This window comes from Danio rerio, chromosome 15, assembly GCF_052040795.2.
Source record: "Danio rerio strain M-AB ecotype USA chromosome 15, GRCz13ab, whole genome shotgun sequence".
Lineage (NCBI taxonomy): Eukaryota > Metazoa > Chordata > Actinopteri > Cypriniformes > Danionidae > Danio > Danio rerio.
The window spans coordinates 36482781-36922500 of record NC_141035.1 but is presented as its reverse complement, the minus strand read 5'-3'; the positions used below and the strand labels follow the sequence as shown (position 1 = coordinate 36922500).

General features: G+C 35.2%; 16 protein-coding genes and 4 long non-coding RNA genes across 60 annotated transcripts in view; 10 read left to right on the top strand and 10 right to left on the bottom strand.

Moving 5' to 3' along the window:
- Window positions 1–458, top strand: part of LOC141377880 (uncharacterized) — a 23935-nt gene extending 23477 nt beyond the window's left edge. The window contains exon 3 of the long non-coding RNA XR_015509754.1: window positions 1–458. This exon is cut by the window's left edge and continues 1058 nt beyond it. This is a non-coding gene — a long non-coding RNA (uncharacterized LOC141377880).
- Window positions 459–4760: 4302 nt separating this feature from the next.
- arl4aa (ARF like GTPase 4Aa) lies at window positions 4761–9938 on the bottom strand. The gene is made up of 2 exons (NM_200860.1): window positions 9868–9938; window positions 4761–5725 (listed from the first exon to the last, which is right to left on the bottom strand). Exon 2 carries the CDS (start codon window positions 5641–5643, stop codon window positions 5041–5043), a length of 603 nt encoding a protein of 200 aa, NP_957154.1. The 5' UTR covers window positions 5644–5725; window positions 9868–9938; the 3' UTR covers window positions 4761–5040.
- On the bottom strand, window positions 5754–17235 carry si:dkey-30e9.6. 2 transcript variants are annotated; one of them, NM_001386223.1, is made up of 5 exons: window positions 17120–17235; window positions 15084–15546; window positions 14902–14980; window positions 12718–12860; window positions 12141–12633 (listed from the first exon to the last, which is right to left on the bottom strand). In NM_001386223.1, exons 2-5 carry the CDS (start codon window positions 15516–15518, stop codon window positions 12553–12555), a joined length of 738 nt encoding a protein of 245 aa, NP_001373152.1. In that variant the 5' UTR covers window positions 15519–15546; window positions 17120–17235; the 3' UTR covers window positions 12141–12552. The 2 variants fall into 2 exon arrangements, with proteins under 2 accessions (NP_001373153.1, NP_001373152.1); NM_001386224.1 differs by lacking the exons at window positions 12141–12633; window positions 12718–12860 and adding an exon at window positions 5754–6223.
- Window positions 17236–20193: 2958 nt separating this feature from the next.
- Window positions 20194–90525, top strand: vwde (von Willebrand factor D and EGF domains). Of its 5 annotated transcripts, none has more exons than XM_087284417.1 (34): window positions 20194–20517; window positions 25812–26002; window positions 26660–26891; window positions 28242–28307; window positions 31329–31561; window positions 31641–31730; window positions 31808–31937; window positions 34549–34763; window positions 37694–37767; window positions 37868–38144; window positions 40877–41073; window positions 42873–43327; window positions 45115–45462; window positions 46460–46596; window positions 46906–47043; window positions 48223–48327; window positions 50213–50327; window positions 68883–69133; window positions 70655–70874; window positions 70974–71111; window positions 74441–74533; window positions 74625–74768; window positions 77639–78004; window positions 79192–79287; window positions 79383–79478; window positions 80296–80391; window positions 80851–80946; window positions 82762–82857; window positions 82948–83043; window positions 83157–83252; window positions 85108–85203; window positions 85283–85380; window positions 86738–86840; window positions 90257–90524. In XM_087284417.1, the coding sequence occupies exons 2-33, from the start codon at window positions 25907–25909 to the stop codon at window positions 86807–86809; spliced, it is 5058 nt and encodes a 1685-aa protein (XP_087140543.1). In that variant the 5' UTR covers window positions 20194–20517; window positions 25812–25906; the 3' UTR covers window positions 86810–86840; window positions 90257–90524. The 5 variants fall into 5 exon arrangements, 4 of the variants coding, with proteins under 4 accessions (XP_087140543.1, XP_087140544.1, XP_087140541.1 ...); XM_087284415.1 differs by lacking the exon at window positions 20194–20517 and adding an exon at window positions 23020–23236 and having other exon boundaries at window positions 90257–90525; XM_087284418.1 differs by lacking the exons at window positions 86738–86840; window positions 90257–90524 and adding an exon at window positions 86455–86710.
- On the bottom strand, window positions 86874–92115 carry seraf (Schwann cell-specific EGF-like repeat autocrine factor). Its single transcript, NM_001076771.3, has 5 exons — window positions 91856–92115; window positions 90503–90598; window positions 90297–90401; window positions 88733–88828; window positions 86874–87191 (listed from the first exon to the last, which is right to left on the bottom strand). The coding sequence occupies exons 1-5, from the start codon at window positions 92082–92084 to the stop codon at window positions 87079–87081; spliced, it is 639 nt and encodes a 212-aa protein (NP_001070239.2). The 5' UTR covers window positions 92085–92115; the 3' UTR covers window positions 86874–87078.
- Window positions 92116–102579: 10464 nt separating this feature from the next.
- On the bottom strand, window positions 102580–114633 carry tmem106ba (transmembrane protein 106Ba). Of its 2 annotated transcripts, NM_200362.2 has the most exons (8): window positions 114548–114633; window positions 113478–113666; window positions 110712–110775; window positions 110454–110613; window positions 110218–110358; window positions 106746–106795; window positions 106579–106632; window positions 102580–103669 (listed from the first exon to the last, which is right to left on the bottom strand). In NM_200362.2, the coding sequence occupies exons 2-8, from the start codon at window positions 113656–113658 to the stop codon at window positions 103549–103551; spliced, it is 771 nt and encodes a 256-aa protein (NP_956656.2). In that variant the 5' UTR covers window positions 113659–113666; window positions 114548–114633; the 3' UTR covers window positions 102580–103548. The 2 variants fall into 2 exon arrangements, 1 of the variants encoding a protein (NP_956656.2); XR_015508413.1 differs by lacking the exons at window positions 102580–103669; window positions 106579–106632; window positions 106746–106795 and adding an exon at window positions 107327–109113 and having other exon boundaries at window positions 109938–110358.
- A 1827-nt stretch (window positions 114634–116460) lies between these two features.
- Window positions 116461–142306, top strand: lsr (lipolysis stimulated lipoprotein receptor). Of its 5 annotated transcripts, none has more exons than XM_087282959.1 (11): window positions 116461–116638; window positions 120462–120788; window positions 123043–123162; window positions 123865–123921; window positions 129426–129572; window positions 131192–131389; window positions 131490–131540; window positions 131769–131882; window positions 134483–134771; window positions 139142–139604; window positions 141595–142306. In XM_087282959.1, exons 1-11 carry the CDS (start codon window positions 116599–116601, stop codon window positions 141628–141630), a joined length of 1842 nt encoding a protein of 613 aa, XP_087139085.1. In that variant the 5' UTR covers window positions 116461–116598; the 3' UTR covers window positions 141631–142306.
- LOC141377876 (uncharacterized) lies at window positions 142243–144665 on the bottom strand. The gene is made up of 2 exons (XR_015509753.1): window positions 144087–144665; window positions 142243–143502 (listed from the first exon to the last, which is right to left on the bottom strand). It is a non-coding gene; the product is annotated as an uncharacterized LOC141377876 (long non-coding RNA).
- Window positions 144666–147638: 2973 nt separating this feature from the next.
- mag (myelin associated glycoprotein) lies at window positions 147639–192663 on the top strand. 14 transcript variants are annotated; one of them, XM_087282818.1, is made up of 13 exons: window positions 147639–147680; window positions 170786–170870; window positions 173545–173670; window positions 176598–176676; window positions 178860–179228; window positions 181422–181718; window positions 181812–182069; window positions 184518–184778; window positions 185050–185358; window positions 185435–185534; window positions 188007–188109; window positions 188929–188982; window positions 189272–192663. In XM_087282818.1, the coding sequence occupies exons 4-13, from the start codon at window positions 176628–176630 to the stop codon at window positions 189431–189433; spliced, it is 1962 nt and encodes a 653-aa protein (XP_087138944.1). In that variant the 5' UTR covers window positions 147639–147680; window positions 170786–170870; window positions 173545–173670; window positions 176598–176627; the 3' UTR covers window positions 189434–192663. The 14 variants fall into 14 exon arrangements, with proteins under 14 accessions (XP_087138944.1, XP_087138943.1, XP_087138946.1 ...); XM_087282817.1 differs by having other exon boundaries at window positions 170781–170870; XM_087282820.1 differs by lacking the exon at window positions 173545–173670.
- A 1082-nt stretch (window positions 192664–193745) lies between these two features.
- On the bottom strand, window positions 193746–199151 carry LOC100330563 (sialic acid-binding Ig-like lectin 14). Of its 5 annotated transcripts, none has more exons than XR_015509701.1 (7): window positions 198631–198913; window positions 197218–197381; window positions 196946–197111; window positions 195851–196134; window positions 195091–195372; window positions 194906–194993; window positions 193746–194419 (listed from the first exon to the last, which is right to left on the bottom strand). XR_015509701.1 is itself a non-coding variant. In XM_087284473.1 (7 exons), exons 3-7 carry the CDS (start codon window positions 197055–197057, stop codon window positions 194317–194319), a joined length of 876 nt encoding a protein of 291 aa, XP_087140599.1. In that variant the 5' UTR covers window positions 197058–197111; window positions 197218–197817; window positions 197878–199151; the 3' UTR covers window positions 193746–194316. The 5 variants fall into 5 exon arrangements, 3 of the variants coding, with proteins under 3 accessions (XP_087140599.1, XP_087140597.1, XP_087140598.1); XR_015509702.1 differs by having other exon boundaries at window positions 197218–197375; window positions 198631–198715; XM_087284473.1 differs by having other exon boundaries at window positions 195844–196134; window positions 197218–197817; window positions 197878–199151.
- LOC141377869 (uncharacterized) lies at window positions 194082–228442 on the top strand. 4 transcript variants are annotated; one of them, XR_015509716.1, is made up of 6 exons: window positions 194082–194206; window positions 195237–195389; window positions 200538–200665; window positions 200876–201025; window positions 204089–204205; window positions 225914–228442. It is a non-coding gene; the product is annotated as an uncharacterized LOC141377869 (long non-coding RNA). The 4 variants fall into 4 exon arrangements; XR_015509717.1 differs by lacking the exons at window positions 200876–201025; window positions 204089–204205; window positions 225914–228442 and adding an exon at window positions 212472–213065 and having other exon boundaries at window positions 194082–194184; XR_015509714.1 differs by lacking the exons at window positions 204089–204205; window positions 225914–228442 and having other exon boundaries at window positions 194082–194184; window positions 200876–201761.
- On the bottom strand, window positions 199248–202995 carry LOC103908853 (sialic acid-binding Ig-like lectin 8). 2 transcript variants are annotated; one of them, XR_015508286.1, is made up of 7 exons: window positions 202847–202995; window positions 202634–202712; window positions 202141–202476; window positions 200389–200672; window positions 200020–200295; window positions 199841–199931; window positions 199248–199748 (listed from the first exon to the last, which is right to left on the bottom strand). XR_015508286.1 is itself a non-coding variant. In NM_001442630.1 (7 exons), the coding sequence occupies exons 2-7, from the start codon at window positions 202704–202706 to the stop codon at window positions 199640–199642; spliced, it is 1176 nt and encodes a 391-aa protein (NP_001429559.1). In that variant the 5' UTR covers window positions 202707–202712; window positions 202847–202913; the 3' UTR covers window positions 199249–199639. The 2 variants fall into 2 exon arrangements, 1 of the variants encoding a protein (NP_001429559.1); NM_001442630.1 differs by having other exon boundaries at window positions 199249–199748; window positions 200382–200672; window positions 202847–202913.
- On the bottom strand, window positions 203146–216116 carry tekt1 (tektin 1). Its single transcript, NM_001007397.2, has 8 exons — window positions 216038–216116; window positions 212897–213092; window positions 212529–212694; window positions 211255–211383; window positions 208521–208661; window positions 208166–208391; window positions 205982–206178; window positions 203146–203446 (listed from the first exon to the last, which is right to left on the bottom strand). Exons 2-8 carry the CDS (start codon window positions 213084–213086, stop codon window positions 203287–203289), a joined length of 1209 nt encoding a protein of 402 aa, NP_001007398.2. The 5' UTR covers window positions 213087–213092; window positions 216038–216116; the 3' UTR covers window positions 203146–203286.
- On the bottom strand, window positions 216038–237850 carry inpp5ka (inositol polyphosphate-5-phosphatase Ka). Of its 4 annotated transcripts, XM_087282248.2 has the most exons (14): window positions 237715–237850; window positions 237254–237335; window positions 232371–232475; window positions 232181–232289; window positions 230568–230684; window positions 230279–230454; window positions 230034–230145; window positions 227670–227779; window positions 225881–225907; window positions 222747–222966; window positions 222528–222665; window positions 219494–219577; window positions 219312–219416; window positions 216038–217460 (listed from the first exon to the last, which is right to left on the bottom strand). In XM_087282248.2, exons 2-14 carry the CDS (start codon window positions 237325–237327, stop codon window positions 217380–217382), a joined length of 1458 nt encoding a protein of 485 aa, XP_087138374.1. In that variant the 5' UTR covers window positions 237328–237335; window positions 237715–237850; the 3' UTR covers window positions 216038–217379.
- mmp13b (matrix metallopeptidase 13b) lies at window positions 230318–255726 on the top strand. Of its 2 annotated transcripts, none has more exons than XM_087284468.1 (11): window positions 230318–230508; window positions 246802–246951; window positions 247023–247261; window positions 249681–249829; window positions 249922–250047; window positions 250547–250702; window positions 250789–250909; window positions 251388–251521; window positions 252428–252587; window positions 253665–253768; window positions 254827–255726. In XM_087284468.1, the coding sequence occupies exons 2-11, from the start codon at window positions 246856–246858 to the stop codon at window positions 254925–254927; spliced, it is 1386 nt and encodes a 461-aa protein (XP_087140594.1). In that variant the 5' UTR covers window positions 230318–230508; window positions 246802–246855; the 3' UTR covers window positions 254928–255726. The 2 variants fall into 2 exon arrangements, with proteins under 2 accessions (XP_087140594.1, XP_087140593.1); XM_087284467.1 differs by lacking the exon at window positions 230318–230508 and adding an exon at window positions 245334–245781 and having other exon boundaries at window positions 246294–246951.
- A 6944-nt stretch (window positions 255727–262670) lies between these two features.
- On the top strand, window positions 262671–271708 carry n4bp2l2 (NEDD4 binding protein 2-like 2). The gene is made up of 6 exons (XM_087284469.1): window positions 262671–262784; window positions 263096–264033; window positions 266193–266317; window positions 269202–269290; window positions 270602–270678; window positions 270996–271708. Exons 2-6 carry the CDS (start codon window positions 263096–263098, stop codon window positions 271117–271119), a joined length of 1353 nt encoding a protein of 450 aa, XP_087140595.1. The 5' UTR covers window positions 262671–262784; the 3' UTR covers window positions 271120–271708.
- A 2140-nt stretch (window positions 271709–273848) lies between these two features.
- On the top strand, window positions 273849–336980 carry pds5b (PDS5 cohesin associated factor B). The gene is made up of 34 exons (XM_087284427.1): window positions 273849–274140; window positions 278848–278974; window positions 280676–280879; window positions 283437–283523; window positions 283612–283709; window positions 286576–286702; window positions 289491–289571; window positions 290173–290313; window positions 293473–293588; window positions 293699–293793; window positions 296836–296981; window positions 299786–299937; window positions 308050–308163; window positions 309589–309670; window positions 309781–309829; window positions 309920–310059; window positions 310148–310263; window positions 310341–310446; window positions 311779–311939; window positions 312151–312274; window positions 315404–315562; window positions 316787–316855; window positions 317102–317238; window positions 319316–319439; window positions 320048–320252; window positions 322141–322255; window positions 322556–322688; window positions 324172–324291; window positions 325772–325834; window positions 325916–326058; window positions 332134–332598; window positions 334493–334591; window positions 334674–334785; window positions 336158–336980. Exons 2-34 carry the CDS (start codon window positions 278867–278869, stop codon window positions 336191–336193), a joined length of 4227 nt encoding a protein of 1408 aa, XP_087140553.1. The 5' UTR covers window positions 273849–274140; window positions 278848–278866; the 3' UTR covers window positions 336194–336980.
- Window positions 336981–347424: 10444 nt separating this feature from the next.
- On the top strand, window positions 347425–376459 carry trmt9b (tRNA methyltransferase 9B). Of its 4 annotated transcripts, none has more exons than XM_087282455.1 (5): window positions 347425–347579; window positions 362774–362964; window positions 367383–367556; window positions 374420–374961; window positions 375061–376459. In XM_087282455.1, exons 2-5 carry the CDS (start codon window positions 362811–362813, stop codon window positions 375328–375330), a joined length of 1140 nt encoding a protein of 379 aa, XP_087138581.1. In that variant the 5' UTR covers window positions 347425–347579; window positions 362774–362810; the 3' UTR covers window positions 375331–376459.
- Window positions 376460–377376: 917 nt separating this feature from the next.
- On the bottom strand, window positions 377377–389724 carry hdac12 (histone deacetylase 12). 3 transcript variants are annotated; one of them, XR_015509704.1, is made up of 9 exons: window positions 389450–389724; window positions 389133–389276; window positions 388929–389055; window positions 386475–386507; window positions 384409–384605; window positions 381744–381894; window positions 378100–378211; window positions 377876–378018; window positions 377377–377626 (listed from the first exon to the last, which is right to left on the bottom strand). XR_015509704.1 is itself a non-coding variant. In XM_087284480.1 (9 exons), exons 4-9 carry the CDS (start codon window positions 386481–386483, stop codon window positions 377603–377605), a joined length of 684 nt encoding a protein of 227 aa, XP_087140606.1. In that variant the 5' UTR covers window positions 386484–386498; window positions 388922–389055; window positions 389133–389276; window positions 389450–389724; the 3' UTR covers window positions 377377–377602. The 3 variants fall into 3 exon arrangements, 2 of the variants coding, with proteins under 2 accessions (XP_087140606.1, XP_087140605.1); XM_087284480.1 differs by having other exon boundaries at window positions 378100–378216; window positions 384409–384648; window positions 386475–386498; window positions 388922–389055; XM_087284479.1 differs by having other exon boundaries at window positions 378100–378216.
- A 7739-nt stretch (window positions 389725–397463) lies between these two features.
- LOC141377873 (uncharacterized) lies at window positions 397464–400093 on the top strand. The gene is made up of 3 exons (XR_015509746.1): window positions 397464–397906; window positions 399469–399524; window positions 399695–400093. It is a non-coding gene; the product is annotated as an uncharacterized LOC141377873 (long non-coding RNA).
- Window positions 400094–439720: the final 39627 nt, after the last annotated feature.

The window sequence follows — 439720 nt, the reverse complement described above, 5'->3', positions numbered from 1 at the left end:
TTCTGCGGTTACAGAACAGTTACTCACTTCTAAAAGACCACAACATTACCTATCTAGACTCTTAATCTCATGACGTTTGTCAGAATGAACACTTGACAGGGTTTTATAGAAGTGCAACACACACTTGAACCTACTGAGAATTTTATTTTTGCGGACAAAAGAACAGGCAGAAACAGCTACTTACTAGACCCCCACAAACCCCCAGCTCATCCTTCAAGCTGGAATGAGATGAGAGACGAGCTGAACAAAAGCAGTCTGCCAACACACTGTCATCTGATACAGAAGGGGGAGCTTGCATGGAGAGCCAGGTCACTCTTTTTTGGGATTTGATGATTTGGTGGAGAACCTTTCACATTCTTAGAAACTTTACATTGCATTCTAATAAGAAATGTACTGTTAAATTAATTCTGTAGTACTGTAAAAAGTTTTTTTCAATTGAATAAATGCATTCGACTGTTCATTGTTGGATCCTTGTAGAAAAATAGAGATTAATGTTTGTGGTTTTTAAGGATTTAACAAACTTAATAGACAGTTGAAGTCAAAATTAATAGCCCCCCTGTTTATTTTTCTGCACATTTCTAAACATAATAGTTTTAATAACTCATTTAAATAATAACTCATTCTTATCTTTGCCATGATGACAGTAAATAATATTTTACTTGATATTTTTCAGGACACTTCTATACAGCTTAAAGTGACATTTAAAGGCTTAACTAGGTTAATTAGGTTAACTAGGCAGGTCAGGGTAATTAGCCAAGTTATTGTATAGCGATGGTTTGTTCTGTAGACTATCGGAAAAAAAAATAGCCGATAAGACTTTCTCAAGAAGAAAAAATATTATAAGACATACTGTGAAAATTTCCTGAATCTGTTAAACATCATTTGGAAAATATTTAAAAAAGAAAAAAAAATTAGGGGGGGCTAATAATTCTGACTTAAACTGCAGGTAGAAAATAATAAAATTATTTTAGCATTACTTAAAAACACAAGTTTCCCTGAATAATAGTAATTTACTCTGTGGATTATTAGAGTAAATTTCAACTTTAAAAAAGAGGTTTGACAAACTTAAAACTACAAGTTGAAAACTGCTAAAATTGATTTGATGTTACTTGAAATTGTAAGTTGAGAACATGTGAAGTCTAATAAAACAAACTGAAATAATTAAGTTTGAAATACTCAAAAGGCGAATGCAAATCGTTGCCTCATTTTTAAGTAAAATATACACAGTATTTTTTTACAGTGTAGGGTAAGTTCCTTATATGATTGAAATGTTCTTTACACTACAAAAATGTTTTTTAAGAAGAGTTCACATAATATTCATTGGATTTGCTACATTTTAAGGTAACTGGTTGCAAACAATTTATTTGGGCTAAATTTAAACAAATTACATTTAGTAATCCTGAACCTCATTTGTATGTTAAAATTTTGTCCATAAATTGTTTGCAACCAGTTACCTTAAAAAATGTAGCAAATCCCAATGAATATTCCCTTCCAGCCGCAACCCAGTAATGTTAAACACCCATACACACACAACCACTACAGACAATTTGTTTTATTCAATTCACCTATACCACATCTTCAGATTGTGGGGGAAACCAGAGCACCAAGAGGAAACGCACAAACAAGGGGAGAACATGCAAACTCCACACAGAAATGCCAACTGGGACTCGAACCAGCGACCTTCTTGCTGTGAGGTGACATTGCTAACCACCATTGAGCCACCGTGCAGCCCTCAATCTTTTCAATGTTCTCGTTTAATTTTGATCACTATTTAATACAATGAAAACATATTTATCTGTTGTGTGGTTGAACCAGAGGTTAAAACCTTTCACAAGTATCAAAATTGACAAAAAGCTTTCCAGAAACGTTAAACGAGTCAACAAAAACGACTCTCTTTTCCTCCGTTACATGTTTTTGTTATGGTTTGTAAAAGGAATCCTACCCCCAACCACCAATACCAGTTTCTAAAGAGAAAACTGTTTTTATACTAAGCGTTTTGCAGATGTTGCTTTGGTGTATTATCCACTTCAGTAAAATCCATAGATTTTTAGTATGATTAAAGTGTTTGCAGTTTTTGTGGTCAGTCTACACAATCAACAGGATTCCAAAACATTCAGGTGTGAAAGGGACCTGCTGTTCAGTATCAGTCTAGTGAAAGTGTGGGAAAGGAAACGGCAGTGCAGATTTTTTCCAGTCTGTCACCGTCCCAGCTCAGCATTACTGACTTCAATGGAACCAGAGGGAAAGAGTCCCAGTCACTCTGGATTTATGAGGCAGGGCTGGAATTTAGGGGAGCGTGTGATACACAGCGGCCAAATCCCACAAATCCCCTTCAGTTGGGCTCTTACAGAGATTCTGATGGTTGCAAAAGTGGATCCATCACAGATATACAGGGTTGTTTTTCTAATCTGATAACAACTGATAAAAAGGTCTGAGGTCTTGTGATATATAACGCAGGGCCATTTGCTTTCTATTCGCACCTACTCAACTAAAGAAACATGTGGCGGTGCCAGGCTCCACGGGCTCATGCTTTTTAAAAGGGGTCAAAACAGATATATAAGAGATAAAAATCCAAAAAATATTATTTACTTTTCCATGTGGTTGCAGATAAGAAATGTAAATTAATATTGGGACCATACTAAATACAATGAAATGACTGAAGAATTCATTTTTGAGGAATTTTAAGATCCTCTGCGCTGATTTTAAACCTTTTCAATGACATCTGAAGGAAAACTAATACTTTTAAGAAAGCAAAGACCTATGGAAATACAGAGGAATGTACCATTATTAAAGTTCTGGGCATACCAATATCTTACACATTATAAGGATTTACAAAGAATCATGGAGTATTCAAGCAAATAATTCAGCTTAGAAATCAAAGGAATAAATATAATTTCAAAATATATTCATATAGTGAACAGTACTTTAAACTATTAAAGACAATTTTTTTTAATTGTGTATGTTGGATAATATAAATGCAGCTTTAGTAAGCAGAAGAGACTTCTTTTACAAATAATAATAATAATAATATAGTATTTTCCCCAAACTTTAGACCAATAGCTTGTTTTTATTCAATATATTTGTCTTGCCCAATAATGCTAAATGCTAAAATCTCAAAATTAAACTAAATTAATTAATTAAACCAATCTATTAATAAATCTAACAGAATTAAAGAGAAATTGACAATTAAATCTTAATAACAATACTGTTAAAATAAGAATTAAAATAATAGAGCATGCAGCCATTACATTAAATTAGGCATGGGACAATAACCGTTTTCAAGGTATACTGCAGTTTGGAAAAGTCAAGGTTTTAAAAGAGTCAAAATTTTCTGTTATACCGTTCCTATGTAAGACTTTTTATTTACTTATTTGTTGTTGTTTTTAGGACAACAGTATCTCCAGCAGAAAAGATATCCAAAGATGTTTTAAATTGTAAAGAAATCAATGTGTTTAAAACTAACGAAGACAGCAGAAGTCAATCATTTATTTGAATTATTTAGCCTGACACGTTTACTGCTCCAAAATGTTTCAAATGTAACTCAAAATAAAAAATATATTGGTTTAAAAGGGAAAAAGTTTTATTTTTTTACCCAGACATTTAAAAATAATATATTTTAGAGCAGTAATTCTTATCCAATAATTCAGATCCAGTAATTCTTATCCAAAATGTTTTAAATGTTACTTAAAATAAAAATATATTGGTTTAAAAGGGAAAAAGTTTTATTTTTTTACCCAGACATTTAAAATAATATATTTTAGAGCAGTAAACATGCCTTCAAACCGTGATATTTTTAATCGAAGGTTATCATATTGTCAGAATCTTACACCGGCCCATGCCTAAATCAAATCCTAGTATACTGCTGTGCTGACGGTTCTCTTGAGATTTTCCTATTGAATTTTAGAACTTTTTTTTAAAATTCACAATTAAAATCAAGTCAGTTGTAAATATAAATTTGACATTCTGCAGTATGAATTGAATTACACAAATCCGTCAAAATTCGCTTTCTAAACAACACGGTGTGGGTAACCCTTATGTGCTGTTGGGGAATGTTTTCACCCACTTCGAAACTTTCTCTGCGTTGTAGCAAATGAACTGATTTTTGGTGAAAAATCTTATTTTGACACATATTATGGAAGATGTTTTGAAAAGTTTCAAAAATCAACAAATTACACTCTGAGCAAATTTACTACCCTTTCATTATGTTTGTGGCTGTTTTTGTCCCATTGACATCCATTTTTGATTGCAAAGCCATAACACCACATAATCATGATCATAAAATTTAAATAATAAGCTCAGCGTTGATATAGCAAACATAGTGTGAATACATGCACACTATAGTTAGTATTTTTACTTTATAGAACTCTATATAAAAGCCAGAAATATTTTTTGCACAGACCTACATAAGGGTTAATGGTTCCAACTGAGGATCAATAGTAAAAATGACAAACTGTACCTCTTCCCAACAGAGAAAAACACCAACAATCAATGTACGATTATATGCTGTTATGGCTTTGCAATCAAAAAATGTTGTTATAACGGAAGTCAATGGGACAAAAAAAGCCACAAACATAACAAAAGGGTAGTCAATTTGAACAATACATAAGGGTTAACATACAACAAACGACCTAAGAATTTGTAAAGTAATAAAATCCCACAGGAAAAAAAGAAAAATGTAAAGGAACCAACAGATAATAGTTTTCACAAAGTTATGTGTTCTGGCTAGAGTACCCCTGAATCCAAAACAGACTCACATGCAATTCAGAATAAAGACAGAAAACCTTTTTATTGCAAATAAACAAACATTCTAAATAAAACACCAACAGAAGCCATCCATCAGTGATATATATAAAACAATTATATTAGGTTTATATAAATCTAGCTGATAGTAAACATCCAGAAGAGTAAACAATATGAAAGTAAACAGCTAAAGTGCTTGCTGGCTCTATAACCAACTCTAGGCACATAACAATGACAATTCACAACTATCCAACTGTTCTTCTTCCTCATTTATATAATACATCTATGGTCTATTTGGGTCTATTTTTTCTTTTTTTGCTGCTTGAGCATCTTTCTTCGTTTTACAATCATGTCATGGAGTCTTTCCAGTCCCTCTTTTAGGCCGTCGCCAATGATGGCGCAAGTGGGCTGCAAATGCCACGGTGTAGAGGGTCCCAGTTCGTTGAGTGCCAGCATGGTCTCTATTTGTGACAGTGGCAGAGCCTGTCTCATGTCCTGCTTGTTGGCGATAATCAGCACAGGCACTCCTTGATTTTCAGTGGAGCGGGCGATTTTATAAAGCTCAGTTTTAGCCTCTTCCATCCTCTCGGCGTCCAGAGAGTCCACAACAAATACAATCCCATCTGTACAGCGCGTGTAAGACTTCCAGAGTGGGCGCAGTTTCTCCTGGCCCCCAACATCCCAAAAATGAAACGTCACTGTTCGTGAGTCCCCAACTGGTATTCTGACTTTCTCAGCATTGAAGCCTCTGGTCGGGACGGTGTTGACGAATTCATTGAACTGCAGGCGGTACAACACCGTTGTCTTGCCTGCAGAGTCCAGACCCAATATAGCAATGTGAAGAGAATTACAGAACGGAAGACTGGATAGAAAGTTGGGTTGATCTGATATCCCGTTCCCCATTTCCTTCAGCAGTGTGAGAACATCAGAAGTTTAGGATGATGCTCCATAGGTCCAAAACCCCAACTGCGCATCCGAAGCTTGCCTAAAAGTTCATACATAGGCATATGGTGGGTTTTAAATGGAAATTAAATTATGTAATTATTGCATGTTTCTAAAAGCATAAATGATTGTGGAATATATGACAAATAAAATGAGACTTTCAGGTAAAGTTGGTTACTTATAAATACTTCTTTGATAAATTATCATAAGTAATCATTGTACTGTTAAAAGCCATTATAGCATAGCATATCCAGGGTTTCTGCAGGTTTCACCAAGTTAAATTTAAGACTTTTTAAGACATTGTAAGACCATTATGAATTAAATTTTAGACTTATACAGGGCTTAATGTTAAGGATTTTTTTCTGAATATCCCAGTAAGAAAAGATTGTGATTAGCCCTATAAAAATTATCAAAATTTAATACATTTAATAATACAACAATAATCATTTTGTTTGAGGATTTGTTAAGAAATTTTCCAATACATCCATTCACAAACCCTACAACCCTTAACAAGAACAGAACAAAACATAGCTGTCAATGACTTCAGTCTACAATAATAATAATTTAATAATAAAATTATAGGTCAGGTCAGTATCCTCAGCAGTAATCAAATGCTATTTTTAAATAAAAACTTTTATTGAGATGGATTGTTGGTGATTGTATGCGTGTTAATGGCCAGATTGGGTAGCTACAAATGAACAATGGAAAATTAAGGCCTGTTAAAAAAAGATTTAAGGCCGACAACACAATATTTCTGTAGATTTATTACTTTTTAGGGCCTAAAATGTAGCTTTTGAGATTTTAGACATTTAAAGACTTTTTAGGACCCGTGAATACTCTAATATCATACATTGGATATATACAACATTTTAAAACAGCTGTACGTGCTGGCCAGTAGTTGGCAATGTCTTATTGTGAAGAAACATCTGCAAACACACTCCTAGGCCCAATCCCAATTCTACCCCTTAGCCCTTCCCCTAGTTGGGTAAAGTGTGAAAGTTTCACAGAATGCATCATCTACAATGGCAACATGGCTGCACAATCGAGTCAGAAATGTTTTTTTATATATATTTTTTGGCACTATTAGGAATTTTTACAATAAATGAGCATATGTTTTTATACATCATGTTTTACAGTTATGCTTTATAAAAAAATAAATAAATAAATAAATAAAAAAACCTTAAATTTCACCACCTGTAACAGTGATTCTCAAACACCGGGCTGCAGACCAGTACAGGTCCTTGGATCATTTGGTACTGGGCCGCACAAGAAATTCTTAAATATTTCAGTTTTTTTTTTTATATCTGAGTCCCAACAATATTTAAAAAATCGTTTATTTTGAAAAATGACCGTACTCTCACTTACATCTTGGTCACTTGAGCGGTCAAATTTAACCCACAAGCAGCAAAACGAGTAAGAAACAGACATCTTTGGAAAGTTTCTTTGTTAAGGGAAAAAGGCCAAGTGAAGGACCTGTAAACTGTCAAGGAATGGATTCACAACCCATTTGTTAACAAATCAGGAGATCTCCTGAACTGCTGGAGATCGCAAATGAAGGCAGCCTTTTAACGGCTGTTCGCATATCGTGTAATTTCATGCAAGTTTGTTATTTCCAATGGAGGTGCGTGGCTTTTTTTTATTACAAGCATTGTTTTGTCAGCTTGTTATCCTCTGAGAAAACGGTTGATATCTTGTGTTTACATAGATAAATATGGCCACGATGTAAATGAGCTTATTGTCATAAGGTATTATTATGATAACATGATATTGTTGCCTCCGGTGATTTCCTGAAAATAAATACCAAACAATAATGCAACTGGAATACAGCAGTCGTCGCCGTCATCGATCTCATATGATTTAAGAGATCACGATGATACATGATGACGTGTGTGCGGGTGTTGTAGCGATGTCCCATTTCTCACGGTTACATTTGAATAACTTCTCCTTCACACTGTTTCATGGGGTAGGGGTAAAAAAAATATTTTATTGGGATTAAGATGTGAGTCCTAATCTGGGGGCTGGGTGATAAATCAAAATGAAATCAAAATGGAAATTTAGCAAAAGCTGCAAATGTCATGCACACTTAAAATTTCAGTATCGATCGGTACCGAAATCGATACTTTCGACAACCCTATTACAACACGGAGCTGTAGTTCACAGAGTAACTGCGCAAACAGTTGCCATTATTGCAGAATGACCCTCATTGATTTCACTATCAAAAGATTAAATCATCTGCCATTTTAAATGCTGTATTGTGTAACTTGTCAGTGAACATTGACTCTGTGTAGTAAATGCTGCTCCATTTGAAAACACCTCCTAGAAGTTTACTACGGTTTACAGTTCTAGCTTTACTTACCAAATGTGCATGAAAAAGCATCATCTTCAATTAAACCACCAGACATATCGGACATATTTGTCTTAGTTGTAAATTGCTTTCATATGCCTAAAAACTTAATACCTATAGCGTCAGAGTTTTCGCAAAATTATGAAAAGCACTGATGTCAAGCCAATGAACAGCCTGTATGGAATAGAAAGTTTTCCATTATGTTTTAAAGTTAAAAAGTTTAGTTGTTTTGTAAACGTATCCTAACTTGATAGAAGGGTTCCTGCAGATTATTTTACAAGACATTATGAGCTAATAATTGAATTAAATTAATTACTTAAAGGGAACACAAACCCTAATATGCTCTAAATGTATAGGAGGAACACAATGAACTGTATTAGCACACTTGAGAGTAAAAAAAATTAATTCTTACCCAATATCAAGTCAAGAAGATATTTTGAAAAATCCTGTAAATTGGTAGCCATTGATATCTATAATCTCTAAAATACTGAGGAAGTCAATGGATACCGGTTTACAAAACTCTCCAAAATACCAACAAAACAAAGACACTCAAAACAGGTTTGGAGCCAGAGGACGGTAAGTAAATAGTGGGAGAGTTTTCATTTTTGGGTTAAAAATCACTTTTAAAAAGATAAAGATAACTCTTGGACACAAGAATATATATATATATATATATATATATATATATATATATATATATATATATATATATATATATATATATATATATATAAAAAAAACTATTAAATGTATAGTCTGATTGTGACATTTCCTTTTTATAGCATTATTGTCTTGCTTCTTTTCCAGTGAAAATGTCTAATGATTCTTAAATAAAAATACATTTAATTAAGAATGAACGTGTTTTTTTCTCTTTGAAAGGGATGAACAATTGAGGTAGTTAATAGAATACAACCTAATAAAACAAAATTCACACACCACAGATATATTTGTTCATTTAACCGAAACATAATTTCTAAATTCTGCCAATCAATTTAAAAGTATCCTTGTCTAAAGGATGTTTACATGAAAAGTTCAGATCCAAAAACCTCTAAGTGCCATCTAAAATTTCCATAGAAAAATTAAGTTTTCTCAAACTCCTTTGTTTATGTTGACATATTTTACTTTAAAGAACAGGAAAAGGACTTATTCTTTGCCATAAAAAGTGATATTACAGAACATAAACAGCAGCCTGATAAAAATGCTAATTTTAGAGGAAAACTTCAGACGGTATTAAGAGATTTTGCATTTAAACTCTTCATATATTTGCATTAAAAGCAGAAATACTTTCAGATAGTCCACTGAACAACAATTCTCGAAAAGGAGAGCATATCAGAGACACAAATGCGAGATTGTTGACTGTGTAACGTTAGAGACACAAGAATAAAAGCTCTTAAAATTCAGCATATCTTAGTGGTGCAATATTTCCTGAGAAGAGATAAATGGGGTGGTCTAACAATAAAAGTGAACGTGATAAGAGTTGTGCTGACGCAGCTTCTATGGAAATCACTCGCGTCCACCTGTCGAATCGAAACTTTTCTAACTAAGCCCAAAGTTCAGCCAGATATTGCTTTTATCGAAAACAAAACAATTACAATAACCTTTAATCATCAAAATTAAAAACAAAAACTAATCGTTACGACAGTAGCTCCCGATGGAAAACGTCTGAATTGTGAGTTTTGCTCGCATGAACCACAGCCTCGGGATAGTATAACGAATTAATTATTCATGACGCGATGACAAAACTTGCTTTGGCCAAAAGTCAAAAGAAGTCAACATTCCCAATGCACAGTAAAAGGTTCAAAACCAAACTCTCGTTACAGTCAGTCGCCCATTCAACTTACCGTTCAGACGTCATGCTCGGTTAAAGCCTGGTTTATAATCGTCATTCATTGCTCTGCGTGCTGCTGCTGTGCTTGTGCTCACCGACCGAGAGCGCGCCTGCACGCACACGCACGTAGCAGCTCATTTGTTTACCTTTAAAATGATTGGTCAGGGGAGGTCATGCGCGCATAATGAATACAAAAGAGACGCGCTGCATATCTGTGTAGGCTAAATGATCGTCTGTACTATTATTGTTATTATTTATTTTTCCTTTGTATGTTATCTTCACACTTAAGATATATAATTGTCCTATTTCTCTGTTAGTGTACAAGGTTGAAACTAAAAGGCATGTAAATTCTTTATTTTGCCTTTGCTTGTTTAAAAACCAACGCATCTTGTTAGTTTTTAGGATTCAAAATCCTTTTTTCTTAGTTGAAATTTGTTGAAGTGTCTGCTTATATGTCTTAAGTTTATAAATCCTCACCTTTTCTAATCCTAGACCTCATACTTTCTTACATATAAAGTGTTATATTAATCTGTAATTGGATTTTTTATTGCAAATACTGTATATTCTCTAATAAACATAAAATAAAATATCTTATAACTTAAAAAGATCATCTGTGTTGCATACTACTTTGTTTTAAATATTTTAATAAGCAGAACAAACATGTGTAATTCAAATAAAAATAAAATAAATAAACAAATAAAGGACCAAATGAATGAAAAAATAAATAAATGAATGAATAAATGAATAACAAATGACTAAATGAATGAATGAATAAGTAAATGAATAAATAATGGATAAATTAATAAACAAATAAATACATAATTAAATCAATGAATGAATGAATAATGAATTACTGAATGAATAAATAAATCAAGAAATATATAAATAAATTATGAATAAATGAACAAACGAATAAATAAATGAATACATAATTAATTAAATGAGAGAATAAATAAATAAATGAACATAGATTAATGAATAAATAAATTAATTAATATATATAAATGAATGAATGAATCAATAAATAATAAATGAATGAACGAACGATTAAATAAATAAATAAATAAATAAATAAATAAATGAAAGAATAAAAAACGAATTAATTAATTAAAAAAATAATTAATAAATAAATAAATGAATGAATGAATAAATAAATAAATGAAAGAATAATTAAATAAATAAATAAACGAATGAATAAACAAACAATTGAATAAATGAATGAATGAATAAATAAATAAATAAATAAATAAAAGAATGAATAAAAAAATAAATGAATGAATAAATAAATAAATAAATAGAAGAATGAATAAATAATAAATGAATGAATGAATGAATAAGTTAATAAATTATAAATAAACGAATAAATAAATAAATAATTAAATGAATGAATAAATTAATAAATGAACACATGAATGAATAAATAAATAAATATATAAATAAATGAATGAATAAATAAATAATAAATTAATGAATGAACGATTAAATTAATTAATAAATGAATAATTAAATGAATGAATTAAAAAAATAATTAATTATTAAAAAATAAATTAATAAGTAAATAAATGAATAAATAAATGAATGAATAAATAAATAATGAATGAATGAATGGGTTGCGGCTTGAAGGGCATCCGCTGTGTAAAAACTTGCTGGATAAGTTGGCGGTTCATTCCGCTGTGGCGACCACAGATTAATAAAGGGGCTAAGTCGACAAGAAAATGAATGAATGAATGAATGAACGATTAAATAAATTAATTAATAAATAATTTAAATGATTAAAAAACTAATTATATAATTGATTAATTAATTAATAATAAATAAATTAGGTGAGGCAGTGGTGCAGTAGGTAGTGCTGTCGCCTCGCAGCAAGAAGGTCGCTAGGTTGCTGGTTCGAACCTCAGCTCAGTTGGTGTTTCTGTGTGGAGTTTGCATGTTCTCCCTGCCTTCGCGTAGGTTTCCTCCGGGTGCTCCGGTTTCCCCCACAGTCCAAAGACATGCAGTACAGGTAAATTGGGTAGGCTAAATTGTCCGTAGTGTATGAATGCGTGTGTGGATGTTTCCCAGAGATGGGTTGCGGCTGGAAGGGCATCAGCTGCGTAAAAACTTGCTGGATAAGTTGGTGGTTCATTCCGCTGTGGCGACCCCGGATTAATAAAGGGACTAAGCCAACAAGAAAATGAATGATGAATAAATAAATTAATAAGTTATTGATTGAATGAATGAATGAATGAATGAATAAATAAATGAATGAATGAATGAATGAATGAATGAATGAATGAATGAATGAATGTTGCTTTTGTCCACAGCCCAGCATTTTTAGAGTGCATCTGTTTGTCTGTTTATTTCTTATGCTATAAAATGTGTAATAATTTCCAACATTTTAATAACAAGACATACTAAATTGAACTAAATCTATAAAATTAACATACACTGACCTGCCATGCAGTAAATAAGATGTTTTTGTATTTCTGTTAGTGCTTACATTTTGTTTTGTCTATGTCGAACAAAAACATGCAATGCAATACTATAGTTGTTTATAGTTTGTTTGTTTGCTTGTGCAATGTATCAAAAGACAAGCTCAGAAACTAACAAGTAACAAATGTATTTACTTCTGCTTTTCCCCATACTAAATCTTCAATAGCTTAAACTTGCTTTGTCCACATGACACAGCACTACATTCTTTCTTTTGTCCTAAATGGATTCATTTCCTCCAAGAGTTTGTCAGCTTTTCTTCAACTCGGTCCATTAAAGCACTGTACACTCCTCTCCTGCGCCGATGTCTCTGTAATACAAGTCAAAAGTTTCCACAAAGGTAAATACCAGTTCAGTAGCAGAAGATCAATATGAACGTTCTGCATTTGCTCACTGTGTAAGATGCAGATTTTGGAGGCCATGGTGACTTTGGCAGTATGAGTCTTGGGTCCCATTTAAGCTCTGCAGGTTTGAAAGTGTCTATTTTGCTGATCGTGTCTCCACATGAATAGTTCAGGTCCGGATGGCTGTCAATGACTGTGGAGTTAATGTAATAAATAAGTGGGTGAGGTTTACGTTAGGCAGTGTTTGACCTTTGTTCAATATAATGGATTTAATGACTATCCATGTATTAAAGGGATAGTTCACCCAAAAATAAAGATTCTGTCATAATTTATTTAGCCTCCACATGTTCAAAACCTATTTTTTTTCTTTTGTTTAACACTAAGTATAAGATATATCGAAGAACGCTGGAAATAAGCAGCCACTGGGTGTACATGACCTAGTGTAAATGCATTTTATAGTATCACATGAGAAACAAGTCATGAAAGTGGAAGAAAGTCTGTAGAAAAATCCTTAAATGCAAAACAAAAAGAAGTTTTTTCAGCTTGTGGTGGTTTTGCACTTAGTATGAAGGAGCCATGCTTAGTCTAAATGCTTAGTCTAAATAAGATTACCATCAAACTGTTTTGTCGACTTGCTAAACTCACTGCGTGCTGACACCTTCGCATAAAAGACTGTTACGCCTGTTTCACAACACATGAACAGCGCGGCTATTTTTTTGCCATGCATGTTGACACATGCTCAGTTTGCTTTTTGATTAAACTACATTGCTTTCACCAGTGTTGATTCAGTTACACATAAATAACGTCTTGATTACCACTCTTAATAAATACACTTGCATTTAAAGTAATTCTTATCTCTAAGCATTTACTGGGGAACTAGCACGTGCCCCAGTACATGGGGTCTAGCGAAGATGCTTTTATCCAAAGAGACTTACAAATGTGGATAAAAGAGGCACTTTAAATCACCAGAGAGAAACAATATACAGATAATTAGCCATGACAAGTTTAAGTTAATAGTTTTGCAGCGCACGTGTACAGTATGTACAAAAATCATACATACACACATACATTCACACACACTACTCACTCACCCGTTTGAAGCACACTCAGAATCGCACAGTATTTACCCGGAAGCATGGAGTGTTCAAAAAGAGTGTCTGGTGCACATGGAGAGGAAAAGGGTGTGTTCTCTACATGATCAGATTGACTTCCGTAGTATTTTCTTTTCTACTACTTACTACTACAGTCAATGGCTGTTGGCTTCCAACATTCTTCAAAATATATTTGTTTGTGTTCAGCAGAAGAAAGAAATTCAAAAAAGTTTAGAGGAAATTTTCATTTTTTGGGTGAACTATCCCTTAAAGTCTGACTTCACAAGTCAGCTATCAGGTTTAAATAATCTTTCAGATGCCATAAGTAAACAAAAAATATATATATACTAAGTGAAGTTTATTCATTAACTAATTTCGAGAGGATCACGTGCTTATGATTGAACACAGCTGGTCCTGCATTAGCAAATTCATGACTCACCAATCAGACGACTCCTAAGTCACCATAAATAACCTAAGTTCCACCACAGCCATCTTCATTTTGAAGAATCCCCCCTTACCCCTACTCCTCCTTTGCTAGTTGGGTGGCATGGTGGCCCAGTGGTTAGCACTTTTGCTTCACACCAAGAACATAACTGGTTCTAGTCCTTACCAAGCCAGCTGATATTTTTGTTTATACAATCTCCCTGTGCTCCTGTGAATTCCAATTTTTTTTTATTAGCTACAACAGCAGGGGATTGTCGAGATCTACAGTACCTGAGCTCAAACTCCCCTCCCGCCCTGCAACTGGAGGGAGTCCTGGGATCTTATAAGCTCAGGACTCTCTCCTGGGACAGCATGCCAAACACACTTTATAACCAATCATCAGCTAGTGTGAACTCTGTAATCTACTGTAATACAGTCACAGTCTACAGTCTGCTATGTTTATATTCATGCTTAATAATCTCAGATGTTCAGACAGTAATTCACCTTTTAAAAATGGTTAATTGTCTTTTATGCTAAAAAAAGAGTAGTCGTGGACCCAGAAACAATACATAGGCTATTCCACATCACAATTTAACAAGCAAATTGTCAAAAAAAAAAAAATGTTTGATTACATGGATGATAATTTACACCACCATTTCTGACCCCATGTTCAATAATTCAACGACTTAAAACATGAAGTCTAAATGAAAATAATGTTACCTGTTTTTAAGCACTGTGACTTCATGCAGCCTGGATCCTTTTCTAAAGAAGTCACCATGTCTGGCATTCCCTCTTCACACTGCAATCACATGTAGAGCGTTTAATTTCTTATAAAGACTGTCATCTAGTGTTGATATAGTGCAATGCATATAATATAAATAATGATCATTTTATAAACGTACAGGTCTGAAGTTGTGAGGTTTTGGATTTTTGTAAGGTCCCACTGGATACGTCCCTCCTCTCACAAACAGCAGTTTAGTCTGTAGATAGTCTGGTGGTTTGTAGAATGTGATAAACGGTCGTTCTTTACGTCTACTTTTCTCAAGTCCAGGTAATATATCGTTCATCTTTTCCAGAATGAATGATTTTTCATCCACACTATCGTTTGCTTTAACCAGGTGGATGTTTTTGGTCTTGATTCGTGGCAAGCACAAGGATGTGTACAGTTTTGGGGTGAAGTCAGGGGCTTTGATGCACCATGGATCAAGGGGAACTGCTGGATGTGGTGGGATGGGTCCACAACTCCGGCTTGAGATTAGGTTTTGACTCACAGAAAAAAGCAGCTTTCTTCTAAGGTCAACAGACATGGTACTGTCCAAAGGCTCAGGAAGATTCATTGTGGATATATACTGTATGTACAGTATACTGTAAGAATAATACATAAAAAAATGTTTCATAATGCTTTCAGACCACCAACAGTTCATTATAATAAATAGATTATATAAATACAATTAAAATGATTACATAAAGTAAGTAAACCCATTCCCTTAAAAAAATGACACGTTGATTTTACTTTAAAAATCTTCAGTAAGTATTTTTGTTGTAATGTCTCTAAAATTCATTTTTATAATCATGCACATTTTATTTACTTAATAGTTTGAAGGCAATGAGTTTACTTGTTTATTTAACTATTCACTTTTTACAGTGTATGCAAAATGAAAAGGGCAATTTATTTAAATGTAATTACATAAAATATACTAAAATATATAATTAAAAAATATATATATAATAACATGACTATTAAGAACTGTTAGCTAACTAAATAAAAATATTGAAGAAAATGCAAATACATTTTTAAATGAAACAAGACTTTTTTCTAGTTGACATTTCAAAGAAAATGATTATTAAATTAAGGAAAACCTTCATTTTAATAGCAATAATGCAATAACAAATTCAGTTTTACTCACAAAAAAAGAACAATTTATAACATGAGCAAAATAATCACAGCAAGAACTGTATTTATATTTTTATATATATATATATATATATATATATATATATATATATATATATATATATATATATATATATATATATATATATATATATATATACATAAATAAATAAATATTAATAAAAAAAATTATAAATAAAATATAATATATAAATATAAAATATAATTTTGGAGTCATGTGGTATTTCACTATTTTAAACAGACATTGCAAAGAAATTAAGGTAAACTAGCTTTTTTTTAACCATAATAATGCAAAAAAAAAAATTATGAAAATACTAGAAATAATAATTATGATAATAATAAATGTTATTTATAACACGCTATTCTAAAACCCAAAGCACTTAAGAAAGAAATAAAGAAAGTATTTACTATATATATATATATATATATATATATATATATATATATATATATATATATAGTTGACGTCAGAATTATTAGCCCCCCTTTGATTTTTTTTTCCTTTTTAAATATATCCCAAATGAGGTTTAACAGAGGAAGGAAATTTTCACAGTATGTCTGATAATATTTTTTTTGTTTTGGAGAAAGTCTTATTTGTTTTATACTCCAACTAACTGAGTCGTGTAAAACCCAATAAGTTAAGGCAACTCAAACCGGTTGAGAAAAAAAAAACTAATCTATGAGTACTGTGAACTTCATCTATTTAAGCTAACGTGATGAGTTATTTAATCAACTCATTACCTTCAATACTGAGTTCAAAACTCTTTTCAAATGAGTAGAATTAACTTTTTGTAAATTTTGAGTTACCTACACTCATTTCTTTTGATAGAGCTGACTGTTGGTTTTACAGTGTAAGAACTTTTAAAATTAAAGAATCATTTAAACTTTACTGTAAAACTGCATAAGAAAGAAAGAAAGAAAGAAAGAAAGAAAGAAAGAAAGAAAGAAAGAAAGAAAGAAAGAAAGAAAGAAAGAGAAATCATTTGGAGCAAGAAAAATTAACCTGACATTTCAAAGCCTTACCTTTATTTTACTTCAGAGTGGCTGTGATTTAGCCATGATGACGAAGTAGATGGCGAAGAGTTCAAATTGCTGTGTTTGGTCAAAAAATTAAGCCAGCTCAGCATGCAGCATTTGATACAACAAAAAGAGGTTGCCAGGCAGCCAGAGTTTCAAGTTCTCATTCAGAGACTCTGCGTGTGGACGGAGCACAGTGGGGACATTGTTGAGGAAACAAAGAGACGCCTCAGCAACCATCTAACTATGAATTAAAGTCTATTTAAGCATGGAGAACGCTGAGAAACATTTTATTCCAAGGAACACCTATGAGTTATATTAGATTTTTTTTAAACAGATAAATCTGAAAATAATATTCTGCAGGTTTATTTGCTGTTTATTCTTTCTGAAGTTTCAGCAGTTGTTGCAGCAAATTGTAAAGCACAGCCTGTTGCATGTTTATTTATTTTTATTTTTTTTGCACTCATATTCAGCTTGATTTTGATAAATTCTGATATTCTGAGACATAATTTAGATATCCTGGCCAAAATTACTCATATTTAGTTGATGTTTTTCAAGTTTTGCAAAGAATTCAAACAAAAGTTCTAATTGTAATTGACAATCAACACCAGCAGAGGTCAGCAAATAACTAAGTTAAATGCTCTCTCAATTCAATTCAATTCAATTCAATTCAATTCAATTCAGTAATTGCTTTACTGGCATAATAAATGTAACAAATATATTGCCAAAGCATTTATAAAGTTTCCATTAAAAAAGCAACTTGATATATATTTAAAAAACACAGTAAACACTGTAATCATTTGTAGTAGTAAAAAAAGATATTTATATATAATAATTCATTCATTCATTCATTCATTCATTCATTTTATTTTCGGCTAAGTCCCTTAATAAACCAGAGATTGCCACAGCAAAATGAACCGCCAACTCATCTAGCATATGTTTTAACCCATCACTGGGAAACATCCATACACACTCACTCACACAATTTCAGCTTACCCAACTCACCCATAGCACATGTCTTTGGACTTGTGGGGGAAACCAGAGCACCTGTAGGAAATCCACAACAACACAAGGAGAACACGCAAACTCCACACAGAAATGACAATTGACCCAGGTGAGGCTCGAACCAGTGACCTTCTTGCTGTGAGACGACTGCGCTACCCACTGCGCCACCACACCACACCTATAATAATTAAATAAAAAAATATATCATATTATTCAATATATCATATTGAATGATAAACAATAATAACAATAATAAATTAGAATAAACTATACATTTAACTTCTCTTTCTCTCTTTCCTCATCACATTTATCAAAGATCAAATCTTTCAAACACATTTTATGAAACTGTAGTGTATTAGTGTAAACCAATCACAGCTCGAGATAAAGCACGGTAGCCTTTCGATTTTCTGTCATTTTATTGTAAGCTAGGCTTTACAGTATTTTCCCATTTCCATTACAGGGTTTGGGGATAGAAGGAGAAATATTTGAAGAAAACAGAGAATGGTGGATGTTGTAAATAGATTAACAGCATTTGACATTTCACTAATAAGTAAAACCTAAAAAATGACAGGGGCTATAAATAGGTTATAAGAATTTTTATTTTTATTGTTTACCTTTTATTGCCAGTTTTGTTAACAACTTTTAAGAAACTTTAAAACAAGACCTTCAGATTTTCTGTTGTCTGTGAACGCATGTAGACTGGTTTTTAGGTTGTAAACCTTTTCTGCAGTTCACTTAACAGCCACTATTCATTCATTAATTTTCCTTTCGTCTTAGTCCCTTTATTCATCAGGCGAATGAACCGAAAACTTATGTTTTATGCAGCTGCAACCCATCACTGGTAAACACCCATACACTCTCAGACACACACACACACGCACACACACACACACACACACACACACACATGCCAGACAATTTAGCTTACCCAATTTAGCTACACTGCATGTCTTTGGGCTTGTGGGAGAAACTGGAGCAGAGGAAACCCACGTGAACACAGGGAGAACATGCAAACTCTACAGAGAAATATCAACTGACCCAGCCAAGGCTCAAACCAACGACATTCTTGCTTTGAGGTGACAGCGCTATACCCACTGCACTGCCCTTACCAGCCATTATATTGCTAATAACTAGCATTTCATTCTACACTGTAAAAAATAGAGGGGTCCAGACAATTCTTGATGTTGTCAAAATGAAAACATACTCACAATTTACTCTTACCCTATGGTGGCTTCAAACCTTAATGAGTTTCTTTTCTTCTGTTGAAAACAAATAAAGATATTTTGTAGAATTTTAGAAACCTTTAATCATTGATTAATATTGTCTTTTGTGTTCAACTGATGGCAAAAACTCAGGTTTGTGATAGGCTAAGAACGTTGAGTAATGATGAGAGAATTTTAAATAGGAATTTTAAAAATTTTAAATTTAAGTAGGCCTGCTCATGTGTTTGATACTGCTCAGTAAACGAATGACTATTAGCTTGACATTGACCAGTAATATATATAAACTATAGCTTATAAAAACGAAAGATTATGCAAGCCAGAAGAGCTAAAAGAGGTCACACCTGGGTTTTATGAGGGTCAGTTTTGCTCTTAACACAAACTGCCCAAGTCACACGTCTTCGTGGTAAGATAACCAGGCTGGACATAATCTTTAGATGCACTTAAAAAAATTATTAAGACTTTATTTTGATGGTGGCTATTGTACATTTCGTTGACTACATAACTATGCCAATTATTTCTCATTTGAGTATTAGACTGTCTGCTTAATATCTGCTGTACTGCTCCTTCAACTGACATTTAACTGACAAGTACACGTCAACTTACACCCTAACCAACTTAAAGGAATCTTATAAAATGGAAAAAAACCTCACAATAGTCGGAAGTTTATCAGTATGGGAAACACTCGGCATATAGTATACGGTGGAAAATACAGTAGTCTATTCATAGTTAACCTGTAGGTATAGCGTACTTTCAAAAAAGTGATATTTATTTTTATACAACAGTTCTGTCTGGTTCTTCAATCTGATTGGCTGAAAGCCGTGCAGTAACAGCAACAGCACTCATACTGCCTAATTACCCTTGTGTATTACTCCGCATACAGCAACAATCAGAAAACACTCTACAGTTTGACAAATATTGCTGCTATTGGACGATATAATGTACTTTTGTGATTTTTAGTAGAGATTGTAGTTGTTTAGATTCAACTATGCAGTTTTTTTTAGAAGGAGAGTGCCTATTTTAAAATACTTCTAATTTCTAAGACTGAGAGACAGAGCATCGGCGGCAAGACGGTTGACGATGTTCATCCACAAGATGGCGGCAGAGACGTATAATATAAAACCTAAGAGGAAAACAGCGTAATTTCAAACTACAGCTGATCAAATGATGATTAAACAGGTAGATGACTTTCTCACAATAGATCTCTTTTGTATGCTGTAGTGATGTATTTATACCATAGTAATATTGTGATCTCCCGATTGCAACAAAGAAATACTGGAAGATATCTTAGTATACTGATAGCATTTCAGTATTTCATATTAGACATTATGCTAGAGAATCATTCAAGTACTAACGTTAGTTCTAAAGTGACCTTGGTGAAGTAGCAACGGTTTCTACTTTTCTGAGGTCAGCTGCAGATGTGAAGGAATGGCGGAAGAAAGTAGTTCCTATCACAAAAGGGTTTTTAGACTCTCAGTGTTTGATTTTTATATATATACACGAATTACGATTATGCTGTCGAACTGTTGTATAAACCAAATATCACACTCGTAGCAGTGCGATGTGGCTGTATATCGTCACTGGTGGGACGCACGCCTTCCACCAGTGCCGATATACAGCTACATCGCACTGCTACTCCAGTGATATTGCTCATATAATACATTTTCAATTAAGTGATCTGATCTACAAAATGATTAAGAACAATTTGTGTATTGTGTGTGTTTTTTTTTTTTTTACTTTTAAACAATGTTGTGCCATTACAGTGTTATAAAAATGCGTGTTCAAGGTCTGTTAAAACTTTATTTTGACAGTCCTAACAGTCTGCTACTCTCTTAAAACTTTCATGACAGTAAGTTGTGAATGTGTGTCAACAGAATATCTATTTGTAACCTTCAAAACAAAGAAACCAAACCAAAAAATTAACAGCATAAAATTTGAAAACAACATAGTGTCATAGTGTTTTCTTAAAGCATTTCATTTCCTGTTAACAACACTTTAGTTCTCTTTTATGCATTTGTGTTATTTTGATTGCTGATCACACCTTTAGAGCATGGAAAAGTTTTGCCACTGATGATTGTTCAACAATCTGCTTTTCTCATTAAGCGTCACAGTTGTTATGCTGCATTAACCCCGTTTAACCGAATCAGAGCAAAAAACACAAGGAATATATTGTGCTTTCGTTCTGTCTAATGAGCATCATTGACTACAAATATACAGTGCAGTGGAAGAACTTAATTATTTCATACAGAGTGTCAAAACCCTTCGTTGAGAAACAGATGGTGTTATACCAGAGCTCAATCTTCATCCCGTGAATGTTATTCACATCTTCTTTGAGAAGGAGTGGCACGCCCTTGATAAAAACAGTTTACCAGATGGCCTCTGGTTATGTGATTCCTTCTCAAAGTCTCGCAGGCATCACAGAGCAGATTGTGTTTAACTTTCTCAAAACAGAAATTTGCTGATTACCCTCATGTTGATATAAGCAGCTCAGCTATGGACAGTCAGTGAAGAACAATTATTTTTTTAATACACAGTAGTTTTTAATTTGCAGCTGTTGCGGAACATAAGCACCATATCTTGTGAATTTTGGAAGAATGCCACAATATTTAGAGTATGCTTAATTTCGTGGGCTGCAGCTGATTTGCTATCAAGATTACTGTAGGTGCATAATGGACCTCTTTTATTACACCATATATTAAAAATGAAAAACTGATAGTAAAAACAGATATATTTTCTGACTACAGACAATATTACCATCTGGTTCTCCGTTCAGACTGGAAGGATACATTTTGGATATCACAGGACAATAAAATTCATTATTATTGGAATTTTCTTCATCTGTGGTCAATTGTAGCTCAGGTTTCACTCTTCTAGCTCAGGTTTCACACTTAATAGTTTTTTCTGTAATATCGGATAAAATTTATACAATATTTAATAGTTAAATATACTTAAAATATATACTTAATATACTTTAAATATATTATATATATATTAATACTTAAAATATATTAATATTTAATACTATATACAATAATTAATACTTGATAAATCTCTGTCTAATGCACGTGCACGTTTAAATTTTTTGTTTTGCATAAAATTATAAAATTTATATATATATATATATATATATATATATATATATATATATATATATATATATATATAAATCACATAACTTGTTAGTGTCTACTGCACATACCATTGACCAAATTTGAGAGCCATCCACTTTTAATTCTTAACAATACATGTTTACCACCAACAGAAGACATAAACAAAAAAACAGTATAGAAACCTGGGATATTAGGTTTCCATTTAAACCCATTACAAATTCAGTGAGGTTTTCTAGTAGGCCTACACATTGTTTTTATTTTCGCAACACAAAAATTATCTACAGAATATTCACATACAAGCACACTTTAGGTTTGGCTAATCAAAGGTAACGTTAGGCTAATCAAACTCAGGCTAGCAAAACTATTGGCGCCAAGAAGTGATATAAATGACGCCAGAATTAGCTTACAAATGCGTCAAAAACACTTAGTTAATTGAACATTTTATTGGATTTTCTTTTTTTTATTTGGGTTAAAATGTGTGCGTGATATTAAGCAGCGGAGAACCGACCAGTCAGCCCGAGATGCTTCAGCGGGAGGAGGTGTGTGTGGTCTGGACAGCAGCCCATGAAACACTCGCTGTTTGCCTCAAGACCGCTAAAGACATATCAAATATTTCTTTGCCAGCTTTCAGTTCGCGATTTAACTTATTTTGTTCCGTATTATCGCTTCGGACACCCCATGAACGTTTTCCTTAAAGGATTTAAATAAGGAAATGCATCTAAACGTGAATGTGGAGTATTGCCTCGCTATTATATTTATTGTTGTAAAAACTGTCAGCTGTCAGAAAGGTAAGCCGATCGATTTTACTTTGGACAAAACGATGAGCCATTTTGGCTTTTTTTTTCCTGAGAGAGATATGCTATACTTTAATAATAAGTTATTTAAATAGCTACTGAAAAGTACTGAAGTTGTTATTAATAAATTAAACAATAAACATGTTATTATTTTGTGTGATTATGCCCTCATTATGTTTTTTCCACACGTGTTCCACACATACAGAAATTAATGGCAGTATTGTTTAATATAAATGAAAACACGTATACATTTAAGATGAATGTTTATTTCACATTGAGTGGTGTGCTCCTTAAAGATCTAAATATTACTTGTTGACATCACATGACCTGCAGCGTCATTCAGTGCATACTGTGTGTACAGTATGTTTCTGTAGTGTTTTTTGGCAAATGTCCACTTTCCAAAATCATAAGTTGATTGATCAATGGATTGATCTATTATTTTTTATTAACATTTGTGCTCAAACTTAAATCTTTATTCTCTGTATGTATTCTTGCTCACTCTATATATTGCATTGTGAATATAGCTAATATGAAAATAGTTATTTTATAAAGCACACTAAAGTCAGATCCAGCATGGATATTTGAGGAGCTTGTTGTGTTTGCCACTGAGTCTGGCTTGTGTCATCTGTGAACTCTCTGCCAGAACGTTTAATTTAAGTGTGTAAATTAAAAGTGTAAATAGGCCTACATTCTGTAGGGATAATTTACCGTTTGAACCCAAAAATGAGCAATCTGTCAGATGAAGAAGATCCGGAGTCAGAGATTCAATTAAAGTAAGTTTACTGAAGATAGTTTGGCAGATGCCAGCTTCAACACTCGCAATGAGTTCGTAGGCCGCTCTGCTTACAATCTCAAAACAACACCAAAAATACTCTTACATAACATCGTTAACTACGTCATACATATAGGTAACCTGATTGCGCCACTTCAGTGCTGACCTTAGACCTGTGAAATGATCTAAAACTGAATAGAACACACACACATATTATTCCAGTTTTACTCTGAAGCAGGATGACACTAAGGTCATCATGTAATTTTGGCTCTTAAACATTCAACTTTATTAATAATCATAAAGACATAAGAAAGTATATGTGTTTCTCCATCCTGGAGCAGTCATTCATCAGAAAATCCACGTCATTAATTTAGACAATCAGATTTTTTTCCCAGTAAGTTAGTTGTCCTCGTCATCTAAGTTCTGTGGTATTTTATCGAGTGGTGTGAAGTAGCAAATTACAAATACAAGGGGTTTGCGATCTAATTGCCAAATTTTTCTTTTGACAGATATTGCTATTTGATTTTTGATTTAATTCAAGCTGATTTTAATTTAAATCAAGCTTCAGCTTAATAATCTTTAAGCCGTGTCAACAATTCTCCAACAGCTCTTTAAAAAATGACCTGTTTTTGTTCAATGTCTGTGACTTTGAAACCAAAAAAATCCCAAATGACTAATGCTGTTTTTATATTAATTTGTCTATTAATGCTTCTGAAGCAGCAGACGGCATTATCCCACTTGTCAGCGCTTTCCTATTTGTTTTCTCTTTTTTTGTGGGCATAGTTCAGTTGTGCAATTCTGATTGGGAAAAAAGAAAGTGTGCTCACTCAGTTGGCTAGTTATAACGCCCCGGTCAGATCAAACGATTTCGGCATGATTTCCTTGAATTGACAAATGGACGTCGTGACACAAGATTCAATCCTTTCTTCTTGTGTAATGTGGCATAGTTCATGACCATGTCTGCTATGCCTAATGACACATCAGCAGAAAGTCTAGCATGTTTAATTTTCTGAAGTATATCGGACTGGTTCTGAAGATGTTATTTGTTATTTTTGTTTACATATATACATATATATATTTTACGTCACAGCCTCTTGCGATTAACTAATCGCAGTGTTTCAAATTGTGTTTTGATTTATAGCACATTCCTAACAAATACTCAAATTACTGTAATTGAGTATTTTTTCTCAGGTATTGTACTTTACTAAGTACTTTTACTTTTGCTTGAGTACATTTTTACCGCTGTATCAGTATTTTTAGATTAGTTTGATTTAAGCTATAGGCACTATTCTATTATTTGTCTCGTCTGTGGTGACTGCTTACAGTAGAAAAATCAGTTCTGTGATTCCCATCCAATCAAATGGCATTATACGAACAATCTCATGACACAAAATTGTTACACGCAATGACCTAGAGACTGTTTGGACTTCATGTCACTGATGATAAGATGATGGATGTTTACTGTATGAAAACTAAAATTACCAAATGGCCTTAAATAATCACTAAATGCACTACAGAATGTTACGTTTTCACACACACACATCCACAAATTGCATGTAATCGCTTCAACTTTTCACAGTGTAATACTCACAACTCACCACTCTTGAGTACCTTTAAAGTGGCTTCTTTTTACTCATACTTTGAGTAATATTTACAACATATAATTTCACTCTATGTGCACTACATTTTTAGGCAAGTAATGGTACTTCTGCTTGAGTATGATTTTTCAGTACTCTTTCTACCACTGATTTTATCAGTCTATTTTGTGTATTACTGAGTAAAATTGTGTTTTTATAGCGGACCCCCCTGAATGCAGTCAAGGTGGCCATACTGTTCTTCAGAGCCCATACAGGAGCACCAGCTTCAGCTCACAGCAGCTGCTCCAGTCTGCCATGCAGGAGCTCATTTGTGATCATTCACTCTCTCCCGGATGGTATCAGTTCCAGATCTTTGATAAGCCGGCCCGTATGCCCACCAAATGTGTGGAGGTACAGTACAGTCCTACCTGCTGAACAATGCCTCTTTTATGTTATGACTTAATAACCCGTGTTTCTGTACTCTCAGGATCTCAGTATAGGGTCCCTTTAGCAAAGGCTTACAGATTTATTACATGTATTTTTTCTTGTGTTATTGATTTGCTGAATCTTAATTGAAAAAAAGTTGTTGTTTGCAATATATTGATGCACTGCAAACAAATGCTTTTCTAACTTAGAGTTTTGTCTTGTTTCTAGTCGAAATATCTAAACTTATCCATCAAAAAGAAGCATCAAAAAGAAAACAATATTATCTTGTTTCAAAAATAATAAGTCAAAATTAATAGATTTTTTTCCCTAAAACAAGTAAAATAATCTGCCAACGCATGCATGGGATGAGCTAAATAATTCTGTTTTGCTTTGAAACTAAAACTTATCACATTATCAGATTATTTAGCTTGTTTTAAGGAAAAACTAATTTTCACATGTTATTTTTGAAAACAAGATATTTTATATTTTAGTTAAAATTTTTTAAAATATTTTAACTTGTCTAGAAAATGCTTCTTTATTTTAAGGTTTAAATGACGTTTACTTTAAGGAAAAAAATAGCCCCAAAAGGGACAATGAAATTTACAGTAGCATAATGTTTCTATACAACGGTAAATCCTACAGGTGAATCAATGTGGAACACAAGCCCCAGTGTGGCTTTCTCTGTCTGATGGAGAGTCTCTGCCAGGCTTTCTAGAGGTGAAGCAGATGACAGCCTGTGCTACCTGGCAGTTTCTGGGAAGCGGCAGTAAAGATTGTTGCCTTTTTCGCTTGCCTGTCATCGTACGCAACTGTGGGAACTTCTATGTGTATTTGCTCCAACCAACACAAGGATGCATGGGATATTGTGCTGAAGGCAAGTCAGTGTACACTTTTGAGTATTGAAAACTGTGATATTCACTTTTTAAGTATGATTATTGTGCATCATGTGTTCTAAAGGATGTAAAATATGAAATACATGATCTTCACTTGTTAAAATCACAAATAAAACCTGCAACGATCTTACGCAGTGCCTAGTTCTGAATTCATAAAAGTCTCCATAGTTGCAAGGTACACTCTTTGTGCAGCCAGGTGGTCTCATTGGTTATACTGACAAAAGTTATATGATTTTCATGCACTGCATAATATCATTGCGCCTGCTGCATCCATGGTACGGCAGCAACATTTTTCGATTATCATTACACCAGAATAATTCCGATGCATATTGACCGAGAACATACCAGCCTTTCTTTTTTCGTCATCCTTCGTACACAATGTAACTACAGAAAGGACAAGCTTTGCAGTAAATAGGAATACGCTATAATAAAAGTTTTGCTGCCCTATTGTTTTTAGTTGAATCAAAGGAACTTTTCTAGTCATCTCAAGTTATGCCCGATTCACACTGGGTTTCAGTGTCAACACTTGATAGAGGGCGTGTCTGAAGTTGTGGCTGACGCAATCGTCATAACAGTGTCATCCAATGAAATAAGTTCTCAATTGGCTACTGTCTGAGATTGGGTATTTGCATGAAGTGATCTGATTGGCTGACGCCTCCGTTGGCACTTGAAAAGTTGAGAAATTCCCAACTTATTCAAGGAGAAACGCAGATGAACATGCAAACAAACCCAAAATTCAGTTCGGCAATGCTTGACATCTGCCATTCAAAGTGAATGGGAAGCATTCATGCTGACGCCCCGTTTGATCAGTTAAACTGAATAAAAATATTAAGTTGAACTTTTTATAACTTAAAAATTTTAGTTGAAACCTGATTAACTTATTAAAATATGTTGAAGTAACTTAAAGATCCTGTGAAGTGGGTGGTAAATACTCCTCCTTTTTAAAAAAAAACAGCCAAAAGCGTTTTGTTTTACCACTACTCTGCCATTGAGAGTGTTTGAGCTCAAGCGCATCAAATAAAAAGTAAATGAGACATGTCTTGAAGGGGGCGGAGCATGTTAGATACTAGATAGCATTTGATTGGTCAAGATTTGAGGAGAAACTGAAGTATGAGGTGACGTATGAGGTTTCTAAAACGAATGATCCATTTAGGCAGAAGTGACAAACTGCAAGCTTTACGTGTTTTTATCAGTGTTATATCTTTTAAATGTGAATTTTGTCACTGTTTTGGAGCACACTAGACTTTAGATGTTTAAGTGTATGGTTATTTAAAAAAAGTAATGGAGAACTCCAAAATAGACTTATCTTAATCTTTTATTTCCTTTTGCAGAGATATCAGATGCCAGTCAAACTGACTGTGAAGGCAAACCAAGGAATAGTGATGGAACTTGCAGTGGTAAGTCCAATATTAGAAAACTGCATTTTGCATAATGTAAAGAAATTAAGTAATTGATACATATAATGCATTCATTTTGAACTCATTTTTCCAACAGAGGTTGCGATATTAATGTGATAGACCAATAGTCTTAAAATCAATTTCTGGAGGGCCGCAGCTCTGCACAGTTTAGCTCCAACCACCCTTAAGGCACACCCACTTAGTAGTATCTAGTAGTCTTGAACACCTTGATTAGTTGGATCAGCTGTGTTTGATTATGCCAGACTGCATGATTTTACCCCGGATTGTGACTCGCTGACAGGTTTTCAAATATCACAAATGCCTTAAATCACAGGCAAATCAGTTTTCATTCATGTGAGTAATAATCACACAGTGTGAACTATCAAAGAGGCGAGTGCCGAAGAAGAATCCCAGATGAGTCACAGACACCCGTATTTGACATGCTAAATATCTGGAGCTGTCTGCGATTCAAATCATGCCGTGTGAAATGTGTTGTGATTGAAAATAACATCAGTGATTACCCACAGCCAATGGGAGAGCAGCATCCACTAGTATGGGTATTTGCATACCTGCAGGAGGTTGGGGAGAAGGTAAAAGGGCTTCTTTTTGGTCTATTTGGACCGAAGAAATGGAGGAAAAACTAGTGGAAATTTGACAGTAGCAACCGTGTCTGTTTGACATGTCATGTGAGCAATACCACAACCAGGTCGAAAAAGAAAAACATTTGAGAGAAATTGTAAATTCCCGTCAAAGGCCAGGCGAGCAAAATAAGTACATTTTCTACACCACTAAGGGCTACTTTCTCTGCATGAAGTTATTAACAAAAGATAAACTACGACCTCGTGTTGTTTTCATGTCACTTCTTGCATGCGTTTGGTTGTGAGACGTAGTTTGTGGACCGAGACAAAGTTGTCGGCAATTCTCTTATTGTCAAGTCATCCAGTGTAAAAACACCCTGTCGCCAATCCATCTTGCAGTGTAAACACAGCAGTGATAAAACGCTACCCCAGATAGTCATGCAGTGTGAAAACATCTGTGACGCGACTACTTTAAAAATCCTGCAGTCTGAACTCAGCATTAGGGTTGAAGCAAAACTGTGCCGAGCTACGGCCCTCCAGGATTTGAGTTTGTAACCATTGGGTTAGAGTATGGTCACTAATACACTTCCAATCTATTATCGGAAATAGTAAACCATCCAGGAACCTTTGGCATACTCTTTTTAACATACTATGGTTTGTGACATACTAATTCTATTTTAGAATACTATTTTAATTTGTTTTTAAATTATGCTTAATCTGTGAACACAGTCTCAGATAAAAATCTTCCTTACTGTTCTATCAAAGGGCGACACGGTGGCTCAGTGGTTAGCACTGTCGCCTCACAGCAAGAGAGTCACTGGTTCAAGTTTCGGCTGGGTAGAGTTAGCATTTCTATGTGGAATTTACATGTTCTCCCTGTGTTGGCGTGGGTTTTCTCCGGGTGTTCCGGCTTTCCCCACAGTCCAAGACATGCGCTATAGGTGAATTGAATTAATTAAATTGTCCGTAGTGTATGAGTGTGCATGAGTGTGTGTATAGATGTTTCCCAGTACTGGGTTGCAGCTGGAAGGGCATCCGCTGTGCAAAATATATGCTGGATAAGTTGGCGGTTCATTCCACTGTAGTGATCCCTGATTAATAATGGACTAAGCCAAAGGAAAAGGAAGGTTCTATCAAAGTAAAAAGTCAAAAACATCTCGAATGGCAAGTAAACAGCACATTTTCACTTTTGGTTGAACAATCCCTTTTACTGAACTACTGCACAGTTGAAATCTGAATCTCCAGAGCGCTTCGTCTCACAGGCAACAAAACAATTTAGCAATCAACTGGAATGTTCCTGCCTCCATGTGTTCTGTTCTGCTAATGAATCTTGCAGAAGTTAAAGTGTTTATGTTGTTTTTGTGTTTCTGCTGTGATTGATCATTACCTTGGCAGCCGAACTCAAGCGGTTCTTTTTCTGGCCTTGTGCTCTTCAACAGAGACTTTCACCTGCTTTTCTTTTAAATGGCGCCCTCCCAAACACTCACTTTATCTGTATGGCCTTCAGCAGACATAAAGCATGTTTTGATTGATAGTGAAATAGAAATAAATAGATATGATTAAGTGAAATAGAAATTATTAAGAGTTTTGTTTGAAATTTAGATCTTGGGTCTTTTTTCCTTTTGGGTTTGTTGTTTTTAAGTTGACGCAGCACCAGACATTTCTATGATTCAGACAGAATGGCATTTTGCCTTTTTGTCTGATGCAGATTACATGGATACATACTGTACAAATCTAAAAGTTACAGTAACTATTATAAAAATATTTGTATCCCTCTCTATTTCTCTCAAAATAGCTTGTGCTATATATTCTCTAAATTAACTGTAATAATGTTTAATCTTCTGTGTTTTATATATGTGCATTATTCTGGTCTTCTATAATTTGCTACAGTTATACAGCAAACACAAACCTAAAAAGAATTTAGATTTGTTAAACTACTTTATTCATAAATCGAAAAAAAATTTGCTCTGAAGTGAAAAAAATACATGTCAGTCTCAAAATCAGTAGGCAGCAATGGATGTTTATACATATTTTAGACAACACTATACCAATGTTTTATCTAAGTATGAAATGATAAGAAATCAATTCTAATTTTCTGGACAAAAATGCTGTAAATGACAATGTTTTTATATGAGAAAGTATACATATTTTACTCAAATCCCATACTTAATAAATCCTCAAGAGGTGTTAATTTGTCAGAGCTGTATTCATTCATTTATTCATTTTCTTTTCGGCTTTATTAATCTGGGGTCACCACAGTGGAATGAACCACCAACTAAATTGTCCGTAGTGTATGTGTGTGATTGAGAGTGTATGGATGTTTCCCAGTGATGGGTTGCAGCTGGAAGGGAATTCGCTGCGTAAAACATTTGCTGGATAAGTTGGCGGTTCATTCCACCACGGTGACCCCGGATTAATAAATAAATTGTCATTTATCCCTCAGATCCACAGCCCCCATCTGCTGCAGTACCATTAATAGTATCTGAGCTTTTGGGCAGCAGTGTGTACCTGAGGTGTACGTTTGCTGACAGTAATGCAACCAGCTCTATGGGATATATTGTGACATGGTGGCGACTCTCTCCCGAGGGCAACAGAGAAGAGCTCAGGACAGACACTACAATAGAAACCTTCGCTTTCATTGAGCTGGATGGCATCAACCTGCGACTGGGAGACAGAGTACCCTTTTTATATTTATAATTCACATCGATTCAGTTTCACATCCTTGATTCTTAACCTGGGTTTCTATGTGTCTCAGGTCCATTGCAGTTGCATTAGCTTTTTTCTGGAGTCTCCTGATATACAAAGCCTTCCATTGGAGAGTGAAGAGTTTTATGTAGGAATTCAGGTACGTTTCAGTTCTTATACAGTTACATATTTCAATGAGAAGGTATGAGACTTAAAATTTGTGTGCATGTTTTCCAGATGAAGCCACAATCCGTCTTTATTTCGGAAGATGGGAAAGAGTATAAACTGACGGTGGAGAGCACTGTGCCTTTACCATGCTCCTTGGAGAGATGTGTTTTACCTTTGCATCTTACTACAAGTAGTCAAGGTAGAGTTTAAAATTAAATATGATAATGTTGAAATAAAGAAAATTAGACATTTTATAACATCAACACAAGAACTAGCAGAATTCTATAACAAAAAGAACGGCTATGGTGATAATATATGTAATAATATAATAAGTATATGGGTGTAAGAACTGCCACACAGGGTTGTGTGCCTTAATTTGTTTCCAGCAGATAAAATAGAAAACTTAAAGTATAAATTATAAATATAGTGTAAGCGTTGTTATTTTAAAAACTAAATGCCAATTTTGTTTTTTGTTAATATTGCTAATTGCAGATCTAAATTGAATGTAGATAAGTGAAATAAAAACAAGTTATAGGATATAAAATTAGTTTCATCATCAACATATTATAGTGCACAATAAAAACCTATATGAACATATAACCTACCGTCATGATCACTAGCAATCTAGCCTGTGCAGATCGCTGGAAAACATGCACTAATACCCAAACTACAATTCTGCCACTGAAATGAACTACAAATCCCAAGTCTTTGCATTCACACACCAGTTTCTGATTCTCCCTGACTCACACACAGAGCTGGAAGCTCATGATGGACTGATTACTATAAAGACACCACGTTCACACACACACTCTTTGGTGAGTTGTGTAAGCTGTAAGTGACCATAACAAAGTGGTATCTAGTGGTGGACAAAATGAAGCTTTATGAAACATTAAAACAGTCGAAGCAAATCTGTTAAAGCTTCGAAACGTTTCGAAACCTGTCTCTACAGTGACATCTAGTGGTATTTTTTTGTGTTGCTCTGGAACAGCTTCAGCAAAGAAACAGTTAACCAAATTGAGGTAATAAACCCCACGTTGTAGTGTTGAGGTTTCAAGTGATTTAGTGAAGCAGTGAGAGTTCCTGACTAGCATGCAGAGAAAATGGGTTTGAACCCAGGGTCATGCAGCTATAGATGTTAGGTTTGAAATTCTCTGTTCTTGTAATGTGTTTTATTTTAACATTAGTCTGGCATCCGAATAAACACTTTGTGAATAAATATGTCTTGTTTTGGTCATGAATAGGGTTGTTGCTAGATCAGACATGATTGCAGCCGGAAAGTAACGATAATTATTTATATTATTCATTACATTTCTCATTTATTGTATTTTATTAACGTCTACCCCAACCCAACAGTCACAGTACTGTAAAAACATCAATTATTGTTATGTGGTGTTACAAAAATGATGCTATATTGATGGCGTATCAGCAGCTGTATCCTATCTAAACTAGACCATAAAACAGTAACAGTAATCATTAAAATACATAAAATCATAATTTTGCCGTATTTGTACAAGTCGGGAGTCGAACCCTGAAGCCATTTGCAGCACAGTAACATTGTGCACACACACACACACAGTCCACTAAGCTATATGAGGGAAAGTTTAATCTGGCCCTGTCAATCAAATGGAGACTTGCCAGGTCTTGAAACGCTTCTGAAATGATCGATGCTTTGAATCGCTTTAGTCACGTGACCAGGTGTTTTCAAACACTTTAGTCAATCGACTTTTGTGATTTGAATCACCTTAGTCACGTAACTTTGGTGTTTCGGATCATGCTTCAGTGCAGTGTTTCGAAACACTTCTGCTTCAGGTGTCCAAACGTCAGTTTCATGTCAGTCATTCATCCCTAGCTCTTTTCTTATAATGTGTTTTAACATTGGTCTGTCATCCGATTGAACACTTTGTGAATAAATATGTCTTGTTTGGTCATAAAAAAGTAACAATATTAAAAAACATAGTCATAATTTCTGAGTATTTGTACAAGTCGGGATTCGAACTTTGTACATTTGCAGCATAGTTACTCGGTGTACATGTGTGGTTCACTAGGCTACATGAGATAGAGGCTGTTTCCGACTCTGTTAGTCAATCGCACATTCGCCAGGTCTCGAAACGCTTCTAAAATGATCGATGTTTCGAATCACTTTAGTCACGTGACCTGCGTGTTTCAAATCACCATAGTCACGTGACCTTGGTGTTTCGGATCATGCTTTGGTGCAGTGTTTCGCAACACTTGCGCTTCGGGATCTCGAAACTGTGTCGAAACGTCAGTTTCACATCAGCCATCCTTACTTGTATTGCCTAGCCGGGGTTCTGACCTTTGCTTTGTTTATTGTTTTGTGTGGTTTTTCCTGTCCTGAATCTGTTTTTGATCATGTGATCAAAATTAATTAATAAATTAGTCAATATTATTAGCCCTCTTAAGCAATATATTTTTTTCAATTGTCTACAGATGAAACCTTCTTTATACAATGATTTGCCTAATATATCTAATTAAGCTTTTAAATTGCACTTTGAGCTGAATATTAGTATTTCGAAAAATATGCAGTAAAAATGATGTACTGCCATCATGACAAAGACAAAAGAAATCAGTTATTAAAAATGACTTATTAAAACTGTTATGTTTTAATTTTAAATGTGTTGAACAAATCGTCTCTCCATTAAACTCAAATTGGGGAAAAATATACAGGAGGGCTAATAATTCAGACTTCAACTGTAAGTGCTTAAATATGCAGTTTATAATGCGTATGTTCAATTTAAAAAGTTACAGCTATTCAAGGTTATATTGTCCATCTGATTCATCTCCACTGGCAGGTGAGAAGGAGCTGGGTGTTGATTTAGTCCTGTCCTCCTGTGAAGTCGAGCTTTCTCAAATCCCATGTAATGAAGGTGTGTGTAGTCGAGCATCTGTCCTCTACAGCGCAGTGACGGATATATGGAGGGATGGAAACAGAAGCACTGAAATACACATTAAACCCATAATCAGCACCAACTTCCTGTGGAATGGATACACTCCTCAAAGTGTGCAGGTGGGCCAGCATAGATTGAAAAGACAACAGTTAAGCATATACAGTTATATATAGTTGAATATAGAATATAGATGTGGTTATACAGTATACATGCATGGTCATATGTTGTATGCAAGCAAGCATACACATGCTGCGTAACAATTCACATACTATCCATCCAAAATAGTATTCGAAATGTAATTAGTATGTCCAACACCATAGTATGTTAAAAAGAGTATGCCAAAGGTTCCCGGAGGGTTTACTATTTCCAGTAAAAATTCTAAGTGTAGAAGTGTTCATACTCTACGGGCTCTATTATGACGGTCCATGCGGAAAGCGCAGGGCGCAAAAGCATTCAGGACGTGTCAGAATCCACTTTTGCTATTTTAAGGACGGGAAAATCCGCTTTGCGCCATGGCACATGGTCTAAAAGGGTTGAGCTTATTTTCTTAATGAGTTATAGGTGTGTTTTGAGAATAAACCAAGCAGAGTCTCATCTCCCATTCCCTTTAAGAACCAGTTGCGTCGCGCCATACGCGCATTTGCTATTTACAGGACGTAAAGTAAGTGTAAGTGGAAAAACTGAGTATTTCACTAGCAAGAAAACAGTTAAACAGAGCATCTGCAGCGCGAGGATGAGAGATAAGGCATCTCATAATTCACTTTTGCTCTCGTGGACAGGGAAACCTTATACACACACAGACATCTATTAGCCTATAAATAATTAATTTCGTTTGTTAAGTGCAAAGATTTGTTTCAAAACTATTTCTAAATTCAGTTCTAATTTCCAGCAAACGAATAATTAAACAATAATAACGAAGTGTGTTCAAAATACTGAGTAATATCCTAAAACACATGCTGTGCCCCATATGGTCTAAAACCTGACAGGTGGGCAAATCTAAGCTTGTTTTTAATAAAACAAATATAAATATGGATATAATAAATAATACTGCTAATAATAATAACATTATACAAAAGCAAATTGAATGAACTGAAAAAGCCTCCCGAAATGAAGAAGGATTCAAGGCAGTGGTTTTTAAATTTATGTAGGCTAGAAAATAATATATTTTGTAATATTTTAATCCTTTATATTTATATCTTATATACATCCTTATTATATCCTATACATATCCTTAATATTATAATTCTTTTTCATATGTAAAATTATTTGCGTATTGCTCTACGTCTTGTGTGTATTAAACAGTGTGTAAGCAAGGCGCGCTCTGCGTCAGACTTTAGACCAGCATTGTTCTGGTCTAAGGAACAGACTATTAAAGTTTCTCAAAATAGCCAGCAACGCGCCAAAACACGCCTGCTTTTTTAGACCAGAACGCCTATGGGCGCACATATGAGCGCAAATGCATCTGCTATTTAAACAGCTTGGCGCAAAATGTCAAAACGACTCTTGCGCCGAACTGAAACTAGCAAATAATAATTGCGTTGCGCCACATTGCGCAAGGTGTATGATAGGGCCCTAACCCAATGGTCAATTTTTTGAGGGCTGGAGCTCTGCGTACTTTAGCTCCAACCAGTTCCATCTCACGCCTGCTTAATAGTCTCTAGTAGTCTTGAAATCCTTGATTAGTTGCATCAGCTGTGTTTGATTAGGGTTGGAGCAAAATTGTGCAGAGCTGCGGCCCTCCGGGAATTCAGTTTGAGACCTATGCTCTAACCGATAATATTGCCCACAATACACAGCACAGTGCAGATGAATTTGATTCGAACTACAAACTCGGAGCAAATTGTGTAAATAAACTACAAACATGGCGGACATGCGGGACTAACCGTCAAGTAAAGTGGCTTCAGTAAATTTGCTTGTATGGCTGTTCCAATATATTGGCAACTGGAACATATTTAAATTGTGTTTTCCGTGTTATATTTCATCTCCAACAACAATGTAAACTTATATCAACATATGCTTGAACATTAACTTTTGAATGCATAATTACCCAAAGAGCTAAACAGATTTCTCTGTATAAAAGATTCGCAAATGGCAGATTAACCTGCTGCTGCTTCTCCAATAATGTAGGTAATTGAATATGAAAGTAATGCGGATAATATGTCGAGATGATTGACAGGTGACATAACTAAGCAACATAACGATCTGTTAAAGAGGAAGTTGTGTGTCCCAAAGCTTGCATACTCTTCTGTTACACACTCAGAAGTATATAATTTTGTGGTATGAACTTGTGTTTTTTACTATATTCTTTATTGTTTTTTTGTGCTTTATTGCTTTTTACTGTTTTGTAAGCTCTTTGTTGTATTATTTATTATTAGTATTGTTAGTATTATTATTATTATTACTGCTTTTTTTTTACAAAAAAGTACATACTTTTAGGGTGTAGTATAAGTATGTGAATTGGGACGCAGCAATGATTTTGAAGGAAACAGTTTGAGACAAAACTATTATTATGTTTTTTTGTATTTTACAGCACTTTTTATTCAATAATTTATTAAAAAAAGTTTTATTTCTTTAAGTTTGCCTGGAATAAAAAATGTGAACCTGCTAAGGTCATTGTTTTTAGCCCCCATAAGAAGTTATTATATTTCTCCATGGGCTACAGAACAAACCACTGTTGTCCAATGTGTCTTGAAAAATAATTTATAAAATTGTATGTACTGTCATCATAGCAAAGACTAAAGAAGTTAGTGGTTAAAAATTAGTTACTAAAACTATTGTTGAAAAATGTGTTGCAAAAGAATTCAAATTTCACAGGAGGACTAATAGTTTTGTCTTCAACTGTATCTCTGTGAGATTGACCCCTTTTACCTTTTTTCATCTAAAAATAATTTGTATATTGAGAATAAAACTTTCTCTTTTCTGATTTGAGACATGCTTACTCACTTACTCAAACCTAAAATATGAATCCCTCTTTATGTAAAAAATACTTACTGCCAGTACACAATCTATCAATATAACTGTTTTTAAAAAATAAATTGCTTTTCCTCAGATTCTTGTGCAGGATGTCCCATCTGCTCACTGTTACACTTTTACGGATCCTCATATCATTACATTTGACGGCAGGTAGAAGCTCTGCCATTCTCAAAAATGTACATTTAACGTATTTAAATGCATACTTTTCAATGCAAATGTACATCAATTATGATTGTGTGTTTGTTGGCAGGAGGTATGATAACTATCAGATCGGTACATTTGTGTTGTACTGGAGCACCGGTCGGCCATTTGAGGTGCATGTTCGACAGTGGGAATGTGCCGGCAGGACTGCTCATCCCACCTCATGTGTCTGTGGCTTCGCTGTCAGAGACGGACCGCACGTCATCACATATGACATGTGTAATGGACTGGCAGGAGAAACGAAACCACGGCTCTCTGTGAAGAACGGAGACATGGAAAAAAGTGGCATCCGTGTCTTTGAGTCCTACCAGGGCCGCAAAGTCACTGTGAGTGCATGTTTGATCTGGCACGAATACATAAATCTTATCTTCCTTATACATTACACTGAAAAAAAGCCAAAAATTAGCAAATCTGCGCATTGAAAGCTGCATGAAAATGTGTTTTGGCCTGTTGTGTCTCACCCAAAGGGATAGTTTACCCAAAACTCAATCATTCATTCCCTTTTTGACTTAGTCCCTTTATTAATCCGGGGTCGCCACACCGGAATGAACTGCCAATTTATCCAGCACGTTTTTACGCAGCGGATGCCCTTCCAGCCGCAACCCATCTCTGGGAAACAGACACACACTTATACACTACTGACAATTTAGCCTACCCAATTCACCTATACAACATGTCTTTGGACTGTGGGGAAAACGGAGCAATTGGAGGAAACCCACGCAAAAAACGCCAACTGACCCAGCCGAGGCTCGAACCAGCGACCTTCTTGCTGTGAGGCAACAGCACTACCTACTGCGCCACTGCGTTGCCTCACCCAAAACTCCTTACAAAAAAACCCTGTTTGACTTTCTTTCATCTTTTGAACACAAGAGAAGATATTTTGGAAAAAAAAACCTGGAAACCTGGGAGTGGAGAACATGTGTCTGATTCCAGCGACGCTCCAGGGACAGACGAGTCTTCGCTGAGGCCATCTTCCAGCCTCCACCGCGGTGACTGAAGCTCTGCACAAGACTTTTGGCCAGCGGAGAAATTAAAATGGTCGTGCCCAACTGAGTCTGGTTCTCTCAAGGTTTTTTTTCTTCACTCCCATCAGGTGAAGTTTTTTTTCCCTCTCCGCTGTCGCCACTGCCTCGCATGGTTCAGGATTGGTTGAGCTACGCATCGATGAATTTGCTCTTCAGTGTTTGAACTCTCAGTAATGATTAAATCACACTGAACTGAGCTAAACTGAACTGAACTGAACTTAAACACTAAAAACTGAACAACACTGTTCCAGTTACTATGACCATTTATGTGAAGCTGCTTTGACACAATCTACATTGTAAAAGCGCTATACAAATAAAGCTGAATAGAATAGAATAGAAACTATTAACTTCCCTAATGTTCGTTTTTCATCTATGGAGGTCAGTGGTTATCAGCATTCTTCAAAATATCTTCTTTTGTGTTCAACAGATGGAAGAAACTCCTAAAGTTTGAAATCACTTGAGGGTGGGTAAATAGTAAATAAATTAACATTTTTGGGGTAAACTGCCCCTTTAAAGCCTGACACTACAGGCAAAAACAATGTGTTCATGCACGCATTTGAAACTTTTAATCTTTTTATTGTAATGTAAAGAAAACATCCAATGAATGCTTTTATTTGTTTCCTTTATTGCACCTTATCAATTTGTGCATGTAGATTTCAATGATTATACATGTTTTTAATCACAGTTTTCCCAAAATAGTTATTTTTCTGTCACTGAGCTGAAAATCTCTATTTCCGCAGCTTTACAAAGCTATAATTTTATTCATATCTATAATCTGAATCTGATTTGTTAATATGTAATTTGCCATATTATTAATTAATTATTTAATTAATGGCAGCATGGTGGCGCAGTGGGTAGCACATTCAACTCACAGCAAGAAGGTCGTTGGATTGAGCCCCGGCTGGGTCAGTTGGCATTTCTGTGTGGAGTATGTATGCTCTCCCCGTGTTTGTGTGAGTTTCCTCCGGGTGTTCCAAAACATCTGGTATAGGTGAATTGGGTAAGCTAAAATTGTTCGTAGTGAATGAGTGTATGGATGTTTCCCAGTGGTGGGTTGCTGCTAGAAGGACATTCGCTGTGTAAAACATATGCTGGATAAGTTGATGGTTCATTCCACTTTGGCGATCCCAGATTTATAAAGGGACTAAGCCAAAAAGAAAATGAATGGAATGAATGAATGTATTTAATTAATTAAATTTTATATATTTTATTATACAAATTTGTTTTTTTCTGGCTGTTCGCGTTACTTTTTGAGTTATGGAGCTATAAACAGATTCCCAAAATCCCAAAAACTTTTCACTTTTCACAAAACATCCAAAAACTTGAAACATAAATTTTGAATTTGATTTCATCAAATTTTCTGAATTTAATGCTCGAAAATGTATGCAAATTAGTGCATATTTAAATCAATAATACCTGTACTTGCATATTTAAACATAACAAAAACAAAACTTGTAATACAAAAGATGTTTGTCATTCGTTATGTAATCAGTCAACTGGAGAAGTATGGTGTAAACTACAGATTACCTCCTACTTTTTACTCTAGTGTCTTGGCTTTAATCTTAAAAGGACAGTTCACCCAAATCTGCTCAGCACAAAAGAAGACATTCTGAAGAATGATTGATAAAAGCAACCATTGAGATCCATAGTAGGAACAAAAAAATACTATGAAAGTCAATGGCTGTTTTTTCAGTCATATCTTCCTTTGTGTTTAGCAGAATTCGAGGATTTGTCATTTTTTGGTGAACTACCTCTTAAAGTTTGAGAAAGCATAATAACTACAGCGTACACAGTATCTACACTGCACCTACAGTGCCCTGTAAGAAATGTAATCACAAAAAGTCAAGTATTTTTATTTTAATAAGTTAATCAGGTTTCAAGTAAATTTTTTAAGTTATACAAAGTTTAACTTAATATTTTTTGTCAGTGTGATTGATTGATGTAAGTTGAGATGACTAGAAAATTTTTTTTTTGTTTCAACTAACATATTTAAGGCAGCGAGATTCTGTTTTCACAGTCCTTTATCTGTCCAGGTTACGTTCTTGTCTGGGGCTTTTGTGCGTGCTGATGTGGCTGACTGGGGAATTAGTGTGACTGTACGGGCTCCGGGCTCTGATAAAGGACACACCGAAGGCCTGTGCGGGACCTTTGATGGACAGTCGATGAATGACTACCATACAAAAGGTGGAGAGACTGTGGAGGACAGTAGATCTTTTATCAATGCATGGAGGTGAGACTCACCCTGTCAAATTAGGGTTATGTTCAGGGTTTAACATCAGGAATATTGATCATACCCAGCAGGCACCGGACGTCACACAGACCTAAAATTGACGTTGTAACTTTTAATTGTTTTTTGGCGTTGTTGTTTGCGATTAATCAGGTTGACGTCAGAACTCAATGTCACTTTGAGGTCAGACTTCAACGTCAAAATGAATTGTAGCTAGTTCATGACACAACATAAAATCACCTAAAGATCAACAGCTAATGTTAGCTTTTTACATTGTCGCATTATGACATTAAAGTGACATTGAATTTTAGTTATGTAATTACACAACATAAAATTGACCAAAGATAAACATCTGCTGACGTTAGACTTTGACGTTGTATGGATGTCATATCATGATGTTAAAATAATGTTGGATTTTAACCAAATATTACAGGCAGATGACGCTGGTATTAGATGTCCATTGACGTTCTGTGCCTGCTGGGTATTTAATACCTAGTACTAGAATTATGATAAATATTTGTAGAGATAGATGATTATAGGATGATTATAGGAATGCATCAATATACACATCAATAACACAAATGCTGGGTTCCACACAATTCCTTCATGTTATCCCAACACAAATCATTCATTCACTTTCTTTTCGGCTTAGTCCCTTTATTAATCTGGGGTCGCCACACTCATTTACACTCATACACTACAGACAATTTACCCAATTCACCTGTCCCGCATGTCTTTGGACTTTTGGGGGAAACCGAAGCCAATGAAAATGTAGGGAGAACATGCTAACTACATGAAGAAACACCAACTGACTTAGCCATGGCTCGAACCAACGACCTTCTTGCTGTGAGGCGACAGCACTATCTACTGCACCACTGCATCGCCCCCACCACAAATCGATTAAGTTAACTTAATTTTTTTTTTGTGGATTGAACATGAAAACAATTAAGTTGTCCCCAAAATACCTCAAGAATTTTGTTAATTCAACTCCTTTTAAATAAGTATTTTGAATGAACAGCAAAAATCTTTTTTTGAGAGTAAAAATAATGGTGTATAGAAATAATCGTGATGCTGTGGTTTTGATGGTTCATAATAATTTGTGTAACAAAAGATTTTATCAATAGTTTTCAATGCCTCATGAGAATTTATAGTTCACAATATAATTTTTATTCAAATATATTTTTGGCAAATTAAAATATTAAAAATGTAATTTTATTCTTTATATTCTGTACTCCTAAAGTTATCAGTTTGCATTTTAATTATTATTGTCATTTTTTATGTTTTTGATAAATCTTTTAAGCTCATCAATGATGCTTTTTCTGCTTAAAAATAAATCAAATCTCTTATATTCTCTATATATACTCTTTTTTTATAATTATATTTTAGAGGTTTTTCACCTTTAATTTGGTGGATAGTGGAGGTTACAGACAGGAAAGTATTGGGAGCAGAGAGAGGGGAAGGGTTGGCAAAGGACCTCACGCCGGGAATCGACTTCAGGTCACCGTGAGCACCATGGTGCTATATGTCAGCGCACTTAACCACTAGGCTGTTTGCGCCGACAAAATCTCTCATATACTGAAGCATTTTTACTATTTATTTACTATTTTAATCTTTTAAAAAAGTAACTTGTGGTTTGACAGCTAAGCTAAATTAATAGTGTCACATGATCTTTCACAAATAATCCCAATTTACTGATTAATAAACTTTATAATAAAATACACTTTGCATTCTTTTCAAGAATTATTATTTTTTTTATCCAAACTTTCCTTTTAATATTAATTATCATTCCTCCCTAAATGCAGGTTGGCCCCCAGAACAAGCTTGTTTGACAAAATCCCGATCAATGCAAGCAACTCCAGTCTGCATAATTACTGCCAATGTCAGCAAGAGAAACACCAATCATCCGACTCTTCCTCAAAGTGTTCATTATCCACCCTCAGCCGCTATTCCTCCATCATCCCTGCAATGGACGTCACATCCCAATACATCAGAACCACTCACAGCAGGCCTGTCCAACACCGTCCATCCCAGGGAAGCAGATACCAAATCCACAGACGCATCACAAATCCCCAAAGACCCCACAATCAAAGACGTGTCGTAAACCCAAACAGATCTCAAAAACGTCAGAAACGCCAGAGCCGCCAATTCCACTCTAGATCTTCTCCAAACCTCCAGGAGTCTGCATATAATTTCCCAGAAGACCATTCTTTGTGGGTTTCTCCTGATGCGCTGGTGTTTTCCTGGCCTACTGAATCAGGTGCAAACCTGCTCATGCTTCAAAAATTTTAGCATCACCTGGTTGGCTTCCAGTCGATTTTGGAATTACGTTCAAGATTTTACTCATAGTTTTTTTAAGAATTCACACTTAGATAATGTTTGATATTAATAGCAGGTTTGGCATGCTGTCAGAGGAGAGAACCCTGAGCTCTGAGATAATTAAGCCCAGGGCTCCCGCCTGGTCAATAAGCATGTGAGGGGGTACAAGATCAGGAAGTTTTCGAGAGCTCCCCCTGGTAAAGGAGGAGATGATGTGGATGGGGGGATTCTTCAAAAAATGAAGATGAGGGATTAATGCTAGTTGGGCTATTTATAGTAAGTTTGGAATGATCTGATTAGCTTATATGACCAGTCATTTCACATGCTCCACTCAAAATTAGTTTGTGAAGCTTCACAAAGATATAAATGAGCAAGCACCTTTCTTATCTTTCTGAACTTATTCATTTGGACATAAAGGGCTAATAATTGACCCAAAAATGAAAATGTATGCAATATTTACTCACCCTCAAGTGGTTTTAAACCTTTATGTTTCTTTATTCTGTTAAAAACAAAAGAAGGTATTTTAAAGAACTTCCATAGTAGGAAAAACAAATGCTATGGAAGTCAACAGTTACAGGTTTTTAGCTTTCTTCATACTAACTACGTCCATGTTTAACAGAGGAAAGAAACTCAAACATGTTTTTAACAAGTAAAGGGTGAGTAAATGATGGCATAATTGTTATTTTTGTGTGAACTATGCCTTTAAGACATTTTTTTAATTCTTAACCATAGAAAAGGCTTTTCTTATTTAGAGCTTTTGTCTGGGTTCTAGTCTAAATATCTAAAAATTATTAAACCAAGTAGCATTTTCTAGCCAAGTAAAAATATTCTCTTTTTTTCAGTGTTAATGTCAAAATTAAGTGAGATTTTCCCTAAAGGGAATCTACTGTGCCCTTTTTACAAGAATCAAAATACATCTCTGATGTCCCTAGAGTGTGTATGTGCTCAAAGTTTCATCTCAAAATACTCCAGAAATAATGTTTGAGAACTCTTTGAAACTGACCCTTTTATGCTTTGATTCTAATTGTGCCATTTTGGTTACTGTCACTTTAAATTCAAATAAGATTGTGCTCCCAGGCCTTTTTAAAAAAGAGGGCGAAGCTACAAATGCCTATATGTCAGCATAGTAGCATATAAAAAAAAGGTCCTGTGCAAATGAGGGAGAGATCATCACTAATGGGTGGGCCTTTCCCCCTCTAATGATATGTACATAGGGACAATGTCAATCAAAGTGTTTCTGAAGATTTTTTTATGAAGATGAATAATAATAAAAAAATCTAAATAAAACATTTTTACCATTAGAAGCTGGTTATATATTTACAGAATGTTGCCTCACTATGTGTTGGATTGAAAAGGGATTGTTGCATAATAGGTCCCCTTAATAAACAGCAAAATAATCTACCAATGGGGTAAGCAAAATAAATCTTATTTTAAAGCAGAAACAATATTATTTTGCTTACCCCATTGGCAGATTGTTTTGCTTTTTTAAGGAAAAACTTGATAATTTTGACTTATTTCTGAAAAAAGCTAATTTTTTTTACTTGTCTAGAAAATTATTTTAAGAATTATTTGATATTTGGTTTAGAGTCAAGACAAAAACTCTTAAGTAAGAAAAGCTATTCCTCTTTTGTTGTATTGTTGTTATTTTAGTTCTATGTTTAAAATGTGTTGTATTGGTTGAGTTAAATGTGCTTTATAAATAAACTTTACCTACTTATTACTTACAAGGTCTGACTGAACGTGAGGCTCGGAGGCTCTGCGAGAGCACTTTGAGGAACTCCACGGTTGGTTCTGGTTGCTGGAGTCTGCTAGGTAAGGTGATTGAGCCGGCGGTGGAGATGTGTGTGGTCGACCTGCAGCTTAAAGACGACCAGGCCTGGGTTGGAGCCACTGTAGCGTTGCTGGAGAATGAATGTGAGAGGAGGCTGCTAGAGGAGGTCAAGTGGAGGAAGGAGAACAGGGATGTTCTGGTTTCACTGAAGTGTCCCAGCCTGTGTAGTGGGAATGGACAGTGCACAGATTGGGGATGCTCGTGCTTCCCTGGGTTTGGATCCTTTGATTGCAGCCAAATATCCGGTGAGTGTATGTGTGTGTGTCTGTATATAAGTGTTTTTAACAGTATATTTTTAGTCACTTCATATGAGACAATTCTGTTTGACAATTTCATGCTTGAAAATGAAGACGAAGAAAAGAAATCAAAAAGACAAAATATTTCAGATTGTGGAAATGTACTGTGTCTTGTCAGCTCTTAATTAATGCATTTTTATATTTATTATTAATTAATTATTTATTGTTTTGTTTATATTTTTAAATCAGTTTATCTTTTATTTATTTTGATTATTAAATTTATTTAAATTATTTCATTTTAGTTGACAATAGATTTGTTTTGTGTGTTTTTATGTATCGTATTGTTATTTTAACACATTTCTTAACATAATAGGTTTAGTAACTAATTTCTAATAACTGATTTATTTTGTCTTTGCCATGATGTCAGTAAATAATATTGTACTAGATATCTTTCAAGACTATTTTTAAGCTTAAAGTGACATTACAAGGCTTAACTATGTTAATTAGGTTAACTAGGCAGGTTAGGGTAATTAGGCAAGTTACTATATAATGATGGTTTGTTCTGTAGACCATCGAAAAAATATGAATCTTGATTAATGAATAATATTATGAATAATATTAACCTTAAAATGGATTTAAAAAAATTTAAAATCTGCTTTTATTCTAGCCTAAATAAAACAAATAAGACTTTCTCCAAAAGAAAAAATAATTATCAGACATAGTGTAAAAATTTCCTTTATCTATTAAACATAATTTGGGACATATTTAAAAAAGAAGAAAAAGTTAATAATTCTAACTTTATACACACACACACACACTTCTCTTAATACATTTGTATAAGTTATGACATTTATGAAATTTTTTTTTGAAAAAATAATTTTGTACGTCGAATTCTATAGAGTAAAACTGATAGCAGTAAAAAATTATTTTTTGCATGATTAAAATGAGTAAATGGAAAATTCATTTTCATTACTATTTGTCAAGTTAATCTGTTTTTCCGATTTAGATGAGACTCCAGAGATTACCGAACTGGAGAATGGAGGACTTTGTGATGTCCAGTATGGAGTCTGTTCATCTGTTAAAGTTTTTGGTCAAGGATTTAAAAAGTCCTACAAGCTCAAGTGTGAAGTTGTGAAGGAAAAGGTGACAAACAGCACATTCCCACTTAGGCACTGAATCTGGGATGAAAATAAATGATTATAATGTTTTAATATACAACTGAGAACATCAGTTTTGTCAACATTTAAACTTTCCACTCTTCTTTATATATGTTTGTTTTTCATCTGTATCAAGACAAAAATGACACAATGTTGAACTAGCCAAGATGTGTTACAGCGTCTGCGTAGAGTGTTGTTGCTTAATTATCTTTATTTCATTTGTACAGTAGGTCACTTACTCATAGAAGCATCTGCTAAATGAGTAAATGTAAATGTATTTGTTCTGTATGCATAGATAGTAGATAGCGAATGGTCTTTGGATGATGCCCGACTGGTGCCAGCCTCTTTCCAGAGTTCATCAGCATTAGAGTGCCAGATCCCTGCAGATCCCTCCACCACCGCACACCAACCAGTCCTACGCTGGCAAATCAAGGTGATTTCTTTTGTTTACGACTGAGCTCTAAACTGTTATTTAAAACCAAGAAATCTAATATCTCTCTGACATATGTGACCTTAGACTTTAAAACCATGTTGAATAGGTAGATTTCATCATCACATGTACTACAATCAGTCAAAATGATTGATTTTTCTCTTACATGGTACCAAAATTCTTTTGAATATTAAGTAAAATATCATGTTCCATGTATACATTTTGTAAATTTTACCACCATAATTATATCAAAATGTAAAATTTGATTTAGGGTTGCACAATATATATATATTCAGCATCAATATTGCAATGTGATCATTCGCAATAGTTACATCACAGGATCTGCAATGTTGAGTCTGAATTATAATTTATCATTTGCTTGTGTTTTTTTACGGACACTAAGAGGTCCGTAAAAGCATTCAGGCATAAGAAATTTACCATTTGTATCTTTAATAGCAGTTTTATGGAATTATTTATTCAACGAAGACAATGCAGTCTTATATTCAATTTCAAAAACTGTCCCTTATGACTGGCTTTTAATCAAATCATTAACCACAATTCATTTTTCAAATCAAGTTTGTTTCAAAACATTCTACACCAGTGCACATGCAACTACTAAAACTATACTATACAAAATACTCAGTCCTAATACTGTAACAATTGGTCGGGTTAAGGGTCCAAACGCAGTTTATTTACAGCTTAGTCAGGCAGGCAAATGTTCAAACAGAAAACAAAACTGTATCATGAGGGTATTCCATAGAGTCGTTGTGGTCACAGGCAAGGAGATCAATGCAAGCGGCATACAGGATAAACAATAAACAAAACAAGGGTCAGGAAACACGGCAAGACTGGACTAGGAAACACTTTATAAAGTTACAGGTAAACAAGACTCAGCAATGTGTGTGTAATCACACACATGTAATCATGTCCATGTAATCAGTCTATGATGAGCTTCCAGTTGTGTGTGTGCAATCAGGGAGAGAACTGGAACTAGTGTGTGATGTGCATGATAGGATTTGTAGTTCATATCAGTGGCAGATTTGTAGTTCTGCAGTGATCTGCAACTGTTACATCACTGGTGATCGTGACAAATATACTTTATAAATGAACAAATAATTCAACTCATTGTCCCTTAAAACGGACTGAAAATAGCATTAATTTGTTTGTTTATCTGCCTTCTAGGTGTCTAATGATGGACACAGCTTCAGCAATGCAAAGATTTTGACTCTTTTTGATGGGACATGTCAGATTTGCACAGTCAGCTCCACGGTTATCTGCACACTAAAGGTCTGTGCTAATAATTATCAGTTTGTTTTGTTTTATACTAACCCTTTATACTTTTAACAGGCTACTATAGTAAAAGTATTTAATGGGTGTGACAGACAAAGGAGACAGCCAAAACATGCAGTGCTGGTGTTCCTCCAGGAACATGGTTAAGAAACACTGCAGTATATACAGTAGTAGTGTTGTCACAATATTGGAATTTGATATCAATCGTTACTGAAATTTTAAAAACATCCATTTCCAGCTAACATTTGAGCGCTGTTGAGCATGTTCTTAAACAGCACTGATTTGCCATTGTGTTCACTTGCTTAACAGAAATGACTGTGATTGGCCGTGAAGGTCATCAGTTCACTGAACTCACAGCTGTTTACTGAGTGTAACCACAGATATAGGGACACTGGAGCATTTTAAAGCCGGGATTCATTAGCAATTGCGCGTACGTCACCTTAAAGACAAACCAGCTGATCATCGCGACTAGTTCATATTGATATAATATAATGTTAATAATAGTTATATAATCAAGTACTTTATTGGGGAAGTACACTGTTATTGCAAAATAACAGTAAAGTGTAACTATATGTCCAGGAAGCAAAAGGTATGTTGATAAATATTCATTCATTAATTTTCTTTTCGGCTTAGTCCCTTTATTAATCTGGGGTCGCCACAGTGGAATGAACCACCAACTCATGCAGCATATGTTTCACCCAGCGGATGCCCTTCCAGCTGCAACCCATTTCTGGAAAACATCCATTCACACTTATGCACTACGGACAATTTAGCCTACCCAATTCACCTCTACCGCATGTCTTTGGACTGTTGGGGACACCCAGAGGAAACCCACGCGAACACAGAGAGAACATGCAAACTTCACACAGAAACGCCAACTGACCCAGCCGAGGCTCGAACCAGCAACCTTCTTGCTGTGAGGCGACAGCACTACTGCGCCACTGCGTAGCCTTGTTGATAAATATAAATCTACATTTAAATATATCTCCTGTACATACCATTCGGAAGTTTGGAGAAGATTTTTAAATGAAACAGACACATTAATACATTTAATTGATTGATCAAAATAACAGTAAAGACATTTATAACAATCAGGAAATATGTTATTTTGAACTGTCTATTCATCAAATAATCTAAATTATATATTATGTATAATTATGTATAACAAAATACTGATTTCCTCAAAAAAGAGAGCACATTTTTTCAGCATTAATAAAATTTATTACTAAGACTCAACTAGCAATAGACAGTATACTACTACAATACTAATAATAACAATATTGACAAAAATCACAAACAAATCATCATATTAGATTTCTGAAGATTAATGAGTAATTAATGGTGGTGAAAAAATTTAAGCTTGATGAAATATTAAATACTAAAATTAAAATATACTAAAGAAAAAATAACTATATTTAACAAATATTTGATCATATTTTAAAAATATCAAATAAATATTTTACAATATTAAATTTTTATTGTATTTTTGATCAAATAAATACATCCTTGGTGAGCATGAGGAAATAAAGCAGTTTACCATGATCTGTTTGTCATTTGTTTAAACTGTGTTTCTTTACACTTCATCAGCAGATAAACACACATTGAGACTCTTGAAATTCTTGCATGCGCTGTTCATCATTTATCATTATGTGTGCTTAGCCTTTTTTAAATACAGGAAACAATTTAGCATTCAGCCTTGTAATTATGTACAGCATAATAATTCCAGGTCAAAACCAGTCGATCAAAGCGTGCATTGTTTAGTCTCACACTGTACAGTTAAATCTAGCAGGAAATAGTTTTAAAGTGACCATTTAAGCTGCCACAAAATTGCTGATAATATTCTGTTACACATTATTTGACTTTTTTCCAAATCTCTCCTCAGAACAGAACGTGTAGTATTGACGGAGTGTGTTTTGGAGAGGGAGATCACAGCCCAAACAGCCCGTGTTTGACGTGCAGACCGGATCTTTCCAAATACAGCTGGTCCATCGCTGAGAGTATGTTCAGTTCTGTCTTATTTTTAAATCAGTTTAGTTTTTAGAGCTGTAATGTATTTTACAGGTTTGTTTTCCTTCCATTTTGGTTCTGACTTTTTATGTTTGGCAATATTTTTCCATTAAAGGGGATAGTTCATCCAAAATTTGCTGCTCAATTTTTCGGTGGACAAAAGAGCTTAACGCGTTGCAATTAAAGAAAACAAGCACATGCAATTATAAAAAAACACCAGCAAATTAAGAGAAAATCTACATGTTTGACAGCATATGTCACAATGCAAACACATTAATTTCTCACAAGACAAACAGATTAAGAAAACACGTTGCAAATTCCTACAACACATACAAATAACACAAAAAAACAATGAAAATGTTTTTAAGGGACCCAAAAACGGACAAACCCGGCTGGGATTTGCTTATTTTGCTGTGACTATTGCTCATTGAAGTTGTGAAAGGAGTTGAGGAGAGTTTTTTTCTTGTCTTTTGCATATTATTAATCTAAATAACAATGGCTGTGTCTGAAATCGCCTACTACTCAGTAGCTACTGGATTTAAATGTACTACCTGACCATTATATAGTAGGTTCTATACAGTATAAATGTGAGAAGTATGAATGGAACTCGGACTACTACATTCGCCATTTTGTCAATATCATGTGACCTACCCATGTCTGTTGCATCCAAGTGTGCCGCAAGCCTGCGTTTGAGTGAAGGTCTCGGCTGTTAGATCACCCCCTGGAGGCTGGCTGCAGTACAAGTCATATAGCCCGCCTCCTCCGTGTTAATGAAGGAGACTTGAGCCCAAATAAAAAAAATTATTACACTTGCAATAATGTCCTGAAAGATGGTTCTGGTCGATTAAGGCACTGGTTATTGTGCTGAAATAGGTGCAGATCTTCATTTTTGTAAACAGTTTGTTTTTAGCAGTAATTTAATGCTGGGCGTGTCATCGTGATTGACAGCTGTGATTGACAGTTTCTCAAAGCAGCGCGTCTGAGCTTCGGCAGGAGACTGAAGTGTTATTATTCAATTTCTGTGTTATTTTACCATGACAAAATGAGTTCAGCAGTAAACTACAGTTTCTGACATACATGATCCTGGTGGAACACTGTTTATTCGCTAAGGTCAGGGCTTTTTTCGGGCTTTATTAGTTTGCTGATACACGCCTAACCACCCAGATAGCAAAATACACTCGGGCCAGTTCCGGCTAGATTCTCCCCTGCCGGAGACTTACCCCTCAGAGCTCAGACTGACTACCTCTGCTGGACCTACTCCGAATGCCTGGACTCACTGCCCGATTCCAGCCCGAGTCAATCGAGCCAGATGCGGCGGCCGAGCGAGCCGGCGCTGCCGCATGCGAGCCGGAATCAGCCGGCGATGCCGCGAGTAGGTTATGCGCTGCGGCCCGGAGCTGGCTCGATTGAATATATAAAACCCTCATATTTGTAAACGTTATTACATCCATTTGTGTTGATATGTCAGCAAACGCATGCTGAGAAGTTCGGGGGGCGTGGTTGATTTTACATAAAGCGTTTGGTTGGAAGCTCGACTCCGCTCATTTTCGCGGCTCCTCCTCTGGCTCCATCAGACAGTCCTTCTGCGCATGTCAAGGCTCCAATTTCAGCAGTCTTTTGCGACAGTTTGTGCCCGTCAAGCAGGCGTTTTGCCCTCAAGGAGTTCAATGGGAAAAGGGGCTGTCGCGTCGTCCATATTTTTTACAGTCATTGGTTGCATCGCTTCATTTCATAAATTCTCTTGTGGTGGCATTTCAGAATCTCACCAGATGTAGTAGGTCATTCAGGTACTTCTTGCATACTGTTTTTTCAATTCTATGAATTTGGACATACTATTCGGCTCACATACTGTTTTTAGCATACTATACAGTATACAAGTATGTGATTTCGGACGCAGCCCATAACATAAATAGCCAGGTCCTTCATGTTTTTGGGTCCCCTTGAAACATTTTCATTGTGTTCCGAGAAACTGCAGCCCGTTTTCTTAATTTGTTTATGTGGAACTGATTTGCAACACGCTTGTTTTCAAACCGATGAAGATCTTTTCTGAATTTGCAGGTTTTTTTGTAATTGCACAGCGTTAAGCTCTCTCGACCACTGTATTTATGGGCCTCCAAACCATGCTCAATATTATGCGAGAGTATGTTGACAGACAAGATTGTCATGAATGTGCTCACAACAGTTTGAAGTGTAGCTAATTTAATAGTTAATCATGTATATAATGATCGGTTTCTTGCACAAAGTGATCATTTCATAAGACCTCAATGGATCCCAAAGTAGTGATTAGCAATCAGTAAAAGAGTTTTCATCCTAACGTCAAGCAAATCTTTCGAAGTTCAAATCGGTATTACTGTAGGTGGATTTCCATCAAGTCGTTAAGTGCTAGTATCTGATAATAGGCAATAGATTTTTTTGCTAACTACATTAACTAAATATCAATAATCATGCAAAGCATTTATTAATCTACAGTTCAACATTAACTAATGCATGATTCAAATCAAAAGTTGTGCTTGTTAACGTTAGTTAATGCACAGTGAGTTAACATGAACTAATATTTTAAAATTTAAATAACTAATGTAAACAAGGATTAATAGATACTGTAATGAATGTATTACTAATTGTTTGTTAATGTTAGTAAATATATAAACTAATGGATCATTATTTTAAAGTGTTAACCTTTTTTATAGGAATTTCTTGGCTTGTTACCAACATTCGGTGAACAAGTCAACAGCACCTTTAAAAATATGTTTTCTGAGAAAAATGGTGACATGTTCAATACTTATTTTCATCACTCTATAAAAAATACAGAGTAGCCTGTAGTTGTGACTACAGGACCAGGTTTGCAGCTTTCATGAATTTACAGCAGGCAAACTAAAGAAACCAAATGTAGAGCCAAAACAGTGATAAAAAAACAGACTTTGATTGATTCATTTGACTTTATTAATTCCAGAGGGAAATTCATTTGTCCAAGCAGAATACATCACATGAAATACAGCTTTAAATACACCATGAAATAACAAATTATTTTTCTTGTATATCATAACACATAATTTTATTCCATGCTATAAATAGGAAAATCTCAAATATTTTTAAGTAAACATATATTTCATACACAGTGCTCAGCATAATTGGGTACACCCCATTTTAAAATAGAATATTTTTATCCATTATCCAGTGAATATAGGCAATGTGTTTTGGTGCATTTAAACAAAACAGGTTTATTAAAAAGATATATTTATTAAAATAATATTTTAGTCACCAAACATATTTAGAAATTGAAATTTAGAAATTCTTTTTTGCAAGGGAAATCATCTCTCCTTTTCTTTTTTTCTTTCCTGTATTCCCACCACCACCCCTTGCTTTTTTTTTTTTGGAAGGACATCTTTTCTTTTTTTTCCTTCCTATATTCCCACCACCACCCCTTCCTATTTTTTTTTTTTTTTTTTTTGGAAGGACATCTTTTTTTTTGGAAGGACATCTTTTCTTTTTTCCTTCCTATATTCCCACCACCACCCCTTCCTCTTTTTTTTCTTTTTTTTTTTGGAAGGACATCTTTTTTTTTTTTTTTTGGAAGAACATCTTTTCTTTTTTCCTTCCTATATTCCCACCACCACCCCTTCCTATTTATTATTATTATTATTTTTTTTTTGGAAGAACATCTTTTTTTTTGGAAGGACATCTTTTCTTTTTTCCTTCCTATATTCCCACCACCACCCCTTCCTCTTTTTTTTTCTTTTTTTTTTTTTTTGGAAGGACATCTTTTCTTTTTTTTCCTATCTATGTTCCCACCATACCCATTCCTCTTGGAAAGACTTTTTCCCTTTTTTGCGAGGGAAATCATCTCTCCTTTTCTTTTTTTCCTTCCTATATTCCCACCACCACCCCTTCCTCTTTTTTTTCTTTTTTTTTTGGAAGGACATCTTTTTTTTTTTTTTTTGGAAGAACATCTTTTTTTTTTGGAAGGACATCTTTTCTTTTTTCCTTCCTATATTCCCACCACCACCCCTTCCTCTTTTTTTTTCTTTTTTTTTTTTTGGAAGGAAATCTTTTCTTTTTTTTCCTATCTATGTTCCCACCATACCCATTCCTCTTGGAAAGACTTTTTCCCTTTTTTGCGAGGGAAATCATCTCTCCTTTTCTTTTTTCCTTCCTATATTCCCACCACCACCCCTTCCTATTTATTATTATTTTATTTTTTTTTGGAAGGACATCTTTTTTTTTGGAAGGACATCTTTTCTTTTTTCCTTCCTATATTCGCACCACCACCCCTTCCTCTTTTTTTTCTTTTTTTTTTGGAAGGACATCTTTTTTTTTTTTTTTTTTTTTTTGGAAGAACATCTTTTCTTTTTTCCTTCCTATATTCCCACCACCACCCCTTCCTATTTATTATTATTATTTTTTTTTTGGAAGGACATCTTTTTTTTTGGAAGGACATCTTTTCTTTTTTTTTCCTATCTATGTTCCCACCACACCCATTCCTCTTGGAAAGACTTTTTCCCTTTTTTGCGAGGGAAATCATCTCTCCTTTTCTTTTTTTCCTTCCTATAGTCCCACCACCACCCCTTCCTCTTTTTTTTCTTTTTTTTTTGGAAGGACATCTTTTTTTTGGAAGAACATCTTTTCTTTTTTCTTTCCTATATTCCCACCACCACCCCTTCCTATTTTTTTTTTTTTTTTTGGAAGGACATCTTTTTTTTTTTTTTGGAAGGACATCTTTTTTTTGGAAGAACATCTTTTTTTCCTTCCAATATTCCCACTGCCACCCCTTCCTATTTTTTATTTTTTATTTTTTGGAAGGACATCTTTTCTTTTTCCTATTTATTTTCCCACCACACCCATTCCTCTTGGAAAGACTTTTTCCTTTTTTTGCGAGGGAAATCATCTTTCTTTTTCTTTTTTTCCTTCCTATATTGCCACCACCACCCCTTCCTCTTTTTTTTTTTTTTTTTTGGAAGGACATCTTTTCTTTTTTTTCCTATCTATGTTCCCACCACACCCATTGCTCTTGGAAAGACTTTTACCCTTTTTTGCGAGGGAAATCATCTCTCCTTTTCTTTTTTTCCTTCCTATATTCCCACCACCACCCCTTCCTCTTGTTTTTTTTTTTTTTGGAAGGACATCTTTTCTTTTTTTTTCCTTCCAATATTCCCACCACCACCCCTTCCTTTTTTTTCTTCTTTTTTTTTTGGAAGAACATCTTTTCTTTTTTCCTTCCTATACTCCCACCACCACCCCTTCCTTTTTTTTTTTTTTTTGGAAGGACATCTTTTTTTTTGGAAGGACATCTTTTCTTTTTTCCTTCCTATATTCCCACCACCACCCCTTCCTCTTTTTTTTCTTTTTTTTTTTTTGGAAGGAAATCTTTTCTTTTTTTTCCTATCTATGTTCCCACCATACCCATTCCTCTTGGAAAGACTTTTTCCCTTTTTTGCGAGGGAAATCATCTCTCCTTTTCTTTTTTCCTTCCTATATTCCCACCACCACCCCTTCCTATTTATTATTATTTTATTTTTTTTTGGAAGGACATCTTTTTTTTGGAAGGACATCTTTTCTTTTTTCCTTCCTATATTCGCACCACCACCCCTTCCTCTTTTTTTTCTTTTTTTTTTGGAAGGACATCTTTTTTTTTTTTTTTTTTTTTTGGAAGAGAATCTTTTCTTTTTTCCTTCCTATATTCCCACCACCACCCCTTCCTATTTATTATTATTATTTTTTTTTTGGAAGGACATCTTTTCTTTTTTTTTCCTATCTATGTTCCCACCACACCCATTCCTCTTGGAAAGACTTTTTCCCTTTTTTGCGAGGGAAATCATCTCTCCTTTTCTTTTTTTCCTTCCTATAGTCCCACCACCACCCCTTCCTCTTTTTTTTCTTTTTTTTTTGGAAGGACATCTTTTTTTTGGAAGAACATCTTTTCTTTTTTCTTTCCTATATTCCCACCACCACCCCTTCCTATTTTTTTTTTTTTTTTTGGAAGGACATCTTTTTTTTTTTTTTGGAAGGACATCTTTTTTTTGGAAGAACATCTTTTTTTCCTTCCAATATTCCCACTGCCACCCCTTCCTATTTTTTATTTTTTTTTTTTTGGAAGGACATCTTTTCTTTTTCCTATTTATTTTCCCACCACACCCATTCCTCTTGGAAAGACTTTTTCCTTTTTTTGCGAGGGAAATCATCTTTCTTTTTCTTTTTTTCCTTCCTATATTGCCACCACCACCCCTTCCTCTTTTTTTTTTTTTTTTTTGGAAGGACATCTTTTCTTTTTTTTCCTATCTATGTTCCCACCACACCCATTGCTCTTGGAAAGACTTTTACCCTTTTTTGCGAGGGAAATCATCTCTCCTTTTCTTTTTTTCCTTCCTATATTCCCACCACCACCCCTTCCTCTTGTTTTTTTTTTTTTTGGAAGGACATCTTTTCTTTTTTTTTCCTTCCAATATTCCCACCACCACCCCTTCCTTTTTTTTCTTCTTTTTTTTTTGGAAGAACATCTTTTCTTTTTTCCTTCCTATACTCCCACCACCACCCCTTCCTTTTTTTTTTTTTTTTTGGAAGGACATCTTTTCTTTTTTTTCCTATCTATGTTCCCACCATACCCATTCCTCTTGGAAAGACTTTTTCCCTTTTTTGCGAGGGAAATCATCTCTCCCTTTCTTTTTTTCCTTCTTATATTCCCACCACCACCCCTTCCTCTTTTTTTTTTTTTTTTTTTTTTGGAAGGATATCTTTTTTTTTTTTTTGGGAAGGACATCTTTTCTTTTTTTTCCTATCTATGTTCCCACCACACCCATTTCTCTTGGAAAGACTTTTTTCCCTTTTTTGCGAGGGAAATCATCTCTCCTTTTCTTTTTTTCCTTCCTATATTCCCACCACCACCCCTTCCTCTTTTTTTTTTTTTTTTTGGAAGGACATCTTTTCTTTTTTTTTCCTTTCAATATTCCCACCACCACCCCTTCCTTTTTTTTCTTCTTCTTTTTTTTGGAAGGACATCTTTTCTTTTTTTTTCCTTCCAATATTCCCACCACCACCCCTTCCTTTTTTTTCTTCTTCTTTTTTTTTGGAAGGACATCTTTTCTTTTCTTTTACCTTCCAATATTCCCACCACCACCCCTTCCTCTTTTTTTTTCTTTTTTTTTTTTTTTGGAAGGACATCTTTTCTTTTTTTTTCCTATCTATGTTCCCACCACACCCATTCCTCTTGGAAAGACTTTTTCCCTTTTTTGCGAGGGAAATCATCTCTCCTTTTCTTTTTTTCCTTCCTATATTCCCACCACCACTCCTTCCTCTTTTTTTCTTTTTTTTTTGGAAGGACATCTTTTCTTTTTTTTTCCTATCTATGTTCCCACCACACCCATTCCTCTTGGAAAGACTTTTTCCCTTTTTTGCGAGGGAAATCATCCCTCCTTTTCTTTTTTTTCCTTCCTTTATTCCCACCACCACCCCTTTCTCTTTTTTTTTTTTTTTGGAAGGACATCTTTTTTTTTTTTCCTATCTATGTTCCCACCACACCCATTCCTCTTGGAAAGACTTTTTCCCTTTTTTGCGAGGGAAATCATCTCTCCTTTACTTTTTTTCCTTCCTATATTCCCACCACCACCCCTTCCTCTTTTTTATTTCTTTTTTTTTTTTTTGGAAGAACATCTTTTCTTTTTTTTTCCTTCTAATATTTCCACCACCACCCCTTCCTTTTTTTTCTTCTTTTTTTTGGAAGGACATCTTTTTTTGGAAGAACATCTTTTCTTTTTTCCTTCCTATACTCCCACCACCAGCCCTTCCTTTTTTTTTTTTTTTGGAAGGACATCTTTTTTTTTTTTCCTATCTATGTTCCCACCACACCCATTCCTCTTGGAAAGACTTTTTCCCTTTTTTGTGAGGGAAATCATCTTTCCTTTTGTTTTTTTTTCTTTCTTATATTCCCACCACCTTCTCCTTCCTCTTTTTTTTTTTTTTAGGAAGGACATCTTTTTTTTTTTTTTTTTTTTTTTGGAAGGACATCTTTTCTTTTTTTTCCTTTCTATGTTCCCACCACACCCATTCCTCTTGGAAAGACTTTTTCCCTTTTTTGCGAGGGAAATCATCTCTCCTTTTCTTTTTTTCCTTCCTATTTTCCCACCACCACCCCTTCCTCTTTTTTTCTTTTTTTTTGCAAGGACATCTTTTTTTTTGGAAGAACATCTTTTCTTTTTTCCTTCCTATATTCCCACCACCACCCCTTCCTCTTTTTTTCTTTTTTTTTTTTTTTGGAAGGATATCTTTTTTTTTTGGAAGGACATCTTTTCTTTTTTTTCCTATCTATGTTCCCACCACACCCATTGCTCTTGGAAAGACTTTTTCCCTTTTTTGCGAGGGAAATCATCTCTCCTTTTCTTTTTTTCCTTCCTATATTCCCACCACCACCCCTTCCTCTTTTTTTTTTTTTTTGAAAGGACATCTTTTCTTTTTTTTTCCTTCCAATATTCCCACCACCACCCCTTCCTTTTTTTTCTTCTTTTTTTTTGGAAGAACATCTTTTCTTTTTTCCTTCCTATACTCCCACCACCACCCCTTCCTTTTTTTTTTTTTTTTGGAAGGACATCTTTTCTTTTTTTTCCTATCTATGTTCCCACCATACCCATTCCTCTTGGAAAGACTTTTTCCCTTTTTTGCGAGGGAAATCATCTCTCCCTTTCTTTTTTTCCTTCTTATATTCCCACCACCACCCCTTCCTCTTTTTTTTTTTTTTTTTTTTTTGGAAGGACATCTTTTTTCTTTTTTTGGGAAGGACATCTTTTCTTTTTTTTCCTATCTATGTTCCCACCACACCCATTCCTCTTGGAAAGACTTTTTCCCTTTTTTGCGAGGGAAATCATCTCTCCTTTTCTTTTTTTCCTTCCTATATTTCCACCACCACCCCTTCCTCTTTTTTTCTTTTTTTTTGGAAGGACATCTTTTCTTTTTTTCCTTCCAATATTCCCACCACCACCCCTTCCTCTTTTTTTTTCTTTTTTTTGGAAGGATATCTTTTCTTTTTTTCCTATCTATGTTGCCACCACACCTATTCCTCTTGGAAAGACTTTTTCCCTTTTTTGCGAGGGAAATCATCTCTCCTTTTCTTTTTTTCCTTCCTATATTCCCACCACCACCCCTTCCTCTTTTTTTTTTTTTTTTTGGAAGGACATCTTTTTTTTTTTTTTGGAAGGACATCTTTTTTTTTTTGGAAGGACATCTTTTCTTTTTTTTTGGAAGGACATCTTTTTTTTTGGAAGGACATCTTTTCTTTTTTTTCCTATCTATGTTCCTACCACACCCATTGCTCTTGAAAAGACTTTTTCCCTTTTTTGCGAGGGAAATCATCTCTCCTTTTCTTTTTTTCCTTCCTATATTCCCACCACCACCCCTTCCTCTTTTTCTTCTTTTTTTTTTTTTTTGGAAGGACATCTTTTTTTTTTTTTTCCTTCCAATATTCCCACCACCACCCCTTCCTTTTTTTTCTTCTTTTTTTTGGAAGGATATCTTTTTTTTTGGAAGGACATCTTTTCTTTTTTTTCCTATCTATGTTCCCACCACACCCATTCCTCTTGGAAAGACTTTTTCCCTTTTTTGCGAGGGAAATCATCTCTCCTTTTCTTTTTTTCCTTCCTATATTGCCACCACCACCCCTTCCTCTTTTTTTTTTTTTTGGAAGGACATCTTTTCTTTTTTTTTCCTTCTAATATTTCCACCACCACCCCTTCCTTTTTTTTCTTCTTTTTTTTGGAAGGACATCTTTTTTTGGAAGAACATCTTTTCTTTTTTCCTTCCTATACTCCCACCACCAGCCCTTCCTTTTTTTTTTTTTTTGGAAGGACATCTTTTCTTTTTTTCCTATCTATGTTCCCACCACACCCATTCCTCTTGGAAAGACTTTTTCCCTTTTTTGTGAGGGAAATCATCTTTCCTTTTGTTTTTTTTTCTTTCTTATATTCCCACCACCTTCTCCTTCCTCTTTTTTTTTTTTTTAGGAAGGACATCTTTTTTTTTTTTTTTTTTTTTTGGAAGGACATCTTTTCTTTTTTTTCCTTTCTATGTTCCCACCACACCCATTCCTCTTGGAAAGACTTTTTCCCTTTTTTGCGAGGGAAATCATCTCTCCTTTTCTTTTTTTCCTTCCTATTTTCCCACCACCACCCCTTCCTCTTTTTTTCTTTTTTTTTGCAAGGACATCTTTTTTTTTGGAAGAACATCTTTTCTTTTTTCCTTCCTATATTCCCACCACCACCCCTTCCTCTTTTTTTCTTTTTTTTTTTTTTTGGAAGGATATCTTTTTTTTTTGGAAGGACATCTTTTCTTTTTTTTCCTATCTATGTTCCCACCACACCCATTGCTCTTGGAAAGACTTTTTCCCTTTTTTGCGAGGGAAATCATCTCTCCTTTTCTTTTTTTCCTTCCTATATTCCCACCACCACCCCTTCCTCTTTTTTTTTTTTTTTTGAAAGGACATCTTTTCTTTTTTTTTCCTTCCTATACTCCCACCACCACCCCTTCCTTTTTTTTTTTTTTTTGGAAGGACATCTTTTCTTTTTTTTCCTATCTATGTTCCCACCATACCCATTCCTCTTGGAAAGACTTTTTCCCTTTTTTGCGAGGGAAATCATCTCTCCCTTTCTTTTTTTCCTTCTTATATTCCCACCACCACCCCTTCCTCTTTTTTTTTTTTTTTTTTTTTTGGAAGAACATCTTTTTTCTTTTTTTGGGAAGGACATCTTTTCTTTTTTTTCCTATCTATGTTCCCACCACACCCATTCCTCTTGGAAAGACTTTTTCCCTTTTTTGCGAGGGAAATCATCTCTCCTTTTCTTTTTTTCCTTCCTATATTTCCACCACCACCCCTTCCTCTTTTTTTCTTTTTTTTTGGAAGGACATCTTTTCTTTTTTTCCTTCCAATATTCCCACCACCACCCCTTCCTCTTTTTTTTTCTTTTTTTTGGAAGGATATCTTTTCTTTTTTTCCTATCTATGTTGCCACCACACCTATTCCTCTTGGAAAGACTTTTTCCCTTTTTTGCGAGGGAAATCATCTCTCCTTTTCTTTTTTTCCTTCCTATATTCCCACCACCACCCCTTCCTCTTTTTTTTTTTTTTTTTGGAAGGACATCTTTTTTTTTTTTTTGGAAGGACATCTTTTTTTTTTTGGAAGGACATCTTTTCTTTTTTTTTGGAAGGACATCTTTTTTTTTGGAAGGACATCTTTTCTTTTTTTTCCTATCTATGTTCCTACCACACCCATTGCTCTTGAAAAGACTTTTTCCCTTTTTTGCGAGGGAAATCATCTCTCCTTTTCTTTTTTTCCTTCCTATATTCCCACCACCACCCCTTCCTCTTTTTCTTCTTTTTTTTTTTTTTTGGAAGGACATCTTTTTTTTTTTTTCCTTCCAATATTCCCACCACCACCCCTTCCTTTTTTTTCTTCTTTTTTTTGGAAGGATATCTTTTTTTTTGGAAGGACATCTTTTCTTTTTTTTCCTATCTATGTTCCCACCACACCCATTCCTCTTGGAAAGACTTTTTCCCTTTTTTGCGAGGGAAATCATCTCTCCTTTTCTTTTTTTCCTTCCTATATTGCCACCACCACCCCTTCCTCTTTTTTTTTTTTTTTGGAAGGACATCTTTTTTTTTTTTTGGAAGGACATCTTTTTTTTTGGAAGGACATCTTTTCTTTTTTTTCCTTCTTATATTCCCACCACCACCCCTTCCTCTTTTTTTTTTTTTTTTTGGAAGGACATCTTTTCTTTTTTTTTCCTATCTATGTTCCCACCACACCCATTCTTCTTGGAAAGACTTTTTCCCTTTTTTGCGAGGGAAATCATCTCTCCTTTTCTTTTTTTCCTTCCAATATTCCCACCACCACTCCTTCCTCTTTTTTTCTTTTTTTTTTGTAAGGACATCTTTTTTTTGGGAGAACATCTTTTCTTTTTTCCTTCCTATATTCCCACCACCACCCCTTCCTCTTTTTTTCTTTTTTTTTGGAAGGACATCTTTTTTTTTGGAAGGACATCTTTTCTTTTTTTTTCCTATCTATGTTCCCACCACACCCATTCCTCTTGGAAAGACTTTTTCCCTTTTTTGCGAGGGATATCATCTCTCCTTTTCTTGTTTTCCTTCCTATATTCCCACCACCACCCCTTCCTCTTTTTTTCTTTTTTTTGGAAGGACATCTTTTTTTTTTTTTTTTTTGGAAGGACATATTTTTTTTTTGGAAGAACATCTTTTCTTTTTTCCTTCCTATATTCCCACCATCACCCCTTCCTCTTTTTTTTTTTTTTTTGGAAGGACATCTTTTTTTTTTTTTTTTTTTTTGGAAGGACATCTTTTCTTTTTTTTTTCCTATCTATGTTCCCACCACACCCATTCTTCTTGGAAAGACTTTTTCCCTTTTTTGCGAGGGAAATCATCTCTCCTTTTCTTTTTTTCCTTCCTATATTCCCACCACCACCCCTTCCTCTTTTTTTCTTTTTTTTTTTTTTGGAAGGATATCTTTTTTTTTGGAAGGACATCTTTTCTTTTTTTTCCTATCTATGTTCCCACCACACCCATTGCTCTTGGAAAGACTTTTTCCCTTTTTTGCGAGGGAAATCATCTCTCCTTTTCTTTTTTTCCTTCCTATATTCCCACCACCACCCCTTCCTCTTTTTTTTTTTTTTTTGAAAGGACATCTTTTCTTTTTTTTTCCTTCCAATATTCCCACCACCACCCCTTCCTCTTTTTTTCTTTTTTTTGGAAGGACATCTTTTTTTTTTTTTTTTTTTGGAAGGACATATTTTTTTTTTGGAAGAACATCTTTTCTTTTTTCCTTCCTATATTCCCACCATCACCCCTTCCTCTTTTTTTTTTTTTTTTGGAAGGACATCTTTTTTTTTTTTTTTTTTTTTGGAAGGACATCTTTTCTTTTTTTTTTCCTATCTATGTTCCCACCATACCCATTCCTCTTGGAAAGACTTTTTCCCTTTTTTGCGAGGGAAATCATCTCTCCCTTTCTTTTTTTCCTTCTTATATTCCCACCACCACCCCTTCCTCTTTTTTTTTTTTTTTTTTTTTTGGAAGGACATCTTTTTTCTTTTTTTGGGAAGGACATCTTTTCTTTTTTTTCCTATCTATGTTCCCACCACACCCATTCCTCTTGGAAAGACTTTTTCCCTTTTTTGCGAGGGAAATCATCTCTCCTTTTCTTTTTTTCCTTCCTATATTTCCACCACCACCCCTTCCTCTTTTTTTCTTTTTTTTTGGAAGGACATCTTTTCTTTTTTTCCTTCCAATATTCCCACCACCACCCCTTCCTCTTTTTTTTTCTTTTTTTTGGAAGGATATCTTTTCTTTTTTTCCTATCTATGTTGCCACCACACCTATTCCTCTTGGAAAGACTTTTTCCCTTTTTTGCGAGGGAAATCATCTCTCCTTTTCTTTTTTTCCTTCCTATATTCCCACCACCACCCCTTCCTCTTTTTTTTTTTTTTTTTTGGAAGGACATCTTTTTTTTTTTTTTGGAAGGACATCTTTTTTTTTTTGGAAGGACATCTTTTCTTTTTTTTTGGAAGGACATCTTTTTTTTTGGAAGGACATCTTTTCTTTTTTTTCCTATCTATGTTCCTACCACACCCATTGCTCTTGAAAAGACTTTTTCCCTTTTTTGCGAGGGAAATCATCTCTCCTTTTCTTTTTTTCCTTCCTATATTCCCACCACCACCCCTTCCTCTTTTTCTTCTTTTTTTTTTTTTTTGGAAGGACATCTTTTTTTTTTTTTTCCTTCCAATATTCCCACCACCACCCCTTCCTTTTTTTTCTTCTTTTTTTTGGAAGGATATCTTTTTTTTTGGAAGGACATCTTTTCTTTTTTTTCCTATCTATGTTCCCACCACACCCATTCCTCTTGGAAAGACTTTTTCCCTTTTTTGCGAGGGAAATCATCTCTCCTTTTCTTTTTTTCCTTCCTATATTGCCACCACCACCCCTTCCTCTTTTTTTTTTTTTTGGAAGGACATCTTTTTTTTTTTTTGGAAGGACATCTTTTTTTTTGGAAGGACATCTTTTCTTTTTTTTCCTTCTTATATTCCCACCACCACCCCTTCCTCTTTTTTTTTTTTTTTTTTGGAAGGACATCTTTTCTTTTTTTTTCCTATCTATGTTCCCACCACACCCATTCTTCTTGGAAAGACTTTTTCCCTTTTTTGCGAGGGAAATCATCTCTCCTTTTCTTTTTTTCCTTCCAATATTCCCACCACCACTCCTTCCTCTTTTTTTCTTTTTTTTTTGTAAGGACATCTTTTTTTTGGGAGAACATCTTTTCTTTTTTCCTTCCTATATTCCCACCACCACCCTTCCTCTTTTTTTCTTTTTTTTTGGAAGGACATCTTTTTTTTTGGAAGGACATCTTTTCTTTTTTTTTCCTATCTATGTTCCCACCACACCCATTCCTCTTGGAAAGACTTTTTCCCTTTTTTGCGAGGGATATCATCTCTCCTTTTCTTGTTTTCCTTCCTATATTCCCACCACCACCCCTTCCTCTTTTTTTCTTTTTTTTGGAAGGACATCTTTTTTTTTTTTTTTTTTTTGGAAGGACATATTTTTTTTTTGGAAGAACATCTTTTCTTTTTTCCTTCCTATATTCCCACCATCACCCCTTCCTCTTTTTTTTTTTTTTTTGGAAGGACATCTTTTTTTTTTTTTTTTTTTTTGGAAGGACATCTTTTCTTTTTTTTTTCCTATCTATGTTCCCACCACACCCATTCTTCTTGGAAAGACTTTTTCCCTTTTTTGCGAGGGAAATCATCTCTCCTTTTCTTTTTTTCCTTCCTATATTCCCACCACCACTCCTTCCTCTTTTTTTCTTTTTTTTTTGGAAGGACATCTTTTTTTTGGGAGAACATCTTTTCTTTTTTCCTTCCTATATTCCCACCACCACCCCTTCCTCTTTTTTTCTTTTTTTTTTTTTGGAAGGACATCTTTTTTTTTTTTTCCTTTCTATGTTCCCACCACACCCATTCCTCTTGGAAAGACTTTTTCTCTTTTTTGCGAAGGAAATCATCTTTCCTTTTGTTTTTTTTCCTTCTTATATTCCCACCACCACCCCTTCCTCTTTTTTTTTTTTTTTTTTTTTGGAAGGACATCTTTTCTTTTTTTTCCTATCTATGTTCCCACCACACCCATTCCTCTTGGAAAGACTTTTTCCCTTTTTTGCGAGGGAAATCATCTCTCCTTTTCTTTTTTTCCTTCCTATATTCCCACCACCACTCCTTCCTCTTTTTTTCTTTTTTTTTTGGAAGGACATCTTTTCTTTTTTTTTCCTATCTATGTTCCCACCACACCCATTCCTCTTGGAAAGACTTTTTCCCTTTTTTGCGAGGGATAAAATCTCTCCTTTTCTTGTTTTCCTTCCTATATTCCCACCACCACCCCTTCCTCTTTTTTTTTTTTGGAAGGACATATTTTTTTTTTGGAAGAACATCTTTTCTTTTTTCCTTCCTATATTCCCACCATCACCCCTTCCTCTTTTTTTTTTGGAAGGAAATCTTTTTTTTAGGAAGAACATCTTTTCTTTTTTCCTTCCTATATTCCCACCATCTCCCCTTCCTCTTTTTTTTTTGGAAGGATATCTTTTTTTTTTTTTTTTATCTATGTTCCCACCACACCCATTCCTCTTGGAAAGACTTTTTCCCTTTTTTGTGAGGGAAATCATCTCTCCTTTTCTTTTTTTTCCTTCCTATATTCCCACCACCATCCCTTCCTCTTTTTTTTTGGAAGGATATATTTTTTTTTTATTTTTTTTTTGGAAGGATATCTTTTTTTTTTTTTTTTTTTTTTTGGAAGGACATCACCTCTTTCTCTTGGATAGACATCCATTTTTTCTACCTACCTACATATCTGTTGTAAATGACAATGAGAACAAATCTGTACCTGATTGTTGATCTCTAGTGGGTCACTTGCTCTTCTCCGGTTCTTCATATTTCCAGTGATCCCCTTGCTTGGTCACATTACCTGCAACAGAAACACCTGACTCCCACTCAGGGGCGGATTTAGTGATTTTGGGGCCCTAAGCAAATCCTGAAATTCACCCTTTCTACTCTTATTACATTTTTTTTACATTGCTGTTTGTTATATCACTTAATCTTTTTTTCTACATTTTAAATGAAATTTTTAAATGACATTTAAACTACATTTTTTTAAATTGTAAAATGAAGTCACAAATAAAAATACATATATGTTTCATAAATTTGACTGCTCCATAAAGGATATTTTATTTTGTGATATTAATATTACATTATATTTGATTGTATTCTAAAAATATGTAATTACATTAAAATTGTACTTGTTTAACTTTCACCATACAAAATATGATAGAAAACGATGTTATATATAGTTATATATTGGTATCATTTATACTTTTAGATATTTATTGGGGGCCCCCAAATTTCCTGTAGCCCTAAGCGGCTACTTACCTTACTTACTAGTTAAATCCGCCCCTGCTCCCACTTACCTGTTGTTGTTTTCCGGTTCTCCAGATATTACCGATGTCTACAACCACTAGTTACAAAAAACAATCCTGTGATATAACTTACACAGCAAATGCTAGAAAGTTTAAACTACATTTGAGCAAAGAAATAACTAATTACTTAAATTACTTCGGGAATGGCAACGCCCTATTCTCTTCAATGTTAAGTGAAGTTGTAAAGTGAAGTGCAGTGGAGGGAGCGCCAGTGTTCTTGTCGGTTCTATTTGTGACGTGTATCGAACGTCTATTCTAATAGAACCCACCACGTCAACGCGTGTTTAGGTCGGCAAAGTTTGCAGTCAAACGCAGGAGCGCACAATGTAAAACAACGCAAATCACAACAGGGAAAAATAAAACGAGTTTCATAACAATCTTTTTGTACAACATCTCGCAAACACTCAGAATAAAATAGACTGTGGTGTGTCTATCGTTATAAATGCTCGTTGTGTGTCTTAGAAGCTGAAAACATATCTCCAGCAGTGAAATTTAGCTGAAGAAGCAGAGCACAGGTGCAGAGGATCAAACAAACAAACGAGTTTATGGGTAACTGACTTGGCATTAACGAGCTAGTACAAGAAAACTTTCCATATGTGATTTCTTTTCATTATTTGAACGCTGTATAGTTTTTTTTATGAGTGTAGCCTATATATATTACGATAAATTAATAGAGAGCAATAGATATCAGGCTCCATTGCATGTTTTCGACATATCCCCATTCTATAAGCTCATTAAAGATGGTATAGTACTATAAAAAATGACCATTTTCATGTTTATGCAGAGTAACTGTAATTAATTAATTTATATTATTTTACTTTATAATGTAATAGGTTTTATGATTTTATTTTATACTCGTTTTTGTAAGAATCCATAAACAGTGTCCGCTAGATGGCAGTAGTATTAAGCTATAGTGGTTCTCAAACTTTTCGCTGTGTGCACTCTAATATTTTGACACCCCTTTCTCCGTTTAAACTCCACATTTTTACCTACAATAACTAAATACACATATTTTCTGTATATTATATATCAAAATTTTAGTTATAAATAATAAAAAAAACTTGCTTCCTACCTTTTTGGTGAGATGGATGGGCCTGCATTTTTGCACACAGATCATCAAAATTTGGTCCAATGAATGAAAGTTTTACTCTTGTCATTCTCAAAATCTGATCTTTGTCGATATTTCGACTGATTTTTTTTAAATAATATATGCTGTCGTGTCTGCATGAATAAAACCCAACCATTTAATAAAACAGTACATTTATTAATCCTAAAAAAACTTTTAACAAGAATCTGATATTTGTTCTTTCAAGTGAATCTTAACATATGCTGACATAGTAGATTTAAAAACCTGTAAAAATCATTATCAGATATAACAGTACATAGTTTAATCTATAAAAAACAAATCCTACACAAATGTAAAAACATACTTTATTTACAAATAATCTTTCGCTGGTTATTGTCTTTGAGGTGACTTCAGAAGTAATCCCTGCAAAAATTATGATGAAAGTGTTTTACTATATTTTATACTTACATTGTCTCACATTGTATTTCAGGAAATGAGGCTTCAACAAAAGTATATTGACTGTGCACTCGTACCACAGTGGATTGTGTACAAATAGCGAAGGAATAGGAAATGTAGGACACTGCTGCAGAATGGTTGACACCTAGTGTGTAGTGCACTATATAGTGTATAGTGAGTGATTTCAGACGTAGGAAGAGAGCTGCAAGTTGTACAGTTTGACCACTGCAGTTTATTTTGTTTTATATCTTTGGTCATTATAATTGTGTTGTTGTAGAAAAGCAGATATTAACAGAACATTGATGATATTCTCAGAGGAGGTACAGCAGTCTTAAGAAATGGCAAAATCAACAAAATTTCCATTTTTAGATGAACTATCCCTTTAAGAACAGACTTTAAAACCAAACAGGTCTTTGAATCACCAAATTTGGTGTGTGTCTACTGTATGTATTACAGTGGTGATTAGTACATGTTTTCTTTATTTAAATTGGTTGCAATCTCTTACTAATGTTTGATGTGTGATTGTAGAAAACGAGCCGCCTGTGTTTCACCCGGGTCAATCCACTCTGAAGGCTTTCTCCGGAGAGGATTTCGTCTATCAGTTTTCAGCATCTGATCCGGAGGGCTCTGCGGTTTTCTTCACGCTCCGCTCAGGGCCCAGGGATGCGCTTCTCTCTCCAGCTGGTCTGCTCATCTGGAAAGCTCTGTCCAGCACACCGGTGACCTTAGACCTGGCTGTAACTGATGACTGTAATGCTGTGACACAAGCAGCAGTGAAGGTGAGATGATCTGAAGGCCATCTGCTAAATGTAGATTACAGAAATATTTTGCCCCCGAACACTTAGGAGGTTGTGTATGATCAGTGGTGGTAAGAGTACTGAAAAATCATACTCAAGTAAATGTACCATTACTTGTCTAAACATGTAGTGCACGTAGAATAAAACTATCTGTTGTAAATATTACTCAAAGTATGAGTAAAAAGTAGCCCTTTCAGAAGTACTCAAGAGTAGTGAGCATTACACTGTAAAAAGCTGATGCATTTACGTATAATTTGTGGATGTGTGTAAACGTAACATTCTGTAGTGCATTTAGTTATTTCCCAGCAGGCACACAACATCATAAAGACGTTAATATAAGGTTAGATTTAGGTTGTGACGTCAGGTGACCAAAATTCAATGTCTAGCCAGTGTCTAAGGACTACGTCAAATGACACTGATTTTAGATAAATTTTAGGTTGTGTTAGAAAGTGACTAACATCCAGGGTCGAGCCAACATCTTAAGCTATATTGAGGTCAAATACTGACATTTATTTGTCAAAATCCAACGTCTGATAGACAACATAGTGGTAAGGTCCAAACACGTCAAACTGTACCATCATTAGGTGTTGATTTTAGGTTGGCCGTTAGACATTGACGTCGGCCTGACGTTGGGTTCTGAAGTCAAACCGATTTTCAGTTCCAAACTAAATGCAACGTCCCTAAGATGTTGGGAAACAACGTCAATCTGGCGTCATGCTGACGTCTTATGCCTGCTGGGTGTTTAAGGCCTTTTCAGTCATCTTATATTAAACATTGGTCATCTTCTCATCAGTGACATGCATCTAAACACTCTCTTGGTAAATGCGTGTAAAGATTTTGGACATGTTCTTGGACACTTTTAACACTTCCAAACAGTTTGCCACAATTATAAATCTACTTATGATGCTACTTACCTTCAATGTGCTATTTTTTGCACTCGCAGGACTAATTTTTCTAATCCCCATATGCAGGAAATAATAAAATAGTGACTGCAGGTTGAAGTAAAGTAGTGGAGTAAAATTACAGATACAGCACTAAAAATGTACTTAAGGGAAAGTAAAAGTACACTTTTTTAAAACTACTTAGTAAATGACAATTCCTGACAAAAACTACTCAATTACAGTAATTTGAGTATTTGTAATATGTTACTTTACACCACTGTTGTCTGTTGGAAGACAATATATGTCTCCATTTCTGTCCACAAGGGGGTGCCAAATGGCTTCCAAAAACATTTGCAAACTTTTAATATTATTTAAATACAATATTATATTATTTATAATATTCTTATTGTAAACTCTCAATTATTATTATTATTATTATTATTATTATTGTTGTTGTTTACTGCTACAGAAGATGTTTTTACTGCTGAGGAAATGTTTTTATTAATTTTTGAACAACACAATACTAATATTGACCTGACAACATGGCATCTTCATAAAATTCTCTTTTAATCACTCTCTAAATGTATATAAACATATTAATTGTTTCATCTTATATTTCCAGGTGTCAGTTGACCCATGTGACTGTCAGAATGGAGCGTCCTGTGTGACCAACATGAACTTCCCCCCGGGGTCTGGTGAATACCTGTGTGTTTGTCCTGTTGGTCTGGAGGGGCTCAAGTGTGAAACCGATGTGGATGACTGCAGGTCAAACCCGTGTCTCTCAGGAACTTGTGTGGATGCATTAAACTCCTTTACCTGCCAGTGTTCAGAGGGCTTTACAGGTCAATTCCTTTAAGTCACCTATCCTAAAAGAATCTGGAAAAAATGGGTTTAAACACTGGTGTAGCTGTTACTCTTCTCCTGTTGCTTGTGTCCTACAGGTGTGATCTGCGATGAGGATATTGATGAATGTTTATCATCTCTATGTTACTCTGGGGTTTCCTGCAGAAACACGGTGGGCTCGTTTGTGTGTGGACCCTGTCCTGACCAACTCATTGGAGATGGGATGACCTGCAAACGTAAGCCCATATCTTTATTTCAGAATATTGGGTCAATGCAAGGAAGTAAAATGTGTACATTTAGAATTTTACTCTAATTTTTTAACCGAGGTAAATTATGATAACCAGCAATTGCACAAAAGTGTTTACTATAGATTAGTAGTAATTAATCAGTAATTAACGATTAACACAATATGATAACATTACAGATACATCACATTATAGATGTCTCTAACCAACATCATAATTATGAGATAAATACCAAACAGAAAGACTGCATCACTGCATTAAAAAGTCAATGCTTATAATAAGTATAAAGTGTAAATATAAGCCTCTTTCACACAGTGATACCAGTAAATATCTGGAAAATTTCCAGAACAACTTTACCGGTATATTCAAAAAAGCGCTGTTCACACAGGCGAGGACGTTACGAAATTTTTCCAGAAAAGACCGTTCACACATCCATTCCAAAATACCGATACATTCTGACATCATTAACCAGAAATTAGCTTTAAACGGTTGGGCTTGTATTTGTAAACTTTTAACTACATTACAAACTCTGTGGATGGATCAGTATTGTGAACAACTTCGATGTAAACATATAGAGAAACGCTTTCGCATGTCGAGATGTTTATAATATGTGTGTGTGCTGGCGCTCACGGGCTGTTTCACAGGCACACGCAAAGCTTGAAGGTAAACAAACAACGGCTTATCATAAGCATCTTATCAATGATTATTTACACAGTTGGCATTAAGAAGAAAATATAAACGTGATCTGACTAACTTCTAGCTGCTAAATGTGTCTGGAAAAATATTCAAAGGCTTTTATTCTCATAAACCACGCAGACATAAATGTGTCTGACTGTTCGGATTGGCTAAAGCAGACGTCTAACGTCAGCACGTTCTAGACGTGCACGCGCTCTTTCCGGCAATCTTCCTTCTGCATTCACACAGCGCAGCATTCCGGCAAATTACCGGTAATGTTACAACTTCTCTTTCCGGAAAATAGCCAGAACGAATTTACCGGTATTTTCAAAAAGGACCTGTTCACACATACAGACCTTTCCGGAAAATTGCCTGTAATTTTCCAGAAAGGTCTGTATGTGTGAAAGGGGCTAATGAAGTAAAAATGGATCATGACATAAAGTCTGCATTATGAGATAAAAGTCTGCATTATGACTATGAGATAAAGAAATCTCATGACAAAAAAGTCTACATTATGAGATAAAAAAAAATTATGAAAATGTATCCCATAAATTAATCTCATACATTTTTTCTTTCATTATAAAGTCTGCATCATATGTCAAAATGATGAGAGAACAATTAGGATTTAAGAAATCTATATTATGAAAAAAAAAGTCATAATTATAATAATTATAAAGTTTAAAAAAATAAAACTGTATCACGATATAAAGTCTAAATAATGAGATAAAAAGGTCTCCAATATGGCCAAAGTGAATTTTATGACATAGGAAATATTATGACATAAAAACTCAAATTAAAATACAACCTCATAAATTTATCTCAAACAAAAGGCAAATTTACGAGATAACATTTAGGATTTAAAGGGCTGCTAGGTTACCCCTTTTTCCAGATTTAAGATAAGTCTTTTGTGTCCCCAGAATGTGTCTGTAAAGTTTCAGCTCAAAACACCCATCAGATTATTTATTATAGCTGTCTGAAGTTTCTGTTTTTAAGCTGGTAAAACCTTGTTGCTGTTTTTTGTACTGCGCCTTTAAGGCTAGTCTTCCCTGCCCACCGTTCCCACGTGCCTGTCAGCAGCATGCCTCAATCGACGCCCTCGGCTGCCTCAGGAACCAGATCTCACGTAACGTTTGTGAGAAATAAGAAATTACTTTACTCATTACTTTACTCTTTGGTAAAGTAAGAACTTTACCAATAAGTATTTGATGCATTTTTTGTATGGAGTTGCAACCATGAGTCACACACAATGTCGTTACAAAGTTTATGCACACACACAGCGAGGACACACACACACAGTGCAGACACACACACACAGACATAGTGCAGACACACACACACACAGACATAGACAGCGCGCGTTTAGCTTTGCACTCTTTTTGCATGCATATGTGACAAGATACAGTTTAATATCCACTGCTTTATGGATATCCGTTATGTTAATGTATAAAATAAACCAGATTTAACGTCCACAAAGCGAGATTGAAGCGACTTCTTTAATAATTGTTCTGATATAGTGAATCGCTGTAATTCGTTACACACATGCACTGTTTTAAAACATTTTAAACCTGTAAAACTCACTCTTGATCACATTTGATGATGATTAATAATCCTAACGAACTGGACGCTCTGTCTTGATGATATGATTATATGCGTTACTGTGGAGTAATGTTAATGCGCGCATGTCAATCAATACTGGTGGGATTGGGGGACCGCACTCCTACGTCAAGTTGCCATCGGCCTGAAAACCGCTCCAATTGGTCCACTGTTTTTATGTTGTTAAATTTTTCAAAAATGACTGGGTGTGTTTTAATCACCCCAATACGACGGTCTATACACTATACTTATATATGTCTGTCTAAACAGTTTTAAAAGTAGATTTTCACCATAGGTGCCCTTTAAAAAGTCCATATTATGACATAAAAAGACATATTTATAACAAGTATGAAGTGTAAATAATGAAATAAAAAATGGATCATGACATAAGGTTTACATTATAAGATAATGTCTGCATTATGACCGAAGTGGAAGATAAATAAATATTATTTATAAATATGAGCTAAATAAATATTATGACATAAAAAATCTACATTATGAGATAACAGTTAGGACTAAAAAACTCTATATTAGACTAAAAAAATCTACATTAAATCTAAATTATGAGGTAAAAAGTGCATTACGACCAAAGTCAAAGTTGGCCATAAAAGATAAGAAGTTTAATTTTTTTGAGGTAAAGTCTACATTAAGAGACAAATAGTCATAATTATGTCCAATGTCAAAATAAATGGAATAATTACGATGACACAAAAGGTTTATATTATGAGATAAAAATGATATTTAAAAAATGATATAAAAAACATTATTATGACATGAAAAGTTTAGAATTTAAATCAGAAGTCATAATTACAAGCAACGTTAAAGTTATGAGCTAAAAAGTACATTATGGTTGGCATAATAGCCTAGCGGTTATGTGCGCCAACATTTAGCACCATAGTGCTCATGACGACCCGAGTTCGATTCCCAGCTTGCCAACCCTTCCCAATACCTTGCTGTCTGTAACCTCCACTGTCCTATCCCATTTAAAAGGTGAAAAAACCCCCAAAAAGTACATTATGAAATAAATATACAATTTGTTTGTTTTTTTACAGAAAAGACAGTGGACAAAATTAATGAAGGCACACATGAAATCACCTTAGAAAGTGTGGTTAAACTCAACTCCTTCAAACCCAAGCTTATACCAGGTAAGAATAATAAATAACTAAACCTCAGCAATGCATTCACTGTTCATTGGCCTGATTGTAATAACTGTAAACATCTACACACTTTCTGAAGGCAAGAGCCCATGTACCAGTCGGCCCTGTTACCCTGGAGTCCAGTGTTTCGAGAGCACATACACCTCTGCTGGATACATTTGTGGTCCATGTCCACCTGGACTCAACGGCAATGGACAAACATGCATGTCAAGGACAGCAAACAGTCAGTTGCTTTTGTTATTGATACAAAACATTGTGGTTATTAGGGCTAGGTATTCATTTATATGTCCTGATTTAGTTATATTCTCAAATCAATTAAGTGAATATAGATTTTATACTTCTAGAAAAGAGATGTGAACTGTAGTCTTCAGATACTTGGGTACATTAAAACAGAGCCAACCTCTCTGTTACTATTTCAGAAGTATGGAAAAAGTAGTAATAATATAGAAAAAATAGCAGTGGGTTTTAAAAGTAAAAGATAGTGAAGTCTACCATAACATATATACATAACCACACACACACACACACACACACTTACAGTATAGATATACACAGATATTCAATAGATCATATAAATTCTATATTCATATTAATAAATTTGAAGGATAATTAGTTAAGAGAACTGAACGCTTTGCCTTTTGATGTTATTTTAATTTATATTAACAGCATAAACAGAGTATTATTAGGATGCTGTCACTTTAAGTCATGAATAATGTATAGAAATTGCTTTCACTTTAGATTTGACTTGCTGTTTACATCAGGGGTGTCCAAACTCTTTTCTGTAGGGCCGGTGTCCTGCAGATTTTAGGTCCAACTTGCCTTAACACACCTGTAAGGTTGTTTCTAGAAAGCCTAATAAGAGCTTGCCTTGATTAGCTAGCCCAGGTGTGTCTGATTGGGGATGGAACTAAACTTTGCAGGACACCGGCTCTCCAGAACCGAGTTTGTGTTCATTAATACTAGGCAATTCTAACACCATATGCTTCAATATCAATGCATGTATCAAACATGTGCCACTCTTTTTTCAGTTCACCAGGTTTCCTTGGTGCTCTAATGTGTATAAACGGTACTGCACTGCACGGATATGTTTACAGATACACTACTGTACATAGAAAAATCTCTTGTCAATTGACAATACATATTACCATAACATCCCTGATGTGCTACTCATGGGTCATTGGCAATAAAGGAACACACCTTTTTTGGAAATAAGCTCATTTCACAACTCCTTTAGAGTTAAATAGTTTAGTGTTACCATTTTTGACTCCAATCAGCCAATCTTTGAGTTTAATGGGAGCGCTGTTAGCTTACCTTAGCATAAATAATTGAACTGGATTAGACCATTAGTATCTTGCTTTAAAAAGAAAGAGTTTTGATCATTTTCCTTTAACGTTTGTCATTTACTTCAAATCTAGTCACTTCAAAAGTTGCCGAACTGAATTGTGGTTCCATCAAGTCTTTTTAGGTCCATTGCTTGCAGCAAAAGTTGAAAAAACATTAAACTTTTCGAACAACAATGCAGGGGTCAGCCAATCAGATCACTTATCTCGCAAATATAATAGAGCAGATGTTAGCCAATCACATTTGTGCAACACAGAAGAACATCGGTTTGTCAAAATAGAGGAGAAGCTTATTAATCACCCAGTGCTTCATGATTAATCTTTATATATACTGTATACATGCTGGGACTCCTACCAGAGGGATCAAGTCTGGAAGGAGGTGGAAAAGGCATTTAAAGGGCCATAAAACCCCCTTCTTTTGGTTCAAGTCTACCTCAGAATTTAAAAAAAATAATGCTCCGACATGGGCGGGGAGCTTTGTGGGCAGAGGGAGGTGTGGGCGTGGCCAGCAGAGCAGGGGAAAACGAGGTGAGCGAACAGCTGGTGTCAGTTGGCTCACAAAATGAGACTCAAACTGTTAGGAGACCCATGTTTTTATAGTTTACAAAGTTAAAATGCAAAAAAACAAAAACAAATTGTTAACAGTTTATTTAACAGTTACAGTTAAATAAACAGTTAATTGAATGCCCATATGCTACATATGTTAATCGTAATTTCATATACAAATAACCATAAGTTGTTATATCATTATAACGATAATTGTGTTTATATAAACACTATAAATAAGGAGGATTTCTCTCCCCGATCCCCAGGTCTGATTGCAGACACAATGGATAGCAGTGCAGCAGGTCTCTTGCCCTGTCTATTCTAACTATTAGCCCTGCTGGTAATCTGTAGTTTTAAACATTCACAAACACAGCAGCACGGATATAGGCGATGTGTCTGAATAGTAATGAACTCACCTGATAATGGACAAAGTCGGCCATTCTCCAATTCTCTGACTGCTCTCTCGACAAAAATGCTTGCTGCAAACCAACAGCTTTGCTGTATCAGCCCTGACAGCATTGCAGGGAAAACCATGCAACAAACCCTGTGAATCATGGAAACAAACACATACACTCATGCAAGCAACTCTCAAACACATGCAAATACAGAAGCATACGGCAAATAATGCAGACCACAACAAAAAATGTGTTGAAAGACCCCAAAAGCCACCTGCTTCCTCCTTAGAGTCAGCCACTCATTTAATATTATTGAGCAAAAAATGTTTTCATTTATCCATTCATTTTACTTCGGCTTAGTCCCGTTATTCATAGAGGGGTCGACACAGTGGAATGAACCGCCAACTTATCCGGCATTTGTTTTACACAGCGAATGCCCTTCCAGCTGCAACCCAGTACTGGGAAACATCCATACACACTCAAACACATACACTTCAGCCAATTTAGTTTAGGCAATTCAACTATAGCGCATGTCTTTAGACTGTTGGGGCAACCAGAGCACCTGGAGGAAACCCACGCCAACACAGGAAGAACATGCAAACTCGTCACAGAAATGCCAACTGGCCCTGCCAGGACTTAAACCAGCAACCTTCTTGCTGTGAGGTGACAGTACTAACCACTGGGCCACCGTGTCCTTGTGTATTTGTTGTTGTTGTGCAGACCAGTCCTATTTATTATGAGACTAAATCGAAACAGTACACTCCTTTAGTTTTCTTTTCATCCCAGGCCTTCTAACCTTTAGTATCTTGCAGGGCAGACTCCATTAAAGGAGGACGGCAAGCTCTCTGATGTCACTTCCTCTTTGGTCACGCCTTATTCCACCAGAAAGTCAGCTGAATTTCATGCTGAAGCGGACAGATCTTCTGCCAGCAGCAGGTGGAGCTCACCTGTTGATAGAAGGACCATCACAAACTTAGACCGGAGCACCACAAAAACTAAAGACAACCAAAGTTCAACCAGTAAGCAGTCACATGAAGAGGAGTTAAACCCTAAAGACAACCGAACGTGTGTGGATTCACCCTGTTTCTCTGGTGTGGTGTGTGACGACACTTCCTCTGGCTCCTTCAGATGTAGAGACTGTCCAAATGGATATGAAGGAAACGGAATAACTTGCAAGCGTAAGTCATTTATACTGATAGATGAAAAATTAGGTTGCATAGAAAATTTTATGTTGATCATTATATTAGTTGACACTCTTGAAAAATTATATAAATATATTTGGGTTATATATTCACTCAAAAAAACAAAAAAAAACAATTAAACAACTTAAAATTTGCTTTGTATGCTTCATAATGTGCTTAATTTAAAACTAAGCCTACATTGGTTGTATTTGTTCTATGCAATATAAATATATATAGCTTGATATTTTAAGTGAGACATTTTTTATATATTATGTTATTTAAATATTATAGTGATGCTTTTTTCTGTATACACTTTTCCACATAAATGTAAAAAACAATTATTATTTTAAAAAGTTTTAATTTTGAGATTTTAGCTTTTTTTAATTGAAGGAAAAGAAAATCTACATTTAATAAAAGTGTTGGTTGTCACAATACGGGAATTCGAAATCAGTCGATACTGAAATTTTAAAAACGTCCATTTCCCACTAACATTTTAGCTCTGTTGATCACATTTCTAAACAGCGCTGATTTGTTGTTGTATTCACATGCTCAACAGAAATGACTGTTATTGACCATGAGGGTCATCAGTTCACCGAACTCACTGCTGTTTACTGAGTGTAAACACAGAGACAGGGACACTGGAGCATTTCAAAGTCATGTCAATTAGTATAAGCTGACACACGAGCAATCCGCTGGTGAATCTCGGCTTTAAAATGCTCCCAACCCCCAACCTGGAGGACCAGGACATACATACATACACTACAGACAATTTTAGCTTACCCAATTCACGCATGTCTTTGGAATGTGGCGGACACCGGAGCGCCCAGAGAAAACCCACGCCAACGTGGGGAGAACATGCAAACTCCACACAGAAATGCCAACTGACCCAGCTGTGACTCGAACCAGCGAGTTGCTTGCTGTGAGGCGACAGTGCTAACCACTGCACTATCTTGCCGCCCAAAATTATGTCTACATCATGAAATAAAAGGACAATTATTTATCACTTAAAACGTTTCTTTCAGAATACACTTTTTTTTCAGATTGCAGTAATTACAGATTTGTTTGAATGATTGCAGAATTTAGCTTAATTTAGCAAAATGTCTTATTTTCTAAATTTTATGTATTGAAAGATTATTAAATAGATTTTTAAAAACATCTGAAAAAAATCCTCTCTGTGTGTCTAGCAACATGCCGTTATCCTTGCGGTCAGAATATGGAGTGCTCACAGCCAAACACGTGTACCTGTAAAGAGGGTTACACTGGATACAACTGCCATATCGGTCAGTAATAAAAGATTTGATTACACGTTTTTCAGTATGATACATTAGTATAACTGATTTTCAACTCACTCCAGTACTATATCTTCCTCCATCAGCCGTGTGTCGACCAGACTGCAAAAACAAAGGAAAGTGTGTAAAGCCCAGCGTGTGTGAATGTCCTTTAGGATACAGCGGACAAACCTGTGAGGAAGGTAAAATCTATTTTTAGCATATCATCTTTATCATATAACATTTACCAAATCATAAACATTTACAGCACACAAAATAGAGTTCTGGAAGTAAATACTCATTCATTTTCTCCACAGAAAATTGTAAAGTAACTGATAAACCTTTAAAACAGACCTGTTGTGAGCTTTGAGGTTTCCAATGAGTATGTTTTTGTTGAACTCATCTGTTTGCATTAAAGTAAATTTTTTTATGAATTCAATTCAATAATAGGATTTCTTCAGGGACAACTACATTACCCATTCTTTTCCTCATTACAGCCATTTTCTTGACAGACTTGTACTTTTTCATCTGATTCTTTGCCTAATCAACATTTGTAGTGTGATTAGCCTCGTAGCTGTTTGGTTTGGTTAATGAAGACTTTTAAATCCTCATGAGAATTCAATTCGATAGTAGGATTTCTAAAGAAAAACTACATTGCCTATGATGCATTACAAAAATTCCACCAATCAGAGTGCACCAAAAGACATCTTTAGCACCGCCCATTCCATTGTTTCTAAAGATATGAGCAAACAGCCTACCTAATAATCAATCAACTTCACAAATTGATTGTCTTTATATTTTGCAGTAGTTTTAAATTTGCAATGCATCATGGGATTGTAGTTCTTTTCTTCATTAAAGCCTTTGTACTTGTACCTTTTCATCTGATTCTTTGCTTAATCAATGTTTGTAATGTGATTAGCCTCATAGCTGTTGGGTTTGGTTCATGAAGACTTAATATGCATTTGGACAGTGTTTCACATTATGCAAATTGTAACACTTTTTTTTTATCTTTCTTCTCAGCCATCTGTGATCCGCCTTGTCAACATGGTGGCCGATGTTTGTCCAGAAATCACTGCACTTGTCCATATGGCTATGTGGGACCGAGATGTGAAACTAGTGAGCACACTCTTCAATATTAATTTCAAAGTATGAAGAAATATGTTCATAGTGATGGCGACGCAGTGGCGCAGTAGGTTGTGCTGTCACCTCACAGCAAGAAGGTCGCTGGTTCGAGCCTCGGCTGGGTCAGTTGCCGTTTCTGTTTAGAGTTTGCATGTTCTTCCTGCGTTCGCGTGGGTTTCCTCCTGGTTCTCCGGTTACCCCACAGTCCAAAGACATGGGGTACAGGTGAATTAGGTAGGCTAAATTGTCCATAGTGTATGTGTGTGAATGAGTGTGTGTGGTTGTTTCCCAGAGATGGGTTGCGGCTGGAAGGGAATCCGCTGCGTAAAAATCATGCTGGATAAGTTGGCGGTTCATTCCGCTGTGGCGACCCCGGATTAATAAAGTGACTAAGCCGAAAAGAAAATTAATAAATGAACGTTAATAGTGATTGTGTGCCGTTGCTGTTTTCAGTGGTGTGCAACAGACATTGTGAAAATGGTGGAGAGTGTGTGTCTCCTGATGTCTGCAAGTGTAAACCTGGCTGGTATGGACCGACATGCAACTCAGGTATGCGGCTTCATTCTTAAATTTTGACTGAAAAATTGATTTGAAGAGATATTCCTCTCATATAAATAATAAATTGTGTGAAAATTATACACCATCATGTTGCTCCAAAGCTTCCAAAGAGATTTGGTTTCCATTGACATTAATAAAAATCCATTGACATTGATAAAAATAAGAAGAAGAAGAAGGAGAATCATTTATGTATTGATTGATTTAATAAATATGTAGCACAATTAATATTGAATGATCTACTGACTTTAATCTTTAAACAAGCAGGTTCGTCAATTTTTGGGGTCTCTCAACATGTTTCCGTTGTGGTCTGCATTATTTGCAGTGTACTTCTGCAGTTGCATCTGTCGTAAGAATTCGCTTGCGTGTGTGTTGTCTTCCATTGAATTGTTTGTTGTTCATACAATAAAAGTCATTGAAAGTCAAGGCGGCACGGTGGCTCAGTGGTTAACACTGTCACCTAAGAGCAAGAAGGTTGCATGTATTCTATAGGTAATCAATCTTCTAATTAAATAAAATAAATTGGCCATATAGTGTGTGCCCTTGTTCAGTGTGTGTGTGTGTGTGTGTGTGTGTGTGTGTGTGTGTGTGTGTGTGTGTGTGTGTGTGTGTGTGTGTGTGTGTGTGTGTGTGTGTGTGTGTGTGTGTGTGTGTCTGTGTGTGCGTGTGTGCGCGTGTGTGTGTGTGTGTGTGTGAATGCAAGTGTGTTTGGCTGTTTCCCAGTGCTGGGTTGTGGCCTTAAAGGGCATCCACTGCGTAATTTTTTTTTTTGCTGAAATAGATGGCGGTTTATTCCACTTTGGCGACCTCTGAAATAGAGACTAAGCAAATGAATGAATGAATGAATAAATGAAAGTCAATTGGAACCAAAACAAATATCTTCTTTTATGTTAAGCTAAATATAAACAATGTTATACAAACAATCATAATTAAATTTTTGAAATCAAAGTAATTTTTATGCCATTTTAGAATATTGTCAAACAATATTTTATGCATGTTTACACACTCCCTGGTCATATATTGTGTGCTTCGCAGGCAGGTGAGTGGGCTTGCCTCTTTCCTTTCTATGCACTAGGCACTTCATTAGAAACACTTCTATGTTTTCTACGTTTGTTTGTATTGCTAGGATATTTTTATCATTTGTTCTATTTTCTATAGCTAAGGTTTTAAATATTTAATATTTTCTATAGCTATAGCTAGGCCCACGCGGAATCTGCGCGCACAGAAATCTGCAGATTTTTAGCCCATCATCGAGTCTATTGATTTGTGTAAATGTATGTAAATTTCTATTTATTCAGTTTTTTAAAATTATTTCAATACTATAATTGACTAATATTTAAATGTTCATATGATTTATTTACAGTACAGTTTTAAGTAGATATATTATATGAGAGACGTGCGTTGTTTCCCAATTAAGTGGATCTAATTGGATTTGTATAGAAGGCAATAAATAAAATTTAAAAGGTATTATTTGTATTTTATACATTTTTTAGTTACAAAACTCCCAAAATCATTCTGCATAAATTGACAGATTATTTTTACAAAATTCAGTTTTATTAAACCTTATATTTTTTATCTAAAATTGTGTCTAAAATTCTTACTTCTTATTATACTCCATTATAAAAAGTAGAAATGATGATTAATTATTAGGGAAAAATTTTCAATACTATGATGAATTGATTAAAATTCTGACAATATGATGTTAGAATCAGATTAACATCAAGGCGAGTAAACAAGGATAGATTTTTTGTACACTATCCTTAATAAACATAATATAATCTAAAATAACGTTTTTTATTTCATTCACAGCCGACTGTAAGCCAGTGTGTTTAAACGGAGGGACATGTCTGAAACCAAATGTATGTGTTTGCCCCAGTGGCTTCTATGGTTCACAATGCCAGATAGGTACAACTACTTTATAGCAAATATTAAATTCATATACTATAAATAATGCTGCAGATAAGCTAAATGGCATTAATTATGTGATTGTTGTAGCTCTTTGCAATCCGCCATGTAAAAACAGAGGCCAGTGTATGAGAAACAACGTTTGCTCCTGTCCTGAAGGATACACTGGGAAGAGATGCCAGAAAAGTAAGGGATTAGTTCTGTTCTGTTTTTTTTTTTCTGTTGTTGTGATTTTATTTTTACATCCAGCGCGAGTACTAGCATATTATGTGGTTTGCATGTGTGCAATGTTTTTTTAGGTGTGTGTGACCCCATGTGCTTGAACAACGGGAAGTGTGTCGGCCCAAACACCTGTTCCTGTCCATCTGGATGGAGAGGAGGGATTTGCAACATCCGTAAGAAAAAAAACTTTTGGGGGATTGATATTAATGTTTTAATGTTTGGAAAATAGAGTCTTTTGCTCACCAATTGTCAATTCATTATATTAAAAATACAGACAAAAAACGAAGATAAATGTTTTCTGTTTAATATACAGTATATTGCATAGATTAAATGTATATATTGTGTTGGATTTTTGTCCTAACAAAGCTGAATTCTCATTTCCATCATTACTTTAGACTTTAAATAATAACACTGTAAGGCCCCGTTTACACTTATGCATTATGCAAGTTTTGCTACGGTTACGCCATCCGTCCACATTACGCTGGAGTTTTCGAGTGCTGAAAACGGAGCGTTTTGGAATGAAATGTTTTCATTCTAAAGCGCTGCTGCTCTGTCTCAGTGTGGATGAGGGAAAACTGAGACATCTGAAAACGAAGGCAGGGCTGCAGACTACGCCTCTCTGATTGGGGCTTTTGCTCAATATTAAGTAGCCTACACACAGTTCAGTTCTGCATCCTCTCTTTGTAAGTTCTGGCTTTGCAAGTTTGATATGAAAAACAGTCTCCTGAGGACATGTCGCTAAATCTTCAAAGGGAACAGCGTACTTTAAAAACATTGTTTCACTTCCTTTACAATAAAATGAAAACATGATATAAGGAACTGCTTTTTTCATTTTGATATTAGCAACTTAACAGACAGCAGAAATGGGCCGTCGTGCTGCATATTTGAGCGTCATCTTCACTGTAAGCTAATTTATAACCAAACGGAGCCTATAACATCACTGCCTCCTTTCATTTTCAGTAGAAATATAAAAACATAGCCTCTCTTTAGCTGAATTTCAGTTTTAATAATCAATAATGGCCTTTATAAAAGTATAACGTACAATAAGTTTACACATCATAGGAAATAAAAGCAAACAATCAGCATGTGGAGTGCGTGAACGAGACAGAATGCAACAACACCAGGACAAGACAGAATGCAAGACACATTGCAAGTACACAATAAATAAAACACTTACCGTGAACTCACATGCGGCATGCATGTTTCCGATCCCAGCGCTAACCGAAACCACAGCTATGAGATCGAAAACACCATACTGCGGACAAAACACACACCAGGATGAGAGTGCACATCCCTAGCACGCCCGGAACTCACACGTCTGCATTAATAGGGATCGCGCACGGCCCCAACGCATGCAAGACATCGCTCATACAAAAGAAGGAGACAGACCAGAACAGGATAAGAGCCAAAAACTCGAGCCAAGCACAACATACAAGACAAGACAGGACTAGTGTCTGGACTCTGCCACCAAAACAAGAATTGACTAAAGGGGCAGAAATGATTCCATTAGCTGAGTTGGCTAGTTTAGAAACTTGTCTTATCATTTGTGTTATTAATGTTATTTACAGAATACTAAATAAAATAAAGCAATTTAACATTAAAATGATTATAAAAAGAAGTGTTGACTTTCCAAAACTTAAAGTTTAAATTTGGCTGATTTAGATTTTTTTCTCTCAGAATTGTGACTCTATATCTTGCAATTTTTTGTTAACTTTACAATATATCTCATAGTTCTGTGGAAAAAAATAATTGCGAGATATAAACTTGGATCTATGACATATGAATTCAGAATTATAGGCTAAAGTATATAATTATATTTTTAATCCTTGATGGAAATGGTTTTCTGTTAAAGAAATAAAAGTTCTGCTAATTAATATTTTTGTGGACGATACCTTTTTTGAGCGACAAAAATCTTTAACAGCAGTATATATACTCAACAAATGTTCCAATTTTAACATTAACTAAAGCTTTGTCTTGAAATCTCAAACACATACGTCATAACACAGAGTGTTGTCTGTGTGTGTGCAGCTGTGTGTTTACAGAAATGCAGGAATGGTGGAGAGTGTGTTGGGCCGAACACCTGCCACTGTCCAGCTGGATGGGAGGGTTGGCAGTGCCAAACTCGTAAGTCTTGACGAATCCGAATTGCTTATTGTATTGAATATAGTATAGATATTTTACACTTAAATTTCTTTCCTAACAGCGATCTGTAAGCAAACATGCCTGAATGGAGGCAGATGTGTGTTCCCTAATTTCTGCCATTGCCGTCAAGGTTACACTGGACCTTCTTGTGGCACTAAAGTGAGTATTTCACAAACACACAGCCTAAGATTTCAACTCCTAAATGATTTGTTGTTGCAGATAGGTCAAAGATAAGGAGTTTTATATACAATATTGGGGAAATACAGCTTTAAATTTAGTTTTGTATGCTGTTAAATTAATTTATTTTTCTGCAAAACATGTAATGACCATCCTTTGATTATTGTTTATAAAATACAAGTCATTAATTGTCATTTTAAATCATTATACAGTAGAAGTCAGAATTATTAGCCCCCCTCTGAGTTTTATTTTTCTTCTTTTTTAAATATTTCCCAAATGGTGTTTAACAGAGCAAGGCAATTTACACAGTATGTCTGATAATATTTTTTCTTCTGGAGAAAGTTTTATTTGTTTTATTTCGGCTAGAATAAAAGCAGTTCTTAATTTTTTAAACACTATTTAAGGTCAAAATTATTAGCCCCTTTAAACTACATATTTTTTCAATAGTCTACAGAACAAACCATCATTATACAATAACTTGCCTAATTACCCTAACCTGTCTAGTTAACCTAATTACTCTAGTTAAGCCTTTAAATGTCACTTTAAGCTGTATAGAAGTGTCCTGAAAAAATATATAGTCAAATATTACTTATTGTCATCATGGCAAAGATAAAATAAATCAGTTATTAAAAATGAGTTAAAACTATTATGTTTAGAAATGTGTTGAAGAAATCTTCTTTCCGATAAACAGAAATTGGGGAAAAAAATAAACAAGGGGGCTAAAAATTCTGACTTCAACTGTACTTTGCCAATATCCTTTAAACTTCTAGGTTTTACACTTTCGTCAACAAGATCAAATTGAATAAAAATCAAATGTTGAATGATCAATTATTTTTATATTTTTAAATAAGTACAGGTCAGAATGAGAATTTATTGCTTAATCTTTGCATTTAATATGCTTTTAGAGTATGCAAAAAATATATATATATAAAAAAATAACCATAATTTGGTGTAAATATCAACATAAGACCTTTTGTCTAAGATCTATATATAATGTTTTGAGTTTATTTTAGGCAACAAAGATGAACTGATTGTATTTTTTTATTTTACTTACAGACCAGGTGATGAAGACGTGACATTGAAGAGATATATATAAGAAATTGAAATGCTGTTTATGAGTAAATGCTGTTGTATTTGTGCCCTAAAAGTAAAGTAAAGCTTATTTTTAGGGTTTTTTTACCTTAGATTACTACAGTGTTTCATGAGTAATGTGTGTTGGTTTTTAAATGTCGCATAGCTCTGAAAATGAATGCTTTTTGTTTAATTGTTGGTTTAGTGTGCCTTTTCTCAATAAAAAGAAAAGTGTTTGACCACAAAAACTAAAATGAATCTTTTCTAGAACAAGTTGCTGCAACATAAAACATATACCAGAGTAATCGGCGGTTCATCCTGCTGTGGTGACTCCCGATAAATAAGGGACTAAGCTGAAGGAGAGTGAATGAGTGAGTGAAATGAAGTTGCACACACACACAAAATTATAGATTTAACTTTATTTAATCATTCTCACTGTTTCGTGGGAATTCCAACAGTTATTGTAAACAGTACTCAATACACAAGTCGTTCATGTACAGTGATAATGTAGAAAAAGCATCACACACACACATGCTAGGGTTCAGACAAACAAACAAGTAACTTTAGCACCGATGTTATGGGACGGGGTGAGATCAGACTATTCTGACATCAGTAAAGCTTCTTCCTCTCTTCACACTGCGGTCCGGTGAACAGACCCCGACAGCGACAGGTGTTTGGAGACACACATTTCCCTCCGTTCACACATGGCTTTTTACAAACAGCTGCAGACAGATGGAAAGCATTACTGGTTTAAAAGGGTTTACAAAGGCAACTACAACTGTTTTTTTTTTTCAGAAAAGGCAAATATCTCACTTTAAATATATACCTTTTATGGCAGTGTTTCTCAACCATGTTCCTGGAGGACCACCTGCACTGCATGTTTTGGATGTCTCCTTTGTGTTTCACAGGCATTACAGGTCTTTCAGTCTCTGCTAATGAGCTGATGATCTGAATCAGGTGTGTTTGGGTAAAGAGACATGGAAAATGTGCAGAGCTGGTGGTCCTCCTGGAACATGGTTGTGAAACACTGCTCTATGGGATGATATAAAATGTAAAAAACCAAATAGTTACTTTACTTTAAAGAAGTGAGTAAGACTATTGCCTTAAAAGCAACAAGTTGCCTTTACTTAAAGTGAGTAAACTTGTTGACTCAACCTTTATGAATATGCACATAGTTTGTTTACTTCTACTTCTACTTGTTTACTTGGTCACACTGGACTTTTCGCCCCATAGACTTCCATTCATACTCATGCGAATGTGTTGCAGCAGCTCAAGAGACAAATTTTGCAGTTTGAGAAATCACATCTTGTGACTGTGTGAGACTAATCAAAGATCAAAACATGATCTCTCTGGACAGAAATGTGAAATATGAACCAATCGCTTGCTTATTTAAATGTATAATTACGTTGTTTAATCCTGCCCCTTTTTACAGTGCTGTATGACAGAATTTCACAAGCTCAAACTCTAGTTTGACCGCAGCATAACTCTCCTTTTGAAGTAAAGTCAACTAATTGCTTTTTTTTTACAGCACACAGAGAGATATTTAGTTAGTCATTACCAAAGTAAAAAAAAAATCAATACTAATCACATATTTATCATCACCATGCAAAAATAACACCCCAATATACCCAAAATACATACAAAATACACCCCACTGAATATGTTAGAGAATCTATAAAATAAACATTATTAAATTTAATAGCGTTTAGGGTTTTTTGTAGGTAATATTTTTATTTACACACACAGTATATATAATTATTTATATATTTATTTTTTTACACATTTTGAATATGAATTCATTATTTTTATTATCCTAAGGATGGTAAGTGACTACACTTTTATTTTAATAAATATTATAAATTTAAGAACAAATGTGGCGTATATAAATTGTACATATTTAAGAAGAACAACTAAGAAGAAATGGATATTAATTTTAGTTTATGCTGCATAGGCACTGTATGAATCTGCACAATAACAACCTAACTGTAGGCATTTAAAGGCACAGTTCACCCTAAAATAAAAATAACCTTACGATTTACTCACACTCAAGTGCTTCTAAACTTTTATGAACTTATTTCTTCTGTTGAACATAAAACAAGATATTGTGAAGAATGTTGGAAAAAAAATACTACAGAAGTCAATGGCTATTTTGCAACATTCTTTAACAGAAGAAACTCAAAACCGGTTTGGAGCAAGTATATGAATTTTATGTGAGCTATTCCTTTAAGAATGATTGTGTATGGATGTTTGCATGGGCATCCACCTGTGTGGCAGGCTCCACCTATCCACCCATCTGGACAGCTGCAGATCCCAGGAGCCACACAGATGCCTCCGTTCTTACATCCCTGAGGACAGATCGCTGCCAAAACACAGACAAACGATCCATATGTGAACACTGCATTAACATCTAGACACAACAGTCCAAAAGCATGTACATGTATGAGCTTGATTATAACATGAACACTTGTACTAAGTGGACACATTCGTCTGGGCTCATGAGAATATTTTGCGTCTCACTGACTACAAAAACTTGATAAAATTTCTTCAAATATTATAATCAAACTACTGTCATTTAGAGCGTTTTACCAAGAAAAGACATTTTCCTTAGAACAATGTGTTATCATTTGTTGAAAATTAATATACACTCACTGGCCACTTTATTAGGTACACATGTCCAACTACTCGTTAACACAATTTTCTAATCAGCCAATCACATGGCAGCAACTCAATGCATTAAGGCATGTAGACATGGTCAAAATGATCTGCTGCAGTTCAACCTGATCATCAGGATGGGGAAGAAAAGTGATTTAAGTGACTTTGAACGTGGCATGGTTGTTGGCGCCAGACGAGCTGGTTTGAGTATTTCAGAAACTGCTGATCTACTGGCATTTTCATGCACAACCATCTCTGGGGTTTACATAGAATGGTCTGAAAAAGAGAAAATATTCAGTAAGCGGCAGTTCTGTGGACACAAATGCCTTGCTGATGCCAGAGGTCAGAGGAGAATGGCCGGATAATGATAAGATAAAAACAACACATTTCAAAAATTAGTCTCTCCAATCTATTGCAGGGAGTTTTTTAATGATTGCAATCTAAAAATTGCAACTTTTTAAAAACTTTATGGCATTATTTGCTTTTTAACTGGAAGGATGGAAAATTGCTCAAAACGCCAAAATTTTTATTTGGAATTTGGAAGAAATGTCAGTAGTTCACTGAATAAAATTAAAATTACATTTTATTTATGCATACAACTATAACTCATAACACATATATATTGAGTGCCTTAGTGCCCCCACCAGGGCCGATATACAGCCATATCGCACAGCTACTCGTGTGATATTGCGTTTATACAACAGTTTGATGACATAATTGTGTATATAAAAACAAAATCAAACATGGAGAGTCTTAAAAACCCTTTTGTATGAGGAACTACTTTCTTCCGCATTGCATTCAAATCATAAGCTGACAGTAAAAGCATCTTTTAAACTTTAGATCTGTAGTGTCTGCTTTTTGCTGGCTGTATGTGTGCGGAGTAATACACAAAGGGTAAAGAGGCTGTAGGAGTTCTGATATTGCAGAATATCGCACGGCTTTCAGCCAATCAGATTTAAGAACCAGACAGAACTGTTGTATAAATACACACACACACACACACACACACACACACACACATATATATATATATATTGTTATAAGTTATAAAATGCAGTCACATAATTTTCATCTGTCAAATTTATAATGTGTTCCACGTTTATGACTCTTCCCCTGTCTGTTTGTCGCAATACAGCTGACATTATTTGTGAAATATAAACATGGGATCAACAAACCGTCTTGGCATCTGGAGCCGGTCCAGCTGGATGGACAGATGCATTTGGCTTCTCCATTCACAGCAGTACACTCACCACCGTTCCAACAGCCAGCGTCACACACCACTGACAAAAACACACACACACAGGTTTAGAAATGATTTTTTTTATCTTAGTTTTGAATTTTGTAATTGTTAAAAACATGATGTATGTGATTAAAAAGTTACCTCTGTGACAGAATTTTCCTCCAAATCCTGAAGGGCATCTGCATTTTCCCGGTCGAAGGCACTCTCCACCATTTTTGCACTTTGGATAACAGTTTGCTGAAATGAACACATGAATCTTTTGAGTTTTGCCACAGAACATATTCTCAGTTTCACTAGATGCAAATTACATATATGACATACAAGTTCACATTTAGATTTCATACATAGAAAAAACACATAAAATATGCAACAAATATTGCAAAATATTGCAAATGAATTGATGTTTACATATATATTATTTCAAACATTGAAATTACAAATATGTGCATATATGTTCACATATATATACAGTCAAGCCTAAAAATATTCATATATGTGGGGTATGAATAATTTCGGGCTTAACTATTTGCCATAGATATGTCATTTGACACATATACAAATATATACAATTATAATGTATTTGAACATGTCTAACACATACACACACACACATCCATAATGTTCGTTGGAATTGCATATGCATGTGTGTATGTATATATATATATATATATATATATATATATATATATATATATATATATATATATATATATATATATATATATATATATATGTGTGTGTGTGTGTGTATATAAATAAATGTGTGTATATATATATTTATATATATATATATATATATGTGTGTGTGTGTGTGTGAGTATATAAATAAATATATACACACACACACACACACACATATATATATATATATATATATATATATACACACACACACACACACACACACACACACACACATGCAATTCCAACGGACATTATAGCAATATTTTGAAATTACTGGTGATATTTCTTTCAAATTTTAAAATGAAATGTTCTTAGAGTTTGACAACACAAAATCAATTTCAGAAGAGCATTTGATGAAAAATAATCCTGCATTTTCAGACACAATTGAAAATATTAAGTTATTCTGATAGTCATTCTTTACAAAATAAAACTAAATGACAATAATATTATTTAAAAAAAACTAAGTAAATGTTCACTAAAACATCAATATTTTACTCAAGCATACACCTAATACATACAGTAAATGCAGAAAAACTGAGTGCTGTCAGACAGTTTCTTATTTTGTTTTTTTCTATACACACTGTAAAAATGACAAAAAAGTCATGATAACAAAGAAAAAAACAAACAGTTAATCAGGTTTCAACTTAGTTTTTAAGTTGTACAAATTAACTTAATATTTTTAGTCAGTCTGATTGATGTACAGTAAGTTAAGATGAATAGAAACATTCAGTTGATTCAACTGAGAAACTTTGAGTAGCAAGAACTTTTTAAAAGTGCAGCACAAGTTTGATGCAATGCAGAACAACTCACCAAATTGGCAGGTTTCTCCCTCGTATCCTCTGGAGCAGAAGCAGGTGTTGTTTCGGATGCAGATCCCAGCATGTTTGCAAGGCGGGTCGCACGTCGCTTTGGGGTCAAAAACAAAAGGAAGAGCCACCCCACGGGGCCCGTCAGACCCTCCCAGACTGATGCCAACCAGAGCGGCCAGTGCCAACAGCAAGAGCTGCATAGACATACAGCAAAGCCCTGCCATTTTCATATCCGCACACTTTCAAGAATCCAGGAGGACTGGGAGTGTTGGAGAAAGTGTGTTTGGGTCACAGCGATCCCCTACTGGACTCGCACAGCATCACAGGCACACACAGCTGGAAAACTACTAACTTTTACAGAGGAATGTGAGACAGACAAGGTCAGAGTGTGTGCTCAGAGGTTTTCTGTGTTTTACACTCTGCTCCGAGAGCATGAAATAACTTTTTAAACAATATCTGCATGTAAATCTGCACAACAGATGAAGTATTGAGTTGGTTTTCACATATTGATAAGTCAGAATCATATTAGGTGTTTGAGTGTTTGCTTGAAATATGTAAAGAAATCCTATATTTTAGTTTTTTAGGTTTGGATATGAAACTCCTTCAACAAACGGCCCCAAAATTATTCTAATCACCTTGTGACTTTTTTCAGTTTTTAAAGAGGAAAAGATAAATAATTTTTAAGGTAAAACATTCAATTATTTTCTTTTTAGCTTTGTCTCTTTATTAATGAACCGCCAACTTATCCAGCATATGTTTTATGCAGCAGAAGCAATCTGTCACTGGGAAACATCCACACACACTCATTCACACTCATGCACTCCAGACAATTTAGCTTACCCAATTTGCCTGTACCACATGTCTTTGGACTATTGAGAAAACGGAGCACCCGTAGGAAATCCACATGAACTCAGGGAGAACATGCAAACTCCATGCAGAAATGCCAACTGACCCAGCCGAGGCTCAAACCAGTGACCTTCTTGCTGTGAGGCGAGAGCACTACCCACTGCGTTGCCTTAAGGTAAAACAGTTTAAAAATAAATAAATAAAATGTTAATGACAAGAGTACAGCTTTCAGAAAAGTCTAGTATTACAGTACACATGCTATAGATCAAGTGAAACGATCAATATAGATCTTGATATGCTGCACAATGGTACATTAGTTGAAATAAATCACATGTATATTCATAAAAAAATTTAAATCCTATTTTAATGCATTTTAAATTAAGAAACTGAATAATCCGCATCCATTATAAAACAAAAGTTATTTAAAACAAAATCTTTTGTAGTAAATTACTGTCACGTTTGAATGTAATGGATTTTTAATTATTTATTAATTAATTTCAATAAAGATTTGAATTTGAATTGCAGTCTATATTGGTCAAGACCTCCAATTCTGGAGTCTGCATTAAATGAAATTTACAGAAATTATGATTTTATGTATGTTTAAAGTACATTATGTGTTTCCACTTAACATTTTTCAACTTTATTTTTCTACTTCCAACATATGAGTGAACAAATGATAAGCAGCATAATGCAAGTGTGCTCAAAAATAATCTGGGGCCACTATAAAACTCAGAAAGCCTGTTATGTGTAAATGAACACTAATCTGTAGCAAAATAGCAACTAGTAAGACCATGTCTTATTTCTATGTTTTGAATGATCGTCCCCTCATTCACTATGCAGATCCCAGGAAATGTGAGGAAATGGCTTCTGCAGATGTCTTGAGAATTTCCCTCCTCCTCAATGAAAGCTGCCAGCTAATATATTTCCCTCTGCATGTATTATCTAAAAACAGGGAAGATTTTGGATTGTTGGGATGGATTTATTAAACGTTTTGTTGGCACATTGACTACAGCATGACAGATGTTAAACTTTCAGATTGTTTTGTAGGGGAATGGGCATATTATTGTAACACTATCTGCCTAAATTGGTGGTTCATTCATGGTAAATCACTGCATGAAGAACATCAGACCGTTTTTTTCTTTCAGGGGCCCATTAAAGTGGAACCAGAGGAGCTGCTGTGCTGTTCAGAGTCAAGAGAGGAAGTGAGGAGGAACTTTAATGGCATCAACATATGTGCAGAAAACACATCTTTCTTCACAGGAAAATGTAAACATACGCACGGAGACCATTTGTGCCTCAACATTTCGGCTTATGACAAGGTAAACCATTTTCATGAATACTAGCCTAGCCTACTTACCCACATTATATGAGGCGTAAAAGTAAAGTCCATCATAAAACTGTAATTGAACAATTGAATCACCTCAGGTTGTAGTGGTTACAACACTACATGTGTGCGTGTGCGTTATACATGTGTGTATAACGTGTCGTATTTGAGCGTTTTTTAAACTCCTAAAAGTATTTTACCTCACTTGAACACGTTGAAGTAGGCCATGATTGTAACTTGCGTGCGCCATCTAGTGGAATATCGCTACAGTCACAACAGGATTCTCTGGAAACAGATGTTGATACGATTCAGCTTGACGTTTATTAATAAATATTGACTGTTAATATCAATAAAATAGTAAGATAATGTGTTATATTTACGCCAATACACTGTGTAATCATATTTAAAATAGGCCGATCTTCTCATTTCAAATTGTGCTAATTGTATTAGCATCCTCAGTAGTCATTGGTCCTAACTAACTCATACTCGTGTAATGTTAAGAAAAAAATTATTAACGTTAGCAGGCCTATATAAAAATAGATATGTGCCACAAAAGCAGGGGAAAAGCTTTTTTTTTTGTTATACTATATGTAACAGGTGTTATATTATTTTTATTAATTTCACTCAAAATTCTCCTTGTTATTCATCAATTATTTTTATTTAATTGTGTATTTTCAAAGTTGTTCTTTATATATCTTATATTTCAGAGTTAATGAAATCATAGTTGTGTTTGTTTTCAATGTGTTGGTGTATTTTGGAAAATTGCGCGTGGCCCCTTTAAGTGTCGTTTTCCGGTTCCGCCTGCTCTCACTCAGTTCGCGGCAAACGCGATTGAGGAGAGGTTGGTGAGCTCCTAAGGAAGGCACATATACTCAGCTTTGCCATTTGTTTGCTTTATTCATACAGAATAAAAGCCTGTTAATTCCCATATGACTGGTTCCTTTCGCCTAATCACAACACAACGCAGAGTAAAGCGAGGACCGGTCACATTGGTGCCGTGACTTTCAACTGATGTGTCATCATGGATTCTGCTTGATCAACGCCAGTTTGGTCGCCGGGGTGTACTGCATCGTTGGACATCTGATTTCTGCTGGTATCTGTGTCAAAAGGGAAGAGGTTGGACATTAACCCGTGCATACAGAAAAAAAAGAAGCTGAAAGTTTGAAATTAATCTTACCAAAGATAAGATTAAAAATAACAAGAAAGAAAAGAAGAATAATATAAGAAGAAAAATATAAAGGACAAAAAAAAAAAAAAAAAAAACAATTACTTGTGAATTAATTTTACATTAATGATCTGACTATTTTTTTGTTTTATCAACTGTTCATTTTTGGTGATCATTATTAATTAAGATGTCACAAGAGGGTGAGAAGACAGATCTTTCAGCTAGTAATGGGTTTGAATTGGGTTTTGCTAGGGGGCGTATCTTTGGTGAACTTGAACATACCCCACTAAGAAGAGCTGTTAATTTTGGTAGTCCCAATTTTTGCTCTACCCGTACTTCTGATAGGGTGCACAATACTGAACAGTGTGTAAATGCTGAGTCACATGATAATAAGTGCAGTAACACTGACCTGAGTAATTTGATCACACAGCTGGCTCAACAAATAGGTCAGTCAATATCTGATCAGCTGAAAAAAGGTAGCGAAAAGAATGAAACTATTGATAATCAACCACAGAGCATAAGAACAAGCCAGGTTCTCACTGAGTCACCGTCTCTCAATTTAACTGGTATGAAGCTGGTTATGAAGCCTGATGTTAAGGCACCCCCCTGCTTCAGAGGGGATGGATCTGACAAATTGACAGTACATGAGTGGGAAGAACTCATGAACGTTTATCTAAGAAAGAAAGGCATCCCTCTACCTGAACAAGCTGATGAAATTATGTCGAACTTAACAGGCAGAGCCAAAGATATAATAAAGATTACTCTTCGTAGCAACCCATTATTGCAGCCACAAAAAGACCCAAGAGTTGTCACAGACATACTAAAGCAACATTTCAGTGACTTGACATATTCTTCGATGCCGCTAGCTGATTTTTATGGTACCTTACCTGTTCCAGGAGAAACTGCTATGGAGTATTGGATTCGGCTTAATAAAGCTGTTGATATAGCAGATGAGTGTTTGAGGAGACAGGGACGAAGTATTGAAGATCCCAACCGTGAAGTGACGATGATGTTTGTTAAATACTGCCCTGATCATTCTCTTTCTGCCATCTTAAAATTTAAGACTGCTGATAAATGGACTGCAGCTGAAATACAAGAACGCCTTGATGAATTTCAAGCTGAGAAAAGAGCGCAGATGAAGGCACAGTCTAATCGTTCTGCCTTTATGAAGCCTGTTGCCACTTATGCTCAAGCACCGACTTTGGATGTTGAATTGTCTGGGAATGAACCAGATGTATCAGCAGGTCAAAATGTGTCACCATTACCACCATCAGTTCAGTCAAGCGACAGTTGCACACAGTCTCTTATCAATCTGCTTGATCGTGTGCTGAAACAAAATGCACAGACTCCATCTGTACCTGAAGATTATAGACATGCGAATGCGAGACGGATGTTTTGCAAAGTGTGCAGAGCTACTAATCATTCTACAGTAGCGCATTGCAGAAGAGAAGGTTTGTGCCTGTCTTGCTTTGAATATGGACACAGAAAGAGAGAGTGCCCGAACTGGAGTAGTCGACACAGTCCAGACGTAAACTACTCCTCACAAGGAACTGGTCCGTTAAACCATTAGACCCACATTCGGTGAGGGGATGTGTGGGTGATGATGAAACCCTCATAATGGATCTGGAACGACAGTATGAGAATGCATGTAATGCAGTTTCTGATGGTACTCATGTTATATACACACAAAATATACAGAAAATAAGGCCTTTTGACGATTTATTCTATACCTCTGTGATTGTGAATGATCACTTCCACTTGAACGGAATGCTTGACACCGGCTCTATGTCCTGTACACTAAGTGAAGCAGCCGAACAAAAGTTGCTGTCTGAAAACGCTGTATTGGATAAGAGAGCACTCCCGGAGAATATTGTTCTTGTGGGTGTTGGAGGTAGGACGGCGCAACCAAAATGTTTGTACGAAGTTAACATGACAGTTTATGGCATTTGCTGTCGAGTTCCAATTCTTGTGGTCCCAGGTCAGCACGATGATTTGATTCTTGGTACTAACTTGATAAAACACATCGTGAGCAAAATGAAGAACACTGATGAGTACTGGGATTTCATATCACAGAGTCCCACACAGCTATCACAGGAAGGGGAACACTTTTTGGATGTGATGTCAAATATCACACGCTGGCGACATGATGAATTCCCTCACAAGATTGGAACAGTAAAACTCCAGCGTGCTGTTACTCTTGCTGCTAGACAAGAACATTTAGTGTGGGGTCGACTGCCTAGTAAGACTCCATTGTCCCTAGGGAGCACTATTTTGGTTGAACCAACAACTTCCAAGACTATGCCAAGAAACATCATGGTTGCACGGGTGATAACATCTATGTGGGGTGATAGGTGGGTTCCTATGAAAATAACCAACTTATCTGACCTACCTGTCACACTGAGAAAAAATCGTAGACTGGCAGATGTTTCACCTTGTCTGGCTGTCGAGGATTTCCCCATCTTGCAGGGCACTGGAAAGATACAGATGGTTAATTCAGAGACACAAGCGAATACAAGTTGTACTTCAAATTCAAAACTAAATGATGTTGGATTGGATGAAATTGACATCGATCTCTGCAAAGTCACGGATGCATCTAAGGAGAAACTTGTTCAGTTATTGATCAAGTACAATGATGTCTTTTCTAAACATTCGTTAGATTGTGGCGAAGCCAAGGAATTTGAACACTGTATACGACTTACAGATGAGAGGCCTTTCCGATTACCATATCGTCGGATTCCTCCTGCCCATTACCAAAAACTGCGGCAAGCGCTAACTGAAATGGAGGAGCAAGGGATTATTAGAAAATCTGTCAGCGAATATGCATCACCGTTAGTGCTTGTATGGAAAAAAGATGGAAGTCTTCGCATTTGTACAGACTTTCGGTGGCTTAATGCAAGAACGCTCAAAGATGCTCACCCACTCCCCCATCAGTCGGACTGCTTGGCTGCTTTAGGAGGTAATAATTACTTCAGTACGATGGACCTAACCTCAGGATTTTATAATTTGCCTATGAGGGAACAGGACAAGAAGTACACCGCTTTCGTTACTCCTATGGGGCTACATGAGTACAACCGCATGCCCCAGGGTTTGTGCAACAGCCCAGCTTCATTCATGCGGATGATGCTTAGCATTTTTGGAGACATGAACTTTAGCAGCTTACTCTGCTACTTGGATGATTTACTTGTATTTGGATCTACTGAGGAAGAAGCTTTGAACAGGCTGGAAATAGTTTTCCACCGGCTTAGGATGCATCGCCTAAAGTTGAGTCCCAAGAAGTGCCAGTTCTTGCGTGATTCAGTAAAATTTTTAGGCCATATTATTTCTGGAAGCGGCATTTCTGTGGATTCTGCTAAGGTAGATGTTATATCTAAAATGTCCAAGTCACAGCTCATGGAGGAGGATGGTTGCACTCCATCACCAAAAAGAATTAAGTCGTTTTTAGGAATGATTTTTTACTATCAACATTTCATTCCTAATTGTTCTGCGATTGCTAAGCCCCTCTTTGCTCTAACTGCAGGTCAAAAGAGACGAGGTAAAGGGAGATCTGGGAAGCATGTTGGCACATTTCGGAAGCTGAATCCCAGTGACTGGGTAGATGAGTGCGATGTTGCTTTCAGCATGCTTAAGGAGAAGTTGTTGAAATGTGCTGTTCTAGCACATCCTGATTTCTCAAAACCACTCATTCTCTCTATCGATGCATCTTTGGATGGGCTTGGCGCCGTGCTTTCCCAAGTTCCAGCAGGGGAAGAAATAGCCAGACCTATTGCTTTCGCCAGCAAGACCTTGAGTGTGTCACAGAAAAAGTATCCTGCTCACAGGCTTGAGTTTTTGGCTTTGAAGTGGAGCGTGTGCGAAAAGTTCAGCCATTGGCTCAAAGGGCACACCTTTACAGTTTGGACTGACAACAATCCACTTACTTACATAATGTCAAAGCCAAAACTTGATGCCTGTGAACAAAGGTGGGTCTCAAAACTAGCCCCTTACTCTTTTGACATTAAACATATCGCAGGAACAAAGAATGTGGTGGCTGACACTTTAAGTAGAGACCCGTTTGCGAGAACAGTTAGTCACAGACTCATGAATGAGAGTTACAACCATCTCCTGACTGAAGCTGATGCCGTTAAGGAAGATGGTATACAAGATGCGTTTCGATTAAAGGTTGAGTGCCACAAGTGTAATGATCTTGTGGAATGTCTATCCAGATATGAGCAACCATGTGACTCAGTAGTCATCAAGTTACTTTGCCAAGTCCATGATGAGTGGGAAACTGCTACATTTACTCGTGCAGTCCAGTTGGCACAATCTGTCTGTCAGGTTGCAGCTGCTAACCAAATCTCTTTACTTGGATTTTCTCATGATGAGTTGCAAAGGAGTCAAGAGCTTGACGGTACTATTTCGAAAGTTCTCCCTTTAGTAATTCGGAAAAGACGCCCTTCTCGACGAGAAAGAGACCAGTTGGATATCAGAGCTCTAACACTCATAAAGCAGTGGGATCGTCTGAAAATCCAGGACGGGATCTTGTATAGAGTGACAAAGGACCCAGTAAGCAGACAGAAACGCCACCAGTATGTTCTCCCTCAATGTATGAAGGAAAAAGCTTTGAGTGGTCTCCATGATCTTGCTGGTCACCAAGGACAGGCTAGAACAATTCATTTAGCAAGACAGCGATTTTTCTGGCCCAAGATGGACCATGAGATTAAGGAGTATGTCAAGTGTTGCAGGAGGTGTATTCTGGCTAAAACACCTGAGCCAGCTGCTAGAGCCCCACTGGAAAGCATAAAAACTTCTGCGCCAATGGAGTTGGTTTGTCTTGACTTTTGGAGTGCAGAGGATAATAAGCAACGTTCAGTGGATGTGTTGGTCTTGACAGATCATTTCACTAAGCTCGCACATGCTTTTCCTTGCATTAACCAAACAGCTAAGCAAGTCGCTCGGAAGTTATGGGATCATGTGTTCTGTGTCTATGGTTTCCCTGAGCGAATCCATACAGATCAAGGCACAAATTTCGAGAGCGAGCTTATCGCTGAACTTCTGGCGCTTTCTGGTGTCTCCAAATCTCGCACGACTGCCTATCATCCTATGGGCAATGGCATCACAGAACGGTTTAACCGAACATTGGGGACCATGATACGTTCATTGCCCTTGAGATCTAAGGACAAGTGGCCACAACAGATACAGACTCTGACGTTCGCCTATAATTCAACAGTACATGAAACAACTGGTTATGCCCCTTTTCAGCTTATGTTTGGGCGCATACCACGGTTGCCTGTGGATGTAATGTTTAAACAAGTTTTGAATGATCCTGTAACTGTTGATTATAGCAACTATGCTGCTGCATTGATGTCTCACCTTTCAGAAGCAGCTGAAATTGCCCAAAAACATGCCACACAAGAACAAAACAAACAGGCTGAGATGTATAACCGCAGGATAAAAGGGGTACATCTACACTGTGGAGACAGAGTGCTGATTGCCAACAAAAGCGAAAGAGGCAAACGGAAGTTAGCAGATAAATGGGAACCTACCGTATATACCATCGTGGATAGTGACCCTAAAACACACATATACAAGGTGGAGGATGATAAAGGACTGACCAAAGTGGTTCATCGGAACATGCTCTTGGATATTAGTTTCTTACCTGTAACACTTCCAGAGGAGACATCAGACGAATCAGCAACTGAGGAGTGCTCAGATGACTCAGAGTGTGAGAGCCTATTATCCAATTCCACTGATTGTCTGGAGGATGAGACTTCTAGAAACAGAACATATTCAGGGGCATTAAACAAAGAACATTCACCAAATTCACTGTCTGTTGACGAACCAATACAACAAGATGTTGATAGTAGTGACACTTACCATGGTGATTCCAATTCAGGGAGTCAAATCCAAATCCTTTCTGATGAGGCTTCGGGTCCATGTGATTCTAACAGTGACAGTCCATCTGCGAATTCTGTTATGTCCAATCCAGACGTTGGTGATTCAGTGATTGTAGATGTGTTGTCGTCAGATCACGAACAAGGCAAAATTACAACACGAGCTGGTAGAGTCGTAAAGAGAGTCAACCGTCTTATAGAGACCATGGCCCAAAAGCCATTCAAAATGCCAAACTTGTCGAACAGTTTTCTAAAAAAGTCTCAGTCAGTTTTAAGTTTGTTTTGATGACACTATATGTTGACAAGTCTACTTTTTTTTGGTCATTTTGGCAGATAATCGATGCTGTTAAATTGCATATAAGACACTTTATGTGAGTGAGGATTTCACACAATTGAATGATTACATGTGGTATGGTGTATTTGGCAACATACTTTACTAAGAGGTTTTGAGGCCTGATCAACCTCAAATTCCTCTGTATCTGTCAGGACAGATAGCTTTCAGTGCTGTAATTATGATGTTCATGTAATGGGATTTCTTGAAAACTCCTCTTCATAGATGTGCAGAAATTTTGATGAAATTAGGGGAGGTGAATGTAACAGGTGTTATATTATTTTTATTAATTTCACTCAAAATTCTCCTTGTTATTCATCAATTATTTTTATTTAATTGTGTATTTTCAAAGTTGTTCTTTATATATCTTATATTTCAGAGTTAATGAAATCATAGTTGTTTGTTTTCAATGTGTTGGTGTATTTTGGAAAATTGCGCGTGGCCCCTTTAAGTGTCGTTTTCCGGTTCCGCCTGCTCTCACTCAGTTCGCGGCAAACGCGATTGAGGAGAGGTTGGTGAGCTCCTAAGGAAGGCACATATACTCAGCTTTGCCATTTGTTTGCTTTATTCATACAGAATAAAAGCCTGTTAATTCCCATATGACTGGTTCCTTTCGCCTAATCACAACACAACGCAGAGTAAAGCGAGGACCGGTCACATATAGTAACGTATATTTACCAAATATTATTCTGTTAGAAAATCTGGAATCTGGTCGTTCAATTCACCTTTAATGATGTCCAAATTAAGTTCTTAGAAATGCATATTACAACTAATACATTTTGATTAAAATCTACCAAATTCCTTCATGAAAGATGTTTTTTTTTACTTATTAAAGATATCAATAATTTTGATACATCAATGTATTGCAACATGTTTGCTATTCCTACAAATTTAGCCATGCAACATAAGATCCAGGGTCATTTATAAGAATACTTTGAAAATTCTATAAGAATTTTCCTTGGCAACAAGATTGGTAAATGTATTGAGGTGCACCGTAAATATGCTAGAATAGTAAAAATATCCAAGTTAAACTTTTTTTCTTAAGCTTGTTAAGAGTGCATATTTTATTAAATATGTAATTTAAAATATTATTTTGAGGAGTTAATTGGTTGAACAGTAAACAAATACTAGTATGAACTAGCTACAAAATTGTAATTAATTGTCAATGCTTGAAATAATTTCACACAAATGTCATCAAATAAATTTTATTTTTGATAAATTCGTCATTTCAATTAAATAGCATCCAGAAACAAACTGATTTAAAGGTGCCATTCCAAGAAAAAGCTAAAACATTAAAGTGAACAGAAAGATCAAAGTAATCATAGATCTACACCACCACCAATTAAAATAATAAGTTTTCAATATTCAATAAAAAAATAAAAACACTAATATGAATGAACAGAAGGTCATTTCTTTATTTATATACTTCTTTATTCCCCTGTTCTTACTACTGCTGCGGAAATTGATTTTATTGTGACACCTAATGTTCTCATCTCCAATTAGATTTTTTAATTAAAACTTTTCTGAAATATGAAGGGAGTTTAGAATTCATTCTAAGCATTTCATCACAACGGAAACAGTGAAATAAATGACATAATCTTTGCAGTCCAAGAGATTTAAAAATCCACAGTATTGATTTACAAAATTCACATTAACTGATATTTTCTAAAAGATGCGTCAGACAGATAAAAACAGAGGCATTAGTGTTGATATGTTACTAACACACTCCAGAAAGCCTACCAGCTCTACAAAGAGCTAAACAACAGAAGGATTTGAATTTAAGTTGCAGCACAACACTTAAAATCACAAACGCTGAAAGATTAACAGTAAAATAAAGGAGTGAAGTGAAAGTGTTTTGAGTGTTTGCAGCTCAGCGTTGAGTTTTCTGCAGCTGTCATCATCCCTTCTCCCAAAATATACTAAAGTGCTTCTGTCTATGCAAGCAAAACCTCCAGCACACTTCGGGAAAAACAACAACAATAATGATGTGGTAGAAAAAGCCTCAACTCTCTGACTGAATCTCGCTGATCGTTCCTGACGCTGCCAGCCTACAGCACTGGTTTCATCTTCTGACTTTTTAAAAATACTCAGGAGAGGTGGTTTTTAAACAGCACAGGATGAACATTAGGGTTTGTGGGTCATGTGGAGGGCAGGGGCATCACTGTATGACACTTGTGTGTTGATGTGTAGAGGTGGTGTTTGCGCCGCAGTCCACATACAGGTACTTTTCCTGAGACACCTGCTCAGCGTGGCCGAAATACACAGCAGTGACAGTCATCCTGCAGAAACACAGACTCTTTATTAGGATATAGTCTCAAACTGATATATATATATATATATATATATATATATATATATATATATATATATATATATATATATATATGATATGTTATATATTGTTGTGTATCTAGAATGAGTAAACAAACCCCTAAATTCTGCTAAATGATTTGCAGGGCATTAAACATTTTTGTTTATATGTGTGGCCCTATAATACTTAATTTGTCACAGATTTTCAAAACTCATGGCATGATGTGCTTCAATTCTTGTTTTTTCAAAAAAATGTTTTTTCTTTGGTCTTAAGAAGCATTAGGCTTGAGAAATCCTGGAGTGACTGATTTGTGGTTGATTATTATATTGTAAAACAAGCAAAGCAAACAAAAAGAGAGAAAGGAAAAGGAAAAAAATACTAACAAACCTGCAACTTTTTAAAAAACAAAAATTCTATTTTAAAACAAAGCAAATATAAAATGTTTGCACACTGATACACTGCTGAAAAGATGTTTTACTAATAGAAAAAAACATACAAGGTCACATCAATACCAAAACCTTAAATAAATAAAATAAAAAAGAACTTAATAAATGCCAATCAGTACCAAAACCTTAAAAAGTAAAAACATACAGATAAAAATAATAAACTTCTCTACAATTTTTAAGAAATACAAAATCAATTCTTGACCTTCCAAAAACAAACAAACAAAAACAATAACTACAACTTAAATAAACTGCAGATAAATACAATAATAATACTAAAATACAATACCATAATACATGAAAATAAAAAATATATATATTTGATTTTAAAGAACTAAATCAAAACCTAATAAATCTAATAAAAAAATGATAAGAATTTAAATAACTGCAAATCAATATAAAATAACCAAAAGATGATTAATAATTTAATTAATGCAGAGTAGTTGACAGCACAGGTTTCTTCTGTCTTTTATTGTTTTTGCTGCCTCCACGAATGACATGGAGCAATCAGAGGAAATATTTATAAATTTTCAACACAAATCAGATACAGCATGTTATTAGTATAAGAACTTGTTGTTGTTGTTTTTTTCTGCATTGTGTTTGTGGATGTACACAACATTTTGTATTATTAAATCCTGACAACATTAAATTGAAATGAACTATCCTTTATTACACGAACATTAAAATAAACACAATCAGCATCAGGGGCCTGTTTCAGAAAGCAGGTTAAGTGAAAACTCAGAGTAGTTTAACCCTGAAATGAGACAAACTCTGGGTTTTCCGTTTCAAAATGGCAGGTTTGTTAAACTCGAGAAAGCAGGGTAAGTCAAGCCTGTTTCTAAAAGAGAGTTAACTTTAACTCAGAGTCAGTTACCGTGGTAACTTACTCTGTGAATCTAACCTGGTCCGGAGCAGGTTTTATTCTCTAAACTCTGAGTTTCTGTCGGTCTCCTCCCCTTTTTTAAAGATGAAGCGGCATTTCTCGCATTAGTCTTACATTTCCACACACTTATTTTAGAGCTCATTTTGGAGATGTGCATAAAAACGATTGATGGAAACGTCATGATTCACATAACTTTTGAAAATACGCATAATATAACAAGTGCATAACTGAGTGGGTTAAACTTTTATTTGATAGATGCACATAAACTACGAAGTGCACTTAAATTACAGTATGTACATTAAAAAATGGTTTGTTAGAGATGATGATAAAAATGTGTGTGAAAAAACAAACCAGCAGACTGAGCACACTGTAGAACATCTTAAATGGTGTTTTAGTCAATCTAAAATGCATTTACTGTTTCAGTATTAGTGTATATTATTAATTACCTCCGAGCTTCTGGAGTGTGTCAAGATCTCCGCGTCTGGCTTCAAACGCCCCCACGTGTTCATTGTGTGTCAATTGTCTTCTGAGGCTCAGGTACATTAATTAAATAAAAAATCATGGATGCAGCTTCTTCTACCGCAGTGATTCTGTTTTTACTGTTGATATTTGGCGCAAGTTAATCAGGAAGTGACGATTGTGTTCTCTTCGACTGTTTGGATAAAAACGCTGCTTTATTTTTAGGCGTTATTCCAGTTTTGCACAAATTATTGTAATAGCCTATATTTTGATGAAAACACAGCTATTGCCTACATTTTTGTCACACACAGAACAAAGTCACGTACGAGGCTTGTCCTTTTTTTTTTATCATAAATAATTAGCTTAACCTTCGACATGCACTGTTACTAGATTAATGGGATTATTATTCTGTCTAAAAATTATTTTATTACTGCTTACCTTCTTAATGTTATATCAACCTCTATCACTTGATCAATAAAAAGGCAGACACAGAACAAGTGCGCCGTTAAATCTAGTAAAACTGATAAAAGTGTATAAAAGTTTAGAAAAAAGTATAAACGTCACACATTACATTACTTATTTTATTATACTTAAAATGTTTAAATACTTAAAATTAAAAATTAGGCATTAACTTGAGCAGCTGTTTTCCCACGCTGTTTCTGTTTCACTGATGGTTGCTTCATTTTAAATATATACGCTCATATTTGCTATAACTTTGCATGAGCACATCAAGTTCAGCCGGAGAAAGAAATGCTTATCTCTTTTTTTAAGATGTTGCCATGGTCACTCGTAATATCTGCGCTCTATTGATAATGCCTTTTTATAGTCACGGTGCGCGCGCTTAACTCTGAGTTGGTCTACTCAAAGTTGATTGACCCAACTCAGATCAGCTATTCTGAAACCGAAAACTCAGAGTTTTTAATCTCTCGGTAAATCAACTCAGAGTTCAAGTTTAAACTCCGAGTTGTTTGAACCTCCTTACTGAAACAGGCCCCTGGTCTATTGGAATGTTTTGTTTTTTCCATTCTGTTTATTTGCATAAACTGTTTATTTCACTAAACAAAATCTGATTTTCCCATAAAAAATACTTACCGCATCAAAACAACTACGTTATGCACTTTAATTGCCTGCATGGTACAGTATTCACTGTAAAAAAAACAAAAAAATAAAAAAAAACAATCACACATATTAGTGCACTGTATAATCAACTTTCTTTATAAAAGTTTTACTAATGTAATGCTACATTGGCAAATACTTACTATATGTAGTTAATCTCATTGGCTATGGTGGTGGGAACGGTGTAATCAATCTAAAAATGAAACAGTGACATGCTTGTTATCTAATATTTACATGGAGAGGAAGTCAGATACAGAGTCATGTGACTAACAATAACTTACTGGGAGGAAGCTAAACACTTTATGTGTGTCATAGTTTTCTCATTATGAAAGTTTATAAAAATAACAGACTGGAATATTTGTATTATTCACTTTGTAATACTACACAGTTTAAAAATAAATAAAGCTTTTCAGAGCATAAGATAATTCTTTTTAAAACAATAAAAAAAATCTAAATAATTGAACACAAAAAGTAATTGAATAAAAATGCTCATACACATACAAAAGCTCTTTTGAATTCTTATTATCACAATATAATGTTAAATATATTATACTATAATATATACATAATTGTTTTTAATTTTATTTCTAATTATGCACTATATATATATATATATATATATATATATATATATATATATATATATATATATATATATATATATATATATATATATATATATATATATATATATATATATAGACACACACATTTTTTATTTTTTATATACAACAGTTCTGTCTGGTTCTTGAATCTGATTGGCTGATAGCTGTGCGAAATATGCTAGTAACAGCACTAGTCCCACCTCTTCACCCTTCACCCCTGTGTATTACTCCGCTCACATACAGCAACAAGCAGAGTACACTCTACAGTTTGACAAATATTTCTGCTGTTGGACATCATACTGTACTTTTAAGGCTTTTTATTTGAGAATGTAGTTGTTTATATTGTAACTATGCAGTTTATTTATAAAGATAGTGCCTATTTTAAAATATTTATAATTTCTGAGAGACAGCACTTCAGCGGCCATTAGTCTGTCATACTGAGCTGACCAAAGATGGTTGACGTTGTCTTTCCACAAGATGACCCTTAGAAGATTAAAACTAAAATTTCTGACTACAGCTGATGAAATCATTATTAAACTAGTAAGTGATATTCTAAGTCGATCTCTCTCTTTTGTATGTTGCAGTGCTGTATTGTAGTGTATTGAGTGTGAGATGAGACTCGCATTTCAGAAATCTGTGCTGTGTTGGCAGAAAAATGCCTGCATGCGTTTATCATCTTCCTTATTGCGAACACAACAGCAGTCTGGTCGTGATTGTGCTGCTTTTTTCAGGGTTAATTATTATGATATCCTGACTGCAACAGAGAAATACTGTAGATCAGTGGTCACCAAACTTGTTCTAGGAGGGCCGGTGTCCTGGAGATTTTAGCTCCAACCCTAATCAAACACACCTGAACAAGCTAATCAAGGTTTTACTTGGTATACTTGAAAAATCCAGGCAGGTGTGTTGAGGCAAGAATCCTGCAGGGACACTGGGCCTTCAGGACCGGGATTGGTGACCCCTGCTGTAGACTGTAATACTGTAAGGAGATATCTCTGTAGACTGATAGGATTTCATGTCACATTCAGCCTTATAATCTTAAAATGTGAGCAAAATCACCTGTTTTGTCATCACTTTAGACATTATTCTAGAGAATCATTCAAACACTAACTCTAAAGTGACGCTGGTGAATTAGTAATGGCTGCTGCTGTTCTGACGTCAGCTGCAGATGTGAATGAATGGCGGTAGGAAGTAGTTTTTAATACAAAAGGGATTTTAGACTCTCCGTGTTTGATTTTCTTTTTTATATACATGATTGTACCGTCAAGCTTTTGTATAAATGCAATATCACACTTAAAGCAGTACGATTATGGCTGTAAATCAGCACGGGTAAAACACTAAACCTCTTGCCAATGCACGCCTCCCACCAGTGCTCATAAACAGCCATATCGCACTGCTACTCATGTGATGTATATAAATTAGTTTCTTCTGGATTTTTTTATCAAATAAATACAGCAATGGTAAATGCAAGAGATATTTTTCAAAAGCAATAAAAATATATTTTTTAATTTCATATATATGAATCAAAATAAGGCCATCAAAACAGCAGAATTCTGATCTAACTTACATTTTTATCCTATATATCATAATGTGCCCTGTTTAATTATATTGTTTTCACGTAATTAATAATAATTTATTACCCTGACTTACCCCATTTATCCCAGTAAACCATAACAAAAATACAACAAAAACCTGTCTGGGACATTTAAAACAAGAATCATTTGATGAAATATTCAAATAAGTGAAGCATGACAGTGCAGCCTCAAAATACTAATTCAATGTTATTTTACTTCATACTTTGCCAATATCCTTAAATCACCTAGGGTTTTACCCATGTCTGCGAAAACTTTTAAAAAATTATAATTTAAAACATAACATACAGTTGAAGTCAGAATTATTAGCCCCCCTGCCCCTGTTTATTTTTTCCCCAATTTCTATTTAATGGAGGGAAGATTGTTTCAGCACATTTCTAAGCATAATAGTTTTAGAAATTTCTAATAACTGATTTATTTAATCTTTTTCATGATGACAGTAAATAATATTTTACTTGATATTTTTCAAGACACTTCTGTATGGCTTAAAGTGACATTTAAAGGCTTAACTAGGTTAATTAGGTTAACTAGGTAGGCTAGGGTAATTAGGCAAGTTATTGTATAACGATGGTTTGTTCTGTAGACCAGTGGTTCTCAAACCTTTTTCATCAAGTACCACCTCAGAAACAATTTGTCTCTCCAAGTACCACCAAAATGAAAAAAAAGCAGCTACAACTCTGCATGGTTAAAAAAAACGTGGTAGATTTCCTTAGAAATATAGGCTATATGTCACATATGGAATATTATTTACATAATTTCGGTAAATTTTGAAATGTGTGTAGCATGTACATGACATATTTCATTCCTCCATGTACCACTAGAAGGAAGCCTACGTACCACTAGTGGTACACGTACCACAGTTTGAGAACCACTGCTTTAGACTATCGAAAAAAAATAGCTTAAAGGGGCTAATAATTTTGTCCCAAATTTTTTTTTCAAAATTAAAAACTGCTTTTATTCTAGCCGAAATAAAACAAATAAGACTTTCTCCAGAAGAAAAAATATTATCAGACATACTGTGAAGATTTCCTTGCTCTGTTAAACATCATTTGGGAAATATTAAAAAAAGAAAAAAAATCAAAAGTGGGCTAATAATTCTGACTTCAACCGTATATTATGATAACATATTATTTTCTACATCTTTAAGCACAGAGCAAAGTAAATATGTTGTTTCATTTTTACATACATATACCTGTTACGCTAAATATACATTATTCTAATCACATTTAAACATTTTATTCTCACTAAAGTATTTTTTAACAACAAAGCAGACACTTATTATACTTTTTACAATTAAAAAATATTTAATGTCACTTTTGTAAATGTAACTGTATGTAGGCACCAAAATGGGATTCAAATGATAAGAAATATAATGAAGTCACTGTAGTGAATCTAAAAGAATGCAGTTGAACACATACCTGTCGCATATCCAGAGGGATGATGGTGGTGACATTATTAGCGACAGAGTTTCCAATCACAGTGTTGTATAACTGCACCTGTGCTGTGATGTTGGCCAGCTGTATTGGATAGAAATTATTGTTGGTGATATTGAGGGTACTCTGAGAAGGAGAAAAAATACAGATGTTTAACAATAAGGCATAAAGGGTCAGACTTTACAATAAGGTTTCATTAGTTAATGTATGTACTAACATACCGTGATGTTTAGATATACTTTATGTAGGTTGTGATCATATGTGACGTAGGATGACTTCACTCCAGCATAAGAGACGTTGATAGTCCGAGGGAACAGGAAAAACACAGCCAGACCAGAAAGTAGCAGACACAGAAAGACTGATATGGACACATACAATGTCCTAGGATGGTACAAAAAAAAGAAGAAGAAAAAACAGCCATACAATATTTATATTATATATTCCATGGTGATGTGTAATAGATATTTAAATGAACTTACGTTCGTCTTGGCTTGAGCCTCTGGTCGCTGTATGGTATTAAAGCAACTAGTTGGTTTTCTTGATCTGAGAACAATAAATTCAGGATATTAATTATTCATATTACTTCAGATTAGTCCCTTATTTATCAGGGTTCGCCACAGCGGAATGAACCGCCAACTACTCCAGCATATGTTTTACACAGCAGATGCCCTTCCAGTCGCAACCCAGAACTGGGAAACACCCATACATTCTCGCATTCACACACACACACTCATAAACAACTGCCAATTAGTCAATCTAATTCATCTATGGCACATGACTTTGGACAGGAGCATGCGGAGGAAACCCTCGAGTAACATGCAAACTCCACATAGAAAAGCCAACTGAACCAGAAAGAACCAACTGAAACCTGTAAAATGTGAACGCTTTCACTTCAGACACTAGTTGAGGGGGATCACGGGACTGATCATGACGCGAAGATGACCATCACTGACAGATGGAGATACGGCTGCGGGGAATAAACGGTTCATTTTCACAATAATACCACACAACCCTGTGCTGTGTTTGTGCCAGTCATTTTTTTCTGATGGCTGATGCAATAACCTACGCTGCAACGCAGGATTCGTTGGCAGTTTGCTATTGAAGGAGCAGTAGAGACTATAGGACTTTGTCAGACTTTGACAGGACTTTTTTCAGTAACTTTTACAGTTCAAATTGACCCGTTTCTTCTTCCTCCGGATCATAACATGTAAGTGTCATTAAAATTGTTTTCTCGTTTTGTGAAGTTTGCAAAATATGTGTTTAATTGTGTTTTATAAGTTGTTTAATTGTGTTTATAAGTTGTTTAGTTTATAAGTTTAAAACTTATAGCTTGTGATCACTTTGATTATAGAGCAGTGCTTATCTCTCAGGTTAAATCTGTTCACATATCAATCAAAAACTATGTTAAAAACGTGACGCGTGTTTCTTCCTTTACCAAATTAAATGCGTTTCTGAACTTGCGATCCTCTGCCATTTGCCTTTGCGATGGCCTCCATCAGCTGTTCATCCACGCGCATCGCGGTCAATTTACAAAATAGTTCAACTTTTGTGAAGATTAATACTGAATGTGTGCCGTTATTACTCAAGGTTAGGATTAAGAGGAGAGTAATATGCTGATGTTAACCTGCATTGCTTTATTGCACGCATGCATTGGGTTCTCACATATTTTCTGCTACTTCATACTGTAGCCGTGGTGAACATTGTCAAAGTAAACTAAATCGTCACTTCCTGATTAACTGGTGCCAAATATCAACAGTAAAAACAGAATTTGCTGCAGTATGAAAGGCTGCGTCAATCTTTTCTACATCTAATAAATGACTTGCGCCTCAGAAGGCAAACTTGACACACAGTGAATGCACAGTGTCGTTTGAAGGTGTCAGACGCGAAGCACAGAGGCTCTTGATCCTGGAGGTCATTAATAATATAATAAGACTAATTTTTAAGCGGTAAGGCATTTTAGAATGACCAAAACAACATTTCAGATGTTCTACAATGTGCTCAGCCTGCTGGTTTGTCCATTTACACACATTTTCATCATCACATGATCTCTTATAACAAAATCACATGACCTTTTTTACCGTGCATACTGAAATTTGTGTGGTAAAAGTGTTTCCATCATAGTATATGTGCATCTTTTCTTATCAAATAAAAAGTTTATCCTACTCAGTTATGCGCATAATGCGCATTATGAAGTTTCCATTAACCGCTTTTTTATGCGCATGTGCAAAATGTGCATAAAAATAGGTGAATGGAAACATGACTAATGAAAGTGTTTTTTGACCTTGAACGCATATCAGTCCTTTATAATGCAAAATAGGGGTTCTTTTAATACTTATTATAACACAATTATTAACAATTGTTTTTCATTTTATTATTGTCAGTAATGAAAATTGCCTCTTAATTTTTAGGGGTTTCCCCCACAAGTCCTTAATTTTCTACTCTTTTTCATTTATTTTGAACAAAGCATGAATCAATTTCTGAATTCTCCTGTAACGATAAAAATGTATTTACTGTCACTTTAATGATGAATTTATTGTGTCCAGTCCAGATATAAAAATCATACTTTTTTCCAAACTTTAAAATATTAGTGCATCATTGTTTGCAAAAATATATCAAGGAACACTAATAATGATTTTTAAAATGCATCTTAAGTGCCAACTTAGGAAATTAGACCGATTTCTGTCATAATTCATAAGACATTGAAGGCATTCAGCATTGACATCACAAAAACGAAATGCAATTTTTAAACTCGTATAACATACAGTTAACATTATACTTATATCACTTAAAACAGGGGTGTCCAACGTCGGTCCTGGAGGGCCGGTGTCCAGCAAAGTTTAGTTCCAACCCCAATCAAACACACCTGGGCTAGCTAATTAAGCTCCTACTAGGCTTTCTAGAAACCAACTTGCCTCAACACACCTGCAAGTATGAGCTAAAATCACGTTTGGACGTGCCTGACTTAAAACTTATATCACTTAAAAAATACAATCTCAATGACCAGTTAAAATCTCGAAAGATATGTAGTAAAATGTTATGTGCTGTCATAATGGCAAAAATAAAATAAATCAGTTATTACAAATTAGTTATTAAAACTATTATGTTTAGAAATGTGTTGATACATTAGAAACTTTCACAAAAATGCACAAATCTTAATTGTTTTACACTTAAGACCACAACTATATATTGTATATTACAATTAGTGGTATGAAGTAACGGATGGAGGTAGACAATTCTGGTCTTACTTCTTGGTATTCTTCCTGTCCCTTGACAAGTTGGACAGGTGATGCTGTCTCTTCCTGTGAATTCGACGTATGGAAACTGTGAAACATCTTCTTTATCGCCCTCGGTTTCAGACTTTGAGTCTTCGGTCAGTTTTTTCTCGTCCTCTTTTTGCCTTGGCATGGAAAACAGAGACTTTCCCATGTTTGGGCCTACATTGAAAAATGGAATCATCCATAAAATTGCATTGCAGTGCAAGTCATAAAAGATCATCTATGTGTTCTTTAGATAATTGAGGTAAAGATGGGACGTTTAAATGTTCTCCTTAATGAGTTAATTTCAGAAAAGTATTCTTTGCATATTCTAATTAGGGAAATCAAGTTAGCTGCCAATGACTGTCAATGTAGAACATAGTTCACAGTCAATTAAATAGTGCTAATGTTAATTTCAAGTCCTACTTACATGAGATTTTAGACCGAATATTCAAAGTACTAAATAGGAAGCATGTCACAAATTGTTACTCAAGGAATGTGCGAATATAAAACCAACTTTACCTCAATCTGTAGATGTAGCTACATGTTTTCATGAACATGAACATAATATACATGTGACTTGAGCTATGATCTGCTATTTTATAATGTATTTTAGCCTAAATAAAGTATACAGTACATTTTATTAATTATTGTCGTTTAATACATTAAATTTGTTAGTCTTTTCTCAACTTAACAGTATTATTTCACAACTCGTGGATATAATAAACCTGTTAATGTTTAATGGTAAACAGAGAAGCAAGATATCTACACAACCTCCGGCCGACATTCTAGCACGTTTGATCGGATACAATACAACACTGATGGTATATATATATAAACACATTACCCTGAATTTACATTAATTTAGCTGCATCGATGCATTTATATTTAGCTAAAGTTACATAAAGAGTATTACTAACACGCACGCGATGTACATGGAGATTGTGATGTAACAGGCCTAAAAACTGGTCAAGTACAATACGACATTGCTGTTATAAGGTTGTAAGTTCAGGGTTAATGTGAAAAATAAGGTGACTGGAATATAAGTAAATGTGTTTTACCTTGTTTTGAAAATTCCTCCCGTGTGTTCGTATAATACAGTCGCTACAGTGTCGTTACTCCCAATCGTGGCGTGTTGTATTTTTCCAACAAGCCCCGCCTTCTGACTTAATATGCGACACTGTAGTCGTCGTGTGATTGGGCGATAGCTATGTACGTCAACGTTTAAAGCCAATCATATTGCAAAAGGCGGGATTTGTCAGACGGCTATATCTAAGCCACGCCCCTCGTTTGATAGTGCAGTCTCAAAGGCGTGTACATGTGTTTTGCTTTGGCTTTTATTTTATTTATTTGGTACACATTTATGAAACGACTATTAAAGGTAAGTATTCGATGTTACACAAATGAAAGTAAAAAAGTATAAGGAATAAAACAGCAAATCAACAACTACAACTAAAACTACTTTCCCATGTGAGCAGGTGTGTCTAATAGAATTACATACAGACGTATTACATTTGTATCTGGTGATTTATTTATTACACAAGCATAACGACTAATACGGGTTTTATTAAATATGCTGAGATAGCTTCTTAGATTTATATTGTATTTGTTAGAATTTACATATTTTTTAATATTACAGTGTCTGTTAATGTACTTCAATAATAAACATTTCAATTCAAATCAATAAAGAAATAGTAATAATTCAAAGAAATAATAAAAATTGGCTTTAGTTAGTTTCCCATATAGATCGTGTAACATGATATGTGGTAATATCACACATTATGCTGGGACAGGAAATAAAGAATTAGAGTTGAACATGTTTAAAGTAACAGAACCGTTACAGACTTTCATAGCAAGAAAACAGTTAAAACTTATAAAACATGTGCTTTATTTAATATCCTGCATTAATTCATATAGTTTTCTTATTTATTTATTTATTTATTTTTTGTTTGTTTTTCTATCTCATAGTCTTTCTTTTGATTTGCCTGTATTTCTTTAAAAATTGTCACTTTTCTCGTTGAAAAAAAAAACACTTGTATTATTTGTACTATTCTTCTATCTGTTTATCTGTTGCAATTGCCTGTTGGTATTGCAGTAAATAAATGTATAAAGAAATATTGCATATATCTATTGTTTACACAAATTAAAAGCATAAATTAATTATTTGTGAATAACTTGTGGTACATACAAAAGTGTCTTGCCTTCAAATAGGCTTGAGGTTAACACATCACAAAATTATTTCCGCTGTTTCAAGATCTGCAAAGAGAGTCAACCTTAATTAAAAGTAACAACATATCATTTGCTTGAGGATATCATATAGCATGCTAAGATTTTTTTTTGTTGTTTTTGAAACATGACAATAAAACAATTTTAGAATAATTAATTTTAACATATATTAGAGAAAAATATCTCATATATATTTGAAAAAATACTAGTATGCTAATTTTTTGTAAATACTATAATATATTTAAACATATAGTAAAGTTAGAAAATACCCACACACACACACACACACACACACACACACAAATAAGTAACACACACACACACACACACACACAAATAAGGAATAATATTTTGTTTAAGTTTTAGCAACTAATAATGTTGGCCTTTGAGAATTTAACATGCCTGCTTTGAGTAGATATGAGCTGTTCTAGGTTAAAACCAAAACCTCGAATCGTGTCAATCATAAACTCGGCCTTCTTAGATTGGCAGTGGACTAAACCATTTGTACTACAAAAGGTGGATTACAGGGCGTTGTATTACTAAAGGTTTTTCGTTGTTCTCCTCAAACTGGATGCGCAGTCGCGGAAAACTGTTCTTTAGCATAAAGTGTGATTATTCAGGAAGCAAAACAGATTTGTAACACTCCACATTTTTAAATTTGCAAACTATAGTTCTCATTCGGACCCCTGTAATTTTACGCGTATTGTGTTTGCAGCGGCCTGTTGAGCTCACCTGAGTTTCGGGTTTCACTGCGGTAGGAAATGGAGGACGCACCTGCCTGAGAAAACACAGCTGCTTTATCGACAATTACACGGACTTTCTCTACATACTTTTGACGGATCGTACGCTTTTAAAGCTCTTATGTTTTAATAGATATCAAGAAAATATGTCGCTGGGTGTAATATTTACCCTCCTTTTGTTCACAGGTATGGGCATTTCTTCTTTTTTCTAACCTAAGCTAATTTGCGATTAGCATGGTTTACTGTTTTGACTTCTTTGTCAGTTACATTTGCATACCAAAGTATCACGCTAATCATATTTTAGTTTATTTATACATGTAGGCCTATACAAACTTTATGTATGGTGTGTTTAATAATTTACAACAAAAATGTCCAATAGCTCTAATTGAGCATTGTCGAATGGTCGTTCACAACTTTTAATCCCACCACTACTTGTGGAAATCACCATGAATGGCAGATATGAGAGCTTCCATTTTGAAATATACCACAGGTATTTACACATTGTGCAATGGTTTCAGTTTGTCTTATTTGGATTTGCTTGTTGTTCAGTGGAGGGTAAATGTGGATTGTGTGGGAGGTGGTCATGTCCCATTCACCGCAAAATGGTATCGGTCGGACAGATGAGTCACATCCTCTATCATGAACCACCATAAATGACACTGTCCTACAGACTGATGCCATAATGTTCTTTATTGAGATATAGTTGGTGTTATATTCACTCATTTAAGGTTAGACATCTTCTTAATAATATAGTTTCAAAAAATATTCTTAACAAAATCTAAATAGGGAAATCCTAGTAACAGCCAATGACTATCAAAGTACATTGTTCACAGTCACTTAAATAGTGCTAATGTTGTTTGAAGTCTTTCTTTTGATTTCACACCGAATATTAAAAGTATGGTAAACAATATAGGGACCATGTCACAAGTTGTAACTGATCGAATGTCTGAATATAAAACCAACTTTACCTCAATATTTTCTGTCACCTGTTTGAAAAGTTTGCGAACCCTATTTTAATAATCCCAGTCAGTGCTCAAGTGGCCTGTTAGGGTCTTTCTAAGGTGAAAGGTGTTTGTTTTCAAGGTGTTATTAAACTGTTTTGCATGAAAATACTGTTTTATTATAGCTTTTGTGAAAGGCATTGTTCATTGAACAGTTTAAGTGGTTTTCCTAACAAAGGGAATAATACATATTATTTAGGCATGATATGTGACATTGTATGTTTGCTTCCTATGTTGTGTATGCAAATATACAGTTTGTTTCCTACATCACTGTAAAAATAATTGAGGTAAAGTTAGTTTTAAATTCATACATTCAGACTTTCTTCTTAATAATATAATTTCAAAAGCATATTCTTTGTAAATACTAAATTCTTAATGGTGAAATCATATTAGCAGCCATTGACTCTCAAGAGTACAACATTGTTTACAATCAATAAAACAGTGTTATGTTGTTTTAAGTCATTCTTACATGTGATTTCAGACCCAATATTCAAAGTACCATGGTAAGCCATATAGGGAACATATCACAAGTTATCACTGAATGAATGTGCAAATATAAAACCAACTTTACCTCAATTAAAAAAAAGATGGGAACATGAAGAAATTAGGTTAATTTATTAGTTTTTACACATTTAAGTGATTTGAGCATAAAACAATTAATTTGTCTCTTAAAAAGCTCAAGAATTACGTTGTTTCATCTAATTTTAAATAAGTAGTAAGTAACAAGCAGCAAATGTATTTTTTTGAGGTATCTTAACTACTAAAACCCTCATCAAGCATAATTTTACCAAAATGTGGGTAAAGTATATAAAAAATGTAAAAAGTTTAAATTAGAGGTTGGGCTGTGCGATTTAATCGAAATCGAATCGTGATTTGAAATGCTACGATTATCTAATCGTGAGAGGGCTGCGATATGAAATGTAGTTGTATTATTTAATTTCTCCTACCCAGAGGAAATGCATAATTGAGTGATGAGTGTCTTGCTAAAAAGTCATTTGAAAGTATTGCCAGTGACACGAAATCTTGCAGCAAGCAACAGTAAAGTACGATTTTAGAGTATTTTCAGCCATGTTAGTTTGAGTGTTCTGTATTTTTATTATTATAAATTTCTTGTTTGTATAATAAGCTGTGCTATCTCTCTAATTTGAGTTTAGCTTGTTTACAGAAAGTTTAGGTTATTTTATTTGTGTTTACTGTTTGCTCTAGAGAAAAATTAGTGTTTCATTTCTGAATATTAAATAACAAACTTGAATAAGTGTTTAAATAAGTTAATAACTTTTCAGTTCCTTTTTTTCACTCAGTGCATTTTAGCAGTAAGAAGCTACGATACAGATTGTTAGGCTGAAGCTTGACTACAAAATGAAATCGCTAATCAAATGGAAATTTCAATATCTGTCAAAAAAAATTGCAATTGGATATTTTCCCCAAATCGCACAGCCCAAATCAGAGGTGCCCAAACTTTTTTTTATGAAGGGCCAAAAACCAAACTTGATTGAGGTTGGTGGGCCAAAGCTAAATATACCAAATAGTATTAAATAAAGTTGCCGTGGTAACTTCCTATTTTAATAATATGTAAAAATATAAAGAAAAAATACTTTAATCGTATTAATGATTGTTTTTTTTTTTTTTTTACGTTTTGTACTTCTTACAATGAAAACTTAAACAATCTCGTTTAAAACAAAATCAGTTCAATGTTTTTCTTTTCTCTTTAGTGAAATACATGTGTCTTAATAGTGTTTTTAGCAATGTGTTTTAGCAAAAAAATGTTTTAGGGTTTCATGACCCTTTAAAAAATCGTATTATTTAACAACATTTAATTGAAACATTTAGTTTCAGTTTTGCTTTTTTTGTAGCTCAGCAATTAAACAAACAAACAAACAAAAGGTTATGTTACATTAGAAATAACAATCTCTGTTTGAGGGATTCGCCTTTCCCATCATATGTCCCCATCTGATTGGTTGGCGGGCCAAATCAAAGGTTACCATGGGCCAACTTTGGCCCATGGGCCCTAGTTTGGGTATCTCTGGTTTAAATGAGTATATACCACAAAACATATACATACATGCGTGCATACATAAATGCATAATGTTATCGCTTCTCTGGATTTGTATACAAAGGGCATGTAATTTGAGTTAAATGCAAATTTGCAAATCTGTTTTAACTGATAATGTGTCTTCAGAATTAAAATTTTATTTGGACCTGTTATCTTTTTCTACAAATAAATGCTTATATTATCAGTTGTATGTCGTGTATGATGTGTAAGTTTTGTGTATGACCTTACTGTGGACGGCAAAGTAAGAATCTCATTGTACAGGGAAACGTGTTTCCTTACTGTGCACATGACAATAAACAATTGAATTGAATTAAATACTTTTAATGATGCGTTATGAGTATTTTATAAAATAACATTTTACTCTTATCCAGAGAAACAATATTAACCAAAGTTGACTTTTTTAAGATGTCAGGCTATGTTTATATACTGTAGTTTTATCCCATGTATTTAGTTAAAAAAATACTGAAACATTAGTTAAACCAACCTATCTCCATGAAAATAATGATCAAACAGCTAATGTCATGATTTACAGGTAAAACATTTATTACAAGTTATGACATTGAATGGTCATTTTCACGAAGACCACTGTTCTTGCTTCCTGTGCATGTTAAATGGACCTACTGTAAGCCTAGAGAAGCCACTTATTATTTGAAGAGACCAGACCAAAATGACCTGTTTTCATACGGTTCAATTGGCTCACATGATCTTTTCCACATGTGGTTTTTCTTAAGAAATATTTCTTTACAGAAAGTCTCAGTGAAGACTTTTCATACTGTAGGAAATACCCTCTAATGCATTGTGCTTGTTTGTGGCTTGAATTGAGTCTTTGCTATTTCCTGAAAGCTATTTTAGATGCGATTGGATCTTCATTTTATGTCTTGAAGCGAATGTACTAAATCTCCCTGTTTCATTCATATCTTGATGTTGATATATTTATGTGTTTTTTCTCCCGCAGGTGTCACCACAGGCATCAATGTGATCTGTACTTATCCACGCTATGTGGTCATAATGTTCCAGCCAGTGACGCTGCGTTGTGATTTCACCACCACATCTACAACCCCTCCACTGATCACCTGGAAATACAAGTCCTACTGCAGAGACCCGATTCAGGCTGCGTTAAACCCCAGCAGTGCTGACAATGCCATTGCTCAGTCCAACCCAAACTACAATCCCAACATAGAGTGTGCAGACAGTGCCAGGACCGTTCGCATAGTCGCTTCCAAACAAACGGCCGTCACGCTTGGAAAAGAGTATCAGGGCCGTCAGATCAGCATCACAAATAGTAAGTAAAAAAAGATGCATCTCACTTTTAAAGCAGTTCTCTGTATTAAGGATGCATGATACCATATTTAAACCAATCCGATTAGGGCTGCACAATGTATAGTTTCTGCATCAATATTGCAATGTGCGAATCTGCAATAGTCACATCACAGGAAGTCAAGTGAATTTAAACCATTTGAAAACAAAAAATGATAAAGTTACCACTTTTATGAAGATTAATTATGTTTATTTATCCAGTGAAGACTGTAGAAAGTGCTATTTTACACTTGATTATTGAATTTCTCACATCAATACTGTTAGACTCCACCAAAACACTGTTTTTTTTTTGTTGTTGTTTTATCTAGGGCTGCACTATATTCGACAAATTGGCATTGCGATATTTAGCTTGTCTGCAGTATATATCGCAATATAAATATAATTTCACAAGATAACTTATAACTCTATTTTGAATGAATTCATAATTTTACATTGATTGTTAGTATTTTGTAGACCAGTATCTGCATAAAATACTATATAATTTAATTTGATTGTTTTCTGTGGAATCAGAAACAGTATTGAGGTACAGAAATTCAATAGTATTATACAATTAAAATAGCACTTTATAGTGTATAGTTTTCATTGTATAAATAATGAAATGCAATAAATTTTGGTTTACATTCCTTTATAACCCACTCTATTGGAGGGTTAAACTTCTGTGATGACCCCACAAATCACGTTCTGTGATTCAATTCAACTGTGATGCTGATCAACTATAATCCCAACTTGACATTGCTGATTCACACTATGATATCGATGCTAAAACAATATTTTGTACAGACCTAGTTTTATTTTTGTTCTCTTGTTTTCATCTGTGATTTAATTTAATTTATTTTGTAAATATTATTAATTATCATCAATGCAATATACATTTTTATTCGAATGTTGTACATTTTATGCTGATGCTCACTCCTCATAAAAAAATCCTCCTGATTAATGTTAAATTAAAAATTCTGTTCAAATAGTCATCTTGTAAATTTTTTTTTCATATCGCAAAAAACTAAAAAATTTCATCAGATTTTTCCAATATCGTGCAACTCTAAATTGGATACTAAATGCTAGTGCAGTTTTTTTTTTTTTTTTTTTTTTTTTTAACAAAATGACAATAATTTTGATAATTTGAAGTAGAAACCCAAAAAATAATACTTGTATACAGTACAGCCCTCATAATACAGGCTATTACATTATAAAGAAAAACAACTACTATGAGAAATATGCCCTTATGTGTCAAAATACCATTAAAGATGAAGTTACTGGATGTTTAGCAGTAAAAGCTATGAGTGTTCAATAAAAGTGATTCTAAACGTATTTAGTGGTGAACAACTAAGTGATTAAGTGTATTGTCAGATGTTAGACATCTTCTTTTGTATTGTTATTATTAAATATACATTTGTGAAAAAAATAATATTGTATAGAAGTATAAACCAGTGTGTAACTGAAGCACTTGAAGCATCATTTGAGTCATGGTGCTGCTTTAAAAACTTCAGAAAACAGGATTTCAATATGTTGTGGGTCTGTCAAACAGATCATTAAGAGTTTTCTTTAATTTCATTTACTTTCTGCATGACAAGCAGTTCAAAGACAAAAAATGCTATATTGAAGCTAATATACTATCTGAGTATTGGATCGGCATATGTAATATATATGTAATATGAATTTTATGCATATATAATCTACGAGATTCATCCAGGCAAAATTAGAAGAATTCTATCTGAATAATGGCCATGCAAACATTAGTAAACCCAATCATTTTTTTAAGAGAAAAAAAGGTTATAATTAACAGGAAATATTAAGGAGGCCATACAAACTATTAGATTTAATGAAATTATTACAAGTTGTGTATTTTTTTTGTTATTATTTAGCTTATTTTCATTATTTGTTTTTTTAATACTGTAAATGGGCAGAGTGTTGATAAAAATCTATCTGCATTATTAATCTAAGATATTTTTTGTGATATTTATGAATGTAATATTTAAAAAAAAAATGATTCCAATTTTAGAACACAGAGCATACAAGGGCATTAACAACATTATTTTAACATCAAAATAAGCACAATATAAAAATAAAAATAAATAATATAATTAGTAAAAAAATCTAATTTAAGGCTTTAAAATAAACTAAATTTAAGGCTTTAAAAGAAAGTAATATTATTATTATTATGTATCTAGGCATCTACAAAACCCTCATTGTTTAAATGTTTTTTTTTTTGTCATATAAAGATGCAGACCTTAGCATTGTTCAGACTGCATGGGGTGACAGTGGGGTGTACGTCTGCTCTGCTGCCTCAGCTCAGGACCTTTCGGGAAATGGAGAGTGTTACACAGAGCTCATTGTGCTTGGTAAGTGTTTATCTTATTATAAACAAACTCGATAGACACTTAAACATGTCAGATGCAATCACACACCTCGGTCAGATTGAGTTGTGATGAAAGATGTGTGGAGTAATGGCCTTGTAGTTAGTAGTTTAGTCATTAATAATTAGTATTTGTTGTATTAGTATTACTATTAAATCTTTATCTGTTTGTGTGTCCGTGTGTGTTCATATTTATTTATTTTTCACCAGTAAAAACTTCTGTTTGCTTGTGAAGGATTCAAGACTTATGAATTAAAGGGATAGTTCACCCAAAAATGAAAATTACCTCATTATTTATTCAATATAGTTTCTTCTGTTAAACACAAAAGAAGATATTTTGAAAAATGCTGCTTGCTGGCACCTATCCACTTCTATAGTAAGAAAAAAAAACTATTATAGTCAATGGGTGCCAGCTACCAGCGTTTTTCAAAATATGTTCAGCAGATGAAAGAACCTCAAATAGGATTTAAGTAAAGTGTGAGTAAATGAAAGCAGATTTTTTTTTGCAGAGGTGAACTATCCCTCATCATATACATGCTATAGAAAACAATAATGTATTGGCAAATCCTAATATTATTTAATGGCATCATTGTTAATTAGTAGCAATAGTATTAAGTTATTTTTTTTCTTAAAAGGTCAATGCCATAAGGCCTTTTTCAGTAATTATGGCTTTGTCTTTCTTTCACAGAGAGAAAGTCAAATACTACAGACCTGCTGCCTGGCATTGATTTACTGATCATGGAAGGTAGAATAAATGCTTTTCTCTAGAGCTCTGAGCTGTACTTGAATCCTTCACCAGCCTCAGTCAGGTCTTATTCACTTGCGCACTAGGCTAGAAAAACAAACACACTTTTGAGGGACTGTGTGTTCAATATGCCAGTGCTGTATGTTGTGTCATCGTTGTGTCCTTGAATGTTGAGCGTCCCAACAGATAAAGCACTGAAAGAGAGAACAGCATATTGAATGAACTCTTTCAGTGTCTTGCAGACTTGTTTTTATTTGTGTGAAATTAAGCATGTTGGCCAGATGCTTATTAATATCCATCAATTTCAGCCTCGTAATAAACCAGCAATCATCCGCTCAAAATTATTTAAAGATCCATTATTTGGTAAGCAGCCTTGGGTAGTTAAAGAGATAATTCACTCAAAAAAAATTTATTTTGTGTCTTTTCTTCTTCTCTTGATAAGATAAGTTAAGATATTTTGAAGAATGTTGGAAACCAGCTGACATAAGCCCCTTTCACACATACAGACCTGACATCTTTCTGGAAAGGGGTCATGTGTGAACAGGCCCTTTTTGAGAATACCGATATATTCGTTTCAGCAATTTTTTCTGGATCGTTGTAACATTACCGGTAATTTGCTGGAATGCTGCTCTGTGTGAACGCAGAAGGAAGATTGCCAGAAAGAGTGCATTTATGTATCCGCTTGTTAAGTCGTGACGTATGGAATACTGTTTCCGGGTCCAAGCGCTACTTATTTGAATTGAGATAATTTTTGTTTATGACCACTTTTTTGTCTTATGACACGTTAAAGTGAAGTTTATAGAAAATCATAGTCAACAGTCTCTGGACTTGCTGAATCGCAAATACCAAAATGTTAACAATTTATTTAAAAAAAATGAATCACTTACTTGCCATCAGATATTAGGCATGAATATGTATATTGCGATTGTGATTTCTGAAATTATTACAGCGCTTTGTAAATGTTTATTATTACCACTTGTTGAGTCTCCCCATACAGTTTGATAAAGTGCTTGGACCCAGAAGCCGCTTTGTGTGACGTCACACTTAAAAAGCGCATAAAAAAACTTTATCGTGAGACGTCTCCTCTGAGCAATCAGATCTAGGGATGCTCAAAATAATCAATTAACCATTAACCGAAAGGGTGCGTTTGTGACCGATTAATGCTATCAGTTAAACGATTAAAATCATTATTTTATATATTTTTAGTTTGGCTGCATAAGGGGCCGATTGAATGCGCCTTTGCGTTAAGAGGGGCATCTTTTGCACGCGGCTTATCCCAGAGCAGCAGTTTGTGTTGTCAAGACAACTACAGAGAGCTTTTAAGGAGCATGGTTTCCGCTACATTCATTCTTCCATGGCGGGGAACAAAATGCATACCGCCATGGCTACATTACCCTTTCAAAACATTCAGTTATTGTTGTTGTTGTTTTTAATAGCGGATTATAATCGCATCAAAACATATTAAAAGGTAAGTGGATTATAACAGCGCAAACTTTTCGGTAATCGTATAGTGCTGTGGGCTATTGTTTAATCCTTTGGGGTTACGTGCTGACTGACAGACAGGTGCGCGATGCTATTCGTGAGGTCAGCAAACACGCAGAAGCTTTCAGTTAAGATGAACACAGTTTCTATAGTTATACTTTATTTATAGATAAAGTATGACTCTGCATATAATCACTCTGTCTTGCTGGAGTTTATAGCCGTTTCGCTTTACTTCAGGACGCATTAATGTCGCTCTGAAGGTCTAATCACTGTTTTAAGTTATCCAGAGCTGTATGAATGTACAAATCTTGAATATCATAATATTATTAAATATTACAATTTAATCAACATATACTGCAACACTTTTGCACAATCGATACCCAGCTGATTCAGTCGTTTCATAAGAGGACCGCGCTGAGCAAGACATACTTAACTTGCAGGACGATAACGTATAACCCGTGCCTACAGACACATTTGCCAAAGAAGCAAAATGGAAGAAGAATATTGCTTGAAACAGACGTGTTGATGCCAAAAAAAGCGCTGATGTTGACCTGGATCTGCATCATAAACGCAACAAATAGGCTTTACCTTTTATTTTACAGCTTATAAAGCATGTATGCACATTAATGCAATATCATATTTAAACAACAAAACTGTTTACAAAATTTCAACATATGCGCGCATGTTGTTGTCTTTTCATCACGCAGCGCGCACTTGAGCCGCGATGGAGACAAAGGAAACCATAGCAAGACATAATCTTTAAAATAATGATTTCTATTAAAAATGTAAAAAGGTTTTGTGATTATAATAATAACAGCGGGGCATTAAATAAATGCATATTTTCCGTGGAGAGAGCGATTTGAAGAAGTCTGCTATTTTATTTGACGGAAGACAAAAATATGATTGGAAAAAAAACAGCCTATGTCGGTTATTAAAAATAATCAGTCAGTGTTTTCAATTTGTAATATAAATTAATCATTTAAGTGGAAAATAATTTAGGGCAGTCCTATTTATTTTATTAATTTTATTTAGTTTATTCTGTTCTTCTGTGCTAAGCACTGCAGGTGCGTGAAAATGCTCTGTTGTATTGTTCTATTATTAATATGCTAGCATATAAAAATAAATCAGTATTTTATGCAATATTTAATGTGTCAGACACAAAATAGACACGTCAATTTGTTTAATATAAAATTAATAATAATCTGACCAGTTAACCGTTAATAACCGATTAATGAGCGGCGGTTGTCGGTTAGCAAAATTAACCGAAATGAGCATTCCTAATCAGAACATTCAGACTCATTTCGTGTCCCTAGCTGCTTGCACTCTCAGCAGTCGCACTTTTATTTTTTCAGCCTCATATTCATTTTCATTCAGCTTCAATCTTTTTATTCATTATTTTGCCGCAGCTCGGCTCTTTTTATTTATTTTCTCGCAGCCCCGTGAGCAAAATGCAGCCTGCAGGTTAATGATGATGTAACTGTCATTCAACCCCAAACAGCGGCACCTTAGTGAAAATAAGAATTCGGGTAATTAATATTAATGAATATTACACCTGCTCAATGAAGATCAGATGATTCAAGTAATACTGTGGTTAAAACAGTCTTGCAGGCAGCATAACAGCGCCATTGTGGTTTAGTGGTCAGCACGTTGCGTTATGATGCCGCCAACCCGAGTTCGAACCTCACCAGAGTAAATTGTGCGTGCGTGCGTGCGTGCGTGCCTGCGTGCGTGCGTGCGTGTGTGTGAGTGTGTGTGAGTGTGTGAGAGTGTGTGAGTGTTTACACCATTGTGTGCAATATTTGTATGCTTATAACCACCTCTGATCATAGTAGGGGTCGCAAGTCACTGGAATTGTTATTTTAGGGGTCGCGGGCTGAAAAGTTTAAGAACCCCTGCCTTAGCTGACATGTAAATGACTGCGCAATTTTTTTGAGACGCTATGGATATTCTTACTGGACAAATGTGAACAAAATTGGATATTATTACTGGACAAATTCTTACTTAAGACAATGATTGCATTTGCTGGCTGATAGTGGAGCAGTGTCTCATATCTGCATGCGCACATGACTCATGATTTGTGTCTGTGCATGTAGGATGTTGTTATGCTGCATGCTGGAATTGAGCCTTGGCAGACTATTGTGAGGCCAAACCTGTCCGGCTGCTTTCTCTTTATGTGTGTCAATTTTTTTTTTAGGTTGTTTAGGTTTAGGCTTTTTTTTAGGGATTTTTTTCTTGCCAGCAGCAACAACAACTGACAGACGTGTGCACACATGAAGATGAGTGCATTCATAGCATGAATGTATACTAAGTATCAAAGAAGAGGAATATACTATGCTTATGTACTGTATGTGTTTAACCAAAGACAGAATGTGTCATTTTGGTGTCTGCATCTAATTATTTAAGTATATTACAAAAGTTATTTTATATATATATATATATATATATATATATATATATATATATATATATATATATATATATATATATATATATATAAAGAGAAAATTAACTAAAAGTGTTTACTTTTAGTTTTTTGTTTCATTTGAAAAGTATTAAAGGAGACCTAAAAATCAAAAATCACTTTTAAAAGGGGTTTAAACAAAGGTGTGTGGTAAAAATGTGTAAATATAGCCAGCATCTAATGGTCAACATAAATTAATTCTTTTTTATAAAACCACAACATAAAAACAGTCTGCAGAAACACTTTAATTGACATTCTTCTTTTGTACATGTCAGCAGATCTCTCCCTCAATAGCATAGACAGCCCTGAGTGAGAAGCAGAAAATAATGTCTGCAACTAAGAGGCATTATAAACAGTCTCTTAGACTGCCTTTTTTTGAGCCGCCACTTAGTAAAAAACAATAGTCTGAATCTGCCACTATGCTGACACACAGCCATTTGTAGCTTCACCGTCCTCTGAAAAGAGCACTATCTCATTTGAATTTAAAGCGAGTTACCAAAATGGCACAATTATGATGAAAACCTAAAAGGGACAGTTTCAGAGAGTTATAAAAAATATTTGTGTGATATTTTGAGCTAAAACTTTACATACACACACAAGAGACATCAGAGACTGAGGCCCAATCCCAATTCTATTTTGTTTATCCCTAGCCCTTGGCCCTTGAAACTAAGTGTAAAGGGGAAGAGCTTCAAAATTTACCCTTAGGAAACGGGACAGCACTACAACACCAGCACACATCATGTCATCGCGATCTCTTCAGACGATATCATGTTATTATCGATATATTGTGGCAATAATATCATAACTGTACTGTGCATTTACACCTTTAACAAAACAACATTAAAGCTTTGCTTTACCAGACCCTATAAAAAGGTTCCCAGACACTAGATTTTTCTGACAGGGTATTCGAGTGTCATCGTGACACATGTGGAAGTATGTTGTGGGACTATTGTACAGGAGCTAGTATTATGGATTATAGAGAACAAGATTTAGCGTCTTTTTTAAATGTATTAAATTGTTTTTCTGAAAAGCATGACTGTAAAACACGAACGCCGTTATGAGTGTAGTAAAACATTTTCTTTTGTGTTGTGAAAATTCTTAATAATGGCAAAAAATACTAATTTGTGCAGCCGTGTTGCTGTTGTAGCTCATATATTTGGGGAAATGTTTGTACCCTTGATTTCGAGTGTGGTCCTGGAAAATCTCCAATTCAAGGGCTATCTATCCCCTCCCCTTAGCCCTTCACCTTCAAGCTAAAGAGAATTGGGACACCACTACCCTTTTATGTCAATGCATAAAACAAGGCGTAAGGGGAGGGGTAGAATTGGGATTAGGCCTTATTTTATATCTTTTAAAAAGGGCATAACAGGTCCTCTAAGTCAAAATCTAATTATGCAAAGACATTTGTGCAGTTACACTATGAAATCAGCATTGCATTTGCACAAGATTCTGTTTTTCTTCCAGGTTTTTCTGTTTATTGCCCTGAGTCTTCTGTTTATTATCTGATGCAAGCGGTTTGTCTGTTTCCCTCATTGTTTCAGTGTTGTTTGTTCTTCTACAGACTGGTTGTTAGTGGTGTTGGTGGTCCTGGGTTTCCTCTTGCTGTTGCTCCTGATTGGTATCTGCTGGTGCCAGTGTTGCCCTCACACCTGCTGCTGTTACGTCAGATGCCCCTGCTGCCCGGAGCGCTGCTGCTGTCCCCGCGCATGTCAGTCCACACCAGCACCACTTAAACAGACACAAATACTCATCTTTTCAGTTCTCATTTTAGGATTTTCATTTTTAATCATGTTGTTTTGTGCGTTTGTCTTTTTTTTAAAAAGTACTACTATTTAGGATTAATTCATTCTTATTTAATCTAATTTTTATTCTAGCTAATGTTTTATTTAATTTCAGCTTTAACATTTTCTACAATCAACATAGCAAAAACAAGATTATTTACTAACAGGTTTCATTATTATTTGCGTTATTTAATAAATTGGTTAGACTTTTATAAGGTTTCTACTTTTAATATCTAGATATGATTTGATTTAATATCTATTTCGTTTATGTATTTTTTTAGATACTTTTTTAGTAATTCCACTTAATAATTCAACTACTAGTTTATATTTGTATTTTTTTTTTTTATTTGTACAATTTTTAACAAAAAAAAGAATTTTAGGCCTTGTTTACACCAATACGTTTTAGTTTTAAAATGCTCAACTTTTGCTACAGTTACGCCTTCCAGCCACACTACCCCAAAGTTTTAGAGTCCCGAAAATGGAGCGTTTTGGAAATGCTGAGTTTAGTTTTATAACACTGCTTCTCCATGTCAATGTGCATGGGAGAAAACCGAGACATCTGAAAACGGAGGCGTGACTTCAGACATTAGCCTATCTGATTGGGCTTTTTTTCAATATTAAGTAGACCATCACAAAGTTCAGTCTTGCATCCTTTCCTTTTAAGTTCAGACTTGGCAAGTTTGATATGGAAAACAAACTCCCGTGGACATGGGAGTCCTCTTCTAAGGGAACACTGTAGTTTATAACGTCATTCACATCACCCTTGCTGCAGTTTTAATAATCAATAATGGCAACCAATAAAACAATAAGTTTATTTAATAAAGAAAATTAAGGAAAGCAATCAGTCGAATATGCAGAATCAGATTATGTGGTTACATAAATTAATATATTTACTTTGCACTTAGCCAAAACACGTTATCTGAGAACAAGTTATAGATTCAAAAGACAGAAGAGTCAATAGATATAGACAAGATGATTTAAATATCACACTTAACAACTATAGTGAGATGAAATCCAGCAGTAGATTCTTAATGAACTGTCCGACGTGTGCTGCTCACACCTGGGGAGGTGTGTTCAAAGTCCCCGGTTGACTGGCTTGAGCTCAGAAGTGCACTTAAGCAGCAGCGCACTTCTGCGGTCACATGATGCTCGTTTTTAGTTGTGTAGTGTGGACGGAGAGCTTTTCAGAAACGCTAGATGAAACGGCAGTGTTTATGTGGCTTGTTTTTATTCTAAAAATACTATTTTAAAACTTAAAACGTGTTGGTGTAAAAGGGGCCTTAGTAGGTTTGGTTTAGTCAATAATGAACGTTGATGTGGTAAACTGTTCCGTGCATTAGAAACATACTGCAACATATTTGCAATGTTAGTAAAGCAGAAAGTGCTTTGTGCTTAAAATGTCATTAGTTTTTGTTCCAGCTGTTACTTAAAATAATGGGTAAATGAAATAAGTTAAATAAGAAATGTATGCATGGATATTTGATAACAATATTATTGCACTTTTGACTAAAAATAAAATTGACACCATAAATGATTTTTCTCACAGTATATGAGGCTGGTAAAATGGTGAAGTCTGGCATTCCCAGTCAGTACGCAGCCACTGCCTACGCACAAAGCATGTACGGCCAGCCTGCTTACGGAGTTGGTGCAGCCATGCCGGGCATTCCTATGATGCCTATGCAAATGGGAGTTGGTGGTCCTCCATCAAATGGCTATGGCAGAGACTACGATGGAGCCAGCTCAAGTACACTCAACATCTCATTGCTTTACATGTTGCAGTTTATGTAACATAATGATTACACTAATTTATGGTATTTGTTGTTCATTTGCTCCTCCCACTACAGTTGGCCAAGGATCTCAAGTGCCGTTGTTGCAAGAACATGATGCTGGAGGAAGTGTGTTTCATTCATATGTTTATTATTATATTATATTATATTATATTATATTATATTATATTATATTATATTATATTATATTATATTATTAAAATTGTATTTTAATTGAATCTAACACTTTTAACTAGTTGTTTTTCTTGTATTTTTGATCAGTTTATAGCATTTTTAATTGAACTTAAATTATTCAGGTGTTCTGTTAGATGTGTAATATTGGTATTTTGTCTTCAGACCGTAGTGGATACCGTGTCCAGGCAGACCAAGATGGAAACCCAACACGTGTGCTTTATTACATGGAGCGAGAGGTTGCCAATCTCGACCCCAGTCGCCCAGGGATCGCTCCAGGCAAATACAGTCGTCGTGAGTTCTGGAAACGGGCACTATCTTTCACTCTGAGGGTTGGGTTTTGAATACAGTGGTGCTTAACTGGACTTGAGTAAATCCTACACTAATGTTCAAATCAACGACAGTGGCTACGTTTACATGGACATCAGTAATCAAATTATTTGCCTTAATTTAAATAAGACAATAATATAATGAAGGTGTTTACATGAGTTGCTTTTCGAATGTTCCTTTTATGTTCCCATTTTACATGTTATAGTATATACTGTAGTTCGATTAGTGTCGTTACATCAACATTTGATGCTAGTTTCCTTTAGCATTTTACGCAACAGCATTTCGTGTTCACCGTATGTGATTTTGGGCGTTTCGTTTGTCATTTTGCGTCATGTTCATCTGCAGTTAATATCTCTCACTGTGCAGGCAAACAGAATACTAATTCTCAAGCAACAGATCACCTCTGCCATTCATTCACTAATTTTTCATTCATGACAAACTTGGAAGTACTGGATGAGAGCATAGTCATTGTTTCCCACCCGCACCAAAAATGTGCTCTATTGCTTGAAGCCATTCTCATTTGTTTGTCATCAAAAACATCTGACAACTGCTGTTAGTGTGTGCGTGCTATTGGACGTTTAAAGTACTGCAGTGTTACTTTCGTTTTTTCTCAGCGTGTGGTCAAGAGTAACGCACTAGTAGATTATTTCTGTGGCTGATTTAAATGTTCAAATAAATGTGCATAACTGCTCTAGATTTACTAAATCTCTATTTAGTAAATATTCACGGTTCATTTGATTATTATCAGTTTTAAAGCACCTGTATTTTGCTGAAAGAAGACTTTTTCACGGCTTACACATTATGCTGGTGGTATGATAATATTGCTAATATTCTGTTCAAATGATCTTATTTAATAGATATTCCTTATGCATATTGAGATTTCTATGAAAAATATGTACATTTTACTTCTGGTTGAACTGAACAAGTTAAAGTAAATGTGAATATATACTTACTTTTAAATTTTGGTGGGCTAGAATAATTATATTTATTATTATCAATATTATGACTATTTAAATGTAAAAATGCAAATCAGCCACAGATATATTTCAGCAGTTGTGTGAAGCAATAAACATGCTGATTCGCATTATCACTGGTGGCAGGTAATGCTTGAAATGTAAACATCTGGGGCCTCATGTACGAAGACTTGCGTTGAAATCATACTAAAATATTGCTTGCGCACAAAGCTGTAAATGTGCATACGCAGTAAAAAAATCAGATGTATAAAACACTGCGTACGCCGAATCTACCCCATGCTAATGACTCTACTTTGGCAAAACCCAACGGAAAAGCAATGGCAAAAGCAAGCAAAAAGAGAAACTTTGAACAGAATGTGAATTGAAGGTGCTGCTTTCCCAGGTAGACTGGAGGAAAACTGTTTTATTTGCATGTTTGTCCTCCGGAATTAATAACAAGAGAAAAAATAGAGTGGGAGTGTTTAGCTGATGTGGTTAACACAGTTGGGTCTGAACATCACACTGAGTGGATTAAAAAAGAAAAACTGCGATGTAAAGGTGTAAACTTTTGTAGTGTCTTTAACAACATGAGTGGCGTAGCTCGTAAAACACATGGCAACATGTTTTGACACGTTCAAGCATGAACTCAGTTCGAATCCAGCGTCTGATGAAGACGTTCTTCTGTTTTTCCCCGCTACATATTAGATTTTGGCTACTCTTCATCACGAGGAAGTCAAGTAGGAGTCATTAATAAGTGTGTGCATCATATATTATTTGCACATTTATTGAATGGAAATGTTTCTGATTCACGGATACAAATTCGTCTTCAGGTGGCACCTTTATAGCAATGTGTGTGCAGTCGATCGCTCCTATTACATTGGGAAAACCGGCGACTACTGCAAATTGCGCTTTAATGTTTGGCTGGTCAACCATGGTATGGAAACCTTGGATACCTGCTAGACATGCGGATGAACCATGTCTTATACAGCTGTCAATACACAGCTCAAAGATGTAGTGTGCAATTTAACACAACTGCCTCTAGGAGACGCCATTGGAATTAAAACAAACAAACAAACACACACAAGAAATGAACGGATGCCAGGCATGAAGTTGGTGTGGACCAACGCACATTTTTATGTTCATTTCATCGTTAGTAAGTCTAAACGCGAGCGTGAACAGTTTTTGTGCGTATGCAACATTGATACATGAGGCCCCAGGTTTGTTGTCCTAAGATATATCAATTATGTTTTTTCTTGTGCTTAAATGTTAAAATGGCCCTTTTATAAATTGTCAGTCGTAGAGTAGAGTTTGAGACCCCTGCTTTACATGGTAGACTCTTAATCAGAGTATTGTCTCAATCATATTAAAATCAGAGTATGGGTGTCCATGTAAACATAGTGAGTGACAAGGTTAGAGATTCACAATCGTGTCCTCCTTGGGTGTTTGAAAATCCACAGGCAATCTAAAGGGAACAAGCTTAGTCTCAACAGTGTTTCCTGTAGATTCTCTGGTGATTCTTGGTTTTTAAGGTTGGATGACGATTTAGATTTATTTTACTATTTAGTCTTACGCTGTGTATCTTTATATATCTTCCAGTGGATGGTATGAGTGAGGTGAGCTCACTTCATGATGGTCCAGACTCTCGAAATCGTGGTCGAGCCAGACCTCCTCAGCTTACAACAGTGTACGATGATGTGGATGAAAACATGAGCACCATCAGCAGTGTCTCTCAGCACATGCGAAGGGATGAGCCCAGACGGGGAGCTGACAGTCGGGGACGCGCTCGTTCCATGGAGAACTTGGACGATATCAGCCGCGGTTACAGAGATCGAGATGACTATCCGCCTGCGCGCCGAGACGGTGGACCCAGGGGTGGTAGACGAGGGTAAGTGAAGGATTCATGCTAAATATATGCACTAATACGACAGTGGGCACTTAATAATATAGCATTAAAAGTTTACTTCAATAGGTTTGCAAGAATCCAACTAATAATATACACTGCAGCATCAGCTCTTTCAGTGTCGATGTCTTAAAATGTCTTAAATTAAAAACCACACTTTGGGCCTAAAAAAAGTTTTAAATGAATAACACTAAAATAATAGGTGCATTGGACATGAAGCAAGGCTGCAGCTGGCGATCAACTAGATTAGCGCAGGCAGGGGCAGAGTTGAAAACGGAACCATCAAGGCGGACAGCCGGACACTTCGAGGTTTAAAGTTGCCACAGTCATGATGAACGATCACATGGCGTGTTAATTTATTTATTTGTTTATTGCAATGAAAACAAATGATGTACAGTATAAATGAAGCAGAATACAGTATCTACAATTCATTTTAACAATAATAAGAGAATTATGAATCAAATTTAAGTATATGACAAACGCATAAAAAATAATGGAGAACGAGAGGGCTCATGAAAAGGAATTCACTATCCACGAATAGGCCTATTAAACACAAAACAGTCAGCACAAATTCTAGGAGTTTAAACATCAGTCTTCAGGCTACTAGATGTTCAATGGTATGTCAATACTGTTCCAGTTCTTGTTGAATATGCAAAAATGGTTTACATTTATTTACATTTTTATATATATAAAACTAAAACAATGTGTTTTGATTAAGTCTTTAACAATGATTAAGATTATTTTTGATAATGAAAGCATTGAAAAAAGCACTTTAATCCAAAAAGATTGAACAAAATAAGCAAAATAAATGAGCTACACTTAGAAGTTTCCAAGAAAGAGCAATAGGTACATCAATATCACTTTTAAAATCTTTGTTTAATTGGCTTGACAGGAAAAAATTATTTAACAATCATATATTTTTATTTTTACTAAAATATTTCTTTTAACTTAATTTGTAAAGAAATCTTTAAAGGGGGTCAGGGTCAATGATGATAATTATTTTATCACAAGTCTGTAAGACTTTTTTTGGGCAAATAATTAGGTTATTTACAAAAATATGTCATTTAAATTGTTTATGGAGTTGAATACAGTAGTCTGTATAAAAAGGCAGATTAAACCTTTAGAATGCACTATACAAACAATCATCATGAACAAATTATTTAAAAAAAGGTGATACTGCAGTAAAATATTTGTAGTCTTTTAATAAGCATGATGTGTGCAAGATAGAGAAGGTATAAAAAGTGAATTGTTTGTTTTGAAATTTGTGAGATGAAAGTTGTCCAATAATAAACCGGAAACACACGTGGTTGTTGTCATGCGGTGAACTCGGCCAATCTTGTAATATTGGTGTCGTCATCGCAGCTCCAGCCGTCGCTCTTCATATGCTGCACCCGCTGAATCAATCGTCTGATCTCAATCGTCCCACTTTAGGACCGATTTCAATCAGTCTGCGCAGCGTTGCATGAAGTCGAATACACCTATTGTGTTGTAGGTCTTGCATTATTTTAAACAGGTCTTAATATTTTTAAGTCCATGTAAAGCTACCCAATCTGACTGACACTCAATCACCAATAATCCATCTCAGAACTTTATTTTAATGCGATACAACTCACAACAGCTGTTAGACATTTTCACAGCAAATTCTCCAAATTAAATTCCCTAATCAGTGGGAAAAAAACTAAAGCAACACATCCCTTTACATGATCTTGCATTAATACAAAAACTATTAACTGAAGTAACCAGACCACTAGAAAAATAAAATAAAATTTACTTAAAATATACTTCATATTGGTCTTTAAATGTCTTAAATTTGACTTGAAGAAACCTGCAGAAACCCTGTTTTTACTCAGCAGTGTCTGAAATTGTTCATTTGATTATCCGCTTTCTCTGAACTCCTTATAAGAACCATCTCTGCTATGTCAGTTGTGATTGGTCAACCATATGCATGCAAATCTGAATTTCAGTTTCAACAGCTTTCTCATTAATTAAAAAGATAGAGACATACACAAAGTGCATTTGCTTTTGGATTTTAGAAAACCATGTCTTCCTGACATGTCGGGTTCTATAGATGTTGGCACCAGCATCTGGATTCATAGCACAGCAGATGTTTTGTTACAAGTTTTGGTTTTTAGAAATTTGTTAGAGTAGCAGGAGCTTGAATTAAGATCCAGATGTAAATTTATTTTCATTAAGAAAAACAATACCATCTGTAAAAACTCCCCTATCTTGGGTCACAATAACAGCAAGTACTACAACCATCCTATAGTAAAAAGTAGCCTAGCCTGGTTGGCAAATTGGTAGTGGCACTAGTACAACTTCTTAGACTTGTTTTTAGCCTTTTTCTCAAGGAATAATTCACCCAAAAATGAAAGATCTGTCATTGTTTACTTATTCTTTGCTTGTTTCAAACCTGTTTGACTTTCTTTCTCCTGTTGAACACAAAAGAAGATATACTGAAGAAATTTGAAAACCTGTAACCATTGACTGCCATAATATTTGATTTTCTTGCTATGGATGTCAATGTTTACATGTATTTAGTTTTCTTTTAAATAACTTTTTTAATGTTCAACAGAACAAAGAAACTCATAAAGGTGTATAACCACTTGAGGGTGAGTACATTTTATTTTAATGTGATCGATCCCTTTAATGCAAACATTTATTCACAGTATGGAGCCTTCAATTACAGAAAAACCATACAAGATCTACATATATGGAATTTCATGATAAAAACCACTTGTGAAACAAAAACGTTTGTAATATTTTTATGTTGGGGGGAAAAAGTCATTTGTTTCAGTTATTCCACTCATGAGTGTGGTCGAGTATGGTTACACATACTTCAAATTGGTCCTCTGCATTTCACCCATCCAAATGTAGCTCCGTACTCCCAGTCAGCAGCTTGATGTATATAAAGAGTCACATTTGAACAGCTGTGACACAATAGTTTCTGGGTGCTTTCACACCTGTGAATCGATTCATTTGTTCCGAAACAGTGATTACAATTGTTACTATGTTGCTCTTTGTTCTTGGTGTGGTTCGCTTTCACACGGCAAAGTTTCTAAAAGGACCAAAAGAGCTAAAACAAACCGCATGCAAGTAAATTCTTCTCACATTGATCAGAGTTTCAGGGCTTATTTTGCAGAGTCCTGCTCCGCTGTCATTCGTCCTTATTTTATTTTATGATAATGAGCAATAAAGACATAAGCGAAAAGCTGCGCTTTTCTTTTGAATGGTGACACTAACAGACATCGACAACAAGTATAAATCAGAGGTAAGACTTTCTCATACATAGCAGTTGGCTTATGCATTATAGGCTTTACATTCTAGAGAGAAATAACAGTTAAACTAAGACTGCAGTTCGGTCAATTTTCCTATACATGATACCCTGTGAGATAGCTGGGCTCGGATCGTATCGCTTTCTCACTACAATAGATTCGCTCCCGAGTTTGTTTCAATCAAGCCGAGACCTCCTCATTCAGATGATGTTGGACCAATTAATTTGGTGCGGATCCGAGCATGGTTGCTGGATTTACACATGCCAAACAAACTACGCTACCTGGGCAAACGAGATTGGTTCCGAAACAAAAGTCTAAGTGTGAAAGCACCCTTAATCTTTTTTTTTACTGGCTTTTAACGTATTTGAACTAATACTGCTGTCAATCAGCGCCACCTCCTGGACTGATTATTTTAAAAATGTGTCCTAATGGGAATGAAAAACAACTGCTGCGAGTCATTTTACCCTCATCGTAAAACAGCATCTTGTGCTATTTAAATGGAGCATTGGCATCACTAAAGTGAACATTTTCACTTTTTTCAAATATATAACCAACCCAAACGTAATTCACCAAAATGTTTGACACACACACACACACACACACACTGTCCCACTAACACATTGATTGAAAGAGTGGCATTTTTAAAATGACAGAAAAAGACATACCATGATAAATACTACACAATACAAACTAAATAAATGAAACAAACTGTTCTCGATTAGAATCAACATGCAAATCAGCAGCATATTATCAGTCATGTACTTTTATTGTTAATTTTTGGAAAAATTTTGCCGCTCTTGCTGATCACAATTCTAAATGGAAGTTCTAAGCATCCTACCGGACCTGCTGGTCATTATGGCGCTCTCCATGCAGCAATGAAGACAATGGTCTATAAGTGAGCCCTAAACCTAAGCACACACTGAGGAATTAGTGAGTTCAGTTTGGTATTGATGGTGGGAGAGAGCACTGTTCATTCACTCCCTCCACTTTCTATTTCTGCTAGTACATGGGAATCAAACCGGCATCCTTTTGATTATTGAGGCATAATAGAGGCACTTTATAACATGACTTTTCTTTCTTCAGTTCTGATGATGAGTGGAGCAGTAGCGGACGAGGATACGACCCAGTTGATGACCGTCGCCGCCGTGATTATTCCCCTGACAATCGTCCCCGACATGGAGACTCCTTCCGAGGGGCTGGTTTCCAGGGCCGCCGTACCCGTAGCCGTGATGACCTGATGGATCTGGTGCGTGATCCTGGCCGTGGAGGCAGGGACGAATATGACGACAGCTTCCTCAGGGAGGCCATGGAAAAGAAGAAGCTGGGCGAGCAGCAAAGAGGCCGCAGCCGTGAACGCCTTGATAGCGAGAGTGATCGATCCGACCGCTACAGAGGGCATCACAGTGGACCGCCACCTTTACCACTCGTACCAGCCTCCGGAAACCCTGATCGCCGTGGAAACCACAGCAACTTCCCACCTCCTCCCCCTCCCTATACTGAGGACACTGACAGCTTGCCATCATCCAAAAAGAGCAACTTAAAAAAGGTGAGCCAGGATTAAAAAAAGCTAGATTAAGGGTGCATGCAACTTGTATGCAGATGCGTGGCCAATACAGCACAAAAGAATAGCTTTTACATAGTCAAGGTGTCCGCTGGGTCTTAATGTATTAAAACGCTGAAATATTGACTTGTAGGTCTTAAATCGTTTTCAAAAGAGTGAAGGGTTAGCATGGAAAGGGGAGTTTCAGTACATGCACGGGCTAATTTAAAACACAGACGCAGGGAAGAATAACAGTAACTACGTTTAAATGGACATCAGTAATCGTATTATTTGCCTTAATCTGAATAAGACAATAAAATGATGAAGGTTTTTACATGATGTGCTTCTTGAATATTCCTTTCATGATCCCCTTTTACATGTTATAGCACATAATTCGATTAACATTATTGCATAATTGCAGTGCTATTCACATTTCCTCCAGAGTTTCATATAATTTAGGGTGTTTCATTCTTAATTTGTAGACTTTAACTGCAGTTTCACTTTCATTCAGGAACGTTTAATGCATGCCCCACGTGAAAAAAGATATTGGATGCAAGGAACTGCTGGAAGAGTGTTGTTTTAGTTTAACTTTCAATACTGCATGCTGTATGGGAGAAAAAAAACCATGCGCATTTCTCGGTAGATGCAGAGAATAGCGTTAAACAACTGTGTGTATAGACTATACCGTCATAAATGTGGTGAAAATCATACGCAGCAAAAATCGTAGTTTGATTGCGGTTTATATTCGGGGGGCAGCATTTACAGCGGATCTTTCAAAACCTTTGTTGTCGCACATTCATAAACGCAACATTGACAACCCATGTCTTCGAACGATTCTTTTTCTTCCACTTTTTTTATTGCGGTTGGCAACACTCTGCTCTGTCTCTCTGCCGTCTAACACTATATCGGGTAAAAAGCTATATCATGCATATTAACAAAGTTGCGCCTCATTTACAATAGAGCACGCTGATTGATTTGAACCAAGTGTTTCTCATGAATTAATGATGAGAACTCAAAGACGTCACGTTGTAGTTGCTGGTACAGACATCCAGTCTCCACACTGGAATTTACAACCGGATCTAATCGCCGTCACGCGTCTTCAAAATTTATTTTCAAACAGGAAGAACGTATTTGCTCAAAATAACGCAAAAACAATGAATTTTCACTTTTTTTATGAAATACATGTGTTCTAATAGAGTTTTAATAAGTGGCTCATGCAACTTTTTCATGAAAAATATTTTAGGTGCCGCTTTCACTAGTGTGCTTTTATTTTAAAATGTGTAGGTTTTTAATGTTACGCCTGGCATCCATACTACACTTGCATACTCGACCTTTAAACATGGAATATTTCGAAAAGCTAAAGACCCCATTTTACTTTGGAAATATAATTTGCATTTGTTTTTATTTTTTCCGAATGTGTAAATGAAAAGATTCACTTCACTTTAGGATGGAATCTCCGCTTTTGTTACACGAGGCGAGGATACATGTATATAGTTTTAAGACTTAATCGAATATTGCTGTAATATTTCAATTCATCTTTGTTTGTATAGCACTTTTACAATGTAGATTGTGTCAAAGCAGCTTCACATAGAAGATTACAGTAAATTGAAACCGTGTCAGTTCCTAGAGAAGGGTTGTGGCTGGAAGGGCATCCGCTGCATAAGAACGTGCTGGAAGAGTGGACGATCATTCCGCTGTGGCGACCCCAGAATATTAAAGGGAATAAGCCAACAAGAAAATAAATGAAACCGTGTCAGTTCAGTTTTCAGAGTTTAAGTTCAGTTAAGATTAGCTCAGATCAGTTCAGTGTGTTTTAATATTCACTGCTGGGAGTCCAAACACTGATGAGTAATCCATCAATGCACAGCTCAACTCGGGAAAAACCTGGCTCAGTTAGCACAACTATTTCTCATATGGCAAAATGTCTTGTAATATTCAATACTGTAATATTTCTCGCACAAACAGTGATCAGTTCTTTTGTGTTTTCTTTCTTCAGAATGGAGCTGTGAGCAGAGAGAGTCTGGTGGTGTGACGCTGCAGTGAAACCTCTGCAGGAAGTGTTTCATCTGCATATTCACCTCACTTATGAGTGGTTATGTGTTCAGGTTAAATGCAGACAAACATTGTGTATAGTGAAACGTGAATTTGTAATGTTCTTTTACGACATTTTTAATGATATTTTTGTAGCTACCGATATTTTTGATTATTTTACTGATATGCAGGCTCATTTATGATCTTGAAACTGATGTGCTTTTCTTACGGTATGTTTCCTGCCAGGAACATTTTTAGCAGTAAGTACTTACCCATGACTTCTTACACACAGCAGTCTGAATAATAATGTAACTTTTAATTGGTAATCATTTGTTTCATAGAGAAAATGATGAGCAATACAGGATTCCAGGTGTTCATTTAAAATAATGTAATATAAATAAACGATTAGACTCAAGTGTGGACTGAATGTTAATTGTAGTCTTAAGATGTCATGCAGTTTCCGCAAGAGAGTGATTTTTATAAGGTAATTTTACTTTTATTATAAATATTTTTTAGATGCAAAAAAAAAAAAGTCAGTGTGCTTATTTTGCTTGTTTTTATACATATTGCATACGTTTAGTATCGGTCTTAAATTTGGTCACACAGTTGTTTGTTTGTTTTTATTTTTGTACAGTCATGTAAGTACATTATAAATAAAGCATTTTCTATTGTGTTTAGATGTGATGTTCTGTCCCGGATCAGATGTGACATTTGCACAGCCTTTTTTACTTAATATATTGATGTTTTTTTAATTATGACCACTAGATGTCAGTTTACTATTCTTGTAAGTACACTTTTAGTTGCAGGGAAATGTGCTGAGTTCTTATACATTTGACATTGATGTGTACAGTTGAAGTCAGAATTATTAGCCCCCCTTTGAATTTTTTTTTCTTTATTAAATATTTTCCTAATGATGTTTAACAGAGCAAAAAAAAATGTTCAAAGTATGTCTGATAATATTATTTCTTCTAGAGAAAGTCTTATTTTTTTATTTCGGCTAGAATAAAAGCAGTTTTAAATTTTTTATGAACCATTTTAACGTCAAAATTATTAGCCCCTTAAAGCTATTTTTTCCGATAGTCTACAGAACAAATCATCCTTATACAATGACTTGCCTAGTTAACCTCATTATGTCATTTAAGGCTGTATAGAAGTGTCTTGAAAAATTTCCAGTAAAATATTATTTACTGTCATCATGGCAAAGATAAAAGAAATCAGTTATTAGAAATGAGTTAATAAAGCTATTATTTCTGGAAATGTGTTCAATAAATCTTCTCTCTGTTAAACAGAAATTGGGGCAAAATAAATAGGGAGGCTAATAACTCTTACCTTAACCGTATGTGTAAATTATTATCATTATGTTATCATTGAACCACTGTATATCATTTGTATGTCTACTAAATGAATACCAATTTACAGTTCTTACTGTTTGGTGAATTTGAGCTTTATTGTATGGATCCTGTACAGATCTATAAACCAGCCTATTCTCCTAAAATGTATATAAAAGAGTGCTCACTTGTAGGCGTTCTTACATCTTGGCTGTTATCTTGTGGGCTTAACGGAAAAAAAAGCATCTTTTCTAACCCAGATGGAGATGAAGGACCAACAACTGCCTATGTCTCAGAGTGAGTCGTAGTTTGTGGATCCACCATTGGTGGCCTGCCAAGATCACAGCAGAAAGGTGGCCATCAACACTCTCATCCATCTGCTGTCGTAAAAGCTGCCATTCCTTAAGATAGACAGGAGGATAGGTGAGATCTACTTAAAGGGATGCATTACAAAGTGTCAATTCTGTCTTTACTTGCCCTTCACTTATTTGAGTTCTTCTGTTGAACACAGTATATATATTTTGTAGAAAGCCAGAAACCAGGGGCTGTTGAATTTTATTTTTTTATCTCTAAATGTCAATAGCTACTAGCTTTTGTGTTTAACAGAAAATAATTGCAGCTGGTGTTTTTCAGCCAATGCTAAACTTCCGGTGGAAGGTTATGTGACTATTTTCAAATTCATAAGTTTCCTTTTACAGCATTGATGTTGTTAAAGGAACCTTATGAATTTGAAAATAGTCCATAAATGGAATTCAATGCAGTGGTTCATCTCTGGTTTGAGACCCACTTCATATCGTATATATATCAGGCAGGGAAGATCACTGATATTTAAAGAAATTGGACCTTAAACGTGGCAATTTTTTAATGGAAAGACGGTTTGTCGGAAGCGCTGAGGCTGGCTGGCTGTGCATATAACCCATTGCTAATTTCTGTAAGATGTCCCATTTAAGACACTCGATCACGGACATATCATGTATGTACATCGTCATACATTTATAGGCCTATTAATTGATTTTGGCTTTATTAAAAAACAGAGGAGTATAAACTGTTATCTCTAACAGTAAATTACATATTTGAGTATAATTGATGGTGAATATGTATGGAGCAAAATGGCTTCTTTTTGCAAAACCTGCTAAATATCGAAGTTTATTGAAATAGGCATTGAGTATGGTGGCAGTGTCTGCTCATGCACGATATGATATCTATTTAAAAGCGCGTCCGCAGCTTTGTAGTTTGCTGCTGTTCGCGTGCTGTTCATAATAGTGGATTCTGATTGGCTGTCAATGTTTTCATCCGTTAATTGAGTTCGATTGAATATCTTTTTCTTCTATTAAACTGTACAAACCCGTACTGATAAACATTTGAAGCGCAAACAGTTTTGCCTTACATACACCACTGTACTTCTATTTTCCTATGGCTGGTGATGAAGATGAAGTCTTTCACATTCACAGGAACAACTTCAGGTGCGTTTTTAAATAATTTCCCCTAGAGCTAATATTCAGTCTTTGGCTAATATCAGCATCTGACTCTTCCTTAAAACTGGCTAGCAGTGTGTTTTTACATCTTTTAAAATCGTCTCATCTTTTGGCCTAGAAGATGGTTATCGCAACAATATAAGAAATCACATAGATATTTTCACAGATTTTTTTTTAAATAAAAAAATATTGACTATAATACAAAATTATTTTATAATGCAAAAATTGTTTCTCATGAAAAACATCCTGGTTATTGCACAAGACTCTATTTTTGGAATTAGCGCTTTATTTATTTTATGATAATTTTATAATAACTTTTTATGTAAATATACTACAAGTCAATTACACTCTGACATCTGTGATAAAAGATTCAAATCAACTCTAAAATTTCATAAATATTATTCGCTATAATGCACAAGCTTTGTTTTTACAGATATGCTTTTGTTTATTTTAAATTAGGAATCCATATTTTAATTAGGTCGAATACACTAAACACATGTGGTTGAATATGACATCTGGGTATAGGCCCACTGGTGCATCCAAAATTGCACACTGTGTTATACATTTCAACCTGAACCCATATTGAAAACCAATTAAAAAGTATGTTCTGTCTACCTTTTTCCTATGACCCAAAGCTGTGCACCAATTATGGGAGTAACTTTTACTAAACTGTAAATAAACTTTGAAGCAAAAAAACTGTATGCAATGAGATGGCATTATTCTACGGTGGCCAGGAAAGCTCAAATGTGCTGCAAGTCAGGAAAACAAATGCAAATAGAAAAACACTAACAAACTGCGAAAACATCTTCATCAATTTGACAACACATCTGAGAGGTGAGTGTTTTTGTTTCTGTATTTGCACGAGTTATCTGTTGGGCCTACACCACCCACTCGCTCCGAACTGGGATCAAACTGGCAATTTTATTGGATTTTTTTAACTAGGAGGGCAAAGACCATGGACTTAAGGGTTACACATGTTGTGAAAAAATTAACCTTGTGTCATTACAAACCTCTGAGACCCTTGTTTGTATTTGAAACACAAATTGAGATATTTTAGGTGAGATCTCGCATCACATCAAGAAGGTCGCTGGTTTGAGCCTCGACTGGGTCAGTTGGCATTTCTGTGTGGAGTTTACACGTTCTCCCTGTGTTCGAGTGGGTTTCCTCCGGGTGCTCTGGTTTCCTCCATAAGTCCCCCATCAAAGTTCCTGAATACAAAGAAAGTCATGGCGCTCCAGGATTGGCCAGCCCAGTCACCAGACATGAATATTATTGAGCAACTCTGGGGAAAGATCAAGGAGGAGGCATTGAAGATGAATCCAGAGAATCTCGATAAACTCTGGGAGTCCTGCAAGAATGCGTTCTTTGCCATTTCAGATGACTTTATTAATAAACTATTAGACTCATTACAGAGATGTATTGATGCAGTCCTCCAAGCTCATGGGAGTCAAACACAATATCAACTCTTTTTCCACGGCACCATGACTTTATATTCTATACTGTACATTATTTCTATCAAGTTAAAAGAGTTTTGTCGAAGCAAAGTCAGACCTTACTGTCCTAATTAAATAATCAACAATCAAGTCATGACCATATTTTGTGGTAAAATAAGCGTAATCTTGAGGCCTTTGCCTGTCAGATAAGCCACTTCTGATACCAACTGATGAACTAAAAGTCAAGTTATTATTTGTTGTTCTTAAAACTAAGATAGGTGGCAAGACTTTTATCAGATAGTGTAGTAGCTTAACAATATTTATATAGATCAACTGAAGTCTTGCTTTCTGTTTTGAGGATCTGTTCTGGTACCTTTCTGGAAGCTTGCTGTCTATAGAGGATGAGGAAGCTGTCAGATTTCATCCAAAACTTCTTAGTAATTCAAAGACGAACAAAGGTCTCTGAGGTTTGGAATGTCATGAGGGTGAGTAATTAATACCAAAATTGTTATTTTTACGTGAACTAACCCTTTAACTTGCTGCTTGTTTTGAGCTCTTTAAGCCACCGTATTATTCTCCTCAAATCTCAACCATTAAATATTAAAACGAAAGTTATTACAATTCATTTTTAGCTCTTCACGAGTAACCCCAAAAACTTGAGATGAATATTTCCTCAACAATATCACAGACATGTTAAATATGCACGTTATACAAATAGAAAATAATCTGGACAAACCTGGTAGTAGCAGGACTCGCGTACTGCTTTTGAAAACGTTGATTTCAGACAGGATTATCCTTCATGGCATAAATAAGCATGATGTGTAATGTTTTATACAGCTGAAGTCAGATTTATTAGCCCCTCTGTTCATTTTTTCCCCCAAAATTTCTATTTAACGGAGAGAAGATTTTTCAACACATTTCTAAACATAATATTTTTAATATCCCATTTCTAATAACTGATTTATTTTATCTTTGCCATGATGACAGAAAATAATATTTTACTAGATATTGTTTTACGGTAATTAGTCAAGTTATTGTATAATGATGGTTTGTTCTGTAGACTATCGAACAATATGTGGCTTAAAGGGGCTAGTAATATTGACCTTAAAATAGTATTTAAAAAATTAAAAAGTGTTTTTTCTAGCTGAAATAAAACAAATAAGACTTTCTCCAGAAGAAAAAAATATTATCAGACATTCTGTGAAAATTTCCTTGCTCTGCTAAACATCATTTGGGAAATATTTAAAAAAGAAAAAAAATCAAAAGGGGGTTAATAATTCTGATTTCAACTGTATATGCCAATGACATGTAATGCCAATGTACCATCACATTTAAACATGCGAATAGTCCCAAATATTCCAGTTTCATGTGTCAGACTGCAAATTTGCTTAATCAAATTTCGTTAAAGGGCTTTTGGCGCAGATCATGCTCCATTATCATTGTATTTGTGATGATTGCTCCACTATTCTTCTGAATTTCATGTTTTTGTTTTTGTGGAACCAATTCTGTATTGTTTTCATCCTTGGCGTGAACAGGCCTTTATCACAATTGCGGTGATTCAGTTTGCAGCAGTGATGTTTTTCCCTTTTGTAGAAGCAAAGCATTACTAATCAGGGTGCTAATGTAAAACCACAAAAACAATCATGTGTCAGTGGCACATGCCACCAGATAGTGAGGGGCGGCAGAGAGAGAGAGAGAGAGAGAGAGATGGAGATGCAGGGTGGGAGGGATTGAGATGCAATAGGAAAAGAGACTGGCATCGCTCTTGAGTTCAGCCTTCTGTCTGCCTGTTTACGGTGAAGACCGTCTAATAAGGTAAGTCTGATATTTTTTAAGCCAGCCACAAAACTTGATACGACAACCCACACAGTACTTTAAAACAGGAGATGTCATAATGATTATTTGGCCTGTCACAATTTAATTTAAGAGAAAAGGTCTGGATTTACTATTTATTTTTCAATATAAATAACTATATTTACATAATACAGGGCTTTGTGGAAGTAGTTTATTATTCTATTAATTTTATTACATTTTCTTGTGGTTAAATTGTTATTTATTCATGCAAGAGCTGCTCAAGTTGGTCATTGTTGCATTACAGTATATCAGAGCATCAAATGAACAAACAGTGCAAAGAGTAAATGACAATTTATTAACCAAAAGACAAGTGACATGCTTAATCTTGTATCCCATCTAGTGAAATACTAATGTCTAATGTTTTTTTGCTCATGCAAGTCGAGTCAAAATGGTTTTATCTCTTGAGTAGGATCATAATGTTGGCCAATTTTTCTCTCGGCTTTATGCCAGTGAATCAAACCCCACTGTGGATGAATGTCCAATAGTTTTTGCAAATGTGCTGTCATCTGGCATTTGCACAAGTGCACAGTATTAACTGTATGACCTCTTATTCTCAGTGCCAGCTGCTTCTTGCACTTTCCAGTTATTGTGCATGTTTGTGAACTTTGGTTTAAATTATGAAACTGTATCTCATGCGTGATTATTTAGAAATCTGTGGCTCAAAATATTTGTCCAACATAATCACCCACCTAAAATGTTATTGTAGTATACTTTTAAATGCATTTGTTCCCTCCTCAAATATAACAATGTGTCCTGTGTAACTAAAATGTCATGCAGTGTAACATTAGTTTATATACCAAAAATCTTGTAAGGCATATTTATAATAATAAGAATTTAAAAATGTTTTAAAATTTAGTTTTCACCAAAATATTGAAATATTTAAACATTCAGACATTAGGATGTAATGTGTTCTCTATAAAGTTGGTTTTATAAAGTTAAATTTATGCAGACACCACAATGTGATAAAAACAATCAGGAAAAAGACGTCTGTTAGGGTTTCAAATGATAAAATTGAAGGCCATTCTATTTAAGATGAAGTGTTGTGACACTACTTGGTCACTAACATCAAAACGAACTTCATACTTGCACTAAAAATCAGACCCTTTGGCTAAAATTGACTCTTTCAATGGCAGATTTTAGTTTTTATCCCAAGCAGTTATTTGAATTAGCAAATTTTCATTGACCAAATATGCCTTGGATTCACTTTATGTTTATCTATAATGCACTTCATAAAAAAATTAAATGGAATAATGTTATAAAATCCATCTATTCCCATTCATTTTACCCCACTCTTGGATGTTAGCGTGCTCTGTTTATCTTTATAAAGTCTCTCAAACAAGCTTGGATAAGGTTCGGATTACGACTTGGCAGTCAATATTTCCTTCTGTGGATTTTCTCAGTTGATTTCTGTGAATATATTCAATCACCGAGAGTATGCATCGTCATCTTCCACCCGTGTGGCTTGTTTTAGGCCTTTCTTTCAGACAGGAGTCATTAATTGGCGTCAGAGTCACCCTGTTCCATGACTCCTCGTGTCCCATTCACTTCTACCTTTGCGTTGTGCCACAAACCATCTATACTGTCTGTCTTTGCAAAGACAATGGGAGGACAATGGTTCCCTTTTCTTTTGGTCCAGTGCTGAGCGCCCTCACCCCATATCTACAGGACGGCAACTCTGACCTCATGGCCTGAAGCAGTGTGTATGTGTTGCTGGTATAGTGTGATCATAGATGCAGCAGGAATGGGGAAAAGCCTGACTCATGTGGGTGTAACTGAGGCAAGGTCAGTGCGATCAGTGGATAATTGTTCTGCTGTACGCGGATTGGTCAATACAGCTTTCTAGTTGTGTTTGGTATTGAGTTTTATGGTTGACTAATATTGCTGTGTATTCTATTTAAATTATATTGTATATGTTTATAAGTTTAGCTAATTATTGCAGTTAATTAAACGAATTATCGTGCGTTTAAATAAATAAATGTAAACATATTGAATGTTAATAAAATGCATAAATAACTTTAGTTTTGATTTATACACTAAAGGCTAAGAGCAGTTACTACACATTTGGTCAGCCTTGAGTTGGGCCTAAATTGGGCTTTGTGACATCTGTTCTGTTTTGTGAAAAAGTCGTCTTGCTCAACTTTGTTCTGTTTCAGAGAAAGAAAAAACACTAATCTACACACAACATGTCAGACTGATGATTCATTTTCGATCCAGTTTAAATGTTGACTAAAATGGTGAGATTTATTTATTGTTTATTTATTTACAAATAAATACACGACTCGTCAATCAATTTGAATCATTGTTTTTCACAGATTTTCAGGTTAACAAACTAGAATATAACAACTTTGTGATTTTTTATTAAGAAAGTATATTTTTTTTCATTCATTTATTCATTCATTCATTCATTTTCCTTCAGCTTAGTCTCAGATATATTAAAGGTCTGCCACAGCGGAATGAACCACCTACTATTCCAGCTAGGGATGCTCAGATTAAGATTTTTGCAGCCGAGACCGAGTACCAATTCTGAGGCTTTCAGCTTTATAATGCATAAAGCACATTTTTCAAGTAAGACACTTAAGTGGAGATATCTCCTTTCCTAAGAGAATAAATGAAGGATGTGGCACATAACTCATTAAACATGTCTCGTATAACCATTTAGTGTGAACATGCCATGGTCAGAAGCAGCTTTACAGAAAGTAATAGATAAAACAAATCCAAAAAATGGTAAAAAAAAATCACTAACAAAGCAATTTGGAAACATTGCAAATGATGGAAGAAGAATTCAACATGTCTCAATGAAGCTTGTAGCGCATATTTGATGCATAAAAAGTTAGAATCGAAATCTATAAATCCATTACTTCTTTACTAACAGGAAATAGGTCCATAAACTGCTAATTATTGCAATAAGTATATTACAATAATTCATATTATTAAATATTCAAGTTAAAATGTATTTATTTTTGTTTGTTTTTCCCCCCTAATATTTCCAGCTAGGTTTTAATGAAATTTCTGTACTTGTATGTCCTCTGCCTGTAATATTGTAAACAAACACTTGTTGTCGGTTCATGAGATCGGACAGATTATTAAGTATCGATCGAGTCATGAAATGTGATTATCGGCCGATACCGATCTCTGGCCAATCGACTGGAGCATCCCTAATTCCAGCATATGTTTTACACAGTAGATGCCTTTCCAGCCTTAACCCAGCACTGGGAAACACCCATACACATTCACACTGATACACTACGGCAAATTTAGTTAACCCAATCACTTTTATAGCCCTTGGACTCTGGGGGAAACCAGAGCACCCGGAGGAAACCCACACGAACACGGGGAGAACATGCAAACTCCACACTTTTTGCTGTGAGGCAACACTGCTAACTACCAAGCCACCGTGCCGCCCCAAGTATATATTTTGGTTTAAATATATTTGATTTAAATTAATACTTGTGATGCAGCACATTCTTTTGTGATGACTTTTATCATCATCAGCCCACTCTTCATTGTGTCACACGATCCTTCAGTAATTATTTTAAATTGTAGATTTGCTGCTCTCTTATGATCAGCTATTATTGGTGCTTATGATTGATGTCCTTATTATCAATGTTTATGTATCATATTTTATGGAAACCGTTATACGTCTACTTTTCTGGATTCGTTGATAAACAAACACAAAATCAGTTGTCATTCATTCATTTTCTTTTGGCTTAGTCCCTTTATTCATTAGGGGTTGCCACAGCACAATGAACCACCAACTTATCCAGGATGTTTTACACAGTGGATGCTCTTTCAGCTGCAACCCAGTCCTGAGAAACCCCCATACAGACTTATTCACACACATGTACTACGGCCAATTTAGCTTATTCAATTCACCTATAGTGCATGTCTTTGGACTGTGGGGAAAACAGAGCACCCGTAGGAAAGCCATACAGAGAGAACATGCAAACTCCACACAGAAATGCCAACTGACCCAGCCGGGACTCAAACCAGCAACCTTCTTGCTGTTGTTTGAAATGTAAAGAAATATTTCACAATGTTACTGATTCTAATATTTTTTTTGATCAGGTTATTTGGTTCATTTAATTAAAATATGAAATAGTATAATTTTTATTTAAATTAGTTGAAAACTGGACCTCTGGGTAACACTTTAAAAAAATGCTTCATTAATTAATTCAATTAATGATCTGTTAACGTTATTTAAGTTATGTGTGCATTAACTAATGTGAACAAGTACAACTTTGGATTTTAAAAATGCATTAGTAAATGTTGAACTATGATTAATAAATGCTTCACAAGATTATTCATAATTAAAGTTAGTAAACACATGAACTAACATTAACTAATGGACCATTGTTGTAAAGTGCCACTGACCTATGTATTAGATAAAGGATTATGCTTGCTTCATTTAGTAATATTTAACTTTTTAGTTTAAAAAGTACTATGTTTTGACCATCTGTGTGCACTGTTTGTGTGTAATGTGACAACACAGCCTCCCGTACACTAGTGCTTAATTATGACTGTAACATCCATGAGAGAAAGCAGTGAAACGGCAAGAGTGAATGGGTGATTGTTGTGATTTTTAAGACAATTAGCTGTGCGCATCGACTTCCCTGTGTAGTGCGGTGTCAGGCTCCAGCCTGGTCGTCCTGTTCTCTTCCCGGGACGGCCCAAACAATAGCCACTATGTACAGAAGCACAAGGGACAGGAGTGTGTGTAGTGTAGTGTAGTGTTTGTTGAACATTTACGTCTATGCTGATTGACTTATTTCTCTGCTGTAGAGTGTTGTAACTGGAATTACTGGAACAGTATGTTTTCTTCAAGACGATGTTTACTTCACTTTAAGTTTGGAAATGACAACTCAGACGAGCTTAAATGTCTTTCAGTTTGTCTCACTCAAAAAATTACATTTGCTGCTTGTTCAAACTACTTATTTAATGTGGATCAAACCAACATAACTCTCAAATATAATTGTTCTATATTTAATTCACTTAAAATTATAAAAACTATTTAAAACTGATTAAGCTTTCGATTTTTGTTTCAACAACTTAAAGGAATTGTGTGAATCCCTGCATATTTTACAGTGCAGTATATAGTGTCACCATAGAAGACACAGAGTGTTTAGATCATGGGTGCCCAAACTAGATCCTGGAGAGCCAGTGTCATGCAGACTTTAGCACCAACTTGCCTCAACACACCTGCAAGAATGTTTCTCTAAAGCCTTGATTAGCTAGTCTGATTGGGTTAGACCTAAACTTTGCAGGCCACCGGCCCTCCAAGTTTGGAGTTTGGGTACTCCTGGTTTAGATGTTACTTCATGGCATTGTTTTCAACATTTTGTTAATATGCAGTGGCATATTGATACATGCATTCCTAAATGGTTTCAAATGGGTGTTTTCACACAAAAAGCATAATAGAAGCATTTTGAGTTCCTTAAAAACCCTTGCAGTAAACTGTTGATAAAGGAACTGTGTAAGTATAAAGTGTAAGTAAAAAGTTGAATATTATAAAGAACCTTTTATCTCTTTTTTCACTATACAGAACTTTTGGTCAATAGAAAACTTATATGTATGTGGAAGCTTCTTAATGGAATCAGAAGAAACTTTATATTTAAGAGTGTAGAATTCTCATAAACTTTGTGACTACACATTTTCAAATAATCAAGATTTCTGTTCCATGCTTCAATGAAGAATTAACTTTTGTTGTTGTTTTTAAAGCATAGTAGCTTCAAATGCAGTCAAACCAAAAACCAACAGTTCATATTAAACTCACTCTACAGGAATATATTTGATTATTATTGAGTAAAAACAGGTAATAATTTAGTAATATTTTAGTTAAAATAAATGATGGACAGTTAATGAAGCTCATTTTATTACGGTACTGCAAATTTTCTCCAAGTTAGGACTTCACAAGTCATTTAAAACCCCTAGAAGCCAGTGTGTTTATTAGAAAACTAAAATGAGATTTCAGATTCAATGAGCTATCTTTAAAGATCTTATCAAGAACCAAAATGTTCTTTAAATCATTTTTAAAAAATTGACATTAATAAATAAATGGATATTTTAAGAGCCGCCCATTTATAGATTCTTTTGAAATGCTTTTTTCTAAAGTGTAATTTTGAAAACTGTTTTGGGACTTTTTTAAAAAGTGCATTTTATTTTCTTATTTGCGTTTTTCTATAATTTAAAGTGGTCAAAAATGGTCTATTCCTAGTGACATACTGTTAAAAAATAAAGGGTTGAGATTGATGGTTCCATGAAGAGCCTTAAATATTCATTGAACCTTTTTTATATTAAACATTCTTAACAACGTAAAGATTCATTTAGATCATTAAAATGTTGTTCACATTAAGAAAAAAAAAGTTTATTTTAAGAAATGTGCACTCAAAGTTTCAATGAGGAACCAAAAGTTTATTATATATATGTAGCATCACTAATAAACAAAAAAGTGGTTTCTATAAAATGTTGCATTGAATAGGTCTTAAAATAATCTTTTTGTTAGTGTGCGTAGCATTGTAAATAATCGAAAGATTCTTTTTTTTCGTTGCAACCCAGAGAACAAAATTCTGAAAACGAAGCTCTATATACATTTCTGGAGAGTGCCAAATACATCGCAGGAGCTACGTTTTTGAGGCCGCTGTGTACGCTTTTTGAGATCTCAAATTTCTCGCACAAGTGCCATTCGCGCCTGCTCTTCTCACGTAAATCCACTAGAGGCCGCTGTCGACTGACCGATCAATCGATCGACTGAAACTCCTTCCTAAAACCCAACAATAGTTTTAGTAAAGCAATCCAGAAAAAGAAAAGCCCTCGCCTGATTTTTACCACGTTTTCCGATTTGAACACATTTTCACCCTGTTATTTACTTATCTATCGGCTTCTGTTTTTGCCTTACCTGCTTTCTGGAACTATTCTTCGCTGGACTCAAACCTCGTCATCGTGGTCAACTTCTCTCCGCGTCTCAAGTCCGCCAACAAACACATCAAGCTACCGGACAAACTGGTAACAGCAGGAAAGCCGTTCATACAGAGGTAAGCGGTCAGCTTTTAAGCGTGAAAAGGAATGGCGTCATAACACCCCATAGCGTTCGTTTTACAGACGAAATGCAGCCGTACGTACTTCTGGCTACATAATTTGCGATCTCCAGAAATGTATATAGGGGTACATTTTCAGAATGAGCCTGTGCTGTTTTCTTTTGACTAAAAAAACCTTTTGTTGAAACGAAAAGGTGCCATGAATGTCAACAAATACTCTTGGAACGATTAATGCCAATAGAGTACCATTTACCTAAGCTAATAAAAGCCAATGCCCTCTCATGGAAATTTGATTTAATGACTAGTATGTATTAATTAGCACAATTTAACTTGCACATTTTAGTACAATTTGCTCGTCTCCCAATCAGGTTTAGAGGTGGGGTTTGGGGGCACACCTCATTTTAAAAATCACATCTATTCATATGAACAAAATTGCTTGACGTTATATGAATTAGCCACTTTTCCGACATAAAAAAGCAGAAATATTCTTGATAAAAATTAGTGGGTCCTCTAACATAATGAGCGTCAAAGAACTACTGAGAGATCTTTATTATTTTTACTGTCCCGCAACACTGCCGTCTGTGTGGCTGTCTAATGAAAATGCTTGCATTCCTCTTGTGTCATCCAGTGTAAATGATGCATACTAGTGTGCGGAGGACTCTTGATTCTTGCACTGACCTAGGCTCTGAGCGCTGCCACATCCCTGTGCTCTGGGCCAGGAGAAACAGTGCTGTGCATTGTGGGTCGAGCAGAGAGGGTGTCAGTTTATGAATGGGCCGAGTGGATGGAACAATGCTCCCCGCTCTGAGCCCCTGACATTTTCATATAGAACGGTGGAGTTGAAAGGAGCCCACCTCCTCCTCCTCCTCGTCCTCCTCCTCCCCCGTCCGGCCCACCCCGCCTGGTACAGAAGGTGGCAAGAGAGGCCTCCATCCCATCAGCATGCGTGCATGTCATTGTGAATGTTTGTCATGCTATGGTTTTCCTCTGCTGATTAATGCTTGATTTGAGCTGTGGACGTTTGGAAGCGTTTGACTGGTGAGTCTTAATGCGTTTTTTAATTTTTAATGCCACGTTCATGGTTATGCATTATGTTAAGGGGTTATTTTTATATAACTTGTCTTGCTGCTCTGATAAGTTGACAGAGATGCATGAAACTTGACACACGAATCAAGGCTTGATTGTTGGCTGTTGTAAGTCATTGTTTTAATCATCCTGTTATGGCCAGGAAGTGTAATTGTATTAAAAAAGAATGCAAATATATTGTCGGAAGGATAAAGGATTTTGATGTAAAGAGATACTGAACAGAGGGAAACTGTTAGTTCAGTCATCCATGGTTTTGTGTCAAGCAGTGCCAGCATACTCCTGCCAAACACCTCAGTCACTCATTTGAATACCATAGTATGGCTTTATCACATCCCACTTTAGGTTAGTTATGGTAGTTTGCTCTCTCTTGTATTTCTAATCTAATCTAGATTTCTAATCTAATCTATCTAATTTAATAGTTCTGAGTCATATAGACTCTTTTAAACCATCCAGTGTTTATTTTGAGTCATTTAAGCTTCCATCTAAACCAAATAAACACTTGCATTAAATCAATATTTACTGTGTTTATTTTGCTAGTGCACATTGTTAGTCTTAAAGTGAACAATGGCTTAGTTGATTCACTGAAAAATACTTTATTTTGGTAATCTTTAATCAAATCTATCCATTCGCTTCCGCTCTGGAATGGCAATCTTCTTGCTTAGCCACGCCCCAACAAACATTGGTTTGCTGTGAGTGAATGATGAGAGGAGTGCACAAATCAACCCCGCCCCCACTCAATATTCTGTCTGTCTGTCTGTCTGTCTGTATGTATGTATGTATGTATGTATGTATGTATGTATGTATGTATGTCTGTCTGTCTGTCTGTCTGTCTGTCTGTCAGACAACCTAACAATTTGAATACATCGGGTATACAATCCGCTTGTTAAGTGTGACGTCACGCTTTTTTGAAATTGTAATAATAAACGTTTACAAAGCGATTTAGGGCTTTCGAAAATCCCGATTGCAGTATATATGTCCATGCCAAATATCCGATGGCCAGAAAGTAATTATTTTTTATAAATTGTTACATTTTTGGTATTTGTTATGCAGCAAGCCCAGAGATTGTTGTGTACACTATGATTCTATATAAAATTAACTTTAATGTGTGATAGGAATAAAACGTGATCATAAACGAATGATTTCTCCCCTCAAACGAGTGGCGGCTTGGACCCGGAAACAGTATTACATACGTCACAAACACGTCACCACTTAACAATGAGAACTAGCAACTTCATTATCACTCTAGCAGCTACCTAGAACTATAGAAACCAATAGAAGCTTCAAAAAAGTACCCTCGCAACTGTATAGAAGACACCCAAAAAAACATCCTCATCGAAAACCCTAGCAACTGTTACACAACCCCGTTTAAACACCCTACTGCACAAACTAGGTTACATTTTTAAAGTTACACTTATAAGCCATCTTTAACCCAACATTTGGACTTGTCTATGGGCTTGTCTATATTGTCTATGTATATTATCCAAATTTAAATTGAAGTAACCCAGCTGTATTTTTTTACAGGGTAGCAATCACCTGTATACCCTAGCAACCACCCAGTTGAACTATCTGTTTCAAACTTCACACTAGGATTTTTAAAATTAACATCAAATTAAGTTTTTTCTTAACTCTTTCAATTAGTTGAAAGATTGACATAAAACAGTGGTGTAATAAAATGAATTCAAATTACACAAAATAACTATTTTTACTTTTTTTTTAGTTGAGGGTAAAAATGTATTCATACAATACAAAAATAAACATTACAGTTTTCTTCTTTCTATTCCCACCCCAAGAACTGAACATCCAAAGCTTAACACAATAGTTAGAATCAAATATGGTAATTAGTGTCATGCATGTCGTGACATAACAGTGCTGATAGAAGAAAGACATTTTTTTATTACAAATAACAGGGGAAGAAAACTAAATAAAAGTACAAAAATTACATTAAAGACAAGAAACACCATGATACCAAGAGATATACAAATTATTTAACCACAGATGCTTTCAGATTTTTAAAATATGATAAAATAGGTTCCCAGTACATATAGAACTTGTCTATCAAACCCCTTGATGTGTATTTAATCTTTTCTAGTTTTAGAAAAGACATCACATCTTCAAACCAGGCTGTCACAGATGGGGGTTAAATAACTATTGAGGATATTTTACATGTCTAACGTAAATGTGTACGGTTACTTGAGTATATTTTTAGTGCTATGCTTTTACTTTACTATTTTCCATGTGATAAGTAGACTAATCAATCTTGTGATTCCCATCCAATCAATTGCATCACGCTGACCAGCCTCAAGACACAGCCACTGTATAAATGCACCAAACATGTACAGAGCAGAAGCATTAAAAGTGTCCGAGAAGATGCTAAAGGATTACATGCAATGAGGAAGAGACTGTTTCTCCAGCATGATGAATGATGCCTACATGATTACTGAAATCACCAAATGGCCTTAAACAGTACAGATTGTTGTTTTCACACACATTCACCAACTGCTTGTTTTCTATCAGGGCTGCACGAGCTTGGTTTGTAACTCCAAATGCTAGTCATTCATTAGTCAGGGTTCTGAAGTCTAAACATATTGTCACAGCTAGATTTTTGCCTCATTTTTTCACAGCGTAATGCTCACTACTCTTGGGTAGTGTACTTTTTGAGTAGTATTTACAAGAGATTCTTTTTGGAAAGTAATGTTGCTTTTACTGGAGTATATTTTTTCAGTACTCTTTCCACTTCTGCATAAGAATAAAATAAAGTAATGAGAATTAGCAAAGAGCAGTTCAGTCATGCATGGTTTTGTGTCGGGCAGTGCCAGCGCACTCCTGCCAAACACCTCAGTCACTCACTTGAACGACATTGTAGGGCTTTATCACATCCCACTTTAGGTTAGCAGCATCCTGGTGCCACTTTGGATCTGTTCCGGATTACTCATAAATGCTCTATGCTATAGAACAACAGCTTTTGTTGGTGCTGATAATTTTAGCAGAGTTGGGTAATGTTGCCTGCAATCTGTTACCAAGGTTGTCGTCCATTGCAAGTTGTTTAGGAAAAAAGCTAATCAGTAAGCTATAAAGCAGACGTTTTAAAGCGTTTTAATGGCAGTGACTCTAAATTTTAGTTTGTTGTACTTCATGTCTCAGAACCAAGAAGATTGTACACTGTAAAAACCACCCCAGACTCATTCTGAAAACTTACAGATATTCACATTTCAGGAGAGCGCCAATTATATCACAGGAGCTACTTTTTTTTTTTTTTTTGCAGTTTTTGTTTTTGAGAATCCACCAAAGGCCACTGGGTATGCTTTTTCAGATCTCAAATTTCTTTCGTGAGTGCCATTCGCACCTGCTGTTCTCTGTTAAATCCACCAGAGGCTGCTGTCGACTGACTGAAAGTCTGACTGACTGAGCCATCGACTGACCCACCGCCCTCCTTCCATAAACCCAACTAATAGAGTTTTAAATAGCACCAATTGACCAACAGTTGGGCAATCCAGAAAAAAAAAGCTCTCGTCAGATTTTTACCACATTTTCAGATTTTACCACATTCTCACCCTGTTATTTATTTGTTTACTTTATTTTTTGGCTCCTGTTTTTATCTTACCTGCTTTCTGGAACTGTTCTTCACCAGACTTGAATCCCGTCATCGTAGACAACTCCTCTCTGCATGTCAAATCCACCGACGTACATGGCGAGCTAACAAACTGGTTAACAGCTGGAAAGCTATTCATATAGAGGTAATCAGTCAGCTGGTAAGCGCGAAATGGTATGATGTCATACTGCCCCAGAACATTCATTTTAAAATGCAGCCGTACATACTTCTCACTACTTAATTTGCGATCTCCAGAAACGTATATAGGGCAACGTTTTCAGATTGAGCCTATGTTGTATAAAGCAGACGTTTTAAAGCGTTTTGATGGCAGTGACTCTGAATTTTAGTTTGTTGTAGTTTCATGCCTCATATAATCAGTGTTGTGTTCTAGTTACTGAAAATTAGTAACAAATTAAATTTACTAGTTACTTTATTCAAAAAGTAACTCAATCACTTTGTTGATTACTTCAGGGTGAATGAAAAATAAACTGTTGATCAGCTTCACAGTTTTAATTAACAAACAGTAATTTTAAATCAACAATTTATTTAAGTCAGACCAGCAGTACAAAAATGAAAACAAGAAAGATTTTTTTTTGCCATGAACAGACCCTCAAATGTTGTCTTTAGCTCTCCATGTTTGAATTTTCCTCATCCAAGTAGTTTTTTCCATTAGCCTGGACATGGTATCATACTAACAAGCTGCCTGAAAGCTGGTGACCCCACAGTAAAGACATGCTGCATGTTTTAAAAACATACCATGCAATGGCTTTGTCAATCTGGGGTCTATTCTACTATTTTCTCGAGTATATATAACCAATAGGTTACCATTGTAAATAATTATCAGGATTCAGTACATACTTTCAGTATCTCCTTTGCTTGAAATGAGCCAATCTAATCCTGAAATAAGCTACTCCAGACCAGGTTTGAACTAATGGCCCGTTTCCACTCAGTGGTACAGTACGGTACGGTACAATATGGGTCGGTACGGGTCAGCTCTATCAGGCTTGCGTTTCCACTGCTAAAGGGACATCAATGATACTGTTTTGGTGGGCATGGTGTTCGACAGAAAGTTTCAGTCGACGTCATTCTCACTCTAGGAAATGTCAAATTAAAGCTGTACCGGTTGTTCACATATCATATGAGAAACACTTCTCAAAAAACAGAGGCTTTATACACAAATACTTCTGTGTAAATGTTCATTACTAACCTTGGCTGTATTTAAAACATGGTGGTTCCTTTGTTTTCATTCTGGCTTGTTACACAAGCGAGTGACGGATCTCTGTAAACCAATAGCGTTCAGTTGCGTGTCTAGCTCCGCCTTTTGGTACCCTTTTGCTGTGCTAGGTATGAAAAGGGTACCCCAAAAGTGGTACAGAGAAAATGGCCATAAAAGCGTACAGAACCGTACCGTACCGTACCACTCAATGGAAACAGGCCAAAACAGGTCTGATGCTATGAAAACAACTTCAGTGTTTCCTGTAGGTTTTTTTCCAGCTGTGGTGGCAGACCTTTTACACAAATCTACTAACTACCTATGGCGTTATTTCAATGACAAATGGAGAAATGTTGTGAGCGCAGTATTACAAGTCGAGATCGCATTTACGTGCAATACGAATGTGCTTGCGTGCCGATTTCCTCTGTTCATGCACAAAACGTCTTGCATGCATTCAAATATACACTGCTCAAGCACAGATCTTCTTGTGCGCTCTCAAATAGACGCTGCTGAAATGCGATTTTGCGCGTTTTATGTAGTGAGTATGTCTCCAACATTTATCAGATTTTCTAGGAATATTTATGAATTTCTCCAATAGACCAACAGAGCGGCATTAATGCGTCCTGAAGTAAAGTGAAACGGCTATGAACTCCAGCAAGATAAAGTCATTATAAGCAGAGCCCTAGACCTTTATCTATAAATAAAGTATAATCATGTGTTCATCTTAACTGAAAGCTTTTGCTGGCCTCATGCATCATGCACCTGTCAGTCAGTCAGTCAGCACGTAACCTTAAAGCATTTAACAAATAACACATAGCACAATACGGTTACAGAAAAGTTTGCGCTGTTATTATTCACTTTCCTTTTGGTGCAATTAGAATCTGCTATTAAAAACATTAACAACAATGACTGAATGTTTTGAATGGGAAGCCGTAATGTAGCCGTGAAGGGATGCATTTTGGTGTGGCGCCCCACCATGGAAGAACCATGAACTATCAGATGAGTTATAAAGAATGAAACTATCCTGGACTGTGTTGCTTGCTTTTGATCGGCGTACATACTTGATTAAAAGGAGACACACCTACGGCACTTTGTCTTCTTAACGGTGGTTGGTTGGCATCTTTAAATCCCTCAATGCTTGTAATTGCTGTAAAGAAGAACATATAGGCTATAGACTGCATCCACAATTAAAAAATTTACCAAGTAATGGACAAACGCACCATATTGTAACAATAACAGAGTCTTAATATATATTTAAAAGGTAATGCATTACAGTATTAGCTGTCAAAAGTAACGGCGTTACAGTAACACATTACTAGTAACATGTTATTGCCCAACACTGCTCATAACCAAAGAAGACTAAACTGTACAAAATGTTGAGTTCCACACAATCGATTTGTGTTAGAACAACATCAAGGAATTAAATTTACTTATGTAGCTTTTACAAATTTAAGTAGATGGAAAGTAAAACAATCAAGTTGTCCTCCCTCCCCCCACGAAAAATAACCCACAATATTGTGTTGTTTCCACTCATTTTAAATAAGTAGTGTGAACAAACAGCAAACTTCATTTGTTGAGTGTAGTAATCTATTTCATGTAGTCTTAAATACTCTCTGTCCTGAACAGATTTCTGAGTAGCGGTTTTCTTTGGGACTGAAGTGTTACAATACAGAGTAAAATGCATTGGAAATTTGGCACTGAGATTCACAAAAATGAGCAGCGGATTAGCATGGATTCTCCTCTTGGAGTGTGGGACGGGCCTTGCCTTTGTAAATTGGACACGGGCCTCTGTTTTCACAGTCTGAAACGTGGACAGGAAGCTGCTATGTAGTGAAGGTAGACTACTGAGACTGCCATCTGCCCCTGTGGACTGTATAGCAAGCTGAGGAATAATTCAGCCTGCAAAACACAATTGTTTGGTTCAATATATGATAGGAGTATATTTTATATGTTATTAGAACACTTTAGTTTAGGTCACAATTCACGGTATTAACAAATCATTAACTAACAGTTCTAGCTTAATTTTAGTTTAGCTTAAGTTTAGGTTTTGAGTAGGATTAGGGATAAGACCATATGCCATAACTGCTAATGAACAGTTAATGTCTTAATCAGGGGTACCTAAACTTTTTCGTATGAAGGGCCAAAAACCAAATATCATCGAGAGCTGTGGGCCAAAGATAAATATACCAAACTATTTTACAATAAAGTTGCCATGGGTATTTTCCTAATTTATTTCATAATATTTAAAAACTCATAGAAAACATTAATTTAAATCATATTAATAATGCAGTAAGACTTTTTAAATGATAACTTATTGCAATTAAAACATAAACCATCACATTTATAACACACTGGAGTGAAATGCTGGATACACTAGTCAAGCGGAATCTTTGCCTTGATTCCCTCACCCAAGTCTCTGCATTGTCCTTTATCCGTCATGTGTCAATATGTACATTTTAAACTAAATTCCAGCATTTATATTGAAACATTTGATTTCAGTTAGCCTTTTTTTGTAGCTTAAAGGTGTGGTCAAGAGTATATTTTTAAGGCTTGATTGTGTTTATAAGATGCAACGCTATGTGTGCTCATGCTTTACTTGTAGAAAATCATGTTATTATTTCATATATCTTTCTTTGATTATATACAGCTACTCTGCTAACATGAAAACAACTGTCATATTTCCTAGTTTCTCCAAAAGCCCACCCCTCAAAAGGCTCTGATTGGTCAGCTAACATATTGTGCTGTGATTCAAAGATCGACTCCGCGTCATCAGGAAGTGTCTCTGCTATAACAATACAGTGCACCCTTTGCTGTGCAGGGTGTATGTTCGTAACCTTAAGGGTTTATGACATAATTGAGGTCTGTGCACACCGAGACATTTTTTGCTTGCGTTTCCATCGACATTTAAAGCCTCGTTACTAAATATAGGGCGTCAATGTGATTGTGCACACCAACGGGCAAAACTCCAGGCGCAAAAGCGTCATTAAAAAAAAACGCCTCATGCTCGTTTTTTTTTCTTGTTGTGACGCGCCACGTTAAAACTTTCTCCACCAATCAGATTGGCACTTTTGTTCACGTGTATGGAGCTGCTGAAGTAACTGTAAACAGCACCTGGAGGGGCTCAAGTGCAAAACTGTCAATGCGAGCGGACATTGAAGAAGATGCCCAGAGGCGATATAAACGTGGAGCTGCTTATTGCTCTCTGAGAAAAAATCATTTCTTCATCGCTAGAGCTGAAGCTGCTACTACTTGAACCATCCATGCTTGTTCGAGTCACCAGTAACTTTAACAAAAAGCGTGTGAACTTCCTCTCTTCCTCTTCTTCTGTGTTATAAGCGAGGTGTCAGAAACTTAAAGTTGTGTAGCACCATCTAACGTCAAGGAGTGATTTTGCATATTCTTCTGCTTGACACCAGTAAAAATTTATTGGGTTTGAATCTGGAAAAACATCTCGTAAAACGCTGATGATAAACGTAAACGAAAAGCATCCAGGTGTGTACGAGCCTTTAACCCGGATATATTCTTTTGTAGTCTCCAAACTTCATTCGCAGTAGGCTTTGCTAAGCTAACTCTGTAAAAGCCAATGCCTCCCTTTGCATTGAACTTTGAGCGTATTACATTAAGAGATGTTGTTTCTGTTCACACAGCTACATTACACATCAACTAAAGTTTAAAATAGTATATTGTAGTGAACCACATCTTTAACAATAAAGCAAACAAATAAAGGGTTACATTAAATTTGAAATTACAATCTCTAAACCATCCCCATCATTCTCCCTCTCTTCTCAGATGGGATGATTGGCCAAATCAAAGGTTACAATAGGCCAACTTTGGCCCACAGACCCAAGTTTGGGCATCTCTGTTCTTAATAATAGGCAGGTAATAAGCCAGTAGTTAATTGCATGAATTGTGAACCAAACTAAAGTGTTACCAAAAAAAAAAACAAAAAATCCTAATTTTAATTTCAATAAAAATTTAAGGTTAACTGAAAGTTCTTTTAACAAGCATGAATTTGGATTTTAATATTGCATTTGTATAAACGTTGAATTATTAATAAATGCTGTCCAATGCAATACATTACCTAACATGAATTAATGAAACCTTGTTGTAAAGTGTGTTCATACGCTGTAAAAAATGATACGACCAAAAGTCATGACAACAAATCTTTTTATGTTACTTTAGCTTATTGCAATAAGTCAGTCAGGTTTCAGCTCGATTTTTAAAATTATGCGGTTTAATGTATACCACGTCAGTTTGACGTAAGTTGAAATGGCTAGAAAAGTACATTTAAATTAAACAAACAAAAATAAATAAGGGGGCAATATTTTTTACAGTGTATATATTTTTTTAATTTTGTAATTAATTAGTAGTTCTGACTAGGTACTGTAAGTACAGGTAAGAATACAGGACCTTATTTTTAAGTGTCCAAAACACTTTGATGCCAAGCAATATTTTATAATGTGACTCATGCATTACTGCTCATATTAGTCATATTTACCCAATATAACCTTTTAATTTCCATGCTGCCAGAGCTCTGCACTGAGATCTGGGCTTTATTAATTACCTCAAAGTCGTGCTCCACATTAAAATGATGTCCTGGTGATGATAGCAATCGTGTTATCATAGTATGCTTTGTGTTTTATTAACTGACAGGCATTTGTAATCCCTCCCACTGAATGATGAGCTATTGTGAATATGCCCTGTAAAGTGTGTACATTCATAAACACACTTATACAGCAAAGCGTGTGGGAGGGCCAGCAGTCCTGCTTTTACCACCATCTGCTGCTCTGGTAAATTTAGAGGTGGCCAGGCTTATGGACGCAGGCCTCGTCACAGGCTCACTGTAAAGCCTGCTGGGAACAGACCTGCTCTTTGCAATATCTATAGCACAAGCTGCACGTACGTATGCAGATCCGGGAATGCACAATGTTGACTTGCTTGAGCTGTTTAAAGGTGCAGTCGCTAATTTCCACCTCATTTAATTATTCACATTATTGTGCTCAATTGATTTTTGGTTTAATTTCATACTTTTTAAATTGAACTCAGGCTCATTGTGTATATGTACTCAGGTCTACATTTCTGGGTACAGCAAAATACATACCCAGAGCTAAGTCTGCTTGCAGTTTTTGTTTTCGCAAATCGCAATGTGCATTCAGCGACAAGTTTGCTGTCGACTGTCCCACCCACTTCTTTCCCTAAACCCAACCAATTATGTTTTCAGAAGCAATCGAGAAAATAAAAGCAGTCATTTTCTACCACATTTTTAGCCTGTTATTATTATCATGTTTTTTTTTTTTTTTTTTTTTACCTTGTTTTTGGAACTGTTCTTTGCCAGACTTGAACCCTGTCATCACAGTCCACTCTGCTCTGCATCCAAAGTCTATGGGTGTACATGGTGAGCTACTGGACAAACTGGTAACCCCAGAAAAACCATTCATACAGAGGTAATTGGTCAGCAGTAGCACAAAAACCAACAGAAGTTGTTGGCGGAATCATACCGCCCCATATCGTTCGTTTCACAGCCAGACATAGCCCCAGGTACATATTTGTGGTTTCCCAGAGATGTAGACCTGGGTATGTATCCACAATGAGCCTGTGTTGTTTTTTTCAACATAGGCTCATTCTGAAAACGTAGCCCTATATACATTTCTAGAAGTCACGAATTATGTTGCCAGAAGTACGTATGGCTGCATTTAATTTTTAAAATAAACGGTACATGGTGGTATGACGTCATTTCTTTTCGTGCTTACCAGCTGACCGCTTAGCTCCATATTGACGGCTTTTCCGCTGTTACCAGACTGTCCAGTTAGCTCAGTAAGTACTTTGGTGAACTTGAAGACGCAGAGAGAAGATGACCACAACGATGAGGTTCGAGTCTGGTGAAGAGCAGTTCCAGAAAGCAGGTAAGACAAAAATAGAATACAAAAAAATTCAATAAAGAGTAAATAACAGGGTAAGAATGTGGTGAAAATCAGGTGAGGGCTTTTCTTTTTCTAGATTGCTTTATTAATTTGTCAGTTGGGATTAGGGAAGTGGGTGGGTGGGTGGGTCAATCAGTCCTTTTGAAAAGCCTATTTGTTGGATTTAGGAAAGGAGGAGGGTGTGTCAGTTGATTGGTCAGTCAGTCAGTCAGTCAGTCAGTTAGTCAGACAGTCAGTCGACAGCAGCCTATGGTGGATTTACGCGAGAACAGTAAGCGCGAATGGCACTCACGAGAGAAATTTGAGATCTGAAAAAGTGTACACAGCGGCCTCTGGTAAATTTGCGGGAACAAAACTGAAAAAAAAAAACATAGCTCCTGGTACGTATTTGGCTGTCTCCAGAAGAGTATATAGAGGTACATACGTTTCAGAATGAGCCTGAGCTGTTGTTTTATTTTAACTTTCTATCATTTAAATGGTTTAATTATTATTATTATTAAATATTTTTGTATTTTATTGTGAAATGGTAATATGTACAGGCAGCATGGTGACTAAGTGGTTAGCATGGTCACCTCACAGCAAGAAGGAGTCCCGGTGGAACCAGGAGGTCTTTTTGTGTGGAGTTTGTATGTTTTCTTATTTACAGTCCAAAGTTAAGCGCTAGGCGAATTGGCCGTAATATGTGAATGGGAGAGTGTGTGGGTGTTTCCCAGCACTGAGGGTTTACTCTCAGGGCTGGGTTGTTGCAGGAAGGGCATCTGCTGTGTAAAACAGTTCCCAGAGAAATTGGTGGTTCATTCCGCTGTGGTAACACCTGATAAAGCCTGCAATAAGCCAAAGGAAAGTGAGTGAGTGAGAATAATATGTTACATAGTAATGCATTTAGTTCATTTATATTATTTGATAGAAATATTATTAATAGTAGTAGTAGCAGGAGAAGAATTATTTTAAAATTTATATATTTCTTTAGTGATTTGTTCATTTTGTATAATTTAGGGGAAAAATTTGAAACCGTGGCTAAATGAGCACACTAAACATAGATGGAAGAAAACAAAACTAGAGGTTTTTCATTTAGCCTGGAAAGATAGTATACTTAACTTTAGAAAAGTCTACAAGAACTGCTTATTTTTCAACTCCAATAGTTATATTGGAAAAGTATTAGTATTTTATTAATGGTCTAATAGTCTATGTTAAGCTGCTATGACGCAATCTACATTGTAATATAACTTTGTAATATTGACATAATCTACATTGTGCTATCTAAATAAAGATGATTCCAATTTACTTGAATAATTCAAATGGTGGTAAGATAATATTATTTTTAATGGTTATTGTAAAAAAAAATCTATTAAACAATTATTAAATATGAAATCATTTTTCTTGTCATTATTATATAATTTTACATAAAAGTTTTTATATGTAGAATATTTTAAAATAATAAGAATTGTTGTTGTTTTTGTTTTATAGTCATACTGAGTAAAAATATAAGGTTTCTTTCTTTTCTTTCTTCCTTTTTTGTGAGCTGCATTGTCTGATATTTGTTTCCGACACCCACTATATTTCAGGCAATTCATTGGAAGTATGAGACAGAACACCATGGCTCCAGTACCACATGCTTTGGGATGAACAAAACTGCTCTCTAATATCAGACAGATCTGTCACTCCCTCACACACACAGACACACACAAACTTTCCTTTGAGTGAAGGATGCAGTAGCATAGAAAGGTCATTTAGCAGCTTTACTGATGTAATACACACATTGTAATGTGAGTGTGTGTTGGCATGAGGTACACTATTCATATATGTGTGTGTGTGTGTGTGCTGTTGTAGCATGTGTGTGTGGGGTGTTGTGGCATGTCTTGCGCTTGATTTCACACAGGCTCCTTGTTGTGCATTCGTTCTACAGCCCCCTCAATCAACTATGGGAGTCCCAGTGACAACATATATTCCATATATATATATATATTTATGGAAACAACTCTAAAGAGACCCTGTACACTGTAAAAATGATATGATTAATTATGAAAGCATACCTTTTTAGTTCATTGTAACTTATTAAACTAAGTTATTCATCTTCTATCTTAATTTTCTAAGCTACGGAAGCTGTTTTAAGTGAGTTTAACATAACATACATTCAATGCACCCGTTCATTCATTCATTTTGTTTTCGGCTTAGTCACTTTATTAATCAGGGGTCGCCACAGTGGAATGAACCGCCCATTCAATGGAGTCATGAGGTTAATTTGATTCAGCCTAAAAAATGATGCAGCCAGGATTTTTTTTTACAGTGTTTGTACTGAATAAAAGTATGTTTTAAGCCACTACGAAAACCCAAGTATGAGTTTTAGACCTCTCATATTTGTGTATCAGATATATTGTAAATTATTACAAATTATTGATATTTTAATTCTTTTTTTAATTCTTAAATATTTCTCAAATGCTGTTTGAGTTTTTTTGACATATTTTATAAACATAATACTTTAATAACTAATTTTAGTTACCAATTTCTTTTGTAATTTAGCTTCAATTACGATTTAAAGACAAGTCTATTAGTTTAACTAGGCAGGTTAAATTAATTAAGCTTATTGGTTATTGGTTAAGTTATTGGACAACAGTGGTTTGATTTGTTGCCAATGGCTAATAGTGTTAACCTTAAAAAAATTACTATTTTTAAACATTTTATTAATTGTTTTTATTCCAGCCAAACTAAAATAAATACGTTTCTTCAGAAGAAAAATATTTTAGGAAATACTGTGAAAATTTCATTGTTTTATTAAACATGACTTGGGTAATATTTGAAAAATAAATAAATAAAAGTTTTCCAGGAGAGCTAATAATTTTGTCTTTAACTGTATAAAGTGTCCAGATTTTTCTGAAAATCACCCATCTGACTTTTCAAATTGATACTTTCTATATGATCCTATACAATAAACTCATGCAAACTTGGTTTATTTACACAGGATTAGTCAGTGAAAAAAACAAAATATAAAAATAGTTAAATAAATATTGAATTGTGTGGAGTTACTGTATATCATTCTAGTGTTTTTTTGTCGGTACGTCTCATATGCTCACCAAGGTTGCATTTATTTGATTTAAAATAGAGTAAAATAAAAAATAATGTGAAGCGTTATTATATTAAAAAACACATAAAAAAATGTATATTCTATTTTAATGATTTCCTACCGTAAGTTCTAGGAGGAGAATGATCAGTCAGGTGTGTCAGTCAATCATCACATGTGTATATAAGAAGCAGTCTTTGCACTGTTTCAGTCGACTTTTGTTCCGGCATCCCTCCGTTTTCCCATCTCCTCCACTGTTTTTTCATAATGTCTAAAGAAAAGGATGGGGGGTGGGGCCTGAGCCATGTTTGACCCAACTGATGGAGCAGGTGAACTCGTGAAATGTTTTTAAAAATCATTAATTCCTGTGATGACAACGCTGAATGTTCAGCATCATAACTCCAGTCTTCAGTGTTACACAATACTTAGCGCTCAAGAAAATGTTCTTATTATCATCAATGTGCTGATTCATATTTTTTCATTAACCTTTTTTAAATCCAGAAACGTTTGAATGCATTTTCTGGATCTATTTTAACAATTTAAATCACCATAAAATTGCTAATAATTCCTTTAAAACATATACATGCAAATGTTTAAATTTGCTAAACTATACATTAACATATTCATTGGCCTACAGTAAATTGAAAAGAAAACAACTTATTACGGTTTGATGAAGATTACAAATGCTTACATGTTTTTACTGATGTAGAATAACACCCACCGATAAATCATTCACAATAAAACAAGATATGTGCATTAACAAATTAAACCCGGCTCCATTGCCACTTCGTGTCGAGTTAAAACAAACCGGCGATGGAGGAAAAATTCACAGATTTAGCTCATAAAGTGAGTCATGCATCAAAGATGAATATCCTGAAACCAGTGCCAGCTCATACACTGTATCATCTGACCCCTATAACAGAAATATACTTCCAAAAAACTATAAGCAACAATGACAGCCAGGCTGGAAAGGGAGAGGAATGCGCAATGTGGGCTAAAGAAGAGGAATGCATGGAGGAAAATGTCTGCATATTCAAGGCTGCCCACGGCACACATTTGCCCGGCTTTTAGCTAAAACTCTCTATCATCTCCTCTCCCTTTCTGTCTGTCTCCGTCACCCTCCCTTTTTGTCTTTTCTTCTCCTTATGTTTGCACCTCTGAAGAGCAGGAGGACTTTGAAGAACCAGGAGCTGAGAGACGAGTTGGTCCCCTTTAGAAGAGTACCCAAGACTGGACTGTGGATCTGGTATGAGGCAAGTGTCCTGGATGGTGCGAGGCTTGTTTGTGGAGCATGAATGGGTTTGTTTGTTCGGCTTGGGAATTGCTTCATCCTTTCTAACGCGTGCTGCCAGGGGTTTCAGCTCCAAGCAACAGCAGTTTGCTGCCTCTTAGATCTCGTGTGATGGGCATATAAATGAGTTGTGTTTTTCTGGAACAGCTGGTGTCATTATAATTATTCGGTTATGATTAACAAGAATTTAAAAAAGAGAGAGAGAGAGAGGCTGGAAGTGGATGTTTGTTTAATGAGGTGTTTATGTATGCTTTCAGTTGTTACTGTGTGAAATGTTGGAAGCTTTGACTAGACTCAACAATGATTTTGTAGAATTTGTCTGTGAAAAAAGTTGTGTTTTACTTAGACAAATTGAATTGTTTATTGTGAATGTGTTCCAACAACAACAAAATTATATATATTTCGCACTGGATGCCTGGATAATAATGCAAGGAGTTATTATTTTTTAATATTGTCCACTTGACCTGCTATGATTGTTTACTTTTAATAAACTCTTAAACATGTTAAACAGGCAGCATGGTGGCTCAGTGGTTAGCACTGTCGCCTCACAGCAAGAAGGTTGCTGGCTGGAGTCCCGGCTGGGCTAGTTGGTGTTTAAGTGTGGAGTTTGCATGTTCTCTCTGTGTTCACGTGGGTTTTCTTGGGTTGCTCTGGTTTCCCTCACAGTCCAAAGACATGCGCTATATGTGAATTGGGTAACTAAATTGGCCGTAGTGTATGAGCGTTTCTGGAATAGTTAGCGGTTCATTACACTGTGGCAACATCTGAAATAAAGACTAAGCCGAAAGAAAATTAATGAATATGTTAAACATTTTTTTTCTCTTGAAGAGATAGGTCCAATAAATTAAACAATTTTATCATCATTTACTTATCGTCATTCCCTTCCATCTATGACTGACATTCTTCCTTTGAAAACAAAAGAAGACATTTTGAAAAATGTTCAGAGGTGCAGTGGTTCCAAAAATAATATTGTGAGTAGTTTTTATTCGTTAACTTGTTATGGTCAACTTGGCCTGTTATTCATTGTTTAATCAGTGAGTTTAATCAATCAGTTTTTTTTTTTTTTTTGGCTCTTAAAGAGATAAAGTAAATTAAAACAATATTATCATCATTTACATTACATTAATCGTCATGTCCTTCCACCTATGACTGTTCAGTGGTTCCAAAAACAAACTTTAAAAATATATATATATATATATCTGTTTCACAGAATAAACTAATTTTTTTAACATTTATTTGGCATGTACAATCTATTCATTCATTTTCCTTCAGCTTAGTCCTTTTGTTCATCAGGGGTCACCACAGCGGAATGAACCGCCAACTATTCCAGCATGTGTTTTACACAGCAGATGCTCTTTCAGCTACAACCCTGAACTGGAAAACATCCATACACATTTATTCACACTCATACACTACGGACAATTTAGTTTATACCTGAAGGAAACCCACACGAACACGGGAAGAACATGCAAACTCTACACAGAAATGCCAACTGGTCCATCCAGGACTCGAACCCTGCTGTGAGACGACAGTGCTAACGACCGAGCCACCGTGTCGCCCCCGCATGTACAATATATATTTTAATATCTAATTTCAATTCAATAATTTTTTTAAAAATCAGAGGTTATTCTCATGTTACTATATGGATTTTTAATATATAAAAATAATATTCATTGTCATTCTTTATTGAAATAATGTATATAATAATGAATTTAAATAAGTTAATTTCAGTAATTTACTTATGAAATCACTATCATGACATTTGCACTGGTATGAATCACTTTCTTCTACATAAAAAAAAAATAAAGACATTTTTTAAGAATAAGTCATGCTTTTTTTAGTCCATGAAATGAAAATTAGAAATGCAATTAACTTTAGAAATTTCCCCCCTCCAAAACCCGTTTCACTTAAAAGCTGTGTTGGAAACTCATTGAAAACAATGATAAAATAAGAGTTTAGAAGGTGCAATATCTCTGAATCTGATCATGCATTTCACTATGAGACAAAATTAAGTTTTAATGTTTTATAAATAACAGAGATCTTCAATTTACAATACGGTCATTATTTAAATGTAAATTAGCGACCATACTATCGAATGCTAGTGTCATGACTGTTATTTTGAATCACCTGGGAGTTAACCTAAAGTTCAATTAAGACTCATCTTGCTGCAGTTTCTCTTAAGTTTACTCCTTCAATAACTGCGTCAAACCTGGTGAACTATCAAGGGAATATATTACTTATAATATAATAATCTTTAAAATTCCATAAACAATCCATCTATCTGCCGCCATCTGCACTCTCCGTCTGCTCCAAATCTTCTGGAGGAGCGTCGGGCGCGCGCACGTGTAATGAGTGCGCGCAGCATTGACACGCGCGTGAATAAAGTAAACAGAGGCAGCTGGTGACGCGTGTGAGCGTGGATAAATGTGCCGTAGATGTGGAATATGTGTCATATCTTGAACAGTGCTGTCTGTATGCCCTGCCAAACACGCAAAGGGTTGACGTCGTACACTCATAATGAGCAATTCTCCTCTCTCCCACACACTGCGGCCCGGTACAGCAGCGCGCTTGTGTGGGTTAAGAGCTAATGTTGCTTCTTGATACTGATGTCATTTTCTTTTCGTTGTTGTTTTAAGACAAATGAGAAGGGAAGCTGAGTTGATGTGCTGTGAGAGAACGCCCCCTTGTAAGTGAGGGAAGAACAGCAGCGGCTACTGAATTCAAGTTGGTTGCGGTTCAGCACTCTCTGCCAGCAGTTCAAGGTACTGCCTGACTACAAACAAAGTGGATAAAACTGTATAACATAACGTGTATAGAGTCTATCATGAGATGTAGCATAACAACAAGAGGTGTATGAGATGGTATGTTGACTTTATTTCGAGTAAAGGATGTCATCCCATATAGAAATCTGATTTTGACAATTATGACATACAAATTCATATTAGGATTTCATTTATTCATTCATTCATTTTTCTTTGCCTTAGTTCCTTATTTTTCACTGGTCTCAACTCATCTTCCAGCTGCAACCCAGTACTTGGAAATACCCATACACACTTGCATTCTCACACACACTCTATGGGCAGTTTTGTTCATCCAATTCACTGCATGTCTTTTGGACTGTGGGGGAAACCAGAGCACCCCGAGGAAACCCACACAAACACAGCGAGAACATGCAAACTCGAACCAGCGACCTTCTTGCTGTGAGGCAACAGTGCTAACCACGGAGTCACGATGCCACCCTTTTTGGATTTCTTATAGGCCTAAATAAAATGTCACATATGCAACATATATTCCAAAATATTGCAAAATGACCACCATGAATCTAAAATTGGAATTACATATATCTACATATTTTATTATGTTAAATCTTGTGTGTTAATATATGAAGAGTCCCATCAGAAGTCCCATCTGAAATTGTCTTTTAAAATAACTATTTTTCTTAGCCTTCTTTGTTATTTCATATTAAAGGCAATACATTTAACCTAAACCATATCATAAAAATAAAATTACTGAACCTGCACAAAGGAATGTGAGGAAAATGTTAATTTTAGAAGAAAATTTCAGATGGCACTTGGAGGTTTTTACATCCAAACTCTTTATTCATTCATTCATTCATTCATTTTCTTCTCAGCTTAGTCCCTTTAATAATGTAAGGGTCGCCACCGCGGAATGAACCGCCAACATATCCAGTATATGTTTTGCTCAGCGGCTTCCAGCTGCAACCCAATACTGGGAAAAGCGGTACACACTCATTCACACATATACACTACAGACAATTTAGCTTAGCCAATTCACCTTCTGTATAGCGCATGTCTTTGGACTGTGGGGGAAACCAGAGCACCCCGAGGAAACCCACACAAACACAGCGAGAACATGCAAACTCGAACCAGCGACCTTCTTGCTGTGGGGCAACAGTGCTAACCACTAAGTCACGATGCCAAGCTTTTTGGATTTCTTATAGGCCTATATAAAATGTCATATATGCAACATATATTCCAAAATATTGCAAAATGACCACCATGAATCTAAAATTGGAATTACATATATCTACATATTTTATTATGTTAAATCTTGTGTGTTAATATATGAAGAGTCCCATCAGAAGTCCCATCTGAAATTGTCTTTTAAAATAACTATTTTTCTTAGCCTCCTTTGTTATTTCATATTAAAGGCAATACATTTAACCTAAACCATATCATAAAAATAAAATTACTGAACCTGCACAAAGGAACCTGAGGAAAATGTTAATTTCAGAAGAAAATTTCAGATGGCACTTGGAGGTTTTTACATCCAAACTCTTTATTCATTCATTCATTCATTCATTTTCTTCTCAGCTTAGTCCCTTTAATAATGTAAGGGTCGCCACCGCGGAATGAACCGCCAACATATCCAGCATATGTTTTGCTCAGCGGCTTCCAGCTGCAACCCAATACTGGAAAAACACCCGTACACACTCATTCACACATATACACTACAGACAATTTAGCTTAGCCAATTCACCTTCTGTATAGCGCATGTCTTTGCACTGTAGGGGAAACCAGAGCCCCCGGAGGAAACCCATGCCAACACGAGAAAAATATGCAAACTCCACACAAAAATGCCAGCTCACCCATCCGAGCCTCGAACCAGTTATCTTTTTGCTGTGAGGCGACAGCATTACTCATTGCGCCACCGTGCAGCCAACCCATCGGAATGAACCGCCAACTTTGAACTATTCATATGGGCATATATAAACAAACATACACACACACACACATGCACACACACTCACACAGATATTTATAGTATGTACATTTTTGTAATTCCAATTTTTTTAAAAAAAATCGATATATTTAAGCTGCCATTTTTGTATAGATTTTTAACGTATGTTGCATATATGACATATTTTATATGTAAAATCCAAATATGAACTTGTATGTCATATATAAATTTAATTTGGATTTAATTCCATCAGATTTCTATATTGAATGAACTAAGATAGCTAGATGAATGAAATCTCTTTTGTCAGTCACAAAATAGTTCATACTGCATTTGACTTCTGTGAAATTTCTTTTGTCATTGTTTCCACAACAATTCCTCTATTGTGTAGTATTTGCATCATAGAGATTAGGATGAATCCCACATTGTTTCTCATTACTGTAATACAAAAATGATATCTTACAAAATAAATGTATAAATTAATAAAAAGAAAAAAATATATATATACATATATATATATATATATATATATATATATATATATATATATATATATATATATATATATATATATATATATATATATATATATATATATATATATATATATATATAATTATTTAAAGCAATAAATTTCCCCTTGACTTTTTTGTGCCCCTGTATATACTTTGTTTTTATTCCATATTTTGGATTTTAATTTTCATTATATAGAAAATATGAAAATATGACATATTACAGTCAAAATAAGATCAGAGTAATATCAGGTTCACATGCAAGGGATCTAATCAAAGGTCACGTCACATTTCAAACCCATTACAATTTGTCCCTCAACATTTCTGCCTTTAAAATGATAAATTTGATTATATTATACAATATTATACATTTCAAGTTATAAAGTAATAAATACACCCAGACGGCACTAGAATAAAAGCTCTGCTGTGTGAGTTGTCTTACTGTGTTGCTAATGCATGTGCTGTTTATTTCGTAACAGAGGTCTATGGTCCAGATTTAAACTGAGACCATGAAGGGCTTAGAGCTGCTGCTTTTGCCTCTGCTGCTTTTACTGAAAGGTAAGAAATTCTGAAATGAACAATCTCTGTAGTTCCTTTCTTCAAAGATAAGATACTATAGTGCAAGTAACGCCATTCTTCTCTTTTGTTTGACATCCATAATTTAAGTGGTCTATGCAATACATAGTAGCATACTGTGAATAAATAAAACAATGTAAAATGTTATGAAATTATTTCGTACAACAAATACACTACCTGACAAAAGTCTTGTCTTCGATCCCAGTCTTAAGAGCAACAAATAAAAACTTGACTTCTAGTTGATCATTTGGAAAAGTGGCAGAAGGTAGATTTTTCTGGTGAATCATCTGTTGAACTGCATCCCAATCATGACAAATACTGCAGAAGACCTATTGGAACCCACATGGACTTAATAGTCTTACAGAAATCAGTCAAGTTTGATGAAGAAAAAGTCATGGTTTGGGGTTACATTCAGTATGGGGGTGTGCGAGAGATCTGCAGAGCGGATGGCAACATCAACAGCCTGAGGTATCAAGATGTTTGTGCTGTCCATTACATTACAAACCACAGGAGAGGGAAAATTCTTCAGCAGGATAGCGCTCCTCATACTTCAGCCTTTACATCAAAGTTCCTAAAAGCAAAATAGGTCAAGGTGCTCCAGGACTGGCCAGTCCAGTCACCATACATGAACATTATTGAGCATCTCTGGGGTAAGATGAAGGAGGCGACATTGAAGATGAATTCAGAGAATCTTGATGAACTCTGGAAGTCCTGCAAGAATGTTTTCTTTGCCATTTCAGATGACTTTATTAATAAGTTATTTGAGTCATTGCAGAGATGTATTGATGCCGTCCTCCAAGCTCATGGGAGTCATACACAATATTAACTCTTTTTCCACTGCACCATGACTTTATATTCAATACTGTATATTATTTCTGTTAAGCGACAAGACTTTTCTCTAAGCAAAGTCAGACCTTACTATCCTAATTAAATAATTAAAAATCAAGGCATGGTCATATTTTATTTTGCTAAAATAAGCGTAATCTAGAGGCCTTTGCCTTTCATAAAAGCCACTTCTGATACCAATTGATCAACTAGAATTCAAGTTTTTATTAGTTTTTCCTAAAACTTGGATTGGCGACAAAACTTGTCAGGTAGTGTACACCACATATTACCATTGCCATAAAACTTTAAATACTTGACATCTAATATGTACCAATAGCTACTTTTTACAAATACCCTAAAATGCCAATGTTATCATTCTTTAACCTAGTCACATATTCCAGAAACAATGACTGTATACATTTAAACAGAAATTAGCATTTTAAAGGTCATATGAGGTGCTTTTAAATGTGCATTTTGTGTTTGAAGTTTGACGGAATCTCAACTGAACAAGAAGACAGGGTGGGACATTATGTAGTCACTCCCCTTTTTTAAAAAGCAGCCAATAGCATGCTGTTCTGAGCTGTCAATTAGATCTGCAACCCAATTTCTTCGTCTTTCCAATTTGTCTTCTTTTGAGACCACTGCATCATCTACACATTCTACTGTGAAAAATAGCAATTATATAAAATGGCCCCAAACCTTTACTCTGTGTGGGTAGTTGTAGGAGTTCATTGTTCTATGAGAGAGTGTATCAGTAACAGATTTTGTTCAGGTCATTGGCTTGATTTAGCTGAACAATGCTGTATATACTTTGTAAATATTGTATAGTTTATTTTTCTTTATTGTTATTTTGTCACTTTCACCTTTTTGCTGGATTTTTGTCTTCACTGTGTCACTCTTCACTTTCACCAGCGGCTTCTGTGACACTTTTTGCCTCCATTCACCCGGTCAGTTGTAACAAGTTTTATGACACCTCTGCAAGTGAGAGTGGTTGTGCTCAAGTGCATCGAATAAAAAGCAAGTGAGAAGCATCTTAAAGTGGGCGGGGCATATCAGATACTAGAGAGCATTTGATTGGTCTGAAGATTTGATGAGAAACTGAAGTATGAGGTGACGTCAAAAAAAAAAAAATATTGATCCATTAGGCGGAAGTGACAAATTGCAATCTTTGGATGTTTATATCTTCCTACTGCAAATTTTGTCACTGTTTTGTAGCACACTAGATATTCTTAAGACTAACATCCTGATACTAACATCTAAAAAACATTATTTTTAATTTCATGAGACCTTTAAAAGTACTTCTTAATGGGACCCCCCTTACAATCTCTTTCTCTAAACAGATGCAAGCGCTCAGTGGAATGTGTGGATGCCCAGAGACATTTCAGCCATGACAAACTCCTGCGTGGTTATACCATGTTCATTCACATACCCCTCTGGCATCAGGCCTTACAGGGGGGTTCATGGGATCTGGTATTTCGGCCACCCCTACCCTCAGCTTTTTCCTCCAGTGGTGCTTAAATCGCGCACAGATATTGTTCACGAAAGTTACAAGGGACGGACCAAGCTTCTGGGCGACCTGACGCAAAAAAACTGCACACTGCTGATAAGTAACATTGGCGTGGAACATTCTGGAAAGTATTACTTCAGGGCAGATCTTGGTGGAGCGAATATCTACACTTTTCCTGACTTCACAAAACTACAGGTGTTGGGTAAGAGTGCAGGATATTTTATTATTATATCTATTTTTGAATGTGTTTATCTGTAATCAAATCTAAATATTTTACAATAACTTTCAAATATTATCCAGCAATGAAAATTCTGTCGTACTTCATCGCATTTCGTTGCAAAACGGAAAAGAGAAAACAAAAGAAAACAAAAATGAAAAGTACTATTGTAATGGAAGTCAGTGGGGTCAGATGTTGTTTTGGGATGAATCTAAAATTAATGTAAATGTATGGGCAAACATTCTTCAAAATATTTTATTTTGTGTTCCACTGAAGAAAGAGTGTATTTGTTTTCTTGCTGTTGCACTTTTTCTTGCATATTTTAACTTTTATTCCCATTATTGGTATGATCCTCAATTATGCCTGCATATTTAACATTTTTCTTTAGGATGATTCTCATTACTATATTAAAGAAAAATAATTAACCTATTTAAAAAAACATTCCACTTTTATTACATGTACTGTATTATCTTTATAATTATGACCATATAAAAATGTTATTTTATATAAACATATTACATATACAGTACACTCACCGGCTGCTTTATTAGGTACACCTTATTAGTACTGAGTTGGACCCAGTTTTGCCTTCCGAACTGCCTTAATCCTTCATGGTATAGATTCAACAAAATACTGGAAATATTCCTCAAAGATTTTGGTCCATATTGACATGATAGCATCACACAGTTGCTGCAGATTTGTTGACCGCACATCCATGATGTGAATCTTCCATCCCACCACATCCCAATGGTGGGTTGGATTGAGTTCTGGTGACTATGGAGGCCATTTGAGTACAGTGAACTCATTTTCATGTTCAAGAAACCAGTCTGAGATGATTCACACTTTGTGTCATGGCACGTTATCCTGCTGAAAGTAGCCATCAGAAGATGGGTACACTGTGGTCATAAAGGGATGGACATGGTCAGCAATACTCAGGTAGGCTGTGGTGTTGACACAATGCTCAATTGGTACTAATGGATCCAAAGTGTGCCAAGAAAATATCCCCAAACCATTACAGCACCACCACCAGCCTGAACCATTAATACAAGGCAGGATGAATCCATGCTTTCATGTTGTTGACGCCAAATTCTGACCCTACCATCTGAATGTCACAGCAGAAAGACTCATTAGACCTGGCAAAGTTTTTTCAATCTTCTATTGTTAAATTTTGGTGAGCCTATGCAAATTGTAGCCTCAGTTTCCTGTGTTTAGCTGACAGGAGTGGGACCCAGTGTCGTCTTCTGCTGCCGTAGCCCATCCGCCTCAATGTTTAACGTGTTGTGCATTCAGAGAAGCTCTTCTGTAGACCTCGGTTGTAACGAGTGAATATTTGAATTACTGTTGCCTTTCTATCAAGTCGAACTCTGGCATCAAGATGGCATTTGTGCCCACAGAACTGCCGCTCACTGGATATTTTCTCTTTTTCAGACCATTGTCTGTAAACCCTAGAGATGGTTGTGTGTGAAAATCCCAGTAGATAAGCAGTTTCTGAAATACTCAGACCAGCCAGTCTGACACCAACAACAATACCAAGTTCAAAGTCAATTAAATCACCTTTCTTCCTCTTTCTGATGCTCGGTTTGAACTGCAGCAGATCATCTTGATCATGTCTACATGCCTAAATGCATTAAGTTGCAGCCATGTGATTGGCTGATTAGAAATTAATGTTAACAAGCAGTTGGACAAATGTACCTAATAAAGTGGCCAGCTAATGCATTCATTCTGTCTTTGTTTTACTGCACTTTTTACCACATTTCCACTGTTTTTAATTTTTGCATGTGTAAATTGACTGAAAGGATTTTTAGATGTTTAGCTGTTTTGAAAAAATAGACTTAAATACTTTGTGTAGGTATTGAAACAAAGACAGTGGGGCATTTGACGTCAACATTCTCAACGTAAATCAACCTTACTTTGGTTAGCATAGAAGCATAGCATAGAAGCATATGCTTTTGGAGCATAGATTAGATGTCAAAACAGCATATTTACTGTAGAGCAGGATATTGGATTGTGAAAAGTGGGTGTTCAATAAAAAATGCAAGGCTTTAGTGCATATGTTCGATAAAACAATGCATAAATAGTTAGCATAGATTGTGGATAGATGCATAAATGTGGATTGGTTAATAGTACTTTAACTGTTTTGACTTGATATTGACTTTTACATATCCTTTTCTGCTCCAGATCAGCCCAACATTGATGTTCCTGAAGAGATTGTAAGTGATCAAAGCCTGGATTTGACCTGTTATGTCCCAGACAATTGTCCAGACATGAGCCCAGAAATCCACTGGATGTACACGGATTACCTGCCCGACCCAGTTTTCACCCCTGACCAAGTTGAGGAAGGCAACACTGCGGTACTGTCCAGCACCCTCACTTTCACACCCAAACCCATGCACAATGGCCAATTACTGGGTTGCCGGGTCAACTTCCCAAACACCACCTACGTCTACGAACGCCTCATTACCCTGGACATCAGATGTAAGTGCCCCTGCATCATTTTAATTAAAACTAATGCCTAATTTTCCGAGAGTTAAGATAATATGTGCTGACTCCTGAAACTCTAACTTGCAGACGCCCCTCGAACTGTGTGGGTAAACGTATCTCAAGAGGTGATGGAGGGAAGCTCGGTGGTGCTGCATTGTGATGTAGACAGTAATCCTGCCCCTATGATAACATGGTATTTTGGAGACAAAGAGCTGATGTCGGAAACCGCCTCAAATTCTTCACTGTCACTGGAAAATCTAACACCAGAGCAGGAAGGTGTCTATACCTGCGTTGGTGACAATGGATACGGCAACATGAACACGTCCATGTATCTGGCAGTAAATTGTAAGTAAGGCCATAAAATTACCATTCAATTTTTAGTTTAAGCACCAAGTGCATCGACACATAGCTCTAATCTTCCCCTCTATGCACTACCCACACATTCCTGTCTGTAATTTCCACTGTTTTGTCTCAATAAAGGTGAAAACCCTTAAAAATAATTGCAGTAAAAAATAGATTCATTTTTAGTCATCCGATTACAATTGGTCAGCCAAAAGGCATAACTGTTTTCAATTAGTATTATGAGTTCAAGTGCCCTTGTTTCCTTTATTTCACTATGTGAAGTTAATTTATAAACTAATTTCGAGAGGAGCTTGTGATTATGATGGATCACGGCTGGTCCCACATTAACTAACACATGATTCACCAATAAGATGATTCCTAACTAAATAACCAGAGTTTCTTACTACGGTTATATTCGCCTTGAAGAATCCCCCCTTCCACCCCTATTCCACCCCTATTCCCTCTATAGGGTGGCATGGTGGCCCAGTGGTTAGCACTGTTGCCCTACAGCAAGAACATCACTGGTTCAAATTCTTAACAGACCAGCTGTCGTTTCTGTGCAAAGTTTATACGTTCTCCTCATGCTCGTGTAGGTTTCCGCCGGGTTCTTTGTTTTTTTTCCCACAGTCCAAAAAACATGTGTCAAAAGTGAATTGATCAATCTACATTAGCACTATAGTCAAGCTCATAACCAACTTATAATCTGTCATCAGCTCTAAACAAAGAGGTTGAGTTCTCGAGACCTAACTGAGCTCAAACTCCCCTCTCGCCCTGTAAATAGTAGGGACCCCCGGGCTTGAGGATCTTATGAGCTCAGAGCTCTCTCCTGAGACAGCATGCCAGACTCGCTTTATATATAAGTGTGAACTTTTGAAGCTAAATTGATTAAACAAACCTGTGTTGTGTGGCTTATGAGTGAGTAGGATATAGAAATATTGGGGAAAATGTAATGAAAAGGATGCAGATGACAACTACGATTGTGATTGCAGTCCATGTATTTTAGCTATCAGCTGATCCATCAGCAGATCACTCATATATATCTGCACATAAACCAATTTTTGGATAGACATGGCTTTCAAACACTCCAGTGTCTTTGTATGTCTGTTCACGCTTGCCGAAAAGCAGTGGTGAAGCGATGATCTTTGGACCCAATCACAGACATAATGGCCAATCAGCAGTGTTTAGGAACCTCACTCCCTCACTTTCCTTCAACTTAGTCGCTGATTTACTGCCACAGCCAATTACTCTGGCATATGTTTTGTATATGCCAGATGCAACCCAGAACTGGGAGTACAGTCATGACCTCATTCACACACATTCAATTTTAGCCACAGGCAATTTTAGTTCATCCTGTTCACCTATACCGCATGTCTTTGGACTGTGGGGGAAACCCACCGAACACAGGCCCAGACTGGACTTGAACCATCATTCTGGTAATCATTAAGCCACTGTGCCACCCTTCTTAAAAACCTGTTCAACAGAACTCCAATTTTAATGGGAATCCAGGCCCGGATTGGCTAATCGGAAGGACCGGGAGAATTCCCGGTGGGCCGGTCCGTTTTTTGGCCGCGAGGGCCGGTATCCCTAGCTCCAGAATCTGTTGCTCTCAGCAGTCACACTTTTTAAATTTATTTATTTATTTACTTGACCACAGCCTTTTCATTCATTATTTTACCGCAGCCCCTCCTTTTTATCTATTTTCTCACTGAGTCACTTCTGAATGAACAGCTGTTGTGGTCCAGCGGTTAGCATGTTAGTTTACGATGCTGTGGACCTGGGTTCGATCCTTGTCTGAGTATTTTTTTTTTTTTCATTTTTATTGCTAAGACATATAATACTGTTACGCCCCATTCACACGGGGCTTCAGCGTCAACGCTTGACGGAAGGCGTATATGAAGTTGGGGCTGAAGCGATCGTCATAAAGCGTCAGCCAATGAAATTCAGTCAGCAATAGGCCACTGTCTGTGCTGGTGTATTTGCATACAGCGATCTGATTGGCTGACGCTTCTGTTGGCGCTTAAAAGGTTGAGCTAGTCCCAACTTCTGCAGCGAGCAACGCTTCTGAAGTGGTGCCGATGGATCCACAATGCAGTTCGGCAACGCCTGACGTCACCCATTCAAAGTGAATGGGAAGCGTTGATGCTGACGCCCCGTGTGAATGGGGCGTTAGGGTTGTTGAACATTTGAAGTTCTAAAGCAGCTGTTTTCTCAAAAAATACGTGATAGTGTCATTAGAAACTGATTTGGAAATGACCTTATTTTAATATAGTCAGTCGTGAACTTAGGTGGGCCGGTCTGAGGCTTGAAACTCCAGGGTTGAAATGTGGGAATCTAATGGGTTTTGGTACCAAAGTCTGTCCTATAGACAACTGTAATATAAACCAGATTAATCAGCTGTAAAGGAATAGGAAGTGTTCAGGAAATAATTTGTTCTCTTCATTAAACTGGAAGATCCTCCACGGGAGCCATGGATCAATGAGTCTCTGACGGTGTTGGAGGGATCCTCAGTTTCCCTACAGTGCACCAGCAAAGGTAACCCAATGCCCACATTGACTTGGCTGAAGGATGGGGAGCTGGTGGGAACCATCACAGCAGAGGAGGGATCTGTGCTGGAGTTACATGAGATCATGCCACAGGCTGATGGAGTCTACCGGTGCCTAGCTGAAAATGAGCATGGACGGGCCAGCAGTTCACTTAACATCACAGTAGAATGTAAGTCAATGGGAAAAAATGGTTTGAGTTAACATAATGAACCTGTAATTCAGGACAATTTTGATTTGTGTTCAGCTTAAAAGACCATGATGATCATAGATGAACTAAATAAAAGTAGTAAATATAGAGTAGTGCTGTAATAATTGATTCTGGATGAGACTCAAGTCCTTGAGTTCAAGATCTTAATATCCTAAATGCTACTAAAAGTGTGGTTTTGCTCTCATACTTGCATTAAAATCTGGTTTTGATAACCCCCGTTTAATTTTCCCAGTTGCTCCAGTCCTCCTTGATGACTCTAAGTGTACTATAGTCCGTGAGGGTGTTCAGTGTGTGTGCATTGCCTCTGGAAACCCAGAACCTGCGATTGAATTCTACCTTCCTGACCTCAACGTCACCATCAACAACTCCAACAACCGTTTCAACTACTACACGCACTCAGATGGGTACACATCCACAGGGGTCATCAAGCTACAAGACAAGGGTGAAAGGGGGAACAATGGCGATACCGCTGTCCATGTGCACTGCAGTATCACCAACATATACGGCTCTGAAACCATCCGATTGGAACTGCAGCAGGAGAGTAAGTAGACCTTCCACATGTGCCACTGTTAATGTCATTTTGAGGTAACATCAATGAACCATATGCACTTTTACAGAGAAGTACATGATGGCCGTCATTGTGGGGACTATCGGAGGTGTAGCGGTCATCGCTTTCATCATTGCAGCTGTGAGATACGTCGGTCAGAATAATAAAAAGTGAGTATCCTTTATAAGAAGGACTGGGAGGAGAACATTTTGGTGGGGTTTGTAGGTTTCAAGCCTAGTCATCCATGTTCAGTTTTGTTTGAGTTTTTTTGGCATTTGGTTTTTAAGCCATAACCCACTTACAGATGATCCAATTTGATTGCTTGGTAAGATGGTAAACATGCCACAATGTGCATGAAACTGCAGACTAACAAATCTGTTGCAGGTTCAATTGCCCCATGTCATTGCTTTTTCAGCCTCAAAACCGCTAAGCTCTGCAGCAAACACCCTGCTCCTATCTTATTTTGCACAAAAAAATGAAACGTCTTATTGGAAATTTAAATGAAACACTCCCAAACTTGACACTGTGGCAAAATGCCATTTTTATTTAGGGGTTTCAATGATCCCCTTGCATTAAAATGGATGCCCAGGCTTAAAGGAATAGTTGACCTAAAATATATTTTGTGTTTTTCCCCAGCATATGGTTTTGTTTTTTCAGAGGAATACTTGCAAACATATTTAGTCGAATGTCTAAGCAGTCGTTTCCATGCAATGAAAAATAATGGGAGCTGCCAGCCTGATTTTGTGCATAACAATTCTGAAGTGTGCTCGGCATGTGATTGCATAAGTTATTCACTGAGAATCTTTGTCATTGGTTCTTGCATATCATTTTATAAGCCCAGTCTCCATTCATTTTAATTGTACGGAAAAGAGCAGCTTAATCAACATTCTGCAAAATGTCTTGTGCTGCATCCCAATTCACATACTTGTCCATTTTTAATTATTTTCAAAAAAATATAATTTAAATTAGTATTTCAAAGTTATTTCAGTAAGACAGCCCCAGGGCTTCCAGTTAAATGCCATTCAATACAAAATACACATCTGATTTTTTTTTAAAACAATGATCTTCTTTGCCTGGCTGAGATACAATATAAAGTGGGTATCAGACTAATCAAGAGGCACTGCATTCAATTATATTTTTCCGCGCCATGTCTTTAAATAATGGAAATCATAATACGTTTAAATTTCGATTAATACATTTGAATTTCCTTTAATACGTTTATATTTCGAATTTACTCTGATGGTCTTATTTTAGTGTACTTTTTGCACACTCTAAAGGCTAATATCGGTCACAACACATCGCGCATTGCTTTCAAAGTGCTATATGAACACAGACTTTAATTTCAGTCAGCCAGCTCCAGGGCTTCCAGTTATTTGTTATGCCCAACCAAAATCACCACGTTTAAGATCTTTATAAAATAGCAATGTTTACTTTATGGCTAAGATACAATATAAAGTGGGTATCAGACCAAACAAGATGCACTGCTTTAAATGATATTTTTCTGTACCATGTCTTTAAAATATGGAAATCATAAAACCTTTAAATTAGTATTTCGAAGTTACTCAGATGGTCTTTTAGTTTCGTTTTGTGCACACTTTAATGGCTAATATTGGTCACAACACATCGCGCATTGCGTTCAATGGGGTATATGCACACAGACTAATGTCAGTCAGCCAGCCCCAGGGCTTCCGGTTAATTGCTATCCTATACAAAATTAAGATCTGATTTCTTTAAAAAACAGCGATCTTCTCTGCCTGGCTGAGATAAAATATAAAGTGGGTATCAGACTAAACAAGATGCACTGCATTTAATTATATTTTACTGCGTCATGTCTTTACCCCAGTATTTTCAGTGGAATTTCTGTGCTTGCCTGCTGCTAATGACAACGTCTGCGTTTAAACAGTCTTTCGTCTTTTTTTACGCTTTAACAACCAAATGGATGCTTAGGTCTTTTTAACTAATTATATTTGAATTACATTACAACATTGATGCTGTAAAGGGAACCTTATGAAATTGAAAATAGTCGCATAAAGCTTTCACCGGAAGTTCATTATTGGCTGAAAAACACTATGCTGTGCATATAGTCCATTAGAACTACAAATATGGGTAAACAACTACAAACATGGCGGATGTGCAAGACTAAGAAGACGAGAGTCTTAAGTAAAGTGGTTGGAATGATAGAAACGTTTGGTCATTAACTTTTGAATTATGCAAATACAAGAGGAGATGATCTGGATGATTAACCTGCAAATGGAAGTTACCATGCTACCTCGTTTATATTATTTATAAAATAAAAAATGGCAAGGATGTGACAAGATGACTGACAGGGCACACAGTTAAGAACTAAATCATGGTCCAATAATGACTAACATTGTATTTCCCAAAGCTGTTCTGTTACACATTAAAAAGTGCATACTTTTTGGACATGGTATAAATAGGTGAATTGGGATGCAGCATTGGTTTTGTGTTCCACCAAAGAAACAAAGTCATTTCAGTTTGCAATGTAATGAGGGTGAGTAAACAATGATAAAAGTTTGATTTTTTGGGTCAACTATCCCTTTAAAGTGTTGCCACAAGCCAGTTAGTTTACACAGTATGGTTGAGTGTGAGACAGAGTCTGATTCTCTGACTCCACCCCTCAGAGAGAATGGTAATCCTGGGCAGGACGTGGGATCTAAAGTGGAGAATCCCTCAATGTTCTACAGCGCAGTCAAGAAGGACAAACAGAGTCTCAGGAAAAAAGTGGTGAGATATTACAGTGATGTATAAATCACCCACACAATATGTACTTGCACACACCGTAATAATACAAAATAAAAGTGACCACAGCGTACAGTCAAATGGTCCAAGCATACATGTGGCAAATGATATTACATTCTGGCTCTTGTTGTTATTAGCTTTCCACATTTAGAACAAAACATTTCTATATACATACATGAAGGTTGCTTATTGGTATCAGTGGTTCCATGATGAATCTTTGACATCCATGAAACCTTTTCAAGTTTCTTTAGATTATTAAAATGTACTTCGCACTACAAAAAAAAGGTGTTTGAAGAACTTTTCACAAAAAAACAAAAACAAAAAAGTAGAACTTTAAAAAAAACTTAATGAATGCTGCACAGTATACAAGCACTGGCCATTTTATTAGGTATACCTTGCTTTTACCATCATACTTTTACCTTCCTTAATTATTTGTGGCATAGATTCAATAAAGTACATTAATTATTCCATTATTACTACATTTTGGCATGGTAGCATCATTAAATCAAACATTGTATTGTCAAATATAGTGTTTTTTTTGTTTTGTTGCATACTACATATTTTTGTCAAATGTAATCAGCTGTGTAGTTTGTGCATACAGAAAATGTGTATATTGCATACACATGACTGTATAATTATGCTAGTATGCTATGCCGTACATAGCTAGTGTTAGGATCCAAATGTGGATGGCGCATCACAACAGAGTCCCAGTGTGGCCTATGCTTATAGCATTTCCTGACATCTTTTCTCTCCTCTTTCATTGCTTCTCTGCATTCTCTGTCTCTTTTTCTTCCCCTAACGTAGCTTAAGACTGAGCTCCTGGGCTCAAAGTTTAACTCCATCCTAGAGGAAGGCACGGTAAGGCTGACAATTTCAGATGAGCATGCAAACAAATAGGTGGAAGTGAAATGAACTTGAAAAAAACTGATGAGAATAAAAAAAATCTGATTCCTACTTTAGATTCATTTCTGTTTTAACACCTGCTGCCTTGAAGCTAATAGTCCATACGCTGGCTACCTCATTATGTTTAGCTGCTAATTGCTAATAACAATGCTTTTGAAGACTTTTGTTTTGAATTACTCATTTTTTTTCCAAATTCTCTGTTTCCAAATGTTGTGCCTAAATATCTTTAATGTAATTTTCACAGGGAGACGACAGCGATTACCAATCTGTGGGCCCAATGGCAGGCATGGAGAGGCAAGAGCTGAATTACGCTGCCCTAGAGTTTCTCCATGGACGACACCGAGAGGGAGTTTTCAGGAGGGCTGATGGTGACGGCAGTGACTATACTGAAATTAAAGCTAAATGAACCGCGATTCTTCCCTAATGCCTCGGCCAAACGGGACGCAGTGGCCACTAGTGTCCAATCATTCCCTCTGCCCCACAATTTACTATTAAAAATGATTAAATTTGGCCTTTTTTGCGGAGAATCATCCTAAAACAGCTAGAGGATGATTTTAGAGTTCGAGGTTGCGCTCCCTTGCATCTTCAAGCTTCCAGGAATGATATTTTAGCCTAAAATATATATTTTTCCGATATATTTGTGTCTTTGATTACTTTCCCCCATTATAAACCATATCAGATAGTTCTCCTAATCAGAAATGAGTTCTGGTTGAGAGAGTGTTCTGGTTTAAATGACAAGAGCTTAAGGCTTGAAGCAAGGGATGGGGTATATGCACACAGACTTTTCATTTTCAGTCAGCCAGCCCAAGCGCTTTCGGTGAACTGTCATCCCATACAAAATCGCAGCATTTAAGATGTGGTTGCTTTAAAAATAAGTGATCTTCGCTGCCTGATTAATAGACCACCAGCACAGCACAGCATGTTTTGGATGTCTCCTTTGTCTGTCACAACCATTACAGGTCTCTCAGTCTCTGCTAATGAGCTGGTGATCTGAATCAGGTGTGTTTGGTGATGGAGACATGGAAAATGTGCAGAGCTGGTGGTCCTCCAGGAACGTGGTTGAGAAACACTGATATACGATATAAATTGGGTATCAGACCAGACAAGAAGCACTGAATTAAATTCAAACACCCCAGTATTTTCAATGAAGTTTCTGCTGCTCCTGACGGCGCTAATGTTTACACGGTCTTTCATCTTGTTTTACTCTTGAACAACTTAATGAATGCTTAAGTCTCTTTAACTGATTGTATTTAAATGACATTACAACATCGATGCTGTAAAAGGAACCTTATGAAATTGAAAATAGTCACATAAACCTTTCACCAGAGGTTAAAAAACACAAGTTGTGCATATACCCCATTGGTATGGTTTGAGTCTCAGTCACTAGTGGTCCTTTTCACTGTGTCCGCTGTAAGTCGAAGCATCAGGGAACGAGGTGCTATGGGCGCCTCGACATACAGTTTAAGCACTATCCCCAACTCTGGGTTTGTCCGGGAGGATTAACACTCTCAAATACAGGTCTTTTCTGAGTCTACATGTACACTGTTACATTATCACACACCCAGAAGTGATTGTTAAAGGGTTAGTTTGCCCAAAACAATGAAAATTCTGTGGTTATTCACTCAGTTTGTTCCAAGTGCGTTTTGGAAGAATTTAATTCCTCCCATACACGAGAGGACATGTTGAACAAGTGTTTAAAAGGAACAAAATGAAACACATTGTGCACTATATACAGGGTTCATACACATTTTTACAACTAAAATTCCGTGACTTTTTCATAAATTTTCATGACCGTTTTATGCAATGTCTAGGCCCACACGGAATCTGCGCGCGCAGAATTCTGCAGATTTTCAGCAGATTTCTGCAGGTTTTTAGCCCATTATTAATTCTGTTAATTTACTTGTGTAAATGTGTAAATCTGAATTTATTCAGTTTTTATTCAGTATTTTATTGCTTTTTATTTCATATATTAAGGTTTTAGTTATGATACTCCGCTGGATACTCCCAAAATAATTCAGCAGAAATCTGCAGATTTTTACCAAAATTCACCGCAGAAATAGCAAAAAACGTCCACAGATTCCGTCTGGCCCTGGCAATGTCTACATATACATGGTAAAAGAATAATTGAAGAACAATGGATGTTTTAAATTTATTACAATATGTTTAATTTCAATTTATATCTATGTAAAATTGATTTAGATAATGCCTACACTGCACTAATAATGTGAGACTATGTGATTGGCCAAAAGAAGTAAATAACCTCTAAATAACCTATATAACCTATATTCAAGTATACAGATATCTGTTTTCCATGACTTTTCCAAAACTTTGTTAAGTTTTTCCAAAACTTTTCCAGGCCTGGAAAATGCCATGTCAAAATTCCATGACTTTTCCAGGTTTTCCATGACTGTATGAACCCTGTATATATTTCAAGTTTTTGTAAACCATCGTTGACATCCGTTATGCCATGTATGAATTCTAGGCTTAAAATTCAGGACTTGGAGTTGATCATGATCACCGAATTGCTGTATGAAATAGCCAGATGTATAAAAAGTCATACATTTGGGTTTGGAACAAAATGTTGGTGAGTAAATAACAACGTTTTCAGTAGTTTTTGGGTGAGGAGTTCTATAAATCCTTAAATTAATACTGTTTTTCTTTCCAGTTTACTTTGCATCTTCATTTATTTGTATTTGTAAATGAAAACAGGCCTGAATTCAAAACTGGTTTATTGAACGGTTGCTGGATTTTGTTTGCCCCAACGTCTTTGCGCCCCTTTTCTTCAGACACATATTTATATTTGAGTTCTCAGATATGATCCAAATACACAGAGGAGCAAAATCACCCTCTTTACAATATGCCCCTGCAATCCAATATGGCTAAGCTGACATTTGATATGATACTGAATAATGGATGATTGTTGCTCATCCTCTGAAAATAAATAACAAATAACCGCCGTTTGGAACACATAGAAAGGGATCACTTCACCCAAGGTGCTTGAAATAAATGTAATGTTTTATGTAATCATGTAATACTCTGGTAAGGTTGTGTCCAATAGATGTTTGTTAAATGGTCCGTATATGCGATTAGCCCTTGAAATGCAATTTGACTAACAGATTAATGAGTCATTATTATATTAAATTAATGGCATCTTACATTTATAAAACATTCAAGGCACCTTGGTTGGATACCAACGTATGTAAATACTCTGCATGATATATGGTTCTGCGTTGTGAACATCTGACCACACAGCGAGAACTTACATTGTGCGACAATGGTGTATATTTTGCAGAAATCACACACAAAATGACATTATATGTGCATATACAATTAGTAACACAGACAGTCCATGTTTGAAGATATATACACAGATATTTATTTGTTAGCGGACAGATTTGGGGGGGCGCATTTGTAAGGTCAAGCCTAATTTTCCACTTTGAGTGTTGTAAAGAATATTTGTATGTATCTGACTGTGTGATGGCAATAATAATGAACAAAGTAATGTCGTTTCCTCATTGACATGCATAATAATGCAGAACAGAAAACCTCCAATCGTTATTTAAATAATACTTTACATGATGTTATTTGCTTGCTTTCTTTTTATTTTTTTGTTTAATAAAAGTCTCCAGCCTCAAAGGGTGTCATTCTTCTTTACAATGAAAAAAATACAAAATGAAAACATTTATTTGCTTTATTTGTAAATGTTCATGAAGCTGTTTTTTTATTCAACATGAAAGAAAAAATCTTTTCAGCAATATAACTGATCAGTGCCATCAAAGTTGGCACCTATAAAAACATGTGAAACAGCAGTATAGTGTAGCGTATTCAATATTTGATGAATATTGTGGCTTGAAGTAAAACAATTGGTGCTTATGAGAAAAATACTAAAAAAGTCTACAAATATTTGTAATATAGTGCATACACTCAACAAAACTATTTCATAATTTTATTTTACAATGCAAAAGATCCTGTATTTCAGCTTCATGTGGCTTCTATTAAAATGTCATAATACTTTTCCTAAATATTCATAATTAGCTAGTAGCCTACATTCTTCTATTATGCTAAAATTGATATATTATATGCATAAAGCTATGCCATAGCCTTAATTTTAACCCTTTACCCAAGATATTTTCTGTGTCATTCATTCATTTTCTTTTCGGCTTAGTTCCTTTTTAATCTGGGGTCGCCACAGCGGAATGAACCGTCAACTTATCCAGCATTTGTTTTACGCAGCGGCTGCACTTCCAGCTGCAACCCATCACTGGGAAACATTCATACACACTCAATCACACTCATACACTACGGACAAGCCTACCCAATTCACCTGTACCACGTCTTTGAACTGGGGGGGAAACCAGAGCACCCATGGAGAAAACCCACGCAAACGTGGGGAGAACATGCAAACTTCACACAGAAATGCCAACTGACCTAGCCGAGGCTCGAACCAGCAATCTTCTTGCTGTGAGGCGACATCACTACCTACTGCGCCACCGCATCATCTATTTTCTGTATAGGTTTATTTTGGGGATTCATCATATGGTGTAATGACAACATGTGGTCTGGACAGGAAGATGTCTGTAACATCAAGCTTATTTTAAAGCAGGCTACTTATACATCATTTTGAGGCATGTAAACAAAAACAATAGTCCCAACGTATTTCCTGTTTTACATTTTGAATTTCTACAGCTTCTGAGAATCCAAAGAGAGCCCCATACAAATAATGTTATAAGATCTGTTTTATTAAGGTATGATTAAATTGCCTCATGTTACAGTTGTGAAATAGTTGGATAACAAGCATGAAATGTACATGGGCCAATGACATGACCACATTTAAATGGTCTATACATATTTTGTTAGGTTATGAAAACCTCAGCTCATCCTATATATCACTCACAGTTAAAATCAATTGCCAAATACCACAAAGGTATTTCTATAAAAATATTATGGAGCTAGATAAAAAAAATCACATAGAATAAATTCTTTAAAAAAGGATAGGGTAGGCTAGCGTGGGATAATGACTTGTATATGTACAAAGTCCTTATGGTCAACTTGTTTCAATATGGCGGCGGCATCTTCATGATCGCTGGCCAGTCATATTCAGCGCGAGTATTACAACGCACTTCACGGCTTAAAAGCAGTTTGTGTCGTCTGAAGAAGGTAAGAAAGTGGCTTATAGATGGTGAGTAAATGAAATATTATCCCTTTTTTCATAAGAGAAGTTAAAATAGAGACCAGAATGATGGAGCTGCAGTGTTTTATCAGCTGTATACATACGCAATCCAGCCACATTCACACTTTAATCGTCTCATATACTGATTCTTCTCTCTTCAGTGATGTCATGTAAACATGGTCTACATCTTTTGGTTTCTCACGATTTTTTCTTCTGTTAAAGCTGTAAGGGTATAATGAGTTATTAATTATTCGAATACAAACATTTTTCTCAATAACATTTTGCTCTTCCTTACGAAAATTAATCATAGTTTTACCTACAAACTAGTTAAACAATGGTAAACACAAATAAGGCCTAACCTTGCTACTTAAACAACATAGATATATACATAAACAATATTTAATCACGCTATTTGAAGTAATTGTGTACAAATCAAAATGGATTCAGTATATTAACTTACATGTAATATATTTGGAGAGCTTGTGCAGTCATAAATTCAGAAGCCCAAACAATTTTATTTATTTTTTCTAAAATAATTGTATATTGTATATACTCTACATATTAGAGGCATATTGACCAAATCAATGGAGTGTCAATACAATACAATAAATCTACAAAATAAAGCAATGCATACAAACATTCTACAATAAAACAATGATTAGTTTTCATAAGTAAGCCATCTTCTCTCAAATGTTCAAAAGATCATACCATAGGACGACAGTACAAGAGCCAAAGATGATGTTTAAAACAACAGAAAGCGTGCAGAAAATCCAGGACATGGACAGACCCAAATTTGCTGCCAGATGAGAGAGAGATTGAGAGAACAATGAGATTTTTAAAGAACAATAATATTTCAGATGATTTGTTTAATACACACGATAATTGTGTCCCACCTTTGGGTGTTTCAGTCTGATTGTGCACTTGGATTTGCATGCTTGTTGTAGCAATGACGTTCTCAGCAATACATTCAATGGTATCCTTGACGTTCCTGATACCAGAAATAGAGATGTTGCAAATGATGATGGTGTTCTTTCTGTAGGTACTGCAATAGTTAGTGGGATCATCCAGTGTTGGCCACTGTATGAGGGGTAACGGCACACCACTGCTGATGCACATGCAGGACAGTTCATCACCCCACATCACACAGCGGGAGCTATTCAGGATTTCAGGAGCATCTGATAAAACACCACAGGTTTGTCTCCTATTTAAAGTTTGGTGTTATGACGTTTTAAGGCCCATATATACTCAAAGCAAGGTATATTTGTCTTTACATTTAGATGGAAAATAATTTTGTTCACAATGCAGAGAGTGGTATTACAGATTGAAATACTCCAGTTTCTACTATAAATTCGCTGTTGAGTTTTTGGTTTTACTCTCAGATGTCTGACCTTGAGAGCCTAAAGAGGGGAAATTAATATATATGTGGCCCCAGAGCCACACTAAAATATTAAATCATCACCATGGAGCTATAATCATTCAAACATATCCAAATAAACTTTTGAAATCTTTTATCTGAACCAGTTCAAACCAGCTTTCACAAAAGTCGCTCCTGATACAAGTTTACTTTGGCCGTGTTTAGTTTAAATTAATGTTACACCGGCTGCTAAAAATATATATGGGCCTTTTGTAAGTGAAATGAAACATACATCTTACTTCCAGGGTCACAGCAGCTTCAGTCTGGATTCTGTCCTGAACAATTATTTTGCAAGTGAGCTTAGTATTATGATCTTTAGGCTTAGGGTGAAAACGGAATATTGAAGTAAACTCATTCCAGCCAGGCACTCCACGAGGTCCAAGTGTACTCTCTTTGCCTTCAATTCCTGTCCACGCAAACCTTAGTTTTGGAACAAGGCACTTAATTGTAAATATGCAGGATATCTCAGCCTTCTGTCCTATTGTGAGCCGTGGGACGTTTATTTTTGGTTTCTGAGTGAGCTCTAAATGCACAAAACTTTATTAGAACCAAAAATGATATAGATTTATATGAATTTTGAATGTTTCTCTGTAAAAGAGGGGTCAACCAAAAATGAAATTTCAGTCGATAACTACCCTCATGTCATTCCAAATCCCTTGAACATATTTCCATAGACAGCAAATGTACTAACTTGTTCATTCGTTCATTCATTCATTCGTTCATTCATTTTCTTTTCGGCTTAGTCCCTTTATTAATCAGGTGTCGCCACAGCAGAAAGAACCATCAACCTATTCAGCCTATGTTTTACGTAGCAGATGCCCTTCCAGCTGCAACCTATCACTAGGAAAGACCCATACACACATTCACACACCCACTCTATGGTCAGTTTAGCTAATTCTATTCACCTATAGCACATGTCTTTGGACTGTAGGGGAAACCGGAGCACTCGGAGGAAACCACACAAGCATGGGGAGAACATGCAAACTCCACACAGAAATGCCAACTGACCCAGCTGAGGCTTGAACCAGCTATCTTCTTGCTGTGAGTTGACAGTGCTAACCACTGCACCTCTGCGCCTCCTCTGACGTGCTCAAAATCCATAAATTCCAGGCACATGGTCTATTTTGTTGATGCTTTTCTTAACTTTGAACAAGATATCTTTAATGTCAATGGAGGATGAGGGAGCTCTCAGATTTCATCCACCATTTTTCAACTTGTACAGAAAAGATAAACAGAGGTTACAGGGGTTTGGAATGGCATGAGTGTGATTAAATAATAAAATAATTGTAATTTTGGTCGAACTAACCCTTTAAGATATATAAACAAACACTCACCTTTCACTGTAATTTTAACTGTCTGAGGAAATATGTGCACGTTTCCTTGACCCCATTCCAGTTTCAGTCTATATTCACCATCAGATTCACCCAGAACCAAAGGATTTAGCATAAAGCTGCACTCCTTCCAAATGGGACTTTCTGCTTTACTATGATAAAATTGTACCTAGGAATACAATTAAAATATAAACAAACAGTACTTTTTAAATTGTTTTAAAAATTTTGCATTCCTCATGTGGTTTAATTCTGATTTTATTGAGAAAAGCAGGAACCTTAGCAGTTGCATTTTCTGAATCTTCTTTGAACCAGGATTTCTTAATGGGTTCTGAGAGATTTTGAGGGACCCTGAAAGCACATTGTTCCCTAATGCACAAACCCTCCTCTCCAGTGACATTTTCCTTTACAGAGATGAAGAAATCATTCAGTCCACCTGGTTCTTGAACCAAAATCAAAGCAGATTAGTTAGATTCCCTTTGAGTTTATTTGTATTTTAAACTGTCTAAATGTCAACTTTAAAGTGACCTGATTTTCATACTGTGTGTTTCAATAGCTGGGTTTCCATTACTCAATTCAATTCTAAAAAGTTTTGACTTGTAAAGCGATTTCACAATATTTATCCTTCTGAAGCACCTTCACAAAAGATGCATATCACTACATTACAGTCAAAATCTGAAAAGTTAAGAAGCTGTGTTTAGGGCAGACAGTATATACAATGAAAAAAAAAAGATTAACTGAATTTACTACATTTTTACTGTAGATAAGTGGTTGCAAACAATTGATATAGGCTGGATTTAAAATGAACAAATTCAATTTAGTAATGTTCAACTTAGTTTGTTTAAATTTAGCCCGTATGAATAGTTTGCAACCACTTACTGTAACTTTAATCTATTTTTTCATTGCACATAGCTAACCTACAGTTCTGTTGACTTTACTATTTTTTTAGCTGCTTATGAGAGTATCTTTACAATCACTGGCCACTTTATTAGGTACGCCTTGCATGGACCATATTTTAAATAACAGATTTTTGGATTTTTACAGAGTTGATTCACATTTGTTGACTGTATGAGACGTACATGATTAAAATCTCCCATTAGACCATTAGATTTTTAAAGATACAGTACAGGATTTAGATTTGATGACTTTGAAGCCCACCTTGACATGTTCAAGAAACCACTTCGAGACGATTTTGAGCTATACGATATGGTGCATTTTCCTGCTGGAAGTAACCATCAATAGACTGGAAAAGTGTGGTCATAAAGAGATGAACATGGTCAAAGTGACCCTAGAAAATAGTTTATTTACTAATTAGTTTGCTGAAAGTGAAAAGAGGAAGATCATTAAATTAAAACCCCGCTTTAAATTAAAACTGAAATACGTCATTATATAAATACAAACTTCCGGTTCACTCTAAATCCCTTTTTTGAACTTGAGCAGATTGTCTTGACCTCATCTACACCATTGCCTAAATGCTGCTTGCATGTAATTTGGCTGACATGTGTGTTAACAAGCAAATGTGCACATATAATAAAGTGGCCAACAAGAGTATGAAATCTACTGTGCAATGTTGTTTTTAAAACTATTTTTCATACGTTTTTTCACAGCCATTAGTGCAAAATCTAACAAAAAGTTACAACAAAACTGTAGTCCAATTTTTTGCGTAAAATAATAAAACAGAGATCACTCACGTGAATCCTCACAGTTTGTCATTTTATTGACAGCCAAGATGAACAGCAGCGTTTGCAGCATCTCTAACGTGATGAAACCGAAGTTCAGTCACTGGAAACCAAACGTGTAATGTAGATTCAAACGATGGAAATGAATATTTAGATATCGTTATCTCCTAACTTTAAAAAGTTTTACATCAAAGAAAAAAGAAAACGGTTGTGACAGCAGTTTTTCTTTGGATGAGATTAGTGCTGTTTCTCGATCTAACAGATTGTGTTCATTTTTTGCAACTCATCATTATCCGCAGCACTGAGATGTTGCTCAATACTTGTGTTACAGCACCCAAGCCGAAACAGTAACCGCAGTAAAAAAAAAACAAAGGAACATTTCTAGCTTAAATAATTTTTACTGGGAGGTTCATTCTGCTGTGGTGACCTCTGATTAATCAGAGACTAAGCTGAAGGAAAATGAATGAATGAATAATTTTCACTGATTTACTATTTATATTTTAACAGATTTATAAAATTTCCAAGCCCCACACACCCACCTCATCCATAATTGACCATGCAAATGGATATTCCTGCCCCAAACACACATAAAAGCAGGCAGAAATTTGGAGGGAAATTCCCAGAGAATCTAAGAGAATCACATAATCTTTTATTATAGCATAAGTCATAAAATCACAACTTTATTCAGATTTAAATCATAATATAATGATCTGAATTAGCTTTATATGCCAAATGTGCAAAAACACACAAGGATTATTTGTGGTTTACAGGAGCTCAGAGTACATGCATATATACTTATCAACACAAAGGGACAGAAAGACATTTAAGTAAGTGCAAAATGATGTAAACAATAAAACAAATCTAAATGGTTTATGTGGAATAGGTGGACTGTTTTAAATGTTTTTTAAAATACATACTGAACTGAGAAACTCACATTTGGATGGCATAAAATTATAGTTTTAAAACATTAGCAAAAGAAAAAGCTTAATTCAGTAAAAATGTCAAATGTTTTACTAAATCACTAAGAGCTCTCTGAAGACATTTGAATCGTCTCGTACACTGATTCATCACTCTTCATTGGCGATATGTAAACACGGTTGTCATCTTGTGGTTTAGGTTTTCCTTTCCTTCTGTTATAATATCAAGAGTAATGGTGATGTGTTATATTACTGACGAAAACATACCAGTCAAAGACTATTTAATAGGTTTATGAACTTCTTACCTCAGAGTGACAATCAAGCAAGAAGCCAAGCTGATATTCAAAACAAGTGAAATGCTAAAGAAAATCCAACTGGTGGGCAACTTCCAACTTGCTAAGAAACACAAAAATAAGAGATTTTTAAAATAAAGAGAGATTTTTCCTCAGTACTTGTAAAACTGATTGTGTAGTGTACTGTTTACCTTTCAACTTTTCGTCCACTTGGATTTCCATTGTTTCCAAACCAATAGGATTCATACTGATGCAAACTATGGTCATGTTGAGGTTTCTGAAACTAGCAGTGGAGATGCTGATGATGCTGAAGGTGTTTTCATTTGAAAAAGCAATGTAATATTCGGTAACGTCATCCAGAGGTGACCAGTATATGTCGGGTAATGGAAAACCCCCACTGACACACACGCAGATCAATTCATCTCCCCACACCACACAGCGAGAGCTATTCGAGATTTTAGGAGCATCTGAAATCATAATTATCATTAAATCATAATGCTATTAGAGCCATTTTGTTTCTCTCATAGTGAATTGTAAAGGAAATGATACATACGTCTTACTTCAAGAGTCACAGTAGCTTCAGTCTGCATGTTTTCTTGAAAAATAACTCTGCAGGTCAGGTTAATATTGTGATGTTCGGGCTTAGGATGGAATATCAATAGTAAAAAGTCATCTTCTCTGCCAATCACACCAAAAGCTTTTCTTTCAGTTCTTTCAGGCTCAATCCCCTCCCAGAACATGCCCATTTTGGGGTTCAGGCAAGTCCCTGGAGCTCTGCAAGATATCTCTGCCTTTTCTCCAGCTGTGAGCAGTGGGACTTCAATTGTTGGCTTCTCGGTGAGTTCTTAAAACACATAGATTGATGGGAATAAGACAGAATTATTCATTCTAACACTCTTAATTCCTAAATAGTTTGATGTACACTGGCAGTAAATAAACCCACTTATGGTCACGTTGAAGGGTTTGTTCTCCTAAATGTAATGCTGCCATCATCACCCAAATTAATAAATATTACTAAAGATATTTTTAATATGTGATTTCTGATAGTTGGTGGTCTTGTGGCTGTTCAAACCCATTTCACCACGAGTATCTACACTACACAAGAAATCAGATCCAGTCCTATAGACTTCCTGAATTTCCTGAAGAAATGCCAACTGACCCAGCCGAGGATCGAACCAGCGACCTTCTTGCTATGAGGTGATTGTGCTACCCTCTGCGCCACCATGAGGCCCAATTATTTTTTCAGACCCACAAAAAGAATTACTCCTAGATAACGATCACCTGTATTTTCTCCGTCATGGTGTGTATCAGCAATAATAAAGCCAGAAAATTTTACTGAATAAACGGTGATCCATCAGATCCTTTATGTCAGAAAGTATAGTTGACTGCTGAACAACTCATTATATCATGGTAAAATAACACAGAAATCGTATAATAACACTTCAATCTCCTCCTGAAGCTCCGACGGTCTGCTTTGAGAAGCTCTCAATCACAACTGTCAATCACGATGACACGCCTCATTTTTATAGCATTAAATTACTGGCTAAAAACTCTTTGGAAAAATGAAGATCTGCACCTATATCACCGTGATAACCAGTGCACTAAGTGACCACAATCATATTTCGGGACATTTTATTACAAGTGTGATTCATTTTTTTTGCTTGTGCTCAAGTCTAGATCATTAACATGGAGGATGCAGAGTTTATGACTTGTACTGCAGCCAGCCCCCAGGGGGCGATCTAACGGTCGGGAGCGACACTCAAAAGGAGGCTTGAGGCACACTTGTGTCAGACACAGCGATATTCAAAGACGGCGGCGCCCTAGCTCTTAAAGCTACAGTAAAACATAGCCTTTTCTTCAAAATTGTTACATTGATTGAGTTTGCTTAATATATTTTCATTAAAGTGGAAACCAATTTACAAAATAATGTAAACTTGACTGACTGCTTCACTTCCACTTTAAATGTTTCAGGTCATATTTACTTTATTTCGTGTTGACCACTTGTGATTGGTTTGACAAAAAGGCATCTATTGCCAAGTGTAATGTTTACCACTTTAAATTCGCCTTAAATTTTAGTTAATTCATTAGTTGAATAGTTGATTAGTTTAAGTCATTAGTTTAAGGGTAGTTAGTTAGATCTAAAAACAAATTGTCAGTAAAATAGAGCAGTAAGAAAACATTGATTTATATAAATTGGAGTGGAATTTATATGCATGGATTCCAGCACAGAATAAAATATTCAAACAGATCATGATATACTTTTTTTTTCCCAACCTACAACGAAAAATGTGTACAACAAACATAAAACCAACCTTTTACGATAATCCTTACAGTCTTATTAAAGATGTGCACATTTCCATGTCCCCATTCTAGTTTTAGTCTGTAGTCTCCATCATTTTGTCCTTGAACTAAGTTTTTCAGCAGAAAGTTACACTCTGCCTTGCCATATGAAACTCCAAAGTCAACAGAAGGTACTTCAACAGTTGGGTTTTGTGGATCTCCTTTTATCCAGGTTCTCCTAATGGGTTCTTCTGAGTCTAACACCCTTTGTGGTACAGTAAATGAACAAAACACTCTGATGCACAAACTGGCCTCTCCAGTGTAGTTATCATTTACTGAGATGGAGAAGTCAAGTGGTTGATCAGGGCCTGAGGTTAAAACCAAAAATCACAAATCAGCATGCAATACTGTTGTTTTATTACATTTTATTCACTCTTTTGTCTTTGAATGTTGATATGGGTTGTCATAAGATATTCACAAACACAAACATAAGATATTCACAAAGTACAAACATTTTTCACTTACGGAAGAGATATGGACCTATGAAACAGTCTGTAATTTGAATGACAGTTGAGATGAACAGCAATGTTTGCAGCATCTCAGACTGATGTAATGAGAGATAAAAACAAAAATCATGTCTGTTCTCAATGACAATAATACAAAAATACCTGTAGTTGTATTAGTTAAGAACTAACACAACTACGCATTTATTTCTAAATTCTTAAACGGATTGCTCACCTTATATTTGAAGAGCTCAAAGACTTGATGTGGCTGCAGATTGTTTCCTGTCTTTGATGCATTTGGTGCTTTTATTTCATCACATTTGACTTTTGAGAAATGACGCTGTTATCATAGAGATGTGTGCAGTTGAAACGCCTCCCATGATTAACAGCGCAACTTAACAATTAAAGAAGCCAGCACTGACATTATTTCATATCAAATTAAAATGATGTTTCTGTATAATATAATATTATGATTATTTTTTATTATTATAATAATCTATCCATTCATGTTTTTCATAATATAACCAAGAAACATTTTTATTTTTTATTTATTTATTTATTTATTTATTTTTGCAGGCATTTTATGTCTGTGTTTAACAAACAAACATTCCATTAGAGATTTTTAAACACATTAAATGTTTTAAAAACATCACTAGGTTTTTCCATTGTACATGTTCAGAAGCTCTGTATAGTGATATGCTGGCGCAGCTGATGGCAGATCACCTCGTCTATGTACAGGGAGTTTGTCTTCACCTGGATCTCCTCTTCCAGTCTCAGTTGGTTGTATGCTAGAGCTTTTAGTTCAGACTCTGAGAGTTCCAGAGCCTCGCTCAGTCTGAGGGGGGAAACATACAGGGGAAATGCTTTTAAAATTAATTAGATACTAGTTTTTATTCATAGACATTGGCACTTGTTGAATAAATTATGTTGTTCTGTTCTCACAATGTTTTTATTATTTTCCTATTCACTTCTATTGGGATCTGTTATTTAGATATCTCTATTTCAAGACAGGCTCATTCCGATTACGTAACCCTATATACATTTGTAAAGAAAGCAAAATACATTCCAGGAGCTACGTTTGTTTGCAGTTTTCACCAATCCACCAGAGGCCGCTGTGTATACTTTTTGAGAATTCCAATTCCTCTTGCGAGTGCCATTCGCACCTGCTGTTTTCATGTAAACCCACCAGAAGACACTGTCGACCGACTGACTTATTAACTTACCAACCGATTACCCCCACCCCCTCCTTCTCTAAACCCAATCAATAACATTTTTAAAAAACACTGATTGACCCACCCACCCCCTTCCCTAAACCTGACCCCAGTGTTTTAACAAGTAATCCAGAAAAAGAAAAGCCCCCTGATTTTTACCACGTTTTCAGATTTTACCATGTTCTCACCCTGCTATTTACTTGTTTATTTTATTGTTTTAGCTTTTGTTTTTGTCTTACCCGCTTTCTAAAACCGTTTTTCGCCAGACTCGAACCCTGTTGTCGCGGTCAACTCCGCTCTGCATCTCAAGTCCGCCAACGTACATGGCGAGCTAACTGGGCATACTGGTAACAGCGGGAAAGCAGTCCACACGGAGGTAAGTGGTAAGCTGCTAACTCTGAAAAAGCTCTGGCTACATATTTTGCTATCTCCAGAAACGTGTATATAGGGCTACGTTTTCACAATGAGCCTGTGTTGCACTACTCAGGTTTGACTAGTATGCATTCCTAATCAGACCCCCTAGTTTTTCGCAATTCTGCAATCGCTGAATCCAACACAAAATCAAAAAAAAGTCGAAAATTTTTGCAATGGTGCAAAATTCTTAATTTAATGCAAAAAAAATTAAAAATCACAAAAAATTTAAATAATCTCATAAAACATCAAATTCTAAACCATTTAATTTAAATTAGATTTATTTCAGTTTGAATTTAATTGTTTTACATGTATTTAAAAAAATAATAAATTTGTATATGGCGAGGCAGTGGCGCAGTAGGTAGTGCTGTCGCCTCACAGCAAGAAGGTCGGGTTGCTGGTTCGAACCTCTGCGTTTCTGTGTGGGATTTGCAAGTTCTCCCTGCCTTCGCGTGGGTTTCCTCCGGGTGCTCCGGTTTCCCCCACAGTCCAAAGACATGCAGTACAAGTGAATTGGGTAGGCTAAATTGTCCGTAGTGTATGAGTGTGTGTGTGGATGTTTCCCAGAGATGGGTTGCGGCTGGAAGGGCATCTGCAGCGTGGAAACTTGCTGGATAGGTTGGCGGTTCATTCCGCTGTGGCGACCCCGGATTGATAAAGGGACTAAGCCGACAGGAAAATGAATGAATGAATTTGTATATTTTTTTCGCAAAATTTTCCACAAATTTCTGGGAATAACCGCCACAAAGTCATTTTTATTGCAAAATATCACAAAAGAAATTGTGAAAAACTAGGGTGTCTGCCTAATGACGCTAGTGCATATTTGTATATATTATTTATTCATTGGATACCAGTAAATATTGTTAGATGATATTACTTAATCAATACTAGTACTCATTTATTAGACAAATATAAACATGAACTAGATACTAGATTTTGCTGCATATTGATTGGCTACTAGTACCTATTCCAATACTAGTACCGATTCCAATACTTTTTAAAGACATTACTAGTAAGATTTTTTTCACTAGTAATTTCTTTTTAATTGAACTCTATTCGGATCTTTCAGACTAGTCATAGCTTAAGAAGATTAACATAAGCAGTTCTTACTAGTAAGATGAGGAATGTTATGCATGTTAAATGAGAAATTATTTTATGTCTAATAAATGAGTACCAGTTGCTAATAATCAACTAGGTACTCTTGTATTTGGACGTAGTTTCTAATTAATAAGTACTAGTAGCATACAATAAGAACTAGTGTCTAATGAATAAATACTAGTATGTAAAAAATAAAAACTTTTATGTGTTTTATATAGAGTATTTAATAAGTGCTAGTATCTAATGATTGATTAACAGAATAGTATTTTAAATATGTACTAGTCAGAACTATAGTAAAACATACTAGCAGGGGCCATATGAAAAATATTTAAAGTTAGGCCCCCTGTTAGTACTGTTAAAACTAATAAAGCAGATTACTTGGGGCCCACAAAGTTTGTAAGCACTTAGACTCTTCATAACTTACTTAACAAACCTCTGCATATTAGTCATAGTCTTAAAGATGAATCCTCATCAAAGTCAAAGGGGAAAAATGTAAGATATTATAAGTAACAACGGAGAAGTTGTTGCTATTAATTATGAAGTAATAAGTATTCACTCCCCTGGCATCTACAGGCACACTAGTGAGTGACTAATGCTATTGACAACTGTTGCTATAAGGGACATTTGTTCCTAACAATGTAAATCTTTACCTCTGAACATGGTTAGTGAGCTCTTTGATCTGTGCCAGCAGTTGGATTTGAGGCGGATCGTGGCAGAGCTCAACGTTGGGTCTTTGACTGCGTGTGGACAGTCGAGTTTGAGCCACTTTCAGAGGAGCTTCTTTTTCTGCGACAGCCAATCGTAGAGCATCCTGATTCTTCTCTTGATTTGCGATCTCAGCCAGCAGCTATGAATGAGAATGTAATAAGATAGATAAAAAATAAAATAAAAATCAGGAATTATATAGCCAAGATTAAATTGAAAACAAGTCTGTCTGCCTGCCTACACATATAATTTGTATTAGAGCTTCACTAAATTATATTTTATAAAAGTTTTACAATTGTAAATGTGAATTTTCCAGGCCTGGAATGTTAAATATCTTGAAGTTGTTTGGGCAATTTTTGTTGTCTTAAGGCCCAATAAGAAGTTTGGTTGAGAGACCCTATTTCTAAAATGAAATTGTGCATTAAGATTTTTACATTATTATTACTCTACATTTTTATTTATTACTTTATTAACATTAATTGGTATATTAAATCAATTGGTCGTTGTTAACTCAGGTCCATTTAATAATATTAATGTGCAGATAGCAAAATAAACTAAGATTAACAAAGTTTTTTTTTTGTTTGTTTATCTAGAAGGTTTTTTAGATGATAGTATCAGTAATGTGTTTTATTTGGGATATTTATGAGCTAGTGCACACCAAAACAGTGACAAAATTGCTTTTAGGAGATATAAAGCCAATTAGGGCTGTGCAATTTGGGAAAAATATCTAATTACGTTTATTTATTTTTTTTTTTTTTGACATATTGCGATTTTGATTTACGATTTAATTTTATAGTCAAGCATCAGCTCAATAATCTGTAAGCCATGGCAACAAATCTGTGACAGCTCTTAATAATGAACTTTTTTTGTTTGGTGTCTGTGACTGAAACCAAAATATTCCCATATTACCGACATGCCTTTTTTTTTTAAATTAATTTGTCTTTCTTCTGAAACAGCAGACCCCATCATCCCACATGTCAGCACTTTCCTGTTTGTTTGTTTTTTTTAGTGTGCGACAGTGTGCTCACTCAATTGGCTAGTAAGGCTGTCACTGATCTGTCGATTTGTCCTACCTTCTATTCAAAAAGTTGGTAGCACATTTTGATGACGCAATATGCTACCCATCAGATTTTACTACTACTGTAAATTTTAATGTAGGTTAGTGTGATATGAAGCTGGAATATCAACCTAGCCTACATAAACCCTATCCCTAACCTCAGAACCGTTCAAATACAGCTCTTAAATAATTAATTAAATAATACACACACAAACACATATATATATATATATATATATATATATATATATATATATATATATATATATATATTTGCAGCCTCTTGTGTTTAACTAATCGCAACATTTCAAATTGTGTTTGCGATTCGATTTAGACGAATCACACAGCCCTAAAGCCGATATGAACATGTAAAGCATATAGTTTGTCACTTTCGCCCAAATGGATCAAGTTGGCGTCACCTCATACTTCAGTTTCTCATCAAATCTTGACCAATCAGATGTGATAAAAACAAAACGCTATTGGCTGTTTTTTAAAAAGGGGAGGGGCTACACAATGTCCCACTCCCTCTTCATCTTTCGGTTGAGCTTACGTCAAACATTTAATAAAAATGCACATTTCAAAGCACTTCATGGGACCTTTAACTAAATCTCAGAAAATAACCATTGTTAAGTGTTATGTTATTTAATTTGTTATTTGTTTGTAATTTGTTGTATCATCATCTAACACTAACACTTTACAATGTTTATTTAGCTAGCGCACATTGTTATTCTTTAGGTGAACAATTAATCGTTGCAAGTTAATCCATTCAAATAAAATGTTTGTTTTGGTAATGCTTCTTCATTTGGAGTTGACGTCTCATTTGAAGTTCCACATTTCTGTTGACGTCAATTTGACAGCGTCAGGCACACTATTCCTAACTACACCCCTCTCACCATTAGTTTGATGTGCAAACAGAAAGCCCCGCCCCCTGTTCAATATTCTATTTCATTTGGAAGGACATCAACATACTGAAATAAAAGTACTTCCAGTTCACATTTAAATATAACATTTAGCCTATATCTCAACATAAAAATGTGTATACTATATATAGTGTTGTGATGATGGAATTCACCTCATTGAGCTGGTTCTCAAGCTGTTCTTTAGCAGTTTTGGTCTCCTCTATACGCAGATCAAATGCTCTTCCAGTGGTCTCGTACTGTCTGCGCATGTCTCTGGCTGTCTGCTCCAGCAGGCTGTCCACAAGAGCTCTCAGAGAAAGAGAGTTGTTCTTCTCCTTCTCGGCTTTGCTAATGTTTAAGTTGCACAGGCTCTCCCACTCCTCAGGAGTCACTGCAGCTCTGGAAATAGTGAAACGAAATAGGTTTGTGAAATGAATATCAAATAGGGGATTTGATATTCAAATGCATTCCTAAAGTAAAATTAGATCTGAAGTACATTTTCCACAGAAACATGTTTTCTTATCTTACCCGGAATATTTAAAGCTTGAATTTCCTTCATTTAAATCAGGTGATGTGTTGGTGAGAAGAGAGCAGAAATCATCAATATGCTCAGCCTGAAATTTGTCCTGCAGGTCTTTTTCCAGATAGTATTTCACAGAACGGATGAGTCTGTAAAGCACAGGAAAAAAGGAATACATATATATTGTTATTTAAGTTGGAGCAAATTGATTTTAATATAGTTATTGAGCAATATAATAATATAAAAATGCATTTGTTTTTACACTTTTCAATTATTCCTGAATTGCTATTTAACATTTACAAAAAGAAAATTAAATAACTTGTTATAAATTATGAATGAATTCTCAATAAATTGTTTATGTATTCATTATTATTATTTTGTAACATCTGAAAAAATGTTGATTATTTATTATTTGATTCATTCATTTAAATTGTTTTATAAGTTTTTTAAATACTGATAATTGATTGTAATTTGACAATTTGATAACAATTTATAATTTTATTATTTACAGTTTACGAGAAGAAGTCTATACATTTTTTGGCAGGAAAATCAAAAGTAATGTGACATTTACATATACTCCTGACAGCCTCTCTTTCTATCGATGGGAAATGAAACTCATAGGGCCCTATCATACACCCGGCGCAATAAGGCGCAAGACATGTTTCCCCGACGTGTTGCTATTTTTATAATCAATTTGCGCCACTTTGTGGACTCATGGGTATTCTGTTCTAGAGTTGTGCTAAGGCACATTGTTGGCGCATTGCTATTTTGAGGAACTAAAATAGACTTTGCAATAGACTAGCTGAGAGCAGGTCTAAAGTCCAGCGAAGAGCATTGTTTAAAGCACACAGGATGTACAGCAATACGCAAATATCTTTAAATATGAAAAATAAATAAAGGAATAAAGTATTACAAAAATTATTATTTTCTTTATCAATTTAAAAACCACTGCCTCCATGTCTTCTTCCCCCCAGGGCTTTTTTCAGTTAATTCCCGACAACTTGCTATTGTATAATGCTCGATGTCTTCAGTGGAGTGTACAACATCGTTGCCATATCCACGAAAGAAAGTAACGGCCGATTGGAGGAGGCTTATTCTTTATTCTCATGCAGCAGATGCTCTGTTTAACTGTTTTCTCGCTAATAAAGCGTTCAGTTTTTCCACTAACAAAGTCCGCCATGTAAAAAGCAAATGCACCATGGTTTGATGTAACTGACTCTCAAAGGGAATGGGAAATGAGATTGGTTTATTCACAAAACTCACCCATAACTCATTAAGAGAATAAGCTCAACCCTGTTAAAACCTGCGCCGCAGCACAGAGCAAATTTTTCTATCCTTAAAAAAGCAAAAGTAGACTATTCAGACATGCCCTTAATGCTTTTGCGCCACGTGCTTTGGACTTTGCGCCTAAATTATCAAAATAGAGCCCATAATGTTAAAGACAATAGCCCCTTTCACACATACAGACCTTTCCGGAAAATTGCCGGCAATTTTCCGGAAAGGTTGTATGTGTGAACAGGTCATTTTTGAAAATACCGGTAAATTCATTCTGGCTATTTTCCGGAAAGAGAAGTTGTAACATTACCGGCAATTTGCCGGAATGCTGCGCTGTGTGAACGCAGAAGGAAGATTCCCGTAATAAGCGCGTGCACGTCTAGAACGTGCTGACGTGAGACGTCTGCTTTAGCCAATCACAACAGTCAGACGCATTTACGTCCGCGCGGTTTGTGAGTAGAAAAGCCTTTGAATATTTTTCCAGACACATTTAGCTGCTAGAAGTTAGTCAGATCACGTTTATATGTTCTTCTTAATGCCAACTGTGTAAATAATCATCGATGAGATGCTTATGATAAGCCGTTGTTTGTTTACGTTCGTGTGCCTGTGAAACAGCCTGTGAGCGCCAGCACACGTACATATTATGAACATCTCGACATGCGAAAGTGATCCTGAGAAAGTTGTTCACAATATTGATCATCCACAGAGTTTGTAATTTAGCCAAATGTTTACAAATACAAGCCCAGCCGTTTAAAGCTCATTTGTGGTGAATGATGTCAGAATTTACCGGTATTTTGGAATGGATGTGTGAATGCTCTTTTCCGGAAAATTTCCGTAACGTCCTCGCCTGTGTGAACAGCGCTTTTTTCAATATACCGGTAAAGTCTTTCCGGAAATTTTCCGGATATTTACCGGTATCACTGTGTGAAAGGGGCTAATGTCAATGCAGTAAATTCAATGTGTTGTGCAAACGTAAGGGATTTATTCATTATATAGTTTCAAATCAAAATATCAAACAGTTTAAACGTTGCTGTCACTACACTTTTTTCTGTGGGTCAAACCAGTGTTTTCCAACCCTGTTCCTGGAGGCACACCAACAGTACATATTTTACATATCTCCCTTATCTGACCTATTAACTTCAGGTTTTGGAGGCTCTTCTTTTTCTTCTTCTTTCTGGAGTCTCTACTGTTGATGTGCCTTCAGGAACAGGGTTGGGAAACAGCATGAAAAGACAGAACTACGTATTCAGTAGTACATAAACCAAGTGATCCATGCTGTTGTTTACATCCAAGTATTGCATACGATTAACTGACTAAATCTTGATGTACTTTAAGTGCAAACTCTCTATATCGGGGCATTGAATCACATGCAATCTCTTGTACTTAACATGTGGACAATTATAATAATTTTCTGGCTGCAGTTGATGTAACAAAGGGTTTCTTCCTGTTTGGCGTCACAGTTCCAACCTGATTTGCTCATTAATCTGCTCGAGTGTTCGCTGGAGCAGGACCATCACTCCTTCAACCACCTCCTTCTCCTTCAGCAGCTCCTCTTCCACCTCATCATGCACCAGATCAATGGCCACACGCTTCTGTCTGAAGATATCCCATAAAAATCACATAATTAGGCCAAAATGCACTTCTTGCAGCCAATTAGCAGTAAGGGGTGTGTCTTGCAATGATAGTGGATAAGCAAAAAGGGCGTGGTCATGTGTGGTTATGGGCATGTTTGTTAAATATCAACATTGTTTGGTTGTTCAATGCTGTTCTGTGAATGCCGCTGATCATTTCATGTAAATGTGATTGCCATACCTGCATTTTTCAGGAGTTAATTCAGTTGTTCAGTGTTTGTTACTACTGTATATCTGAATTGACAATATACATGGAATGGATTAATTGAACAACATTGATATTGTAATTGTTCATTAATTATTATTATAATTAGAATATAGTCTGTTAAATAAACCTGAGTATAAATTTAGTTAGGAGCAAAATTGGTGGCTCAGTGGTTAGGACTCTTGCCTCACAGCAAGAAGGTCGCTGGTTTGGGAAGTTGGCATTTCTGTGTGGAGTTTGCATGCTCTCCCCGTGTTGGGGTGGGTTTCCTCCAGGTGCTCTGGTTTCCCCCACTGTCCAAAGACATGTGCTATAGGGGAATTGAATTAACTAAATTGGCCAGAGTGTGTATGCTGGATAAGTCGGCGGTTCATTTCGCTGTGGCGATCCCTGATGAATAAAGGGACTAAGCCGAGGGAAAATGAATTATTAAATTTAGTTGTTCGAAGTGAGAAGACATTTAAAGTTAAGCACCATACATCCATAGAAAATACTGTGTTCATATTTTAAAAATGTGGCCAGGCTTAATACAATTGATGCTGTGTTTCTTGTGACCCATTTTAAAATGTTATCTCAATCAGGTAGTGTTTATCATTTATTTTGAACAAAGAAGATCTTAAATGCAATAAGTATAGAAAGACATGACAGTTAATTTACACATATGAATAAGGCCTGAACCTTTTTTGAGAAAATGGAATCCATGTGATTGTTTCCAGCTTGCACATACATGGGACATTGTCCAAACTGTGCCACATAGGAGAAATTGTAATTGGGTCACTTGAACTATGCAGTGTAAATGCAGCCAAAGTCCACAGTAATTGTGCATATTGTCTATTATGTGTGTACAGAACAGGATTACGCAACTGAACTCAGCTGCAGTGTGTATTGCGGCCAGTGAGAAGTACCTCTCAGCCAGGCATTGCAAAGTCACTTGAAAAGGCTCAGAGCAGCTCTCCAAAGCCTTTTCCACGCGGCTCTTGTAGATTATGAGGGTCTCAATCTCCTGCACCATCTGCTCAAACTTCTGCACCAGTTCCTGCCTCCAAAATTTGATGTCCTGGATCCTCCGTTCTGAAATAGAGATGCAAACTCTTATCATAGTTAAGAATGGAAGTCGATAACTCTGCTAGATCATTTGAAATATATTCTCTCCTTATCATTTTAACTGTATGACTAATTTTTATAAATAATATCATCATGACACTTCCTGCACTTCTGCTGCATGGCCATTTGTATCCTGTCACATGTTTTGTGGTTGGTTTGTTTTACATACCCAGTCTCTTCTGAGTGTCGTGCTGCATGCGTTTATTCGATTTGTTGCACTCCTCTATGAGCCTTTCACACTCTGCTGTCAGTTTCTCCGAGTGTTTTCGTCCAGCTTCTGAGCTTCTGTAATGTTCCTGGTTTGCATGTTTCCACTCGGATGGCAGAAACCTATCTGGGGGTCCCATCAACCGAGACATTTTTTTCTATAATGAGAAAGGAATATTTTAGTTTAAATAGATCTTTTTAAATATTTGTTTTTCATTGATAGTTCACATGATAGTTTACCCAAAACTGAAAAGTATCTCTTCATTTACTCACCCTTCCCTTGAAAAGAAAAGAAGATATTTTCAAGCAAGCTGAAAATCTGGAACCATTGATTTCCATAGTATTTATTTTTCTACTATGTACAGTTAAAGTCAGAGAGATTATTTCAACACATTTCTAAACATAATAGTTTTAATAATTCATTTCTAATAACTGATTTCTTTTATCTTTGCCATGATGACAGTAAATAATATTTGACTAGATATTTTTCAAGACACGTCAATACAGCTTAAAGTGACATTTAAAAGCTTAACTAGGTTAATTAGGTTCACTAGGCAGGTTAGGGTTATTAGGCAAGTTATTGTATAACAATAGTTTGTTCTGTAGAAAATCGAAAAAATATATAGCTTAAAGTGGCTAATAATTTTGACCTTAAAATGACTGTAAAAAAATGTCAAACTTATTTTATTCTAGCTGAAATAAAACAAATAAGACCTTCAAAAACATTTTTTTTTCCTTGCTCTGAAATTTCCTTGCTCTGTTACATCATTTGGGAAATATTTAATAAAGAAAAAAATAATTCAATAATGGGCGAATAATTCTGACTTCAACTGTATGTCAATGGCTGCAGGTTTGTACAATACATCTTATTTTGTGTTCAACAGAAGAAAGAAACTCACTTGAGGGCATGTAAATAGTGAGTATATTTTTATTTTTAAGTGAATTATTCCTTTAACACATTTTTGTTCAAATACCAGCATAAATGAATACACCCCTTTTGAAAATTAATATTTACTTCCAGTTCTTAGTGAATATAGCTTACATTTTTTGATGCATTTAAACAAAACAGTTGTGTTGAACAGTTAAATAAGAGTTTGATCACCTAACATCTTTAGGAATAGAAAGATAAGAAAGTAAAAACAAAACTAAATTTGATATTTTTAAGTTTCTCTTGATTTTTTTTTTATTGTTTAATCAAATTTATTCATTATAAAAAAATCACCAACATATTAATTTGGGTGTACTAATTTTTGGACATTGATCTTAAGTTAGTTTGTTTAGATTATTTCCCGTTTTGGTTTTGTCACTGACTAATCTAATGTATATGCACAAATATATTATTATTTTCTTGTTGTTGTTTTTTTTCATATTTATTTTTATTAAACATTTTTTATTATGAACAAAGCCCAAGATCTACCCAACAAAAAAGTCAAATAAAATCAAAACAGTAATACTGTAATAATAGTTACAAAATCAAGATTAAAACATATCAGTGTCTCATATTTAACCAAAATTGTACAGTTTTCTTACTGGCATCATTTATTTTGGTTGTGGTGTATTCCAAACTAATAATGGACAGTAGATAGAGCCTCCAGGATAGGTCAGCCGGAGGATCCAGCCATATTTTCAGGATTACAAATATCTTATTGTAAAACTTCATTTATTCATTCATTCATTTTCCTTCGGCTTAGTCCTTTTTTTATCAGGGGTCGCCACCACAGTAAGATGAACTGCCTATTGTAAAGCATCATATATTTATTTATTTATAATTTTTAAACAGGAAAAGATTAAAAGATAATCGGGCCTGACTCAGCATGAATGCTGTTTTTCAGCAGGTTCCTGCTCTGCAGAACATAAAAACAGACAGGCATCTCATCCATCAACACAGTACAAACAATCACCAAACACATAATATAAAGAAAAGCAGGCTACTATCTCAGTGGCTACAGCGATAGTTGACCATCAGATGACGAGCATGGGATTTTTAAAAAAAGTCTCAGTGTTGGTATTGTTTTGAGATGTTGTGGGATCTCATTCCAGGCTTTTGTAAAAACGTAAAAGAAAGATCTCTGTCCATAACAGTTTTTAAAAGCCGGTACTGGCAAACATCCATTTGTTACAGATCTGGTGGAACGATCAGCCCTTGTGTTGAGTTTTGGTACCAAAGCACAAAGGGCTGCTGAGGTAGAGCTATTTAAAATTTAATAGTACAGTTTGATACCTGTGTTCATAATGTAGTTTTGAAATGTTAAAGCTTTAGAAAGTGATAGAGCAAAACAGTCATGTGTCCATCCAGAAAATCTGCGGATCTTATAGGCCCTATTGTACAGTCTAGCAATTGGCTCCAGTTGCTAGAATTATAGAAGTTTTAGATATGTGTTAACATTAGGGTGTACTCATTTATGTTGAGCACATATAGTTTTAGCATTTTAAATAAAACAATAATAAAACTATACAGTTGAAGTAAGAATTATTCGCCCCCCTTTAAATGTTTTTTACTTTTTTAAATATTTCCCAAATGATGTTTAACAGAGCAAGGACATTTTCACAGTATGTCTGATAATATTTTTTTCTTTTGGAGAAAGTCTTATTTGTTTTATTTCAGCTAGAATAAAAGCAGTTTTTATTTTTTTTAAAAACATTTTAAGGTCAATATTATTAGCCCCTTTTAGCTATATTTTTGTTCAAAAGTCTAACGTTACAGAACAAACCATCGCAATGCAATAACTTGCCTAATTACCCTAAACTGCCTAGTTAACCTAATTAACCTAGTTAAACATTTAAATGTCACTTTAAGCTGTATAGAAGTATAATATAAAAGATAAAAGAAATCTTAAAAAGAAATTTTAGAAATGAGTTATTAAAACTATTATGTTTGAAAATGTGTTGGAAAAATCTCTCAGTTAACGTTAAACAGAAATTAATTTTAAATAATTCAGACGTCAACCGATATATGTTTTAGTATTTTACAGTTAAAAGATACACTTGCCAAAACAACAACTGACATGAAGAATACAGGCTAACTACATCAGGATAAAACAGTTTTAACCATCGTTCCTTTACTTAAACGAAACAATAAACAGGGTTAAATAAAGTATGTTACCTGTTGGATCTAAACGCCTCTGTACTGCAACTCAGTAAAACACGACTGTTGCTGACACTGTACCGGCAGGTAAACACACGGTAACTATGGCGACATAACCGTTTTAACGCTAGGTGGCGGTAAATTATATGAATTAACTTTAAATGAAAACTATAATGTGGCTTAAATGGCGCTTGTTAACTTTTCACAATCATTTAAAACTGCATATTCCCAAAAATGACCATCTGACAAAACACATAACATCAAAATAAATATAAAATATGACCAAACAGACGTAATACAGGCACTCACCACCTCATTTTCATTATTATTAGCCATATTTGAAGTGTGCTGTGAAGACTAACTCATTTAAAACAACAAGATTACTGGATTTTCTTTATTTAAATAACATTCATTTTCACATCACCAGTATGCTGTTTACAAAATAATAAAAGGATCTTCCTTGCAGAGAAATTTAGATTTGTTACAGTCTTTTACCTTTTTTACAGTATAATTTTATACAAATATATTCCATTTATACATTTTCATCAGTCTAACTTTAAAACAAAAACACATTCAGCCAAAATATGACTTATTTGGTTCAACAAAAACAGCCTCATAGGCCTAGCCTGTTTATGCATAAACATGAAAGTAAAATTGAATGTTACTGACTAAAAAATACACTTGGTCAAACTATATATGATTTTAGGGCATCCTTCAGTTAATTTCAAACAATTTCAATGGGTTGCGCATAATATAATAACACCACTTTAGTATGATTTAGACATAAATAGCTCCACATAAAGTAAAGATGTGCCAAAAGTACTCAATGAAATTGTGCAAATGAAGCCTTAATTGACAGTGTAACAGTCCATGTTAAGGTTTAACGGAATGAAAAAAACGAGGACAACATCAGAAGTAACAATGTATAGCACAGTAATAAAACAATTGTTTAAAAAATAAATGCTTAAGAGATTGCGGTAATCGTAAGGCTGTGGTGTAAATTAGATAACAAAATAATAATATATCATAATTAAATACATTACTGGTGTGCGTTTCTTAAATCATACCAACTGTTCTTGCATCCTTTTTAATAATTACAGTAATGTAAATGCACTTGCTTTAAATACCACAATCTAATTGGGACTGGACCCACAAACTGCCTGCGATTTAAAATATACTGGCTATGATTATTAACATTTGTGTTACAAAAAAAAGGGGAAAAGTACATTTTACACCCTGCATCACAAATCAGTCTATTCTGGATTAAAACCACGCTTCCTTGATTCCGTAGGTATGTTTGATCTGACATAAGAGCCTGATCACTCCACAGTGTATGAAACAATGTGCACTGAACTTGGTCTTAACTGGCTAGAGCTTGATTGAGTCCATTGATATTTTCAGGCACTAAACCCTCTTCAATCGCCGCTCTGGATTCCTGCACCTAAAGTGAACATTTATTTGATTTAGATGTTACTAGAGAATCAACCAAATCATAGAATAGTTAAGATAGTTATGAGTGATATAGATATTTTCTTTACATTTTACAATAAAGTAGACAAAATATCAATCAAAACATACCAAAAAAAAACAAAACAAAAAAAAAACTGGGGTAGTAAGATTTTTATGCTAACCAGTCTTGTATGCTCACCAAGGCTGCATTTATTTGAATCAAAGATACAGAAAATGTTTTAATATTGTGCAATGTTGTCATTTTAAATAGTTTTATAGTAACAAATCATTAAATGTCTTCTTTAAGCCCCGGTCAGATCAAACCATTTTGTCATGATTTCCTTGACTCAGGGTGTCGTGGGGAGTCATAAAGTCGTTTTCGTCTGTGACGCCCCACGACACCATCGCAGAAATTCTAGCAAGTTTAGTTTTTTTCTCCGTTTTTCATGATGAATTCCGTCACGTGGGTGACACTGGGCAATTAAGCACATCAATTCACTGTCATATTGGTGGGTGCTGCCGTTAATCCACGGGTCATTGGTTCTGCAAACCTTAATTACTTTCTCTAAAATATTAAGGTGTTTTAAGCAATTTTATTTGACAGACTGGCGTAAATATGCAGACATTCTCACAGCAAGTTTCTAAGTTCTCTCAGCCTTCCAACTGAGTTTGTTCCTCCAAGGTAATCTGGGAAAAGGTTCAGTGCCTAATATGTTGTAAAAGCCTGCTCATTCAAATGTCCTGCTTATTCAAATTACCTAATTGAACTAATTAAATTGGAACTCAGGCAATGTATGATTTTGTCATTTAATATAGGCTTCTCTGAAACTGAATATTTCACTTTAATTTTATTTAGGCTAGGTTCTATTTTATTTTTATTTCAATCCAGTGTTTTGGTGCTGAAGCATATAGCGGACTGGTTTTGAAGCACTTAACCTCAGATGTTATTCATTATTCTTGTTTATCTAGTAGATAACTGACCAACAAAAAAAATACATTCAATTTAACATACAAATTATACCAAACGAAATTTGTTTCAATTCATTTTTTTTCCCAAGAAAAATATACAAATTATAACTTTTGTTTGTGCCTGTTCACTATGCTACTCAACTGTGCAGTGATGATGTGTTCTGCCCCGTGGAAAATAAGGATTTAATTAATGCTCCACTGTAATTGTTGTATCACAAAGCTCTGTCATATAATTGCAAATTTTATATTATGTCATTATTTTAAGCATCTGATTTTTCCTCTGTGCTGATGTGCTTTCATTTTCTCCATGTTTGTTTTATAAGCAACCCATGGCTGGAAAATATACATTTCGATTTAAATGAAAATATTTTAATATTAAAAAGGAAATATACGTTTGATCGTATCAATGTCATAACAAATTACCTTAAATAATGTAGCCTAATTGTCAGCAAGCATCAGTGTTTACTGAGGTTGAAATAAGATTAAAAAAAAATCAAAATTGAGATAGGAAATATTGTTATAGCAACACTTTGATAGCTTATGAAGCTCGTAGACGTCACGGGATGACTGATCGTGAAGGAACCTACGACAAGTCAAGATTTTATCTAGACAAAAATGCATAATCTGACATAGTGACTTTCGTAACCGACAATAAAAATCGTGTGATCTGACTGGGGCTTTACTCTCACTTTGTGGCAAAAAAATCTTAAATCGAACTCCAATTTTTAAATTCACAGTTAAGTACGAGAATGATGATTGTTTACTTCCAAGAAATTACAATAATAAATAATTCAATTTCTATATGCACAAATGCTGTATTACACTTTTATTATTTTGATGTTTGATAAATACGCAAAACTGACGTGTTGCTTACCTTGAAAGGTTGACTAATACCCACAATACACTGCAGGTTGCTGCTGTAATAACACAGCACACACTCGCCCCCAAGAACTGGAATTTCATCTTTGTTCATATAAACCTGTAAAAATGACAATGCAATATATGAATCGACTCTGTTGATTATATTAAAAAACACAGACAGTAAATTTTGCAAACCTGAAAGAGCTCCTCATTGAAAGACACCTGGTCATCTTTTACCCATGCATACGTGATGTAGTCGGAAACACTCTTAAACCCAACCTGTGAGGTGACAAACGGGTCTGTATTACAAAAATCCTGGATAAAGCTCATTTCACAAGAGCAGCAGTCAGGTTCAGATTTGCGTTTTCACAATATATATATATATTTTTTTTACAGAAAATGATGAAACTTTAAAAGCAGACTTGTTGTGAGTTCTGCCAGTGGTTGTTAATCAATTGAATACACTTTTGTTGAACTTGTGAAGGCACAATATGTAATTAAGACCACAACTCCCATGATTCCACACTCACAGCAACATCAAACTACATTTTTGTTTGTTGTGAATGAGCTCTCTAGCAGCTAAAATGACATACTGTGCCTTTAATTATACTTTTTATAACAATGTGTTTTAATAGCAATTTATGCAGAAAAACTCAATTACAGTACAGTAATTACTGTAACTCAATTATGCTGTACAGATGCTCTACCGATCAAAGAATAATAGCAAACAAAGCCTGCCAAAAGACATCTTTAGCTCAGCCCACTGCATTAAGTGAATGCTGCATATGCATATTACATAAGAATATTTTTACAATAAACTTGAAATACGTTTTATACTTATACAATAATCCACATTCAATGATTAGTTTTATGTTTCTCAGTCATTTTTAATTCAAATGTATCATCTGCAATGCTTTGTAGGATTGTATTTTTTCCCCCATTTTAAGAGTTCACACTTAGCTGATGATCCATCAAAGCTTGTTTGGCATGCTTTCCCGGGAGAGAGCCCCGAACTCAAGGGATCCTCGAGCCCGGGGCTTCCCCCCATTCGCAGAGCTAGAGGGGAGCCTGAGCTCGGTGGATCTCAGAACTCCCCGGCTGCGATAGCTAAGGGAATACTTGAGAAGGGGGGCTAAAAGAGTGCTTGATTCTTCAGCATGATGTATATCTTTAGACGGTGGGAGGAAACCGGAGAACCCGGGAAAAACCCACGGGAACACGGGGAGAACATACAAACTCCTCATAGAAGCGCCCACCGGCTAGGCGAAATTAGGCCGGTAGTGTTCTTGCTGTGGGGCTTTCAGTGCTAACCACTGGGCCGCCGTGCCACCCGATCAATGGTAAAGGAGGAGATTTGGGGAGGAAGGGGGGTTTCTTCCAAACGAAGATAAAGTGGACTGAAAACTGTGGTTCTTATAGTAGCTTAGGGCTCATATGATTGGAAGATAATGATTAGCTAATACGAGACCGGCCGTGATAAATCATAAGCACGTGATCCTCTCGAAATAAGTTTATAAACAAACTTCCCTTAAACCATTATGTACACATTATTGTACCTTCATATTTTTGTTTGTTTTCTATATACTTTTTTGCTTGAATTACAACACCCAATGTTTCGATTTGATCTCGGCTGGTTGGTTTGGATTATGGTTTACTGGCCTTATTCTTTATAGATGAGCGGGGGCAGCCATTGGAATCTTTTTGGCTCGACACTTGCAGTCTCATTCACTAGCATTGGTTTTTACATGTTAAAAAGAGCTTGTTATGCTGCTTAATGTTGCAAACTAAGATTTTCTTATTATGTTCTTCTTCTTTTTATGTATAGTCATAAAAACACTTGTTTGTAAAACAAGCCGTTTATTATGCCTAGTCATTTCCACTAAATGTTACTGAATCAGAGTTCTGAAACAATTGCAAAAACGGGCGCACTGCATTGCAGAACAAGGTCAATAACACTTTAATAAAAAACCTTTTAAAATCTCTAAAGGAAAAACGAATAGGAAAAACGAATTGTTTTTGCAGTTGCTGAGACTTATTTCAGTGGCTGTGTCTGAAATTGCATACTTTGCTACTAAATAGTACGCTAAAAACACTATGCGAGCCGAGTTGTATATTAAAATTCATAATATTCAAAAAACAGTAGGCGAGAAGTGCGTGGATGATCTACTACTATGGGCACGATTCTGAAGTGTGCATCCAATGGACAGTATGCTATCCCATGATAAAATGTGAGAGAATTCATGAATAAGAGTAAAGCCGCGCAACTGGGTAGGTCACATGATAAAGACAAATGGAAGTATGTCAGAATTCAATTCATCCTCACATTCATACTATATAGAAAGTACTTTTCTAGCAGTCGTGTAGTAAATTCAAATGTAGTACCTACCCGAGTAGTAGGTGATTTCGGATGCAAGCTGATACAAATGTACTTTTAACTGAAACTGATTATTGAGTAGGGGCGGAGCTCAGGTTAAATGGGGTGTGGTTTTAAATATGACCCATTTCACAAGATTGTTAAGATGTGCATAATAGTCATCAGCATCTTAAACCCTAGAAAGTTTTTAATATTTAGATTTTTTTTAAACGCATGTATGTTTATATGTCATTATGTATGTATTATAGTACCTTTGCATTAAATTACCGCTTATGCGAAGCATTACTAATGCAGTGTCTTGACAGGACAGTAAATTTAATGTTGCAATTATCAGTCTCACACATTTTTTTCCTTATTCTGAAAGTCTTGATAAGACTATCGTTATTTTTTTTTTCATTTTTTCATTTTCAAGAAAAAATTTACTAGTTGTACTCTCCAATTTACTGAGCTCAGTAAAGTTTACCCAACTATGGCGTCATCCACTACTGAGAAACCCAGAAATGTGAAAAGGGTCCATTGTGACTAAAGCTGTCAAACTGATGTCAACAGAGAAGCAAGTGGTCAGATTTTGATTGAAGATAACCAAAAAACTAATTCAGTGAATTGATTCACATGGATTAACTGTTCACGTAAAATGTAACAGTGTGTGCTAGCAAAGTAAACATGGTGAATTTTGATTTCACACAGTCTTTAAAAGCCAGCGCTGCTGAAAAAGTAATCAGTAGTATCCACTAAAAGTATCCACAAATACAGTATTTTAGCTCGACCATAGACTATTATACAGATAGATTTCTTGGTTTATTACTTGAACTTTTAATTACTAAACCACAACAAACCACATTTTAGCTCTCTCACCTTATATAACCCAATCCAGTCCCAGGCGCTGGAGGCGAAGGCCTGAAGAAGCCTGTAAGTTATAACTGCGTCAAAGTCTGCGCTCCACTCTCCTTCAGCAAACACCTGAACCAGTGGTGTCTCGTACATCTTTCTCAACTGAACACAGAGAAATGAACAGTCAGTCTTGTAGTACTTCATTTAAAAGTGTGTTTTTTGGTAATTATAATGAGGTTTCACCTCCAAGCGGAAGATGCCGATGACAGGCTTATGGTCACTAATGCCATACTCCATTTTACTTGTGTAATACTCTTGGGTCATTTTCAAGGGAAACTCGTCCTCACGTTCCTCCTCCTGTTGTTTTTCTGGCTCTTCTTCATTGGTATTTTCTGTCAATGAGGCTTTAGGCTTTACTCTCCAGAGAATCCTGTCACACCACGCAGGTTTGCGTTTCTTACCACTAGTCAAGTACAAAGAGGGCAAAAGAAGATTGAAAATATTAAATAACAGAGCAAAGGTTGTTCATTTGAATCACTTTATTTTTTTCTACTTAGTTTAAAGATCTGTGGCAACTCCTTTACAGCCATTATTCCAACACAGGCTCATTCTGCATATGTACCCCTGTATACATTTCTGGAGAGTACAAAATATATCCCAGGATGTTTTTTTTAGCAGTTTTTGTTTTCGCAAACCCACCACAGGCCACTGTGTAGGCTTTTTCAGATCTCAAATTTCCCTTGTGAGTGGCATTCATACCTGCTCTTCTCACGTAAATCTACCAAAAGAATGCCTGACCGACCCGACTCTTAAATCCACCAAAGACGGTCGACTGACTGACAGACTGATCCCACTACCCACCTTCTTCCCTAAGGGAGTTGCTGTTTTCAAAAACATCGATTAACCCACACATCGCCTTCCCTAAACCCAATCAACAGTGTTTTTAAAAGCAATCCAGAAAAAGAAAAGCCCTTGCGGTCAACTGATTTTTACCACATTTTCAGATCTTACCACATTCTCACCCTGTTATTTACTTGTTTATTTAATTTTTTGCCTTTTGTTTTTGTTTTACCTGCTTTCTGGAACTGTTCTTCGCCAGACTCGAAGTCGCAGTCAACTCTACTCTGCGTCTTAAGTCTGCCTACGTACGTAGGCAGCTACTTGGTAGCTGGTAACAGCAGAAAAGCTGTCCACACGGTGGGTAAGCCGACAGCTGGTAGCTCGAAAAGAAACAAAAGCCGTCTGCGGTGCCATACCGCTCCGTAGCGTTCATGTTAAAGACGAAAAACAGCCATATGTACCTCTGTCTACATAATTTGTGCTCTCCAAAAATGTATACAGTGCTACGTATTCACAATGAGCCTGTGTTGCATTATTCTGCTTATGAAAATGAATTTTTGTGGCATGCTTTTTGGAAGTGGAAAAGTCAAGTTCATGTCCAAATCACACATAAAATCACTGGACCAAATACACTAAAGAGGTCAAAATGTGAGAAAATAGAAATACTTTTTAGTTTTTATTTTTACACTAATTAAATTAACTAAATTTAACAAAGGGAACTTTATTGTAAAGATGTAAGAGTTAATAATAATTAGTCTATTCAATTAGTAATATAGCTTGTAACAATTGTATTAACAATTGAATTTGTAAACGGTGTAATGACATTTAAAAGCAAACATATTTTATAAAAACAACAAAATGTATTTATTAATTTCCATTTATAAAAAAAACTTGCAATGTCACTGGTTTCATGCAAATAAACTGAAAAAAAAAGAGAAAACAAATACATTTATATAATGTGAGACTGTATTATATTATTTATATTTTGAATGAGGAATAATAAACATTTATATTTAATATAAAAATAGTTATAAATAAATATTTAAACTATGAAAATTCACTATATTGTGAATATCTATCTATGTATCTATCTATGTATCTATCTATCTATCTATCTATCTATCTATCTATCTATCTATCTATCTATCTATCTATCTATCTATCTATCTATCTATCTATCTATCTATCTATCTATTTAATCAGCAAAACATAAACTGCTAATAACAGATAGAGGGTGCTTATAAGAGGACGTGATTCCTTAAATGTAAATGGTGTGATTCATACAGGTAGCATCTCCGTTTGGGCACTATAAATACATCCAGCAGGTCAAAAGCATTTTCAGTAAGCGAGCATCAGGTCGTTCACATGCTTTATGACCCTGTGTGTTGCAAAGAATAAAATAGCTACTAAACGACAACATAGACAGATACAGTAGATGACAAGATTAACTCTTTGCAACACACACCACCAACTACACAGACTGCATCTATATGGAAGTTATTAATGCTTCACATCAGCAGCAGATGAATGGGCGTTAGACGGGTGATGTTTGGCACACAATGCACTGCTCTGTATTATATAGTGGAGCGATTCTCAATCCCAGTTCTCGCAGCCAAGCACTCTGCACATTTTGTATGCTTCTCTTATTATATCAGAGTTAAGCTAAATTTGGCTGCAAGTGCCCTGCAAAGTGGACATCATATAATATTTAGGCATGATTCCAGTTTGAAAGATGCAAAGAAAATTCTGTCATCAATTTTTCACTTCTTCACTTTTCCAAACCTTTTTTGACATTTTTTCTGACGGTTTGCCCAAAAATTAAACTCACTTTCAAGTGGTTTAATTTGTTTGTTGAACACAAAAGAAGATATTTTGAAAAATGTTGGAAACTGGCAACCATTTAATTCCATAGTATTTGTTTTTCCAACAATGGAAGTCAATTGTTGCCGGTTTCTAACATTTTTTTAAAATATCTTCTTTTGTGTTGAACAGAAATAGAAACTGGTTAAGATTTGGAACCACATGAGAGTGAGTAAATTTCATTTTTAGGTGAATTATCCCTTTGAAGTGTGTGAGAATTGACTTGTTTGCTAATTATGCAAATATCACGATTAATGAATATCCCTTTACACTTCTGTAGTAAGGTTTGTCTGATGTACAAGATTTAGTATATTTTAAAATGCAGTAAACTTCAAGTTCAGCCAATTTCCCATGTGCAGGGGCTAGGGGGTAGAGAGCAGTGGACACTATGTAGGGAGCATGTAAATTGGAACACAGTTGCTTCATAGAGTTGCTTCTCTCTTCTAACGAGCTGGTTATCTAAATCAGGTGTGTGAAATGGGAGACATGCAAAATGTGCAGAGCGGGGACCGAGATTGAGAACTGCTGAAATAGTGGATGAGCTCCACAGCAGAGAAAAACGTTTTTCTAAAGGAAATGCTACCATTAGGGATAATTGTAAGGAATTCTGGCAGAATGCTAGAGAAGCAGGGTAGAGAGGTTCAAGTTAAGAGGCACATGGGAAATGTAAAGCTTACTTAAAACCAAACCATGTCGTCTGAACCCTGCAGAGAAAGAGAGCATGTGTGAACATCTGACACAAAAAAACAACCCTGGAAGAGGTGCTGGGAGATATTTAGGGTAAGGGTAATTGTTTTGTAGCAAATAAGTCATGTTTTTTTAATATCTGAATTGTACTTCGACTTATATTAAGCAAGAAAAATGCCTTTCCACCTATTCCAGTTTCTTCAAGCTCAAGTATCAGGTTTACAGTAACACTCAGTGCAAGTGCAACCATGTAATGTAATCTGTGTTTTGGTGCAATGCAAAAGTATGAACAACTTGTTTTGGTTCGCTTTTTTACTACATGTCTCATATCAATCGTGTTTGGTCAAATGGCAGATGGAATGTGATTGTGGATGTGTAAATGCATCTAAACACATTCGCTTTTCACTATAATAGCAAGCCTGTGTTTTCTCTGAAAATGGTCAAAAGTGGACAAGCTCAAAGTCTTTTACACCTCATTTACAAAAGTATTTATCCTCATCTATATGTGATCAGATCATTAACAACACATCTTTATTTCACATGTAAACACGACCTTGAACTGTGTAAGCAAGAAGTTGCTGAGACTTTTATTTCAGTTTGTTGATGTACTTCAAACTAAAATTGAATATTAAGTAGGGGGCGGGGCTTTCTTTTTGTGCATCATTCCGTCGTAGCAAACTAATGATAAGAGGGGCGTGGTTAAGAATATTGTGGCTGAAGCAGTCAAACAAACGTCAACAGAGAAGGACCGCCACTCCAAATGCAGAAGCAAATGGTCAAACTTTGATTGAAGATTTTTTTCAGTGGATTAATTTGCATGGATTACAAATAATTGATTACAAAAGAATAACAATATGCACTGGCCTGGCTCACTGTGTGATTTTAGCCACAATTTTGTTGTATGAGACAAATGTTGGAAATCCTAAAAGATTCCTATAATTATAGGATAACATTTGTAGTAGTTATTGATCATGCTTACACACAATCATTGACATTTTCCATCCAATGAAATTGTATAATTTAAAAACTTAAATGAATAAATTTAAAAACGTAACTTTCATATAAAATGTTCCATGTACACATCATTTTCAATTTTTTCTGTCACCCATATTATATGCTTTCGTTCATGTACTGCGCACAGACTGTTTTATCTGCATCATATCCACCTGACATTTATTTACTTTCCCTCTCTTTGAAACTTGGCAAAATGTCACGACTGCTTCCACCTCTGAACTACAGCTCCTAGTAAAAATTCCGTGTCTTTTGAAGAGAGGCAATATGGAGCATGTACAAACTTGCATTAATCTTTAATAAAGCTGTAAAAACAGACAGCATATAAAACATCTGCTTCACAACGCCATCTACAATGTTAGCTAAATTGGTCACATGACTGCGTCACATGACTAAAATACATCATTGTTTTCTAAAGCCTCCGTTTTCACAGTCCATACTGCAACATGAAAACTGCATTTTCAAATCACTCCACTTTCAACCGTGTTTTTAAAAAGATACATTTTTGTTTTCTAAAAACAATAGACAATAAAAAAAATTGTGTTTTTAAACAAAAGCATATTAGTGTGGAAATGAATGAACAATTGATGACACCAGACTCCAGATCGTGCTTGTGTCCGTGTTTGGCACTTGATTTTTGTTCAGTCTGACATTATGAAGAAGTGAGATCTAACAGTCTGATAAGCTACATTTGTGTTAGGTAAATAAATGATTGTATGAAAGTAAGATACACTGCAGGATATATTGTGAACACATTGTGTTATGTACCTTGTGTCATAGTTGTCTGAGTTCAAGTCAAATTTGTAGGTGGGCTGAAAGTCCAGCGGTCCCTCTTCAAACTTCTGCAAAATAACTTCCTTCTGTTTCATCATGGTGAGCTGGTGAGACAGAAACATCAACAGATGGGTCAACAATCTTTAAGTACATCAGTGAACAAACACAAGGGACTTTCAAAGTCTTTGCTAAGGCGTTATAAGCCATGAACCAAAACTAACAAGTTGTGAGGAGAATCATAACATCACAAATACTTAAGAAATGAAGTATACAGTATAAAGATCAGGCAAAAATACAAAGGTTAAAGAATATGAACTAAATTACTTTAGTGAAGGAAAGATTACAATCCTACAAAGAATGAAAACGACACAATCAAATTAAAAACAGCAAAGTCTTTATTGTTAAGTATTATTATTGTTGTCATTTATTACTGTTGTCCTTTCTTTCTTTTTTTTACTCTCATTTTTACTATCATACATTAATAAGCATTGTTGTAACTCCCTACCCCTGACTGGTTTCTTTCTATATGTTTTATCTATATCTGTGACACTTGCTTCATTTATTGACTGTTATTGTCCCTTATGTATGTACTCTGACCTGTCCACCAAGTTACCTTTACATGCATACACACACTCACACGCACACACTCAAGCACATACCAGTACATGACTATATTGTTGTTGTTTTTGTTTTGTTTTTGTTTCGTTGCTTTGTATTTGTTATTTGTTGATTTTTTTTCTTGTATTTGTATGATTTTTGCATATTCTAATAAAAAAAATAAAATAAAAAAAATAAAATAAAGAGCTACAGTTTAAAAAAAAAAAAAAAAACAGCAAAGTCACTTAAGTTTGTCGTTCATGTCTATAGTAATTTTGTATTTGTAGATGTTTTAAGTTTATTGCAAAACATGCAAATATATACAAATATTTTGAAAAATGTTGTTATTGTTAAAAAACTATTTCCCAATAGTGAATATAGGTGAAGTTTGCTTTCACTTTTTAGTTTACTTTTGTTCTATTATGCAAATTCCAGATGATAATAAAGCGTGTTTGGCATGCTGTTCCAGGAGTGAGCCCTGCACTCAGAATATCCTCGAACCCGAGGCTCCCTCCTGTTTGAAGAGCGAGAGGGGGGTTTGAGCTCAGGTAGGTCTTGAGAAGTCCCACGCTTGTTGATGAGTTAGGAATTGTGAGTTTGTCTATGATGCCACTTTTGGACTTGTCAATTAACTTATATTGTATGTCTTTGGTTGGTGGGTCCAGGGAACCCAGGGGAAACCCACACAAGCATAGGGAGAACATGCAGACTCCAACCAGAAAGGCAGACTGGCCATGTAATAACTGGAACCAGTGCCATTCTTGCTGCGAGGCAACAGTGCTTACCGCTGTGCCACCGTGCCACCCTATCTGGAAAAGGGGGAGTAGTAGGGGTGGAAGGGTGGATTCTTCAAGATGAAGATAAGTAAAGTGAAAAACTCTGGTCATTTATAGTGAGTTAGGATTTGTCTGATTGGTGTGATATATGAAGCTGATGCAGGACCAGCCGTGATCAATCATAAGCATGTGATCCTCTCGAAATTAGTTTAGAAATAAACTGCACTTAAAGGGATAGTTCACCCCAAAATTTAAATGAAGCCATTGTTTATTTTTACAGACGCATAAAAAATATAAAACATGATATCCTGAGAAATGACAGAAACCCTTAAATCCAGTGTCCAAAATCCTTCAAAATATCCTTCTGTGTGTGTGCGTGTGTGTGTGTGTGTGTGTGTGTGTGTGTGTGTGTGTGTGTGTGTGTGTGTGTGTGTGTTAAACAGCAAGAAAGAAACTCAAAAGTTTGGAAACACTTGAGAGAGAAAATTTCCATTTTGCATCTATGCCTATCTACTAGGAACTACCCCTTAAAATGAGTTAATTCTGTACCTGCAAATAATTACATTTATTTAATTTCATTCTATTACATTTATAGGCATTGCTACTCCCTCTAAAGAGCTGTTTTCCAACCCTGTTCCTGGAGGCATGCCAACAGTGCATATTTTGGATGTCTCCCTTATCCGAACTAATCTTTTCCGGTTTTCGTGTCTCTTCGGTTGTTCTGCTGATTTGAATCAGGTGTGTTTGAATAGGAAGAGGTTGAAAACGGTGTGCCTTCAGGAACAGAATTGGGAAACATCGCTCTAAAGCAGTGTGTTATGCCCTTAATCAAAGCCAGCTTTGTGGTCATTTCTGCCACATGTACAGACAAACAGAATAGAAATAACGCTACTCTCAGACCTTTAAAAAAATAAAAAACACTACAAGAGGAATGTAAATGTACAATGAATATAGATAATTGATGTCACTAATAAAGATTCAATACCTGATCTTTAGGCCAAAGCAGATTAAAACGCTGGCTGGTGATGCAGTTCCTTACGAAGAGCATACCATGGTCCTCAATACGAAAATTCAAGTCCCCGAACCAGAACACCACCCTTGAGAATGAGGTGAGAGAATTCATATGTAGAAGAGATATAATGTGGATGTAATGACCAAAGAACGTAATCAATACACAGTTCAATACATTTTTATGTGGTAATTATTTACAACATATAATAATGAACTGACTTGTGGTCTAAAACGTGCGGCGTATTTTTGGTGTTGAAGTTCTGAGCGTCCAGAATATGCTCAAACTCATCGACTCTCTGAGAGGCGTAGTTCATGTGGGCCGTCAGGTGGCAGTTCAGGAAACACAGCATGTGCCCGTAGAAGGACAGACGGATGGTCACTCCTCCTTTATTACCCTTTAATAACAAGAAAATGAGCAGATTTGTGGCAAATATTTGAGTTTTCAGCAGGTAAGTCAATAGTGGCTCTCATAAATACTGTATAATAATATAATATAATATAATGTTACCCAGTAGCCGTAGAGTCCTGTACGGGTGTAAGTGACCTGAATGTCTCTGATGAAGGGGACGTGCTCCAGCTTGGAAAAGAAAAGCAAAAGTAGACCCTGCATCCGGATGGAGGACACCTAAATGGGCCACAATAAAACAATGAGAAAAAATTCATAATAGTTAAATTTGATTCTAACTAAATGGAAAATATACCCATATATTCAATGAAATATTTGTAGTAGAAGTTGATAATTTAAATACGTACATTAACAATATAATTTACACGTGTATATATACATATTCATCGAATCCCAATTTAATAGAAAGTTGCAATAAAAAATGTGTTATAATTTAAATAAATAAAATGAATGTTAAATTATAAACATATTTTATTTTACAAATTTTTTATAATGAACTAATAAAACCAATATTCCATTCCATACATAAATGTAAATATAATCGTAAATCATAACATTTTATATTAAATATTAAGCATATTTATTAAACTGGCGAACATTTAATATAATATATAGATTCTATGTAATTATAAAATGTGCATACTATAATTTTTCATGTAAGGGTCAAGATTCAAATTATATGAATGATGGATATTATCTTATTTCTCAGTATAAATGTCTGGTATGTTTTTCGACTAAAACCACTTTATTTTGATATAAAATATATTTGAAAAAAAAAATGTGCATATTAATATAAATTAAATATTTATCAAAGGCGGCAACACCCAAGCTCCAAAAATACAAATTTATTTAAATTAAAAAAGCTGACACGAAGCTTTTTTAATTGAATAAATATGTATTTTTGGAGCTTTGGTGTTGCCGCATTTGATTATTTAATTTGCCCCTTTTGCGTTTTTTGGCTGAGCACCCAGTTAAGAGGGATGTGCGTGCTTTTGTACAGTTTTTCATACTAATATCATTACCATTTTTATTAATAATTCACATACAGTTGAAGTCAGAATTGTTAGCCCACTTTTAATTTTTTTTTCTTTTTTAAATATTTTCCAAATGATGTTTAACAGAGCAAGGATTTTTTTTACAGTATTTATGATAATGTTTTTTCTTCTGGAGAAAGTCTTATTTGTTTTATTTTGGCTAGAATAAAAGCAGATTTAAATTTTTTTAAAGAACATTTTATGGAAAAAAAATTATTAGCCCCTTTAAGCTATATATTTTCCTGATAGTCTACAGAACAAACAATTGTTTTTAAAATAACTTGCCTATTTACCCTAACCTGCTTAGTAAACCTAATTAACCTAGTTAGGCCTTTAATGACACTTTAAGATGTATAGAAGTGTCTTGAAAAAATATCTAAAAAAAAATATTATTTACTGTCATCATGGCAAAGATAAAATGAATCAGTTATTAGAAATGAGTTATTGAAACTATTATGTTTAGAAATGTGTTGAAAAAATCTGCTATCCGTTAAACAGAAATTGGTGAAAAAATAAACAGGGGCGCTAATAATTCTGACTTCAACTGTACATGTCTACCCATCAGTACTGCTTTATAAATAATTTACAGATTAGAAAAGAAAAGTGAGTCAGTCCATCAGGTCAATAGTATCATCCTCTGGTTTATAGTGAATACCATGATTATTTTATGACCAAAAGCACCTTTATATAATGCAACGGGGAGAGAGTGTCCATGAAGAGGTGACTCCAGGAGTCCTCAAAGGCCAAATCTGACACAAACTTCAGAGGCGCAGCCCTGACCTCCTGCAGACTGAAGAGGAGCAGCATTCAAACACAGCCATCATTATTTACTTAACAACATATCCAAGAGATCTTAAAATATAAAACTCACCCAATCACATAGAGGTCAGGTTTCTTTGGGGAGTTGAGCTGAAGCAGAGCGTTCACATCATCCGGAGGCTCAGCTGTGGCAACATTCCATGTGACCACATACAGCCTGTGGGTGAAAGAAAGAAAGACGCATTCAATTCCACAAGAGCTATTTATGAAGAAAATCCCCAAGTAAACCATGCTAACCTCACATAACGGCTCAGGTTAAGTCCCCCGGAAAACATAAGTAAAGTTTTTTGGGCATGTTAGTCTTAAGTTGATCTATTTACACACTTTTCTAAATTCACATTTACAAGTTATAAGCCTTCACTTGCCGTTTCCCGCTTCCACTAATAAGTTTTTTTTTTTTGTACGTCAGATTTTCTGACCGATCAAATGACTTCTAGTGTCAATAGCAGGGGTGCCCAAACCTTTTCTTATGAAGGGCCAAAAACCAAACTTCATTGAGAATGGTGGCCCAAAGTTAAATAAACCAAGCTGTTATAAGTATTTTTTTTATTTATATTTAAAAATAAATTTACTTAAATACTTAAAACTTATAATTAATTATATATATTTTTTTACATTTTAAAACGCACTTCATACAATAAAAACAAACAATCCCATTTATAATGCTGAACACATTGAATACACTTGATTTGCTCATTAAGCATCCTTACCGTTTTTTTAAGATCCAATTCATGCACAACATTTATTTGGAAAATGTATGTTCATTTGCTTTTTCATATCACAACAATAAAAAATAAAAAAAAGGTTACTTTAAAATTTAAAATATAATGAGCTCTGTTGAAGACATTGGCCTTATGCTTCCCATCATTTTCCCTCTCTTCTCAGATGGAATGGCAGGCCAAATCAAAGGTTACCATGGGCCAACTTTGGCCTGCCGACCCTAGATTGGGAATCTTTGGTCTATAGCTAAACAATATATAGTTTCAGCATTGACACTGCAATGGGCACATCAGAAATAGTCAGATCGCAGGATGTGCAATATCAAGTAGGGATTATAGGTAACCAAGCACCACAATTTGAACTGCATGTAACTTTAAAATAGTTTAGCCATTGTGGAGTTAAAGTTAATAATTTGGATTTTTTTATGTTACAGTTTTAATATAAGTGAGTTTAAGGCATGCTGGTGCATAAACTATAGACTTTTAGCTTTAACAGAGATTAATAGCAATTAATTTATATATTGAAGACTTTGACTATTGAAGTCTTACCAAAAAATATTAAGCACAATTAGTTTTTCTCTCTTGCATGCTTTTTTTGTATGTATCTAGTTTATTCTATTTCATGCAGAAGCACTATAATCAGGATTTCTATAGCTATTATCAAGTCGAATTTAAGACTTTTTTTTTAGACCATAATAACTTAAATTTCACACCAACACAAAGCTAAACGCTAAAGATTTTTTTCAATGGCCAAGTTAAAAAAAAAAGTAATGTTGTTTTAAGGAAGACGATTGAGCCATATTAATAAGTAAATAAATTTAGTAAATAAGTTCCTAAAACTTTTAGTGAAATATATTGCTAGTGATTGTATGGGTGTTGGCCCAATTGGGTATAGCTGTACATGGACATAGGAAAATTAAGACCTGCTTGAAATGATTATAGACCTCCAACACAATATGTCAGTGGATCTAAGGCATTTAAGGACTTTTTAAGGCCTACATTTTTTTTTTTAAATTTTAGACATTTTAAGACCCACCAGATACCCTGTATGATACAAAATCACAGCAGTCTGGTGAAATGGATTTCATAATGCAATACATTATGTCGCAGAAAAGCAAAATATCACAATTTTTTTCATTATCATGTAGCCCTAATGTCTGAATAGTCCCACCCCAACACAAATATCTTTTCCACTGGAAAGAAAGTGTTAAAGTCTTTTTATTTGAGTGTGTTGATGTATTTCCAAGTAAAACAGAGTATTGAGTAGGGGGCGGGGCGGGGCTTTCTTTTTGCTTATTACCTCTTAGCAAACGAATAAGATAAGAGGGGTGTGGTTAAGAATATTTTGCTGTCAAACTGACAATAACACAGAAGCGCCACCACTCCAAATGTAGAAGCAAATGCTCAGACTTTGATTGAGGATTACCAAAATAAACATCTACTTGACTGGATTAAATTAGCTTTAATTAAAAGAACAGATCATGTTCACATAGACCACAAAATGTATTTTTACCTTATTGATTTATACACTAAATGTTGTATTTTAAAGTAGAAAATACTGTTAGTCAGATTCAACATTGCTATCCTAAACTGTGGCAAAATGAACAAAATGCTATTGGCTATTTTCAAAAAGAGGAGGAGCCTCCTTTTAATATATGTCCTGCCTTTTATTGTTGAGTTAAACTTATATAACACATCATCAAATAAAGCTTTGAGTTTCACGTCACCTCAGGAGACCTTTAACAATAACACCATTTAAACTAAACTAATCTGTTCACGAAATTCCAAGCATATCACACAGCAGCTTAACATCTTACACAGCGCAATCCGTTCAACCATTTATAAGACCTTCAAGCTAACATTTAAAGTGCAAAACCTCTCATCCCCCAGAGATCATTGATATGTTTCTGAAACAATAGAGTCACCACAAAACCTGCAGTTTAGATCTTGCAGATGCAACAAGAGAAGTGAAAGTTAAAAAACCTGAAGGGGTTTTTCTTAGGTCGGCCCGCAATCTGCCTGCAGACAAGAAAAGCCTCATCTAAGGTTTTTGCCACCTGCGTTTGAAGCTTATGATCAGTGTCCAGATCATCCACACAGGTCAAGAGCATCGCCAGACGCTGTCGCACATGTTGTCGGCTGCTGGTGGACTGTGTGCTGCTGCTCGCTGCACTGTCTGAACGCTGTCGCTGAAGCTTTTCACTGAAATATTCAGAGATTTCCTCCATGCTGCTTGACATTACTGAGTGCCTTGTCAGATTTGTTTGTTCCGAGTTTCAGGGAGGCAAAGGCAGTAATTCTAATAATTAATAATTAGTCAAGAATGTGATATTGGATGGAGGAGTGGTAGAAGGAGGGTGAGGCAAAGGCGGACTTTTAGATTTAAAGATTAAAATGCTAATCTGGTTCAACTAGGGCTTCATGGCCCACCCAACACATTTAATCTAAACTCCACAAGACAGACCCTCAAACAATAGTGCAGCATTATTGAAAGTCTGAGAGAACAAGAAAAAATATATAAAAATATGGATTTTCTATTTTTGTTTGTACAGCAATATCAATTCTATTCTATATAAAAAATATTAATATTTGTCGATAGTTTTCCATATACATATAGCATACAAAAACACAAGCTAAATAATATATATATATATATATATATATATATATATATATATATATATATATATATATATATATATATATATAAATATATATATAAATATAGTCAAGCCCAAATGTATTCTATTGAAATTATATAATAATTCTTCCACTGTTCACTGACTTCCACTGAATGTATATATATATACATTCATACATACACACATACACATATATTCACTGGCCACTTTATTAGGTACCCCTGTCTAACTGCTCGTTAACGCAAATTTCTAATCAGCCAATCACATGGCAGCAACTCAATGCATTTAGGCATGTAGACATGGTCAAGATGATCTGCTGCAGTTCAAACTGAGCATCAGAATAGTGAAGAAAGATGATTTAAGTGACTTTGAATGTGGCATGGTTGTTGGTGCTAGACGGGCTGGTCTGAGAATTTCAGAAACTGCTGATCTATTGGGATTTTCACGCGCAACCATCTCTAGGCTTTACAGAGAATGCCTGAGAAAGAGAAAATATCCAGTGAGCGGCAGTTCTGTGGATGCAAATGCCTTGTTGATTCTTGGCAAACTTTGGGCCTATTGGTACCAATTGAGCATTGTGTCAATGCCACAGCCTACCTGAGTTTTGTTGCTGACCATGTCCATCCCTTTATGACCACAGTGTACCCATCTTTTAATGGCTACTTTCAGCAGGATAACGCACCATGTCATAAAGCAAAAATCATCTTAGACTGGTTTCTTGAACATGACAATGAGTTCACTGTACTCAAATGGCCTCCACAGTCACCAGATCTCAATCCAATAGAGCACCTTTGGGACGTGGCGGAAAGGGAGATTTGCATCATGAATGTGCAGCAAACAAATCTGCGGCAGCTGCGTAATGCTATCATGTCAATATGGAGCAAAATCTCTGAGGAATAATTCCAGTACCTTGTTAAATCTATGCAACGAAGGATTAAGGCAGTTCTGAAGGTTAAAGGGGGTCCAACCCGGTACTAGTAAGGTGTAAAAGTGGCTGGTGTGTGTGTGTGTGTATATAATTTTTTGTCACAGATTCACAGTTTTTGTGATATTTATAAAAAAAAAGGATGTAGTCAGTTACAAATAAAACTGTGATGTTTTTATTCCTGAAGATCTTGAATAGAAATTATTCAGTTTACATCACATATATTGTTATGAAACTGTTGGCCAAAATCTGGAACTGTAAAACTGTTTGGTTTCCCACAAACCTCCACATGACTAGAAACCTGTTGTACCAAAGTGTTTTGAGAAAGCTAATCCCAAAGTGCTTATCCCTACTTTATTCTTTCACCATTTCAGCAAACAACAGACTGAACTGTTCTCCTCGTGTGAGAATTCTGGATGTTGAAATGGGGGAAAAAAGCTCTTTAACAAACAACCTTGTGACAAAAAATACACCATCTACACACTTGTTTGTGCTGAAGAAAAATCTGAATGGATCTTTGTATATCAACATCAGATCATTACATAATGAGAATACTTCCTTTTGTGCCCCTTAACATTATTAAAATGCAATATCCATAACTTAATATGAGAAGGCATATGCTAAATGAAAGCTAGACGTGAAAACATACCCGAAATTCTCCATCTTGCCATCTTTCGTCTCCAAACGGACAGTATTCAAAGCACGAGACAAATCTTCCTCCATCCTCTCGCCTGTCAATCATAACATCGTGTGCATCACATTAAATCCGTCATCGTGTTTTTATACAGCAAAAACTATATTCTCTTTAACAAAATAAGGGCCGCTAAATGCAAAGTGTAGTTAATGTAAATTATATGACTTCGACCATAAGATTAATTCGTCTCTCAAATATTGCTGTTTTTTAATATAACATGTTGAATATAAAATTTTACGCCATGATAATATTCAATGAAAAATACTATCAAACTCATAACACAGAGTTGCAAAGACTGATTAAAGTGCAGATTAAAGCAAAACTTCTTCTATTACTGTAACTTACATACTGAGATGTCAAAATAATAATACTATGTTATGATCCAGGATGAATATGTTTAACAGTATTCAAACTACCTGATAAAGCCTTGTCGTTTGCCTTCTCTCCGCAGTCTCAAAGTCTGTGTGGTGTTAAAGAATTAGTGGAGATAAATATACTCCGTAACATCACGAGCTGTGCACTGTATTTACATCAGAGAGAGGCTGTGAAACTGCACGCAAACGAACGTCAAACGTCAATGGCTGCGGGGAAGTTAAAATAAAAGTCCTCCAGAAGCGCAACTTTTTTTTAAAATTCTTATTAACAATGCTTGAACAGTAACAGAAAGGCATTAATAATTTTAAGAATTACATAAAAAACTGAGATAACAATCAGATTGCATACTTTCACAATCTTTTTACCTTGTTAATAATACAACATAAATAAATTAATAAATAAATGACAAAAATCAACAACAACAAAAAAATGCTAAAGAAACTTAAGTAGCAGGGGAGTTAAAGTTCTTGAAATATGAAACCAAAATCATCTAATGCTGAATATAATTATCTTGCTTTACGGCTTTTCATCTCTCTTAATGTCTTTAAATACCCCCAAAAGCGCAACTCAACCGAGATAGTAAAGGGTAATGGAAATAAAATAAAATAAAAATAAATGTCTTATGTTGCACGGATATATTTTGGTAATAGCAAAACATCCCTCATATGGGTCAAAATCATAATTATAAATAATGGAATTCTTGAGTGCGATGCTAATGGTCTAATCTGATTCAATGATTTATGCTAAGCTAAGCTAAAAGTGACACTGAGATCAGCTAAATGTATTAAAAAATGGTCAAATGTGGGATTTGTAAAGTGAGCTTATTCCCATCCCACCCCACCCCACCCAAAAATAAAAAATTAGAGTGTTTTATTATTATTTAAAAAAAAAAATCTAATAAAATAAAAATAAATGTGTGACCCTGGACCACAAAACCAGTCTTATGTTGCACATATATATTTTTAGTAATAGCAAAAAAAAATTAAATGGGTCAAAATGATAATTTTTTGCTAAAAATCACTAAAATATTAAGTAAAAGTCATGTTTCATGAACACATTTTGTAAACGTCTTACTGTAAATATATTAAAACATAATTTGAGAGTACAGTTCCTAGCCATATCAGCCTAGAAAACAGCAACCTTTTTATTTTCTATTGGTCCTAGTATACGGTGTAACTACAGAAGATTGGGAAATGGGAAAATTATGGAAACGTTTTAATAAAACTTTTGAGTGTGATGCTAATGGTCTAATTCGATTCAATGAGCTAGAAGTGACTCTGAGATCAACTAAATGGATTTAAAAATGGTCAAATATATGTGTGAGTTAAAAAAAGAGCCTATCCCCAATATTTTTTTGAACCCTCAGATTCCAGATTTTGTATCTCTGTCAAATAATATCCTGTCTAAACAAACCATTAATCAGCTTTCAGGTGATGTATGAATCTCAATTTTAGATACTGTAATTGACACTTCTGTACAAGAAGTTTGGCCAGAGAAATGGTCATGCTGAAGTTATTTCCTTTACTGTCATCATTTGGTAAAGTTTTGTTCCTGGTCACTGTCACCACTGGCTTGATTAGTTTGGGACTTGTGGAGCTGCGCATCAATGGATGTGTTCTTTCGTGTTTGGACTTTCAGAAGTGAAAAATAAACACACTGAACTGAACTGAACTGAACTGAACTTCTACTCTGAAAACTGAACCGATGTAGTTTTAATTTACTAGAACTTCTATGTTAAGCAGTTTTGACACAATCTACTTTGTGAAAGTGCTGTAGAAATAAGGATGAATTGAATTGAACAAAATTGAAGCATGACTCATTTTGTGGTCTAGGGTCACACATTAATCTGTACACCATGAGATGACACAGGTTTTTAATAAAATCTTGATTTAATTGAATTCAATCTATAATCTAATAAACTGTTCCCTTACTTAACTAAATATGTTTTTTTTTAATCCAGCAAATGGTCTTATAAATCAGCAAATGTCCCTGCGGTCAGGAATAAGTGTGTCCTTTATAACTGTGCACTGGCAGCTTCTCTCATAACATCCGCTTCCCCATATATCATCCTGGCAGATGTGAGACATGAGCCACATTATAAACCTGGGAAGTTCCCCATATAGCCTCATATGGGCATGATTCACACTCATTCAGCATAGCTGCATGAATTTACAGTGTTATTACAGCACTCACTCTCTTTTCAGCACTTTCAAGAAGCAGAATGTCATCATTTGCTAAGATCATTTTAAAATGTTCAGTGATTGCTGCATCATTGACATCATGTCATTTACGCACCATATCACCTTTTAGAAATAGAGAGGATCATGATGCATTCAGTTTATAAGGGGGGTTAATGTTAGACCTTTGTTCTGTCTTCAGAACTGCCTTCATTCTTGAAATGAGGTGCTGGAAATGAGATTTTAGTCCATACTGAGATAAAGCTGAAACTGAAGTTTAACGATGTGAATCTACCATTCCAGCACATCGCAAAGATGCTCTATTTTGAGATCTGGTGACTATGGAGGCCTTCAGAGTTTATAGTGAACTCATTTGCATGTTCAGTCTGAGATCATTTAAACCTTTTGACAAATATTCATCAAAAGATGAGTACACTGTGGTCATAAAGGGATAGACATAGTCCACAACACAGGTAGACTGTGAGGTAACACTTTATTTTGATGGTCTGTTTGTTACATTGCATCTACATGTCAACTAATTCTCATTAGATAAGAAGTAAACTGTTAGGTTGGGGTTAGGGTTAGTGTAAGCTGAGATGTACTTGCACAGTTTCTTATAGTCGGGGCCAGAAGGAATCTGCGGACGTTTTTTGCTATTTCTGCTGAGATTTTTGGTAAAAATCTGCGGATTTCTGCTGAATTATTTTGGGAGTATCCAGCGGAGTATCATAACTAAAACCTTAATATATTAAATAAAAAGTAATAAATTACTGAATAAAAACTGAATAAATTCAGATTTACACATTTACTCAAGTAAATAAACAGAATTAATAATGGGCTAAAAATCTGCAGAATTCTGCGTGCGCAGATTCCGTGTGGGCCTACTTATAGTCAGTTAATGTATGTTGACGCAGCAGTATCAGCAAATATTAAGCAGACAGTCTACTAATACTCAAATGGAGCATCAAAATAAAGTGTTACCGACTGTAGTGTTTAAATGATGTTCAGCTAGTAATAAAGGGACTAAAAATGGGCTAAGACAATAATATTGCTTCAAGGTTTGATGTGTTGCACATTAAGAGATGTTCTTCTGAAAGCCTTGGTTGGTATAAGTGTTAATTTGAGTTGAACTAGTCTGCTCATTCTCCTCATTACCTCCTTTGTACTCTCCCTGTAAAAACCTGCTTAAAAAAAAGCTCTGGTTTTTTCACCAGAGACATCAGCAGTTTCTTAAATACTCAGACCAGTCTGATACCAACCAGCATGCCATCATAGACTCTTATGTGGCATTCAAGTTCTCTTGGGACGTTCCTATGAATTGACAAATCGTAATTCTGACATCCATTGAGTTCAAGTCACTTTCGACCATTTTTTTTATAAATAAGCTACAAGAAAATACAGCGGGATTACAGCAGATTCTAACTGGTGGTGCAAATGGAGGGCTTGGTGCTGGAGACTACTTGGTTCCTAGCCATATCAGCTTAGAAAATAGCAACTTTTAATTTTCTGTTGGTCTTAGTACACAGTGTAACTACAGAAGAGTCAAGCTTTAAATGGGAAAATTATCTAAACTTTTTAATGTAGTGCTAATGCTTTTTAATGTCGGATGCTAATGGTCTAATCCATTTCACCGATCTGCTAAGCTAAAAGGGCTCTCAACAGACCCAGAGACTAAATGGATTCAAAAATTGTCAGATCTATTGACATTATTCCAAAATGCGGAAGTGCGCCTGTTTTCGCGATTGTCTTAGAACTTCCGTTTCAGTCGCCTATGGGAGAAATGACAAAGAATAATAAACGGCAAAAAACAGTCAAACTACTTGCTCTACAAACAAATGTTTGCATGACTATACAGACCAAGTAGAATAATATAACAAGGAAATATCAGTTTGCAACATCAAACAGCGAAACAAGCAGTTTTTAATGTCTAAAAATGAATGGAAGTGAATGAGACCGGAAGTCTCGTACCAAAAAGATTCAAATGGCAGCGCCCATTCGTCTGCGGAGAATAAGGTCAATAGGGGAGTTGTAAAATTTATAGGGGGGTGTTTTATCAAATGCCCTTTTCTCCTCATTCTGATGCTCGTTTTGAACTTCAGAAGATTGTCTCTTGACTACATGCCTAAATGCATTATGATGCTGCCATGTGATTGGCTGATTAGATATTTGTGTGAACCAGCAGTTGAATAGGTGTACCTAAGGTGCAGAACGCGCACTCTTGAAACAGTCACCTTTTGTTCGTTTTACTACATGCACATGCAGCTTTTTGGTCCAGATAGAGCCAGACGTGAGCCAACATGCTGCGACAACACAGTTGAGGTTCATCTGCGCTAATTGTTTTTCGTCAACTTGGTGTTTCCCAGCCCAAAATGGGAAAGAGTGTGGTCCTACTAAAGTAGGGGTATTTCCACTGAAGGAACTGATCTCAGCTTTTGGATCTCATCATCTCATCACTCTCATCATCAATCTCAGTGTGTGTAGGAGTTCATTGCATCTTTCTAGCTGAAATAGAGCATGTGTAAGTTTTGGCCCTCAGTCAAGATAGAGTTGAATTACATGGATATCATCATCATCTACTTCAACAGCACTTTTTTCTTTAGTCAGTGTTTTTATTGTACATGTCTTCACTTGTTCAGAAGAACAAAGACAAAGACAGATGAACAATGGTAACACTATTTAAAGTTGTCCTTGTTACACATTCCATGTACTTTCTATATTAATTACAATTAATTATGCCTAACTTGCATAACTTATGGAAGTAACCCTGGACCTTACATTCATCCTAACCATATAGTAAGCAGGGGTGGATTCCAGCGAATAAGCAATTCCAGCCACAGGGACCAAGTCCTGAAATGCACACTATATTTATCTATATTTATTTAATGTTTATTTATATTGCTGTTGTTTTATATGACTCAATCTTCAACATTTTAAGTTAATGCAATCTCTAGATTTTAAATGATTAGTTTTCTCAAAATAAATTTACAAGTAGGTAGGTTTTTCTAAATTTGACTGCTGGACTGCTTCCTGATGGATATTTTATTTTGTAATATTATTATTACTATTACATGACATTACATTATTATAATAATTTTATATTCGATTGTACATTAAATACTATTTAATTACGTTAAAATTGTCCTTTAAAATATCTTTAACTCCTGCCGTACAAAATACAGTAGAAAACTGTAAAAGTGTCATTTATACTTCTAGATATTTATTGGGGGCCCCTAGATTTCCTGGGGCCCAAAGCGGCCGCCAACCTTGCTTATTGGTTAAATCCGCCCCAGAAGTACATGTAAAGTTTGCTGAGTAATTAAAGGAATAGTTACACTGTATCAAAGACACCTTAAAATAAACTTATTTAGATATGTCATCATTTGTAATTAATTTAATGTAAAAGTGATTTAAGTATATATAATATATTTTGTAGTATTTGGTAATAGTTATTATTATTATAATTACTATTTTTCGACTGTTGCTGTTTTTGGGTGAATGCTAAAAAAATAGGTGGACGGTTATTATATATATATATATATATAAATAAATTATTTAAACTAAAATATTATTTAGCTGCTACACTAATAAAACAGAAAAATATTTTTCCCACATAATCTCCCTCTTAATTTTTTATCAAGATAGCTTCTTCCTCTTGCAGTTCTTGTTGTTTTCGGATTTTTTGAATCTGTGTGGGAGCAAACCATTTGTTTATTGTTTAATTTTTTAAGATCTTCTTCTCGTTCATAGCTGAAAGACAGATGATAAAAATACAGACTGGCAGAGAAAAAAACAGAGAAAACCCCACCCGTACTGTTTTTTACATATCTTCTTTAATCACCTATAATTGCAAAAAAACAGCTACTTTGAAAACATTGTGCAGTGTGAAACCAGTGGGTATTTTTTATGTGTGTGTGTGCCGTGTTTTAACAGTGATACTTAAATCAGTGTTATCAGACATCCAGACACCTGTCTACCTAATAATGTGTGTATTTTATGTAGGTGTGGCGTAGAGAAGTTACATTTCAAGAATTCTGTCTCTCCATTATACTGTTAAATGGGTGACAGCTGCCATTAACAGGACATGTCCGCACTTGTGGTCCTGGAAATATATTGCCCCATGGACATAAAACAAGTTCACGCAGCTATAAAAAAACAAGTTTAAAGACCAACATAATAAATGAAGAAAACACAATAGTTCATAAAACTGTTTTTGTGTTCTTTTAAATGGATGCATGCTGGACCACAAAACCAGCAGATTGACTGTTTTTCATGTGATGACGCTGCAGAGCTCCGAAAAAGTCCCTAACAGCTCTGCAAAACATCCAGGGCTGTTTTTGATCACACATTACTATACAGAAATCTGGGGTAGTCAGGTTCAAGGAGTCAGTTTTAGGTTCAGTCTGTATAAAATCAAAAAGTATTTTGCACATATTGTTAGCCTTAAAGTAAACAAAAATTAATCTTAAAAAAAATATTTCTCCTGCTTGTTTAATCCAATTATTTAAAATTAGTTGAAACAACACAATTCTGTAGTTTTTTGTGGACAACCCAATTTTCTACTTAAATTTGTATAAACAATTGAGTTCGCTTAATTGATTTGTGTTGGGACAACATAGGAATTGTGTGGAACCCAGCATTTTTTACAGTGAATTTATATGTGCAAATTAATTCATTAAGGAAATAAAAACAGTCTGTTTTGGTAATTTGAATCTCTGGAATGGTAGCCTTTCTCTGATGATGCCAGTTTGGCAGTTTGTGCAAAATCTGATTAGCCACACCCTTCCAACCATTTTTGGTTTATACTTCTGCGTCAAGCGATCGCTGTAACCCATGGCGCATGCCTTGCCCGAAGCCATGCATTTATACTTCTGCGTGCTATTTGTGTTGCTCTGCAACACTTCTGAAATGCTAGCTGGCAGTAGATTGTTTCATGTTCCTCTGTGTCGAGCTTCTTCACAGGTGTTTTGTTTTTTCTGAACGCTAATGTACAAGTAGCTAAAACTCATTCAGAAGCGGGAGCTGGTGTACGTGCAACAGCTTTAATTATGAGGGAAACACAAAACATCTTGAGCTCCTTCACGAGACTTGTCACTTATAAACACTCGCTCCATCAGGTTCGTGGCTCTCAGCACCGCCCACACTCGGCACAGCTACCAATCCGACCAATCGGAGAGCTTGTGCTACGCGTTGTTCGGCGTCAGCATCGGTGTCAGACACGCCGAGGGCTATGCAAACACACAAAGGCTGCGCCGGACAATACGCATGACGCAGAAGTATAAACCACCAACCAGCCTAAAATCAGTTTGATCCGATTAGAAGATGAGAGGAGTACAAAAATAAACCCCACCCTCAAATAGTCAGTTTCATTGTGAAATATGTCAGCATACTGATCTTAAAAAATAAAAACTGAAATATTGTGAAATTTATAACAATTCGAAAAATCTTTTCTATTTCATAATATTTATAATATAATTAATTCCCATGACGGTAAAACTAAATTATCAATATATCTGAATATAGTCTTTTCAAGAATACAAATCCTTTGTAATGTGCCATAAAATAAGCATTGTTACTATCACTTTTGAATCTTTAAAAATGCCCTGGCTAAATAGAATTAAAATTTGTCAGTAAATGTTATTCATCTATTTCCATCAGTTTGATAAGCCATTAGCACCCTTACAAAAAATAACCATAATTTTATTGTAGTAATAGAGTGGTGACATTAAAAAAGGTATTACTTCTTGCAAATAAAGCTTTAAATAGTCTAGCTCCTGTTTGTCTTACCAACCTTCTGACTCGCTACAATCCAACTCACACTTTAAGATCTCAAAACTCAGGGCTTCTAGTAGAATAGCAAAGTCCACTAAAGGAGGTTGAGCCTTCTAATATGGCTCCTAAATTCTGGAACAGCCTTCCTAATAATGTCCGAGGGTCAGACACACTCTCTCTCTCTCTCAGTTTAAAACAAAGCCTTATCATTTTAGTAAAGCATATACACAATGCATCACATAAATGTAGGATGCCTAAAAAAGGTGTCTTTAAATTGGAATTTTATTAACCATGGTTTTCTGGTGTGTTAATATAGCATGTAAATAGTTCAACTTTAACTGAAAAGCTGTTTTCTTCTGTTCAACACAAAATAAGATATTTTTGAAAAAGGTTGGAAACCAGTAACCATTTACTTCCATAGTATTTGCTTTTCCTACTTTGGATGTCAAATATTGAGAGGCAGTAGTATATATTTTTATTTTTATGTGAAACACCATCCGTCTAAACTACTGTATGGTTTGGTGGAGGAAAACAATAGATTTTTGTGGTCACCATAACTAAAAAAAACAAGTTTTTAGTATATATATATATATATATATATATATATATATATATATATATATATATATATATATATATATATATCATTTGTCAAGCTATGGGTAATTTGTCAGAGCATGTAATAGAAATTGTGTTGTAATTGATGTTTTGATAACCCCTAGTCTGTGTACTCACTATTCTCTGCTAAATGTTCTCCATATTTCCTCTTTAATGTGTGCATACAGGTTTAGAAGTCATATGCCAGGTCAAAACCCAACGGCTATGATTCATAATCCTACCCGGCAGTCTGGAAGAAAAAAATAGTCACCTGGATATGAATTTCAGAAATAGATTTCTCTCATATATTTAAATCACACATTACCAAACCCGAGCGGCTTGTTGCACATCAGACTGTAAAATCAACCCAGGTGACCAAAACAAAAACAATAGTCATGCATGTCAATTTGTTAAAATGACCAAAAATGAGTCAACAAGTCAGTCTGAGCTCTGCAGCAGTGACTTCATTGCTCACTCAGGTGTCCTAAAAGTAGATTTTAACCACATTCTGCTGGCTGCGCGTTTAGAGGAAGTGGCAGATTGCCCAAGGTACTTTTTACATGAATCACTAACAATTTTTGACAGGACGAAGCACTATAAAAATGCCTTTTAGACCCAGCACAACATCATACGGCCAACATGGAGCTTAAAACTGTTCTACTATTGGTGATCGCTGCATATAGTTCAGCAAAACCCATTTCAACTGAGGAGAAAGACAAAGCTGTGTTAGCTAAAGTAAGACGAACTTTCTTTAAAGGATTTTGCTTGTTGGTTTGCATGTTTAAATGTGTTTTTTTCTGTCTTAGAAATACCTTCAAAGGTTTTATGGCATGCCGGCTGGTCTTCAGCGACCGGGAAAGTCGTCTGATCTCATGCAGCAGAAGATCAGAGAGATGCAGGAGTTTTTTAAGCTGGAGGTGACTGGAAAGCTGGATGACAAGACTGTGGAGCTAATGGAAATGGCTCGCTGTGGAGTTCCAGATGTGGCTGAATATAATCACTTTCCTCGAGATCTCAAATGGAAAACCACAAACGTGACCTTCAGGTTTGTGTTTGTTCTAAAACTCTGTTCACACTGTAAAAAAAAAAGAAAATACTGGTTGTCTTCAATTTTTAAACTGAATTAAATTAAGTTTATATATATTAAAATTAACGGGGGGTGAATAATTATGACTTTAACTGTGTGTGTGTATATACATAAATAATATTTTACTAGATATTTTTCAAGACACTTCTATACAGCTTAAAGTGACATTTAAAGGCTAAACTAAGTTAATTAGGTTAACTAGGCAGGTTAGGGTAATTAGGCAAGATATTGTATAACGATGGTTTGTTCTGTAGACCATCGAAAAAAATTTGCCTAAAGGAGCTAATAATTTTGTCCTTAAAATGGTGTTTAAAAAATGAAAAAATGCTTTTATTCTAGCCAAAATAAAACAAATAAGACTTTCTCTAGAAGAAAAAATATTATCAGACATACTGTGAAAATTTCTGTGCTCTGTTATAAACATCATTTGGGAAATATTTAGAAAAAAAAAATCCAAAGGAGGGCTTCAACTGTATTTATAATTTATTTATTTGAGCTTATATTATATTAAATTGACTTAAACAGCGGCAACGCAGTGGCGCAGTGGGTAGTGCCGTCACCTCACAGCAAAAAGGTCGCTGGTTAAAGGCTAAATTTTTCGTAGTGTGTGAGTGTGAATAAGTGTGAATGGATGTTTTTCAGGTTTGAGTTGCGGGTGGGAGAGCATCCGCTGCGTAAAACATGTGCTGGACACGTTAATGGGTTATTCCGCTGTGGTGACCTCGGATTGATAGGGGGACTAAGCTGAAAAGAAAATGAATGAAGGAATGACATAAACAGTAACTTATAAAATTAAGTTAGAACATAATTAACTTTGTTTAATAAGTTATAATCAACTAAAAACATATTGTCTTGACTATTTATTACAGTGCATCAATTAAAGTGTTTAATCTAATTTATTCCATGATGTAGTGATTAGTTGAGCTGGGAAATATTTTTTAGCTTATTATTATAAAAACAAACATATTGTAAAAGCAAAAAGCATAATATGGACATAAAAAAAGCAGATTTAGAAAGATTATTTTAATAAAAAATTCATTTAGGCTGCAATGGCCATGCTTTTTTTCAGAAGTTGCATGTAGATTGATGCTTAGTTATCTATTATAATAAAGAAATAAAATCATACAGGTTTGAAACTACCAAAATGAAAAATCTTTTACTTACATTTGTGTCAATTTTATTTATTTATTTATTTATTTATTTATTTATTTTTTGTTTAATTTAATAAAAATTATTATACATTTATATTTACATTTATTCATTTAGCAGACACTTTTATCCAAAGCGACTTACAAATGAGGACAAGGAAGCAATTTACACAACCAAGAGCAACAATGAATAAGTGCTATAGGCAAGTTTCAGGTCTGTAAAGTCTAAGAAGGGAAGTATTAGTAGTATTAGTATTTTTTTTTTTTTTTTTGGTACAGTTAGTGTGCATAAAAGAAAAAATCATACAGGTTTGAAATGAAACAAATGTAATAAAAAGATTTTGAGTATAGAGTAAAAGAGTAGATTTAGAGTAAAAGTTCTTTATTTATGTATTTTATTTTTAAATTTGTATTTATTTAATTTTATATCTTTTTTTTATATTAAATTGAGGGGCGTCATGGTGGCACAGTGGGTAGCACAATTGCATCACAGCAAGAAGGTTACTGGCTTGAGTCCCTGTGTTTGCGTGGGTTTCTTCCGGGTGCTCCGGTTTCCCCCACAGTCCAAAAACTGTGGGGGAAATGAGTGTAAGAGTGAGTATGGATGTTTCCCAGTGATGGATTGCAGCTGGAAGGGCATCCGCTGCGTAAAACATATGCTGGATAAGTTGGCGGTTCATTCCGCTGTGGCGACTCCTGAATAATAAAGGGACTAAGCCGACAAGAAAATGAATAAATGAATGATTAATTTTAAATACTTTTGTTCAAGACATAATCCTCTAAATAAGAAACTAATACTGCAAGTAGGTTGTGGTAAATGTTTAATGAGTAATTCATTGACTCATGTATTCATTCGATTCGTTCAGAAGACTGATTCATTCAGCATCTGCCTGCATTAATTGTATTAAAATAGATCAATCGACAGCCCAAGTATATATATTAAGGGAAAACAATAAAAGGATGCAGATATGGACAGTTTGGACAATACCAAAAACCAATAACTCTTTACATTTGAAAGCCGACAATCGATATATGATGCAATAAATATATAAATCATTTTTATAACTCTAATTTGCTAAATCAAAACACGACAAAATACAGTGCTCAATTGATTCTATTTAAAAAAAACTAACTTTTTAGTTTTTTTAGCAATAATTCACAGATATTTATCATATTTAAAAGGAAACATATAAATAAAGCAACCAATATATTGTTCATTTTATTCGCAGGATTCTGAACTACACTCCTGATCTGAAGAAGAAGGTTGTGGACAGAGCCGTAAGAAAAGCACTGAACGTCTGGAGCAAAGTGACCCCGCTGAGATTCACGAAAACGTTTGATGGAACTGCCGACATCATGATCAGCTTTGGAACAAAAGGTACCACCGTTTGTGTCATTTATGCAGGATTCACTGCAGGGTGTTTATCCTTTCTTCAAATCCTCATACGTTTTTGTATATGTGAATGGCAGAACATGGAGACTTCAACCCGTTTGATGGACCTGAAGGTCTTCTTGCTCATGCGTATCCTCCTGGAATCGGCATTGGTGGTGATACACACTTTGACGAGGATGAAACATGGACTGAAGACTATCATGGTACAAAAGGAACCAAAACAGTCACACATTCATTCATGTATCTGGTTTACGAGGACCTCTACCCCTAAACAAAACCCTCACAAGAAACCTGAAGGAAATTTTGAATGTCAAAAGACCTCGTTATGTATGATTTTTTGACCATTTTGAATTACGAGGACATAACACATGTCCTCATACACCACATTAATGTAATACAACTACATGCTATCATACTATTTTGTATCCTTGTAAACCACATAAACTTGTACACACATACACACACACACACACACACAAAGATATATATAGTTGAGGGCAAAATTATTAGCCCCTTCTGTGCAAATATTGTTCCTTTTCAAATATTTCTCAAGTGAAATTTTACAGATTAAAGTTATGGATATTAAATAGATGTTTGTTTGTTTTTTAAATGTAAATTTTTGTTAGTTTTTTTTATTTTATTTTTCATATTCCATTTTATTTACCTACAACTATATCATTGCTTTTATCCTGTTGTTTGCAGCGTTCAATCTGTTCCTGGTTGCGGCTCACGAGTTTGGTCATGCTCTCGGTATGGCTCATTCGTCAGACCCTGGATCTCTTATGTACCCGGTTTACTCCTACGCCAAAGGTTTCCCTCTCTCCGAGGACGACATTGAGGGCATCCAGTCTCTCTATGGTGAGCAATACACCATTCTGACCTACAGATCACTCTATAAGTCTTTGCAATCCTGATTTAACCATCTGATTTATGTGAATTAAAAGGTGAAAACCCAGACCATGAAAAATTCAAGCCTAAACCGATTGCTCCAGAGAAATGTGACCCTGAACTGAGTTTCGATGCCATCACTGAACTGCGTGGAGAGACTATTATTTTTAAAGACAGGTGAAACTTTTCACTGCTGTGGTAAAGCTGCCTGCTCTATACAGATTTGAACTCTATTAACATTTTTGTGGACAACCTAATTGTTTTATGTTCAATTAATGTTTGTAAAAACTAATAAGGTAACTTATTTCCTTCATGTTACTCTTCATTTCTTCATCAGTTTGTGTTAGGACAACATTGGGAATTGTGAGGAACCCATCATTTTTCACAGTGTATTATTATATCCTACTGCTGGGTTTAACAAAATTTCTTAACGTTGTCCCAACAAAAACTGATTAAAAAAAACTTAAGTGTTTTTTATTTATTTATTTATGTATTTATTACAAATTTAAGTGGTTTAAGCATAGAACAATTCAGTTGTACCCAAAAAAAATCCGATAATTGTGTTTTTTCAGCTCATTTTAAATAGGTTGTTTAAACAAGCAGCACAAATCTTAAGTGCAATATGTGTTTTTTGTGTTATTATTGTTGTTGGCAGGTTTTACTGGAGGCTGCATCCAAATATGCCTGAACCAGAACAAACCCTCATTAAAAACACCTGGCCTGAAATACCAAACAAAGTAGACGCTGCCTATGAGAACCCAGAGAGAGATGTGGTCATCATATTCAGCGGTCAGTTTGGAGATTTTATTTATTAATCACGCATTTATATTGCTTATCTTTTGAAAAACTCGCATCATTTAGAGCATTTACAACTAACACTTTTAACTTTCAATTTCCCGGTAACACTTTAAAAGACCAGCACATGAATAATGATGTACTAACATGTACATTACAAGTAAATAAATGTGTAAATCTTTGTGTCATGACTTTACTTGGAGGGGCACATTATCATTAACTCATTCTCAACAACTTGTGACCTCCTGTGTTTAAACATTATAGATATGCTAGCCTGATTTCATGAGGAAACTATTTTACAGTTGTCAATTTAGTCTCTAATTTGTACGAATTTGTTCATAATTGTACAATTTTGAAAAGGAGATGTGGCACCCAACCCCACCCCTAACCCAACCGTCATTGGCGGATAAGCAAATCATACTAAATTGTACGAATGAGCTTGTATGATTTCATACAAATTAGCCACTAAATCAAAATTGCTATGAGATAGCGTTGTATATGCACGTTTACATTGAAAAACAATAGAAAAGTGTTTTGTCTACATCAAAAAGGACAAACAGAGGAATTCATAAGTAATAATAATGTGCCCCTCCAAGTAAAGCTATGACTTATGACATAACAATATATTAATAGGCCATGAGTTCATGTTGGTTACATTTAGCCTAAACTAAAGTGGTAATTAATACATTAATTACAAAACATGTACTAACAAGTAATTAAGGTAGTCATTATTCACACACAAACTCATGTTGTAGTACAATACAATAATAGTAACAATAAAGTAACATTTAGTTTTTATATTAGCAATAGCATCATTATTCATGTACAGTTTATTGTTAAGTGTTACTCATTTTCCTGTTTGGTTTACTCAAACATGTTCATGATTAAAACATATTACAGGTATCAAAATGTGGGCTCTCAATGGCTACACTCTTGTTGACGGCTACCCAAAATACATCCACAAACTTGGCCTCCCGAAAACGGTCCGCAAAATAGATGCTGCTGTCAACATCCGAGATACGGGCAAGACTCTTCTGTTTGTAGATGAAGAATACTGGAGGTTTGTTACTATCTTATGGAATTATATACATACATATATATATATATATATATATATATATATATATATATATATATATATATATATATATATATATATATATATATATATATATATATATATATATATATTTATTTGATGAATTTCTATTTTCTGCATGATTAGCATATTCTAAAAAAAGCTAGTGTGTTCTGTTTTGTCTTGTTTGTTGGCTGTATTGTGTTTTTTATCTATTGCTAGGTTTACTGGGTTTTCTATCTTATTCCTCTGGTCTTTCTTGATTGTAAAGCAGTTTGGATCAATTGGTAGTTGTGTGAAAGTGTTTTATAATACTTTGCAGCAATTTTACAGTTATTTACTGCAAAAATGACCAGTAAAATACCACATACATTCTTTACAGTTCACTACATTAAAATGCACTGCATTGTGGGTTATTTTAAAACTTTTACTGTAACTTACTGCATATTAGAAATTTGCGGTATTCTACTGTTATCAAAGTAATCAAGTACTGCTACTGTAGTTAAAGACAAAATGAGACTGTTAATGAAAAAATGAATCCGTTGTTTGGAGTTTATTAAATTCCATAGTAATAAATACTAAAAAAGGATTTGTACTGCTAAAAATGCTCATTCTGTAAATTTAAAATGCGGTAAAGGGCATTTTATTTTTAAAAGAAGTTGTTGTAAGGCTATTTCACTATAAAATTAAATTGTGGTAGGGCCCTGCTACTGTAAAACACATTTACAGGTAAGTTACTGTGGTACCAGTAAGTTACTGCAAAATATTATAATTATTCGGACATACTACTCGGCTTGCATACTGATTTTAGCGTACTATATAGTATGGAAGTATGCGGTTTCGGATGCAGCAAGTGATTCTTCTTTTATAAATAGATAAAATAATTGGTGTTTGGGATGCAGCAAGTCCAGAGAGTGTGATTTTGTAAAAAACTGGCTTTATCAAACAGAAATGGCTATTTTTTTTAAACAGTTTTTCATATCTTATCAAGTGGATAAATTAAATTCAATCCAAATAAAACCCAAAGTCTAAAAAAACCTGATCTGATCTGATCTGCAGTTTTGATGAGCAGACAGGCACTATGGACACTGGATACCCACGATCCATTGAGGACGACTTTCCTGGAATAGGAGATGAAGTGGACGCCGCTGCTTATCATTACGGTAACTTTCGCATTGTGTAAAGTTCACCCGAAAGTGAAAATTCTGTCATCATTTATTTGTTTGTTCCAAATCTATTTAAATTCCTTATTTCTGTTTACACAAAAGAACATATACAAATGAATAAGATTAAGTTATAAACCTAAATCTCATGTTTTTAATGATTCTAAAATGAAAACATTAAAAAGGAAATTTCGTTAGTATTTTGGGGTTGTACTTTGACCGAAAAATTGAATCTTTTAATATTTCATCGAATGATTCTTCATATTAAATATGCCTGACAAAATTAACTGATGTTACAGAAAGGCGTTTTAATGGATGTCTTCTGTAAATCATGTTTAAAAGTATTATATTTTGCATTGAAAAAACACAACAGGATACACTCACACAGGAACACGAAACACAATAAAATAAAAACCTAAAGCTGTATATTAGATGATTATTTAATGCTATAATGCTTAAACCCCATTTTGATCTTTGACCTACGTATTTATTAAATTACATCAATTATTTTTGCCTTTTTAATTTATTTTTATTGGATATTTAGGTTTATTTTATCCTAAATTGAAATGACAATTATTTCTCTGCCAACTATTGGAAAATTTTTAACAAATAATATTTTGAAGAATGCTGCAAATCAGCAGCCATTGACATCGATAGGATTTTTTCCTCCACTGTAAAAAATGCTGTTCTACAAAATTCCCTCATGTTGTCCCCTCCCCCCCCCAAAAAAAAAAACAAACAAACAAGATAACTGAATGGCTTTTACAAATTTAAGTGGATTGAACATAAAACAGTTTTGTCTTTCCAAAAAATGTGAAAACAAAAGAACTTTGTTGTTTCAACTCATTTTAAATAAGTACTTTGAACAAGCAACAAAAGTCATTTCTTAAGTGTACTGTGGAAGTCAATGGCTAGTTATCAACATTCTTTAAAATATATTATGTTTGACATAAGAAAACCACTTTAGATGGTGAGTAAATGTTCATTTTTGGGTGAACTATCCCTTAAATACAGACACCAATGCATGAATGTTAATAACTGTTTGTATTTTTTAACAGGATACTTGAACTTGTATCATGAACATACTCAGTTTGAGTACAGTTACAGCGCAAGGAAAGTCGTTCGCATCATGAGGGCAAACTCCATACTCAATTGCTGAGCACTTACAACTTTTTTTCAATTCTGTGTAAATTAACATTCATTTTTAGGTTGCACTTTATTTTACAGTACTTGTACTTAATGTGTAAGTAGAAGGAACTGGGTTATAAAAGGTCCCTACAGGTCAAGGGTTGGTATAGAGATTGACCAAGTATTACCCAATTTATGTAAAAACTAAGTTCATATGAAACATTCATTCATTTTCCTTCGGCTTAGTCTCTTTATTTATCAGGGGTTGCCACAGAGGAATGAACCACAGACTATTGCGGCATATGTTTTACACAGCGGATGCCTTTCCAGCTGCAACCCAGTACTGGGAGACAACCATACACTCACATTCACACACTACATACAATTTAACCAACCCAATTCACCTCTACCGCATGTCTTTAGACTGTGAGGGAAACTGGAGCACCCGGAGTAAACCCACACGAACATGATGTAAACATGCAAACTCCACACAGAAATGCCAACTGATCCAACTGGGACTCCAACCAGCGACCTTCTTGCTGTGAGGCAACAGTGCTTATCACTGAGCCACCATGCCGCCCTCATATGAAACAGTAGTGTAAAATAAAGTGCGACCCATTTTTATGTGCTTTCAACTACTGAGCTGGCAAATCAGTAGAACGTCTCTGTGATTTTATTGTTTATATATTTATAGACTATGATTCTGGAATCATAGTAGCACTAGATTCTGCATATGCATCCAATGGGAGGCGAAGAAAGTGATTGAAAAACTGTTATGAGAAAAGCCAAAAAAACACTGTTAATAAATGAATTAATACAACCTTTGAAAATGTTTGGTGTGAGTTATTAGAATGCATTTGTCTTATGAAGGCAAGTGAACATCTTGTTTTGAGTCGTATTTAAGGAAACGTGAATGAATACTCAACTCAACTGAATTTATTTCTAGAGCATTTTCCACAAACCACAATGGATACCAAACTGCTGTACATTAAACACATACAAATATACACAAACAGGGCTTTACATTAACTTTTTTGATCACCAGCCACTGTGGCTAGTAGATTTCCAACATTACTAGCCACTTGCCATTTTCATCAGCCACAATTTTGTTGTTTGGAAAATATATTTTATATAAATAAATGTGACTTTGACATGTTAAAATGACTAGATTTAGATGTTGAGCATCGTTTTTTGTCTAGACTCTAGTCTTTTTCAAAGAGAACCGATCGCAGTGAACGGAAAAAAGCGCAAGTAAACAGGAGCGCGCGCGTGCTTTTTACCAGTAATCATCCTCTCATAAGGTATTCACCTGCTTCTCGCGCGAACACAGTTATTGTTTTCAGTCGTGCTGCTACTCGATTTTAAGATCACAATTGCACGTATATTGAGCCATCCTTATTGTCAAACCCTGCTTTGAGAAAACTACATTGTAAAAATGATTTCCAACCTGCAGTGGCGTAGCGCAAAATGCGGAGGCCCCCCTGCAGGGATCGCTGACGGGGCCCCCTGATGAAGGGGGGGGGGGGGGGGGATACGTCATACGTCAATTTGCATATTACTGACGTCATCACGTTCTACCGTTTCTGTTTAACAGCCTATGGTTAATAAAGGGGTATTTATAATTGCACTACACTTTATATAAGCATGTTTATTTAACTAAATTTATTGCTGTTTGAATACAGTATATCATTACAGATGTGTAACGTTAGTGAATGTGCAGTAATCTCTCATATGAAATAAACTCAGACAAGTTCAGAAACTGTCACTAAAATATCTGTGATTGTGAACAAGAAAAGAATAAACGCTCCAATTAAATTGTTAAAATAAAGTAGAAGTAGATCGGTTTGACTGTACAAGGGAAAAACCTTCACACTGCCTGTGCTAAATCATTTGTCGTCGGTACGCAGAGGGGTGATCTGCTCTCGGGCTGCAGGTGGGAGAGGCTGCTGTAGAGGACTGACTGGGCCGCCTGTCAGTGCTGTGAGGCGGGGGAGGGGCCGGCGGGATCACACGCAGCTCGTTGAGAAGAGTAGGGACGGTACAGTATGGAAAAATGACAGTCTAAAAAAATCTCCAATAACACACAAAAAAGTTGCTAGGGGGGTCTGAAAAGTTGCTAAATCTAATGACAAAGTCGCTAAGTTGGCAACATTGGCGGCAAGCAATCAGAATGAAGTAGTCCACCGCTTGAGAGGTGTTCAGAGAACTCAGACGTGTGAACTTTGGTTCCGACCACAGTTGTTCCCAACAGTTTATTGAAAATCGCGACGACGCGGGGCCCCCTAATCACGCGGGGCCCCCCCCCGCGGTGCGTGCCCTGCGGGCCCGTCCGCTACGCCACTGCCAACCTGCCAAAGTGGCTAGTGGGAGAGGCTGTCCTACCCGCCAAAGCTGAAATCTACCCGCATTTGGCCCTGTACACAAACCAAAATACATGAACTCACATCACATGATTAAAAGCTAAAGAAAAGAAGTGTTTTCAGTGACCTTTGAAAAGACTCAAAAGTTGCAGCTGTTCTTAAGGAGAGTGGAAGATTGTTCCATAGTCTTGGAGCGGCTACTGAAAAAGCTCCTCTAAAAATCACCTCTACATTTTAAGTGAGATCGTGGAACTGTCAAATGGATGCAAGAAAATGGACCCAGTTGCAGCAATGAACTATACAAAGGGGTTTATTGACAGAATAAGGCACAAGACAGACAAGGGGATAACAAGGTCCAAACGGTAGGGGCAACAACACAGGTAAGCCAGTGTTAGATACTTGATGGTACTATAGTGAACAGCCAGCCAGGAGTAGGAGCAACAGTGGTCAAAACCAGAAATGGATCCTTGAGCAAGCCATGTAAACTCCAGACTGGCAGACCAGGCAGGTCAGGACACGAGATAGTACTGAAAAATTATAAGACAAGACAGCAAACAGGCAGCAAAAATATAAAATAAAATACAAACTAAATCTAAAATCAAATCAAATATACAGCGTCATGTAAATTAAAAATCAAGTAAAAATCGCATTATTTTTTTGTTTGTTGCATGTAGTTAACCACTTATGTGCTGTGGGAAAAAGGTGTTTTTAAATCAGGCTACCACTGCAAGTATATTTCAAACCTGTGGGACGGCCTGCACACTGAGTTGATCTCATGAGGAAATGTAACTATTTTAAGTTTTGTCAGTTTAGTGGCTTTTTTGTACGAGTTCAGTCGTATGAAAATGTACCATTTGAAAAAGAAGGCGTGGCAGAAGGCGTGCTATTTGATTTCACACAGATTTCACTCCATGCGGCCTCTGACCTAAAATGAGTTTGCCACCCCTGGTCTATACACTACCTGACAAAAGTCTTGACGTTGATCCCAGTTGTAAGAGCAACAAATAATAACAGAAGGTAGATTTTTTTTCGATGAATTATCTGTTGAACTGCACAACAAACATCACAAATACTCTAGAAGACCTATTGGAACCCACATGGACCCAAGATTCACGGAAATCAATCAAGTTTGGTGAAGAAAAAATCATGGTGTGGGATTACATTCAGTATGGGGGCTTGCGAGAGATCTGCAGAGTGGATGGCAACATCAGAAGCCTGAGGTATAAAGATGTTTGTGCTGCCCATTACATTACAAACCACAGGAGAGGGCAAATTCTTCAGCAGGATAGCACTCATCATACTTCAGCCTCCACATCAAAGTTTCTGGAAGCAAAGAAGGTCAAGGTGCTCCAGGATTGGCCAGCCCAGTCACCAGATACAAACATTATTAAGCACGATGAAGGAGGAGGAATTGAAGATGAATCTAAAGACTCTTGATGAACTCTGGGAGTCCTGCAAGAATGCTTCCTTTGCCATTCCAGATGACTTTATTAATAAGTTATTTGAGTCATTGCCGAGATGTATGGATGCAGTCCTCCAAGCTCATGGGAGTCATCAGGGGCGGACTGGCCATCTGGCACACCGGGCAGATTCCCGCTGGGCCGACGTACTTTTTGGGCCGGGCGTCTTATGATCTGATCGGCCCATAAAAGGCTTAGCAGCCTATCGTTTTTGTTTGCCTTATTAATTGATGAAGCTGTGATCTGTGACTCTGTGAAAGTAAGATGATTTTTTTCCAGACAGACAGACCGGGCCGGCCCAAGTGACACTCTGCAGCCCATTGGTTCTTTTCTTTATTGACATTGGGCTGGCTAAAATAACAGACTCCTATTTTGGGCTCTGTGTGAGCGTGCATCGTCTGTGTGTATTTGTCACAATAGACAAAATAGACGCTGAGTCATACACAATATAAATTTTTTTTCTCTACTGCACCATGACTTTATACTCTATATTGCATATAATTTCTGTTAAGTAACAAGACTTTTCTCTAAGTAAAGTCAGACCTTACTGTCCTAATTAAATAATTAAAAATCAAGGCATGATCATATTTTATTTTGGTAAAATAATTGTAATTTAGAGGCCTTTGCCTTTCATATAAGCCAATTCAGATACCAAATGAGCAACTAGAAGTCAAGTTATTATTTGTTGTTCTTAAACCTTGGATAGGCGGCAAGAATTTTGTCAGCTAGTGTAAAAACTGTTGTCACATATTGACATTTTAATAGATGTCTTCTGTAAATTAAGGTACAAATTAATGCCTGGCTTTATGCATGAAAAATTAGCAGGGCACACACAGAAACATAAAACCTTGTTACATGACTTTTCCTTAAATACCACTTTGATTTTTGACCTACTTTTATTATTAAATTAGACATAACAGTGATGATTTAATTTTTAATATCATTCAAAGTAAAAAGTAATATGGGTGGAATTACAGTTTCGTATCTAAATGTTTGTTTCTTTTATCATGACTAATCAACCCATGCAAACCATAAACTCCTTCATGTTTTTGGGATAAATTATAGACACATGTTTGTTTTTGCTCTCTTTTCCGAGCATCTGACCCAGTTGATGGTATCTTTGACTAGACTAAATGCTTTTGGCAGTGAAACAACTAAAAAAAGCTGCTCTTATTAGCTGCTTAAAAGCTTAAAAGCTGCTCTTAAAGAGTTATTCAACAAGTGCCAATGTTTGTTCGCCTCCAGTGTTTACAGACGATTTCAGTTAAAACCCACATATGTGTGTGTGTATAGTATGTGCGTGGTTTACTGTGAAAAACATATTTTGCTGGGAGAAAGACAGGGAATTTAGAAAAGCTCAAATGATCTCAAACTGGGTTCAGTAAACTCAAATGTCCTTCTCAATCATCAGATCTCAGACCAGTAGAGCACTTTTGGGATGTGCTGGAATGGAGTTTTGCATCAGAGATGTGTAAACCTTCAATTGTGTAATTCAATTATGCTAACAGATTACTTGTAAATGTACTCAGTTATTGATTACAGATTACATCACAACATTTGTAGCCAGTAATATACTCTCTTAGATTACACATTCAATGGTAATCATATGTGTGTGTGTGTATATATATATATATATATATATATATATATATATATATATATATATATATATATATATATATATATTATATATTATATATATATATATATATATATATATATATATATATATATATATATATATATATATATATATACACACACACACATTAGTGCTGTCAAAATTAGTGTGTTAACGCATGCAATAAATTTGAAAAATTTAACGCATTAAAAAAAATCAACGCAATTGCAGATTTTTTTTCTGTTGTAGTCGAGGTGTGTTTAACGTGCAAAGAAAAATGTATAAGACCAAGGAAGCACTTTTAGAAGGAAGGTTTTAGTATAAAACAATTAATGTCGCATTAACTACCCAGCATTTCCTCCAGAGTTTCATCTAATTTTGTATGTTTCACTTTTAATCTTTCGACTTTTGTTTTAATGGAATTTGATACCACATGCCGAATGGAAAGAAAAACCTCCGCATTTCGTGACTCGGTGGTCATTTAAGGTAATCAAAAATTGCTGCCATGGTAGACTCTTAATAAGAGTATTATCTTAATCATATTAAAAATTCTAATAAACAATCATATTTTGAATTTAAATAGTTTTTTGTTTGTTTTTTGTTTGAAAAGCCAAAATTGCTAGTTTCAGTCTTTTAAATGTGATTATTCGTGATTAATTGCAAAAAAAGTGCTTAATTAGTTAATTTTTTTAATCGATTGACAGCACTATACATTAATAATAATATATAAAATAATAATAATAAATAAATAATATGAAAAAATAGAAACATTAGAAAAATAGAAAACAAATTGGAAAATCAATGAATTAACATTACTGCCATTGTTCAGTTGTGTAATCATAAAACAGTAACTGTAGTCGGATTACTTTGTTGTTGGAATCTTACTTCATAATCCAGATTACATATAATTCCTCACTACATAGTTATGCATGTCAGTACTGATCAAAATCTCTGAGGAATGTTCTCCGAACCTTGTACCTAATAAAGTGGCCAGTATTTAGGGTACCTTTAAAAAAATATTATTTAGTTGCAGTGGGTTACCAGTCATCTCTGCCTATCACTGGGGGGCTAAAATATTCTACGTCATTTTTCAAAACAAATCTGGTTTTGGCAGTAATTTAGGTCAGGCTTATTTGGTGAAAATGAACTCGAAGTTCACATTGCTTGACAGAAGAGGATGTGAGTGGTGTCTGACACACTCTGTGGTTAAAATAGAGGAGCACACTGACTTTTCACTACTGGTTTAATGGAAATGTGTAATTATGTGTGTGTGTGTGTGTGTGTGTGTGTGTGTGTGTGTGTGTGTGTGTGTGTGTGTGTGTGTGTGTGTGTGTGTACAATATCATGGAAGTTTACTTATGCACATTTAAGGGGGGACATAGGCTAGTTTGCATAGTTCTACTGTTCAAAATCACTTTGGTGTCTGGATCAATTCAAATGTACAAGTACTTTATATAGATTGAGAGCATATGTATAAATGAAACAACATATGGTAGTTTTTCTGACTTAAGTGATCACATTACAATTTATTTATTCATTTTCCTTCGACTTAGTCTCTTTATTCATCAGGGGTCGCCACAGCGGAATGAATCGGCAACTTATTTATTTAATTCACCTGTACTGCATGTCTTTGGATTGTGGGGGAAACCGGAGCATCTGGAGGAAACCCACAGGGAGAACATGCAAACTCCACACAGAAATGGAAACTGACCCAGCCGGGACTCAAACCAGCGTCTTTCTTGCTGTGAGGCACCAGTGCTAACCTAAATTAAAAATAGGAGACTGGCCAATTATCAAGATTTAAAATGACAGTTTACCAATTTATATATTTGATTTGTCATCAAATGACTCTCGCTGTAAATATGCCTGACAAAATTTGGCATTAAACTACTCTAAATTAATATATAGATTACTTCTAACTAAACATAATCTAACATCTGAAAAATATTTTATTTTAAAATAAATTCTTAAATAAACTGTTTATTCATCAAAGAATCCTGAAAAAAAAAACACAAAATACATACACAAAAACATGAACTAAATCAAATAATATAAATATAATTAACTATTTAAATTTTTTTAGAAAATGTAAAACAATTGTATTTATTATTATTATTATTATTATTATTATTATTATTATTATTGTTATTATTATTATTATTATTATTATTGTTGTTGTTGTTGTTATTATTATTATTATTATTATTATTATTATTATTATTATTATTATTATTATTATTATTATTATTATTATATTTTAACTATGAACTTTTATTTTGAAATGCATCACTTACTGTTTGTGGTGTTGCTCGTTTTGTCGGCTAGCTTCCTCCATAGATATGAGCTTCCTCTACCAACATTACGCTGCCATGAGTAATGGCGATCGTCACCAATTCATTTAATTAACCAGAACGTTTTGTTTTGTTTACAAGTTATTCACACGTCAGGTAAAACATAATTGCTTTGTCGTAATTTAAACGGTCAAGTCTGTATTATAACGTACATAAAACCCGATACCTGTAACATAACAGTTAGCATTCCTCATTGTTTACCGAAACTCCTCATGTATATAAATGAATTAGGCTTTATTAAAACAGTGAATAATAGTTGTGAAGCAGTAAAACAGAAACCTCCATCATCTTACGACTTGCTAACGTTATACAAATGCATTCCTCTTTGTGCAATACGTAACTACTCTATGAATGTACATATTACTGTAATTTTATATGTAACCATTCAGTTTTATTATCTTTTATAGATGCCAAATGTGAATGCCAAGGAATCTACTTCTCCACCCAATGGTGGAAATGTAGACGAACTCTATAAAACCCCATCACCCGTGTATAAATCTTCCAGTAACCAGAAGATTAATCTACCTGATGGAAGTCATTTGAAGACTGATGTGAATCCAGATGGCCAACAACTGGATCCTTCAACACAAACATACTGTAATGCGAAAGAAAGATGTCCCACTAGCCTAATCGACAGGGAGCGAATCATTAAAGATTTGGGTGTCACAAGCTCTGCATTTATCGGACCTGCGTGCCGTCCCAAGCCATCCCTCGAAAAGGAGCTTTCAGAGTTTTACAAAGAGCTTGATGAAGTAGACCAAGAACAAGTCAGTGATGAAACTGACACCAAACCTGCTGGTGTTTGTCCACCTGAAAGTGGCCTACAAACGCATATGAACATTCCTGTTGTGATAACAGATCACAGTAGATCCTATAGACCCTACCCAGATCCATACGAACGCAGCCAAAGAGATCCAAAAAGATGGAGACCTCGATTACCTCAGGAGCCTTGGTATGTTTCTCCACCTCCTCCTCTTCCACCTCCACCATGGGTTCCTCCAGACCCGAGGGTTCATTTCTTTCCTCCCCCGACCTCTGGAGGCCCCGAAATGTATCCTCCAGACATGTTGAAACCTCGGGAGGATTTCAACAGTCCTCATGCTTGCAATAACAACAGCTGGGGCCCATGGCGAGGGCCTCCGGTGCCTTCAGACAGATGGTACGAGCCGAGGGGTTTCCAGTCACATGAGCGTCCGGGATTCTCTGTGGAGCATCAGACACCTTTAGCACACTGGCAGCAGCACGATTATGAAAATGAACAATATCAGCAGTATGATATTCATAATGCTTTGGTGCTCGTATTGTTGAGGGGAGTCCCAGGATCTGGGAAATCCACTCTGGCCAGGTGTGTATCAGTATACATTGTATTAAGTAGTATCTGCACGATTGAGGTAAAGTTGGGTTTGTATTCACACATTCAGACTTTCCTCTTAATAATTCAATTTCAGAAAAGTATTCTTTGCAAATACTAAATAGGGAAATCATATTAGCAGCCAATGACTATCAAAGTACAGCATTGTTCACAGTCAGATAAATAGTGCTAATGTTGTTTTGAACACATACTTACATTTCAGACCGAATATTCAAATTACCTTGGTAAACCATATAGGGAGCACATCACAATGTTATCTCTGGACGAATATGCGAATATAAAACCAACTTTACCTCAATAGCTGCATAACACTGGAAAAATATGTGATGATGGTGTTGATTTTGCAATAACCTTTCTTTTTTTACTTTTTTAAACATTCAAACATATTGACTTTCAAATTTGATCCAACAAACATTTTATAAACTTTAAAAGCAATACATAATAAAGTAAAATAATAATAGATAAATAAAATAAGTACATAATTTAAAAAAAAACAAAAATGAAACATAATACTAAGGATGCTCTGATTAGGATTTTTGGAGCCGATACAGAGTACTGATTCCTTGTCATGGTGATCGGCTGATACAGAGTACCTATTCTGATGCTTCAAGCTTTATATGACTTTAACATTGCAGAAAGCACATTTTCCCACTAGGTATGATACTTGTGTGGAGATCTCTCCTTTCCTAAGAGATTAAATGATATGTTACATACAATCCCTTAAACATGTCTCCTACAGTGCATTTTCATAGCGCTTCACTTTTTCCCATTTTTTTTATTTTACAGCCTAATTCCAAAATGGATTAAATTAATTTATTTCCTCTGAATTCTACCCACAATACCCCATAATGACAATGTAAAAAAAAAAAAATTAATTTTTGAAAATTTATTAAAAATAAAACCTGAAAAATCACATGTATATAAGTATTCACAGCCTTTGCTGTAAAGCTCTAAATTGAGCTCAGGTACATTCTGTTTCCATTGATCATTCTTGGGATGTTTCAGCAGCTTAATTGGAGTTTGCCTGTGGTAAATTCAGTTAATTGGGCATGATTTGAAAAGGCATACACCTGTCTATATAAGGTCCCAGGGTTGACAGTGCATGTCAGTGTACAAACCAAGCATGAAGACAAAGGAATTGACTGATTCCGATTGGCCGGGAATCGGTTATAAATTAGCAACAATTTCAAAAAATCGAATTATAAAATGTGATTATCGGCCAATACCGATTCCCGGCCAATCGTTCAAAGCATCCCTAAAAAATACAATAAAAAAAAACTAACCTTCAACTTAACTTTCAGTTTCAGTAATTCTAGTTTTACAGAGTTTGCAGAACACATCCATTCTCGACCAAAGCAAAGTTTATTGTTTGGCATAGTACACTGAAACAAATGATTTGATATAACCAGGGCGTTTTCTTTACCGGTTTCCTAACTATTCAGACAGTTTCAAGTATGGAAACGTATTATTTTGAACTTAAAATGTTTTGAGAAAGACCATTAAGTTATTTCTCTCCTTCCACTCTTGATGCTGCTAATTCTTTCCTGACTTTGTCATCCAGTGTTTAGTATTTTGCACGGATTACATTAACTCTTGTGCAAACCTTTTAGTAATAAAAAATATAACAAAATGATTGATTGACTAAACACTGAACCCAAAACCACATGCAGCTAAATGTATAACATATCAGTAAAAATGATAAAGAATTCAGACAGACGTCTAAATGTGAAAGATAACATGCAGTTAAACATGTCTAGTTAATATTTTTGTGAATGAAGAAATGACAGAACAGATGTTTTAGGGTTTTTTGTAAATAGAATGTTTGGCTGTAAAAGCACCAACAGCCGCAGGTGAGATTTTCCATAACAGCATAAGTGCTTATTAAATCTGAAAACAATCAAATATTTTTGCTAATTATTTTTTTTATTTCAGTTTGTATTTTTTAGTTACTCATTTGTTTTTATTTCAGTTAACAAATATGTTTATTAAAATAATCTTGTATTTTATTGGCCTCATTGATGTTTGAGAAGCAAATCAGTGGTGAGATGTTTGATTTAACTGGCTACTGAAGAAGCACAAGCAGTGCTCATGTTGATTGGAGAAGTGCTGATAATATTGTATGTGTTGCTCAGAGAGCTCCTGTCCACTGGTCCCAATGGAGTGGTACTGAGCACAGATGACTACTTTTTCCAAGACAACAGATATGCATTTGATTCTGCTCTCCTTGGGGATGCACACGACTGGAATCAGAAGAGAGGTGAGCATAAGTTTATTTGTTATATGTTTTTATTTATAATGTTTATATATGTGTAAACAGTTAAAGTCAGAACTATTAGCCCCCCTGAATTATTAGCCCCATTTATTTTTCCCCCAATGTCTGTTTAACAGAGAGACATATTTCTAGACATAATAGTTTTATTAACTCATTTCTAATAACTGATTTATTTTATCTTTGCCATGATAACAGTAAATAATATTTTACTAGATAATTCTCAAGACACTTCTATACAGCTTATAGTGACATTTAAAGGCTTAACTAGGCAGGTTAGGGTAATTAGGCAAGTTATTTTATAACGATGGTTTGTTCTGTAAACATCATTTGGGAAATATTGAAAAAATAATAATAGTTCAAAGGGCGGCCAATAATTCTGACTTCAACTGTGTGTGTGTGTGTGTGTTTGTGTGTATACAGGTCCTTTTCAAAAAATTAGCATATTGTGATGAAGTTCATTATTTTCTGTAATGTACTGATAAACATTAGGCTTTCATATATTTTAGATTCATTATACACAACTGAAGTAAGTTCAAGCCTTTTATTGTTTTAATATTGATGATTTTGGCATACAGCTCATGAAAACCCAAATTTCCTATCTCAAAAAATTAGCATATTTCATCCGACCAATAAAAGAAAAGTGTTTTTAATACAAAAAAAAAGTCAACCTTCAAATAATTAGGTTCAGTTATGCTCTTAATACTTGGTCAGGAATCCTTTTGCAGAAACGACTGCTTCAATGCGGCGTGGCATGGAGGCAATCAGCCTGTGGCACTGCTGAGGTGTTATGAAGGCCCAGGATGCTTCGATAGCGGCCTTAAGCTCATTCAGAGTGTTGGGTCTTGTGTCTCTCAACTTTCTCTTCACAATATCCCACAGATTCTCTATGGGGTTCAGGTCAGGAGAGTTGGCAGGCCAATTGAGCACAATAATAACATGGTCAGTAAACCATTTACCAGTGGTTTTGGCACTGTGAGCAGGTGCCAGTTCATGCTGAAAAATGAAATGTTCATCTCCATAAAGTTTTTCAGTAGATGGAAGCATGAAGTGCTCCAAAATCTCCAGATAGCTAGCTGCATTGACCCTGCCCTTGATAAAACACAGTTGACCAACACCAGCAGCTGACATAGCACCCCAGACCATCACTGACTGTGGGTACTTGACACTGGACTTCAGGCATTTTGGCATTTCCCTCTCCTCAGTCTTCCTCCAGACTCTGGCACCTTGATTTCCGAATGACATGCAAAATTTGCTTTCATCCGAAAAAAGTACTTTGGACCACTGAGCAACAGTCCAGTGCTGCTTCTCTGTAGCCCAGGTCAGGCGCTTCTGCCGCTGTTTCTGGTTCAAAAGTGGCTTGACCTGGGGAATGCGGCACCTGTAGCCCATTTCCTGCACACGCCTGTACACGGTGGCTCTGGATGTTTCTACTCCAGACTCAGTCCACTGCTTCCGCAGGTCCCCCAAGGTCTGGAATTGGTCCTTCTCCACAATCTTCCTCGGGGTTTGGTCACCTCTTCTCGTTGTGCAGTGTTTTCGGCCACACTTTTTCCTTCCCACAGACTTCCGACTGAGGTGCCTTGATACAGCACTCTGGGAACAGCCTATTCGTTCATTCGTCCATCTTGCTTGAGAGTGTCAATGATGGCCCTCTGGACAGCAGTCAGGTCGGCAGTCTTACCCATGATTGCAGTTTTGAGTAATGAACCAGGCTGGGAGTTTTTAAAAGCCTCAGGAATTTTTTGCAGGTGTTTAGAGTTAATTAGTTGGTTCAGATGATTAGATTAATAGCTAAAAGGTTTAGAGAACCTTTTCATGATATGCTAATTTTTTGAGATAGGAAATTTGGGTTTTCATGAGCTGTATGCCAAAATCATCAATATTAAAACAATAAAAGGCTTGAACTTCAGTTGTGTGTAATGAATCTAAAATCTATGAAAGTCTAATGTTTATCAGTACATTAAAGAAAATAATGAACTTCATCACAATATGCTAATTTTTTTTTTTTTTAATTTATATATATATAATTGCAGGGATCACCAAACTTGTTCCTGGAGGGCCGGTGTCCTGCAGATTTTAGCTCCAACCATAATCAAACACACCTGAACTAGCTAATCAAGGTCTTACTACAGTAGGTATACTTGAAACATCCAGGCAGATGTGTTGAGGCAAGGTGGAGCTAAACCCTGCAGGGACACCGGCCCTCCAGGACCGAGATTGGTGACCCCTGTATTATTGCATAGTTAATTCAAATACATAATGTGGTATTATTGGTGCTTAAGAAAAAAAATGTCCAGGTTATATTTCAACACCATATACTGTTCTTATTTATTTATCTTGTATATGCATTCTTTTTATATTATGTATTTATATTACATGGTTATATAACATGTATTATTATTTAACATTTGTGAGAAGTGACTCTTTTGACAAAATATCCAGTTCATATTTGTTTTTTATATTACATAGTTATATCAAACAGGTAATGCAACACAAGTGATTCTTAAAAAAATGTGTCCAAGTTAGGTTAAAGCCCAAATTAAAGATAAACATATTATAGATATATAACCAAGTTCTATATATTTACATAAATAATCCTGTTTTTTAGACTTTAAGTTTAGTTAATATTACGTTCAGTGTTTAATTTGTATTATGAAAATTACTAAATAAGAATACAAATAAGAAATTGAGAAAAAAATATTAATGTACAGATTTATATAATAACATTTTTATGTTTCCTAATTATTCAGACAGTTTCAAAGGCGGACACATATTATTTTGTACTTTGAATGTTTTGAGAGGATCATGAAGTAATTTCTCTCCATCCGCCCTTGATGCTGATTATTTTTGGTTTGGTCTTTTTTGTCAGCTGAACAGGCGATGCTGGATGGCTGCTCACCTGTGATCATTGACAACACTAATGTGAAAGCCTGGGAGATGAAGCCTTATGTTGAATTGGTGAGTTTACATTGCTGTATATTTCCTGTTTTCATATCATAGCAACCGTAGGGCTCTCGCCTCACAGCAAGAAGGTCACTGGTTTGAGCCTTGGCTGGCCCAGTTGGCATTTCTGTTTGGAGTTCCATGTTCTGCCAGTGTTGGCATGGGTTTCCTCTGGGTGCTCTGGTTTCCCCCACAGTCTAAAGACATGCCCTATAGGTAAATTGGGTAAGCTAAATTGGCCGTAGTGTATGTGTGTGAATGAGAGTGTATGGTTGTTCTCCAGTGATGGGTTGCAGCTGGAAGGGCATCCGCTGCGTAAAACATATGCTGGATAAGTTGGCGGTTCATTCCGCTGTGGCGACCCCAGATTAATAAGGGGATTAAGCCAAAAAGAAAATGAATGAATATCATAGCAACCGACTTTAAAAAAAAAAAAAAAACAGTTTTCTGTTTAATGGAGAGAAAAGTTTTACATCACATTTCTAAACATAATAGATTTAATAACTCATTTCTAATAACTGATTTATTTTATCTTTGCCATGATGACAGTACATATCATTTTACTAGATATTCTTCAAGACACTTCTTTACACTTTAAAGTGACATTTTAAAGGCTTAACTAGGTTGTTAAGGTTAACTAGGCAGGATAGGGTAATTAGGCAAGTTATTGTATAACGATGGTTTGTTCTGTAGACTATCGGAAAAACAATTTGCCTAAAGGGGCTGATAATTTTGTCCTTAAAATGGTGTTTACAAAATCAAAAACTGGTTTTATTCTTGTCGAATTATAACAAATAAGACTTTCTCCAGAAGAAAAAATATTATCAGACATACTGTGAAAATTTCCTGAATCTGTTAAACATCATTTGGGAAATATTTAAAAAAAGAGAAAAAAAAAAAAATCAAAGGGGGCTAATAATTCTGACTTCAACTGTGTGTGTGTGTGTGTGTGTGTGTGTGTGTGTGTGTGTGTGTGTGTGTGTGTGTGTGTGTGTGTGTGTGTGTGTGTGTGTGTGTGTGTGTGTGTGTGTGTGTGTGTGTGTGTGTGTGTGTGTGTGTGTGTGTGTGTGTGTGTGTGTCTGTGTCTGTGTGTGTGTGTGTCTGTGTCTGTGTGTGTGTGTGTGTGTGTGTGTATACATTGTAAACCTTAAATAAAAATTAAAAAGTTTTTATTTTTTATTACATTTAAATTACTATACTTTCAAAATCATTCCACATAAACCCACAGATTTTTGTAGAAAATTCTGCACAGCAACTGCAAAAAAAAAGTCAGCATATTCTGCTAATTAGTAATACATTTGCATTCATGCATTTTATTTCACCCAGGCTTTAGAGAACGGATACAGAGTGGACTTTCTTGAGCCAGATACCCCTTGGAAATGTGATCCCGCCCAGTTGGAAAAGTAAGTCTGTTAACAGTTTTGGTTCTCGTGTTAAGCAAAGAACTCAGAGACGTTAATAAATCACAGAGTGGGAAAAATTATTGACTTTGGATCAGGTTTTTGGCGTATGGAACAGAGCTTCAGAATTCAGCCGTGTTTAAGTGGATGAAATGTTTTATGGTGCAGGATCAGTGCGTATCTTTTATATCCCCATGAATATAAACTAACTCTGGTCGGATTAATTCTTTTCTTTGTTTTTATTTGCCACCGGCTTTGTGTAGCGCTTGAAAAGAGCTTGAATATCCTGGTAATTTCCTGTCTATTAATTTAATCAACAGGAGGAACAAGCACGGCGTCCCTCGAGATACGATAGCAAAGATGCTGGATGGGTTCGAGCGGCCGATGAATGTTGATATTGTGATGAATTCTGTCGTGCCTCCGCATAAAAGCAAACCCCATTAACACAGAACTGATGATATCTAGCTTTGCATTTTAAAACATGTTGATGCAGATGAAGTTGTTTTAATGACAATGAAATAGCAAAAATATTTCAAAAATCTTCTGTTTGATGTTCGTTGTAATCATTACACTTTCTTTTATATTTCCTGTACACTTAGTTTGCATATAAAAATGTTTTTTTTTTTTTTGTAATATATAATGACAAATGTAAACCGTCCACATTGATAAGCGTAGAACATTGGTAGATTAAGAGTTTGATTAAGCGTTTGATTTTAGACAGGCATGTAATGTATATTATGTGCTGAGATTCATGATTAGATGATAAAACCACATCTGTAGTGCCATGCTGAATTAGAATCTTTAGCTGTATTTAAGGCATTACGTTTTGTTTGTTTGTTTATTTTGAAAGGACCAGCCGCTCAATCTACTGGATGCTAATCTAATCTCAGGGTTTGTGTTTTAGAAATATTGCTGGTGCTGTATGTTGTTGATGGCTCATGTGGGGAACATGCCAATTTTTATTCAATACAGGTTATTTTTGTAAATAAATGTGTTTTTATGATGTTAATAAATCTTTTTTGCATCATTTTTACATTTGGTTCATTTTTATTTCATTAAAGTTTTGACATTTATAATGTTGGTTGGTTAAAATGATTATAAGTTTAATATTATTATTATTTATTAATTTTCTTTTCAGCTTAGTCTCTTTATTAATAAGGGGTCACCTCAGAGGAATGAACCAACAACTTATCCAGCACATGTTTTACGCAGTTGCTAATTTTACGCATCTGCAACCCAACAATGGGAAACACCCATACAATCTTGCAGACACTCACATACACTACGGCCAATTTAGCTTACCCAATTCTCCTGTACCGCATGTCCTGGACTGTTGGGGAAACCGTAGCTCCCAGAGAAAACACATGCCAACATGGGGAAAACATGCAAACTCCACACAGAAATACCAACTGACATAGCCAGGGTTCGAACCAGCGACTGTGCTACCCACTGCGCCACTTGCTGTCCCATATTATTATTATTACTTATTATATTATTATGGGCGAGGCAGTGGCGCAGTAGGTAGTGCTGTCGCCTCACAGCTAGAAGGTTGCTAGGTTGCTGGTTCAAACCTCGGCTCAGTTGGCGTCTCTGTGTGGAGTTTGCATGTTCTACCTGCCTTAGCGTGGGTTTCCTCCGGGTGCTCCGGTTTCCCCCACAGTCCAAAGACATGCGGTACAGGTGAATTGGGTAGGCTAAATTGTCAGTAGTGTATGAGTGTGTGTGTGTGAATGTGTGTGTGGATGTTTCCCAGAGATGGTTTGCGGCCGGAAGGGCATCCGCTGCGTAAAAACTTGCTGGATAAGTTGGCGGTTCATTCCGCTGTGGCGACCCCGGATTAATAAAGGGACTAAGCCGACAAGAAAATGAATGAATTATATTAATATTGTATATAATTATTATAAAGAAATTATGTTGCAGAATATTTACATTTATTTTGTTTATTTGGTTGTTTATGTAAATTTATTTAAATTAAATAGGTTCATTTAAAGAATTTCTTACGATAACCAAACTAAGAGTTTTCGATATCTGTAAGTCATTAGGGTTATTAAAGTTAAACATTAAATAAATGTTGTGACTTTAAAAAATCATAAACGGAATGAATCAATCATTTATTAAATAAATATATAGAAACTTTAATAACATTTTTATTTTATAGAAAACGCTGGTTATTTTTGTAAGTAAATTTTTTTGTACAGAAATTTTTGTAAGTTTTTTTTTTTTTTTTTTATGGTGCAATACATTTCTAATTTTGGGCCATTTTAAATTGAAGTTGTGACATTTATAACATTGGTTGTTTTTTTTTATTTCCCAAATTATGTTCAATAGAGCAAGGAAATTTACAGTATGTCTGATAGCATTTTTCTTTTGGGGAAAGTCTTATTTGTTTTATTTCAGCGAGAAAAAAAGCATTTTTTAATTTAAAAAAAACATTTAAGGTCACAATTATTAGCCCCTTTAATCTATATATTTTTTTCTTGATAGTCTACTGAACAAACCATCGCTATACAATAACTTGACTAATTACCCTGACCTGCCTAGTTAACCTAAGTTAAGCCTTTAAATGTCACTTTAAGCTGTATAGAAGTGTCTTGAAAAATATCTAGTCAAATATTATTTACTGTCATCATGGCAAAGATAAAATAAATCAGTTATTAGTTATTAAAACTTTATTAAAATTTATAAAGTCTAGAAATGTGTTGAAAAAATCTTCTCACCGTTAAACAGAAATTGGAGAAAAATTAAACAGGGGTCTAATAATTCTGACTTTAACTATATATCAGCTTTATTAGCAATTATCATTACAATTTTACATTTCTATTATTCCTTTTGAGTAGGATTATCAAAGTGCACAACAATAAAACTTAAATAATTTGTTACTTAAAAATAAACATTAATTGAATGAATGAATGAATGAATGAATCAATAAATACATTTTTGGTTTATTTTCATTTAATCAAAACTAAAATAAAATCTAAAACTGTAAATAAATATAAATTAAAGTTAAAACTGATGATCTAAAAATAAAAACAAACCGTAAATTATTATTTAATACCAAAGTAACACTTGTTTATTTGGGAATAACATCTCTCTTGCAGCAGCGCATACCTGTCAAATGAAGGCGGAGACTGGCTGTTATTCTTCTCATGTCCTGTAGGAGTCGCTGTTACACCACACTCCAACCTGCCCGCGACTCCACACAAACGCTCGCTTTTACACAAGCCATTTCCGTCACTATTACAGCAACTTGTTTCTGTTTCTAACAGCAAAACTGCCAATATAATCTCAAAGCACGCAGTTATGCTGTTAAATAAATAACCGCGAGTGGAGGAGGAGGGAGAAGCGTCTGTGTTGAGCAGAGCTGCACTGACTGGTGCAGATAGGGACAAATTGGCGCCATTTTGAAGCCGACAGGAGGATCACAGCGGTGGAGAAGCGAGTGGAGCGCGCACTTTTTCCAAAAAGGTAAACGTCTGTTTGGAAGTAAACCGCACGCGAGGTCAAAACCGCTCCGATTTGTATGTCTTTAACAGGGATTATTATTTCCTGGCTGTTTCCGGAGGTGCTTTTGTAATTTTCGGCGGTTGCTTGTCTATTCTCTTGTTAACCCATGCGAGAGACTCTCACTCTCAGCCTTTCCCCCCAAAATCTGTCCATTCTTTATGTAAAACCCGAATTGCAATGACAGTCGTTGTTGGTTTGTGTGAAACGAGTGTTTTCGTGGTGGTTTTCATTGGAAATTACGGTCGTGCGCTTCTTTGATGCCTCGTGTATGTGCACATACATCCGAGTGTGTGTGTGTTTGTGTTTTAGCCTTGTTAGCTTAGCATAGCTGCTCGTAAACCGCTTCAACCTAACGTTAACGTTATTTTAAAGTCTGATTCAACACATCAATTGAGACTGTAGTAATGCATTTTGCATTCGGTTTCATTTGTCCCATTGCATGTTGAGATCGTACGAGCCGTAGTGCATCGGATCTAGATAGTAACGGAGAAGCTTACAATGTATTTTAGCTTGTAAACACCCCCTTAGGGGTGTAATCTGGTTTTCTGTGGGATAAACCACTGTCATAGGCATAAAATGACAGCTGTTGTGTGATCACGACTGTGTTTTGTTCTGGATGTGGCTGTCTTGAAGCTGTGAAGTGGTACAAAGACGTCAGTTGGGAAAGTCAACCTGCTGTCAGTGTAAACCTCTCTTCCCCCCCATGCAAAATCATTATAAGGCTGTGATGGTGTTTGTAAACGCGTTGCTTTGTTTACTGATAGCTTGTATTAAGGTGTTGTGAAATATGTGTTTGGTGTTTGAAGGGAGTGTAAAACACACTTGATCCTGCTTAGAAATGACAGCTATTTTCGCTTTAGCTTGCATTATTAATTTCTTGCAAAATTGTGCTGGGTTGTAAGTTTATGAATTGCTCTAAGGAAAAATGCAGCTTGAAGATTCATTCATTCATTCATTCATTTATTCATTTCAAGACCCCATGAAATTCGTGTTTTGTTTTAGTCTTTTATGTAGCCACACAGTTATGTATTCAGTATGACCTATACAATGTAGTTTTATTTGCACTAGAGTATGTACATTCTTTTATTTGTGTATAAAATGAAAATGTGCCATTATTTATTTAATGTATTTAAGTCTCTACGGCTAGTTTATGAAAACAAAAACAAAATATTTATGATTTGATGACATTAAACGACAATCACTGCATCCCCAAATTACTAATTCGTTGTTGATTTTAAATCTTTATATTTAACCACTCTCCTTAAAACTGCTTGGTTTTACCAATTTGTCATTACCAAAATCTTTAATAAAATATGGTAATATTTGTGTTATTACTTTATTTTTTAGAATTATAGAAAAACAGGTTAGATAAAATATATAATCAATATATATTTTACATTAAATGATGAGAGCAATAACTATTTAATAGCTAACTCAACTATTTTGAAATGTATGTTTTACATTTTTATTAATTTTATTTATTATAAAATAATTTTTTTCTTTGTAAGCAATCTTAAAAACCCAGACATTTAGATCTTATTGTAAACAATGTTGAATTTTAATGATAAATGTTTTGACCTCACCATCGTCCAGACAAAAAGATAGACCGCTTTCCCTGTGTGTCAGATTTCTCCATTCATTTCTTGAAGCTCCACCTCTAGAGAGTCGACTACAAGCTTTTTCAAATTTATCATGAATAGACCAGAATCCCTTCTTCCATACATTTATGCTGAGATGTACTTTACACAGTCAGGGAACTTTAATTTATTAATGTTTTGGTCCACTTTTATCAGAGGAAAGTGACAGTATCACAACGTGACATGATTTTGTAAAGAAAATAAAAACAAACATAAATTGTCTGTGTATAATAATGATAGCTCATCTTTCATTCAAATTCTATGTTGATTGAAAATGGTTTTCTCTAAAACACCGTCCATTTCTTAGGTGTATTTCCCAAAATCACTGTGAGCTAAACTATGGTTGCAAGTTCTGCTGCATTTAATTAGAAATAAAGTTATGAATTATCATATTGTTGAACTTTACTTTGTTTTAAGAAATAATAAACAAGAAAAAAGGCTAATAAAAATATTAGGGCTGCACAATAAATTGTTTCAGCATTAATATTCGCATTGCATGATCTGCAATGTTAAGTTGGTATTTTCACCAGGAGCCACAGTTGCAAAGTATAGCCTCAATAGTGTACAATTGTATCATTTGCATTTGTTTTTTTAAGGCCTGTGATTGTGTGGGGATTTGAGGAGAGTTTAAAGCATTCAGAGACGAGAAAATGTTATAGTTTGTAACTAAATGAAGGTTAAATTTATAGAATTATAATTATGATGAAGACTATACAGTGCTATTTACATTTGATTATTAAAACTCCAAAGAAAATTGTTAAGCACTGTTTATTTCACTTGTATCTTTGATCAGTTGTATTTATTAATTTGTTTATCAAATTTAATGCAAATGATAATCAAACTAAATAAATCAGTTATTATTTCTAAATAGAGTTATTAAAGTAATCTGTTAAAATGGAATTTATATAGCTATATTTATTGCAGGAAAACTAAATAATGCAATGTCAAACTTTTTCAATATCGAGTTGTCCAAAAAAATAACATTATATTTAAAATAAGACATAAGTGTTATTTGAAATTTTTAAAATAGTAAAACTAACAAATATAGTGCTACTATTTCCGTTTTTTTTTTAATTTCAAGCCTAAAACCTGTATTTTATTTTGGCAATTTACCATTCTGCAAGTTTTAAAGTGTCAGTAGGTACTATGCACAATATATCGTTCGAGCATAGATATCACAATGTGAATGTGTGTATCCACATCCACATTAGTCACAGAATCAGATTATTTGTTAAAGATTAAAGGAGATAGAGATTTTATTATTTTTAAATAATTTATACAATGATGACCGTGTTATTTTATGTCTGATTGTTCCATTTCTGTACCTGAATTACCATCAAGACTTTCCAGAAAACTGTAAAGTGCTGTTTATTTTACTTTTATCTTTGATCTGTTGTAGGTCTGCACAATATATCGTTTCAGCATCGATATCGCAATGTGATAATTCACAATAGACACATTGCAAGATGTATGCAATGTTGAGTTTGTATTATAATTCGTTATTTGCACGTGTTATTGATGCCTGGAAATCTATAATGGTTTTAAAAGCATTCAGCCATAATAAATTGTACAATTTGTGACTTTAACAATGTTTCTTTTTATTTAATTATTTTTATTTTGATCCTTCAATTACTGTACTTGAATATGGTTAGACTCAGGAAATTATAAAACATTATTTTTGTTGTGTATATAATTTTTTTTATTGCATGAAAATACTCACAACACGTGCAAATACTGAAATGCACTGCAAGTAGCACAGACCACAACGAAAATGTGTTTGGGGACCCTAAAAGGTTTATCCTAGTTGACATAACATCATAAATTCTTTCCAAATAAAGATGATAAGTCATCTGGTGAGATTCTATTTATATCGCAATATATAATGCAAAAAAAAATATATATATATACATATATATATATTATATTATATTACATTATATTATATTATATTATATATTGCAATTGCTGAATTTTTCCAATATTATGCAGTCCTAATCTATTGTAATTATATATGCTTGTTTATTTTTGATACATGCAAACACACTGCACATAAAAATAATTGATCCCAATCTATCTAAATGATTGTAATCATTAGAGCTGTTTAAATCATCTAGTGAAATTAATTATATCGCAATATTTATCGCTAAAAAACAAAACATTCTTATGTCAGATTTTTTCAATATTGTGCAGCCCTGCTTGTCAGTGAATAAAGGGTGACAGTTTTTTGGTTTGCTTTATAACCACCAGCACACAGCCTAGATTTAGGCCTGTACTTTCAGTTCGGATGAACATCTTAAAAAGTAACATTTGGTAACATCTAAAATGGTGATTGTGAATTAAAAACTGTCAGTTATGTCTAAGCAAATGAGTGATCTTTTTTTTTTTTACCTGTGTATTTCTAATTTCAGTAACAGATGTGTGCACTGCAGCTCTGATGTATTGCTATTTTAATAAACCATTCAATATATCCTCTTATGCAGATAAAATAGTTTGCTTGGCAAAGTGTTTCATGGGCACTTATTTAAATGCTGCGCCAGTGGGTCTAATTGGGCTGTTTATAACTTTATGAATTACAGCTCTAGAACGTGCGACACTTATGCAGTTGTTTTGATTTGCATGTTTAACTTGTCTGCTTCGATTAGTCTGCTTGCTGTTCATACGTGGGTGTCGTGTTTCAGTGTGATAATCTGCAAAACCTCTGTGCGCATCAACTTGATTTGAAAGTCTGCCATTTATTTGACATTAAATGTCTCTGTGGCTTTGAAATGCATGAGACTGCTCTTTCTGAAATGTTTTTTTTAGAGCTGTCAATATATTTAACCATCCACAGGAGGTGATACTTTTGGACAACATCCTGCAGTTGCTTTGCATTTTGTATTTTGTTTTTGAGTGCGGTTCTAGTCAAATCCATATTCTGGGTGCATTGGATAGTTTTTTTTTACAGCACATTCTTTTCTAAAATATTGATTGATAGAAATTCCCTGTTCATTATTTTATTGTTCATTTCTGTTTTTTTTATACACATTTACAGCGAGCACTGATTGGAGAGCATGGCTCACTCCAAGAATCGAGCCACGGATGGCAAAATCACCTACCCGCCGGGGGTGAAGGAGATCTCCGATAAGATCTCCAAGGAGGAGATGGTTCGGAGACTGAAGGTAAGCAGCAATCTGTCATTCACAAGAAGAAACCACGAATGCTTGTACACACAATTCTTCGTTTAGATGTACAACTTTAGATTAAAAAAGTTTGTAATATTTTATTTAATTTATGATATTTTTGTTATTTGATTTATTATAGTTATTATTAACTATATAGTTATTATAGCTTGTTATTGTATTATTATTGTTTTTATTTTTATTTAGTTTTCTGTTTTAGCAGTTTATATATATATATATATATATATATATATATATATTTATAAATTTATATATATATATATATATATATAAAAATTTATTTAATTTTAGCACTTTTTTTTAGCACTACCTAACATGAACAAATACTGTAATAAATGTGTTTTTTCACAAATGTGTTGTTCAACTGAAACAACGTTATTGTAAAGTGTTACTATACAGTGCTTCCCACACATAGGTTTAACTTGAGTGGGCAGCCTAGGTATAAACGGCCACCCCAAGTACATTTACTGACACTTTTTTTTCTGTTATTATCATCCTTTTACACTTTTTAAAATATCTGCACAATATGATCATTGTAAGCTCTGTGAGTGTGAAGCTCTGTGAGTGAGAGACCTGTCAACAATCCCACAGACAGTTTCACTTGCTCTGCAGACCCACAGAGACGCACCTTTTTGGAACTTAAAAAATTGTATACTCGTAGAAGATTAAATGAATGGCTGCACAAATATATGTACACCATTAGTAATGGTTAATCGACACATTTGCCTTATTTAAATAATCTACACTTTTTAATCTTGTGATTATTATAATTGTTTTAGTTCTATTCCCTTTTCTGTCATTTATTTCTCATTTGCTGTATATTTTATATGCATATTTAAAATGCTTTGGTGTTTAAGTTAGCTTTGAACTTGAGAGAGAGAGAAGCAGGTTTTACCTGTCAGTGGATGCACATGGCTCCTGAATAGCATAAAAGTTAGAGAAATAGTGGATTTCTTTCTTTTTTTTTTTACTCAAAGCAATTGTAAGCAACTGGGTATAACAATGTCATAATAAATAAAATTATTGATAAATTAAATAGTTTTGTTTGTTGCATATAGTTAACTATTTATGTGATGTTGGTAAATGGTGTGTTTCAATCTGGCTACCACCGCAAGTTTATTTCAAACCTGTGGGAAGCACTGCTATACATATATCAGCTTTATTTCAAAATGATTATTATTAACTTGTTTTTTATAATGTTTCATATTTTGAATGTAAGTTTTTATGGTTTTAGTCATTTTATCAGTTTTTAACCACTTGTATAATGTTATGTTTATAATTTTTGTTTTTTGTTTATGTCGTATATTTTTGTTTTTTATAGGTTTTTATGTTATTAAGCAATATAAACTAACTATGTTTATTATATATATATATATATCTTGATTAAGTATGTTGGTAAATTGATGCAGAGTTATTTTAACATTAGCATTATCCAAAATTTGATCATCTTAAAACCTTCAGCTGAGGTTTTAGCAGAAAGAATGAAATGATATATGCTCATATTTCAAGACGTTTTTACAGCTTGTAGATACCGTTTCCTCCCTCCGTGGCTTTGTCACTTATGTCTATTTTTAAGCAAGTCTGCCAAGGGAAAGTGTGGTTTTTATTAGAGTGTCTTGCATCACACTGTTGGTTGGATGCGCGGCTGACATACGGCTCTGTGGTGCTTTTCAAATTCAGATGGTGGTGAAAACCTTCATGGACATGGACCAGGACTCCGAGGAGGAGAAGGAACTCTATCTGAACTTGGCCTTGCATCTTGCCTCGGATTTTTTCCTCAAACATCCAGACAAAGATGTCAGACTGCTAGTGGCCTGCTGTCTTGCGGATATTTTCCGCATCTACGCCCCCGAGGCCCCGTACACATCACCTGATAAACTTAAGGTTGGAAAACTCGAAATCTACTCACTTGAATTCACCATTAGTTCCTGCATATTTCAAAGAAGCACTATGAACATGTAGACCATTTCTGTAGTTACACTTTAGGCCCTGATGTTGTGACACTTAAAATGCAATTTAGTTGGTTTAGATCACAACCCATTTACACCTGAAGTTTAATTATATCTCTTATATCCATTTTCCATTTATCATATTTTATAGGTGCATATGAAGAGTTTAGATGGAGAAACTTCTAAAGGCCATTTGATATTCTTCTAAAATTAGCATTTTTCCTCAGAATCTTGAGTGTTGGCTCAGTAATTTTTACGTTTTTATTTTACTTCTATAGTGATGAATAAGTTATTTTCATTCGCTTTAGCATGACATAACTGAAGACAAGATGATGGGTGTTTAAGTATGTCCCCAAATGTTTAGTATGTAAAATGTTTCAACATACCAAAAAGGTTTTAGTATGGTTTGTGTTTATGCAAGTGAAACAAGTGTGGTGCTAATCGACAAGAGAAGGCACCAATAACGGACCATACACCATACTTATCAAGCAACAAAACTGTTTATTGCTAGTACACACAGCTGATATCAATTATCACAATAATATTCAATAATAAATAATTAACTCTTGAACGTCATTAATCGAAATACAACTAAATTGCATAAATCACAATGCAAAATAAAGATGATTAATAAGGATAACATGACTAAAAGACAGATAATGAAACCACAAGCAATTTGATATAAGTATTTACCACCTCAAGTGATGTGCCATTATTTTCCTCCTCAAAGACTGTGTAGCCTGTCACTTTTGAAAACCAACAAGTGTATCCAAGAATGCCCGACAATGTGCACTTATTTCACGGCTGAGCTTGCAATATTTCAGCAAGAAACTCACCTTTATAGTCAAAATCTGGACAAAGGTCAGCCTATTAGGTAAGAGAGAAGAGTTGATCAGGCCCTCAACTAGATGATCCAGTTGAATAGTGCATCTAGTTGATCTCTCTCAACTAGATGCACATTATTTCTGATTGCAATGAACTAATTTGAGGTTTGTAGTGTCAGCGTGATTATTTAGAGTCAATATTCTATCTTCTGAAATTTGGAGAAAGTTAACCATAAGGTCATCAGACCCTTCTCTGGTTATTTTATCATGCTTTAGTCTCAATATTTTACCTCCTGAATTTTAGAGAAAGGTGTGAAGTTTACCTTAGGTCAGGAGACCCTTCTCTGTTCATTTGGTTGTTTTTTGAGCGCAACAGGAGAAAAACAATAAAATAACCCATTACTTACAGTAGGGTTGGGGGATGTCAACCAATTTGGCATCGTACAATGTCTAATGTGAAACATCGCGATGGACGATGGCATTGTCGTCGTAGGCGGCGGTAAATTACTTATGAATTATTAATTGATTCATAATGAATTAATTATTTATACCCTACCATTTTAACTACCTGACCCACACGGTGTTTGTTTTATCCATAACCAAATCATAAATAAATAAAGAGAAGTTACACACAAATTGCCCCATCAATCACTTTTTTTCCGCAGGGCTCTGACATGAATAGGCAGAGTGATCTGAGTTGTTATAATGGCGTCGACAAACTTGATTGGTAAAAAAGGTGCACAACCAACAGCAACCGACCAACAGAATCTGAGGTTTTTGCTAAAATTAACAAGTAAAAGTGTGAAAGTGAAAGACTGAAGTAGTGTACTGATGCTGTGACGCATTACCTGATAGATTCAAAAGTCAGAAGAGTTGTTAGAGACAAGATTAATGAAATATCACATTTACAACTATTGTCGCAATCCAGCTGTACATGCTTGATAAACTGTCCGACATGCACTGCTGTCTGCGGTTTTGTGCTCAAAGCACCTGCTAACTACTCATTTTAGGAGAAAATTTTAGATGGTATTTAGAGGCTTTTGCATCTGAACTCCTCATATATGGGTGTTTTTTATATATTTCGATCTAAAACTAATAAATGTTTATGCAATAAAAGCTCATAGAAAGAGGAAAGAGACTATGGAAAATTTAAACTAGGAGAGCAGCAGCTTTTGCTTCTGCTCTGATAGTCATAAAACATATGATTTCAGATAGGAAAAATTTAAATCATGTCTGGCTAGCGCATTTCAACAACACTTAAGTTTATATAATAATTAATTCAGTAGACAGAGAGAAGTTTTTGTTGCACATTTAATAAAGAGCGTTTGCTGTATGGAAAGCACTCTGCAAATATGTCTTCAGCTGCTTCTGGAAGATGTCAAAAGTGTCAGACCTTGGTAATGCATGTATTAAGCACAGGATGCATATAAATGCATCATAATGCCAGTTGTAATTGCAGTATTACAATCCTACAATGTTTGCTCGTGTTGTAATACATAAAAACATTTGTGGGTGTTTCATGTGTGCATGTTTTCTATCATTTGAACAGAAGGCAGCAGTTGCTCATTGTTCAGCGGAAAATACCAAAATATCACTGTGGTCTCTCATGCATTGCCTTCGTAGGTGTTTAAACTATTAAAACTGTCTGCTCTTTTGTTTTTCACTCAGGATATTTTCATGTTCATAACTCGGCAGCTGAAAGGTTTGGAGGACACAAAGAGTGCTCAGTTTAATCGATATTTTTATCTACTGGAGGTATGGCACCCAACTAATAGACACCGTAATAAGGTCTAATGGTTTAAAACAAGCATCTGACCTTGTCTTTCTGCCTCTGGCTCTCTAGAACATCGCTTGGGTGAAATCCTACAACATCTGCTTTGAATTGGAGGACAGCAATGAGATCTTTACTCAGCTCTACAGAACGCTGTTCCAAGTGATAAAGTGAGTCTGTTGTTCATATTTGTCCACTAGGGCATTTCGTGTGTGTGTGTGTGTGTGTGTGTATATATATATATATATATACACATACACACAATTATAAGCTTTTTTTGGCTTGTTTTCGTGTGTGATTTAGTGCTGGGCAAAAATGAATCGTGATTAATCAAAGGAAATCCAAAATAAAAGTTTGTTCTGCCAATATATGTGTGTGCGCTGTGTATATTTACTTTGCATATATAAATAGACACATGCATGCATATATTTAAGAAAATGTTTATTTATATGTATATGGTGGCACAGTGGCTGTGTGGAGTTTGCTTGTTCTCACCGTGTTCTCACTGTGTTGGAATGGGTTTCCTCCGGGTGTTTTGGTTTCCCAGTGTTTTATTTTTCCAGTACTGGCTTGTGGCTTGATGTGCAACTGTTGAGTAAAACATGCCGGAATAGTTGGTGGTTCATTTTGCTGTGGTGACTTCTGAAATAGAGATTAAGATGTTTGAGTTGATAAGAAGATATTTTGAAGAATCAAACTCAAGTCAAAGTCAGCTTTATTGTCAATTTAACCACATATACAGGACATACAGAGAATCGAAATTGCATTATTCTCTGACCCTAGGTGCCAAACATATAACATAGTTTAAAAAAGTAGAATTTAAAAAAGAAATTACAATATATACAATTACATGTATAATATAATCTAAAAATATAAACAACACCATTAACAACACAATTACATTTAACAACACAATTATGTTTAAGCGCATGTTGAAAATTGCTAATTATTAAATTTTGGAAGGCGACGCAGTGGAGCAGTAGGTAGTGCTGTCACCTCACAGCAAGAAGATTGCTGGTTCGAGCCTCGGCTGGGTCAGTTGGCATTTCTGTGTTGAGTTTGCATGTTCTCCCTGCGTTCGCGTGGGTTTTCTTCGGGTGCTCCGGTTTCTACACATGCGGTACAGGTGAATTGGGTAGGTTAAATTGTCCGTGGTGGATATGTGGGAATGAGTGTGTGTGTGGATGTTTCCCAGAGATTGGTTGCAGCTGGAAAGGAATCCACAGCGTAAAATAAATTGCTGGATAAGTTGGCAGTTTATTCCGCTGTGGCGACCCCGGATTAATAAAGGGACTAAGCCGAAAAGAAAATGAATGAATGAATATTGGAAATTGGTAATTATTGAATGTTGGAAATTGGTAATTACTGACTTCCATCATTGAAAAAAAAAAACAATGAAAGTCAATGGTTACCGGTTTCCAACATTCTTCAAAATATATATTTTTGCATTAAGCAGATAAGGAAACTCATAAAGGTTTGGAATGAATTGAGGGAGAATAAATGATAAGTAAGGTTTCATTTTTGGGTAAACCATCCCTTTAATTTATTTATTTAGTTAAAATAAACAGGCTGGTCGATATTGCAAACAAATGATCACGATATCATGTTTCATATCAATTGATATAGATAATTTTTGAATATTTTTAAATAATACATTTAGGAATATCAGGATTTTTTTACCACATAATTTTAGTTTAGTGTGTGCAATAGTAAAAGGTAAATACTAAACAATCAAAGCAAACGTTAAGGTATGAATATTAATGATACAGTAAACCTCAAACCCTGTAAACAAAAGAAGTTATGATAATTAAATCTGAGATTTCAAGTAAAGGAACCAACCATCATTACTCAAATACATACTGCAACATAACAAATAGTGAAGTTGGATGACTACATTACCACTATGCTAAAAACTCATTCAAATGGGGAGCTAATAGCTGGGATGCACAAGAAAAGATACCGAAAAGCGACATCCTAACATCCATTTTTATTTACAATCTTCTCACTGCTGCTATACGGCACTCATTTTCGTGTGTGTTTTTATTCTGACCTGAAGTAACAAGCATGAGTGGTGGGTGCAAACTCTTTTTAATCAGTATTTACAATGGTTTTCGGTCAATAAATACCGATACCGATTTTTATCGGCCAGTCCTAATGGTGCATATCAAAAACACTTTTCAGTGTTTTATTGGGTTAAATTGAGTCTCTCACTTCTCTAAGCTTTTATTGATATTACTTCAATAGTCTAAATTACATATACACTTGTTTACTTGCATCTGTGCTGAGCTCCCTATGTTGCTCTGGCTGAAGGGACATAAACATTGCCAGACAGTGGAGAGTGTTCAATCCTCCTTAAATTGTTTGTCCTGTCAATGGAAAAGTGTCCTATCAGCTGTAGCATTGTTTTTGCGACTATATTATCGGTCTCATTAAGAATGACTTAATGACAAGCTTAATTGCCATATATAAAACACATTTATGACACTGCATTGGCTAATTCTATATCCCCAAAACTCATTGTAGTTATTAACTGTGCCCTCTAATGCTTTTAGTAATGCTATAATAGAGCTGCCATTTAGTTAGAAAGTACAACGATGAATTCTGCAATAACTATTGTCGTAAGTCAGTGAAGCACCTCCTCGCTTTACTGTTTTCTATTTGAGATGTAAATGTGAAGCTGCAGCCTATTTGTTATGTCCTAATGAGCTGTCAGCCTCCTGCTCTCCGATATTATTTCCCTGCATTCGGTCAGATGACAATGATGCGTGCGAATCCCAGGTGGAAACCCTTCATTGCATGTGCGCCATAAAGGCTGCATATGGGGGGCGATTTATCTCAGCCACTGTTGTTCAGTCATTCGGAAATGTCCTCTACGAGCGGGACACTGCAGCGATCTGCTCTCATGTGTAAATGGGAAAAACCTAGAAGAGTTTCTGTTTTCTCTGCCTCATTGCACGCTCTTCCCATTTTCATTCGTCTGATGGACCTGATGTTAGGTCAGTTTTACAATGTTTTTTCTCTCTCGTTTTCTTTTAGCAATGGACACAATCAGAAAGTTCACATGCATATGGTGGATCTCATGAGCTCAATTGTGTGTGAGGGCGACTCTGTATCACAGGAGCTCCTGGATACGGTTCTGGTTAACCTGGTTCCAGCACACAAGGTACAGAGAACAAATGAATTCAAATGAGAGGAAAATATGCATGCTAATTGTGTATTTATGCATTTATGTTAATTTTTACTTTATAAAGGTCTCAAAACATTTATTTCAAATACTAAAATCATGTAGAGCAGGGGTGGTCAACCCTGTTCCTGGAGAGCCAACTTCCTGCAGATTTCAATTGCTGCCCATATCAAACACACCTGAACCAATTTATTAGGACCTGAACACCACGTGATAATTACAGGCAGGTGTGTTTGATATGGATTGCAACCGAAATCTGCAGGAAGGTGGCTCTCCAGGAATAGGGTTGACCACCCCTGATTTAGAGCATTTATTGTTGATGTAAATAAGGGGTTTTTCTGCCAAATTTTAATATCATACAATAAAGTTAAAACGTTGGGGGTTTAAACAAAGTTAAAACTTTGGAAATCTGCAGCCGATACCAAGTACTGATTCCTTGTCATGGTTATCGGCCGATACAGAGTACTGATCCTAATGCTTTAAGCTTTATAATGCATTAAGCACAGTTTTAAGTATGATACTTAAGCGGAGACCTCTCCTTGTCTAAGAGAATAATTTAAGGATGCTGCATATAATACCGTAAACACATCTCTTTTAACCATTTAGTATAGACATGTTATGGCCAGAAGCAGCTTTACAGAAAACAATATAACACGGATATAAAAATTGGTTTGAAAAATTACAAACAAGGCAATTTGGACACATTGCAAATGATGGAAAAAGAATTTAACATGTCTCAATCCAGAAAAAGATTGAAGTGCATATTTGATTCATAAGAAGTTAAAATGCACACCTATAAATCCATTACTTTTTTACTAAAAAGTAACATGCCTATACAGTAATGTTAAGTATATTATAAGAAGTTATATTATTAACTATTCATTAAAAAATTTAACTGTTTAAGTTTAACTGTTTAAGTTTTATTTTGCTAATAATTCCTGCCAGCGTTTAGTAAACTTGCAATATTGTCAAAAACACTGAACTTTCAGTTGTTACTGTATGTGTAAAAAGGCCTAAATACATACAAGATCATTCAAAAATTTAGCTCGTCTGCAACTATTGACAGCAAATTGCTCAATGAGAGAGAGATGGATTTGCACTCGCAATGTTTTTACTGCTCTATTCATTTATAACAAATGGAATGCTTAGAACATCCCTGTGCCTCTTACGATCTGTTCTTTTGCTCAGTCACTCTCATCGCCATGATTTCTGGGTATTTTAACTAATTTTTCGAGATTAATGAGCCACTACAAATATGCGGGAGACTCGCGAAGCTTTCGGGAGACATTAAAAGGTTAGATCAATCACCAGATAGGCGCGATCGCTCCGCTCATGTCATAGCACTGGAAATACAATGGTTGCACTTGCAACAAAGAGACCATCACGCAGGTCGTGCCAATAGACTGTATAAATGGGTCACACCGCAACTGTTTATATTTTATATTTGTTGTGACACGAGCACACAGAAGGCTCACGGCCCCACGCATCATTTACCTTTCTACATATTGTGGCTCCGGTAGACTATGCATAATATACTGGAGCGCACATGCTTCTTCCTCTGCTTGTAAACACTTGCGATGGGTTCACAAGATCGGCCAGATTTGCGTGCACCAATCGAGTCATTAAATGTGATATTCAGCCGATACTGATCTTTGGCCGATCAATCAGAGCATCCCTACTGGTTTTGTTGTAAAAAAGCAAATATCACAACATATTTTATGTCTGAAATTGACACATATTTGTAGTTTTATGCAAACAAAAATGCTCTAAAATACAACACTTAGTTAATATTGGGAATAAATATTATCAATCAATGTAATGAATAGTTTTACTTATGTACAATTAAAGTCTGAATTATTAGAACACTTGTTTATTTTTTCCCCAATTTCTGTTTACCAGAGAGAAGATTTTTTTCAACACATTTCTAAACATAATCGTTTTAATAACTCTTTTCTAATATTGGATTAATTTTATGTTTGCCATGATGACAGTAAATAATATTTGACTAGATATTTTTCAAGACACTTCTATACACCTTAAAGTGACATTTAAAGGCTTAACTAGGTTAATTAGTTTAACTAGGCAGGTAAGGATAATTAGTCAAGTTACTGTATAATGATGGTTTGTTCTGTAGACTATCAAGAGAAAAATATTGCTTAAAGGGGCTAATAATTTTGTCCCTAAAATGTTTAAAAAATAAAAAACTGCTTTTATTCTAGCCGAAAAAAAGCAAATAAGACTTTCTCCAGAAGAAAAAATATTTTCAGATATACTGTGGAAATTTCCTTGCTCTGTTAAACATCATTTGGGAAATATTTAAAAAAAGAGAAAAAATTTAAAAAGGGGGATAATAATTCTGACTTCTACTGTATTACTATAAATCGTTATTTTTTCATTAGGTCTGTGTGTTTTAGTTTAAAAAAGGTTGTAAAATAATAAAAAACATTTTGTAAGATATAAATTGTGCTTTGTTTGCTGTATAAAAATGAAAACAAACAAAAAAATAAATCAAACTCATTTGCTTAATGAGTGTGCTTGTTAAATGTATTTGAATTTTATTTGAGAGTTTTAGGTTTAAGCTATAGGGTTTTTTTAATGTTCAAGTAAGTTTCTCAGTTTGTATATTATTTTTTCTTGTGTTTATTTTTGAATTAAATAGGATAAAATATGAGAAAAATATCTGCTTAATAGCTTCATCTTCATGAGATTCCTGACTTTCGTCACAAATAATCATTACTTTTTTTAATTTCTCCAACTTTTCTTACAGAATCTCAACAAGCAAGCATACGATCTGGCCAAAGCCTTGCTGAAGAGGACCGCTCAGGCCATAGAGCCGTACATCACTAACGTGAGTAAACAAGATTTATCCTAGTCAACTTTGCATAGAAAGTGCATCCTACCCCATATTCTCTCTGGTAAAATCATGCTGACTTACAAGGGTACGAAAAAAAGATCTCCTCGTTCATTCAAATCATGAATAATCCCTAATGAACCTCCACGATTTGACTCCATTCATTTTGCTTTCGAAAACTCGTTGAGGCTTGCAACATTAAGCGGATATCAGGAGCGTCTCTCCACGCTCAAACGGCATGTTGAGCTTAAACACATTCATCAGGAACACCCGCAGGAGCGTGCAGCGCTGTTATACTGTGTGAACTTTATTCCCCGCAGTGCTCATTAAAAGTGCCAGAGATACTGAAAATAAGTGCACAGATCCCTACCAGAGGAGAATCCATCTCTATAACTATAATAGATCAGCTCGGCCTGATTTTTCTTTCTATTCATACATCTGCGCTCTGCTGGAGACGGCTCCTCCCGTTCATAGATGAAGCCACTTACTTTTTATTATGATCTAATACAGGCTTCCTCAAATTAATCTGTAATCCTACTGCTGTCAGACGGCTATGCAGCGAGGTGTGCTGATTGATGCTGGTGTTGGTTTCTCTCAGTTTTTTAACCAGGTGCTGATGCTGGGAAAGACTTCAGTCAGCGATCTGTCAGAGCATGTGTTTGACCTGATCCTGGAGCTCTACAACATCGACAACCATTTACTGCTGTCCGTCCTGCCGCAGCTGGAGTTCAAACTCAAGGTAAGATGAGTTCTTTAATGATACATTGCAATGTGTTATGCTGTCAAACACATTCTAGTGGACTGTCCTGCTTTTAACGACTGCAGAAGGGTTGTTCATGAAATGAACTCACTCAAGGAGATCCTCTGCAAATGTCATAAAAAAAGTTAAATTTTTATCATGTATTAAGCCTGATTTATACTTCTGCGTCAGGTGACCGCCGTAACCCACGGCGCATGCAACGTGCGTGGCTGTGCATTTATACTTCTGCGCGCTGTCTCTGTCGGTCTGCATTAACACTTCCGAAACGCTAGTTGGCAGTGAGGTGTAAATGTTTCTCTGTGTCGAGTTTTTTTGCTGCTTTTTTGCTTTTCCTGAACACTTCCGGGATGTACAAGTGGCTCAAACTCGCTCATTTTGAGGCAGGAAACGGCGGACGTGCAACAACTTTAACTATGAGGTAAACACAAAACAAAACTTTCCATCCGGAAAAGTGCACGTCAGTGACGGCCACGGCGAAGGGCTATGCGTCAGCGCCGTAGCATACGCCGGCGTTTGACGCAGAAGTATAAATCAGCCTTTAACGTTAAAAATTGTATCTAATATATGTATTAGTTTGTTTATTTATGATTTTTTTGTCTTGAAAATAGCCTTGGTTGACGACATTGCATCAAATAAAAATATATGATATGATATGCGTTATGTTGTCTTTGGGGATGCAAGTGAAACTGCTTTCAGGTCTTGATGCTTAATAATAAATCACATATGTTTTTGGATGCGTGTTTGGTCAGCTTGTTTTTAAATTAATTTGGTGAAATGATGTGCATAATGAGAATTTTATACATAAGGTATGCTGCAATATTCTATATAATATTGAACTTCAATATATCCTCCACCATTTAATATGCATATGGAAATTGGATTTTTTTGGTTTTGCATTATTGAAATTGAAATATTTTGAATTTCCCCTATTTCTTTTATTGTCTCTGTTTTTTAATTGTTAATCTCTGAACTGGCTCTTTGCATGTTAGTATGCATGTCCCTATGTAGAAGTACAAATCTCCAAGAGTACATGCCCCATCAGTGAGCACTAAATTTAGTGGTGAATTTATGTACAAATGAAAGGGAAATGAGCACACATTGTCAAGAATAGACATGGGCCGATATAAGATTCTGACGGTATGATAACTGTGGATAAAAATATCATGGCATTGTGATCACTGCTCTAAAATATATTCTCTTTTTAAATGTCTATGTAAAAAAACTACAACGTTTTTCCCCTTTGAACACAATATATTTTATTTTGAGAAACATTTCAAATATTTTGTAACCGTAAACATGTCAGGCTAAATAATTGCAATAAATCAGTGACTTCTGCTGTTTTCATTAGTTTTAAAAACACTGATTTCTTTACAATTTAAAATGACATCTTTGGGTATATTTTCTGCTGGAGATACTGTTATCCTAAAAAAAATGTAAACAAAAAATAAATCTTGCGTATACCTTACAGACGGTATAGCAGAAAAAGTTGGTGGATTTAAAACCATGACTTTTGGAATACCCTGAAAACGGTTATTGTCCCACGTCTATTCCATAACCAGAACTCATGTAACGTAAATGAAAGTTATGACATGCAAATTAAGCCTTGTTTTTGATAGCAAGGCTAAAAGATGATTATGACCAATAATTATGTCACCTGTCCAACTCGACAAGCAATTATGTCTTAGAATGTAAACTTTCGGGAAATTTAGTTGTCCTCAATTTTTTACATTGTGCTGCATCTGTGTTGCGTTCTGATGTAAAAACTTCTTATTCTTGGTGTCTGTGTTTTTAATATTAATCAAAAAAACAAAGGATAAAGGAATCACTCTGCTCTTGACTGATTATCTAGCCCAGTAATGGTTAATCTTTATTTTTTACAGTGAACTTTATATACTTATTTCTCAGGTTTTGTAACTGAAAAGTATTGTTAGATGCATGATAAAACCGAGAAGCATTGTTTATTTTAGCATTAACTTTGCTTTTTGTCCAAAATTATTCATACTCTTTGCCAACTGTCAGAGTCTATGTGAAAATTTGAAAACTGAAAGTTTTATATCGGTCCAAGCTATTCTAAAGCATCCTAATTACCCTGATTTATTGGGAACAGCTTTTAATCAACTCAACGGGAGAAAAGCAGAACCTCTCCGCTGTTGGTTTGTGGATAGTCATGTTTAAGACAAAATAAAGTCATTATTATTGACTGAACACTGAGGGCTAAAGTAACTGCTGAAAATTTAGCTTTGAATAGCAGCAATACATTTGATTAAACTATATATTTATGCTTATGTATAAAGTAAATAAATATAGACAAGCATAACATTATTTATTATCATGAGTAGGCCATAAAGGTGAACTACTAGATCTTTCTGTCCTCTTTTAAAGTCAGGCCAGTATTGGTCTAGTTTTGACTAGATATTTGGCTACTTTTAGGAATGCATGTTACCCCTCTAATGAGACCTTTACTGAGGACATCTTTAATGGTTTATGATTATCATCATAAACCATCAAACTAACTATATGCTTGTTTCTGATATTTCTTGTTGTCGGTTCATCTTAAAAAAAACTTTTAAATCCCCCAAATTAAGTTTATATTGGCTTACCAAACCTGACACGTGTGCTTTCCTAAAAAATGGAAAAACAGTTTGTTAACTGGGATTTAATAGAAGTGGATTGTACTGCACAAAAGTTGATGGTTTCTAATAAATGAATGTGACATTTTCAAGCAAAAAGATGCTGACACACTGCTTGAAAATGATTACACTTCACTACACGATCCTTTCTTTCATTTTCTTTCTCAAGAGATTTATTCCAGCATGGCCTGAAAGCACAGTTGACATTTTTTCAAAAAAATAGCAAAGGTGATTACTTTCTTTTGTGTTGGCCGTGTTATTAAACTTGTATACAATTCCACAAAAGCAGGCTGAGTTTACGATTAGTGTATGAATGAATGTTATCATCTGTTAGGAGCTTTTTGTTCCATGCAGCGTATTTGACGTCAAGCCTTTATTCTGTTGTTTTTATGCAAAGCATAATGACTGCAAGGCTTAATGGGTTCGTTCATTTTTTGTGTTGTAATTAATGGCCACAGACCTCATTTTCTGCGGTTTTATCACTGGGAAATCCTCATGTGTTTTGCAGAGCAATGATAACGACGAGCGCCTGCAAGTAGTGAAGCTCCTGGCCAAGATGTTTGGTGCAAAGGATTCAGAGCTGGCTTCACAGAACAAACCTCTCTGGCAGTGCTACCTTGGGAGGTACTGCTCACGCACCAATGTCCCCTTATCTGTTTCTTTTTGTACACAAACCGATAAATGTTTGAACTGCAGGAGAGAGCTAAGAAATTAAATTTGTTGTGTTTCCTCAGGTTTAATGACATCCATGTCCCTGTTCGATTGGAATGTGTGAAGTTTGCCAGCCATTGCTTGATGAACCATCCAGACTTGGCAAAAGATCTCACAGGTACAGGCTGTCTTGTAATAACTTTGGCTACACTTTTATTTGATGGCTGAGTATAAATGTCCAAGTAATATAAATAAATAAAAAGAAAGACACAAACGCTGATTAGCTGCCTAACTCAGTGAGCATATTTTGCAGTGTTTTATTTCTTTTTTGTCTTTTTATTGATTATATTAAATGTAAAATCTCTTGTTTAATACCTGTTCTATATGATAAAAGGAAGATAATGCACATGCTTATTAAATGAAATTTTAAAAATGACGTATAATTAATGTAAGTGTGTGTTATTGTCTACGCTTCTTTTTTTTTTTTGCTCATTTGATTATTATTTTTTCAATTGCTGTTCTTAAAAATGAATCCTAGAATATGGTGAATAAATGCAATACATTTCCACAGTTTAAGAAAAAGTGTACAAATGTGTGTATATTAATTATATTTTTGTATAATATCAGTGCTTCTCGCACATAAGCTTTACTTAGGCGGGCCACCCAGGTATATTTACTTATTTACTTATATTATTTTAGTGACACTTTTTTGTATTATTATCATATTTTACACTTTTTTTTTTTTTGTATCTGCCCACTATAACCAAACATTCGCGATCGATTGCGTAGTGGGAAATCTTGTCTATTTTACCCGTTTTGTACTGCACGAGAACTGTCAAAAAAAAGTATCCTAAATAGGGATTTAGCTTTTGCTTTCTCACTTTCTAAAGGTGTCGTTAATTGTATGCACACAGTTGCTAGAGCAAGATAAACATTACATAATAAAATAATAAATAATAAATTCTTTAGTTTAAACAACTACAAAAATAGTTACTAAATACTCAGAGAGGATAAAATTACGAGGGAGGATGAAATCTAAATTGGCTGCATTTGCCTTAATTAAATAATCTTGCCTTTTTATTCTTGTTATTACTCTTTGAGATATTCTCTGGATTTGTTAAAGAGCCCATATTATACATGAAATAGGGTCATATCTTGGTTGTAAGGGTCTCCAACAACAGTCTAATATGCATGCAAAGTCAAAAAACACTTTCATGGTCTTATAATCTGCATTTATTTTTACCTAATTATCCCAGCGACTCCTGTATGAATCGTCCAGTGATTCATTTGTTCCCAAACCCCTCCTTAGCGCGAAGCTAATCTGCGCTTATTGGACCGATGACAGTCTGTCACGATTGGTCGACTGCCTTCAGTCAGAGAATGAAATGCCCAATAGCTAATCAGCTATATAAAAGTAATCACAGCTCATACGCACTCCATAGTGTAGGCGTGGATTTTAGCTGCCACACACACACACACACAAACACACACACACCTCTGGACAACAACGCTCCCGCTTCCGCCCGCACCCGCCAGGTTTGAGCCTGAACCCGACCGCTCCCGCTTATATTTAGAATTTCTTGTCCCGGTGCCCGAACCGCCCCATTTTCTGTCCGCCGCGCCCGATCCCGCTAAAGAGCGGGGGAGAACATAACCGAAAATCACCCAGCTAAGCAGTCCAGAGACAGCCAGACAGAGCGCTCTCTCTCTCTCTCTCTCTCTCTCTCTCTCTCTCTCTCTCTCTCTCTCTCTCTCTCTCTCTCTCTCTCTCTCTCTCTCATACGCGCGCACTAACACATACACACAAGCGCCAAGCAGACACACAGGCAGGCAAAGCTCTGTCTCATTCGCATAGCAATATCCGTGATATTGCTAGAAAGCCCGCTCCCGTCCCAAATTAAACCTGTTACCGACCGCTCCCGCGATTGATTCGGAAATTTATTCCCGCTCCGCAGAAATCTGGCCCAATACGTACTTACATTTGAGAAATGGAGGAAGAAAAATCCATCCTGCCGTCCATCAGTAAGTTACACTTTACTGATCCTTACTTTAACAAACGCAGATGAAGTATTCTTTGTAGCCTGTAGTTTCCAGAAGTTTCCAACTGCTTGGTTATAATGCTGAGGTTTCATCTCTGGGTAGAGACTCAATATATCCATCTGCAGTGTGACTTCAATCGACCGGCATGTTTGTGTGCGTGTGTTTGTGGGTGTGTGTGTGTCTGGGTTTCTGCGTCAGAGGGCGGGGCCTCAGGTTTGAAATCTCCCGGGTTTGCGCGTGCACGTGAATAACTTGGTTTCGTTCGTACGTCATGGTTAAACACCTAATGACTCGGTATCAAGGCGACTCGTTTGAAGCACTATGAGTCGACTCTTTTATAGATGAATCAACCGTTTTAAACACTGTATTCTTACAGATTTAAGCCTTAGCTGGATACTTCACTTCACTTAGAGCTGTTACACACTACATGGAGGGGAATTTTCAAAAACCCATAATATGGGCTCTTTAATTTTTTTGTGATTTATTTTTCATTTGCTGTATATTTTATTAATTTAATGTCAATATATGACATATTTTATTGATCTAAAATGCTTTGGCAATGTACAAAATGGGATGCCAATAAAGCAACCTTGAATGAGAGTTGGAGAGAAGCAGATTTTACCTGTCAGTGGCTGCACAGAGCTCCTGTTTAGCATAGAAGTATGAGAAACAGTGGATTTTCTTTTTAGTTTACCAGTCATTTTACCTTTAACCTATTCAAAAAAGAAACAGATTATAACAGTTAATTAGAAATAATAATAATATTTTATATATATATATATATATATATATATATATATATATATATATATATATATATATATATATATATATATATATATATATAGTTATGTTTTGTTTGTTGCATATAGTTAACTAATCATGTGATGTGGGTAAAAGGTGTATTTTAGTCTGGCTACCACCGCAAGTATATTTCAGAACTGTGGGAAGCACTGATTATGTATATAATATTCATGTATTTAACAATACGGTGTATAATAGTTTTTCAAATGTTTTGAATTGATTGTTCAACAAAATTTAATTTTTTTTTTTAACCTTGTCAGAAAAGTTCACTGTATTAAGTGTGTTTATTTGTTAACTTATTTAGTTGTAGCATTTAAATAATTGAACAAAATGGTGCAGGTGTTTAATCCTAAATTGTCCATGTTTTCATTTGCAGAGTATTTGAAAGTAAGGTCACATGACCCAGAGGAGGCTATTCGGCATGACGTCATCGTGTCCATTGTGACTGCCTCCAAAAAAGACCTCTCACTCGTCAACGATCATCTACTGAACTTTGTGCGGGAGAGGACTCTAGATAAGAGGGTAAGCACCACCCTCTCTTTATGCTAATTTTGTCTTCTGTTTTGCCTCCTAAACATTCTTCATTAGCACTGCAGTCATTTTATTCCATGCATAATATCCAAGGGCCTTTTCTCCCATTAGTACCCCAAATGAACCAGAGACTTCGACATCGGCGCATTCAGGGCAGAGCCGAGCTGGAATACATTAGCTTCTTGTTTCTTTCCAGACACACTCCATTTCTTCTCTCTATAATTTAATCAGCAGTCTCCTTTAGCCACCCCAAGCTGGAAGGGACGGAATGTTACAAATTGGACTATAACTCATATATAACCATTCTTCAGCCTTTTCAGAACGCTTTCAGGGAGCGAATTTAATTGAAGGCCCCTCTGTGTTCTTGGACAAATGACACCGCAGTAGTCCAGGCGAATCTCCATCTCATCTTATTACACCTCATTGCTGTAGCTTACCGTATATAAGCTTTGGTTTTATACAGATACAGTCATATTCCAGCTTTAGCTGTTCTGACATTTTTGTTGTCTTTGTAAAAATGACATTTTTTGACATTTTCATGATGAGGCAAAATGTAATACAGGCTAGTATTAATATGACTTTTCTCGGTTATTGTCTTTTTATTGTTTTACTGTTGTTACAAGTTTGGGATGTTTAAGTGGGATGCTGTAACATTAAGGTGAGACAGATGTAATGTGTGCGACAGATCAAGGACGAAGTGGGAATCAATTCTCTATTTAAGCTTTTTTTACTTAATGGTTTGAACAATATGTAACAATAATAAGTAAAAAAAAAAAAAAAGATAAATTAACATTTACAATTATTCTCTTTACACCAAAACTATGGTTGTAAGCCAAATCAAAGAAATTAACAAAACAATCCTTAAATCTAAAGTCTGAACTCAGTGACCAAGAAGTACTAATAACAACGGAGGTCTTCATTGTGCACAAAATCCATCTAAACTAAAACAAACCGAACAAGACGGTCAAAGGCTCCCCTTAAAATCACGCAACAACCATCACATTATTTTACTTAAAGTCAACAAAGTTCAACAAGCAAACTCGAATTACCACAGTAAACTGAGATAATAAATCACTAAACAGCCGAAGGATATCACACAAATTGCGTGGAGCACGAACGGTGCTGGTTTATATGTTTCTGCGTCGAGTGATCGTCATGACCCACAGTGCATGCTTTGCGTATAGCCTTGCATTTGTACTTCTGTGGGCTGTTTGTGTTGCTCTCCTATAACGCTCTTATAGGAGACACTCTTACATTATATCTTTAATGTACAAGAAGCTAAAACTAGAGGCAGGCACTGGCGGACGTGCAACAACATTAATCGTAAGGTAAACACAAAACAAAAGTTTCCCTATGAAGCTCAGTGTTTCCTCTAGGATTTTTTCCAGCTGTGGCGGCAGGTCTTTTACACAAATCTACCAACTACCTATGGCGTTATTTCAATGACAAATGGAGAAATGTCGTAGGTGCAGTAGAAGTCGCGATTGCGTGATTGTCCTGAAGTAAAGTGAAACCGCAATAAACTCCAGCAAGATAAAATCATTATATGCAGAACCAAAGACCTTTATCTATAAATAAATTATAATTATGGAAACTGTGTTCATCTTAACTGAAAGCTTCGTCATGCTTGCTGGCCTTTACTGGCAAATAACCCACAGCACTACTATGGTTACAGAAAAGCTTGCGCTGTTATAATTCACTTATCTTTTAATGAGTTTTGGTTCGATTATAACCAGCTATTAAAAAAAAACAACAACAATGACTTAATGTTTTGAATGAGAAGCTGTAATGTAGCCGTGGTGGGATGCATTTTTGTGTGGCGTTCCGCCATAGTAAAATGAATGTAGCAGAAACCATGAAGCTCCTTCACAGTATTTGGCACTTGTAAGCACTCGCTCCAACGGGCTCGCTGCTCTCTGCGCTGCCCATGCTCGTCACCACTACCAAATAGACCAATCACAGAGTTTGTACACTTTTTGAGAGGTGCGTGTCACCCTTGGCGAGGGGTCTCTAACCGTTGCGCCAGACCATACGTGTGTACTCGACGCAGAAGTATAAATCAGCCTTTAATACTTCACAATATTGCTACCAAGGACCCCTGGGTCCTAGTGCCAGCCTAATAAAAATTTGGATTTATTTAAGGGGCAATACTGTTACACTAATAAAAATTAAAGTAAAATACAAAAATATAAAGGTAGCTGTGTTTAGGAATTGATGATTTATTGGACTCATGAGTCAGATTTCAACCATTTATTAGGTGAGCAATCATATATGGTAACTCCATTGACATTGATTACAGTATAATTGAAAAAATCCAAAGTTTTGTTGTAACGCTCCAGTGTTTTTCTGATAAGCATTCTAGTGAGTGCCATTGATTGAATTGGTTAATGGTAAGAAACTATAACACAAACCCTGTTGTGGAAAACTCAGAATTTAAAAAAAAAAAAATTATGGGCATCAGTTATCAGCTAAAATCTGTAAAAAATAAATAAATACAAATTGTGCATCCCTCATATATTACTGTTGTAATTAGTAATTCTATATAAATCAGTAATTCGTTTGCATGAAAAACCTGACACTTGTAAATTAACACTTATAAAGTAAGTAAACAAATTAAAAAGCAATTAAAACAAATGTGAAAATATTGGTCTATGGCATATTGGCAGAAAATTCACTATTGCTCGTCCCTATATTTTTAATCTTAAATGGACTGCTGACCAAGTAGTTTTATTACTTTTGGCTCCAAGTGTATGATTTTTCTACTGCAGTGTAATATTGTGTGTGCTCTCTTGCAGTGGCGTGTCCGTAAGGAGGCTATGATGGGCCTGGCTCAGATCTATAAGAAGTACGCCTTACAGGCAGAGGCTGGCAAAGAGGCAGCCAAGCAGATCTCCTGGATCAAAGACAAACTGCTCCACATTTATTACCAGAACAGCATCGACGACCGGTGAGTGGAGCTGTTTATGTGGACGCCTCCCAATATGTGAATTGACATCCCTGCTTATTTTAAATTCAGCTGCTTTATATTTTGGGTCAGTAGTGAGTGAGTGAGGGATGTATTTGTGCACTATTATCTTTCCCAGTGCAGAAAACATGGACTGAATAATGGAATATGGTCATTAATATAGAAATTCCTTCCTGAATACCGCGAAGTTGGCAGCGTAGTGCTGTACACATAATTAGATCTCAGTGTGAACTATTGACCTTGACTATTAAACTGCAAAAAGCCTGTTTTAATATGAAGTCTGCATGTTTTGTGTATCTGAGAGAATGAACGATGTAGTTTTGTTTACTACAATTTTACTTAAGCATGTGTGATTCCCGTGGTGTTTGTCGTCTCGCTATATGAGGACATGAATTAGGGCTGTGCAATTAATCGAAAATCCGATTTCGATTTTGACTTTTAACGATTATGAAAAACCATTAATCGAGATAAACGATTATTCCATCACGTAACGCCCCCTTTCCAGTTGTACATGTGTGAAAACTCTTAGCCTCTGCAAAGCTCAGTTCCACGTGAAAATGATTAAAAGCATGTGCACGTAACTTTTGCAGCACGGGATGCGGATCATTCATGTTTTTAAAAGCGCAAAAGAGCACGTGCTGTTGTGTGTGCGCACGCCGTGCTTGGCCTCGGACGGGTAGTGTGTGTGTGTGTGTGTGTGTGTGTGTGTGTGTGTGTGTGTGTGTGTGTGTGTGTGTGTGTGTGTGTGTGTGTGTGTGTGTGTGTGTGTGTGTGTGTGTGTGTGTGTGTGTGTGTGTGTGTGTGTGTGTGTGTGTGTGTGTGTGTGTGTGTGTGTGTGTTTACGCGCGTGCCGCGCTTAGCCTCGGACAGCAGAGCACACACACATCTAACGCGATCTTAATGTGAGCGCTTTAATGGTCAAGTACATGCACATTTTGTGTCAGATTTATTATTAATCAATAATAAAATTAAAAACACAGTGAAGATGCTTAAAGTAAAATTTAAACAACAGATTTAACTCATTTCTAATAACTGATTTATTTTATCTTTGCTATGATGACAGCACATTATATTTTACTAGACATTTTTTAAGATACTAGTATTCAGCTTAAAGTGACATTCAAAGGCTTAATTAGGGTTAATAGACAAGCCATTGTATAACAGTAGTTTCTTCTGCAGACCATAAAACATATATATTGCTTAAAGGGGCTAATAATATCGAGCTATTAAAATAGGTTTCAAAATATTCAAACCTGCTTTTATTCTAGCTGTAATAAAACAAATAAGCCTTTCTACAGAAGAAAAAAATATTATAGGAAATACTGTAAAAATAAAATAAAAAAAAACCTCTGTTAAACGTCATTTGGAAAATACTTATATATAAAAATAAATTCACAGGAGGACGAATAATTTTAACTTCAACTGATAATCGTTTTGAATAATCGTGATTACAATTATGACCAAAATAATCGTGATTATGATTTTTCCCATAATCGAGCAGCCCTAACATGAATATATGAACTTCAGCTCCAGAGCTGCTTTAAAAGTCATACAATTCACTTCAGATTCATATCATGGAGACTTAACTATTTCACTATACATGTGATCTCCGTAGCACTCGTCGGAGCAAGCGGAGCTGTAAATCTGCTCTGCATGGTTTGGCTTATTATTTGTTTTGTTGCATATAGATGTCTGTGACAGTAGTTTTTCAATGTGTTGATGGTTTATGTGTGTGTGATTCTTTGTTCTGTTAGTGCAAGTAAATGTCTTTTTGCAGCATTTGGACACAGTTTGTGTTTTGTCTGGCACACTTCACCGCTGTAATTTTACTGTGCCGCCCCACCTCTTGCTTGCTGTTGATGTGCAGATTATTGCCTGTAAACACAGCGCTCCTCTCAGTTCAAAAAATTTTTTCGACTCGTTTAACGTTTCTACCGAATCATCACATATCTCTAACTATTTTTAATCGGCTCACGTTACATCCCACCAATAAGTTAAAAAAAAGACAATATCTTTTAAACATGTTTTGATTTCAGCACGAGTAAAACTGAATTTTTTAGGGGGGAAATTATTTTATTGAGTTTGTAAAAGCTTAATTGTATTTTTATTGATTTTATGATTGCTAAAATGTGAAGTAACCAATAAAGAGTTCAGTATTTAGACTAATTAAAAATTTGGGGTCTAGTCAGGGGTAAGATCAGCTTTCATTTAGTATTTTGCAATTAAGTGGAACAAAGAGGGATTTGCCTTTGTTAAAGTTTTTTGATGGTTTATTTGTTTACAGTTGAAGGCAAAACTTATTTGAATTTTTGATTATTTAAAAAAGAATATTTCACAAGTGCTGTTTAACAAAGTGAATAGTTTTAAGGCTGCACGTTATTGAAAAATACTGACATTTCGATATTTTGTATTTCTGCGATATACTTTGAGATATGAATATATTTACACAATACGACTTAAGTAACTGTTTGGAAAATTCATTATTTTACATTGATTGGTAGGATTTTGTAGGAGGGTGCATCTGAATAAAACATCAAAAAACTTTAAAAAAGGTAAAATAAAATAAAATAAAGCACAGTTGAAAATAACAAAACAAAGATATAAACTACAGGGCTCGAAATTGCGACCATTTTGGTCACATATGCGCCTGAAATTTTATCTATGCAACCTCAAAATATATTTGGGAGCATTTGTGCGATGCATAAAATTGTTGTGTGCGACCAGTTTTTACTGCAAAATGTTCACCACATGCACAGATTTGGGAGACATTCACGCAGAATGCATCTCTGCACTTGAAACGTGAAGCGCAGTGCTCAGTAATGGTTTAAAACAGTTGTCATGTCACCTTGCTGCAGTAAACAAAGCCAAGTCCATAATGCTTGCCCCGTCTTCGCGCTCTTCTTATTGGCCCACTGCTCTAGCACTGAAATATCAGCTGTCAATCACTGTCAATGCCTTCTCGCTTGAAATGACAGAGAGAGCTACTACCGCGAAAAATTGTAAAGTGCTGAAGATGAGAATGAAGATAACACTGACAGATTTTGTTTTAGAAACCATGGCATCTAAAGTTACAAATAATGACACATTTTACTTGTGATCATGTGCTGAATGTTAATCCACCATCTACACTTTTAGAAGAGTGGATAAAAGTCTTCCATTGGCTTCAAGTGCCCTATGAAAAGTCTGTGGGATGGAATTTTCAGATAACTGTTTGCCACATCTAGCACGAGAGCTTCTGTTTAATCCTTTTTATAATCACCAGATGCTGTCCGCCGTGCAAGTGGCAGCTATATGTAAAAGTTAACAACACGTACACCATCGCAAATGGGCTTTCACTGAGTAAACTAACATCGCTACTCATGAAAAGACCGGTATTGCTATTAACATGACGTATGCATATAATAAGGTACAGTGTATGTCAAAAACATTGATGCAATATCAGACAGCACCCGTGAGAAACAGCACAGTTATATCATTAACAGATTCATTAATGTCAAGCAACGTGTGCAGGGCCGGAGAGCGCTCCGTGTATGCTTTGGTCACTCAGTTATGTTATAAAAATCTATTTTCTTGTGATAACGGGATTTCGTTGAGACATATTTTCCTCACGCATGCATATATATATATTTTGCTTGTTAGTTTGATTACTGTTGATGATTTCAAATGCAATAAATATGTTTGTATAAAACTTGTAGTAACGGGGCTTATTATTGGTGATGCGCCTAAATTGTTTAAGTTAGGAGCACCGGTGCTACCAAGCAAAAAGGTTAATTTCGAGCCCTGAACCGAACTGAACTGTGCTTTATGGTTTTCGGTAATATCTAACAATATAGTGGTACGCAAAGTTTAATCATCAAATCTAAAAAGAATACTGTTTACTCTTAATTTAAAAAAAATAATTCAACACAATTCTTTAAATTTCCTTTAAATCTTTAAAACACATTTAACCTAAAAATCTTTCTCATTAATAGATTATGGTCAAAATTCAAAATGACTCCTCAAATCATGTCTGCTGAAATGTGGTTTCTGGTTTATTATAATCCCAACTATTTGTGCACATTGGGATATCAATGCAGTGCTGAAGCGATATATGTGCAGCCCTTGTTTTAAAAACTAGTTATTTTTGTCTTTGCCACGATGGCCGTACATTATTTTGACAGTTATTTTGCAAAATACTAGTAATTTTTTAGCTTGAAGTGCAATTTAAAGGCTAAACTAGGTTAAGTCTGAAAGTTACATGAATTTAAAAAGTTGTTGAACAACAGTGGTTTGTTCTGTTACAAATAAAAACATTTCCTATGGGGCTAAGATTGACCTTAAAACAATTCAAAACTGATTTTTTCTTCAGCCAAATTAAAAGAAATAAGACTTTCTCTAGAAGAAATAACATAATACTAAAAAGATCTGTTCTCTGTTAAACATCACTTGGGAAATAATTTCTAAATAATTAATTTAACAGGAGAGATTATAATTTTGCCATCCCCAGTGTGTGGTTAACCATCTGTAAATGTTATTAAATAAAACACTGGAATTTAAAACACGCTTTGCTTTAAATATTTGACCAAATTTGACTTATGTTTTTTATGCTTATTTAAATTGCGAAGTCTTACAGGTGAAAGAAGGGGTGGTGTCGTTTTTTTGGAATTAAAATTCATAAACTGTCCCTAATATCACTGAATAAGTGTCCTGGTAAATCAGACCAGTGTCTTGAAGGCCTCAGGCTTTTAGCATCAAATATTAAAAACCTGCTTCAGTTGCTGAAATTACACTTGAATGGCTGTCTAAAAATGCCCTGAATGCAAGCAAGATTCATAGAATTTTGTATGCAACCAAGACACTGACAATTGTCTGAAGTTGGTTTCAAAAATGTTTTCTTATTTAATAGGCTTAAGATGCTATAGAAAAAGCGCTGGTGTCTGACAGGCTTTGAATGTGCTGTAAACCCTAAGAGAGTTTGCTATAAAATAGAATCTCCTGTATTCTGGAGCTCTGTTGGGTAATTGGATTTTATAAGCTCATTCTCAAGCTGTTGGATTTTAAAGACTACTGGTCGACAGAGGATTTGAGATGCTGCTGTTTACAGAGAAAGTTCTGCAGTGCTACTGATTCAGTTGTCTGCCCTACCATATTAAAAATCCAGTCATGTTTATAAGGCTTGAGGCGGCTTTCTGATGTATTGACAGCCAGTGGGCATGTTTTTCAAATAAAACATTGAAAAATGACCATCGAGAGCCTGTGCGCTTTGGCTGAAAACAAGAGAACTGTGAAAATCCTCGGCTGAACCTGGGTTGAGTGATTCTGCAGAGCTCCCTCAAGACACGGGGCCAATCGTAAAGACAAAACAGTGATGTCATCACCAGACAGACGCTTGCTAATGCAGATTTGGAAACGTATTACTTGTAGACTGTTTATGTAATGCGTTATAAAGCTGTAGTTTACACATTGTGTGTGAGCACATTGTATTGGATGGATTTTGTATTTGGATATACTCACTGTTGTAGAATCATTTCTTTTTCGTAGTTATTTTTACTATCTGCTTGCATTTAGGCTTGACGTAGTATTTTTATTTAATTTTTTAAATGTTACATTTTACAATAATATGATGTATTATAAGATTATTATTATATATTTTTTCTATTATGTTTACTCGTATACAGAGATCCCACGGTTATGGAATTTTCTGGAATATCATGTCATTTTAAAAGGTCTTTTCCAGACATGGAATATCAGGGGACTTTACTCACTTCCTATTTATTATTATATTTTTATCATGTTGCTCCACGTGTTTTGCCTGTTGTTATGGTTAGGCTATTTTTATTGATGTTTTATTCCATTTCCCGCCTGGCAACAAACAATCAAATGTAACCAAGCTGAACCTGTGAAAATTCTGCATGTGCCTGTTTTTCTGTCTGCTCTGTCCTCAACAAAACTTTTCTAGATTTTGTGCAAAATTTTCATGATTTTTGCAGCCTAATATGACTTGAGGGTGACTCCATTTATGGCAATATATATGACATTTCTTGTGTTGTTTTGCTATGAAACTATACCAAGGTGTCTGCGGGTTCTTAAAATGTCTTAAATCTCAATCGAAATTTTAGGCCTTAATGTCTTAAATCTACTGAAATATTGTGCTGTAGGTCGTAAATCTTTTTTTTTTTTAAACAGGTCTTAATTTTCCCTTGTTCATGTATTGCTACCAAATCTGGCCAAAACCCATACAATCACCAACAATCCATCTCAAAACTTTAAACGTTTTATTTATAAAGGTCATTTTTAACTCCTATTTATCATAATGGTTCAATTATTTCAATTATATAAGTGCTCTGTGTATTTACTGCTGAGGACACCGAGCGACAGACTGTTGTGCATAGATTAAATTTTTAAAACTTAAAAATATTTGTTCATTTTTATTTTAAAGAAAGTTTATGTTGGAGGAAAAAAAGTGTGAATGCAAGTAGAGCTTGCCTTTTTTTTTTTTTTACACACTATTGAAAGTATTGCTAAGAAATATCTAAAATATTTGAATGGTTTATTATTAAAGTATTATTATATTATTAAATTACAATATTTGTTTTGATAGGGCAAATAAAAATCTTTTCCATTTGGGTCATTCTCTTACGGCCCATTCACACGGGGCGTCAGCATCAACGCTTCCCATTCACTTTGAATGGGTGACGTCAGGCGTTGCCGAACTGGCCTATTGCTGACTAAATTTCATTGGCTGACGCTGCTATGACGATCGCGTCAGCCCAAACTTTAGACACGCCTTCAGTCAAGCGTTGACGCTGAAGCCCCGTGTGAATGGGGCGTTACCATTTAACCCTTTATGAGTCTTAAATTTCTCTCATAATGTTCTTCTTGTCTTAAAGTCTTACATTTCACTGTATACACACCCTGTATACACACATTTACACATCTTTGTTCAACTTCAAGATCTCATAATTCACTTCAAAAACATACACGGAAAAAAGACATGGGTCACTTAAAAGAAGTCAGCATCGTGGAAATTCAGCTTTTTAGTCAGTGATGGTCAGGAAATTTGGCTTGGAGTGGTAACCCTGTTTGTAATTATGTTTTAATGTGTAAAATATTTGTATTTAATAATGATGTTTTTGACAAATAAATGTACATAATTTATGATTTATTTTAGTCTATTGCTCCCCAAAGCTGTATTTATTTGATGAAAGTACTGTGCAAATAATTGTCACATTATCCTTCACAATTTAGTGCTCAAAAATCTTATCATTGTTAAAAACGGTTATTTGATTTATTTTTGTGTGAAAATTCAATAGAAATTACTAAAAACATGATTTGTTTGAAAAATAGTTTGTAACTTTTTATGTTCTAAATAAATATAATCTGTTGAACTGTGTGGACACAACTCAATAACGTAAGTCACTGTACTGAAGCAATCCAAATTTATACACTCTTGCAAGGTGTGTTAAAATTAAACACCGCAGTAGTGGTAGGAGACGTGACACTGGTATCTAAGCTGTTTATATTTTATAGCGCTGGTCCTGTCATTGAGGGGGTAATGAATGCATTGTAATGTCATGTTTTATTATATAGAAGCTTCAAATAGACTGTGTCCTCAGATTCTCTCCATAACTGGTCCTAAAACCAAAGGCACAGGATGAAATGCAGGAATGGCTGTAGTTTGTGGCTCACGACATTTTCACTTGAAATTTAAATACACATGCAGAGTTCATTTGTGGTCATTGTCTGAAATATGATTCCTTACCCCGTCTTCTACTCATTTCTGTGCTCTTTTGGTGTTTTCGTGCCTTTTATTTTCAAGGTTTTATAACGTTGCATTCAGCTTGTTCCCTTGCCAGTTTGAACTCCTCGCCTAATGAGTTGGTTCATAAAGTTATTACATCATTAAAGCATGTGATGACAACTGTGAGCAAATGAAATTTCGTGTTATGGTAGGCTCATCAATATGCGATTTTTAAATGACTGGAATGCTAGCTAAGCTCTTTTAAATTTGGGTAATGACATGTAAAAGAAAACAGTGTGAAATCTTGAATGAATTTAAATCACTTTTAAAATGTAAAATATCAAATTGTATTTATTTTTTTTTCCTGCTGCTAGGTTACTTGTGGAGAGGATCTTCGCCCAGTATCTTGTGCCTCACAATTTAGAGACTACAGAGCGAATGAAGTGTCTGTATTACTTGTATGCCACATTGGATGGAAATGCTGTCAAGTAGGTGCAGTAATTATTGTTTGAATAAATTTAAGTTTGATTTAATTTAAAACATTCACTTTTGCAGAAAGAAGCTGATTTCGAATCATGCAACATCACCCAAAAGTCACAACTTGTGTATTGTTTCTAGGGGATTGATAGTACACAAATATATTATTTGTGTGTAATTGTATTCTTGGTTTGGGTATGTTTTTGCAATGGCTCAGTGAAGTTATACACACAAAACTTTCTTTTTAATTTTGACACAATTTGAACTATCAGACTTTGTTTTTTGTTGATAGAAACAGATCTCAAAGTTGATGTTTTTTCGCAGTTACTCTTTGGAAGGTGTGCTAAGCAGTGTCTAGTGAAATTTTATTTGCATAACAACCTAAACAGTGCAAAATAACAATTGATCTTGGAATTTAAGAATCAAGTTTAGGGATGGACATCAAAATGGATAAAATAAATTCTTAATGCAGTTGGCTGCAAACCATAACCCTAAATGGCTTTTAATAATTGATTTTTTTTATTAAATAATATAACATAATTTTGTAATAGTTTTTATATTAAGCTTAATTACTTAATTTATAATGATTTTAGAAAAGCCAATAAAATAACCAGATAATGTTTACAATTTATTGACCATAAATGAGTCAAGGCATTATTTTACCAGGGTTGCCTTGCCATCCATAGATAAAGTGTGAAAGTGTTTACCCCCTTAATGAATTTTTTTTTTTTTTTTTTTTTTTTTTGCCTCTTTGTCTTGTATTAATGTTTTAGATAATTAAACAAATGTAGATATTGGTCAAATAAAACACAAGTAACCACATCATGCAGTATTTAAATAAAGGTTTTGCGTATTCAGGGCAAACTAAATCCAAAACTTTATAGCGCAAAAACAAACATCCCTTGCCTTGCTTAAGTCATTGAAATGAATAGGTTTCATAGCGCAGTACTTTCTGTATCCAGTCTGAAAGCCACTTCTCAGTGTCTTTGGCTGAAGGGAAAGTGAAGCCAATGCACTGAACTGCTGAAAGAAACTGCCTTTTTTCAGCTCTTTATTTCTTTAGTTCTATGTCTTTTAGCTGAAAACCTATTTTTTTTTTTTTTGTAAATTTTCTGTTGCTGAAACTTCTGTGCATCCCTAAACAACATTGGTTTGTTCAAACAGTGATTAAATCTAGTTTTAAATTAAGTTCTGCACCTGAGGAACCAAAAGTCTTATCTTAAAACTGTCCTGCATGAATAATATGTGTACCATGACACCTCTAATTGTTTTACTTGGAAATCTATCATGTTATTCAGGAAAAGTAGTTGTTTTAAATGGTAAAAAATGATTTTATAAGGCGCTTATGAGTCTGAAGGGTGTTTACTGGAGCTATAAAGATGTATTTTGAGACATGGAATGTTGATTGTGGTGGTTGTGGTCCATCTCTCCCACAGAGCTCTGAATGAAATGTGGAAGTGTCAGAACATGCTGAGACACCACGTCAAAGATCTCCTGGATCTTGTAAAACAGCCAAAAGTTGGTTTTACTCTAAATTGTTTGGTTTTGCTCAAACTTTTCTGATTCCTGTATATTACATGCTGTACTCCTGTTTGAACTTGAATAGTTTTTCTTCTTTATTCCCCCAGTCTGACTCTTACAACAAGGCCGTGTTCTCAAAGGTCATGGTTATCACAAGTAAGTCGTGTTTGTGCTGCTAGATTAATCTGTCAAACAGCAGCCTTCGCCGAGAGGGAAAATCTCTCAATCTCCATTTCTGTGTTAAAGGAAACCTGCCAGACCCTGGCAAGACGCAGGACTTCGTGAAGAAGCTTGCTCAGGTTCTTGAAGAAGACGAGAAGATCAGAAAGCAGCTGGAGACTCTTGTAAGCCCGTCCTGCTCATGTAAACAGGCAGAAGTCTGCGTGGTAAGAAGCACATCGCTTCACTTCACAAGTTAAATTATCTTCAGAGTGTAAGTTGACTCAGTTTGTGGCTCCGTTTGCACCTCCACAGAAAGAGATCACCAAAAAACTGGGAAGCCCCAAACAGCCCAGCAACCCTTTCTTAGAGATGGTGAAGTTCTTATTGGAGAGGATAGCACCTGTTCACATCGATACAGAGTCTATCAGGTTAACATTATAGTAAATACTGACAATAAATGTACTATCTTGTGCACAAGGTCTCACTCCTTTCACTCTTTCTACAGTGCACTTATCAAACAGGTAAACAAATCTATAGAAGGAACTGCTGATGATGAAGATGAGGGAGTCCCAACTGAGCAAGCCATCAGAGCCGGCCTGGAGCTGCTGAAGGTAAATAAACCTTACATCTTGACTTTGCTAGTTTAAAGGGATAGTTTATTAAAATTACCTTACCATTTGCTCTTTCGTGTGGTTTTAAACCATTATAAGTTTCTTTCTTCTATTGAAAACCGGTTGATGGAACCCATTGACTTGCGTAGTAGGAAAACATTTCCATGGGAGTCAACAGACTGATTTCACGCAGCCGCCAGTTTAAACAGCAAAATCGAGGCTGCGGTGGGAAGAAACCCGGAAGTAATGCCCGAGTCTTACAGGAATGTTGTGTACCTGGCTGTATATCTTATCAGTGAAGAGAAATCGACACAAATTTATAATTTCACCACCGTAAATCAAAGGTCCGTTCTGAATGAATAGTGAAAATAAAAAGGGAAATTGGACCTCATTTTCAGCTAAGTTGAGGGAAATGGCGCTAGTTAGCTAACGTTTTCTTTCCAAACAAACATTTTAGATGCCATTCATCAAATTCAATTTAATGAACTGATTCTTTCACTATATTAGACTTGTAAAGATATAAAATTTCAGTTAAAAAAAAAAAAATTCCCCGTCAACATTTAAGTGCTGTTGATGGCATTCTTAAACACCGCTGATTTGCCATTGTGTTCAAGTGCTCAACAGAAATGACTGTGATTGGCCGTGAAGGTCATCAGTTCACCGCACTTCACCGATGTTAACCGGGCGCAAGCACAGACGAGTGACACGCTGATGAATCAACTGATCTTCACGGCTTTAATGTTCCAATGTCTCTGTATCTGTGTTTGCACTTGGTGAGAAGAGGTGAACTGATTACCTTCAAGGCTAATCACTGTCATTTCTGTTGAGCACTGGTGAATACTACGGCAAAACAGCGCTGTTCATCAGCGCACTCAGCGGGAAATGGATGTTTTTAAAACTTCAGTACCGTGACAACAATATTACAGACAGCACGAGGGTGTGCTTTAAATGACTGCATTGTTTTAACGCTCACCAGATTACATAGACTGTAGCAGGGAAGCCTTGTCACAGTGTTTACCTGCTGCCATGAACTGAAGCCTACGACACTTAGGTGTTTTAGTCTAAAAGAGATGGCAATGTTGTTTGATGCCTAATATGCCAATGTTGTTTGATGCCTAATATGCTTTTAATTGCTTACATTAAACTTAACCGAATGATATTAAAGTGATGTTTACACCACTTCTGCATTTTGAAAGCCTCGCTCTCTTTAAGGCCATTATTTGTTGTTAGTGCATTTCTTTAGCCCAGTTGCATGTAAGCAGACAATATAGCTCAGTTTGTAGGATTTTTGTGTTCATAGCTTTATTGAAGTATCTCTCTTACACCCCTCAGGTCCTATCCTTCACTCACCCCGTGTCATTCCACTCTGCTGAAACCTTCGAGTCTTTGCTGGGCTGCCTAAAAATGGACGATGAGAAGGTTGCAGAGGCGGCGCTGCAGATCTTCAAAAACACTGGCAACAAACTGGAGGACAGCTTCCCACACATCAAATCGTACGTTTCAGATTGTATCACGGGCCAGAAGAGCACAATCTGGGATTCACTGTTCCAGCATGCTGCATTATTGAAGACTGTTTCTCAGTTTATGAATCCTGAGATGCTATGCCACTTTTATTGAAAACCTATTCATAGTGTGCTGTGCAGGCATACATAAAGTGGACGGTGGCGTTAAATTCTGCATGTTTTATTTTCTTTTGCCCCCTAGAGTCCTGTTACCAGTACTGCAGCACAAAGCAAAAAAGGGCCCTCCTCGCCAGGCCAAGTATGCCATCCATTGCATCCACGCCATGTTTTCCAACAGAGACACACACTTTGCACAGATATTTGAGGTAAGATTGTCAAGGGTGAAATTATAAATGTCTGGATTTTGATGAGCCTCTGCAGGATTTTCTCTGGGTATTAAAAAATTTTACCTTTTCAAAATCACATTTTATTAATCACTGAGTACTGTGTTCTTTTTTTATAGTAGCAATATATACTGTACAATGCTTTAACTTAAGAGTGTGCACATTTCCCATTGCTAAACAAACTATACAACAAACTATAAGCAACAAAACACAACACAAAGCAAAAGTTTCATGAAATAAAATATATGAAAATAGCAGTAACAATAAAATGTTAACATAAATAATATCAATAACTTAATATACATAAGTCAAGAGAGGTCCACTTTAGTTTAGTTATTATCAGCTTTTAATTCCTAACCTAAATAAAGGATTAAGAGAGGGGAGTGCAGTGAGTCGTAAATTGAAAAATGTTTGTTTTGTGGATGAGAATTAGATAGTAATATTTTTATATTTCTATGAAGATTTGATGGAGCAATCTAATGTATTCAGTCCACTTGGACCAGATTTTCTAAATACATTAGTTTGGAGTCAAAGGAAAATGTAATTTTTTTTTCCATCACATAAACATCATATACTATATTTCTAGCCATTTTTGTGTTGTTGGGGATTCGGGTAGTAACCTGCCTCTTACTTTTTGGCTGCAATTATTGAAATATCAAGTAAGTATTTTTTTAGATTTGCTTATTTGGATAACAGAGCTTTCAAAATTAATAACCATTAATTGAAAGTGTAGTGTAATATTAAGTACTGGACATTCACAATAAATGTGCCAGTGATTAGGTTCTTAAGACCCACATTGTCTCCAGCACTTAGTGTCCTTTCCTGTGGCGTTTGCTCTTTGTTTTAGTGTGATGAAAAATCTTATTAGATATTTCCATCAAAATTCTCTCCACATATGTGAGTTAGGACATTTTTATGCAAGTCTACATATGTCCAACCATTCATTTCCTTTCCCCATTTTTCTTTAACATATTCCGCTGTATGGGGTTTATTTGATTTAAATTCTTTCTAAAGTTTTGAAATTACAGCTTTACTCCAACTTCAAAGTGGCTACGTAATTGAATGGATCTATAAAAATAGGATTTATCCAGATTATATTCTTTCTTCAGACTAAGTACTGTGTTCTTAATACATCTAAGACTTTAAAAAAAAATTATTTATGTCAATTTAACATTAACTCCAATACTCTTAATGACATCTAATACTTACTGATAGTTGTATCATTCATTCTTTTGTTTTAGGGCTGCATGATAAATCATTTCAGCATCGATATTGCAATGTGCACATTTACAATAGTCACATCACAAGATACGCAATTAGGGCTGCACGATATTGGAAAAATCAGATATTGCGATATTTTATTTTTTAATATGAATTCAATTTTACAAGATGGTTTGAATAGCACTGTTTGATCGTTTTCTGGGGAGTCTAACAGTGTGCAAGAACAGAAATTCATTAATTGCAATGTAAAAAAATGATTTTCTTACTTGTCTGTATCTCGTTTTTTTTTTTTTTTTTGTCAAAATATCTAAAAATTCTCAGATCAAGTAAAAATATTGTTTTGTTTTCAACTTTAGGAGAAATAAATAAAAACAAGCTAAATTATTTGCCAGTCGGCTAAGTAAAATAATCTTGTTTTCACTTTGAAATGTAGATATTTGGACCGATTCTAAGAAGGGAAACATTTTTGTTTGCATAAATCATATATATTTCATGTAAATAAAGCAATTAAATACAATTCTGGGGCTCTGGGTCAACAATAATTCAGACTCAACATTGCACATCCACTCTTCAGTTTTTTGGTAGGCGGAATATAAATTTAAGCAGCCCAAATAGAAAATGCATTATTCATTAAATAAAAACAAAAACATACATTTACTAAATAAATAAAAAAACACAATGACATTTGTTGTAGGCTATATATTAATTTTTAAATAATCAAAATTGCACTATTTTACTTTTTAAAGTTTTTATTTAATATATTTTTTAAATATCCAAAAGTATGTTAAGTGAACATTGTAGCTATAAACACATTGAAATAGGTTACAGAGTAGAAACAAATGAAAGGCGTAAACAGTAGGTTCACTTTTCATTTTTGTGTATCTGCCCTTTTAACTATACCTTTAAGCGCAAGTCAAAAAAAAAAAACCTGGACATTTCCTTTTACAAACTGACTGACAATTGTTTACTGATGCTGTTTAATAACCGCAAAAAAGCAGACAGATAATGTTAACTTTAGTAACTTATAACGTGTATTCTATCTATCTTAAGCATTTGCATCTGTTCTGCGCGAGCTTCAACATGCACTTTTCACCGAGATGTGTGCACTCGCATAGTTTAAAAATGAATGCTATTTTGTTAAAGTCTGAATGACTAACCAACTTATCTTGGCTACAGAATTTTGCGAGCCCTGATTGTGATGTGACTATTGCGGATGCGCACATTGTGATATCGATGATGAAACAATGTATTGTGCAACCCTATCTGCAATGTTGTGTCTGAACTCAAGTTGACCAGAAACTACAAAACTGTATTTAATTACTGTATTTATATAGAATTTATATGATTGGTACAAAAAGGTTTTTTTTTTTTTTTTTTTTAGACATGTTGTTTTGTTTCCAAGTGCAAGTATGTACATTTCAAAGTGAAAACAAGATAATAACCTGCTCTATTAATTTTTGATTTCATTCTTCTGAAGTTGAAAACAAAACAACTTTTACTTGATCCAATAATTTTTAGATATTTGGACTAAAAACGAGACAAAGCCATTGAAGAAAAGCATGTTTTAACATTCTGATTTTTCCATTTCTGTACCTAAATACTGTTCAAAACCGTCAAATCAAACTATCTTGTCAAACTGTATTCATATTGCTATATCGTAGAAAAATAAAATATCGCAACATCAGTTTTTTCCAATATTGTGCAGCCGTATTTTGTTTAGTCATAACATAATTTACTGTATAAAACTGCTAATGAGAGCAGCATGGTGGAATGTAGTTTTAAAATTGAATTCATAGTGCTCTTAATGTTTAAAAGTCTTCATTTTTTCACTTCATTTCTTTAACGTTTTATCTGAATTGCTTTTAACCAATTGCTTTCTATGTGCTGCAGCCTCTGCATAAGGGTCTAGACACAGACAACATGGAGCAGCTCATCACGCCTTTAACGACACTGGGACACCTGGCCATGCTGGCCCCAGAACAGTTTGCTGCTCCGCTCAAATCTTTAGTGGCCAATTTCATCGTTAAAGACCTGCTAATGAACGACCGGGTAAGTTATAATATTGCTCATTACTGTTCTGCATTATAATCTGAATTTTGATGAGAGGATACAGCAATCAATGTGATGCACTGCATAAAAATGCATATCATATCATTTTTGATTATGCAATGTATGGTTGTGTGCTAAAGTTTGCCTGAATTAAATCTGCGAATATCAGGATGCTGTGTTGTTTATAAAATGAATTAAATCCTACTAGATTTGACATCATTCTGCTTTGTTTACTGCAGTAATTAAGGCAACACCATTGTTTCTGCAGTACTATAGGCACCAATCTACTGAATTAGTTAGATTTAATAGATTTTTACTCAGTTTATGAATAATGTTTTAGCTTTGGATTAATTTCTTACATTAATATTTAGTAAATATATTGTAAGATAAAATCTTGCCAGTGTTTTCGGTTGAAACCTAAAGTAGTTATAAGGTCTTAAAATGTATAGAAAGAGTCTTAAAAATGGTTTTGAATTTCACTCTCTGATTCCTGCATATAATCTGTATTAAGTATAATCTTTTAGTATATTGCAATTCAAGAATAATTCAATATTTATTGATAATAAAAAATATTACATTTCCAATATTTACCAGTTGTTTATTAAGTTTTAAAGGAAATGTATTTATTTTATTCTAAATTGAGAATAAATGACTTGCTCTCAAGGCCTGTGTGAAGTTCGCTCTGCTAGCTTTGGAGAAAAAACGTTAGATGTTAGAAATCATTAAGCACAATTATTTCTGTATCAATAAATTATTAGCTAAAATTACAGGATTGTGAAGGCCCTGCTAATAATGTTTATCCTAGCCAGTTGAGAGGACAGCATTAAAAATGCATGTGTTGTGTATTTATTTGCCTGTAGCATGAACTAATTTAGACTTATTGAATCAATGCGATTTCATGGGGATGTGCTTGCTTAAGGCTTAAATCAACCCTGTGAAATACAAAAGCAAATGGGTGAAAAAGACGAGATCTTGTTTACTGATCTCATTCGATTGACCTTGTGGGCACAGTTATATTTCATTATGCAGTGGTTTAAAACAATCTGTGCGCTTTAATACACATAGGGGTGGCATATCATTTGTCTTCTCCGCTCTATAACAAGTAGTGTTTATTTTTAGGCATAACCTTGTTAGCAAACTTTCAGACCAAGCAGTAAAGGATTCTCCTCACTCTCGGGTTTTGAGGCATCTGATACTGATCTAGATTTTCTGTTTGCTGCAAAGATTCCTGGCAAGAAAACCACCAAGCTGTGGGTCCCAGATGACGAAGTCTCTCCTGAAACATCAGCCAAGGTGAGACACTCTGTAAATAAATCAAAACTTCAGCTAAGATTTGTCTTGTGCCATGCATTATTCCTTTCTGTTGAAGAAAGTACGACAGTGATGCACATTTCAGCCTGTGTTGCATTGATTCCCATATAATATGGTTAGTTTTTTTTTTCGCCTTTACATTGCAAGTAAATGGCACCTGAATTGGCAAGAGATGATAGTAGAGAGTAAAGTATGTATTCACTAAACTTCTGTCTCTGTGTGTCTCAGATTCAGGGTCTGAAACTGATGGTACGCTGGCTGCTCGGTGTGAAGAACAACCAGAGTAAATCTGGAAACTCAACTCTGCGGATGTTGACGGCAATCCTGAGCAGCGATGGAGATCTGACGGAGCAGGGCAAGATGGGGTGAGCAGTGTCTCCATAGTTTTCAACTCTTCACTAGTAACCTTCGCTGTGGAATCCAATTTACAACACAATAAAGAAGTCCTTTCCTTCAACAGAAAAGCTTTCCTGTATCTCAAACCCTAGACAATGTTGTTAGCAGCACCAGAAGTTTCCATGGAGTATACTGAAGAAAAAAAAATTAAGCTCAGCTTTTGTAAAGCTGCTTTGGAACAATAATTATTGTGAAAAGTGCTATACAAATTTCAGTTGAATTGCTGGGTTTCTATACATTAGTTTAGGGTTTTTATATACCAGGGCTCGAAATGGCGATCATTTTTGTCGCATATGCGCCTGAAATTTTATTTATGCGACCTTAAAATATATTTGGTGTGCATAAATTGTTGCCGTGTGACCAGTTTTCACTGTAAAATGTTCACTCCATGCGCGTATTTAGGAGAAATTCAGTCTATTTTTGCCGCGCTGCTCACACGCAATTAAAGTGACAGTGCATTGATAATGACCAAAAACACATTGAATGACAGTAAAAGTAGCAATTTTACCCAATAAATGCATCAATAATATCTACCGATTTTATATATTCAATCAAATGAACTTACACAATTAAAAATGGCAACAAATGTTTATTTGGGCCCAAACTACAAAGCCATTTTTAAAACAATATTAGTATTAGTTTTGCTTAGTAAGTTGGACACTAGTTTGATCATGTAAACCACACTGAACTGACCTAAACTGAACTGAACTTAAACACTAAAAACTGAACTACCCTGATCCAGTTACTATGACCATTTATGTGAAGCTGCTTTGACACAATCTACATTGTAAACGCGCTATACAAATAAAGCTGAATTGAATTGAATGTATAAATATCATTATAACTATATTGTATAAATATTATTATTACTATAGGCCTAACATCATCCTGACAATCAAAACATAAAGGTCTGGATACGAGAGAATGAAAAATAACACTGACTGATTTTGTTTTAGAAACCACCTAAAGTTACAAATAATGTGGTCATGTGGTAAATGTTAATCCCCCATTTACACTTTTTGAAGAGTGGATAAGACTTCCAGTGAGTCCGCTATGAAATGACTAAAACCATTCACCGTAAAGCCCATGGAACAGAGTTTTGAGGTAACAGTGTTTGCCACGGCTACACATTTTAAGCAAGAGATATTCTAACATTATTTAATCCTTTATGTTATCGTCAGTCGTGCAACTGACATTGCATTCACTGTCATCTTGCGTTCACTGAGATTAATATTGCAGCTCATACGAAGACTGTTATTGCTCTAAAGATGACATATGCAAATAATAAGTTATATGTCAATATCATCTGTACAGTATCAGACACCACCCGTGAAAAGGGCCAGTGGGCGCATACAGATTCATTTCTTTTTGTTAATTTTTAACTAGTGTTGATTTCAAATGCAATAAATCTATTAATATAAAACATGTAGTAACGGTGCTCATAATTTTGGTGGGTGTGCCTAAATTTTGGCTGGTGCGCCTACATTTTTACCAAGCAAAAAGGTTCATTTCGAGCCCTGTATGCTGATTGCTCATTGTTTGCACTGAATGTATTTGCTCACTGGATCATTGAACTGAACATTTTCCTGGCGTTTAAAATGGTCGCATCACAAACAGGAGCCAAATCAAGTGAAAGTGTTTCAGGGTTACAATTGGTTGTAAATGCTTATGCTGATAAATTCCCGACTGCCCAAGTCATCTGACTGTGTGACATTAATTGCATTTAATGATGCAGTTTTGCAGACTCCTATAATTTATTTGTGTTAAATTACCAAATTAATAAATTAAAATTAATAACACTTTGAATAAATCATGTTAACATGATGTCATTGATAATCATAATTTAAACTTTTAAATTTTTTAGCAGTGTATACTAACACATTTTTTTCCAACAAATGTTGGATTACATTTAGAAAGACGCTTTACAATTATGTTTGAAAACTTTTTTTCTAAAAAATAATGATATCCATGGCAAAGTACTACTGGTGGTTTATATATATTTCGGGAGTGATTTGACGTGCTGCTTCTCTGTGTGTGGGTGTGCAGGAAGCCGGACATGTCTCGTCTGCGTCTGGCAGCCGGCTGTGCGATTCTTCGTCTCGCTCAGGAGCCGTGCTACCATGAGATCATCACCCTGGAGCAGTACCAGCTCTGCGCCCTCGTCATCAACGTAAGACCATCACCGGCTTATTATCTGACTGCAAACTGGACTGATGGACTCATCTTTTATCTTAATGTCAAAGAGAAGTTCCCGTAACATCATTTTAATGGGTTACTCTTCTCCGACCAGCAGAGCCGTTGGTTCTGTAGTGATTAGATGCATTTCTGGTCACCAGACACTCTTTTAAAAAATGTCATTTGATATCAAGTTTATGACCCGTACGTGTTTGATGAAGCCACTGTTGGCTGCAAACTGACCGATAAAATCAGAAATAGGCTTCAGCGCACATGATTATATCCCTTGAAAACAATGGCTTTTTTATTGCAGACAAAGATGTAGTTTTAGTTTGAATGGTCATTCAAAAGCTATTCTACTTCTGTTAGAAGACCATTCAGAACTATTTCACAGTAAATTTAATAGTGTGCATGGTAAAAGTAAATGGGGTTGTTTTTGATTTCATGTTGACCTGGATTTAAGAATAGTCTTCACTTCAGAAGCTCAAGGGTGGCTCTTAAGCTCAGGTAGCTCAAGGGTTATTGTTCTTGCAGCGTTTTTTAAGCCACTGATTAAAAGCATCAGCTAAACGTCTAGTAAATCCTTTTGTCTGTTTTTTTTAGGACGAGTGCTACCAGGTGCGACAGGCTTTCGCTCAAAAGCTGCACAAAGGTCTTTGTAGATTACGTCTGCCGCTGGAGTATCTGGCTGTGTTCACACTGTGTGCCAAAGACCCGGTGAAAGAGCGCAGGGCACATGCCCGCCAATGCCTGGTCAAAAACATTAACCTCCGCAGGGAATACCTGAAACAGCATGCAGCAGTCAGTGGTAAGGATGGCACATTTGTTTATTTATTGAAGCTGTACTTTATTAATTATTTTCCAACTTTCCAACAAGAGTCGTAATCTAATTCACAGAGCATTGTAATCCTTTTCAGCAACAGTTAATATTAATTAGTTTTAAGCTGGATATGAATTAAAGTAATTATTAATTAGCTTTTATCCATTTTATAATCATTGCATAGTTCTAATGTCAATTCTTTTTTGCTATTCCAAATTTTATCTCATCTAATAACAACATAACTTTGAGAAAAGGCATTTATTGCAGTGACAGCATACTTTAGTACAATATATGCACTTTCAATCACTTTAGTCACTGAGGCAGCTAAATCAATCTTTTACTTAATTCATCTCTGCTTTGTTGCTTAAGATGTGTATAGAATTTGTAAGAGAGCAGAGCACACACACACACAGACAAGCTGATCTAAATTCATGTGATTTGCTATTACGTTCATAACAGAGATGAGTGATGGGTTATTCTCAGTGCTGCTTCAAGTAAACCAGTGAAAAGGAATGAAATGCAACATTTGCATAGTTAAATGTAATGCTGAGAATCAACTTCATTCATTCATTTTCTTGTCGCATTGATTGCAACATTCATGACTGAATTTATTTGCAGAGGAGTTTTTTGCTTCAGAATGCAAGAGTATTTATATTATTTGACACTTTTTTTGCAAGAATTCTTTATTACTTGTGAATTCTTTCAACAAATCTAGGTATTAATTATTTGACAGTTGTGATTATATTTTGGGGACGTGGGTATTCTTTATTTCAAACCAAACTGCAAGAAGACCATTGGTTAATTTAAACAGGGTTTCGGCAAAGTCTTAATGTCTTAAATTTCAAAATAAAATTTTAGGCCTTAAAGTCTCAATGTCACTTAAATATTGTGTTGTAGGTCTTAAATCATTTTAAACCATATTAAATAGGTCTTCATTTTCCAGTGTCCAAGTAAAGCTACCCAATTGGGCCAATACCAAATCACCAATAATCCATCTCAAAACCTTTTCTTAGATAAGTATTTGTTTTTATTGCAAAAAAGATACAATTAACAACAGCTGTTAGATGCGTTTACTGCAAAATCTCCTAGTTAAAGTCTCTAAGGAGAGAAAGAAAACTAAAGCAACACATCCCTTTACATGATCTTACATTTATACAAAAGTAATTTACAGAAGTAACTGGGCCATTAGAATAAAATCCTTAGTGTTTAACCCTGTATAAGTCTAAAATTTAATGGGTAATGGTCTTAAAAAGTCTTAAATTTAACTTCAAGAAACCTGCAGAAACCCTGTTTAACCCTTTATTGAGTGACGATCTATGTATAAGTAACTTAATCAGCATTAATTGACAATATAATTTTTTCAAGACAATAATAGTTCAAAAAGTGTTGTACCAATCCCCAGAAACTTTACAGTGTTGAGCATTTCACTGAGGGTTTTATAATGGGTTTCTATAGTTTGTTACCGGACCGGATTTGTTACCGAACCAGACACAGAATCATATTCTCTTCTAAAAGACTTGTGATGTGTTTGTATGCTAGTCATCTTTTTAGTTGTTATTCATGCATCTTCTAGCACAATGTAATCTTCAGTCATCCTGGTCATCGGGGTCATTATGCAAAAGACACAACTGTTATGTCTGTCCTGTCAAGTGGATTCGCCAGAGCATTGTGTTGCTTTCTTTATCTGTTACTCTTGGAATTAATTCATAGCACGTCAGCCTTTTCACTTTTGATTTGCAAGTTTCAGGCCCTTGGAGGATGTGAACCTTTTCCAGTAGTAATTCATATTCATGCTCCGCAGCGTTCTGTTGTAAAATGTGAAGAGAATACGCCTGGGTTTTTATTATAACAATTGTTTGTTTGTTTTGTACTTCAGAGAAGCTGATATCTCTCCTCCCGGAGTATGTGGTGCCATATGCAATTCACCTTTTGGTCCACGACCCAGATTATGTGAAGGTCCAGGACATCGAGCAGCTCAAAGACATCAAAGAGTGAGTTCACGCAAGCGTTTCTTCCAACTTTAATTAGCAGAATGTTTATCTCTTCATTAGGTTGTCATTTCAAGCTCTGAAAATGTCAGATACGTAATTTAGAGGAGATATTCGTTACCAATATGTTGCCCTTCAGATTTTCATAAACAGTGGAGAAAATGTGCAGCTTGTTAGATGTTTGGCAGGCTGCCGAAAAACACTGATAAATTGTGTTTCAGAGCTGCCATCTGCCTTTAATCTTGAAAATGATGTTTCTCTCTCTCCCTTTTCCCTACTTCATATCTTCTGCTTTTCCTTCAGGGCTTTGTGGTTTGTTTTGGAGATCCTAATGGCCAAAAACGAAAACAACAGCCACGCGTTTATTAGGAAAATGGTGGAAAACATTAAACAGACAAAAGATGGACAGTGTCCGGATGATGCCAAGATTAATGAGGTTTGTGGTTCTGATGGGTTATGATTATAATTTTCATAGGCTTTCTTCAGTTAATAAAAAATGAAGGTAAGGTTTACATAATGTAAAGATATATTAAAAAAATATTGGTAACCATACAGAGGATAACCTGTTTGATTAACAAAATGTTTATGTGTAGTTCTCAATAAAGAAGCCCACAAGAATTTAGAACAATTGAAGGTTGATTAAAACTTTTGACTTTTGCTAGTATTCATAGGATATATGCAGACAGACCTTTAAATTTTCTGCCAGCCAGCCCAAGTGCTTCCAATGTTTTGGTGTCCCATACAAAATCGACACATTTAAGATTTTATTTTTTATTTAATTTTTTTATTTATTTATTTATTTTTTTACTACTACCTGACTTAGATTACATTTTTCGGTGTCATGTCTTTAAAATATGCGCATTTTCAATGGAGTTTCTCCACTAGCCAGCTGCTCCTGATGGCACTAGCGTTTAAACAGTCTTTCGTCTCTTTTTATGCTTTAACATTTAAATGAATGCTTCAGTCTATTTAACTGATTATATTTTAATTACATTATAACATTAATGCTTTAAAAGGAACATTATGAAATTTAAAATGGTCACATAAATCCTTTACAGGAAGTTTAACAATGGCTGAAAAACACTAGCTGTCCATATACCCCATTCTCATTGTAAGACATTGTTATCTAACTTTGCACAGCTCCACAAAGCAAATCAGATCTGTAACTGTGTATAAAAAAATAAAAACAAAGAGGACACCTCTAAATTAATGAGGAACCTGGAGTTTCATCTCCGTTCAATTGAAAACAACAACAAAGACGACTGACCAAAGAAAAACTGTAGTCAAAATTTATTTGACATTTCACTTTAAAGGAGATAACAAATAAAGGCCAAAATAACAAACAAAAAACTCAACAACTAAGTATTAAACCCTCTTACCTGCACATGAAATAGTACAAATTAAATGACATTCACTTACCTCCCTACTAACCACAAAACATGACAAAACTTAACAAAACAAAAAGGCATCCTTCTCACCACGTGTCTCTGTATAGATCTAAATTAGTCAACAATCAGTGTTAAATTTCAACAATATCGCTGAGAAAATACAACTCAAGTTTTTTCACAAATAAACAAAACAAGCCAGGAGAGAGGAGACTCTATGAACGATCTCCCAGTCTAGTTTAAATGGACTTCACAAACACGCCGGCAAGCTTCCATGTGTCGACACCTCATTTATCGCACCTGTGTGCTGAAAATGAAACCTGTTGGAGAGACGGTGGATAGAGGTGGAGAAAAGAGAACCACAACAAAGGCATATACAACAGCACAAAGAAAAACTCACTATTTCAAATGACATAATTTTTTTGTATTATTGCTTCAATAAATAAAAGAAATACACAACAGTCATTGTTTAGCAAATCTGTGCTCTGTAAATATGTAAGTGTTTATTTACCGTTTTCTTATCTCTCTTCCCAGAAACTGTACACGGTGTGTGATGTAGCCATGAACATCGTCATCTCCAAGAGCACCACATACAGTCTAGAGTCGCCTAAAGATCCCGTACTGCCTGCACGCTACTTCACACAACCAGACAAGGTGCTTAACTACTGAAGGTCTTTCAGTCGAAACATTATCAGGGAGTTGTATAGAGAAGGGTGGAAGGGAAATTATGGCTGACGTGCATAACAGAATGATTTCTCCTTGTGTTCAGAAACCAATGAAACGAGCAGCTGTACATTCATCCTGCCTCGATGCATCCTTATTGTTAGATATTTGTGCTAGACTAGTTTTGTGCGACACCAAGTTTTTTAATGTGCTGGGTTAAGAAGAACACCTCAGGGTTTTTTGTTGTTGTTTGTTTGATTTTAAAAAAATGACACTTACACCTGCCATTTTGCACATCAGTGTGCATCCTCACACCATCCTAAAATGGTATACAAAAAGGGATGAAAATAAATATCAAAGATTTTAGTTATAGTATTTACTAGAAACAATTATTCTAAACCTCAGGCCTGAACAAATGTATATAGAGTGAAACAGTTTTTAATTGTTTTAAAATGGCACCTTTACACTTGCCATGTTGCTTGTCAGTGTGCACTCTCACATTCGCACCTTTTGTTTAGTGATATTTAGTCAACATTGGTGATAAGCATCCTAGTGTACATAGGCCTATAGTCTCTAATGAACTGCTATTCTTCATTCATGTATCATGAAAAATACACATTCCTAGAGAAGTCACACAGCAAATTGGTGACATCTTAAGTAGTCATTGAAATTTCTATAGTTTATATTGACCTTATTCCTGGAGTGCGAGCTGGCACAGCATTTGGAAACTTTTTGGCTTGAGCTCATTCACTTCCATTGATTTTTAGACGTTAACACAGCTCGTTATGCTGGTTGATGTTCGCAAACTGACATTTTTTTTATTATATTATTCTATTTTTCTGTGTAGTCATGACAGTAGCGGCGCAAGCTAAACTTGCACTCTAGGCAAATGACAGTCGTGCCGCCCTCACGTTGTTCAGGCTGCCCTTTCGTGGATGAAAGTAGAGAGCGGCGACGGTGGGATTGTCTCCATGCCACACCTAGCAAGATGCTGGCGTTTGTGCTGCCCTTTCGTGGATGAAAGTAAAGAGGAGGAGGGTGGGTGGGAGGAATGTCTCCAAGATGCCTCTCTGGGTGATCGCCCACATTTCATGAACACACTTGTTTGCAAATCAAGTAGTTTGACCTTTTTCCGCCGTTTATTATTCCTAGTCATTTTTCCGATCGGAAATCAGGAGTTCTTAATCGCAAAAACGAGCGCACTTCCGAATTGCAGAATAAGGTCAATAGCGTTTCCTTTTGAAGGTAAGCCCTAAAAATAAATGATCTTTTTGAGTCCAGTCTAAAAAAATAAATGTTGAAATCTTTGTCAAAAGCCACTGCAATTGATTGTTTCGAAAGGTGTAGAATCCCAGCTGCTGGCAGCTAGAAAGTATAAATCAGTTGCTGGTCAAATCAAAAAGATGTCTGTTCAAATAGATTTTTCTCCTGCTTGATCACTAAACTGCTCAACGTTCTCGCTGCCTTTCAGAATTTCAGCAACACGAAAAACTACCTGCCTCCTGAGATGAAGTCCTTCTTCACCCCAGGAAAGGTAGATATTTGCCCTTTATTCTAGCTTTTAATGTTCTTCAGTCCAGCAACTTTGTGAGATTGACTGTGTGATTCTCTGCAGCCTAAGGCAGCAAACGTGTTGGGTGCTGTGAACAAGCCGCTGTCCGCCACAGGAAAACTGCAGACCAAACTCTCACGCATGGAGACCATCAGCAACGCCAGCAGCAACTCCAACCCCAGCTCGCCCGGCCGCAGTAAAGGAAGGTCAGCATCACAACTTTACATAATTAATTCAGCAAGGACGCTTTAAAATGAGCAAAAATGTTCTTCAGTTTATTTTTGCCCATTAATTGTGATCATTTGACTATAATTGTGAAATTTGACACTTTATCTTGCTTATTGGAGAACAACATATCATGGTTAGAAAAAGTTTTCACACACTGTGCAAGTGACTACTCATCTAAAGGTGATTTTAAATACCATATTAAAAACACTGGGTGAAAGTTGCCAGACACAGTATTTGCATTAATGTATACTGCAATATTCTCTAAGTGTAAAATAGGGAGCACTTAATAAAATGTTTGCAGACAATAGTTCTCTTTACTCAAATTCCAATAAAAAAAAAATAGCTGACAAGAGGAGAGGTGAAATATGCAAAGTAGTCAGCTTTATTTTTTTACAATTATTATAGATGTTTTAAGGTTGTAAAACACCTCACTACACTATTTTGTCAGACAAGCATAAACATTTTCACACTTTTCTTTCTTGTTTATGCACTCACGTAACTTCTACCTGTCTTTAGGATGTCCAGAAGTCTTTTATGCAATGATTAGGATCACTCTTTGCCTTTTAGGTGCTACCGTGGTTGCCTTTGACTGTGCAGAATGTTTTGTCGACATTATAGAGTTTGTTAAGGGAAAAACTTGCCAACATACAGTACAGCAGTGGTCCTCAACCTTTTTATCATCGGGACCGGTCAACGATTGGCGACCATCAACCATTTTCTCAGAGGAAGACACTGATATATGCTGTTACTTTGATATATGTTTTATGGTAAAAATTACAAAGCACTGCAGTGTTCGGCTGTTCTGTGTTTGTCTGAGATGATTAGTCTTACCGAAATGTGTATATTCCATACAAGCTGAAGCTGATCGGTCAATTTTTGTCATGTGATTCGTGGTGCGCTAGCTGGATTCATTAAACTTGGTGCATTTGGAAGGTGCGAGCGCGTCATGCCACTTGTGCGCGCAAGCCGCACCTCCATTGGAAACAACAAACTTGTGTGAACTCTAGAAACAACGTGATATGCGAACGGCCCATAAAAGGCCGCTGTCATTTGGGATCTCCCTCAGTTGATAGTCTTCCACAGCCATGGTGGATTCACCTGATTTGTCGTCAAATGGGTTGCAGATCCATTCTTTTGGCAGTTTGCGGATTCTTCACTGTGTCTTTTACCCTTAGCAAAGAAACTTTCCAAAGACTCGTTTTGCTGCTTGTGGGTTCAATTTGGGCGCTAAAGTGACCTAGAAATAAGAGAGAAAATGCAGTCCTTTTTCAAAATAAAAAGACTTTTCAAAATAAAAGATTGTTCAGACACAGATAATTAATAAAATAGAAATAATTAATGATTTCTTTTGCAGCCTGGTACCAATTTGATCCACGGACCGGTACCGGTCCGCAGCCTGGTGGTTGAGAACCACTGCAGTACAGCACTTTAGAGTCACACTGCTAGCAATCAAAGATTCGAGTAAATTTGGTAGGCTGAATGCATTCTGAACTGATAATGGTCTACAGCCAATCAGGACGCAGAACACAATGCATGAATTATGGTGCAGGACACACTGAATGAATCAGGTTGCAGAACAATGCGCTGTAAAAAAAAAAAAAAAAAGCAAGTCAAACTGCACTAAAAAATCTGCGAAACTGAGACCGCAAAAGGTCAGCTGCTTTATGACGAGAGACCACTGTACTAAAATATATACTTCACAAATCTAAAACTTTTTTACAGTTTACAGAAAGAGGTCAAAATAAGTATCAAAGCTATTTAGTATGAACAACAATTAATCTAATCCTCGGGCCTGAACAAATGTTTATAGAGTGAAACGTGTAAACAGTAAAACTTAAAAAAGCCCTATACAAATATAAAATGTCTTTCATTCGACACCAATACTAATGTGCAAACACTTTATAGATGTTTTACTTGTGCAGTGGTAAATGCATTATATGATCACTTTGGAATCGATGTCATGAGTTGACGAAGAAATTAATTTTGTTCCCTAAATCTCTAAAACTCTTGCCTTTAGGGTCCTAAAAACTGGCGTGATCTCTAGCATGAATTTGTTCCAGATATCCCATAAAGCTAATGGTGTCGCGCATTAACACACACAATATAAATAACACCAGACCCATTTTATTTTCTAAAAACGGTAATATTGTTATAAACCCTCAGCTGTCTGCGGTCTGATCTTAAACGTAGCCTGAATCCATTTTGCATGTTGTTAAAATAAATATTCATACTGCAAAATCTGGCTGTGGTATTAAGTTTCCTCTGTGGCCTAAATGAACTGTTTTTTGGTCAGTCATACTGTCTTTCAGCACCGACACATGGCTAAAAGCAAATTCGGAGTCAGTCGCTTGCTGAATAGGTGTCATTGAAACTCTTTAGAAAGGAGTATTTCATGGATCTGCGTCACGAAGGCTCAGTAATTGCTGTTTCCTTTTACCTGGGTCGCTCTGAAAGCGCTCGGGGACGAACGGCTCCATGGCATTGAGATGACTCAACGTTTATAATGGACAAACTCGTAGGTGTCTTTATACAATGTGACCATGACAAGCGGGTGATGAATGAATACAGTAACTTGAGTCACGCTGTTATGTGCTATGGGGATTCATTTTGGCACAAAAGTAAAATAAAAATAGCAAGGTTGATTTTATTTTCATTTCATCTTTAATATTAATTTTGGTTTTGATTTTGGAAGTTTGATTATTAATTAAAAAATATTGTGTGGATATACTTCTAAATGTATCAGAAAATAGTTTGAAATATTTGATTAAAAGCCATTTTTTAAAATAATTAGTTTAAATTTGTAATTGTATAAAAACATTTATTTAATTATGTTTATGGAAGATTTGAAATTAATTAGATTTATATTTTTTATACTTTTAAAGTTGAAATGAAAGGGCACCTATTTTACCCCTTTTACAAGATGTAAGATAAACCTTTGTGTCTCCAGAATGTCTCTGTAAAGTTAAAGCTCAAGATTATTTATTATGCGACTACAGTGTAGCTGTTTTTGTAGCTTGTGGGTTTAAATTCAAATTAACTTCTTTTACCTGCCCACTGCTCCGACGTGCGTCACTGCTTCTCCTACAATACATCAGATAAACAGCAGTCAGTGACAGAAACAGACTCGGATGAAGCTGAAATAACCCTCTAGTCAAAAATACCAAGTAAGTTTATTTGATGTATTTGTTGTGGAGTCTATTCAAGCCTTTGTGAAACGATGAGTTTCACACAAATGCTGTTTGCAGTGCTCACACATACACACATATGCGCGTTTACTGACATGCGGCTAATGTGATTATAGCGGGTTAGAATTACATAGTGATTTTACTCATTATTACAAACATGTTCACTTTTAAAAATGTTTTAAACTACAAAATCACTGGGATTTGGATCCTATTTTAATGTTAGTAAATTCTAAAAAAAGAGACTTATTGTGTTTATATCACTCCAATATGATTGTGGACACACTATACCTATACACAGTAGGGTTGTAACAATATACCGGTATGACGGTTTACCACGATTTGAATGTGCACGATTATCATACCATGAACAATTGCATATCAACGGTTTTAACCCTTAAAGACCTAGACAGCTGCCCGCGGCTAAAAATAAGTATTGCTCTTAAATGTTTAATAACTTTTGATCCGCTGATCCGATTCATACAATTCAAAGATTGGTATAAAGAAGAGAATCTCAGCTTTGTATCACATAACATCCGCGACTTTCAGAGGCTCCGGAATCAGTGCGGTTACGTCATCAAAATTTGACAACGCTGATTTGACAAAAAAACGCTCGTCACTGTGTCTCCGAACAAACCAGTCATGATACATTGATGCATTGTCCCTCCTCCATGCCCAGATTGGTTCAAACTCGCTATATCACAACCAATAAGCATAGGTTTCGCTTTTGTTTGTGGACCAAGCTTTTTGAACAACACGGAATGAGAGATAAGCATACATTTATGCGCGACTAAATAAAACGCAAAAAAAAAAAGTTTTGCATGAAATAATTCTCATACTAAGTACTTTTGCATGCACAGCAGCACAGAAACATGACAAAACAGTGACACAGCAAAGACGAACTGCTGCTCTTGCTGTTTTCAAAAGACGCAAATGAAGGTGCAGCTGTTTGTCTGCATTGCAGACAACAATATCCAAATCCACAGACAACCATATCCATGCTGGCACATAAAACCTAAGGATGTTCCATATTGAATCTAGTTTCGTTATGTAACTATTTATAGTAAAGTAAATATTTATATCTATTTTTTACTGAGGATTTCCACCATGTTTATTTGGACTTTGACACATTATCTATTATTTTCTTATTTTTATTTGTTCATTGTAAGTGGTGTTGTTTATAGTAACTAAAAATATATTGATTGGAAAAAGTCAAATTTGCTTCACTGTTCTATTATTTTGTAACTTCAGTAACATACCGTATACCGCGAAACCGTCAAACCGTGGTATTGTTTTAGACGATTATCATACCGTAAAAAATTCATACCGTTACAACCCTAATACACAGTTCTGTCCAAACAGCTTAACAAAGAGGATTTTCATCATGGGTGCACTTTAAATGATAATTTTCAGAAGTAGTTTTCCTTTTTTGTGATTTAACCAAATAGGGTTATTCTACCAAAAAATGGTTACTTAACACTTCTGAGGTTCAAATTTTGGCATTGTGTGTATAAAAAAATCCATATAGACATGTTTGAAAACTTGTCACCTTTTTGCTTACAGAAAAATGCTCTGATTAACACTTTTTATTTTAAATTTGGAAGAAATGTCTCAGTAGTAAATTTAAGTAGTTTCTTATTTTTTTACAAAGTTTTTTTATACACATTAATTTACATTTTAGGTACATCAATATTACTAGTGATAAAATTGGTTATGTATGTAATGGGATATGTGCACAGCTAGTGTTTTTCAGCCAATTATATGCATCAAGTGAAAAGCTTAATTTGACTATTTTCAATTTCATAAGGTTCCTTTTCCAGCGATTGAAAATACTGGGGTCATATTTTAAAGACGTGGCAAGAAAGACTAAGACAAATTGAGTTTAATGCAGTCATTGTCCGATCTGAGACCCACTTTATATCTATCAGTGAAGGTCACTGATTTTTAAAGAAGTCAGACCTCAAGCATGGCAATTTTTTTAATGGAAAGGCAGTTCACCTAAGCGATTAGGCTGGCTGGCTGAAATTAAAAGTCTGTGTGCATATACCCCATTGTAAAAATGTATATTGTTCAATACATTTTGGTTTTGGGAGAGTTCTAATGAAAAGTCTTGATCAGTTTTAAATGTCTACAGCAGCAGTGCACATGTTTTTTTTGTTATTGTTGACAACAGTAAAAAATATTTGAACTTTTTTTGTCACATTTGACTGTCAGCATTTCTACACTTCTTGAAAGTGCTTGAATTTCAGACATATGGATTCAAGACCTAGAAAGTACTTAAATGTACATAGGTTCTTGAATTAAAATTTGAAATTAAATTTATGGTGTTATTTGAACAATTTTATTGTGCTTATTTCAAAAACAGAACAAATAAATTTATAAATTCCTTTTTTTTTTTTTTTTAAATTGAAATAATTTGATCAATATTTAATAAACCGTGTTAAATTATTATCAGTATTGAACTCAGCACATTTTATTATAGTTCTTTAAACATGACTGTTTAAACATGACCCCTTTAAAATCTCATACTCAGACATTTTATTGTAAATATTAAGTGTAACTGAAGTACTGTTAGGACTTTTATGGTGCTTCATATGCTGGCGGTGTGAATTACAACAGTGCTTGGTTTAAAATTATTGGAGCTTTAAAAAGTCCTTTAAAGTCCTTGAATCTGGTGTTTATGAAATAGTGGGAAGGCTGGACTATTGATTTGACTAACCACAGTTTTTATAAAAAAAAAAAAAAAAACATCTTAGCAACATATCAGAAAGCTCTCTGTGCCTCATAAGCTGTTGAGAGCAGCTTTGGCAGCAGGACAGGGAGTTTTAAATCCTCTAACAGCCAGTTTTCTGTTTCCTTTCTGACCCTCAGACTGGACTCAGGTGATCACAGTGAGAATGAAGACATTTCAATGAAGAGCCCGTCAGAAACCGAAAAGCCCACCAGGGGCCGCAAGAGGGGCGCAGGGGCCAGTCAGGACGACAAGGGCCAGGAGTCCAAACCCAAACGTGGCCGGAAGAAAGCAGCAAACACAAGCACCGACGATGCTGAAGACCAGTGGGGTGAAGACAGCAGTTTAGCAGAGGCAAACCTGGAGACCGAAGATGAGCAGAACAGTCCGCCTAAGAGAGGACGACGAGGGCGACCCCCGAAATCAGCCGCTGCCAAGGAGGAGACGCCCAGTAAAGGCAGACGGGGCCGCCGGAAGACCGCCCCACCTGTAGAGGAGGACAATGAGGACGAGCAGCAAGAGGAAGAGGACGAGGATGAGGAGGAAGACGCAGGCAGTGAGAATATGGAGGTCAAGCCCAAAGGCAGACGAGGACGCAAACCAAAGTGAGTTATTTTATATTCATTATTAATAATTGTATTGCAGATTTTAATTATCATATTGTTTTTTTACTACTTTTTTCTTTTCAAATGTAACATTTTGAATTATATTTGATGTTTTTAATGCTCAGCAAGAGTGAATTTATTTGAGCAAAAATACAGTAAAAACAGCAACATTTGTTAAATCTTATTGTGTTTTATTTTCTTTTGTTTGTCCACTTTTTTAGATTTTACCAGAAATATTTAAACATGGAATATATGTAATAATTTAAATATAAAATTTATCTAACAATGAAGGAACGTTATTCATAAACGAACATGAATAACAATGAATGAGTATGTATATAATATGTCATTTAATTTTTATTAAGTGTGAGATGTTAGTCAATAATATATTATTATTTAGTATAATTAGTGTTTTATTTAGTATAAAGTTGACTCATTTGTATCCACTTAATAATAAATGCTCTTACTATCAAACATATTTTGTTGGAATGTGGAAGTTTGAATACAATAAGACAAATTATTTATAAGGAGAATACTTTGATGGAAATTTTTGAAAAGGTACCACCAGGAAGAATCTTAATTTATTTATTAAACATTGAACTTAAAAAATCATAATTAACTTTGAATGTATTTTTTGTGTGAATTTTATTTATTTATATTTTATATATTTATCTAAGCAACTTTTTATTGTAATACGAATTTGTTGTTATCATGTAATGTTTTTTGTATATCTGTCTTGCCATGAAATAGCCATAAGTTGCTAATGTGCCAATTAGTAAATAAATAAATAAATAAATAAGAAAGCAGGTTGGGCAACTTTAGTGACTTTACTGGCAAATATTCTTCTCAATATCTTTCTGTTTTTAAACTAGAACAAATAGGGGAAAAGTATGTATATATTCACTTGTACTTTAACATGTTCAATTGAGCCAGCAGTCAAATTTTACTACATGTTTATACAAATCTTAATATGCATATAAGGAAAATCTGTAACACTTAACAATAAGGTTCATTAGTTAATGCATTTACTAAAATGAACTAATCATGAACAACACATGTACAGCATTTATTAATTATAATTAAACATTAACTAATGTATTATTAACATCCAAGTCCAGGCTTTTTACCATAAGTTAATGCACCATGAGTTAACATGAACTAACAATGAACAACTGTATTTACATTAACTAATGTTAACTAACATGAACAAATACACTACTAAATGTATTATTCATTGTTTGTTTGTTCAAATGCATTAATTAACATTAACTAATAAACCTTATTGTAAAGTGTGACCGGAAAATCTATTAAATGAGACCATTTGAATCAAATATTAGCAAAATGATCATATTTACACCCCTAGCATAACGTGTAAGCCATGGAGATGTGTTTGTACAACCCAATGCAGGTGGTATAAAACTGATTATAATTGAATATTTAAAAAAAAAATAGAGCTTCAGTAAAAATAATAGAGCACTTACAGACATATATTTCAACAATTAAATCAGCCCCAGAAATAATCTGCATGTGCGTTATTATATGCGCACTCTGAGAGAAACCGAAAGTAACCTGAACATATAATACTGTAATTTTAATGTTTAATACATGGGGGGGTGGCTATATGTGTCTGCACAAGTGGCTATATGTGACTGCACAACAATCACAGTGATAAAAAATAAATGTTTTGGGGTTTATATTTTTGATGTCAGTTGTGGGCCGGGCTGGTAGTTTGAGACCCCTGCTTTGAAAGATTGACTTGTCATTGCTGAATTATATATAACAAGGTTCTATTGGTTGCTTGAAGGTTACAGTGCAGCAAATTATGAAGTAGAAAAATGGGTTTTTGAGATCCTGGAGACTCATAATCCCCTTTTCTTTTCACATCTGTTTACAGAGTGGACGTATCCGAAACCGCCAGCGATTCAGTGGAAACCACACCTCAGAAAAGAAGAGGACGACCTCCAAAATCACAGACAGCAGCCAGGAAAGCCAGGTATACTGTGAGGCTGAAAGCATCTACGTGCAATCCTCTGTGTTTCACAAGCATGATTTGAGTGCTGTCATGTCTGTTTCAGCGGAGGGAGATCAAGAGCTGCTGCTCATCAGGAAGAGGAGTCTGAAGAGGAGATGGACACTGTCCAGCAGAGCGAAGAGGATGAGGACGAGTCTGTAGACTCTTCACCTAAAGTCAGTCAAAACCCCAGTCAGATCAGTTAAACATTTAGGATTTTGCATATCACACAAATGATTTAAAAAGACTGTTATTGCTGAATATGAATATTTAATGAACCACCTTCAACAAGATAGAAAATCTTAGTTTGAATATAATTTGGTTAAACTTCACACAAAAATGGCCGTGTTCCAAATCTAGTCTTTATCTGGTTAACTGTAACCTTTGTTAGTTTTATACGTCCATGATTCCCTAATACTAGGGTTTCCACGGGGTCTTAAAAAGTTTCAAATTTAGAAATCTAAAAAGTCTTAAATTCGCTGTTCTAGGTCTTAAATATTTTTGCACGGGTCTTATTTTTCCGATGTCCATGTAATGCTACATCTAATGCGCATTTAAATTATTATTATTTTGTTGTTGCTTGGTTTTCGTGGTGTAGTTTTTTTATTTCACTAGTCCTAATGTAATTTGCGGTATTACAACTACAAATGACACCAACATGCAATAGCCAATCAGCTTTCTGTTATTGAACTCAGTGCGCGCGGCAAATGTGACAACAACACTATGTTTGCGGAGTAGGTCTTCTGCTGTTGTAGCCTATCTGCCTCAAGGTTGGACGTGTAGTGCGTTCAGAGATGCTCTTCTGTATACCTTAGTTGTAACGAGTGAATATTTGAGTTACTGTTGCCTTTCTAACAGCTGGAACCAGTCTGACCATCCTCCTGTGACAAGGCATTTGCGCCCACAGAACTGCCGCTCACTGGATGTTTTCTCTTTCTCAGACCATTCCAACAACCATGCCACGTTCAAAGTCACTTTAATCACATTTCTTCCCCATTCTGATGCTCAGTTTAATCTGCAGCAGATCGTCTTAACCATGTCTACATGTGTAAATGCATTGAGTTGCAGCCATGTAATTGGCTGATTAGAAAGTTGCGTTAACGAGCAGTGGACAGGTGTACCTAATAAAGTGCCTGGTATATATGTGTATTTTTTTTTATTTTGTTAAATCGCCATCTACCCGAGAGAAGGAGAAGGCTCCTTTGTGTGGATAAATGAGTACATTGCAGTTGTTGCCTCTAATGTGAAACCTGCGATTAAAGCAAATAGACATTTTGCTCACTCTTTTTAATGAAAAACAAAAAAATAATGTATCTGAATCTGCCAATGTTATAGTAAAACAACTCTTAAACTCTTATGATGCTAAAAAAAAAACCTGCTCTATACTCAATATTTCGCTTTCGTTGGAGGTACATCAACATTCTGAGTCTCAGCAACTTCTGGTTCACACAGATTTTAATATTTATAGTCATCATAAATGACCAGAAAACATCCATAAGCTTGATCAGCTTTGAGAATATGACCAAAATGTATAATAATGTTTTGTAGGTGCGACGGAAGGTAGGCAGAAGAGATCGAAGATGAGTCGCTTACAAAGACAAAACGTGAGAACACTTGGAGAGATCGCCACACACCAGGAGAGGAGAGGAGTGTGAACTTGTGGAGAGTTTGGACTTTTTGGAGCCATGCGTCTGCTTCCGCTGTATTTTGCCGTCTTTTTCTGCCGTTTGCTTCTGCCCCATCAATTCACTCGTGCTTCGTTTTTTCCATTGTTACGTGTGCCGACCATGTGATCTTACTCTTATCAGAAAGAAAGTGTAAATAGTTTTTGGGCTCTTACTTTTTTTTTCCTCTCACCCAAGGTTAGGGAGGCGACTTGTATAGCTTTTACCTCCAGCTTTAAATATATTGCACCAGCTGATCTGTCCAAGTAAAGGAAAAAAAAATCTGTACAACTTTTAGCAGTACTGTATGTGTCCCGTGTGTGTCCTCTGTATATCATTCTGTACCGTGCTTCGTTAATAACCGTTTTGTAGTTCCCCCTTTTTTATTATTTGTTTGTCATTTTATGCTTTCCTTTTCTTTTTTTTTAACCCTTCTCATTTGTGTAATTCTTGTGTGTGCATATGATTGTGCATGTGCAAATGTGCCTCTGCAGATAAAAGAAACACTGGTCTGATGGTAAAACTCAACGTGTTTGTTACATTGTCCAGCCCAGTATTGATTTTATCAGTGTTTGAAAGCGGGAGGAGATGCAGGTACAGAGCTGTGGTTTTAATAGTGGCTGTGTTGGGAAGCAATTGAAGATTCTCCCCCTCACCACCCAAATCAGTTTTTCAGTCTGCTGAACCAATAAAATATTCTGTATAAATAGCTTGTGGAGTTGTTTATAGGAGTGTGATTGTGTTAAGGGGATTTTAAGGTGTTGGTTTCTAAAAGATAAACAACCATTGATAAACTGATTTTTTTTACACTCAAGTTTACACTGATTATAAAAGCCCAATCCCAATTCTACCTCTTAGCACTTACCCTTACCCACACCCTTCGTTTTCTGTGTTCCTGTGAAGTGGGAGGGGTGTTCCATTTCTCTTTAGCTTGAAGGCGTAGGGCAATGGGGAAGGGGTAGATAACTCTTCGAACAAAGATTTTTCAGAACCACACTCGAAATCAAGGGCTAAAAAAAAAAATAGGGCTAAAAGCCATAACAGCAGGATCGCAGCACTCGGAAGTAAGGAGATCCACAAATTAGTATTTTTTTGTCATTATTACCATGTTTTACCAACATGCTTTAAAAAAAAAAAACAATAAATTTTACTTTCTATAATTCATAATCATAACTCATGTCCCTACTGAAACAACCAGCTTTTAGCTGGTCAACCAGGCTGGTTTTAGAGGGGTTTGGGCCACTTCCAGGCTGGTTTCCAGCCATTTTCAGGCTGGTCTTAGCTGCTCAGGCTGGGAGATGGCCAGCTAAAACCAACTTGACTGGCTGGGAGCCCAGCCAATACTGGTCATTTTCCAGCCTGACCAGGTAAGACCAGATTGGAAAAATAAAATAAAATATACATATAGCAAGGCTACAATATTCTGACACTCGATGACACTCAAATACCCTATCAGTAATGTCTAGTGGCTGCTATAATGTTAATGTTGTTTTTTGTGTGTTTATATAAATGAATATTTCACCATGTAAATGCACAGTACAGTTACGATGTAATTGCCACATTAGATCGTTATGATAACATAATATATGCCTTCAGTGATTTCCTGAAGGTAAATACCAAAAATAGCACAACTGGAATAACTACAGCAGTCTGATCGTCTAATCTCATATGAAGCAAGAGATCATGATGACGTGTGCAGGTTAGAGCTGCACAATTAATTAAAAAACATCGCTATCTTGCTTTGAACCCCGAGACGATCTTAATCCAGCATTTCTATGAATCTGCCAATCATATTTTCAAGTTCAGGAGAGCTCATAAGATCCTCAAGCCCATGGCTCCTTTATGTTTGCAGGGCAAGATGGGAGTTTGAGATCAGGTAGGTCTCGAACTCCCCTGCTTATTTAAGGCTAATGACAAATTAGGGATTGCTATGAAGAGATATACTGCTGATGAAAAGCTCATCTATGGTGCCATTTTGGTTTGGTCAGTTCACTTATGTTGCATGTGTTTGGACTGTGGGAGGAAACGAGGGAACCTCGGAGAAAACCCACTCGTGCACCGGAAGAACCTACAAACTCTGCATAGAAACGTCGACAGGCCTGGCAAGGACTTGAACCAGTGACATTCTTGGTGTGAAGCACAGTGCTAACAACTGGGCCATTGTGCCGCCCTACTGATGAAAAAGGGAGGAGGAGTTCGAAGAAGAGTGGATTCTTCAAGACCAATGACTGAGGAAAGAAAGTCTGGTTATTTATCATGTGTTAGCTTATGCGGGACCAGCTGTGGTCAATCATTAGCATGTGACCCTCTCGAAATTAGTTTATAAATAACTGATTACCAGGGATGTGATTCTTCTGTATAAATATGGATTTCTGTATTTTTCCGAGCTCAATGTGGCGACTCCTGTAATTTGGGTAAATCCGAAGTTTTTTGTTTTTTTTGTGAGGAGGGGGGAGGGTCTCGGTGAGATATATCTTCATCAAAGTAGAAGACCTGATTGATGTTTTGCGCCTATATTGTTCATCATTGTGCACAAGAAGGAGCATTAACTGCTTTGTTCTGGATGTTATTCAGGTATAATGATATTGTGTAGTCCTATAATGTGAGCGCATGACGAAGCCGCTGATTACACGCTAGAGATTATAAAATTGCTTTGAATGCGTGTGTGGCTGTGCACTTTTTCCGCGCTTTTGCATGTCACGACCACGTGCGCTCTGTACATTATAAATAAAGCCAGGACGCAGATTTGTTATTATTTTCTGCAAGTCATCTGTACTGATGTTTTCATTTATTCAGTGCTACAGCCTAGCTCCTGAAATGTTATACCTGTAATTGTTTAGATAATAATAAATAAATTTTCTGCCTCTTTTCCGGGGGCGGGTCGCAGGGGCAGCAGTCTTAGGAGAAAACCCCAGACTTCCCTCTCCCTAGACATCCTGAGGCGTTCCTAGGTCAGCCGAGAGACATTGTTCTTCCTGTGTATCCTGGGTCTTCCCAGAGGCCCCCTCCCGATGGGACATTCCTGGATCCCCTCCCTAGATAGGCGTCCAGGAGGCATCTGAAACAGATGTCTGAGCAACCTCAGCTGACTTCTCTCAATGTGGAGGAGCAGCGGCTCTACTCTTCGCTCCTCCTGAGTGTCAGAGCTCCTCACCCTATCTACAAGAGCCCTGCCACTTTTCAAAGGAAACTTATTTCGACCGCTTGTATCCGAGATCTTTTCCTTTTCTTCATGACCCAAAGCTCATAGGTGAGAGTAGTACCGTAGACTAACCAGTAATTCAAAAGCTTTGGCTGTCGGCTCAGCTCCTTTACCACAACGGACCGCTCCATCGACTGCATTACTGCCGCTGCACCAATCCGCCTGTCAATCTCATGCTCCATCCTTCCCTCACTCGTGAACAAAACTCCAAGATACTTAAACTCCTCCAACTGGGGTAAGGATTTTCCTCCAACCAGGAGATGGCAAACCACCTTTTTCCAAAGGAGCTCTATGGCCTCGAACTTGGAGGTGCTAATTCGCATCCCAGATGAGTCACACTCGGCAGAAAACCGCCCCAGTGCATGCTGAAGGTCCATGTTCGATGACGCCAACAGAACAACATCTTCTGTGAAATCCTGTGGTCCCCGAACCGGACCTAAAAAGCAAGGACTACGCTGAAATAAAGTGAAAGTGATTAACTCTTTTTAGCAATGCATGATATATTTTTCAGGGTGGAATGTTACAGCGTATTAGGCTGCTCAATTCAACTGGACTTAATATTTTTAAAGTTGGAATTGTTGACTAGTATTTATCACGTGAAATTGTTGACTAAATTTCAGTGGAAATTATATTCTTTGGACACGAGAACTAACAGAGTTAGTGGCGCTATCTAGCGGTGGTGTGTCGCAGTGAGGTACACACAAACAGTTTTTTTTTTTGTTTTTTTTTTGGGGGGGGTGGGGGGTCTTGTCTTACTTTTTTTGTCCTCGGCTGATCAATTCAATTCAGCTTTATTTGTATAGCGCTTTTACAATGTAGATTGTGTCAAAGCAGCTTCACATAAATGGCCATAGTAACTGGAACAGTGTAGTTCAGTTTTTTAGTGTTTAAGTTCAGTTCAGTTTAGCTCAGTTCAGTGTGATTTAATCATTACTGAGAGTTCAAACACTGAAGAGCAAATTCATCGATGCGTAGCTCTACCAATCCTGAACCATGCGGGCCAGTGGCAACAGCGGAGAGGGAAAAAAAACTTCACCTGATGGGAGTGAAGAAAAAAAAAACCTTGAGGGAACCAGACTCAGTCGGGCACGACCATTTTAATTTCTCCGCTGGATAAATAACATGCCTGAATTACTTTTGTCTTTGTCATGATGACTGTATATAAAATTGTATTATTTATTTTGGAGGATACTGGTCTTCAGCTTAAAGTGCAATTATTTAAAGGCTTAATTAGGTTAGCAAGTTAGGTTCTTTAGGAAAGTCATTGGATAACAGAGATTTCTTCTGTAGCCAATCAGGGGAAATTATTTTTTTAAGGGTGCTAAAGTTGACATTAAAAACAAACAATTTCTTTTATTCCAGCAAATGAAAGACTTTCTCTAGAAGGAAAAACTCTAATAGGAACTACTGAATATTGTGCTTTAAAACTCTTGAATTGGAAAAATAATTAGGTTTATCAGAGTTCATATCTTTCCTTCATAATCTGTTTAATTGCTGTAAATAACTATTTTCATTTTAGTCATGTTTGAGTAAATTATTATTTTTTTTCTGTGAACTATTTACTTTAAAATAGACAGTCTGTAAAATAAAAATCTTAAAATATATATTTAAAAATTATTTAGAGCTTCATAAAACATGTTTATACTTATTGTTTTATTTTTACAACAAAAATACTGATGTTTTAACTTATAATTTGTTAAGAAATCAATATTTGATGGAATAATCCACCGATAAAGATTTAGACCAATAAAGAAATAAAGATTGTTCACTCAAAATAGGTTATTCTAACAACTATTTTTTTTAAATAGACAATTTTAAAGGGTTTGTAAACAAAAACAATGTATTTCCTGTTTTAAATATGTGTAGCTTCCGAGAATCCAAAAAGAGCCACATATTGATTACTAATGTAATGAAAGCTCTTTTAACATTAAGTTATGATTGAATTGCCTCTTGTTAAAGTCATGAAATAGTAATGTAATGTAATGTAATTTGTATTTATATAGCGCATTTATTGTGTATGGCCATATACCCAAAGCGCTTCACAATCATGAGGGGGGTCTCTCCTCACCACCACCAGTGTGCAGCATCCACTTGGATGATGCGACGGCTGCCACAGGACAACGGCGTCAGTGCGCTCACCACACACCAGCTATTGGTGGAGTGGAGAGACAGTGATAGAGCCAATTCGGTGGAAGGGGATGATTAGGAGGCCATGATCGTAAGGGCCGATAGAGGGACTTTGGCCAGGACACCGGGGTTACACCCCTGCTCTTTCACGAGAAGTGCCATGGGATTTTTAATGACCACAGAGAGTCAGGACCTCGGTTTAACGTCTCATCCGAAAGACGGCGCCCACTGACACTGTAGTGTCCCCTTCACTTTTACTGGGGCATTAGGACTCACACAGACCACAGGTTGAGCGCCCCCTGCTGGCCTCACTAACACCACTTCCAACAGCAACCTAGTGTTCCCTAGTGGTCTCCCATCCAGGTACTGACTAGGCTCAGCCCTGCTTAGCTTCAGTGAGTAACCGGTCTTTGGCTGCTGGGTGACATGGCTGTGGCTCATTAAATAGTAAGCAGGAAATGTTCATGGGCCAATGACATGACCACATTGAAATGCTTTATACAAAACGTAAACGCTGTCAGACCTTCATAGATTAAAGCAAAATTGCACATTTCATCCTAACCCATGCCCCAAAAGTCCAGTAAATCCAGAGAAACAGAGAAAAGTGATCTCAGTTTTTCTTCCTATTGTTTTGAGAGTGTTTGCTTAAAAACGAGCAGAAAAAGCAATTGAGTCCACCATCTGCTGACCAGCTGTGACTTTAAAACTGGAATCTATCAGACTTGATTTACTGAACAACATGTAGCTGTTATGTACTATTATACCAGCTTTGTGCAGAGCAGTAATTTGCATGTATTTACACCCACACTATGTAAAAACTCACTTACTGCCAGCTATAACTGCGAAATGCACAAATAAGATAAACAATTCAGTGTTGCTGTAAGCAAAGCCTCTTAACTGCCATTTGCACCGCCAGTGGTCTTATTAGAGCTGTTTTACCCAGTAAACGTGTAATGTTTCTATCGTGTACATATTTGGTCCTGGTTTGGCTATTTTAAAAAGACAAACAATGTTAGTGGAACGCTCATTTATCTATTTATTTATTTGGCAACTGTAAAATAACGATCATTGCAGCACTGTAAAATATATATGACAACAGTTCATGACAAGAAATGTTTTTGCTAATTTAACCTTTTTTAATAAACTAATCAGAAAATGTTTAGTAATAGAAAGGTTAATATGTGTAGCCTTTTGGTTCAACTAAAGCAGGGGTCACCAACATTTTTAAAACTGAGAGCTACTTCTTGAGTGCTGATTAATGTGAAGGGCTATCAGTTTGATGCACACTTCTCAAATAACACATTTGCTCAATTTATATTTAATTATATTTTATTATTAATAATTAATGATATTCATCTATGTGATGACACATTAGTTGACACAACTATTGTAAGAAATGACACATTTCTTACAATAGTTGTCAACAATAATTTAACAAGGTAGGAAACAGAAATATCAATGCAACAATTGCAACACTATTTCTATAAATCAAAACAAGAAAAAAAAATGTGCAGCTCTGGATGAGGCTTCAGTTGCTTTTTGGGTGAGTTTCACCGGTCTTGTGAAAAAACACTGCTGTTTTTAAAAACCTTCTGGACTTTTTCCACTTGTAGTGCACTGCCTGGTGCTGGCATGGTAATGTTAGCTCGCGCGACACGTTCTGAAATGTCTCTCAACATTGTGTCGCTTTGCTGTCGCCAGATCAAGTGCAAAACCAGTTCATTGTGAAAACGATTTGTTTTCTTCTGTTTTCAAATGATCTCCTGCTCTTTACTGCACCCACAACCATTGCTCTGGGGACCAGCAGATATGAAATATTTACATTTATACAACAGATCTGTCTAGTTCTTAAAACTGATTGGCTGATAGCCGTGATATATTTAAGTAATATCAGCACCTGTAAAGCCTCTTTACCCTTTGTGTATTACTCCGCCCACATACAACCAGCAAAAAGCAGACACTACAGATCTAAAGTTTAAAAGATACTAGCTCAGCTGTTTCACTGTCAGCTTATGATTTGAATCCAAGGTGGAAGAAAGTAGTTCCTCATACAAAAGGGTTTTTCGGGACTTTTTTGAGGGTTTTGTGTGTGTATAACTATTATATATGACAAAATGACAGATTATATATATATATATATATATATATATATATATATATATATATATATATATATATATATATATAAAACTGTCATTTCCAAATGTACACCAATGTGATTTACAAAGAATGGCTACAAAAAATATTAGATGCAGCTTACTAGTAAGTGGCGCTATGGTGAGCTATTTTAAAAACAAGTCCGTGGGCAACTTATGTCATACTTAGTGCCTGTGGGCACCAGGTAGTGCCTGCTTGTGACCCCTGCTCTATACATATACACATATGATACACTCCATACTATTCATATACACACATGATACACTCCCGTCAGGGATAGGACCCAGGTCTCTGGCGTGAGAGGTTACTCGCGTAACCACTGAGTTGATGAAGCCAAACAATGAAAGGCACACATTTGTTAACATTCAGGATTTGCGCGCAGCAAGGTCGGAAGAAAAAAAAAATCGTGAGGCTAGCATTTACCGGGAGGGAATGACATCCGTTGTGGTACAGAGTTGTCTAGAAATAAGTTATATTGTCAAATTTGACATCATACTGCACAACATGACGTTTGCTTATGCAACAGGGAACCAATGTGACGTAGTTTGGTAATTCGTCTATACACACACATAATACTCTATACACGTAATACGATACACTTCTGTCAGGGTCTGGGATAGAACCCGGGTCTCTGGTGTGAGAGGTGAAACACGTAACCAATTAGCTACTGGAGGTTGATATGACCAAACAGCGAAAAACAAGCATACATACATATACACACACGATACCGTCCAGACACATACATACACATGATACATATGCACACATGATACTCTATACATATACTCTCTCTCTCTCTCTCTCTCTCTCTCTCTCTCTCTCTCTATATATATATATATATATATATATATATATATATATATATATATATATATATATATATATGCGTGTGTTGGCACGAGGCCACAGCCACCAGTGCCGATATACAGCCATATCGCACTGCTACGAGTGTGATATTGTGTTTATACAACAGATTGACGGCATAATTGTGTATATATAAAAACAAAAAAAAAACTCTTTTGTATGAGGAACTACTTTCTTCCGGATTCAAATCATAAGCTGACAGTTAAACAGCCGAGCAAGCATCGTTTAAACTTTAGATCTGTTTAAACTTTAGATCTGCTTTTTGCTGGCTGTATGTGGGCGGAGTTATACACAAAGCCTAAAGAGGCTGTACCGGTGCTGATATTACTTAAATATATCACGGCTATCAGAAAAACCGGTTTGAGAACCAGACAGAACTGTTGTATAAATATATATATAAATATATAAATATATATTTATATATATAAATATATAAATATATATGATACATATGCACACATGATACATATGCATGTATGATACATACTATACACTTCTGTCAGGGACTCTGGCGGGAGAGGTGACTCACGTGATACACTCCATACAAATACACGAAACACATAGACACCCCATACATACTATACATATACACACATGATACATACTATACAAATGATACACTCCACACATATACACACATGATACATTCTATACTTGTGCATGCATGATAGACTCCATACATATGCACACATGATATACTTTATACATATGCACACATTGTACATTCCATACCACACACGATACACTTCTGTCAGGGTCTCTGGCGTGAGATGTGATACACGTAACCACTGAGCTACTGGAAGTTAATAAATCCGAGCAACAAAAGGCATGATACACTATCACTATACATATACACATGCACACGATACACTTCATACAAATGCACACAATACACTTTTGTGAGGGTCTGGGATAGAATCTGGGACTCACATAACCACTGAGCTACTGAATCTGAACAATGAAAAGCATGATACACTACATACATACTATACATATACACACACGATACCCTCTATACTTGATGCATATGCAAACATTATACACTCCATACATATACACACATGATACACTCTTTTAAGCCAGTTCTGAAGGTAAAAGGGGGCCAACCAAGTAGCCTACTAGTAAGGTGTACCTAGTAAAGTGTTGGTATAGAAATAATATATATGCACAACTAAACTATGGATGTTGGTTTTTATACATTTATATTTGTGAAAGGTTTATCAGATCATTTAGCATAATTGTAATAAGCAATAATCACACACATTTCTGTTGAGTGTATGAATGCAGTTGCCAATCAGAGATGTTTATGTTAGTCACCGCTGTAAACACTGGTGTTTTGTGGTTGTTGTGAGCGGATAAATTCTGTCGTTTTAAAGCAGATTAAAAACTTTGTTTTTAATAACAGTTTATTGCCTGAATGTTATATTTCAATATTTAATGTAAAAAAGAACAACATTTATAAGGTTAGCTTGTAAATATTGCCCTTATAAAGATAAACTAATTATCAGACTTTCTGTCGTTAAATATCTTTTACAGCTCTTGTCTTATTATGAAAAAATCACTGTGGGATATTTTTGTTGTTAGATAATTATTTACACGTTGCTCTTTTGGCTCGCTTAACACGTTGTAGTAAAAGTCTGAATCATCCTTAAGTAAATGGAAATCATGCTTAGCCCTTAGCCTCAATCGTTTGCCATGTGTCAACAGTGTGTGTGTTTATTATGTTGCGGTCACGTGATTGTTCCGTCCAATCAGAGCGGCGGACGTTACGCCGCACACTCAGTTCTGTGTTCCTCTGCATTCCCATTAAATTCACTCATCCGTCTACTAGTTACATAGATATATCCGATTCATTTAGCGAGTCGATTCCTTCGGACAGTTTGTTGAAATGATTCGTTTAATTTATCAAATTGTGGTGTGTAGTGAAATTTACAGGTAAATGTTCTGTTTATTTCAGTTTTCCGAGTTTGGTCTTGTAATTAGCTTGTTTTTTATTGTTGTTGTGCGCCAGTTGAAGTACACAAGTACACAATGTTTTTTAAAAGTTGGCTTTAATGGGACAGTTTGTAAATGTAAATGAAATGAAAACTAAGTACTTTCCCTCAGTGGTTACTTTAATAGGTAATTCATTTTATTCTGAAAATTAGAATAGAATTTCTATATTCTATTTTTATAGAATTTTCTTTATTCTGTTGACCACAAAAGTATTTACTTTAACGAATTAAAGCTCAAAACCTGTAGGTTATTTACATCCATAACGTTAATATGGGACAAAAGTAATGATTACAGCCAAGTGTTCATCTTTCTTCATAATCTGCTTTTGTGTTCAACATAATAAAGCTAAATGGGGTTTAAACAAGTAAAGTGAGATCTTACAAATTAAATGAACCCTTTGATGCACAAGATATAAAATAGATAAATAAACTTCGGGTCACTTTAGACCCATGTAGTGCACCAATGGGTTAAATTCGCGAACAAGCGGTTCTTTTGAATGATTCGATTCTCGAGTAGCCTAAATTAATATAGATATTTCATTTTTGAATGAGCTACATCCCTTTAAAACCTAAAGTCATTCATCCATTATATTGTTTTCTTTAGATTATAATTCACAAACAAGTATACTCGGAATATACATCAATAAAATACGATTTTTTTTTACATTATCCAGGCACGAATCATTTGCGTTTCGGTTCTTACGAATCATTTAAAGAACCGCTTGTTCACGAATCAAACATCTCTCCAGACATAGGGGTCGAGTGTAGTGAGCATGTATTTATTAGCACTTCCCCAGTGTGCACACTGAGCCGGCCGGTTACACACACAGACACAATTAGTGAGTGGTGTCGATGTTTTATCGCTGACTTTCTCCTACATGGTAATACAATGTCGCGAAATGAAGAAAGAAGGACGTGTCGTGTTTGATGTCTGCGCGACTGCAGCCTTGAAAAGAGGAAAGGTAGGTTTGATTCAGAGGATGTAATCGGTGCTGATTTCTGTGCTGCACATTAACGCGGGCTCAAACTTTCAGCTGGTACATGTACAATGATTTGTCCCCCATCACGCTGAATGACGGTCCTGTGTAACGTTAGTTTGCGCGTGAAGAGACTGTTGACGCCAGATGCATGTTAAATTGATGAAGGTTACATCTCTGAAGAAGCTCTTGCTGTTGGCGTTTGAAACTTTACAGAGACACAGATTCATCAGCATGATGATGTACCAATGCTGCGAAAAACATGCATGAGTAAAAAAAAATTAGTATTTCTTGTTACTTAATTGAGATAATAGCAAATGCAATGTACACTGTGCACATAAATGTTGCTCATGTAGTGTTTGCTGAACAAGATACAGCAGCATATTCATAACAACGATAATGTTTTAAATCATGAATTTAAAATCTGTATACTTTGTTTATTATATTATTATAATACTAATTTTGTAAGCATTTAAAATAAATTAGAGCTAACTTCAATGACATCTATCTATCTATCTATCTATCTATCTATCTATCTATCTATCTATCTATCTATCTATCTATCTATCTATCTATCTATCTCAAGCTGCATAGAATTTTTTTTTACCTTACGATATTTTTTTCTCTGCAATATTTATTCCAAAATAAATACAATTTCAACCTGATGACTTAAATAGCTCTATTTGCAAAGCCATTGCTTTAGATCGATTGGTGTGACTTGTTGGGGAGTAAAATATAAATATCTTTTTAAAATGTCATTTATTATATAATGTTGAAGTCAGAATTATTAGAATTATTAAAATTTTGTTTATAATTATATATTATTATTATTTTATGTTGCTTATGTGCAGCTATAACATATAGTGACAACAAATTAATAAACTGATGTACACTGTATTTGTTATTTTTTATTAATTAATCATTTTTGCTCTTGTTATATTTATTATGCAAATGTAAAGACATTATACACACACACACACACACACACACACACACACACACACACACATACATACACACACACACATTTAATATGTCATCTAATTTATTTTAATTGTAAATAATGTTAATACAAAATATTTCTTTATATAAATATTGCATAAATGATTGACAATTATTATTAATATAGTATTGGCTATTTTTTTATTATTGGTGTTCATCAGTTTTAACATTATTAAACAGAATAACCAAAGTAATTTCCCATATTATAGTTTTACCATTTGGTAATAACTTATTGGTTTCACTGTACATACAGAATATTATATTTCATATACTCAATACAACTGCTGCATACTACACTACTATCAACTTAGGAATACGCCATCAGATTTGTCTCAAGGCTTTAACAGAGCTATATTAGTTAAATCTATTGCATCAGTAGTAAAGCACTTGTAAATCTATCAACGGATATATTACTAAACAATGAAACTCTTTATCGCTCTTTCCATGTTTCCATTAGTGCCAAGCCAGACCCGCTGTTTCTCAGTAGGAGAATAGTGGTCTGGCGGGTATTGCTCGTTTCTAAATTTAGAAGCCGCTGTTCAGTATTCTCACTACATCCCGCTTGCAGCTGCTTACATAATGCCTGTCGAGTTGAGCATTTTAATGAATTGAAGGGACAATCGGATGCAATCTGGGCTATGTGAGGTGATGACGGCCTGACGCTCCTCTCCATCCTTCTGTCAGTGGTTGTGATCTGAAAATAGTCTCATAATGAGGGACCCTCGAGTTCTCAATGGAACGGAGCCGAAACTGGGGTCTGAAGGGAGATTGAGGAACTGTAATGCTCTAAATGGTAGGGCTAGGAAAAATTCACAGAAGCAGGGTTTCCACTTTAAGCCAAATATCAAATTCCCTGATTTCAGTGACTAAAGAACGCTGAATTTCCATGACCCGTAACATCATGTCCTTACAATACACAAGATTCCAGCAACATGCAATTTGTCTGTCTGTACGAAATGTGAAACGACATACACTTTTAAATACTAGCCTTCCAATGAAAAGGTAAAGGCTTTTAATCGAACTAATACATTCAGTGCATCTGGAAAGTATTCATAGTGCTTACATTTTTTTCACAGTTTTTATGTTACAGCCTCATTCCAGAATGGATTAAACTCATTTATTTCCTCAATTCTATACTCAAAACCCCATAATGACAATGTAAAAAAAAAAAAAGATTTGTTGAAATTGTTGCATGTATAGAAGTATTCACAGCCTTTGCTCAATACTTTGTTGATGCACATTTGGCAGCAATTAGAGCCTTAAGTCTTTTTGAATATGATGCCACAAGCTTGACACATCTGTCTTTGGGAATTTTTGCCCCTTTTTCTTTGCAGTACCTCTTAAGCTCTATCAGGTTGGATGCGAAGCGACGGTGTCCAGCCATTTTCAGAAAGTTTTCCGGAGATGTTCAATAGTATTTAGGTCTGGGCTCTGTCTGGTCCACTCAGGGACATTCACAGAGTTGTTGTGAAGCCACTCCATTGATATTTTGGTGGTGTGCTTTGGGTCATTGTCCTGCTGACACATTGTCTCCCCAGTCTGAGGTCAAGAGGACTCTAAAACAGGTTTTCATTCAGGATGTCTCTGTACATTGCATTTGTGGTTCCAAACATTTACTACTTATGGATGATGGAGGCCACTGTGCTCATTGGAATTTTCAGAGCAGCAGAATTTTTTCTGTAACCTTCCCCAGCCTTGTGCCTTGAGACAATCTTTTCTCTGAGGTCTACAGACAATTCCTTTGTCTTCATGCTTGGTTTGTGCTTTGTCATGCACTATCAACCCTGGGACCTTATATAGACAGGTGTATGCCTTTTCAAATCATGTCCAATCAACTGAATTTACCACAGGTGAACTCCAGTTAAGCTGCTGAAACATCTCAGGAATGTTCAGTGGAAACAAAATGTAGCTGAGCTCAATTTAGAGCCCTGAATTATTAGCGCCCCTGTTTATTTTTCCACACTATTTCTGTTTAACGGAGAGATTTTTTTCAAACCATCTCTAAACATTAATAGTTTTAATAACCCATTTCTAATAACAGATTTATTTTATCTTTGCCATGATGACTGTACATAATATTTGACTAGATATTTTTCAAGACACTTACAGCTTAAAGTGCCATTTAAAGGCTTAACTAGTATAATTAGGTTAACTAGGCGGTTTAGGGTAATTAGGGAAGTTAGTTCTGTAGACTATCAGAAAAAATATAGCTTAAAAATGTTTAATTTTATTTTATTTTTTTAACTGCTTTTATTGTAGCCGAAATAAAACAAATAAGACTTTTTCCAGATTTTTTTTATTAGATTTTATTATTAATATTTGGGAAATATTTTGAAAAAGTAGAAAAAGACAAGGGGCTAATAATTCTGACTTCAACTGTACATGTGATTTTTAAAAAAAAAAATTTTCAGTTTTTTTTTTTTTTAATTTGCAACAATTAAAAAAAATTTGTTTTAACTTTGTCATTATGGGGTATTGTGTGTAGAATTTTGAAGTAATAAATGGATTAATACATTTTGGAATAAGGCTGTAACATAAAAAATGTGGAAAAAGTGAGGCCCTATGAATACTTTACTGATGCACTGTAAGTGATTGATGTTGTTGGTTTGCACTGTCACAGTTCTGACTTTCATTTTAAATCGGTGTCCTAGGTGAACTATCTGCTGCTGCTTTTCAGTAGTATGTCACGTAAAATAGTATTCAAACTTACATTGGTTGCATTTAACACTGATAAAAAGCACGTTAGAGCTGCGCAATTGTATTGTTTCAGCATTGTTATCGCAATGTGTCCTCAATAGTCACATCTAGGGCAGCACGATATTGGAAAAAATCTACCATTGCGATATTTTGTTCGACCATGATATACATTGCAATATAAATATAATTTCACCAAGTTACTTGTATAGCTCTATTTGGAAAGATTTCATCCATTTGGATTGACTGGGATGACCAAGTCTTTTTCTATGCAGTGCATCTGTTTAAATTATAATAAATTACTAGCAAAAATAATTAAACAATGACTTATGGATTTCTGGGGAGTCTAACAGTATTCAAGTACAAAATTTGAACAATTTAATGTAAAATAACATGGGCGTCGTTGTATAAATACTTAAATAACAATATATTATAATATATTCATGTTTTACTCTTGAATAAATCATATAACCCTGCAATGTGGCTATTGCCAATACACACATTGTGATATTGATGTTCAGTCGATATATTGTTTAGCCCTAGTAACATCGCAGAATGTGCAATGTTGAGTTAGCATTATAGTTGATCAACATTTGAGATTACATGAGATTTGAGGCGTCATTTCAAACTATAACAGAGTCAAACTTTTTTCATTTGTTTGTGTTTTAAAGGCGTTTTTAGAGACCGTAAAGCATTCGGGCACATTAACGTACAACATTTGTGACTTTTTAATGAAGAATAATTTTACTGAATTATTAATACAGTGAAGACTATAGACCGGCATCAGGGCTCAGTGGTTAGCACTGTCATCTCACAGCAAGAAGGTCGCTGGTTCGAGTCCTGACTGGGTCAGTTGGCATTTCTGTGTGGAGTTTGCATGTTCTTCCTGTGTTCGCATGGGTTTCCTCCGGGTGCTCCGGTTTCCCCCACAGCCCTAAAACATGCGCTATAAGTGAATTGGGTAAACTCATAAATACACAAATAAAATTCATAAATTTATAACACCAATCATAAATACACAAATCCAATTCATTTGGGCAAATATTTATGCTTTTTAGTTGTGAAATCACAAATTGTGTTTTGTATTTCTGAAGTGTGTTTTGAATTTACAAGCTGGATTTCGTAAATGTAAGTTGTGCTGGGCAGGTATGAATTTTATTTTGTAAACATTATTTTCCAATCTGTCCAATCTGGCTCCATAATCGATTCTAAGATAGTCCAGAAATTCCATGACCTGTGGGAACCCTGCAGAAATGACTTTTCTTTGAGAGAGGTTTGATATTTTCTGAAGGTGTTTCGGAGCGACACCAGTTGACATCTTTCAGTTAGGTGACATTTCAGGTGGTTGTCCGCTCTCTCTTTATTTGATGCTGTGCTTGTGCTGGCGACCTTTATATATTGCCTGCTTGTTGACAAGTCTGTCAAGGCCAGAGAGCCAGCGCAAGTCTAAAACGACTGCTCTGAAAACAATTACGGTGCAGATATTTGACTGTGGAGAGAGAGTTGCAGTTATTTATTATTGTGTTTCATTTCCAAAAGGGCTTCTTGGTGACCACAAATGAATGATCATTACAGCTGAAGATTTAAGCAGTTTTCTGTAGAAAATATGTTTGGCAAGCATTGCTCACATTGCCACGATGTCAGGGTGTCAGTGGTAACAATATTTTCCCTATGTGGTTGATCTTGATGGTTTCTTGGTTTTGTATTTACTGGCCAGGATCGGTTGTCTGTTTTGGGGTCTCTTATTATTTGTGCAAAAAAAGTGATATTGCGTATGAGTACAAAAAGCCTAAACAACAAAAGCCTAAAATCCTAAAGTGAATTGTCATGAATACTTTTTGTCACGAATACTTTTTGTCTTCAAGATTAACTTATTGTTATTTTTCAAAGTCTAATGAATGAATTTAAAATGAATGTTTGTATGTGTATTCAGGGACATTTTGTCTTATAAATGTTATCTGAAAGACTCTGATATAGGCATGGGCCAGTATAATATTCTGACGGTATGATAACCTTGGATAAAATTACCACGATTTCACGGTATTGTGATTACTACTCTAAAATAAGTCAAGAACTTTTTCCACTTTGAACACAATGGCTGCGTTCGAAATCTTTTATTTTAATACTATTTAGTACGCTAAAAACAGCATGCGGGCTGAGTAGTATGTCCAAATTCATAGAATTCGAAAAGCAGTATGCAAGAAGTACCCGGATGACCTACTACTTCCGGCGAGATTCTGAAGTGCGCATCAAATGAACAATATGTTTAACCATGATGCAAGAGAATTCATGAATGGGAGTAAAGCGACGCAACTGAGGCAGGTATATCTGGCGATGATTACAAATTGGCATCCATAGTACATCCGAGCTCTCTTCATACTACTCGCATTCATTCTGTATATAAGGTAGTTTTCTAACAGTCAAGTAGTAAATTCAAATGTAGTTCCTACTGAGTAGTAGGCTGTTTCGGACGCAGCCAATATATTTTATTTTGAGAAACATTTAAAATATTTTGGACTGGAGTAGTAAACATGTTAGACTATGAATTCCAATGAATCATTGACCTCTGCTGTCTTCGTTAGTTTCAAAAACCCAGATTTTATTATTAATAATAATAATAATTCCTTACATTTTAATAGTGCTTTTTTGGGCACTCAAAGCGCTTTACACGATGGGGTGGAATTTCCTCATCCACCACCAGTGTGCAGCATCCACCTAGACAGCACAACAGCAGCCGTTTTGCGCCAGACTGCACACCACTCACCAGCTGATTGGTGGAGAGGAGACAGAGTGATGATATGCCAATTATGATATGGGGAGGGTTAGGAGGCCTTGACGGACAGAGGCCAGTGGGCAGATTTGGCCAGGATGCCGGGGTTAAACCCCTACTCTTTTTCGAAGGACATCCTGGGATTTTTTTAATGACCACAAAGAGTCGAGACCTCGGTTTAATGACTCATCCGAAGAGCAGTAGAGTCCCCGTCACTATACTGGAGCATTAGGACCCACACAGACCACAGGTTAAGTGCCCCCTGCTGGCCTCACTAACACCACTTCCGGCAGCAACCTAGCTTTCCCATGTGGTGTCCCATCCAGGTACTGACCAGGCGCAGCCCTGCTTAGCTTCAGTGGGACCATGTGAGAGTTGCAGAGAGCTAGCTGCCGGCAAACAATTAAAAATGCATTTTTGAAAATCTTTTCTGCTGAAGATACTATTGTCCTAAAGAACATTAAAGAAAAATCTTACATATACCATAGGAATGGTATAATAAAATTTTTTTGTGGTTTTTAAACCTTCACTTTTCCAAACCGCGGTATACCTCGAAAGCGGTCATCATCCCATGCCTACTCCTATTATACCTCTTATCTCTGCCTCCTGAATCTTACATTCAGCTTCAATTATCATGAAACGAAGTCTTCTATTTTGCCAATTTATTCTACTAAGTTAAACATTTGAATAAAACTTTTTCTTTTTATTTGTTTAAAAAAATATATTTTGTGTCTGTTCCTACATTCTGGTCAACTGTTAGATCTGTTATAAAAAGTATTATAAAATACAAGTCTACACAAACAACTGAGAAAGGGTGTCACTGTTTTGTTGAATTTCTTTTTTATGTCAAGTTTGACATTTTGCATGGAATTGTTTAACCATCAACATCCATAGTATTTGTTTGTTCAAATATGAAAGTCAATGATTACAGGTAACTACAATTATTCAAAATGCACTCACCGTCCACTTTTATAAGCTACACCTGTCCAACTGCTCTTTAACACACATTTCTAATCAGCCAATCACATGGCAGCAACTCCATGAATTTAGGCATGTAGACATGGTCAACACGACCATGTCTGCAGTTTAAACCGAGCATCCGAATGGGGAGAAAGGTGATTTAAGTGACTTTGAACATGGCATGGTTGTTGGTGTATTTTATAAACTGCTGATCTACTGTGATTTTCACGTACAACCATCTCTATGGTTTACAGATAAAGGTCCAAAAAAAATAAATATCCAGTGAGCGGCAGTTCTGTAGACACAAATGCCTTGTTGATGCCAGAGGTCAGAGGAAAATGGCCAGACTGGATTGAGCTGATAGAAATGCAACAGTACACTAAATAAGCACTAGTTACAAACGAGGTATGCAGAACAGCATCTCTGAATGCATGATACGTCGAACCTTGAGGCAGATGGGCTACAGCAGCAGAAGACCACACCGTGTGCCACTCCCGTCAGCTAAGAACAGGAAATTGAGGTTACAATTTGCACAGGCTCACCAAAATTGGACAATAGAAGATTAGAAAAACGTTGTCGCTCTGAGTCTTGATTTCTGCTGCAACTTTCGGATGGTCGGGTCAGAATTTGGCATCAACAACATGAAAGCATGGATCCAACTTGCCTTATATCAACAGTTCAGGCTGGTGGTGGTGGTGTAATGGTTTGGGTATATTTTCTTGGCACATTTTGGGTTCATTACTACCAATTGAGCATCGTGTCAACACCACAGCCTACCTGAGTATTGTTGCTGACCATGTCCATTGGTTTATGACCACAGTGTACTCATCTTCTGGTGGCTATTTCCAGCAGGATAACGCACCATGTCATAAAGCACAAATCATCTCAAACTGGTTTCTTGAACATGACAATGAGTTCACTGTACTCAAATGGCCTCAACAGTCACCAGATCTCAATCCAATAGAGCACTTTTAGGATGTGGTGGAACTGGAGATTCACATCATGGATGTGCAGCCGACAAATCTGCAGCAACTGCATGATGCTATTATGTCAATATGGAGCAAAATCTCTGAGGAATAATTCCAGTACCTTGTGGAATATATGCCATGAAGGATTAAGGCAGTTCTGAAGGCAAAAGGGGGTCCGGTGCTAGTAAGGTGTACCTAATAAAGTGGCTGGTTAGTGCATATTTTGTGTTTTACAGAAAAAAAGAATTGCATGCTTAGAACCTCTTTAGAGTGAGTAAATAGTGAAATCATTTTTAGTTTTGGGTGAACCATCCCTTTAAAATTTACTTATGTCAGAGGTTCAGTGGTAAAGATTCTACCGAAAATAACTATTTTCTTTCTTGGCAGCTTTATATTTAAATTGCGCTTCGGTTTTAATCTTTTCATTTTTGACCAGCGAATCAAACGCCTGCTGTCAAGTGGAACACATACAGTATGACCGTCCCACATGCTTTTGTGTTTTTCTCTTACGGCTCATCTGTGATTTCAGCTGTGGATTTTTCCCTTCAGGGCAGCATGTGATTCAGCTGATGAGCCTTTCTGCTTTTTGTTTCATAACAGAGCAAACCGTTGAGGCGTTACAAAATAACAAGATAATCTTCTTTTCATTTAAATATCCCAAAAGGTCAATTGCTTATTCACAATAGCTTTGTTATAAAACCCCCCACCCCCTCCCAAAAAAAGACACCCTTTGTGGATTTCTGGTCATTTGTGCAGTAAAGAGGATAAAAGCATTCGTGCCTCAACCCTTCCGCTGACCAACATAAAGGTTTGATTGATTTTTCCAGCCAGACCACAAGATTATTGACTCCGCTTTGTCGTTTGAGCAGATCAGCATCGAATGTGGATTTGCTTGGAAATGTTCTCTTATCGATCCACGACTTCACTTCTCAACTCGCAACCAACTCAAGCAGCTCAAAGGCAATCAGTTTTGTTTTTCAGCTAAATGCTTTTTATTTACATTGGACTGATATCATAAGTCACGCCAACCTGATTTCACCAAGTAGGACACGTTCCTGGATTAAAACCCTGCTCAAACTGTGAGATTTCAGCCACAATTTTGTCATGCGAGACAAATTTGAGAAATCCTAAAAGATTCCTGAAATCCTAGGCTACAACCGGTGATCTTTAATCGTTAGCTTGACATATTCACAGACAGCCGTCCAAAGATCTTAGACACTTTCCTGCAGTGTGACAACAGCTGCGACGAACGTTAATCCAAGAACCAATAGGAAGCACCCAATCTGATGACTCAATCAAAGCAACTATTCAAATGACCATGGGAAAATGTGAAAACTGTTTTAATATATAATAAATATAATATATTCTTCTTAAATGTCTGGGTAAAAAAACTTAAAATATACGGTCTTTAAAAGGAAAAGAAACATTTATTTTGAGAAACATTTAAAATATTTTGGAACAGTAAACATGTCAGGCTAAATGAATTATTGACGTCTGCTGTCTACATTAGTTTCAAAAACACAGATTTTTTTTACAATTTAAAATGGCATCTTTGGATCTCTTTTTCTGTTGGAAATGCTGTTGTCCTAAAAACTAAAATAAATAAATAAATAAAAAATCGTACACATACCCTAGGAACGGTATTGCAGAAAATTTGGACTGTTTTAAAACCTTGACTTTTCCAAACCGCGGTATACATTGAAAGCGGTTTTCGTTCCATGCCTATTTCGCTCATCTTCATTGTCGTTCAGTCTGACAATATGACAGCTGAAATCTTACAGTGTGACATGGGAGCCGAGTTTGTGCAGTCTGACATGATGCAATTGTTTAGGATTTAAAAAAAACAATTGCAGTGTGAGCCGGCCCTGACATCTATGTTGATCCTGGAACAACATTCCACTTAGCCAATCAGAATGAAGGGATACTATTACTGTTTATGTTAAGTTTAGGCTTACGATTTGATTTATGCACTTCTATTGTTATCAAACTATTATTCCCATCTGATTTTGACAATTTACAGGTGTAGTTGGGTTTAGGGGTAGAGAATAGGTATGGATTACATTTTCAAACAAAAGTGATGTTCCAGGATCAACATGGATGTTATGCAGGATCGCATACTGGGAAAAATTATGACGTGCCATACTGTAAGTCACCTACTTAACAGCAAACGAAATAAACGAAAATCAGAAAATTGAGTTTAGTTCCAAGAGTACTATTAGCCCTCCTCTATATTTTTTCCCCCCAATTTTTATTTAATAGATAGATTTTTTTTCAAAACGTTTCTATACATAATAGTCTAAATAACTTATTTCTATTAACAGATTTCTTTTACCATGTTGACAGTAAATAATATTTTACTTGATATTTTTCAAAATACTAGTATTCAGCTTAAAGTGACATTTAAAGACGTAACTAGGTCAATTAGGCAAGTCATTGTATAACAGTGATTTGTTCAGTAGACAATCCAAAAAAAATTTGCTTAAAGGGTTGTCGTGGTTTTCATATTGATATTCCAATAATTCTGTAGACAATAAAGTCTTGAAGCAGACCCATCTCCAGTCTCTCCTCAGGACAATCTCCTATCCCTTAAATTTGCTATACTTTGTATTTTCACAACTGATATCTGGTTCAACAGGCTTCTCCAAGCTCATACTCCTTTTTGATCCCTATTTTAAGCCCTCTTTTCTTATTTGGCTCTTACAATGCACAGATCTAATGTATTCATAACATGGCCGGCCCGTGGCATAGGCAGTATAGGCAAATGCTAAGGGCACTGTACATCCGGGGGGCGCAAGAAATGAGCACGGTTAAGTTTGTTTTGTTTTCGATATTCCTGACACATTCAGTTACAGTTGGCAGTAACTCAAAAACCTCTTACCCTAAAAAGATTTAAGAGTGTTTCCTACAAAAAGACAAAGCTGGTCATGTTTCGCAGCTGTCTTTTTCTCTTTTTTTTTTCGCTCAACATTACGACCACTGCTCCATTTGAGCCCTTGCAATCTACGTTTAGCCGGGAGAGCTCGCGCTGAGCGGACCGTTGGAAAAGTGCTTCTTTTTTCGTTTTTTTTTTTGGGTTTGTTTTTTGCTCCGTCTTGCGTGTTTTATTTTAAACACAACTAATTTTTTTCTTAAAGAGCACAAACAGTTACTAAAGTAGTCGAATGCTTCATTATAGATCTGTGCATTCTTACATTATCACCTCTGTTATCAAATCAGATTAATTTGCTGCTCTTCACTAAATTACTACAGTAACTAATCAATATGCAAATGCAATTAAAAGTGAAATAGATTTTATAGCTTTATTTTCTGTACAGGCCATTGATTTTAATAGGCTAAACCTTTTATTTTATTGTTAATATTTTCTAATGTTTGCTATGTATTCTATCATTTGAAGCTATTTGCTGTCCCATATTTTTTATAACGTTGAAAGATTGCTAATCAATAAATAGCTATAGTGCTATCTGTTGGTTTTAACGTCAGCTAATGTTATGGAAGGCCAAAGATGTTATTGAAAATAGTAATAGTAATGTAACTACCCCCATCATTCCTTGCTCAAGCAAATGTGTAAATATTAGATCTATTCAGCAATAATGTTAATTGTATTGGCATATTTATCTGACGTTTTCCCAGCTTGTAGTAGTCGATCAAAAAGCTATTTAGTTTCTTATGACTATACACTAGCAGTGGAATTTATGCGATGTGACGGGGCGCCACCTGAAATCTTGCCTAGGGTGCCAAATTGGTTAGGGCTGGGCCTGATTCATAATTGGACACTGAAAAAAATTCATTCGCAAACTTTACGACAAAAAATAAAACAGCAGCTGTGGTTGCCAGTGTTTTACCGTTAAAAATAGGGTACAAAATTTTACAGTAAACTACCGTATTTCATTTATTTATAGATGTAATATGTCTTTATTTTGAATTACCAACATCTACACATCTTTTGTTACATTAACACAGCCATATGCAGGTGTTGATGAGAAAGTTACATAATGAACCAATGGTCATCACAGACAACTTTTCCCACAAGCAGAAAAGTGTATCAGGCTATAGAAGGTGCTCAGTGTCATTCACACAGCTACTAAACACCAGTATGGTAACACGCATAAAATTAAAGTTATGAAATAAACATTATTTATAAAAATAAAATGTAACCTTAATCTCTAATGTACATAACTGTTGGGGAAAAAAAATTCCATATTAATGTCAACAAAAAGCATAAAAAGTGATGTGCCATGCAGGGAATTCTGGGAAAGTCAGTTTACGGTTATTTGCCATTAAAGAAACATAGTTAACCAGGTTATGTATTTTTACTGTGTCTTTTTTCAAAGATATACGAGTTTCAACATACTGTATGTTTTATACATTTCATGCTTTTCTGGCTGTATTTACACAGATGCTTCTGCATTGTATCCCCAAGTCTTTTTTCATGCTCTTTTATGAGCACTTGCCTTAACACATCACCTGTTTTTGAAGACAGATTCATATGGCCCTCCGCTCACCCAAATAAATGTGTCTTTACATAGTTTTAGAAAATAAAAATCTTTTTCAGGGGCTAATAATATTGACTTTTAAAATGGTTTAAAAAATGTAAAACTTCTTTCATTTTAGCTGAAATAAAAGAAATAAGACTTTCTCAAAAAATATATTATTGGAAATTCTGTGAAAAACTTCTTGCCCTCTTAAACATCATTTGGAAAATATTTGGTCAATAATTTTGACTTTAACTGTATATGACGGGCAAGGCTTTGAAAGCAGATCAGATGTGGGAAAAGCGCCATCCACTTTGCATTTCAATTATGCTATGCAGACTGCAGTTTTCAATGATAAAAGCCTGGAAATCTCCGACTGTTTCTGCTTCAAAGCTCTGTTTGAGTCGTGCTTGTTGAGGGAGATGTAACGTGTGTGTGTGTGTGTGTGTGTGTGTGTGTGTGTGTATGGAGGTGGGAAATGATAAACAGCCATGTGTTGATGGTGAATTATGTTGCTGTTGTTCTGGACAGCTGGTAACTGATGTGCTGCTGTGAGGAGACGACAGGCAGATCTGTCTGTGAAGAGCAACACTTTACTAAACACTTGTATCTTGAATGTAGGAGAACAAAGAATTAATCAGAGACACTTCAGCTTCAGCTGATTTCACACTCTTGAAAAAATCCTAATCAAGGTTTTGTCCGCATTTTGAATATATTCCTGTTTAGTTCATTTCATTGATTAGACACTTTATTTTATTAAAACTTTTTTTAATTTAAATGACAAATTAGTAATTTTTTATGTGTTATTAAAATGCAAGTGAACCATCATTGAACTGTCTGTCTGTCCGTCCGTCCATCCGTATATACAGAACAACTATATATATACAGTTGAAGTCAGAATTATTAGTGTCCCTTAATTATTAGACCGCTTGTTTATTTTTTCCCCAATTTCTGTTTAATGGAGAGAAGATTTTTTTAACACATTTCTTAACATAATAGTTTTAATAACCCATTTCTAATAACTGATTTATTTTATCTTTGCCATGATGACAGTAAATAATATTTTACTAGATATTTTCTGGACACTTCTATAGCGATCTGCAAGGATTAGATCCATGGTGATGAAATGCATTTATTATTTATTTGTTCAGTTTAATTTTTTTTTCATCAAAAATATTCATTATTATAAATGTATTTATCATTTATTAATTTAATATTTTCATTATATATGTATTATGCATTTATTTATTTTTTTGTTCATTTGATAAATTTATTTTGTCAATACACATTTATTATTATAATTGTATTCATTATTTATTATTGTTCATTTGATTAATTTATTCACTATACATTCTTTATTATAAATGTATTAATTATTCATTATTTTATTCATTATATATTAATTATTATAATCATATTCTTATTTATTAATTTAATTCATTAATTGATTATTTTTTCATTATTAAAATTTATTAAATAATTTATTCATTATATATTTATTATTATAAACAAACTCATTATTTATTAATTTAATTATTTATTTATTTATTATATATTCATCATTATATATACTTGTATATCATATATAATATTATATTATATCATTTTTTCATTATATATTCATTATTAGAAATGTTTTCTCGTAATTATTTTTATTCATTTGATTAATTTATATATTCATTATATATTTATTATTATTATGAAGTGTTTATTATTTCGTTTATTCATTATTTGCTCTTTTAATTAACTAATTCATTCATTATATGTTCAATATTAATGTAGTCATTATTTATTCATTCATTATTTATTCATTTAATTAATTTATTCAAGTATTTATTTATTATATATTCAATATTATAAATGTATTCATTATTTATTCATTCAATTAATTTATTCAGTATTATAAATATATTCAATATATATATTTATTTATTATTTATGTTTTTATTTAAATCCTATACAAATTAGAATCACACTGCTTTATGTACATTTTAAAATTGTTTTTGATCGATAATTGTCATAAAGCAAACAATTTTTAATGCTCTAAAAATAGGCTTGTTTTTTGACACCCTTTCAGTTTTCAAGGTGAAATGCGACATGTCCCTGACAATTTTCATGATATTCACTAAGCTATATTTTTCAAGCTCACATTGCCATTTAGAAACAACCAATCGAAGGGGCATACTGCATTCATTTTTGTTGTTGTGGTTGTTATAAATGGCTGTGGAACGAAGGCATTAAGCTCCGAGTGTCTGATTTGGTGTCTGGCCTCCTCCCTCTCTGTTCCTCTCTCTCTGTCTCTGTCTGGAGAAGTGCTGAAGATGCTCTGTGGGCTTTAATAGAGAGCAGCATGGACGAGGCTGCCAGCCAGCTGGAGAGAGAGCATGTTCACAGCGTGTACGAGAGGATCGCACCCTACTTCAACGACAGCCGCTACAAAGCTTGGCCCAAGGTCAAACAGTTCCTGCTTGAGCAAGAGCCCGGCAGCATCGTGGCTGACATCGGTAAGGCTTCACGTTTTATCTCTAATGAGGATTAACTCTAAAGGATTAGGATCAGTGTGCTTTTTTAATGTTACAATCACACTTTTACTTGTGTAGCTTGTTATGCTTTTAAATGAAGGTTGCATTTTTTTTCTATTGAAAAGAAACTAGAGCTATATAACATCTATCAGCAGAGGATTGCTGTCTTTGTTATTTAAATGTCATTGGTATAAACACTGAAGTCTATGGTAGCAATTAAGTCTCAGTGAATCATCTTTTGGAAGTCACTTGACATTTTGAGTCAAGATTGTGTCAATTTTATTGTTGTGCCTGTAGGTGGAGACTGAAGGTCAGAAAAAAAAGTCTTTAAATGAAACCCATGAAAAATGATTGTCAACATGTAGAGTTTGACCTAGTGTCGTCACGATACTGAAATTTGATACCAATTGGTGGTGAAATTTTTAAAAGCTAATTTAGATGTTTTACCACAGCTCTGCCAGTGAGAGTGGTTGAGCTCAAATACATCAAAAAAAAAAAAAAAAAGCAAATGTGAAGCGTCTTGAAGGGGCGGGACATGTCAGATACTAAAGACTATTTGATTGGTCAAGATTTAATGAGAAACTGATGTATGAGATGATGTAAAAAAAAAAAAAACATTTATCCATTTAGACGGAAGTGACAAACTGCAAGCTTTACATGTGTAAATCAGCTTTCTATCTCTTAAACACAAATGTTGTTACTGTTATGGAGCACACCCAGTGCCGGCGCATCCATAGAGGCGAACTAATGTAAATTAGTTTAGTATTTAATAAGTCTTTACATATTCAATACTACATATTGTTTAATTATTATTAATTTATAAAAGAGATTTTAAGTTATATAATTTACATAATATTATATAATTATACATTTAATTGTTTTAAATCTATTTTTAGTTGTATCATATATACTAAAACTAAATAATATTGTAATACCAGCAGATTCATATTATTATTATTATTAGATAGATAGATAGATAGATAAATAGATAGATAGATAGATAGATAGATAGATAGATAGATAGATAGATAGATAGATAGATAGATAGATAGATAGATAGATAGATAGATAGATAGATAGATAGATAGATAGATAGATGGATGGAAACAGTATGTGCATGTGTGTAATTTAGTTATTAAATTTGTATTTGTCATAAAAAAAAAATCCAAATATATACAATAAATAAATGTGTAGCCAAAAATCTAACATTGTATTAATAAAAATTATTACAAACATCCTAAAATATATTCTGGTTCTAGATCTTTCTAAGTCTTACTTTTAAAATCTAAAACCAATTCTGACATTTACAACGAGCAATAGTAAACATCTTATATTCAGTTCAATTCATTCAAAATTCTGATTCAGAGTTTGACCTAGTGTTGTCACGATATTGGAATTCAAAAGCAATCGTTACTGAAATTTGAAAAACGTCCATTTCCTGCTAACATGTGAGCCCTGTTGAGTGCGGTCTTTAACACCGCTAATTTCATGTGCTCAACAGAAATGACTGTGATTGGCCATGAAGGTCATCAGTTCACCAAACTCACCGCGGTTTACGGAGTGTAACCACAGATAAAGGGACTTTGGAGCATTTTAAAGCCATGAAGATTGGTCTTCATCAGCGGATCACTCGTGTGTCGCATCATAGACAGACCTGCTGATCTTCACGGCTTTAAAATGCTCCAGTGTCTCTGTATCTGTAGTCACATTCAGTAAACCTTCACGGCCAATCACAGTCATTTCTGCTGAGCATGTGATCACAACGGCAAATCAGCGCTGTTTTAGAACGTGCTCAACAGCGCTCAAACGTTAGCGGGAAATAGACGTTTTTAAGATTTCAGTACGGATTGATATCGAATTACAGTATCGTGACAACACTAGGACCATAAGTTTTGAACGTATTTCAGTCAAAGCTTATATACAAGCGTGCATATATACGCATAAGACATACATATTTTACATTTGTATGTATATCATATAATCTATGTATAATAAAATCTACAGTTTGCATCTCCAAGAGATGCATTGTTATTCTCTTTAAATAAACATTAAGGGCGTACTCACTAGGTACAGTTGTCTTGAACCATGCCGAAGCGTGATTGTCCCCCCTCTCCTCTCCCCTGATGGCCTGCACTTGCAATGTATTTTGCCTTCCGAACCTGAGCACACTTACATCATCGATAATGCGTCTGTTTTGTTTAACAAATAGAGAAGCGCTCTCGCTCCACACTGTGAAGATTTTTTTTGTTATATTGTTTTAGTAGTTTGGGATGCAGTGACAGGCAGTCAGATATTTTGCCGAACATTTCCAGCACTTTTGGCACTCATAAATTAGCATAAAAGTCGTCATTCTGCAGGCATTAAGAGGTTTGCTGAAGGTGCAGCGAGGGGTTTGTGTCATTAATAAACAACGACAGTTTGCATTCATTGAAAAGCAAGAATGATTAATAAATCCATAAGAAACAGCCCCTTAAAAGTGATGCCGTATATTCAGTTTTGGCCTCAGGTGTGCTTTGCATCGCACAACAAGCGTGCCACGCCAAAGCCCAACCGGACCGTGCTCTAGCATACCTCTTCCAACCAGGTCAGGCCCACAAAACGAACCAAGCCTGGGCCCAATTCGGAGCACTCGCACTTCTCAAACGAACCCTGGAAACACACGTGGACATGGTTCAGATAGCATAGTGTGAGTGCACTCTAAAGCAGGTCGCACACCAGAAGCGCCGCTCGGCGCCGCAACACGGTGCGTACATGACAGTTTAAAGTATCACACACCAGACGCGCACATTCGAATGATATTTAACATGAAACTAATCAGATGGCAGTCTGTGGCGCAGCTGAAAAATTAACTGCGTCCTGAGCCGTCGCCGGGCGCCGCCGACAGCCGCCGACTTGCGGCACCGGTGTGTGTATCCTGATAGAAACCTATGTTTAGAATTCTAAAATACATGGCGCTGCGCGGCGCTTCTGGTGTGCGACCTGCTTTAGTCTGTGTGAACTGGAAGTTTCTGAGATTCTCATTTCAGTATGTTGATGTACTTCAAACTGAAACGTAATATTGAGTAAGGAGCAGGGCTTTCTTTAAGCTGCATTTACACTGCAGATCTTGATGGTCAATTCCAATTTTGTGACTGTATCCCATTTTTTTGATGACCTGCTTACATCATCTTGTAAAAGTGACTCATATCTGATCGTCTGCATTTATACAGCACACGGCAAAGGGGCACTGACCAGGAAAAAAAAGAGTGGGCGCTGACCAACAGCTGACAAATAAAGAGTGCTCTTTTCTTTATTGCCGTATGTAATCTGTTTGTGGCTTTTGACAAGCTGTTTTACTATAGATTATAACATCAAGGTTGTCATTTGTTCAATTCAATTCACCTTTATTTGTGTAGCGCTTATACAATTTAGATTGTGTCAAAGCAGCTTCACATAAAAGATCATGGTATACTGAAAGGTGTCAGATCAATTTTCAGAGTTTAAGTTTAGCTCAGTTTAGTGTCCATTTGTCCGCCTTTTGATATATAGGCTTTTTAAAACCTTTATGCATCTTAATGCAATGTCCATTGAGTGATTTATGCACGTGATGTATGCACTAGTTTTTTATTAGTTTATATTGGTTACGTGGCGGACATTGCGCTCTCTCGCTCTGGTTAACATGCTTAAGTACCTGTGCTACATGACAATAAAATAGCTGTTTAGGTCCTTGTGTATGAGGCCTGAATCTGATTTGAGTAAATCGGAATCCATGTGATTTGTTCCTGCTTACACGTACATGGGCCATATCCAATCTGTGCCACATGGGAGAAAAAAATCGGAATTGAGTCTCTTGAACAGTGCAGTGTAAATGCAGCCTTTGCGCATCTTTATCTCATAGCAAACTGAATGTAAGATGGGCTTGCATGAGTATATTTTTGTATGCTGATTGTTTAAGACAACATTTTAAAATGAATGTAGATACATATGACATATTTACTTATGTATTTTACAAATCTGTTGAATTCGCCATAAATGTAGAAATTGCTGCTGATAATAAATTCTGATTAAACCTCAGTCACACTTTTGCTTGTTAAATGTCTTCTGCTTTCATCTGCAGAGTGCGTTTTAGTTTCTGTTTAGAATTTTGATCTAAGCACGATTTCCATTAAAAAAAATCTATTATTGTGCAGCTCTAAATGAAACCCATTTAGTTCTTATTCTGTTGTTTGAAAAGACTTGCTATTAAATAAAAACCTGTTATTATACTATATGAGACTTTGTCGACACCACTTACCATTGTCTGAAAGGAATTGCAACGATTTCTTTTAAATATTAATGTGGTCAAATTGAAATTTTTATATTATTGACTCAATACTTTTAATTTTACTATTTTTACTTCGACTGATTTTTTGTTTTTCCAGGATGTGGCAATGGCAAATATCTGCACATTAATGAGGAGATCTTCAAGCTGGGCTGTGACGTGTGCCGTCCGCTGGTGGAGTCTGCGTGGAATAAAGGGCACGAGGTACAGATTTGTGATGGCCTGCGTCTGCCCTACAGAGACGCCTGTTTTGATGCAGTGCTCTCCATTGCAGGTAATGCTTCAACATAAATATACAAAAATAAATCTCATTCTTATTCAGATTCGAAAATCATTCAGTTCTTAAATATTAATAATAAAGTAATTATTTGTTTAATATTAAATAGAATAATGTTAATTAATTTAGTATTTAATAATCCATTATTTGTTCAAAAGTGCATATTGTTTAATTATTAATCATTTATAAAAGTCATTTTAGATTTTTATAATAGGGTATATGCAGAAGGACTTTTAATTTTTCAGTAACATGGGTCAAATGCTTCCGGTGAACTGAATGCCGTTAAAAAATCAGAGCATTTAAGGATAGTTTTCTTTAAAGATCAACGATCTTCACTGCCTGATTTATATACGATACAAAGTGGGTCACAGAATGTACAAGAAGCACTGCATTAAATTACATTTTCGCTCGCCATGTCTTTTAAATATTACCATTTATTTTACCCCAGTATTTTTAATGAAGTTTCAGTGCTAGGCTGCTGATCCTGACCAGTGCGTGCATGTAAATGGTTTTTCGTCTCGTTTTCATCTCGCCAAAGTCTATTTAACCAATTATATTTCATTTACATTACAACATCGATGCTGTAAAAGGAACTGTAAAAAATTGAAAAAGGTCTCATTAACCGTTCACCGGAAGTGCGTCAGTATGGAAAGAAACACTAGCTGTGCATATATCCTATTTAGGTTAAAAAATATTATACAAAATTTGTTTTATTTAATTGTTGTAAGTCTTCAATTAGTTTTTAAATGTATCATCATCATATATACTGAGAGAATAAATGGAACATCAGCAGATTAATAATAATTTTTAAAATGTTAAGGATGTGAAGACAGACAGACAGACAGACAGACAGACAGACAGGTAGATATGTGTGTAATTGTGTTATTAAATAATATTTACCTTAAAAACTAATTAAATTACCTTAAATACAAAATCAAATAACATGCAATTAATAAATGTCTAGCCCAAAAGATGTACTTGGTATTGATATAAATTTTTTGCATACATCTTAACATGGTTTTAGATCTTTCTGGTTCTAACCCAGGGATGGGCAAACTTGATCCTCGAGGGCCGGTGTCCCTGCAGAGTTTAGTTCCAACACTAGTCAAACACACCTGAACAAACTAATCAGTGTCTTCAAGATCACTAGAAATCTATAAGCAGGTGTGTTTGATTAGAGTTGGAGCTAAACTGTGCAAGACACCGGCCCTCCAGGACCGAGTTTGCCCACCACTGTTCTAACCCCTACAGTATATAACTGATTATGACATTTAACACAAGCAATAGTAAACATCTTGCATTCAGTTCAATTCATTCTAAATTCAGATTGCAAAGAGTGCCTCAGTGTTTTAATCATTCCATCATTGATCATTTTAGTACTTTCAAGGAAGCACCAGAGGGATAATTGACTTGCTGTTGAGCAAGTAAGCGACAGATTGTTCACATTGATTCAGTGAGTCATTGGATAGAATCAACTCTGCAAATAACAATCTAACAGACATTTTTAAAACTATTTTCTATACGAGAATTAACAAGTCATTTAGTTTTTCTGTGGTCTGCTTTTTGTTGTTGTTTGCTAAAAAGAGTTAGGGGTTAGGGTTAAAAAGTAATATTAATATGTTACATTTATTCCATATCAACATTTCAGATTTTTCTTTTTAAAAGAGTCTCAATTCTCATTCATATTAATCAATAAACCAGTCGAACTTAATTCAGATTTCATCTTTTGTTTAATGGAAATAAACCAATCAGATTTAATTTCAGGTTTTGTTAAATTTATGTCCACACATACTACTCTGGCACCATCAGCTTACGCCAGTATGAAGGAGAGAATTTTTATTCTACAATGTTTAAAAAAGGTATACAAATATCTAATCTAATATAATGCCCATGAATTCTTCACTTTTGCACAGATTGTATTAGTTAAAGGTCATGTTACTTGAGAAGGAACATCTAGTGCTGCAGAACATCTTGTCTGTTTCAGCTTGATAGGCTCTGACAAGACGTCATTAGCATAATCATTTATGAGGATGTACTCTAGCTTCATAACGCGTTCATTTCATGCGACACACACAGATTAGCACACTGCTGTTTCCATGTTCAAACCATTTCATTTCTGTCTTTTGCACATGTCCGATTTGAGATTTTGAACTTTCTGGCTTTTCATCAATTTCTTTTCGGTTTTACAATAGTAAAGATTTCTATTTTACACTTATTACTTTAAGTCTTTATTTAATTTGTGTCTGTAGATTTCAATTGTATTTCATGTTTTTAAAGTCCATTTCCATATTATTTTCTCCTGCAATGAGTCATACATTTACATTTTCAGCAGCCTTTACATAAATCGAACAGCACATTTTTTTAATTTTATCTACATTCTGTAGGTTTTACTGAGGCATATGTTCATATACAGTATATTTGCCTGAGTACATACAACATTTCATTAAAAAAAACCTGACTTGAATTGTGGTCAGGATCTTCTCTGTAAAAACCTTTGACTCTAATATGCGAATGAAGGAAGGAAAAAAGAAAGATGAGAGGAAGGAAGAATAAGAAATAAGGAAAAGGGAAAGAAAAAGGGAAAGAAAGAATGAAGGAATGGAAGACAGAAGGACAAAAAGAAGGAAGGAAAAGAAAGAATGAAAAAGAAGGAACAAAGAGAAAGAAGGAAGGAAAGGAAGGGAAGAGAAAGAAGTAAGGGGAAAACGAAGAGACAAAAGGAGGGAAGGAGAGGAAGGCAAGAAAGAATGATAGAAAGAGGAAATAATGAATAAATGAAGGAAGGAAAGAAAGAAGGAAAAAAGAGGGAAAAAATGAAATTAAAAAGAAAAAGGGCAGAAAAGAAAGAAGGAAATAAGTGAGAAAGAAGGCAGAAGAGGAAGGAAAGAAGGAAGAAAGAGATAAAAGAATGAAGGAAAGAATGAATGGAAAGAAGGAAAGGAAAAGAAAAAAGGAAAGAGAAAAAAGGTAAAGGAAGAAAAAGAAATGAAGGAAAGAATGTAGGAATGGAAGACAGAATTAAAGAAAGAAAAATGAAGGTAAGAGAAAGAAGGAAGAAAAGAGAAAGGATGAAAGAGAAAAGAAGGGAGGAAAGAAATAAGCTAAAGAAACAAGGAAGGAAGGAATAAATAAAGGAAGAAAAGAAAGGTGGAAGTAAAGAGGGAAAAATGAAAGAAAGAAAGAATGAAAAAGAGAGAGAAGGAAACAGAGAAAAAAGAAGGAAGGAAAGAAAGGGAACGAAGGAAGAAAAGAAACAAGTAAAGAATGACAAAGAGAAAGAAGGAAGGAAAAGGGAGGAATGAAAGAGAAAGAAGGAAAGAGAAAGATAGAAAAGAAACAAAGAAATGAGGATTTTGGACTAGACTTTAGCACTACAATTGGAACATTGGATAGAGATGTATGCAAATTAGCCAATGATTAACAAATTCATTCCATTTATTCAGCAAAGTTTTACCTGGAAAAGTTTTAGAATTTTTCAATCATATTCACATTAAAAATCTAATCTAAATGATATCGTGTTTATTTGTAAGTGGCTTTTATTGTATTTTCTTTTATTTTTTATCAATTGTTTTGGCATGAAAATAGCCTGTGTTGCTGACATGGCAATAAATAAGAGTAGATATGATAAATTTCACTACTTTTGCATATTTAAGAAACGTTTTAGAAAATTTAAAATACAGTAATTGCAAATCTTTCATCTGGGGCAGTATGGTGATGACTTGTTTGTATATGACAATATTCTCCCCTTTTCGCCTGTAGTGTTTTTGTCTTAAGTAGAAATGGAGCGCACACAGATAAAGTAGAAGTGTAGAAATGGTGCGGCTGATTTCAGCTTGATGAGGTGTTTCTAGGCTACAGGAGATGAGCGGTTGGTAAAGGAGGTCTGGGGAGTGTTTGTTGTCAGGAAAAACGTCGGGCTCACCTGGCAACCCCTCGTGAGTCCTCGGAGAGAAGATTAATGTCCATTGATGAGATCACGCTCTCATAATGGTTTAAAGGCTCTGAAAGGCCCTCGAAAATCATGAAACAACACACGCTATTATTCAGTTGGCTCTCTGCATTCATGGTGGTTGTATTTTTCACAGGTCTTATTATTATTTACAAAGCGCTTTGTGGTTTATGTCAGTTTTTTTTTAATAAATTATATATATAATATTTCTAAAATAAAAATTTGTAATATTTTTCTGATGTATTCTATACACTCACCGGCCACTTTATTAGGTACACCACACTAGTACCAGGTTGGACCCTCTTTTGCCTTTTAGAACTGCTTTAATTCTTTATGGCATAGATTCAACAAGGTATAATGTCCACATTGACATGCTAGCATTACGCAGTTACTGCATATTTATCGGCTGCACGTTCATACTGCGAATCTCCCATTCCATCCACATCCCAAAGGTGCTCTATTGGGTTGAGATCTGGTCATTGGTTTCTTGAACATGACAATGAGTTCACTGTTCTCAAATGGCCTTCACAGTCTGAGAGGATTCGTGCTTTATGGCATGGCACATTATCCTGCTGGAAGTAGCCATCAGAAGATGGGTACACTGTGGTCATAAAGGGATGGACATGGTCAGCAATAATATTTAGGTAGAGTGTTGCGTTGACACGATGCTCAATTCAAACTAATGGGCTCAAAGTGTGCCAAGAAAATATCCCTCCACACCATTATACCACCACCAGCAGCCTGAACTGTTCATACAAGGCAGGATGGATCCATGCTTTCATGGTGTTGACTCGAAATTCTGACCCTATCGCTTCAATGTCACAGCAGAAATGGAGACTCATCAGACCAGGCATCGTTTTTCCAATCTTCTATTGTCCAATTTTGGTGAGGCTGTGCAAATTGTAGCCTCAGTTTCCTGTTCTTCTTTCCCATTCTGATGAACTGAAGCAGATCATCTTGACCATGTGTACTTGCCTAAATGCATTGAGTTGCTGCCATGTGATTGGCTGATTAGAAATTTGTGTTAACAACTAGTATGACAGGTGTAGCTAATAAAGTGGCTGGTGAGTGTATATATGATTAAAGATAATATAATAATGTAATAATAATATGAGTGAATGAACTAATTACAATTACTAATGTAAAAGTACTAGTTTAGTTAGAATGTACTTTAGTTCGACTTCAGTTTACGGCATACACTCAAAAACATATAATTTTTTTACTTGTTTAAAATACTTAATTAAAATGAGCTGAAATAACATGTTTGGGATTTCATTGGGACAACTTAATTTCCTTATGTTCAATCCACAAAAATTTGTTAAAAGTGTTAAGTTAACTTTAATCAATTTGTGTTGAGACAATATGAATGAATTCTGCATTTTTTACAGTGTAAGTACTTAAATTACTTCAGTAAACGATATTTCATTTTCAATATATTTCATTTATTCATTCATTGATTTTCTTTTTTTCGTCATACGTTTTACGCAGCGGATTCCCCTTCCAGCTTTAACTGATCACTAGGAAACATCAATACACACTTATTCACACACATACACTGTGGACAATTTAGCTTACCCAATTCACCTATACCGCATGTCTCCGGAGCACCCGGAGGAAACCCACGCGGTCACGGGAAGAATATGATATTATAATTTTAAAATGTCAGATTTATTTGAGATGAATATTGTTATTGTTAGTAGTAGTATCAGCAGTAGTGGTAATAAATAATATATATTTTATAATTATAACTAGTTAAGTATTAAGTTTATTTATTGTCAATATATTTTTACTATTAACCACTAACATCATAATACCATAATAAAAAATCCTGAGGCAAAAATTTCTATTAATCTAATAATTCATTCTCTATATTGTAAAACCCAACAGTTACAAAAATACATGAATGAAATGATGCAGTGTACGCCATGACTAAATAATACATTTTCTTAAAATTTGTTGCATGCATTCTAAAACTATGATACTGCAGTATGGATAAAACTCAATGTCATAAATATTTAATGCGTATATAAAATTTACGCAGTTGTTATTTTAATAACGTTAAGCAAAACGGAACATACTCTTAATTATGTGTTTTTACGAATTCCAACATCTGCGATCGGAAAAGACAGATTTTTCTTTTGCCTGTTTGTATACGACTTATAAATTTACGCTGGGTGTACTTTACAAACACGAAATGCAGTTCACCACGGACATGACGACCTGATTACCAGTATGAATCAAAAAGCGACACTCCACTGTCAAAATAATGTAACCACACGGCTGGGCACTCGAGCTCTCACACACAGTCTCAGGTAAGATTTTTGTTTTGTTATGCTCATGACAGACATTTCTTTAAGAGGGAATAACAGAAATCTTGAATGCCCAGGCATTTTGCTCGGTGGGCTTCCTTCAGTCAGGATGCAGGATCTCATCACGCAAGTGCACCATTGCGATCGATGGCTTTCACTTGTTTATTAATGCCTGTTACAGCGGTGATGTAGTTTTGACAGCAGAGTGTCGCATTTTAATTTGTAAATGTAATAAGGTCATCATGTCCATAGTGAAACTGTATTTTGTGTTCGTAAAGTACAACCACCGTAAATTTATAAGTCGTATACAAACAGACAAAAGAAAATGTCGTATCTGTGTCTGTTCAATCACAGATTAGGGAATTGTACCCTCGTAAAATTAAGGGTACGTTCCGTTTTCCTTAAAGTTTTTACAAAATTTTACAAAATTTTCACACAATTTTTATGACAGCGATTTTATTCCATACTGCAGCATTTTGAGTAAGCCCCAATTTAATTTAATGTAATTTAATTTAATTTTAGGGCACACTATTACTTTAAATACCTTGACTGCACTATAACACATCAATGACCTATCAATACAATCTCTTTTAATTACCCAGTCATCCACCACATGTCCACCAAAGAGCGGCGTATCCGAGCAATAAAAGAGATGGCGAGAACTCTGCGCGTCGGAGGACGGATCATGATCTACGTTTGGGCCATGGAGCAGAAGAGGCGCAAGTTTGAGAAGCAGGACATCTTTGTTCCCTGGAACCCCAATCCTCCTTTATCTCCTGCCCTCAGAGGAACCAGACAGCGAGGCGACGGGACCCAAAGCGTGAGCGATGAAACTGCATCCGGCGACAAGTACAGGAAAGTGAGAAGCACATCCTCCATGTTGGACGAAGGTGACTTGATCAGTCCCAGTCAACAGAAACAGCAGAGGCTTTGGTTCTTCTCCAGATCTTTGGATTCTGTGCTGGATTTCGGCAGCTTGACTCTCTCCCGTTCCTCCTCCAGCACTTTACAAACTGAAACAGTGGAAAACCGAAACCGACGAGGCAGTGGTCGAGGTCTTATAAGGCAGATGTCCAGTCTTTTTTCATCCTCTTCCAGAACTAGTCTAGAAGAAGATGTCTTCATCTCGGATTCCAATGAAACGGTGCGTAAAATAGACAATAGAAGTGCTGGCAATGGAAATGTGGAGCTTGTTCATGAATGTTCCTCTGTTCCACTGCCTGATTTGGTCTCCTACCTAAAGGACCAGTCGAATCTTGAAGGACAAGAGGAGGAATCGAGTCTGCGAGAGCCTTTGCGGAGGAAGGAAAGTTCTTCGTCTCTTCTGGAAGTCGAAGGGATGAAAGGAGAGCAGCCGAAAGACTCTTGTTTGCGGTACTATCATGTATTCAGGGAAGGAGAACTGACACAGTTGATCCAAAACCATGTGGATGATCTCCATGTTCTGCACACTTTCTTGGACCATGCTAACTGGTGCGTGGTGGCTGAGAAGATCCAGGTTTGGAAGGTTTAAATTGAATTTTAATGGTTTTAGGTTCTGTTTTAGTTTGAGATTTTTAAGTATTGTGACGTTGGGAGTGCTAATATTAAACGTTAACAGTATAAATGGCAATAAGCAGCGAGGTATTGATGCTCTGATGACCAACCTTGGTCCTAAATGTAACGTTTAGGCTAGTCTTAATATGAAAACGGATAAACTAAATTTAATATTCATCTCGCTGTGGCATTTTAAAGGGATAGTATATGCCAAAATGGAAAAATTTACTGTAAGTTTACCTCACCCTCAGGCCATCCAAGATTTATTGTTTGGTAGAACATTTGCTGAAACTAAATACAAGCTAAATTCAAGTCTATTCGGACTTTTAGAGTCCAAAATATGTGTACAGGTAGCACAAAATTATTACCTATGGCTTCTGACGTAACTATGATGTCTTATAAAGTTGAAGGATCATTGTGTGAAAGAAGTTAAACATTATTTACATCAGTCAGGAGCCACGTGCTTTCATTTTGTTTTGTCTATACAAGTTTTTTGACTCTCAAAGTGTTGTACTTGAGTAAAAAATCATCTTGGATATCCTGGGGGTGAGTAAAATAACATAGAAATTTTCATTTTAGGGTGAACTACAGCTTTAATTTTCGATGTTGTTTGGTTTTAGTTAAAAATAATCGACTTGCACTGATTTTAATGGTATATCACTGTTAGCTGTCTTCAGCAACGCCTGCCTGAAACAGAAAGCATAGCACATTGTTTTTTTGAACCAAACAATGTAAGCACATAACTAGAGTTTTCTTATTGAATGCTCTTCGCGTGTTTGTCTGTGTAGGTGTTGTGTTGTGCGGTTAATATTTTACCATATAGCTGTCGTGTTGTGGTGGTCTGAAGATTTTAAACAAGGTTTTAAATAGTCGACTGCTTGTTTATCAATTGCACATAAATTCCCGTCTTGAAAACTTGAACAATGAAACATGTTTGTGCCTGTGTTGTTGTGAATTGTGTTTGTTTGTGTGTGTGTTTGTATTGGTGTACCTTGACCATGTCAATGTCACAACAAAATCTTTAATTTTCCCTTAAACTTGAACCATTTTTATGTGTATTTTTGACTTCAAAATAATAAAAAGTACTATATTTTGTTTTTATCAAACCTACTGGCTCAAATTCATTTGTCTCTTTAGTGAATTATTTTATAAAAACACATTATTACTGTATAAAATCATTTACCAGCAAGCTTCTTTTGTTTAATAGAAATGTAGCAGTCTTGGCTAAAACGAGACTAAATTTGGGCTGTCAGTGAACATCTAATAGACGTCTAACAATAGTCCGATAAAAGACTAGTTATCAAATAGACTAGATTTCATGTGTACCCTTTCATTCCTGTCTATTTGATGACTTGTCTATTTTTGGACTATTGTTAGACGTCTATTAGATCTTCACTGACAGCCCAAATTTAGCCTTGTTTTACCCAAGATGTCTGTCTATTAGACATGTTTTAAGCACAAAATTGTTTTGTGGGTTATAAGAAAATGTATGTAGTTAGTAAAGTTGGTATTATTATTAATATAATTTTTAAATCTTCTAAAGTACCAAGGTTTTAGCTGACATGCTGGTTCAAATGCATATCTTTTTAGTGAAAGGCAATTTTTCTTTATGTTATTAAAATAATTTAATTATTTTATTATCTACAAAGATATACAAAAAACTGTATGATCACTAGCTAAAATTAATGTCTTTTAAAAGAAATAGGTAATTATTTACAGTGTTTAATTATTTAATTTGATCACTTAATAATAAAATTTAAATGTAAAATATATATTATATATATTTAATATAATATTATATATATATATATATATATATATATATATATATATATATATATATATATATATATATATATATATATATAAATTGGACTTGTCTTTTAGAATTACATTTTAAATTAAAATTTTAAATATATATATATATATATATATATATATATATATATATATATATATATAGATAAGGCTAATATTTTATATATTAAAAAGCTAAAACAATACTAGAGGTGCAAAACATAGATTATCTCTTGAAAAAATCTGTCATTTTTATTCATAAAATCAATTGCAATGAAACCGCAGAACGTTCCCTTGTTCCTCATTGGGGGAATATACATAAATTACATATCTAAATTACTGAAACCATTTACAAGTATATAAAGATCCTCGACATTTTACTTATGCATACACAATTAAACTGAATATTTTCTTCTATGATTGTTGAATCTCATTTTATTTCCATCCTGGAGTTAAAGTCCATGTTCCCTCCAAACCTAAGAGCAAAGATATGAACCTTTAAAAGCATATAAACCTCAGACAGTGCAATACTTTACATTTAGGTGACTTAAAGGGACAGAAAGTGTGTGTTTTATACATGTCATATGTTCCGATTTAAATAATAATAAAAGAATAAGATTAACTAAAAAAGGGGGAAAAATATGTAAATAATCTAATAAGCAATAACAAGCCTGTCAGCTCCATGAAATCCCACATTATCCTCATTGTGGATTCTGCATGCTCACCTTTAATGCAGCTCTGTGAATTATTGAGTGCCTGCGTGCCAGTCGATCAATATCTCTGGAATAGCCTCCTCCAATGACAGTGGCCACAGGAATGCCGCTTTTAACAACTGTGTGAAGCACATAGAGATCCCTCCGGTAAAGTCCTGCGTTGAGTAAAAAGTACAACATTGAATAATCAGTTGCATTTTGCGATTTTAGATGTGTTACAGAATGAACAAATTCACCTTCATCAGTGAGTCGAAGCTTTCCTAGTTCATCATCCCAGTGCGGATCCACACCAGAATCATACAACACCAGATCCGGCCTGAAAGACTCCAGTAGCCAAGGAAGATGTTCCTGGACTTGCATAATACAACAGATAGGTGTATATTTTATCAAGAGTTTTTCTTAAAGGGGCAGTAGGTGATTGTTTTCAGTAACATGTTTTGTTGTGCTGGTTGAAAGACTCTTCACATTCCAATAGTAATCATGATTTGATTTACTACAGGCAGCAAAGAAGCAATAACAGAAAACCAGGCAAGGATCAAACACGGAATGACTAGACAGGATTAACGCTTTGTGATGCTACAATAATAGTGAACAAGACTAAGCCCAAAAGTGTTTGTGCATGGCGTATAAATAGAACTTGTAATCAATAAGCAGCTCCCGCAGCTGTGTGTGTGTGTGGGTAATCAACGGAAAACCAGAACAGTTGTGTGTGAGGTACATTACAGGAATTGTAGTCCATATGGTGACGGGATTGTAAGTGAAGGTGTATAATTCCCTGCGATCTACAAGCCTGGATCGCTGGCGATTGTGATACTAATGCCGAGTTCAGACTGCATGATTTTAGCCCCGATTTTGACTCGCCGACAGGTTTTGTGAAGTCGTTGACAAATGCCTGAAATCAAAGGCAAATCGGTGCTCGTGCACCTGAGTGACAATCACACAGTATGAACTATCAAAGATACGACCTGAGAGAATCTCCGATGAGTCGCTGATGCCCGTGAGATATTTGGCATGCTAAATATCTGGAGCTGTCGGCGATTCAGATCATGCTGTGTGAAATGAGTTTTGACTGAAAATAACATCGGCGATCGCCTACAGCCAATGAGAAAGCAGCATTCACTAGTGTGTGTGTACCTGCAGGCCAGCGGGAGGTTGAGGGAGAAGTTAAAAGCGATCATTTTCGGTTTATTTGGACCCAAGAAATGGAGGGAAAAACTAGTTGAGGTTTGACAGGAGCACACACACGGGTTTGACGTTTCATACAGAAAGTTAGAAAAGAAAGTTGAGGAGAAATTGCTAATTCCTTTCAAACCCAGGTGAGCAAATATGTACATTTTCTACCCCATTAAAGGCTTCTTTTTTGTTATGTAGTTAATAACAAAAGATATATTACGTGTTTTTGGCTGTGAGACGAAGTTTGAACGAAGTTGTCTGCAATTCTTCCTATTAAAAAATTATGCAGTCTGAACTCGGCATAAGTTACTTTTCAAACAAAAGAATTAGAAAAGAAATTAAAATAATATTTTTGATGCAATCAATAATGAATATTTTTTTAAGTAACCTATCCAACACTAGTACTGTACCTAGGTTTATGTGGCTTTAAGGGCAATTTGTTTATTTATTTTTTCTCTCTCTACCAAAGAAGTTCTAATTTTTGCGACTGTTTTAGATCTTGTAGAACAGGGGTCTCAAATTTAAATAGGCGGGGGGCCATTTCAGTGACTGACAAATCATAGGAGGGCCGTTTAAACATTCAAGTACAAGAAAAAAGTGGAAACCTGACATAATTAATGCATCTTAGGACAACAGACATGACGTTTATACTTTAAGTATTACCTGTCACTATTGATAAAGCAAATCAGTAGGTGTATCGTATCACACATCAGCTGTTGAAATCTATATCTGCGGTAGTGTGAGGTCGAGTGTTAGACACGCACTCAGTCATTCTTAAACAGAGTATATGCAGTCAAAACTCAAACTTTTTGTTTATTGTTGTAAATATTGAATGGGGAGTTTAAATTGCTATGAAAATACTACAAATAATAGACATAATAATACATTTTTGTTCTGTTCCAACTGATTGTATTGTCCCAATAGCGTAACAACAGCAGAAAGCAGTTTATGTAATTTAAGTGACTTTACTGAGGGGGAAGTATGTACATATTCACATTTACTGTAACAAGTTCAATTCAACTAGCAGTACAATTTTACTAATGTACATAGTTTTTATGCAAATCTTAATATGCATATGAGGAAAATCTATTAAAGGAGACCATTTGAATCAATTATTAGCAAATTAATCATATTTGTTACACCACCAACATGATTTGTAAGCCATGAAGAAGTGTTTGTACAACAAAATACAGGCGGTATAAAACTGATAATAATCAAACAACCCTTGAATATTTACAAAAATAGAGCTTTATCAATAAAGCAGTTACGGACATGTATTTCAACATTTAAATCAGCCACAGAATTAAAATGCATGCGTGTTACGCCTCCTTTCCACTGCACACGACAAACAACAAGTGACAGACCGGAAGTTATTCATTTTCAATGGAGAGTAGTCCGGGAGCTGCATGGAGTTCGATCATCTCCGTATGCGGATAATTCAGATCCAAATTGAGCTGCGGATCTGTTGACATATTTGAACTCCTGCGACTAGACCGTATGTGACCGGCCGACTGGATGTGATGTATTTCAGTGCTGTCCAAGCAGGTCCGTGTGCGCGAGATGAGAAATTATAATTTTTTTTGTCATTTTTTGAATAAGAAAAAGTTTTTTATATATATATATATATATATATATATATATATATATATATATATATATATATATATATATAAATAACTTTTTCTGATATATAAACATTTCTATTGATAAATGTTAGTAATAAAGTACTAATAATAAATTTTTTATGCTGTCTTCACATTCCCTCCAATATTTTTTGTGGTCTGAGTTTCTAGTATTCATCCATTCATTCAACCACGGTGAATGCGCAGAGAATAATGGCTCTTGCTTTTGCACTGCTTTATTTTGAACACTGTGAGAACAGTCACGTGCAGTGGAAAGGCGACTTTACTCTCGACCATACACTGAGAGAAAATGAAAGTAAAACTAATCTGAATGCAGTAATTTTAATGTCCAGTAGGGTCAAACACACAAGTAGCTAGAGGCGACTGCACATTAATGATACTGGTTCAAAAAATATGTTATGTCACCAGTTTGAGACCCCTTTTGTAGAAGTTCTATTCCTAATGACTAGGAAAAATAAACAGCAGAAATCTGTCAAAATACTTGCTCTAAAACCTAGTGTGTTCATGACTAAACATAAAAAGTAGATTAATATAACAAGAAAATATTCATTTGCAGCGTAAGCAGAATAAGGAGCTGTTTTTAACATCTAAAAATTAATGGAAGTAAATGAGACCGGAGGTCTGAAGTCAAAAAGATTCAATAATACAACATTTCAAAGAAACATTTGTTCTATTGTATTTACTTATTTTAACATTTATGAATGTACATTTGATGTTTACTTATTTATTACCTATTCCTTAATGTCATTCACCATCTTATTTGTTAAGTATTGAATCAGACACTGGAACTACTAAAACAAAGAACTATAGATTTGTGCAGGAAGAAATACTTAACAATTTGTTTCAGGGAGCTCAGAATCAGGTCTCTCTTCTGATAAACAATATCGTTTAGAATCCATTTTGATCTTTGAATCCTTTTACCGACCTTTTAAATTCACTATCAGCTACATTATGAAATGTTATACATACAATAAAAGCATAATGTGTCACTTTAAATGTATTTAAAAGTAAGAAATGATCTGTTTCTGTGTATGCGCAAGCTACATATAAGTGAAATCAAATACCTCTGGAAAGATACTCTCTGTCTTCAGTGCCATCTTCCAAACTGACATCGAGGTCACTCTGCTGTTTCCGCAAAGGAAAGTTTCTCTGACAATGCACCGAGAAGGTAAAAACACTGGGCTCGTCCTTAAAGATGAATGCTGTGCCGTCACCCTGGTGATTGGAGGAAAGGAAAACATCATTTATAATTGAGGAAAACAGCAGCATTTCGGTCAGTACAACAAAAGAAAGATTCTCTTTGATTTTCAGATGCAAATAATTCATCCGCTGTTATCGAAATATGACTTTAAAGAGGTAGTTCACACAAAATCGAAAATTGTCATCATTTACTCGCACTTCACTTGTCACAGACTTGTTTCTGTTGAACGGAAGAAAAATGTTTACTGAAAAATGTTTTGAAAATGTTAACTATTGAATTCTATAGCATGTTTTTCCTACAATAAAAAGTCAATGGTTAACATTTTTCGAAATATCTTCTTTTGTGTTTAACAGAAAAAACCTTGTAAATGTCTGGAACCACTTGAGGGTAAGTAAATAGTAGGGCTGCACAATTTTGGGGAAACTGACATTGCGATTGTTTTATTTTTACATGCTGTATATTGCGATATTGAATATATCTTTTAACCATATGAAATAAATAGGTCTGTTTGGAAAGAATTCATAATTTTTTTCGATGCACTGGGAGGATTTTGTAGGGAAGCACATCTACATAGAATATAATAAAGCAATCACAAACATTGAGAAAAAACAGTAGAGCAACGATACTGTACAAATAAAATAAACAGTGCTTTATGATTTTCTGGAAGTACAGCAAAATTTAGATACAAATATTTAATAATCAAATAAATAATCTTCATTGTGTGTGTGTGTATATGTATATATATATATGTATATATGTGTGTATATGTATATATATATATATATATATATATATATATGTATATATATATAAATGTATATATAAATGTGTGTGTGTATATATATATATATATATATATATATATATATATATATATATATATATATATATATATATATATATATATATAAATGTGTGTATGTGTATATATATGTGTATGTATGTATGTATGTATATACACACACACACACACACACACACACACACACACACACATATATATATATACACGGTGGGCCATTTTTATGGATCTTAATAAAATGGGAATGGTTGGTGATGTCAACGTCCTGTTTGGGGCACATTAGTATATGTGAGGGGGCTTGTAAATAACTCATGAAAGAATAAAGTTATTTTTAAAACCAAACACACCATTGTTTATTTATTTATTATTATTATTTTTTTTTGTGTGTGAGATTCCCAATAAGTTTATTAAGGTGTATCCATTTAATGGCCCACCCTGTAGATACAGTGGGGGAAATAAGTAATGAACACATTATGTTTCTCAGAAAACTTATTTCTAAAGGTGCTGTTGACTTAAAATTCTCACCAGATGTTGGTAACAACCAAATAAACCCATATATGCAATAAAAACATAAACATAATAATTAGTACAAATTAAGTTATGCATAGTAAAATGAAATGACACAGAAAAATAGTATTGAACACATGAAGAAAAGAAGGTCTAGAAAGGCAGTGAAAGCCCAGAAGGCAGCTAAAATCTCTTAGAGGTTCTTCAATAACCTTCTGCCCTTCATCATTGTAAATGAACATCAGCTGCTTCAGTCCAACATTTACATTAGCAGGATGATGAAGATGAAACCAGAGTGGACATTTCATGTAGACAATAGCTGCATCCCAAATCGCATACTTATGCACTATTCTACGCCATTTTCTAGTATAAATAGTGTAAGTAGTGTGTTCACACTGAAAACTCTAAAAATAATAAGTGCACTTTAATTACCTGGATGATGCACTCATTCAGCCGCTAAAATTAAGTGTGTAATGATGGACGATTCATGCACTCAACGACCGCAGGTTTGCTCACGTAGCGAAGAGCTATCAGGCGCACATGTTGGATACCTTTATTTATTTTGGATGGTGAAAGCAAAATTTTCCTAGGAGAGTAATTATAGCGCCTCCCGATGGTGAATGCGTTTATACTCATGGCAGGTATTATTTGATAGTTTAGTCATTTATTTCACTGATTTGGCAACCGTCAAACGTCATCAGGGTAACAGTTTGAATTTCCGCTTGGTAAAAAAAAAAACAGTGTTCCATTTGGGACAACACTACATTCATGTACTATGCTGTTGAGTGTGTAAGTGTATAAGTACATAGTGTATAGTGTGCCATTTGAGACGCAGCTTTTGATCCAAAACACAACAAAGGATACTCAAATGCTTTTAGAGAAAGAAAATCAAGCTCTAGAATGGCCCAGCCAATCACCTGACTTGAATCTAATAGAATAGGATCCAATAGTACTGGAATCCAATAGAAAATACAAATTATAGATCAAATTTGATGGACGAGACTCACAGAACTATCAAGATTTTTACACTGTTAAAGTCTGTGAGAAACTCACACCTGAGCACTTCATGTGACTAAATGAGAGGTGTCTAATAATGTAATACCGGTAAATATTGGGTATACACATATTGTGATAACGATATATTGTGCAGTCCTCGTATATAGTGATTGTAAATGTAATTTTTTGTGTGAACTATCCCTTTAAGGGTTGATATGTGTACCTGATGTACGTCCAGATCCACGATGAGAATCTTCCTCTTGGGTGTGGGCTCGGAGATCAAGTGCTTAGCTGTGACAGCCAGGTCATTGAGAAGGCAGAAGCCCGAGCCGTGGCTGGGAAAGGCATGATGGGTTCCTCCGGCTGTGCTGCAGGCCAATCCTCTCTGCAGAGCGATCTGTCCCGCCAACAGCGTCCCACCTGGACCACATCTCACAGCAGACAAATACATTACATCACACTTCTGAAGAGGCAAGACAGCACAACAATACAGCTTCACAGCAAAAGCACTCAGGTATGCTTTATATGTAACAAAAAAAAGGATGATTAAACAATTTACATACAGTGCTGAAGATGGCAATTTAGAGACAAAAAAATTTGGGATATCATAATCAAATGAAGCTTAGCCAAACTATAAATTATTAAATTAATAATAACTTGTATATATAGTGCTTAAGATAAATGAGTACAGCTTATTTTGAAAATGAATATTTTTATCTATTTCTGAGTGAATATGGGTAAGAAATAGAAAGATAATACAATTTAGTTCAAGCAAAATACGAAAATAAAATTACAAACTACAAAATTTAAACTAAATTGTTAACATTTTTTTGTTTCTCATTTTGCTCTTTAATTTTTTTATTTAATATTTTTCTTAACATAACTTTGGGTGAAATAATTTTGGACTGTTATAAGTTTTTTTTGTTAGATATGCTCCAGATTTGGCTTTAGTACTGACTAACCTAATGTATATGCACAAATATAATAAGACTTTTCACATTTCCGGGTTTTTCAGTAGCGGATGGCGTCATAGTTGGGTAAACTTAAGAATGCTGTAAATCGAAGAGTACAGCAAATAATTTGTTTACAATCCTGTTTGCTGAAATAATAAAAGAAAAATTACAAGATGGTGTTATGAAGTCTCTCAGAAAAATGAAAAAATTGTGAGACTGATGATGAATAATATAAAATTTACTGTCAGCCCCATAGATGCAGCATTACAGACACCTCGTGTAATTCATTTTTTGTTTTTGTTGATGCAAAGATGATATAATACATTCATAAATGCATATAAAAGAATTTAAGATTCTGATTAATCTTAAAAACGCTTCCTAACAGTCTTGTAAAAATGGTCCATATCGTAGAGTTTCATATAGAAAACCTTCATTTAAATGAGTGATTTGTGGGAGGTGTACTTATATATGTTGAGCGCTGTATATATGTGCACGTGTGTGTGCGCGCATGCACTGATTTGGAAGGTTTCTGATGACACCCATTTGAAAAATGACATGGTTATAGCCTGGGTATTACAATGTTAAAGTGGTGTATGAGGACATGCTCTGTGTCCTTTTTATTGTTAAAAATTGTTAAAAATAGAATGTTTAAGGATTCTTTTGAAATTCAAAACTTGCTATAAGTTTCCAGTGAGGGTTAGGTTTAGGATAAATGATAATAATGTTTATTTTATTTTCATATAAAGTTCATTATGCCTATGAGGAGTACTCACAAACCACCAATAGGCCAATCACCACCAATGTGTGTGTGGGTTCATGTGTTCATTATTTTTGAGTTGTTGCCACAAGAAAAAAACACAAAACTAAAATAAAAATGTAAATAATAGTTATAGATTAAAAAAAAAAAACTAATAAAACAATGACCAAAAACAAAAATAAATTAAAATATACACTAACTATATATATATATATATATATATATATATATATATATATATATATATATATAGATAGATAGATAGATAGATAGATAGATAGATAGATAGATAGATAGATAGATAGAAATGCATTTTAATTTGCAATCAAATGTCATTAATATTTGTGCATACTCAAGTATTTATTTTTTATTTCAGTGTGTCAGTAATGATTACTTTGGGGAAATTTAAATAAAACTACACAATAAAATAAAAATATATACATTTACCATATTATTAACTAAATATAGTAAATATAACATTTTAAATAACATATTAGATGAAAAAAATTGTATAAAAATAAATATTAAAAATTTGACCCAGACATCCCCAAGGCCTACTCCATATACTAAATACCATACCTGTTTCATATCTGCAGCGCTGCACTAATCCAGGGGGCTATTCCAGAAAGCAGGTTATGTGACATACACGGGTAAGTTTGAGAGTAAGTAGGTGGATAACCTCAACTTTGGTTCCAAAATCGGAGGTAACTTCTGGGTATGTTAAGTAGCCATAGCAACTTACTCTCTGAAGATAACCTGCTCCGGAGCAGGTTATGTTCAGAGAGTAAGTTGCTATGTTTTAGAGTTTGTCTGTTTTAAAGAGTTTACTGAGCATTGCATGCTCTTTTGATGGGAATATTTATGGATATGGACACACAAATACAAGTTTTTTCGTTGTGAGAGGGTTATAAGTGCATAGTTTTTTTCATAACCAAATTCATAATGTCAGTGTATTTAACAAACCTTTTTGAAATCAAATGTGACAAACCCCGGGTCTGCGCTTACCATAAAAAACATTCAGTGCAGCTCTTTGTATTCGCGTCAGGGCATTTTAGGCAACTGTACAATGTGGCAGTAGGACCACCTGTACAGTATGCCTGACACTAAACTGTTTTTTACACTTTTGTACAGTTCCTTGGTCATAAATCACTGCGTATCATTACACAGAAGATTCAGAGCACGGCAATAGAGTAGTGGACAGTGCGTCGATAAAGAACAACGGAGCGCACAACGGAGTGAGTTCGAATCTCACATAAAGATTGTGTGTTTTTTCTCTCCTTCTGCACCCTCACATTTCTGTATAATATTATAAGTGGCAGCTTTGTCTTTTGTAGGAAAATATATCTATAATTTAAGATGTAGGACGTCGTTCTTATATATATACATTCACGCACACACACCTACATTTTTTAATATAATTTTTTTTCAGGGTTTCTAAATGCTATTGTGTGCATTAATTGCAGCCGATTTTAAAGCTCCATCAGTCACTAAAGGACACTGATAATATAAAATTTGTCCAAAGTATAAGTGTGCAGGTACAACTTAATTTTCTATCCTTAATCTTTTGATGTTTCAACTATTAAACTCATTACTGCTTCCACTTACCAGCTCATCACACACCCCACCTCATCACTATGTTGAGGCTAAATGGCTGATTTTCAGGAAATAATGATTCAAGTGTATAATACAAATATAGTAAAAAAAAACTATAAAGCAAATGTTGCTTAACACAATGTTTATTTTTATTATATTTGTATTATACAATAGAATCATAGGCACTACATTGTTACTTGCTGGAGGACAAAAGATACCCTTTTCTGCCTTATACGATGACACGTACCTGCAGCCTGACCCAGAGGAAATCTCAGTGACCCAAGCAGACAAAAAAGATGGAAGAGTGCTAAAAAAATATATAATTAGTCAAAAAACTATGTTTACTCAAATAGTTTGGTCTGTTCATTTCTTCACTTCCTGAAATAAAATGAATGATTTTGTACACTGCTTTACACACGCACCTTTAAACGTGTAACATATTTTTCATATACATTTCTCACCTTAAGTTGATGCTCATGTGACTTTATATTTGAAGATGGACCTTATACAGCTACTTTAGAATTTAAATATGTAGATAAAAGATTTTGTGATCCAAGAGTAATATTCAAATATGGAAAAGTGCAGAAAATTCTTACACTGCTTGTTAGTTGAGGCAGAAGGAACTTCGTCTGCATGCAAAATAAAAAGAACCTAAAGCTATCTGACAACAATCACTTACAACAGTGACAGAGTGTGTGGTTTAAGTCAAAAACTCAACCACTGAAAAGCCTTTATTATAGGACACAGCAGTTAGACAGGCCTCTTTCTATTAGCTGCATGTCAGAAAGCATATTCTAGAGTGTTAAATAAAGAGCTCCAGTAATTAAATATTACCTTTTATAATAATGTTTCTGTGTTTAATGACTTTGGACAGAGTTCTAGCTCCAGAAAGATTACAATTTCTATAAGCCTTATTGGTCAATACACATATTGTGGCCTTAAGAAATTAATGGAAGGAAAATTAAATGCATGAATGGTTACACAACATACTCAAAAAGGATGTTAAAGAGTAGTTTAATTTATCATTACAATAAAATGGAGGGTGGCATGTGTAATTTAATCAATTAATAAATTTTCTTATTATTTATTTTTTATTTTCTTATCTATTTCTTATTCTATATTTCTTTCCTTCGTTGAAGCAGATGTGTAATCTCTGTGTTTAAAACCTCCAGCTTCGACTCTGTAAAGTGCGTTGCCCTTTTTTTCTTACCGTGACTTTCTATGGTGACTCGTGAATTCGGCGATCTACTGAAAATGCCTTCAGGTGTGTGCCGTGCACGCGCATTAACCCGCGGTTATCTTCAGGAGGTTGATTTAACTAACTCTTGTCACCTGTTTTGGAACCAACATACTCGCGGTAAGCAGGTTTTGGGTAAATCAACCGAGAGTTTAGGTTTTAGCAGATGGTAAGTTAACCCAGCTTTCTGGAATACCCCCCAGAACTCCAGGGAAATCCGCTCCTTTTCTGATCTTTCTCACTGATTTTTCCACTAATAAAGTTGGACAGATACTCCTCAGTGTGCACACATCTCAAGAGCTCTTCTGAGGCAATCTTAGGAGCCCACACCTTTAATAAAGTATCTAATTTAGTTAATTAAATGATGCATATTATTTCAAGTTAAACATTCACTAAACAAATCCAACCTGCTTATCCGTTATGGCTTGATCTCTGAGCAAACTCTCCAGGATTTTGGGAAACTTTAACATTGGAAATCTGTGGTTTTCAGGGAGCTCACAGATAAATTTTACATGATGAACTATAGGAAGTGCTCTTGATTCCAGACAAATCTGAGAGAGAGAGAGAGAGAGAGAGAGAGAGAGAGAGAGAGAGAGAGAGAGAGAGAGAGAGAGAGAGAGAGAGAGAGATGCAAATGAGAGCTCTTATATGGTTAGTAAATGTCATGTCAGGACTAGTTTTACACTCCCAAGAGTTCGATGTGATTATATTGAGGAAATATTACATGTTCAGCGTTGAAAAACCTCCTCCATGTCCAATGCGCTGGGTTTTGCTTCTGAATTGTATCATTTTGAACCAAATGATTGTATTTAATAGCTGCTCTACATCTAGACTTTTGACATAAACGAAACATTGCTACGTAACAAGCTATGTAATGTTTTAAAACCGCGTGCAGTCACATAATCAACAACTAATATGTAAATAACGTCAATACATGTTATTAGAAATATACGCACGCAGGGATACAAAGTATATCCATAGCCGCCCCATTTGATGTGTGTACCAATGGTGTGTACATAAGACGAGTGTGTGTTTCTTGTGTTTTTGGGTTGTGTTGGAAGTGCACCACTGCCACCATCTGTTGAGGAGAGAGAGATGTGCAAACAAAACTGCGTCTGAAATGGCAAACAAGATGAATGGATGGATGGATGGATGGATGGATGGATGGATGGATGGATGGATGGATGGATAGACAACACATCACCATTTTTCTCAGAAAACATATTACTGAGAGCTGTTTTTCATATTACCAAAGAAATCCATATATGTAATGAAAGCAATATTAATTAGTTTACAAATATATGTGTAATGAAATGAAATGACACAGGAAAAAAGTATTGAACACATGAAGAAAAGGAGCTGTAGAAAGGCAGTGATAGGCCAGACAGCAGCTGAAATCTCTCAGTAGTTCTTCAGCAACCCTCTGCCCTTCCTCATTGTAAATGAATATTAGCTTCAGTCCAACATCTACATTAGCAGGATGATGAAAATGAAACCAATGACTAAAAAGTAAATTCTATGCAACATAGATTTAAATTAAATTGGGATGTACTACTGTTTTAGTATTTTTGCCTTTCTTTGTTAATTCAGTTACTGTTTTGTTTGTTTTTCTCAAAATAAGTAATAATAATAATAAAATAATAATAATAATTTGATGCTGGTTTAAGCTTGTTAATTCTGGTTCTTTCCTGAACATGTGCCGCTATTAAGGGTCAAAATGGACGCACATTCACAAAATTAAAAACTGAAGCAGCAAGTCTTAATTTCGATCCCCAAATCTATTTTGCCTGAAAAAACAGCCTCATCATTTATCATAAATTCAGAATGTCTAGATTTTATTTATTTATTTTTTTTTTTACTAAAGTAAAGGTTTATATTTTCTAATGCAAAATGTACAAAATAGTTTTAGGAAAGTATTCATAAAAGTTAAAGCAGCTGTTTTTATATTTTTATATGATATTTTATAGTTTTGCTAAGCTTCATTCGATTGTACTAACCCTTTTTAAGTCTCTCTTCAATGTTTAGCATTTTGTGTTAATCGTTTAATCATTAAATGCATTTTTTTCTGAGTTAAAGAACCTCCTGTTTTATACTGTACTAAATGCATTTACATATATGTAATGTAATGTAATGTGTATTTATATAGCGCATTTATTGTGTATGGCCATACACCCAAAGCGCTTCACAATCATGAGGGGGGTCTCTTCACACCACCACCAATTTGCAGCATCCACTTGGATGATGCGACGGCAGCCACAGGACAACGGTGCCAGTGCGCTCACCACACACTAGCTATTGGTGGGGTGGAGGTTACACCCCTGCTCTTTCACAAGAAGTGCCATGGGATTTTTAATGACCACAGAGAGTCAGGACCTCTGTTTAACGTCTCATCCGAAAGACGTCTCATACAAGAACTTTAGAAAATTCTAAATTATAGAAGCATTAGAAAAAAAACTGTGGTAACACTTTACAATAAGGTTCATTAGTTAATGCATTTACTAACATGAACTAATCATGAACAACACATGTACAGCATTTATTAATCATAATTAAACATTTATTAATGCATTATTAACATCCAAGTCCATGCTTGTTAACATTAGTTAATGCACCATGCGTTAACATGAACTAACTATAAACAACTGTATTTACATTAACTAACGTTAACTAACATGAACAAATACAGTACTAAATGTATTATTCATGGTTTGTTCATGTTAGTAAATGCATTAATTAACATTAACTAATAAACCTTATTGTAAAGTGTGACCAATACGGTTTACTTTAATCAAAAACCAGTGATTTCCTATGATGAGATACTTGATGAAATTTACTCCACACTGATCAAGGAAAACCATAAACCAGTGATGCTCAAACTAGGGCCCGCGGGCTAAAGTTGGCCTATGGTAAGATTTGATTTGGCCCACCATCCCATCTGAGAAGAGAGGGAGAGTGATGGCGATGTTTCGAGATTGTTAATTCAAATTTAATGGGACCTTTTGTTTTATTTTGATAAGCCAGCTGAAATCAACTTTAAATTAAATGGCGTGAAATAATCTGATTTTGTTTTTGTACATATCGTCACCTGATGCAGACACATTAGTGAGCAAATCAAGTCAAAGGTAGATTCTGCTTGACTAGTGTATTCAACATTGAACTCCAGTGTGTTATAAATGCGATGGTTCATGTTTTTATGCAGTAAGTTACCATTTAAAAAGTCTTACGGCATTATTAATATGATTTAAAGAAAAGTTTTCTATTTACTTTAAAATCTTATGAAGTAAATTAGGAAATTACCCATTGTTGTAAAATGGTCTAGTATATACTCTGGTCCACAGCTCTCAATGATATTTGGTTTTTGGCCCTTTATAAGAAAAAGTTTGGGCACTCCTGCCATAAACATTCACACAGTTTGTGATGGAGATGATGATGTTTCTTCATGCAAAATAGATTTAAGGATTGAAATGAAATGTAAAATTAAAACCGTCATCAAACTTCAAGATAAAAGCATCATTTAGTTTTTTTTTTCCTGCTGTTAAAATGGTGCTCAGGTCATTTTTGATCCTTAAATCAACAGGAAAGTTAAACCAGCAGATGACCTGCAAAGAACCAGCTTAATCTTTCTATTGACTTATGGGTCAAACATGACCACCATTTTAATATCAGAAAACAAAATGTTTGGTGACTTTTCCTAAATGACCCACATTAGAGAAAAATATTTCTGGGTCATTATCACTTTAAAGTGCCTTTGAGATGTCGGAATGAGAAAATGAGATTTTTAAGTTAACCACACAGTTGTTGCATTAATTAGACCTTAGGCTGTAAGAAATTAATGTTGGTCAAGCTCCTGCACTTTATACAAATAATCTGCAAGCAGAAAAACAGTAAACAAACTTCAAATTGTGTTCACCCTGTCATGGACAAATTCAAAGTAGCATAAGTATATTTTCATTGCAGTGTGATTTTAAAATGTATATTTTCACAAAGGTAATGTGTCCCTTTACCAACCCAACTTTATAGATTATGGAAAAAGTATATTTATATTAATAAAAATAATGGACAAGACATTTATTTCCCAATAAAATATGCAACCGTTGCACGTTTTTTTCAAAATAAAACCAAAGATCTACAATATTTTGTCAAACAATGTTAACTGGCCCTTATTGGTCTATTAAGAAATCACACAAGATGTTTTGTTTTCTAAATAGTTTGTTTATTTTCATAAAAGTTGAACATGACGGTGGAAAACAAGATGGACATTGACATAATTTTTTTTTAAACAGTCTCCATTACAATATATGGACTTTTAAAGGTATATCCTTTAAATAGACTGGCTAAAACATTACTAATAAACTAAAATATTAAATAAAGTGTCAATAACAATGCATTTGCGCACCCTGTCAAGGAAGGATTTGTGACAGGGGGGACAATGACAGGGAGGACATTTTTGGCGAAAGTTAGTATTTATTCAACACGTGTTGTACCTGCAGCTGGTAGTGTTTTCCTATTTAAGCTCTTTGTATACAGTTTAAAATCTATATTTTTAATTTCTGAAAATGTTTTATTTTAATTAATATTTCACTATGACAGGGTGGACATGTTAAGCTTGACAACATTCAGTTTCCAACACAATATGAGGAAAAATAGGAAACATTAGTGTAGATATTACTGTGTGCACAGCAGATGTTTTAACCTCCTCTGAAGAAAGGCAAAATGCATGGGGATGCCAATGAGTACATCAGAGGGCTTCTTAAAGGGACATTTAACACATCATCACAGGGTGGACAACAATTTCAAGGACACGTGCAAAATTATTATTATTATTATGAAAACAAAGTAAAAGTGACTAAAATGACTTTTTTTAAAATCAAATAACTTGTTAAAGACAATACAAATGTTTAAAAATCTTTTTCATTTTATCAAATTTACCTACTTTTTAGACTTTCTAAAGTTGGCTGTGCAGTGTGTGGGACATGGCAAAATCACATTCATTCAATGAAATAATATGGCAGAAATGAACAAAAACATATTCCAAAGTGTAAAATATCTATACAAATTCTACCTGCGTGTGTGTAAAGGTTTAACCAATTATATTACAGTTTTTCCTCCATTGGTTTGACTCATTTCTTGAAACAGAAAATAGATTCTCAAAATTCTAAGATCATTTGGCAAAACAGTGTTACAGTTTAGCACAACACTATAGCTCACTAGCAAAAGCTCATACCTTTCCCAAAACAGTTCACTCATGTGTCAAAGCTAAATTTTCTTCTCATTTAAACAGTTAGTGCCCCCAAAATGCTTTGTCTCTTTAGCATTATGTGAGCGTTTCAAGTCAAAATGTTTAGATGTTTTGTCATTATGGCACAGGACCTCCAAAATATCCCTTATGTCCACCTTACAGTCTGAGCCCAGAATACAACGGTGTATGAAACTGAAAAAAAGGAAAGAAAAAAAAAAGATATATATATATATATATATATATATATATATATATATATATATATATATATATATATATATATATATATATATATATATATATATTTTAGGGTAAGAGTAGCCTCCAAGGTTTGAAATCACACATTGCACTCATACTGCCAAGGAAATGGTAACTCATTTTTTTTATTTATTTTAAGTAGCTGTAATAAATTGTAATCAAATGTTCCAAGGATTCACCTGCTGTATGGTATTCATGGTATTGTGGTCTTGACCAATTTTGACAATTGAACAGACTATTGTGCATGTGATGACCTATACAATGAAATGACGCTGACACATTTTGGAGGGAACAACCATTAGACTGAGAATTAACAATCAGTTTAGATCAACAGGATTTATTTACTTGGAAATTGTGCTAAATTTAGGCTATTTGTACTTAATCATTTGCAAATATGTACTTAGACATTTGTAATTTGATGAAATGAAGGAAAAATTCTATTCTGGAGGTTTGTCCATGTTGCTTAGAGAATATAATTTCTGTTTCAAGAAATGAGCTAAACCAATGAAGAAAAACTGTAAAACATCATAATTTCATTATTTCACATCATGTCCATATGGGGCTGATTCAGTCTTGTGGGACATCAAAGGCACTTTATAGTTATAATGACCCTTCTATTTTTATATTTTCAAGAAGGCTGTACTTTTGGGTAAATTTTGACCTTCCAAACACACACAGTAAGATTTTGTTGCTTTAACTTTTATGAATACTGTCTTGCTAAACTCTTTTTACACTAATGCAGGTACTTTTAGCATTAGAAAATATACAATTACTTCAGTCAAAAACGAGTAATACCCTTTGATGAGAAATAGTCCACACTGATGAGGGAAAACTAAATACATTCACAGAGTTTGTGATGGAGATGAGATTGTTTTTTACTACTACTACTTCATGCAGTAGATTTAAGGATGGCAATAAAATCACTTCATGACCAGTAAGAGCCAGCTTAAACCAGCATCAAAACTTACATGTTTATTTTCAAAGGGACTTTCTGTATGATTTTGGATGCAGCATATGTGCATGCAGGAGAAGCAAATGAGTGAATGACTGGCTTATTTCTAGATGATTTTATTACTGTTGTCAAGCAAGGTAATTTTATACTGAAAAGCAGATTATTTACTGGCTGTGCTGTGGGTAGTTTACACTGTCATGCTCAGGCCCGGATTAAGAACTCAGGGGCCCCTGGGCACATTGTCTTGTAAGGCCCCCTACCACCCCTATAGTTGAATTTAAAAAATAAGAATAATGTAATAATTTTTAAATAAAATTAATCTATAATTTGTTGCCCACAAATTTAAATAAATGCTATATAGTACATATGTATTTATAGTCTACAAAGATTTAACTTATTTTTCAAAGCATTGAATAAAAATATTAATAAAACTATATATATATATATATATATATATATATATATATATATATATATATATATATATATATATATATATATATATATATATGTGTATGTATATGGTATTTTAATGTATTGCTTTTACAAACTTATAAAGCATATTATTGCCATGGCATATAACGCACAATGCTTCTCCAATCCAGTTCTATGAATCTGAGTTCTATCAATCTGAGTCTTTCATAATACAAACACTGATTTACTGTGTCTCTCCTTCTCTCCCTGTATTTTCTCCACTCTTCTCGTGAAGAAGACTTGATTATAAACCTAAAAGTATCCGAAATCACAGACACTATACCTCTTCTCTTCCCTCTCTCTCCTCTTCTGGGCCTTTCTCTCTCTCTCCCTCTCTCTCTCCCTTTCTGTCTGTCTCTCACACGATGAATCCAGTCCGCGCTGCGCTGCCGTTAGCCTCCTCCGCCTGGTTAATGCTAGCTTCTCATCATTTAAAGTTACCATAATGTCTTCTGTACCCTCATTCTCCTTATCATAGGTCTGTTTAAAGATGGTGTGTATGGAAAATGCCTCAATGAAGATGCCTCCTCTCCTCTTTCTCTCGCGTTTGCTAAATACACTTGTCCACTCATTTTTGATCTATGACAGATATAACGTTATACTACAGTCCGCTCAGTTTAGTGCGGGTTATTACAAAACTGACGTTTCAGCGCTTGACCAATTACAGCATTCTGTTTAGTTAAAGAAAAAAAGGCAGTTTAAATATAATAATAATATTAATGTGCTATCGCGATTTTTTTGCTCAGAGGAAATACAGTTGTCTGAGCAATATAGTTTTTGCAGAGAGGGAGGAACCTACAATAAGGCTAAACATTATTTAATACCCACGAGACACTTGTGACTTTATATCACATTTACATTATTTTTAAAAAATGTTTTCTTCCTGATAAAAATAAATATATTTCCAATCTGATATGTAATGGGGAGAAAAAAAGTAGCACGAGTTCAGCTGATGGTGGATTCGAACCGAGTTTATAATTTATCGCGCCAAAAGATGAACCTGTGCGCTTTACAAGTGCGCCACTGCGGCTGTAATGTTTCATGGCTCTTCACTCTTCTTGTCTCTATCAATCAAGCATCGACGGGCGTAAACCCTGAAAAGCTTATTCCAACTAGACGCGCTATTTGCAATTAGCGAAAAAAAGACACTCCGAAATTGTCCTTTTTTTTCTCCCCCCTCGCAGGGGCCCCTAGTGCGAACGGGCCCCTGGGCCTGTGCCCATAATGCCCATTGGTTAATCCGGCCCTGGTCATGCTTGTCAGATATAATGTGCTTCTTTCTCAGAATCCTGTAATTTGTCTTCGAGAAAAGCAGAAAACACCATCACGAAAATAAATGTGTGAAGGACATGGGAACATTTTCCAGGCAGAAAATAGACCGCCTGTAATGATGTGAAGCTGCTGGCAGATCTCCTGAAGCAGAACATATTTTTCACAATGTGGTTCCCTACTGAAAATCCAGCCACTGAATGAACGATGGATGGATGGATGGATGGATGGATGGATGGATTTATGGTTGGATGGATGGATGAATGAATGGATGGATGGATGAGTTTTATAGATGGATGGATAGGTAGATGGAAAGAGGGATGGATGGATGGATAAACAATTCCTGTGTTTAGTAGCTAGACAATTTCATAAACTGGACAAAAAACAAAAAATATGTTTGTGTTAGGTTGTTATAGACATCGTATAACCTGTTATTAGTTAATATAATAATTTATTTAAAAAAACATCAAATAAAATCAAATTAAATAAAATTCTTATTTTGCGTCGTTTTGCCAATAGGTGGCGAAAGTGACATTAGTTTTTTTTATGAGGAATGTGTTCATTCACTCACCCGATTCATCAAAATCCCAATCGTTTAATATGCATCATCCTAATTGTAATTTTTTATCAGTTATGTTTACATTTTGAATAAATTTGCCAAATATTTATTTACTTTAGCTTAAAATGCTTCGAGAATTTGGTAAACAAACAAATATGAGCCAGTGCAAGGAAATGAATCAGTGAATCGATCGATTGATTCACGTTTGGTCATAACCGAAACCTATTGCTTTATTTAGCTTAAACGTTTAGCATGATGACAACGTTAAGAGATGTACTGCTGAAGGTTAACATGAACACAACGGGGTTTACAGAAAATATGAGCAGCTTCGACGAAAAGTTACACGTTGCATATAAACTAATAATAACAATAATGTACAAAAAACCGCAAAGACGTCGACTGAACCGTCTGTGGCTCGTCTTCTGTCCAGGCAAGTTTTAATTGCTCCTTTGTCCTCATACTCAATTACATTTTGTTTTAAAATTCGATTAAACAACTTTTAGTATTTCCAAAATAATTTACCTTTATTAAGTCCCCTTTTGTGTTGCCTCACAAAGGGCTATGTGATTTTTAGGAATCATAATTATTGGAATATTTAATGATTTTTTTGATAAGGGTGCTGTTTCGTCTGTAATATGTTTGTCTTGGTTATAAAATAATATGGCATTTCTAAATATAAATGGACTAAATCTCATGATAAAATGTATGTGTAATATTTTAACCAAATATCAAAATAAAAAAAAATGTTTTACTCAATTAACACAAATTATATAAACGTTATATTTTGACCAATAAATAAAAAAAGCTATTTTGCTATTATTGATATAATTTGACGTTATAGTAAAGTAAATCATTAATTCATTTTTCTTCCACTTGTACCTTTATTCATCAGAGTATGCCACCCCTACTGAAAACCCCCCCCAGCTCAAAACAGCCTAGGCTGGTTTTAGCTGGTCAACCAGGCTGGTTTTAGAGGAGTTTTGACCACTTCCAGGCTGGTTTCCAGCCATTTCCAGCCTGGTCTTAGCTGGTCAGGCTGGGAGCCAGGCTGGTCAAGCTGGTTTTAGCTGGTCATTTTTCAGCCTGACCAGCTAAGGCCAGGCTGGAAATGGCTGGAAACCAGCCTAAAAGTGGCCAAAACCCCTCTAAAACCAGCCTGGTTAACCAGCTAAAACCAGCCAACCAGCCTTGGCTGGTTAAGCTGTTTTTTTCAGCAGGGACAGCAGAATGAACCGCCAACTTTTTCAGCATATGTTTTACACAGCAGATGCCCTTCCAGTTGCAACCCAGTACTGGCAAACATCCATCCACTTCCATTTACACATATACTGTACGCTAGTGTCTCCACACAAACTCCACACAGAGACACCACCTGATCCAGCTGGGGCTTGAACCAGCGACCTTCTTGCTGTGAGGCAACAGTGCTAACCACTGAGCTACCGTGTCGCCCCTAAAATAAATCATTAGTTTCAAAATTTGTGAATTGTGTAAGTTATTGTCTTTATATTTTTGTTTAGTTTTATTTTTAAATTAGTTGCTAAAACGTTCCGGTTTATCACCTTAACTTTATATTTATATTTGTTTGATTTTATTCAGACTTCTTTTAATTAACAAAACAAAAAAATAATTATAGTTTCACTCAATGATAATAATGATAGTTTAATCGATATTTTGAATTTGATATAAAGTAAAAAGAAATATGTTATTACCTATGCATTCTTTAGCATTATGTGAACTGCATATATATATATATATATATATATATATATATATATATATATATATATATATATATATATATATATATATATATATATAGCATTATATTTTAAAATGTATTTATTCATAATTTTAATAGTTTTAATCAACCTAAACATAAGACTACATTGGCACTTTTCATGGTTCATCAACTGCAGCAGCTGTAGTTGTACTGTCATTGACTTAATGCTAATTATTTAATTAACTCTTCAACCCACCTGTATATTTGCACAGACATCTCTCATCCATCCCCACTCATTTGTGTCAATCATCCACCCACTCCTGATGAGGTATGTGTGTCAAATTCTTGTATTCTATCATTTCCCCTGCAATGTTATGTTTGAATAGCGTGACCCATAATGCACCGCTCTCTCATCATACCATAAATATTGACATTCTCAGTCTAGCCACAAATGAAATGAATGCGCATCCTTTTTTTCTTTTCTTCTTTTTTTTACAGCTCTTCATGTGGCATTATCTGCTTTCCTTCTGGAGTGGGGGCCTTATGTTTACAGAAGAGGCCCAAGATGTTCCCGTGCCTCGCCTTGGGCTGTTGATTTAAATCCAAATACCATTCTTCAGATACTTCTGCCATTATATCATACAGTCAGTCTGTGTCGTGCATCTGTTCAAGCAGGCTAGTGGAATGGTGTGTACCACCACGCTACCCTTACATAAAGGATCCTTTAAATGCTCTAGCAGTCTACAACAGTCGACACATGAGAGCAGCTGTGAGAGACAAGACCAGGTTTGTTTACCTACTGTAAATGTGAAGCATTGCTCAGCTAATTTATTATTATTACTGCAAACTGTTTTGAGCTCAGTTTTATTATACATTAATAAAATTCACTAATACTCATGTTGTCCCACATCTCTATGGGATAGTTCACTAAAACAACAAGAATTCTCTCACCATTTATGCGTCTTTTACTTGCTTCAAACCTTAATTAATTTCATCTGTTGAACACAAAAGAAGTTGTTTTGTAATATGTTGGAAACGGTTAACCATTGCATTCTATACACAAACTGACAAAAGTCTTGTCAGCCATCCAAGTTTTAGGAACAACAAATAATAACTTGACTTCTAGTTGATCATTTGCTATCAGAAGTGGTATATATGAAAGGCAAAGGCCTCTAAATTATGCTTATTTTAGCAAAACCTGATTTTTAACTTCTTAATTAGGATAGTAAGGTCTGACTTTGCTTAGATAAAAGTCTTGTCACTTAACAGAAATAATGTGCAGTATATAATATAAAGTCATGGTGCAGTGGGAAAAGAGTTAATATTGTGTATGACTCCCAAGACTGCATCCATACATCTCTGCAATGACTCTAAAGTCATCTGAAATGGCAAAAGAAACATTCTTGCAGGACTCCCAGAGTTCATCAAGATTATTTAGATTAATCTTCAATGTCAATGCCTCCTCCTTCATCTTACCCCAGAGATGCTTAATAATGTTCATATCTGGTGGCTAAGCTGGCCAGTCTTGGAGCACCTTGACTTTCTTTGCTTTCTGGAACTTTGATGTAAAGGCTGAAGTATGAGAAGGAGCATATCCTGCTGAAGAATTTTCCCTCTCCTGTGGTTTGTAATGTAATGGGCAGCACAAATGTCAACCCCAAATCATGTTTTTTCTTTCACCAAACTTGACTGATTTCTGTGAGAATCTTGGGTCCATGTGGGATCCAATAGGACTTCTGCAGTATTTGTGGTGACTGGGATGCAGATAAACCTTCTGCAGCTTTTCTAAGTCAAGTTATTATTTGTTGCACTTAAAACTGGGATCGACGACAAGACTTCTGTCAGGTATTGTATATTACTATGGAAGTCAATGGTTACCGGTTTCCACCATTCATCAGAATATCTACTTTTGTGTTCAACTGAAGAAAGAAACTCATTAAGGCTTGAGGGGGGGTGCATTTGTATATTTGGGTGAACTATTCTTGTAACACCCAAAGTAGTTTAGAAGAATGTCCGACTTGCTCTTTTTTTATGGAGTAAAAGTGAATGGTGACCAATGGCTGGCAAAGTAATATTTTGAATATCTGCATGTAGTATTTGTAATTTGTGAATGTTAAAGGTATGCAAATTTTCTAAGTTTTTGTCTTCCAAAATGAAAGAACTGATTCTGAACGGCCTGAAATGATTAGCTGATTAATGATTGCTGTGAGTTGCGTTACAGCCTTTATATTCCTGCAAACAGTGTCTACACTGTATTTCATATTTCTTTATGCTTTTAAATAGCCGTGTGGGTCTTTGATCTGTTACAACAGCATTACATTTTATAAAAGTGACTTATTGATATAAATATAAAAAGTGAAAACAAAAGTAGGGGCAAGTCATCATCTTATTTATTTAGTGTAATTTTCATGACCAACTGAGAGAGTTTGTAATTTCGTACATCAATGAAAATAATTTAGTTAAAGTTTTCAACATCAAAAATTGGAGAGATAAACCTTCCATAATGCAGTATAAAATGTATAAATAAATATTATATATATAATAAAGTAAAGTAAGTCAGCTAATCGCTTTTAAAGCAATGGGTTTTCTCAAACTTTAAAGTGAAGTCAACTAATCGCTTTTAATGCAAGTTTAGTCCCTTTTTTAAGTCCTCTAATAATTTTTAAAGCAACGAGTTATCTCTCCTTTTAAATTAGTCAACTAATCACTTTTTAATAAACGGGTTTACTGACTTTTTAAAGTAAAGTTAACTTATCACTTTTACAGCAATAGGTCTACTCATCTTTTAAATAGTCAACTGATTGGTTTTAAAATAACAAGTCATCTCATTTTATAAGTAAAGTTAACTAATCACTTTTAAAGCAGTGTTTTTTTTTCTTCACTTTTTAAAGTAAAAACAAATAAACACTTAATTTGAAGTAACAGATTTAGTGACTAAGTAAAGTCAACTAATTGCTTTTGATGAAACAAGCTATTTTTCCTTTTTAAATAAAGTCAACAAATCGCTTTTAAAGAAACAGATTTAGTGACTTTTTAAAGTAAAGTGAAGTCAACCAATCACTTAACGCAATGGATTTACTCACCTTTTTAAATAAAGTCAACCAATCATTTTTAAATAAACAGGTTTAGTGACTTTTTAAAGTAAATTGAAGTCAACTAATCGCTTTTACAGCAATAGGTCTACTCACCTTTTTAAATAAAGTCAACTAATTGCTTTTAAAGTAACGCGTTATCTCATTTTTATAACTTAAGGTAACTAATCAATTTTAAATCAGTGGGTTTTCTCACTTTTTAAAGTAAAGGCAACTAATCGCTTTTAAAGAAAAAGCTTTACTGACTTTTTAAAGTAAAGTAAAGTCAGCTAATCGCTTTTAAAGCAATGGGTTTAGTCGCTTTTTTAAGTAAAGACATCTAATAATTTTAAAATAAACAGGTTTAGTGACTTTTTAAAGTAAATTGAAGTCAACTAATCGCTTTTACAGCAACAGGTTTATCACCTTTTTAAGTAAAGTGTGCCTTCACTGTCAAAGGCAGTTAGATGACTACTTAAAAAGTAAGTAAACCTTTTGCTTTAAAAGCTATTAGTTGACTTTACTTTAAAATGTGAGTAAACCGTTTGCTTTAAAAACAATTAGCTGATTTTACTTTAAAGGATAGATTTAAAAGCAATTAGTTGACTTCACGTTGCTCACTTTTTAAGTAGTCATCTAATTGCCTTTGACAGTGAAGGCACAATGAAGTAGGGATGACCTGTTAGGTGATGTGTTGATGTTCTCTGATGAATCTCACTGGTTTAGAGTGACGTGAGTAGATCTAGTTTTTGTCTGCTATATTTCACAATTTAGTTCAGGCAAAGTACAAAAGGTTAGTGAAAGCTTAACAGTTAAAAATCTGACCTATAACCAGAGGTTTGCAGGTTGAAAGCCTTCAAGGTGCGATGCTCGAGCCAAGACTTACTGCCATCACCTTTGGCCACAGTATCCTTAAGCAAAACGCTTAACCCTAAGTTACTTCTAAGGGTTTGTTCCTGTTTTGAGCATGCTGGTAGTTCCTTTAGATAAGAAGGTGTCTGTTCAAAGACAAATTGTATTTTAAGTGCATCAGGTCCTGAAGTGAGGCCGGGTGGAAATCTCCTGAGATGTGAAGCGGATGAGCTGTCACAGTTCAGTCCCTGCAGCACATCCAGCGTGGTATGTATGAGCTGCATGTTGAAACGTTTCCCTGTTTGCTCAAAGCATTCTCTGGAATGATTGTCCACTGATCACATCATGAACATCATGTTCACTTTTAGCACGCCACCTTCTAAGAATCCTTTCCTGAAGTTTTTTACTGTAGGCTAAAGCTTTAAAATGAACATTTTTATGAAAATAACATATTATTTACTTACTAAAAAAAGTTTAGTTATATAACCATCAATCATACTAAAATATCTCAGTGATTAAACCACATTAACTCATTCATTAATTATTCAAATAAATAATTATATATTTGTTTTGTTGTCTTTTTTGTAATTTTCAATATATATATATATATATATATATATATATATATATATATATATATATATATACACACCACACCACACACACACACACACACACACACACACACACATTATATATGTATACATATATATGTATGTATAATCAAATGAATGGTTAAGAAAATAAAAAAGACAACAAAACGCCTAAAACTTTAAAATTAAGAGATATTAGAATCTTAATGGGATAGTTCACCCAAAAATGTAATTTGCTAACTATTTACTCGAATTCAAGTGGTTCAAGCTTTGAGTATCTTATTTCTGCTGAACACAAAAGGAGATATTTTGAAGAATGTTAAGAACCGATTGACTTCCATAGTAGTAAAAACAAATACTATGGAAGTTGATAGTTACAGGTTTGCATTTCTTTGTGTTCATCAGCAGAAATAACTTTTAAAGGTTCAAAACAAGTAAAGTGAGTAAATAATGACAGATTGTTCATTTTTGGTAAATTATTTCTTTAATATAATAATAACGTGTCTATGGGTACCATTTGAAAATATTGATAAATTAATGTATTTACTAACATGAACAAACAACGAACAATGCATTTATTACAGTATTCTTTTTTACAGTATTTATGTTAGTATTTAAGTTACTGAAATAACTCATTTATTGTTAGTTAATGTTTACCCACAACTTTGGATTTTAATAATACATAAGTACATGCTAAACTGATTAATAATTGCTGTACCAACCAATGGATCTTTATTTTAACATTTTGTGATAAATAACTAAAAAAACATCTTATTATTGCATACATATGTCAAAACTTGTAATATCTGTAGAATTAGAGGCATCAAATGTAATCGCAAAATTAATGTCCTTGTTTGTATTAACAGGTTTTCCCTCCCCAGAGTTTTGACATTGCTTTAGCCAGACCTTGCTGTATCAATCAACATTAAAATTATTACTAATAATTATGGTATTTATCACACAAAACTGCTCCAATATTTACTTTGAATTGCATTTCCATAATTCATTCATAATAACTTTCCCTGTATAATGTAATCGAGTTCAGGTTTTCAGCTTTGCATAATATATCCATTACCATGCACCAGAGGGCTCTTTCGGCACCCGTCTGCTTTCACTGCACATTCTGCCATTGTTCAATCTGGGACAGGGTAATGAGATCATGACCTCCTACTGCTAGTATTCCACATGAGTATGGAAAATTTCAGCATTGCAGTCTCGCTTCCAAAAACATTGCATGATTGAAAATTCGAAAGTAAAAATGCTCACCTTTGACCATCATTTCTGCTCTGCGTCCACAGGGACAATCAGGTCCCTGTGGACCCTCAGGAGATTTTGAGATTGTATAATTTTTCACAAAATCATTCAAATGTCATAAAAAATGTAGTGGATCGTGTGCAGATTTCCAGCAGATTTTGAGTAGTTTTAAGTTCAGTCACTTGGTCAGATTAGGGCTGGTATTTTTGCGGTATGACCAAATTTTGGCCATATGACCAATATTTATTTCACTGCTGTTTCTTCAAACTACTTATTTAAATTGAGCTGAAACAACACAATTTACAATTAATTGTTTTATGTTCAACCCACTTACATTTGAAAAAAAAAATGGTCACACTTTATTTTGATGGTCCGTTTGTTGAATGTAAGTTACATTGCAATTAATTCTCAGTAGATTATGTCGGCGCCAGTGGTGTAGTGGTTAGTGTGTCGACACATGCACTCCGGTGCTCATGGCGACCCGGGTTCGATTCTGCCTCGCGGTCCTATGCCGATCCTTCCCCTCTCTCTGCTCCCCATGCTTTCCTGTCAATACTCTCTACTGTCCTATCAAAAATAAAGGTGAAAACCCCGAAAAAAAAAATAATTATAATTCTCAGTAGATTATGAGTAGATTGTTAGGTTGGGGTTAGGGTTAGTGTAAGTTGACATGTACTTGCAAAGTTTTCTATATTCAGTTAAATGTCAACTGAAGGATATCAACAGATATTAAGCAGAGAATCTACTAATACTCAAATGGACCATCAAAATAAAGTGTTACCTAAAAACTAATAAGTTAACTTAATTCCTTTATGTTGTCCCAACACAAATTTAAACTGTGGAACTCGGCAGTTTTACAGTGTTTGAGAACGTTTATTTCACAGTTGCTATAACAGTGAGAATATAAAAAAAGAATGTTAAAGCGACTTAATCTGGGCCATAATAGCAATGTGGTGCAGTTGTTTTTAATATGGCCAAAATTTGCATTAATTAGCTATTTCTTTCATAAAAGTATACACTCAAAACATGGCAGATGCTGCTTTTTCAAATTACTTATTTAAAATGAGCTGAAACAATCTAATTCTTGAGCTTTTTTTTAGACAAATAATTATTTTATGTTTAAGCCACTTTAAAAAATTACAGTCTAGCAGACTGTTCACATAAAAAATAAATAAATATAATTCTATATTGACATAATATTTATTGTATTTATATAATATTTATTGTAAATCTTTTGATAATCTAATGTTGTTTAAGTGCTTAGTTTTGTTCTGCTGTGCTGCAATGCTTATTGACTCAACAAACAAATACATCATATTTAATCAATATATTTAAGAATGATTTTTCCAATCCTAATAATTTTGCTAATAAAGGTTAATGTTTTACTCACCCTTTGCTCAAATGCTTCCAAAGCTTTAGGAAAACAAAGATATTTTAAAGAATGATGGAAACTGGTTGACAAAAAAAAAAAAAACATACTATGAAAGTCAGTGGTCTCCAACATTTTTCAAAATCTTTTTTTTTTTTTTTTTTGCGTTTAAGAGAAGATTGAACTCAAACTGGTTTCACGCAAGCGAAGGGAGAGTAAAAGAGGGCAGAGTTTGTCTATTTTTGGGGAAATTATCCCTTTCTCTTCTTTTTTCGCTTATATTCAAATAAAAAAAATGGTGTATTTTTATAGCTAAACACACAACGAATTGTGCAAATATTGACCCAAAAGCTTTAAAATAAGTGAATTTTACATTGTAAAAATCAGAACAATGTCCTGCAAAATTTTGGAGGGACTGAACAATGAGATGAATATAGAAGACTCACTATTTTACCCTTTTTAGTTTACTCGCTATATAATCAATCTCAAATGGTTTCAAACCTTTATGACTTGCGTTTTTCTGTTAGGGTTAGATATTTTGAAGAACAAAGATTTTTGTAAAATGATGGAAACTGGTTACCGTTTACAATAAACACCATGGAAGTCAATGGTTTCCAACATTTTTCAAAATATCTTTTTTCTGTGTTCAAGAGAAGATTGAGCTCAAACAACAAGTGAAGGAAGATTAAAAATGGCAGAGTTTGTTTATTTTTGGATGAATTACCCCTTTTTCTTCTTATTTTTTTATGTACTGTAAATAAAAAAAATCAATCTGTATTTTCACAGCAAAACACACAAAGAAAGGGTGCAAATATTGACCAAAAAACTTTTTTAAAAAGTTCATTTTATACTGCAGAAATCAGAAAAATATCTTGTGAAATTTTGGAGGGACTGAAAAATTAGATGAATCTGTCCCTTTTGCACTTGAGCATGTGACAGCCGTCCCGGGTGAATTCCTCTTTATACCCATTGACTGCTTATCTTCCAAATGGCCTCCCCGCCTCTGTGCTTTCACACTAATGAGGGATGGTTTTGATTGAAGGAGGCGCTTGTCTTGTTTCTAACACAATGACAGCAGTCTAAACACTTCATCGAGGCTAAACTGAGGAGAATCAAAGTGTCACTTCAGTAAAAGCTGGTAAGTAATATGTTATTAATGTTATTATTATTGTAGAGGAAGTGATGAATGCTTGTGGAAGGAAGTGTTGAGGTTAAAACAGCCGTATGATTTGGCTCAGTAGGGTTTTCTTTGTTAGAATGGAGAACCTGATAGGCTGTTGGACAAATGTTGTTGGTGGTTGATCTGTCTGTGTATGGTTTTTTAATTGGAAGTAAAGTTGTTCTTTGGTTGAAGTCAAGTTCAGTGGATTTTTCCTGTTGATTAAACTTATCAGCATGTTTGATTCTGTTGTGTTTTTATGTTTATCCATGTTGTTGTTTTTTAATTGTGACCGTTTTTGATATAAATGTGTAATATTCAGTGGGATTGAATCATTATTTTGTTTCCAGTTTGTTAAAAAAAGGCAATTCTGGAATAAGTCAGTCAGTAAAATTCTCTCCCAGTTTTTATCTAAAGAAGGCAGGAAAAAAGGTATTTAATTTTTGAGTTTGGCTCAGTGATTCCTTGATCTGTTTGCTGTAATGAGAAGTTTATTAAGTTAAAGGCATTGTTTAAGGTATTAAAAGTAAGCAGTGGTGAAACAAGTACTGAAAAAATCAAACTCAAGTAAAAGGACTAGCCCAAAGATGTGGTGCAAGTAGAGTATAAAAATGACTTAAATTAAAAAATATCCCTTTTAAAAGTACTCAAGAGTAGTGAGTATTACGCTGTGAAAGGCTGATGCATTTACATGCATGCTTGCGTTTGAAAACGTAACATTATAGTGCATTTTTAAAGGCTATTTAGCAATTTCACTCATCATACAGTAAACATTCGTCATCTTCTCATCAGTAATGTGCAGTCTAAACAGTCGCTGGGTCATTGTGTGTAAAGATTTTGGGCATCTTCTTGGGAACTTGTAATGCTTATAAATGTTTTGCTGCATTATAAAGCATCCCCATGTCTTGAGGTTGTTCAGTATGACGCGATTTGATTGGGCAGGAATCACAGAACTGATTTTGCTACTCATCCAATCAATTTAGACAGGAAAAACTAAAGTAGTTACTGCAGGTTGAAGGAAAATAGTGGCATAAAAGTACAGATACAGCACTAAAAATGTATTTTTTAAAACTGCTTAGTAAATTACAATTTCTGAGAAAAACTACTCATTTACAGTAGTTTGTAATTGTTACTTTTCGAAATTGTTACTTTACATCACTGCAAGTATCTGTCCATGCCTGTTTATCTGTAATATATACACAATAGTGCTCAAAAGTTTGCGGTTGGTAATTTATTTATATAAAATTATTGTAATAATAATTATTAACTCAGTTAAACTTAAGCCTTTAAATTGCACTTTAAGCTGAACGCTATCTTGCAAAATACCAGTCAAAAATTATTTACTGCCATAGTAAAAACTACAGAAATTAGTTATTAAACTATTATGTTTAGAAAAATGCTTAATCATTTTTTCTGTTTCACTTGGGAAATATTAGGGAAAAAAAACAATTTCACAGGAGGGATATTAACTTTAAATAATAAAATAGCACTGTTTGAGTGTTAAAAAAAGCTGTCTTTGATCAGAAAAACAGTAAAGTATTTATTTTGTTTACTTAAAACACTTTGAAGGATTTTTGTGGTAATAAAGTTATTTTTGTAATAATTATTTCTTGTAATATTTTTTTTTTCTATTTTAAAACGAAACTGAAAGTAATGGCTCTGATTTTAACAAAAAAGTGAAAAAAGACATAAAGTCTGTTGCTGTTTATTCCATGAAGTAACTGTTTTCTATTTAGTGAAATACACTATAAAAATGCTGGGTCCCATACAATTCCTTTTGTCCCAACACAAATTATTCATTCATTCATTTTCCTTCGGCTTAGTACCTTTATTCGCCACAGTGGAATGAACCATCAACTTTTGCAGCATATGTTTTACACAGCACATGCCCTTTCAGCTGCAATCCAGTACTAGGAAACTTACACACTCATTCACACACATACACTACGGTCAATTTAGTTTCTTCAATTCACGTATAGAGCATGTTTTTGACTTTGGAGGAAACCAGAGCACCCAGCAGAAACCCACACAAGCACAGGGTGAACATCAAGATAACTTAATTGTTTTTATAAATTTTAGTGGATTAAACAAAAATAGTTAAGTTTTTAAGTTTTGGGTTGATTCAGGTCATTTTCAATAAGTAGTTAAATTAAATAAGCTGAATTTTTAGTTCTAGCTTTCAGTACCAGATTCTTTATGTACGTTGAGTCAGTGCTTTATAAACAAATATTATTATTATTATTACTTCAAACATTTTGTGGGGACTGCATTGAAAAAAATGTTAATTTGTTTAGCAAATTTATGTGAAAATCAAGAAAGACACAAAAGAAATGTCAATGAATTTATAGCTACAGGTTTGACGATAATTATGAGTTGAAGTGGCAATAATTTGATTGTGGCCATACGTATCGGTGCATTACAAGATAAATACTGTTTATGCTGAAGTGAAGTGTGAAGAGCTGAGGAGAAATTGCTCCTCTCATTAAAACTGCAATTGAAACGGCAAATTCAACGACCACAATCACCCCACAATTCTCCACTTATTTAATCACAGAAAACGAACCTCGTAATGAATCTCCACACGCAGCAATCGATTCCCCACCTTATTACAAAGCACACAAACAAGGGGCCTCTTGATTATTTTTTTTCAAATGTATGTTGGGTTTCAAACTGTTTGCTCATTAGCAGAGTTGAGTCACGGCGTTGCTCTGGTACACATAAGAGAGAGGGAGAGAGAGGCAGCTGTTCTGCTTCAGTTGGTGTGGATGAGTGTTTCTGGCTGGGTGGATGAACAATAGATCAGACAGGTGCTGGTACAACTGCTCTCCTGGCACTCTTTGCCTGGCAGATCCTCCTCAGTCTCACACACTGCATCTCAATGCCTCCCCCGCCAGGCCTTTCTGAAGCCTCTCAGATGACCCGGGCAAAACCAACAAGGCAGACTGCATTTTTGTGCACTGCCTTCTGCTGTTTTGTTGGTCTGGGTGAATATTTCATTTTGTTTTTGAAGTGGCATTCACTTGACAACTTTTTTTAAGAATAGAAGATGCTTTAGGCTTTTTAGGGGCCTAAAAAATGGACATTTTTAGTGCAAGGTTTTTTGAAAACAAAATGGTTATTGTCTCTTTATGAACTACAATCTTAAAATCGTGGGTTATTTCAACTCCAATTCAGGTAAAATAGGGACAAACCCTACCAAAATTATTTAGAATTAATTGTAATTTATAATTACTATAATTTAAACTTAACAAGATGTTAGCGCATGGTTGCGGTGTAAACATATTCCAATTCCAACTTTATTACCCACAAACATAGTCATACAGAGTACAATATGCGGTGAAATGCTTACAACCGCCTGTGACCTTAAAAAAAAAAGTCTTATCAATAAGAATCTAAATTTTGGGATATTATAATAAGTAAGACATAGAACAACAAAGTAGACATAGAAATATAAGTTCGGCTCGGCCCACATGGAATCTGCGCAGATTTCAGCAGAATTTTTGGCTCATCATTGAGTCTATTTATTTACTTGTGTAAATGTGTGTAAATTTATATTTATTCAGCTTCACTTTTTCCACATTTTTTTTAATGTTACAGCCTTATTCCAAAATTTATTCAATTCATTTATTTCCTCAAAATTCTACTTACAATACCCCATAATGACAATGTGAAAAAAGTTTTTTTTTAATTGTTGAAAATGTATTAAAAATAAAAACACCTGAAAAATCACATGTACATAAGTATTCACAGCCTTTGCTCAATACTTTGTTGATGGACCTTTGGCAGCAATTACAGCCTCAAGTCTTTTTGAATATGATGCCACAAGCTTGACACAGCTGTCTTTGGGAATTTTTTGCCCATTCCTGTTTGCAGTACCTCTCAAGCTCTATCAGGTTAGATAGAAAGCGACGGTGTCCAGCCATTTTCAGACCTCTCCAGAGATGTTCAATAGGATTTAGGTCTGGGCTCTGGCTGGGCCACTCAAGGACATTCACAGAGTTGTTTTGAAGCTACTCCATTGAAATTTTGGTGGTGTGCTTTGGGTCATTGTCCTGCTGGAAGATGAACCGTCCCCCCAGTCTGAGGTCAAGACCATTCAGAAGCAGGTTTTCATTCAGGATGTCTCTGTACATTGCTGCATTCCTCTTTCCCTCTATCCTGACTAGCCTTCCAGTTCCTGCTGCTGAAAAACATCCCCACAGCATGTTGCCACCACCATGCTTCACTGTAGGGATAGTATTAGCCTGGTGATGAGCGGTGCCTGGTTTTCTCAAAATGTGATGCCTGGCATTGACTAAAACGAGTTAAATTTTAGTCTCATCAGATCAGAGCATTTTGTTTCTTATGGTCTGAGAGTCCTTTAAATGCTTTTTGGAAAATTCCAGCAGGGCTGCTATGTGCCGTCTGGCCACTCTACCATACAGGCCTGATTGGTGGATTGCTGCACAGATGGTTGTCCTTCTGTAAGGTTCTCCTCGCTCCATAGAAAAACGCTGGAACTCAGACAGAGTTATTGATCACCTCCCTGACTAAAGGCCTTCTCACCCGATAACTTAGTGGTGCTCATTGGAAATTTTAGAGCTGCAGAAATTTTTCTGCAACCTTCCCTAACCTTGTGCCTCGAGACAATCCTTTGTTGGGGGTCTACAGACAATCCCTTTGTCTTCATGCTTGGTTTGTGCTTTGACATGCACTGTCAACCCTGGGACCTTATATAAACAGGTGAATGCTATTTCAAATCATGCCCAATCAACTAAATTTACCACAGGTGAACTCCAATTCAGCCGCTGAAACATCTCAACAATGATTAGTGGAAACAAAATGTACCGGAGCTCAATTTAGAGCTTCATGACAAAGGCTGTGAATACTGATGTATGCGTGTTGTAGAAAACTAATTGAAAGAGAAATCCCTTGTGCCAGCGTGCTTTTACCACAGTTTTGGGCATTTTTTTACCTGGTTTTAGGATCCTTTGCCAGACTCGAACCCTGGCATGCTATGTCTCCCAAGTCTGGTGCTGTTCACACCAGCTAATAAGCAAACCAGTCATGTCTGAAAAAGGGGGTAAGCGGTGAGTGGTACTGCCCCATAACGTTCATTTTACAAACAAAATGCAGCCATTATGTACTCGCGGCACATAGTTCTTGGTTTTCAAAAATGTATCCCGGGGCACATTTTCCCAGTGAGCCTGTGTTTATCATTATCATTATTAGAGTTTTTATAGGCAATAAACAAAATCAAGTGCTACTTTCTGATATTTTCTGATGCACCTGAAAGGAATGTTTCCTATAAAATAAACTGATTGATTTATTGATTGATTGTAGAGTCACAACTTCCACACAGTACAGCCTGGTGCAGAATGAGAAATGCTTGGAAAATGGAACATACTGTATACATGATTCTGCGTACTTCTCATTCAGATGTTTTTTTTTACCTGGGCATCACTGGAAATGTGACTCAACTGATCAGTAGCCCAGCACTTCATGCTTCAATGAGGATTCATTATAGGCTGAAAAGCGTGTTACAAGTGTGCACAGCTGTGAGCTGCGTGTGCTTGCGGTCTCTGTCGAAACAAGCTCGGCCTTTGTGAACCCAGCAGAATCTGAAGCTGAATTCTGATCAGACACCTCCTCTGACCTCCCGCGCTACTCTATATTGAGTCATTTAGAACAATGCGCACGTGCTGCCAAAGTTGCTGTCTCAGTGGCTAACGTGAATGTCTTGAATTTCCTGTCTGATTTTTCCGGCTGATGTCTGTGTTATGAATGGAATGGAGCAGTTATATGCTAATATAAAGACAACCTTGTGTTTCCAGGCAGTGTTGCGAGATTTTAGAATTGATGTTTCAGTTGAATTCAAGGAGAAATGTTAACCCTTATGTCACGCTGGGGGCATTTTCATACAATCTGTGGTGATTTTGAGGCTTAATTTGGCCACAACTTTCTCTGTGTTTGAGCAAATGTAATAATTTTTAGTAACAAATCTTATTTTAAGGCACATTTTGGGAAAATGCTTTGAAAGTTTTCAAAAACTCAACAATAAATTTAGTGTTTTGACACATTTACTTGCAAAACCATGGCATCATATAATGCATTCTTTATTGTTGGTGGTTTTTAAGAGGTAACATTTCTAATTTGTACTGTTGATAATCGGTTATAGTGCAAAAAAGCCTAGTTTTAAGCTTTCATGGAATATACCTCAACTCTCAGAACATAGTAAACATAGTAAGTGTATTCATGCGCACACCACAGAACTCCATATAAAAGCCAGAAACAGGCGTATCTAAAGGGTTAATAGTGATTAAAAACAGTGTTACACTGATGAAAAACAGTGTAAATTACAAATATTACTGTACCTTTTCCCTACATTGAAAACCACCAACAATCAAGAATGCATGGTTATATGGTTTCAAGGTTTTGCAATCAAAAAATGTCATTATAATTGAAGTCAATGAGGGGAAAATGACATAAAACATAACAAAAGATTAGTAAATTTGCTAATATCTCGTTTTGTAGAAACATGTGAATTTGAAAATTCTAAAACATTGTTTCAAATATTAGAAATTGTTTTAAATCAAGAGACATTTACTTCAGAAGTAAGGACTTAATATGTATGTCTTGCATTGCATGGCTAGCTAAAATAACATTGTTTTATTATGCTAAATACCATTGAAATATTAGCTAAAGATCATGTTCTATAAAAATATTTTGTTAATAAATACTGCATATTAAAACTAAACTTAATTTAAATACTTTAAAGATTTTTTTTTTTTCTAAATGTTGTAATAATTTGAAACTCTCAGATTGAATATTTCCAAATAGTTTTTTCTTTGCTTTATATTGTTTTATCCTGGCCATACATCAATGGAAAGCTTATTCATTCAGGGTCCTTTTAGTGTATTTTAGGTCATTTAATTTTATTTTTTGTTTCAAGGAAAGAAAAAGTGTCAGTTTACAATAATAACTGAAAAGTAAACATTTGTTTTCTCTTTGGAAGCAGAACGTTTTTGGCTCTCACTGGCCATTTGTTTTTTTGTTTAAAGTTTAGTGTATGTTCACACTTGTGGGGTTTAACTCTGTTATCCTGGTTCAAGTGTGAATGCTGCCATTTGAATCAGAAAAGTGGACCGAGAGCTGCAAAGATGGGCTTTGATCCAGTTCTAAACAAACTCTAGTGTGGTTTGATTCAATTATCAACCCAACACAGACCAAAGTCATCGAAATGAACTAAAAACAGGACATCATGTCACAAGATGGAGGTTTTTGGCTTTGAATGTTTTCTTCTTACATATCAGAAGTGTGTATTGAAACATTTATGTGTTTAGGTTTTAATATTATAAACTATAGTCTCTCATGCAATATTAGTCTCAAATATACTCCATAATCAAACTATCATGAAAGTTAACCTGGTTTTATTAAAAATAAACGATTAACATGTTTTTAGGTTAAAGAAGGTAACCATTAATTAACCATAGTGTTGCTAAACTAACTAGAATTTAACCATGCCACTAAACCAGGGTTATACAAACAATATCAATAAACCAGCACTATAATATTAACCCTGAATAATTGTGGCTTTAATAACATGAGTTGTCTGAGCTTGTGCAGAAAACCATTGATGTTCATTTAGTTCATAGAGTTACCCACTGAATTCACCTTTACAGTGATGAAGCAGTAATTGAGGACTCTAATTTAAGAAAAAAGAAGCAAATATGCACATGATGATGAACGTTAACCCATATGTGTACTGTGTTTTTGGAAATTACATGTCCAATGCTGTTGGCCATCCCAGACCACGTTCCCCTCATCTGCCTCTGCTTTTTACCAGAAGGAATTTTCTCCATGATTTTGCCCATCGACCGAGCATGTTAAGGCAGGTGAGACTGGAGTGTGTTTGTAAGGTGAATTAATTTGCTCCTCATTCCATCGAATACTCCTGACGCGCTGTGCTTTTCTTCAGCGAAGACCGCAGAGGTCGTATAAACACAAGCAAACACTCCACACACACCACATCTAACTGATAATCACAAGGAGACTCTGATTTACGCTGCTGAAATGACAGGCTATCATCACTCATGTTTTGTTCATCAGACTCACTACTTAAACGTCCGTCATCGGTTCATAAAAGACGCCTGCTGTCAACAACAAACACACTCAAAGCAGTGTCGTGTGCTGGGGGTCTGAGATGAATAGATAAAGGTCAGTCTGCTTGTTTGGGACACACATTCATGTTCAGTTTGATGTGAGGTTAAAAAGTGCATCTTTTGTTGTTATGTGTTGTCTTCATTTTTTCCTTGATATTTGGTGCTTGACAAATGTTATTGTTTATACTTTTTTCTAAATACAATTTCATTTTTTTGCCAATACCTTTAAAATTATTTAAATTTTCTTCTTGGTATTAATTATATCAATTATCCATTATATTGATTATTTTATTAGTAATTTACGATGTTAAGTAATAATAGTCACAATGTTTTAGGAATTATTTCAAAAATATATAATTTAAATATTTTTTCTGTGATTTAAGTCAAGGTTATATCTTTTTAAATACATTTCTCAAATATATATATATATATATATATATTTTAAATCTTTATGTATGTATGTATGTATGCATGTATGCATGCATGTGCATGTACAGTCAAGCTCAAAATTATTCATGTAAATATTTCGGGCTATATATATATTTATATACACACACACACACACACACACACACACACCTTGACTTCCAGTTGATTGTTTGGAAAAGTGGCAGAAAAGATTTTTCTGATGAAACATTCGTTGAACCACATATCCTAATCATCACAAATACTGCAGAAGATCTATTGGAACCCACATGGACCCACAAATCTCATAGAAATCAGTCAAGTTTGGTGGAGGAAAAATGGTTTGGGGGTTTCCTTCAGTATGGGGGTGTGCGAGAGATCTGCAGAGTGGACGGCAACATCTTGAGGTATTAAGACATTTGTGCTGCCCATTACATATAAACCACAGGAGAGGGCAAATTATTCAGCAGGATAGTGCTCCTCAAACTTCAGCCATCCCATCAAAGTTCCTGAAAGCAAAGAAGGTCAAGGTGCTCCATGATTGGCCAGCCCAGTCACCAGAAATGAGCATTATTGAGCACGTCAAGGGTAAGATAAAGGAGGAGGCATTGAAGATGAATCCAAAAAACCTTGATAAACTCTGGGATCTTTTCAAGAACGCTTTCTTTGCCATTCCAGAAGACTTTAATAAGTTAATTGAGTCACTGCAGTCGTCCACGCTCATGGGAGTCATACACAATATTAACTCTTTTCCCACTGCACCATGACTTTATATTCTATACTGTACATTATTTTTGTTAAGTGACAAGACTTTTGTCTAAGCAAAGTCAGACCTTACTATCCTAATCTAATAAATAAAAATCTAGGCATGATCATATTTTATTTTGGTAAAATAAGCATAATCTAGAGGCCTTTGCCCTTCATAAAAGCCACTTTTGATACCAAATAATCAACAAGATTTATTTATATATATATATATATATATATATATATATATATATATATATATATATATATATATATATATATATATATATATATATATATATATATATGTGTGTCAATATCATCAATTTTTGCATCATATTTTGCAAAGCTGTTGAACATGATAGTTATAGTAATTGTTGCGTTGGGAGGATTATCAACCAATCAAAACGCCTGTGGCAACCAAAATGTCTGATAATAGTTCCAAATTTAATTGATTGAACAGGACTCTTCTTTTATATGAGCAACTTTTTAATCTATTAGTTATATTTTTGCACTTGATTTCCCCATCTTCTGTAGATGTTTTTAAAGGTGCACCTTTATCTTCTCATAGAAAACATCCTTGACTCCAGGTCATAAAAGCACAAGCGCTTTGATCTCTTCCAGCAGCATTCGCTCTTTTACTTCTTTTTTTCTTGCGAGTCATATTCCTTCAGCACGATTCAAACCTGCGTGTTTGGACGCCTCTTCGCTTCCCCGCTATTGGTTTTGCAATGAATCTGGAAATCTATAAACCCCAAAAGCACGAATGAGGGAAAATATCAACACTGAGGTTTCTTCTAATCCTCTTGGGAAGTCACCAACCAATCATGTTGTCACGAAAATAGGAGCGAACGGGCCGCACAGCCGGAGCAACGACACTCTGGTTATTCATAAATCCCAGGAATGTTGTCATCTGTTGCCACATGGCCTGAAATATGGGCGAAACGCTTAAAATATGGGACGCTGGAGATTTGATGGAATGCAAATGCAAACCCACACCAGTATTTAAGACCTGAGATATTTCAAAAATGTTTCTGCATAAACGTGTCAGGCAGAAATACTGCTAATAGGAAAATCTACTGATAGGGAAACAATGAAGCTTTGTGAGATCAGCAAACTGATGCGCAAATTAAACATTTGCTAGCATGGAGTGAAGTAATCTTTTTGGAAGGCAGGAATGAATTCTTGCAATGCTAATATGCTTATGCCGTGTTGCTCATGAGGGATCACTTTCTGTCTGTTCTGAGCAGATGGACTCAATCTGAAAGATGCCAGTTGAAGGCATGAGGCCGATCAGTCAGCACTTTCTCCTGATCTGAACTGCCATATGTATCAGATACTGTCTCACTAATGGGCTTCTTTTCATACATAACTGCCATCTAATAAATTGAATTTTGTTTCTTTGCTTTTTTCCTCCCGTATTTTTCTTTCTTGCGTTTTATTTTTTAAGTAGCAAAGTCATTCTTAAAGCCTTTCTTAATTAAACTGAAGCTAAGCAGGGCTGAGCCTGGTGGTCAGTACCTGAATGGGAGACCACATGGAAAAGCTAGGTTGTTGCCTGAAGTTGTGTTAGTGAGGCCAGCGGGGGCGCTCAATCTGCGGTCTGTATAGGTCCTAATGCCCCAGTATATTGATGGGGGCTCTATACTGCTCTGCGAACGTCATCTTTCGGATGAGACGTTAAACTGAGGTCCTGACTCTCTGTGGTCATTAAAAATTCTAAGATGTCCTTTGAAAAAGAGTAGGGGTTTACACCGGCATCCTGGCCTAAGTTGCCCACTGGCCTCCGTCCACATCATAATTGGCTTCATTACTCTGTTTCCTCTCCATTAGTCAGCTGGTGTGGGGTATGCAGTCTGGCACAATATGGCTGCCATTGCATCATTCAGGCGGATGTTGGACACTGGGGGTGGATGAGGAGATTTAAAGTTTAAATCACTTTAAGTGTCTAGAAAAGCGCTATATTACGTAAAGAATTATTATAAATTTATTTATAATGTCAATATAATAGATTCTGCTCTTAAAAGGATAGTTCGCCCAAAACTGAAATTTCAGTCATCATTAAAATAACTTTTTGTGAGTTAGTTGCCAAATAAATATTCAGACTTTTAATTTCACTTAACTTAGACCTAAAATAAATTAAACTATATTAAAACTAAAATAAGAATAATACAGTGGGCATGGAAAGTAATATCCCCCTTAAATTTTTCACTCTTTGTTATATTGCGGCCATTTGTTAAAATAATTTAAGCTCAGTTTTTTTCCTCATTAATGTACACACAGTACCCCATATTGACAGAAAAACACAGAATTGTTGAAATTGTTGGAGATTTATTACAAAAGAAAAACTGAAATATCACATGGTCTTAAGTATTCAGATGCTTTGTTGTGACACTATTTAACTCAGGTGCTGTCCATTTTTTCGGATCATTCTTGAGATGGTTCTACAGCTACATTTGAGTCCAGCTGTGGTTGATTATTCTGACTAAACTTGATTAGGAAATCCACACATGCACCTGTCTTTATAATACATTACAGCTCACAGTGCAGTCAGAGCAAATGAGAATCATGAGGTCAAAGGAACTGCATGAAGAGCTCAGAGACAGAATCTGGCCACGGTTACAAATTATTATATATTTTTTTGCTGCACTTAAGGTTACATGGCCTCCTTAATCCTTAAATGAAAGACATTTTGGATGACCAGAACCCTTCCTAGAGCTGTCCGTCCAGCCATACTGGGCTATCAGGGGAGAGGAGCCCTGGACAAAGTCGGGAGATGGGAAAAGGTTGTAGAAAGTCAACCATCACTGCAGCCTTCCACCAGTCTTGACTTCATGGCAGAGTGGCCCAACGGAAACCTCTCCTCAGTGCAAGACACATGAAAGCCTGCATGGAGTTTGCTAAAAAAAAAAAACCTAAAGGACGAGAAATAAGATTCTCTAGTCTGATGAAACCAAGATATATTTTTGGCCTTAATTCTAAGCGGTATGGGTGGAGAAAACCAGGCACTGCTTATCACCTGTACAATAGTCCCAACAGTAAAACATGGTGTTGGCAGCATCATGCTGTGGCCGTGTTTTTCAGCGGCAAGCACAGGACAATTGATTACATCAACCATGGCTTGAGTAGAAAGAGGCCAAGTACAGGGATAACCTGGATAAAAACCTTCTCTACAGTGCTCAGAACCTCATACTGGGCTGAAGGCTTACCCTCCGACAAGACATTGCCACTAAGCACACAGCTAACATAACAAAGAAGTGGCTTCAAAACAACTCTGTGACTGTTCTTGAATGGTCCAGCCAGAGCCCTGACTTAAACCCAATTGAGCATCTCTGGAGAGACCTAAAACAGCTGTCCACCAACGTTTACCATCCAACCTGACAGAACTGGAGAGGATCTGCAGGGAGGAATGGCAAGAGGATCCCCAAATGCAGGTGTAAAAAAAACTTGTTGCATCTTTCTTAAAAAGACTCATGGCTGTATTAGATCAAAGGGGTGCTTCTACTAAATGCTGAGCCAAAGGGTCTGACACCTAAGACAATGTGATATTTCAGTTGTTCTTTTTTAATAAATCTGCAAAAATGTCAACAATTCTTTCTTTTTCTGTCAATATGAGGTGCTGTGTGTACATTAAGGAAAATGGCTGCAATATAACAAAGAGTAAAAAAATGTAGGGGGTCTGAATAATTTCCACATCCATTGGATTAGTAATTTATTGTATATAAAGTAACAAAATGATGTCAGTGCAAGTATTTTTAACAGATATGTTCTGCAATTTTGTTTTGTTTGTAAATAGATTTTTTTTTAAATTCCGGTTTTTGAACAATATGAACATTTTTTTACTTTAAAGCAAGACAAAACGTTTAAGAAAAATGTGACATGGTGCAATAATAATCTATTCTTGCAGTCATATCTCTATTTTAAATGGATTGTACTCCCGAAATCAAATTTCTTCACCATTCACTCACACCTAAGTGGTTCTAAATGATGACAAATTTATTTATTCTCATGAGCCCCAAAGAAGATATTTTGAAGAATGTTGGGGAAAAAAAACAGCTATATTAGGTTTTCATTTCATCTTTTGTGTTGAACAGAAGAAAGTCAAACAGGTTTGGAATAAATGAAGGATGAGTAAATTATGACAAAATCCTTTTTTTGGCACTACCTGTACCCCTTTAAATTTTGCAATCATAATCTGCTTTTGAAGTTATTCCTGCATGCTCTTATTTATTTACCAGCAACAAACATCCCCTTTACTTTTACCTGAGTGATGTACAGCAACTGCTTGGAGAACAACGCCAGAACTTTGATCCATGAGGCTGACAGCACCAGCCAGAGCAAAAGCGATGAGTTTGTTGCCACCGAGGGCATTAAGCTAGATTTATACGGATGGGTCGAGTGTCTCAGGGCACAGACGGATCCGGAGTGCGAGGTGAACAGATAATGCACAACACCTGCCTCGGCTTTCTGGAATGTCGGGAATCTTTCAGAAAATTGAAACGGAATGGGAATATTGAGTCAAAGATAAAGGCATCGCTGGAATGTTCTAACAAGTTGCGGTGCTGGGGTGTTTTTTTTCTCATCTGTGTGTGTGCTTGGGATTTTTTTTAGAAGCAGTTTAAGGTTGCATAAGTGTCTGAATCTTGAGGTTTAGTGTGGGATGAGGCCGGCATGTCAAATATCGCACAAAACATTCATTATTGCTTTCAAATCTCAATTTTTTTTTTTTATGTGATTGATGTTAAAGTTGTCTATTTCTTTTATTCACCCATTACTTAAAGGGCTAGTTTACCCAAATCTGAAGATTCTGTCATCATTTTCTCACCCTTTACTTGTGCCAAACCTGTTTGACTTTCTTTTTTCTCTCTGTTGAACACAAAAGAAGATAACTCTGGAAACCATCAACTTCCATTTGTTTGTCCTACTATGAAAGTTAATGGTTATGGGTTTTTAGCATTCTATAAAATATCTTTTTTGTGTTCATCACAAAAAATAAACTCATAAAGATTTGGAACCACTTGATGGTAAGTAAATAATGAGTAAATATGTATTTTTGTGTGAACTATCCCTTTAATACTGTAAACACAGCAGCGTCGCCCACTGTAATCAGACATACCTTTTCTTCAGTTTCTGTGTTTACAATAGCTTGGAGAAGCTTCATTATCTTGATTTCGAAAAGAGCAAACAGTGGCACAATAGCCTCAGTTAATCTGTGGAATGCCACTTAGCAAATGCTTTGGCATTTTTTTCGTCATTTTGAGTTGAGTTGTTTTGATTTGAACATCATTGTTATTATTCTCTCAACACTATGTCATGCAAATGAAATACTGAAGCAGCAGTTTACACAGTGAAGCAGGACTAGATAAGCAGGCAGATTTTTGGACCTTGTTCTGCTAATGCAAAGTGAATAATCTTGATGATTGTACAGAATATATAATCAGATTTGCAATGTGTTAAAGGTCCCATTAAATAAAAATCAAGTTTTTTAGTTGTTATTGTTAGTTTTTAAGGATAACTATGGTGTAGTGTGCTCCAAAACAGTAACAAAATTTACATTTAGAGGATGTAAAACTGATATAAACATGTAAAGCTTGTAGTTTGTCACTTCCACCTGAATGGATCAACAGTTTTATTCATGTCGCCTCATACTTCAGTTTCTCATCAAAATTTGACAAATCAAATGCTCTCTAGTATCTCTCATGCCCCGCCCCCTTAAAAACACTTCACATTTGCTTTTTATTTGTTGCACTTGAGCTCTCTCAACAACTCCCACTGGCAGAGCTGTGATTAAACAAAACTTTATTGGCTGTTTTTTTAAAAGGGGAGGAGCTACACTATTTCCCACTTTCCCGCTCTCTTTGTGTTTCTGTTGAGATTATGTCAAACATCGAATAAAAATGCATATTTCAAAGCACTTCACGGGACCTTTAAAAACCCTGTGAAGTGCTTTAATCGATAGATTTAATAGGTTAGTTCACACAAAAATTTTAATTCTGTTTTTATTTACGCACCCTCATGTCATCCAACCCCTTGAGACCTTTGTTCGTTTTTGAAGCACAAATTATATTTTATTTGATATTTTAGATTAAATCCGAGAGCTCTTTCATCCTTCACAGATAGCACGGATCACCATATTTTCAGAGTCCAGAAAGGAACCAAAAAAAAAGGATCTACTTAATTTTTTAAGGTTAGTGATTGCAAACAATTTAAATGGGTTAAATTTAAACAAACAAATTAAGTTGACTGTTATTAAATTGAATTTGTTTGTTTAAATTCAGCCCACATAAATTGTTTTCTATGGAACTATTTTTCTTACAAAATGAAAGGGAAAATTCAAATGCCTAAAAATATCAAATAATAAACCAATCTTGGTGCCACAGTGGGTAGCACAATTGCCTCACAGCAAGAAGGTCGCTGGTTCGAGCCCCGGCTGGGTCAGCTGGCATTTCTGTGTGGAGTTTGCATGTTCTTCCCGTGTTGGCGTGGATTTCCTCTGGGTGCTCTGGTTTCCCCTACTTGTCCAAAAACATGCGGTACAGGTAAAATTGGATAAGCTCAATTGTCCGTAGTGTATATTTCCCAGTGATGGGTTGCAGCCTCTGCCTAAAACTTATGATGGATAAGTGTAGCTATCTATTATAATGTTTATGGCTAGTGGTAGTTGTCACCAAACTCTTCCGCCTTAAAGGTCAGCCAAGGCTGGTTGATTGGCACTCCTCATTTGCATTTGATTTATCAATTGTTTTTTGTTTGCGGTGCTGATCTGAGCATTTGATTTATCATTTGTGGTGTTGGTTTGAGCATTTTATTTATTTGTTTTATTTATTTATTATTTTTGATTTATTTATCATTTAGTTATTACAGGTTTATACTGAGTTGATCAGGAAAATTAAATATCAAAACATTTGAGCATTTGGTCTCATTTAAGAATGCATTTTGATTTGTTATTTGGCAGATTAATTATTTAATCTCTTATTTGAAAATGCATTTTGATTTGTTATTTGGCAGTTTAAACATTTGATCTCATTTGAGAATGCATTTTGATTTGTTATTTGATAGTTTGAGCAATTTATCATTTGAGTAGTTGTTTTGAGAGTTTGATTTATTATTTGATCTTTTTAGGCATTTGAATTTTCATTTTCATTTTGTTAGAATTTTTTTTTCCAGAGTTTGCAACCCATTACCTTAAAAAATTATTATTTTTATTTTTTTTCATTGAATTTTTTCAGTACATTATCAGCATGGAAGCATCACATTGCTCGTAGTAAACGCATACCCTGATCTGATGCAGATTTTTTTTTTATATGTCTAATAATGAATATAAACATATCTGAAAACATGGTAGCATTTTTGTTATTGTAGGCAAAAAAGCTCTAAATGACAACATTTTTCATTCAAATTAAGAAATCAAACAAATGTAAATCACCGCACTCTACATGATACGTTTGGTGCTGTGACCAAATTTCTTCAAATGACAAGTTCACAGTAGAAAAGAAAAGCCAAAACGTTTTTATTTTTTATATTTCTCTTGTCACAGCTGCGATGTTTGTTTTTTCTTTTCTCCTGTGATTAATTAATTTATTTTTTTAGAATTATTGTTTAGGGGTTTTTCTCCTTTTATTGGGATAGGATAGTGGAGACAGGAAAGCATTGGGAGCAGAGAGATGAAAGGGTTGGCATATAGGACTTCGAGCCGGGAATCAAACTCTGGTGGCCATGAGTACCATGGTGCTATATGTCAGCACACTTAACTACTAGGCTATTGGCGCTGCATCCTGTGATTTATTCAATAAGTTATTAGAAGTGCAGACCCTCTTTGCTACTTGTCATTTAAATAAATTTAATCAAACTTATCTGGTAGAGCGCAGTGATTTAAATTTGATTTCAACCATTAAGAAATGTAATCAGTTGTTTAAAAAACTACACATTTTTCACAGTATGTCTGATAATATTTTTTTCTTCTTGAGAAAGTCCTATTTGTTTTATTTTGACTAGAATAAAAGCAGTTTTTAATTTTTTAAAACATTTATAGGACAATAATATTAGGCCCTCTAAGCTATATATTTTTTTTCTATAGTCTACAGAACAAACCATCATTAAACAATCACTTGTCGAATTACCCTATCCTGCCTAGTTAACCTAACCTAATTAAGCCTTTAAATGTCACTTTAAGCTGTATAGAAGTGTCTTGAAAAATATCTAGTCAAAGTTTATTTATTGTCATTATGGCAAAGATAAAAAACTCAGTTATCAGAAATTAGTTATTACAACTGTTATGTTTAGAAATGCGTTTAAAAAGTCTTCTCTCCATTAAAAAGAAATTGAGGAAAAAAAATAATAAACAAGACTAATAATTCAGGGGGGCTTATAATTCTGACTTCAATTGTATGTTTTACTGCAAAGCATTATCCATTTGTGTATATGCGTGTTTGTGTGTGTAAGACATCTTGGATGCACATTGCCAAACGAAACAGGCCTGATCCTTGGTGTGTGGAGGCATGTAAATATTTTTAGATTTAACGAGATGCATCCTGCTTGAGGTGTTGTCATATTTTATAGCAGATTGTGGGGGTTGGCATATGGATCTTGGTGTATGTGTCAGTATGGTTGACAACCGTAGATAAGACCGTATGTGAGGAATAATTCTCCACCTGGGCTTTATTTCAAACAAGTGCTAGAACCAAATGTTTTTGTTTTGCTCCAGGAACAGTTCTTCTACAAACAGATTTGTCAATTGGTAAAACAACTGAGGGCAAATTGCACTGTTAGACGTTTTAGTGTGTTATTGCGGTACCTTGAAACTGAAAAGCACCGTTGCCAGCAATTTACAGCAACTGCCCTTTTACAGTAACTCACTTGTAAATGTGTTTTGCAGTAGCAGGGCCCTATCGCAACTTATTCTGGTAAAATGCCCTTTAGTACTTTTTCCTTTTACAACACTGCATTTTTTACAGTACTTTTACTGTCATTTTTTACATTTTTACACTGGCAGTACAAAACCTTGTTTTTATTTACTATTGAATTGAATAAATTCCAGACAAGAGAAATCACAACAGTAGTTATATTATTCTTATTATTTATAATTATTATTCTAATTATTATTATTTTATTATGCTTTTTTCTAAACTTTTGAGTTATAAGTTACTTGTACTTTTCTAATAGCTTGAAGCAGTCTGCTCTGACTACTGGATTTAAACAAGGCATTTTTTCCCATCAGAACCACTATTCACTGAGCATTTTCTCTTTATGTTACATTAAGTTATATAGCATATGCTTTTGCCCAAAGCAAAGGAGCAAGATGGTTGATGATTTCATATTTATGCCCGATTTGGATCGTACCATCTGAATATCACAGAAATCAAGACTTCCCAGTGTCTTCTCCTTTTCCTCCTCTTGCTGTTGTTGCTCATCTTTCTTAAGGTTTGATTTGTTGTGGTGTCTATGCATGCTTTTCTTTAAACCTCTGGAAACAAGTGATTATTTGAGATACTTTAACTTTCTATTAGCTTGAAGCAGTCTGCTCTGACCTCTGGCTTCAAACAAGGCATGTTTGCCCACCAGAACCACTATTCACTGAGCATTTTCTCTTTATGTTACCTTTAGTCATATAGCATGTGCTTTTGTCCAAAGCAATGAAGCAAGATGGTTGGTGCTTTCATATTTATACCAAATTTGGACCATACCATCTGAATATCACAGAAATCAAGACTTCCCACTGTCTTCTCCTTTTCCTCTTGCTGTTGTTGCTCATCTTCTTCAAGGTTTGATTTGTTGTGGTGTTTAGACATGCTTTTCTCTAAACCTCTGGAGACAAGTGATTATTTGAGTTACATCTGCTCTGACCTCTGGCTTCAAACAAGGCATATTTTCTCTCCAGAACCACTATTCACTGAGCATTTTCTATTTATGTAAAAATGTTACATTTACATTTAGTCATTTAGCATATGCTTTTGTCCAAAGCAATTTAGCAAGATGGTTGATGCTTTCGTATTTATGCCAGATTTGGATTGTACCATCACATCAGAAATCAGGACTTCCCAGTGTCTTCTCCTTTTCCTTCTTCTGCTGCTGTTGCTCAGCTTCTTCAAGGTTTGATTTATTGTATGTTTATATACACTGTAAAACCCAAAAAGTTACAGTTACTCAAACATTTGAGAAAACCGATTGCAACAAACCATTCAAGTAAAAAAAAAAACTAATCCTAGTGAGTACTGTGAAATAATCCACTCGAGTAAACAAAGCAACACAGTAAACACAGTACACAGTTTGAACACAGTAAAACCCAATAGGTTAAGAGAACTCAAACCAACTGAGTACTAAAACACAATAAGTTAAGGCAACTTAAACTGTTTAAGGAAACCGATTGCTACAAACCATTTGAGTTAAACTAATCGATATAAGTACTGTGAACATACTCCTTTTAAGTTGAAGTAATGAGGTATTTAATTAACTTATTACCTTAAACACTGAGTTCAAAACCTTTTTAATTGAGTAGAATTAACTTTCAGTATTAACTTTCAGTCAATTTTGAGTTAACTACACTCATTTTACTGCTAAAGTTGACTGTTGGGTTTTACAGTATATGCTTTTCTCTAAACCTCTGGAAGCAAGTGCTTATTTGAGTTACTTTTACCTTTCTATTAGCTTGAAGCAGTCTGCTTCAAACAAGGCATTTTTCGCCCACCAGAACCACTATTTACTGAGCATGTTCTTTGTAAAAATGTTGCATTTACATTTAGTCATGTAGCATTAGCTTTTTTTCAAAAGCGACTTATAAAGAGGCATTCAACATGAAGAAGCTATTCAAACAACAAGTGCTACGTATACAGGGGAGCTGTTAGTGCTTAGAAAAATTAGGGTAAGGAGAAAGAGGGAATTGTTTTATTTATTTATTTTTATATTTTTTAGGAGCTCAATTATTTGTTAATGGGATGGAATACTTGTAGATCAGCAGTTTAAAATACCCAGACCAAACCTGTCTGGCACCATCACCAATGAAATGTTCAAAGTCATTTAAATCACCTTTCCCCCATTCTGATGCTCAGTTTGAAGTCGAGCAGATCAGTCGAATGTTGATGTATTGTGCATTATTGCACTTCCACAGAAGAGAGAGAGAGTTCCTTGTCATCCCACTACGGGCTCACCACAAACAGAAACAGAAAGTGTCAAAGAAACAGGGCAGCTTTTCAGCCCTGGAGGACAGAGATCAGAAGCGGGCCTCTTTGGCCGAGCTACATGAAGATCCAGCTGTGTTTAAGCCGGACCCCCACAGCGCAAAGAAGGGTCACCTCACCTCCAGGGCTCCACCGCTGCAAATAAAGACATCCATTCACACAGTCCTGCCAATCCGCTGCTGCCTTTCATCTGCTGCCCTTGTGGTGATCCCCATGTAGTACAGACTGCTGGTGACACAAGTCTTCTCTTTTTCACAAGATCTTGCTTTTTTCTTGCTCGAGTGCCTTTGAAGATTATGGAGAATTTTGGCAGCACCCATAGCAATGCTGAGCCAGCTTTGGCTGCCATTCAGTGTTTTCTTTATTTCATTTATTTTGTGGGTGAGGAATTATGAGGGTTATTACTATGACTAATAATATAAAATGGGGATTTAAAAACAAAAAAATGCTTATTTTTTTACGTAAATATGCTAGAATAGTGGGTGTTTTGCTTTTGGAATCCAAATATTCTTGGCTTAAGAGCTATTTTGGCTCATTTTCATAGCTTGAGCAAACTGTAGCTGTAAGTAGAAAACTCCACATTTTTCATTTGTGCCACACACACATTTATTATGTTTTTTGCATCAAAAATGTATGGTAAAATACAGAGGTAGAGTAGGAAGGCACCAAGGAGCATGAAGATCCAATAAACCCATCCTATCTACAGAAATATTTTAATCTGTTTTTGAAGGGATTTTAGACATATGTCTATAATCAGTGTTGGAGTTTGCATTACAAGTATAGTAACTCATCTTATGTTACATGCTCAATCAGTGAAGTGACACATCAATTTTTCATTTCCAAGAAAATATCTCAATTAAAAGTAATGGAAATTACTTTATTTCCCATTTATTGACTGATAGCTGTCCTGTCCTCGTGTTCATGTGGAATCAGGATTAGGTCTAGTTGTCTGTGTATGTAAATATGACACTTACTGTATGTAGTTGTAGCTTAAATGTGAGCATGTATCTCAGTTGCAGAAAACAGTATCTTTTAAAATTCAGTATCTTTTAAAATGAATGAAACCTGTGAAATGCAAACTCAGAATATACATTTCTGAAGTTGAACTTTCTTTCCTGCATCCATGTCTAAGTCCTGATGAACTTCATTCCAGACCCAGATGGGGAAAAAGAATGCTGAAGTAACGTAAGGGCTGGATGATTTGGCCTAAAATCTAAATCTCAATTAATTGAATATTTTTACTGAACATTAACATTTTGAATGAGCAATTGTTTTATTCATTTATTTTAGTTTTTGCCCTAATAATTCACTGACAACTTTTGTACAGTAAATATGCTCACATATTTCAAGTGAGAGATTTTTGAATGAAGGGTGTATTACTTGATTTTGAAGTAATTGAAGGAAACACACATCATCAACTATCTATTCTTTATTGGACATTAACATTAAGCAACTAAAATGAAAACACACATTGTCTAAAAAGAATAGCCACATGACTCCACACAAGGTATAGGAAAAGCAATCGACCTGAAAAAAATTGAACGATTATAGGTTCTGAGTGTCGATTTCGACTTTTTGGTTAATTGCCCAACCCTAATGCTATGTCCCATATTAATTTACTTTTGTAAACTTAAGATTGTAATATATTACTTTAAAAAATACCTTTCCCCTACAGTGCTTTTAATGCGATACCCCATAGTTCTGTATGGGTTCTTTAATTCTGTGACATTTGAGCTAAAACACAATTATCAAAAAGTTGAATCTCACATTTTTTATATTTATATAAATTAACAAATATATTAATAAATTAATAAATATATTACTTTTCCATATTCTCAATTTGAAATTTCATTTTGAGCTTTTTGAAAGGTGCTGGAAATGCAACTCTTTTCTTTTTGAGTCGGGACTTAACCACTTGTGTAAAAACACTCTTGGTGTTCTTGATGGATCAAACATCTACTGTATGACTGACCTAAAAAAAGTCTAAAACATCACAGTAACTTTATTTGAGATGCTCTTGCTACCATATTACCATGCTAAAAGCCACATAAAACACTGAAAGCATTGTGGAAAATTAGTTTTGTGTAGACGCACAAAATTTTATATTTGTCCTGAGAAAATGTCAAACTTCCACTTTTTGTAATTTGAAATTTCAGAAAGTAAAGTAAAATAAAGGGTTATTTATATAGCAACTTTCACAGACATTGAGGGCTCTATCAAATACCCGGTGCAATAGATGAATTACCATGTTTGTAAACATTCAGGATGCGCGCTCTGCGAGTTGGCTGAAAAAATCCATTTATGATAGCATCCTCCCAGTGGATATTGGATAAGACGAAATGGCCAAGCATCCAGCCCCAAACATACAATATCATTGAAGCTCCAGGTGTTTTAACAAGAGAAAAGTTAAAGGCCTACAAGTCTTTGGATGCCAACAACTTTGTTCTGTGTGGTCATGTGCAAGAAATAATGTTCCATAAATTACCAGATTCAAAACTTTATAGTGCTAAAAACCGAGGTTCTGCCTAGCCAAAGAAAAGGAAAAAAGACGGAAGTGTACAAGGCCTAGGTAATCATCAACAAGCAAAGCTACTGCATTCTGACAACGAACTACACCTGTACAGCAGTGTGAACTTACACATAGAGGTAAAGTTGGTTTTATATTCGCACATTCGGACTTTCACCTTAATAATATAAATTGATAGCAGTATTGCTTGCAAACTCTAAATAATGAAATCATATTAGCAGCCAATGACTATCAAAGTACAATATTGTTCACAGTCAAATAAACAGTGTTAATGTTGTTTTCAAGTCACACTTACAGGTTATTTCAGACCGAATATTCAAAGTGCAGTGGTAAACAATATAGGGAGTGCGTCAGAAGTTGTCACTGAATGAATGTGATTATAAAACCAACTTTACCTTAATAACTTACACTTTCATATTTCATTCTTAGCATTCAGTGTCCGCAGTTTAATTAACCGCGTTTATCTGTTTATGCTGAAATCATTGCTGCAATCAGAAATCAGTAATGTATATGATTCAGCATAGCGTGAACTTACCTGATAGAGAACTGCAGAGTCCAGCATTCATTCAGCTCCCTTTTAGCCAAAGACATCTGCAGTAGGCATTAAAAGCATTTACAGTATTTGGCATCCTACTGCTCAACACGACATGTTTGCTATTGCAACCGGTCTCTTTTTGCAACCGGGAACCTGTGTGACATCATGTGCGACGTAGGTTGGTTATTCGTCTACAAGGCGCAAGACGTGTTTGCCCCGACGTGTTGCTATTTTCAGACCAGTGCAACCTTAATTTTCCCTTCTTCCGCCATGTTGTTTAAATAGCAAATCCATTTGCACTGTTTTGTGGTCTCATGGGTGTTCCGGTCTAGAAAAGATGTGTGTTAAGGTGCATTCTTGGCAGGTTGCTATTTTGAGGAACTAAAATAGACTGTGCAAAAGACCTGCAGAAAGCAGGTCTAAAGTCAAGCGCAGAGTGCGTTAGTTGTGTGCCTAGCTAACACATTGCTTAAAACACACAGGATGTAGAGTAATACATAAATACCTTTACAAATGAAAAGCAATTAAAGGAATAAAATATTACAAAAATTATTACTTTCTACATAACCACAGCCCAATGCCTTCTTCATCTCGGGGGGTTCTTTTCAGTTTATTCAGACAACTTGCTTTTGTATAATGTTGTTTTTGTTATTAGTAATATTTATTATATGCATATTTATATTTGTTTTGTTAAAAACAATCTTAGATTTGTCCACCTGTCAGGTTTTGGAGACGTATGCATCACCATATGGGCCATATGAATAGGACGTGTGTTTGTATATAACTCAGTTTTTTACCACACTTCGTTATTATTGTTCATTTATTCGTTTACTGGAAATTAGAACTGAAATTAGAAATAGTTTTAAAGCAATTATTTGTGCTTAACTAACTAAATTAAATATGTAGACTAATGAATGTCTTAAGTGGAGTACGTGCAACACCGTTTCCTCATCCACGAAAGAAAGAGAAAGTGAAAATAAAGGCCAATTAGAGGAGGCTCATTTATTATTCTCATGTTGCAGATGCTCTGTTTAACCGTTTTCTCATTAGTGAAGCATTCAGTTTTTTCACTTACAAAGTCCGCCATGTAACTAGCAAATATGCCATAGCGCGATGCAACTGACACTTAAACTTAAACAGAGATGAGACTCTGATTGGTTTATGCTCAAAACACACCCATATCTCATTAAGAGAATAAGCACAACCCTTTTAGACCATGCGCCGTGACGCAGAGCATATTTTTCCATCCTCAAAATAGCAAAAGTGAATTTGGACATGCCCTTAATGCTTTTTGTGCTTTTGCGCCTAGATCATTAAAATAGAGCCCCAAGTCACAAAGTGCTTTACAATAAAAGTAAACTGAAAAACAGGTAAAAGAAAACAAATCAAAATAAGTCAAAAACCAAGTAACACCAGTAAAAACAGTAACACCAATGTAAAACCAGCTCACCATACTGTTAATTCAAAAGCTCGGCCAAAAAGATGTGTCTTTAAATGTTTTTTTTTTTTAAATTCCACTGATCCCAGAGTTCTCTGCTAAAGAGAGTTCCAGAAGGCCGCAACACAGGATGCACTTTTAGGCCCGTTTACACTAGTGCGTTTTAGTTTTAAAATGGCGTTGTAGAATGAAAACGATCCACGTCCACACTCGCGTTTTACCCAGCGTTTCTGAACTGCTCTCCGTCCACACCAAAACGCTGAAAACGCACATCACGTGATCACACACACACTCTCGGGCAAGCGCTCCAGCATTTCTACCCAGATCTGCTTGTCGGACTGCTCATCAAGCATCTCCCGCTGGATCTAATCTCACTATATTTGCTAAACGTGATATTTCATTCATGTTGTTGTCTTTATCTAACGACATAGGCCAATTCCCTGACTTTGGTCATTGGAATCTATTAAGTTACTTGTTCATGGGTAACATGTTTTGGTTAAGCGCAAAGATAAGTTAATGATTAATCCAGGTACATTGACTGATCGCTTGCCTTTATTTCCTACAATGTATAAACTTATTGTATGTTATACTTTTATAATTATCGATTATTAAAACTGATATTCAGCAAAAGAGAGGGTGCGTTTCGTATTTTCACTGAAATTGAAAGGAGGCAGTTGTTATAGGCTCCGTTTTGTTATAAATATCCACAGAGTGAAGATGACGCTCATATATGCAGCACTGCACCTCAACATACCTGCTGTCTGTTAAGTTGTCTGTGAAGTTATAAAGTCCACTGTTCCCTTTGAAGATTTACCCGTGTCCTCGGTATGTTTTCCATATAAAACTGAGAAGGGGGAGACTGCAGCCATGATCAAACTTGCGAAGTCTTAACTTACAAGAAGAGGATGCGAGACTGAACTGTGTGTGGGCTAATTAATATTGAGGAAAAGCCCCAATCAGATAGGCGAACGTCTGCAGCCCCGCCTCCGTTTTCAGATGTCTCCGTCTTTCCCCATCCACACTAAGACGGAGCAGCAGCGTTTTAGAATGAAAACAGCCTCTCCAGCGTTTTCAAAACGCTCCGTTTTCGGCGCTCGAGAACTCCGGCGTAGTGTGGACGGATGGCGTAACCGTAGCAAAACTTATGCGTTTTCAAACTAAAACGCACTAGTGTAAACGGGGCCTTACGCCTGTTTCACACCGCAAGCGTCAGCGGCGCGTGAGCAGAGCGTGAGCAGCACGTGTGTTTTCGGCGTCCATGTTAACAGATTAGAGCTTTCATACCGCACGCAGCAGCAGCGCGTCAGAGCGAGGCGTGAGCGTCGCCGAAGCAGCAGTGCAGCGATAGTTTCGGCGCTGGGTCTATTTTTGACGCGCTGCTCACGCTCAATTAAAGTGACAGTGCATTGAGAATGACCAAAACACATTGAATGACAGTAAAAACTAACAATTTTACCCAATAAATACGTTAATAATGTCAAATGGTTTATATATAGTCATTCAAATGAACTTAAAACGATTAAAAACGGCAACAAACATTTATTTAGGCCCGAACTACAAAACCAAATGTAAAACTATTTTACTATCAGTTTTGCTTAAGTTGCACACTAGTGTTGTAGGAGAGGGGAAATGGAATATTTACGGGATTTGTAGTCCATAGCGAAGTGTATTGTGGGTAGTGTAGTGCGACACGCATGCTGAATTATGTGAGCTCGCTGTGTTCTGTGCAGCTAGCAGAGCAAGAAAGTTTTAATCGGCTTTGTTTTATGTTCACTCGAATTATTCCTACCGGGAGCTGTTTGCACTGTGAATCTGACAACACGAAAATAAGTAAAAGAATGGCATGCATTAATTACTTTTGTCCGTCTCATCATCTGCACGAGCATGAATTAACGAGCTGTTATTCTGCCGCTGGACATCACTAAAGCGGAGAAATTAACACTAGTTTGATCAAGTATAAATATCATTATAACTATATTGTATAAATATGATTATAACTAGGTCTACAGCAACCTGATAATCAAAAAACAAATGACATGATATCACAGGCGATTGTCTTCTGACTGTAGACAATTCTCATATAAGTTAGCTTTAGAAGCATACAGTACTATTTGATCTATAAAATTTGTAAAATAAACATTTGCAGGTTAATGAAACAGCATAGGAGGGGCCTTGGTACAGATGAAAAGTTTAAAAAGTGTATTTGTATATAGAGGGGTAACTAGATAGAATAGACAGAGATAGGTTGATCTCAGCAGCAGCTGCCGAAGAGCTGCGCGCTGCAGACGCAGCTGGTGTGAAAGGCAAACGCCTGCGTGCTGCTACTGCTCGACATACGCGCTGCTCACGCTCTGCTCACGCTCTGCTCACGCGCCGCTGACGCTTGAGGTGTGAAACAGGCGTTAGTCTTAAGACTTGTTTCTGGGAATGGCTTAATGGTCTGAAGACCTCGGAGACTGGCCACAGGAGTGACCATGTAAAAGATCCTGAATATAAAGGGGGGCCTGACCATGCAGAGCTCTATATGTAATTACCAGCATCTTAAAATTTACTCTAAAACTAATAGAAGCCAATGAAGAGCCTTAAGCACAGGAGTAATATGCAACCTCCTACTGGTGTTGGCTAAAAGCCTCGCAGCTGCATTCTACGCAACTTGCAACCGTTCCACAGACGATTTAAGATTCTTTAGATCTATTCAGTAATTTCAGTTAAAATGGACGACATAGTGAACAAATGACAGTTATAATTCATTTTAATTGATTACACAGAGGGTCGCAAGTTTCAAACATATGCTGTTTTAAAATAAAACAGGATCAAAGTTTAATTGCTTATATTTGCACTGTTGATATATGTGCCTTGTTGAAGTAACATGAAAGCATTGCTGATAGTCTGGAGTGGCTGCAGGCAGAAAGGAAGAGTGTTTTGTGAATGAAGGAGATGCTTCTCTTTGTCCCTCCTCTTTCCTCTTTCCTCTGGATGGGGTCAGCAGGAGTCCGTGGTGATTTGTGACTGTTGTTTCCTCCAGGGTGATCGAGGACAGTGGTGAACAAACAAGTGGTTAAATGTTTCTCAACTACAGAGGTAGATTCAGGGGTACCTTAGAACACGAGAACATCAGCATCCGAGTTTTCCTTTACAGTAAGGTATACCTTATCAGATAATTGTAAAGAATAAGAGGTCATGTCTATAATCAGAGTATCAGAGCATGTCTGAACTTGTGTTATAAACGTTTTTAAAAACATTTTTAGACTGTCTTTTTGAATATGTATGCATTTTAAGCAGATTTTCTTTTTTAATTGTATGTATTTTTATACATTATATAAATTTTTTTCTATCATTTGAAGAATTAGAACTTTTCTTAATCCAAATATATAAAGAGTTATAATGTGCTTTGTTGTACTTTTAGTGATTTTAGATGCACATTGTCTTGCATATTGTATTAGAGACTGATTCAGACCTGTCAACACTTGGATGTAAAAATAAGGGATATGCTCACGATAAATTACACATAAACTACACATTGATTACACTAAATAACAGAGATGTCACTTTAAAAATGCACACATCTAACATTATAATGAAAGCATGCTTGCCTAACTTTTTATATTTATTAAAAAAAATAAAACAAAAGCACAGAACAGTCTCACATTTAAGAGCGAGGGGTGTCCCCTGGTGGTTCGGCGGTATGGGTTGCGTATATTATTGCTACTCTTCATAGAAAGATTGAAATTACTGGAGAAATATGGGAAAATACCTTAATGGGATGATAGCGGGATAGAACTGTAAAATACGGGAGAATCCCAGGAAAAACGGGAGGGTTGACGGGTATGGACTGATTAATAAAATCTTTTATAAAATGGTAGATTTTTATTACCTTTTGTGTCAAATTTTTACATAATTATTTTTATACTTCTATTTTTCCTGCATACAAAATATGTTTTTGCATATACAGAATATATATATATATATATATATATATATATATATATATATATATATATATATATAATTGTACTGTAATTTTAAAAATTTTTCTACATTTTTGCTAATTTGTTTTTTTGAGCTTATTAAAGTCCTTGGTAAGAATTATTAAATCAAAACATTCTAAACATTCTAAAGTTCTAAATGTTTTATTTTTATTATAAATGTTATTTAAAACTTTAGTTTTTATTTGAATATTTTTTACATTAAAAGTTAAAGTATAAGTTTTTAACTATAAACATTCTAGAAATATTTGTAATTATGAATATATTATAATAATATATCATAATATAATTATTTTTTGTAATTAACATTCTAGCACATTTTAAGTCTTTAAGCATCTTCATTTTAATCATGTTTGATTTTTTTTTATAAATCATTAAAGCATGTTTTGTGCTTAGCATCTTAGTTTTAATCATGTATAAATTTTTTTATTTTTTTATTTTTTTTAAATAAATCATTAGTACATGTTTTGAGCTTATTTTGTTTTCTGTCTGCATTAATTCAGTTGTATACTCCAACAAGGGCACTTAGATGTGCTGATGATTTATTTTTGGCTGTTCCATGCATAAGGTTAAAGGTTAATTTTCCTCTCTTTGTAAGGCAGGCCACAACCCTTTTTTGTTTTAAAAATCTAGTATTAGAATCCATTTTTACTTTTTGGTTTTTATAACCATATGAGAGTCTTCGTCTGTGTGTGTACAGCACTTTGGTAAGCACTTGTTGTTTTTTTAAAAAGCGCTTTATAAATAAACGACGACAAGACAAGACTTGACTTACTTTATTTTTAACATTTAGATTACATTTTTTTTAAAGTGCATTTTGGGATTTACACTGTGGATAATGCTGAGTTCCACACTATTCCTTCATATTCCTTCAACATAAATCTATTAAGTGAACTTAATTTAAGTGGATTTAAAATAAAAAAGTTGTCCCCCAAAAAACTAAAGAATTGTGTTGATTCAGCTAATTTTAAATAAGTACTTTGAACAACCAGCTGAAATATTTTTTTAAGTGTAGAGCTTGTTTGATTTCAAATTAAAAGTTTCCATTTCTTTCAAATAATTAGATGTGACGTTACAGTTCCCTGGAGTCCTGGAAGTAAAGCCGTCTGATCAGTCACTGACCTACAGTACGCCTCAGAGGATTGGGATCTTCCTGGGTGATCTAGACAGCTGATGGTAAAACCCTTTTTCTCCCCTATTCCGTCCATTCCTTTTGTTTCAGAAAGTATCCTTATGGCATTCAGCAGCGGCTAATGCTGCCGTAACCTGGAATGCGTCCAATCTGTTGAACTGGGGGTCAGAGCCATACAATGAGACATGGATCTGTTCTCCTTCACAATTAAAGCCAGTGCGGGACATTTACATCCAAATATGCAGTGTGCAGGGCCTTGTTTACACAACAGTATCTCTCTCTCTCTCTCTCTCTTTCTCTTAAGTCGTAATTCCTCCAAACTATTGCTCTAACAGCTAAAACATTCGTCCTCTCTTTCCACACTTACTCTGAACTCTTCTCTGCATGCTGAGGTTTTTCTTGTGGTTTTTATTATATTTGTGTCAAATCTGTGCATGGTTGACAATTGTTAGGAAGGACTGATACTAAATAGAGAGATAAGCTTTCTATTTGTGTAGCGAATATTATACAAGCCTCCTACCTAAAAAAAAAAAAAAAGATTAGTGATCTTTAATGGCAAACATTTCATTGTGCTATAGCTGGTATTGACGTTTTACGTCTATTTTAATGCACATAACTCTGTGACTTGATACTTTGTGTGTATAACTTGGACATTTGATTAGAAAATTGTGTTTTGTTGATGATAAATGTCAGTTTATTTTAGAATTTAAACATGGGAGATCATGGGAAGAGCAACATGAAAAGCGATTAGTAGACCTTACTTACAAAAAGTGAGTAAACCTGTTGCTTTTAAAGCGATTAGTTGACTTTACTTAAAAATGTGAGTAGACATGTTGCTTTTAAAGTGATTAGTTGACTTTACTTGAAAAATTTAGTAAACCTGTTGCTTTTAAAGTAATTAGTTGACTTTCCTTAAAAACGTGGAGTTTGTATGTTTTTCCCGCATTTGCTTGGGTTTTCTCCAGAAGCTCCGGTTCCCCCCACAATCCAAAGGCATGTGGTTCTGGTAAATTGGGTAGGCTAAAATTACTGTAGTGTGAATGAGTGTGTATGGATGTTATCCCAGAGATGGGTTGCGGTTGGAAGGGCATCCGCTGCGTAAAACATGTGCTGGATAAGTTGGTGGTTCATTCCGTTGTGGCGACTCCAGATTAATAAAGGTACTAAGCCGAAAAGAAATTGAATGAATTAATAATTGAATTAAAAACTTGAGTAAATCTGTTGCTTTTAAAGCGATTAGTTGACTTTACTTCAAAAAAATTGAGTAAACCCATTGTCTTAAAATGATAAGTTGCTTTTACCCCATTGCTTTTGAAGCATTTAGTTGACTTTACTTTTAAAAAAGTGTGTAAACTCATTGCTTTTTGAGCAATTAGTTGACTTTACTTTAAAAAAACATGAGTACATTTATTGCTTTTAAATTGATTAGTTAGCTTTAATTTATTAATTTATTTAAGAATGTGAGTAACCCTATTGCCTTTAAAGCAATTAGTTGACTTTACTTTAAAAAGGTAAGTAAAACTGTTTATTTAAAACTATTATTTGACTTCACTTAAAAACATGAGAAAACATGTTGATTTAAAACAATTAGTTGACTACTTAAAATGTGAGTAAACCTGTTGCTTTTAAAGTAATTGGTTAACTTTAAGAATGTAAGTAACCCCATTGCTTTTAAAGCGATTAGTTGACTTAAAAAAGTGAGTAAATTCATAGCTTTTAGACCGTTTAGTTGATTTTACCTAAAAACATGAGTAGACCTGTTGCTTTTAAAGCGATTAGTTGCCTTTACCTAAAGTGAGTAAACCTGTTGCTCCTAAAGTGATTAGTTCACTTTACTTTAAGAACGCGAGTAATCCCATTGCTTTTAAAGCGATTAGTTGATTTTACTTAAACACGAGTAAATCTGTTGCTTTTAAAGCAATTTCTTGACATTCATTAAAAAAGTGAGTCAACCCACTGCTTTTAAAGCGATTAGTTGACTTTACTTAAAGAAGGGAGTAAACCTGTTGCATTAAAGTTATAAAGTAAATGAACTATGTACATAATTATAAAAATTAATTCAACTTAACAGTTCCATTACAACATGTTTACTCATGTTTTTTTTTAAGTAAAGAAATTGATCACTTTTTACAGTGAATGTG

Excerpts from the sequence above, each read along its gene's own strand:
- arl4aa (NM_200860.1), bottom strand. The coding sequence starts at position 5,643 with ATGGGGAACGGGATATCAGATCAACCCAACTTTCTATCCAGTCTTCCG.
- si:dkey-30e9.6 (NM_001386223.1), bottom strand. The coding sequence starts at position 15,518 with ATGAATCTTCCTGAGCCTTTGGACAGTACCATGTCTGTTGACCTTAGA. Across the intron at positions 12,861-14,901 it reads GTCACAGTGCTTAAAAACAG|TCATTGACAGCCATCCGGAC; the intron begins GTAACATTATTT and ends TTAACTCCACAG. Across the intron at positions 12,634-12,717 it reads CAAAATCTGCATCTTACACA|AGACATCGGCGCAGGAGAGG; the intron begins GTGAGCAAATGC and ends CTTGTATTACAG.
- vwde (XM_087284415.1), top strand. The coding sequence starts at position 23,161 with ATGCATCTAAACGTGAATGTGGAGTATTGCCTCGCTATTATATTTATT. Across the intron at positions 34,764-37,693 it reads ACACTCCTCAAAGTGTGCAG|ATTCTTGTGCAGGATGTCCC; the intron begins GTGGGCCAGCAT and ends GCTTTTCCTCAG. Across the intron at positions 45,463-46,459 it reads TGATTGCAGCCAAATATCCG|ATGAGACTCCAGAGATTACC; the intron begins GTGAGTGTATGT and ends TTTCCGATTTAG.
- seraf (NM_001076771.3), bottom strand. The coding sequence starts at position 92,084 with ATGAAAATGGCAGGGCTTTGCTGTATGTCTATGCAGCTCTTGCTGTTG. Across the intron at positions 90,402-90,502 it reads AGGAAAATTCTGTCACAGAG|TGGTGTGTGACGCTGGCTGT; the intron begins GTAACTTTTTAA and ends TGTTTTTGTCAG. Across the intron at positions 88,829-90,296 it reads CGGCTCCAGATGCCAAGACG|CGATCTGTCCTCAGGGATGT; the intron begins GTTTGTTGATCC and ends GTGTTTTGGCAG.
- tmem106ba (NM_200362.2), bottom strand. The coding sequence starts at position 113,658 with ATGGGAAAGTCTCTGTTTTCCATGCCAAGGCAAAAAGAGGACGAGAAA. Across the intron at positions 110,614-110,711 it reads AGGCTCAAGCCAAGACGAAC|GACATTGTATGTGTCCATAT; the intron begins GTAAGTTCATTT and ends GTACCATCCTAG. Across the intron at positions 106,633-106,745 it reads AATGAGATTAACTACATATA|TGAATACTGTACCATGCAGG; the intron begins GTAAGTATTTGC and ends TTTTTTTTACAG.
- lsr (XM_087282958.1), top strand. The coding sequence starts at position 116,599 with ATGTCGCTGGGTGTAATATTTACCCTCCTTTTGTTCACAG. Across the intron at positions 120,789-123,042 it reads TCAGATCAGCATCACAAATA|ATGCAGACCTTAGCATTGTT; the intron begins GTAAGTAAAAAA and ends TGTCATATAAAG. Across the intron at positions 131,541-131,768 it reads AGAACATGATGCTGGAGGAA|ACCGTAGTGGATACCGTGTC; the intron begins GTGTGTTTCATT and ends TTTTGTCTTCAG.
- mag (XM_087282820.1), top strand. The coding sequence starts at position 176,628 with ATGAAGGGCTTAGAGCTGCTGCTTTTGCCTCTGCTGCTTTTACTGAAA. Across the intron at positions 176,677-178,859 it reads TCTGCTGCTTTTACTGAAAG|ATGCAAGCGCTCAGTGGAAT; the intron begins GTAAGAAATTCT and ends TTCTCTAAACAG. Across the intron at positions 179,229-181,421 it reads CACAAAACTACAGGTGTTGG|ATCAGCCCAACATTGATGTT; the intron begins GTAAGAGTGCAG and ends TTTCTGCTCCAG.
- LOC100330563 (XM_087284471.1), bottom strand. The coding sequence starts at position 198,691 with ATGCTGCAAACGCTGCTGTTCATCTTGGCTGTCAATAAAATGACAAAC. Across the intron at positions 196,135-196,945 it reads AGTTAAAATTACAGTGAAAG|AGCTCACTCAGAAACCAAAA; the intron begins GTGAGTGTTTGT and ends TTGTGCATTTAG. Across the intron at positions 194,994-195,090 it reads TCAGACTGAAACACCCAAAG|CAAATTTGGGTCTGTCCATG; the intron begins GTGGGACACAAT and ends CTCATCTGGCAG.
- LOC103908853 (NM_001442630.1), bottom strand. The coding sequence starts at position 202,706 with ATGCTGCAAACATTGCTGTTCATCTCAACTGTCATTCAAATTACAGAC. Across the intron at positions 202,477-202,633 it reads CATAGGTCCATATCTCTTCC|GCCCTGATCAACCACTTGAC; the intron begins GTAAGTGAAAAA and ends TTTTAACCTCAG. Across the intron at positions 199,932-200,019 it reads AGTGGACGAAAAGTTGAAAG|CAAGTTGGAAGTTGCCCACC; the intron begins GTAAACAGTACA and ends TGTGTTTCTTAG.
- tekt1 (NM_001007397.2), bottom strand. The coding sequence starts at position 213,086 with ATGTCTCGGTTGATGGGACCCCCAGATAGGTTTCTGCCATCCGAGTGG. Across the intron at positions 212,695-212,896 it reads CGACACTCAGAAGAGACTGG|AACGGAGGATCCAGGACATC; the intron begins GTATGTAAAACA and ends TCTCTATTTCAG. Across the intron at positions 211,384-212,528 it reads TTGCAATGCCTGGCTGAGAG|ACAGAAGCGTGTGGCCATTG; the intron begins GTACTTCTCACT and ends GGATATCTTCAG.
- inpp5ka (XM_087282246.1), bottom strand. The coding sequence starts at position 235,277 with ATGTCAAGCAGCATGGAGGAAATCTCTGAATATTTCAGTGAAAAGCTT. Across the intron at positions 230,685-232,180 it reads CCCCGTTGCATTATATAAAG|GTGTCCTCCATCCGGATGCA; the intron begins GTGCTTTTGGTC and ends TGGCCCATTTAG. Across the intron at positions 230,146-230,278 it reads CCGCACGTTTTAGACCACAA|GGTGGTGTTCTGGTTCGGGG; the intron begins GTCAGTTCATTA and ends CTCATTCTCAAG.
- mmp13b (XM_087284468.1), top strand. The coding sequence starts at position 246,856 with ATGGAGCTTAAAACTGTTCTACTATTGGTGATCGCTGCATATAGTTCA. Across the intron at positions 247,262-249,680 it reads ACCACAAACGTGACCTTCAG|GATTCTGAACTACACTCCTG; the intron begins GTTTGTGTTTGT and ends TTTTATTCGCAG. Across the intron at positions 249,830-249,921 it reads GATCAGCTTTGGAACAAAAG|AACATGGAGACTTCAACCCG; the intron begins GTACCACCGTTT and ends TGTGAATGGCAG.
- n4bp2l2 (XM_087284469.1), top strand. The coding sequence starts at position 263,096 with ATGCCAAATGTGAATGCCAAGGAATCTACTTCTCCACCCAATGGTGGA. Across the intron at positions 264,034-266,192 it reads GGGAAATCCACTCTGGCCAG|AGAGCTCCTGTCCACTGGTC; the intron begins GTGTGTATCAGT and ends TGTGTTGCTCAG. Across the intron at positions 266,318-269,201 it reads CGACTGGAATCAGAAGAGAG|CTGAACAGGCGATGCTGGAT; the intron begins GTGAGCATAAGT and ends CTTTTTTGTCAG.
- pds5b (XM_087284427.1), top strand. The coding sequence starts at position 278,867 with ATGGCTCACTCCAAGAATCGAGCCACGGATGGCAAAATCACCTACCCG. Across the intron at positions 320,253-322,140 it reads ACAGCATGCAGCAGTCAGTG|AGAAGCTGATATCTCTCCTC; the intron begins GTAAGGATGGCA and ends TTTGTACTTCAG. Across the intron at positions 322,689-324,171 it reads ATGATGCCAAGATTAATGAG|AAACTGTACACGGTGTGTGA; the intron begins GTTTGTGGTTCT and ends CTCTCTTCCCAG.
- trmt9b (XM_087282454.1), top strand. The coding sequence starts at position 362,811 with ATGGACGAGGCTGCCAGCCAGCTGGAGAGAGAGCATGTTCACAGCGTG. Across the intron at positions 362,965-367,382 it reads CAGCATCGTGGCTGACATCG|GATGTGGCAATGGCAAATAT; the intron begins GTAAGGCTTCAC and ends TTGTTTTTCCAG. Across the intron at positions 367,557-374,419 it reads TGCAGTGCTCTCCATTGCAG|TCATCCACCACATGTCCACC; the intron begins GTAATGCTTCAA and ends TTAATTACCCAG.
- hdac12 (XM_087284479.1), bottom strand. The coding sequence starts at position 389,578 with ATGTTTCGTTTATGTCAAAAGTCTAGATGTAGAGCAGCTATTAAATAC. Across the intron at positions 389,056-389,132 it reads AAGCCATAACGGATAAGCAG|GTGTGGGCTCCTAAGATTGC; the intron begins GTTGGATTTGTT and ends ACTTTATTAAAG. Across the intron at positions 381,895-384,408 it reads TGGATCTGGACGTACATCAG|GGTGACGGCACAGCATTCAT; the intron begins GTACACATATCA and ends TCCAATCACCAG.